The sequence below is a fragment of the Phycodurus eques genome, chromosome 16 (assembly GCF_024500275.1).
Source record: "Phycodurus eques isolate BA_2022a chromosome 16, UOR_Pequ_1.1, whole genome shotgun sequence".
NCBI lineage: Eukaryota > Metazoa > Chordata > Actinopteri > Syngnathiformes > Syngnathidae > Phycodurus > Phycodurus eques.
Window position 1 is genome coordinate 4,442,585 of NC_084540.1, and position 576,716 is coordinate 5,019,300.

At 41.8% G+C, this 576,716-nt stretch overlaps 6 protein-coding genes across 22 annotated transcripts in view; 4 read left to right on the top strand and 2 right to left on the bottom strand.

The window, feature by feature from the left end:
- Positions 1–3,183: 3,183 nt before the first annotated feature.
- Positions 3,184–347,080, bottom strand: rbfox1 (RNA binding fox-1 homolog 1). Of its 11 annotated transcripts, XM_061701031.1 has the most exons (14): positions 346,996–347,080; positions 263,094–263,143; positions 183,451–183,492; positions 74,740–75,030; positions 54,514–54,660; positions 54,282–54,335; positions 53,133–53,225; positions 46,246–46,306; positions 42,357–42,410; positions 32,771–32,915; positions 24,961–25,000; positions 19,790–19,854; positions 14,182–14,257; positions 3,184–5,920 (listed from the first exon to the last, which is right to left on the bottom strand). In XM_061701031.1, exons 3-14 carry the CDS (start codon positions 183,475–183,477, stop codon positions 5,798–5,800), a joined length of 1,176 nt encoding a protein of 391 aa, XP_061557015.1. In that variant the 5' UTR covers positions 183,478–183,492; positions 263,094–263,143; positions 346,996–347,080; the 3' UTR covers positions 3,184–5,797. The 11 variants fall into 11 exon arrangements, with proteins under 11 accessions (XP_061557015.1, XP_061557017.1, XP_061557019.1 ...); XM_061701033.1 differs by lacking the exon at positions 183,451–183,492; XM_061701035.1 differs by lacking the exons at positions 183,451–183,492; positions 346,996–347,080 and adding an exon at positions 265,506–265,536.
- Positions 347,081–381,242: 34,162 nt separating this feature from the next.
- Positions 381,243–485,619, top strand: septin12 (septin 12). 3 transcript variants are annotated; one of them, XM_061699662.1, is made up of 11 exons: positions 381,243–381,472; positions 404,767–406,278; positions 463,293–463,694; positions 467,738–467,866; positions 475,063–475,144; positions 476,853–476,990; positions 479,442–479,559; positions 479,648–479,743; positions 480,163–480,259; positions 481,701–481,752; positions 484,968–485,619. In XM_061699662.1, the coding sequence occupies exons 1-11, from the start codon at positions 381,418–381,420 to the stop codon at positions 485,131–485,133; spliced, it is 2,847 nt and encodes a 948-aa protein (XP_061555646.1). In that variant the 5' UTR covers positions 381,243–381,417; the 3' UTR covers positions 485,134–485,619. The 3 variants fall into 3 exon arrangements, with proteins under 3 accessions (XP_061555646.1, XP_061555648.1, XP_061555647.1); XM_061699664.1 differs by lacking the exons at positions 381,243–381,472; positions 404,767–406,278 and adding an exon at positions 450,028–450,128; XM_061699663.1 differs by lacking the exons at positions 381,243–381,472; positions 404,767–406,278 and adding an exon at positions 454,301–454,526.
- Positions 485,620–492,610: 6,991 nt separating this feature from the next.
- On the top strand, positions 492,611–516,197 carry mettl22 (methyltransferase 22, Kin17 lysine). 5 transcript variants are annotated; one of them, XM_061699621.1, is made up of 12 exons: positions 492,611–493,110; positions 494,641–494,804; positions 497,570–497,750; positions 499,217–499,359; positions 499,888–499,928; positions 502,552–502,696; positions 502,874–502,945; positions 503,893–503,946; positions 510,545–510,625; positions 511,457–511,559; positions 511,952–512,120; positions 516,155–516,197. In XM_061699621.1, exons 2-12 carry the CDS (start codon positions 494,699–494,701, stop codon positions 516,158–516,160), a joined length of 1,101 nt encoding a protein of 366 aa, XP_061555605.1. In that variant the 5' UTR covers positions 492,611–493,110; positions 494,641–494,698; the 3' UTR covers positions 516,161–516,197. The 5 variants fall into 5 exon arrangements, with proteins under 5 accessions (XP_061555605.1, XP_061555604.1, XP_061555602.1 ...); XM_061699620.1 differs by lacking the exon at positions 516,155–516,197 and adding an exon at positions 514,586–516,009; XM_061699618.1 differs by lacking the exon at positions 516,155–516,197 and adding an exon at positions 514,325–514,570 and having other exon boundaries at positions 494,682–494,804.
- A 3,211-nt stretch (positions 516,198–519,408) lies between these two features.
- Positions 519,409–563,876, top strand: abat (4-aminobutyrate aminotransferase). The gene is made up of 16 exons (XM_061699616.1): positions 519,409–519,717; positions 527,091–527,227; positions 536,440–536,537; positions 536,646–536,675; positions 539,913–540,030; positions 551,349–551,398; positions 551,484–551,564; positions 551,659–551,751; positions 553,734–553,796; positions 553,905–553,968; positions 554,176–554,324; positions 554,416–554,553; positions 555,188–555,355; positions 558,541–558,687; positions 559,020–559,131; positions 561,374–563,876. Exons 2-16 carry the CDS (start codon positions 527,146–527,148, stop codon positions 561,493–561,495), a joined length of 1,515 nt encoding a protein of 504 aa, XP_061555600.1. The 5' UTR covers positions 519,409–519,717; positions 527,091–527,145; the 3' UTR covers positions 561,496–563,876.
- A 95-nt stretch (positions 563,877–563,971) lies between these two features.
- rcn3 (reticulocalbin 3, EF-hand calcium binding domain) lies at positions 563,972–571,955 on the top strand. The gene is given in 9 exon segments (XM_061699622.1): positions 563,972–564,368; positions 565,216–565,449; positions 566,832–567,025; positions 567,100–567,272; positions 567,612–567,672; positions 567,799–567,890; positions 568,824–568,931; positions 569,430–569,501; positions 569,503–571,955. Coding segments are annotated over 8 exon segments (951 nt in total). The 5' UTR covers positions 563,972–564,368; positions 565,216–565,234; the 3' UTR covers positions 569,539–571,955.
- Positions 571,956–572,667: 712 nt separating this feature from the next.
- nosip (nitric oxide synthase interacting protein) overlaps positions 572,668–576,716 on the bottom strand; it is a 10,567-nt gene continuing 6,518 nt past the window's right edge. Inside the window, exons 6-9 of the mRNA XM_061699623.1 lie at positions 576,289–576,405; positions 575,760–575,830; positions 575,547–575,655; positions 572,668–573,024 (exon numbers count right to left, since the gene is read on the bottom strand). Of these exons, the coding sequence (XP_061555607.1) occupies positions 572,953–573,024; positions 575,547–575,655; positions 575,760–575,830; positions 576,289–576,405 (369 nt within the window). The 3' untranslated portion in view covers positions 572,668–572,952. The remainder of the gene's footprint in view (positions 573,025–575,546; positions 575,656–575,759; positions 575,831–576,288; positions 576,406–576,716) is intronic.

Here is a 576,716-nt window from a genome sequence, read left to right on the forward strand (position 1 = left end):
TTAGATATAGTCTGTTCTATTTAGTCTGATCCTCATTGTTTAGTCGTGAATAGTGACCTTAACTGAGGCAAGGGGGGCCTACAGGTCTTTAGATGTTGAAACTCTTCCACCTTTTCTTCTTTTGTGGATAATGGCTCTCATCGTGGTTCACTGGAGTCCTAAAGCTTCAAAAATAGTTTTGTAACCCTTTCCAGACTGATAGATGTCAATTACTCTATTTCTCATCTGTTCCTGAATTTATTTATATCGTGTTATTTTGTTCCAGATTATTATTATTTTTTTAGATCTTTTGTCAGATCATTTTGTCATACAGGTTCTATTTAGGTGACTTCTTGATTTAAAAAAAAAAATTATTATTATTATTTTATTTCTTGATTGTTGAACAGGTCTGGAGGTGATCAGGCTGAAGTGTGGTCAGTGAAAATGAACTCAGCTTTTTAAAAAATGTGATTAGCCATTGTTAATTCATTATTTAACAAGGGAGGCAATTACTTCTTCACACAGAGCCAGTTAGCTTGGAAGTACTTTTCCCCTTAATAAATAACATCACAATTTGAAAACTGCATTTTATGTTTACTTGGGCTATCCTTTTTGTTTGATGACCGTAAGCTAAGTAGGGAAACTATGCAAAAAAAAATATATAAAAAATTTGAGAAGGGGGAAAATGCGTTTTCAAGGCACTGGATTTATTCCCCTCCTTGAGCCGTCACCTTATCGTGATGGAGGGGTTTGTGTGTACCAGTGATCCTAGGAGCTAAGTTGTCTGGGGCTTTATGCCCCTGGCTGGGTCACCCATGACAAACAGGTCCTAGGTGAGGGACCAGACAAAGCATGGCTCAAATGACACCTTACGATGATGAAAATTAATGGACCTCGGTTTCCCTTGCCAGACGTAGGTCACTGGGGCCCCCTCTAGAGCTAGGCCTGGAGGTGGGGCTTGAAGGCGAGCCCCTGGTGGCTTGGCCTGGGGACAGCCCCAAAGGGTAATGCGGGTCCCCCTTTCCATGGGCTCACCACCTATGGGAGGGGCCATAGGGGTTGGGTGCAGTGCGAACTGGACGGTGGGCGAAGGCAGGGACCTTGGCGATCTGATCCCCGGCTACAGAAGCTGGCTCTAGGGACGTGGAACGTCACCTCTCTGGTGGGAAGGAGCCCGAGCTGGTGTGTGAGGTCGAGAAGTTCTGACTAGATATAGTCAGCCTCGCCTCCACACATGGCTTGGGCTCTGGTACCAGTCCTCTTGAGAGGGGTTGAACTCTCTTCCAATCTGGAGTTACCCACGGTGAGAGGCGCCAAGCAGGTGTGGGTATACTTATTGCCCCACCGGCTCGGTGCCTGTACATTGGGGTTCACCCCGGTGGACGAGAGGTTAGCCTCCCTCCGCCTTCGGGTGGGGGGAAGGGTCCTGACTGTTGTTTGTGCCTATGCACCAAATAGCAGTTCAAGACCCACCCTTTTTGGAGTCCATGGAGGGGGTGCTGGAGAGCGCTCCCGCTGGGGACTCCATCCTTCTGCTGGAGGACTTCAATGCTCACATGGGCAATGACAGTGTGACCTGGAAGGGCATAATTGGGAAGAACTCCCCCTTGATCAGAACCCGAGGGGTATTCTGTTCTTGGACGTCTGTGCTCATCATGGATTGTCCATAACGAACATCATTTTCAAGCAGAAGGGTGTCCACATCTGTACTTGGCACCAGGAGACCCTAGGCTGCAGTTTGATGATCGACTTTGTGGTTGTGTCATCAGACTTGCAGCTGCATGTCTTGGACACCCGGGTGAAGAAAGGGATGGAGCTGTCAACGGATCACCACCTGGTGTGTGTTGGCTTCGATGGTGGGGGAAGATGCCGGTCCGACGTGGCAGGCCCAAACATATTGTGAGGGTCTCATGGGAACCTCTGGAAGAATCCCTTGTCAGAAGGAGTTTCAACTCCCACCTACGGCAGAATTTCACCCACGTTCAGACTGGAGCAGTGGCCGTAAGGTGGTCGGTGCCTGTTGTGGCGGAAACCCCCGAACCCGTTGGTGGACAGCAGTGGTGAAGCTGAACAAGGAGTCCTATCGGGCCATTTTGGCCTGTGGGACTCCTGAAGCAGCTGATGGGTACTGGCTGGCAAAGCAGAATGCGGCTTTGGTGGTCCCTGAGGCAAAGAATCAAGCGTGGGAGGAGTTCGGTGAGGCCATGGAAAAAGACTTCCTGACAGCTTTGAGGAAATTCTGGTCTACCATCTGGCGTCTCAGGAGAGGAAAGCAGTGCATCATCAACACTCTATACAATGGGGATGGGATGCTGCTGACCTCGACTCGAGATGTCGACTCCTCAATTCCACCGACATGTCTTCCCATGAGGAAGCAGGGATGGGATCTCTGAAGCGGGCTCACCGAGGTGGTTAAAAGGTTCCTCGGTGGCAAGGCCCCAGGGGTGGAGGAGATTCACCCGGAGTTCCTAAAGGCTCTGGATTTTGTGGGGCTGTCCTGGTTGACACGCCTCTGTGACATCGCGTGGACATTGGGGACAGTGTCTCTGCATTGCCAGACTGGGGTTGTGGTCCGCCTTTTTAAGAAGGGGGACCAGAGAGCGTGTTGCAACTCCAGGGGGATCACACCCCTCATCCTCCCTGGTAAACTCTATTCAGGGGTGCTGGAGAGGAGGATCCGTCGGGAAGTCGAATCTCAGATTCAGGAGGAGCAGTGTGGTTTTCGTCCTGGCTGTGGAACAGTGGACCAGCTCTACACCCTCGGCAAGGTCCTGAGGCTGTTCGTTCCCTTTACGACCGGTGTCAGAGTTTGGTTCGCATTGGATTTGTTTCTGGTGATGGTTGGACTCCGCCAAAGTTTGCCCTTTGTTCTGTTCATAACTTTTAAATTTCTTGCCACGGCCGAGGCGTATAGATTTGGTGGCTTCAGTATTGCATCTCTGCTTTTTGCAGACTGTGGTTCTGTTGGCTTCATGAGCTGAACCCAAGTGTTTGATTAACACAATGAAAGGATTAACATTATCCTCTATTTTGATCAACGTTTGTGATTTACTCATAACAAATAATCCCCTTGAAATGTATTCATTTACTAGGGTGAAAAAAAAACAAAAAAACATGTTTCTTCTTTTTTCTTACATCTTAAAATATGTGCAATAAGGAAACCAAGCATAAAAACATTTGAGAAAACAAAACTTTATTGATGGTTATTGACAAGTGGAAGAACCATAGTACATGCACATACGATGACAGTGCAAGAAGCCTCGTTTTGAACCACAACACCTACTGGAAGAAGCACTTAGATAAATTAGTTGCAGAGTCAGACATTCAGCATAGTAAAGACCTTCAGCCACCCTGTCTCTGAGCATACATCGTCATTCAGAATGTACATACACAGATTTTAACCAGCAGACCCAAACTGCCCTGATGCATTTACACCGCCTTTGATGTGGTGCATCTGAGGGTTCTAATTTGTGATAAATACAAAAGGGAAGATATGTGTGTAACATCACCACTAATTGGGAACATTTGTAAACAGAATGTGGTGCAAGGAGTTGCTCGCAATGCAGCCATAGCCAAGCTCCCTTTCACCAAATAGCGTCGTTAAAATACACTACAGATTGATTCCATGAAGGTCTATGTACATCATTAATTATCTTGTTCACAAATGATTTACTTTTCATATGTATATAATTGTGTAATATTCAAACAGGTATTTGTCAAAGAGTAAAGATTGATAGACTACAAAAGTAAGCTATGTCACATTAAGAATAACAAAAGCAAAATCAACTGAAATAAAAGAAATGGGAAACCTAAAGCACTGATATGTCTCAGATTTATGTGGAAATTACAAGTAACATGTGCAAAATGGTATATTTGACAAAGTAAACAAATGAGCGTTTAAGCTATACTGTATAACTACAATGTAATTATTTGTAATGATTTGCCATAAATCGGAACATGACTTGATAGAAAAGGAGCTAGCTTGCCCTAACAACTGATCTATATGCCTAAATCTAAAACATTATACTATAATGTATTTCATATAAGATAACATCTTCACTGCACAGTTCAAATATCATACATTGTTTGAGTATTATATTTTATCCTCCATACATTTTCAATTACTAGACAAAAAAAGCAAAACCAAATGAAAATTTAAAAAAAAGACACTGCAATATATATTTTTAAATCTCTCCTGCAATATAAAAATCATCAGTTTTACCAATGAATTTTCTGGAAGTTCCTATTAAAAAAACAAATAAATAAATAAAAAATACCAAAGACCATTGCTCCTCAGAACAGAAAAGGATTAGTGCAGCAAATTGCTCAATTTACGATTAATGTCTAAGTTTATCTAAAAGATTCTGACTTTTCCTCTCATTCACATTATTCAGATGAGTGATCAAACTTTTTTCCCCATATTTTAGCTCACAGATAATCAACTAATGAATGAACAAATGTTTGGGTTGCCATGGCAGTCCTTCCCCTTTTTATACTATGAAGAATCTTGTCTAAATACATGAACACGCCAGATATGGCTACTGAAACCTTTGGTTTGATGTGATATAAGATCCAACTACATTATTTAGTCAATAAAGCTACAGTCTGAATAACGTGCTGACTCATATAATTTTGTCTCTACTGACATAACTATAACACTAACTACAGGTATGCTCACCTCACTATCATCTATGAAAGCTGGTACTTGCTGGCATTGCTTAGAACTTACCATCCAGCATCTCCATCTAAATTTCAGATCATGACAAAATTATCCCAAAATAAGTAACAAAAGCTCAGTGATACATATATGGAAAAGCAAAAAACGAAAAATAACTTAAGAGAACAAAATAAATAAAACCATACACACGCCAAAATATTTTACTAGAACTGAATGCAGGACATTTTAAAATGACATAACCAAACTGCACAGTGAAATATAAATTTGAGGTCATACGAAAATAGCTTTTCCCCAAAACAAATGAGATAAGAAAGTCATGATCTTGAGATGATGGAGTTCAAATAATTAGCAATCCTTTGCTTCTCTATGCTGCTTTTAATTAGCCTATCCTGGCCGCGAATGTTCATAAAAACTTAATTTATATGACAATGTTCTCAAGAGCTCTTGACATGATCCCAAATGGAATAAAAAAATGCATCAGTCAAAATTAGTAAGTGCAAAAGAATGCAGAGAGAACAAAAACAGTTAACAAGCATAGTCGCTTTAAACATGTAAAAAATAGAACAATGCTACGCAATGAAAAGCTTGAATTTGTTTCCTCTTTTTCTGAAACATAAGGACAAAAATAATTTTAATTGTTTAGGAATAAAAGCAAAAATCTCAAGATTTTGGAGATACAAGCTTTTCATCGTCAAAATATTTATCATACAGAGTGGGTGTTATATACAACAATGTGAATCAGATAAATATTTCCTCTGTGTCCTAACTTTTACTCTAACGTTTACTCTATTAGTATCATGGACACAATTTCTACAGCTGAAAACTATGTTTAAATCTTTAGAAATTAAAACCCCACAATATCAAAATACACAGCACAAAATATCTGAGGTATAAGATGAAAAATATCAGCTGTTATTTTAATCTTACATATTTTTCTCTCTCGTTGGAGATGCTGAAATGATGCTTGAATTGCTTGTATTGCAATAGCCAGGCCTCAGCAACGTCTCTCTTTTATTCACACTCATTCAAACACACACACACACACACACACACACACACACATACACACGCACACACACACATACGCACATGCTTTCTTCCTGTCCAGTTGGAAGGTTGTGTTTCATTTAGGAAGTGTTGCTAATAGGGAGCAAAACGGCTGTAGCCTCCCCGGTATATACTAGCCTGGAGGGAGGACAGCACAAGTCCTACGTCGTCAACATGGCTCCGTGTTTTGGCATCTGTCAGCGGGGTGAATGCATTCTGAAAGACGTACAGACCAACACCACCATGAAACACATTATAAACAAGAAATTGTAAAATCATTGTAACAACAACCAAATACAATGAAAAAAATAAACACATGCCACTCTTGTTAGCCCCCCTTCGTCCAGTATCAACTACTACTATAGTTCCAACATTACATTACCGTTTTTCCAGTGCAAACCCATGGGGGATGAAAAGACCCATGACCGGAGCAATCGTCATGCAGCAAGCACAGCGAGACACTTCATGCCAGGGGAACATGCCAACAGCTATGTGAAAGAAATCCAGTCAATATAACTGTTACAAATTGGAGGGAAGGATGGATTCAAAAATAAAACAACAACTCAAATAAAAGCGTCATTTGGCAGAAATTGCACAATTCTGACTGTGCGCATCGATTAAAAATGGATTATGCTGGATTATGCCTGCAAAAAGTTTATTGAGGAGGTTGAAATGTATCCCATTTGGTATGTTATAAATAGCCAAAGAAAAATGTTTTTTAAGAAACAATTTTCAATTTGTGTGGAATTTGAATCAAAATTTCTCATAGGAAACAATGGCAAGAGAACTAAATCTTCATGGTCTGTGTTTTGGTTTGGGTTGTTTAGTTTTTTCATGTTTTCCTGTGTTCCATGTTTTTCATGTATTGTATGCTCATTTCGTTATTGTGTCCACCTGTTCTTGTCAACCTTCTACCTTGTGTCGACCAATCAGCTCCCTCCAGCCACTCGTGTCTTGTCCAGGTGTTCCTCGTTGTCGCGTAAATCTGTTTGTATTTAGTTCCCTGGTTTCTTTCAGTTCTTTTCAGTTCATTATCATTGTCCCTGTCTTTGTCACGTCATAGTCGTCTGTAGTTTCAGTACTCATGTCTTGTTTCCAGTTTTAGGTTTATTCAAGTGTTTCTTTGTTACTTTGGTTTTCAGTTGTGGGACTTTGTTTAGTTTGCTTTTTCCATGTTCGTTGTTTGCCTTTTTTTGGAAATTAAATATCATTTGTGAGTCTCCTGCACTCCTGCCTTGCCTCCCTGATTCCCTGCACTTGGGTCCTCGACTTCCTTGTCTCCGTGCCTTCAAAAACCAAACGTGACAGAATGAACCACCCAGAACAAGACCCAGCGGGAGGAACATGGCGTCACCCTGCTCCCCAAAAGCTGTGGCAGGCTCCTGTCCCTGCTCCCCGGCAGCTGCGCCGGATTCTCATCACTGCTCTTCGGCAGCTGTGCCAGGCTCCGGCGGTGCTCTTCCAGTGGTCGCCACCCGTCCTTGCTCCAGCAGCGCTCGTCCAGCGGCCGCCACCCAACGTGCTCCGGCGACACTCGTCCAGGGGCTGCTACCCGACCTCGATCCGGCAGCGCTCTTCCAGCGGCTGCCACCCAACCCTATTGCCTGGCCCCTGCATTGCCATTGGGTTCGGCATCATGGCCGACCTCCTCAACTTCCCAGCCAAGTACCTCACCTCAGGTGTCCTGGACAGCCACCAGACTGACCCTGAGGGGAAACTTTTTTTTTAATGCCCTGGTAGGGTCACCTTTGGCAAACAGGTACTAGGTGAGGAACCAGACAAAGCACGGCTCAAATGACACCTTATGATGATGATGAAAATACATGGACCTAAGTGGAATGTCACCTCTCTGGCAGGGAAAGAGCCTGAGTTAGTGTGCTAGGTTGAGAAGTTCCGACTAGACATAGCTGGGTTCACCTCCACACACAGCTTGGGCTCTGAGAGGGGTTGGACTCTTTTCCACTCTGGAGTTGCCGACAGTGAGATGCGGCGATCAGTTGTGGGCATACTTATTGCCCCCCGACTAGGTGCCTGTATGTTGGGGTTTACCCCAGTGGACGAGAGGATGTCCAAATGTGCACTTTGGCACCAAGACACACTTGGCCACAGTTCGATTATCGACTTTGTGGTCATGTCATCAGACTTGCAACCGCATGATGGTGGCTTCCCCTCTCTTCACACTCGGGTGAAGAGAGGGGCAGAGCTCTCAACCGATCACCACCTGGTAGTGATTTGGCACCGATGGTGGGGGAAGTTGCCGGTCCAACCCAAACGTATTGTGAGGGTCGGCTGGGAATATCTGGCAGAGTCCCCTGTCAGAAGGAGCTTCAACCCCACCTCTGACAGAACTTCCCGGGGAGGCGGGGGACATTGAGTCCGAGTGGACCATGTTCCGTGCTTCCATTGTTGAGGCTGCCATCTGGAGCTCTGGCCGTAAGGTTGTCGGTGCCTGTCATGGCAGTAATCACTGAACCCGTTGGTGGACACCTGCGGTAAGGGATGTCGTCAAGCTGAAGAAGGAGTCCTATCAGGCCTTTTTGGCCTGTGGTACTCCGGAGGCAGCTGATGAGTACTGGCTGGACAAGCAGAATTCAGCTTTAGTGGTCGCTGAGGCAAAAACCCATGGGCGGAGTTCAGCGAGGCCATGGAGAACAACTTCTGGACGGCTTTAAGCAAATTCTGGTCCATCATCTGCTGTCTCGGGAGGGGGAAGCTGCGCACCGTCAACACCGTCTATACCCCTGGCTGGTTCCCCCGCAGGATGGGCTCCCTGGGATGGCCCCTCCTTGCGGGTTGAGGGGGGCCAGGCCCACCCTTCCTCATTGTGCTGACTCAGCAACTGCGTACACCAGTTGACAAACATGCATGTGATATGGTGTTCATTCACTAATAAGTTCCATAGACACACTATAGGCTTTAATTGTTTGTGCTGGGACCACTAATAATAACACAGGTTATATTAAGATGTCACAGGTTCTGACTTGTGTTTAGACACTATAAAAAGTATATCACCACACCACTCATCAGTAGCACTGCCTTGTTTCCCACATCCTGTCCTGTCCTCGCCTTTTCTGTCCTCTCTCATCTTGTTCTATTGGTGAGTTGTTGCAGTCCTCACTGAGTGTGTCCCCATCCACAAATAAGAACACAATTTTACTGTCCCCTAAAACCCTTTTCTGTACAGCTGTATTTTCAATAAACACCAGAATAATTAAATAACTTAAAAAATAAGCAGAGGGAGTATTTCAAACTCCCTTGTTGCACAACAAAACTGACAAACAAAGAATATACACTGTGTATAGTGGGGACGGCGCGCTGCAGACCTCAACTCAGGATGTTGTTAGTCAGTGGGCCAAATAGACCTCAATTGCACCGAGACGACTTCCCATGAGTAAGAAGAGTCTGAGGACTCTGACGTGGGGTGTATGGGTGGGTTCTTCTCTGAGGTTGAGGTCACCGAGGTGGTTAAAAAGCTCCTCGGTGGCAGGGCCCCGGGGTGGATGAGATCCGCTCTGAGTTCCTAAAGGCTCTGGATGTTGTGTGGCTATCCCGGTTGACACGTCTCTGCAACATCGCATGGAGGGCAATGCCTTTGGATTGGCAGACCGGGGTGGCGGTCCCCCTTTTTAAGAAGGGGGATTGGAGGGTCCGTTCAAACTATATGGGAATCACACTCCTCAGCCTCCCTGGTCAGGTCTATTCAGGGGTTCTGGAGTGGAGGGTCTGTTAGGAAGTCAAATCTCAGATTCAGTGTGGTTTTTGTCCTGTCTGTGGAACAGAGAGCCAGCTCTAAACTCGAAGGTGCATGGGAGTTTGCCCAACCAGTCTTATATATCTTTTGCGGACTTGGAGAAGGCATTCGACCGTGTCCCTCGGAGAGTCCTGTAGGAGGTGTTCTGGGAGTATGTGATACCGGATTCCCTGGCGGGCTGTTTGGTCCCTGTACGACCGGTGTCAGAGTTTGGTCCGCATTGCCGGCAGTAAGTCGGATTTGTTTCCAGTAAGAGTTGGGACTCCGCCAAGGCTGCCTTTTGTCACCGATTCTGTTCATTACCTTTATTGACAGAATTTTTAGGGGTAGCTGAGGTGTTGAAGGGGTCCGGTTTGGTGACATCAGTATCATGTCGCTCCTTTTTGCAGCTGATGTGGTTCTGATGGCTTCACCAAGCCGTGATCGCCAACTCTCTCTGGAACGTTTCACGAGTGTGAAGCGGCTGGGATCAAAATCAACACCTCCAAATCTGAGGCTATTGTCCTCAGTCAGAAAAGGGTGGAATGCCCTCTTCGGGTCAGGAAGGAGATCCTGCCCAAAGAGGAGGAGTTCAAGTATCTCGGGGTCTTGTTCACGAGTGAGGGGAGAATGGAGTGGGAGATCGACAGGCGCATCGACCCAGGACATGCTGGAGAGACTATGTCTCTCGGCCGGGCTGGGAATGCCTCGGATCCCCCCCGGAAGAGCTGGACAAAGTGGCTAGGGAGAGGGAAGTCTGAGCTTTCCTGCTTAAGCTGCTGCCCAATCCGACCCGAAGTTGGATAAGTGGAGGAAAATAGATGGATGAATTGATCCCAAACTTTGGACATTCTTTTAAGCACTAATTTCTCCTGGTTTACGCCGATTACTCTGCAGAAACAGTCTATTTTGCGGGAAATTGAAAATAATTTGCAATTCAAGTACGCTAAAAAAAACCTGCGATGTAATGAAGCCGCAAAAAAGTGAATCACGTTACAGCAAGGGATGACTGTATATAGACTCCTGCCATTTTACGTTTGCTTATTGCTAACAATGCATTAACTGACTGGCATAACTGGCACATAAGTTTATGCAATTTGATTAATGGATTAAAATATGTTTTCTTATTACATTGCTATTTCTCTTCGGTTTGAGTGGGGAATTGTGACCAATGATCACATTTGAACCATCCTCTCTGACCATCTCTCACTCAATTCTTCCTCCCTCACGTCCTCCCTGTGGCTGCAGCGCCACAGGAGATTTAATTATCAAAATGACTAATTATTTCATTACCAAGGAGTGTGGGGTGAGGTGGTATCCACCAAATTAGAAATATAATAACTAACATGGACTGGGCTGCCAAAGCATGAGGTCATTCATCACCTTTTACAGGCGGGATTAATGTGGCATTTGGACTGCCGTTAGCAGCGCAGACAAATTCAATTAAGTTTAAGTGAGGATATGTCAGCGATGCAAAAAAGCTCATGCACAATGCCTGAGAAGCTGGGCAAGGGAAGCCCTAAGCAAACCTATGAAGAGCAGTGTGCAAAATCGCACAATAAGTAGTATCCTTAAATGTTTCAGATCATCAATCCAATTTTATTATCTCGTGAAGACAACCCAAGTAAATACAAAATGCAGTTGCTATTTATTAAGGGAAAAAAATATGGCCCTTATATGTGACAAAATGCCACAATGTTAAAATCATGAGTTAACTTTTTGGAAAGCTGAGTTTGATTTCACAGAACACACACAGACATGATTACCGCTGAATCAAGTAATCACCTAAACTGTACCTGTCAAACAAAGTGAAGTAGGCTACAAGATCTCAAAGAAATGCATCGTGCCACGATCCAAACAAGTTCTAGAAAAAATGAGAATGAAAGTGACAGCAATAAATCCATCTGGAAAAGGTTACAAAGACCTTTCTAAGGCTTTGGGCCTTCAGAAAATCATGGTCAGAGCCATTATCCACAAGTGGAGAAAACTGAGAACAGTGGTGAACCTTCCCAGGAGTGGTCAGCCAGTCAAAATTACTTTATGAGTGCATCGACAACTTATCCAGGAGTTCACAAACCCAGAACGATGTCCAAAGAACTGCAGGCATCAATGGCCTCAGTTAAGGTCAGTGTTTGTGACTCAATCATAAGAAAGACACTGGGCAAAAATGGTATCCAGTTCTAATGGAAAAATGACTTCTGACAAAAAAGAGCAATAAGGCTATTCTCACTTTTGCCAAGAAACAGCTTTATAGTCCCCAATACATAATCAGGTGGACTGATGAGAGAAAAGGTTTGCAGCCTGTTGTGCCTGGCATTAAAAAATAAGTAAATAAATGAAAATAAATTACAATTTTTTTTTTGAGCATTTGATGCAAATAAAATCACACCAAGTCAAACATAGTGGTTACAGTGTGATGGTTTGGGGCTGCTTTGCTTCTACAAGACCTGGATGACACGCTGTGATTAATGGAACACTGAATTTGGCTGTCTTCCAGAAAATCCTGCAGGCAAACGTGAGATCGTTTCCTTTTCAAAAAAGACATTTTCAGAAAAGACAATCCCTTGAGTGCCAGCCATTTTAGGGCATTTTGACTTATATTTCAAGACCCACAGAATAGTGTATTCTACGATTATACACCGAATCTACCTAATGCAAGAATACACTCCCTTCTTTCACCAGGAGAAAAAAAATACATTTCTACCTTTTTTGGGTATATTTTTTTGCTTTCGTGACCCCCCCCCCCCCACCTCCCAAAAATAATAATGTATTTACCGATATACAAGCGGCGGGTGACGCAACTCACCCGATGTCAGGTGAGTCACAGACTTTCATTGTTTAGAGGAGCTTGATATATGACGAACGTGGGCCACGTCACACGTCCAGGATTTGTGTTGTACTTTGTCACATTTATGACACACACATACTTCTGCTAACTACCACAACACATCCATTCATCCATTTTCTGTTCCGCTTATCCTCACTAGGGTTGCGGGCGTGCTGGAGCCTATCCCAGCTAACTGCGAGCAGGAGGCGGGGTACACCCTGAACTGGTTGCCAGCCAATCGCAGGGCACATATAAACAAACAAGAAGAAGAAGTAGAAGAATCACTTTTATTCTCATGAACATGCATGCATGCACACGAAATTTGTCCTCTGCATTTTACCCATCACAGTGAACACACACACTTGTTAGTGTAACACACTTGAGCAAGGGGCAGCTGAAGCGCCCGGGGAGCAGTTCGGGGTATCACTGTCTTGCTCAAGGACACCATAGCCGTGTCCGGGGGATGTTGCCGGATGGTCCCCCACGGTAACAGGCATTCACAAGCATTCACACTCACATTCAAACCTACGGGCAATTTATAGTCTTCAATCCTCCTACCATGCATGTTTTGGGGATGTGGGAGGAAACCGGAGTACCCGGAGAAAACCCACGCAGGCACAGGGAGAACATGCAAACTCCCCACAAGCGAGGCCGGAATTTGAACTGCGGTCCTCAGAGCTGTGAGGCAGATGCCTCAACACATTCTCTGGGAAATATATACATATACATCATCTGTTCGATTGTAAAATGATTCAACTTGTCCAACTTGCAGCCTATGACTGCGGCCATTTCCTCATTGTAACTCGCATGCGTTGTCATGTGTGGGTGGGATGAAACAAACTGGGAGTGATCTTGATTCTAAAATGGTTCATCGCTGTCCTCTACTGCCGATTCGGCCTCATTAACATTGTCTGCAAGTCTGACAAAGACAGGAGTGCAACATCCCACTCTCCTGCAGCGCTCCCAGTGAAAAAAACTAAAAACCCCGACACAATTGCGATGTACATGGCACATATTGACAAATAACCATTCACAGGCAGAGTTTTTGTATTCTGTTACTATTGATCTAAAATAAATTGTTTTCAAATTTCAATTCCTATGGTTTGGCAAGGGTAAACTAATAATATACATTTTCCTGCAATTGCTATACCTTGAATATCAATCTATATTATATTCTGATGCACATTCCATAAATGATGAGAAACATATGTTAGTTTAAAGATATGTGTCCCCCAGATCTACACCGTGTCCATTATGGTTAGAGGCGTAATTAGTGTTTCAGACTCACCCCAGATGTGTCTATTACATTTTTTGGTAGTGAGCTTGTCTCTGGACTTAGTTATTTTGCTGTCCACCATTAACGAAATGAAGAGAAGAAAAAGGATAACGTCAGAATTTGAGGTTAGGGCCTCCAAATAATGCAAGTTGCAGAATGTTTCATCAACTATGAAACGGGTTCTTAAAAAAAAAGATCCCGTTCTCCCAGGTGAGAATGGGGCTTTGGACTGTATGACAACAAGCCTATTATAGCTGCTCCTGTTAAGTACACTGGTAAATGAAAGGGTTCATAAGTATGGATGCAATTCTGATGATTAGCTCATTGTGATTTACTATTTGGATCTAAAAGCTCAAATGGCTCAGAGTATTATCAGCATGATTTTGCCATTTCCCTCATCAGTGAAACAAAATGTGATAATTGGCCATTTAGCCTGTATTATTCCCACTCCACTCCCGCCTGCACCTACTGCAGTGCTGAACAAGGAAAACACAATTAAATCAAGTGACATGCACAGCAAAAGAGGAACTGAATTCAATATTGTAGATTTTTTTTTTGTCCTCATAATGCTAAAGTTGTCACTCTAGTACAGATGAGGTAGATTGTGAGGAAGGAACGATGTATGACAGGCATGGCACTCTTACCATGGCACCAACGCTGTATGTGGCTGCTGGAGTGAGTGTGTGGTTGTAGGGATCGGCAGCATATACTCGTCCATAACTACAGAGACATCAGAGAAAACAGATCATATGGGGTTGATTATAAATATATCCACATACTAATAAACATTTTCAATAACAAAAACATTTGGAGTCAGGGAAATCGGAAGAGTTGTAGAACCTCCCTTGGACGTATAACAAATCTCACCAATCTAGGAATTAATATACATTATTAGAATTATTATTAAGAAATCATAAAAAAGGGACAACGAATATACAATAAAAAGTTGAACAAATGATACAAAAGAAAGAAGAAGAACAACAAAATAAACAGCAAAATGTAAAGACGATAGAATGTCAATGTGACTAGTTGGAGGGAACTATGACAATTTCCGTAGTTAGCTTACAGCAACAATTTCCAAATTGCTCTCCAGTTGGTCAAGAATGTTGTTTAAATCATGACAACAACTTGAAAAAGAAATCCTAAGTATGTCTAATTGCGGTTCGCTTGCTGTCAGATACTGAACAAACCTGGATGTACAGTATACTGTATACATATGCTGTTCCTCGATGTCTACTGATGAATAAAACCTTTTTCAAATCACAAACAGATAATATTTTTACAAAAAAGTCGAATGCAATAACTGACAGGTTTAATTAGTTCCGTTACCGAGCTTGTAATTTGAAATATTTGTATATCAAATCAATATTCCCCATTAAAATTAACTGAACTTCTATTAATCTGTCCCAGCCCCCCAAAACCACCACAATTGTTTTTATGTGTTTTCAAATAATAAAATTAGCACTGTATTGTATAAAAACATGAAAAAACATAAAGCGAATATAAACAAATAATAATTTAATAATTAGAGTACTGTAAATTAAAATTAGTAAATTAGCACTCATAAATAAAATGTTGGCGCTCCGCAACATAAAGCAAAAAAATAATAATAATACAATAAAATAAAATAAAAAAATGACCAAGCAATGGCTCATAAGTAAAAAAAAAAAAAAAAAAATGCTATTTGGGGGACTTGTAAGACAAGGTACTGAGCCTGGAAGAGAAATATCCAAAACAAAAAGGTGATAATGGAACATTTCCAGAAAAACTCAGCGCCGCTTAAGCCACATTTTTATATAGTGGTATAGTTCCATTCAGTTCTGCACAGTATGTTCCGGAATCGGTAAATGCCGATCAGATTTCAATTTTCACCAGGGGGGTGTAAGCATGGCAGGCAGTAGTCATTGGGAGGTGATAGCTGAGTCAACTAAGTAGATAGTGTGATATCAGAACACACCAAATAGTGTGTAAGTTGACAATTCATTCATGGCAATTGCATGTTTGGTCCCTGCAAATAATGTACAAGTACTTTCAAGTGGGTGTATCAAACTTGATCAAACTTCTGGTATGGTGACAACTCTGACTGAACCTGGTTCAATATTCCTGTGTTATGTGGCATTTTCAGGTTGTGCACAGCAGGCGCAGAATTCCAAACGGGTCGCACATCAAGTAAGATGTTGTTTTCCACACAGACTGCTGCACTTGCCAGTGTCACCATTGTTTTGCTGTTCTTGGTTTGTTTTTGCCTTGTTGATATGCCCCTTTGATGGTCAGTTTATATTCCCCATTAAAATGAACTGAATAATGGAGCTTTGCTTGTTTGGAGCTTTGCTTGTAATGGAGCTTTGCTTGTTTGGAAATGAACAAATCCCCAAATACTTAGTTGAACTGAATTGTGATTATTGTTTTAACCCTTTTTATTTGTTTGTTTATAATTATAGCGCTGCTGTCTTGCAAGTGGGGGTCACCCGCACACTTTTAGCGTGAGTGTGTGCTCGCATGTATGTGTGTTTAGTGTCACCCCCACGGTTACCACAGTTTGAAGCCTCTTCTTTTTTTTTGTTTTGTTTGCAGTGTATTCATATAATAGTGTGTATGTGTGTGTGGTGGTGAGTGACTTCCTCGCAAATTGGCTATCCAACTTCGTTCCACTGCTGCAGCAGCTGGACTGGCATGTATTTTTTTTAAAGAAGCATATCTATTTAGTTTTTTTTTTTTAAATGGAGCAATGAATAATGTCTCAATAGTAAAGTCTTGTAATCTTGAGGGAAACAGTTGTCTATCAACCTCACCTACCTCTTCATATTTGTGCTTTACATAATCATTTTGGCCTCACTATTTTCCCCATAGTGCCAACCAGTCACCCAAGGATAACATTAATGGATCTTCTTCACTTTACCTTCACTCATCTTGATAGTAAATAAGAACCTATTCTTCTTTTGTGACTCTTTAGAAAGCCCTGGCTATTCAATTTGGGTTACAACATATTTTCGCGGTTCCTCGCCATCGAGATACCATTGTTGTATTGATGAATAAGTCTCATGATTAATAATCAGACACTTAGTAAAACATGGCCATAATTTTTTAGAAAGCGGAAACATATAAATCTGAGTATGACTCCTAAAAATGTTATCATTAAATGACTTTAAAAGTCTTTGAGACTCTTACATCGTGTTCTTAAATTAATTAATTTACTGTGTGTAAGATAAAACGATGCGAAACTCTCTTTGAGGTAGACCACAGCTTATAAATCAAATAGCTCATTAATGAGCTACTTGTCCGGAGAATAAAAGTACATGACATGCTATTAAAAGTCACTACAATAAAATCCAGTTATCATCTAAAAGTTTCGATATTGAGCAATTCCCATCTGGGAAACATAATTTTGTACGTATACAATACAACTGGGGCAGCATGGTTTGCACATCTGCCTCAGTCAAATGTCTGACATTTTTGTGAGACGTTTGCATGTTTTACTGTTTTCTTCCCACAGTCTAAAAACATGCAGGTTCATTTAAAAGAAAAAAAATATATATAAATTTCCCATAAGTGTGAATGGTTGTTTGTCAATACATTGCCAGTGATTGACAGGCAAGAAGTCCAGACCTATTACTGAAAGTAAGATGGAAAAGGATCCAGCTCACTTGTGACCTTGCAAAAGATAAGCATTTAAAAACCAATGGATGGACAGTATAACTCCTGCCTTCCAGGAATCTGGGAAATTTCAAACCACTGCAAGTGTATACTGGAATTCCAGAAATTGGGTTTGTGATCAGGACACTTTTTTTCCCTCTTCACTACAGTAAAGAACATTTTGTGTTTGGCCAAATATGGAAAAAACATATATATCATTGCAATTACTTAAAGAAACAATAAAATACAAAGTACAAGTCCAAAAGGGTTAAATATACATATACTCAATCATCGAGGGGCACTGAATACATAATATATACTTTATAGTTTAACAGAAATGGAGAGCAGCTTTGCTTACTCCTAGTCATGCTGTCTGAACAGATCTCCCCTCTTCCAATCCGTCTTGTGCTAATCCTCAACGATAAGAGCCAATCAGGGGCCAGGGTGTGTACCCATAATTGAGCAGATTTGCATAGCAGCCCAGTGGTTGAAGCGATTAGAAGTTAATCCCGATTAGTTTTGGACATTGCTATTCAACAGCAGCACCCGCCCAACGCTCACACTCATCCCAGCACCGCATTTGACCTATCTTATCTCACAGTGCAGAGTCCTATGTGGATGTGTGACAGTGTGGGAGAGTGTGTGGTAAACTGCAACTGCTACACAAATTCCATAGCAATTTATGTAGTTTTAAATATGACCCTGAGGTGAAAAGATAAACAGTGTAATATAATTTCCAATGGCTTTACAGACAACTTGTAACTTTAGTCCAATCACCCATTGTTTTACAATAGAGGAAAAAGAATACAGTAATCCAACATTAAATGCAGGGGTTATGTTCTGGAAAACCCCCGCAACAGACAAATGCCGTGAAATAGTGACCAATTATTTATTGCATATTTAAATACATTTTAAAGTTTCATATATAAACCAGTGTCAACATGGTTTATATAACGCTTTAAAGAGGTGAAGTTATTTATTTATCCACTTAAGGTAGCCACCCACACACTCTGCACAAGAACGTGCCTGTTCAAGGCGGGTGTTCTCTGTTTGAGTGACATGAAATTCAACCCATGTGGGCATGTGAAAGACAGGCCATTTGCTGGCTCAACCATTAGGCAATGTGCCTCACAGTGACGGTCTCAGCATTGTAGGCAGTCCAAAGGATTACGATGCTTGCTAATGCTTCCCAGTTGTAGGAAATCAAGATAAGCGTTGCTCTTTACTTGCATTTGTTCCATATTTTTATCCCAACCAAGTCCATATTTTTCCATATTGTTATGAGTGTGTGAATTAGCTATCCTGTAAATCAGGAGAGGTTGGTATTTGTGAAATTATTTCATGAAACTCTCACTGTGGCTTGTGTGTTAACCAATGTCTGGTCATGTTTTGCATTACTAAGCAACTTGGTAACTTACCAAATGCTTGAGTTGAAATCGCTCAGTAAGGTTTCTTTTTCTGCGAAGTAAAAGAGCCTATTTGTCCTTCCTTATATGAGTCATTGCTGCCACATTATTGTCAAATAGCCAGCAATGCTAACTGAACCAAGGATGTACAGGTGAGTAACAGCACAATACTGATAATAAAAAAAAATCTGCTCTGCATTGAATCCGCAATAAGTGAACCGTGAAATAGCAAGAGATTACTCTCTGATTCTGAATGTTCTGTTTTATTGACAATGTTGTTGGACGATATCATATTTGCTGCTTATGTTGTTGTAGACGACATGCTGATAACGTCCTCTGTCATCAAAGTTTGAGATCAATAAGATAATTATACCATGCACTCAAATAGCTTAATTATTTTACAAGCTTACTTTATACATGTGTGCATAGTAATTCTATGTTGTGAATGCTCATATTTTGGTTGCATGAGCACATGAGCATGTTTGTACGAGTGACTGCATTGCATTTGCATTAGTTTTCGCCCAAGATAAGCCAAAGTCTGGTCAGGACTCATGAAAGCAGCTGTTGTTGCTTCCCCTCTGTGAGCCTTATGGCTGTCACATGACCCACATGGTGCCACTTTGGCCCTGCACAGATGGTAACATCAAGGCACAGGTGCACAAGCAAAAGTCCACACCAGGTTTGGTTAACGCGTCTACATCATTGGCCTTTGTTTACACCTTTGCCTTGGGATAATTTAAAGCCGCCTTCAATTACATAATTACAGTACTTTGTTTTGCGGTACTTTAAGACATTCCACATCAGTACAGTAAATAAACTTGCCTAGTGCCCTAGTGGTATGGCTGAGTGCTTTGTCTGTGCCAGAAGGGGCAGGTTCTTGGCCTTGCAGCGGTCTCTTGGTGCTGGGATCTTGGTGATTATTTTGCTTCTGTGTCCCGGGGCCTTGCAGGATGGGCTGAAAACCTTGCTGCACTGGTAATAAGTTGTTTGCATGAGCCAATCTTCAGTGCTGGTCAGGCCCGGAATTGGCACTGCAAAAGTGTTTGCAGCCACAACTGCTCTATGTAACATCCTTTTCATTTTGTCACAGTATCTCGTTCGTTGCCTGTTCTGATGGATTGGTGCTGGGTGTGTGTTTCCCAGCTCATATGGATGCCATAACATGCAATGTTCCAAACAACACCACTGTTGCTGAGGAGAAATGTTATCTTACCTGTCACTGTATGCAGCTGCTGTGGCAGCAGTAGGCTGGGCAAATCTGTAGGCAGTGTAACCACCCTGGAAACACACGTGTACAGTCGTATGAGATTGAGAGAATAATTGAAGATTAAGTGTACTTTGTATCAATGATAACTGCTTAACTGTCTTTAAAATTGTCCAGTTTTTTTTCTTTTTTATGGTTTTGACACATTTATGCAGATGTGTGAAAATGAATAATGCGAGGAACTGTTTAATGGTTCCAGCCAAAAGGGAATCTGCAGTTGGCGAAACGCTCCCTCTATTGTTGGCAAATTTGCCAGTGGCAAAACAAATAAAATCCAATCCAGGCAATCATTTGAATTCAGTCGTCCCCCTTTAGGGGCATTGGATTCATATACAATGGGACTTTTAAACCTGTATTTTTTTTCCAGTGTTCGAAACAACAGAAGCCAAAAACTATACAATTGTCCTACAGGGGGTGTGTCCAAACATTTTTAATTTAAGGGAACAAAAATAGGCGGCACGGTGCCCGACTGGTTAGAGCGTCTGCCTCACAGTTCTGAGGACCGGGGTTCAATCCCCAGCCCCGCCTGTGTGGAGTTTGCATGTTCTCCCCGTGCCTGCGTGGGTTTTCTCCGGGCACTCCGGTTTCCTCCCACATCCCAAAAACATGCATTAATTGGAGACTCTCAATTGCCCGTAGGTGTGACTGTGAATGCAAATGGTTGTTTGTTTGTATGTGCCCTACGATTGGCTGGCAACCAGTTCAGGGTGTACCCCGCCTCCTGCCCGATGATAGCTGGGATAGGCTCCAGCACGCCCGCGACCCTTGTGAGGAGAAGCGGCTCAGAAAATGGATGGATGGAGGGAACAACAATATCGAAGAATATGGAAAGACCTTTCGGCATTCTTCCTCTTTTTTCGAGTAAAAACACATATTTGCTCAGAACATTATTTATCTCTACACTGACCAACCTCAGCAATATGACCACCTGCATAATCTAAGATCATTTACTGTAACACAAGAGCTTTGAATCTCGTGTAGCTAAATGAGACAATCAAAATATTAGGAACAGTTTTCAGTATGCCGCAGTACAGTTCCAAACCATTGCAAAGTATAACCATTTTTAATAAACAATATTTAGTGCAAAGTATAACATACTGTAGTTGCCTCCTTCCTATTTTTACATATTTTACAGTATTTCCTAATTAATTATGATGGCAATCTGTATGCTTGATGTCAGTAACATTCTCAAATTGACCTTCTTATGGTTTGGGAAATAAATTAAATAAATAAAAAAGTATCTGGTTGATTAAAACTTGCTCCAATGGATTCTATATTTAAAATTAATAATCAACTTCATACTCAAGAAACTTACCATTCAAATTCTTAATTTTGACACTCGATACTGTATGTCTCAAAAGTCGCACTATAAAGGATCTTTTATTGTGCATGATGTTACGCAAGACATCAATAAATTAACAAACTTCAACTTTGTCTTAGTTTTACTTTTTCTGGAACTGATTATATAAATGTCCATGCTTTCCATCCATCCATCCATTTTCCAAGCCGTTTCTCCTCACTAGGGTCGCGGGCTGCTGGAGCCCATCCCAGCTATCTTCGGGCGGGAGGCGGGGTACACTCTGAAGCGGTCATCAGCCAATCACAGGGCACATAGAAACAAACAACCATTTGCACTCTCATTCACACCTACGGGATATTTAGGGGCTTCAATTAATGCATGTTTTTGGGATGTGGGAGGAAACCGGAGTGGCCAGAGAAAACCCACCCAGGCACGGGGAGAACATGCAAACTCCACACAGGCGGGGCTGGGATTTGAACCCCGGTCCCCAGACGTGTGAGTGATTTTAAAGATTTTTTTTAAAAGATATACAATGTATATACAACCCCAATTCCAATGAAGTTGGGATGTTGTGTTGAACATAAAAACAAAATATAATGATTTGCAAATCATGTTCAACCTATATTTAATGGAATACACGACAGATATTTAATGTTCAAATTGATAAACTTTATTGTTTTTAGCAAATAATCATTAACTGAGAATTTTATGGCTGCAACACGTTCCCAAAAAACTTGGGACAGGGTCATGTTTACCACTGTGTTATGTCACCTTTTCTTTTAACAACATCAATAAATGTTTGGGAACTGAGGACAATAATTGTTGAAGCTTTGTAAGTGGAATTTTTTCCCATTCTTGCTTGATGTACAGCTTCAGCTGTTCAACTGTCCGGGGTCTCCGTTGTCGTATTTTACGCTTCATAGTGCACCACATATTTTCAATGGGAGACAGGTCTGGACTGCAGGCAGGCCAGTCTAGTACCTGCACTCTTCTACTATGAAGCCACGCTGTTGTAACACGTGCAGAATGTGGTTTGGCATTGTCCAAGAAAAAGACGTCACTTGGATGGCAGCATATGTTTCTCCAAAACCTGTATGTACCTTTCAGCATTAATGGGGCCTTCACAGATGTGGAAGTTGGCACTAACACAGCGCCATACCATCACAGATGCTGGCTTTTGAACTTTGAGTCCATAACAGTCCGGATGGTTCTTATCCTCTTTGGCCCGTTGGACACGACGTCCACAATTTCCAAAAACAAATGTGGACTCAGAGAAGCTGGCGGCGGTTCTGGGTGTTGTTGATAAATGGCTTTTGCTTTGCATAGTAGAGTTTCAAGTTGCACTTACAGATGTAGCGCCTTAGTGTTTTTACTGACATTGGTTTTCTGAAGTGTTCCTGCGCCCATGTGGTGATATCCTTTACACATTGATGTTGATTTTTGATGCAGTGTCGCCTGAGGGATCGAAGGTCACGGGCATCCAATGTTGGTTTTCGGCCTTGCCGCTTACATGCAGTGATTTCTCCAGATTCTCTGAACCTTTTGATGATATTATGGACCGTAGATGATGAAATCCATAAATTCGTTGCAATTGTACGTTGAGGAAAACTGTCCTTAAACTGTTCGACTATTTTCTTACGCACAAAGAGGTGAACATCGTCCCATCTTTGCTTGTCAATGACTAAGCAATTCAGGGAAGCTCCTTTTATTCCCAATCATGGCAACCACCTGTTCCCAATTAGCCTGTTCACCTGTGGGATGTTCCAAACAGGTGTTTGATGAGCATTTCTCAACTTTCTCAGTCTTTTTTGCCACCTGTCCTATCTTTTTTGGAACGTGTTGCAGCCATAAAATTCTAAGTTAATGATTATTTGCTAAAACAATAAAGTTGATCTGTTTGAACATTAAATACCTTGTCTTTGTAGTGTATTCAATAAACTATAGATTTATTCTTTTTGATCAATTTTTACAAGTATTATAACATTAATAATCGGGGTTCTTTAAAGTCTTTAAAAAGGTAACAATGTTCAGTTTTTATTGACTCTCTGATATCGAGAGTAGAGGTTTATTTGTTTGTGTTCTATTTTTGTGTAGCTGTGGCACATAAAGCACAGTAACATTGTCTTTTATTAATAGGTGCTGCTGTCTCTCGCAGGCTGGTCACATAATTTCCCCCCCAACCCCTCCATTCTTAGTGACTGAAAGAATATGTCTGTCCTGACACCAACAATGTATTATTACCACTATAAAGTGTAGAGTCAAGTAAGGAATAGTTAGTATGTGTGATGATGGACTGTGGCGGGATGAACAGTATGTCCCCGTTAAGCGACCAGCCATTGTAACGGTGCACTGTCACTCGTAACTGAGTGACTAATGGAGACTGTGTGTGCATTGTGTATGCGTGTGCATAGAAAACAGTACATCCAACAACATACAAGAACAGTTGGTGGGGTCAAGGTTTGGTCACTTAGCACTCAATCTAATGTAGGGAATGTTGTCATCTATCAAATTTATTGATCCGTTGACAGAAGACAGGTGGAGCCAGGACTCTTTGCATCCAGGCTACGCTCATGTAGCATGACATTACTTGAATGGACCTTCAGTTATTTAACTTAAGAGTATACTGTATCTGAAGTTCACATTTTATTCCCGGTAGAGTATGTTCTTGAGTAAAGGCCAAACATAATATGACAGCAGCACCAACCATGTTTCATGAAGTCATTTTTCTAATTAGAAAGGCTGAGTAAAACATATGGGGCTTGGATACTTGTACTTTAAAGACTCACATGGGAAATTTAGTATAATGCTTCCTGAGCACTTACTCTATCAGTTATATTAGAAGTATGTCACTCGTAATACTGCTCTTTCATCCCCTCCCGCTAATTCCGGTGAACACATTATTATTATGTTCATCGTTATAATTTTAAAATCGTCCGAAATAATCCGAAATAAAATAATTAAATTAATCATAAACAAACAAAATAAATTGTTGAATGAACGAATAAAAATGAAGTCTTTATCATGCTAACAGTTGAGCACAGCATAAAATCATACATTTTTACTTTTTTTTTTTTTTTACTTCACACAGAAATGAAGTACATTAGCCTAATAGCATAACTGCCTAAATAATTTTTGAATGTTATCAGAAAACCAAGAAAAACTAAACAAAACAGACTCAACATACAAGAAGAGTCCAGTTGCCTTGATTTAACCTTTGTGGATTAAAATGAACTACACTACTGAGAATCAACACAGACATAAAAAACAAAGCACATATTTTTATTATTCAGATTGTGACAGGAAGTTAAAAATTATTTAGGCAATTATACTATCAGGCTAACAATACTCGAACAACAATTATGCTAGTTTTCTGTCACATGAAGTTTGCTACTTGGGTAAAACACACTTGATGAATGTAAATAGTGTCGGAGCTCTAAAACCCTTGTGCATATTATTAAGTCTGATTGCAGTATGGGGCCAAAGGGCTAATGGGGGAGACAAGCAAGTCTAATGCTATAGGAGCAATATAACAAATATTCTCCTTCACACACATCCCTGGCATGTACAGTATGTCTTACTACTGAAGTACAACTGAATCAATGTAATATTTGTAACCCAAACAAAGAAAGATTTAAACAGTTTTGTTCGATATTTTTCCATTTTACAGTACATATATTAGTTTCTTGGTCTAGTTCAGAAAGAAAGTCAAATGGCAGGTTAAAGGAAAAGTGTATTAATGGTGGGACTTGTTTTTTCAAGGCAAATAACCATGTAAGCCATGGCGGTCACATGCAATGTCATACCAGTAAACAATACTTACATAAATATCTGCACCATAAAATCCATCCTGGTAAACAACACTGTAGAGGATGCAAACACAAACAAACAGACAAACACACAATAAAACAAAACAAAACAAAACAAAAACATCCATATTAGTGCATGTTGACATGCAGGCAGTGGGCTGGCTACCAACCAACTCCCATGGTCAAAATCCAAAAGACAACCAACAGAAAATAAAGAATATGACCAGAGTCAAAGGGGGGAAATACAGCAGGCACCCCCACTCATGTCTAATGGCTGAGTAAGGAAGCTGGGAGGGTTCCATAAAATTAAACTACTATTATTTTTTGAAAGGATGGGAGGGGGTAAAGTTAGTCACTGACAGTGTTGTTGTTCACTTGCCTTACTTCCGTGCAGGCAACGTGGATTCCAATGGTTGTCTGTCTATATGTGCTGTGACTGACTGGCGACCCGCCCAGAATAGTATATAATAGTATATAATCTTTTGCTTGAAGTCAGCTGGGATAGGCTGCAACTCCCCCCCCCCATGACCCTGAACAGGATAAGCATAGAAAATGGATGGGTTGAATGTATGGTCCCCATATGTAATGATGTTATAGCCTATGCATATTGAATCTGATGTTTCAGCATAGCTGCGCGGTGGCGGACTGATTAGCACGACCACATCACAGTTCGGAGGATGTGAATTTGCACCGGCCTTCCTGTGTTCTCCCTGTGCTTGCGTGGGTTTTCTCCCATTACTCCGGTTTTCTTCCACATTCCAAAAACGTGGGTTTTAGGTTAATCGAAGACTAAATTGTCATTAGGTGTGAATGTGCATATGAATGCTTGTTTGTCCATATGTGCCCCGCTATTGGCTTGCGACCATTTCAGAATGTACCTCCGCCCCCCTGCCCCTCGCCTGAAGTCACATGAGATAGGCTCCAGCACAACCATGATCGTATTGAGGATGAGCGCTCGTGACGTACCGAATTTTATACCTACTGAAGATTTTCAGCTGAAAATTATCCAAAAGTACATTTGCAGTTTTGTACCGAAATACTTTTGTCATCGAAATAAAACAGACAAAACAGGATGTTGTTATGATGCAGAGCAAAAACTGTAGTCAGTGCACAGTTGTTCATCCATCCATCCATTTTCTGAGCCGTTTATCCTCACAAGGGTCGCGGGAGTGCTGGAGCCTACACACCTATGGGCAATTTCAAGTTTTCAATTAACCTACCACGCATGTTTTTGGGATGTGGGAGGAAACCGGAGTGCCCGGAGAAAACCCACACAGGCACGGGGAGAACATGCAAACTCCACACAGGAGGGGGCCGGGGATTGAACCCCGGTCCTCAGAACTGTGAGGCAAACACTCTAACCAGTCGGCCAGCGCACGGTCGTGTAATATTTATTGTAAAAAACTAACAAACGGGAAAAAAAAAGAAGCACACCCCCATTGAACAGTCGCCCAACCTCCCTGTTTTACTCTGTTTAGATACTACAGGGGAATGCTTGCTGGAAACTACTTTGCCACACCCCAGCTACCTAAGCTACCTAAGAGCTACAACAAACAGGGCTAAAGAAGATGCCGACCCATGGAGGCGAACGTTTGCTTGGCGTCCAGTGTCAACACAGCGTAAGCCACTAATCATTGAATCCATGGCAGCAAATAAGATACACTTCTGTCAAATATCATTATCCTGAAGGGAGAGTGAGGAACGAACAGCAGAAAGATGAAGATGTCATGCTATTGTGACATGCAGTTGTAAAACTCCAAAGTAAGTGATTGGAGTGAGTAGACTTGTCACATACTGTAGGTCTGACTGGAACTGCATCATCGCGGACGACTGAATATCACTGAGTATATTAACTTTGAATAGCAAAATAGCAGGCAAATTAATAAGAATAATTGATAAACAATAATGGATCAAAAAACGACAAGCCACACAGAACTAAAACTGGAAACCGAAAATGAATTAGTACGTCACCTCACTGCTCCATCACATTAGAAAAGGGGTTGTCAGTCAATTAATTTTTAAAATTAGATTAATCACACTTTTGAATTGTGATCAATCGCAATTCATCAGATTCGCCAAATATACAACACATACAGTATAGCAGTATAGAACCACACATATATATATATATATATATATATATATATATATATATATATATATATATTTTTTTTTTTTTAAATTTTTTTTTCTGTCAATAATATTTTTCCGGCGGCGGACTGGTTAGAGCGTCAGCCTCGCAGTTCTGAGGTGTGGGGTTCAATCCCCGTCCCTGCCTGTGTGGAGTTTGCATGTTCTCCCCGTGCCTGCGTGGGTTTTCTCCGGGCACTCCGGTTTCCTCCCACATCCCAAAAACATGCATTAATTGGAGACTCTAAATTGCCCGTAGGTGTGACTGTGAGTGCGAATGGTTGTTTGTTTCTATGTGCCCTGCGATTGGCTCGCAACCAGTTCAGGGTGTACCCCGCCTCCTGCCCCATGACAGCTGGGATAGGCTCCAGAACTCCCGCGACCCTAGTGAGGGGGGGGGGGGGATTTTCTTACAAAGGCGGAGGTGACTTTTAGTCTGATCTCCCCTTACACTTGTAGGATCAGAAACATTTGACTGAATGCTGAGTAATTTCTTGCAATGCCATGTTGTTATTGTCACATATTTTGCCATCACTGTCGTAAAAACAGTCATGTAATTGAGTTGGAATCAGGTGAGAAATTGTAATGCTGTTAAATGCCACTGAAATGAGCAATGGAAGAATAATTACACAAAAACTACATTTTGAGTCTCATGTGAACAAAGTTAGCATACTGTTGGTACACTGAATTATGGTGCATAAAACTGAAATAACTGCAATTTGGCCATTTTGTTTTATTTTTCCACCAAAAACATGACTTTAAAACAATCTGAGACTGACACAGCTATTAAAAAAAAATCCAAGAATGTATCTTTATATAACTGCCTGTTCACGTGAGTGGGTGGAAAGCAATCATCTGTGTGTGTGTGTGTGTGTGTGTGCATGCTTGCGTGCATGTGTGTGTGTGTTTTTGTGTGTGTTTGTTTTGTTATCTGAACTGTGGTTGAACTGTGCCGTACATAGAGCACAATAGGGTATGTAAAAACAGCATGTGTTACAGAGGTAGCAGTCCACATTTGGCTTCCAATAAAATGCCTCTCAGCAGCAGCCTCTGCTTCTCCAGCCACTTTGCGACTGTTCTTCTGAGAACCAAAGCTCCAATTTCAGTAGCTTTTAGACAGTTTTCCCAATGTTTGTGCAAACTCTGCTGTTCAATTCTGCTGCAAACATCATGGAAACTCAGAGAGTTGTGCCATTTAAAATTCGGGACTCAAGCATATTTACATAATAGCTAATTGAAATCATAGTTCAAATCATGCCCCTGTATAAACAAAGAGCAAATTTGGTTTCCTGGCTGTAGTACAGTACTTATTTGGAGTGGACTCATCGCTACGTTAGACAGATGCCTTAGGGGGAAAAAAAAAAAAAAAGTGTATGTCAATCATTCACTATATGAGTACCACTAGAGTAATTAGGCCTTCAAGAAAGTCTGCATCAGGACAAAATAATTTCTCACATTTTTGGAAACATCCATCCATCCATCCAATTTCTGAGCCACATATCCTCGCAAGGGTCGCGGGAGTGTTGGAGCCTATCCCAGCTATCATCGAGAAGGAGGTGGGGTACACCCTGAACTGGCTGCCAGCCAATCGCAGGGCACAAATAAACAAACAACCATTCGCACTCACATTCACACCTACAGGCAATTTTAGAGTCTTCAATTAACCTAGCATGCATGTTTTTGGGATGTGGGAGGAAACCAGAGTGGCTGAAGAAAACCCATGCAGGCATGGGGAGAACATGCAAACTCCACACAGGCGGGGCCAGGAACTGAACCCCGGTCCTCAGAACTGTGAGGCAGATGCCTTAACCAGTCACTCACCGTGCCGCCGTTTGGCAAAAACAGAGGTGTTTAAATATGACTAAAATCGCAGCAAACAATTACATTCACCCATGATAACATGCTGAAAAGCCTGTGCATTTATCATAACAATGTATCGTATAAACTTTGTGAAAATATATTTTTGGGAATAACTATAGGAGCATCTCATACCAGTTTGGGACCAGATGCCATTCTCAAACATTCAGACTATTATTATACCATTGTGATGCTTGTAACTTAACAAGCGCAACATTGTTATTTTGTTGTTTTGACCTGGACAGTTAGGGCCTGATTTAGTAAGATCACAAGTGGTTGCTTGTTAGTGGTTTCTAAATTGCTGATTGTGTGTGCTGTTGGCAACAGGTGTAGAAGTGTTGGAGACCGCCGTCATTAAAAAGAGGGCTTTGCACATTAGGCAGCACTGATAGTTTTCACCATGGAACATTTGGGAGAGCACCTGCAGGAGCAAAATAATGTTTGAAGCGATGGAATTGGAAGTGTCAGTGGAAGAGACAAACAAACAAAAACACAAAAAAATAAATCGATCACGCCGAAAATTTGGGGGAAGCCATCAACTGCATAAAAGCCATGTGTCACGTCTGTCTCCCTTTTCAGTCTAGCATGGTCACTGCTTATGTACTTAAGTTATTGTCACTTGGCACTTCTTGGGTTGTTTAGTACATCCAGTTTTACTTTGGTGAGTCACATTCAGTTTGTATTTATTCTAGCTTTGGTTCCTTTGCCACGTGTCACTTCAGGTGTTTCTAATTTGGGTTCGTTAGTAATGTTATTTAAGCCCTGGGTTTCCACTCTTTTAGTTGCCAGAACGTCGCACCTAGAAAGTCTTCCTATCCTGCATTCCTATCCGTGTTTTGACCTTGTGTATGACTGTGCTCGTTTTTTTTTAACCTCCTCCTTGCCTCATGTCTTTTGGATACTGTTGCCTGGTTGGATTGACTACCTGTGTGCCGAACCCTGCCCTTAAATAAACTGCCTTAGTTTGCCTCTTACCGACTGTCTTGGCCTTTGTGTCCTACCTGGTCAGTGTTAGGAACTGTGTTGGTACGTTCTGGCCGTATATGGACACAGCAGATACAGATGTGGTACGACCGACTCCGAGGAATCAGGGACAAAAGCCAGATCAACAAGAGGAGTCTGCCAGTCTCTGGTCGGAATTAAAGGAGCTGGTAAAGAGACTGGACTCGATTATGTTAACTCTAGATTCCTAGGCGAAGATTTTAAGCGAGAAGCTGAAGGGTCTGAATCCTACTGCGGCTGCGCCTACTGTGTCCTGAACCACTTCGCGGTTTGGTTGCCAAACGCCGCCTCCGGTCATCACTACTTCCACCCTTCCACAGTTATCTCGGCCCCAAAGGTTTTCAGGTGAATCGGGGAATATTAAGCCATTTTTGACGCAATGTGAACTGCATTTTGAGTTACATTCTTCTGCTTTCCCCACTGATCGCTCCAACGTAGCGTTAATTATTTTTCACCTGTGCGGCCGGGCAGAGGCTTGGGCTACAGCTGAATGGAGCCGCCATTCTCTCACCTGTGCCTCACTCGACAGCTTTACTCAGGCACTGGAGCAGATTTACCAGCGTACATCGTGGGGAAAAAGAAGCGACTAGAGCGCTAACTCAGCTGAGGCAAGGCGTCTGATTACGCAATCGATTTTCAAACCTTGGCTGCGGAGAGTGACTGGAACAATGCTGCCTTAACCGATGCATTTTTTCAAGGACTTTCTGATAGTGTGAAAGATCACCTGATAACCATTGATATTCCCAACGATTTGGATAATTTGATAGCTCTGGCTATCAAGTTCGACGAGGATCTCAGAGAGGATACAGGAACGAGAAATGCTACGCTGCCATGTCAAAGGTTTTAAGTATGGCAACAAAAAGACACCAAGGGAGAGACAAAGTATAATTTTACAATAATCCTGGCCGTTTCAAACTCTAAGATATGTTTAAATCAGACACTATCGCTTTACTTACCCTGTATTCATTGACTCTGGCTCTGAAGCCAATTTAATCAACCACTCGTTTGCTAGGATCTTGGGCCTGAGACAGCACCGTCTCCCCAGGTCCCTTTTGACAGGATTACTCACAGCACACGGTCTGTTACGGTTATGTTCCCGGATAACCACACTGAATGGATTTGTTTTCACGTTTTTTCCATCCATGAGTCACCGTCTTGGGTCACCCCTGGTTAAAAAAACATAACCCTCATCTTGATTGGGTGGCAAGGAAGATCCTAGCTCGGGGGGTAAAATGTGCCAAACCTTGCCGGTAATAAACTGCCTAAGTTTGCCTCTTACTGACTGTGTCTTGGCCTTTGTGTCCTACCCAGTCTGTGTCAGGAACTGTGTCACTATGTAGTGTTTGATTTAATTCAAACTTTTGCCTACGAAGGTTGCATACAGAAAAACGGAAGGATGCAAGGGCCATTTTGAAATTATTTTAATTTAGTAAACATGCTAAAACCGATCCGTCAAGCATTTGTATATTTCTAATATATTATAGTTATTTTGAAAAAGGTCTGTCACAGCTTTTGGTTAAATGTAATGAGGTGGATAGTTAAGGATTTTACAGGTTTTCGGGGTGGCCACGGCCCTGTATCCCACTAGAATAGTTCTGCCGCTGCACTCAGCGGATACAGAACTAAAACGAGTAATCTGTAGCAAACTGATAATTTTTAAAGCAGTTACTTGAGGATGTGATGTGATGATCACATATTGGATCTAGTTATGGAGCAAATTGGAGTAAACAAATGTTTTCTTAAACATTATCTTTATTCACGATTACAAAGAGAAATTTTATTACTACAGCAGCTGAAATAAGTATGTAACACCACCATTTTCCTCACTAAATATACAGTATTTTAGTTACCCATTTATAAGTAGTGGTCAGTGGCGTCGCACCAAGAGGATGGGGGTGTTGCAACCCCCCACTTTACACTTACATACACTTATCCCCACTTTTTGATGAAAAAGAATTGGTGTTGCAGGCTATGTCAAATCTTATGATAGCATATTCCGTCGGCCGCAAAAAAAGGACGGCAGGCTGCAAAAAGCCTCAGGGCCAAAGTTTGGACTGACAGATTCTGATCCATCATTATGCATTTTCTACATTACGAAGTTTTGAGCCTTACCTTGAATACAATATGTTTCAATAGACTGTCTTGTTACATTCCCTTATATTGACTCATCAAAATGAATTAGAGTTGTTTCAGTCGTTGTATTTGTAAAATTAAAGGCTGAAATTGTATTATATTGCAAATCAAAAACATACGGTTGATGACAGAAAACATCTATTCTCATGGGGAAATACAAGACAGTTTCACCCTCATCTCATCCGCATAGAATCCCAGCCAGCCTCCTTAATGCCCATTGGCTTGCAGTTATAAAGAAAAACAACAACAAAAACAGACCAACACAATGGTAGAAATTTTCATCTAACTGCCCACAACACACAGTTTTCCAGAGCTTTGAGAAACAAAGTGTCTGCAGGAGTTGTTGGGGCTGGGCAGATGTTTGATTTCAATTTGGTAAATGGGTGAACTTTGTAAAAGAATAGTGGATGATGTCGCATTCTGACATTTTCCTCAATCACACCACAGTCCAAGGCCAAGTTGACAGTAATTTTCCATGACTCCATGAAAAGCAAGTCTTGTAGCATGCCTATTGGTTAATTCGACATGCTATGGAAGTGGGGGAGTTGGTTATCGCTGTGAGGCAAGACTTGCATGCCATGATTTGCTGCCTCTGAGCACTGAGATTCAGGGCTTGCCATTTGAGAGGAGCAATAAAAAACATTCGACCAAAGGGAGATTAATAACAACTGAACTGAATTTTAAAAAAAAAAGAACGCTTACCCTCCATAAGATGGAATGTGAGGAGGTGGAGCAGCTGCCCTGAATGTGTTGTAGACTGTCCGTCCTCGACCTCGTAGGTGGGTTCCTCTATATGCTGCTGCTGCTGCTGCTGCTGCACTGGCTGCTGGGTAGGGGAAACCTGGCACTGGAGAAAAATGCACCATTGTCACTAAATCCTTATGGACAGAGCAATTTGGACAACTAACCTGCGCATAATCCAGTTTAATTGCAATGTATGATGAATCACAATGTTCTAAACATAGGTACTAAGTAGTTGTAGTAAATTACCCTCTGACCTTTGTAAAAACATGATTGTTTAACCAATACCATATTGTTTTATCACAATCTTTGCCTTGCTGCATTGTCACTTCCTTTAATAACTGTTGTATATTGAGTCCATTCATCAGTCCTCAATTGTTTCCTTCTATTCTGAGGAAACTGAAATTTCTAGTGCCGTACAACTCGACTTTGTCGTATCAAAATGCCTCCAGTTGCGAGATGTGAACATGTACAGTATAGCAAGTTTACAGATTAAAAACATTTATGTGGCTTGGCACACGAGTGTACTACGTAAAATACATAGGCTACATTTTATGGAAGAAATGTAGTTAATGTGATGTGTAGTGTTACAGGTATACAGTTACTTTTATTAACTTAACTTTAATCTAAATGGGGAAAACTGACACCAGGTGTAATTTGAGAGCTCGGTGAGAGAAGGTGAAGAGGAAGATTGAGTAATGATTTCCTCCCCTAATCATGCAACTCTTCAAAAGGGAGATGTAATGAAAGGGTAATAGAAACAGTGAAGCATTCATTGACCTAATGAAAAATGGAAGGTTTTCGGTCAAAGACAAGAGTTTCTCAAAGAGAGAGCGGAATAGTGTAAGGTTGGTAATTGTACCTAGTCATCTTTTGTCACAATTTAAAAACCTCACGCCCTGGCATCCATGAGTTAAACTGATATCCCCAACATGAAATTACGTCTTTGATATAAATTCAGAAGTCCAGCTTTTATTTCATGGTATTTACATCTAGATGTGTTAAACAACTCAGGACAGAGCACCTATTGTTGGAACCCAAACACTTTTCAAGTGAGCAAAACTACTGGAACATGTGACTGTGCAACATGTGTTTCTAGTTGCTCAGGTGTTGCCCTTTAGATTGATTGCTTAAACATTAGATGGTGTTTGTTTTTGGCCTAGGGTTTCACCTGTGAAAACTAGGCTTTACATGATCAGGATTTTTGGGGCCGATCAGCGAGTTTAAAAAAACGATATCCGATCACAAGATGGATCAATGTGTCTATTTAAATGACTTGTTCATTTACTTAATTGCTCAAAAAATTATATTTATAGTACATATATCTTTGTTCATCTATTTATGCAAAGGAGGCATAGTGACAGACAGAACAAATAAGTATATAAAAGGAAGTATATACAGTAATTACTTTATCCACTTTTTGTGACATTTTTGTTTGTTGGTGTGCCGTGAGATTTTTCAATTGTAAAATATGTGCTTTGGCTCCATAAAGGTTGGAACTCACGGCTCAAGTCAGGTCATGAACAACCCCAATTCCAATGAAGTTGGGATGTTGTGTTAAATATAAATAAAAACAGAATACAATGATTTGCAAATCATGTTCAACCTATATTTAATTGAATACACTACAAAGACAAGATATTTAATGTTCAAACAGATAAACTTTATTGTTTTTAGCAAATAATCATGAACTTAGAATTTTATGGCTGCAACACGTTAAAAAAAGATGGGACAGGGTCATGTTTACCACTGTGTTAGAGCCACATTTCTTTTAACAACATTCAATAAACGTTTGGCAACTGAAGACATTAATTGTTGAAGCTTTGTAGGTGGAATTCTTTCCCATTCTTGCTTGATGTACAGCTTCAGCTGTTCAACCGTCCGGGGTGTCCATTGTCGTATTTTACGCTTTATAATGTACCACACATTTTCAATGGGAGACAGGTCTTGACTGCGGCAGGCCAGTCTACTACCCGCACTAACTTACTACGAAGCTACGCTGTTGTAACACGTGCAGAATGTGATTTGGCATTGTCTTGCTGAAATAAGCAGGGGCGTCCATGAAAAAGACGTTGCTTGGATGGCGGCATATGTTTCTCCAAAACCTGTATGTACCTTTCAGCATTAATGGTGCCTTCACAGATGTGTAAGTTACCCATCCCATTGGCACTAACACAACCCCATACCATCACAGATGCTGGCTTTGGAACTTTGCGTCCATAACAGTCCGGATGGTTCTTTTCTTCTCTGGCCCAGAGGACACGACGGCCACAATTTCCAAAAACAATTTGAAATGTGGACTCGTCGGACCACAGAACACTTTTCTGCTTTTCATCAGTCCATCTTAGATGAGTTCAGGCCCAGAGAAGCTGGCGGCGGTTCTGGGTGTTGTTGATAAATGGCTTTTGCTTTGCATAGTAGAGTTTCAAGTTGCACTTACGGATGTAGCGCTGAACTGTATTTACTGACATTGGTTTGAACATTAAATCTTGTCTTTGTAGTGTATTCAATTAAATATAGTTTGAACATGATTTGCAAATAATAGTATTCTGTTTTTATTTGTTATTTTAACAACTAACTTACTGAATTTAAATTACTTTATTGTAAGTACATTACTTCACACACACCTGAACTTTGGAGGATCATTCAACAGAACGTCGGTATAACCGTTAGTGCTAGCACTAGCTTGCTAGGCTACATAACGTTTTGTTGCCTGTTTGCGAGCCGTATCGTATTAACATACCTCAAGCAATCCTTGAATTAAAGTCCTCTACCGAGCACCGGTGACCACCAACACATGTTTTTCCCATTTAGTTCTTATAATACACACGACGCGATAGATTGTTGTTGTCGTGGCCGTGGTAACGAGTGTATCCAGTCGCGTTTGAGTTGATAAGATAAAGCCCAGTGATCGTAAAAAACGGGATGTGGTGGTATGAGAATACAAGATTTTATTGCATTAGTCTGACATAGTGCAATCGTGAAAGACCAAATTTGTCTTGTAGTCTGATCCAGGCATTATGTGTTGTCGGTGTAAAGTCTAGTGAAAACTTTATTTACTGTTAAGCAAACATGACAACCAGAAAGCTGTCTATGGGAGAAAAGCAAACCATTTTGAAGCTGAGAGAAGAGGGAACATCGATCAGAGCTATTCCACAATCATTGGGCATAGCCAATACAGCAATTTCGAATGTCCTGAAAAGGAAAGGAACTACTGGTGTACTGAGCAACAGACATTGAACAGGTCGGCCAACTGTATCAACAGCAGTGGATGACAGAAACATTGTGAGAGCTGTGAAGAAACACCCAAAGACAACAGTCAATGACATCACTGCCAACCTCCACAGCCAGAGGTGAAAGTATCACAATCCACTGTTCAAAGAAGACTTCGAGGGAAAAAATGTACAGGCTATACCACAAGATGCAAACCACTTGGCAAAAATAATCGGAAGGTCAGATTGGATTTTGCAAAGAAGTACAGAGATGAGCCACAAACGTTTTGGAACAAAGTTTTATGGACTGATGAGACCAAGCTTAACCTACCAAAGTGATAGAAAGGCCAAAGTATGGAGAAGGAAAGGATCTGCTTATGATCCAAAACACACAAGCTCATCTGTGAAGCAATGGGGAGGTAATGTCATGTCTTGGGCATGCATGGCTCCTTCTAGAACGGGCTCACTAGTCTTTGTTGATGATGTAACTCATAATGGTAGCAGAATGACTTCTGAAGTCTGCAGAACCATTTTGTCTGGCAATTCACAGAAAAATGCATCCAAACTAAACGGGAGCCGCTTCATTATGCAACAAGACATTGACCCAAAACACACTGCCAACAGTGTGTTTTGGGTCAATGGGGGGGGGGGGGGGGGGGGGGGAGCGGAAGGTCTTAGATTGGCAATCATCGGACCTTAACCCAATAGAGAATGCATTTTACTTCCTGAAGAGGACACTGAATAGAGAAACCCCCAGAAACAAACAAGAACTTATAGAGGCTGCAGTAAAGATCTCAAAGCATTTCATATGAAGAATGCAACAGTCCGGTGAAGCTAATGAGTTGCAGGCTTGATGCAGTTATTGCAAGTAAGGGTTATGCCACCAAATATTAAATGTTATTCACTTTAAGTTAAAGTCTGTTCCAATACTTTAGCTCATTTGAAAAGTGGGTGGCTTCATACAAAAGGTGCTGTGTTCTGAGTTGTTGAACACCATACCATGAAACAAAAGCTGGAATAATGAACTTTTGTCTCATAGTCATGTTTTGATTTGAAACTCCAATGTCTTCAGTATATAACAAAAACAAAGGATACCTTCCCGTTCCAATACTTTTTAAGGGGACTGTACATATGCATAAAGTGGAACCTTGATAGAATGGACTAATAGGGGCGGGGCGTCGTCCAATATAACCGATTGCCCATTGCTTTGAAGCATCCATCCATCCATTTTCTGAGCCGCTTCTCCTCACTAGGGTCGCGGGCGTGCTGGAGCCTATCCCAGCTGTCATCGGACAGGAGGCGGGGTACACCCTGAACTTGCCAGCCAATCGCACAGCACATACAAACAAACAACCATTCGCACTCACAGTCACACCTACAAGCAATTTAGAGTCTCCAATTTATGCATGTTTTTGGGATGAGGGAGGAAACCGGAGTGCCCGGAGAAAACCCACACAGGCACGGGGAGAACATGCAAACTCCACACAGTCGGATTGAACCCGGGTCCTCAGAACTGTGAGGCTGACGCTCTAACCAGTCGGCCACCGTGCCGGTAACTCAATGTGCTTTACATAATTAAAAGTATTTAAAAACAAAAACAAAAAACCCAGTTTATAAACATTTAAAACAAAGAGAAAAAAATAAAAGCTACAATTAAAACAGCGTACAGTGCAAGAAATATCATTTAAAAGTAGAAATGCTCTAAAAAGCATGAGAAAAAAAAGAGTTTTTAACCTGGACTTAAAAACATTCACACATTCAGTTCTTCACTTAAAAACGTCACTTCTGTTGGCAATTTATTCTATTTGTGTGCAGCATAATAGCCAAATGCTGCTTCACCACGTTTGCTTTGGACTCTGTGCTCCACTATTTGACCTGAGTCTGTCGATCTCAGAGCCCTACTGTGTTTATTTTCCATTAGCATTTCTTTCATGTATTCAGGACCTAAAGCGTTTAGTGATTTATAGACCAGTAGCAGAACTTTAAAATATATTCTAAAGCTGACTGGAAGCCAGTGTAAAGACTTTATAATTGGATAAATATGCTCTGACCTCTTTGTTCTGGTCAGAACCCGAGCTGCAGCATTCCGAATGAGCTGCAGCTGTTTAATGCTCTTTTTGGGGAGTCCAGTCAGAAGACCATTACAATTGTCAAGTCTACTTGAGATATAAACTGCATGCATGAGCTTCTCTTGGTCTGCTTGACACATGCAAGCCTTCACTCTAGATATGTTCTTCAGATGGTAGAAGGCAGTTTTAGCAATTGATTTGATATGACTGTTGAAAGTCAGGTCAGAATCTATCAGAATAGCAAGGTTTCAGACTTGGTCTTTGGTTTTTAAAGAGAGTGACTCTTGGTATTTACTAACAGCAATCCTATTTTCTTTATTGGCAAAAACAATTATCTCAGTTTTGTTGTGGTTTAATTGAAGAACATTTTGGTTCATCCAGATATTTATCTGTTTTAGACAGTGACACAACACCTCAATGAACTGTAGTCATCTGGAGACACTGCTAGATATAACTGTGGGTCATCTGCATAGATATGATAATCAAAATTAAAGTTCTGAAGAATTTGACCCAAGGGAAGCATATACAGGCTGAACAGGAGGGGTCCAAGAACTAACCATTGAGGGACCTCATAGGTCATTGCCATTTGATGAGATTGAACACTTCCAATGGTTACAAAATAACTCCTTTCCTCCAGGTAGGACCTGATCCATTTAAGGACTGTTACATTTAGTCCTACCCACGTTTCCAACCTGTTCAGCAGTATATTATGATCTACCATATCAAAAGCCGCACTGAGGTCCAACAAGACCAGAATTGACACTTTTCCCGAGTCAGTATTCAACCTTATATCATTTAGCACTTTGATAAGAGCAGATTCTGTACTGTGTTCAGAAGCCTGATTGAAATTTGTCAAAAAGTCCATTTAAGTTCAAGAAATTGCTGAGTTGATTAAAAATAACTTTCTCAACAATCTTGGCTATGAAGGGGAGATTTGAGATGGGTCGATAGCTTGCTAACATGGAAGCATCCAGCGTTCTATTTTTTAGCAGAGGCTTAATGGCAGATACTTGAAGAGCTTTAGGAAACTCGCATAACTGAAGTGAGCAATTGATTATTTGCTGCAAATCAGCTAGCACAGACTTTGCAATAGCTTTTAAAAAGTCAGAAGGTATTGAGTAAAGACAGCTTGTTGATGGTTTCAGCTGCTGAACTGTTTTCTCTACAGTCTTTTGGTGAACTGCATTAAATTCTGACATGGTAATAGTTTTTTTCCAGGGTGGCTTCAGATGTAGAATCATTTTATCATTTTGCTGATTTGTGCGGATATTTAACATGATGGATTGTATTTTTTCACTAAAATAACAAGCAAATTCATTGCATTTATGTGCTGATAGGAGTTTTGGAGCTATCTGATTCGGGGGGTGGGGGGGGGGGGGGGGGTTGTGAGCTTGTCAACCACATAAATCAGAGCGCGAGTATTGTTGAAGTTCTTACTGATGATTTCATAACAGTGTTGCTGTCTAGCCCTGATTAACTCTTGGTTAAAATTACAAATATTTTATCTGTAGAGGTCATAGTCGAGTTGGAGTTTAGTTTTTCTCCACTTACGTTCTGCTTTCCTACACTTTGATTTAGAGGTATTTGCCATCATTATCCAAAAGATCATCAACTGTCTCAGCATTTACAGTTTGCGGCACAGCTATGGTCTCCATAAACTTAGTAGTGGTGCTCTTATTCATGCACCCTTTCTTAATAAACATAGAGGTTGTTTGAACGTTTGGAAGAATTAGTAATTCAAAGAATACTCAAAAATGGTCAGAAATAGCCGTAGCCTTAATTTCAATTGATATAATTTCAACATCGTTAGAGATGACCAGGTCTAAGATGTGACCTTGAGTGTGGGTTGGACTCTTAATATGTTGACAGAGGTCAAATGTGTCTAGTATAGCAGAGAGTTCTTCAGATTTTTTTCCATGTTATTGTCAACATGAATGTTAAAGTCTTCCGTTATGACAAAATAGTTGTAGTCAGTACAAATAACTGAAGCACTTTTTTTTGTTTTGAGGCCATATGCACCTATATTTCTGTACAGTTCTAAATTATTGTTTTGTAGTTGATTTATTATTATTTTTTTTGGGGGGGGGGGGTAGTAGTACATTACAATGTTTTTGTAAATAAATATAAATAAGCTTGAAAATGTTTGAAAGTTTCATATTTTATTCAAACTTAACACGCCGGTGTACTTGGTCTTGGTGACATTGTTGACGTACAGTACTCATCATAGGCGAGTCACTTTCATGAGCCGTCTAGAATTCGTGTGCCTCCTAGTTCTAAATCCCTTGCTAAAGGTGACCGGCTCGACAAAAAAAAAAAAAAAACTAAAAAAAAAACTGTCCCGAAAATAGCATATTCCAGACTCCAGAGACGTGTTTGTATTCTCAGTTAACACTGCTGCCATGCCGCTCTCTCTCTCTCTCTTTCTGTGCTGTGAGTCTGTGTACAATAGACAATAGATACATCCATCGTGACTTGGCCGCCACGTCAATACACATTCAACATGGCCGCCACGTAGGCATGGGAGAATCTAGTATTACTGTATAGCTGTGACCCGGAAATACATCAGTTCCATTCTCTGTGTGCATTGCGCCACAGCACCAGTAAACAACAGCGGCCAATTATGGAACTAACAGACTTTGTCAATGTAATTTTAGGTGAGAAATGGAAACTAGTTTTGGACACATTGTTAAGTCCCGATGGTCTGTTTTATCAAATATCCGTTATATCGGGATCTGTTTGATTAAGGTTCCACTGTATATATATTATTTGAAGAGCAGAACAGTTAAGTCAAAGTATGCAGAATACCATTGCTAGCAACCACTGAATAAATAAAAAAAGAATTGTTGAGAACAGGGTTCTTTAAGGTCCATTTGTCCTGTAAGACCCCTCCTTTCTTTTTGCTGAAGATAAATGGCAGAGGGAATTTGGGAGCAAGCAAACACCTCCTTAATGGTGATCGATACAAATCTGTCTTACTTGTCCACATTAACTACACAAAATTTCCATTTGCAGAAGAACAGTTTAAAAATTACATTGAACTTATATCCAACAGAGAGCACTTTTTGGGTGATAATTCATCAATTCTGACACATATTGTAATCATCTGGAAAGACTAGTAAGTCTCAAAATTTTCATTCGCTGATTTAGAAGACCCAAATGTGATTTAAATCATTATTATTATTTATTATTATTCTTTTTATTTTTTATTTAGTTATGGTTTAGTTTTAGTTGTATTTTATTTGACATTCATGCTCTGACAAATCAGAAGTTACTCACCATTTACATTTTTTCACTAGGTACATCCTTACTCTTACTCAAGTAATGTTTTGGAGGAAAATCTTTTATTTTTACTTGAGTCACATTACTTTCAAGTAACAGTACTCTTACTTGAGTGCAATATTTGGCTACTCTACCCACCTCTGGGTGTTAATAGATTATCAATAAGTAAAGATTTAAAAAAACATTTTTTTTTTACCTTAACCACTTTCATATACTGTAGCACCGCATGATGTGTTATAACCTCACAGTGACAAGTCTAGTTAATTTTACTTTGACTAATAACTTGAAGTTACTGAATTTGTTATCCATGTGGACATACTCACAAACCATAAAACTCTCATTGGTATTTTGAATTTATTTAAAAAGTGAGTCAAAGGGAATCGATGCAAAGCCATTTTGTAATTAAGAGTACAGGGCTGTTGATATAACAACTCCAACGGGCAAAGAGAAAACATTGATTTAAAATATATGTCATCTACTGTATTTTAATGTCCTGTGGAACAACAGGCAATTAGATTTCCTTTCCCTTGTCCTTCATTTTCATTCACAGATCTGAATTCTTATTTTCTTGGATTCTGCTTATCACAAAATCCATGTATTTTTCACTTTAATTACTATCATTAATGAACAAGTGTGTGTGTGGAGGGGGGGGGGTTGTTGGAATGACAAAGAAGTAGGGTGTGAGTGATGGCGGGGGTAGCAAAGTGTGTTTGTTCTTCAGTAGAAATGACAGTCTGTTGTTAGATTTGCGCAAATCAGCACAGTTTTCATTCTAAAAAAAGAATTGGCCTGCTTGCATGTTGCTTAGGAGGAAAGCAGAGGAGGAAGAGATGAAAAGGTTCAAATGAGAGGGACGGGAAGAAAAAATAGAGATGTCGAAGAAACTGGGGAAAAAAGAATATGAAGAAGTTGGGGGGGGGGGGGGGGGGACAAGGAAGGTAACAATAAAAGAGAAGGCAACAAATTGAGAAAGGCACATCCCCCTACCTGCATAGAATTCTGGGCTGTAGACAGCACTGACCACTGGATTCAACTTCCAGCCTAAAAAACAAGACAAAGAGAGACACGGAAAATTAAAAATGACAGGTTTTTTTTGCTGTGGTCAGTTTAAATTCTCAGTAGTGGCTTGCAATACAGTAATTGTAATTTCTGGAACAGTATTAATAAATTAAAAGAGGATTTTAAAATTTTCTGATATGTAAGATGCCAAAACATTGTCACATCACCTTCTGTTTTCGTAGTATGCAAGTCAGTTGAGGACTGTCATGTTCCATTAAAATGCCTCAGCTAATTGGAAAATGACTTTGATCTTGGTATAACTTTCACTCTACACCGTTTGACACCATCAGCTGTAGCACTGGCTTATGTGCATGAACACTTGGATCTACTGCAGGGGTCCATCAAGTACTGTCCAAAAAGCATGAGAGTTTAGTAAAAAACTTTTGTGCTCAAGGGCCATATTTGATTTTTAAAACTTTACAGATGGACCATTTCATTCGTAGATGAGGTTAAAGAATGAACACATTCAAATTTTCCCATAAAATTGTTCATTATAATAATAACATAATTCTTAAGTATAATTTTAATCATATTGCTATTGTTCTGCGAGTGTTTTACTTGTTCTTCTTCTTCTGACACATTTTGAAGCTAGGATAGTCCTCTCCATGCCGCCATAATTTTACAGCTCAATTAGAATTGTTTCACTTATCTGGTGTCCAATGAACTTGATTTCACTCAGGACAAATTTTTTTTTGGTCATCTCACTCTATTTGACTAATTTTTCAGTCTGTGACTTCCTAGTTTACATTCGCAGGATGCAATTGAATCTCTGGCCAAACTATGTCCCACTATGCTAAGGGTTGATGATGCTCCTATCTGGTTATTTGGCTGTAGTGATTCAACACGGTAGATATGTCTTGTTAATTGATTACTGCTACAAGCTGAGTGGTACAACGATAAATTTATAGCACCATACATGTAGTATGTGCCGGAATGTTTACATTTCTACAAAATTGTGATCTGCCTTGCCAAAAACAAGGAAAAAAAGTGTTGAATGCTCCTTGTGTGCTTTAACTTTGGACAGTATTACAAAGGCCCTCTAAGACTTTTTGAATGCCAGTCAAACGTCCAGACTGGGATAATAATTGTGAATTAAATACATTCTAGAGCTAGTTTTCATTTAAAATGTAGAAACAAAATAATGCATTAATCAATTACATGTTCATGAAGTTGCCTAATTTTTTTATGGGCCTTCTTATCTGGGAAATATATATGCAGTAGATGGACTAGTGTACTTCTTGTGGATGGTCTACACACTCACTTATAATATTTACTATTTTTAGGCACAATTGAAGACATCCGTGATGTTTGTTTACAGGTATTTTGTTTAATTGTCATGGATTAAAAAAGGCGGCACGGAGGGCGACTGGTTAGAGCGTCTGCCTCACAGTTCTGAGGACCGGGGTTCAAATCCAAGCTCCGCCTGAGTTGGAGTTTGCATGTTCTCCCCGTGCCTGCGTGGGTTTTCTCCGGGCACTCTGGTTTCCTTCCACATCTCAAAAACATGCATGCTCTGTTGATTGAAGACTCTAAATAGGTGTGAATGTGAGTGCGAATGGTTGTTTGTTTATGTGTGCCCTGCGATTTGTTGGCAACCAATTCAGGGTGTACCCCACCTCCTGCCCGAAGATAGCTGGGATAGGCTCCAGCATGCCTGTGACCCTTGTGAGGATAAGCGGCTCAGAAAATGGATGGAGGATCGACTAAAAAACATTCACATGGGCTCACCAACTGTGGGAGAGGAGAAGAGGGTTGAGGAAAAAACTTCATTCATTCAGTTCATTGAGACTATGGAAAACGACTTGAGGACGGCTTCCAGGAAATTCAAAGTCTCATCCGACGTCTCAGGAAGGGGAAGCAGTGCGTCAACAACACTGTGTATAATTGTTATTGGGATGCTGCTGACCTCGACTAGGGACATTTTGAGTCTGTGGGGAGAATACCTTGAAGACTTCAATTCCACCGATACGGCTTCCTATTAGGAAGCAGACTTCAGGGCCTATACATGCTTTCCGCAGCCACATGTCCGCAGGGTGCGTGTTGGTTCATGAGACGTACATATCATCATCCACCCCTTTGTCCAAGAGTCCGTGCAGGCCCCTCTGCGACCGCGTACAAGCCATTTTATGACTGCGCATATTGAAGACATATACTGTAAGTGCGCAGGGCAACGAAGAACAACAACATAACACGTGTGAGGAGAACCACTGGTGCATATACATTTGCAGTTCACATAGAAGTATGAAGTGGTGTGCGGATGCTCAATGCAGAAATTATGGAAGAGCCTTAAAGTGGGCTCTTCTACTTTTGGGGTTGAGGTCACCGAGGGGGTTAAAAAGCTCCTGGTGGCAGGGTTGGATGAAAGACTCTGGATGTTGTCTTGGCTGACAAGCCTCTGCAACATTGCGTAGACATCTGTAACGATGCCTCTGGATTGGCAGACCAGGGTGGTGGTCTCCTTTTTAAGAAAGGGGACTGAAGGGTGTGTTCCAACTACAGTGGAACTCTGGTATGGTCTATTCAGGGGCTCTGGAGAAAGGGTCCATCGGAAAGTCAAAGCAGTGGAGCAGTGTGGTTTTCATCCTGGCCAAGGAACGGTGGACCATCACGACACACTCAGCAGGGTCCTGGAGTGTCCATGGGTGTTCACACAACCAGTCTATATGTGTTTTGGGGACTTAAAGAAGGACTTGGACCGTATCCCTAGATAAGTCCAGTTAGAGGTGCCGTGGGAGGATAGGGTACCAGAAGCGCTGTTATAGGCAGCTTGGTCCCCGTACGAATGATTTCGGAGTTGGTCCGCAATGATGGCAGTAAGTCGGATTTATTTTCAGTGAGGGTTGGACTCCGCCAAGGCTGCCCTTTGTCACCAATTTGGTTCATTACCTATATGGACAGAATTTGAAGGAACAGCTGAGGCATTGAAGCGGTCTGGTTTGTTGGCCTCAGTATTACGTCTCTACTTGTTGCAGATGATGTGATTCTATTGGCATCATCAAGCCGCAATCTTCAAGTCTCGCTGGAGCAGTGCGCACCACAGTGTGTAGTGGCTTGCTCAGTCATAAAAGGGTGGAATGCCCTCTCCAGGTTGATGAGGTCAAGTATTTTAGGGTCTTTTTCACAAGTGAGGGAAGAATGGAGGAGGGAATTGCCAGGCAAATTGGTGCAGCATCTGTAATGATGCGGACTATATTAGTCTGTCATGATGAAGAAGGAGCTAAACCGAAAGGCAAAGCAATCGATCTACTATTTGATATATATTCCCACCCGCATCTATGGTCATGAACTGTGGGTTTTGACCAAGGGAATGAGATCATGGATACAAGCGGTCGATATGAGTTCCTCCGCTGAGTGTCTGGGCTCTTCTTTAGTGATAGGGGGAGAAGTTGGGTCAACCCGGAGGGGCTCAGAGTGGATCCACTGCAACTCCTCATCAACAGGAAACAAATGAAGTGGCTCGGGCATATGGTTACGATACCTCCTGGACGCCTCCTTGGGCATGTTCCACCGGGAGGCCCCGGGGACGACCCAGGACACGCTGGCGAGATTACGTGTTAGTTGGCCTGGGAATGCCTCGTGATCCCCCTCAAAGAGCTCTACCACTTAAACTCAGAACTGTGAGGCAGACGCTCTAACCAGTCGGTCACAGTGTCGCGGGTGGGATGTGAATAGGAATAAATTCAGTTTAAGTTGTTTGTAGCTTTGTTAAAGTGATGTACAGTTGTATTATTTCCTTGTAAGTCCAAACCATATGCTGCACACATACTATAGATACTTCCACACATTTGGATGCATGTGTGCACTAAAGTTTCTTTACCATTTGCATATGGGTTGACAGTCTTCTTATTTGTCATTACTCGGGCTGTTGCATTGTTGACCTAAAGCAGGTAGAGAGAGAACCCCATGAGTTATGGTAATTGCATAGCTGTAAATAACAGCTTTTGAAAGACAACATGCATTTTCCTCTTGTGTTGCGAACAAAGAAACGTTTCACAATGGAAGCAGCACACTGCATCATGTCAAACATTCATGTAATTTGTGTGTTTTCACAGTTGCATTCAGAAACACTGAAGAAAACGCATCCAAAACAAATCACCTTTCCTTACCATTTGCATATTTTCTATTATTTTCAACATGCTCTCCACATAAAGTGACATTTCAGTAAATATACAGACAAAAGTAAAGAAAAAGCACAGATGCATTTTAGCAATTTGGCTGATTTGGTTTTGTGAACACAGATGCATGCAGACGGCAGGGAAAAAAAACAAAATAGAAAAAAAGAAACGTCAATAGGGCGAGGAAGAAGAAAATATGCCAGAAGCATTATGCAACATCCAGTCAATCTTAGAAAATGACGTAATTGTGATGAAAGCACTAAAAAGCATTCACACTTGGACAACAGCCTTTCTGCTTGCATGAAAAATAAAAATAATTAAAACCCCAAAGAACATGGATATTGCAATCAAGTCAACCAATCAACCATTCAAATCATTCAAGTTTTAAATAAAAGTATGCAGGGAAAATTTAAATGTGGGTGCATTATCCTCAAACCAAAACTCAAATTAATTTTCCAACAATCCCCGATAGATGTGCAAATGAATCATGTCTCAGTCAGTATCGCTTGTACACGCAATTCCAGGAGAACACTTAGTGAATGGACATGTACGTTGTCACTTAAGAAAATATGTCAATATACGGCATCAACCCAACCACAATTCAAAAAGAAATGCCACGTGAGATTTAGTGTTGCAAACGTTCAAAAGAGGAAGAGAGAGAGGAAATGCTGGCAGAATGGCTCGCTCGCCCACACTTACCATTCCCAAACCTTTTGGCCCCGCCCACTTGTTTGTGTACTGTTACCGTTGTAACTTTGTTGGATGGGGCCCTAAACAAGCTACCATTGGAAGGATGGTGGGGGAAGGAGGGAATGAGAAAGGAATAAGCATCATCGTATTCAGGTGGCCAAGAAAACTTTGCAATCATTCCACTGCACAAACTCTCTCTTCAGCTTCACTGTTTTTTCAAGCATAATCCCTTCCTGATTCCATTCATTATTGTGCTCCGCTGGGACCAAAAGACATCAATTATCAGTTATTTCTAAAAACCTAGCCGGGTGTGTGTTTGTGTATTGAAAAAAATCTATGTGCCTAGTTCCCACCCGTAGGTGATAGTAATAATTTCAAGGTGTATTCACACTCAGAAAGCCTTGGTTTGGTTAAGAAAAACTAGAGTGCCTGTTTGATCAAGACTCAAACCTTGATGTGCATCAAACACTTGGACCAAGGCTGCTTAAAGAGACGCGTCTAAGTCTAAACAAACTTGGGTGGATTCAGGACAGCTGAACTGAACCAGTGTTAAAACGGGAGTGGAAAGCATGATGAAAACATCAATATACTGTACAACGTTTGAGTTAGCAACAGTCACTGGAAGCAAAGTCTCCTTGTGACATACAGTAATGTCCATATGTGTGTATTAGACAAAGTCTTGGCACTTTTTTTTGAGAGAAGATATTCTTGATATCCAAACATTAAAAATACCAATTTAAAAACAAAAACCCAACAAGTGTCCACCATGTCACTCAGCAAACATTATTGTTTTAGAAGACACGGTGTCATCTCACAAAACGTAAAAAATGTCATCACAATCAGTCTCCCAGTTTATATGTATGCTTGTTACACAGCAACGTTTGGTCTGATATTAAACTGTCAGTGTGAGCATTAAGTGAACCAAGCCCACGTGTATGTAAAAAGTACCAGGTATCATTTTCTGCTTTGGTTTGCTCCAAAATAAATAAATGAAATCAATAACAAAATAACTTTCGACTACAAGAAACAAAGTGTATTTGTAAAACGGACAGCCAGACAACTGCATGGAACTTTATCATCTAAAGACCCGTTCTGCCCAGTAAATATCTAGTGTATAAATTGCTTGGGCTGTTCTTATACTCAGAAGTTCACGGTTGCTGACATTCAGTGACTAACTCTCAAGCCACGCGCAAATATGCTTTTCAAATGGTCAATTAATGACGTAAGGGAACGAAGTAGTAATTGTTTTAACTTAAAAAGTAAATTTGAGTTAAAACCAGTACATAGGAGAAGTATGGTTTTGAAATCTGGTATATGTAAAAGCGGGAGTTTGCGTTTTCCAGCGCACCCAGAAAGAACAATCTATTAAAGACAAAACTTGTTACCGACAAGGTGTCAGTCATTGGCCGTGCACTCTTGGGCACCCTCCGGTCACGGCGCACACCCGCTGCCTTGTGCTGACTCTTTTAGCTTGCGCTTCACTGACTATTTTGCTAACGAATGGGCAAGACGAGCAAACAGAATCCGAGTGAAGTGACCTAAGGCCGCTGAGAAGATTCAGAAGTGACGCAGAGTTAGCAACATTTCTGCTCGACAGGCATGTTTATCAACTTTTTTTCGATTTTTAATTGATTGTACATTCCAAAAAACAAAACCTTAAACCGATACATTTAGTGTTATACTCAATTACAAATAAGCCATGCTACTAAAGTAGCAGCTGTGGCTAACATGGGCTTGTTTACAGTGCTAACACTAGTTTATTATTGCTTAACCCTCTTCAAAGACACACCTATTCCAAACTGCCCGTTCACTTTAACATTTCCCATATTATTTGCCATTTTAATTGATGTTTTATGTTTTATTTAATTTTTTTGTGTTGTTTGATTTCTTTTAACTAGATTTGTACGGTGACCTTGAGTGGCATGAAAGGTGCCAATTGAAAATAATATTAATAATAATAATACATCCATCCATTTTCCATACCACTTCTCCTCGGGCCTGCTGGAGCCTATCCCAGCTATCTTTGGGCAAGAGGACCCTGAACTGGTCGCCAGCCAATCACAGGCCACATACTGTATAAACAAATAACCATTCACATTCACACTTTGGGACCATTTAGAGTCGCCAATTAACCTACCACACATGTTTTTGGGATGTGGGAAGAAACCGGAGTACCCGGGGAAAACCCACGCATGTACGACGAGGACATGCAAACTCCACACAGGCAAGGCCAGATTTGAACAGAACTGTGTGGCTAACCAGTCGTCCACCGTGCAGCCCAATAATAATAATAATAATAATAATAATTCATAATAATATTTGTTATTATTGTCATTATTATTATTATTAATATTACTGGGTGGCCGGTTTTCGGGGCGCCTCGGTGGACCGCCCTGAGTACCTCGGTGTGGGATGTGTCCCGTCTGCCGTGCTGCTCTCGGGTGGACCCCTGAGCCCAATCCTGCCTCTCGATTGAGTGGGTGGGGTCCTCAGGCCCCGCAGTGCAGGCACAGCAATTACAGGACACTTTTGACGGTCATTGTGCATGTGAAACGGTGTACATTCACTTGCATGTGTCCGCAGACACACACACCTGGGACGTATTGGCTGGGTGTGGGGCCTCTCACTTATTGCGACAAATTACTCATGAATATGCGAATTGCTTGGGTATCCCCTCACTCACACTCTGGTCCAATAGATGTTTAGAATTTACATAGCCACTCCCACCACACTTCAGTTGCACAGGTGGGTTCACGACACCTGTCTTGCATGCTTCCCCTCCTGTACTTGTCCAATCCTATCTTGTCCTGTCCTCCTCTCATAGGGTGTAGCACCACTGCCCCATACCAGACTCATATCTAATATGTCATTGCTCTCGTTATATAATGATTTACTTTCCTCATCTTGTTTACAGCTAGTGCTTTGTCTTTTATTGTCTTCTTTTCTCACTCCCCTCAAGAAACCTTGATCTGTTCGACTGATCTACTTTGATTCTCAATAAATGTCCATTAAAATACTAAGAAACCACAGCAGCAGCTTAGAGAGTCCACTGTGACACAGTAAAACTGTTCCGGCATAAAAGGGATACACATACTCCTTTCTGCTTATCCCAACATCCGAACAGGACAAAAGACAAAAAAAATAATAAAAAATCCGACCACCCCTGTGCAGAGTTTGAATGTTCTCCCCGTGCTGCGTGGGTTTTCTCCGGTTTCCTCCCACATTCCAAAACATGCATGGTAGGTTAATTGAAGACTCGAAATTGTCCCAAGTGTGAATGTGAGTGTGGATGGTTGTTTGTCTCTTTGTGACCCGCAATAATTGGCTAGCGACCAGTTCAGGGTGCACCCAGCCTCTTGCTCAGAGTTAGCTGGGATAGTCTCCAGCACACCCGTGACCTTAGTGAGGATAAGTGGTACGGGTAATGGATGGATGGATGGATGAATAACTGAGGCATTAATGATCAAGGATTTTTCTAAAGTTCTGAATGTAATCTAATTTTTTTGAACAAGTTGCTCAAATGGTTTTCATTTTAGTGCATAGTCAACTATTGACATGCTACTGTAAAGCAATATTTAAAAGTGCAGGTTATTCCTATCCAAAGAATGAGGCATGTCTTCCAACTGGCACTGCGGTGTGCACTTTTTTCCCCTTTTCTCAGAGGTGATTGGAAAAATATTAACTTGTGAATCTTGGTGTATTATAAAAAAAGAACTTCCTTCAGATTCCTTATATTCTAAAATAAGCAGTTGCTCTGCATATGATTTCATTTAGCATTCCACTTGTTTCCCCACAAGAATGTAATAAAAGGGGTCCCACTGAGAAATTCAAAAAGTCAAGGTGTCACCTCCCGCTTGACTTGACTTCTTCCCTCGGAGGATGAAAACTGTCTCAGAAGAAGCATTTTGGCAACCTAACCATGCTACTAAATCTCCTTCAGAAATTTGACAGCAACAACACTTGGACAAATTTAAATAAACTCAAACTGTCTCTCTACTCGATCTGCAGCAGAAGTGACACCATTCCGGACAAAATTCAGTGTTGAAATCCAAAGTATGTGTGATACTGTATGTTTTATGTTGATTTAAAAGAGTAAAAGACACAGAACCTAAAAGAGACATTAAATCTCCCCAGCTGCCAGGCAATACAGAAATATAACACAAAAAGTAAAGATACACAGCAGAGAAAAAGTACAAGGTGTTGAAGCAAAAAGTGAACTTAATTATAATGTGTGGAGAGCAGTTATCCGATGAAAATGAAACATTTTGAGTGACATCGCCACATATCTGAAGAGCATCACAGTAAATTGACCTAAATATAGCAGTATTACAGTACAAGACATACCACAAACATCTTTTTTTATTTTGTTCAAGTAAACATGGGTGGATCTTTGGATGGGGTTTTGTGTATTCTGACCATGTCATACTTTTTGCCAGGATGAATACAATGTTTTTAGTCACTCATTGGACACTGATATTGCACAAAAAAACTAATTATGTCCTACAATCACACTCACGTATAAGTACAGCAGAGATAATTGCAGCATGTTAATATTGAAAGCTGCGCAAATTGGACATCGTTAGGCTTTAAAGTTAATTATGGACTATTCTAAAAGATTGTGACTTGTATGTTCTCTAAATTGGGGGTGAGGGGGAATTCATCGTGTAGAACAGTGGATGAGCATATTTGCCACACAGCGAGAGGGTTCTGGGTTTGAGTCTGTGTTGGCTTAGGCCTTTCTTTGGAGTTTGCATATTCTCCTCCCATATTACAAAAGCATGTAAAGTATGTTAGATTCATTAAAAATGGTCAATTGTTCGTAGGTATGAATGTGAAAAGCTATTTGCCTCTGTGTGTAATGCTTGTCATCCACTGGCCTTCCATCTGGCCCTAAGGCTAAATGTACACGAAAACTATCTAGCAAAAATGTATTTCCATTTTACAAATGTTCCGTGTGCAGATGACATTATCAAAAAGATTCTCATTTACACAGCAGCAAAAACGCTTGAAGACACTGCCATAAGGTGCCCGTACTGCACTTACCAACTGCTTATCCTCCTGTTCTGAGCCAAAAGCATATTTCTAATATGCGGGAGATATTTAGGATGTGAAAATGAGTTATGGGAGTAATATGTCTCCACTGGTCACAGCAAATGCACATGCAAGCTCATTATCTTGAGCGGCACAACTAACAACAGTCGTGTGCGCTACTATTCAAAAATGAAGGTGATGTACTTTTACAAGTGCAAATTCCACGATTTAGAAACGTCTTTCACTACATAATATACCATAAATTAAATGATTAAAGAAATAAATTATTGCTCCGGCAATTTAGAAAACTGACACTGATAGTGTTTTTACTCATAAAAAGTATTTGCGTAAATGAGGTGCCACCACAACAGTTTGTATCCATTTTTATTTTAAAATGGTTTTGTGTAAATATGGCCTAAGTCCGCTGGGAATGGCATAGCAGCATTTTCCATGTGATCCTAAACAGGAAACGTGGTAGAGAGAGAAGATTGTTTTTCTTTTTCTTTGCAGCACTTTGGCAGATAAAATTCTAAATCATCTCCACGCTCTCAAAATACAGTTGTGTTTGTAGTCCTTTGGTAGGTTAATAAAGCATGACGCAAGACCGATGTTTTTGTACAACAAATAATAAAAAAAAAAACAGTCTACTACTTACTGTGTATGTGTTTTGTGTTTTGAAGAAAACTGCAGGCATGGAGAAAACTAAAACTTTGGATGACTTTTGAATGCCATTTCACAAGAAAGATAAGATAGGGTGTTGTGGTTGACTGTCGGACGCTCACACAAACGCTCACTTACACATACATCATCGAGGACAAAAAGGACAAGGAAAAGAGAGAGGTGGAAAGAAAGATTTGAGCACATGTACCTCTATTTTACGGCCTTCGACCACAGTGCCGTGTAATTTCTCCCTGGCCCTGTCGGCGTCCATACTATGCTCGAATGTTACGAATCCAAAACCCTGCATGAAGAAAAGAGTGAACAAGAGCAACAGCATTAATTGTACATTTGTCTACTTGTTACACTTATTAATACAGTTTTAGCATGCACCTTTTAATTGTATAATCAAGCAAAAAAACAACAATAAGCAACTGACATATCACGTTAACTATACTACTGATAGATTTACTGTATGTAGTTTGTTTGTGTGTGTATGTGCAACCACAGAAAACTTTACATTAGCAAATGGAAAAAATGACATTATTAAGAACGTGTGATACACTCGTATGGCACTGTACGAGAAACAAATGCCAGACAAGATTAGTCCAAGGACAATATCTCAATGTTGCTCTATTGATCGCTCATGACTCTTCAGTTTGTTAATTTAATTGAGGGGGGAGTTATTTAATTATCTTTGAACACCTACCACCTATACGGAATGTAAAATATCTTCATCAATATAAAACGGCTGTTCCTCATTAATTCTGTTTGTTAGTTTATCATTGAGTAAATGTTTTTGCCCTGGACTTAAGGAGTTTATTGTATGACATTGAAAAACTGCAAACACTTTGGCTTAAGGATATTGTTTCTTCCTATTATTATGTTTTACCTTAGACTTATCAAAGTCATCTGTAATTAAAAATAGAAAAAGTCCAAATTGAAATAAATGACCATTATCTGTGTTATCTACATGCTCATTCATAAGTATCCATGCTGTCTCGTTTCACAAATCTGTCTACACAATATGTGGAAATTCTTTCAGAGAAACCCCATTATGTATGCAATTAAACTATTCCATAAAAAGTTTGTGACTTTCAACCCCTCCCTTGCACTCTCACCACCAATCGCGTAATTTGTTTGATGTGGTGTTTGCCCTTCCTGATGCAGCCCTCCCATTGGGTCTTGTGACCAAGACTGGTAAGCACTAATGAACTGGGCACTGGCTGGGAAACCCAGGCCATCTGCATGTAGGGAAGATAATCTACCACCACACTACAAGGGCCTATTCCAGCTACAGTTAAAAAAAAGGAAGCATGCTTAAAAATATATATATATATATATTTTTTAAATCACAGACCTTGGAACCACGTTCGTTGAAGATGATTTCCACATCTAAGATTTTGCCAAATTGCTGTTATGAAAAAGAAAACAGAGTGATTACTTTTAAAATAAGTAGCATAAACATGTGCATTGCGACTTGTTTCGCAACAAATTAACAACAACAATATATGATTAAATGACATATTTTACATATTATTTCCACATTTCTTTACATAGCTAAATCTGACCATCTGTTGTATTGTACTCACGCCAAACATTTGCCTGAGGTCTGGGTCTCTGAACCTGAAGGGGATGTTGGAGACATGAAGTCTTTTGGGCTGGGCCTTGCTGTCTGTGCTCTCAGGTACAGTCTGTGTTGTTGGATGACAATCTGTCTGTGCAGGATCGTCCGTCTGCTGGAAAACAAAATGAATTACCAAACTTCAAAGATGGGGACATTTTGAATGTGGGGGGGGGGGGGGGGGGGGGATACAAATCAGCTGTGTCCATGTATTTTGTCACACTGTCTTTTATCAAGCCATTACATAACTTTGTTAACTGCAACTTTCCTAGCCCCGCCGTACACCAACCGACATGACCAATTGCGAGTGAAATGTTGTGTAGTAACTATGCAGGGTTCTGCAACTAGTTTTCATAAGTAGTCTACGCTACGTACTTGCCCACTTTGTGGTTGTGACCCAGCCACTCGACTAAAATTTGCATGTCGCCACACCCAATCGCCATCGAGAATATACACAACGTCACAGAGTTACGGAGAATAAAATGTTCGGCACTGACCGTACGAAAAAAGAGCAGGTCTTGAGAATGGTAAGCGAGTAAGTTTGAGTATCCGGTAAGGACTTTTTAGCTCTCGGTTGTACGTACTTTACTACGAACCAAGCTAGCAATAGCATTAGCCACACATTATACACACTTGTTCTGTCTCTCTCTCGCTCACTCACTCACACACGCACACACACTAACACAAACACACATTCTCTATTAAGAAATATTATCAATGATAGACAGCGAGATATACTTTAGCGTCCTACCAATCATTTCTAAATTCAAATTAAGGAGAACATTGATCCAATAAGAGTAAAGCATATTTTCATATCGAATATTAATGAGAAATCCAGCTGTGTTATCTGCTAGGTGTTTTGGACTAACTAGAATAGCTTGAAAAAGGGCATCCTGGGCATTTCCATCTGAAATGATCTTGAAAACCCAATAAAAGGACATTGAAGAGTATAATGTTTTTTTTTTATTGATGTGGCGCGGGATCTTTTACTGTATTTATCATTTAATATTTACCAGTGGCTAAAAAGCGAAGAGTGGAGAATCTCAGTTGCCAAAATGCACATTTGTAGTCAATAAATTGGGCTGTCATACCTAGCAGCTTTCCTCATTCTCTCCTTTATTTCTTAGGCATTTCTTCTCTTTGTATTACTTGTATTATAATATGCTGTACCTACAGCAGCCAGGGTAATCCGCTTCTCCCTTGACAAAGACACCATGTTGTTTGTGGATTAAAAAATAATACAGTGTGCGTGTGGGTATTAGGGACCTCAGAATGTTATTTTACTTATTTACTTATTGATTTAAGAATACCAGGGTCACAGTTTTTCCATTACAGCACGTCAGTAGGTGTGCAGCGGGGAGTCACCGACTGTAATTCGTACGCGATTGTTCTGTTCAGTTGGGTTCGGTTGCGCCGCTCAGTGTGCAGTGGACCTTAAGTGCAAACCAAGTACCAATCTCAGAAAATGTTATGGATGTGGGTGCATTTTAGAGGAGACATGATCAAGAAAAAAGGAAGTGCATTGGTAAAAGTTGCTTTACAACATACAGCCATATCTCATATGAATACCAGAACAGAGCAGAATCAGACACACGGGTGTTGATCCTTTCAGGTTATTAAGGTTTTAAGGTTATTGATCAGACAGCACTGAGATGATAGATCGGTGCGCGCACACACACAGTACACACACACACACACACACACACACACGCTCACAAATCTAATGAGGATCAAAAGCAGCGTGTTTGCCCTGTGACTTAATGGTAGTGAGATCAATGAAAGCCAGAAGAGATTCAAGTGTGTGTTTGTGTGCAAATCTACTGCACTTACATATAGCGCTTTATCTACGCCATCACAGTGCCCAAAGTGCTATACAAAGCCTCACATTCACCTAGTCACACACCAATGGGCGGCTCCTGCTATGCAATATGCTGCCCACCCCACTGGGAGCAAATCAGGGTTCAGTGTCTTGCCCAAGGATAGTTCAACATGCGGACAGTTGGAGCCGGGATTCGAACCGGTGACTCTTCGGTCAATGGACGACCTGCTCTACCAACTAAGCCACACACCCCATGTGTGTATGCGTATTTGTGCGTGCGTGTGTGTGTGTGCGTGTGTGTGTGCACGCACGTGTTTTTAACTGCTTCATAACATCCATACTTTGTAATCTTCTTGTTTGGGTAGCTGTTGTACATATGTACATGCATACAGTGCATACATACATACAGACAGATATACGTCCATACATGCATTCATATGCGATAAAATCTGTTGTCTGTTTCCAGCGGTGAATTACACAACAGGTTGATTAATTAAGGCTTGGAATTCAGTGCTTAAATGCTCACTCTGTGATCAGAGTATTCAACACAAACCTAATTAGTACATTAATAAAACATTTTTTGGAAAAAGGAAAATAAATTTGGTCACGAGTTTGATACACAATGTGCTAAGAAAAAAACCCCAGTTCTGCAAACATATTGAGCCATTTTCCACCTGTGAACTCAGTTCAATTAGGGACAATATAATTTTCTGAGTTTTCAAGATATTCTAGTATTAGAAGTAAGTGCTTTTTCAAACTACAGTAAATGGCTGGTTGAGAGAGTTATATGTAATATATAAAAAACATATTGGGTGGTTTGAAGAAAAGGGCATCACACTTTGTTTGCTTCTCAAAATAATAATTCATAATTGTGATATTAAGAATACATTTTGAAAGTCTTGCATTGTACAAAAGCTAGAAAACTTGGGCTTGAGATGTTTCGCATGTCCATCCAATTTTCATATCGCTTCGCCTCACTTGGGTTGCGAGCGTGCTGGCGCCTATCTGAGCTGCCTCTGGGTGAGAGGCAGCGTACACCCTGAACTGGTCACCAGCCACTCACAGGGCACACACAGACAAACAACCATTCACACTCTGATTCAGCAACATTCAATCAACCTACCATGCATGTTTTTGGGATGTAGGCGGAAACAGGAGTACCCGGAGAAAACCCATGAAGGCACAGGGAGAACATGCAAACTCCACACAGGCGAGGCCGGGTTTGAACCCGGATCCTCAGAACTGTGAGACAGATGTGCTGACAAGTCGCCCACCGTACCGCCCTGTTTCGCATTGTTATAAAGAAAAATGCTGTCATGCCCGCATAGAACAATGCGTCCAATCCTCCCATCTCCCCCATCAATGTATGCTTTCTGTCTTTTTGCGCACAGTCCAAGCCATCTAAAAATACAGCCTGTGTGTGTACAGCGCGGGGCGGGGGTGATCAAAAAAAAAGAAGCAGCATAAGGCCAGCAGACTGTGAGTCTTCCACGCAATGCCAAAGTATACATCGAAACACAAGAAGGAGTGCGCATGCACACGGCCACAACTGCCATCTGTGCGAAGTCGGCAACATCCGCCTACACGCGCAGCGAGGACATAAAACAAACAAACGCAGAGAGCATCTCGTCCTGTTTGGCACCAGATACAGTATGTGAAGTAAGGACGGGCTTGAGGCAGCATGTTCTACGGCATTTTGGTGAAATCAAGCTGAGACGATAGCAAACACTGTCACCAGTGACCTTGGATAGGCCATATCATCACCTCCCTTCATGAATGGTTTCAGTATTTTATTTTTTATTTTTTTGCCTTAATCTCCTCATGAGACTGCCCATCTCTGTTAAAATCACCTACATCCTTTGTTGAACACATCATACAATTGAAATAAAGATATTAATAAATATGTTATATTCAGTATTTGGTTCTGTTTTTGGGTTTTCTGGAGAAAAAAAAACTTAGGCCATTACTTTAGGAAGCTGAGAAGATGAAGAAAAGCATGTTAACTAGGTAGTAGAAAAGCTTTTTAAATGAGCTACTCCAACATACTGCTGATTCAGAACAGTTTTTAAAATGACAAATTTATCACATGAAAGTTACAGGAGACACAATTCATTGTATTTGAACAAATAAATTAACATTTCTTATTTAAGAAGTAGGCAAAAACAGCTTAACGCGATACATTTAGTTCCATAGTTTAGAAAGTTGTAGAAATAAAGTTGGTGTAACTTCTGTCACCAACATAAACCTTCTGCCTGCTTTTGTTATATACTGTTGGGTGCATTTCCGACAGACTTAAAAAATAAAATAAAATGGATGTATAATTTTACACTTTGACACTCTCTAATGGAAAAAAATATCGTGTTCTTTTCTGTCTGGGCTTTTTCCCTCTTACAATGTATACTTTAAGTGGGCGGGGCTTGATCTCACCCTCTATACACTCTGACCAGATGAGGTCATGTACCTGTATGTGTGTGCATATGCATGCTGACTCACATGGGGAAGAAAAGCCTACAAAAATCTATATATGTATCTACAGTATATTTAACCTTCCCCCAAAATATTTCACACAAAGAATTAAGGCATTCATATGATTTTAACCAAGCTTTGGTGCTCTTTATTTGACAGTGACATCTGGCCTCATTAAACACCCTACACAAGGCTATGTACTGTACATGAGATCATTTTTATTACCTGGTGTAAAGCGAAGGTTCACAAAGATTACTAGTATCCAACCTACCACATTGACAATGCACACCATTTTAAAGTCACAGCCTCTTGTACATTGGGGTATTGTTACTCTATATTGTCACAGATCCAGCTATAGTCAGCAACATGTATTGGACATTGCTGAACACATGGAAACTGATTTGACAAAAATGAGATGTTGCTGTGCAGAGATGTCAACTGCAATAATACATTACAGTACACAAAGAATCCGAAGATCCGATGATGTTTACCCATAAAAAAAGGAATCTCTTGTTTTAGCCACATTTGCTGGGATTAGTTTGGCAAACTTCAAGGGTCTGTGTTTTTTTTTGTATTCTAGTGTATAGTCTGAGATGCAGCACTGACACTAGAAACAGTTTTACAGTTTTAAGGGTATGCTTGGTTGGCATCATAATGGAACCCTCCTGTTGATTAATTTTACACTTGTAATTATGCATTAACTTCAATGTCTTATTAAATATCTAGGTGGTGTAGTTTGTGTTTAGTCACTGCATTTATTTTTTATGGCTTTGCTCTCTGATGTTGGCTACTTTAGCAGTGTGTAGCCTTCCTCTGCATCCTAAATCAAAATACTTAACTTTGGCCCAGTTACAGTAAACATCAAATGCGCGTATTAATATCACCAAGTAGATGTTTTCCGTTGTTATTGCTGCTTTCATGTTATTTTGGGAATCTTACTCATTGCAGGGACAAACCGTTGAAGTGTGGCGAGTGAAAGCTACACCCAGAAAAGAAAGAGCAAGAGAGAGAGAGAGAGAGAGAGAGAGAGAGAGAGAGAGAGAGAGAGAGAGAGAGAGAGAGAGAACGTGGCTGCAAAGATGGGAAAATAAAAATAAAGCAGTGACCTGATGTGGGGGATGGAACAGCAGACACCCAGACTGGAAGGAAAAACCAATGAGGCCTCCAGATGCTTCTTTTTTGCTGGCAATTGTGCTTTTGTTCCCTGAAACTGTATTCTTGTTAAAATCATTTTAGTTCGTGGCAAAGGAGTCCTACAACATCCCCCACAACGCATACTATAGAGCTTAATTTAAAATAAAGCAGTTTATCTCAATAGGTAACTGCATCTTAATATATCGATTATGATTGTTTTTGTACACAATTTAGAGGCTCAGAAAAATTCCTCCAAAGACAGTGTGTCGTCTCAGTTTTTGTTATGTTTTGGTTTGGGAGCAACCCTAAATGTGGGTGTTCCCTGTCAAATATGGGGTTGCACGCATTCTGCCGTTGAGTAAAAGTAGAACCAAACTCATCATCGTGATTTGTTTCTAAATACATTCAATCTGTTTGAAGGTAAGTAGTGAAAATGTAAAAAGACTGAGAACAATTTAGTACTGTTTCAAGACTTCCAAATAACAGGCGGAAACTTTCTTCAATACAATAAATTTAAAGCAACAATAAAATAAAGAATACCAACACTCCAGAGCACCCTCGAACCACCGGAGTTTGTTAAGTAAATAGTGAAGCTTCTTCTGCAAAGGAACAAAAAAGGCCTGTCCTTCCTCGGGCTTGTTTCCTCCTCTTCTCTCCGGTCCCCTGCGTGCTTTTAGGGCCTGCTGTGGGGTTTTCGTCCCTGCATGGGGCATTTCGTCCTGGATGGGGCATTGGGTGGGGCTGTGGGGGTGGCATTGGGTCCATGCGGCCTCCTCCAGGTGGCCGGTTGTCGTGGCGCCTCGGTGGGGCTGGCGGTACGCCCTGGGTCCCTCTGTGTGGGGCTGCTCTCGAGTGGACTCCTGGGCCCGATCCCGCCCCTCGATTGATCGGGTGGGGTCCTCAGCCTCCTTGGTGCGGGCCCAGCAATTACAGGACACTTCTATCAGTCATTGTGCATGCGAAATGGTTCAATTCACTTGCATGTGTCCACAGGCACACACCCCTGGGACCTTTTGCTGGGTGTGGGGCCACTCACTTATTGCGACAAATAACTCATGAATATGCAAACTCCTTGGGTATCCCCTCACTCACACTCTGGTCCTATAGACGTTTATAATTTACATAGCCACTCCCACCACACTTCAGTTGTACAGCCACGACCCTTGCCCGTCATGCTTCCTCTCCTGTCCTTGTCCTGTCCTATCTTGTCCTGTCGTTCCCTTACAGGGTCTAGCACTACTGCCCCATACAAAACGAATATCTCATGTGTCATTGTTCTAGATCTATAAGGATTTACTTTCTCATCTTGTTAACAGTTAGTGCTTTGTTTTTTTTGTCTTCTTTTCTAACGCCGCCCTAGAAACCGTGTTTTGTTCAACTGATCAACTCTGATTCTCAATAAATATCCATTATAATACGAAGAAACCACAGCGGTAACTTAAAATCTCCACTGTGACACAGTAAAACTGTTCCGGTTTAAAAGGGATACAGATCCTTCGTTCTGCTTCGCCGAACAGCCGGACAAAAAAAAATTTAAAATTTAACTGAATTGTTGAGATATACCGGTAGATTAAAATTATTTTTCATCATCTCAGTTGAGCTAAAAACTAGCCCCGTAACATCAGTGGGCTGAGGCGTATACTTTCTAGCACAAGGCCCTCCCCCACAATAGACAATAAAACCATCAAGCACCGTTATTCCATGGAGTGACCATTTGACGGAATTACCACTTCCTCATTCCTTTTAACTGGAATCCATTACCACCAATATAGCGATTGACCATCAAAATATTCCTAGTACTCGAAAAAATAAATCTTCCCTGAAGTGTAATATGTTTTGTGTTACTTGGGGTACAGTGTCTCTGCTGTCTGGCCCCACGCACGTTTCGTTAGGAGGCAGCGGCGAACCAGATGGGATCCGCTGCCCCGCGGCCCCTTGCGGTCCAACAGCGGTTAGAGTAGCCGCCGGAGCTCTGGCACAACAGCGTTAGGGCCGTCAGTCTCACAGTTGCTGGCCACACGTCATGGGGCGAGGAGGAGGTCGGGAGAAAAATTATCCAAGGGAACCGGTGCGCGTCGCGCTACCGACGCTGCTAATGGCGCACCCTTCGGCGGCCACAGAAGTGCATTGTCCCGCTAAATTTCAAAGGAGATAAAATTGTCCCGGCGGTACAGCTGCTGGCTATTATGCTAGCTCAGAGGCTGCTTCTGTGGACTGTCGCTGTGAATTCTCCTCTCCCTGTTTAGGGGCTGTGAAAGAAGGCATATATTTGATTGACAGCTGAAAGTTCCAGGGAGACGGGGTTTTCAGAGCATTTAGCGACATGCCCGCACCATCTGGAAGCTGAAAGAATATCTCAATAATTGACCAATTTTTTTCAGCTCAGAAATTAAGTTGTGTGTAAAAAAGTGAAATGACACAGGGAAAACACATGAAGAAAGGGAGGTGCAAAAAGGCATGTAAAGCCAAGACAACACCTAAAATCTATCAGCGAACAGCAATCCAGCTCCTTGTCAGTGCAAATGAATATCAGCTGGTTCAATCCTAATAGATGGCCTACAAAAAGGTCTCATTGCCAAGGTGTGAGTCAAGACACATCTCATGATGGGTAAGAGACCTGCCTCATTGCAAAACATAACTATGACATTGGTTACAGGCGCATATCAGAATCAGAATCATCTTTATTTGCCAAGTATATCCAAAACACACAAGGAATTTGTCTCCGGTAGTTGGAGCCGCTCTAGTACAACAGACAGTCAATTTACAGAACACTTTGGAGACATAAAGACATTGACAAAAAACAATTGTGCAAAAAGATGCAGAGTCCTCTAGCACTTAGAGCAGTTCGAATGACTAATATTGCAATAGTCCGGTGCAATGACCATTGTGCAAAGGACGCTGAGACTTCAAGGAGTGTATGCGGTTTAAAGTGACGAGTAGTGCGATCATCTGGGACAATGTTGGTTTTGCAAATGTTACAGATACTCCTCAATCAGTGTGCAAATGGAGCAGATGCTACTCTGGCATGAGTGGCCAGTATATGCAAATAGTGCAGCATGGCGAGACAACTACAGTGAGTGCACGAGTAATACATAATTGGCCCCACAGAAATGTGACAACGAACTCAAGTCAAAAAATTGCCAGCTTATTGTAATGGAATTATCGGTTAGGTGTTTAAGAAGTTGATCGCAAGAGGGAAGAAGCTGTTGGAATGTCTACTAGTTCTAGTTTGCATTAATCGGTAGCGCCTACCTGAGGGACGGAGCTGGAAGAGCTGGTGACCAGGGTGCGGAGGGTCCGAGAGGATTTTGCACGCCCTTGTCTGAGTTCTGGCAGCGTGCAAGTCCTCAATGGTGGGTAGAGGGGGTACCGACAATCCTTTCAGCAGTTTTGATTGTCCGTTGCAGTCGGAGTTTGTCCTTTTTTTGTAGCAGCACCAAACCAGACTGTGATGGAAGAACACAGGACTGATTCGATGACCGCTGTGTAGAACTGTCTCAGCAGCTCCGGTGGCAGGCCGTGCTTTCTCAGCCGCAGAAAGTACATCCTCTGCTAGGCCTTTTTGAGGACGGAGTTGATGTTGGTCGCCCACTTCAGGTCCTAAGAGATTGTAATTCCCAGGAACTTGAAGGTCTCCACGGTTGACACAAGGCAGCTGGACAACGTGAGGGGTAGCTGTGGCAAAGGATGCTTCCTGAAGTCCACGATCATCTCTACAGTCTTGAGCGTGTTCAGCTCCAGGTTGTGTCGGCCGCACCACAAATCCAGCCGCTCCGCTTCCTGTCGATATGCAGACTCGTCACTGTCCTTGATGAGGCCGATGACAGTGGTGTCATCTGCAAACTTCAGGAGTTTGACAGTCGGGTTCGCTGAGGTGCAGTCGTTCATGTAGAGAGAGAAGAGCAGCGGAGAGAGGATTCAACCTTGGGGCGCCCCAGTGCTGATGCTGCGTGTGGGTGAGGTGGCCTCCCCCAGCCTGACCTGCTGTGTCCTGCCCGTCAGAAAGCTGTAAATCCACTGGCAGATGGCAGGTGAGACGCTGAGCTGGAGACGCTTGGATGAAAGGAGTTCAGGGATGATGGTGTTGAACGCTGAGCTGAAGTCCACGAACAGGATCCTTGCGTAGGTCCCTGCACTATCGAGGTGTTCTAGGATGAAGTGCAGTCCCATGTTGACTGCATCATCCGCAGACCTGTTCGCTTGGTAGGCAAACTGCAGGGGGTCCAGCAGGGGACCTGTGACACTCTTGAGGTGGTCCAGCACGAGACGTTCAAAGGACTTCATGACCACAGATGTCAAAGCGACAGGCCTGTAGTCATTCAGACCAGAGATTGCAGGTTTCTTGGGGACTGGAATGATGGTGGAGCGTTTGAAACAGGATGGAACTTCGCACATTTCCAAAGATCTGTTGAAGATCTGAGTGAAGACTGGAGCGAGCTGGTCCGCGCAGACTTTGAGGCAGGATGGTGACACATGGTCCGGGCCTGCCGCTTTGTTCATCTTCTGTTGTTTGAAGATGCGTCTCACATCCTGTTCATGGATGGTTAACGCAGAAGTCAGAGGTGTGGTTGTGGTCCCGGGTGCGGCCGGGTGGGTGTGTGGTGTGAAACTGTCCTTTTCAAATATGCAGTAGAAGGTATTCAAGTCGTTGGCTAGTGTGCTATTGTTCTCAGCTTGGGGGGATTGTCGCTTGTAACTAGTCAGCGATTGGAATGCATGCCAGACTGATTTAGAGTCGTTTGGGCTAAACTGTTTTTCCAACTTTGCTGCATTGATCCTCTTTGCAATGTTAATTTCTTTAGTAAGCTGGTTTCTAGCTCGATTATACAGGGCCCTGTCCCTGCTCTGATATGCGTCCTCCTTAGCTTGGCGGAGCTGCTTAAGTTTAGCAGTGAACCACGGCTTGTTGTTGTTGAATGTGCGAAATGACTTTGTTGGTACACAAACCTCTTCACAGAAACTGATATAGGATGTGACAGTGTCCATATATTCATCCAGGCTGCCAGCTGAATTTTCAAAGACTGTCTGTGCAGTCTAAACAGCTTTGAAGTTCCATCTTGGCTTCATTGGTCCACTTTTTGACTGTTTTGACTGTAGGCTTCGCACATTTAAGTTCTTGCTTGTACGTCGGTATTAAGTGAATTAAGCAGTGATCAGTCGAGCCCAGGGCTGCACGAGGTATAGCAAAGTATGCGTTTTTTACCGTAGTGTAGCAGTGGTCTAAAGTATTATTTTCCCTGGTAGGACAGTCGATGTGCTGCTTGTATTTAGGGAGTTCGTGGTTGAGTTTAGCTTTGTTAAAGTCCCCGAGAATAATGAGGGGTGAGTCCGGGTGTTTTTTTTCAATTTCGTTGACTTGTTCGGCGAGCGTTAGCAATGCGGCGTTCATGTTAGCTTGAGACGTAATATAGACTCCAGCCAGTATGAACGATGCAAACTCACGTGGCGAGTAGAATGGTTTACAGTTTAAGAATAGCGACTCCAAATGCGGGCTGCAGTGTGTGCTGAGCACCGTGACGTCCGTACATCATTTTTCGTTGATATGGAGGCATATCCCGCCGCCCTTTGTTTTCCCCGATGATTCCATGTCGCGGTCCGCTCGATGAATGTTGAAGCCGGGAAGCATGACGGCGCCATCGGGTACAGCGTCGCAAAGCCAGGTCTCCGTGAAGCACATGGCCGCGGAACGTCCGAAGTCTTTACTGGTCTTTAACAGAAGATGAAGCTCGTCCATTTTGTTGGGTAGGGAGCGTACATTCGCGAGGTGGATCGACGGGAACGCCAATCTGTGTTCTCTCATGCGGAGTTTCACCTGAATGCCGGCTCGTTTCCCTCTGTGGCGCCGCTTCCTTCTCCATGCGCCGAAAACCGCGGACGCCGCTCCGGTGAGTAACTCGGGGAAAAAACTGAGTGGATATTCGAAAGTTGGTGACAGAAAGTTCGGAGTAGCCTCCTTGATGGTTAGCAGGTCTCCCCTTTTGTAAGTGAGTCGTGTAAGGTCTCCAAAGACAGACGAAAAACACAAAAACAAAGACAATACTAGAGAGCGTGTTACCGAGGCGACCACACTGGTAGGCGCCATCTTGGAATATAAGTGAGCACGGTTTTAAGTGAGAATCTAAGTGAGCACGGTTGGAGCCATAATACGTAAGTGGAAAGCCAATCATACCACCATAAATTTGCCCTGATCACGTGCTCCTCACAATATTTCTGACAGAGCAGTACAAAGGATAATCAGACGAGTTGTCTCAGAGCCAAGGACTGCCTGTGGAGAGCTTCGAAAAGACCTGTAATTAGCAGGTACTGTTGTCACAAGGAAAACAATGAGTAATGTACCCCGCCGCCATGGCCTGAATGCATGCTCACCATACAAGACCCCATTGTTGGAAAACAAAGCATGTCAAAGCTCGTTTAAAGTTTGCTGAACAACATTTGGACAAGCCAGTTATATAATGGGATAATGTAGTCTGGTCAGATGAAAGCAAAATTTGACTGTTTGGATCTCATAATGCACACTACGTTTGGAGGAGAAATGGCACTGCACATCACCCTAAAAACACCATAACAACAATGAAGTTCAGATGTGTGAACATGATGGTGTGGGGCTGCTTTGCAGCAACTGGTACTGGTAAACTTCACATTATTGAAGGAAGGACGAATGGGCAAATGTATCGAGACATTCTTGACAAAAATCTGCTGCCATCTACGAGGATGATGAAAATGAAACGAGGGTGGACATTTCAGCAGGATAATGATCAAAAACATACTGCCAAAGAAATTCTCAATTGGATTCAAAGAAAAAACATAATAAAGCTGCTAGAATGGCCTAGCCAATCACCTGAATTGAATCCAATCAAAAATCTATAGAAAGAACTGAAACTCAAGGTCCATAAAAGAAGCCCACAGAACATTCAAGATTTGAAGACTGCTTGTGTGGCGGAATGGGCCAAAATCACACCAGAGCAATGCATGTGACTAGGTTCTCCATACAGAAGGCGTCTTGAAGCCTTTTTTACAAACAAAGCCTTGTGTACAAAGTATTAAATAAATAGCAGTTGGCGTCTTCAATACTTTTTCTCTGTGTCATTTCACATTATTACACACAACTTCATTTCTGAGATTATTTGTTCTACTTTCTTTGTATGTATGCATTACTTGGATTGTTCCCAACATCTGGTGAAATTTGTGAAAAAAACACATTCATCGGAATGGCTGAACGGTTACTTGTATATCATTAGCTTTTATTTGTTTCTGTCGGTTGTCTAAATATGTCTGCCTGACTTAGCCGGTGATGAACCTGTAAACATGAATTAAGTCATAAGCACAGAATTCTATTAAAACACTTTTAATTGATTAATTTCCTACAGAATAAAAAAAAAAAAAACATGCTGTCCTTTAGAGTGTTTGTCGGAGCGACTTCCCGACTGCCTGACGACGAAACCTCTGCACATGGTATTTTTATACAACCCCAATTTCAATGAAGTTGGGACGTTGTGTTAAACATAAATAAAAACAGAATACAATGATTTGCAAATACTGTTCAACCAATATTTAATTTAATACACTAAAAAGACAAGATATTTAATGTTCAAACTGATAAACGTTTTGTTTTTAGCCAATAATCATTAATTTAGAATTTTATGGCTGCAGCATGTTCCAAAAAAGCTTGGACAGGTGGCAAAAAAGACTGAGAAAGTTGAGGAATGCTCATCAAACACCTGTTTGGAACATCCCACAGGTGAACAGGCGAATTGGGAATAGGTGGGTGCCATGATTTGGTATAAAAGGAGCTTCCCTGAATTGCTCAGTCATTCCCAAATAAAGATGGGGCGAGGTTCAGCCCTTTGTGAACAAGTGCCTGAGAAAATAGTCGAACAGTTTAAGGACAATGTTCCTCAAGATACAATTGCAAGGAATTTAGGGATTTCATCATCTGTGGTAGATAATATCATCAGACATCTCACTGATGTCCTCCAGTCTTACTAGTGTTTCCTATGATACACCACTACATATACTATGATACAACCTTTTGTTTGAGCAAAAGTATTGGAACATGTGACTCACTCAGGTGTCTTTTGTTGACCAGTAAAATACAATAATTGTTTGAACAATAAAAAGTGCTATATGTCGACGCTCATTTTCAGATACAGATTGGGTTTTATCTGTCTACATTTGCCTAACTACATTTATATGAGTTAGGGGTGCGGCCAACATGAAAACCAAAGAGCTGTCTATGGATCAAGTATTTGTGAAACTAAGGGAAGGTGGAGAATCAATCAGAGCCATTGCACAAACATTGGCCATAGCCAATAAAACCAGTCAACATTTGCGAACATGAACCCATGGTCTACTATGTAACAGATGCTGAACAGGTACGCCAAGGAACTGCCATCGATGACTGAAACATTTTGATATCCTTAAAGATAGAGCCCAAAACAACTGTTGGTGACATTAGCAATAATTGCCGGAGGACAGGAGTGAAGGCCATGAACATAAGTTCAGATAGAACAGCAGAAGAGCAACCAACTAATTAGCAAGAAGAAAAAATCTGAGCTTAACTTAACTTTATTTACAGTATATAGCATGTTTACAACAACCGCAGCTGTAACAAAGCGCTGTACAAAAAAGATAATAATACAAATAAAAATAATACATTCATAAATAACTAAATATATCCATCCATCCATTCTCAACACCGCATATCCTGGTTAGGGTCGCAGGGCACTGAAGCGTATCCCAGCTGACTTCGGGCGAAAGGCGGACTATACCCTGAACTGGTCGTCAGTCAGTCTCAGGGCACATATAGACACAGACAACCATTCGCACTCACATTCACACCATCACTTAGTGGGAACTGAACCCACACTACCTGCACCAAAGTCAAGCGTGTGTACCACTTCACCATCAGTGACCCGACTAAATATATATATTTTTTTCAGAAGAGGCACACACTTTTCTGTCTGCACCCATTCTTCTGTCCACTTAAATCTATTATTTGCGCACCTTTCGGCCATGTGCGCACTTTGGGTGGAGTAATTCTCAATTGTGGTTGTTCTCATATCTAGCCTTGTGCGTATTCTGCCAAAGACTTAAGTGCGTTTTGTCATGCACGCTCCAGAATGTGTATTAAGTGTAGTGCCCCAGGAAGTTGAAACATTGTACTGCGCGTTTTGATTCACTCCCGTGCTCAAAGCATCCGATGGTACATAAAAGTGTACATGTACGTAAAAGTCAAATTAATAAAGTGGACTTGCTGAAGTGATGTCAGCATCTATATGGCAGTGATGATATGCTTCCATGCCTTCTGTGTTTATTTACGGCTTGTTTGCCTGTCCTGAATCAAGCCAGTTTGAAGCTTGGCAGGATGAATTTGTGAAATTACATTCACACCCATCCAAAAGTATTGGAACAGTGAGGCCAAGTTCTTTATTTTTGATGTAGACTAAAATCATTTAGGTTTGACATCGAAATATGACTATGACATAAGAGTTTAACAGTTGAGCTATCAATTTATCCATCCATTTTCTGTACTGCATATTCTCACTAGGGTCGCGGGTGTGTTGATGCCTATCTCAGCTAACTCTGGGAGAGAGGCAGGGTATACCCTGAACTGATCGCCAGCCATTCGCAGGGCACATATAGACATCATTCACACCCACATCCATACCTATGCATAATTTAGAGTCTTCAATTAACCCACTCAAAATCATATTTTGCACAAGTTGTGCAGTTGCCTTGTATGTTTACAACCTTCTGTAATTTATCGTGTATAATGCGGATTTCCCCCCCCAAATTTTTTTTTCAAAAGTCAACAGTCCACATTATACATAGGTATAGGGGAAAATTTAAAAAAACAAAACAAAAAAACAAAAAAGTTCCTATTTTATAAATGTATGCCACCATCTAGTTATGAAAAAGCTGTACACTTTCATTCCTATGTGCCACTGCCACCTAGAGGTTATGAGAAAGGCATACACTTTCATTCTAATATGCCACTGCCACCTTGTGGTTATGAAAAAGGTGGAGCCTCCACTTTTATTCCAATAAGAGAGGGACTAGGACTGTAGGACTACAAATATGTACAGTTGTGCTCATAAGTTTACATACCCTGGCAGAATTTGTGAAATATTTTTTTAAATATGACTGATGACTGAACATTATTTTTTTAATTTCTTTATGGTTATGTTTTGTTCCAAGATAATGGTTTTCTGAAATGCTTGACCGTTTAATTTGAATCCCATCAAAATAAAATGAATTGTTTCGCCTGGCCCTTCATGTTTTCTTTAAAGAATTGTACCTATCTTACAAATTCTGCCTGAGTTATCAAACATCTGAGCACAACTGTTTTATTTCTAATTTACTAAATAAAAGTAGGGCTCTGAATTTCAAAATGAGAGCAAGAAGAAAAAGTATTACGTGTTCAAATAAAGTGCTTAACTTCAGAATAATTCTTTGAAAAAAAACTAACAAAATACAGATAATACTTAATGTTTTGATCATATGGGTAGAAGCAAAATCATGCATTGTAAAAATGCATTTTACATAAGTAGAAGGTTTTTCCAGAATTTTGAGGTCAACTTTGGTCTTGCGTATTATACATGGGTGCACATTATAGAAATTACGGTACATACAGTACATACATACCTATAATTGTCATGGATATTAATAGTATAATAATATATTTAAATGATTGACATTTAACAGTATTCGGCTTGTTTCGTCAAAACGGTGGAGGTTAACAACTCCTGATGTAATTTTATCATGTTTAAAGTAAGTTTTAAGTGTCTCAGAAGTGAAGTGTCAAACAAACTGTCATTCTCTTCAGCGTATGAAACCCCCTTTCTTTTCTACGCTGGAAGATTGTAAAGAGTTTTAACATCGTGAAAACAGCTGATTGTTTTGAGTTCATCCTTCACAATTAATGAAATCATATTGCTGAAAATGCTCTCTGCTGGATAATTTTCTCCACAGTTTGTATGGTAATACTCCACCCTGCATAAAGGTTTGCTGGTGCCACTTTTGTGATTCCCACTTTGCCTGCTCATCAAACCCCTTGGCCCGTAGAGCCAGCCAGTCTGCTAACAACTCTGGATCTTGACATTCTGTCTAAATTTAAAACCCGCCAACTGCTCCAATTATCCCCCACCATCTCTACTATTATCAATACATTGGTCTACAATTAAGTCTTCCTCTTGGGATCTTTTCTTCTTGGACTTGACAGAAGAATCTGGCCATCTAGTAAACCGAATACTTGGAGGTGTCCAGTCATGGAAGCCTTTTACACCAATATAGCCAGTTACTAGAGGAGATCCTCTGGATTTGGCTGCCATTTATGTGGAATCAAGTCCATCTCTAAGTTAATCTTTTCTACCACCCCCTTTACCCTGTCTGACCACAGCTGATGCAATGGAACCATATATTTCACCCCACGCCAAGTAGTCTGGAGATCCTGCTAGTTCATAATACAATGCAACATAACATTTTAGGCCAACACACCCAAATTTGAGTTGTGAAACTAAATTTCTTTATTAAATAAATGAGTTAATTTGATAAAGTGTTTAAATGCTCCGATCATCCAATCAAAGACACACAAGTCGGCCAGAAAACCAGGGTGATCATTCAATTCTTGAGTATGTCTCCCGCTTCCATAATCTGGTTGCAGAATCAGGTTGGAACCAGTGCACTCTAATTCCTGCCTTCCAGAATGTCTTAAGTCGGGAGATCAGCAGTGAGGTATCACTCCAGGATGGATTGCTGCTGCTGAATTTGTTGATTTGACTTGATCTATTGGTGGCGAAGTGATTGAGCTGCATTCAGAAGAATACCATCCAGAGAGACAATTGCTTACTCAATGAGATGACAGGCCAGGCCACTGATTCTGGTCACTTTGTTTCACCTCAACAAGAGAGTGACCCAGAATCACAAACTGCAGGTGGGAGGATTCCTCCTCAGTCTGAAGGGGGGACCGCACATCCAACTGCTTCCTCAGCTGTAGCTAGTCAAGTCTCACCTTTCATATTCTATTAGATTCTGGCGGCACGGTGACTGATTGGTTAGAGCATCTGCCTCACAGTTTTGAGGACCCGGGTTCAATCCCCGGCCCCGCCTGTGTGGAGTTTGCATGTTCTCCCCGTGCCTGCGTGGGTTTTCTCCGGGCACTCCGGTTTCCTCCCACATCCCAAAAGCATGCATGGTAGGTTAATTGACAACTCTAAATTGCCCGTAGGTGTGCATGTGAGTGCGAATGGTTGTTTGTTTGTATGTGCCCTGCAATTGGCTGGCAACCAGTTCAGGGTGTACCCCGCCTCCTGCCCGATGATAGCTGGGATAGGCTCCAGCACGCCCGCGACCCTAGTGAGGAGAAGCAGCTCAGAAAATGGATGGATGGATATTAGATTCTTCTTGCCTGTAGCTCTCCTTAGTCCCAAAACCAAAACCGCCATCTTGTTTTCAGTCAGTTATAGGAGCGCTCAGTCAGTACCTTTACATCACATGAATGATGCATTGAGCTATTGCCCTGGGCCATTGTTCCCAGTCTGTGCCACTTCCTCTTCCCTTGGAGCAGGCGTTTATTCATTTATATTTTTTTAAGGAATAAGGATGGGACCCAACTCTTGTTTCATCCATCCATCCATCCATTTTCTGAGCCGCTTATCCTCTCTAGGGTCGCGGGCGTGCTGGAGCCTATCCCAGCTGTCATCGGGCAGGAGGCGGGGTACACCCTGAACTGGTTGCCAGCCAATCGCAGGGCACATACAAACAGACAACCATTCGCACTCACAGTCACAACTATGGGCAATTTAGAGTCTCCAATTAATGCATGTTTTTGGGATGTGGGAGAAAACCCACGCAGGCACGGGGAGAACATGCAAACTCCACACAGTCGGGGCCGAGGATTGAACCCGGGTCCTCAGAACTGTGAGGCTGACGCCCTAACCAGTCGGCCACCGTGCTGCCTACTCTTGTTTCAGATTATCTGAAAGAAAAAACAATACACAGTCCCACTTCTTAGCTCTGCTCTCAATTCTCTACAGGGCGTAAAAGTTTTTATCAAACTCAACCTTCGCAATGCATACCATCTTGTATGGATATGTGGAATGGAAAACAATCTTCAAACATCTCCTGGTCACTTTCCTTGTCATGGCATTTGATTGCTTCAGTGCCTTACTGAGATTGTTAAATCAAGTTCTAGGAGACACGTGCCACAGGTTTTTGTGATTTAATCTAGATGGCATCCAAGACATCCATCCATACATCCAGGAAGTCTGAGTTGCAGTCCAACTCCTTCTAGGAAGAAAAAGCCTTTTTGTCAAGGCAGAAAAGAATATAATCATTGTATCAACTATTTATTTCGAGGCCTTAAAAGTTTGTTCATTTCTATCACAGATTCATCATATTTGTCCACATTATCCCTCTCCCAAGCTGCTGACTTCCAAGGAGACAGCTGATGTGCTGGTGAAAGAGCTTTTCAGGGTGTTCGTCTTACCATCTGATCTACTGTTCGACCAAGGCCCCAAATTCATCTCAGTTGTTTGGAAGGCTTTTCTTTTAATCCAATGGCACTAACATAAGCCTTACATCTGGATATCAACTTCAATCTAACAGGCAAGCTGAATGAGCAAGTTGAGACCTCTCTGTGCTGTATGGTCTCTTTCAATCCCACAGCCTGGTCCTCGCTGCTATCCTCGGTGGAATATGCCCAATTCTGCTCTACGCATCCTCTGGCATTTCATGTAAATTTGTGAGGAGGACTTGTCAGTAACCTATGTCCAGGGTCAGACCAAACGCTGCCACAAGGTCTGGTCCCGAACTCGAGCGTTTCTCAATTCCTCTGCCAACTTTCAAGCCTGCCAGTAGGTCCAATTTATGGATCTCCCACCAACTCTACCTCAACAAATTTGCCAAAATTCTAGTGTGCCTCCTTTGTTTTTTTCTGCTCTGACCAATAACAGTTGTTTTTGTTGTATTTTTATGTAAAACATTTATTTTTTTCAAAATCAAATTGTGGCGGCACGTATTTTTATGTAAAACATTTATTTTTTTCAAAATCAAATTGTGGCGGCACGGTGGATGACTGGTTACAGCGTCAGCCTCACAGTTCTGAGGACTGGGGTTCAATCCCCGGCCCCGCCTGTGTGGAGTTTGGATGTTCTCCCCGTACCTGTGTGGGTTTTCTACGGGCACTCCAGTTTCCTCCCAAATCCCAAAAACATGCATTGATTGGAGACTCTAAATTGCCCATAGGTGTGACTGTGAGTGCGAATGGTTGTTTGTTTGTATGTGCCCTGCAATTGACTGGCAACCAGTTCAGGGTGTACCCTGCCTCCTGCCCGATGATAGCTGGGACAGGGTCCAGCACGCCCGCAACCCTAGTGAGGAGAAACGGCTCAGAACATGGATTGATGGATGGAAAATCAAATTGTGACACGCACAGTTATTCAAGGGCAGTGACTAGAATTTACAATAGTTGTGATCATAGCAATATGCCTTTGTAAGCTTGTACTGCATGAAAGCCGCCAAAGATATGTGCTTATGATATTTAGATGTTTTCATTTAACAAAAAACGAAAAAATAGAATAGATTACTTTTCTTTGCAGGAATTCTTACTTACAAAAACAGCAACAATCATGTATTGATATGAAATTGTCTCCCTCTCGCCAGAGTTACAGTGCATACAATGTTTTGAAATGACCAATAACAGATAACTAACAAAAACAAGGCTCTGTATGCCAGCCATGTCATACTTAACCAACCATTCATCCCATCATGTCTTACTGTGGCTGTGCCGGTGACTGTCTGATTGCTGAGGTCTGATCCATTCTGGTCACTGTGGCTTTGTGTCGACTGGTACACATTGAGTGGATGGTCGCTGGCAGAGGCCTGAACCCCAGAATAGTCTTGAGGTGCTGGGTGCTGGTGTGAATGTGGATGGGAGTGTGGATGTGGGTGAGGGTGTGAAGTTGTGAACTCGGTGGTAATGCCATTCTGGGGAGGGGGGGCAAACTGGGCTGATGGGTAAGTCTGGGCCATGGATGGGTCTGGGGGTGTTGGTGTGTCCTGGTTAGCCTATGCAGAGAAAAACAGAAAATAAATTAAATGAAAAACACACTGTATAGGTATAATCTGAGATTTGGGAAGGGCATTTGACTACGTCTTTGATCAACTATGGGAAAAATTACCAATCAATTAATCTATTGGTTTTTCCATATTACGTCTTATTTATAATGTGATAGAGAATCTCCAACGTTCTGAACTCCTAATTCAATGCCAGAAAAAAAGATGACCAGAGGAGCATGGATGTCGCTCAATTTCCCAGAGCTGGTGTAATCTTATTTTGTCGACAAAATAATAAAACTCTGTTGGTTGAAGGCAAGAATTTGACTCAATTTTGCCTCAGTTGCTTCAAAATTAATTAATTAATTAATTAATTAATCCACCTCACACAATGGAGCAATGCACTAATCAATTAATCGATTATCATGCCCTTGAGACACCAGTAAACAGCCAGCCTGGTTGGTTTTAGACCAAAATAAGGTTCAATCACATTTAAAAGATCTTTTATTTTTTTACAGTGAGTTTATGAGGCAAATCATTTTGATTCCACCCCGCACACATTTTGCACAGCAGGTATACATTTTTACCTCACAATGAATTTATTTTGCAAATGACAAAAAGAGCTTGTGAGGCAAATAATCTTTATTGTTCATGTGCAGTGTTATTTAGTGTTAATGTCAGTGGAAAGTTATAAAATTATTAAACTAAGCTAAGCAACATTTAAAGTTACAGAACTAACTAAACTGTGTGTTTCAGATAGCATAGTGAGCATGCCATTGAAGAATAACATACAGCCATACATGTAAGTGTAAGGATGAGCATATACTGTAAAAAAAGTTCGCCCCCTTGGGTCCCTGCCTTCTTCTCCCTTCTCCTGGTGACCTCACCCGTCATTGTGTGTGACTGGTGCTTAACATGGGCTCACTTTTGGTGGGCTGTGATCTTTTTCAGGTAGCAGCGTTGGGCCCTGTTGGTGGATGGGGCTCCCATGCTCTCCGGGGGTGGTGTGGGCGGCGGCAGCGGTGGGGCCTGCTGGGTGGTGGCTGGGGAGGGATTGGGCGTGGTGGGGGGCGGTGGTCCAGTACACCCTCCCTTTGGTTCTGGTCAGGCTGTTGGGCTAGTGCACCGCCCTGGGTCCCGGAGAGTGGGTGGCATCTCCCTAGCTAGGTCCCCCATGAGATGGGCTCGCTGGCTTGCCCCCCCCACCTCACCCAACTCCACCCTTCCTCAATGTGCCGGCACAGCAACTCCATACAGCAGTTGACTAACATGCATGTGATATGGTGTTCATTCACTACTAAGTTCCGTAGACATGCTATAGGCTTTAATTCTTTGTGCTGGGACCACTAATAATGACACAGGTTATATTATGATATCAACTCACAGGGTCTTACTGGAGTTTAGACAATATAAAAAGCATCCCACTGCAGCACTCACCAGTAGCACTGCCTTGCTGATTTCCCACATCCTGTCCTCCCATTTTCTGTCCTCTCTCATTTTGGTCTATTGATTAGTTTTTGCATGTCCCTCTGGGTGTCACATCTATCTTGCTGCTCACACGCCCGACAAGAAACATAAGCCAGATCAGGGATGACTTTTGTGGTGAATCAAACAGAGCTTTCCTGCTTGGTCGAAACGTGGCGTTAGAAAACTTTTCCACTGTAAGATGTCGATGCCGACAGAAGTTGCACTACGCAACTGTTGAATTCAAGGAGAGCAAAACTTCCTTTATCAAATGGATGCAGAAGAGCTGTTATAGTTCAGTGCCTTATTATTGTATGCCTCATCATTATTGTGTCTCAGAATGTGCTTTATAAGGAAATCTCTTTAAAAAGATGTTAAGTGCAGGGCAGCATCCAAGCCCACAGCCCATATCGGCCAAATTCCACAGAAAATTTTCCCTAAGAGTTGAAAGGTTGCCTGACTTCCCGGCTATTAAGAAAAAAACAAACAAACAAAAAAAAACTATAAAAAATGGACAAGCCTTTCTACTTAATGAGAACAATGATTAAAAGAGTGTGACATTATTGTCTATTGCTTATGGTCGTTTTCAATTAAATGCTTAATTTTAGAACAGCACAACGAGTCCATACTTCTTCTTCTTTTCCTTTCGGCTTGTTAATTGACATAATTTACAGAGGGGTTTCTTGTCTGCATGCGCTGTTCTCATGCATGACGTTGATAAGAATTCATCAACACAAAAGTAGAAATATTTTGAGACTGCAGATCTATGTTTTTCCTTTTTGTTGTCTTTTTTTGTGTGATAATGACATGGAAAGGTAACTAGTGATGGCAAAATGTAATGATGGTCATAGAACCAGAAATGTAATGCAAGATAGCACAGAAGAAATAAACACATCTTTCTCCAGGTTGCTCAGTAAAGGCGCACATTATAGCAATTTTAAGGAATGAAAAAGAGCACGTATGGCTATGTACAAAGACATACATACTGTATTTTGCTGTGAGAGAGGGAGTTAGAGAAAGAAAGATGCAGATGGTGGATTTTGGCTAAATACTCTGCTCTGTAATAAGAACCACATTTAGAGCTCTGAAATATGCTTAACGTGGCAGAGGTCTGCACACAAAACCCACCCACCAGCCCACATATGCATACACACACACTCGCACATCCACAAATGCACACATGCAGACATGAACACACGAGGAGACTAAGAGAATGATATCTCTTCAAAGAACTGTAATACATGTACAGTATGCTCTCATGTTCTCTCTGCTAGCTTTAGTTTATATCATTACAATTTTTTTTTAGTTTTTACTGTTAAAATGTCTTCTTCTTAAAATCATAATTCATTCACCAGCCATCTATGGGATACTTTAATAAATACTTTACTTCAAATAACTTTCTCACTGAGAGCAACAAAGAGTTTTGATGACAATGATCATTAGTTCTGTCAGTATGATTACAGAGGTCTCACTGTAGTCAGTAAGCAATTAAGTGCAACACGAGCCCAAATCTTCATTCAAATTCTACAATATCCCATTGACCTTTTACTGTATTTTTAAACTTATCGTTAGATCCGGAGGTATTTGAAAAATGTTTTTTTGTGATTTTGCCTTGATACTGTACACCACAACAATTTGAAATAAAACAAAGATATGATTTAAGTGCAGACACTCATTTTTAAATATAACCATCATTTCTAATACCTGGATGAAAATAATTAGTCGTCAATAATTGCCTGAAGTCTGGAGCCCATGGACATGACCAAATGCTTTCCTCACTAGAGATGTTTTGCCAGCAGCAACCTTTAGTTAATACGTGTTTAGGAGTCTTGCTGCCTTCATATTTATCTTCAATACCATAATTTCTCGTGTATAATGAAAACTAAAGGTGTTTCGACTGGTCCTTCATGTTTTCTTTAAATAATTGTACCCATCTTACAAATTCTGCCCGGGTAATCAAACATATGAGCACAACTGTGCGTTTTCTCATTTACTAAATAAAAGTAGGGCTGTAAATTTCAAAATAAGAGCACATAAATAAAAATAAAGTATTATGTGTTCAAATAAAGTGCTTAACTTCAGAATAATTATTTGAAAAAACTAACAAAACACAGATAATACTTCATGTTTTGAATGTATGGGTAGAAGCAAAATCATGCATTGTAAAAATGCATCATATATAGGTAGAAGGGTTTTCCAGAATTTTGAGGTGAACTTTGAGGGATGCGTATTATACATGGGTGCACATTACAGACGAGAAATTATGGTAGATTATAATAATGCTCTACTGCGTTGAGATCATGCCTTCAAAAAGTTGTGAGTTGCCTTGGCAGTATGCTTAAGGTCATTATCCGCACTGTAAAGTACCATACTATCAGTTTTGTAGCATGTGGCTGAATGTGAGCAGAATGTTAGTACATGTACAGCCCTACACACATCAGAATTGTTGGTCTTCTGTCAGCAGTCACATCATGAATCAACACCAGTCACATGCAATTTCACAACACAGTTCTTTTAACTTCTTCATGTTTATGATTATGATACAAAAAGAGATAATATGGTCATCCAAATTAGTTGTTGCTCTATGAGTTTCTGTGAAACACAAAGACATTTTAAAGGCAAAGTGGCATATTCTTTAAAGAACCTTCAGCATCCAGATGTCCTATATTTCACTAGTAATTTCTCTATGTATTTTTACTCAAGAACATGAAACTGACAGTCATTTCCAAAAATATCAATCTGTTTTGGAGCAATCAGTAAATAACTTTAACCCTATAACCTTTTTCATCACAAAAATATACACACCGCCGTGTCCTGGTGTGACTTTAGAGGGAGAAGTGGAGCATAGCCAGTGTGGACCGAAGAATGTACTGTTCTATAAAGTGGCAGTATTTACTCATATTTTATATATTGTTGCCGTCAGGCAAAATCCCCACCTCTAAAATGACAACTTTTCAGGAAATAAAAAAAACATCTTGTTTGAGTTTCCAAACCCCACTTTGTACACGTTGGAATTATACTTTATATTTTTATCATATATGCACACTCACATCCCTCACAATGCAACAGCGCCCCAAACTTATGATCAATGAGTAATTTAGGAAGCTAAAAATTTGATTATGCTGTAGTTGATTGGTGCTGGGTGACAGCCGTCCACATCACACGCGTCGCTCAAGCCAAGCTATCATATACTGTACCGTTGCTCACTCACATCAACACTACAGCACCCCAAAATTATGTTCACTTGGTAATTTAAAATGCTAAAAAAATAATCTCTAATTTATTACAGTGTCATTGATTGAAATGGTACAAACATGGCACCAGCCAGCCATGCCCATCAAAGTCACACAACGCTATCACCGTCCAAAAAGCCTTAAACGCCTGCGTCACATCATCTTTCCATACTGCTTGACAAAGGTGAGCGAAGGAATCAATACAACATTGAGCTGAATAAACCCACATATATAGATGGAAATTAATCTGCAGTCACTTAGGTCATGCAGCCGTCTTCCTTCTGCAACCAAGCCATATAGCAATCGGTTTTTAAAAAAAACAAGCCTACCCAAATGTATCCAACCTCACAACAGCCACTCGTTATTGTCTGAAAAAACATCCAGACTTTCAATATAGGCAACAATTATGCTGCAGAACACGTACTAGTTTAACAAGAAAATGTGTTCGTCCTTCCACTGATGTCAGGAGGCTCACGCAGGTTTAGAGCTGACTCTATTTTGGGGGGAACTTTTTCTGCCGACATCATTTTTAACTCCAAAACAATAGAATGACTGCCAATGTTCACAGCATTAGAAAGGTCATTTAATACCCCAATTGACTGATCTCAACCCAATACAGCATGCTCTTTGCTTACTGAAGACAAAACTGAAAGAAGCATCCTGCACATTTGAATATTGCTTTCTAATAAGTGGAAAGTAACTGAGAATTTTAGCTAAGTGGGAAACACAAATCTGTTATTGTGGAGTTTATAATCACTTTATCAATAGTGTGGACAAGGGTGATGACGACAGCAACCAATACGATTCTCATTAGGCTCACAGCTCTGTGCACTGATACAAACATCACTGAAACCAACTCAAAATACAGTAGTAAACACCCCTTTCTGCTGAACAAATAAAACGAGACTTCTGGTTTATATTTCACAGCTGCAGTTACAGTACTTTCACTCTCCTTACCACATGAACCTATTGACTCCAACAGATGAAAACGTAAGAATGAGGCTCACTCATACGCACGCACACATACACGCACACAGACACACATGTCTGCTCACGCGACCTGCAAAAGAAGCATGTAGCATCCTGCTTTCTTGCAAGAGAGTAGCTGGAGTAGCGAGAATGAGGGGGGAGAGAGACAGAGAGAGAGAGAGAGAGAGAAGAAACATGGACTGTATTCACAGGGGTACCTGCTCTACCATGTCGCCTCTGCCTTCCATGCACATCCAGCTGTGCTATCAAGTCCAGCCCTGCAGTGTTTGCCTACAGCTAGCATCTATTATGGATCGCTCTGTGTATGTGAGTGTGTGTATATGGGTAAGTGTGTGTGAGTGAGCAGCAGGAGGAGGTGCTACTGAGAATGACAGAAGCATTCCTTAAGACTGTCCATGATTTTTTTTTTCTTTTTCTGCAACTCTCTCCCAACTTCCACTCTCATGTGGGTTTACTGCCCAAGGTATAACCTTCAGTGGTACCACTCACATACTGTATTATGAAAATAGTTTTTAGGCATCATATACTCCATGCTGTCTCCTGTAAAGAGGAACATTATTATTCCATTTTGACATCATTCTCTAAATGCGGTATTGTATTTCTACAAATACGTTTTGTCAGCATCAATGTTTCAAACAGATAAGCACAGCACAGGTGGTGTCGTTTTTTACACCAACCATTACATTATGCTAAATAAGTCGGAAGACCTCCGACTTAGAACACACCGTATGCCAGTGAGGAGAAAGATGGAGAAAAACAGTCAACGCAGAGAACCCCCTGCTGGTCCCACTGAGCAATCCATTAGCTGATGTAGATGTGCAGATGTGATTGATGAAACTCCAAAAGCTCTTCAGTGGATTGTTTTCCCATAAAATACTCATTTTCATAAATCCATGACTTGGTACGCTACCAACCTTAACAAAGCTTACTAGTACAGACAGAAATCAGATCATTGGCATAAGGAGAAAGAAACTTGTGCCAGTCGATCCACAAATTTCATCCCAGCCAATTTGTAATTTATTTAGATTGCCTTACTGTATGGCTTTGGAACTGATTTAAATAAATATATCCCACAGGAATTAATGGTAAATTAAATAATTAATGGGAAAAGAAATAACCCAAACAGATGCCATCATAAATAGGGGTGTCCCAATTTTGAGATTGAAAATCGGTCCGATGTCAGCAAGAAAACAAGGAATTGGATAATATCGGACGGGATCTAAAATCTCCCACCAATATCGGGGCTAAAATCCTGTAGTCTGTAATCAGGGCTAAAATCCAGGCCTAAGGTGCAAACTAAAGTCATTTCTTGACACTTCAGTTGAAGTTCACTGTAAAACTAAAGAGACATAACAGGAGAATTACACCTATTGAATGTTCAACTACATCACAGACTTAAGTTTCTTTCTTTCTTTTTGGTCACAAAAATCGCTAGCTAAATGCTAACACACAATGAATGAAAAACACCATTGACGAGCGAACGAAAACTCACATCAAAATCGCAGCAGTTATATCTCTCAAAATAAGGAATACTGGGACACAAATGATGACTAAACACATACAAACCAGCAATATACAAACACACAAAAAACAACTTAAATAAGTTGAGTAAATAGATGTGTATCATGTAAATAAATACATTAATCCTGCAGTTCATATTTCATTTTCATTATTCTGCATAAGTATGCGATTATGTTACAAAATAACTTTCAGGGGACATTTGATTTAGCAAGGACAGGGATATTGTCAGTGGTTTCTGCTTCAACAGCAAGTTCATTTGCTGATCCCAGTAGCGCATTTATGTGTGTCTGAAGTTTTATTCTCTTCTTGAGTTAGTCCACTTCAGCCTGCATGACCCTACCTTTTTGTGTTTGCTCTCTCTTCTTCTCTTCCTCAAGTTACAAATGGCAACTCTGACGTGCAAAGCGTTATAGTTACTTGATCATCTGTACCTTAGCTCCCACACCCACATGGTGCAAGTGATCTACAGTTACCCACTGAGCAATCGAGGTTCTCTTCATGTTTTTGACAACAACGTTTTCATTCATTGAAAACCCTTCTTCAACGCAATAATTCTTTGGCCAATTTCTAGTCGTCAGCTGTGCATGGAAGAAAGTGTGCAGTCATCAGCCACTATCACCCATCCTCACTTGTTTTGCACATCCAAGCAAAGTCGCTGAACTGGTTGAGGATTATGTCAAACTCGTTTTTTTCTGACCTGTCCAGCACTGGAGATAATCTGCAAGCACAGTTTGAGCTGTTTCTGACAAATTTCTTCTCTGTAATCTTCTGTGGATCCAGCCATGCTAGGTGTCTCTCGAAAGGTGTACTTCAGGGTGCATTTATCCAGCAGTTTTTTTGTTTTTTTTTGTTACAGCTGTGACAGGAACTCATTGGTTTCCATCCTAATCAAGAGAGCATCTCGCTTTGAAACCTTTGTCTTTACTTTCAAATCTGAAATGCAGTAAATCCTATATTGATAATGGAAGCATCTTTGAGACTTGCTTGTTCCTTGAACTCTTCAAAGAGCTTCAGTGAGGTTCTAACCCTCATAAGTGTTTCGTCAGTGACAAATCTCTGACGGAGATGCTTCAGTGTAGTGAGTGTAGTCATCTGCCAGGTTCGGTAGCATGATCAGATGGATATTTTATTGGAAAAGGCTCTCATTCTCAGAGATGGGGAGTCGAGTCATTGTGACATGACTTGACAAAAAAATAGAACATTTGACTTGGACTCGGGATTTAAAGACTCTGGACTTTGAGACATGATGACTTGAAGATTTGCTTGTTGTTCATTGTACATGTTTGGGTGAAAGATGCGAGTGCACCCAGGGAATGGCATTGGCATGACTGGAGGATTCGCTTGTCAATTATTCAAAGCCCTACCTCACTGCAGAGAAGCACGGCCTCTCATATCACAGTTTCCATTTCCCATACTTTCCCAGACCTGGACATTTAGACAATAAAATTACATAGTATTCTGAACCCCTAGTTGTCTTGTGATATTTGCTGTAATCTGAAATCTCAGTTGATGTCATGCACAATTAGTTAGTTAAATACTCCCTACTATTATAATGAGATGGATGAAACACACTTCATTTTTATATTCATTTTTTTTTTGTTTTTAATGGGCTAGTCTACATAATTGTATTTCATTTTTTGATTCTATTATGCTTTTTATGATTTTCTGACTCCATCTATTTCTATTGCTTGACTGCAATGTCAAGAAAGAATCGTGTCTCTAATTTGCTCTTTGCTTAACTAATTGTGATGTTTACATGATGTCTTTTTCATCTCCCCCACTATTTCCAAGATAATCCCACATATGTACAGCATGTAGCAGGTTATGGTCCTCTAAAAAAAGGTCAGCAATAAATCACAACGCAAAGGGAGAGCTAGTATACACAGACTTGTGCATAGGCTCACACATATACACACTGTCAGTGTATCATCCACAGATCAATGGCTCACTAAACTGGCATGGCCTTCTGACTGTCTGATGGCTCCGACACACAAAGAGGAAGGGTGTATGTTTGAGAATGGAGTGCATGAACAGCTGAAGAAAGGGCGGGATCACGCCTGGTGTGTGTGTGTGTTTGTGTGTGTGCGTGCATGTGTGTGTGTGTGTGCTGGATGTGTGTTTATATTGGTCTTGTAGTTGACAGATGGTTTGGGATGAGAAGAGGCAAGGTGTGACCGAGGGGAGCTACAGCAAAGAATGAAGATTGAACACGCACGCACACACGCGCACACACACACACACAACCACACGGCATCTGAATGAGTCAGCCAGACTCCCACCATCATCGCCGCACCACCCTACACTGAAATTTAAAGAGCAATGCAATTTCTATTGTATCTCACTGATTTTTGTGCATATCCACAATTTGGGAGATTATCTTGCTGGTTCTTCGAATATGAGAACAGAAACTCGTTTGTGTTATGTGGTGTATGCATTTCTCAGTGATCGTCGTACACTTGTGGTTTAAAGCGTTTGCACCCTTCCATTAAAGAAGAAAAAATCACAACGGTTGCTGAAATAAAGAAAATCACGAATTGATTTATTTGGTCCAACAGAATTATTTTAAAAACAAACTAATGAAAATAGCCTGAAAAATAATTATGGTACCCTTGACTTCATCCATCCGTCCATATTTTTCCACTGAGCCAGGGTCGGGTCGCACGGGCAGCAGACTAAGGAGGGACGTCCAGACTTCCCTTTCCCCAGTCACTCCATCCAGCTCTTCCTGTGGGATCCCGAGACATTCCTAGGCCAGTCGAGCGACATAGTGTCTCCAGCATGTCCTGGGTCCTCCCCGGGGCCTCCTTCTGTTTCACCACACCAGGGAGGCATCCAGGAAGCATCCTAACCAGTTACGCGAGCCACCTCATCTGACTCCTCCTGATGTAGAGGAGCAGCGGCTCTACTCTGAGCCCCTCCTTTATGACTGTGGTTCTCACCCTATCTCTAAAAGGAGCGCCTGGACACCCTGTGGTTCAAACTAATTTTGGCTGCTTGTATCCGTGATCTTGTTTTTTCGGTCATGACCCAAAGCTTGTAGCCCTGGGTGAGTGTGGGAGCTAGGGCTGTCACTATCAAATCGTTTGAGAATCGATTCTCCCATTTTTTTTTTTTTTTTTTTTTACTACTAACAAGCATTTGATTTTCATTTATGAGGGATGGACTTCGATCCTAAACTATGTATGTTGGTACTAAGTGTATGGTATAACTTGGTGTACAGAATTTGAGACAGCAAAATGCTAAATGCTAAACGGTTAGGAATTGCGATTAGTATTACCATTCTAGGTAAAAAAAAAAAACAAAAAAAAAAACGCTAACTACCATTCAGCTTACTCACAAATCATCTTATATGTACATTACACATCAAATAGTGTCTTAACAATCATTTACAGATACTCATCTTGTCATTTTTGGCAACGTTTATTACAGGCGGCGGTGCAAACATGTTTCCGGGCAGAACTTTTTTTTTGTTATTTGGGTTGAGGTTCGAGGTAGACATTTTTTAAGTAGACTAGCCGAGTTATTAGATTTCCCCCCCCCCCCCCCCCCCCCCCCCCCAGCCCTAGTGGGAACGTACATCAACTGGTAAATCCAGCGCTTCACTTTTTGGCTCAGCTTCTTCACCGTGACAGACCGATACAGAGTCTGTATCAATGCAGACACTGCATGAACAAGAGCCCAAGATATTAGAACTCCTCCACTTTAGGTAGAATTTCCTCCACACTACCAGAGAGAGCATGTACGCTGACAGAGGACCATAGCCTCAGAGTCTCACCCAGACCGCGTCACACTCGGCCGCGAACCGCTCCAGCAAGAGTTGAATATTGCAGCTTGATGGAGACAATAAAACCAAATAGTTTGCAAAAAGCAGAGAGATGTACTGCAATATTGAGGCCACCAAATGGGAGCCCTTGAATCTCCTCGGTTGTGCTTAGAAATTCTGCCCTTCAAGGTTATGAACAGAGTCTGTGACAAAGGGCAGGCTTGGCAGAGTCACACCCTAACTAGAAAGTAACTCGACTTATTGCTGGCAATGCTGTCCAATCTCTAACACAGGTCATACATCGAACCTGAAAGAAAGTTCTGATCCAACTACAGGAAGTTGGGCAGCTAAGACACATACTATGCAATGAAGATAATAGACCGTTGGAAATATCCATCAATCCATCCATTTTCTGAGCTGCTTATCCTCACTAGGGCTGCGGGAGTGCTGGAGGCTATCCCAGCTATCATCGGGCAGGAGGCGGAGTACACCCGAACTGGTTGCCAGCCAATCGCAGGCCACATAGAAACAAACAACCATTTGCACTCACATTCACACCTACGGGCAATTTAGAGTTGTCAATTAACCTACCATGCATGATTTTGGGATGTGGATGGAAACCGGAGTGCCCGGAGAAAACCCACACGGGGAGAACATGCAAACTCCATACAGGCGGGGCCGGGGATTGAACCCCGGACCTCAGAACTGTGAGGCAGATGCTCTGACCAGTCGTCCACCGTGACGGCTGTTGGAAATAAACAAATACAATTTAATATGAGTGGTAATTAGTGTTTAGGCCTGCAGAGTAAGACTTGCTGGCTCTGACTGTACACATTGGTTACTATATATCACAGGAAAATAAATCTGTGTAATGAACTGCATTTGCAAAGGTTTGTGTATATGAATGTACAGTATGTTGATACTGAGTGGTGAAGTGGCATGTGCCACTTTTCTGAAACATTGTTGATTTACTTAATAAGCTCACAGATGTCATTCCGTTGACGGGATCAGTGTTTGTACTTTGTTGCATCTAAAATCCATCATAACCGCATATGCAACTAGATAACAGAGACGGTGGCTGCGAAAACACTTACGATGCCTTGGTAATATCCACCAGCCATCTGTGGGAGAGTGAGACTTGTACTTCACACAAAAATCTGTGAACAATGCTGTTAAATCACCACTTTTTAATAGCAATTCTGTGTTGCCTTTTATGACTTAGAAAAATGTTCATTCAATGCAATGTAATTGTGCCCTTCAGGAAAATAACTGGATAATGAACCTGTGTTAAAATGAAATATCTATGACAGTCAAGCCTTTCAATCAACAACAATGTAATTCCAGTGTTTTTAAAAGCACATGATTAACCCCTTTTTTTACATTCCCCTAAAGGCTTGATAGCAGGCATTACTGTAACTAAAAGGACATTACTTTGAGTGATTTGAATGCCCCCTGGTTGAGCCGTTACCTTGTCGTGGTGGAGGGTTTTGTGTGTCCCAATGATTCTAGAAGCTAAGTTGTCTGGGGCTTCACGCCCCTGGTCGGGTCACCCATGGCAATCAGGTCCTAGGTGAGGGACCAGACAAAGCATGGCTCCAAAAACCCCTGTGATGAACAAAATAAAGGGACATAGGTTTCCCTTGCCTGGACACGGGTCACAGGGGCCCCCCTCTGGAGCCAGGCCTGGAGTTGAGGCTCAAAGGCGAGCACCTGGTGGCCGGGCCTGCACCCATGGGGCCGGTGTGTTTGGTCGAGAAGTTCCGACTAGACGTGCTCGCCTCCACACACAGCTTGGGCTCTGCTACCAGTCCTCTTGAGAGGGGTTGGACTCTCTTCCACTCTGGAGTTGCCCACGGTGAGAGGCACCGAGCAGGTGTGGGTATACTTATTGCCCCTCGGCTCGGCTCCTGTACGTTGGGGTTCAACCCAGTGAACGAGAGGGTTGCCTTCCTCCGCCTTCGGGTGGGCGGACGGGTCCTGACTGTTGTTTGTGCCAATGCACCAAACAGCAGTTCAGAGTACCCACCCTTTTTGGAGTCATGGAGGGGCTGCTGGAGAGCGCTCCCGCTCGGGACTCCATCGTTCTGCTGGGGGACTTCAATGCTCACCTGGGCAATGACAGCGGGGCCTGGAAAGGCGTGATTGGGAAGAAACGGCCCCCCTGATCAGAACCCAAGCGGTTCTGTTATTGGACTTCTGTGCTCACCACGGATTGTCCATAACAAACACCATGTTCAAGCATAAGGGCGTCCACACATGCACTTGGCACCAGGACACCCTAGGTCGCAGTTCGATGATCGACTTTGTGGCCGCATGTCTTGGACACTCGGGTGAAGAGAGGAGCGGAGCTGTCAACTGATCAAATAGGTATCATATAGAAATGAAATTCACTGAATTTATTTATTATTAATATTAATCTTCCAAACACGCACAGCTGTTTTGTAATTAAGATTGACTACAGAGAAGGTGCATCACCTACAATTATTAGCGATTTTATAGATGATTCATTGATTTTATGCTTCATATCAAGCAATAATTATCATACCCCATGTTTAATTTTGATAAGGATGCTTCGAAAAAAACAAACACACAAAATGAACTAATCTCTTTTATCATTGTTATACTGAATGCCAGTTTAGGTTTCATTGTACTTTCTATTGTTTTTAAAAAAAACATTCATAATATTTTGAAATATAATAATCAATATAAACACTAATGATTTTTACATATATTTATTTAAAATGCATCATCATTGCCATGTCTCTTTGAACGAACTTTAAATGTTATTCAATGATCCAGTGAACAGAGAAAATCAGTAAAAACTTTACAGCAGATATTTTGCGGGTGCTTCACATGGATGTAATATGATTCTGTCAATATCTCTTACTGAAAAACTGACTTCATTGTGGGACATAATCTACTATTCTTAAAAAATCCATGAGCTAATTCTTTTAGATTGTTATATCTATTTTAACCTATATTATTACATCGAATTGAATCAAATTTTAGACTGTTATTCAAGTTACTGTGGACAAGGAAAACATAGACATTTTATGGGTGCTTCATGCATTCCAATATTTGTTTTTGACTTCATTATATAAGATCGTTCAAATGTACAAGGAGATTATTGAATAAATCTTTGAACTATATCTTGTTTTCCCAACTTTTAATGTCCCTTGTTTTGAGATGATCCACACCAAGTTTGAAGCGAATCGTTAGCCGCGAACGCCATCTCGAGAGTTAAAATGTCATTAACATGAGACATGACCACACCCTCAAATAGGCTGAGTTCAGCAAAGCTGAAAGGTCAGGCCAAAGAGAGCTTTTGTAACCAAGACAAAAAAATAAAAATTGATTGACACAATATTGAAGGGATCTCAAATCTAATAACTTATTGTGATGTTTGTAATAATAAAAGAACATGAATTGGCATTTTGCACAACACGGTTGGCATGTTTTTCTCTGATAAATTTTAACATGGATTATGTCCCTCCAAGTTCGGAATGTCATGGTATGTATTCAAGAGCCATTTTCACCATTTAAAATTGGATTTTTGACAGAGCAATGCCCTGCTATAAATTGTGACGTGACCTTGGCTCAGAAGCGCTATGCAGATGAGACCAAACCTTCCCACACACATCCACAAAGACTTGGAAATAGCTTATTCTGTAGTCTTTGTGTGAGCAAGTGAACGACCAAGTAAATCTGCTGGGCATATTTGAGAGTCTTCATATCCCAGTCTCTCAAATACGATGTATAATATTGCATCAGTTGCTGAAAGTATGCCAGTATCATAGCCTGTTTGCTCTGTTAAGACGATATAGTATCTGCTAAATTTGCATTGCAAACTATGTTTGGACTGCGTTACAACAGAGCTTGACATTTTTTGAGTACTGTATGTCACTGGCATTCTTTGCTACACGAGCACGGCGCTCATCGGTTAATGCAACACTCATGTTGCTGGGGGTTTAATTTTTACAATATCTTTTGAAATTATTGCGACAACACCTGATATTATTCGGTACATATAGATGCTGGGGTAGAGTATTTACCAGTCCCAAATATAATTAAATATCTGTCAATATCTGCATGGCAGGATCACCTGCATGTTAACAACACAGCCCGTGACGCCGTCACAACACTGAGAGTGCTCGCATACACCCTCATCCACAATGCTAATGATATTCTTGCTTTCATCTGGATAAAAGCACTTCTGTATTAGCTTGCTTGTTAAGATAAAGCCTTCAAAACATGATTGTTCCATTTACAGAGTATCTGTTAAATATAATATCTTCCATGTGAAAAAAATTTCCATGCTTTTGAAGTTTACATGCGGATGAGCTTCCCGCTTTTTTGGTGTGTATCTGAGCTTGATAAAGCAGAGGATATATCTTGAGTGAATTCCTTAACGGCGGAAGACTGGTTAGCACATCTGGCTCACAGTTCTGAAACCGGGGTTCAAATCCCAGACCCGGCTATGTGGTGTTTGCATGTTCTCCCCGTGCCTGCGAGGGTTTTCTCCCACATCCCAAAAACATGCAGGGTAGGTTAATTGAGGACTCTAAATTACCCGTAGGTGTGAGTGTGAGTGCGAATGGTTGTTTGTTTTATTGCCCTGCCATTGGCTGGTGACCAGTTCAGGGTGTACCCCCCTCTCGCACGGAGTCAGCTGGCATAGGCTCCAGCACGCCCGCCCACCGTGCCGCCCGAATTCAAACCTACAGGCAAATTAAAGTCTTTAATTAACTCAACATAGATACATGTTTTGAGAATGTAAGAGGAAGAGTGAACCCACATACTGTCAGAATAGGGAGAACATGAAAACTCCACTCAGAAAGAACCAAGCCCATTACTGAACCTGAGCTGCGGCAAATTGGATCCCCGTGCCATCCTCGTTAAATCATTTCAAATCAAATCCCAGGTTATGAAATGTTTAAAATACAGCCTTCCTGTCAGTGTACATATTGTACATTTTAAATATACCTTACATTTAATTTGAATAATAGTTAAGTGCACACATGTTGCTTTATAAACAAATGTCAGTAATTTTACATTTTTACATTAATTCAAGATTCATTGGGTGGTTCAGTATATGTGGAAGGATGGTGGAAGGATCACAAGGCAGGGTCAAATTTAACAATTGTTAACCAGCCAGCAGCTGTACACGCAGAAATGTTCTGGTTTTATAGGTAATGACTTTGTGGGATATATGCCATATTATCTTTTAAACTATTCCATCCTTCAAATATTACGCAAGAAAGCAATGCGAACCTGCAAATGTAATGACACATAGCGCGAAAAGGAAATCTCAAACCTGTGAACCTTTGAAACCATGGTGATTTAAAAATGTAGATTGAACACACGCTACCCTGGGATGCCGGACAGCATCCGATTTGTTTGGATTTCCAAACATTATTCCCATAGGAAAAAAAAATGGAAATTGATCTGGTTGCATTGTAGGGTAAAACTGTCACGGTCATATGAACAGTCAACTGTTTAAATCAGTGATTCTTAACCCTTAGCCACCACCGAGAGGATCATATTTTTGTTCTATTTTGCACCTGTGGGCAGTAAGGGCCATGGGACCTCATTGGTTATCAATTGATAGAGCTATTACTGTTATCCATGAGACAGTTCGTTATAATACGGCTCCCGACCACTTGATGGGAGTACTGCGTCAGTCAATTTTTTAACAAGTTCCAATCAGCAAAAGAACCCAGCAACAAGCATTTAGCAAAGGGTGCGGATGTAAATATAGATGAATTATCAATTCATCCATTTTCTATACCTCTTCTTATTAGGGTTGCTGGTTAGCTGGAACCAATCCCAGCCAACATTGGGCGAGAGGCACACCTTTGACTGATTGCCAGTTATATTGCAAACAGACAACCATTCACAGTCACACCTATTGGCCGTTTAGGTTTTTCAGTTAACCGACCATGCATATTTTAGGAATTTGGGACGAAGCCAGACTACCCAAAGAAAACCCATGCAAGCACAGAGAGTACATGTAAAATCAGCACAGGAGGGCCTGAGCTGAGATTTTAACCCAGAACCTCTCGACTGTGAGGCAGAAATGCTCACCCTATTCCAATGTGTGGCCCATGGATTAAAAAAAAAAAAACACCCCTGCAAACGGCCACGATCACTGAGCGCGGAGTGGCCACGGACAAGGCGGCAGGTTTCGTGGTTGTGTCGGTCTCGATCTTGCTGCGCAGCAGCTATGATGGTCTCAAAATATGTCTTCACATGAAACTGGTTTGTAAAATAGTCATAGTAGTAGTTGTATGATTATATGCATGCATCCATCCATCTATTCTCTGTACCACTTAACCTCACTAGCGTCGTGGGTGTGCTGTAACCCATCTGACTTTGGACAAGAAGAAGAGTATACCCTGAACTGGTCGCCAGCCAGTCACAGGGTACAGATAGACAACCAACCATTCACACTCACATTCAATTCAGCCTTCAGTTAACCTAGCAGACATTCCAACAGCTGCTTCCCTCTTGACATTAACTTCTTAAACAGTTAACTTACAATTCCATTGTAACATGGTGCCAATTTTGTCTTGAGATTGTTGTTACATCTTTGTCGGGCAATTTATATGTTATTTGTGCACTCGTCACTATTTGCATACCTGTTGTTGACCAATACTTGCCACTCATGTGCTTGAGAAGTCTCTGCACCATTTGCACAATTGTCACTGCACCAGATTATCATTATTTTAGTCATTTCAAACTACTCTAAATTGCTAAAGGACTTTGCATAATTTGCACAGTTGTTAAAAAATAAAAATTGTATCAGCATTACCGGTATCCTTTCATTGCTCAGTGACACGCCATTATGTGTTTTATGTTTTTATGTCTCAAAAGTATTTTCTGTCTAATGGCTGTCTGTTGTCGTACTAGAGCAGCTCCAACAACCGGAGACAAATTCCTTGTGTGTTTTGGGCATACTTGGCAAATAAAGATGACTCTCTTTTTTATTATGATTCTACTAATCATGTTTTTGTAATGTGGGAGGAAACTGGAGTACGCAGAGAAGACCCACGCAGGCACGGGGAGATTATGCCAACTCCTTACAGGGAGGCCGGATTTGAACCTCAGAACTGTGAGCCAGATCTGCTAATGCAAATGTGTATATATACATCCATCCATCCATGTTCCGAGCCGCTTATCCTCACAAGGGTGCCTATCCCAGCTATCATCGGGCAGGAGGCGGGGTACACCCTAAACTGGTTGCCAGCCAATTACAGGGCACATACAAACAAACAACCATCCACACCCACATTCACATTTACGGGCAAATTAGAGACTTCAATTAACCTACCAAGCATGTTTTTGGGATGTGGGAGGAAACCGGAGTGCCCGGAGAAAACCCACGCAGGCACGCTGTACTTATTCTATTTTTTTAATAAAAAATTTTTTTTTCAGTTCCTCCTTTTTTGCTGCTTAAAAATCTAATGATTAAAGTTGATAAGCCTGATTTAAAGGGATGGACATTAGATTAAGAGCAGAACAAATAGAAGCAGAGCGAGGGGACCTCAGGTACCCGAGAGGATTTAGAACTAATGCGGAATTAGCAACATTTGTGTTTGAAAGGTACGTTTATCACCCCTTTATGCTTTGTAATAGATTGTACATTCCAAAAATTCCACTTCAAACCAATAACATTTAGAGCTCTATATTCGTAGACTGTACAATGTGCGGCAGAACACATTGCACATTGATCTTCATTTTCGTGCGAGCGCTACATTTGCTGTGCGTTGGCAGGACCGTTGGTGCCAACCTGGGCGGTGTCAGCGCAGTGAGGGTGTAGCCTTGGAGATGCTCTTGCCAGTTTTGCTTCAGGGGCTCTAATGTGATTTTGGTGAATCTAATTGGTGTACATTGATAGAAATTACTGGCTGTGTGCTTACGCAACACTGCATACACTTTTTGTTTGATACATCCCATTACATATACAGATCTCTCTCTCCCAGATCTCCTCATAAACATATAGTTGCATTACACTGAGTTGCACCAACACAACAAATGCACAAAATATCAACACAGGATACATTGGGAAATTCCCCCCGGACGCGCTATTTGCGCCCTGCCCGGAACCTTCGGAAACTCGGGCCGTTGTTGGAGTGTGCAGTTCGATGTTAGCAGAACTGAGACATTCAATATGGCAGATGTACAGATGTATTCCTGCCAATAGCCAACACGTTTATTAGTAAAGTTAGAGAAAATGGAGGGCGCTCTGTCTCTCAGTACAGCATTGTCGGGGTGCGGTGAGAGCGTCGGACTGAATTCCCGAATATACCCAGACATCGAGGCGAAGCTAGGATTGGTCCGAGACTGCACAACTTCATGACAGGAAGCAGTCTTTGCCGACAAAAGACTATAACAAAAGCTTCCGCTGCTGTTCCAAGCCAGCTGTGGGAGAGCCCTGCGCTGAACCTTCACCAACCTTATTGTTTGACTTTGATTTTTTAATAAATTGTTAAACATTTCATCCGGCCTAATCATTGAAGAATCACCTTGACCAGAATAAAATAACCAGGTAATAGAGGTTTGAACGGTCGGCAAACTAAACCCGGGCCACAACTTTTCTTTGTTCTCTTTTTTTTACCTCTAACAACATGCAGGCAGATAGAAATGAACAATCGCTGGAGGGCATACAAATCAATTATGTCCTCTAACACATTTAAGTGGCCAGTGGTTTTTCACCAGCTCATTCTGTATTTAATAAGGGTATACTGCTAACGTTCAATGATTCAGTCATGCATGGATCGCAGAGTCCTCTTCCGCATATATAACCTCACCAAGCCAGACCATTTGCGCCACTTGTAAAGTGGAGTAAAGAACCCTCTTCAATAGGACAGGATTGAAGTCGGCTGTGGTGACGCGCACATCAGCGCAGACTTCCCATTTTAAATGCGCTGGGGGTACGCCGGTCCACAAAATTACCAAAACCGGGTCTAGCCTGTCTCCTTCTATAGTGAGACAACAGCTACACCCGTGTGGTGATGCTGATATAATGGCATTGTGCAAATGATTCAGAGTCCTCAAGCATCCATCCATTTTCTTTTACCGCTTATCCTGGCAAAAAAGGTGATCAACAAATCAACAATGTTCCCATTAAAAGTAAATCTAGTAAGTATTAACACTAGCCCTTCTTGTTGTTGTTTGGTTATTTTTTATATGTAAGCATCTGGTCCTGGCTCGGCCCGTCTGTCAAATGTTAAAATCAATGTAGCCCCTGAGCCAAAATGTTTGCTCACCCCTGGTCTAGCCTCTTACTTCACATACTCTGCACATCATTAGTCCTCACACTGTACATACTCCGCATATTGGGCACACTCATATCGCATTCAGGGTCCCCCAGGGGACTGGCACCAGGTATGGTGGGGCGGGCACGGGCCGGGTGCTGCACATCTGTCCCGGTTTCCAGTCTGGTCGCCCTTCCCCCATTCACTGTTCTGCCGCTTAACATGGGCTCGCTTTGGCGGGCTATGACTGTTTTTGGGTGGCTGGCTCCTGCGTTGGGCCCTGTTGGGAAGCACTGCCTTGGTCATTTTCTCACATCCTGTCCTGTCTTGGTTAGTTATTGCAAGTCCTCACCGAGTGTCTCCCCCCCTCGGGTGTCTCTCCCCCATCTAAAAATGACTGTTGTCATGTTACTTGTGTCCAAATATTTAGACTGTCTCACTACTGTTCACTGTGGTTCTCACCCCTACTCCCCTTGTTCACTCTATCCCACTGTCTGTTCGCTAAAACCCTTTTCTGTCCAGCTGCATTTTCAATAAACATCAGAATAACAATAACAATAAAATAAAAAAATCCAACATATCTCTGCAACAGTGCACAAAGTAAGGCCCATAAAGAAATGGATCAGAGAATTTGGTTTGGATGAACTTGACTGACCTGCCTCCTGACCTCAACCTGATAGAACACCTTTGTGTTGATTTTGAGTGGACAGTGAGCCAGGCCTTCTCGTCCAACATAGTGCAATATACAGTAGCACTATATTGCCAAAAGTATTCGCTTACATGCCTTAACTCACATACAAATTTAAGTGACATCCCATTCTTAATCCATCCGTTTCAATATGACATCGGAAGACCCTTTGCAGCTATAAAAGCTTCAACTCTTCTTGGAAGGCTGGCCAAAAGGTTTAGGAGTGTGTTTATGGAAATGTTTTAATCATTCTTCCAGAAGCGCATTTGTGAGGTGGCACACTGATGTTGGACGAGAAGGCCTGGCTCTCAGTCTCCGCTCTATTTCATCCCAAAGATGTTCTATCAGGTTGAGTTTAGGACTCTGTGCAGGCCAGTCAAATGTATCCACTCTCATCCAAGTCTGACAATGCAGTCAGACAAGTACCGTTCTCCTGGCAACCACAAAACCCAGACTCGTCCATCCAATTTCCAGATGGAGAAGCCTGATTCGTCACTCCAGAGAAAGCGTCAGCACTGCTCTAGAATCCAGTGGCATCGTCCTTTACACCACTGCATCAGATGCTTGGTATTGGACTATTGGGGTATGTATGGCTCGACTGCAGCTACTCAGCCATGGAAACCCATTCCATGAAGCTCTCTGCGCACTGTTCTTGAGCCAATCTGAAGGCCACATGACGTTTATAGGTCTGTAGCAATTGACTCGGCACAAAGGTAACTACCTCTTCGCAGTATGAGCCTCAGCAACCACTGACCCTGCTCCGTCAGTTTACGCGGCATGCCACTTAGCGGCTGAGTTGCTGTCGATCCCAAATGCTTCCATGTTCTTATCATACAGCTGAAAGTTGACTGTGGAATATTTAGGAGCGAGAAAATTTCACAACTGGACTTGTTTCTTCCTGTCACAGTTCCGAGCTGGAATTCACTGAGTTCCTGAGAGCAATACATCCATTTTATACACCTGTGGCCAGGATAAGTGATTGGATGGGTGAGCGAATACCTTTGGGAATATAGTGGATATACAAATGCCTACGATTATTTTATTTCCCATCATGACACAAGGCTAATGATACGTAAGAAGGTAAATTAGTCATGATGAAATGTTGGGGATTACATTAACAACGAATAGGCATTACATGTACGTTACTATACAAATTTCTAGTGATGTTACAAGATGTGCCGAGTCTTCGAGGCATGTGTCGAGTAATGGAGGGGGCGTTTCCGGAAAGCGCGTATCGAGGCTTGCTTCATTTAGGGGTGGACCCAGAAGTTATGTAGAGTTGCGGTCAGCTCATTTTGGATAAAGACTGTGTAGTTTGTATAGGCTAATAGAGTTTGGAGTGTTGACAGCAGTTTGGGCATAGCTAGGACAGTAGATAGCGATTCCGTCACTCCTCGGAATCCTTGGAAAGCGGCTGCTGGCTGCTAAACCAGCACCCTGGTCTAATAGCCCAGCCCTTAGTGCATTCCCTCTCAACCTGGGTTATGGTGGTTGCCTGAGTTTGAACCCCAAGCAGGACTGCACTGCATAAGGAAATATCATTGAGGCTTACCAATTACATTTGTTTATCAAAAACTGCATTTTCCACCGTTTTTTATTTTATTCATGGGGAAAGTATTTATTGTGTTCACAGAAAGTAAGGTAAAATAAAATCTCACAGGGAGAGGAGAAATTACTGTACCCCAATTCAAAAACCTTGCTCTTGAATGAATCACTTAACACAAAAATAATGATAAACTGTTATTTCTAATTAAGCACTTTCAAAATCCTCTGCCCTCTTAAGCCCATGCCATTTTCCCAAAGTGACAGAAAAACATTATACAACCTGCCATACCAGTGATGATGGACATTTTAAGCACACAGAATACATTCAAAAATAATATTTTACACTTTATGTTGGGAAATTACTTGGTCAAACATTGTGACACAATGTAATACATAGTCATAGCCTATTTTTAACAACAAATTTTTGTACAAATGTCTGTCTGTCTACATAATATTCATTTGGGTGAATTAATGTTATGCATGCACAAACACTCTATAGCCTGTTCTAGCTCCAGTGTATTAGCAAAGTCAGACATCAAGGGGATTTCTGTTTCAGCACCGAGCCAGCAGTGATGGCTCTGTGCTGCTGCAGCACCAAATTCACACGGGATTCGAAACGTTATGCAACGGAACTGAGATTCACTCTCTGCAAGCTTAACACCCACGGAAAATAGCAGGGTTTCCAAGCAGTAAAGGCAAGCTGTAAATAATGCATATCAGGGCAAGAACACAAATACACGTACACACGAGCACACACACACACACACACACACACACACACACACACACACACACACAGTTTTTAAATGAGTCGTCTTGGAAACAAAACATTACTATTGTATGTCTGCTTAGTTTTTACAAACATAAGCGGAATGACCGAGTAAATACATGTAATGTAACACGTTTTATATAAAAAATGCAGGCCGTAATGTCCATCCATCCATCTATCCATTTTCAACACCGCTTATCCTGGTTAGGGTCGCGGGACGCTGGAGCCTATCCCAGCTGACTTCGGGCGAAAGGCGGACTACACCCTGAACTGGTCGCCAGTCAGTCGCAGGGCACATATAGACATGGACAACCATTCGCATTCACATTCACACCGTCACTGAGTGGGAACTGAGCCCATGCTGCCTCCACCAAAGTCAGGCGAGTGTACCACTACACCATCAGTGACTGGCCGTAATGTTACAATTCAAATAGAGGTTTTTGTGTCTTTGTTAAGGTTAATGTTTTTATCAGTACTGTTGACACAAAATTACAATTATAATTATGTCCATAAATACCAGGTACCATCACATGTGATGTGGCTGTGACCTTTGAAAGGTACTCTGGTTAGGTTAACTGGATGAGCTCTGTTTCTGATGCAGCAGAGTGAATGTCCTTGGACATGCACCTGGCGGAGTGACAATTTGGTGACAGAAAGTTTAAACTTACATCTGCTCAGACCACTTCTACAGGTAAGTCCCGCAGGTCTAACGCAATGTTGGTTAATTTGATCCAGACGGCGGCACGGTGGCCGACTGGTTAGAGCGTCAGCCTCACAGTTCTGAGGACCCGGCCCCGCCTGTGTGGAGTTTGCATGTTCTCCCCGTGCCTGCGTGGGTTTTCTCCGGGCACTCTGGTTTCCTTCCACATCCCAAAAACATGCATTAATTGGAGACTCTAAATTGCCCGTAGGTGTGAATGTGAGTGCGCATGGTTGGCTGGCAACCAGTTCAGGGTGTACCCCGCCTCCTACCCGATGATAGCTGGGATAGGCTCCAGCACGCCCGCGACCCTAATGAGGAGAAGCGGCTCAGAAAATGGATGGATAGATTGATCCAGACGCAGATGGGCAGATATTGAGCTCTGCGGACATATTTAAGTTGCCAGCGGTAATAACCAGCTCATTTTGTATTTAATAAGGCTCAGATTTTCAGTTGCCACATCATGGCCACAGCATTGACAATGCTCCATTCACGCACTGATTGTTGTGATTACACATCCTCCTCTTACCCACGGAGATGTCTCCATCGAGACTGTCACTGCACCAGATTTAAAGGGAATGAGATTGGCTTTGATTGGCGGCGACTGAAGTCGGCTGCAAACACTCCCAAGATGGCGCAGCCTGCCCACTCTCAGATCTGCTGGCCTGCGCTCGTCTACCAAATTACCAACACCGGTCTAACTTGCCTCTGGTGCAGAGTTGCGCAGTTCATGAAAATGTGAATGGTTGCTAGTCTGCCCTGTGAATAACCAATAACGGTAAAAGGTAGAAAATTAAAGAATGAGACCTTTTACCTCTAGCATCTTGAGGTTGATATCATTTAAAATTAAGTTTATTGGCGACAGATACATTCTCTGCGAATAGGTTAAACATTTGAAGACGGAAATGTGGAGTACTACTCATGAAACATCCACAGAAAGATTGAAAGAAGACAGATTCTAAGTAGCCATTTTGTTTTCCAAGAACGACAAAATAAAGCTATCACAAATTTCCACCCTGCACCACATTGTTTGTTACACCACGTTGCGTTATTTACGTGTAAACCTACAGCACAAAAATGATCAGAAGTCGCTCTCCTGTGTTTTGAGCAAGAGCCCATAAAGCACTTGACTACATGAAAAAGATCGATTTTCAGATATGATTCAAACTCCACAATAAAAGATCACTTCCCAAGTGGAATTGATGGGACTTTCTTACATTAATGCCTTGAAAAAAATGCTTTTACTGAGAAGGTACAGTGAATTCTCCATGAAAAAAGTCTGACAACGACAAGAAACCAACGACACAAATCCGGTGTTGCCGTGCCGAAAATAAGGAAAACCACATCATGTCTGGTACCAACAGAGAGCTTGGGGTTCTCTGCAGCCACAAATTTAATTCAAATGTACGTCATTACAAGTATGATCACATAAGAGGCCATAATGCAGCCAATTGTGGTGTGAACAAAATGTCCTTGTTGCTAGTCTAAGGCTAAAACGCAGTTTCCGTTCTTTATACGGACATCTTCATCAAATATTACTTGATTACCACAATCTATACATAATTGGAACGCATTTTTAATGTATTTTCAGAAAATGTATATACTGCAGCTCAAAACACAGCTGTGCGACTACCGATGTGTTTTGTGCTGGAGAGTCACCTATAAGTAGCATACATTTATACAAACAGTTGGTTTATGCTGACATTTTTTTGAAATTGTTTGTTTCTTTCGGCAACTTTAAGCTGCTTATTAAATTGTTCATCAAAAACCAACTAATTAACACTATTTGGCCACATAATTTGGAAGTCTAATTACACCAGCATTCTAAATGAAACAGATGCATATTAGGAGAATTTTGTTAATAATCTCCATGGTTTCTGCTGGGCTGTTTTTTTCTGAAGAGGCACATTTACAACGCAAATGTCATTATCGCCGCCCACAACCCTAGTGAGGATAAGCAGTTCAGAAAATGGATGAATGGATAGTTCAGTAAGTTAATGTTTTTTTAAATTCAGGGTATTTGTAAAGTGTGAGATAGAAAAAAGATCACAATAAGTATTAGTGTAGTAAAAAAAAAAAAAAAAAAAACCTTTTTAAAAAAATTCATTAACTTTCAAACAGACAACCAACCATCTACAAATCAAATACAGGTACCATGTAACAGTTGAATTGGAAATTCTGTTGGAAGTGGGAGTTGAAACTCCTTCTGACAAGGGATTCTGCCAGACGTTCCCATCAGACCCTCACAATACGTATGGGCCTGCCACGTCTGGACCGGCATCTTCTCCACCATCGCAGCCAACTAACCACCGGGTGGTGATCAGGTGACAGCTGCACCCCTCTCTTCACCCGAGTGTCCAGACATGCGGCCGCAAGCCCGATGACACAAGCACAAAGTCGATCATCGAATTGCGATCTAAGGTGTCCTGGTGCCAAGTTCACGTGTGGACACCCTTATGTTTGAAAATGGTGTTCGTTATTGACAATCCACGTTGAGCACAGAAGTCCTATAACAGAACACCGCTCGGGTTCTGATCAGGGGGGACGTTCCTCCCAATCACGCCCTTCGAGGTCTCACTGTCATTGCCCACATGAGCATTGAAGTCCCCCGGCAGAACGATGGGGTCCCCAGCGGGAGCGCTCTCCAGCAGCCCCTCCAGGACTCCAAAAAGGGTGGGTACTCTGAACTGCTGTTTGGTGCATAGGCACAAACAACAGTCAGGACCCGTCCCCCCACCCAAAGGCGGAGGGAGGCTACCCTCTCGTCCACCGGGGTGAACCCCAACGTACAGGTGCGGAGTCGGGGGGCAATAAGTATACCCACACCTGCTCGGCGCCTCTCACCGTGAGCAACTCCAGAGTGGACGAGAGTCCAACCCCTCTCAAGAGGACTGGTACCAGAGCCCAAGCTGTGTGTGGAGGCAAGTCCGACTATATCTAGTCGGAAATTCTCGACCTCACACACCAGCTCGGGCTCCTTCCCTGCCAGAGAGGTGACATTCCACGTCCCTAGAGCCAGCTTCTGTAGCCGGGGAACGGATCGCCAAGGTCTCTGCCTTCGGCCACTGCCCAGTTCGCACTGTACCCGACCCCTATGGCCCCTCCTACAGGTGGTGAGCCCATGGGAAGGGGGACCCACATTACCCATTCGGGCTGTGCCCGGCCGGGCCCCATCGGTGGCCCGGCCACCAGGCGCTTTCCTTCGAGCCCCACCTCCAGGCCTCCAGAGGTGGGCCCTGGTGACCCGCATCCGGGCAAGGGAAAACTGAGTCCATAGTTTGTCATCATCATAAGGCGTTTAAGAGTCACTGCAAGCTTATTGTCAGTACCCATAGTTTTACCGTTATGAATGTCTGTTTGATATTTTACGAACTTTGCACTAATGCTCCCAGTGTATATCATGATACCAATGTCATGAATGACTGTTTCCTTCAGGTCTGCTGGTTAAATCTGTTTGTCAACCGAATATGATTGTGTTTACCGCAGACAACACGGAAATGTTACATAATGGACATTACGTGTTCTTAGCCACCAAATAAGGTTGAAAAACTCATTGCACAGATTAACCATGGTGTGTGAGATGCAAAAGCTGGGAATTTACTTTTTATTTTAGCTCCACTGGTTTTAGACCACATGTTTCGAGAAGTGAAATTCAATATCAGAGGCGTGGTCTGTCCTTCCCGCTCTTGCCTTTTGGGGTAACCCTTTTTTCCTTGGTACAAAAGACCGCAGTCTTTTGTTCTCTTGCTGCTTGTTCTCCTGCTCCGCTGAAGACGCTGGCTCCCAGCCAAGAAGCCCCACTCCTCAACACAAGGTTTGGGGAGGTGAGCCGAGACAGGCTGGGCTTGGCCGAACCTTCCTTGCACCGCCGACGATCGCTGACCTCAGTTACTCTGCCAGCTCCCCAAACTACACTTTTGTGTGTGGGTGAGGCACCACCTTGAGGAAGTCTGGCAGGAAGGATTTGCGGGCGCAAGTTTTCTCTGAGCACGTGACGAACAACGTCACCCAAGCACTTCGGCCACTGGCTCTTTTGCTTTTTCTTTTTTGCTTTTTATTCCTTTTCCTTCAAACCAACCTGCCGGCGCCCTGGCACAGCCATCGGGAATTTTGTTCTCCGCAAAGTGAGTACAACTTGCTGGTTATCAAGTCCAAATTGGTGCATAAGGGGCTTATACTAACGATCACAAACATTCCCAGCTCTCGAATCGCTCACCGCACATCCTCATTTCACACTTACATCCCGAGTTCAGCCTTCTTTAGGAATGCTTATTTGTACCGTTTTGTAGTAAAGGCCCTCTGTGAAAATGTCCTGTTGTTGCAGTAGTTCAATCACCTTATCCGCTATAAATACATTTAAAATCAATACCAAAAGCTCATGTATGAAATTAATTGACATTTTCACTATAATTATATACCACCCCAATTCCAATGAAGTTGGGACGTTGTGTTAAACATAAATAAAAACAGAATACAATAATATGCAAATCATAGTTCAACCTACCGTATTTTCACGACCATAAGGCGTACCGCATTAAAAGGCACTCTCTCAGTTACGGGGTCTATCTCTGTATTTAACACATACACAAGGCGCACCGTATTATTGGGCGCAGGCATGGTAAAACATACGCTAGCTTAAAACATACGCTAGCATTCATGCACGCTAAAACAATGTTTTTAAAAAGGCAGCGGGAGCAAAACTGAGTTCGGTTGAACTTTATTGAAGTATTTAACAATGTACTCACGTTATTTTTTTTTCATCAAATCAAAGATCTGGTTAGAGCGTCTGCCTCACAGTTCTGAGAAGCGGGGTTCAATCCCCGGCCCCACCTGTGTTGAGTTTGCATGTTCTCCCTGTGCCTGCGTGGGTTTTCTCCAGGCACTCCGGTTTCCTCCCACATCCCAAAAACATGCAGGGTAGGTTGATTGAAGACTCTAAATTGCCTGTAGGTGTCAATGTGAGTGTGAATGGTTGTTTGTTTGTATGTGCCTTGCGATTGGCTGGCAACCAGTTCAGGGTGTACCCCGCCTCCTGCCCGATGATAGCTGGGATAGGCTACAGCACGCCCGCGACCCGAGTGAGGAGAAGCGGCTCAGAAAATGGATGGATGGATGGATGTTTTTTCAATTTTAGTTTTAGTTATTTCTTTCGTTTTCGTTTACTTTAATAACCTTGGCGTGCACACTCACACGCACACACACACGCATCGGCAGGTTCACCCTGAGAGCCACTCAAATCAAATGACCAAAAATAATGTGCAGAAAACTGATGAGGTAGGCAAGACTATACACACACACACACACACACACCTACACACACACCTACACACAGATAAGTATTAATTGGGATTGTGGTTGATCTACACACACTTCTTCCACACTATTACTCAGTACACACTCATGGAATCAAGGAAAAAGTGATTAAAAATGTCTTTCTGTATTGTGTGTCAACTATATTTGTGTTATTAACAAAAAAAAATTGGAAATGTGAAAGAACAATATTACTTGATGTTAAGTGCTTAAATATTTTATAACTTGATATTACAACCTCTTAATAGTTAAACAGTATTCAGCGGATTGAATTATTTTTAATAGTTTGCCCTACACTCATAAAAAGTACAAAGAAAGAGAGTGAAAAAAATAGAATGGAATAATATATTGGAGACCTCCACCAAGGAAAGGTCAAGAATCAAGGAGTACTTGGCAAGTAACAGCTGAAAACCTGTCTTTTTAGTACTTAAGCACAACGTTGCACAATGTACTAATATTTGAACCGATCATATTTTCTTTCTTACAAAAAGGTATATCCTTAGTCTTAAAAATCACTGTAGTGTAAATGAAAAGTTTTCACATACCTGTCTGGAGCAGCAATGGCTAATACACACTATAACAACAAATAAAATTATGACAGAACCTATTTCCCATTGCTTTTCTGCTTTGTCGAGTCTCTACCCCATTTGGAACAATTGTACAATTCCAATTGCCATGGAAAAGTAAATAGCTTAAGGTAATAAAACATTGTTCATATTAAAGCTAAGGTACTGCAAATAGAAAATTGAAAAAAAAGAAAAGAAAAGATTTGCTGTGTGCTTGGTTGAGCATCATTACCTTTGATGTCTCAGGAAGAGCTGTTGTATAATGTTAATAACAGTGAAACGGGGAAAAAAAAGGTGATGGCCTTGTACATTGCATGTCTGCAAGGACGTATTGATTTGGAATACCTGACAAAAAAGACTAACTCAAACATGGAAATCGAAACTGGATACTTGGTCTACAATCTGACATTGAGCAAGGCATCAAAGCGCAAACTGCTTACGATGCCACACTTTGTTTGTGAAAACCCCTCACTTTAACATCTCTCCCTCTGGCATTGCATGTGCGTGTAGGTTTAAATTGAAAAAGAGAGTGTAAAATTGAATTTCTCCTTGAGGGATATTAAATGATTCTTCTTCTAGAGAAGCCACTGAGAAAAGGACTCTGACAATTGATATTTTCTTGACCTAGAAATTCCCTTTGCCGTTTATGCGGTTTCGCATACCACGCACATAGCATGAAGGGGCAAACCCAGGTGAGAGCTATTTAAAGCATCTTCAGAATACATACCATAGAAAAAGAAAATGCAAAACGCTTAGTACGCAAATGCGCAGTGACACACTTGAAGCTGGTGCACATTAAATATTTTCAGTGCGCAGGCGCATCTGTGCACCACTTACGTGCACCCGTGTGTGTGTATATATAACTTATTTTCCTTTTGGTTTGTCCCGTGAGGTCTCCACCCGTTCCAATCTGCTTGGACCCGTTTCTTCACTTCCTGACCACACTCACCATTGCTCTGGACTACTGACCCTCTTTCTAGGCATGAAACCATACTGTTGCTTGCAAATACTCACTTCTGTCCTGGGTCTGGCCTCCACTACTCTTTACCGTAACTTCATTGTGTGGCTCATCAACTTTATTCCTCTATAGTTCCCACAGCTCTACACATCACACTTGTTCTTACAAATGGGCACCAGCACACTTTTCCTGTGTTCCTCAGGCATCTTCTCACCCGCTAGAATTCTGTTGAACAAGCTGGTCAAAAACACTCTCCTAGACACTTCCATACCGCCACAGGAATGTCATAAGGACCAACTGCCTTTCCATTTTTCATCCTCTTTGATACTTTTCTAACTTCCCGCTTACTAATCACTGCCACTTCCTCGTCCACCACACTTGCCTCATCTACTCTCCCTTCTTTCTCATTTTCTTCATTCATCAGCTCCTCAAAGTATTTTTTTCCATCTATCCAGCACCCTACTGGCACCAGTCAACACATTTCCATCTCTATCCTTAATCACCCTAACCTGCTGCACATCCTCCCCATCTCTATCCTTCTGTGTGGACAACCTGTATAGATCCTTTTCTCCTTCTTTAGTGTCCAACCTGGCATACATGTCATCATATGCCTCTTGTTTGGCCATTGCCACCTAAAGCTACTCTCAATTTAATGAAAAAGCGACGAGAAATGAAGAAAAGGGGCAGCATTATCAACAAAATTTAATATGTTGAATTGTGCAAGACGATTCGGAAAAGGATACGAGAATAATTGAGAACTTACAACGTTCGGCTCGTTCAGAAAACGCTTGAAGCTGGACATGGAATAAAAAACGTAAAACGAGCATTAATTCGCCACAAGAAAGTAATTTTTGTTTAGAAAATGGAAGTTGAAACGATATGTCACAGCTGCCAAGAAATCGTACGAGTTAAAGAATTTTATACAAACCTATACAGTGACCCTCACCGAATGATTACTGGAAAGCTAGAAGCAGACCCAGTCCCATGTATCCTGAACGAAGAGGTTGAAAATGCTATTAGTTCACTTAAGGCCGGAAAAGCTTGTGGTCTGGATGAAAATTCTGTTGAAATGCTTAAAGCAGGAGGGAACGAACTTAAAAAGATCCTTGTAAAACTATTTAAACGCTGCTTGGACTTGCAACAAGTACCGGTGACATGGAAAGACGCAGAAATAATTTTGCTACATAAAACAGGCAATAAAATGGACCTCAGAAATTATTGCCCAATAAGCCTGCTCTCAATGATTTATAAAATCTTTGCAAAGATATTGGACAAATGAATTGGAATCAAACTCAGTGAAACACAGCCGATAGAACAAGCGGGTTTTTGTAGCGGTTTTAATACTATGGACCACATACAGACAGTTCAACAAATAATCGAATGATACAACGACTACGAAATGCCTCTGTGTGTAGCCTCCATCGAGTATGAAAAAGCGTTTGACTCAGTCACCACCACTTCGATACTGCAGGCGCTAGTAACTCAAGGGATAGAGCCGACCTATATCAACATTCTACAGTCAATATACAACGATTCTTCAGGTTCAATATGAATTGATGATGAAAGAGTGCGAACAAGTATAGGAAAAGGGGTCAGTCAAGGTGACACAGTGTCTCTGAAGCTATTTACAGCTTGGCTTGAAGAAGTATTTAAAAAGCTCAATTGGGAAAAAGAAGGACTAAAAATTAATGGCGCTTATTTGAGCCATCTTCGTTTTGTAGACAACATAATTTTATTCTCTTACAATGGTGAATAACTACAGCGTCGTATTCAGGAAATAGAGTTAAAAAGCTGTCGCTCAGGTCTGAAAATGAACCAAAACAAAATGAAGGTCATGTTCAATCGTTACTGTCCACAAAAAGATGTCAAAATGGAGGACTACGTCCTAGACGCCATCAACAACTACATCTATTTCGGCCAACTTGTAACAATGGATGTAAGCATTGAAGTTAAACGCAGAATAAAGCTTGCCTGGCAGGCTTATGGAAGGCTTAGTGTTATATTCAAGAACAATCTTCCCATTTGCTTGAAAATAAAACTTTTTGATCAATGTATTTTACCAGTCCACCCTTATGGCCTTGAAACTTGGACTGCGAATGCCAAAGTTATACAAAGACTATGTGTAACCCAGAGGAACATGAAACGCCAAATGTTGAAAATAAGCATTCGCGACAAGAAAAGATGCAGTTGGATAAGACAGCAGATGCGAGTTACCGACATCATTCCAAAAACAAAAAGCCATAAATGGAAATGGGCTGGCCACGTTGCCTGAAGAGCTGACAAAAGGTGGACCACAGAAACTATCAATTGGATACCACTGGACACAAAGCGACCACGGCGAAGACCTAAAAGTAGATGGATAGATGAAATCATTAAACACACCGGAATACACTGGCAACAAATTGCAAAATGTCGTAGTAGTTGGAAACGTGAAGAAGAGGCCTTCATCCTGCAGTGGATAGATAATGGCTGATGATGATGATGATGACACACATAGGTGTGTGTGTGTGTGTGTGCATTATTATTACAATGAGCAAAAAACTATAGCCAAGCAGCTGTTGTATTTTCACAAAAAAAAAGTAGTAGTCATTGTATTAAGAATTGTGCTGTGCCTGATCCAATCAACGTGACATGAAGTCCTACACTCTTGACATGGGTTCATCATGCTGTAAATGAATGTGTGTACGCGCTTGCTTGTGTGTGTGTGTGTGTGTGTGTGTGTGTGTGTGGTAATGTTCGTCTTGACTCTGGCTACATTATCCTTTAGTGAATCTGTCACTTCCCATTTTGTCTGACACAGTGTTAAAGTGGGCCCATATACACACCAACACATACAGACACAAATTTAGGATTCTATTTTTTTTATCATTTACATAATGTATTCCATAGATTGTCCTTATCCTGTCTTTCACAACTGCACTGATTCAACTGTAACACTGAACCATAATCATTACCATGAATCTAATTTGAATATATTAAACCATAACATACACAGCATCTTTGCACTCTTAAAACACACTACAAGCTAACAAATTTGAAATAAACCAAGGACAGGGACCTCAAAATTGAAACTAGCCACTTTAGAAGTACAGTTGAGTTCATATTTCCAGGAAGAAAATGCACAGGTGAAATATTCAATATAGGCTAATTACTGAAATTCAAATTATTACAATACATGCTTTTATTCACTCAATGCACATTGCTACAAGATACTACATGCGGGGCACAGTAAGTTACATTTGATCAATCATGGTACAGTACCTGGAGGTTAAAGATGGGAAAAATAATCTATTAATTGATGAATCAATCATAAGAATTCTGCTGATTATGTGCAATGTTTTATCCATCCATCCATCCATGTATTTTCTACACCGCTTATCCTCACTAGGGTCGCGGGTATGCTGGAGCCTATCCCAGCTAACTGCAGGCAGGATGCGGGGTATACCCTGAACTGGTTGCCAGCCAATCACAGGGAACATATAAACATACAACCATATGCATTCACAGTCATACCTATGGACAATGTAGCGTCTTCAATTAACCTACCGTGCATGTTTTTGGGATGAAACCGGAATACCTGGAGAAAACCCAAGCAGGCACGGCGAGAACATGCAAACTCCACACAGGCGAGGCCGAATTTGAACCGTGAGGCGGATGTGCTAACCAGTCCGTCACCGTGCCGCCTCAATATGATTCGTGTGAAGAAACTTTGTGGAGCGACAGTTTCAGGTGTTGACGTGTTATTTTTTTTGGTTTCAAAGCGTTTGATGTTTAATTGTTCATAAAAACAATGAGCAATGTTCTTCTTGAAACAAAGTTATCTACTTAGAACTTTTTTTTGCTCTTTATTTTATGCTACATAACTAAACATTTTTACAAACGACAGTTAAGTAATTTCATCCATCCATCCATCCATTTTCTACCGCTTATCCGAGGTTGGGTCGCCGGGGCAGTAGCTTTAGCAGGGACGCCCGGACTTCCCTCTTCCAAGCCACTTCAATCCAGCTCTTCCGGGGGGATCCCGAGGCGTTCCCAGGCCAGCCGAAAGACCTAGTCTCTCTAGCGTGTCCTGGGTCTGCCCGGTTAAGTAATTTATTCAAGATTATGCTGGGACCCAGAGCCTACCTCTTATACTGGAAGCCAGTTTCTGTTTTTATTTTTCATGGTCCAAATTAACTGGATGGCACATTGTTGCCTCACCACAAGAATAAATAAATGAGCAGGCAATCTGGAGCTTTTATTTGCTGAATTAGCATGGTTTCCCTCTGGGTGTTTCAGCTTCCAAAATCATGTATGTTAGGTTAATTGAAGACTGTAAATTGCTGAGTGTGAATGCTTGTCAGTCTCTGTGTCAGCTCTGTGATCGACTGGAGAGCTGTCTGCCTTTCACCCTAAGTCAGCTGGGATAGCCTCCCGCCCCTCTGTGACCATGCGCAGGACAAACGGTATAGATGATGGATGGATGGGTTACAATTCTCGAAAGTCAAGCTGTCTTTTATGTCCAATACGTGATGCTGATTGGCTCTCGGTGCTAGTGTCGATCAGGTGCCTTTTCCTGCTAGTTCTGAACAGCCAACGTAAAAGAAAATCACAGTTCAATACATTCCATAACATGGAGTTCTACAAACCCTCAACACTGCCACTCTCTCTCAGTGTATTTGATGAAACAATTAGTTTTTTTTTTTATTATAATTAATACAACTTGTCTAAGAAAACATAAAATGTCACCCTAAAAGTTAAATAAAAATAAAAGACGCAATAAAAGGTATCTAATAGTGAATTTCAGGAAATTTGTATTTTTGCTTTCTGGATGGAATTGTATTTCTTTTTTGCCCTTATCACAGCCCTTGTATATTAGCTTTAGATTAAATAAAACATGTTACAGGATTTTCATAACACAAAAGCTCTGGGTCGTATTTTAATCCAAAACTGGGATTTTGGAATATATTTACTCTTCAAGCAGTGCCAAAGCCATTGCTCCATTACACTGGGTTAACACCCACAAAAAATATATATATATTTTTTTTTTGTATAGCGGAATCTGAAAATTACATCAATTTCTTTTGTTCAGGTTAGGTTTTTATGCCAAGCTGTTAACAGTTTATCATTAAAATGTTACAAATTTTGCATACTGTAAATTGAACAGTAAACTGATAAAAGTAAGTACCTGTAAATTGAATGTTATGTCATCATTGTTGAAAATTCAGAGCATGAATTGCTGTTATTTGAACCTCTAAAGCAAAAAGAACTGTACATGTAAACAAAAACATGAGGCCATTGTTCAAAACATTGACCTGAGTGAGCAAAACCAAAGCGCTATTTGGATTTAGCACGTCAAAATTGTCCTAAATCAGCTAAAAAAAACTTTTAGACAATATATTTGTTGTGTTATCAGTGATATAGAGTCACATATGAAGGAACTATATATACCTTGGCAAAATGCTCCCCTTCATTTAAACTAGCTAATTGTGATGTTCAGTGAGATTGGACAACCAAATAAATTAACTAGGAATGATGATGAGGTCTTACCTTTTTATAAGGTCAATCATGTCCAGCAGGAAGAGAAACAAATTATAAGTTACTAGTTTATACAGAAAGGTACAACAGTAGGAAACCAAATGATACCAAATCTTGTATTAAAATCCTAGTACAAATGGCAACATACTGAGGCTATAAATCTTGAAAATAAAACTTGGTAATCATTGGATAATTGTTAAAACACCCAGTTACCAGAATCATTACTGTAAAAGGTGGTTGCATCTACAATATGCGAAAAGAAACAGTGGGTAAACATAAGAACATATCACAATTTATGTGTTTATGTGTCTCACCCATGCACACACTAGATGTGATGTGCATTCATGATAGCCTGTCACAATTGTAAAAAAAAAGAAAAAGAAGAAATGAGCAAAAAGAATCAAAACACTGGACAAACAATGTTAGAATATACAGTATATATATTAGAGGTGGAACAATTGGCAAAATCCAGAGTTTGGTTCGTATCTCGGTTTTGTGTTTTGTGGTGACGGTGTTCGGTTCGGTATACATTGCCGCTTAAGAAAATTAATTGTCTTGTATTTTTTGCATTATTATGATTTTAATTATTTTTATCAATCAGAAATATATATTTATTTATCTATCTATCTATGCCAGCCACTGGATGGCAAAAGGTACATGACCAGAAAATCGGAGATCACTCGAAGCCTTCACTGTACCAGCATTCAATCAGGCACAAGCAGTTTAATTTAGATATTCTGTGTGGGATTGCTATGGTTTGCTGTGATGTTTTAAACCAGCATTATGAAGTAATTCCCACCTCATTTTATCTTGGCATTTCAGCTCAGCAAGAGCAAAATATTTTTTTATGACATGAAATAAAATGAAGAAAATGTTTAATGTTTTTATTTCTGCCTTCCTCTGACAAGAAAAAAAAAAAAGAAGTAACCAGATTAACGTCATCTGAAACGTCATTACTTCGATACCGTCCAAACAATCAACATCACTGGATCTAATGGAAGCTGAACTGGCTCAATAAAAATTTAAATATCAGATTCAAAAATTGATCACATTCTTTCTCAGGAAATAAATAACTGGATTCAACTGTTTTAATGTGATTACAGTATACAGTAACTACACAGTTTCATTTGAATTCACGTCACCACCGGCTCTCTTACATTTACATAAATCCCATTAAGGCAATATTTTGTTTGAGGCCTCAGAAAATATGAAAAAAGGTAAACTGCATTCAACTATTCAGAACTGAAGGAATGCCATGTGATACAGGAAGGACTCCACACACAATCGTCATCGTGTTCTTTTCTTCTATATAGGACTGTAAAAGAAAACCTATTCAAGCTATTTCAAGCATAAGAGGCAAACAAGTGGGTTTAAATGTATTATAATGTTATGACACACGTGGTGCAGTGTGCATTTCCATTTGTAGTATTCTTTCATTTTTGATTCTGTTTGTGTGCATCTTCTAAGTGTGTTAACTGCTATCAAGAATTATACTTTGCATTGCACTATGCTGTTGAGAGACGGCTTCTTTTTACATGCAAGCAACTGGGCAAAATGGCGGAACTTAATGAATAATAACAGGACATGGCAAAGAAGCAGAAATTCCGCTTCAGGAAAATGATGTGTGTAGGTGGGGGCATGCGTGTGCTACTCCTTTGCAAAAGTGCTTGCATCGGCAGGTTCACCCTGAGAGCCTCTCAAATCAAATGACCAAGAATAATGTGCAGAAAACTGCTGAGGTAGGCAAGACTATACACACACACACACACACACGCACACAAGCAAACACACACATATTTGTAGTTGTTTTTCCTTTTTTTTCTTTTCTTGTCTTTCCTTAATCCTTTCCTACATTTGCTTTCATCCTTTCTTTTTCCTAACATTCATCTCTGTCTTTCCCGTGTTACTGGTTACATTATAATCCACATCTTTTTGTAAGAGACTATCTGGCTCAACTATTTAAATATACAATATGTACAATATCAAAATTGGTGGCATCTTTTAAATCACTTCTTAAAACGGACTTTTACAAACTGGCTTTTATATGGTGGTATCTTCTCGTGCGTATTGATTTTACTTACAACCCCAATTCCAATAAAGTTGGGACGTTGTGTTAAACATAAATAAAAACAGAATACAATGATTTGCAAATTATGTCGTCGTGCCCTCCGGGCGAAAGAGGAAAAGAACCATCCCGACTGTTATGGACGCAAAGTTCAAAAGCCAGCATCTGTGATGGTATGGGGCTGTGTTAGTGCCAATGGCATGGGTAACTTGCACATCTGTGAAGGCACCATTCATGCTGAAAGGTACATACAGGATTTGGAGAAGCTGTACATCACGCAAGAATGGGAAAGAATTCCGCCGACAAAGCTTCAACAATTAGTGTCCTCAGTTCCTAAACGTTTATTGAATGTTGTTAAAAGAAAAGGTGATGTAACACAGTGGTAAACATGACCCTGTCCCAGCTTTTTTGGAACATGTTGCAGCCATAAAATTCGAGGTGAATGATTATTTGCTCAAAACCATAAAGTATGGTTAAATTATGGCATAAAAATAAATATTTAATGTTCAGTTTGAACATTAAATATCTTGTGTTTGTAGTGTATTCAATTAAATATAGTTTGAACATGATTTGCAAATCATTGTATTCTGTTTTTGTTTATGTTTAACACAACGTCCCAACTTCATTGGAATTGGGGTTGTATGTTATTTTTATTATTATTATTATTTCGGACATTCAACAACAACAAGCCGTGGTTCACTGCTAAACTTAAGCAGCTTCGCCAAGCTAAGGAAGATGCATATCAGAGCGGGGACAGGGCCCTGTATAATCGAGCTAGAAACCAGCTTACTAAAGAAATTAACATTGCAAAGAGGATCTATGCAGCAAAGTTGGAAAAACAGTTTAGCGCGAACGACTCGAAATCAGTCTGGCGTGCATTCCAATCGCTGACTAATTACAAGCGACGATCCCCCCAAGCTGAGAACAATAGCACACTAGCCAACGACTTGAATACCTTCTATTGCAGATTTGAAAAGGACAGTTTCACTCCACACACCCACCCGGCCGCACCCGCGACCACAACCACACCTCTGACTTCTGCGTTAACCATCCATGAACAGGATGTGAGACGCATCTTCAAACAACAGAAGATTAACAAAGCAACAGGACCGGACCATGTGTCCCCATCCTGCCTCAAAGTCTGCGCGGACCAGCTCGCTCCAGTCTTCACTCAGATCTTTAACAGATCTTTGGAAATGTGCGAAGTTCCATCCTGCTTCAAACGCTCCACCATCATTCCAGTCCCCAAGAAACCTGCAATCTCTAGTCTGAATGACTACAGGCCTGTCGCTTTGACATCTGTGGTCATGAAGTCCTTTGAACGTCTCGTGCTGGACCACCTCAAGAGTGTCACAGGTCCCCTGCTGGACCCCCTGCAGTTTGCCTACCAAGCGAACAGGTCTGCGGATGATGCAGTCAACATGGGACTGCACTTCATCCTAGAACACCTCGACAGTGCAGGGACCTACGCGAGGATCCTGTTCGTGGACTTCAGCTCAGCGTTCAACACCATCATCCCTGAACTCCTTTCAACCAAGCTTCTCCAGCTCAGCGTCTCACCTGCCATCTGCCAGTGGATTTACAGCTTTCTGACGGGCAGGACACAGCAGGTCAGGCTGGGGGAGGCCACCTCATCCACACGCAGCATCAGCACTGGGGCGCCCCAAGGTTGTGTCCTCTCTCCGCTGCTCTTCTCTCTCTACACGAACGACTGCACCTCAGCGAACCCGACTGTCAAGCTCCTGAAGTTTGCAGATGACACCACTGTCATCGGCCTCATCAAGGACGGTGACGAGTCTGCATATCGACAGGAAGCGGAGCGGCTGGAGCTGTGGTGCGGGCGACACAACCTGGAGCTGAACACGCTCAAGACGGTAGAGATGATCGTGGACTTCAGGAGGCATCCTTCGCCACAGCTGCCCCTCACGTTGTCCAGCTGCCTTGTGTCAACCGTCGAGACCTTCAAGTTCCTGGGAATTACAATCTCTCAGGACCTGAAGTGGGCGAACAACATCAACTCCGTCCTCAAAAAGGCCCAGCAGAGGATGTACTTCCTGCGGCTTCTGAGAAAGTACGGCCTGCCACCGGAGCTGCTGAGACAGTTCTACACAGCGGTCATCGAATCGGTCCTGTGTTCTTCCATCACAGTCTGGTTTGGTGCTGCTACAAAAAAGGACAAACTCCGACTGCAACGGACAATCAAAACTGCTGAAAGGATTGTCGGTACCCCCCTACCCACCATTGAGGACTTGCACGCTGCCAGAACTAAGACTAGGGCGTGCAAAATCCTCTCGGACCGTCTGCACCCCGGTCACCAGCTCTTCCAGCTCCTTCCCTCAGGTAGGCGCTACCGATCAACGCAAACTAGAACTAGTAGACATTCCAACAGCTTCTTCCCTCTTGCGATCAACTTCTTAAACACCTAACCTATAATTCCATTACAACAAGCTGGCAATTTTTTGACTTGAGTTCGTTGTCACATTTCTGTGGAGCCAATTATGTATTACTTGTGCACTCACTGTAGTTGTCTCGCCATGCTGCACTATTTGCATATACTGGCCACTCATGCCAGAGTAGCATCTGCTCCATTTGCACACTGATTGAGGAGTATCTGTAACATTTGCACAACCGACATTGTCCCAGATGATCGCACTACTCGTCACTTTAAACCGCATACACTCCTTGAAGTCTCAGCGCCCTTTGCACAATGGTCATTGCACCGGACTATTGCAATATTAGTCGTTCGAACTGCTCTAAGTGCTAGAGGACTCTGCATCTTTTTGCACAATTGTTTTTTGTCAATGTCTTTATGTCCCCAAAGTGTTCTGAAAATTGACTGTTTGTTGTACTAGAGCGGCTCCAACTACCGGAGACAAATTCCTTGTGTGTTTTGGACATACTTGGCAAATAAAGATGATTCTGATTCTGATTCTGATAGTAGTAGTATTTTTACTTGGACCTCATCTTATAGTTTGGATTTTGTGTATTTTAAATCCTATTTAGTATTTTCCTAACTATTTTTATCCTTCCACATGAACCCTCTTGGAATCAGTTGGGTTTGTTGGGTTCTGGCATTGCGTGGTGCTTCTCTATCATTCTTGTTGTTGTCGTCATTGTTTTTATTTTTATATGATGATGATGCTAGTATCCTACTGTGTTGTTATGTGTTGTTGTTCTGTTCGCTCTGTCAAAGCAATTTGTAAATGTATTTTTAAAGGTGCTATATAAATAAAGTTATTATTATTATTATTATTGTACTGTGTATACGTCCACCAAAGACTCTGAGTGTGGATGTGTGTGCATGTGTATGCGCTTGTGTGTGTGTGTGCGCACTGGTCCTGGGCCAGTGACTCGCACAGCGCAGCATTGTGGATGCTGTATAACAAATAGGACCTGTCAACCCAAGCGGGGGAGAGCGAGAGACAGCACAGATGATTGATTGCTACAGTGTGTGTCTCCACACACACACACACACACACACACGCACACACACACACAAACAGTAAGCAGAGGTGCTGATGTCAACACTTTGTCCCTCAAAACTAAGAAGTGGAAACATCTCCCCATGAGTAATTTTTCAGCATTCTTTAACATGGGGTGCAGGATGGCATTCGATTCAAGAGAGAAATTCAAATGTTTGGAAACCACAAACACACATCTGAATCCTATAGAAATAAGAAATGAAAGAAAAGTTCGACTCTCTTTCTTGGGTGTATTTTTCTTCTATTTGACTCAAAACAGATACTGTAATTGCACTGTCACAGACTCACTCATTTACTGCAGTTTGGTACAAAAGCACAGCAACAGACAACAATATAAATAGTGCTGAGAAACGACAAGTTGATTGAAAAAGTGAATCTCGACACAATAATCTAGTTTACTTACTGTATATGGGTCATTTTCATATAATCTGATCAATATTGGTAATGACACCGAATTTCCTTTTGAAAATCAGTTCATTTTACTGATACGAGTCTTTGAATTATTGGCAGTTATTATACATACATCAAAAGGTCATCACTGTTTCTAGTGGGGGTGGGGGGGGGGGGGGGGGGTGTCTTAACCATTAAGTTTATTGTTTTGCAACATGTTTTCTGAATATGCTAATTCTATTTCTGAATTTAAAGGTTCAGGCTGGGGAGGACACTCGGCCGGGTGTCCCGGCACTCCGGCCTGCTTTCTGGCCCGCCATGCTTCTCTCCCGCAGATTTTTAATGCACTATATACATTCGCATATCCTTTGGGGAGCTGGTCGGTCAGGGTGGGGGTGACGGTGGCGGGTCATTATTGCCTTGCGACCGTCTCGCCTCACCCCCACCAGTATCTCCAATTTTAATGCACTACACCCTGTCAGTCACGGTACAGGGATAATGGTTGCTATTCGGGGACATGGTAACCATAGTAATAGGGTGGGTGGTGGGTTTTCACATCTCTCATGGGTGGACTCCTGGGGCGTGGGGTTGGTGTTTGTGGTGCTGTGGGGTGGCGTTTATGTGGGTTCTTCATTGTGGTGTGGGGTTGCTGCAGTGGGGTTTTAGCTCGGTGTTGAGCTCTTGTTTTTTTTTCCTGTCGTCGGCACTTGCGTTGGTTTAGTGACTGGAGTGGGCGCTGAGGACTATCGGTGCAGCCGGCCGTTTGCCTTCTTGGCTGTCTCGGTGTTGGCATGGACGTGTTTTGTGGTTTCGCTCGCCCGGTTGACTGGGAGTTGGCTTTGCTGGGTCCCCGTGCGGTGTGGCCTGGGGCGCATCGGGCCCTGTACGTAGCTTCCTTTGCGCGGTATGGTCTTGTTCCGGGTGTTGCACTGAGGTGGCCGGTCATTGATTTTGGCGGGGATGCGTCGCACTTCTGTTCGCCGCCGTTGGGCGCAGGCGCGTCTTCACGTGCGTTCTTCTTCATTGGTTTTCGCCACTTCTTCGTTGGTTTTTGCTGCTTCTTCTTCGGGGTGGGCGGACTGTGGACATCGGGGCTGGGGGCCAGGGTTTTTGGTCTCAGCAACTCCGTACACCAGTTGACTAACACGAATGTGATATAGTGTTCATTCATTAATACTGTAAGTTTGATAGAAACACTTGTGCTGGGATCCCTAATAACAACACAGGTTATATTGACATATCAACTCACAGCCTCTTAGAGGTGTTTAGTCATTCCACCGCACCACTCGACAGTAGCACTGCCATTCTCATTTTCCCACATCCTGTCCTGCCCTTTTCTGTCCTCTCTTGTCTGGTTCTCTTGGTTAGTTATTGCATGTCCTCACCGGGTGTCCCCTCCTCTACAAATAACTGTGTTTGTAACTTGTGTTCAAATATCTAGACTGTCTCACTATTGTTCTGTTGTGGTTTTCACCCCTCGTCCCCTTGTCCACTCTGTCCCTCTGTCTGTCCTCTAAAACCCTTTTCTGTCCAGCTGCATTTTCAATAAACATCAGAATAATAATAATTAAAAAAAAAAAGCAGAGGGAGTATTTCAAAGTCCCCCGTTGCACAGCAAAACTGATCCAGCACAAAGGCATACAGATCCTCCATTCTGCAAGGCCATGCAACTGAACAGGACAGGTTTAAATAAATAAATAAATAAATATATAAATATATAACACTAACATTTTTACCCATAGAAAAATTGCTAAATTAGGTCTTTGTTTTACGTGTCTTTACTAGTTATTGATCAAACTACACTGTATGAAAATGACCTTCATGAATATCCATCCATCCATTTTGTATATAGCGTCTTCCTTAGTTTGTTGGTTGAGCTGGAGCTTCATCTCATCTGACTTTGGGGAAGCAGTAGGCTACACACTGGTCTGGTTGCCAGTCAATCACAGGTATATGAATAGAAGAATTAAAAAATGAACTGACTCGATAATCAATTAATAATCAATTGATAATAATCAGTTAATTCCCGAATTTGCTCCAGATTTATTAACGTAATAATACACTTTTGCCCATGGCAAAAATGTAAATCCAAATAGTGTGTGTGTGTGTGTGTGTGTGTGTGTGTGTGTGTGTGCTTGAGTGTGTGTGTGTGTGTGTTTGTGTGAGCCAGTGTGGGAGCATGAATGTATGGACCGGGAGGGCCTGGCTTTGTACACTGCAATTAATCAGACTGCAGAGTAAATGAGCAAACACATTCATACACAACATTGACAGCCACACACAAAGACACACATTCAGTAGATGGGAGAAATCAATCAGTGACAGAGATAGTCCAAGTCCGTCAGTCTTCCTCTCTTTGTGTGTTTGTTTATCTCTCTATGTCTCTCACTCTGTGCTCACTGTGATAAGTGGGTTAAGCTCCTTTGGGTTAATTAGACTGTTTCAAATGTGACTAATTTGCTAGACGCTGGCCCCACAATATGCTAAATGACCTGCATGTGTGTGCGCCAGCTTGCAGGTTGCCCTTTTCTTCGTCATAGGCACTTGTACGTATATCTGTGCCAGTTACAGTTAACAATATGGAGTATAAAGTGCGAATTGTTTTGCTTTTGCCGTTAACAACTTAACAGCAGTGGAGTGGTTAGCTTTGTTGCATCAGCGCAAGATGTTCCGGCTTCCTTCCACAGTCTAAACACATGCACTTGATGTTAGGTTAGTTGTAGACTCAAAATTGCCCATAGGAGTCTCTTTGTATCACCCTTATGATTGACTGTTGATCGCTTTGGTGTACACTGCATCACACAGAAAGTAAATGTATACATTGTACTTATTATATAGCAATTTTGGTTAGAAAAATAAGAATGTCATCCAGTGAAAGATAGATATTCATCTAGCATACACTGCTTGTTTGATTACAATGTCACATATATGTAAATGTTCAGCTGACAGGTGACACATTTCAGTCTGATATAATTATAAAATGCAAACTTCAATTTACCAAATGCATTATCATGTCACAGACACAGCTGTTGGATAAATAATTTGTGTGAATCAACCCTCTTCTGCACGACAGAAAGTAAACGGAAAAGAGAACTTGAAGAATGCAGAACTTCATTAAATTGCATGTGACGTCTTTATTAGATCAAGTGTTTTGGGAAAAAGGAGCCTAAAATGTTAAGGCCAAATTAAAAACTTGTTCAAATAAGAAGAAGATGAACAAAAAAGATTTAATCAGGAATAAATTACATGAAATGACTATGTGGGAGCATCAGGACTATAACATTATCATTTTATTGTGTCAGCAGATTTGTCAGATAATAGGTGCGTGTTTGTATGCGAGAACGGAGGGCGGAAAGAGAGAGGATGGAAAGAAAATAACCCAAGTTTGGTGACCCAGGAGTCGTTAACCACATTTCCACTTGTAATATGAAAAGGTCAAAGTACAGTCGGCTTCCTTAGTAGTACATACGGTAGAGGTTTTTACCAATGAAATGACAGTATACATACATTGTAGCCCGATACATTCGTTTTGTGTGTTCCAGTCTGACTATTACTATATCTATAGGATTTCTCTATTTATTGTGACTTGACTCGGGTCTATGTTATATGAATCTGTAAATTTTTTGGGGGGTTTTTGTCATTGGAATTTGATCAGTATTATCAGTTCATATCGGTCCACAGAAGTCATAGGCGTTTCCAGCCCATTTTGTGGGGTGCTGAAGCGCCCCTAAATTGAATCCCGGCAACCCTAAAATTTGGGATTATTTATTTATTTTATTGTATGACCGTTTTAAATAATCCGGGGGGGGGGGGGGGGGAACCTACAATACTTGGTTGAAACCTATTATGTGAACAACAAAAATAAGGATCCCCCCTTTTTTCAAAAATGATTTGTTGCACCCAATCCCTCCTACCGGTCTCCGACTGGGCTCTGAGCACACTATCTGCACAGAGCAATATGTTGCCTTTCAGTGATACACAGTAGTGGAGTCAGTACCTGTCTTAAAGCAGGATATGTGGAACATTTCTTTTTTCTACTACTTCTACCACACATTACAAACACACTACAATCATTACCATTCCTCCTTTTTGCTGCATTTAATCATAGCGAACCTTTTTTTGCTAGGCTGACTGGGACCTCAGCACCCTTAAACCTCTGATCCAAGAATGGCACAACTATACAGTACAACTCCATACAGCGAGATTATTTTTCTGTCTGTTATTTAGAAGCTAAAATATTGAAGTGTATTTATTGAACTTGGCCCACTAACTGTTTATCACACTTTGCTTTACTGCAGATCGTCAGATTTTGGCGGTTCTGGCAGAATTACAATTGACAATCACAGCGTGTTTATGACAATGATACGCAGATGATGCCGAGGAGGACCATAGACGAGAGGAAAGAGGAAGCTGGGTCACACAACAGAGATGAAGACGAGATTAAAACTCCTATGTGCTCTCATCAGAAAATGGATGAGCTAGAAAGGAATCGGAGGGGGGTGTGAGTGCATAAAGAAACATGGCTGCAGCAAGATAATCTGTGCTGCACCACCATAAACAACATATTTCAGGATGAATAAATTGAAGTGGAAAGAAAAGAGACAGTATACATGCTGTTTACAGAAAATGCCAGGACAGGCCATTTACAGAAAAGGAACTACATCGAATTGATCACTCACTATATCCGGTATGTGTCTACATTCAAATCACCATTATTAAAATAATAATAATAATAATAATCTAGAGTATCTCCCTCGCTATATATGTGTTTCTAAGAGTCTAGTCAAATAAGTGTGCCTACAGTACATTGGGTTGAGTAAGCAGCTCAACTTGCAGACTGAACTGCTGCAACACTCAAATATCTGGTTTCTGTAAACAAATAACATAACAATCAATAATACAGCCATTTCCTAAATTAGCTGCACACACTTCCAAATGTTAGTGAAACAGACAGAAATAATGTATTTTTTTAGGTTGTATTTCCACAGCTGTGTATCTGACGCAGTTCAATACATCTGGCAGTAGTGTGTGCGTGTGTCTCTCTCGCTGTGTGTGTGGATGTGTTTAGGTGACCACACACACACACTTATCCCCCACAAATACAGAAAAACCATACAGTACTACACTTTAATAAATGTAATCTCATCACTGCCACAATGGTCCAAAACATAAAAAGGGCAGCAGTAGGTTATTATTAAATTCCTAAAATAATGTAATAACCCAGAGTGTGAGCGAGAGAGGGGGAGAGAGATGAAGCGACTGAAATAATATCCCTGAACTGTAGAGCGAACGCACAAAAGGCCACAGATGGAATGTTAAACAGTTTTCAGATCGATGTCAGTGAACACAACTTAACTAAACCATTTGTTCAGCCGTGAGAGATGTCAATACACCCATGAGGGTCCTCCGTCTCTGTGATTTCCCTCCAGTTGTATAAACCCATGTGCACACACCGACACTCTCGCACTCCATACGTTCAAAGCACATTAAAATGTCTCTTCCCGATCTGTCAGAACATTTCCAATTATTCCTCTGAGTGCTCTTCCATCACCTAATGTCATGTATCGAGTGTCATGAGACACCACAAACCCAAGCGCAATCAAGGCACACCCTAGCAATAGCGTGAGTGTATGAGGGATGAGTGGGTGAATTGAAATAAAAAAAAATACTGGACTCAATTGTCGTTACGGTTCTCCTTGGAGGGGCTGTTATGACTGTAAAACCATATAAATGTTTAATTGCCTCATCATATTATTATATATGCGCAACAAATTGATGGATAACTACCATCATTTCTTGTGTATAATGCGCATATTTTCCCCCAAAAAATTGTCAAAAGTCAATAGTGCCCATTATACATAGGTATAGGGGAAAATTAAAAAAACTTCACATTTTACAAATGGATTGTCGCGAATGGAGAGGAGCTGGACCCAAGAGCAGGCGGAGGCGGATAGGTTATGATGAACAGTTTATTAGAGAAGGTAATGGAAGTGGTCCTTGAGGTGCGTTGGCGGGCAGTGGAGGAAGGGACGTGCGGCAGGCAGTGGCGAGGACAGGCGGCTGGCTTGGCGGCAGGAATTACGTAGACCGGGAGCACGGGGGAAACACTGAGGATAAGGAGCGATACAGGGGTCATAACATTTTTGTGTCATGAACACTGTCCTTAAATGAGGCAATGGAGGCCTGCAGCTCTTTACAAGTTGTCCTGAGTTCATGACCCAGGGATCCGGCGCCAGAGTATTCACACTCGTTCGTGGTACACAAGCCGACTGTCTTGGTTACTAATGCTCTTTTGTGTAAGTTAATTACCTGGCTTCCCGCACTTGTTCTCATCCTCTTATGTTCTCCTCCGCTTCCAGTGTTCCTCCCGTGTCTCCTGCTTCGTTGCTCGCTCCAACCACGCCGTCCAGCTCTTCCACCTGCTCACGCTCCCACGGATTTCCATCACGCATTGGGAATATAACCATGAGTTACCTCACAACAAACCATTCTCAACGACTCCCTCCGCCTCAGTCTGTTTTTGGGTCCAGTCCAATACCATACAATTACAAATCGTGACACTCTTGGGGTAATCATTGTAGGCCGCCCACTCCTGGGAAGGTTCACCACTGTCCCATGTTTTCTCCATGTGAGGATAATGGCTCTCGCCCTGGTTCACTGGAATCCTAAAGCTTTAGAAATGGCTTTTGCAACCCTTTCCAGACTGATAGACTGATGTCAATACACCCATGAGGGTCCTCCGTCTCTGTGATTTCCCTCCAGTTGTATAAAGCCATGTGCACACACCAACACTCTCACACGCCATACGTTCAAAGCACATTAAAATGGCTCTTCCCGATCTGCAAGAACATTTCCAATTATTCCTCTGAGTGCTCTTCCATCACCTAATGTCATGTATCGAGTCATTTTTTTCATTTTGGTCGAGCATTTTTAGCTCTTTTGTCCGATTTGATTTTGACGGGACAGATTCTGTTTAAGTGATTTCTTGCTTGAACAGGTCTGGAGGTAATCAGGCTTGGGTGTGATCATTGAATATTAACCAAAAATTGTGATTAGCCACAATTAAGTCAGGATTTAGCAAGGTTGAAATTACTTTTTAACACAGGGCCAGGTAACTGAAAAGTTTTCTTTTTTCTTAAGAAATGAAATTACCATTTAAAAACATGCAGCATGCAAAATCCTCTTGGACCCTCCACATCCTGGTCGCCACCTCTTCCAGCACCTTTCCTCAGGTAAGCACGATCGAACAATGCAAACTAAAACTAGCAGACATTCCAAAAGCTTCCTCCTCTTGCCATTAACGTCTTAACTACCAGACTATTGCTCTATTAGTCATTTCAAACTGCTCTAAATTGCTAGAGGACTCTTCATCATTTGCAGCATTGTCAAAAAAAAAAAAGCTTATCAGCATTACCACATTACTGGTAACCTTTCATTGCTTAATGACTGTGTTTTATGTTTGTGTCTCAAAAGTATTTTCTGTCAAATGGGTGTCTGTTGTCGTACAAGACCGGCTTCAACTTCCGGTGACAAATTCCTCACGTGTTTATGACATACTTGGCAAATAAAGATTATTGTGATTCTGTTCCAGCTTTCTTGGAATGTGTTGCAAGCATCAAATTCAAAATGAGATATTATTTTAAAAAAGAAAACCAAACGTGAATCAGTTTGAACATTAAATATCTTGTCTTTATAGTGTATTCAATTTAATATGATTGAAAATTTGTAAATCATTGTATATATATATTTTTATTTGTTTTACACAACGTTCCAAGGGGCGGCACGGTTAGCACATCTGCCTCAAATCCCGGCCTTGCCCGTGTGGAGTTTGGATTTTCTCCCCGTGCCTGTGAGGGTTTTCTCCGGGTATGCAGGGTAGGTTAATTGAAGACTCTAAATTGCCCGTAGCTATGAATGTGAGTGCGAATGCTTGTTTGTTTATATGTGCCCTGCGATTGGCTGGCGACCAATTCAGGGTGTACCCCGCCTCTCACCCGGAGATAGCTGGGATAGGCTCCAGCACGCCCGCGACCCCAGTGAGAATAAGCGGAACGGAAGATGAATGAATGAATGAACAACGTCCCAAGTTCATTGCAATTGGGGTTGGTTGTATTGCACTGAAACAATATAAATGACTTCATCAGCTCACTTTCATCAGTGTTCTAAAATAATTCTGTCCTAAGCTAATGCACATAAACAGGGTAAGCAACAGTTAGCCCAACATATATGCTTGACATGCCTAGCTGTGTCCTCCAATATTTAAGTGGTGCTGTGACAACAATCTGTTCAAAACAATGACTGACCAATAGTGGTTATACATAAACAGTAGCTCCAATAGTACATGGTAGTATTATCGAAAAACATTAATTGGGAGTAGACAATATGGAGTCTAAAATTGGAAAAGCCTTTTTCTTATTGGAGGAGAGCTCAAAGCGAATACGTTTTTGACTTTGTGTGGAACCTGTTTTGTAATTAAGTGTGGCTTTGCTGGACAGAAGTCCAGGTTAGCATTCCAGAGGCCATCTATGGACATAAATCCTTAAGTCTTTCCTTATGTGATTTATAAATACTTTGCTCTTCTCCTATATTGTGAGCCTAGTAATTAGATGGAGGAACACTGTGTATTTAAGAGTGACGTGACCAACATCTCCCATGTAAGGTATTATATAAGTATTTTACTTATGATTAAAAAAGGGCTGTGATTGGTAATCAAAAGAAACCTATCCAAGTTCAACCCCAAAAAGAAGGGACGCAAGTATTAATTCTAATTAATTTATGAAACAGCTGTGTAAAAGAAACTGAAGAATGCTATATTTGACGACTTACGGAGCAATTTTACTTGATTTAATAAATTTTCAAAATGTGTCTTTTTTATTGACTGCTGCAGCTATGATTAATGGTCCTATAGTAAAAGAAAAAATATAAAATTAATATACATTTACTCTGTTCACACCGATGGGCAATTTAGGTGTCAAACTCAAGGAGCAGGAGACAGTTCCGGCCCACTACTTCATTTTATGTGGTCCATTAAAGCATATCATTTGCACCTACGTTATGTTTCTTGATACAATCTGGATCAAAATGGCAAATATTCTTCACTTTTAATAAGTGAGTAATAACTGAGATATTTCAAGCATTTTTTTTTTAACAAATACATTTTTAAAAGAAATGGAACAATTTGGAATAAGCAACTTTCATTGACTTCTGATTTTAAAAAGTAGTTATCCATCAATTCATTGTGAATATTTAATAACATTATGAGGTTAATATGGTTTCACAGTCATAATGGCCCTCTGAGGGAAACTCTAACTACATCATGTTCCCTAGCAAAAATGGCTTTGACACCCACGGTTTAGAGTCTTCAATTAAACTAATATACAGTATGTGTTTTTGTAATGTGAGAGGACGCTGGGGGAGAGCATGAAAATGCCACACAGGAAGACATGCTAATATTACTCCACCGTGCTGCCCTTTAGGATAAACATAATTGTGTATATTGTAATATAAGTACTGGTTTATATTACAATATACAATATACACAATAGTGCATGTCGCAAGCAACTACTGCCAATATGTTGGAATTCTGAAATTCATTGGTCATCTTCTATTTCCTCAGATAAGTCATTCGAGATGATTTCCGTCTTGAAAATGAACACTTCGTCGTGCAGGAACTGCCCTTCTTCCATTTTGCTTGACGAATACTGGTTTAGAAATGCCTTCAAGACATCAGAGTTTTTGATTGACATAATTCCAATCTCAATTTCCTTTATATTTTGATGCTTGGTAGTCTTGGGTCACTAAGAGTAAAAGCTGCGCTGCATCATCTGTCTCATCTGTTGTTCACATGAATTTGACATTTTGTGTTTATCAACCGCTCTGGGAAGAAAGACTTTCAGCACAGTTACTTGATATTTTTATGGAGTGTTTACTGACTACAAGCTACTGACCTGGCATGCCATCCATTACAGTTTTACAACCACATACGTTGAATTGCCTTCCCAAAGTTGTGACTTAAACTTTTGTAAAACGTAAAAGAAAACAAAAAACATATTTCTATAAATGACATTGCTATTAACGTGGCCACAAACTAATGACAAAGATAAGTTACAAGTCGGCAGAACACAAGGATATCCGTGAAAGTAAGTGGACAGACAGAAAGGGGAGAGAAAGAGCAAAACGTAGAGAATAAACCATGGCGGTCAGGCATAGAGTCATAAAAATAATTTCAAGGTAAAGTGATGTAATCTCAAGAACATGAAAACCAACCTCTGTCCCAAAATAAAATCTAAATCAACAGTCCACTGCTATGACACGGTCCATACATCCATGTTTTCTTTCCATTTAATCTATTGATGGTCAGTAAAGTCACAGTAGGGGGTGGAGCCTATCCCGACTGACTTCAGGCGAGCAGCAGACGACACCGCAGATCAAAGGGTAATTGTGACCAAGGCATTGGGTGGGAATCAATCCCATCCTGACACAAGTCAGCTCTGTGACCCAGTACACCACCTATGACGTTAACGAGCCGTACCCGACGGAACTCTCGCGCAGCGTGCAGGGTTTGGCAACTGTTTTCATGAGAGGTCGACCAATAATCCACTGGTTTTGCCAAAATTCTAAATTACTCATTACTGATGCACAATTTGTCCCTCCCTATGCCCCACACAAACACACACACTTCTGAAATGATTTCTTCCTGGGCATGTCACAGACATGTTATAACGAAACTTTTGAACTATTTTAAATTGCGGGGGGAAAAAAATGTATCATATTTAAGAGAATAGAATGAAATAACTCTTCTTCTTTCTATCTATCTTTAATATCAAATCCTATCATTAATATCAAATCAATTCTCTTCATGCACAGAAGGAGATCCAGGAAGATTTTATTTGTCACTGCAGAAACTCTAATTGCACATGGAAATGTCTCCTCCTCTTTGATTAGTTTCACAATTGGCAAACAGTCTGCAATGTGCATTGAATACTGCCTGTTTGGTGTACGAGGCAGAAAACTACCAACATAACAAAAACCAAGATGTCCTGTTCTGAGGGTGGAAAGCAAACGTGTTCACTGATCGTAACACAGATTTGGAGCAAATGACTAATATGGTCATCGGAGGACTTGTACATCCCCTAACGCTCTGAGCAGCACACGTAACAGTGCGAATGACTGAGCAAACCAGCAGGCTGGCACTTTTCTGTGGTGTGTTTCTTCAGCCTGTAAGGCATGCTGTGACCCAGATAGCATAAAGGATTTCACGCATTTGGGATCCCTCTAAATTAAAGACGCTCACTTCTGTTTCTTCTCTCTTTTTCTTCTCTCTCATGCTCTTTTCTCCATCATGGGGAGAACAGAGAAAGGGATGCGTGAGTGGAGGATCGAAATGATGTCGTGGACGGAGAAGAGAACACATCTTCTCCTCCCTGCCTCCTCCTCCATCCCCTCTTCTTACTAAATCATCAAAAGGAGTTAAAATGCCAACAGACATAATGAGGTTGTGGAGTCTACCACTCCCCCACCCCCATTTCTTCATTTCCATGCAGCTTTCCTCCTCTGTTATCTTTTTTGTGACTCTTCTTCATGCATTTCCTCTGTCGATGCAAGGTGAAAACTGAAAATTCCAACTAATAATCAGGTTTTAAAGAAAATTTCATCCACAAGATGTATTTTAAATAACATATATATATGCAACTTTTAATTGGGGTTTCTGCTCTCAATGTTTACAATCATGCCGTTGATATCACATTTGGAATTGTATTCCATGTTATGGAGTATTTGATTGTTTTATTCATTTGTAGATACAGTATATTCCTGATTATTCCTATGCTATTTAAAGGTCCTGTATTTTGCAATACCAACTTTTTCAAGTATTTGGGATGAAATATTGTCTCTATAGTGCCTCAGTAAACATGTGAAATATGAATTAAAACCTTCCACGCATTGCTGAGATCCCCAAGTTTCTCTGCCGAGAGGCCTGAAATCAGGTCATTCAAATTTCTCAAACTTATCTACAATATTAGCGAAGATCTCCGCCGACGTCTCCACTCCCGAGCCAATGCTGTCAACCTAAGAAACCCGTGTACTCTCACAAGTGGGTCTTCTACACAGAGGCAACCAATCAGAAGAAAGGGGGTGGTCTTAGCCAAATATGGACAAAGCGGATGCAACACTGGGTCAAACAGAAGTAGCTGTCAGAGGGGCCTTTTCTAGACACAAAACCAAGGTGTCTTTTTTAAATGAAATTGACACTTTTATAGCAAGTCCAAATAGCTAAAATATGGGACCTTTAAAGGTAATTTCGCCAGTTTAAACACATTATTTTGCATTAAATAAATTGATTGTGTAAATAAAATATTCATGTACAGGAAGTCCTCGAGTTACGACACACTCGACCTACGACGTTTCGACTTGCCTGTCCATGCCTCGTCCGCCATTTTGTCCCAGCACCATAGTGTTTCTGCTTAGCTAGTGCATAGTGCTTGTCTATGTTTGTGCGGCGAGAGTATCTTTGCCTTTTTCCCCCTCCTTTTTTCACACTCTTAGCAGTAATGGGAAGTACAGCATCTTATTTTTTTATTTTAATGTATTTTACTTTCTTTATACAAAGTGTTAACCTTTCCTGCTACGGTCACCTGACCGTGGTCAGGAGACGCAGGGGTTAACTCCCTTCTCTCGTTGCACAGCTGAGCTGGGTGGCGGCAACAATAAAGGCAAAAAGCACCGATTTGCTGCTTTAATGGCTTTATTAGCTCCTCTACACATTCAACGTCAACGGGTCCTCCGCTAATCGATACTCTTCCCCGGTCGACATCACTACACTTGCCACTGTACACACTCACACCTCCGCGCAAATATAGCTCACGTGGGACAATACCTGTAACAGAAGTATTTCGACGTAAATTTCAACTTTAACAGTGAAATCCGACTTGCGCGGAAATTCGTGTTACGTCGCCAGCGTGGCAACGGAACTCGTTCATAAATCGAGGACTTCCTGTACTCGGATTACTCTGGTTCAGTCATCTCTTTCAGTTGAGTCAATTGAGTTTGAAGACTCGTAGAATCCAGGTAAAAAAAAAAGCAAAAAAACAAAAACTCTTGACTTGTGATTCCTGATTCATTGTGGAGATTTGAATCATTAATTCAGGTGATTCAGGAACCGAACAACTCCATCAAGGAATTTTCTAGCGTCCAGTCCAGGGTACACCCTGGAATGGATGCCGACCAACTGCAGGGCTACAATAACATTATCTCTATTATTTCCTGATGATGATTGTCAGATAATTTTAAAATCTAAACTGATATTAGGTCTTTCCCCCACTTCACTATATAGGGCTATTGAGATTGTCTTTTATTTTCATATGGCTATGACTATTTTCTCGATATACTACCGTTGTCTTGCCTGAAAAGCAGTGAAGCATCACAGCAAACTAAAAATAAAGAAAAACTAAACTCCAAATTTACCATGACCTCTATAGACAAAGTCTTGGTAATTTTAACCAAGAGTTAGTCATGGGTAGACAGTAATATTTTTCTGAAATCATTAATAAGCATCTCAATAATACCTGAACTCTGTTTGCAGTGGTTGATATGTTCTCTAACTCCCCTAATCAAATAGCTCCAGAACTCCCCATAGCATATAAATACAATGACTTTGCAGGGGGGAAAATACAATCCATCAGGTCAAATATCAGCACATATCAGCAAAATGATAAACTGATGCAGCACCTAAAACCACACAGGAAGAACTTTGTTACAATGCAAATATTTGATACGATTGAGAGAAAGAAAAAAAAAACATCAACTAGTTGGAAATATACAAAATCCCAACCCTCATTGATAGACCAAAATTTCATTAACTTAAACCACAACAAAACCAAGGTAAATGTTTTTGGTAGTGAAGAAAAAAAGGATTGCTGATAGTAACTACCTGGATTCACTCTCTGTAAAAACCAAAGACAAAGTCAGAAACCTTGGTGTGCTGATAGATTCCGATCTGACTTTCAGCATTCATAGCAAATCAATCACCAAAACAGCCTTCTAACAGCTGAAGAACATATCCAGGGTGAATGCTTGCATGTACCAAGCAGACTGCTTTTTTCGCCAGTAGACTTGACTATTGTAATGGTCTTCTGACTGGACCCCCCCCCAAAAGAGCATCAAACATCTGCAGCTTATTCAGAATGCTGCAGCTCAGGTTCTGACCACAAAAAGAGATCAGATCATATTACGCGTATTCTGAAGTCTCTACACTGACTTCCAGTCAACTATAGAATAAAGTTCTGCTACTAGTCTGGCGATCACTAAATGGTTTACGTCCTGAATACATGAAAGAAATGCGAATGGAATACCAACCAAACACACACACACACAAACGCACGCACTCACACCCACACACACACCTTGGTAAGATTTGCCTTTTTTGTCACAAAAACATATGTGGGGCTTTATTGTACCTCTTTTAGGTTGGCCTTTCCTCTCTTTATATACTCCTCTGACAGAGAAATTTTACTTTAGCGGCCAGGCCAATCCGCTTTTTCCTTGACAATCGCACCACGGTGTTTGTGGTTAAATAAAATAATATAGGTGGGGCCGCGAGATGTTGTTCCCTGGTAAGAATGCCAAAGGTTTTTACGAATTGGTAGGTGTGCGAGGGTCAGTCACCGACTGTAACTTATTTGCAATTGTCAAATTCAGCTTGGTTGCTTGCTGTGTAGCTGCCTTTAGCCTTGACGTTAAGCTTGACATGACATTGTCACCCTCCATTCTCCTTTATGTGGTCTCGTCTGCTATTCTGTGTATTTTTGGGAGTTGTTATGAGCAGCGCATAGAACCTGCAAGAGGTTGCGCTCAGCAGTAAACGAGATCTTGTCGCTGACCCTTTTGGTCTGTTGATTTGATAAATTTCACTTGACTGTACCTGTAATGCATTGCATTTTGATAAGTTGTTAATGTTGCAGGAAATCCACTTTTGTTTAAAAAGAACAAAAAACACCTTTGTTGTGCCATATTGCTAACAGGATAAAATTATTAAAGAAGTAAAATTTGCAGGTCTTGGTTTTCATTTTTCCTCAGATTAATCAAAATAGATGAATAGTATTTTGGAAATGTGCTTTTATGTTTCAGTCTGTCTCGTTTGTCTCTATAGGAGCTGTCCGTTCAGCACCACAGCAATAAACTACAACATTACAACAGTAGGGCAGCTGCAAAAGCTGTTTTCTATGTGTTAGAAAACCTGTCATTGATGTAGAATAACTCTAGAGTTTGTTTCATTTTCTGTGTTCTGTTTTAACAATACAAACAAGTAAATTAGTTGCTTTGTTATGCCAAATCATGCCAATACTTAAGCTGCAACGTTGTGGTCTGTACCACTGTCTTACCTAGCCTTTTAAGCAGTGTGTGGAAATGTATTTTTTTGAACAAAGTAAAGTGAAGTTAGTTGCCTTTGGCCTACTTCTCTATTCTCTGTCTTCTAATCCCCTTTCTTCATCCTTTCCCCATTGCTTGTCTTATTCTCTCTCTCTCTCTCTCTCTCTCTCTCTCTCTCGCACTCTCTCCCTTTTTCCATCTTACACTCCATTCAACCATGCAGCGCTAGCGTGTTGTTACATGAACACTCCAATTGCCTGTGTATGACTGTTGTGGAGTAGAGAGAGAAATCAGCAAGTGCAATGAAAGGTGAATGTGAATATGCATCAGTAAGTAAGATATGATGTGATGTAGGGAATTAGCTATCTAATTCCACTTGAAAGATAAGCATTTTAAATTCAATATTAAACTGTAACATGTCCTCTCATATTATGTGTCACAACTCTGCTTCTTGTTCCAGCTCATCTGAAATGTTTTGACCACAGAATTTGTTTTTAAAAAAATATATATACAAAGGCACTGAGCATCAAAAGACCAGGGTTCCACATATTATTATTAAAACCCCTGCACACCACCAGCACAAGCTGAGCTCTTAGGTCCACTAACCAGAATCTTTTAAGTGTCTCTTGGACATGTTTTAAGAGATTGCACTTTCCAGTTGGCAGCACCTAATCTTTGGAATAGTTTGTCTGAGGTATCTGGACTCTGCAGACCCCTAAAAAGCAGCTAAGACCCACCCCATCATTCACCTTTTTTGACAAGTCATGTCTGTTTCCACTTGAGTGGTTATAAATTAATCTTCATTTAAAAAGCACATTTATGAATGAACCTGTCACACAATGTGCACAATGTGTTTCATTATATGACAAGAAATACTGGGGCCAATCATCCAACACAGAGTACAAATTGTGCATATTTTAAAGGTCATTTTGAGGATGAACTATTCAGATGTGCTAGGTGGCAGCATGATGCAGGGATCTCGTCTGATGTGCGTCCCGCGTCTCAGACGCACAAAAATGAGCAGGGACGCATAAAGTACGATCAATCTGCATCTTCGGATGCGTGGTTTAGTACTCTGGCGTGGTGCTGGTAATCTGGCGTAGGATGTTTGTTTTGAGACGAGACAGGACTCTAGAGTGTGACTAATTTGGTCGCATCTGCGCCCAAATTTCTGAATGGTGTAGCAAAGAATTAACAAACAAACAAAACAGGGTACGTACAGGGGCCCAGTCATTTGAGGGAGGACAAAACATTTCCGGGACTTGAGAGCAGACACACGATGGGTTTAATCGTGGTCCTAAAACCAATCCAGAGATAGTGAACAGTGGGGACCCTCCGTCTGATTGGCAGTGAGCGTGTCTCCGTGTGTGTTTGTGCATTTGAAATGCAGGCGCTCGCATACGTGTACAAGTTTTCTGACGGCGAACCGGCTGCTGCACAGTTAATAGAATTAATGGAATTTGTTCCAAAGCCTAACGCCACCGCGACGATGTGGGAACATTTTGGATTCAAGCCAGATGAACACCAACGAGTTGGTACGTAAAATTTTTATGACGTCGCAAGAAAGACAACACAACTTAAAACGTCAAAGTGACAAAATCCATTTTAAACACAACCATCCCAACCAATTGTTCAATTTCTTTAGATGGGAACAAAAAACAAAGCGTGACATCTCCTGTATCCTGTCAGCTTGCAATTATGGTACCCTTTGCCCAACAATGCAAATACAAATGTGAATATGGCCCACGTATGCTCACATTACAAATAGTATAGCATTACTATTGTAAAGAGATGGAGCTATTTAACATTTTGGCAAAGCAGCGATTAAAGAAAGGCTGCAGACCTTTAAAAAGTAGCACACATCTTGAATCAAAACAGGTTGCTTTGATTAACTTGTGTTGTCATTAATGGTGCTATACTTTGTACTTTTTCTGAACAAACTGGAAGTGTGATTGGCAGTGTGTTGCCTGTTAAGGCATTAATGACTGTTTATACTCTGTGCCAAATTTTACAGACAGTATTTGTTTATGTGTAATTTTTGTGAACAGGCGCTGAGTGTGTTCTATTTATATTTTTTCATCTAAGATATTTTACTTATTGTTCTACATTACAATGTCAATGTTCATTTGTTAGAGTTAGAATTAAAAGTGAATTATTCTTAAAAAGAATATACTTGAATTATTACACTCTAATATCATTATATCAGTAAAAAAAAACATATATATATCGTCCTAAAAAATTCGCTATCATAACAAGCCTAAACACATATAATATACTGAGAGAGAACAAGAGCAATGGGTAACACAAAAATATTGTACAAACAGCATAAAAAGTAGAGTTACACCTGTAATAAAAATCTGCAAACTGTGACATAGCGTAGGATTACTGTATCTGTATTCTGTGATGATAAATTGCAGGGACTCGTTGTTTCTATGACATCTGCATACAGGGACGCACATAGTGTAGTGTAAAATGATCTCTCCATATCTTTATTGATATATATATATATATATATATTTATTTTTCATTTCTTTATTTTTTTTATTTTCCATAACACTTATCCTCACTGGAGCCGATCCCAGCTGACTGTGGGCAAGAGGCAGGGCACACCCTTTACTGGTCGCTAGCCAATCGTAGGGCACATATAAATAAACAAGTGCGCACTCACTTTTACACCTATGGGCAATTTAGAGTCTTCCGTTAACCTATCATGCATGTTTTTGGGATGGGGGAGGAAACCGGAGTGCCCGGAGAAAACCCACCCAGGCACGGGGAGAACTCCACACAGGCGATATATATATATATATATATATATATATATATATATATATATATATATATATATATATATGCTAAAAAAAAAAGGGTGATGCAATAAACTACAAACAAACATATGCATTGCAAATATAGCTGAATATCCATACTATAGTGTTCATCATAAAAAAAAATTAATACCTACATTATGTATTAACAATTACCTGACATTACCATTAATTCAACATTAATTAATATTCACATTCCTGTGCGATGGCTCTCTTCTCTAAACAGTGTGACAGTATGGAAAGAATATATATAAAGGTAAGGTTTTCAAACTGTGTCACATGGAGGACGATATGATCAGCCCGAGCCCCAGTTTATATCAAACCTTGTACGTACTACTGCTCCTTCTATTACCTCTGCTTCTATATCTAATCACACACACACACGCACACCCGCACACACGCACTTGGCTCAACTGGCCAAAGCAAATTGCAATGCACAGTCTTTTTCAGCTCAACATTTCTTTCGTTTCAAAGCGTGTGCCGACGAGGCAAGGGGGATTGCTATACATAAAATTATGGATAGCATCCCTTGGGCCTGCTCTATATGCAAATATTTCACTAGACACACACCAGTCAAGATTCAATGTTATCTATATTTTCTGAAGCTGCACATACCCCTGATCATTATAAACAAAAATCAATACATCTGCTGTAAAATCTCCCAATGTTTCTTGGTGTAAAAAAATATTTTATTTCAAGCAATTTCTTCTTACTATTTCCAGATGATAGCCCCCACCGCTGCTTATTATTCCTTACATTTAACGCTCCACTGCAATTCTGGTCTGGCATCGTATATATGACAGAAGAGGCGTTGTATAGTGTCCTTCTTTGATCTGGTGCCAGCAAATGTAATTTAGAGCAAACATGTATTGAAAGAGGTTTTAAGGCTTGTCAACAAACAAGCAGACAACATCAACCAATTAAAAAGCTAATGAATGTGAACTGCAAAATTGAATGCTCTGTATCAGCAGCTGTAAATCCTTTTTGAGATGCCGGTATGTTGTCTTCTGGATTCTGCAGTTAGAGAGGAAAAAAAAAAAAAAAAAAAAACATATGATGAATTTCCCTTAAACCAACTATCTTGATTTTATGAAACACTGAACTGAAGACAAAATCAATCATTTTCCACAGTAATGCATGCAGACGCTCCTGCATGGACAAATAAAGATTCATAGTAAAAAAATCTTTTGTAATTTTATAAATAGCACATTTGTTATAAAAATAGAAACAAAAGAAAGAAAAACTGGCAGGTCTTATTAGAAGCGGGATGAAACCTGTCCAAAGCAACAGAGTTCCAAAGGCACATTTCATTCCCTTCAGCCAGACAAGTTTGCGATGGACAGACTCAGTCCCAGTCATCTGTTCGCGCACCGATGGTTCCCCTGGCTAATGAGGCATCACTTACTGCTGTTGCAATTTTGACAGTTACGTTATAACATATAGCAGAGCTCATTACATTAAGTTACATTTTAATTTAAGTTTGATCTGCTTGCAGGTAGAAATACCATTTAATAGTAGAAGAATGTGGGGGGAAAAAATAGCAAATCAACGCGATAAATCCATCAGTAATAAATGTCATAATTCACTAAAAGGTAAGCAAAGAAGAAGGGTCATTTTCATATAAATTGATCAAATGTGCTAAAGACATCGCCCATCGAAATTCCTCTTGAAAATCAATACATTTTGCTGATATGAGCTGCAATTTTACGTTGCTGCAATACACCAGAGGGACCTGTGAGCTGAAGTGCCAGGATGAGACAGCCATTTTGCATTCACATAATAGCAGACAGAAAAATAAATGGTGCTACTTCCGAGATATAAAGGAATATGTATGAAATTGTGAATGTGTCAGAACTACTGACTATATTTACCGTGATTACGATTGTATAAAAAGCAAGAGTTAATGGCTTTATTGAGCAGTTCAAATCATGTATGCACTTTTATCTGCAGAGTTTGAAGGGCAACACATCTAAATTGTGCAACTCACACAATTTGTATGAAACTGTTTGTCTTTACTGTTATGCACTTTACCTTTTAAAAAGAAATACTTTTCAATGGGCCACCACCATTTGCTCTGTCAATTAAGACTGCATTTACTATGAATGCCTACAATTTTAAAATCATCAATCAATTTTGGAAAATGCTGAAAAGCCATGGTGGCATTTGTTTTAAATGAGGCATAATTGAAGGACTTAATTCAAAGGAAATCTACTGTAGTACAGTGTGCTGGAATGAGTTTCACAATTCGATTTGTGTCCTTATTTTTTCCCACACACGTTTGCCCATGACACTAATAGAACAGTCATTTTTGATGAATTAGTTAAGAATGCACTCTGTATTTTCGTCTTAACGCCTCCCACATACGTGTAAATTGACAGTATTGACTTGGTGTGCATAATGAATCTGCTCTCACACATTCCCTCGACGTGGCTACAAGTCCAGTATTTCACCTTGTCGTGTGAATTAAAACATATAAGACTAATTCATGTAATAAACATTTAATATAAAAACACATTTTCAGAATATCATCTTTTTGTGTAATTGTAACCCACAAGCCAAGGTTACATTTAAACAACAATTAGTCATTCAAAGTCACCAAGTACCACATCAAAAAAATCTTAGCTCTCCAAGTACCACCATCACAACCAACGTTAACATACAGTAACATAGTAAGCCAAAGTTTTCATCAGATATGAGGAAAAGATTTTATTCCTGGAAAGTCAATTTAATATCACTGTAAGCCACTGTTACATTATGCACAGTTTGAACATTAATACTCTGTTTAAATATAGGAAAATACCAACAACAACAAAAAAGATTTAGTGCAAATGTATTGTCTTAAAAAGTTAAATACCACTGAATTGTATTTAGGCATTGATTCTTTCATGTACCACTGGAGACCTCCTGCCTCCCACTTGTGGTACTCGTACCTCGCTTTGAGACTGACTGGGCCACACAAAGGGGTCAAAGATCATATGCCTTATATGGCCATACTACTACTGTATAAAAAGAGTCAAAAACTCATATTGCAAAGCACTAATACACTCTTAGATATGAGTACTATATATATATATATATATATATATATACACACACACAACAGCACACACGTAACACCCTGGCATAACATACTAACACATTAGCACAAATTGAAACACGTAAACATTGCAACGTGAGAACAAATGCGCTCACTCTTACTCAGGCACACTCTCACAGCCTGCAACATGAGATGAAAGTGATGCATAAAAGAATGGGACTAATGGCATAAAGTTGCTTAACGACAAATTGTGAGATTGCAGAAGCCATTTTCTCTCTTTGCCATATTGCTTTTTTTCATTCCAGGGTACTGCTAAAATATTCCTCTACTTCACACCTCCGCTCGGTTCCACATTTCTCTCCTCTTTCTCCTTTCCAAATGTACCGGTAAATTCCCACAATGCCAGGGTGGTGGGAAACTGGGTCAGAAAACTCATTGCATGAACACAAACTCATTTTGGCAACACAATGATGACTAAAAGTTATGTTCAAAGAAACGGGAAAACTTCAATCTATCCATCCATTTTCTTGACCGCTTATCCTCACGAGGGTCGCGGGCTGATGGAGCCTATCCCAGCTATCTTCGGGTGGTAGGCGTGATACACCCTGAACCGGTCGACAGCCAATCACGGGCAATTGAGAGTCTTCATTCAACCTACCACGCATGTTTTTGGGATGTGGGAGGAAACCGGAGTGGCCGGAGAAAAGCCACCCAGGCACGGGAAGAACATGCAAACTCCACACAGGCGGGGCCGGGATTTGAACCCCGGTCCCCAGAACTGTGCGGCAGATGTGCTAACCAGTCAACTACTGTGCTGGCATGTTAAGTACAATTATGTTAAAAAGTCAAAAACAATATGAAGTGGGCTCACTAGGTCATTGGATAGCGATCATCTGAAAAAAAGTGTGAACTGAAAGTGTTCTCAAATGTGTTGTCTGAGCCGCTATGCCTCATCACTGATAGAACTTGTACACCTCAGGGTTTAGTTCGCTGGACGCTCATGGGAAAGCTCTCTACAGGTGACTGTATTTTTGTCCAGAATTTATTTATGTTGACTAATAGATTCTGTGCCAGCCTTTCTCATCGGCCCTCCTTAAGACTTCCAACAGCTTGTCTGAAGTTGTTTTTCACTCCCAATATTCCTTCATAATATGACAGCTTCTTTATACTACCATGCTTATACAGACCCACCTCACCACAAGGAAATGAAATAGTTGTTCAACAATCCTTTGAGCAGACAAACTTTGTCTAAGCCCCTATTGGCACAACAATTAAAAATAAACATTCAACCGTTTCGTGATGTGTCCTTTGTGAACCTTCCACCCTCTAACCTCCCCATGCAGATCCTCTCACAATATATATTGAAATTAATCCAATTATTATCAGAATCACAGTAATGATCCCATTACTTGAATATGACCAGATACAACGCTGTGCTGAATGGTGCTTATCTGTCACGCAATATTGAAGTTACCACAAAAAGACAGCCGCGCACACATTCTTGTTTCAGCAAAATAGTTTTGGGATTGGAAGTGACTTATTGCCTCAAAAGAAAGCGTGATGCATGTTAAACAGTATGGCGCCATCTACTGGGACTCATTATAGCATATGATTGATTTGTGGCCTTTGTCATGGTGAGTCCCTCCAGCAGCAAATCACATTCTCAGTTACGACCATGTTTACATTCCACACCATCTTCATTTAATTTATGCTGCTCGTGAAATAACTCATTTTTCACATTTTATTTACAAATACACTAAGCTTGACTAAAAAAAAAAAACAAAAAAAACACAAGGCTCCTGACAACATGATACAATTTGTGATTTAAAAATAAATAAATAAACAACTACAATTTGGTAGAGCAGTTTTGTTAAAAGAAAATTATCAGAATGGATTTAATTGGATTTAAATAATGATATAATTATTGAAAACAACAGATAAGATGCAGTCACATTGAAAAGAAAAAAGATGAATGTGAAACAATGAAATAAAAAAAGCTCAAATTATTAATAAAAATAAAACAATGGAGACAGACAGCAAACAAAATATTTTATGAGGTTCTATAGTTTAAAATGATACATTATGCATGATTATCAATGTAGCACACGTAATATATATAAAGTACACCACAAGAATGCATTTTTCCAGCTGTCACCAATCTCCTTCTGCAGTACTAATAATAAACTTGAATTAAATAGCGGATTCAAAACCAAATGCAACTCCAAATGCAAAATTTTCTCGATATTTCGACAGTAATTTGGTCACTGGAGATGATGAAGTAACACACATTTCTGTCTATCAGCAACACAAACCACTGGCGGTATTTCCAGCTTTCCTTTCATTTGTCTCATGATCCCATCCCGAACTGACGAAGTTCAACTTGATAATTTGAGAAAACTAAAAACCGCAAATCAAAATCTACCATACATGCACTGTTAAATGGTAAAAACACCTTTGGCTTTTCTTGGGTAATACTCGAATCACTCGAATCAAAGAGTAAGGATGCTGAGAATCTTTTCATGAAATAAAATGCCACCAAACTCCACTTGCAAACTACAGGAGGTGAAGACTCTACTTTGTCTGTACATAGTTGTAACAGTAATGCAAGTATTGCTTCTCATTGTGTATTACGATGCTAACTATCACTCAGTATTATTGTTTTTTTTTTTTTTTTTTTTTTTTTTTCTGTAATTTTGCTGAATGAAACACATGCACGCAGTTAATCTGTTCCATTCTACTTTTCACGTCCAACAGGAGCAGAGAGCAGCACGCATACAATTCACACACTCACCTGCTGTAAATACATAAAGGTGAGGGCGGCGCAGGACAACTGAGGACAGGCATCCACGTTGGGTAACGCCACGCATGTTCCTCCGGGATGCTGCATGTTCCTTCCTCAAGATGAACACAACACAACCCCCTCGGCCCCAACAACACACAAACCCTGATCTCAACAGCAAGGGGGAAGGAGTATGAAGAGTGGGTAAAGAAACAACAGAAAAAGAAAAGCTGCAATGATTTATACGGAGTGAGCTGAAAGATGGAGCTTCAAGGGAAGCAGCAGCCAGTCCCATACAGTGGAGTACCAAGTGCTTTCTGCTCAAAAGAAGGCGGGACGAGTGCTGGCAGAGAGAGAAAGAGCGTAAGAGAGAGGGAGAGCGTGAGAGAGAGAGAGTGAGAGAGAGCCCACACTGTACTGCAGTGTATGTGACAGTGTGTGAGAGGCTCAACGTGAGTCTGATTCAGTGTGTGTGTGTTTGTGTGTGTGTGTGTGAAAGAGAGAGAGAGAGAGAGAGAGAGCGACAGAGAGAGAGAGAGGGAGAGAGAGAGCGTTTGTTTGCAACCCAGCAGTCAATGTGACTGCGATTGCTGAAGCGTAAGGGAGGCAGAAAATTGTGTGCGTGTGTGTGTGTGTGCGTGTGTGTGTGGTGTCTATGTGAATGTACTGTATGTGTCAGTGAGTTCAGCTTTGTGCATTTGTTGCTGCAAAAAAATGCTGATTTTCCTCTTATTCTCTTGATGAATTGAAGTTTTTGGACGTTACTCGAGGCGATCAAGGATGCTGACTGACTGTAGCCCTGACACGAGCCCCGCTTTTTCTCGACCACACTCATTTGCCAGCATACCTTTTTTTTTTTTTCTACAACCTTCAGTCTGAACAATACACTCATAAAGTTAAGAATGAAGAAAATGTGAATTTGAATGAGACCAATAAGAGGTAAATATCTACCAAAGAAAAAAAAAAACATTTGTAGTTTCTTGTACAATTTTTATCAGCTGCCCATTATCAGCTGCCCTCCCTAAACCAAGGAATTGGGCGCTATTTTCGTCGACAGTACATCTGCGGCGCAGACTAAATGCTGGCATATCCTGATTTTCATTCATAATCATGTTTGCATATAGTATGTTGTGAGACTGCGAGATATTGCAGCTTGTAAAATCTTGCAGCTTCCACATTTACAGTTGCCTATACTGATGATATGGCTGTAAATGAAGCGTTTTTAATTTAGCTCCATACTGAGTTTCTTCTTCCATGACTTGATAGCTAGCCTGGGAGAAGATCCTCAATTTTGATGGAACATCTGCAGTAGGATTTTTGTGCAAGTGTAAGGCTTACATTTTATGTATGAAAAACACTATATACTTTGTATTTTGATGGATAGCTAAATCATTGTCTCATTGCCTCTGTCACGGGTGGAGATAGATACATGAGGTCCGCGGACAGTCGCCAGCTAATTCTGTATTTAATAATTACCTTAATGAGTACCTGCTCACATTATGTGTTGCCACACCGGCCAAAAGCTGTGAAAATGCTTCACTCACGCACGGATTGTTGCGATTACACGTCATGCTGTTCATGCCTGCATGTCTCCAGCATGCGAGACTGTCATTCTGCCACATTTAAAGGGAATGAGAGGAGCTACTTTGATTGGAAATGATTGAAATTCACTGTGTTCACTTCCATAGTAGCGGAGACCTGCCTCTTTTAAATATGCCAGCTTGCGCTTGTCTGTGAAATTACCAAAACACAGTCTAAACCGCCTCCGTGCAGATTTACACCACCACCAGTGCTGAATTTACGTCGGACATGAAAATAGAGCCCATGGTGTTTCTGAGAAAACAATTAGAAAAATATTAAATGTATCAATGTAATTTTAAACAATGTTAGGGCCTTTCTATTTTGTCTACTTATTTTTTAAACGTTTGGTATCAATCATTATAATAAACTGTCACGATAGGCCGCAATGATATAAATATACGTCTTGTTTTATTATTGACAGTGTTTAATGTGTTGCTAAAAATAAATGCATACATTAAATATATTCTTCTGTGTTTTTTCTTAATTTTTTTGAATAAGTTTGGAAATAGGAGCCCTTTTTTTGGCTTGAGCACCTGCCGCCAAAATGTCTGCACATGCCTGGCTGGTAGAATTAGGCATTTATTCGTTATTTATTAGCCCTTAGATCATGTATGACAATCTTGCTGCGCAAGGAAATTGGCTACAACATGTGAGTGGCAACTGGTACCCTTATGTTGTATAAAAAAAAATAGGTTAGTTTTTATTATGTATATTTCTATATATACTGCAACTCATCATGAACCTCACATTAACTGTCAATAGCTCTTGTAAATGTAAGGTGGTGGCTCCATTAATATAACATATAATATAAAGTAACATTTTCCCCTCTCTCTCTTTACATTGTTTTTGTGAAGTGTTGTAGTGGTGACTTATAGGATATTTCACACCAGAATGCCTTGATAGTACCAACATAATAACACAGGATTTAGGCCTAGGGCTGGGGCTTGTAGGAGAGTGCTGGGAGGTCCGGCTTTCACACAGTCTGAAATAGCCACACGAGTATGAAAGCTGCAGTTTGCCATTTACAACAGCCACAAGCATCCAAGCAATCCTAACCCTTACAGAGTTGAAGGTTGAAGGTTCTGGGTTGCAATCTGGGTTCTCTGGATCCCTGCAACTCTAAACTGCGCTTAGCTGTGAGTGTAAGAATGAATGGTTCTTCATCTATATATATTTGCACATAAAGTGCACCCCCGTTTATAACAGGGGATACATTTTAGCCCCCCATAGGGCTGCATTAAATTTTAGACCCACCTGCAATAGGTGAAAATCATCGATATAGACACCATATAGTTTTTTAAATATAGTTTTACCCCTCCCAAATGCCTGAAACAAATTTAAACAAATTAAAACACGCTTTTCCAACACATTGTCAATTTATTTGAAGGCAAAAAACCAAATTGCAATAATAAAATAATTGGAAAATACTGTACATATTATAGTACCTGTGGACAGGTGCGTGCCTTAAAGGGGAACTAAAGCCCAAAAATATTTTTGCAAGTATACATTGTATGTGCCCCCACTTGTCTAAATGTGAATGAAAACAGATTACTTCATACATTTTCAACCATCTCAGGGAGCCGCCATGTTGAGCATAGTTGGACCCAAACATGCTAAATTGTGTTGAAACTATCATGTCATGAACCCTTACGTCATGAGTCATCCTGCAGTACTACGGTTGGAGCCTGGGTGGCGCTTTGCGGCATCTCACCCTCTCTCTCTCCCCTCCCCTCTCTCTCTTTCCAGCACCTTCCTCGGCCACGCACCTGTCACCAATCAGCCTTCGTTACCACCTGCATAAATGCCTGACCAGATCCCGGAAACTCTCACCAGAGTATTAAAGCTTCTAGAGCGGCACCATCGCTCCTCAGTCTCTAAGTAAACCGACTCAATTCCTCGTCTCCTTTCTGACCTCCGTGTCTCTCCTTGTCCTCAGTGTTCCCTCCGTGTTCCTTGCACCTACACTGCCACGCCAGCCGTCTGTTTCCCAGGTTTGCTCACGTGACATTCTGCCTATAGCTGACAGAATGCGCGAGGGTAGTTGTGACGTTAATTTCGGTTGACAGCAGAGGGGGATATTGCCTAACATGGTGGCTCCCTTAGATAGATGAAAATCGATGAATTAATCAGTTTAATTCTTACTCCACAAACGTAATATTAATCACAATACCATGTTTACACTAGTGGGGGCATATACAACGTGTTCTTGCAACAACATTTTTAAAAAATTATAAAAAAGAAGTGGAGCCTGGTGGACTTGCATGTGACATTGCGTGTGAGTGTCTGGGTGAGAGCTGTGGCTGACAGCAGTTGTGTTTTACTATTCGTCCCACGTTCAATAAATGGTTGAGAAGTGCATCGGCGACTGTAGCTCTTTTCCTACATGCTTTGGCATTACAGTAAGTGCAGTATGTATACTGTGAAAACCCATAAAAATTATCACTTAAAAAACAGTGGCGGCCCTAATGATGAACCGCCCTTTAAAGTTGTACTGGATATATAATATGGGAATATTTTCACAAGGCTGGATGCTGTGCAACTTAATTTAATCCAATTCACCATTTCAACTTTTCATATCAACCTGGTCTGTTAAGTGGTTGGGGTGCTGATCGAACTCCGACTGAATATTTTCTAAATTAGTCCCGACTAGGCTGTGAAAACAAATCGACTAACTCGGCTAGCGACGACAAAAATTGGTCAACGCAAAACAGGCAATAAAAAGTAATAATAAATCATATTTGCGCAAATTCCGGAACCATTTGGCCACTGTTCATGTTTACTGCACGGACACTTACTTCAGATGGACGCACTGTTGGGCCCGTGGAAAGGCACTGCCAAAAATGACTGCCAATCACTTACAGACATCTGTAAGTGATTTTTAAGAAACCATTAGATGTGTTATTTACATATAACATGATGAATGAGTGAGCTGAATGGTAGTTAAGGTTTTTTTTTTGTTTGTTTTTTTTACTGAAAATGGTCGCCAGCACACTAATGCTAATCACGAATGCTCGGGTATCATGCACACCCCCAAAATTCACTCCAAAAATTCAGGAAAACCCTTCTTCCTATGTGTAATGACTGAAGAATTACTGAAAATGACCCATGACTTTCTATGCATTGATATACCTGTATTTATATGCAATAAATGTAAGTGTTGAGCCTCTCCTAATATGTTTTTCCAATCAATTCTGATCAGTAATATTATTAATACTGAGGTTTACTTGTTCTTGGCTCCAGCACGCCCGCGACCCTTGTGAGGAGAAGCAGCTAAGAAAATGGATGGATGGATATTGTGGCGCACCCTGCTGTTTAGTTTTAACACTGCAGCTTTAAAACAAATGTATTTCCATTCTAAAACACATATCCTCTTATACCTCATTTCCACTGCGGAAGAATGTTCTAACTTTTACAATACTTATGTATAATACGCACTATTGACTTTGAAGAATTGTTATTTTGGGGGGGGGGGGGGGGGGGGGGGAATGCGCATTATACATGAGAAATTACAGTACCCGGCAAAATATTCTAAATAGATTCAATAGTGAAAGCCCTAGTCTCAACACACACACCTGGGCTGAGGCCGTCTGGGTGGCCAGTGAGGCAGCCAACCCTTCAGTCTAGGGTGGCGACCCCTGGCTCTGCCCCTAGCATGGGATTAACAATAAAAGGGATTTAATACTGATTTGAAAGCTTCTTCGCTCATATCCAGTCAAATTTTAATTTCTTTTTCAACATGCTACAAACTCCTGCCGTGTTTTGTTTGACTTAAGTACTGCATGTGCACAACTGAAACTCAAATCCGATACAGTACTTGGCATACTTTCACATACCAGTTTAGGCATGAGGTTGACAAAATAGTATTTAGCTGAACTCGTTTACTCATCAAAATGTGTTTCTGAATTTCTTTCGATACATTGTGCAGTATCCATCCATGAATTTCCGATACCACTTATCCTGTTCAGGGTCGCAGGCAGCTGGACTCTATCATAGTTGACTTTGGGTGAAAGGCAGACTACGTTGTGCATTATATTTTCTTCTATTTCATAAACCATTATTTGTTTAGTGATTTCTTTGAAAGCAGGGCATGAAAGAGCACTTGAATTTATGTTTCTTGGCGGCTCAAAGCTGAATGGTGAAATGCAAGTGCATGTAGAAGAGTGAGAGTGAGATGTGAAGGCAATTGTGGGTATATTATGAGATGAAGCAGAACACTGCAAGTGCATACAGTGACTGCAGGCGAGTAGCTACCCTTTATCCATTCGTTCAACTGACGACAAGCTCTTTTTTTCTCTGTTATTCTCCTCTTCCACCTCCACCCTTTGGGCACATCTTTATTTTGCACCCACACAGACACATAAACCATTAACCAAACCTGTAAAGCCATTGGCAGCTTTCCTATCCAGTAAAACACATTCTCATTTAGTCCATAATGTCCTATTACAATAAACTAAGACATTTTGTCTTAACTTAAAAAATAAACTTTACCTGAAAATATCTTCCCTATATTTCATTTCCAAATAGATTACAAACATTTCACATAAAACCTATTCACACTCACACGTTTGAATAATAGTGACCTAAATTTCAAAGTAACTAATGGAAGGTTACACTACTAGTTAAATACTGTGACGTTATTGTTCTTTATATTAAAACATAGGAGGTATATTTATTGTTCAACGTAGGGCGCCTGTACCTTGGCGAAATATCTATGGGATCATCAATTCTCAAAAGATTCAAGTGAAAGCCCTAGTCCTGACACACACGTGGGCTGTGGTCGTCCGGGTGGCCAATGGGGGAGCCAACCCTTCAGTGTAGGGTGGCCATCCCTTGCTTTGTGACGTTCTGCTGCTGTGATGTAGTGAAGTGTCGGTCGCGAATGATCCCATCATATTTTGTTCGTCTTTTCTCTGTTCCACAAACAACCAGCATCAGGCATATGCGGAGTGTTCACCCATTACTTGAGTTAGAGAAAAGACAATCTGCAATTAAGGAACATGCAAATGTGTCTACAGTAAGGCTCGGACTCGGGGTCTGCACTCATTATTCATGAGGACGTAAATAACAAATCAATCTGATTTGTTACTCCTTGTACTTTTCCAAAAAAATAGTTAAACAAATGAAAAGTCCAATTTCATTATTTGGTAACTATCTATTGAACCGGTAAGACAGCACGCTTTGACTTGACGCTCGTTTGTATTTTATTTTATTTATTTATTTTCATTAATAGCTTACGCTGGAAGACTGGTTAGCACGCTGGAAGACTGGTTAGCACGTCCGCTTCCCAGTTTTGCCGTAAGCAGCTCAAACATTTTCAGTTAAGATCAAACCTGTCAATTGTTTTGATATTAGTCTCTCTTGATTGAAACATACTTTCAAGGATCAGACGCAGCCAGTGGTAAAGTCAACCCTTAGGTTTCAAAAGATTTCTTCAAGACAGAAATAAATGTACACTATATTCCTCATTCATTTGGATACACATGCATGCACACTTACAACCCCAATTCCAATGAAGTGTTCCTGAGCCCATGCGGCGATATCCTTTACACATTGATATCGGCTTTTGATGCAGTGCCGCCTGAAGGAACGTAGGTCACGGGCATTCAATGTTGGTTTTTGGCCTTGCCGCTTACATGCAGTGATTTCTCCATATTCTCTGAACCATTGTCCTTAAACTGTTGGACTATTTTCTCACGCACTTGTTCACAAAGAGGTGAACCTCGCCCCATCTTTGCTTGTGAACGACTGAGCAATTCAGGGAAGCTCGTTTTATACCAAATCATGGCACCCACCTGTTCCCAATTAGCCTGTTCACCTGTGGGATGTTCCAAACAGGTGTTTGATGAGCATTACGCAACTTTCTCAGTCTTTTTTGCCACCTGTCCCAGCTTTTTTGGAACGTGTTGCAGCCATAAAATTCTAAGTTCATGATTATTTGCTAAAACAATAAAGTTCATCAGTTTCAACATTAAATATCTTGTCTTTGTAGTGTATTAAATTAAATATAGGTTGAACATGATTTGCAAATCATTGTATTCTGTTTTTATTTGTTTAACACAACGTCCCAACTTCATTGGAATTGGGGTTGTAGAATATTCCCTTGCTTTTTATATTCTCCTTATGCCATTATTGATCTTAAATCCTTTTATCAGTCAATCCCTTTGTAGACCTGACCTGTTCTTGCCTGACCAAGTATCGTCTTAATTAATTATTTATCTGTGCAGAGTGGCGCAGAGGCTAAGAGTACGCCCTGCAACCCGAGGCTCACCATTTCGTATCCCCGCCTTGGTGGTGGTGGTTGGGGGGGGGCGTAGGCGCAGAATGGCAGCCACGCTACTGGGCAGCTGTGGCTACACGAGTAGCCTACCACCAAGTAAGACTGAGGAATGAATGAATAATGCATAAAATTCTAAAATGTCTTTGAGTGCCTACAAAAGTGCTATATATTTGTACTTTATTATTATTTAAAAACAATTAATACAACACACACACAGGCACCAACAACAGAGCCTGTGCTGCAGCCACATCAGGATTGGCAATGCAATTGAATAAATGCACCCTCTGCCTCAGGTCAGTGACTCACTCTCTTAGGTTAGATTAGATGCGTCATGTAAAATTGAGCGCACACACTTGCCAGTGATGATTGATTTAGCCATGTTTTTACTTGTCATAGCATATTAGCATATTCATTACTTTCAAGATTATTTAAATGGGAGAATTCTTTGTAGATGTATCGTGTAAAAATGTATAACTGCAGTCATCCAAATTATTAAGCGTAGCCTGTTTTTGTTCATTTTCCTAAATAGTCGATGCTAGTTACAGTCACTAACATGTTTTGATCAACAATTATGTGAGCGTCAATATTAATTAAGATTTTATTGAAGAATACCACCATGGTGACAACAGTATGATTTGTTGCAGACTTACAAAAAATTGCGTTCCAAATAATTATGCAAGACTTAAAAAACAAATAACTTGTAAAGAACTCTAGAAAACATTGTCCTATCTCTGTCATCATATCAAGATTACTAAATAAGAATGCTATTTTGACCCAAAAATATTTTAAACATCAACTAACGCGTAAGATATTGTACAGCAGGGGTCACCAACATGGTGCACACAGGCACCAGTTAGCTCCAAAGGACCACATGAGTAGGCCATGGGCCTGTTCTAGAAATAGCTCCTCTCATTACCTTTAAATATGGCACGCGAGAAGCGCACTGGCAGTCTTTGACATGGCGGAAGAAAAACCTTTGCCCGAGTCCGAGAGGTCGAAACACACGGAGTGCATTCATTTAAGTGAAACTCACAGGAGGATAATGTAAAGTTGGCTTGGGAGGAGATCACAGATCTGGACCATGAAGTGGGCACTTCGTTGTACCCCTATGAAGACTGCCCCCCATCCGAGATCGTTGATATGCCCCCAAGTGTTGGCCAGTGGAATGATTTAATAAATATAGTATTACTACTAGTACTATTATTATTACTACCACAACGGGTTTGACACCCGCTGTTTACATATTTATGAATGGTTTATGTATGACATTCACCAGACATGTCTGCGGAGTTCAGAATCTGTCTCCCTGGGCCCTGATCTAATTCACCAAAATCGCCTAAGACCAGCGGTCTATCGACTGCACCAGACTTGCTCCCAGAAGGCGCAAGTTTAGAACGACTTTCTGCCACCAAATTGTCACTTCACCAAGTGCAAATCCAAGGACACAACCTTACTGTGCAAGTACGTCCAGCTTGGCGCAGGCCCGTATGCGAAATTGGCAAACACGTGCAGCGAGCCTCGTGCTTGCACGAAAATTAAAATACCCCAGTTTTTATACTCTGCCAGAGATGCGGTCGCTACAAAAATAGAAACCACACCTCTTTTTCTCGTCAAGTTGTCCGGATTCTGGGCGTGGCTAAAACTAAACCCAAGTACAAATGTGGGCTTTCTGCCATGAGTCAGCCCTCCCCCACTATACTGAGTGCTTTCATACAGGATCAGTGCATATTCCTCGCAATTAGACATTACTGAGGCACATTTCTATCACTACAGCATGCAGCAAACTAAGCTTACAACACGAAAAATGCATCTTCAGAACAGCTCTGTGTCAGTATTTAAATTCCCAACTGTTATGTCTTTTGTGTTACTAGGGCTACTGTGAAAATTTTAAATGCAAAACAGTGAAGGGTTCTCACTTGCAAAAAGTGTGCGCTCAAAAATGTCTCTCATGTTGTGTGATCCACAGGCTGGATAACATGTGCCACTGTATTTAATAAACAAGTAACTTTCCCATGAAGTGTCTCTGTTATGTGGACCCACACACCGGGGTACATCACCGAGCAAGGCGGGGACGTATTCCACGACACCCCGGCCAGTCTCCAGGATCCGTTCGCCCACGAGCTAGCTAGCTACCGGCTAGCACCGAGTCATAACAGCATGAAAAAGCTCTGTGACAATTCGGTGGCTATATTTCAGAAACCGGAGGCTTTAAGTGTATATCTTTTTGCAGCTCAAACGTACAGTATATGGATGTGTAGGCATATGCTTCATGTACGAAAGTATTTGATCGACAGGTGACAATGGAGCAGGGCGTGTATTGAATGCATTCAGCGGACGTGCCTACAGCATTTGAAAGCTGAGAGAGCGTCTCAATTGTTCACCCTTTTGAAGTCTGTTTTCATATACGTGCAGATTTTTTCATTGATTAAAATTTGGCAGGCTTCTTAAAAATACTCTTCTCTGTGGTGTGTCAAATTTATGACATTTTTAAACTCACTTTACAGGACTTTAAGAATGCAAGTAATGCCTCCCAGAGTTGATGTTTGGAGGTACTGCATAGAGTCAACCACCCTCATAAATCCTCCTTTCATGAATACTGTACTTCGCAGGTTCTCTATATGGTTGAGGTGACGAAATGATGGTGGCCACACAATGATTTTTTTTCTCTCCCTTTGTACTGTATACAAAGCAGCTAAAGCATCAATTGCTTCTTTTGTAATAATTTAAGGTAAATTTGACACCTCCAGGCACCCTAAAGGACCTTACCATCCCACTCCCCATTATTCCAGCCCAAAACCTCTCCACCACCTCCTTCTGTCATGGGTGTGTGTTCCAGTTGTTGTCTTCCCCCTGTCTCTTCCCCCTGTCTCGTACTCCTGAGAGCATCTTCACCACATGTGCCTTGTTCACCGTAATTATCCCTTGCATTTAACCCCGTGTCTCATTCTTTCTAGTCGCCAGTTCGTTGTACCTTGTCGTCGCGTTACAGCATTCCTTGTTTCCACGCAACAGACTCACAGTAAGACTAGACCCTGTTCCGATTATAGACCTCGCCTTTTTGCCTCGCGGTTTTGGATACTGTTTCCTTTTTTGGATTGCCTGCCTGTGTACTGACCTCTGCCCGTATATTAAACCTCTCTTTTTTTAATCTGTCCATTTGTTTTGGAGTCGTGCATTTTTGGGTCCTATCCTCTGTTCCATTCATGACACCTTGCTGATGTCGTAGACTTGTTGCAACATGGAGGCGATCCACCAAGAATCCAAAAATGCCCCAATTCTGGAACATCCAAAGTTGCACGCATTCACAAACCGTGTCTTTCTTAATAACAACTGGAACAACCTCCTGAACTAATTTTCCTTGAATAAGGCTCATCTCGAAAATTAATTATTAAACATGATCTAAAAAGACAGGAGAAACAACATTTACAAAATTTTGAAATTCAAACGTTCATTTAAATAAAACTTACATATGCATAATAATTTGGAACACAGTGTACATATGGAAGCCAATGTCCCATCTGTGAGAATAACTCTTGCTCTACTGTATATTACCGTTGGGCCCATAAAAACTGGGCTATGAAAGGTACATGTCAAGTAGATCATACTCTTGTGTCTTAGCGCCATTCCATAGCATAATGAATATATTCAACATTGTGTGGCGTAAAACCCAAAACAGATAAACTAGGAAATATGACGACATTTATCTAGAGTTGTCTGTCTGTGGCTCTGAAGAAGATGACCACCTCGCACATCAGTGACGTCACATTATTGCGTGAGCGCCTCAGCCTTCTGCAGTGTGAATGTATGAGACTGAGTGCACTTTGTGATTTTTATTCAAATGTATGAATTGCTTTGTGTACCCATGACAGAGCCTAATTCAAATTTGCATCACTATATTATTAATGACTTACTATTAATTATAATATAGCTTCCATTTTTTTCAGAATAATTGTAGTAGGAAGTAAAGTAGCTGTAATTTTATTTTAATATTGGAAATATGTATCTTCACACATATTGTTTTAAAAATATAAAGTAGCGTGAGAATAAAGCAATTTATAGAAAAGGATCGATTCAAGATCAAGATCAATAATTTTTAATCGAATAGAATTGTGAGGTGTTGAGAGAATCTGCCTCTAGTTCCTTGTTCTGTATCATTTTATCATCTACCTCTATGCATTAATATATATCGTGTAGTAACATATACTATGTTGGGTTTTACAAATAATCCAAAATGTAATCATGCCAGGATTTCAGAGGAACCGTGTTCCTTGACAGGTAATTTCCACATTGGAGCTGACAATGATGGATGAAAATTGTTAAGGTCTAAAAACAATATTTCTACACAATACAGCTTAACCGCATCTCTGAAACGTATGTATGTATTGGCTACCTGTGAGAAAGTTGAACAATGGTCTCTTGGAACTGGTGGATCCCTAGCCTTCCCTGGATCAGGAATGATTTATAATCTCATCTGCACATGCTGGGCGCTGGAGCCTATCCAAGCTGACTTTGGGTGAAAGGCAGACTACACCCTGAAATGGTCGCCAGTCAGTCGCAGGGCACATGTAGACACGGACAGGCGGGCACCTTCCCCATGAACTTCAAAGCAGCACTGGTAAGGCCCCTTCTGAAGAAGAGCAATTTAATTTATTACAATCATAATAACTATAGAGCAGTATCAAACTTACCATTTTTAAGTAACATTTTATTCAACAACTTTACCCAACAACTTTTTAGCATTTTTTTTATATTTCTGGAAAGTACCAGTCTGGTTTTAGGATGAACCACAGCACCGAGACTGCCCTTGTCAAGAGTTTAAATTAATTTAGAGGAAATTCTGACCACAAGAAACTAACAGTGTTGGTTCTGCTAGATCTAAGTGCTGCTTTTGATACGGTAGACCACATCATTCTTTTAAATACACTAAAATACCTGGTCGGCCTCTGGTGTTGCAGACAATTGAGAGAACTTTTATGGTAGGCTTAGCTACATGGTCATGGAAAGTCTATGAAGTAACGTGGTGTGCCTCAGGGTTCAATTTTATGCCCTCTATTTTTAATCAGGAGGCACGGTGTGAACCTCCATAGCTGCAACGATGATACGGAGCTGTACATCTCTGTTTCATGATGACACCAGCCCAATAGATGCTATTTTAACATCGAATCATGAGATGGATTTCTCCAGCTTCACTGGGATAAGATTGAAGTTTTAGTCATTTGTCCTGAGGCCCAGAGAGAAAAGAACTTTTAACCAAAGTGTACGAGCACTATCCTTAAATCCCTGGTGAGAAACCTGGGTGTTATTTTAGACTCTGCCTCTGACACTTGTACAGTATTTGTAGGTGTGTCTGTATCATTGTGGACAAGTGGCGGGCTGGTTTGATTAACTTTCATACTTTTAATGTGAAGCGCTTTGTATTGCAATCGCTTTGTGTTGCTCAAATTACCTTTAATTAGATGTCATCATTAATATTTACAGATGTGCATCAATGTGAAGACACTGATCATGTAAATAATTTCTCAAGATAACAATGATTAGGATAGGAAACATAAAATATCAATATGCAACATTATTTCTCTATATCTCTGCAAGTGTTTATATTTTTAAATGATGACTTCTAAAACATTTCAAGGAAATCACAATGTCACATCATTGGCAAGCTATTTTTAGAAGAGGCTGTGGGCTACTTTTGGTGCTTGGGGCTTCCTGGTGCCCGCAGGCACCATGTTGGTGATCCTTGCTCTAACATATACTGAGCAGTTAGTGTGAAAGGTGCGCGTGATCTAGTAAGATTGTATCGCAGTTTGCAACAGGTTTAAAAATGTCTGATAAAAATGCAACAGTGGATATACGAGACAAGTGTTCATTGCAGAAAGCAAACTCCATCAATGCAAGATTTATTTTTTTCCCTCTTGTCATGGTGAGTTCAAGTGTATGTAGTGCTTCAGCCAAGCAGCAATTCTTCTAGGATGATCAAGTCAATTGTATCTGGAAGCGAAGACCACTTTATTAGGGGTTTGTACAAAAGAAGGTCTGCAGCCCGGCTTGATATCTCTGTGGTGATGGTTTTGCACACGAAACATCCCAACAACTTGTGTTGCGTATTTAAGAGAGGGTTTTGTGCTTTAGGTAGACGGAAGTCTCAGTGGAAGAGGCAAACAAACATATTACTGATGTAACGAATGCCGCCGACTCCAAAAAGACAGAACTCTAAACCAAAGGACAGTCATAATGTCACGCCACATCCGTCCTTCTCAAGACAAAGAGAGGTAACTCAAGACCCCCACTGGATATAACGACCATAGACAGAAGGTCTGGAGTAACTTAATTATCAATAGCTTGATAAGTCGAATCTGAAAAGCCACAAACTAGTGGATCAAAGAGAATTTGAAGGTTATCAACAACAAGAGGACCCCTGTGGTGACAAAGTGCTGCTGAACAGTGAAGCAACAACACCCCTAGGAGGAGAAACGTGGAACTGATAAACTGTAAATGCAAAGCTTACGTGTTTTTGTGGGAATTCTTTTATTGCAGATGATGAAATGTGATTTTATTACTGATGTCTGTTAAGAAGTGCTACTTGTTCCGTGGCATTCCTTGCCTCTTTCATGAACAAAGATACGAAAAATAGTAGTATTAGGGCCCCTCCTTGAGCCGTCAGCTTATTGTGGTGGAGGGGTTTTTGTGTCCCAATGATCCTAGGAGCTCGAAGGAGAGCGCCTGCACCCATGGGGCCCGGCCGGGCACAGCCCGAAAGGGTAACGTGGGTCCCCCTTCCCATGGGCTCACCACCTGTGGGAGGGGCCATAGGGGTTGGGTGCAGTGCGGGCTGGGAGGTGGCCGAAGGCAGGGCCCTTGGCGATCCGGCAGGCCCAAACGTATTGTGAGGGTCTGCTCGGAACATCTGGCAGAATCCCCCGTCATGAAGGAGTTTCAACTCCCACCTCCGACAGAACTTTGCTCATGTTCCTGGGGAGGCGGGGGACATCGTGTCCGAGTGGACCATGTTCCGCGGCTCCATTGCTGAGGCGGCCGACCGGAGCTGTGGCCGTAAGGTAGTCGATGCCTGTAGTGGAAACAATCCCCGAACCCGTTGGTGGACACCAATGGTGAGGGATGCCGTCAAGTTGAAGAAGGAGTCATATCGGGCCTTTTTGGCCTGTAGGACTCCTGAGGCAGCTGATGGGTACCGGTTAGCCAAGCGGAATGCAGCTTTGGTGGTCTCTGAAGCAAAAACTTGGGTATGGGAGGAGTTCGGTGAGGCTATGGAGAAAGACTTCCAGATGGCTTTGAGGAAATTCTGGTCCACCATCCGGCGTCTCAGGAGAGGAAAGCAGTGCACCACCAACACTGTGTATAGTGGGGATGGGGCGCTGCTTACCTCGACTCAGGACGTTGTGAGTCGGTGGGGAGAATACTTTGAAGACCTCCTCAATCCACCAACACGCTTTCCCATGAGGAAGCAGAGTCTGGGTTCTCTGAGGCAGGCTCTCCTATCTCTGGGATTGAGGTCATCGAGGTGTTTTAACCATCTAAAAAGCAACTCATTGGCAAGGCCCCAGGGGTGGATGAGATTCGCCCGGAGTTCCTAAAGGCTCTGGATGTTGTGGGGCTGTCCTGGTTGACATGCCTCTGGAACATTGCGTGGACATTGGGGACAGTGCCTCTGGATTGGCAGACTGGGGTGGTGGTCCCCCTATTTAAGAAGGGGGATCCAACTACAGGGGGATCACACTCCTCAGCCTCCCTGGTGAGGTCTATTCAGGGATGCTGGAGAGGATGGTCCGTTGGGAAGTCGAATCTCGGATTCAGGAGGAGCAGTGTGGTTTTCGTCCTGGCCGTGGAATAGTGGACCAGCTCTACACCCTCGGCAGGGTCCTCGAGGGTGCATGAGAGTTCGCCCAACCAGTCTACATGTGTTTTGTGGACTTGGAGAAGGTGTTTGACCGTGTCCATCAAGGAGTCCTGTGGGGGGTGCTTCGGGAGTATGGTGTACCAAACCCCCTGATACAGGCTGTTCGGTCCCTGTACGACCGGAGTCAGAGTTTGGTCCACATCCGGTAGTAAGTCGGACTCGTTCCCGGTGAGGGTTGGACTCCCCCAAGGCTACCCTTTGTCACCATTTCTGCTCATAACTTTTATGGACAGAATTGCAAGGCGCAGCCGAGGCGTAGAGGGGGTCCGGTTTGGTGGCCCCAGTATTTCATCCCTGCTTTTTGCAGATGATGTGGTTCTGTTGGCTTCATCAAGCCGTGATCTCCAACTCTCACTGGAGCAGTTTGCAGTGTGAAGCGGCTGGGATGAGAATCAGCACCTCCAAATCTGAGACCATGGTCCTCAGTCGGAAAAGGCTGTTGTGCCCTCTCCAGGTCGGGGAAGAAATCCTGCGCCAAGTGGAGGAGTTCAAGTATTTGGGGGTCTTGTTCAAGAGTGAGGGAAGAATGGAATGGGAGATCGACAGGCGGATCGTCTGCAGTTATGCGGACTTTGTATCGTGGTAAAGAAGGAGCTAAGCCGAAAAGTGAAGCTCTCTATTTATCAGTTGATCTACGTTCTTACCCTCACCTATGATCACGAGCTGTGGGTCGTGACCGAAAGAACAAGATCCCGGATACAAGCGGTCGAAATGAGTTTCCTCTGCAGGGTGTCCGGGCTCTCCCTGAGAGATAGGGTGAGAAGCTCGATCATCCGGGAGGATCTCAGAGTAGAGCCGCTGCTCCTCCACATCGAGAGGAGCCAGATGAGGTGGCTGGGGCATCTGATTAGGATGCCTCTCTGGTGAGGTGTTCCGGGCATGTCCCACCGGGAGGAGACCCCGGGGACGATCAAGGACATGCTGAAGAGACTACGTCTTTCGGCTGGCCTGGGAACGCCTCGGGATCCTCCCCGGAAGAGCTGGATGAAGTGGCTGGGGAGAGGGAAGTCTGTGCGTCCCGGCGAAAGCTACTGCCCCCGCGACCCGACCTAAAATAAGCGGTAGAAAATGGATGGATGGATGGATGGAGTAGTATTAGGCGGCGATGAAGATCCATCCATCCATTTTCTGAGCCGCTTGTCCTCACTAGGGTCGCGGGTGTGCTGGAGCCTATCCCAGCTGTCAAGGGGCAGGAGGCGGGGTACACCCTGAACTGGTTGCCAGCCAATCACAGGGCACATACAACAAACAACCATTCGCACTCCCATTCACACCTACGGGCAATTTAGAGTCTCCAATTAATGCATGTTTGGTGGATGTGGAAGGAAACCGGAGTGCCCGGAGAAAACCCACGCAGGCACGGGGAGAACATGCAAACTCCACACAGGCGGGAACGGGGATTGAACCCTGGTCCTCAGAACTGTCAGGCTGACGCTCTAACCAGTCGTCCACCATGCCGCCGGCGATGAAGATGATAAATTTAAAATGACACAATAAGTCATGTTTAGATTCAAATGAACGACAATTCACCGCAAAATTAGCACACAAAGAAACCTTCGCGTCTATCATAAACTCAGGTGGGTCCACCCCTTCCCGTCTTGTTTGTCTCCCAGGACGTTTTAAAGGAGAAGCTCTTGACCCGCCTCTTGAGTAGAGCAAGAAAGAGAGAATCTTTTGTTCCTGCGTTGGTTCCTGACCTCTCGGGTGCTAGGTTTCTGCTTAGCCTCTCAGAGCTTTGATTTTCATCTTTTATTTTTCCCGATACTGAATGATTCTTGGCCATCATGACCAAATTGGAACCCTGGTTTTGACCAGAAGCAGCAGCTTGCTCTTAGACAGCGCCACAGTGGTGTGACCCATCAAGCCAGCCAGATCTCGGCACAATTGGTCCCAGAAAATCAATCTTTGGCAAAGCTCAACTTTCTTCTTCCTACAAGTCAGCGCTCTGGACAGACTTTACATCAGTGGAAAAGTTCACCCCGACACCTCTTAATTTGTCTGCGCTGCATTGGCACAGCTTTGCGCACACTTTTTGGACGACACAAAATCAGCCAGTGCAATTCGTCTTAGGTTTACTAAATCACAATGTACCAGCTAATTTTGTCTTTTTGCAAATATGCCTCCCACGACAGACAAAGGGAACTTCTCAATTTTGGCTGTTTGGCAGATGCCTCGGTGCAGTGGTTCAGCTATGGTATCTGTTTGCCGGCGCAATCAAGTTTGTGTTCGTTTTGCCGCCGCAACCCTTTAGGAGATCACGCACAACACGCCCACCAGCAGCGTATGCAATCTGTAAGCACAAAGATCTATTGGAGATTTTAGCAAATCAGGCCCTCAATATTTTGTCAATGTATCTGCCAATATCTGAAAATGCGTCCGTGGGTAAGCCATTCTGCACTTTTTCTCCACTGTTATGAAACTGTGAGGCTAATAAACAAAAAAACAAAATAAACAGTTTCTCAGCTAATGAATTGACACCTAGAGTTAACAAAATTTCAGACCAAAATAACTACTTTGATGCCGTTGCGGTAAACACCGATTAGCATAGATTAGCGTTATTTAACAGTGTTACCAATATTAGCTTCTGCTGATAATGTTATAACAATTTTCAACATGGGGGTGGGGAGTATTGGTGTTTGTCGATGCCATGCGCCACACTAATTGACAAGGATATTTCAGTAGTTTGTTAAGGAAATCCTGAATTTATAAATGCATATATATACACAAACATACAAACACACATACATACAAACACATGCATGCACGTTCATACTCAAGCACACACACACTGACAAATTAAATTGCATACATACATACAGTGTATACAATGCCTGTCAAGTCAATAATCTTGATATTATGTTTTTACAAGACTCAGTAGTTCTTGTTTCAGAGTTTTGATACCCAAAATACACAGTATAAAAGTATCAATTGATGAGCTTTACGAAACTGTTTTGCTAGTGTCCAGAGAGAGCAAATATTTCAACCCAACTATTCAAATTTTCTCCCATATTTCTTGGCTGTCTGTACAGAGCAAAAGTGGCCATATCTCAAGGTTTCCCTCCAGCCGCATGACGGCTTATAATTAGAGGAGGAAAACAGTCTGTTCTTTCAATTAAATAAAAGTGCAACAAAATGATGGACTGCCCTCTTTTTGTAACACAGGCTAAGAGAAATTTATTAAAGAATGTGTGATGAAAATGGTGGAGAACATTTGTCCTGAGAAAAAGCAACAGTTCACCAATGTTTGCCTGGCTCGTAGCACTGTGTCACGAAGGATCGAAGAAGTTTCTTCTGATATTAAGAGACAGTTGGACGCAAAAGGAGTGGAGTTTGAATTTTTTTCGTTAGCCTGTGTCGAAAGCACGGATGCATCAGACAGCGCTCAGTTACTGATTTTTTTTAGAGGAGTGGACAGTGAAATGAACGTGCGTGAAGAGCTACTTGAAGAGGGAAATATTTATTTGCTTCTGTTTGTTCCGCCGTACATGACATAAAATTAAAGGGGAATAAAATCACGGGGATTATTACGGATGGCGCACCTGCCATGGTTTGCGAGCACAGTGGATTATTAACCCTAGTGTGTAACAAAGTAAGCGAAGAAGGAGGTAAAGCTATAAAACTCTATAGTATTATTCACCAAAAAGTTCGATGAGCCAAACCATTTCCGTGGATCTCTGTGACGTTCCAGCCCTCCTGCGGTTGGAGCTCATTGAGCTGCAGTGTGACACGGAGTGTCGCAGCCGGTACCAACAACTCACTCTTGTCAACTTTTACCAGCAGCTGGATAAAGATAGGTTCCAAGAGATTCGTACATTTGCTAAGAAAATGTTGAGCTTGTTTGGGTCGATATACTTGTGTGAGAAGACATTCTCAGTCATGAACATGAATAAAAACCGCGTGAGGACAAGACTAAGTGACTCCCACCTGCGTGACATCTTGCGCATTAAAACCACCGCTTTTGAGCCAGACCTGCCCCATTTACTGCAGTCGAGATCTCAGTATCACCCTTCACATTAATGCAAACATGTTGTTTGTTGATTCTGATGAATAAAGTTTGAGTTTGAGTCAAATTTCATAAAAATATTTCGTTTTACATGTCATTAATTTTTATTTTAACCTTCATTTATCCATGTCAGGCAGTTATAAGATCTACCTAGCAGCAGACAGCATAGTAAAACAAAGTAAAATAAAAATACAAAAAAAGCATTCCCCTCGTCGGAAGCATGTAAAATTAATGCTGGCCCGCATGACAATTTTTTTACGGCAATGTGGCCCCTGAGCCAAAAAGTTTGCGCACCCCTGCTCTACATACAAAGTACAGCAATATACAACCCCAATTCCAATGAAGTTGGGACATTGTGTTAAACATAAATGAAACAGAATACAATGATTTGCTAATAATTTTCTACCTATATTTAATTGAATGCACGACAAAGACAATATATTTAATGTTCAAACTGATCAACTTTATTGTTTTTAGCAAATAATCAGTAACTTAGACTTTTATGGCTGCAACACGTTCCAAAAAAGCTGGGACAGGGTCATGTTTACCACTGTGTTACATCACCTTTTCTTTTAACAACATTCAATAAACGTTTGGGAACTGAGGACACTAATTGTTGAAGCTTTTTAGGTAGAATTCTTTTCCATTCTTGTTTGACGTACAGCTTCAGGTGTTCAACAGTCTGGGGTCTCTGTTGTCGTATTTTACGCTTCATATTGCACCACACATTTTCAATGGAGACAGGTAGGGACTGCAGGCAGGCCAGTCTTGTACCCGTACTCTTTTACTAGGAAGCCACGCTGTTGTAACACGTGCAGAATGTGGTTTGGCATTGTCTTGCTGAAATAAGCAGGGGCGTTCATGAAAAAGACGTTGCTTGGATGGCAGCATGTTTCTCCAAAACCTGTATGTACCATTCACCATAAATGGTGCCTTCACAGATGAGTAAGTTACCCATGCCATTGGCACTAACATAGCCCCATACCATCACAAATGCTGGCTTTTTAACTTTGCGTCCATAACAGTCCGGATGGTTGTTTTCCTCTTTGCCCGGAGGACACAATGTCCACAATTTCTAAAAACAATTTGAAATGTGGACTCGTCGGACCACAGAACATTTTTTCACTTTGCATCAGTCCATCTTAGATAAGCTCGGGCCCAGAGAAGCCGGCGGCGTTTCTGGGTGTTGTTGATAAATGGCTTTTGCTTTGCAGCCTATAGTTTCAAGTTGCACTTACGGATGTAGCGCCGAACTGTATTTACTGACATTGGTTTTCTGAAGTGTTCCTGAGCCCATGTGGTGATATCCTTTACACATTGATGTCGGTTTTTGACGCAGTGCCGCCTGAGGGAAGGTCACGGGCAGTCAATGTTGGTTTTCGGCTTTGTCCCTTACATGCAGTGATTTCTCCAGATTCTCTGAACATTTTGATAATATTATGGACCGTCGATGATGAAATCCCTAAATTCCTTGCAATTGTAAATTGTCCTTAAACTGTACGACTATTTTCTCACGCACTTTCTCACAAAGAGGTGAACCTCGCCCAATCTTTGCTTGTGAATGACTGAGCAATTCAGGGAAGCTCCTTTTATACCCAATCATGGCACCCACCTGTTCCCAATTAGCCTGTTCACCTGTGGGATGTTCCAAATGGGTGTTTGATGAGCATTCCTCAACTTTCTCAGTCTTTTTTGCCACCTTTCCCAGCTTTTTTGGAACATGCTGCAGCCATAAAATTCCAAGTTAATGATTATTTGCTAAAACAATAACGTTTATCAGTTTGAACATTAAACATCTTGTCTTTGGAGTGTATTCAATTCAATATAGGTTGAACATGATTTGCAAATCATTGTATTCTGTTTTTATATATGTTTAACACAAAGTCATTGGAATTGGGGTTGTATCTATATATATATATATATATATATATATATATATATATATATATATATTCTTGAAACTGTTCTTCATTAATAATTCACCTTTCCCCATCTTCATTACCATGACCTATACAAATAAATACATTTCATGCATCCATTTTCTGCTGTTTATCAAGCTCAGTGGTCACTTTGCACTTTGTACATACTGGAGTGGTTGCCTGTCAGTAAATAACAGCACATATACTTGGTACTATAGAGAAACAAACATTCGCAGTTGCATTCACACCTTTTGGCAATTTCAAGTATCAAATATTTTAAGATAAATGCCGACTGGTTAGAGCCTCTGCCTCACAGTTCTGAGGACCGGGGATCAATCTCCGGCCCTCCCTGTGTGGAGTTTGCATGTTCTCCCCGTGCCTGTGTGGGTTTTCTCCGGGTACTCCGGTTTCCTCCCACATCCCAAAAATATGCGTGGTAGGTTGATTGAAGACTTTAAATTGCCTGTACGTGTGAATGTGAGTGCGAATGGTTGTTTGTTTATATGTGCACTGCGATTGGCTGGCAACCAGTTCAGGCTGTACCCCGCCTCCTGCCCGATGATAGCTGGGATAGGCTCCAGCAGCCCGTGACCCTAGTGAGGAGAAGTGGCTCAGAAAATTGATCGATGGATGGCTGTTCATGTGGGAAGAAACCAGAGTACCTGAAGAAAACGCAGACAAGCACCAACACACCACAAACTCCAAACCAAGGGGTCGGAGCAGCGATTTCAAACTAAAACCTTGGACTGGGAGGCAGATATGCTAGCCCATCTTACAGTTTATTTTACAGTCTATTTTTCTAAAGACACAGTCAAAAGTACTACTTCTCTGAGTATTTTAACAAAGTCATAATTGGTTCATTATTGGTTCAAGCCCACCATGTTTACATCACTAGGATTATTTCTTGGGGTCATTATGCTTTCACTGTCGGTGTACTCTTCAGTTTTAAATATTTCACTGCAATGTGGTTCACAGTAATTGTATACGACATGTACAACTGAGTTGTTGTGTATGTTGAGGCTGCGATTGTGCATCTATTTGTGGGTATGTGATCTTTTGCCTTCCACGCATGGCAGAGCAAGGCAATTGAACACTGGCTGTGCCAGTCATTCTGTGTCCTCGTGCAGTTCAAATGTCAGCATGTTAGGCTGGAACCTAAAGCTATGAAAAAAAACATTTTCAACTGACATTTGGTCAGCTTTAATTTGATAATGATACAAATACTTCCTAAAATTGCATACATCCATATACTCAGGCAGTTTGATTTATCCTTGTGCATTGAAAAAAACATTGTGATGTATGTCAATACAGAAATACGCTATCTACACCATATGAATACTAATCGCTGAATAAAGAATGTCATTTGTTACCAGTGATAGCTGGTGACATATTTTTGACTCAGTGTATTTAGATGTAATGAAAAAACTACAATTTGGAGTAAATTTTTATGAAGGCTGGTTGACATCCATCCATTCATCCATTTCCTGTCTTGCCTATCCTCACTAGGGTCACGTGCGAGCTGGAGCCTAACCCAGCTATCTTCGGGCGAGAGGCAGGGTACACCCTAAACTGATCGCCAGCCAATCACAGGGCACATATAAACAAACAACCATTCACACTCACATTAACACGTGCAGGGAATTTAAAGTCTTCAATCAACATACCACGCATGTTTTTGGGATGTGGGAGGAAACCGGAGTACCCAGAGAAAACCCACGCAGGCACAGCAAAAACATGCAAACTCCACACAGGCGGGGCCTGGATTTGAACCCCATTCATCAGAACTGTGAGGCAGATGTGCTAACCAGTCGGTCACCGTGCCGCCGGCTGGTTGACAACCACTTTTAAATTGGTATGAAGTAATTGATTCTCACATTGTTATTTGAGTGGGGTCCTGCTACTGTTATACAAATGTCTATGCATACTTTTGGTAAACAATACAATATGTATTGAAATACATTTTGAAAAATTCATTTTAACTCCTCCTTGACCTGTCACCTTATTGTTTGTCACCATAATCCCAGGAGCTAAATTGCCTGGGGGCTTTATGCCCACGGTAGGGTCACCCAAGGCAAAGAGGCATAACATACAGTCGTGTCTTAAGATATGCGTTTAATTCGTTCTATTCCATGCTCTTATCTAAAAACAGCCGTATCTCAGAATCAGAATTAGAATCATCTTTATTTGCCAAGTATTTCAAAAACACATGAGGAATTTGTCTCCGGTAGTTGGAGCTGCTCTAATGCAACAACTTTTGAGATATAAAAACACAGTCATTAAGCAAGAAAAGGTTACCAGTAATGTGGTAATGCTGATACCTTTTATTTATTTATTTTTGGGGGGGGACAATTGTGCAAAATGATACCGTGTCCTCTGGCAATTTAGAGCAGTTTGAGATGACTAATAGAACAATAGTCTGGTGCAGTGACCATTGTGCAAATTTCAAGGAATTTATGCAGATTAAAGTGACTAGTAGTGCAATAATCTGGAACAATGTCAATTGTGCAAATGGTGCAGATACTTCTCAAGCTCATGAGTGGCCAGTATTGGTCAACAACAGACATGCAAGTAGTGCAGAGTCGCGAGACTACTACAGTGAGTGCACGAATAATGTAAAATTGGCCTGACAGAGATGATAGATAGGATAGGAGCTGGAAGAGGTGGTGACCAGGATGTGGAGGGTACAAGAGGATTTTTCATAGTTCTGGCAGCGTGCAAGTCCTCGAGGGTGGGTAAGGGGGCATTGACAATTTTTTTAAGCAGTTTTGATTGTCCGTTGAAGTTTGTCCTTTTTTGTGGCAGCACCAAACCCGACTGTGATGGAAGAACACAGGACTGATTCGATGACTGCTGTGTAGAACTGCCTCAACAGTTCTAGTGGCAGACCATGCTTCCTCAGAAGCTGAGGAAGTACATCCTCTGCTGGGCCTTTTTGAGGATGGAGTTGATGTTGGTCTCCCACTTCAGGTCCTGAGAGACTGTAATTGCCAGGAACTGGAAGGTCTCGACGGTTGACACAGGGCAGTTGGACAGCGTAGGGGGAAGCTGCGGCGATGGGTTGGCTGGGGGGATGGCATTGGGTCCCTTCGGCCCCCACCGGTTGGCCAGTTGTCGGGGCGCCTCGGTGTCCCTTTCACCGGGTTGCTCTTGGGTGGACACCTGGGCCCGATCCCGCCTCTCAATTGATTGGCTGGGGTCCACGGTGCAGGCACAGCAATTACAGTACTGTCTGTCTTTGTGCATGTAAAACAGTGTCAATTCACTTGCATGTGTCCACAGGTACCCACCCCTGGGACTCTTTCACTGGGTGTGGGGCCATGCACTTATTGCGACAAATAACTCATGAATATGAAAATTGGTTGTGTATCACTTGGACTCTCGTCCTGTAGACTTTTATAATTTACATAGTTAATCCCACCACACTTCAGTTGTACAGCTGGGTTCATGACCCTTGTTCTGCATGCTTCTTCTCCTGTCCTTGTCCTGTTCTATCTTGTCCTGTCCTTCCCTCACAGGGTGTAGCACGACAGCCCCATGCAACACTCATATTTAATGTTTCATTGTTGTAGATAATGCAATGACTTACTTCTCTCATCCTGTTTACCATTAGTGGTTTGTCTTTGTTTCTCTCTCCCCTCTAGAAACTTTGTTCTGTTCGAGTGATCGACTCTGATTCTCAAAAAACTTCAATTATAATACCTCTCCTTGAGCCATCACCTTATTGTGGTGGAGGGGTTTGTGTGTCTCAATGATCCTAGGAGCTAAGTTGTCTGGGGCTTCATGCCCCTGGTAGGGCCACGCATGGCAAACAGGTCCTAGGTTAGGGACCAGACAAAGCACGGCTCCAAAAACCCCTATGACGAATGAAATATATGGATCAAGGTTTCCGGTTGCCGGGACGCGGGTCACTGGGGGCCCCCTCTGGACCCAGGCCTCGAGTTGGGGCTCGAAGGCGAGCGCCTGGTGGCCGGGCCTGCACCCATGGGGCCTGGCCAGGCACAGCCCGAAAGGGTAACGTGGGTCCCCCTTCCCATGGGGTCGCCACCTGAGGGAGGGGCCATAGGCGTCGGGTGCAGTTTGAGCTGGGTGGTGGCCGAAGGCGGGGACCTTGACGATCCGATCCCTGGCTACAGAAGCTGGCTCTAGGGACGTGGAATGTCACCTCTCTGACAGGGAAGGAGGCCGAGCTGGTGTGTGTGTGGTCGAGAAGTTCAGACTAGATATAGTCGGGCTTGCCTCCACACACGGCTTGGGCTCTGATACCAGTCCTTTTAGGAGAGGTTGGACTCTTTTCCACTCTTGAGTTGCCCACGGTGAGAGGCACCGATCAGGTGTGGGTATAATTATTGCCCTGAGGCTCGGCGCCTGTACGTTGGGGTTCACCCCGGTGGATGAGAGGGTAGCCTCCCTCCGCCTTCGGGTGGGGGGGACGGGTCCTGGCTGTTATTTGTGCCAATGCACCAAACAGCAGTCCATGCCCCCCCCCCCCCCCCCCCAGTTCACTCAAGCGGTGCACTTGGCACCGGGACACCCTAGATTGCTGTTCGATTATTGACTTTGTGGTCGTGTCATCGGATTTGCGGCCGCATGTCTTGGACACTCAGGTGAAGAGAGGGGTGGAGCTGTCAACTGATCACCACCTGGTGGTGAGTTGGCTCCGATGGTGGGAGAAGATGTCGGTCCGATGTGGCAGGCCCAAACGTATTGTGAGGGTCTGCTGGGAACGTCTGGCAGAATCCCTTGTCAGAAGGAGTTTCAACTCCTACCTCCGGCAGAAGTTCACCCACGTCCTGGGAGAGGTGGGGGATATTGAGTCCGAGTGGACCATGCTCCACGCCTCTATTGCCGAGGCGACCGACCGGAGCTGTGGCCGTAGGGTAGTCGGTGCCTATCGTGGCGGCAATCCCCGAACTCGTTGGTGGACACCAGCTGAAGAAGGAGTCCTTTTTGGACTGTGGGACTCCTGAGGCAGCTGATGGGTACCGGCTCGCCAAGCAGAATGCAGCTTTGGTGGTCGCTGAGGCAAAAACCCGGGCATGGGAGGAGTTCGGTGAGGCCATGGAGAACGACTTCCGGACGGCTTCGAGGAAATTCTGAACGATTTTGTTCATAACTTTTATGGACAGAATTTCTAGGCGCAGCCAACGCATAGAGGGGGTCTAGTTTGGTGGCCTCAGTATTGCATCTCTGCTTTTTGCAGATGATGTGGTTCTGTTGGCTTCATCAGACCGTGATCTCCAATTCTCACTGGAGCGTTTCGCAGCCGAGTGTGAAGCAGGTGGGATGAGAATCAGCACCTCTAAATCTGAGACCATGGTCCTTCGTTGGAAAAGGGAGGAGGTCAGGGATGAGATCCTTCCCCAAGTGGAGGAGTTCAAATATCTTGGGGTCTTGTTCACGAGTGAGGGAAGAATAAAATGGGAGATCCACAGCCTGATCGGTGGAGCGTCTGCAGTGATGCAGACTTTGTATCGGTCCGTTGTGGAAAAGAAGGAGCTAAGCCGAAAGGCAAAGCTCTCAGTTTATCGGTCGATTTACGTTCCTACCCTCACCTATGGTCACGAGCTGTGGGTCCGAAAGAAAGAAAAAGATCCCAGATATAAGCTGCCAAAATGAGTTTCCTCTGCAGGGCTTTCCCTTAGAGATAGGGTGAGAAGCTCGGTCATTCGGGAGGGGCTCAGAGTAGAGCCGCTGCTCCTCCGCATTGAGAGGAGCCAGATGAGGTGGCTCGGGCCTCTGTTTAGGATGCCTCCTGGACGCCTACCTGGTGAGGTGTTCCGGGCACGTCCCACCGGGAGGAGACCCGGGGACGATCCAGGATACGCTGGAGAGACTACGTCTCTCGGCTTGCCTGGGAACGCCTCGGGATCTCCTCAGAAGAGCTCGAGGAAGTTGCTGGGGAGAGGGAAGTCTGCTGAGGCTGCTGCCCCCGCAACCCGAACTCGGGTAAGTGGAAGACAATGGATGGATGGATGGATAATACTAAAAAACCACTGTTCCAGTATAAAAGGGATACAGAGCTTCCATTCTGCTAGACCTAACAGCCGAACAGGACAAAAAAGACAAAAAAACAAAAAACAAAAAAAAAACGTGTATTTAAGTTCTTGCCTGTATGTTGGTATTAAGTGAATTAAGCAGAGGTCAGACAAGCCCAGAGCTGTACAGGGGATAGCACAGTATGCGTTATTTAACGTAACAAAATTTTTATTTTCCCTGGTAGGATAGTCGATGTGCTGCTTGTATTTGTATTTGGTTGAGTTTAGCTTTGTTCAAATCTCCAAGAATAATGAGTAAAATGAATGGAAATGCAATTAATCCGTTCCAGTCACCCCCAAAACAGCACGCGCAGACTGAAGTTTCATTTGCATGCTTCTCTCTCTCTCTCTAAGGCTCTCTCTCCACACTTGCATGACCCTCACCCTCTCGTGCCCCTTACAGCAGGTTGTCTGTCTCTGTGTCTTTTGTTAGCGTTTCCATTTAAAAAACTTTTGTTTTGCATGCCTTATAAAATTTGAAAAGTTGCACTCAATAGTACGGCATCGTGTACAAACACAAAGTATTAACATTTGACATTCAGTTCTTTAATAATGTTTTGGATGCTGACCTGGTTTTGAGTAAATCTCCCACATCAATGGCTCTCAGACATATGCACACATAACCACTAGGGGATGCACAAGGACTTGCCCTTTGCACTAACCGAAAAAAGTGCCCTTTTTGCTGCAGCCCATTTTTTTCTTCATTTTAAACTCCAAATGGGATGTCATTAAACAGCTTAAAAGACGCTCAGGGAGGGCAGAATAGCATACGTCACACATTCGCTGCAACATACGTAAGATGCGTTTAGGGTGCGTTTACAACGCAGGAACTTACATACACAACCCGGGCCGCGGCACATTAGTCGTTTATCTTCGATTATAACGTTTATATATTATACTGAGAAGCTAGTAAATAATGTGTATATATATATATATATATATATATATATATATATATATATATATATATATATATATATGTATATATATATATATATATATATATATATATGTATACATAAAATATCCAATATTTTTCAAATCTGATTTTATTCATTGAAGTATTTTTTAAAATCTCTTCATCTATTTATAATCCCCTAGATATTTCTTCTCACCCAAACTACAAATTTGAGAATTGATAAGAGAAACGATAAGAAATCGAATCGTTAAGCAGTATCGAAAATGGAATTGGAATCGTAAAAATCTTATCAATTCCCTTCCCTAGCATCAGGTGTGGATCATATGATAGAATCAAATATCACTGGCATTGATGAATTAATAAAACAAAAAGAGCCTTGACTTGACCAGAGTTAACACAAAAGATAAAAAGTGTGTTTTTCAGTATAGGCAAACAGTCGGTCAGGGAGAGAAAAGAAAGGGACAGCAGGATCAAACGTCCACATCCCCTGCCTCTTCCCTCACTCCATCTCCAATCCCATCTCTGAACCTGAATTACCACACACACACACACACACACACACACACACACAAACACACACATGCACACCCACACACATTCACAAACACAGACACGGACATACACGTACACACACACGCACGCAGAAACTATCCTTCCCCCTGAGCTGGACTACCTACTTTTGATTGAATCTGAGGAGGTGAGGAGGAGAGTACTGTTCAGGGCATAGGGAATAGACTACCCTCAGCGCTCACCAAATAGATATACTACATGTGTGTGTTTGCACATGTGGGTGAAACTACAGATTCTCCTTGTGCGTGCTGGAATCCTGTCATTTTACAGGCTCAATTGACTGAAGCAGAGCGTGGAAACACTTTAACCTCGATGATAGGACCAATAACAGGTGGTGGGCATGCACGAGACCCTCTGATCCACACAACGTAGTAAGATTTGTATTTAATTTTATTATTGTAAAGTTGAATGTTATATGTTTAAGACAGGCTCCAGCATGCCCGCGACCCTAGTGAGGAGAAGCGGCTCAGAAAATGGATGGATGGATGTTTAAGACACACAGTTGCACATTTGTTTGGCACAAATAAATAGGAGTCTGTTGACCAACTGCACTAACCTGAAAATACAATACTTGTTTAAAAAAAAACAGACCCTACAGATTTTCATTTTGATAAATTATTTGATGATAAACTTATCCAAATATTAAAACGAGAGGAATAGTGAGATACATTAAATTTTCCTACATGTTTGGGGATTTTTTGTTATGGTCTTATGAAAACAAGGTTGAACTTTTTGCCCATAGTTCCAAAAGTGCCTCACAGTTCTGAGGACTGGGGTTCAATCCCCGGCCCCGCCTGTATGGAGTTTGCATGTTCTCCCCGTGCCTGCGTGGGTTTTCACCGGGCACTCCAGCGTTTGAAAGTTATCTTTCTTTCACTCCAGCTTTTGAAAGTTATCTTTCTTTCACGTGAACTAAATTAGATAAAGAGAGTAATGGTCATTAATCTGAATTTGATCCAACAATCCATAATTCAATATTATTTCTATGATAAACTTCGTATCTATAAAATGGTCATTACATGTACTGAAACAACCAACTAAAACAGTTTAATCTCAGAAATTTTGAAGTTGCTCACTACAGGACGAGTCCAATGAAATCACAAAAAATAATAATAATAATAATAACATGGGCGGCGCCTGCGACCCTAGTGAGGAGAAGCGGCTCAGAAAATGGATGGATGGACATGGGCGGCACGGTAGACGACTGGTTAGAGCGTCAGCCTCACAGTTCTGAGGACCCGGGTTCAATCCCCGGCCCCGCCTGTATGGAGTTTGCATGTTCTCCCCGTGCCTGCGTGGGTTTTCTCCGGGCACTCCGGTTTCCTCCCACATCCCAAAAACATGCATTAATTGGAGACTCTAAATTGCCTGTAGGTGTGAATGTGAGTGTGCATGGTTGTTTGTTTGTATGTGCCCTGCAATTGGCTGGCAACCAGTTCAGGGTGTACCCCCCCTCCTGCCCGATGATAGCTGGGATAGGCTCCAGCACGCCCGCGACCCTAGTGAGGAGAAGCGGCTCAGTAAATGGATGGATGGATGGATAATAACATGCAATTTCCTGTAAAAATACGTCTACATCGATTGGTCATTCTATAAATTACTTTCAGTCCACCCAAACTGTGTTGAATGACTCACAGTTCTGTGTTCCTCAAGCTACAGTTCCTGCCATTAATAAGCGTCAGCCAGTCTTGCTCCCTTAAGTCATATTTTTTGATGTTCTGCTGTAGTGTGTTGAGCGCCTGGATCAGGAAGTGTTGGATAATTGACTGCCAAAGTGAACCAATGTTTTCTGCACTTGCAGAAGTGGTGAATGCAGGACAAAATAAAACCAGATAGAAACTGTTCTGTATTTGCAATGACCATTATATAGCATAGCTATGATGTTATTCGATGGTGAAAGCTAATGTGACCTCGTACTTCATTTTGATTTTATGAATGTAGAATCAAAAACATATTGTGTCAAAACAGTAAATTAGATTGAAGACCATCATTCAAAGCAAAGGGCAGAGATCTATCTGGTTCTGTCTGAGGGACAGAAAAGGTGTTGTGTAAAAATATGTCACAGTTCTTCTCATTTCTTCAATAATTAGTAAAGGATCAGGAATTGGATCCAGTTGTGCGTTAGTTCTTGTTTGTAGTGTGTGTTGCTCTTTGGCATTTTTGGACTATTTTGTGAACTCTTAATAGTGATTTTGCGTAATTAACTTTATATTTTGTCTTGGTTTTTGAACAATGCGTTTTGGGATTGTGGACTAAAAGACTGCAGCAAGTTGGGTAGCTTGCAACCTATCCAACTGGTGTCTAGACTAACAGTTAATGCAAAAACTGTGTTGCCAAGTAATAGCATGGGCTCCAAGAAGTCACTAACAGTCGAAGAGACGACATCAGGAAGTAATTGGAGTTTTTGTCGTACGAGACGTCTGCTGTCAATCTGCAGCAGAAAGTAATCCTCGAGCTGGTTGAGGCAGTGAAAGCCCTCAGGATCCAGAACCCCGAGAAAGACCTGGAGAGAGCTGGAGCAATACTCCCGCATCAACGACCTGCATCTGACCGGCCTCCGAATCATAACCTGGTCATAACAACATCGAAGCATGCCACTCACCGGAGAAATGACAATGAGCCAATGTCGACATGAACCATCATTTGTCTAAGCAAAAGGCTGACACAGTTAAGATTGTACGCAACTTAAAAAGAAAAACAAGAGAAATGTCAACATACATGGACAGCAACCTGCAAAATAATAATTAAATTCAATGAAACACCAGAGGATGCCAAAGGTATAGTAAACACAGACGTTAAGGAGCTTCATATAGCAGTAATCATCATAAACAGTAAGCAACATGATCTGAACTACACTTGAACAAGATTATAAAGTATGCTCAAATGCAAACAAAATGCACAATGCCAGAATTCTCCATTCAGTGACAGCACACTACATAAAACGTAAAAGGTATAAGAGGAACAATATATGATTACATTTGAACACACTGTGAATACAACACGCTGGACATTGCAGAGGAGATGAGCATGAACCTTTCTCCAATATTAACAATACCGACGACTACACATTGTACAACCATAATGTAGAATCAGAGGGAAAGTTATCCTTTATCCTCTTCGACAGGAGAAGCCTATGCAAAAACTTGAATAGCATCAGGGACTAGCATTCAACATCACAGCCATTCAACATTGCCATTTCATAAACATGGATCAACCCGGAAAAGTGAATAAACTTTGAGTTGTATGCTAATGAAGCTTAATATAATATCAGACTCAACAAAACTATACGAGTGGCTATATATGTGGACAGTAATTTGAAATTTAAGGTGGTGGATGCTATGACAGGTGGTTGGGAAGCTTCTTGAATGGATCACAACATAAATCCTCACAGGGAATATACATATTTTTAAATGTGATTATTCGTTCCATATATATATATATATATATATATATATATATATATATCCATCCATCCATTTGCTGAGCCGTTTCTCCTCACTAGGGCCGCGGGTGTGCTGGAGCCTATCCCAGCTATCATCGGGCAGGAGGCGGGGTACACCCTGCAAGGCACATACAAACAAACAACCATTCACACTCACATTCACACCTATGGGCAATTTAGAGCTGTCAGTTAACCTACCATGCATGTTTTTTGATGTGGGAGGAAATCGGAGTGCCCGGAGAAAAGCCACGCAGGCACGGGAAGAACATGCAAACTCCACACAGGCGGGGCCGGGGTTTGAAGCCCGCTCCTCGGAACTGTGAGGCAGACGCTCAACCCAGTCGTGCACCGTGCTGCCATATATATAAAGCAGGGAGCAGATGGAGGAACATTTAGAAAGATGGAGGCATGCACTGGAAAGCAGAGGAATGAAGGTTAGCCGAAGTGAAACAGAATATATGTGCATGAATGAGAGGGTTGGTGGGGGAAGAGTTAGGCTACAGGGTGATAGCAAGGGTGGAGGACTTTAGATACTTGGGGTCAACCGTCCAGAGCAATGGTGAGTGTGGTCAGGAAGTGAAGAAACGGGTCCAAGCAGGTTGGAATGGGAGGAGTAGGATGTCAGGTGTGTTATGTGACAGAAGAATCTCTGCTCAGATGAAGGGAAAAATTTATAAAACAGTGGTGAGGCCAGCCATGATGTGCGGATTAGAGACAGTGGCACTGAAGAGACAACAGGAAGAGACAACAGGAAGCAGAGCTGGAGGTGGCAGAAATGAAGATGTTGAGGTTCGCTCTCGGAGTGACCAGGTTGGATACAATTAGAAATGAGCTCATCAGAGGGACAGCCAAGGTTCAATGTTTTGGAGACAAAGTTAGAGAGAGCAGACTTCAATGGTTTGGACACATCCAGAGGAGAAATAGTGAGTATATTGGTAGAAGGATGATGAGGATTGAGCTGCCAGGCAAGAGAGCAAAAGGAAGACCAAAGAGAAAGTTGATGGATGTGAGGGCAGTTGGTGTTCGAGAGGAGGATGCAGGAGAAAGGCTTACATGGAAAAGGATGACGCGCTGTGGTGACCCCTAAAGGGACAAGCCAAAAGGAAAAGGAAAAGAAAAATAAATGTAAAAAAAATATATATATATATATTAGGCTTATCAGGATTTTTGGGACCGATCACAGATCAGCAGTTTAAAAATCGAACGCCGATCCGATCACAAGATGGAGCAATGTGTCTATTTAAATGACTTGTTCATGAGGATCTTCAAAAGTATTCTCCAGTCCAATGATACCCAACCAGTGTGCCATGGCACATTAGTGTGCCATGAGTGATCTTCAGGTGTGCTGTGGGAAATTATCAAATTGTACTTAACTGCTCAAAAATGTATTCTTTTACAAGAAATAATGTATCTTTATTCCCCTATTTATGCCTGTGAGGCAGGTTGACAGACAGAACAAACAAATGCTCTTCTATTCGATAGCAGGAAGTACCATACAGTAATTACTGTTTTTCTCCATTTTATGATTTTATTTATCAGTGGGCGAATCAATCTCGAGAATCAGCCCTTCTCTGCGTTTCTGCACTTAATCCCGCCTCATTCCTGCCATGGATCGAATACGCCCACAACTCCCGAAGCAGCTCCGCCACAATTATATCTCCGTTCATGGCCTGTTATAGTTTCCAACCTCCATTATTCAAGGAAGAGGAGCATGCAGTGCCTGAGGGATCATCTGAAAAGGGTCCAGTCAGTGTGGAGAGACGTCAGGGCGGCCTTGGTCCGATCATGGGAGAGGAATAAATGGCAAGCGGACCTTCGTCGTTCCCCTGCACCTGAGTACAAGGTGGGTCACTTCGTTTGGCTTTCCTCTTGTGACCTCCCACTCCAAACAGAATCCCGCAAACTCACGATTTATTGATCAGTTTCCCACGTCCATTCAACTTCAACTCCCGTAGTCTCTAAAAATTCATCCGATCTTCCACGTGTCATTGCTTAAGCCTGTCTCCACTTGCGCCCTGAGCTCTGCCGTCATACCCCCCCCGTGTTATCGACAACCATCCGGCCTTCACGGTTTCGTGCATCCTCAATGTGAGGCCCAGGGGGAGGGGTTACCAGTATATGGTGGACCGGGAGGGGTAGGGTCCGGAGAAGCATTGCTGGATTTCCCGCAAACTTATCCTTGACGACTCCCTGCTGTCTGATTTTTATGCGGGCCAACCGGGGAAGCCTGGCAGGATCTCGGGAGACATCCATTGAGAGGCGCATACTGTCATGAGCTGGCCTGCAGTGCTACTGTTGGAGCCTGGGTGGCACTTTGAGGCCTCTCGCCCTCTCACCCTCTCTCCCCTCCCCTCTCTCTTTCCAGCACCTTCCTCGGCCGTGCACCTGTCACCTGTGCTTCCTATCCAATGAACATCGCGGTACTTTTAGGCATTTGGGAAATGTAGTTCTCTTACTGTGTGTCACCTAGAAGAGACGTCATCAGGCAGTGTCTTTTGTTTTGATCGCTTATTCACCTCCATAGCTCTTTTTTTTCTTTTGTCAATCAACTCACCCCATAATATGAGGTAAAAATGAATATTTAACTGTTCAAGATATCAGCGTATGTACAGGGGACCCCAGCAGCGGATTTACCTATTCACAGATTTCATCTTCCAATTTGTTTCATTTTCCCCCCATTTTTTATTTTTTGTTTATTTATTTCTTTTTTTCTTTTTTTGGGGCAGAACCAACACTGAAAACACTTATTATCGGTATATCCCCACTTATTCAAGAAGTTTGGGGATTTAAACAAAAGATTTTTGATTGAGTGGGTCCAAATATTATCAAAAATTAAGTCTGTGATTATTCCATTTTTAAATGCAATTCAAATAAATTACAAATAATTTGAACACATTCTAACACTTTTGGTCTTGACGTTTTCTTCAGAATTGAGAACAGAGGTTATTTAATTACCACATACATTATTTGAATGATAAAATATTTCAACTAATACAAAAATGAAACAGCCAAAAATTATAGGTAAAATATACATGACTATACATGGTTTCCAACAGGTACATATTTCATCCATGCTATTATTTTATCACTGTTGAATTTAATTTTGTATTTGCGTATTAAAGCAGCTGCTATAACTGCTCTTCCAGATAATTCCGATAGACTCTGCAATCAATATCAAGAAATGCAAGTCGTCCCTCCAGTGTATGTCACAACTAAATCTCTTTGACATTTTTATGAAGCACCGACCCACATCACAAGCAGCTGCTATCAAATTGAATATTGATTCTAATGATCTCTTCTTTGGAACTGCAACCACTTGAATCTTTATGGAAATGCAGCCCTCTCTCACTTTCCTCCCCAAAAAACATATATACAGACCTCTTGGGAAATTCCCTGGTAATCTGATGGATTTGTTGAGTTCTTCATTCATGAAACAGAGTCCAATGGCATGAATAATTCTAATAATGATTAGAGTAATTTCAGGTCAGCTGTAAATTTCACACTGGGGCTGCAACGGCTAAGACATGTTACTAAATGAATTACAGAATATTATATGGCTTCATACAAACAGGATTGCACTTGACAATGTATCAAGACTTCATTTAGAGGGGAAAAAACAGGTGTAACAGACAAGCTTTTGTTTATACACATTTGCTTATTAGATGAGTTAGTAATACTGTCAGTGATAGGGAGTGAGCCATGCCACAAATAGCAAATGAAAAAAAGTAAAAAGGATTATAATTCCCTTCATAAAAAACTTACCATATACTATGATCCGAAAACAATTTCATGTTATTTCAAACTAATTTTACCACATTACCTATAGAAATTAAAGGCTTGCAGACTTCCAGAAAAATGTACCCGATGTGCATCTGTGCATGTGACAATGACTCTCTCGTACTTCTTACGATTGGCCAAGCTAAACTCCACGACAATACAAAGCTTGCCTCTCAATCGATACGTCACTAACATACAGATAAACTATGGTTCCCAAACTTCTTAAAACTAATTTATTCCCTGACTCTGTTCATATACCAAAACATTTTTCCCCAATAAAATGATTAGTAATAGAATTCATCCATTCCAGCCTACAACCTCCTTTGTATTCAGGTCTATGGAACATTGGGCCCTGACATGACATTAATGTCACTGTCATCCATTAAGTCCCTAAACATTATAGACTGCATGGGTCTTGGTCCAAGTTGTTGTTGTTGGAATGGCATTCACCCAGTCCGGGTTGAGCCGGCGTTTTCATTGGCCTGGACGGCCGCCAAACGGAAGCGGCCCAAGCATGGTCATCTTGCACCATGTCGCATGCGATGGTCAGCCATTCCCTATTCCAGCGGCGGAGGCTGATGAGTTGGGGTCCAACAACTTGGGGGCCAATGATGCCTGGCCCCCAACTATCATTGGGGGGCTCACCCTTCCTCAATGTGCCGGGTGTGTACATCCTGTCCTGCACTTTTTTGTCCTCTCTTATCTTGTTCTCTTGGTTAGCTATTGCATGTCCCCACCAGGTGCCTACAAATGACTGTTGTAATGTTACTTGTGTTCAAATATCTAGATTGTCTCACTATTGTTCTGCTGTGGTTTTCACCCGTAGTCCACTCCGTCCCTCTGTCTGTCCCCTAACTTCCTTTTCTGTCTGGCTGCATTTTTCATAAACATAGGAATAATACAAAAAAATGTAAAAGTAAGCAGAGGGAGTATTTCAAACTCCCCTGTTGCACAGCAAAACTGTTCAAGCACAAAGGCATACAGATCCACCATTCTGCAAGACCATACAGCTTAACAGGACAGGTTTAAAAAAGAAAAAAAAAAAAGAATCATTTGGCACCGGAATGAAAATGAAGCACTGTAATCATGACCGGAACTACTCAAATTCAAACGATGCCCAACCCTAGCACTGATTACACTCTAACCACAGCAGCTGAGTTGGCTTTTAAAGTTTCAAAGCAACTGCAGTGTCAAAAGACCAACAGAAAGACTCAAATGACAAAACAGTGTCTGTCTGTCTGTCTGCGTGTGTGCGTGCGTGCGTGCGTGCTACGCTGGCAACTTCCTCCTTTTCCCTCTGCATTTTAGTGAGTATGGCCGAGAAATCATTGTTTTCCAATCAAACTACAGACAGTTTTATGACATGAAATGCACATATAGCCTGCTAACCTTACCCGACATACGCATAATACAAGCAGGAACACATCGAAGTAATGATCAAAATTCAGCTAAGCTTGTTTTACCATATAGTGCCTTTTTTTTTTGTCGTCTGTTTGCTTTTGTGCTGGTTCGCTAGCTAACAACCAATCAGAGTGATCAATTGTCACCGACGGGCGACGCCATTTTGCATTTTGAATCTGACTAAAACGTAGCGGACGGAATGTGCAAGACAGGCGTGAAAACTGCCCACCGACGACGGCTCATTAATTTACTGCTAAAAAAACCCCACACAGACTCCCTGAGTTCTGTGCCCCCCACTCCCACTCCACAGCTTATCCCCACTAGTGTCACAGGTGTGCTGGAGCCTCTCAGCTGATTTCGGGTGAGAGGCGGCATACACAACTAATTACTCATTAAGCGATCCCACAACTTCCAGGTTGAGACTCGGGAGACGACCAGACTACTACTAGATGCGCTGATGAGCCGATGACACGTCAACAAATCAGTGCGGCACGCACGCATCACGTGATGCAAAATATAGTACCAAAGGCTTTTCGGTAGATTTCACTCAATTTGTCTTGGTAACACTTTTTACTGTGGTGAAATAGGGAGCGTAGATAAAATGTACCCTATATTTTAGGGTTCCTTACCTATCTAAAAAAATTTACATTTTTGATGATTTTCATGGATTATATTTACCACTCTCCAATTTTTTACAGTGTGAAAACAACAAAATCAAAAATGCCATGTAGTTTTGTACCTTTTGGACATAAATTGTGCCCTTCGTCCTCGAGAGAAGCACATTTCTCAATAACTATAACTAAAGACAGGGGTCGTTTTGAATCTACCAATCCTAGTCTGAAACTGGTCATTATAGTCACCTAGGGCAAGGTCAAATGCACCACAGAACTTGACACAATCTATTATTTTAGATAGGGTGCGCCGAGAGTTATCAATCTTTGCTTATGGATCCCTACCCTATTGTCTTTATTAAGATGAGATGAAATGTTTATCTTTTCAGACATGGCTAGTCGCAGTGCATTTTCCATGTGTATCCCAGTTCATTCATGCTTCTTTGCCTTTTCTGAAAAATGTTTTAAATCAGTCATTTATGTCTTAATCCATAATGGGTCAGAAAAAATAGGCAGGAAAAGCAGAACTAAACATTAGCCTTGCTACATGCTGTCAGTCAAGCCTTGTTGCTAAACCAGCTCATGGAAAAAGAGCCGGTGGTATTTTCTCCCTCTCTCATTGGACTGCTGATTAATTATGATGTTCGGCAGATCAGGTCAGCACTCTTTTTTTCTCGTTTTTCTCACTACTTTCTAAAGGTGTTGTCTTAAGTGAGTTCACGGAATTATTACATTTTGCATCCCACCCGATCGTCTCCAACTCCCAAACAATAAATCAGCCGCAATTTATGACAGACGGCTGCAACGTTGGGCCCAATGTCGTCCCCATTGTGTGGTTTCTTTGCATTCAGCTTTGGGCGCATCAGAAGAGCACCGCAATGTGGTCCATTTTTTTTGTATTCAAGAGAAGCTACTGTGCATGTACAACTTTTAACAAAAGTCTATGGCAAGATTTATTACAAATACCATACAACATTTACACATGCACCTATATCTCACAGGGCTGAGTGTAGGTTACTGTATGAACACTTTTTTTATGAGTTAAAAAAAATACATGGTATTTACCTTGTGGAGTGATTATAGTCAGCCACATGTGCTCGCAGCACCCCTGAGAGAGCAGCGTCACCCATGACCGCAGCGATTCTCTCCTCAAACGGGGTGAGGCCCTCCGCACCGGTTCTTCCGCCTGTTTTTGCCACACTTTGGCGGTGGGCAGCTGTCCTCGGCTTCACATCCACCTTAATGTCTGACCACTTCTTTTTTAATTCAGCGTGTGTGCGCTGTTCCGACCCCACAGCATTGACAGCCGCACACACGCTGTCCCATTCACTAACGCCAGAGGACACCGTGCCAAAGGATTTTCTTGCGAACTTCCACTTCATTGAGCAACTTCACATTCAGAAAAAATATTTTTCTTCATTACCTTGCTCATTTTCCTTTTTTTCTGTTCATCGGCATCTCAGGTGGAGGGTTTATTTAAATGTGATTTGCATATTCAAAGGTGGGCGTGGACAAGGAGGAGTCGGCTACTCCAGCATGCGCGCTCGTTTCCACGTTGATTGGAATGTACGAAGGAAATATGCTTGGATTCATGAGTACGCAGAGTTTCATACATCTGGATATGTTTGTGCGTACAACGTTTTCTGGATTTGAGCGTACGCCATCTTTTAGTAGGAAATCCACGCAAGTCTTTGTACATGAGGCCCCTGGTGTTTCTTACAATATTGAGCAGGGTGCTTAAGCTTAAACATGTTTGTCAAAACCCAGTTTCTTACGATTTGGCCTAGTGATGGATTAAATCATTATGTAATGGCAAAACACTTTTTTTTCATTCAATATGTCATGTTTGATGGCTTTGGCCTGTATTTAACCTTAACCTTGCAGATACTATATATTCTGTTAAGAGGGACCGTCTACCTGACCATGTTAACCACTATCGGTCATATAGTTGTACCTTGCCCCAGTAAACATCCATTAATAAACTAGCATATTACTCCATATACGGAAACGAGCTTCGCTTTTGGCCATGTTAAATAGTGACTATTTTGACCCCTAACACTTTGTGGAGCAGGTCACTTCCATAAACATTTAAAACTGTAAAAGCTACACAATGTTAACGGGAAGGCAGTGGACAAATATTTTATGCATTTATTTCCAGTGAAAGACAAAGCACAAAGGCACATTAACAGAAAATGAACAATGGGCTGAAATGGAAACTTGACATTATGTGTACAGAGTCAAGTGCTATAAAAGAACTTAATATTTAGTTTAGTATGTGTTCCTTTTTAAAAATGTCCTAAGGCTGCATAACCAATAAAAACAATTCAGTGTCCAAAACCAAACTGCAAGTGTAATCTACGCTCTTCTCATTTCCCTATTATCCTGAAGGAAGCACTCATTCATATCTTTGTGGCTATAGACAATTATAAAATAAATTAACTTAGCTAACTTAGGTAGCTGTGTGTAGAGGGGATTGCAATAAGATGCCATGGCATGAATAATAACACAGAAGCTAGAAGTTTATTTTTAGACTCAAAATGTACCCGCAATTTAATGACAATCATGCTGCATCAAAGCGCAAATGAGCCACGCTCGCTGCTGCTGTAGCTGCATTTTTGTGGATACTTATTGAAAATCAATGTTTAAAATATATAAATAAAACTTTTATATATTCAGCAATAAAATAAAGCACTCGCCTCAAGGTCCCCGATACAAGAAGACAGCAAAGACGAGCGAGCCCTGACTCATTAGGTGGATATGAGCGAGCTGAACGCATTTCACGCAATTTATAATGAGGCTGCCGATTTACTGCTAGTCTCAGGTCTCTTGACAAGAAAGTAATGAGACCAAAACACACTCATCATACAGATGCCTCAACATACAAGTTAAACCAAAGCATTCATTCTTAAGTGCCTATGGTTGTGCATGAAAACGTAAGGAAACATTTGATTAATAGCACTATAATGCCCTTAACCTGGAATTTACAATATGAGCCCGTTCCAGCAGGAATTCATTCATTCATTCATCTTCCGTTCCGCTTCTCCTCACTAGGGTCGCGGGCGTGCTGGAGCCTAAGCTAGCTATCTTCGGGCGAGAGGCAGGGTACACCCTGAATTGCTCGCCAGCCAATCGCAGGGCACACAAACAAACAACCATTCGCACTCACAGTCACACCTATGGGCACTTTAGAGTCTCCAATTCATGCATGTTTTTGGGATGTGGGAGGAAACCGGAGTGCCCGGAGAAAACCCACGCAGGCACGGGGAGAATATGCAAACTCCATACAGGCGGGACCAGGGATTGAACCCGGGTCCTCAGAACTGTGAGGCTGACACTCTAACCAGTCGTCCACCATGCCGCCGCCCTAACAGCAATTGTATTCATTTATTTATTTGTCTTACTACAGATACATGGAAAGTTTCCCACTAACGCAATTCCTCATTTTCCAACCCTAGTGACAAATATGTTTACCGAGCGGCACTGATTGAAATCAGATTATTGACGGTGAGGTTTTGTTGAGTCCATCAAAGTCTCTGGGAACTACAATAGGTGAAACATTTGTACCTATACATGTGTCTTAAGTCTACTGCGTCTGTAAGGTCAACGGAAGTAGTAAGGTTTTGAAGAGTACTGTGTAACCCAAGTTGGACACCCATGTCTGCCAGCGTTCTCTTCTTAATTTGAGTTCTCTTCTTAATTTGGGCCTAACTGTTTGGACATACACATTTGACACACTTAATACCAAGTAGGCTGAACTTACCCTCAGCTGCTCTTGCTCACAGCTCATTAGTTGGCAAAAAATCTACAAGAGAAGACAGGGGGAATAAAAGACAAAACCAGAACATTACAGTAACATTCGTATGGGAAGAAACCACAGACCTAAAAGCCATTACAGCATATTTGTACGGCTGTATTAGAATGAAGCTGTTAAAAGCTCATAATTGGAAATTGTTGGTTTTGGAAACACTAAATGCATGCAATAGTTAGAATTATAAATAATAAATAAGCAATTCCTATAACTAAATCATTTAAATTACCCATTTGCTCCACTCACTGCAGGATTAAAAATTAAAAAATAAATAAAAACAAAATAAATACATAAATAAAAATAATAATAAAAGAAAACAAGTACATAAATGAATAAGACAAAATAAAGAGAATGACAAATAGAATAGTAATAAAACAACAATAACTACAAAGAAAACAGAAGTCAAGAGTTTACTTTTACACTTACAAAATAGTCTTGTTATTGTCAGATGGCACACTACCCAGGCACAGGAATCAAGAGTCTAGATTTAGAATGTTGAGGAAGGGTGACCAGCTATCTATGTATATATGTAATTAATTTTTTTCGTTATGCTGATATTTTTTCTAACGCAATATATTCTATGATGAGACTTAGCCAGTGATTGATGTTAATAGCTTATTTTGTTTTTCCAGTTTAATAGAATTGTTTTCTTAGCGGTAGCGAACGCAACGAGTAATGATTGTGAATATTTATTAGGGAGGTCGATTATGCTTAAGTCGTCAAGTATGCGCAATCTTGGGGAATCCTGAAATTCAAAATATAAAAGAGTTTTTGTTTAACTGAAGCCCAAAAGCATTGACTTGGTGTGCATTCCCATATAGCATGAAAATAGAAAAGCCCATTTTATGCATAGTGTACTGTGTAAAGTGTCTTCTATGGAGCACTTTATATTGTATAAGCTGTAAATTTTTTATTTTTTTTTTGGTCATTCTAAACGTATTGTTACATATGTGAATCCAGTAGTTATGGTCATCGGACATGGAAAGGTCTTCTTCCCATTTAGTGATTGGTAAGTGCATTGATTTAGTGCATGAAATTCATTCATGGACTTGAGAGATTTCTTTTATTTTGCAGAAGAAACTTCACTATTTGCTTGACTAACTCCGCCAGTTCGAGGGTGCTCTGGAGTGTTGGTATTCTATTTTTTTTATTGCTGCTTTTAATTTGTTGTATTGAAGAAAGTTTCCGCTTGTTATTTGGAATTCTGGGAACAGTTCATCACGTGTCTTAAAAACATTATCATTAAATAGCTGTTGTAGGTGGTCAAATTAATTAGTTTTATGTTAAAAAATGCCCGCGTTTGCATCTTTACCGCATTTGTCTCACTCTTTTCTTTCCACAAGCTAAACACTACTGATGAGAGTATGGATCTTGAAATATTGATACCTCCGATACCAGATCTTTATGATTCTCAAACATCGATACTTTTAATACTTCAATTATTATAACAGTAATGTATAGAATATTTTTAACAGAAATATGGTGAAAGGTATCTGAACGATTGAGATTTTGTCTAAATGATGACCGGTTGGCAGGAACGTGTTTTTCTTCCACTTGTGTAAGTGTGTTTTGTGTAAGTACAGCTGCACTCAGTGCTGCTCAGTCAGTTACTCAGTCTCAGTCTGACTCTGTAAAATTGAGGAGTCATGTGTGGAGCTATTTGAGCTCCAAACATCCAAGATGCGATTTGCGATGTTCGTGGAAAAACGATAAGGAGTTGTGGCAACACAACAAACGTTGTGAAACACTTTAGGTAAAACCACAAGAAACGATATGAGGCATTTATGATGAGGCAGAGTCAAGGACAGAAGAGGACAGCCCAGTGTCATCCGTTCGATGCTGCAGGCAGGCACTATCCAGGTACAGATGGAGAACATTTTTAGCTTTAAGCAGTGCTAAGCACTGTTGCTATTGGAGTTGTTCAAATTAATAAATATGGGATAGAGATGGGAAGGATGTGCAGCAGGTTAGGGTGATTAAGGATAGAGTTGGAAATGTGTTGGCTGGTGCCAGTAGTTTGGTAGATAGAGGAAAATAATACTTTTAGGAGTTGATGAATGGGGAAATTGAGAGAGAAGGAAGACTAGAAGAGGCAAGTGTGGTGGACCAGGAAGTAGCAATGATTAGTAAGGAGGAAGTTAGAAATGGCACTAACAAAGATGAAAAATGGAAAGTTGTTGGTCCTGATGACATTCCCGTGGAGGTATGGAAGTATGTAGGAGAGGTGGCTGTGGAGTTTTTGACCTGGTTGTTCAACAGAATTCTCAATGATGAAAAAGATGCCGCAGGAATGGAGAAAAAGTGTGCTGGTAACTATTTTTAAGAACAAGGGTGATGTGTAGTGTGACTTGTGGGAGCTATAGAGGAATAAAGTTGATGAGCAATACAATGAAGTTATGGGAAAGAGTAGAGGAAGCTAGATTCAGGACAGAAGTGAGTATTTGCGAGCAACAGTATGGTTTCATGGCTAGGAGGAGTACCACAGATGTATTACTCCAAGTTGCAAAAATTGTTTTGGGGGTAAGTTGTCTATCCGCTGTATCCGAAAAAGACATTTCTCTTGTTCAGGTCAGGTTTTCATGCCAAGTTGTTAATAGTTTATTAATCGAATGGTACAAACTTTGCTTACAGTAAATTGAATAGTAGATAAAAGTAAATACGTGTAAATTGATGTTACATCATCATTGTTCAAAATTCATCGCATGAACCTCCGTTTATTTGAACCTCTAAAGCAAAAATACCTGTACATGTAAACAAAAACTTTGGCCATATTTCAAAAGTTGACCTGATTGAGTAAAACCAATGTGATATTTAGATTCAGCACATCGCCCTACTTACGTGTATTGTATTTAATTGTGTTTTATATTAATCTGGTCCTATGAAATAATGCCTATTTGTCACTATACACAAGTACCATGAGATTGATATGAGATACCATGTATAAATATACATGTTATTGTGCAATCAATATTAAGATATTCCAAAAACATACAGGTTTTTATTTTAAAGAACATACGAATGGGTGATCATTCATGTTAATTTTTTATTTAACATTTTTATTACATTTGTGAGGCGGTACGGTGGATGACTGGTTAGCACATCTACCTCACAGTTCTGAGGACCGTGTCATATACTGCCCTGCAGTTCCATTATTGGAGCCGGGAGGGCGCTTTGTGTTTTCAGCACCTTTCTTCAATCAGCCTCATCAGCACCGGTGTATATACACACACACCTGACAGACCAGGGTTCAAATCCCGGCCCCGCCTGTGTGGAGTTTGCATGGTCTCCCCGTGCCTGTGCAGGTTTTCTCCGGGTACTGCGGTTTCCTCCCACATCCCAAAAACATGCATGGTAGGTTGATTGAAAACTCTATGAGTGCGAATAGTTGTTTGTTTATATGTGCCCTGCGATTGGCTGGCGACCAGTTCAGGGTGTACCCCGCCTCTCGCCCGAAGATAGCTGGGATAGGCTCCACCACGTCCAGGACCCTAAGTGAGGATAAGCGTTACAGAAAATGGAGGGATGGAATCATTGAAGTGCTTACTCATTCAATTTCTGATTCAGCCCTGAGGTTCACGTTCACGTAACACCTTCACCGAAGTACAATGCGTTGTTGTTTGTCATGTATTGTATACTCGGAAAAGCGGGGAGATTGAAAAAAAAAAAAAAAAAAAAAAACTTTAGGTCAGTTATCAGCTACCTACAGTATCTCTCTCTTAGCAAACTCTCGAACACCCAGCTTAGGTGGCATCTGTGCGGAGAGCTCAGCTACTGCACATATCCTCCCGCTTCCTCTCTCCATCCACACAGGCTCCCACTGCGGTGGACTGCGTCGTTGACACCAGCACCTGTGCTTCCTGCTCACCCACCTTAATGTTATTGTCATCTGATTAGTGTAAAGCATCTTGGAGTACCTCGAGAAGCTCTATATAAATTTGTATTATTATTATTATTATTACTATTCCCACTACCCCCGTCTGTGACCGCACTGCCTTATGCTGGCTGCTCATTGGTCATTCGCCTGAAATTCAGAATGATTGACAGTACGCTGTAGTTCTCATTTGGCGCAGTTGAGCTCAACTGAAAAAAATAAAAACTAAATCCCTGTCGTGAATCACTTCCCTCTTTATATATAGTATTTATATACACAATGAATTCAATATGATGTATTTCCTTGTAGACCTGATCAACCTCGAACACGCATGTCTGTCAAGTTAACAAAGTGTATGTAAATGTCCAGCTGTTAAATGAGTTTTGTTGCACTAAAATGCAGACAATAAGTAAACAACACTGCAAACAAGTTGTAAAAGTATAATTTAAGTGAATATCAGTATTCCAGTGACAACACTAAACAATACTACTTGTATTAGACAGAGAGGATATGTATGTGTAAATATGTACGTGTTATGCTACATTTCTTATTAATCTATTCAAATAAACTGAATCAGCTGAGTATGTTCACTAAAAACATTTGTTCTTTTGAACGAAACGTTCACGAAGGAAACAACACTACAAACAGCACCCTGGGCCAGTCTGATGGAAGCATGGCTGCCATTGTGTGCCTACGGCCCCTTCGACCGCCACCAAACACCCAACCACCTTCATTTTGCGCTTTATGTACACCTCACGGTGCCTAAAGCGTATATATTCATACACCAAATGGCCAGCTGCTGCCATATGAGGCACTGCCAAGCTCACTGGGAGCAAATCAGGGTTCAGTGTCTTACCCAAGGACACTTCAACAGTGAACAGTGGATTGAAACCGGCAACCCTTCTGTCACTGTATGACCCGCTTTACCAACTGAGCCATAGCCGCCTAAACTTTGTCCAAAGTTTTTCCTCCAAGGGCCACATAAAAAAAATATATATAAATTCAAGGATGCAAGGGTTACTTTGAAAATTTTCGACTTTAATGTAATGTCGCTAAAACTAATCAATCAAACAATTATGAATTGTTGATAGATTTCTGTTATTTTGAAAAACTGTCACAGCTTTCTGTTAAAGGTGATACATTTAGGATTTTTCCAGATTGCTATATCTCACTAGAGATATAGCTATATCTCCATCCGCCCGTGCACTGAACAGCAGCTGAATCCCATCTCCACATTAAGCACCAAAATAATAGCAATCTGGGGTAACCATTTTTAATGATACGTTAAAAAAATGATTTATCTTTATCTACGTGTTATGAAGAGAAACTGTGTTTACCATTTGCATATTTAGAAAAGCTCTACAGTGCATAGGCATAAAACTATTAATAGTAGTGGTAGTCCCCGTCAACCACTCCCCCCATCCATGGGATGTGGATGTCGCAGCAGCCCCCCCCCCCACCCCCCTCATATATTGGACTATCAAACTACTCATACTGCCCTCTGACACACATTTTTTTAAACATACTGTGTTGCAGGCCGTGTCAAATGTCATTGTTAGTATACGCCAACATAAACGGCTTTATTGTTTCCAACAGAGTCACTGATGGTGTCGTGGTACAGTTGCCTAACTTTGGTGCAGGCAGCGTGGTTTCAGTTCCCACTCAGTGATGGTGGGAATGTGAGTGCGAATGGTTGTCCATGTCTATATGTGCCCTGCGACTGACTGGCGACCAGTTCAGGGTGTAGTCCGCCTTTCGCCCGAAGTCAGCTGCGATAGGCACCAGCGCCCCGCGACCCTAACGAGGATAAGCTGTGCTGAACATGGATGGATTGATGGATGTTTCCAACAGGGATGCATTGGGTTTATAGTCATTCCTCCTCCGCATCTACCAACACAGATTATTTTTTTGTGTGCCGAAAAGGGTCACAGTTTTATTTGGAATTTGTTCATAACAGTACCTGACAGTTCGGAATAGGCCAACAATTTCCTCATCCTTTATTTGTATTTTTTTGTAGAGTAGACGAGTGACACTGTAATCCCACCCTTCCCCCAACAACATACACTCCTTGATCCACTTATGTACTGGAATGTGTCAATGAATTTAGAAGATTTCCATACTTCCATTTAGCATATTTCCATATATTTCTTATTTATTATGGGTAAGAGCATTGATCTGATCTTTGATTCTTCTCCCTGATTTTATTTGGTTTCAAATCTTTTGCCTCTACAGTAATTTACTTCCCAGCAGCATTGATTTAGGAGAGAATAAACTTTGTGAAACTATTACGGGAGAGATAATAGGAGGAGGTGGGGCTAAATTTTACTGCAGAAAATTGTTCTGATTGCTCTGTACCACCCTGAGAGACAATTCTTTTCCAGCACATTAAGGCAGTATTTAAATCAGGCCTAACTGGAGAGAGTTTGCTCTTATTTATGTTTGATTGTGCATTGTACAGTTCATTTGATACAAATTACGTTTGGAGGTACTTTCATGAATCTAAAATCAATAGACAGAACTTGATTTTATTGGGTCTGCAAAGGAGATGCTTGCGGTGGCTGCTGAAGACATTTGTGGTTGCTTTACAAGCAGAAATCACCATCTTCATTAAACTAAGAGCAACGCACTCCACTCAATGTTTTTTTTCTCTCCCTCTGATAGAAAAACATTTTTACTTTTCTGCCTTCTAGTTTTGGCAGAGCAGTAGCTGCTTGTCAAGCTCCGTGTATACATATTACTCTCCTACAAGAACACTTGTTGATCTGATTGGCCTGTAATTTTTATTTCAGATTGCAATTGTATAGCCAGTTCATCCCATAATTGTTGTTCGTGCCTTTTTTTAATACCAAGCTGATCTAATCATTTTTAGATTTGTAAATCGGGATTGCAGTAAATGATTGCTTTGGGCATTGTGTGCGACCATACACAGTGATTTAGGGTTCAAGAACTAAGATAAAAGGTCTTGTTCAATTCTTCATGAAGTATGTATGTTGAGTCAGTAGAGGTTACAACAAAAGATATTTTTTATTACATTTCAATTGTACGTCATTTATTTGCAACATAATTGTTGTACATGTTTTAATATTAGTATTTCAACATCATTTATGAGTTGTTACTATAGAAAAATATTTTGAGTCTGTTAGCAGGAAGAGGTTTATCAGTGCAAATGCTAAAGAGAAAATAGTAACCACTGCGTCATGGTTCACAGCATGGCATCGCACGTGCATCATTATTATTCTGTGCTAGGCACTTTCTTCAGTATGGTATCTCAAAATTCCTATAAAATCAGATCTGTTTCTGCTGTTTTTAATTCAATAATGTTCAAAACGATTTTTAATGATGATGCTGTGTTGCACACAATACAAAACCCTCCAGGGGATGAAAACTGAGAAGCAATGATGGAAAAAAGGAGGGGAAACAGGAATGAGTGAGAAGATGCTGAATGAGCAGGAATGCTAGCAGTCCCCAGTGGGAAACTATATCTCAACCACTACTCAGCTCATAATGGGCTGTGAGAGGGGCTGAAATGTGTTTCGAGAAAGGGAAATTCAAACAATGCTAAAGCCTCGATAATGGTTTCTAGAGAATCTATTTTATGTTGTGCAATGGGAAATGCACAGGCAATTTTCTAATTCCTAGTCTGGTAATAGGTAAATATTTGTGTTCATTAAAATACCTTGATGGAAATAGCGGAATTATTGAATAAGTTAAAGTGGCTACAAGAAGTCACAAACAATGAATATGCATCTATCCATCGATTTTCTATCCTGTTTATTAACAAAGGGACCTCACAGCATGGCTGCCGACATTCCTACTGCAGCTATGGGTGGCAAAACACATTTGCATTTTTTGTGATGCTCATCAAGGTTTGCTGCAGCTGCTGTGGGATGACCTTCTTCAAAGTGCTATGGACAGACAACAAGTTGAACTGCGCGGCCAAAGCAGAGAAAATAAGCACAAGTGCTAAATGGCACACACACCCCACCCCCAAACTTTAGCCAGACCATGGGCTTCATGTGATACTTGGAAACCCTTCGGAATGGGACGGGGAAGAAAAGCGTTCAGGGATTTTGACAGAGACGTGATTTTAAGGTCTTTGTGATTTTTTTTTTTCTTCACATCACATTCAATCGGGGCATTTTTACTTGAATCGGCCAGTTGGATAAGCAGGCACAGAAAACGTCATTAATGTACGACTGGTGCAATTGTTATTATTTATTATCTAGTAGTTATACCCTTACAGGGTCTTTTCTTTTTCTTTTTTTTGTAACGGAGATCATTAGTAACTATCATGCAACTCATGTACCATGGACATGAGGATAGGGCTCAACGATTTGAAGGAAAGGTCCAAGTGTCATTTTTCTGGCACTTTTTGCAAATTCAATTCAATTCACATTTTTTTTTCCAAATCAAGCTTCAGTGAAATACAATGTACGGTAACAAATACAAACATGACAGAAAATTACATCATACCATCAAAACACGAAAAGAACATTCTCTAATGTAAGGATGAAAACTAAAGGTAAGAATTGCTTCCAAATGTAATAGTATTTTATTTAACTTTTTTTAACTTACCTTTTTTGCACTACATTTTAAATATTAAGACAGTCAAAGATGTATAAACAACAATATTTTAAAATGAAGTATTACATTAACTTAAATTATATATTGTATTTACAATAACCTAAATTCCAGCAAGATTTTAACAATGGTCCAAGTAGTACAGTGTGACATCGAGAAAATGTTATAACTCCATTATTTTATACAGGATATCGTGATATAAAAATTTCCCTGAAAGTTACATGAAATGAATGCCACTTTTCTCAGATCTTTCCTCCATTTATTAATGAAACATGTTTTATATAGTAAAAAATATAAAATTTATTTCAGATAAGAATAAAATAACACAATAATTCCCAGTGGAAAAATACCATTCAAAATATCTGGTAGTACAAATAGTTCGCAAGGACTGTATGCAGTTGTTGTGTACATTCTAATGTAGTGTAATTTAAAACGTTGTTCGCATCCATGCGTCTCGAGCGCTGCCGTGATCAAGTATTTGCAGGTGATGTAAACATTTTACTACAAAATTGCTGCAGTTACATTAGCCTTCATTCTATGTTCGTAGAATTTTAGTGTGGCGTTTGAAGTCATTCTTGTCACTCAAAAACTAACAAACTAGAGCACATGCACACTCCACAGACTGTATATTGAATTTAAGCGATTTGTGATTAAGGGCAAAAGGGCAGGTGCCCGGGCACCTAAGGACATGACCGATGTGTTCTTTTTGTTGGGGATCAAATCCCCTCACTATGCTTGCAGTTCTGCTGAAGCCATTTCAAAAAATATTAATGTTGCATAGAATTAGGAGCAGGTAAAAACTAATTGGTTAGCATTACCTGTCCATGAGTCATAATGGTCCTGATTGGTGACCTTTGCATTGTGGTAGGGACAAAATGTATGTATATATAAAACCAATCCTGGGTCAGTCAGAAGCACTACAAAAAGACGGCCAGAACTCCTCCCACACCCGAGTTTTTGCCTCAGCGACCACCAAAGCCGGATTCCGCTTGGGCAGCCGGTACCCATCAGCTGCCTCAGGAGTCTCACAGGCTAAAAGGCTCGATAGGACTACTTCTTCAGCTTGACAGCATCCCTCACTGTCTTTTAATAAATAAATAAATAAATAAAGCGGATTTGGCTATCACATGATCGCGTTGACTGAAATTGTAATTTTGATCAAAGAATGATAAATAGTTCTGCCTTACCTGAATAAACTTTTCTCATTTGGTTTGCTATTTTTGTCACTAAACGGGACATCAGATGACAAGAAATTAGATCAGTTTCACCATTGTAAGCCTCTTCTGATTCGACACGCCAGCAAAACGATGTGGGTCAAAGACCATCACTAATACAGAAAAAATCCCAAAATCTGTTAAATGGGATATTCTACTTGACCAACTAAAACACTATTTGTCATACTTTCTTGCTAATGACCTTTGACCATTCGTGAATGAAATAGTTAATTACATATGGTAAACCCAGCTCCGGGTATCATGTTTATCAATGTGCAATTGGCTATTTTGAACACTAAACTCATTAGTGGAACAGATTACTTTCAATACTTATTAAAATATCAATATTCTATCTTATGTAAAATGGAGTACAAGCGGCGAAAGATTGCGCAATTCTTTGAGTCTTTCCTTTATTAGTTCGACTCAAAGAGCAAATGCATCCTCATTTTCTCTAAATGCCTTCTCTCTAATCTTTGACCAGGCAAGAAAGTGGTGCATACTTTACTGTGACAGGCAAAGCACCCAAATACCAATAGAGAATATCTCTGCGAGGCAATAATTGGATTATCTCACACTGATATCGTTACTGGCACTGATTCACTCTGATCATTGATTGCATTTTTCAATTTACTTCACCATTAACGTGAGTGGCCTGACTGAACAATCTTCTGAAGAGTCCATGGCTTCGTCAATAGGTTCCACATCACCAAACAACAAAAGGTATAGGACAATAAAGATGAGAAATACTTTATTTTCTGGTAGTGTGTCTACTGTAGGTGGTATGGATTATTCTGCAACAAATTAAGACTATCGAACATTAATTTCACCACAATGTGTTATACCCTGGCATTATTTTCATAAATTATTTTTTGGCTATTTTTTTAGTATTTTCATCTTAAATTGTACCTGTCTGTATGAAGCTCTGAAGACTAAAGTAGGTTTTAATAAGAAAAACCTAATTTAGTTTCTGTGTCACATGCAGCCTTATTAGTTAACGCTCTAAGAGTGTTTTTTTTTCCTTCCAATGATCAGCTGAGCCACAGAAGTGGAAAAGTTTGAACATGGCTCATGTTTATGACTTTTCTTTCAAAAGCATGGAGATGCATGGATTTTGTGGCAACAGTTTTGAAAAAATGGAAGATGAACTTGTTTTATTACAGTTTACACTACATGACAAGTTTTTATATGTATTTATTATTTAAGGCTATTACTGAGAAATATCCTGTTTTACATACACTACTCCTGACTACTCCTGACCTTCTTCCTGTTTACAAGTTTACAAAGTAATCAATACACGTACTTTATAAGTATAAATTGCACCAAAGAGGCCAAAAAATCTCGTCAATTCAGTAGACCACAGAGAAGTGTTTTAACAAGTCTGCCAAGTTAGAATGAACACCAGGGAGGCGTCCAGGAGGCATCCTAATCAGATGCCCGAGCCACCTCATCTGGCTCCTCTCTATGCGGAGGAGCAACGGCTCTACCTTGAGCTCATTTGACCTTGAACTCATTTCGGCCGCTTGTATCCGGGATCTTGTTCTTTCTCTCACGACCCACAGCTTGTGACCAAAGGTGAGGGTAAGAACGTAGATCGACTGGTAAATATAGAGCTTCACCTTTCGGCTTTAGCTCCTTCTTTACCACAACGCACCGATACAAATTCCGCATCACTGCAGATGCTACACCGATCCGCCTGCCGATCTCCCATTCCATCCTTCCCTCACTTGTGAACAAGACCCCAAAATACTTGAACACCTCCACTTGGGGCAGGATCTCATCCCCGAGCTGGAGAGGGCATGCCACCCTTTTCCAACTGAGGACCATGGTCTCAGATTTGGAGGTGCTGATTCTCATCCCAGCCGCTGTTCGTACAGGGACCGAACAGCCCGTATCAGGGGGTTTTGTACCCCATACCTCCGAAGCATCCCCCACAGGACTCCCCGAGGGACACGGTCGAACGCCTTCTCCAAGTCCACAAAACACATGTAGACTGGTTGGGCGAACTCCAATGCACCCGTGAAGACCCTGCCGAGGGTGAAGAGCTGGTCCACTGTTCCATGGCCAGGACGAAAACCACACTGCTCCTCCTGAGTCTGAGATTCGACTTCACGAAGGACCCTCCTCTCCAGCACCCCTGAATAGTAGTTGGAACACACCTTCCGGACCACCACCCCAGTCTGCCAAACCAGAGGCACTCTCGCCGATGTCCACGTGATGTTGCAGAGGCATGTCAACCAGGACAACCCTACAACATCCAGAGCCTTTAGGAACTCCGGGCGAATCTCATCCACCCCCTGGGGCGTGTCGGTGGAATAGAGGAGGTCTGCGAAGTATTCTCCCCACTGACTCACAACGTCCCGAGTCGAGGTCAGCAGGGCCCCATCCCCACAAAACACAGTGTTGATGGTGCACTGGTTTCCCCCTCCTGAGACGCCGGATGATGGAACAGAATTTCCTGGAAGCCGTCCGGAAGTCTTTCTCCATGGCCTCACCTAACTCCTCCCACACCCGAGTTTTTGCCTCAGCGACCACCAAAGCTGCATTCCGGTTTGCCAGCCGGTACCCATCAGCAGCATCAGGAGTTCCTACAGGCTAAAAGGCTTGATAGGAGTACTTCTTCAGCTTGACTGCATCCCTCACCGTTGGTGTCCACCAACGGGTTCGAGGATTTCCACCACGACCGGCACCAACCACCTTAAGGCCACAGCTCTGGTTGGCCCCCTCGGCAATGGAGGCACAGGAACATGGTCCACTTGGACTCAATGTCCAACTGTAACTCGGGCTCCTTCCCTGCCAGAGAGGTGACATTCCACGTCCCTAGAGTCAGTTTCGTAGGCGGGGATCGGAATGCCAAGGACACCGCCCAGGTCACATTGGACCCGACCCCTATGGCCCCTCCCACAGGTGGTGAGCCCATGGGAAGGGGGACTCACGTTACCCTTTTGGGCTGTGGCCGGCCAGGCCCCATGGGTGAAGACCTGGCGACCAGGTGCTCGCCTTCGAGCCCCTCCTCCAGAGGGGGGCCCCGGTGACCTGCGTCCGGGCAAGGGAAAACGTTTTCCTGTATTTTCAATCTTTATTGGGGTCTTTGGCGCTGTGCTTTGTCTGGTCCCTTACCTAGGACCTGTTTGCCATGGGTGACCCTGCCAGGGGCATAAAGCCCCAGACAACTTAGCTCCTAGGATCATTGGGACACACAAACCCCTCCACCACGATAAGGTGACAGCTCAAGGAGGAGATATCTCCACAATTCAGTTCTAAATTTTTCTCAGTCTTCGCATGTCTTCAGCACTTCAAAATTATTTCATCTATTTAGAAAAAGGAAAAACGCGTAAATGACTTTGGTGCAACTTTAAACTAACCGGTCGAAAGCACTGGCAGATAAAACTTGGACTTGGTCTGTCAGAAACTGGGTTTTAAGAAGATGAGCTCAGCGGTAGAGGCATAAATATGGGCTTGCGTTTTTGTTTTGTTTTTTTTCATTGGGAAGATACTGTATATCAAAATAAATACAGTTAAGGTTAAAATAGACATCACTAATTAAGTCACTGTACCTGTTTGGTTTGCTTTTGGGTGAGAATCATTGACACATTTCCAAGATGGCGCCTACCAGTGTGGTCGCCTCGGTAACGCGCTCTCTAGTATTGCCTTTGTTTTTGTGTTTTTCGTCCGTCTTTGGAGACCTTACACGACTCACTTACACAAGGGGAGACCTGCTAACCATCAAGGAGGCTACTCCGGACTTTCTGTCACCAACTTTCGAAATTCGTCTCAGTTTTTTCCCCGAGTTACTCACCGGAGTGGCGTCCGCGGTTTTCGGCGCATGGAGGCGGAAGCGGCGCCACAGAGGGAAACGAGCCGGCATTCAGGTGAAACTCCGCAAGAGAGGACACAGATTGGCGTTCCCGTCGATCCACCTCGCGAATGTACGCTCCCTACCCAACAAAATGGACGAGCTTCATCTTCTGTTAAAGACCAGTAAAGACTTCGGATGTTCCGCGGCCATGTGCTTCACGGAGACCTGGCTTTGCGACGCTGTACCCGATGGCGCCGTCATGCTTCCCGGCTTCAACATTCATCGAGCGGACCGCGACATGGAATCATCGGGGAAAACAAAGGGCGGCGGGATATGCCTCCATATCAACGAAAAATGGTGTACGGACGTCACGGTGCGCAGCACACACTGCAGCCCGCATTTGGAGTCGCTATTCTTAAACTGTAAACCATTCTACTCGCCACTGTGAGTTTGCATCGTTCATACTGGCTGGAGTCTATATTACGTCTCAAGCTAACATGAACGCCGCATTGCTAACGCTCGCCGAACAAGTCAACGAAATTGAAAAAAAACACCCGGACTCACCCCTCATTATTCTCGGGGACTTTAACAAAGCTAAACTCAACCACGAACTCCCTAAATACAAGCAGCACATCGACTGTCCTACCAGGGAAAATAATACTTTAGACCACTGCTACACTACGGTAAAAAACGCATACCGTGCTATACCTCGTGCAGCCCTGGGCTCATCTGATCACTGCTTAATTCACTTAATACCGACGTACAAGCAAGAACTTAAATGTGCGAAGCCTACAGTGAAAACAGTCAAAAAGTGGACCAATGAAGCCAAGATGGAACTTCAAAGCTGTTAAGACTGCAAAGACTGGAGTGTCTTTGAAAATTCAGCTGGCAGCCTGGATGAATATACGGACACTGTCACATCCTATATCAGTTTCTGTGAAGAGGTTTGTGTCCCAACAAAATCATTTCGCACATTCAACAACAACAAGCCGTGGTTCACTGCTAAACTTAAGCAGCTTCGCCAAGCTAAGGAAGATGCATATCAGAGCGGGGACAGGGCCCTGTATAATCGAGCTAGAAACCAGCTTACTAAAGAAATTAACATTGCAAAGAGGATCTATGCAGCAAAGTTGGAAAAACAGTTTAGCACGAACGACTCTAAATCAGTCTGGCATGCATTCCAATCGCTGACTAATTACAAGCGACGATCCCCCCAAGCTGAGAACAATAGCACACTAGCCAACGACTTGAATACCTTCTACTGCATATTTGAAAAGGACAGTTTCACATCCACACACCCACCCGGCCGCACCCGCGACCACAACCACACCTCTGACTTCTGAGTTAACCATCCATGAACAGGATGTGAGACGCATCTTCAAACAACAGAAGATTAACAAAGTGGCAGGACCGGACCATGGGACCCATCCTGCCTCAAAGTCTACGCGGACCAGCTCGCTCCAGTCTTCACTCAGATCTTCAACAGATCTTAGGAAATGTGCGAAGTTCCATCCTGTTTCAAACGCTCCACCATCATTCCAGTCCCCAAGAAACCTGCAATCTCTGGTCTGAATGACTACAGGCCTGTCGCTTTGACATCTGTGGTCATGAAGTCCTTTGAACGTCTCGTGCTGGACCACCTCAAGAGTGTCACAGGTCGCCTGCTGGACCCCCTGCAGTTTGCCTACCAAGCGAACAGGTCTGCGGATGATGCAGTCAACATGGGACTGCACTTCATCCTAGAACACCTCGACAGTGCAGGGACCTACGCGAGGATCCTGTTCGTGGACTTCAGCTCAGCGTTCAACACCATCATCCCTGAACTCCTTTCAACCAAGCTTCTCCAGCTCAGCGTCTCACCTGCCATCTGCCAGTGGATTTACAGCTTTCTGATGGGCAGGACACAGCAGGTCAGGCTGGGGGAGGCCACCTCATCCACACGCAGCATCAGCACTGGGGCGCCCCAAGGTTGTGTCCTCTCTCCGCTGCTCTTCTCTCTCTACACGAATGACTGCACCTCAGCGAACCCGACTGTCAAGCTCCTGAAGTTTGCAGATGACACCACTGTCATCGGCCTCATCAAGGACGGTGACGAGTCTGCATATCGACAGGAAGCGGAGCGGCTGGAGCTGTGGTGCGGCCGACACAACCTGGAGCTGAACACGCTCAAGACTGGAGAGATGATCGTGGACTTCAGGAGGTATCCTTCGCCACAGCTGCCCCTCACGTTGCCCAGCTGCCTTGTGTCAACCGTCGAGACCTTCAAGTTCCTGGGAATTACAATCTCTCAGGACCTGAAGTGGGCGACCAACATCAACTCCGTCCTCAAAAAGGCCCAGCAGAGGATGTACTTCCTGCGGCTTCTGAGAAAGCACGGCCTGCCACCGGAGCTGCTGAGACAGTTCTACACAGCGGTCATCGAATCAGTGCTGTGTTCTTCCATCACAGTCTGGTTTGGTGCTGCTACAAAAAAGGACAAACTCCGACTGCAACGGACAATCAAAACTGCTGAAAGGATTGTCGGTACCCCCCTACCCACCATTGAGGACTTGCACGATGCCAGAACTAAGACAAGGGCGTGCAAAATCCTCTCGGACCGTCTGCACCCCGGTCACCAGCTCTTCCAGCTCCTTCCCTCAGGTAGGCGCTACCGATCAACGCAAACTAGAACTAGTAGACATTCCAACAGCTTCTTCCCTCTTGCGATCAACTTCTTAAACACCTAACCTATAATTCCATTACAACAAGCTGGAAAATGTTTGACTTGAGTTCGTTGTCACATTTCTGTGGGGCCAATTATGTATTACTCGTGCACTCACTGTAGTTGTCTCGCCATGCTGCACTATTCGCATATAATGGCCACTCATGCCAGAGTAGCATCTGCTCCATTTGCACACTGATTGAGGAGTATCTGTAACATTTGCACAACCAACATTGTCCCAGATGATCGCACTACTCGTCACTTTAAACCGCATACACTCCTTGAAGTCTCAGCGCCCTTTGCACAATGGTCATTGCACCGGACTATTGCAATATTAGTCATTAGAACTGCTCTAAGTGCTAGAGGACTCTGCATCTTTTTGCACAATTGTTTTTTGTCAATGTCTTTATGTCCCCAAAGTGTTCTGTAAACTGTTGTTCTAGAGCGGCTCCAACTACCGGAGACAAATTCCTTGTGTGTTTTGGACATACTTGGCAAATAAAGATGATTCTGATTCTGATTCTATAGTATGGAATTGAAAAATGTACAGTACCTCTGTTTTTTCTGTATGTTAAAAATCTGGGTCATCTGGGTTCATTTAAAAATACTGGGTCTCCACAATGGATGTCACTGTCTGTATTTTCCATGTGCTCTCAACACTGCAGAATGAAAGTATATCATATTTACCTTGCTGGTATCTTCCCAAGCCCAGAGGAACATAAACAAAAGTGACTTTTTGCTTGTAACTTCATGTTTCTCATAGAAAGCCATTTCCAGAGCCAATGTTGACACGGACATTGTTGGGTAAAATGACTATATTTCACATCTTAAGCTTGGTCGGTGAGATGTGAATTTCATAATCACTCAAAAAAAATGTAAAATTAAATGAAAATTAAATAAAATACAAATTTCCAAGAGAATAATGTAGTTCTACTACAGTAAGTGAGTACAAAGCCAACAAAAGTAGTGAGGGAGTAAATGATGGTTTAAATTGCTAAATGAGTTCAGTGAATCAAATAACCAGCATGCGAGCAGACACAATGAATAGTGCTTCCAGTAATTGCCGTGAGGGCAGAAGACTAATGGAGGCAACTGTTCAACCACTGTAGTCTATGAATGCACCCTCCGCTCTACCCCCCCCCCTCCCCACCCCACCAACTTCCAACCTTTTCAGTGTTATTGATCCACCGATGGCAGCATTTTCTAAACCAGATAACCACGCTTTCTGAGTTCTTTCTACAGCGGTCAAGATTTAAATATTCATGCGTTTTTTTGGGAACCTATCTTTGACAATCTTGCTTATTTGCCGTTATTATTACTTTGGCACCATTTTGGTAAGAATCTTGGTGTTGTTAGGTTTAATTTATTAATAGTATATTTTCCATCTGCGTTTCAGCTCTTTAGTTGGTGGTCCTTAACACATTCAGTGCCAGGCATTTTGTCATTACAATTTTGCCTGTATTCAAGTAAATACTTTGATAAGAGCCGATTCTGTACTGTGATGAGTTTGGAAATCAGATTGAAATTTGTCAAATTGCTGAGTTGATTAAAAATAAATCTCAAGAATATTGGCTATGAAAGGGAGATTTCAGATGGGTCTATAGCTTGTTAAACTGGAAGCATCCCACGCTCTATTTTTTGAGCAGAGGCTTAACGGCAGCTACTTTAAGAGCTTTAGGAAACTCGCCTGACTGAAGTGAGCAATTGATTATTTGCTGCAAATCAGCTAGCACAGACTTCGCAATAGCTTTGAAAAAGTCAGATGGTATTGAGTCAAGACAGCTCGTTGATGGTTTCAGCTAGTTTTTCGCCACTTACGTTCTGCTTTCCTACACTTTGATTTAGAGGTCTTTACCATCATCGTGCTCCTCCACGGTGTTCTTTGTCGCCTCAAGATTATTTACTTTTAATAACACTTTTTTACTACTCACTACTCACTACTTTTAGTGACAGCATTCATGACATTTTACAGATGAAATTATCCATAAGTTCATCAACTGTCTCAGCATTCACAGTTTGTGGCATAGCATTCTGTTCATAACTTTTATGGACAAAATTTCTAGGCGCAGCCGAGGCGTAGAGGGGTTCCGGTTTCGTGGCCTCAGTATTGCATCTCTGCTTTTTGCAGATGATGTGGTTCTGTTGGCTTCATCAAGCCGTGATCTCCAACTCTCACTGGAGCAGTTCGCAGCTGAGTGTGAAGCGGCTGGGATGAGAATCAGCTCCTCCAAATCTGAGACCATGGTCCTCAGTGGTAAAAGGGTGACGTGCCCTCTCCGGGTCGGGGATGAGTATGTTGGGGTCTTGTTCATGAGTGAGGGAAGAATGGAATGGGAGATCGACAAGCGGATTGGTGCAGCGTGTGCAGTGATGCGGACTTTGTATCGATCCGTTGCGGTAAAGAAGGAGCTAAGCCGAAAAGCGAAGCTCTCAATTTACCGGTCGATCTATGTTCCTACCCTCACCTATGGTCACGAGCTGTGGGCCGTTTCCTCCGCAGGGTGGCCGGGCTCTCCCTTAGAGATAGGGCAAGAAACTCGGTCATCCGGGAGGATCTCAGAGTAGAGCCGCTGCTCCTCCACATCGAGAGGAGCCAGATGAGGTGGCTGGGGCATCTGATTCTGATGCCTCCCGGACGCCTCCCTGGTGAGGTGTTCCGGGCATGTACCACCAGGAGGAGACCCCGGGGACGACACAGGACACGTTGGAGAAACTACATCCTTCGGCTGGCCTGGGAACGCCTCGGGATCCCCACGGAAGAGCTGGATGAAGTGGCTGGGAAGAGGCAAGTCTGGGCGTCCCTGCTAAAGCTACTGCCCCCGCGACCCGACCTCGGATAAGCGGTAGAAAATGGATGGAGCTGCACTGTGACTGGATACAGATACTCACAACTGTAAGTGGGTGAATGCACAACAGATACGCACACAAACACGTCAATGGAAAGTGAACATAAAATGTACAGTACATAAGGGGGTGTTGTCCTCTGCACAGCGTACACAACGATACGGTAAAGCCGATAAATATATTTGTGCTGGATGTGTTTTTACTCTGCTTGCTCAAACTGCCTTGTCAAACTTGCAATAGATAAACACAAGAAACATACCAGTCCAGGAAGGATGGTGAACCGCTTATTGATCGCATTGTATTTTTAAACCTTCTGTCTCCTTACATATTTTTATTTCTCCCTTTAACACTTTCCTCCTGTGCTCTTCTTCCTTTACTCTTATGCATGCTGCCCAGTTCTTTTCTTTCAAACATCAATATACTATTGTGCAGTGGCTGCCATCTTCTAACGCAAATGTTCTTCCTAAATGGGGGTGTGAGGCGTTCTGCCTTCCAGCACAATCCTTTATTGATTGTCCAGTCCCATGTAAGCAGAATGGGAGAATGGGTGATGGCAATTAAATAATGAAGGACTGAAAGACAGAAGTGGAAGAGAAAGGCCAAAAGGGATAGGGAAGAGGGGTGGTGGGGTGTAATTTTTTTTTAGAAACTCAAAGGTTAACAATTGATTTTTTTGGATAAAAATTTGAACACCCTATTTAACATATTTATGGGTTTAACTTAATCAATGCTCCGAAGAATAATACATCATCCCAAGGGAATGCATTTTTGTTAATCAACTGTGCACTGACGCTGTGAGTTGGTGAGAGAAGACTTCAAAGACCTCCTCAATTCCACCGACACACCTTCTCATGAGGAGGCAGCGTCTGGGATCTCTCAGACGGGCTTTCCTATCTCTGGGGTTGAGGTCACCGTGTTTTGTGTTTAGTGGACTTGGAGAAGGCGTTCAAGCGTGTCCCTCGGTGTGGGGGGGGTTTCGGAAGTATGGGGTACAACCAGTGTCACAGTTTGGTCCGCATTGCCGGCAGTAAATCAGATTCGTTTCCGGTTCGTTCGTTTCCGGTTAGTTTGGACTCCGCCAAGGCTGCCCTTTGTCACCGATTCTGTTCATAACTTTTATGGACAGAATTTCTTGGTGCAGCAGAGGCTTAAAGGGAGTCCGGTTTGGTGGCCTCAATATTGCATCGCTGCTTTTTTCAGATGATGTGGTACTGTTCGCTTCATCAAGTCATGATCTCCAACTCTCACTGGAGCACTTCGAAGCCAAGTGTGAAGTGATTAGGATGAAAATCAGCACCTCCAAATCTGACACCATGGTCCTCAGTGAGAAAAGGCGGAGTGCCCTCTCCAGGCCGGGATGAGATCCTGCCCCAACTGAAGGAGTTCAAGTATCTTGTTCACATTGCGTGGTTAGTTTGGACAAAATGTGAAACTTTCAAAAAATTTAAAGCTTTTTTATATTTATTTACAATAATTTTGTACTGTACAGTAATATAGGTGCATATGGACAATTGGCTATATAGGACGACCCCCGCCCCCTCTATTAGTCCAATCTATCGAGGGTTCACTGGATTGTTTTTTTTTTATGCTCACCCTAAAATAAGGTCTGCCCTTATGATTTGTTATTATTTATTTATTTTGCTTTTAAATCAGTATTTCTATTATTATTATTATTACTATTGTTCTTATTAAAATATCCTTTCTTGTTTCTTTATTAAACTGTCTTTCTTTACTCTGTGACATGCATCCACCTGGGTCTGAAATAAAGAATAAAGAGCTGTGAGAGTAGCCTGATTTACATGGATTCCAATTATAATCTGATTAAAAACCCTAAACAAGCCCTCAATCGGAATAAACACGGCGAATCCGAATGGAAGTTTGTTCTGTTTCACAGAGGAGGAAGATTCCTTTTGCCACACCGAGCAGAAGTACATTTTCGCCATGTATACTGTCATCCGGCAGAGAGCTCTGCGCATGCTTCGCGTCGACGTAAATGTGCAGTGACGTCATCAATTACGCACGGTGTAAATATACTGTAGTGGCTCCCGACGGAGCTCACATGCGACGGAGCTCTTGTTTTCAACTACTTATTAAGTTGTTTTTATCGGAGATCTTGTTTTCTACTGCTTATAAGTTGTTTATCAAGCATTTTTTTCAGTAAAAAAAAAAACTACAATGCTGAATTGACGATGGACCTCCATCTTGATAAATGTCAAGACCTTCACGACGAAGTGCGCATGTCACTGTTCCGATTAAATGTATTACACATGTATACACCCGATCGGAATAGATCACAACACATGTAAACAGTGGACCAGAGATCTTACATTCATCCATATATTTTATTCCGTTTCTCTGAGGTCAGGTCACGGGGGAAGTAACTTTAACAGGGAAGCCAAGACTTCCCTTTTCCCAGCCACTTCATCCAGCTCTTCCGGGGGGATCCTGAGGCGTTCCCAGGCCAGCCAGGAGACATAGTCTCTGCAGTATGTCCTGGGTCATCCCCCGGGTCTCTTCTCAGTGCGACATGCCACCTCACCAGGGAGGCGTCCAGGAGGCATATTAATCAGATTCCTGAGCTACCTCATTGGACTCCTCTCAATGTGGAGGAGCAGCGGCTCTACTTTGAGACCCTCCCTTTTGACCAAGCTTCTCACCCTATCTGGATACCCTGTGGAGGAATCTCATTTCAGGCCACTTGTATCTGGGATCTTGTTCTTTCGGTCATGACCCACAGCCCGTGACCATCGGTGAGTGTAAGAACGTAGATTCACCGGTAAATTGAGAGCTTTGCCTTTGCATTCCCTCAGTCTACCTGGGCAGGATTTACACTTCATGGTGCATATGACACGTTTTGGCAAATCTTTTTCTGACAGAAAAAGCAAGGAAGAAATCTTGTCTTTGTGGATTTTTAATTACAAAAAAAGAAAGAAAAGTCTTTGCAAAGAGAGGAAAATGTACAAGTCTTATGAGTTGTCACCCCTTACTGAAGCTCAGACAGCAAACCCCTTCATTATATCGAAGTGAGAGAGACAGAGAAGGAAAGCAAACAATTATCTATGTCCAGCTGCACTCGTAGTCACAACTTAAACTAGGAACAAATATTACGCACAGTATGACCAGGAGAGATCTAGTCATCACAACATGCAGTGGGTACGGAAAGTATTCAGACCCCCTTAGATTTTTCACTCTTTTTTATATTGCAGCCATTTGCTAAAATAATTTAAGTTCATTTTATTACACATTTATGTACACTCAGCACCCCATATTGACAGGGAAAAAAAACTGAATTGTTGAAATTTTTGCAGATTTATTCAAAAAGAAAAACTGAAATATCACACAGCCATAAGTATTCAGACCCTTTGCTCAGTATTTAGTAGAAACACCCTTTTGAGCTAATACAGCCATGAGTCTTTTTGGGAATGATGCAACAAGTTTTTCACACCTGGATTTGGGGATCATCTGCCATTCCTCCTTGCAGATCCTCTCCAGTTCTGTCAGGTTGGATGGTGAACCTTGGAGGACAGCCACTTTCAGGTCTCTCCAGAGATGCTCAATTGGGTTTAAGTTAGGGCTCTGGCTGGGCCATTCAAAAACAGTCACGGAGTTGTTCTGAAGCTATTCCTCCTGTATTTTAGCTGTGTGCTTTTGGGTCATTGTCTTTTTTGAAGGTGAACCTTCGACCCAGTCTGAGGTTCTAAGTACGCTGGAGAAGGTTTTCGTCGAGGATATCCCTGTACTTGGCCGCATTCATCTTTTCTTCAATTGCAACCAGTCTCCGTCCCTGCAGCTGATAAACACCCCCACAGCATGATGCTACGACCAACATGCTTCACTGTTGGGACTGTATTGGACAGGTAATGAGCAGTACCCGGTTTTCCCCACACATGCCACTTAGAATCATGGCCAACAATTTCTATATTGGTCTCATCAGACAAGATAATCTTATTTCTCACCATCTTGGAGTTCTTCAGGTGTTTTTTAGCAAAGTCCATGCGGGCTGTCATGTGTCTACCTCTCTCACCAATGCTCTTCTCCCCCAATTGCTCAGTTTGGCAGGACAGCCAGCTCTAGGAAGGGTTCTGATCGTCTCAAACGGCTTCCATTTCAGGATTATGGAGGCCACTGTGCTTTTAGGAACCTGGCAGAGTGGCCTGACGGAAGCCTCCAACAGTGCTGCCCTCAACCCAATAGAACACCTTTGTGATGAATTAGAGCGGAGACTGAGACCCAGGCCTTTTCGTCCAACATCACTGTGTGACCTCACAATTATGCTCTGAGAAGAATGGGCAAAAAATTATGAACGCACTTCAAGGCAGGTCGGCAAATACTTTTGGTAATATAGCGTATTTTAGTTCCAGTGTTTCCTTATTGGGTTGGCCATCAACTAAAGGAGTTGTGATGGGCTCTGGCTGCGGAGGTTGCTGCCGTGGACACAGTCCAGACTTTTGGGGGCTCCTGGCCTCATTCTTTTGCCTGTTGTCACTCCACTCTGTGCTCAGCAGCCATGTTACGTATTTAATAATCTTTTTCAACTGTAACTACTTTTACACACGGGTGGTCGGTGTCCCAGGAGCTCACAGACTGCAGGTTGGTGGGAGTTATGTGTTTGTGTCGTTTTATCATTTGTTTTGTGATGCACTTTGTGTTGCTTTTTAAGTATTAATGGAGCTATATAAATAAAGATTTGATTGATTGATTGATTGAAATATGATACAATAGAGGTGTGTTATCCATTAGATAAGTAATGAAGTGACAGTAATGTGGGTGTTATTATTTTAATCAATGCGGAGAGGAGTCAGCCCAGGCCAATTAATTGGTATGTAGCATTTCATATTTGTATTATTATTTATGATTGCTTCCTTCTGCTTTTGGAATTATTTACATGCACTATGGGCTTCTGTGCATGCACACAATAATATCTGATGTGTGATTTGAAATATGCATGTACAGTAAACACTATTAATGCCTTGCTCATGGGCTCCACAACACTAGTCAGGATGCAGTTTAGTATCTGTCTGGCAACTAGTTGCAATTTATTTTCTCCTGCAGCCAGACGTGAACTGCTCCAAAGACGAAGTCCTTTCAGGTGAGGTAATGTCTGGCCAGGGAATTTTTTCTTGTTAGAACTGACATTGAAGACCAATCTCTGCTGTTACAACAATTACAATGAGTACATTTGACTCATGGTTACATTTCTATTTATTTTTTTTCTAAATTCACAACAGCATTTCCATGCACACCTACCGCGCCTCTACAAGCACGCGAGCGCGCACACGCGCACACACACTCACACACACACTTTTTTCATCATTGTGAGTGACACTTTCCAACAGGCAATTAGTTGTGCATGAGTAGGAGAAAAATGAATATGTTGAGAAAAGGAAACTTACCAGAACATGACAGAATGACAGAAATAATTATAGAAACCTCAAAAGTGTATGAGATTTTCTATTGGCTTGCACCTATACGATATGAATTTGAGTGAAGGCATTTAACTCAGGTTGTTATCTCATTGCTATGTGAAAACATTGAATGTGATTAAAATCTTTGCTTGCCAGACAAATATGAGATATTGAAAGTCGCAACTGATTATTCTACTGTTTTAAATCTGCTGCCTGTAATACATCCCTAAAATGTTGAGGTCGGGGGAATAAACCAAAATGGGCAATGTTGGAAGCTACAAAAATCTAATGTTCGCTGTGTTTAGTTGACTTTATATTATTAGATTGTGATTATTAGTCTTAAAATTGCCACCATCTTAGTAGCAGGCAAATATGCTAGCAACAGGATTGTCTATCAAGTTTTTATCATGCAATCGTTCACCAAGAATGGAGGTTGCCATTCAGGGATGCTTGCTCCACTGGGGCAGGGGGTAGACCTTGGATTTGACAGTTTTACAAATTATTGATAGTTTCTTCTTCTTTTCCTTTCGGCTTGTCCCGTTAGGGGTCACCACAGCGTGTCATCCTTTTCCATGGAAGCCTATCTCCTGCATCCTCCTCTCGAACACCAACTGCCATCATGTCTTCCCTCACGACATCCATCAACCTTCTCTTTGGTCTTCCTCTAGCTCTCTTGCCTGGCAGCTCCATCCTCATCATCCTTCGACCAATATACTATTTCTCCTCTGGACGTGTCCAAACCATTGAAGTCTGCTCTCTCTAACTTTGCCTCCAAAACATCGAACCTTGGCTGTCCCTCTGATGAGCTCATTTCTAATTTTATCCAACCTGGTCACTCCGAGAGCAAACCTCAACATCTTAATTTCCGCCACCTCCAGCTCTGCTTCCTGTTGTCTCTTCAGTGCCACTGTCTCTAATCCGCACATCATGGCTGGCCTCACCACTGTTTTATAAACTTTTCCCTTCATCTGAGCAGAGACTCTTCTGTCACATAACACATCTGACACCTTCCTCCATCCGTTCCAACCTGCTTGGACCCGTTTCTTCACTTCCAGACCACACTCACCATTGCTCGGGACGGTTGACCCCAAGTATATAAAGTCCTCCACCCTTGCCATCTCTTCTCCCTGTAGCCTCACTCTTCCCCCACCACCCCTCTCACTCATGCACATATATTCTGTTTTACTTCGCCTAATCTTCATTCCTCTGCTTTCCAGTGCATGCCTCCATCTTTCTAACTGTTCCTCCAGCTGGTCCCTGCAGATCACAATGTCATCTGCAAACATCATGGTGCACGGGGATTCCAGTCTAACCTCATCTGTCAGCCTATCCATCACCACTCCAAAAAGGAAGGGGCTCAGGGCTGATCCCTGATGCAGTCCCACGTCCACCTTAAATTCATCTGTCACACCTACAGCACACCTCACCGCTGTTCTGCTGCCCTCGTATATGTCCTGTATTATTCTAACATACTTCTCTGCCACTCCAGACGTCCGCATGCAGTGCCACAGTTCCTCTCTGGGTACTCTGTCATAGGCTTTCTCTAGATCTACAAAGACACAATGTAGCTCCTTCTGACCTTCTCTGGACTTTTCCCTCAACATCCTCAAGGCAAATAATGCATCTGTGGTACTCTTTCTCGGCATGAAACCATACTGTTGCTCGCAAATACTCACTTCTGTCCTGAGTCTAGCCTCCACTACTCTTTCCCATAACTTAGTTGTGTGGCTCATCAACTTTATTCCTCTATAGTTGCCACAGCTCTGCACATCACCTTTGTTCTTAAAAATGGGCACCAGTACACTTTTCCTCCATTCCTCAGGCATCTTCTCACGCACTAGAATTCTATTGAACAAGCTGGTCAAAAACCCCCCAGCCACCTCTCCTAGATGCTTCCATACCTCCACAGGAATGTCATCCGGACCAACTACCTTTCCATTTTTCATCCTCTTTAATGCCTTTCTAACTTCCCCCTTACTAATCATTGCCACTTCCTGGTCTACCACACTTTCCTCTTCTACTCTCCCTTCATTTTCCTCATTCATCAACTCCTCGAAGTATTCTTTCCATCTAGCTAGCACACTGCTGGCACCAGTCAACATATTTCCATCTCTATCCTTAATCACCCTAACCTGCTGCACATCCTTCTCATCTACTATCCCGTCTGTCTGGCCAGCCTGTATAGATCCTTTTCTCCTTCTTTAGTGTCCAACCTGCCATACATGTCATCATATGCCTCTTGTTTGGCCTTTGCCACCCCTACCTTTGCCCTGTGTCACATCTCAATGTATTCCTTTTGCCTCTCCTCGGTCCTCTCAGTGTCCCACTTCTTCTTAGCTAACCTTTTTCCTTGTATGATTTCCTGTACTGTGAGGTTCCACCACCAAGTCTCCTTCTCTCATTTCCTGCCAGAAGATACACCAAGTACTCTCCTGCCTGCCTCTCTGATCACCTTGGCTGCAGTGGTCCAGTCTTCTGGAAGCTCCTCCCGTCCACCTTCCTGAAAAGCTGCACAACACTCATCCTATCTCAGCTTCCACCACATGGTTCTCTTCTCTGCCTTTGTCTTCCTAATCTTCCTCCCCACCACCAGAGCCATCTTACACACCACCATCGTATGCTGTCGAGCCACACTCTCCCCTACCACTACCTTACAGTCAGTAACCTCCTTCAGATTACATCGTCTGCACAAAATGTAATCCACCTGCGTGCTTCTACCTCCGCTTTTGTAGGTCACCCTATGTTCGTGCCTCTTCTGGGGAAAAAGTGTTCACTACAGCCATTTGCATCCTTGTTGCAAAGTCTACTACCATCTGTCCCTCCAAGTTCCTGTCCTGGATCCCGTACTTACCCATCACTTCTTCATCACCCCTATTACCTTCACCAACACGTCCATTACAATCTACAATAATTACGACTCTCTCTGTCTGGGATGCTCAGAACTACTTCGTCTAGCTCCTTCCAGAATGTCTCTTTCACCGCTAGGTCACATCCTACCTGTGGGGCATAGCCACTAATCACATTATACATAACACCCTCAATTTCAAATTTCAGCCTCATTACTCGATCTGATACTCTTTTCACCTCCAAGACATTCTTAGCCAACTCTTCTTTTAAAATAACCCCGACTCCATTTCTCTTCCCATTTACACCATGGTAAAATAATTTCAACCCTGCTCCTAAATTTCTAACCTTACTGCCTTTCCACCTGGTCTCCTGGACACACAATATATCAACCTTTCTCCTAATCATCATGTCAACCAACTCCCGAGATTTTCCTGTCATAGTCCCAACATTCAAAGTCCCCACATTCAGTTCTAGACTCTGTGCTTTCCTCTTCTCTTTCTGCCAAAGAACCCGCTTTCCACCTATTCTTCTTCTTCTTTGACTTCGACCCACAGTAGCTGAATTTCCAACGACGCCCCGCAGGTTGACGGCGGCGGTGGCGGATGTTGTTAACCCAGGCTACGACCGATCCGGTATGGAATTCTTTGGATGAACGCTCATATTTGTTTGGCAAGGTGTTAAGCCTGATTCCCTTCCTGACGCAACCCTCTGCATTTATCCGGGCTTGGGACCGGCCTACAGTTTGCACTGACTTGTGCCCCCCATCGGGCTGCATTAAATTATTGATAGTTTGCTTCATGATTTTTCTCATTCTCTATCAGCTTTCCAAATCAGTAGCACCAAACCTCTCATCTATACCAAAGCCACTGTACATCCATCCATCCATTTTCTGAGCCGCTTCTCCTCACTAGGGTCGCGGGCGTGCTGGAGCCTATCCCAGCTATCATCGGGCAGGAGGCAGGGTACACCCTGAACTGGTTGCCAGCCAATCGCAGGGCACATACAAACAAACAACCATTCGCACTCACATTCACACCTACTGGCAATTTAGAGTTTTAAATTAAGGTGCATGTTTTTGGGATGTGGGCGGAAACCGGAGTGCCCGGAGAAAACCCACGCAGGCACGGGGAGAACATGCAAAGTCCACACAGGCGAGGCCGGGGATTGAACCCCGCTCCTCAGAACTGTGAGGCTGATGCTCTAACCAGTCGGCCACCGTGCCGCTCCAAAGCCACTAATGAAGAAAAAAAAAAGCAATCGACCCTCATTACCACCTGCATTTAAGCCTGCCTGATCCCGGAATTGCAGCTCCTCCAACGGTAACACGGCTCACTTGTCTCAAGTAAGCAACCTAATTCCTTGCCATTGCTCTGACCCCTGTGTTTCTCCTTGTCCTCAGTGTTCCCTCCGTGCTTATTTTTCATCTGTTCTTGAACTTCTCTAGATAGTGCCATTTTGTTGAAGCTTTTTGATATCTGTTGGCCGACTTCAGTCAAACAGGTTGCAGGCATTTACTTTAAAAACTGCCTTTTATGTTTACTTGGGTTATCTTTGTCTGATATTTACATTTGTCTCATGATGTTGATGATGTGTTGCATTTATGAAATCAATCAACTGCTCGAGAGAACACAATTTTATTTCTGCATGTGACAAAAAACATTTTGAACTCTGAAAAACCTGGTTAAAGTCATTTTTGCTCCTGAAACTCAGTGAACAGCATCGACACATCAGGGTAGAGACATCCAGAATTTTGAGGTCAACTTTGGGGGTGTGTATTATACATGGGTGCACATTATACACGAGAAATTACTGTAGTTCATGTAGCACGTAGCATTAAATTTTCTGTTTTCTCCAGAAAAGTTTATTTATCTTTGGTTGGACTACCGGGATCGAATAGCTCATTAAATATTGGCCCCAGGTGTTGCACATCACCCCTTGTGATGTCTATTTTGAGCGACAAAAAATACATGTTAAAACATTTTATTTTAATGTTACAAAAGCACCACAACCTTCACATTTAGAATTACATTTGAAAAATGAAAAAAACAATATTTAAATTGAAATTAAATACTCATTATTTTTCAAAGTCACAGCTGAAGAATGAAAGAGACACATGCTTTGGAGCCACAGGTTGCAGACCCTTGTTTTTGAGCATTCTCTCTTCAGGTTCCAGTACTCTGAAATGCCCTACCTGTGGAAAGAAGAGCAACTACCTTTGTAGAAATGTTAAAGTCTCCACTTAAGACTTATTTCTACATCCCCATCATCCTCCTGAGAGAGGGGACGAGGTGGCAATGAGCAAAGTGAGGCTGTTGCTGTGGAGGGTTCTGTATCAACCGACCGGGAAAGGTCCTGAGGAGAACCACTATGCCTGAGGTGTCTACCTGTGGTGCTTCCATCCATCCATTTTCTACTGCATATCCGGGTCGGGTCGGGACGTGCCCGGAACACCTCACCAGGGAGGCGTCCGAGAGGCATCCAAATCAGATGCCCCAGCCACCTCATCTGACTCCTCTTGAGCTCCTCCCGGATGACCGAGCTTCTCACAGTATCTCTAAGGGAGAGCCTACACCCTGCGGAAGGAAACTCATTGCGAGCGCTTGTATCCGGGATCTTGTTCTTTCGGTCACGACCCACAGCTCGTGACCATAGGTGAGGGTAGGAACGTAGATCGACCGGTAAATTAAGAGCTTCGACCTTCGACTTAGCTCCTTCTTTACCACAAGAGACCGATACAAAGTCCGCATCACTGCAGACGCTACACCGATCCGCCTGTCGATCTCCCGGTACCATTACATTCCCTCACTCGTGAACAAGACCCTAAGATACTTGAACTCCTCCACTTGGGGCAGGATCTCATCCCCGACCTGGTGCTTAATTTAATCTAAAATGTGAATATGTGGGCATAGTAGGCAATATGGATGACAATGTAAGAGGCAGGTTATTGGCCATCAATTGCTCTCTGGGAGTCATTCATGATCAGCACTGTCCAGCCATCTGTTTATCACTCTGGGTGTTTCCCAACTATTAGCACCTGGTTCATTTGTACTGCTAGGTCTCCATGGAGTGCAATCATTTTCTTTTAGCCAGTAGGCGTAGATCATGTCAGGGCCTGGTGTAGCCCAGCTCGTCGTATTTGACTGCCTTTGTGATGGTCACTGGATCATATACTGGGAAATTACTGTAGGGTGATTTCAAAGCCACGAGCCAATGAGTATTGGTGTTATATAATCCATCTTTTTCCCATAGGTTTTCTAGTACTGGTTCAGTCTCCAGCTTTGATTGGCCGGCCATATAATACACACACACACACGCACACACCATATAAATAGATTACTAAACTGCATTTAAATAGGGTTTCAAATAATATCTTGTGAAAATATTGCAATACATACCGTTTTTATCACTCTCATTATACTACATTATTTTTAACACCAACATTGCTAAAAGACTCATTGGCTCATGACTTTTTTACTCTGTCCACAATATGTAAAACTGCCCAATGGCAAAGTATCCAAAATGATTAAAGACACTGAGAGCTTTGCATTGCAAGAAGGACAGACAACCACGAGTAAATTAAGGGAGGCTGTAAAAAAGCAGAGAGCATAGCAGGGTGGGGGTTGGTTGCAGAGAATAAGAGCTTCCTTTTCTAATTCCACAGACCATTAAATTGTAATTTCAGAGCTTGATATATTTATGCATTAAAACATTATGGGAGCCTACCCAACCAATTACTGTGCAGACACAGCTTCTCACACCCTATCTCATAGGCAGGATGTGGCACGATCACATGCATGAAATATAGGCTCCACAACAGCAAGAATCAATGAAAGACTTCTAAGGTGAAGATGTTAAAAAACTTCCAGTGCTCTGCCACAGAAGGAGGAAACAATCATGCAAATATTATGTCATGTTGGTGTCATAAAAAAAGCATGACATAGGGTGCAACTAACGATTATTTTCATAATTAATTAATCTGTCAATTTTTGCTTTTTATAAATCAATGAAGTGGATAAAAAATATATTTCCTCCCTTTTATTCAAAAACAGAGCATTATTTCAAATTGACAGCGCAGAAAATTGACAAACCTTATTAATTGATTATGATTCAGTCACCGGTTTGGTCCGGAACATCTGTCAGAAAATGGGCAAAAATGTTGATCATTGATTTCAAAAGTAAAAGCTGTTTTCAGATGCCTTTTATTTTTTTTATTTTTTATTAAACACAAATATAATCCATCTGCTTTTTACAGAAATCCGAGAATATTTACGGTTGAATAACTAAAATTCTGAGGATTTGGACAATTTTAAGTTTAAGTAATGTTGTTGGGTAGGAGTTAACCGACATTTTTTTTTCAAGCTAGGAAACGTTTCAGGTGGTCAGAGACAGCAAAATATTTTTGGCATTTTTAGTACTCACTATGGACTGGTTTACATCTGAAAAAAATTACCTACTGTTAATGTGTATGTAGAGGTGTGTGCTGTATCAAAATGAGTTGTTTAAGTAGGGTTAAACTATGATATACACTCTCTAATACATACATACTATAATACACTCTCCCCAAACTACTAAAAAGGCAATGCTCCTTACGGCAAAATAGTCTGTTTGAAAAGAATGATGTGATATACTGTAAATATTTCTGTTACCAGTCTTTAATATCGGGAAGACACGTCACTCTGTGTGGCTCATAAATCTGTCAGCGTTTCTCACTGGCCATCTTTTTCACAGTCGTTCATCTGCTCACTGTCCTGTGTAAGGTGCAATGGGACGCCAAATTTGCCAGCTTCTGACGTAGTATCAGACGTAGTAACAATGGTGATCATCCCAGACACTAGTGTTGATGTCGGCAAGCATCAACTTATTTGAATGTTTGAAGCCGCAACATCTGTGAGAAATTGAATTTCGGACACCAAAAATGTCCCGCTTCAGCAAATTCTGACTGAAAGGGATAGGCGAAGAAAAGCCAGCTCTGCCATCAAGCCTCTGATGCACCAATTTGCCAGGAAGGCAATGTGAATTTTGTTAGTGTAATTATTAACTGTACTGTTTTGGCTTGGTCAATTCTTTTATAAACTTTATAATAAATGTGATATCCATGACTATCTACACTTCATCAGCCCACTCCTGCCAACATACATTTTGCACACCAGGAACATATTTAAAAAATGAAATAGGCTAGTATTATTTGCTATTCAAAACTTACTATAGCAGAGCAGGGAAATGATGATTTTGTGGCAATGAATGCTCAAATGGGGGGCTGACTACAAGTCACCAACACGTGAATCGTTTGGTTTATAATTATTCACACAAAGAAAAGGTATTTCTTCCGCCTTATTTCCTAAAACAATTGTATACTTGGTTGTTTTACTTGCGTGACAATGGAACACTTCACGGAAAACTTACGGAAGATTTACATTGGTTCCCGCCAGACCCTTCGCTATTAAATTGGACCTCTTAACAAAGCAGTCAAGAGCAGCCATCATCAAACCTGTTCCAGTTATTTCTACAATCCTCGAAAAGGGTTCATAGGTAAGAGTACATTTTTTTGGGCTCTTTTTTATTATTGGATGCGCTGTCTGACACCACACCAATGCTTTACAATTCAAGTGTATCGCTGAAATGTTGTTAATATATATATAGATATAGATTTTATATATATATTTTAAAAAAAAGCATTTCAACTTGAGGCACAGCGCCGCAATGGTAAACGCCCACCTTGACGCAGGGTTGGATTTTGAACAGCATGAACACAGCATTCAAAATGCAGTCTAAAAAGGCTTTTACGGATACATGCACGAACGCACACACGGTGTGTGTCGAGTCCTTCATTGAAGCCAAGCAGCTGCCTCACCGAACCCCTGGGGTTCGATCGACGCCAAGTTAAGAACCACTGCTTTAGACTTACTGTGTGTCTGAGGATGTCAGAGGACTGTACTTCTTTCTCAGCTCAGATTTAGCCAGTATGACAAATTACTGCCCAAACAAGCCTCCAGCAGCCAGAGGCTCAACTCAGAACATAGCTTTGTCAGGAACACTGGTGAGAGTGAGCCACGAATATCCCCTGCTGGAGAAGAGCAATGCGCAGCTAGATGTGTGGAGGATAATCAATGGACATTCTCACCTTGTTGAAAAGAAGAACGTGAGATTTTGTCTGGGGAAACCAGCAATGCAAACTTTACCAAACACATACAGTAGCCTGATATGACAGGGCAAGGTATGACAGGAGGAGGTTTCACTAATCTGGCACCCGCTTGCATGTTGCATGTGATATACACTCATACGTGCCTAAAATCCCGATCCTGTGGAGCTTCATTTTCTCTTGTGTGGGTTAATACAGGATCTACCAAAATAAACAAATAAATCTGTTTTACAGACTCCATGTCAAATGATAACATCAATATCATCAGTCCCTACCAGAGCCCTGGGCTTAATGTGAACTGCAGGTTGCAACTATTGCAACTATTGGTTCAGGTTTTTGTCATATATCATTACAACAATGAACATTGTTGCTGATGTTTTGTTTGTTTGTTTATTTGTCTGTTTGATTGTTTGTTTGTTTTCCGGAATACCGGCAGCTAACATTGGACCAATTACAAGTCCATTCAGCATGCTGCTTCCCATCGGTTGTATTTTTTTTTTTTTCAACAAACCTAATTCAAGTCTGTTCAATTCTTTCATCCCTCCACTCAGTGGCCTTTCTTTGTGGCTGAATTTCTGCATACAACAATCCAAGACACTGATTTCTCTCTAACCTTAAAGGGCCCTTCTAATGGTGTGAACATTAGCACTTATTTTATTGCTCTGGACTAAGAAATTATGTCTGCAGAAAGAATTCCCCCTGGCGGCGTGTTCGTTCTATTTTATCAGGCTTACACGCCGAAAAAAAGAATTTACACAGGCGTTTGCTTTTGTGACATATTTAAGGCTTTTGTCAGGGGTTCGGCTTTGATGTGCACGGTTTGGGGACTTTGATATACAAGGATAAGCAACGTATTCGCACTATTTTAATCAATGGCGTTGTAATAAATTTGAATAAAAAAAATTTTGCGTATTAAATTTGTGAAGTAACATTATTTTGTATGGTGCTATAACTCTTGTGTTCATGTGAAAGAGTGTAATGGTACAGTGCCATGAAAAAGTATTTCTTAAATTCTTATATTTTTACATAGTTTCCAAACTTAAGTGTTTCAGATTATCAGACAAATGTAACCCACGTGAATTTAAAATATTGTTTTTAAATGCTGTATGAAAAAGTCATTTCCCCCCTTGTTGAATCAATAATTAATTGTGGCTATTCACAACTTTTGATTGATTTTCACCGATAACACACAAGACTGATTACTTCCATACCTGTTCAATCAAGAAATCACTTAAACAGAATCTGTCTGACAAAATCAAGTCGGACAAAAGATCTAAAGAAGCTGCAACAAAATGACACGATCCAAACAAATTCAAGAACAGTCAAGAAATGATCATAATTGACATCTATCAGTTTGGAAAGGGTTACAAAGCTTTAGGATTCCAGCGAATAATAGCCATTAATATGAAGTCCCTGCGATTGGCTGGCGACCAGTTCAGGGTGTACCCCGCCTCTCGCCCGAAGATAGCTGGGATAGGCTCCCACACGCCTGCGACCCTAGTGAGGAGAAGCGGTACAGAAAATGGATTGAATATTATATGAAGTCCTTTAATATGAAGTCCATGAGCTCCCCATAGTTGCCTCCTCCCATACTAACCACCTCTCCACTGGTTTACCAGAGCTCAGAAAAAGAAAATCATGCTGACATACTGATAATACAAAAATGATTGTTGTTGAAAGAGTATTGCAAGTTCATAAGCAATCGTTTACCAAATATTTAAGGTTATTTCTTGATATCATCCATCCATCCATTTTTATTTCTTACGTACTCTTCGATTAAATCCTATGTCATCGATTATTATTTTTATTAATCAAGAACCAAACTTCTGGTGTTACTGATAGTTCCCTTAAATGAATAGATCAATTGAGAAAAGCTTCAGAAATATGAAAGTAATTTTTTTTTGACTGAGCACCACTGTTTTGATTTGACAATTTCTTCCAGATTTCATCTGATCCAATGGGATTTTGTCTGAGAAATGCTTAGGGTGACTACGGGAGAAAGTGTGCTTTCCTCATGTCACACGATCCATCACAACTCTCCTCGCGGGTGGATCAGTGCAGGTTACGGTTGCGCTCCCAAAGCAAAGTTGTGCGAACTTGATGTATGTGCTGTCGACTGGCAGTTAATGAAACAACAGCCAGAGCAGCCTGCTTGTCTCTTGGCTTTCTCTTCATCTTGAGGAATTCCACCTTCCTTTGTGTGCAAAAATTTAAAATGTCTCAGCAGAGTAATGAACGCTTAAAATTGTCTTTTGAAAGTATATACAGGATATAAAGGTATATATGAACACACATGCACATGTATTGTGCCTGTTCCCCAGTGCACAAGTTGTCTTACTAACTAATATGAGACTAAACAAAGGGAGCCCCTGGATTGGGAGGGTGGGTTTTAATTGGCTGCTAGGCAAGGGAAGCACTGTTGACGCCACACGTCTTCCACTTGTCTCTCCTCTCCCTCCACCCCTGAGACCAATAGATAACCACGTATATGGACAGAGACAGATTGAGAGTTGCAGTAACACAATTCATATGAAGGGCTGGGAGGAAGCGAGCACTGGAAGAATCTTGGTTGTTGGATCCAACAATGAGAATTGGATGAATAGAAGACTTAGAAGAAGAATAGAAGACTAATTAATTCAAAGCAGGTGCAAAGAAGTGAATACACATTTTGTTTTGTTTTTACCAGGAAACAGATCACAGCTATTTACTGCAACTGTTATCAGATGTTTGTTGATAGTATTAGCATCTTTATGCCATGATCAACTCTGAGTTGTCTTTTATTTTGAGTCACTTGGCTCTTCCTTGTGTTTTTTTCTTTGTTTTTCCTAGGCAGCACAAGAGGGAATTAATTAAGCTGGCATGCACTTGGGGGCTCCCAGTCTTAAACTCTGCAGCCATCTAGGAAGATGCCAGATTGTTTTGGGTTTTTTGTTTGTTTTAACTTTGTTGATCACTTGTTTTCCCTGCTTGTTAGTAACATCTATTAGTCTTCTATTTTTCCTACTCGTCATTAACATCGTATGTTTATTCATCATTTATTTTGTATTAATTCATTAATTTTGCCTTCCCGATGGTAGCGCTTTATATTACCAATGTATCTGTATTTTTTTTTAACTTTAATGGAATAAAGACTTTGAGTCACTCCTTCAAATCTCTGTTTCTGCTTTGGGCTGGCACTAGTCACTTATTGTTACATGTTCTCTCTCTCTTTTTTTGGAATATTTTAATTAAAATTGCCATTTATACATTGTATGCAAATTTACTGGGCTTCTAAAGTAAAAAAAAAAAAAAAAAGACAAGTCCGTATACAGTGAACAAAAATATAAACGAAACACTTTTGTTTTTGCTCCCATTTTTATTGAGCTGGACTCAAAGATCTAAAACTTTTTCTATATACACAAAAGGCCATTTTCCTCAAATATTGTTCACAAATCTGTCTAAATCTTTGTTAGTGAGCGTTTTTCCTTTGTCGAGATAATCCATCCCACCTCACAGGTGTGGCATATCAAGATGCTGATTGACAGCATGATTATTGCACAGGTGTGCCTTAGGCTGGCCACAATAACTCGCTTATATTTTTGTTCAGTATATATATTTTTTATTTTATCTTTTCTGCTTATAAGAATTCGCCCTTCAATGACGAGCTTGCCTGCTCCTTAAAAATATCCTCCATGAACACCATGGAGTAATGTTTGGACATTTTAGATCTGTGTACAGTGCACTGCTGTTGAGCAAGAAAAAAAATAATATTAAAGCAAAACACTGATTGTTTAAAAAACAGCCTTGTTGTGTCCTTAACATTTGCCTTATTGACTGAATGGTCCCAATTTTGCCAGCTTTCCAACCATGCAGTTCTGATCCAGGGCAACTGAGGTTAATAATATTCAAGCTAACCCAGTCTGTATCTGTATTGATAATGGCAAATGTAAGTTTATCCTGGTTCTTTTACCAGAGTATTTGGCATTTGGGATGATTGATGGTTATGTGCAACCAAGGATCTTTGGTCTCACAAGTAATGTAAACACGATGTAGAATAAAAATGGATTGCTTGACTTTTCACTGCACAGTTAGCTAGTGAAATAACTAAGAGCTAGTTTGATATAGGCGACTTCCACAGGATTATTGGACAATTGAAGATCATAAAATATTTACCTAACTGAAATGAATGGAAGTGACTAATTTGTGAGATTGTGAATACTTTAGAGTTATATATTTCCATGAGGTCCATGAGGTTGACTAGTCATTGTATCAGTATTCACAGTATATCTTTTGCAGACACAAAATACACAATATTTAAATATTGCACACTCACACTTCCCATTCTGCCCCAACTTTCAACAGTATATACCTACATACTACTTTCTTGCATAGCACCAGAAAGGAATCGCACACTTCCATCTTATTTCGATATAGGCAATGCATACCATTCAATAGGCTGATCCAGAACTACGATATTGGGAGGGACCTATTCCTTCAGTACCAGCAATTAAAATCCACAATCACATCAAAAAATATGATCAACCACAAACAAAACATGACTAGCAACACCCTTTGAAACCTCAGTTAAGTGATGTAAAAATGAATACTAAGAGGTCAAAATTAATCTTTATTTTAAAATCATTTCTGGCAGTTCATTTCCGGAGCCTGCCTTCCCAACGCCTTAGAGGTGTGCCTTTGCGCTTTGGCTTCCCCGAATGGGGATCCTGGGTTCCCTTTGTCCTCTGTGTCCTGGGGGACATGGAGTGGGATGGGCTGACCACTGGTGAGAGGTCAACTGCATGATGTCAGCCCAATACATAAGCAACCCAATCTTCAGGGTCGGTCTGGCCCAGAATTGGTGGTGCATTCATTTGAGGCCGAAACTCCTCCATGTATGGATTTGAAGATTCCCAGGTTTTGGGGTCGCAGGGGATACAAATCGATTTTATTGCTGAAATGCTTGCCTATGTTTCTGCCTGTCTTTGTCTTGGCTTCCTTCACATATGGTGTATCATGCCCTTTCTTGATAAGATGAGAGCAATGAGGTTTTAGCTTGGAATAACAAAAAAAAGTTTTTTTGTTCTTTTTTTACATTCAGAGAGGGCAAGAATAGGTCACCACACTCACTCAGACGGAAAGAAAACTTATCTTCTGCAAGACAAAAATGCATGCTGTATTTCTCTTTAAGATTATGGTTTTTACTCATTTTAGCATGAACATACTGTATATAAACATGCAGATGAAAAACAAATGCACATCCTCTTACTGCTTAGACCTACGTATTGTCAAAATCAAAAGTCTTGCCCACTTTTTATATACCGTAGATATTAAATCACAAACCAAACATTGCACGTCACACTTGTTCACTTGACCTTTTCTCCTTTTGCTTGGAGCTAAATCTGCCATAAGTCTGAGCAATTGCGACTTGTGCTGCAGAGAGTGAATGGTATAACATTTTCTTAATTCATGTCCTATAGTAGAGACAATATTGGAAAGGCTATGAAGTAATGCATTATTAGAATGCCTAGGTTTGTCAAGTTATAAATTGTTAAATTGCTCAACAAATGGAAAAAGTTGAAATGGACAAAAGAAAATCTTTTTTCCTTGGGGCAAAACGCTTTAAATGAAACTGAATTCACAGAGGTAGATTATCAGCGCCCAAATAATATGTTAGACTGACCTTTCAGAGCCATTTTTAACTTAAAAGCCTTAGGCTAGAGCAGTGAAGTGAGCCATTGACAGGAATGTTAGAAAGTCTTTTAATATCCGTCACCAAGAGTTAAGGTCTATCCCCAGGCCCTGCTCATTGAATCCTTGTTTGGCTATATTTCAAAACCATGATCCAAGCTGTGCTGAAAAAGAATGGCTTGGCCTTTTGTCAGAGAAAAGTCATTTTAATTTCAGACTAAAGCCATAACCAGAAAATCGGAACAGTTTCTTCACCTCAGCATTATGTTTCCTCACCAAATGACTATTTGTAATGGCAATTTTTAGTCAAGTGAACATTAGAAGTATTCATGAAGGGTTATTTTGCAAAATGCTGTCCAGTAAATCCATTTTGATTATTCTGAGAAAAAAAATATTTTCATGAATAAACCATATTATTATAATTATTTTAACAAATCTATTTACAACAAATGTTGAAAAACTGAGGGATGTCATATGTACAACTAACACAGTGTCAAATATTATTAAAGACTCTATTATGGGGAATAGCAGTGCATGTTTGAATTCCACTGAAAATTCAGTTTGAAAAAAATGCTGCTTCAGCTATTGTATTTGACAACAGGCCTCATGGAACATACAACCTTGACTTTAAACTAGTCAAAATAACAAACAAATATATCTTCCAGCCATTATATCACATATTCAATAAATGTTTCGAAGACAGTATATGCCCAGATATTTTGAAAGAAGCTAAGGTCATTCGACTGCTTATGGATGAAAAATATCCTCTTTACCTGTTCCAAATGGTCATTCAATGTCTTCTCCTAGTCCTGAGTAAAGTGTTTGAAATGACTGTATATGTTCAAATCCAAGACTATCTCTCAGGCAATGATCTGATTACAAGTTACCAACAGGCATATGGGACACTTCACAAACAGCACTTGCACAAATGATAAAGTGGCTAAAAAGAATGGATGGGGGTGGGATGGTTATTTAGGACTTGAATGCTCCTTGATATCATTGATAACTTATTATTGTTTGATAAACTCATTCTACAGTTTTGCTTCTACTGCTCTGCTCTGGATGAAGAGTTACCTGTCAGAGAGAAGACAAAGAGTATTTGGTTTTTTTTATGAAAGTTTGATAGTACAGTACTACAGTGTGGGGGCCTCAAGGGACCTCCTTATAGCCTCTCTTATTTTCTATATTTACCAATACCAGGGATCTTGTTTGATGTGCGTTCCGCGTCTGAGACGTACAGAAATGAGCAGGGACACATAAAGTATGATCATTCTACGTTGGTGAAGTGCTTAAGCGAATCGTTATCCACAAAAAGCAGGAATCCTGTCTCGGTGCTACCTATCAGAAGCAGAGTAGGGCGCGTTATCGTTCAATAAATACAACTGAGATTAGAATTTTTCCGGGCTTGATCAAATTTCATTGTTGTGGTTACATCCGGCGCGCCGCTCACAACGCAGCGAACCACTGACGCAACATCATTCCCAAAAAGAATCATGGCTGTATTACCTCAAAAGGGTGCTTCTTCTAAATACTGAGCAACTTATGGCTATGTGACATTTCAGTTTTTCTTTTTTAATAAATCAGCAAAAATTTCAACAATTATGTTTTTTTCTGTCAATGTGGGGTGCTGTGTGTACATTAATGAGGAAAAAAATACCTTAAATGATTTAAATAAATGGCTGCAATATAACAAACGAAAATTTCAGGGGGTCTGAAAACATTCCGTACCAACTGTATATGTGAAACGCCATTATGAAAAATAAATAAATGCTTTTATTGTGAAAAGGATTCCTACTTTTATTTCGCAAATGATTACCAGGGCAGAATTTGTAAGATGTGTACAATTCTTTATTATGCTCTAATATCATATCAGTCTTATAAACAAACAAACAAAAGAAAACGATAATGTCGTGTATCGTGAAAATCTTTGGGAAAAGATATTCTAAAAAATTGCTATCGTGGCAGGGTTGAACACATACCATAAATTGAGAGAGCACAAGAGCAACGGACAGCAAAAATATTGTACAAACAGTAAAAAGATACTGTAAGAGTGACAACTGTAATAAAAATCTGCAATTTAGCGGGACTGCAAAGCAAGAACCGTGACGTACTGGACTATGTCTGTATCTGTGTTCCGTGATGGTAAGTTTCACGTTAAATAATATGCTGAACACTGAGCCTGAGAAAGTTGCAGACTGGGTAAACAGGACATATTGGTGCTGAATATTAATAAAATAGATGGTGTTGTAATCTAGACACCTGTTGGACGATAATCCTGATGGAGTTTATCACTGGCCGGGAGAACAGTGTCATGGTCTGTGCCCTGCAGTTCCTTTTTTGGAACTTGGACAGTGCTTTTTGCCTGGCCTTTCCCTCTCTCGCTCTCTCTCTCCCCCAGCAATCATCACCTCCTCGCCCGCACACCTGTTCTCAATCAGCACTCATCACTGCCTGCATATAAGCCTGCCAGATCCAGGAATCCAGCGCCAGAGTATTGACGCTCGTTCATGGTACACAGGCCGATTCTCATGATTCCTTCTCGTGTGTTCAATTGATGACTTGGCTGACCCACTATTGATAAAGAAAGGTTTTTAATCTGGACTTAAAAACATGCACACTTGAAGCTAACGTCACTTCTGTTGGCAACTTATTCCATTTGTGTACAGCATAATAGCTAAATGCTGCTTCATCATGTTTGCTTTGGACTCTGTGCTCCACTATTTGAACTGAGTCTGTCGATTTCAGAGCCCTACTGGGTTTATATTCCATTAGCATTTCATTCAGGTATTCAGAACCTAAACCGATTAGTGATTTATAGACCAGTAGTACAACTTTAAAATCTAAAGCTGAGTGGAAACCAGTGTAAAGACTTTATAATTGGAGTAATATGCTCTGACCTCTTTGTTCTAGTCAGAACCCGAGCTTCAGCATTCTGAATGAGCTGCAGCTGTTTAATGCTCTTTTCAGGGAGTCCAGTCAGAAGACCATTACAATAGTCAAGTCTACTTGAGATAAAGGCATGGATGAGCTTCTCCTGATCTGCTTGAGACATGCCTTCACTATGGATACGTTCTTCAGATGGTAGAAGGCAGTTTTAGTAATTGATTTGATATGACTGTTGAAAGTCAGGTAGGAATCTATCAGAACACCAAGGTTTCGGACTTAGTCTTTGGTTTTTAAAGAGAGTGACTCCAAATCACATCAAAAAAGCAAAGCTAGAACTTCAAAGCTGTCTGGACTGCACAGACTGGAGTGTCTTTGAAAATTTAGCTGGCACCCTGCATGAATATACGGACACTGTCACATCCTATATAAGTTTCTGTGAAGAGGTGTGTGTACCAACAAAATTATTTTGCACTTTCAATAACAACAACCCGTGGTTCACTGCCAAACTTAAGCAACTTTGCCAGGCTAAAGAGGTTTGATATCGAAGCGGGGCTAGGGCCCTGCATAATCGCGCTAGAAACCAGCTGACAAAAGAAATTAACATTGCAAAGAGAAACTAACAGTAAAGTTAGAAAAACAGTTGACCGCAAACGACTCGAAATCAGTCTGGCATGCATTACAATCGCATTACAATCACTAACCAATTACAAGTGACCAACCCCCCAAGCTGAGAACAATAAAACACTAGCCAACGACTTCAACACCTTCTACTGGAGATTTGAAAAGGACACTTACACCTCGACGCCGCGGGGACCTACGCGAAGATCCTGTTTGTGGACTTGAGACCTGCGTTCAACACCATCATCCCCGCACTCCTCTCCTCCAACCTTCTCCAGCTCAGCATCTCACCTGCCATCTGGCAGTAGATTTACAGCTTCCTGACGGGCAGGACACAGCAGGTGAGGCTGGGGAACACCACCTCATCTATATGCACCAGCAACACTGGGGCGCCCCAAGGTTGTGTCCTCTCTCAACTGCTCTTCTCTCTCTACACGAACGACTGCACCTCAACGCACCCGGCTGTCAAACTCCTGAAGTTTGTAGACGAAACAGTCATCGGCCTCATCAAAGACTGTGATGAGTCTGCGTATCGACAGGAAGTGGAGAGGCTGGAGCTGTGATGTGGCTGACACAACCTGGAGCTGAACACCCTCAAGACTGTAGAGATGATTGTGGACTTCAGGAGGCTTCCTTCGCCACAGCTGCCCCTCACGCTGTCCAACTGCCCTGTGTCAAACGTTGAGACCTGCAAGTTCATGGGAATTACAGTCTCTCAGGACCTGAAGTGGGATATCAACATCAACTCCATCCTCAGAAAGGCCCAGCAGAGGATGTATTTCCTGCGTCTTCTGAGGAAGCACGGCCTGCCACAGGAGCTGTTGAGGCAGTTCTAGACAGCGGTCATCGAATCAGTTCTGTGTTCTTCAATCACAGTCTGGTTTGGTGCTGCTACAATAAAGGGCAAACTCCGACTGCGGACAATCAAAACTGCTGAAAAGATTGTCGGTACCCCCCTGCCCACCCTTGAGAACTTGCACGCTGCCGGAACTAAGGCAAGAGCATGCAAAATCCTCTTGGATCCTCCACATCCTAGTCACCACCTCTTCCAGCTCCTTCCCTCAAGTAGGCGCTACCGAACAATGCAAACTAAAACTAGCAGACATTCCAACAGCTTCTTCCCTCTTGTCATTAACTTCTTAAACAGTTAACTTAAAATTTCATTGCAACATTCTGCCAAATTTTTGTCTTGAGTTTGTTGTCACATTTCTGTTGGCCCAATTATACATTACTCCTGCAGTCACTGTAGTAGTCTTTCCATGCTGCACTATTTGCTTATCTGTGCAGCATGGCCTAGCTAGCTATGGCCACTCATGTGCCTGAGTAGCATCTGCAACATTTGCACAATCGACATTGTCCCAGATTATCGCACTACTCGTCACTTTAAACTGCATAAATTTCTTGAAGTCTCGGCGCTCTTTGCACAATGGTCATTGCACCGGACTATTGTTCTATTAGTCATTTCAAACTGCTCTAATTGCGAGAGGACTCTGTATCTTTTTGCACAATTGTCCAAAAAAAAATAAAAAATTGTACCGGCATTACCAGATTACTAGCAGCTTTTTATTGCTCAGTGACTGTTTATTTTTGTTTTTTCTCAATGTCTTAATACCTACAAATTATTCTCTGTCAACTGACTGTCTGTTGTCATACTAGAGCGGCTCCAACTACCGGAGACAAATTCCTTGTGTCTTTTTGACATACTTGGCAAATAAAGATGATTCTGATTCTGAGTTCTATAAGGCGGTGGGCGCAGCAGCCAGTCTGTTCTCTGGATACCATCCACAATCTAATGGCCAGACGGAGCAGGCGATTCAAAGTCTGGAGTCTGCGCTGCGTGTATGCTCACATCCTCGCCTTCTGGAGCATCTTTCTCCCGTGTGTAGAATATGCCCACAACTCCCTAACCAGCTCTGCCACAGGTAAGTCTCCTTTTATGGCTTGTTATGGCTTCCAACCACCCCTGTTCAAGGAACAGGAGCACACTGTGGCGGTTCCTTCAGTGAGGGATCCATTTGGAAGGACGTCAGGGCTGCCCTGGTTTGGTCAGCCAAAAGAAACAGGTGGTTGGCGGATCTGCATCGCTCCCCTACGCCTGTTTACAAGCTGGGTCAGTCAGATTGGCTCTCCTCTCTGACATTTCCTCTCCAGACCAAATCACATAAGCTCACACCACGCTTTATTGGTTCCTTTCCGATCACTAAAATCATCAATTCCACATCGGTTCAGTTGGAGGTCCCTCAATCTCTCAAAATCCACCCTACATTTCAAGTGTCTCTGCTCAAGCCTGTCTCCACCAGCATCCTTAGCCCTCCGGCCGTACCCCCCCACCACGCTGTGTCATCGACGACCATCCTGCCTTCATGGTGTTACACATCCTGGATGTGAGGCCCAGGGGCAGGAGTTTCCAGTTCCTTGTAGACTGGGAAGGGTACGGTCCGGAGGAACGCTCCTGGATCTCTGGCAAGCTTATTTTAGATGACTCTTAGTCATTAGTGACTTTTTGAGGGTGGGATACTGTCATGGTCTGTGCCCTGCAGTTGCTTTTTTGGAACTTGGGTGGTGCTTTTTGCATTGCCTTGCCTCTCTCTCTCTACCCAGCAATCATCACATCCTCGCCCGTGCAGCTGTTCTCAATCAGCACTCATCACTGCCAGATAAGCCTGCCAGATCCAGGAATCCAGCACCAGAGTATTGACACTCGTTCGTGGTACACAGGCCAACTTTCATGATTCCTTATTATGTGTTCTATTGATTACTTGGCTACCCACAATTGTACTTATCCTCTTGTGTCCTCCTCCATACCCAGTGCTTCTTCCGTGTCTCCCGCTTTGCTGGCCGAAGTCAAGCTCTTCCACCTGCCCACGCTCCCGCTTCCTGCACCTTCCCTATTCCAACGGACCACCATCACTCCTCGGATATCCTACCCCGTGAGCTACTACCTAATAAACCATTCTCATCTACTTCCTCCGCTTGTTTTTGGGTCCAGTCTCATATCATATGATTGCCAATCGTGACAGTTGAACAAATAAAAGAGGCTTGACTACGAGACATGCTAACCGTTTACCAAAGGCTGATTTTGTTGTCTCGAATTCTGTGCAGTTTATACCAACATATGCAGTTTAAGAATAGAATTCCAGCCCTCATAAATGAGAATAAAATGCATGTTAGTCATATAAAAAATAATAATAATAAGCGATTACTCGAGTACTCGACGAACTATCTATAGGATAATCGATTCGAAAAAGATTTGATCGTGACACAGCCCTTCACTGAATGTATGTTTGTTTTATTTTATTCTTAACATATCTCAGGAAGGTTAGCTTTTCCATGCTGCAAAACTGGGGATCAAAAACAATACATCCATCCATTTTCTACAATGCTTCTCTTCATTAAGGTCCCAAGTAAGCTGACTTATTGTATCCCAGCAGACTTTAGGCTCGAGTTGTGGCATACACCCTGGACTGGTCGCCAGATAATTACTGGGCTAATATAAACAAGTAATCATTCACACTCACTTTCACAACTTTAGAAACTTTGGGGTTTTCAAACAAGTATGTTTTTAGAATGTGCGAGGAAGCTCGAGTACCCAGAGAAAAGCCAAGAAGGACATGAAAAGTCCACTCAGGATGGCCTGAGTCTAGATTCAAACTTTTCGACTGTGAGGCAGACAGGATAAATACTACTCCACCGCGCTGCCTTCTGCTTACCTGTCAAGAATAAATGTCACCATGAATGTTTTAATGCAGACACATACCATCTAAGCTTGGAGCTTCACCTGCTTGATATGTGAACTCTGAGATGGCTCCTCTGGTCCTTCCCTGATAAAGATCAATACATGACTGGGAGCAGAGGGCAAACTTTACCCCAGGCAAGTGCATAATCAATACCCATGTGGGTTCTTGCTAATTACAGTGCCACAATAATATCTCTCTTAGTGAAAGCTACCTCTGGACAAGATGTGGGGGTGAATGGGGGAATGACATGATCAGATGAAAAAGTATGTGAGAGAAGTAAGACAGGAAGGGAGAAAAAGCAAGTGGTAAACTTGAAGGAGCTGCTAAAGGGTGTAATTGGTTATTTGTCATGTGGTAATTAATACTTATCAGAACAGGCAGGAAATAAATGAAAGGCTAAAGAACACAAAAGGCAACTGCAAAATGAATTAACATAGCTAGCTGGCCTACAGTATGCTGCAGCAATGGATCAGTTTGTGATTGTGAAAAGCTCTTTTTTCCCCCAATTATAATGCTGGTAGAAAATTAAAATGTCATCTTTCAGGAGGACAAAACAGAAAAGGGAGATTTAAAAAAAAAACAGCCAGGTTCTGTCAGGATTGCACAGCAGGACGTGGCATGTATTTTTGTTTTGAATAGAAGTATAATAACGAAGATTGTGATAACCGAAGTATCTGGATGTGAATTTGTACTTCATTAATGCCAGTTTTGATGGAATGAAATTGTGATCCATTAGTGTGTGTGCGCTTCAGCCTGTGATATTAATATAATTATTAATTTCATTTCTGAAGTTATGATGCTATAATCCAAATCATTAGACAAAAGCTGTTTGCATTTCTTCTTGCAGTAATGCGGCAGCACTTTGTACCCATTATTATTTTCACTATTATCAATTGCTTATGTGATGATGTTGTGATCCAAAACAATACTGCCTGTGCATAGTTATGAGTTTTCATTAATTATGCATATGGAATAAACACACTTGGTGTCCAATTATGGATGTATTGTCTGGTTATTGGCAATGTCTTGGTGCTGTCACTGTCACCTTTGCATGTGAAATATTTTTTACGTTGCCTTTTGGTCACTTATATTAGGCGTAACTATTTTGTTGAATATTGCAGCAAAGTGCACGACTGGTTAGCACATCTGCCTCAAAGTTCTAAGGACTTCAAATCCGGTCTCCTCTGTATAGAGTTTGCATGTTCCTCCGTGCCTGCGTGGGTTTTCTCTGGATACTCTGGTTTCCTTCCACATCCCCCAAAATGCATGGTAGGTTAATTGAAGACTCTATGAATGTGTGTGTGAATGGTTGTTTGTCTATACTGTGCCATGAGTCGGCTGGGATAGGCTCCACGACGCCCGCGACCCTAGTGAGGCTAAGAAAAAAAAAAACATTCTTTGGTCGAATTCAGTTAAAACTACTTTAATATTGAACTTGCTTGGACTGTATAGCTGATCGGAGCTGTTTTTATTGGGGAAAAAAACAAGAACCTCCTTATGAACCATTATTTTCTTAGCACCGACAACCTACTTGTGATGTATATACAAGTAATATATTGAGCTAGTTTACAGTATAACATGTCAAGCTCTTGTGGATAACACTTAATTGGTATTTCATTAGGTGTCAATGACATAGTTAGTTTTGGATATTTGATCAAATATGTGGATGTACTGTAGAGTGACTTTGCCATTTAATACACAGCTCTTTCCATATGCTCGAGTACAGGGGCTTCCAAACTTTTCACACCGCTTACAGAAAAATTGAAGGATGCAGGGAATACTTTTGCATTTGTCAAAAACTGCATACATACAGTATATATATAAATCCATCCATACATTTTCTTTACCGATTCTCCTCACGCGGGTCGTGGGGCGTTCTGGAGTCTATCCCAGCTATCTTCGGGCGAGAGGCGGTGTACACCCTGAACCGGTCGCCAGCCAATCGCAGGGCACGTAGAAACAAACAACCATTCGCACTTACATTCACACCTTATATAGATATCATCATCAGCAGCAGCAGCCGCCATTATCTATGCACTGCAGGATGAAGGCCTCTTCTTCACGTTTCCAATGACTACGACATTTTGCAATTTGTTGCCAGTGTATTCCGGTGTGTTTAATGATTTCCTCTATCCAAATACTTTTAGACCTTCGCCGTGGTCGCTTTGTGCCCAGTGGTATCCAATTGATAGTTTCTGTGGTCCACCTTTTGTCAGCTCTTTGGGCAACGTGGCAAGCCAATTTCCATTTAAGGCTTTTTATTTTTTGAATGACGTCGGTGACTCGCATCTGCTGTCTTATCCAACATCTTGTCGCGAATGCTTATCCATCCATCCATCCATTTTCTACCACTTATCCGAGGTCGGGTCATGGGGGCAGTAGCTTTAGCAGGGAACCCCAGACTTCCCTCTCCCCAGCCACTTCATCCAGCTCTTCCGGGAAGATCCCGAGGCGTTCCCAGGCCAGCCGAAAGACATAGTCTCTCCAGCGTGTCCTGGGTCGTCCCCGGGGTCTCCTCCCGGTTTGACGTGCCCGGAACACTTCACGGGGAGGCGTCCGGGATGCATCTGAATCAGATGCCCCAGCCACCTCACCTATCTCCCCTCGATGTGGAGGAGCAGCGGCTCTACTCTGAGCTCCTCCCGGATGACCGAGCTTCTCACCCTATCTCTAAGAGAGAGCCCGGACACCCTGCGGAGGAAACTAATTTTGGCCGCTTGTATCCGGGATCCTGTTCTTTCGGTCACGACCCACAGCTCGTGACCATAGGTGCAGGTAGGGAACATAGATCGACCGGTAAATTCGCCTTTTGGCTTAGCTCCTTCTTTACCACAACGGACCGATACAAAGTCCACATCACTGCAGACACTGCACTCATCCGCCTGTCGATCTCCCATTCCATTCTTCCCTCACTCATGAACAAGACCCCAAGATACTTGAACTCCTCCACTTGGGGCAGGATCTCATCCCCGAGCTGGAGAGGGCACGCCACCCTTTTACAACTGAGGACCATTGTATCAGAATTGGAGGTGCTGATTCTCATCCCAGCCGCTTCACACTCGGCTGCAAAAAGCAGAGATGCAATACTGAGACCACCAAACCGGACCCCCTCTACGCCTCGGCTGCGCCTCAAAATTCTGTCCGTAAAAGTTATGAACAGAATCGGTGATAAAGGGCAGCCTTGGCGGAGTCCAACTCTCAACGGAAACGAGTCCGACTTACTGCCAGATATGCGGACCAAACTCTGACTCCGGTCGTACGGGGACCGAACAGCCCATATCACAGGCCTTCGGTACCCCATACTCCCAAAGCACCCCCTACAGGACCACCCCGAGGGACACTGTCAAATGCCTTCTCCAAGTCCTCAAAACACATGTAGATTGGTTGGCCAAACTCCCATGAACCCTCGAGGACCCCGCCAAGGGTGAAGAGCTGGTCCACTGTTCCACGGCCAGGACGAAAACCACACTGCTCCTCCTGAATCTGAGATTCGACTTCCCGAAGGTACCCTCCTCTCCAGCACCCCTGAATAGACTTTACCAGGGAGGCTGAGGAGTGTGATCCCCTGTAGTTGAAACACACCCTCCGGTCCTCCTTCTGAAAAAGGGGCACCGCCACCCCAGTCTGCCAATCCAGAGGCACTGCCCCCGATGTCCACACGATGTTGCAGAGGCGTGTCAACCAGGACAGCCCCACAACATCCAGAACCTTTAGGAACTCTGGGCGAATCTCATCCACCCCCGGGGCCTTGCCACCGAGGAGCTTTTTAACCACCTTGGTGACCTCAACCCCAGAGGTAGGAGAGCCCACACTCTGCATCCTCATGGGAAGGCAGTGTCGGTGGATTTGAGGAGGTCTTCGAAGTATTCTCCCCACCGGCTCACAACGTCCCGAGTCAAGGTCAGCAGCGCCCCATCCCCACTATACACAGTGTTGATGGTGCACTGCTTCCCCGTCCTGAGACACCGGATTGTGGACCAGAATTTCGTTGAAGTCTCCGGGTGTCTTTCTCCATGGCCTCACCTGAACACCTCCCATACCCATATTTTTGCTTCAGCGACCACCAAAGCTGCATTCCGCTTGGCCAGCCGGTACCCATCAGCTGCCTCAGGAGTCCCACAGGCCAAAAAGCGGAGCATGGTCCACTCGGACTCTATGTCCCCCGCCTCCCCTGGAACATGAGCAAAGTTCTGTCGATGGTGGGAGTTGAAACTCCTAACAGGGGATTCTGCCAGACATTCCCAGCAGACCCTCACAATACGTTTGGGCCTGCCACATCGGACCTGCATCTTCCCCCACCATCAGAGCCAACTCACCACCAGGTGGTGATCAGTAGGCAGCTCCGCCCCTCTCTTTACCCGAGTGTCCAAGACATGCGAGCAAAAGTCCGATGAAACCACCACAAAGTCGATCAGCGATCATCGAACTGCGACCTAGAGTGTCCTAGTGCCAAGTGCACGTATGGACACCTTTATGCTTGAACACGGTGTTCATTATGGACAATCTGTGATGAGAATGCTTATTTTCAACATTTGGCGTTCCATGTTCCTTTGGGTTACACGTAGTCTTTGTATAACTTTGGCATTCATAGTCCAAGTTTCACTATCGTATGTGAGAACTGGTAAAATACATTGATCAAAAACGTTTCTTTTCAAGCAAATGGGAAGATTGTTCTTGAATATAACACTAAGCCTTCCATAAACCTGCCTAGGCCAGCTTTATGCGGCGTTCAACTTCAGTGCTTGTATTTCCATCCATTGTTACAAGTTGGCCTAAATGGATATAGTTGTCGACGGCTTCTAGGACATAGTCCTCCATTTTGATATATTTTTGTGGACAGTAAGGATTGAACGATTGACGGCTTTCTAACGTTAATTCCTGAATACAACGCTGTAGTTGTTGAGAAGTTTTAGGAGAATAAAATTATGTCCCTCCTTTTTCCCAATTGAGCTTTTTAAATACTTCTTCAAGGCAAGCCCTTTTCCTTCACTTATTCGCACTCTTTCATCATCAATTCGTATTGAACCTGAAGAATCGTTGTATATCGATGGTAGAATGTTGATATAGGTCGGTTCTATCCTTTGATTTACTAGCCCCTGCAGTATCGAACTGGTGGTGACTGAGTCAAACGCTTTTTCATCGTCGATGAAGGGTACACACAGAGGCATTTCGTACTCGTGTCGTTCGATTATTTGTTGAACTGTCTGTATGTGGTCCATAGTATTAAAACCGCTATGAAAACCCTCTTGGTCCATCGGTTGTGCTTCACTGAGTTTGATTCCAATTCATTTGTCCTAATATCTTTGCAAACACTATTTAAATCATTGAGAGCAGGCTTATTGGGCGATAATAATAATAAATAGTATACTGGCCATATGGCATACAGTGGCTACACTGAACAAAACATTTAGGCACCCTGTGTGTAAGTAATATCAGTGTTTGGAAAGTTCATATTTCTCCACGTTCAGTTCACCGTTCCAAAAATCAAGTGGTTCAGTCCATAATTCAAAATTTTAAACTAAGTTCACTGTTTCAAAAATGAACTTATTCATAGTTCTTTTTTTCCTCTCTCAATTTGTTGCTGATGGGCTATGACCCTCAAAATACTGCCGTTTAATTTCTCTCATGTTGCCACCCGTTCAGTCCACACTAGTAGCCATTTGCAGCGTTCATTCTACAATCTCAAAAACGTGAGAAAGAAATTGTTGCTTGGATTGTCTTATTTTTAAATGAGGAATAAAAAAAAAAACAGACTTTTGTCCTTAATGTACAAAAAAAAAAAAAAACATGCAACACAGTATGACAGGAACGATTGTGAAAGGACTGATACTTTTGCATTCCTTGCAGCTCTGGCTGACTAATATTAACAAAATATTTGATCTATTCTTATATTAAAAAACAAAATAAATTCCATATTATGATAGTGTGATGGTACAGTTTTTTAACTAAAGCATTCTGATGCAAGTAATTTTCCTAGTAATAATTTTTTACAATTATATACTGTATTTACAACAGAACCAAAGAACACATTCACTCGCACTTAAGAAGTGTCTCTAAACGCATCTCGCGCACTCACCAGCTGCAATGTTAACATGAATAGTGGCAGCGGACACATTTATTCTGTTGCCTAATACGGGGTTGATGATAAACAAAGATGCCGAGTATGACAGATGAACCCTGGCTGAACACAGTATATACGAGCCTTCATACGTCTGGATTCTCGGCGAGAGTTACAACCTTAAACGTCATGGACCTAGCATTTCACAATGAAATGCTACCACACTTTCGCCATTTTCTCTCTTGCATTTCTTATCAATTCAGCTTCAATCTTCCCCCGCCAGCAACCAAGCTTTGCTTCACTTCCACCTTTAAGGTGACGACGTAATCACGTTGTCACGTCCGTGCGTCCCTCAAGAACAGCGAACAATCTGTGATTCGCGGTTTTGCTCTTCAATGTGTTTTTTGTGTGATGAATGTGTTCTAAATCCATCCATCCATCCATTTTCTGAGCCGGTTATCCTCACAAGGGTCACGGGAGTGCTGGAACCTATCCCAGCTACCATCAGGCAGGAGGCGGGGTACACCCTGAACTGGTTGCCAGCCAATCGCAGGGCACGCATAAACAAACAACCATCCGCACTCACATTCACACTTACGGGCAATTTAGAGTCTTCAATTAACCTACCATGCATGTTTTTGAGATGTGGGAGTAAACTGGAGTGCCTGGAGAAAACCCACACAGGCACGGGGAGAACATGCAAACTCCACACAGGCGGGGCCGGGGATTGAACCCCGGACCTCAGAACAGTGAGGCAGACGCTCTAACCAGTCGCCCACCGTCCCGCCTATTCTAAATCCATATGTTTTAATATGATGTTGGTCTAGCCTTTGCAGCTATAACCGCTTCAACACTGAGTTGTTGAAAGCCAACAAGGTTTAGGAGTGAGTTTAAGGGAACACACACACACACACATATATATATATACACACACACACACACACACACACACACAGGTTATTCCGGTTTCCTCCCACATCCCAAAAACATGCATGGCAGGTTAATTGAAAACTCTATATTGCCCGTAGGTGTGAATGTGAGTGCAAATGGTTGTTTGTTTATATGTGCCTTGCAATTGGCTGGCGACCAGTTCAGGGTGTACCCCGCCTCTCGCCCGAAGATAGCTGGGATAGGGTACAGCATGCCCGCGACGCACGTGAGGATAAGCGGTATGGAAAATGGATGGATGGATGGACACATAATATCATCACATTTCCATATTCAGAAGCTAAATGAGCAAACTCTAAAGGCGTGTTTATTTGAAGATCATTTAGGGTCATAAATCGGACCCAGACAGACAATCACGATCCACGCTATGCTGGTTTAATTGAATTACCTTGTTTTATGAATACAAATATTTTTGTTGTAAAAAACCTTTGTCAAAACATTTTATTAAAAAAGATAAACAGTGACATGGGTCACGTGAATCGTTAGTCAATCAGTCAATAATGTTAAAGAATAATTCATGTTTGTGCTAAATTCCAGAGGTCAATGAAAGCACCGTAAGCATGACTTGTAAGCATGTAAGAGCGATGTTTGAGTGGTGGAAAACAAGTAAGTGAGAGGTGAGTTTTTCTGACTACAAATATGGGAAGTTACTCTCAGAGATACTCTGGTCAGCCAAGAGTAACTTATGATGGTTAAGTAATACAGGAAATCTTTAAACAATCTTCTGTAAGGAAGATAAAATAGCATCAACCCCCTCCCACACACCCCAAGAAAACTGCTGCGTGATGTGCGTGCCATCTGTTCTTATGTTATTTTATAAGATGGTTGTGGAAAAAACAAATACGAAAGATGAATACCTCGAAATTTCTGTGTGTCAGGCATATGTGTGTGGCTTGTTGAATTATTGTTTCCCCCCTCTACTCATATTATTCCTGCGACTTTAGTGAAACACTGAAGTCACTCACAGAAAGGTTTTCCCACACCAGGACAATAAGATGTTTAATGTATTGGTTGATGGCTGTGGCATTTTTTGTTGGCTGGGCAAAACTGTAGTTGAGATTGCATGCTAACTTTCTGATGCTCCCTCGACACTTATTGCTTTTTTGTTTGTTTTCTTACGTGTCTTTGCATATTAGTCTTTAATTACTGCAAAAATATCCTGGCACACAAACAATCACACCTCCTCTTGCTTCATTACTAACTTATTAGTGACATGACACATCATCTTTTTCTTCTATTATTCTCTTGCCTTGTACAACCCCAATCCCAAAGTCCCACCACTAATTGTAATATACAACCCCAATTCCAATGAAGTTGGGACGTTGTGTTAAACATAAATAAAAACTGGATACAATGATTTACAAATTATGTTCAACCTATACTTAATTGAATACACTAAAAAGATAAGATATTTAATGTTCAAACTGATAAACTTTATGGTTTTTCGCAAATAATCATTCACTTAGAATTTTATGGTTGCAACATCTTCCAAAAAAGCTGGGACAGGTGGTAAAAAAGACAGAAAGTTTAGGAATGCTCATCAAACACCTGATTGGAACATCCCACAGGTAAACAGGCTAATTGGGAACAGGTGGGTGCCATGATTGGGTATAAAAGGAGCTTCCCTGAATTGCTCAGTCATTCACAAGCAAAGATGGGGCGAGGTTCACCTCTTTGTGAACAAGTGCGTGAGATAATGGTCGAACAGTTTAAGGGCAATGTTCCTCAATGTACAATTGCAAGGAATTTAGGGCTTTCATCATCTGCGGTCCATAATATCATCAAAAGGTTCAGAGAATCTGGAGAAATTACTGCATGTAAGCGGCGAGGCCGAAAACCAACATTGAAAGCCCGTGACCTTCGATGCCTCAATTAGCCTGTTCACCTGTGGGATGTTCCAAACAGGTTTTTGATGAGCATTCCTCAAGTTTCTCAGTCTTTTTTACCACCTGTCCCAGCTTTTTTGAAACGTGTTGCAGCCATAAAATTGTAAGTTCATGATTATTTGCTAAAAACAATAAAGTTTATCAGTTTGAACATTAAATACCTCGTCTTTGTAGTGTATTCAATTAAATATAGGCTGAACATTATTTATATTTGTTTGAACATGATTTGGCCGGCATGGTGAGCGACTGGTTAGCACATCTGCCTCACAGTTCTGGGGACCGGGGTTCAAATCCCGGCCCCGCCTGTGTGGCGTTTGCATGTTCTCCCCGTGCCTGGGTGGGTTTCTCCGGGCACTCCCACATACCAAAAACATGCGCGGTAGGTTGATTGAGGACTCTAAATTTCCCGTAGGTGTGAATGTGAGTGCGAATGGTTGTTTGTTTCTATGTGCCCTGCGATTGGCTGGCAACCAGTTCAGGGTGTATCCCGCCTCCTGCCCGATGATTGCTGGGATAGGCTCCGGCACTCCCGCGACCCTTGTGAGGATAAGCGGCTCAGAAAATGGATAGATAGACAATGTCTCAACTGCATTGGAATTGGGGTTGTAAGAGCAGCACCACCCTGTGTCATACTCATTAAGATGTATTGTGTCTTGAAGGTACAAAGTAAAGATCTTTATTGAATACTAAAGTACAGGCTGCTTCATCACACAGCGGCATGAAGCAAGCTGCTTCAGTCATATGGGCCAGCATTAGTACATACATTAGTACTAAGTGGGGCACACAGTCAACCCAGGCTCCTCAATTTGCAACATCAGCTTATCCAAAACCATCTTATATCTGTAGATTATACTTCACAACTCTCTACGTAAATGTAAAAAGCAATATGGGTCTTAACACGAGTCACTGAAGGTGTAGTGGTTCATTCGCCATTGTTCCAACAAACATTGAGGGATCAGTTCACACTCAATGACGTTGTGACTGTGAGTGTGAATGGTTGTCTGATTTGATATGTGCCCTTTGATTAACTGGAACCCAGTCCAGGATCTAGTCTGCCTTTCGAGAAAGGTCAATTGGGGTGGACTGCAGTTCCCCACAACCCTGAACAGGATGAGTAGTATAGAAAATAGATGGATGGACAGTTATGACATGATAATAAACTGCATATGCATTCCCATTATTCTTTCTACCTGGGGCACAGGTTAATTTCTTCTAAGCTGATGAATATCTCAAAGTGCTCACATAATACTGGTCTGGCCTTACTAAGACTTACTCCCTCCATGGGTGAATTATCCACTTATATGGCAGTCAACAGATAAACGAAACAAACAAACTAAAGGGAGGAGCGAGAGATTGTTACGCAACAGGAAAAACATGAAAGACTGCAACATGGGAGAGGAAGAATAGAGAGGAAGTAGACAACACAGACAGAGCGACAGCAAAAGAAGAATACAGAGGGGCATAAATGGAAGAGACGGGCTTGCGGATTAGTGTAAATCAGGTGAGGAGGTGGAGGAGGCATTAATATGTAATTTATTGATGAGGGATAGAATATGCGTACAGAGCAGACTCTAGAGTGGAGGCGAAGCAAATCCAAAACGCCGTGGAAGTCCCTGACGTTAGCATTATGCGCCTTTCCATTTATGCACTTCATACATACTAATACTTTCACACACACAAACACACAGCAAACTGTGTGGCAGCACACAGAAACCAGCAACCAACTGCTGGTCTCTTTAGCCATTGACATCAACAATACACATAAAAGGGATATTTGTAGTAAGTGCCTTTTCTCATTGGGCAGTAATTCTATACAGCTTTGATGCAACTTAACAAAGGCAATTTATAAAAAGGTAAGACCCTTTCAAGTCATCGGAGAATCATCTCCAATTTAATTGGGTTTGGCGGGATTTTAATTAAAAAGCCTGCTATAGCACCCGTAGTAAAAACTGATGAAAACTAGAATACAAGTCATTCTTATTTGAGTCACCACCAAATATTGCACCTTAATAGATAGCAACCTACTCAACCCTAATGTTGCCTTTAATAATCATGCGTCATTAAATAAGAAATTACTTATGTTCTCTAAAATGCAAGATCTGACAATGGGAACAAAAAAATAAATAATATCCCACAGTCACTTCTTTGTCTACAAAAGCATCTTTGGCTGGAATTGCATTGCAAGTGGAGGCCGAATTCAGTATTGGGCAGTAGCAATAAGATAATTTTACCTTTATTTGTCCCACAATGGTGGAATTTGCTAAATTTAAAATGTTGGCTAAATTAGAAAACTGTAGCGCCGTTACCAGTTTAACTACAGTTCTCAGTACCATGGTCGTAACGTCGTTGTTTTCCATATTAAAATAGCTTTTCAGTCGTGAAGATACTTTCATGATCACATTATGTGGTAACATCTACAGATGCTACATTACCTCAGGCAGTTCTAAACCTTAAATGCATCTTCTCCGTTCGACGTCTCGTCCCTACCCCGTCCTAATCCGTGTATAAAAATGCAGCAGTGCGGGGTTGAAACCGCACAGCTGGGAGAGAAGAGGGCAGAGATGTATGCATCTCATGAGTGCCCCTGGCCATACCTTAGCAAATTCATGTTACTTATCGAGTTTTCACAGAACACTTCTACATTTCAGTGTTTACTATGCAACCAGAAAAAGAAGCTTCAGTCCACATCCAAGACATCCAACACAATTTTTATTCATTTATTTTTGACCAGGCTGTTCAACAGAATTCTAAAGCGTGAGATGATGCCTGAGGAATGAAGGGAAAGTATGTCAGCTGCCATTTTTAGGAGCGAATGAGATGTACAGAGTTGTGAGAATTACAGAAGATTATTATATATATATATATATATATATATATATATATATATATATATATATATACACACACACACACACACACACACACACATACATACATACACCTTGAGGGTGTTAATGGAGAAGTACAGATGGGGTCTGAAGGAGGAGAAGCCTATGACAGGGTACACAGAGAGGAGCTGTTATACTGCATCAAGAATTCCGGAGTGGCAGGACTCCTATGTTAGAATAGTACAGTACATGTATGATAGCAGTATAATAGTGGTGAGGTGTGCTGTGGATGTTACAAAGGAGTTTAGGTAACGGTAGGACTGCATCATGGATCGGCTCTGAGCCCCTTCCTGTCTGCAATTGTGATGAACAGGCTGACAGATGAGGTTAGACTGGAAATGATGATGTTCGCAGATGACACTGCGATCTGCAATGAAAGCAGGGGAGCAGGTGAAGGAACATTTAAAAAGGTGTAAAGGTGCACTCGAAAGGAGAGGAATGAAGATTATCATATATATATATATATATATATTGCAGGTGCATGAAATGGGGGTGGAGGGTGGGGGTGGGTGGGAGAGTGAGGCTACAAGAAGAAAAGTTAGCAAGAGAGGAGGTCTTTAAATACTTATTGAAGAAAATGGTCCAAGCAGGTTGGACTGGGTGGAGGAAAGTGTCAGGTGTTTTATGTGACAGAAGAGTCACTAGAATGAAGGGCAAAGTTCATGAGACAGTGGTGAGGCCAGCCATGATGTACGGATTAGAGACAGTGGCACTGAAAAGACGACAGGAAGCAGAGGTGGAGGTGGCGGAAATGAAGATGTTGAGGTTCTATCTAGGAGTGACCAACTTGGATTGGATTGAAAATGAGCTCATCAGAGGGATGGCCAAGGTTAGATGCTTTGAAGACAAAAGTTACAGAGAGAAGACTTGATAGAAGGATGATGAAAATGGAGCTGCCAGGCAAGAGAGCTGGATGAAGACCTAAAAAAGGTTGATAGATGTAGTGACGAAAGACATTAGGGCAGTTGGTGATACTGTGTATTAACACCAGGAAAGTCCTTTGGTCCATTTGTTTGGTCCAGACCAAAGGCGGACTTTTTTTTGTTTGCTTGGTGCGGTTCATTGTACATTTTGCAAGCGACCTATATTTGTAAACTAAGCCACGCGTGTGAGAATCGTTGTTCCCATTGGACAGAAAAGATGAGGGTGGGACGAACCACTGAATGTGCACTGCATTTCTGTTCTGCAAATATTCGCTCTTATAAAAGCTACAAAAATAAAAAACGGACATGCAGTGTCTGTTGTTCTTGCGTTAAGCCTCCAGTTATTATAATCCAGGCAACAACTAACAAAACAAAGAGCAGCTCATTCAACAAAGGTTTTGTGACGTTCTGCTACAACCTCTACGATGGCGACAACAAGAACAATGGATCGTGGTCACGTTTTATGTTGGGAAAAAAAATACGATGAGGAAAACGTGTGGTGCTCAGGAGAAGATGTTTTTGTACTTAATAATCCAGCTCGCAAGTAGGCAACATAATGTTTTGTAGCCAACAAGTGCTAGCACTAAGGTTTGTATGGAAAGTATGGGAAAAATGTTGACGAAGGCAACCAAGGGAGTCGATGCGCCGTTGCAAAACGCAATCCTATTGGTCGATGTCTAGGTGCGCTGTCGGAGGGTTGTCTTCATATTGACAGCGGGTCAGGTATGACGTAAAACATTCACTATCGTTATAAACTATGAGATATCGACTTGTCGGGTCGGACTGAGGCCGGTTCGTATTCACACCACAAACACACTACAAACAAACTGTGCCAAGTCCATTTGGAAGCAGACAGAGACCACCTCAAAAAGTCTCAGAGCGGTTGTTTGGTGTGCACTGAGATTCATTTGTTTGCATTCACAACTTCACAAAAGGTCTGGACCAAGGGGGAAATCAATTCTGTTTTTTTTTTTTTTTAAAAGCACATCAAATGTGGCAGGTGTCAATACACACTTCAGTAGGAGGTTGCAGAACATAGAAAAAGATGACACTCTGTGGTGACCCCTAACGGGACAAGTCGAGAGGAAGCCGGTGGAATGCAAAGGTTGTCAATTGGTTAGCTAAGGAGAGAACGTAAGAAGCTTCATTTGTCAAAGTATTGCTGGGGGTTTACATTCCCCCAACCCTTTCAATTGATCAACTCTGTTAGACCTTATCACAGCCAGTGTGCCCAAAATCTATTCCACGCTGTTTAATGCTATCACAGAGAGGCCTGATGTGCACATCACACTTATCCAGCATACATCCAATGCAATGTAGAAGTGCATATCATATACTGTATATACATGTGCAATTGTGTTGTTATTAACACAGAAGGAGTCAAACCATTTTTTATTCTGAAGCAACATCCTCTATGTACCTTGATCATACAAAGGGCAGTTTGTGTGTGAGCAAGTGTTTGACTTCTTTTTCACCAGGAGCTGTATTATCATACTCACCCACACATATTCCTCACAATAGAAACGTTAATATTAAAACCTTAAAACAGTTTGAGCTGCATTTCCCTCTCAGATAAATGAAGGCACGTACCTTAGGTTTCTAGTTGCTTTTCTAGACTGTCGCTTACAGATTACGAAGGTAATCCACAGTACACAATGCTACTGAACTGCAGCCTCAAGAATGACCTCAAACAGTAGACAAACCCTTCATGTAAGCAACATTATGCAAGTTAAAAAACATAGGCAGGTTCCCCGCAACCCTCAACAGGATGAGTGGTACAGAAAATAGATGGATGGATGGCAGGAAAAGATGGGTAGTCTGAAACTACATATTGATAAAAGAAATTTAAAAATGAAAATGTTTCACTCTGCTTTTTCGAAACATGCAGATATAACAAAATGTCATTTGCGTAAATATTCTTCAGCCGAGGGTGAAAGGTGGGGTATTGGTCTGGACTGATTGTCAATATGATGACAATGATGACCTTATCTGATCTTATTTTTCAAAAATATTTTTACATCTGCTGTGTTGCCAATTACAGCTTCACAATATACTGTTTAGTAACATTACACAATGCTGGTGAAGCAGAAGTTCAAATCAAAGCAGGCAAATACAGCCAGCATCTTTCTGCACCCCACTACAACCACAGCCAACAATCAATACTTGACTTCAGCAATTTACAAATGAGAAAATCAATGCATGGTAAAATGTTGCCATCTCAATGTCTTCCGCTACACACCACCTGCAGCAATAAAGCAAAGATATTCAGATAACACCAGTGGTTGTGCAGACTCCGGTGTTGCTAAATCTCACTTTCAAAAGACAATCTGCTGCTGGATGAAGACCCTATCATTTTGTAGTGTGAGTATACATTTTACTGTTGTTTGAGGTGCCTAAATAAATAAATGAAATAAAATTTAATTTCACACACACACACAACATGGTACTGCTGATGTAGTGGCTTGGAAACCACTACAGCTGAGTGGTTAGGCAAGTGTCATAAACTACATTATACCATAGACGCTCCTTTTTTAAAAGGTGACCTGGATAACATACTCGATATCACCTCTTGATTCTCACCTCCGGTTACTTTTCCCACACTAGTTCCTGGCTTGACAGTTAAGACTGGAAACTCTAAAAATGACTGGGCATGAACCTGAGAGTTCACCCTCTCAGCTTCATAAATTTTATGCAGTGCCTCCCTGCACAGAATAACACAGTCATGGCTTGAAACATGTATTTAATGTAGGATTTGTTAGGATTAACATTGTTTATGGTGTAATTTTTGTCCCAACTGCTCATATGGTGGACACCTCATCACATAGGTCAGCTCTGTGAGAACATAAAATATGAATCACCCAAATGTGTTTTGCGTTTTTTATTTGGATGCTGTGTGTATGTTTTTGTTTGTTGTGAGACGTCACCACTGAAGGGCGCTGGGTTAGTAACAAGAGGGAAAGCGATGAGGGCAATGGAACTCCAACTAAAATTTATAGAGGGATACTGTAGCATACAGACAAAATTGTTACACACCTCTCTAGATTTTTGAATTGAGTAAATACAAGAGACCTTTTTTTCATTGTACATCCAATTTGACATTGATTCATAAAAGAAGAAGGGCATGTACACCATCCAAAGTCTGTCCATCCATTTTTCATACTGCTGATTTTTTTTCTGTGCAGTCATAGGTAGCTTGCACCAATCCCAGCTAACTTGGGCAAAAGGCAGTCGTCAGTTTATTACTGACCGTATATAAGTGACAATACACAACATTATCAGTGACTTTACCTCAGTCAGTTGTTTTCAATCTTTCGCTACAAGTAAACTGCATGGGAAAGTGACAATTCCAATGTTTTACTCTAAAGTGGGGCGAGAGTTTTTTTGTGTGTACTTTGGCTTTTTTCTAAAATTCCAAAAACATGCATGTTAGGTTTACTAAAGACTAAATTGTCCATAGGTGTGAATGAGAGCGCCAAAGGATGTATGTCGATATGTTCCCTATTATCAGCTGGAAACCAGTCCAGGATATATATTTGTGTCGTAGAACAGATTTTATTCCCACTCTAGGGCAGCAATTTTTCCTCCTTCTTTCCCTACTTTTAAGTTACATAGGCACTTGCATCGGTAGTAGCACCTGAACACCCAAGGCTCAATCATTAGCATACCGAGTCATACAGTACAAAGACACCAACTCTTGGTTCCAGTCTTTACCAAATCAGTTGGTCCAGAATGATGGTCAAACACAGTAGCCATTTTTTCCTCTGCTATCCTCCATTGTTGTTTGCCATTGTTACAGAAACATTGCCTCCAGTCATTCAAGCTCCATCCAAATCCTCGGGTTACTCATCAGTCTGCCCAGTCTCTTTATGGCCTTCTGTCTTCAGCCCACACACCAGCCTTGCATGGATATTTGAATTTGTACACACAGCTTCTTGACAGAAGAAAAACTAAATTGATCAAGAAAACTTTGAGAGCAGTTTGACTGTGCCAGTGTGAATTAACTGTGTTATCAAGCTCCATCCATTCTCTCCAATCCAGCCAGCCATTGTCCATAAATAAAAGATGTAGAAGGACACGCGTACACTAAGGCTTTATTGTTGTTGTTATTTAACTTATTATTAACAATCCTTTGAATGTTCCATCCATCCATCCATTTTCTACCGCTTATCCGAGGTCGGGTCGCGGGGGCAATAGCTTTAGCAGTGATACTCAGACTTCCCTCTCCCCAGCCACTTCATCCAGCTCCTCCAACGGGATCCCGAGGCGTTCCCAGGCCAGCCGAAAGACGTAGTCTCTCCAGCGTGTCCTGGGTCTTCCCAGGGGTCTCCTCCCGGTGGGACGTGCCCGGAACCCCTCACCAGGGAGGCGTCCGGGAGGTGTCCGAATCAGATGCCCCATCCACCTCATCTGGCTCCTCTCGATGTGGAGGAGCAGTGGCTCTACTCTGAGATCCTCCCGGATGACCGAGCGTCTCGCCCTATCTCGAACGGAGAGAAACGACCCACAGCTCGTGACCATAGGTGAGGGTAGGAACATAGATTGACCGGTAAATTGAGAGCTTCGCCTTTCGGCTTAGCTCCTTCTTTACCACAACGGATCGATACAAAGTCCGCATTACTGAAGATGTTGCACCGATCCGCCTGTCAATCTCCCGTTCTATTCTTCCCGCACTTGTGAACAAGACCCCAAGATACTTGAACTCCTCCACTTGGGGCAGGATCTCATCCCTGACCTGGAGAGGGCACGCCGCCCTTTTTCAACTGTGGACCATGTCTCAGATTTGGAGGTGCTGATTCTCATCCCAGCTGCTTCACACTCGGCTTTGAACTGCTCCAGTGAAAGTTGGAGATCATGGCTTGATGTAGCCAACAGAACCACATCATCTGCAAAAAGCAGAGTTGCAATACTGAGGCCACCAAACCGGACTTCTTCTACACCTCGGCTGCGTCGAGAAATTTTGTCCATAAAAGTAATGAACAGAATCGGTGACAAAGGGAAACCTTGGCGGAGTCCAACCCTCACCGGAAACGAGTCCGACTTACTGCCAGATAAGGGGAACAAACTCTGACACCGGTCGCACAGCCCGTATCAGGGAGTTCCATACCCCATACTCCCGAAGCACCCCCCACAGGACTCCCCGAGGGACATGGTTGAACGCCTTCTCCAAGTCCACAAATCACATGTAGACTGATTGGGAGAACTCCCATGCACCCTCGAGGACCCTGCCGATGGTGTAGAGCTGGTCCACTGTTCCACGGCCAGGAGGGAAACCACACTGCTCTTCCTGAATCTGAGATTCGACTTCCCGAGAGACCCTCCTCTCCAGCACCCCTGAATAGAAAAAAAAAAAGGGGGACCACCACCCCAGTCTGCCAATCCAGAGGCATTGTCCCAGATGTCCATGCGATGCTGCAGAAGCGTGTCAAACAGGACAGCCCCACAACTTCCAGAGCCTTTAAGAACTCCAGGCGAATCTCATCCACCCCTGGGGCCTTGCCACCGAGGAGCTTTTTAACCACCTCGGTGACCTCAAGCCCAGAGATAGGAGAGCCCGCCTCAGAGAACCCAGACTCTGCTTCCTCATGGGAAGGCGTGTCGGTGGAATTTAGGAGGTCTTCAGAGTATTCCCCCCACCGAATCACAACGTCCCAAGTCAAGATCAGCAGCACCCTATATACACAGTGTTGCTGGTGCACTGCTTCCCCCTCCTAAAACGCCGGATGGTGGACCAGAATTCCCTCGAAGCCGTCCGGAAGTCTTTCTCCATGGCCTCACCGAACTCCTCCCATGCCCGAGTTTTTACTTCACCGACCACCAAAGCTGCATTCCACTTGGCCAGCCGGTACCCATCAGCTGCCCCAGGAGTCCCATCGGCCAAAAAGGCCCAATACGACTCCTTCTTCAGCTTGACGACATCCCTCACCGTTGGTGTCCACCAACGGGTTCAGGGATTGCCGCCACGACAGACACCGACCATCTTACGGCCACAGCTCCGGTCGCTCACCTCAGCAATGGAGGCGCGGAACATGGTCCGCTCGGACTCAATGTCCCACGCCTTTCCCAGAACATGAGCAAAGTTCTATCGGAAGTGGGAGTTGAAACTCCTTCTGACAGGGGATTCTGCCAGACGTTCCTAGCAGACCCTCACAATACGTTTGGGCCTACCACGTCGGACCGGCATCTTCCCCCACCATCAGAGCCAACTCACCACCACGTGGTGATCAGTTGACAGCTCCGCCCCTCTCTTCACCCGAGTGTCCAAGACATGCGGCCGCAAGTCCAATGACACAACCACAAAGTCGATCATCAAACTGCGACCTAGGGTGTCCTGGTGCCAGGTGCAAGTGTGGACACCCTTATGCTTGAACATGGTGTCCGTTATGGACAATCCATGATGAGCACAGAAGTCTAATAACAGAACACCGCTCAGGTTCTGATCGGGGGTCTCACTGTCATTGCCGACGTGAGCATAGAAGTCCAGCAGCAGAACGATGGAGTCCCCAGCGGGAGCGCTCACCAGCACCCCCTCTAAGGACTCCAAAAAGGGTGGGTACTCTCAACTGCTTTTTGATGTATCGGCACAAACAACAGTCAGGACCCGTCCCCCCCACCCGAAGGCAGAGGGAGGCTCCCCCCACGTCCACCGTGGTGAACCCCAACGTACAGGCGCCGAGTCGGGGTGCAATAAGTATACCCACACCTGCTCGGTGTCTCTCATCATGGGCAACTCCAAATGGAAGAGAGTCCAACCCCTCTCAAGAGGACTGGTACCAGAGCCCAAGCAGTGTGTGGAGGCGAGTCCGACTATATGTAGTCGGAACTTCTCAACCTCACACACCAGCTTGGGCTCCTTCCCTGCCAGAGAGGTGACATTCCACGTCCCTAGAGCCAGCTTCGGTAGCCGGAGATCGGATCGCCGAGGTCCCTGCCTTCGGCCACCGCCCAGCTCGCACTGCACCCGACCCCCTATGGCCCATCCCACAGGTGGTGAGTCCATGTGAAAGGGGACCCACGTTACCCTTTCGGCCCCATGGGTGCAGGTGCTCGCCTTCGAGCCCCACCTCCAGGCCTCCCTTCCAGAGGGGGGCCCCGGTGACCTGCGTCCAGGCAAGGGAAACTTCGATCCACTTATATTATTCATCATAGGAGTCTTTTAGCCGTGCTTTGTCTGGTCCCTCACCTAGGACCTGTTTGCCATAGGTGACCCTACTAGGGGCGTGAAGCCACAGACAACTTAGCTACTAGGATAATTGAGACACACAAACCCCTCCACCACGATAAGGTGACGGCTTCCACGAATGTTCAGAGAGCTAAAGGCCCATGAGAAGTCAAGTTTAACAAGAGTTTAGCAGATCTCACAAGATACTGTACATGGAGGTCTCACATGATGTCATTTGTGCAAATTTAAAGGCATCGTTTTACTGGAGAGAAAACAAATTGGTCGAATTATATGACTTTGTGGCCCTTCAACTGTTGAAGTAAAGTAAAATAAAGGCAAGATAATAACCACTGTGTCACTGTCAGCTTTGTCATGAATGTAATCTCCAAAAGAATGAAGTCTCTAGAAGAGATGCCTATTGTGGGTACGTTAATATGCAGATATTAATCTTAGTTAATTGAAATTGTACACTGTAAAACATTTTACTCTAAAGATTACAGTAAAAATTACATTTACTGGTAGCCTGTAAAATACTGTAAATGAATCCCCTGTAAAATATTGTATTTTTTAAGATGACTAATTACAGCAACATACTGGAAAGAAATTATATTTTACAGGATCACTGCTGCCAGTAAAATACTGTAATTTATAGTGATCTAGTACAACCCCAATTCCAATGAAGTTGGAACGTTGTTAAACATAATGTTTAACCTATATTTAATTGAATACGCTACAAATACAAGATATGTAATGCTCAAACTGATAAACTTTATTGTTTTTAGCAAATAATCATTAACTTAGAATTTAATGGCTGCAACACATTCCAAAAAAGCTTTTTCTTTTGACAACATTCAATAAATGTTTGGGAACTGATGACACTAATTGTTGAAGCTTTGTAGGTGGAATTCTTTCCCATTCTTGCTTGATGTACAGCTTCAGCTCTTCAACAGTCCGGGGTCTCCGTTGTCGTATTTTACACTTCATAATGCGCCACACATTTTCAATGGGAGACAGGTCTGGACTGCAGGCAGGCCAGTCTAGTACCCGCACTCTTTTACTACAAAGCCACGCTGTTGTAACAGGTACAGAATGTGGTTTGGTATTGTCTTGCTGAAATAAGCAGGGGCGTCCATGAAAAAGACGTTGCTTGGATGGCAGTATCTGTTTCTCCAAAACCTGTATGTACCTTTAATGGTGCCTTCACAGTTGTGTAAGTTACCCATGCCATTGGCACTAACACAGCCCCATACCATTACAGATGCTGGCTTTTGATCTTTGCGTCCACAACAGTCCAGATGGTTCTTTTCCTATTTGGCCCGGAGGACCCGACATTCACAATTTCCAAAAACAATTTGAAATGTGGACTCGTCGGACCACAGAACACTATTCCACTTTTCATCAGTCCATCTTAGGTGAGCTCGGGCCCAGAGAAGCCGGCGGCGTTTCTGGGTATTGTTGATAAATGGCTTTTGCTTTGCATAGTAGAGTTTCAAGTTGCACTTATGGATGTAATGCCCGTAGATTCAATGTTGGTTTTCGGCCTTGCCACATACATGCAGTGATTTCTCCAGATTCTCTGAAGCTTTTGATGATATTATGGACCGTAGATGATGAAATCCCTAAATTCCTTGAAATTGTACGTTGAGGAACATTGTCCTTAAACTCTTCAACTATTTTCTCACACACTTGTTCACAAAGAGGTGAACCTCGCCCCATCTTTGCTTGTGAATGCCTGAGCAATTCAGGGTATCTCCTTTTATACCCAATCATGGCACCCACCTGTTCCCAATTAGCCTGTTCACCTGTGGGATGTTCCAAACAGGTGTTTGATGAGCTTTCCTCAACTTTCTCAGTGTTTTTTGCCACCTGTTCCAGCTTTTTTGGGACGTGTTGCAGCCATATAATTCTAAGTTAATTATTATTTGCTGAAAACAATAAAGTTGATCAGTTTGAACATTAAATATCTTGTCTTTGTAGTGTATTCATTTAAATATAGGTTGAACATGATTTGCCAACCATTGTATTCTGTTTTTATTTATGTTTAACACAACGTCCCAACTTCATTAGAATTGAGGTTGTAGAAGCTGCGCAAAGCTCGGAATGACAATCCATGGCTGTACACTAATCAAGAAGCTTGGTGATTTACAGTGGTTAATGTCACTAGTGTTAAATTTGTCCAACGGTGTTAGACTTTAAAAAAAACAAGTTTGAAAATGAATTACCTTTCTTTTGGCTGTGTCATTGATGATGGTCGTGGTAATTATCATTGTAATAATAATAATAATATGTGATATAAAATATATAATTATTACCCCTCAATAGTAATAACAATGGTAATAAAAATACATTTTACTGGCTAAAAATGCAGTCATTTATTAATGCAAAAAAAATACAATGTAACACGTTGTAGAAAAACAAAGTAAAACAGCAATAAAAATCAGTCTTTCAGGTGACAATCTATTAACACAGTATACACATTGACTGGCAATGATGTTAACAGTGGGCTGTTGTTGGCCTGCGGGACTGTCTGACATTTATTTGTCTAAATATGTCTAGCAGTTCGAAGGGCAACATTAGAAATATGCTGAATAAGGCCAGTGAACGTGATTAATCACACATCATATGCACATTGAATTTTTGGACGGCCATCGCAAAGAGTTGAGTTGACAGTGGGTCTGTTATGTATTGTACTCACTCTCTCGGGACAACAACCGAGAGAGTGAGTTAACCTCATGATGGCCAGTCAACGTGTAACAGAGACAATGATGTTTTGTGGCGTGAAAAAAAGTACAAAGTTCTGAGCCTTCCACCGCCATGCCAAGACTGTTCGTAAACCAAAAATAGTATGCTAATCTGAGGTAATTTTTCTTTTAAAAAATCGTTCGTAAACCGAGGTTCCACTGTAATTTTTTGTGTGGCATTAGTTGCTGATTCTCATCCTGACCACTTCAAACTCCCAAAAATGAACAAAAACTCCTCTCAGATAGCACCAAACGTGTCGCTCTCGCTGCGGACCAAACCTTTTCATAGGCGTTCGACAGGCGTTCGGTTGTTAAGCCCCGAAATGGATATACTGTAACACAAAATGTCATTTCCACCCAACATTAGGCAGAAAGAAATGTGACTTACATCAGTTCCACACACCAAACTGGCAAGTTATATTCAGGTGGCAGACGTCCAATTGAAGTTGTCCAACTTGCTGGCTGGCAGGAAAAATGCTCCTTGTGGGGAAGAAAACAATGGCGGCTATCGGTATATTTTTCCCTCTCTTTTCTGTCCTCCTTCCCATGATGCAACGCAGTTTCCAGTAGAAATTCTGGATTACAGTAGTGCTGTATTTTTTTTTGCTTTTGCTCCCATGGTGCATTTTACCCTAATATACAGTATGTCATAATAAAAATACCGTATAATGCTGGACCTATTTTACAGCAAATGCTTCCAATTTTACAGCAAACGCTTCCAATTTTACAGCAAACGCTTACAGTGTACCAACAGATACATAAAACATTCTGAAGGGTGCAGACATTTTCTACAGCCATTGTGGAAACTAGGAATGTCTTTTTGACCCTCTTTATAATCTCATTTTAGACAGACAAACTTGAGCCTTCTTAACTAGCACACTTAAAGGAGAATAGACTTACGATGCGAAAACCAGGTAAGGAAGGAGTAAACTAAATAGTAAAGGAATCAGGGCCAAAGTACAGAGGAAAGAGTGGGAGAAATAGACGGGGAGGAGGGGTTTATTTAAAGAAAAACGATTTCCCTGCAGTATAATTTGCTGATACAGATGATACAGTGATGAAGAGAGAATAAGACACAGGCACGCACGCACACACACACACACACACACACTTACATAAAGAGGGAGAACTCCCCAATGGCCAGACTAAGAGTAAAAATAAGGAAGAAAAACTAATTAACTGAGGATGTCCGTGGTGGGCTACTCTCTCTCTCTCTATCTCTCTCTCTCTCCCCCCCACACACACACTATACAATTCTGCAAATTGGGAGTGTTCTGCCCCCTGTTGTTCAATCACACATGAAGTCATTCACACTCAGCAAAAGTGTTGCGATCAAACAGGAATTGTAATGACGCAGTTGGCTGATAATCAGTTTTGTAAAATAACAACATAATTACTATGATGCATGGCACCCGCGAGTGTGTGTGTGTGTGTCTGTATGCGTGTGTTGTGAGATGTGCAGACTGAATGCAGTGTCATGCCTGCATTCCGTCAAATTAGTAACACTCGCCGCCAGCATAACCTCCACAATCTGTTGCGGTATTATTTATTGTCATTCACTCCAAAACCTGTTTCGTGGAACAAGGAAATAATAATGTGTTGCTTGGATAACAAGAATAATATATGACATGCACAGATCTCATTCATTCTGTCTATATTTGTGCTAAACCTGTTAAAAGGCATGTTAAAGTAGATAGACTTTTTCAACTCTTACAATATCTTCATGATATTCATTATTACTTTTTTAATATATTTCACTCATATTTCATAAACATTTTTGTCATTATCGCTAGTTTTTTCACAGAATTTTACAGCCTCATGCAGTGAGACGTGGTGCTCATTTTGAACACCCACTTAAGGTAGAAATATGGATCCCTGGATACAATAAGATTCATGCTCTTGCATATAATGTGTATCCATCCATGCATCCATTGTCTTCCGTTTATCCAGGTCGCAGGGGCAGCAGCTTAAGCAGGGAAGCCCAGACCTCTTTCTCCCCAGCCAATTCGTCCAGCTTTTCCAAGGGGAGCCCCAGGCATTCCCAAGCCAACCGGGAGACATAGTCACTCCAGCGTGTCTTGGGTCGTCTTGAGGGCCTCCTCCCGGTGGCGTCCAGGAGGCAACGTAAACAGATGCCCGAGCCACCTCATCTGGCTCCTCTCAATGCTGTGGAGCAGTGAGAGCCTCTCACCCTCTCTCTACGGGAAACTCGACCCTTTTCCGACTGTCTGCCTCAGATTTGCAGATACTGATTCTTATCTTGACCACTTCCCACTTGGCTGCGAACCACTCCAGTGAGAGTTGAAGATCATGGCTTGATGAAGCCAAAAGAACCACACCATTTGCAAAAAGCAGAGACATAATACTGAGCTCACCAAACCGGACCCCTTCAACGCATTGGCTGCACCTAGAAATTTGGTCCATTAAAGGTTATGAATAAAATCGGTGAGAAAGGGCAGCCTTGGCGGAGTCCAATCCTCACTGGAAAGGAATCCGTCTTACTGCCGGCAATGTGGACCAAACTCTGATACTGGTTGTACAGGGACCGAACAGTCCGGTACCCCATGCTCCCGGAGCACCCTCCATAGGACTGCCAGAGGAAAACAGTCAAACGTCTTCTCCAAGTCCACAAAGCACATGTGTAGAATAGTTGGGGCAAACTCCCATGCACTCTCCAGAATCCTGTCAAGGGTGAAGAGTTGGTCAACTGTTCCATGACCAGGACAAAAACCACACTGCTCCTCCTGAATCTAAGATTCAATGTCCAGATGGACCCTCCTCTCCAGAACGCCTGAATAGACCTTACCAGGGAGGCTGAGCAGTGTGATCCCCCGATATTTGGAACACACGCCCCAGTCCATCTTCTTAAAAAGGGGGCCCACCACCCAAGTCTGCCAATGTAGAGGCGCTGTCCCCGATGTCCATGCGATGTTGCAGAGGCGTGTTAACCAGGACAGTCTCACAAAATCCAGAGCTTTTAGCAATTTCAAGTGGATCTCATCCACCCCCGGGGCTCAGCCAGCAATGAGCTTTTTAACCACCTTGGTGACTTCAACCCCTGACATAGGAGAGCCAGCCTCTGAGTCCCAAGACCTCCTCATAGGAAGGCGTGTTGATGGAATTGAGGGGTTTTGGCACACCTACTCACAAAATCCTGAGTTTAGGTCAGCAGCGCCCCATCCCCACTATATACATTGTTGAAGGTGCAATGTTTCCCCCTCTTGAGATGCTGGATGGTGAACCAGAATTTCTTAAAGCCATCTGGAAGTCATTCTCCATGGCTTCACCGAACTCCTTCTACGCCTTCTAATAGTTTTTGCCTCAGCGACTACCACACGTGTAGGACTCCTCCTTCAGCTTGACACCATCCCTGCAACCTTAGTGAGGATAAGCGGTTCAGAGAATGGATGGATAATAATAATATGAATTAGTTCATTGATGGACAGCACAGTGATAAAGTGGTTAGTCATCTGCCTCACAGTTCTGAGATTTGGATTTCAAATCTCGGGTCTGGCCTTCCTGTGTGGAGTTTGTATGTTATCCCTATGCTTTCTCCAAGTTCTGCGGCTTATTCTTACATACAAAAATATGCATGCTCGGTTAATTGAAAACTGTAAATTGTCCGTAGGTGTGAATGTGAGATTGATTGGTTGCTTCTCTATATGTGCCCTGCTATTGGCTAGCAACCAGTCAAGGGTGTATCCCGCCTCGCCAAGTTAGCTGGGATAAGCTCCAGCACACCCGTGACCCTAATCAGGATAAGCAGTATAGAAAACGGATGGATAGTTTATTCATACATTAGAGGAGAACTGAATAAGTACGTAAAACATATTTAAAAAAGAACCAGAGCATATACAGTATAAACACAATATACACATATTTTGAGAAATTGGTGGAATTGTTTTATGAACAAGCAGATCAGTGCAGTATAACGAGCAAAGGTTAAGGGCCACCTTGTTTTCACTATTAGTTTTGTAGTCCTAGTTCGGCACCCACTATTTATTTATGTGGCATTAACCAACTCATTGCTGGAATTTTATTTTTGTTTGCTTATTTATCCAGATGAACCATTTCACCAATTTAGTTGCATCAGGAGTTTGTGTGAGCTCATACTTGCTGTTGGAGCCTGAAGTGTAACTTTTCATGTTGCTCATTCAATGTTATTCTTCAAAAGCAAGCTGAGGAGTCTGGGAAAAATGTGTCGACTGTATCCAAGAGGGGAGATCAGATCTACAGTGTACTGGATCGCAGCGGCTATGTGAATTTGGTTAGAAAGTCTGTGGGCCGCAATTACAACCTCTGAAGTTCGACAATATCCGCAGGCATAATCACTCAGCGCAAGACCTTTTATCCTGCAAACCCCTGGAGGCCTGCCAATGAAGTGGGCCATTCTAAGAAACGGTTCCCCATTTGAAGTTATAGATAATTGTAATGTACTGGCAGATTAGCGTTTCTACTACATGCATGCTTTATCTCTAATCTTGTGATCAAAACGGTAAATTCATTGCGTAGCAATTCAATGATATTTATTTCCAACCGTTGAGCACAATTGCTTACTAGCTTAAAGTTGAACAAAACCCATTGTTGTTTTGTATCAAAAGTGCTGAAAATGGGTAAAGACTGAGAACGATATAGTACTGACTGGTTGGAAGAGGAGGAGGAGGGGGGGGGGGGGGAATCATCGTGCGGCTGGGGCCACTTATGGTAACCCTTTGGCAGCCACAGAAGCGCACTGTCCCGCTGATGTCCGCAAAGGAGGGAAAACTGTCCTGGCGGCACGGCTTATGGCTGCTTCTCTGCACCCCATAAGAACCAGCCAGCCAAATTCTCCTCTCCCGACTTAGGAGGCGTGAGAGTAGGCATGTATTTGATTGACATCTGAAAGTTCAGCAGGGTGGGGTTTTCCAGCACACAGTGACACGCCTACAGCATCTGCAAGCTTAAAGAATATCTCAATTCTTGACAATTTAAAGCCTGATTTCAAATACTTTGCAATTTATTTATTTTTTCATTGTCCGGCTTGTTAACATAACCTTTTTCAGAATTAGTTTCTGTGATGTCTCCAAGACCTTTTGGAGACTTGAAAGAGTTGCCAGAAGGTCTACCATCAAATCGAACGTTCGATTTCAGCGCGACTCCTTGGCGACACGGCTAGTCTCCAGGAGACGTCATCGAGATGTCTCGGCAACCAGTGGAGACTCCAGCCTCCATTAGGTCGCCACCTAGTTTCAAGGCCAGTGAGGTCTTAGTGTTGCGTCAGTTCGCTAACGATTGTTCAAACGATCAAGTGTTTTGAGCATACTGACTGGAATCACTTCATGAGCTGATTTGTTCCTTCATCAGTTCAGTTGAGCTCAGCCGTGAGCGTGCCGGCCGGGAGTGGAACTGTCACAGTCATGAACACCAACATGGTGGCACGGGAGGGAATGTTCTAAACATGACTCGTTCACTGTGAATGAACAAAATGTTATAACTTCTGGTGTTAGATTTGGGACACAAATACATACTCGTAACAGTAGATAAAATAAAAACGTGTGTTTTGTAAGAACTCACAATTATATTTTGTGTAAAAGTTATATTTTACCGCAGTTTTTATCCCCACGCTCGCTCAAAATGTTTTGCCACGCTTGAGCATCACCTCTCTCTCTCGCTCTCAACCATGCACACAGTACACTGCCCTTTGAAGCTTGACATACTTGACAGTGTTGCAAATGTGCCACAATTGTCAACTAATCAGGAGTCAGACAGCAGGGCAAATACATACAAACAAGAAATCACCTGCATATTACACTCTTCTGTGCTCTTATTTTCCCAAGAGTTTTATGTGACTTTCTATGTGGAAAATACAAGGACTACAAAAGCGTCCTTTAAAATGAGAGCCTCTGTCTGCATGCCATGCTGTAGTGTTAAATTTAAGGATTATTGCCCCATCTAGTGTTAACTGTCTGTTAGGACATGTGGTTTACAGCCTGAGTGAACCTGCCTGAATATAACTCGCATTATTCCTTCTTTTCCTTTTCATTTGGCAATCAGAAATAAAAATAAAAATTAAAGACTTTTAATTGCTAATTGTTTTTAATATAATAAAAAATGCATTAGTAGAATGTGCAATCCTCGTCACTTAAATAAATATAAACACTATATAAACAATAAACTTTATTAACTCCTCTGTTTTCTTTCTTCTTTCAGCAATTGTACGACGACACATGAGGAAATGTGTGTAAAGTACAGGTCTCGGTTGGGTGGCTTGGCCCTATAACTGTCAGTATGGTGCAGAAGGAAAAGGTTCCCAAACTAGTTGTGACTACAGCATAAGTGCATCACATATGGAAAAGACACCCTAGGATTAAGGTTCTACTTAAAGTACGTACTTTTCTATTGCCCCTTTTCCATTGTACCGGTTCTTCCCCCGATCAGCCTGGTTCCGCCCTGTCTGGTCTCTTTTGCATTAGAATTTTTCGAGGCCTGGCGGCACTGTTTTCTCAAAACCTCTTCCAACCTGGTTCTAAAATGTAGGCTGAGGAGGGTCGTGACGTCACTGTCATCTGATTGGTCGACGTTTCTTTAAGGTCACTTGTCACTTTCACAAGCATGAGGTCTAAAAGCTGCCGCTCACCGAGAGACGCCGCTGAAACCGAATGAACTGTCGCGCAGTGTGCGTGGTTTGGTGACTGTTTTCAGTAGTGGCTGATCAGTCTGCCACTGGTTTTGCCGCGATTCAAAATTTGAATTGGCGTCTTAACGTCGCAGGTTACAGCCCATCAAGACCCAGATAAGCTTTCCCTCACGGGGAACACACATTTCCGAGTTTAGCGAGCCGAGCAGCCTCAAGCCATATAAATAGTAAATAAAGCATCAAATATTGTTTTACATCAATACTTAACTCTATTCATAATGTATAGTGTGCCTGTGTATGAAAAAGTGAAGGTGGTGACTAGAATGTACGCAAATGTACGTACACATATTGTTCAAATGAATGGAGCCAGCGTACAGAACGAGGGGCCATTAGGGACATTATTCAGGATTAGCTCTCACACATAGTATTCAAATGCTCTCCCACACACAAACTACTGAAAGGCTCTCATAAATACTTGTCAAACGCTCTCATGAACACTTGTCAAATGCTCATATAAACACTAGTCAAACACTCTCATACACAATACTGAAAGTCTTGCTCTCATAAAAACTCGTCAAACGCGCTCATGCAAGCATGACACTGGTGATATCAATTTCCCTTGTTACTAAATTGAAAACTTCTCAAGTGGACGTTCAGATTTGTGAAAGTAAGCTTGCTTTTTCCTGCTGTATCTCCAGTGTAAGTGCATCCACTCTGTTTTTTTCTTTTTTTTTTGTTTGGTATCTATATCTACGAAATAAATACATTTAAAATCAATGCCAAAAGCTCATGTATGAAATTAACAACCAACACGAAAACAAAGGATATTTTCGCTATAATTTAAATCCTTACTTTTATTTAATTTTGTTTACGAAAATGTTTTATCAATTTTAGTTGTACATATTTCGTTTGATTTCGTTTACTATAATAACCTTGGCCTATACAGGCTCGCTGTTCCGGGCGCCCACTTGTGCAACCGCTCATGTGCAAGGGGAGCGTCAGAAACTCTACACTAGACATTTCATGGCGTTTTTAAATTACAGTAACTTGCTGACAGCATGAAATCAATGTATTGATTCATTGTGGTGCCGGTGAGTTACACAAGGTAAACTGGAGCTCTTTTGGCTTGCAGAAGAAGTAGGCCAGGTAACGCTTACCTTAGCATACAGCCGAACTGACCGGGATGTCACTCTATTGCATATAACCAAAAGTCATGAGTTCATGAAAAAAAGTGCAACATACATGTAACGCGAGAGTTAAATAAGACACACGTTCAACGAACTACGGGTAAAATAAACACACAAGATCAATGTTATGTTATTCTTTATTGTTCATCAACATTCAGAATTAGAGTCTTTCTTATGGCAACAGTTCAACAATTTCTGGCACAATACATGCTGGGAGCACATGGTTTTACAGTTCTGCTGCATGCAAAATTCACAAAATCTATGTGACGTCAACCAAAAGCCCATGATACAGTGTAAACTGTAATTAATTACTGTAAAAATCAATTAAAAGTATTTCACTGTGGTAAATAACTGTAGAATTTACAGGAATGTCTAACAGTGTAAGCGATGGTCCGGCTCAGTCGGGTTCGACCACGTCGCGCAGTGTGCGGCAGGCTTAAAAGCAGAAGTTGAAATACAACGAGAGATGGAAGGCACGATAAGAAACGAGCGTGTCACCTTCTTCTTGATCCCGCCCAGACCCCGCCCACTTTTGACTGGTGCCTGTTGTAATGGAAACGCAACAGAGACCAGGCCAGGCCAAGCAAGGCCGGGGGCACAGTGGGGCCAGGGCGTTCTGGAATTTGGAATGGAAAAGAGACTTATGAAAAGAGAATTATTAAACCATCTTGTGGCATCCTAGGGTGTTTCAGGAAGAGCGCAAAATGGCAGATAGGTTCCACGAGGGAAAAAAGTGGATAGGTGAAGGAATACTGTATTGTGCAGTTTTAATGATGTGCTATCGTCCTGAATGGTGCAGGTCCGGTACCACACTTTGATGGAGTTTGTCAAGATGCTCTTCACTGTAGAAGTTGATGAGAGAATTGAGAGGGAAAAGTGTTCACTTGCTATATCGCAATTCACCTATTGCAGATTGAGTTTTTTATTTGTGGATTATTTTTTTTTTTCCATATTCATATTGCGGCCTGCATGGTGGGCGACTGGTTAGCACATCTGCCTCACAGTTCTGGGGGCCAGGGCTCAAATTCCGGCCCCGCCTGTGTGGAGTTTGCATGTTCTCCCCGTGCCTGCGTGGGTTTTCTCCGGGCACTCCGTTTTCCTCCCACATCCCAAAAACATGCGTGGTAGGTTGATTGAAGACTCTAAATTGCCCATAGGTGTGTATGTGAGTGTGGATGCTTATTTGTTCCTATGTGCCCTCCGATTGGCTGGCAACCGGTTCAGGCTGTACCACGCCTCCCGCCCGAAGATAGCTGGGATAGGCTCCAGCAGCCCGCGACCCTCGCGAGGACAAGTGGTAGAGAGAGAAAATATTCATATCGCGCTTAATTCATCATCATATCGAGGGATTTTGACTGTATTACTACTGACTATTTTAAAACAATAAAACTGAAAAAACGGGAAAAAATAAAAACTATTACATGGAATAAAATGTAAAGACTGTATAGTACTACTGTGCTTTATGTTTAAGAGTACAGTAAGTTTTTTATAAGAATATGGTAGAGGTTAGAGGTTGTGGGGAAGATTAATATGAGTTTGGGGAGGTTCATACAGCTTTAATATAGTATGTGTATAAATTGGAAAACTATGGAGTCGCTACTTCGTGGACTTCACCTATTGTGGGGCTGGTTTGGAACCTACTACGATGGTAAATGAGGGATTACTGTATTCTAAATTTTCTCATCTTTCTTAAAAAGCGAAGTCGCTGCGTAGATTACCTAGTGACATGCTGCATGTTATGGGTCGAGGTTCGATCCTCACACTGCTGTGGGTGCAGGCGAGTTCTTCACCCTTTCCACCTGCATCCTCTTTGATGAGAGGCTGAGCATGCGTGTCTCTCCTCATCAGTGGATCGATAATCATTGTTTTAATCTCAGCATTTAAGGAAAGATTATTTAATGGCACCCGGGTACCAGTTGATCTACCTTTTCCTCATCAGCAATCAGCCCGATGACTGCTGTTTTTAGTCAGTTTTGGGAGGAGACAGAGTCGTAGGTGAAGAAGGAGTACAGGAGTGGACTGAGCACATAACCATGGGGGGTTCCTATGCTCGGTGTGTTTTTTACCTGATGTCTGTGTAACAACTATGACAGTCCAGCACCCAGTTGCAGAGGACAGCAAAGAGCTGCTCGGGATTGGGATTAAATGTTCAATGGTAATCTATCACCATAAATTTCCTTGTGTTGTATGCGTTTAGAGCTTTATAGATGGCTGCAATAACGGCATTGTTAGTGGAACGATTCTGATATGCAAATTGCATCCGTACAATGTGACTAGGATGGCTTTTTTATGTGAGACATGACAATCTCCTTGAAACACTTCCTGACACACCTTTGCCAATGTTGCAGTGAGTGGAGTGCTCAGTGCTTCTTAAACCGTCTCTTGTACCAATACATGCAAATTAGCCAGTTATTCACATACACACTCCACAGTGTGCTCAACATTCAGACACACAAACAAAATTAAGCATTAAAACAGATATGCCACGTTGGCTATTGTGGGTAAATTAATCATATGGCTTTAGATTAGATTTAGATGAGTTCAAGGCAGCAAGTGTGAGATGCCATCAGGGAGTAAATATGCTTCCCTTCCCAATGAGTCCCCACAATAAGTTGTGTTATGCCCTACTCCGTCCTGTCAAGTTTAGTTGTGTGCACCATGTTTTACTATGGCCGGCTAGCTTTCTCATCCACACCTTGTCTGCCATGGCAAATTTTTTTTGACAGTTCAAAAATCACAATGATCATCCACAGCAAACACGGACTGTTATGTATGCCCATTCAGTCCCCTCGCCTTGTCACAATAAACCTCACAAATGTTGCTTTGTTGAATGTGCTGGACAACAAACAACAATATGATTGAGTCCAGCATTATGGTACTTACAGAATCGCTGTCGTCTGAATCTCTGCAGCTCTGACTTTCTGTGGTTTAAACTGGAGAAAACAGACACAAACACAATACAATTATACAACCTATAGATTTAACATTCAGTACCTGCTAATTTTATTTAGTATTGGGTAAAGGTGACATAAAACACATTTTTTGACTCATCCCCATGATCGCACCCCCATGTTGTGATGTCGGAGCACCAAGCCAAGTTTGCTGTTAGTCAAAGACATCACCATCGTCTCAATAATTTTAGGTACGTTGAGTGTGGTCTTGCGAGCATTAAAATTTGTTTCAAATTCTACAGATTGCCAGCTCCCACAACATAACTGGCCAAAATTTCCAAACTACTTTTGTCATGGAGGCAGGCCATCTTTTCAGCTTTTAGAGGAAATCCCTGGATGAAATCAAAACTGAAACCTTGCAGGGTGGAGTACTCTCCAATGCAATTCTGCTGAGTCTTTGACATTGTTGAAATCTTGTGTGCACAACTGACTTGTTGCAGATGCTGCAACCAACCACAGCACACAGTCGCAGAGAAAGGTGAACAGCATTGGCGTGTTACGCCCTAGGCCTGATAAACCTCATTGAAGTGGAAGGATTGCAAATCCATCAGCCATCGCAATACTTGGCCTTCTGGTTACCTGAATGACTTGCACCCCTGCAGCGTGGTCTGTTCTGATGGTGAAGGGCATGCCACAAAGGTAGTAAGTGAAATGGTGTTCAGCCAAAACATCTGCGTTTCCACCTGTTTTCACAGTAGCACAACTGACTCTTATTGAAGGTGTGGCTGATGTAGGTCACCACCCGTTCACGTTCCCACCCCACTGGTGCCCCTACGCTGCAATTGCAAGTGTCCATGTCCAGTACAATAGCCAAGGCTTGGTCTGGAGGAGGGGGGAGGGCGAAAACAGGAGCATTCATAAGGATCCTCTTGAGGTTGGAAAACACCTACTGATAGTCCGGAAGCCACCTAAAGTACTGGTTGTTCTGGATGAGGTGGAACAAGGGTGCACCAATGCTAAATGCCTTCTCAAACCTCCAGTAGTACGAAGCTAGTCTCAAGAGACTCTTGAGCTGCTTGTGGTCTCTTAGGCCAGTCTTTGATGCCGCTGAGCTTCTCCTTCAGTCGATGCCCCCAACAACCAGGAACTTCACCTCTCGCTGCATAAAGTGGCACTTCTTTGGGTGCAGGTCCAGTTTAGCCACTGCAATCCTCCCCAGCATATGCTTCAGGGAATCCAGTGCAGTCTAGAAGGACCTGGAGATGAGGACTTCGCCTAAGTACACCAAGCACTCCTTCCTGGGGGATATTTGGAGTGTCCATCAGTCGCTCAATTGTCCCATGCATTGCAATAGTCCAAAACCTGTGACCCTGCACTAGCAGGGCCCTTGAGTGGTCTTGATCTTGTGTCTTGACTCAGTGGTGAGGGGGAACTGCCGGCGTCCACTGCTAGAGGTCGAGTGTCGGATGTTGTGATGTTGGAGCACCACAAGGTTCTGTGTATTTTTCTGTTCACATTATACCCCTTTGGATTGCCAATACAACTGTAGATCTTGCCATCTGCAAAATTTCTCAGATGACTCTGCGGTGTTGGAGTGTATTAGGGATGGACAGAAGGGAGTGCAGAGCGCTTGTGGACAGGTTTGTGGACTGGTGCAGCCGGAATCATCTGGTCCCCAACACTAGTAACACTAAGGAGCTAGTTGTGTCATGGTCTGTGTTTTGGTTTGGCTTGTGTTTGGTTTTGTTTCATGTTTTGTGTACTCATTTAGTTATTGTATCCACCTGTTCTCGTCAACCTTCTACCTTGTGTCGACCAATCAGCTCCCTCCAGCCACGCTTGTCTTGTCCAGGTGTTCCTCATTGTCTCGTCAATTTGTTTGTATTTAGTTCCCTGATTTCTTTCAGTTCATCGGTTCATTGTCGTATGTCATATGTCCTATGTCAGCAGTTGTCATAGACCATGTTTCCTTATCCTGTCATGTGTCTTTGTTAGTTTTTATTTAGATGTTTGGGCTTTTGTTGATTTAGTGTAACCTCCTTGATCCTTGTTTGGCTTTTTGGAAATTAAAACATTTTTTTTTTTACATTCCTGCACTCCTGCCTTGCCTCTCTGCTTCCCTGCACTTGGGTCCTCCACGTTTTGCCCCTACATTTTGCCTCGCCTTCCTTGCCCTCAAAACCCCCCACCGTGACAAGTTGTGCAGGTTAAGAGGAACAGGACCACCACTCAGCCTATCACCATCAAGGGGAAGGAGATAGTAATAGTGCAGCAGTACTTTAACAAAGGAATGGAATGGAGCACCAACATGGATGTTGTTTACAAGAAGGGAATGAGCAGGATCTATTTCCTGAAGAACCTCAGATCCTTTAATATGTGCAGTAAGGTGTTGGAGAGGTTCTACCGTTTGGGGTAGCAAGTGCCATCTACATTGCTGTTGTCTGCTGCTCTTCATCAAGGCAGGCTGAAAAATCAGATTGAAAATTTTCAGTGAGGTCCTTTTCAAATTCAACCTGTGTAACATGGACCTCGCATCTGGGCAGTATCCTGCGCCAATCATGATCCGAGGAAACACTTTTCACACATTGCCGTGGAAGCTCCAACAGTCGGCATAGCTTGCAGTGCACGTTTGAATGTGCTAAGTATGTTAGCTATTGTCCATTTTCCATCTAACCGAGGTGTCAGCTGTTTTCCTCATCAGGAATTCACAACGAGGAACAGTTGTATATACACCAATTAAACCACATCAGTGCCAGCTAATACAACTAGAGCGGTTACATTATCTAGGAATTCATCTTTGGCCTTTGGGTCTCCTGTGTCAGTTTAGTATCCAGTTTTGCAGAGAATGGCGACGTTTGAATCAGTGAAGGACCAGAGATCACTGAGCAAGCTACTTTCCAGCTAGGATAACCATTCACATCCCTCTCCACAACACTTTGCAGCAGCAAAGGAGCTCTTTCTCAAACAGACTTATTCAGTTCAGACCTTCTTTCATACCGTTCTGTATTAAATAATGTATATATTTTTCATGTTTAAAATCAGTATTATTCAATGTTCAATATCGTGCATATATACAATAAATATTAACAATTTGTTTGCATGCGATATACATATTGGGTGGATTTAGTTAAAGAACATGTTCCATCCATCCTTTTTCTGAGCAGCTTATCCTCACGAGGGTCGTGGGAGTGCTGGAGCCTATCCCAGCTATCAACAGGCAGGAGTCGGGGTACATCCTGAACTGGTTGCCAGCCAATCGCAGGGCACATTTAAACAAACAACCATCCGCACTCACATTCACATTCACAACTACGGGCAATTTAGAGTCTTCAATCAACCTACCACGCATGTTTTTGGGATGTGGGAGGAAACCGGAGTACCCAGAGAAAACCCACACTGGTACGGGCAGAACATGCAAACTCCACACAGGCTGGGCCGGGGATTGAACCCTGGTTCTCAGAACTGTGAGGCAGACGCTCTAACCCGTCGTCCACCGTGCTGCTCAACAACATGTTATTATATATATTTGCTATTCTTGCAAAACTTTTCTTTTGCACTAGTTGTATGGCTACTGCTGTGGAAAATTGGACTATATTTATACTTATTTGCCAAGGCCCAACATGCAACACCTTAACTCTGCCTCCTTTTCTTCCTGCTTATATTAAGTGTTAATATTCATTGGGTGAATGCTGATTTTGTATTATCTTTTTCTCTTTTTTCTTTGTTGGTTGCTCATATTTTTTGTTGGTGTAATTTTGAACATTGCTGCTGTGACAACAATTTTCCTCACGGGATGAATAAAATATGGTAAAAAATGCGAAATGGACTGCACTTACATAGCGCTTTATCTACACCAGACATGTCAAGCTCCCCGCCAGTGGGCCACTTCCAGCCCACACAAAGCTTTTTCGTCCAGCCCGCGGGATCAATTTGAAGTCAGCGTGACAAGGTCCTGCCCACGGGCGTCAGCCAAACGTTCACGTAATTCCATGAGCAGCGTCTTCTTATTTGTATGAGCTATACAGTGCTCAGTGTTGGGGGTGTGGGGATACGACAGTCAGCCAATCAGGTGAGACTTTTATGCCATCGTCGTTTTCATTAACATTATCTATGTTACGGTCGTGTTTATTTGATGTTTTGAAAAAAAATAAAATGTTCCTTGTGGTTGTTACAGCACAAATCTGACTGCAAAAAGTGTTTTCGGTATCAGAAATCACACTTTTATAGTTAAAAGTGATGCAGTAAAAGAAAATCCAAAGCGAAACATGAAAAGCAGGAGATATGGCAGCAACATTTTATAGTTCTCAAATTAGAAGGAAATCCAACTTTACAAAACAGTTAAATGCAAAATATATGGGGTCCTCTGTTTACGATGGAGTTTAGTTCCTACAGCAGAAACGTAACCCGAAATAGTACATAAATCAGAATACGCCATAACCTGTCAAGCAGTAATAAAGTCAAGACAGAAAATAATGGAATGAAAAACAGTTCTGAGCACCGGGGTTCAAATCCCGGTCCCGCCTGTGTGGAGTTTGCATGTTCCCCCCGTGCTCCTGTGGGTTTTCTCCAGGTACTCTGGTTTCCTCCCACATCCCAAAAACATGCAGGTTGACTGGAGACTCTAAATTGCCCGTAGGTGTTTATGTGAGTGCGAATGCTTGTTCGTTTATGTGTGCCCTGCGATTGGCTGACAACCAGTTCAGGGTGTACCCCATCTCACGCCTGAAGACAGCTGGGATAGGCTCCAGCACGCCCGTTACCCCTAGTGAGGATAAGCGGCTCAGAAAATGGATGGATGGATGGAGATACATATATATATCTATCTATATATATATATATATATATATATATATATATATATATATATATATAGATAGATATCGATATATAGATATATCTATATCTATATATAGATATATCTATTTCTATATCTACATATATATATAGATATAGATATATATCATCATCAGCCATTATTTATCTACTGCAGGATGAAGGCCTCTTCTTCACATTTCCAACTACTATGAGATATACATATATATATATATATATATATAAAATACTGCCACCCCTAGTTACCGGCGGACTGCTGAAACAGCTCTTTTTCTTTCTGCCTGGGGAACGCCAAGACAGCACACTGGCCTTGATTGGACGAACCTCTGTAATCAACAACATTTATCAAACTTCGAGACCCTTAATTTACTCATTTATCACACTGTTTGGGCTGCCTGATTAGAATTATAAACTCTCATCCTTCTCACCACTGGCTCTGAATGAGGACTCTAATTGAATAAGTAGAAGTGCTACCTTGACTGATGGCTGTTCTCTCTCACATGAATTGCTCAAACAGCTTTGCTATCTTGGTTGATAGAAAAGGCAACAGCAACACTCTTGATACATTTGCTTATTACCACCGCCGAGGAGATTTTCTATATGGTTGCATTCATCCGTAATGTCTAGACTCTAGACGTGATATCAATACTTTAGACTCGAGAGTATTCTAAAAAGGATTTTGTCGAGGACAACAGGGAGTTGAGTGTGCATGAGTGTAGGGTTTCTGTACCAAGTGCCTTTGCCACTAGTATTTATTTTTTTCAGTACGCAATGTAAACTAGTTCCCATTTTACAAGGTCATACAAAGAGTTAGACATTGTTTCAGAATCATCAGTTTCTGAGTTATGTAAACACGTGCACACACGGAAACGCACACACACACACAATTTAATTGAGCACATTTACACAGGTAGCTCGTTTGAGAGTCTCTCCCTCCCAAAAGACAACTTTAATTAAAAACCTAGGGTCCAAAACAATCCCTTGCCTGACCCTGGTCCATTGTAAAATTATAATCAATTATACACTCCCCGGCGGCACGGTTGGCGACTGGTTAGAGCATCTGTCTCACAGTTCTGAGGTCCAGGGTTCAATCCCCGACCCCACCTGCGTGGAGTTTGCATGTTCTCCCCGTGCATGCGTGGGGTTTTCTCCGGGCACTCCGGTTTCCTCCCACATCCCAAAAACAAGCATGGTAGATTAATTGACAACTCTAAATATATATATATATATATATATATATATATATATATATATATAGTTATTTTATTTACTATATATATACTACTTTAAGACTTCTCACGTTGGACCTATTTTTGTTCCAAATATCCATCCATCCATTTTCTACCGCTTATCCGAGGTCGGGTCGCGGGGGAAGTAGCTTTAGCAGGGACGTCCAGACTTCCCTCTCCCCAGCTACTTCATCCAGCTCTTCCAGGCGTTGCCAGGCCAGCCGAATGATGTAGTCTCTCCAGCGTGTCCTGGGTCGTCCCCTGGGTCTCCTCCCGGTGGGACATGCCCTGAACACCTCACTAGGGAGGCGTCCGGGAGGCATCCGAATCAGATGCTCCAGCCACATCATCTGGCTCCTCTCGATGTAGAGGAGCAGCGAGCTTCTCACCCTATCGCTAAGGGAGAGCCCAGACACCCTGCGGCGAAAACTTATTTCGGCCGCTTGTATCCGGGAACTTGTTCTTTTGGTCATGAACCACAGCTTGTGACCTAAGGTGAGGGTAGGAACGTAGATCGACCGGTAAATCGAGAGCCTTCGCCTTTCGGCTTAGCTCCTTCTTTACCACAACGGATCGATACAAAGTCCGCATCACTGCAGGTGCAGCACTGATCCGCCTGTCGATCTCCCGTTCCATTCTTCCCTCACTCGCGAACAAGACCCCAAGATACTTGAACTCCTCCACTTGGGGCAGGATCTCATCCCCGACCCAGCGAGGGCACGCCACCATTTTCCGACTGAGGACCATGGTCTCAGATTTGGAGGTGCTGATTCTCATCCCAGCCGCTTCACACTCAGCTGCGAACTGAGTGTCACGGCTTGATGAAGCCAACAGAACCACATCATTTGCAAAAAGCAGAGATGTAATACTGAGGCCACCAAACCGGAACCCCTCTACGCCTCGGCTGCGCCTAGAAATTCTGTCCATAAAAGTTATGAACAGAATCGGTGGCGGAGTCCAACCCTCACCGGAAACGAGTCTGACTTACTGCCGGATATGCGGACCAAACTCTGACTCCGGTCGTACAGGGACCGAACAGCCCGTGACAGGGGGTTCGATACCCCATACTCCCGAAGCACCCCCCACAGGACTCCCCGAGGGACACGGTCGAACGCCTTCTCCAAGTCCACAAAACACATGTAGACTGGTTGGGCGAACTTACAAAGTTCTAAGGAGGCTGGAAATGGCAAAACTGTTTTAAGGCTACAGTAGAAACACAGACGAGGTAAAAATGGTGTTGTCTTTTAAACTGCGGGGGGGTGTTGGCATAGGGGGCGTCCAAATGGTTTTGGGTGGCCAGGCTTCCACCTGCACAGAGCGGATCACTTTCTAGTGTCCTCATGTAAAATCCAAGTTGGTGAAATTTTGTTTTTTTTTTTATATCAAAGAAGTTTGGTGCATGGATGTCACAGTGCTTCGAAAACACTGCAGCCCCAATTTGGAGTCATTCTTCTTAGACTATAAGACCTTGTACTCACCAATACAATTTACCCCTTCATTCTTGTCGGTGTTCACATTGCACCCCACATCACCAAAATCATCTTGGTTACTATTAATCATTAAATATATACTTCTTCGTCATAATTACAGGTGTAGTTATCTGTAAGTTTATGAGGATAACCAATTTACTAAAGTGGCCATTTTCTCATACCAAATTGATGCCCTTAAATCATTAATTTAAAATGATTTATTTTGTAAGGTATTTTTAAATAATTATTAATAATTATTATATTTGATTGTCTAATTCTTCCTAATTCACAATTGTCCAATTCACCGTTGTCTAATTCACCATTGTCCAATTTTATTAGTTCATGATTTCACAATAGCACCACAGTCCAGAGTGCTGTCCACGTAAAATCTCAACAAATTATAAATTGTTTACACCAGTATCTCTGGAAAAAAACTCTCTCTCTTCGTTCATCTGTATTTCCTTTCAGTTTTTTAGAGTCTTTGTTTCGGGCTTGTCATGCTTTCAATACTTTCCCTATTTTTACTTGACCTGTCTTCCCCTCAATCATGCATTTCTGGCAATCCATTCTTCTTTCACTCTTCCATCTCCCTCCTCCCAATCTCGGTCTCCCTGTGCAATGTATGCATACTCTGATTAGGTTTGGATTAGCCAGGCAACAGAATAGGCATATGAAGCTTCAGAGAGAATAATGATAAGATTGTCGAATATTGTGGGAGTGGGGTAGTGGAAGGAAAAGAGAATGAGTACAGCAAAGTGCAAGCATGAGGGACCCATTTTACTACTACGCAAGCACAATATAGCATGTTAGGAAAAGGTATTGTACATTTATGAAGGTGATTACACGTTACAGCACAGTGCGGAATGTGTAAAAAAAGAAAACAATTATTCATATTACAAGCCAATATCTATTCATCCATTTTTTATGCCGCTAGTCCTCAATAGGGTGGTGAGTAACTGGAGTCTATCCCAGCTGACTGATGAGAATTTGGGTAAACCTTGGACTGGCCGGCAATCAGTTACAATAAACAAAACCATTCACACTCACAATCCCACCTCAGAACAATTTAGAGCTTTGAGTTATTTTGGAGATGTAGTACCAACACAAAACCCATGCAAGTAACATACAAACTCCACACAGAGATAGTCCAACGGATCTCCTGATTGTGAGGCAGATGGGATAACCACTATAACACATTCCTGCCATCAAGCTCATGTATTGTTCAAAATAGTTTTTAAAGTTGTTATTTTAAGGCTCAAGGCTTTTCCATGTGTGTCTATTCCAGTGCTTCTCAATTGTTTTCTGTTACGACCCCCAACTAAGAAGAAAAAAAATTGCGAACCCCCCATCCGCAGCCCCCACGAGTACACTTCTATATAACATTGTATATAAATGATAATCTAATCTAGTCCTTTCTAAACATTGAAGAAAGTACAAAAGATAGAGACATAGACTGCCATCTACTGCAGTGGATGTGCAATTACACTTTATTCTCGTACGGCAAATCATGTTCTTCTGGGTCTCACACAACCCCCCACCCACCGCTGGAATCGCAACGCCAGGGGGTCGCGCCCCACTATTTGAGAAGCACTGGTCTATTCCAACACTTGTGACAAGAGATGTACGTTGTAATATGATCCATTAATGTCAGCATTGAGTGTGTGCAGATTATTATTTTTTTTTGTCCAACCCATCGCTAATATTCAAACATTTGGATAGGTTAATGTTCATTTGCCGCTATTGGCAGATATTAGTTTCCATCAGGCGGCACGGTGGACGACTGGTTTGAGCATCAGCCTCACAGTTCTGGGGACCCGGGTTCAATCCCCGGCCCCGACTGTGTGGAGTTTGCATGTTCTCCCCGTGCCTGTGTGGGTTTTCTCCGGGCACTCCGGTTTCCTCCCACATCCCAAAAACATGCATTAATTGGAGACTCTAAATTGCCCGTAGGTGTGAATGTGAGTGCGAGTGGTTGTTTGTTTGTATGTGCCCTGCGATTGGCTGGCAACCAGTTCAGGGTGTACCCCGCCTCCTGCCCGATGATAGCTGGGATAGGCTCCAGCACGCCCGCGACCCGAGTGAGGAGAAGCGGCTCAGAAAAAGGATGGATGGAAAGAGACTGAGTTTCAGGGTCTGGTGGCAAAGAGTTCCAGAGCTGGGGAATAGAACTGCTGAAGGCTTTTCTGCTGCTGCTGAGATGGGCAGCTGGGACACTCAGTAGTACTGGATTAAACATGAATTTAAACAAAGTATTAGATGATCTAATTGCATTAATTGGAGACTCTAAATTGCCCGTAATTAAGCAGAGAAACAAATCATCTATGCACCCACATCACAACACGATAAAGACTTGAACAATGCTGTTACATACTTCATTACCAAAGACATGATGTCCTTTCAAGAAGGAAACAAACGAGGGTTACTGAAACTGATGAAAACCGCAGTGCCCCTTTACAAAGTATTAGACTTTACACCGATCTGATCGGCTTGATCGGTATCAGGCAGTAATTAGCATTTTATGCTGATCGGTTATAATGTCATAATTCGCCGATCCGATCCGCAAAATTCATTTACATCGTGTACAGTATATTTTAATCCAAAAGCTAGTTTATTTTTTGCCTTGTCATGTGTTTTTTGACATCATTTACAATCACTGGGCTTTGTCAAATCAAAAGCGACCGGATACACTCTACGCCCACGACAACAACAATTGATCGTGTGTGTATTTTGTCGGTCAAAAAAAAAAAAAACTAAATAGGGAAACACCTGTGGTGGTGGTGGTAACCGGTGCTCGGGAGAAGATGTTCGTTGAAGGATTGCTTGAGGTATGTTCGCGTTCTTTTAATACGATACGGCTCACAGGCAGCCAACAAAACATTATGTAGCCAAGCAAGCTAGTGCTAGTACTAACGGTTGTAAGTAAGCATGTTCTGTTGAATCATGCTCTAATATTTCGGTATGTGTGAAGTAATTTAATTACAATAAAATTATTTAATTACAGTAAGTTAGCACTCATTATTTCTGTCATGTTGTAATGTTGGTTTGACCTGATTAAAATACATGACCTGACTAGAGAATATTTTTGAAGATACTCAGTATACAGTACACAAGTATATACAGTAAATGAACAAGTCAATTAAATAGACACATTGCTCCATCTTGTGATCCGATCGGTGATCGGTTATCTTTTTTTTTTTTTTAAACTCGCTGATCGGTGATCGGCCGCAAAAATCCTGATCGTGTAAAGTCTACAAAGTACCCTCAAGAAAATTATTTTTTAAACAATGACATTCCAAAGAAGTACACAGAGGTTGGGGCTCGTGTTCAGAAACAAGTAGCAAAAGGTGTGTGGTTTAATTAATGTGTGGACTATGTTTTGGAAAATCTTTTTCTGGCAGAATAAGTAAGGAAGCAATCTTCTTTATGCGTTTTTATTACAAGGAAAAAAGAAAAGTCTTTGCAAAGAGAGGAAAAGGTACAAGTCTTACGAGTTGTCACCCCTTACTGAAGTCCAAGCAAACAATCACCTCCGTTATACAGAAGTGAGAAAGACAGAGAAGAGAAGGAAAGCAAAACAATTACCTTTGTTCGGCTGCACTCAACTTATCATTATCGAAAAACAGCTAGTAGTCACAACATAGGTGGGAACATCTAGGACACACAGCATGGCCGGAAAACAGCTAGTAGGCACAACATGGAACAATAAAGCATTTGAAGGGTTATATAAACTAATAGAAGTAATATTTGGTATATATGAAAAATACATTTTCCAACACAGCTCCCCCTTTTGATTATATCATACAATCTACTATTAATCACATAAAAAAAACGAAAATTACTAAATATTACATCCTAAGTACCTAAAACTTAACACTAATTAATAAAAACATTAAAAGTTAATCAAACTAAATATTGCTAAACACTAAGTGATCAAAAACATTAAAGCTTAATCAAAGAGATATACCAGTATAATATGTATTAACAAAACAACCCTACAGTCATCAAGAAATTCACACCTCAGGTTTAAGAAAATCCTTCATAAGCGGGTTGTAAGTCAGTCATACAACAAAGTTTAGGCCTCTTCATACTCCCGCGGTCGCGCGACCGACAACGCCCGCATTCCATCACGTGACCAACGAATTGCCCCGCACCTGACAAAAATAGTTGCTGCTAGTTGCTGTTAATCAGAGACTGAATCGTGAAATCGTGAATACTGGCTCTGACGACTGTATCACCAGCGTTGTCAGGAATGCATGTGCAACAGGTTTGGTTCAAGAGAGTACAAACACTGCCCTGAGGAGCCAATAGTAGATCAAGTGTCATGAGGTTTTGGAGGGCTACTTCACGAATCCCATTAATTTCCACATGTGAAGCCTCAAGAATGGTCAGGGTCGTGTTAACAAAACTAGAAAAGCGATAACTTAAGTTTCATATTATAACATCAATTTGCCCACCCCATTATAAGGAAGGCTCTATTTTTGGGGAAATAGAGCCTTCGTACCGGTACAAAGAGACCATACCCAAATCATTAGTGGGTTTAAAACCATCAAACCTTTGGGTCACACTGATGTAGGGGAGAGGAGAACCTGTTTCAGCAAAGATGGTTTGATTAAGGTATTGTGGACTGACAAAAGAAACGAAGGTGCGAGGAAAGAGTGATGATGCATTGGGATGTGGGGATTGGAAGGCTGCTCTTGTTTTGTCACTACAGCAGGCTGTGTGAAAAGAAGGGGGGACCGCAGAAGTGCTGCGTGTGGAGGGCCATATTGTGGGTCGCAGGAGGCGGTTGTGTTGTTGGTTTTCTTCCAGATTGCACTCTTCTTGACCTTTGTCATAGGGTGAGGCCACTGTGGAACCCAGCTCGCGACCACAAACTGACATCCTCCCCTTGGCCAACTTGGACAGATTAGACCACAGGCAATATACAGTTATCAGTAACTTGTCCTACACATAGTTTTGTCAGAAAGCTTCTGTCACTGTTCACATCTGAATCTAACAGTTAATCACATTTCCAGACAGTTTTATCTAAAAGTTCCAAATCCTTGACTTTCTTTGTTCTTTCTCAACCAACTATCTTTTTCCCTCAAACTTATTTTTTTTTTTTTGACTTGAGTTTGTTGTCACATTTCTGTGGGGCCAATTATACATTACTCGTGCACTCACTGTAGGAGTCTTCGCCACGCTGCACTATTTGCATATCTGTTGTTGACCAATACTGGCCACTCATTGACTGTCTGTTGTCGTACTAGAGCGGCTCCAACTACCGGAGACAAATTCCTTTTGTGTTTTTTGGACATACTTGGCAAATATGTTTCTGATTCTGAATTGTTGTACAAAGCCTCCCTGTTGCCGGGAAACCACATTCATTTATCCACATCTTCACGCATTCCACAGACTTCTCTCCATATTCTTCTCTTATACGGGACATAATGGGCGATGTGTACACTTGTAATGCAGCAGTACTTTTTTTTTTTTTTTTTTTTTTGCTCTTCCCACTTTCCATTTTCCAATACCCGTAAGAAGCGCTTCTCTTTTTTTACAATATTCGAATGTCTTCAAAATTGTTGGGGACCTAAAACCCTTATTATCGGACACGAATCTGGGGACCCGAACCCCTGACTGACGGACTCGAACTTGACACTGACCTGAACCACTAACCTCCGGACTCGCACCAAGAGACTTTATAACATGGACTTTAAGGACTCGAACCTTACCAATGGAATGTGGGGAGAGCAATTACCAATACCACTTAATACAAAGGCAAGATTGTTTCAAATAGAGTACATGAAACCATATGAAATGCTCCGATTTTCAAGGAATTAAAATTTTCTTTACCGTAATTCTTTGTTTGGAGGACAACAGGTCCGTTTGAATCCTGAGGTGATAGCCGACATCCAGAGCCCCGGCAGCCCCCCCTTCCTTAATTCTTTGGGTGGAGGCAGGACTCGTGCGTTGGTCCTGGATGATCAATCACTCCCGGGGTACCCTGGATCGGCGATCAATCCTAGGATCCCACTTCTGACAAATCTTTTTCTGACAGAATAAGTAAAGAAGCATTCTCGTCTTTGTGGTGTTTTGGCAAATATTTTTCTGACAGAATAAGTAAAGATGCAATCTTGTCTTTGTGGGTTTTTATTACAAAAAAGAAAGACGTCTTTGAAAAGAGAGGAAAAGGTTCAAGTCTTACGAGTTGTCACCCCTTACTGAAGCCCAAATAGAACACCCCTTTGTTATATCAAAGTGAGAGAGACAGAGAAGGAAAGCAAAACAATTATCTTTGTCCAGCTACACTCAACTTATCTTTATTGAAAAACAGCTAGTAGTCACAACATGGCTGGGAACAATTAGTGTGCAGAGTATAGCCGGGAAAAATCTAGTAGACACAGCATAGCTATGAACAATTAGTACGCACACAGAGCTAGTAGTCACAATATAACAACAATAACAATTTATATTAAACTATTAGAAGTAATATTTGGTATATATAAAACATACATTTTCCAACTCAGTGGGTTTTTATTACGAGGAAAATAGAAAAGTATTTGTAAAGAGAGGAAAAGGTACAGGTCTTACGAGTTGTCATCCCTTACTGAAGTCCAAGCAAACAATCACCAATCAAACAATCTAGGACGCACAGCATGGCCAGAAAACAGCTAGTAGTCACTACATGGAACAATAAAGCATGTGTAGGTTGTATAAACTAATAGAAGTAATATATTGTATATATGAAACATACATTTTCCAACTCAACTATCAACCAGCAACGGTGGAAGTGGAGAACCATACACCAGCTTCACAGTGCATTTCCTCTCTCCAGATTGGGAACTGAAGTCCTGCCTCAAAACAGTCTGTTTGTTTGTTTATTTGTTTGTTTCCTAGAGGACCACACAGATTACAAAATGTTAGAATTCTTTGGGAACATGCTGCGGGAGTGGGTCACAGTCGAACGTTTGTCTAGTATTGCAACAGACAATCCAACTAACATGAAAAAAAGGCATTTGAAGGGTTAACTCTGTGTTTGGCTTGCCCGTTTTGGCCGTAATCTATATCTATCTATAACCAAAGTGCTAAAAGTTGAAAGAGTTGACTCAGTTGTACAAGCATGCAGGCACCGTGTATAGGGATTTTCTCTCAGCTGGAAGAGGAGAATTGAAGAAGAATCAGGCAATCCTAAAAATTCATGAAAAAAATCACTTATTCATCACCTTGTGACAAGAGGGACCGCCACTTTCAAAATGATTGAAAGATTCCTGGAATAGCAGCAGGCTGTGTAGTTATTGCAGCAGACAGAAGTTTATGGCATCTAATGCCAAAAGACAAATACATACAACCTCTGGGGTCCCGAAATGACTCCACAGATCTACTGGGTACTACTACTGAAACAAAGACCACCCGGCCATCTTTGAAGTCAGTTATGTAGCACATCTCTTGCCTTCTGAACGACGAGGAGGAAGATGAGGCCCTAACAAAACAAATGGAAAAAAAGCAATGATGCAAGCCCTGCAACACTGTACCTCCTCAAAGAAAGTCAAGATTGTGATTGACATTGCTTGCTTCATTGATCCCGGTTTCAAGAGACACGTTTCTCACAAGGATGACATCATGAGGTCCACTGTAGCGGAGGCTGAGAACCTGGTGAAAACAATATCCCTGCCATCTCAAGAATTACCCGTCACCATTGCTGACCAAGATCAAGCAAGCAGCGCTTCCACCTCCATTGCCCCTTCTACTGCTACAAAGAAGAAAGACAAATCTTTGTCTTGCTTGCTGAAAAAATACATCAATGAAATAACAAAGGGTTGAAGGAGAAACTACACCCCCTGAATAAAGAGTGACAACAGGTTAAATTGTATTTGTCTCATTCTTTCATATCTCTGATGCTGACGCACTGGCAGAGTAAAAGGTTCGTGTTGAAGAGTTGCCTCTCCTTGGTAATGTAGCAAAATATATTCATCTGCATCCCAGCCACCAATGTGACCTGAAAGAGGGTGTTCAGTTCTAGTGGACACATCCTCTCACGTCACCGCTCCGAACTTAACCCAGAAAAAGGGAAGATTTGCCTGCATCGTAACTTGGATCGAAAGGAAAATGTGCAAAAAGTGAGCAAGTCACTTGTTGATGGATGATTAAAACCAACTTAAGTTACTGCATTTAATTTTTGTGTTGTTTTTTTTACGTAAAAAATCTGCTACATTTATTGTAATTATGGTGCTGCGTGTTTATACTTATTTAATAGCGATTGCATACTGTCATGATCTGTGCCCTGCGGTTCCTTTTTGGAGTTTGGGTGGTGCTTTGCACCTTACTTTTCCCTCTCTCCAGCAATCATCACTTCCTCGCCTGCGCACCTGTTCTCAATCAGCACTCATCACTGCCTGCATATAAGCCTGGCAGATCCAGGGATCCAGCGCCACAGTATCCACACTCGTCTGTGGTACACAGGGTGACTCTCGAGATCCCTTCTCTAGTGTACGATTTGATTACTTGCCCGACAGCAAATAGCGGAAATCTGCGGATAATTTACGTCCATTATATATGGATTGGAGTTTGTTTTTTTTTTAACCCAAAATTTCTTGAATAAGGGGGGATATACCGCCAATAATTTCAGGGTTGGATGCTCCCAAAGAAAGAAACGAAAAGAAAAAAGAAAAAAGAAATTAAGTTATATATATATCGAAAAAATCCGCAAATAGGTGAAATTGTGGGTGCCAAATTGCGAATATGCGGGGGCTCACTGCATTTTAATTTAATTTCAGTAAACATGTTTTTACATGAATAATTATTTGTCTTTTTTTATTGTTGAGCTGCAGGATTTGCTCACAAGTATTGCTTTATTTTGAGTTTATTTATGTATTTATTTTCACTTAACATGGGTCACGTTTGTTATTGTACCAACTCTATATTATGTCTAATAAAATGGTGTGGGGGGATTATTTACCAATTTCAATATAATACATTTTAGAGTTATAATTGCAATACAGTTGTACCGTGATACCGGAATATTTTTGCTCTAGGTTATCATACCGTCAGAATCTGATAACGACCCATGCCTATTGTAGGAGGTTTGCTGGTCAGTCTACCATATCTTGTGCATTACAGCTGCCCAAAAAAGGCAAGTCATCAGGAAGAGCACTGAGGTGGCTCTGGCTGAGGAGTGCACCATGGAGCAGTGCTACTCAGATGGGGGCCTAATCAACACTCGGGGGAGGGGTGTTAAACTCATTTTTGTTGCTGGCCACATTGTAGTTATGTTTTCCCTTAGAGAACCGTTATGACTGTGTTAAATGTACAGTATGACCGTCTGATAGGGCTGGGCGATTATAGATCAAGGATCGTGATAAATTTCCCATCGATCTCTGTGATTAGCTGTGTGCGTATTTTCTCGAGCTATATGGGGAGATATACGTCTTAAAATTATTTGCACGTGCTTTTCAAATCCATAAATACAACCCCAATTCCAATGAAGTTGGGACGTTAAACATAAATAAAAACAGACTACAATGTTTTGCAAATCATGTGCGACCTATGAATACACTACAAAGACAAGCTATTTAATGTTCAAACTGATAAACTTTATTGTTTTAGCAAATATTCATTAACTTATAATTTTATGGCTGCAACATGTTCCAAAAAAGCTGGGACAGGGTCATGCTAACCACTGTGTTACATCAACTTTTCTTTTAACAACATTCAACTGAGGACACTAATTGTTGAAGCTTTGTTGGTGGAATTCTTTCCCATTCTTGCTTGATGTACAGCTTCAGCTGTTCAACAGTCCGGGGTCTCCGTTGGCTTTTAAACTTTGCGTCCATAACAGCCCGGATGGTTCTTTTCCTCTTTGGCCTGGAGGACACGACGTCCACAATTTCCAAAAACAATTTGAAATGTGGACCCGTCTGACAACAGAACACTTTTCCACTTTGTATCAGTCCATCTTAGATGAACCCGGGCCCAGAGAAGCCGGCAGCGTTTCTGGGTGTTGTTGATAAATGGCTTTTGCTTTGCATAGTAGAGTTTCAAGTTGCACTTATGGATGTAGCGCCGAACTGTATTTAATGACATTGGCTTTCTGAAGTGTTCCTGAGACCACATGGATGTCGGTTTTTGATGCAGTGCCACCTGAAGGATCGAAGGTCACGGGCATTCACTGTTGGTTTTCGGCCTTGCCGCTTACATGCATTGATTTCTCCAGATTCTCTGAACCTTTTGATGATATTATGGACCATAGATGATGAAATCCCTAAATTCCTTGCAATTGTACATTGAGGAACATTGTCCTTAAACTGTTAGATTATTTTCTCACGCACTTGTTCACAAAGAGGTGAACCTCGCCCCATCTTTGCTTGTGAATGAGCAATTCAGGAAAGCTCCTTTTATACCCAATCATGGCACCCACCTGTTCCCAATTAGCCCGTTCACCTGCGGGATGTTCCAAACAGGTGTTTGATGAGCATTCCTCAAATTTCTCAGTCTTTTTTGCCACCTGTCCCAGCTTTTTTGGAACGTGTTGCAGACATAAAATTCTAAGTTAATGATTATTTGCTAAAAACAATAAAGTGTATCAGTTTTAACATTAAATGTCTTGTCTTTGTAGTGTATTCAATTAAATATAGGTTGAACATGATTTGCAAATCATTGTATTCTGTTTTTATTTATGTTTAACACAACGTCCCAGACCAGCGATTCATACGTGTTTTTCAAATACACCAATTATTTGCACATTTTTCAGATCCACAACTATTCTGTCTGTGATTTACATGTTTTTTTATGTTGTGTGTGCATTTATCATTACTTATGGTTGTAAATATAAAATTTTGCTTGCGAAATGTTGACGTTGCATTTGTGGATCAGCGGCCACGCGCATATATTTTTGAGACAAACGTAACACAGTTTTCAACTTGAGAAGGTTCACACGTGGGAGAAGGCCTTCCCTCCATCCACTAGGCAGCAGTGTTGGTGTCTCCGTTGATGACTACACTGCAAATCATTTTTATAGGAATCCAACATCTATGGTCTGACCGAACAAGGTGGACAACCAGCAGCCCCATCATTAGTCAGAAAAATAGAAATAAATTGCTAAAGTTAGCCTACTAATATTTACCACCAAAGATTGTGAATATTAAGTTCATTTTCAACTAAGAAGTTTGAATCTGAGAAACTGGGCCCAGTAAATACTTCGAAGTCAATGAAAATTGCCCAAAAGTGTATTTCCAGTTGTGGACTGAAATACATTTATCATCGAAACATCCCCTCCGAGACAGGATGTTGTGTTGATGCAAGGGAAAAACCACGACCGGCCTGACGTGCCTGACTGGATAAATTTGCACGAATTAGCCTCATCAATAGTCAAAGCTAACGAAGCTAATGCCACTTGTCTCATAACACAGGACCACGGTATTTCCACAATTCGATTCAAAAAGTTAAACTTGCATAGTTTCCTCATTTTGTGAGTTTTAGGAGCTGGAAGACCAAATTATATAAAAACAAACAAATAAATACTTGAAATTGTTTAAATTGTGGGCCCTGAATCTATAACACTGGGGAACACATTTTTTGTTGCGTTAGGTCTGACAGCTGTTTTTAACAAATGTTTGGGTGCAGAATCCAAAACTGATTTCAGTTTGTATCTATCACGTCAAGTTTTTGAACTATAGATCCCCGTTTTCTTAAGAAATATGAAAAATACTGTACTTAACAGATATATGCTTGTTCTATAAAACTTTTCAAATATTGACATACAATGAAATATGAAAGAAACAGACATGACTGCGATGTTTATTTAACACTATTATGTTTTACAAAGGATATGGCACAAATCGTCTTAATTCCTACTATGCTAGCTTTCTGTTTGCAGATATTGATAGTACTGACCTATTGGGAGCTACACACACCTCTGACTGCAAAGTCTCAATTGTGACTGCACAAACAAGTTGCCACATAGCTGTAGATGAGTCCAATCATAATCAGCTGGCAAGTCTTACTGCAGCTAATCAGTGGAATTTTGCTTATCTAGAGGGTAACCCGTGGAGAAAAAAACTTGACGTGCGAGAAAAAAACTGTCTGCAATTGTGGAATCAGCATGCCAATTTTAGTTTTAATCACCATAAAAATCTAACTCAACAGAATTTTTTTTCTAATTGTTCCTCAGTGTAATATATGAAAGTTTATATATGAAATGAACAAACTTTTCCATGATATTAACATTTTTTAAAAAGGGTCTGTATGCTAATGAGAACTTTATTCATCATAGACAACACGCACACTTGACGGAATAGACATACAGCCGGCACGTGGACAGTAAATCATAGGTCTTCACATGACGATCAAAGGTGCTAAAAAGTTTGGGGAACGCTGCCTTTATATATAAAAAAAATATATTTAATATTGTGCATTATTTGTATATGTATTTATTTATACCTTGGGAAGCCTCTCCTTTTCAAAGGGGTCCTTTGATACACATACGTATAATCACAAATGTACAAAATAATAATTAAGAGAAATCATAATAGAAGTATTAATCATACACACATGAACGCACTGCTCCCCTAAACTGAGCAATCATCTGGAGAGATACAAAAATATATATACAATATGTATTTTGTTACTTGGCTGAAAAATATCCATCCATCCATCCATTTTCTGAACCGCAATTTACTTTCTACTTTCCCTTTCACTTAAGTACATTTAAGTACTTTTGTACTGTTATTTAAGTAAGGGGTGGCTTCAGTACTTCTACATTTACCAGAGTTGTTTTTTTGCAAAAGTATCACTTATTTTACTTAGGTACTGCATACCGGTACTTTTGACTCCTCTGCCATTGAGGCATACCTCCTTTATAAGGCTCAATGTTGTCCATGTGCGCACGCGTTTTTTGAGCGGTAAAATGTGTTAACACCCCCACACCACCACCCATCGGCTTTTCGAGCCCACTTATGGGGTGCTGTTTTGGAGGACCCCTTAAATTCATCCCAGCACCCCTAAACCGCTGATCCTTGAATCAGCCCCTGATTTGTTGTTAACAACATGCCCCAAGTACAGTAAACTGAAGAAAACAAACGAAATTGAATAAGGTAGTACAATCGGATCCAGGCAGACATGGATCCTGTATGACATACAAGAATACAAAAAGAGCAGCACGCTGTTCCTTGTACAGCACATGCTTAAATCCAGTCAGTCATGCGGTGCTGGAGTTCAGACTGAATGCTACCTGGTCATTTCTTCAGATGGAAAACAGCACACTGTGACTGCACCCATATATCAGGTCCAAATGAGATGTCAGAGGTCAACTGCAGCACAGCACATCGCCCTTTCTCCAAAGGCTGCCGATTTGTCACCACAAATGAGGAAAACAACATCATGCGGGGTCCTTGACACACACACACACACACACATGCACAAGCACACACACAAACACACACAAAACTAGACACATACACTAATTAGGCAGCCCACACATGGCTGAGTGTGTGCTATAGAGAAGCACACATGCACACGCACACAAACACACGCAGACGTTGCTCTTCAGAGGGAATTTCCGAAAGACAAATTTCTTATATGAATCACTCTGAGGTAAAAGTGTTCCGATGTCACATAAGCATTAATGTGCTGGTTTTAGCTTTTGGGCCATTGCATGTTTCAAATACAACCATTGAAAACCACAATATAATCTGCTGTTAAAATTCCACACAATGAGGAATATTACAACAACAACACACATTATTTGACCACTGAAGCAACAGCAATATGAATGTTAACTATTCTGCAAAACACACATTCCAAATCCAACTTTAGTACAATAAATTAAAACCCTTATGCAGCCTTGTGTATCTAAAATTCAATGGATTTTGCCTGTAGATATTTTAGTATCTATGGTAAGACGTCGGCTAAAGGTTTGTATAAATAAGAATAAAACAATGATTAAAAATACAAAGGAGTTATTAATACATTTCTTAAACATCTAACACATTCTCTTACACAGTCTGTTACTTTACCTTCCTTGTCTAACTGAGCAGTAAAATGACTCTGAAATTGCCCGTAGGTGTGAATGTGAGTGCAAATGGTTGTTTGTTTCTATGTGCCCTGCGATTGGTTGGCGACCAGTTCAGGGTGTATACTGCCTCTGGCCCGAAGATAGCTGAGATAGGCTCCATCTGCCCGCAACCCTAGTGAGGATAGGCGGGAAAGAAATGAATGGATGGATGGATAAATTACTTTGGTGGGAAAAGACTGAGATGTGCTCCTTTGAAGATTTTTTGTCCCCGTCACCCTACTCACATCTGGTCAGACAGAAAATCTTGAAAGGGTAGCAAATAGAAATAGTATGACATGGGGAGGAGACAGGAGAATATTTGGGCTTTTTTTAAAATCGATGATTCAGATTAAAAAATATTGTTTAATTGTTCATCGTTTTATTTAAAAAAAGATATTTCAAATTGTCAGTGCTGAAAATGTACAAACATACATTAATGATGATTCTGTTACTGATTTGGTACATAACATGTCAGAAAATAGACAAAAAATTTAATTGTTTTCCAAAGTAAAAGATGTTTACAAATGTCTTACTTTGATGAAACACAAAGATGTCTGCTTTATTATTATTATAATATTTACTGCTTTAGTATTATAATCAATATAATTTTTCATATTTACCATTGAGAGGGTGAAATTTTGAGGTTTTGGACAATTTTAAGTTTAACAAGGTCTCTAAACAATTAGTTGTCGATTAATCATTTCACCTCTAGAGAATATTAAGTCCAAATTGTAAGACATAAAAGGTGCTTTCTTTCGACAGAGCGAGGTGAGTGGATCTTATACTGTACATCTTTGGGGAGAAAAACAATAGCTTCTGAGATGCTCATCAAATTCCAATTTGTTGTAAATTAAAAAATTTATTCCATGTGGTCAATTAGCCCCTCCTCCAGCCGTTGCCTTATTGCACTGGAGGGGTTTCGATGTCCCAATGATCCAAGGAGTTAAGCTGTCGGGGGCTTTATGCAGTGAGACCTGGAAGAGTGTCATTGGGTGGAACAGCCGCCCCAATCTGGACCACAGTGCTGTTTTGTATTAGGCTTCTGTGCTCGTGACAAGTTTTGCAGAACGAACAACATGTTTAATAATAAGGATTTGACGATTGAATTTGTGGTCATTTTATTAGACTCGCGGTTGAGTATCTTGGACACTCGGGTAAAGAGAGGGGCTGTTAAGTGATCACCACCTGTTGGTGAGTTGCTTTGATGGTGTGGGAGGATATCGATAAGACCTGGCATGCCCAAATGAGGGTCTGGTGGGACATCTGTCAGAATCGCCAGTCAGAAAAAGTTTTAACTCCTACCTCCAGCAGAGCTTTGAATATGTCCTGGGAGAGGTGGCGAACATTGAGTCCGTGTGGAGATGTTCCATTTCTCCATTGTTGTGACAGTCAACCGGAGCTGTGGCCATAACGTGGTAGGCACCTCTTATGGCGGTAATCCTCAAACCTGTTGGTGGACACCAGTGGTGAGGGATGCTGTCAGGATCAAGATGGAGTCCCCTTGAGCTCTTTTTCACGGTTTCACTGCTGACAATGTACCTGACTAACATGGAATCTCTGCCAAATAAAGCAGACGATTAGCCGAGCTGTATTCAGACCCAGCAGGAGACACGGGTTTGCTCTGCGTATTGTTTGACGGAGACATGGCTAGCTTGACATCAACGTTCCTTACTCAGCCATCTAACGACAAGGCTTCGCTGTGTTCTGCTCCAATTGTCAGAGAGAGAGTACTGGCAATGGCGGGGGGGTGTGTTTTCTCATTTGAGAACGCTGGTACAGAGACACTAACAATATGTACAAGACATAAAACCAACCTCGAATGCCTCATTAAATGTCGCCCTTTTTATCTCCCTCTGGAGTTTGCAGCTGTTTTTACCCTGACTGTGTACATTCATCCACATGCTGATGCCTTCACTGCTTTACCTGAAGACAGATATGAACAATCTCACCCAGACGCTGTGATTATTGCTGTGATAAAGACTATAATCATTGTTACTTAAAATCGATCCTTCCCAGTTATCACCAGGATGTCAAACACCACACCAGAGGTGACAAAATATTAGACCACTGTTGCAGCAACATAAAGTCTTCTTGTCGGCCCCTTCCAAGACTACTTTTTGGAAGATCTGACCACCAAGGAAAAGGATGGACTCCTTCTTTGCACTTACTGTATGCACAGAGGAACAGATTAATAAAGGAAACAGTTTGCGCTGGTCAAAAGACTGAAACACAACTACAAGGGTGATTTGGAGTCACAGACTGGACTGTTTTTAAATTAGTAGACCTGAACCAAAATTCTGATGCCATCACCGGTTACATAAACTTTTATGTTGACCTGTGTATTCCACATAAGATAGGCAAACAATATTAGAACCAAAAATCATGGCTGAATACTGATGTCAGACTTAAATTTTTAAGTTTTCAGTTGGGTGACGTCACCCACTACAAGTTTGCCAGATATGCACTGGAAAGATCTATTCAAGCTGCCAAAAGCGCTCAACGAGACTACTTGAGGAAAAATTACCCTCGACGAATGTGGCAGAGCTTGAAAAGTCTTCTTAAAAACCCAGACCACACCACAGTAGCCTCTGACAATCTTCTCCCAAATAAACACCATCCATCCATCCATCCATTTTCTGAGCCACTTCTCCTCACTAGGGTCACGGGCATGCTGGAAGCTATCCCAGCTATCATCGGGCAGGAGGCGGGGTACACCCTGAACTGGTTGCCAGCCAGTCGCAGCCAAATAAACACAATAATTTATTCTCCAGATTCAATGCTGCAAATATGGCAGCTCCTGTTTTTATTACCTCTAATTCCAGCAAACACAGTAGTTCTTTGTTAACTGCATATCAATACGAGGGCCCCAACAATCTGTCCAGGACCAAGGTATGGAAAGCCACCAGACCTGATGGCATTCTTCCCCGGGTTGCCAGCTTGTGCTCAGATCAGCTTGCCACTATGCTCACAGACCTGTTCAATCTGTCAATCGAGCAACGTCTAGTGCCAAACAGTTCAAATAGTCTATCATTATAACAGTATCTAAGAAGTAACTGTGATCTCCAAAAATGTTTATAGACCTATTCGTCTGACTTTAGTGCTGATGAAATGCCTGGAGCGCCTCGACTGGACTGCATCAAATGTCTGATTCCTGTCTCCACTCATTAGAGCTTGCTTACAGGAAAAATAGATCTGTGAAGGACGCTGTTTCCTTTCCTTTAAATTCTGTAAACGAACTCTTGGACAACCGAAACACCTACATTAGAATGTTTTTATTGATTTCAAAGCCGCCCTGTGCACAAAAAATCCCTCTAACAATATTCACAAACTGCAGTGTCTTGGTCTGTGTGATACTGTTTGTGAATGGATTTTGAGTTTCTTAACTGTGAGATCCTAGAGAGTCAGAATTTGTGACTTGATGTCCATTTAACTTTTATTAAGTACTGATTCCCCACAGGGTTGCATTCTTAGTCCACTGTTGTTCTCTATGTGTACTTATGATTGTTCTGCCTCACAACAGAATAATCTGATTGTTAATCGTGTGAATTTGCTTACAGTAAATGTACTTTCAATCATGTAAAGCAAATTGAGTTACCTTGTGTATTAACGGCACTGTATAAATAAATAAGCCAGTGCCTTGCCTTGAGCTAACACCCGCTAGCAGACAATGTGAAGAGGTTAGCTTGTAGGCTACAGTAGCTGCTAATTTGCAACGAAAACCATATTAGTGGCTCCGGGGAGATGTTTAACTACTTGAAACATGGTTGCTAATAATTTTGATCGGGAAATAGTCAGTAATAAAAGTAAGCAGTGTATGTGCGTGTGTGTGTGGGGGGGGGGGGGAGTAAAAATCAGTTTTCTTGCATAGAAGCACGCATGTTAAGGGGATGGCGAGAGAATTGTGTGCGTTATGTGACTGTGTGTGTGTGTGTGCACGACAGCACAGCTTCCATGTCTAAAACAATAGGGAAATAATGGCTGTTTACCTATTTCTGCTGCTACAGAAGTAGCAGGCAGCTGCATGTGAACACAAAAGAATGACGGAAACACCCAACGGAGAGAACCACAGCCGTGTTGATGCGACATTCAGCTCTCACACTGCTGACCTGCTGGCCACTAACTGCATTACTGCATACCTCAAGGAGCCAGTGATAGGTGAAGGGAACTCACTTCAGTGGCGGATGTGACAACTCTAACTGTTTTATTTATTTCATTAAACTTTCGATAACTCTATTTAAATTTGCAGTTAACTTTATAAGAGATGCTGCTGACCCTGGGAACTCCCTTCAATTTTGGTTTTTGAACTTTATACAAAATTATTATTATTATTATTAACATTAACATTTCAATAACGTGGGAATTTTGTAAAACATAATTTACTACAGAAAACCTTTGGGAGATTTGTTAAATTTTTCATTTAACTTTGTAAGACATGCTGCTGACCCTGGGAGCTCCCTGCACTTTTTGTTAGAATGTTAAAACAAAGATGTCTATTTTCTAAGACTGAAAAAAAACTAACATGTTGCAAATCTGAAAAACTGTTTAATAAGGGTGCTTAAACGCATTCATCAGAATCAGAATCATCTTTATTTCGCCAAGTATGTCAAAAACACAAGGAATTTGTCTCCAGTAGTTGAAGCTACTCGAGTACGACAACAGACACTCAATTGACAGAGAATACGTTTGAGACATAAAGACACTGAGAAAAACAGTGGCTGAGCAATAAAAGGTCGCTAGATGCAGAGTTCTCTAGCAATGAGAGCAGTTTGAATAACTAATAGAGCAATAGTCCGGTGCAATGACCATTGTGCAAATGTTGCAGATATTACTCAGTCGATAATGCAAATGGTGGAGATGCTACTCAGGTACATGAGTGACCAGTATTGGTCAACAATTGGTGAGACGATTACAGTGAGTGCACGAGTAATGTAAAATTGGCCCGACAGAAATGTGACAACAAACTCAAGACAAAAAAAAATAAAAAATCATTGGCAGCATGTTGTAATGGAATTGTACGTTAACTTTTTAAGAAGTTAATGGCATGAGGGAAGAAGCTGTTGGAATGTCTGCTTGTTTTAGTTTGCATTGTTAAGTAGCGCCTACCTGAGGGAAGGAGCTGGAAGAGCTGGTGACCAGGATGTGGAGGGTCCAAGAGGATTTTGCATGCTCTTGTCTTAGTTCTGGCAGCATGCAAGTCCTCAATGGTGGGTAGGGGGTACCGACAATCTTTCCAGCAGTTTTGATTGTTTGATTGATATATTTCTATAAAGATAGAATGCCTGCATATCGATATAAATTAAGGTTGTGTGAGATCTAGACAGGGCTAGCCTGGGAAAAGGAACAGAATAGATTACTCTGTATCTTCGCAAATATAAGTCATCTGTCTGGGCTTGTTTCTGAAGGTTGGAACGTGTTGTTTGCCTTATAAGGAGTGGAACTTTCTGGCACATTCCACCCCACGCCCTACTCAGAGTACAAGATAGCACTTCCTTGTTTAGATAGACACTTAGTCGTCCGACGAGTGAAACTATCTGTCTCCAACGCATTTGTTACTCCTTGCCAATAAACGACAGATAACTGTCTATTTGGTCTCCAGGAACTTCATTGGTCTTTCCTCACATAAAAGAACTCACCATTGGTTGGTATGAATACTTTTGGCTAATTCTTTTCCCCAGCTTTAACAGGCAAACCAAACTCGAGCAAGTGACCGGATTCAGGACCAAAACTAGGAAGTCAACATCGAAGAAAATCATGAATCCACTTGTAAAGTGAATTGCTCTGGACTGTAGACCACAATTACAGGATTAGAAAATGTACTACAGATAGCAACATGCAATCCAAATGTTCAACTACCATCCACAAAGACTATTTCAGGCAAAATTCAACAACTTTATGACACTAAAAAGCAAGGAAAATTGCATGCATTTCAGAAAGAAAGAAAATAAATATATGGCTCTGACTGGGGATCATTGGCCCTATGTTAGTAATAAAAATTACGTCAGTGTCACTGCACACATTGCCAATGTAACAGACAGGACATGTCATCTACAATCTCTTGCAAAGGCTGTGCAGAAGAAAATCACCAGACACTATGCTGAAAACTATGCAGAGCGTTTTCCCTCTGTGGCAGAAGAATAGGAAAGTCTACAAAAAGTAACGAAAATTGGAACAGAGTGCATGAACAATGATAGCTGCAGAAAGACACCTCCCATTTCAACACATTCCTTGTAGTGTTTACATCTTGCAAAGAGCCATCACTGTTGACTTTACTAATAGTGGTTTTAGTGATGCATTAGCAAATTGTCGCAAGTTCGTGGGTCACTTTAAACACAGCCCTGCTAATACAGAGGAACTAAACCAGGAGCAATCAAGACTGGGGGCAAGAAAATGAGCCACTCATGCAAGATGTAGCCACAAGGTGGAATTCAACGCTGGATATTATCTTTCGTCTACTGAAGACTGAAGAGGCTGTTTTCACTGCTTTAGACAAAGAGAAGGACTTAAAATGTCTTGCAAGGGGAGAAGGAGCAGAGGTTTAGACCAGCCTTGAGGTCCTACTGCAGGAACAGTGTAAGGACACCACCACACATGAGCCAGCAAAGAAAAAGAGCTTCTTTCTATCTTACGTTTCTTCATACTCTGATTCTGATTCTGACTCTGTTTGGCAGGGCCCTGAATTTGTACAAAGCAGACGCTACCACAGTAATGTATTCTACTGTAAGCTGATTTTTAGCCTTTCGTACATGCGAGCATGTTTTCTCCATACTTTTTTTTTTTATTGTTGTTGTGCGTTGTATGTTGTTTTTATGTTGCTGAGTTAACTGGCAAATAAACTGATTCTGACACTGCTGATCAGCAACTAAGCAACTATTTTCTTCAATAAACAGCATTACATGAGCTTTCAGGCAGCAATAAATGACAAACTGAACCACAGACTATCTGACAGACTCAAAACAAATTAAGAACAAATAACCTGATAAGAAACAGGGCAACGAAATAACCCATAGGTCACTAACTGGCGGACCGCGGTCTGGGTCTGGACCCAAAAGCAGCGCCATACAGACTCACACCTACAGCCAAAAAGAAGGGTTATGATTTGAAACCTATGGCGTGCTTCTATTTTTAGTGGCACAGCCATTATAGGGTTTACGGTAGTGCTTTGGTGGATGATGAAACGTACAGACCAATTACATGCGAGTTAAGCCTTTCCATGTGATCCCTTACTCAGCCAATAAAGTCATCATTTCTGCCGGAAATCACTGACCATGCACAACCCAGACAGAGAAAGATGAAGAGAGACACAGCCAGCGAGAGAGAAAAAGACTACAGCGTGGAAGTAACTTGAGTTGAAGACGTTGAAAGGGAGTAAGTTCCGAAAATGATTGATAAATGGAGAGAAAATTTGGAACAAATGGTGCGTTTCCCAAAAATTAAAATGGATCAACAAGAGTCATTTTTGTTCATGACAAGCAAGAGCTCAATTCTACCACTGAGCCAATCTGTAGGGGAGTTGAATACAGTAAACGAGAGGAAGAAAATGAACGTCTAAAACCTTTCAATCGTTAAGATTTGTTAAATTAAAATATGTACAATTATTTGAGACTGTTGTGTTGAGATGCTAAACAGAAAAACTGAAACTAAACTTTTTTTTCCGTATTTTATTATTCTGATATTAAGCACTTTATTTGAACTTTTTATTTACTTGCTCTTATTTTGAAATGCAGCCCTACCTTTGTTTAGTAAATAAGGGAACATTACACAGTTGTGCTCATAGGTTTGATTACTCTGGCAGAATTTGTAAGATGTGTGCCATTCTTTCAAGAAAACATGAATGATGGGCCTATATACTTTTTTTAGCGGGAATTGAATTATAAGGCATTTCAGAAAAGCACAATTATCTAACAAAACATAATACATAAAATAATAATAATTTAGATGCCAACCCCCCAAAAGTGTGTATGTCAAAATAATGCTGCATCTATCGCCCGCCTGTTACATTAAGAGTGACTAAAACCAAGACGAAGGTGAGTCACCGACCTTTCTGACTCATCTGCCACAGGACACAGGAGTAGGCAGCTGGAAAAAAAGCAACCCAAGATTCAGAACTAAATTTATGTTTAAACGGGTAAACAAAGTCATGAATAGTTATCCGCAGTTAATATAACTGGCAATGTGGTGTAGTATGGTTCCATGCTTAGGAACAGGTGAACAGTATCATAAATTGATCAATAGATTATTTCATTTCTTTCTGTTAATTAATTCACAAACCTCAATTTTCCTTTTCATCTTTTTTAAATTGCTTTTAGGAGGTTTGGTAGGAAGGGGCACCCCAAAAAGCTAAGATTTAAAAACATTGTGCTATAACCACATCTCTTGCCTCACAACCAATACAGAAGCCTTACCAATGTCTATATTTTGCTCTGGCCATTCACCATTCGGGGTCCAAAGTCTCAGATAATAATAACGTAATGTACTGTAACAGTAACTGTAATTGTGGATTAATGAATACTGATTGGAGCCCATATCCAATTGCTGCTGATAAAGAACGTGGTGTATTGATGAGTGCGGATTGTTGCACATGTACCGGGACCACCGCCCTTTCGGCTGGGCATAAATGCCCCCCCCTTTGTGGCTGGCTCTCGCTCGCTCGACCACCTTGCTGAAGACTGACTCAGCCAGGAAGCCCCACCTCTCTCCACGAGGTGGCGAGGACACAGCAGACTTTCCCCCACCGCAGGGCACCCTGCCAGTGCCCCGAGCTACCCGTGCAGGTGCTTGGGCAGCTCACAGACGAAGCTCCGTTGGGAAGGGCCTGGCAGCACACCCCAGTCTCACTGGCCACTACACATTTTAATGCACCACACCACTCAGGGAGGACTGATACACAGGGTAGGGCCAAGGACTGCCAGTCATAATAACGGGGGGAGGTGGGTTTTCACTCGCCTCAGGGCGGTGCTCCTGAAGCCGGGCCCCTCGGGTTGGATGGCTGCTTGCCGTGGGGGCTCCCTTCTCGTGCCCCTTAGCTGCTCTCAGATGCTATCTAGCCCCCCATCCACTTATTGTTCCCTTGTCGGGCACCCCTATCCACCCTCCTTTCCACCAAACAAGGGACACTGTCTCGCCCTCGGGCTGGGTGGGGACTGGCTGCATTGTGGGCCCTGCGGGTTGGTGGGTGACGTCTTGGTGCTCTCGGGTGGACTCCTGGGCCCAACCCCGCCAGCAATTACGGAACATTTCTGACGGTCATTGTGCAAGCGAAGCAGTGTCAATTCACTTGCATGTGTCCGCAGACACACACCCCTGGGACTTATTGGCTTGTTCTGTTCGACAGATTGACTTTGATTCTCAATAAACATCCATTAAAATACTAAGAAACCACAGCGGCAGTTTTAAAAAGTCCACAGTGAAAATGTTCCGGCGCTAAAGGGATACAGATCCTCCTTTCTGCTTGACCTAACAGCCGAACAGGACAAAAAAAAAAAAAGAAAGCTATTTGACTACAAGTAACATAACATAGTCAAATCGCATTCTTATATGTTGATGGGGGGAGGGACACCCAGTGAGGACATGCAACAGCAAACCAATAGGACAAGACAAGAGAGGACAGAAAAGGGCCGTGGGAGATGAGCAAGGGAGTGCTACTGATGGAATGCTTTTCTAGTGCCTAAACACTATAAACCTGAAACTGTGAGTTGATATCTTAATACGACCTGAGTTGATATCTTAATACAACCTGCGTTACTGTTAGTTGTCCCAGCATCAGCAATTTGAGCCTTTAGCGTGTCTGTGGAACGTATTAGTGAATAAACATCATATCACATGCATGTTATGCCCCTTTTCCATTGTACCGGTTCTACCCCCAACCATCTTCGCTCCGCCTCATGTGGTCGCTACTCCATTACACTTTTTTGAGCCCGAGCAGTGACAATGGCACCACTTTTCAGAACCTCTTCCAACCTGGTTCTAAAGCGCAGGTAGCGGAGGGCCGTGAGGTAATTGTCATCTGATTGGCCGATAGATGTAAGCATTTTTTTTTAAGTGCGGTGACTTGTCACACGACGTTTAAAGGCTGCCACACACCGAGCGACGCCGCCAAACCCGACTGAACTGTCGAGCAGTTTGCGTGGTTTGGCGACTGTTTTCATGAGTGGCCAATTAGTCTGCCACTGGTTTTGCCGCAATTCGCCGTCTTAACGTCGCCGCAGATAAGCTTTCCCTCACAGGGAAAACATATTTCTGGCTTTAGTGAGCTGCGCCATATTAAGTCATATAAATAGCATTTAAAGCATCAAATATTGTGTTTTAATTCAATTCTTAATACGGATATAATAATATCTATAGCTCACTCACTTTTATCATGGTATTAAACTGGTACAATACACTTGTCAAAACACTTTAGTCTGAGAAATATTGTGGAATATTGGGTTCGGTGAATAGGAATGACATCGAATAATTCATCAACGTACAGGCAGCACCATGATGGGAGAAAACGTCATCAACTGCAGACCGAAAGTGACCACAATTACTGTAGCACTTTTGCTGTTATCAAAGGTAAGTGTGCAGATTCATTTTTGCCTATTAAACTTCCTTAAAAGTAGTACCCCGGCTGTCGTGACCTAACCGGGCAACGCCGCTCACCATGGGCGAATAGCTGCTCGGCTGCCCAGTGAGCAGCCAGCTGCTAGCTGGTAATGCCTGTATTTTCAAATTTTAATCAATGACAGCGTCATTTATTCACAGGTTTTTAGTGTATTAGCGATTGAACATGATTTCGGGATGGTTTTGTGTTGACATCAGTTGATGTTTTGTCTTGGGAAAGTCAATTCAAGTCATCTTATTAATGCAGTTGTATGACTGCCCCATACCAAAAGATGTAGTCGAAACAACTGTCGCTCGCTAAAACTTGAGACTAAAACTTGACTGACTGATGACTTGCACATGTAACATACTCTCACCTCTGCCTGGTTCTATAGTATACAGTTTCCTAACATCGTTTGTTTATGTTCTAAGCATTATGTTTTGCTAGGAGACTCAACAAAAACTTTCATGCTATCCATGAAAATGGGTCTTCTTGAGTTACCCTGACATGTATCCACTGCATTTTGAAGACTAGGCTTGGGATAATCTTGTGTGTGTAATGTTCACAGATAATTTGAATCTGAATCATCATGCTCTGCGCCACTATAATGATTTCATAAAAATGGTCCTCACAACAGTGTAGTTAACAGTGCATATTTATTAAATGTATATTTATGTGAACAACACGCATACAATCACTCTTCGATGACAATGTGGCAAGCACTGACAGCTGTGGCAGTTCCAGTTATTGAATCAATGGGTAATTGGTCTCACAGGAGGTAAATAACGGTGTGCTTGAATTCATTCTTGTGTGTATGTGTATTGGACATGCTGATGAACTACAACAGTATGCATCTTTCCGATAGTTTCAGGAAAAAGAAAATGCACCATCTTGATAATTACTCATGAGGAAACATACGGAGTCGCTGCTACCCTTTAACTATCACTATAATTTCTCAAAGTTTATAAATTCAAGAATATATAACCCTACACAGTAGAACCTTGCTTTTTTCCTCAAGATCGGCGGCATGTGCATACACAGCGGCTGCTCTCTGTCCCAAACAAACGTGTTCGTGTTTTTCATCAAATAAATCAGAGTATTTTAGTCCGTCTTCGACATGTCTACATGTTCCAAGACACAGATACAGTCGTTAAGCTTCTGCTCAACATCGGCAGAACTACTTTTACGGAGTTAAAGTCTACTCTCACTGTGGAACTACGGACCTGCGGTCTGCTCCGGGTGCCTACAACAGCTGCGACCCCCACTCCTGCATCGTGCACAGAATAGAGGCGCCACGAACGGCGAAGGAGGAAGCAGAAACGGGGCAAGCGTGGAGGTATTCAAGCTAGGCTAGCGGGTAAATCACACAAGCTGGATTACATTCGACTACTGCGCTCTACCCGTAAGACTGTGGGAGAGTGCTGTGTGTTTGTGGAAACATGGTGTTTCAGACGGCGCCATTCAGCTCGACCGGCTAGCATGCTACCGACCGGACAGAACTCTCGCGGCGGACTGTGTGTTTACATCAATGTTGCCTGGTGCGGGGAGGCTATCTTGGACAGTCAACACTGCTCACCGCTACTGGAGTTTATGGCTCTGAAGTGCCGGTCATTTTATTTACCAAGGGAATTTACTGTCATACTGCTTGTGGCTGCTATATTCCTCCAAACTCCAGCAATAACAGGAGTGAGGTGCTAAATGAGCTATACCATCATATTAGTGAACAGCTGACGGCCCACCCAGATGCTTTCCTCATCCTAGCTGGGGACTTTAACAATGCTGACCCTAAGGCTGTTGTTTCCTAAACTCTACTCAAACATTGACTTTCCAAATAACACTCTGGACAATGTCTTTACCCCCCTGAGAATGGCCTACAAGGCCCTCCCCCTCCCTCACCTCGGCACCTCAGACCATCTCACTGTTATGCTAATGAAAGCTTACAGGTCACTGGTTAAAGTCTCCCAACCTGTTAGGAAACAGGTACAAGTGTGGCCAGAAGGGTCCTTTGAAGCAATTCAAGACTGTTTCGCCACCACAGACTGGACCATGTTCAAACAGGCTGCCACCTACAACTCCATCACAGACCTTCAGGAGTACACAGAGACTGCTACTGCCTACATCAGCAAGTGCATGGATGATGTCACCACCACAGTCCATCACTGTCCATGCCAATCAGAAACCATGGCTGTCGGGGGAGGTCTACAAACAACTGAAGTTCCGCAACACGGCCCAGATAACATACCTGGCCGTGTTCTGAGGGACTGTGCAGCTGAACTCACAGATGTCTTCACGGACATCTTTAACACCTCTTTGAGTCAGGGTGTTGTCCCCACGTGCTTCAAAGCCACCACCATCATCCCGGTCCCGAAGAAGTAGTCTCAGACTGCTGTTCATAGACTTCAGCTCAGGGTTCAATAACATCACTCCGCAACAGCTGAACTACAAACTGGACCAGCTGGGTCTGAACACTTGGATGTGCAACTTGCTGCTGGACTTTCTGACAGGAAGACCGCAGTCAGTACGGGTAGGCAGCAACACATCCAGCACCATCACTCCGAAGATAGGGGACCCTCAAGATTGTGTGTGTTGAGCCCCCTCCTCTTCACCCTACTGCACACCGACAAACAGTTCTAACCTCTTCATCAAGTTTGCAGACAACACAAGTTTGGTGGGTCTCATCAGCAACAGGGACAAGACAGACTACAGGAGTGAGGTGAGCCGCCTGGCTGGGTGGTGCACAGCCAACAATCTCTCCCTGAACGTGGAGAACACCAAGGAGATTGTTGTGGACTTCAGGAGAGCGCACTCTCAGCACGCTCCCCTGAACATCAACGGTGCTGCGGTGGAGAGAGTGCGCAGCACCAGGTTCCTGGGAGTGCACATCACCGAGGACCTCTCATGGACCAGCAACACCTCATCACTGGCCAAGAAAGTTCACCAGCGTCTCTACTTCCTGCACAAGCTGAGGAGAGTCAGAGCCCCGACCCCCATCATGTGCTAGTTCTACAGAGGGACCATAGAGAGCATCTTGACCAACTGCATCACTGTGTGGTACGGAGCCTGCACCACATCCTGCCGCAAGACTCTCCATCGGATAGTGAAGGCAGCTGAGAAGATCATTGGAAATTCTCTCCCTCCCTGCAGGATATTTACAGCACCTGCTTCACCCGCAAAGCACTCCGCATAGCTGGGGATGCCACCAATCCATCACACAGCCTCTTCAGTCTGCTGCCATCAGGGAGGAGACTGCAGAGTCTGCGGGCCAGGACTAGCCAACTCAAAGTTTTATTCATCAGGCTGTCAGGAATCTTAAATCTCTTCCCACTCTGCCCCCTCCATCTCTTCTGTTCTCTGCCCACCTGAACTCTGAATTCTGGCGCCCCACAAACATGCACATGCGCGCACATACACACACACACACAAACTCACACACACACACACACACACGCACACACACACATAAATACACGCACATACATGCGCACACACACCAGACTCAGGTCACACCAGCCACTTTGCCAGCATTGCCTTGGTTCTCTGACCTTGACTACCTGTATGTTGCACACGTCGCCTGATCTTTATTTGCACATTCAATCAATACTTTTTATACCATAGTTTTATTTTGCTTTTTATATTGATGTTATTATTTGTACTGTCTTTTGTAGCACCGCGGGCCCTTGAGTATCGTAATTTAAAACCTCTGTATGTGTTACGCATATTGAAGAATTGACAATAAAAGTACCTTGAACTTGTAGTTTAACTGACAAATAGGGGGAAGGGTCATCTGATAAATCAGATTGTCTGGTAAATTGAAACACTTTTTCGTGGCCTAAAAACACCAGTACAGTCCAAAATTATTGTTTTACAGTATATTTTATTCATGGGCTAAAATGACCCAGTACTAGAACTGTCACTATCGAATCTTTGTAAAACTGATTCTCCTATTGATTAACAACCAAAAATATCCATCCATCCATCCATTTTTTGAGCCGCTTCTCCTCACTAGGGTCGCGGGCGTGCTGGAGCCTATCCCAGCTATGATCGGGCAGGAGGCGGGGTACACCCTGAACTGGTTGCCAGCCAATCACAGGGCACATACAAACAAACTACCATCCGCACTCACCTATGGGCAATTTAGAGTCTCCAATTAATGCATGTTTTTGGGATGTGGGAGGAAACCGGAGTGCCCGGAGAAAACCCACGCAGGCACGGGGAGAAAGTGCAAACTCCACACAGGTGGGGCCGGGGATTGAACCCCGGTCCTCAGAACTGTGAGGCTGACGCTCTAACCAGTCGACTACCGTATCGCACCCCCCAAGAAATTTTTTTGTTTTGTTTTTACTACTAACATGCATTCTGCATAAATTGGTACTGAGTGTATGGTATAAGTTTGCCTATCGAGCAAACAGGTTCGTGGATGATGCAGTCACCATGGAACTGCACTTCATCCTGGAACACATCGACTGCACAGGGATCTACGCAAGGATCCTGTACGTGGACTTCAGCTCTGCATTTAACACCATCATCCCGAGCTCCTCTCCTCCAAGCTTCTCCAGCTCTCATCTACCATCTGCCAGTGGATTTACAGCTTCCTGATGGGCAGGTGAGGGTGGGGGACACCAACTTATCCACACGCACGATTAGCATTTGGGCCCCCCAAGGATGTGTCCTCTCGTCACTGCTCTTCTCTCTCTACACCAACAACTTCACCTCAACGCACCTAGCTGTCAAACTCCTGAAGTTTGCAGACGACAGCACTCTCATCGGCCTCATTGAAGACTGTGACGAGTTTGCGTATCGACAGGAAGTGGAGTAGCTGGACCTTTGATGCAGCCAACACAACCAGGTTATGAAACATGCTGAAGATGGTAGAGATTATCGTGGACTTCAAGAACCATTCTTTGCCACAGCTGCTCCTCACGCTCTCCAACTGCCTTGTCAACTGTCGAGACCTTCAAGTTCCTGGGAATTAGTCTCTCAAGACCTTAAGTGGGAGACCAATATCAACTCCATCCTCAAAAAGGCTAAGCAGAGTATGTACTTCCCATGTCTTCTGAGGAACCACGGCCTGCCACAGGAGCTGTTGAGCAGTTCTACACAGCAGTCGTTGAATTTTTTCTGTCTTCATCCATCACAGTCTGGTTTGGTGATGCCACAAAGACTGGAACGGACAGTCAAGGCTGCCGAAAAAAATTATCAGTACTCTTGAGGAGATGCCACCAGGATTAAGACAAAGGCATGCAAAATCCACTTGGACCGTCCACATCCTGGTCGCCAACTATTTTATTTTCTTCCTTCAGGTAGGCGCAATTGAACAATGCAAACTAAAGCTTCATCAGCTTGCCATTAACTTCTTAAACAGTTAACTTATAATTCCATTGTAAAATGCGGCCAATGTCTTGAGATTGTAGTCACATCTTTGTCGGGCCAATTATATATTACTCGTGCACTAGTAGTCTCGCCACTCTGCACTCTTCCCTCTTGACATTAACCTCTTAAACAGTTGAATTACAATTTCATTGTAAGTTGCTGCCAATTTTGTACATCTCTGTCGGGACACTTCTACATTATTTGTACACTCACTGTTTTATCACGCTGCAGTATTTGCATATTGTTGTTGATTACTACTGCCCACTTATGTTTGAGAACTCTCTGCACTATTTGTACAATCATCACTGTACCAGACCAGTCCATTGCACTATAAGTAACTTTAAATTTCTATAAATCTCTTGAGCATGGCATCATTTTCACGAGGCTTTACACGATCAGGATTTCACCAAGTTAAAAAAAAAACGATAACCGATCACAAGATGGGGAAAAAAAATGACTTGTTCATTTAATGTATATACTTGTGTACTGTATTGTGAGTATCTTCAAAAGCATTCTCTAGTCAGGTCATGTATTCTAATCACTCAGGTCACACCAACATTACAACATGACATAAAAAATGGGTGCTAACTTATTGTAATTAAATTACTTCACACACCGAAACTTTGCGCCTGATTCAACAGAACCCCGGCGTTAGTGCTAGCACTAGCTTATTAGGCCACATAAAGGTTTTGTTGGCAGCTTGCGAGCCATATCTTATTAAAAGTATGTGAACATACCTAAAGCAACCCTTAAAAGAACGTCCTCTCCCGAGCACCAGTGACCACCACCACACTTTTTCCCCATTTTGTTCTTATAATACGCACGGCGGGGAGCCACTGTTGTTGTCGTCGCCAAGGCCCCGTGATTGTAAAAGACAGGATGCGGTGGTATCGGAATACAAGATTTTATTGGAGTAGTCTGACATCGTACATCAAGACCAAATTTGTATAGTAGTCTGATCCAGGCATTACGTGTTGTTTGTCCCACACTGCCAACATGTTATTTTTTTTTTTTTTTTTTTTAAATAACTTTATTGGCGATCAGATATTTACAGTACTACATCAAAAGACATGCAACAAGGCTAAAAATAAACTAGCTTTTAGATTCAAATATACTGTACACGAAGGCGACGCAGAATAAATGTATTTGTGGAGCCGATAAATGACGTCATCAATTGGATCGGCGAATTATGACATTAAATCTGATCAGCCGATGAGCATAAAATGCTAATTATTGGCAGATACCGATCAAGCCAATCAGATCGGTGTAGTCTAATTTCCACAATTGCCATTACATCAGCATCACCACACTAGTGGTACACTTTCATTGCTCAATAACTCTCCATACTTGTGTTTTTACATTGCCATATTTTTAGAAAGATATAGTGTCTGTATATCGAAATAAATAAAGAAGGTTGTGTGAGATCTAGACGGGTGTAGCCTGGGAGAAGGAACAGAAAAGATTGACTGTATATTCGCAAGCCAAAGTCATTTGTCTGGCCTTATTTCTGAAGATTGTAACAGATGTCGTTTGCCTTGTAAGGAGTGGAATTTTCTGGCACCTTCCACCCTACCCCCTTCTCAGCGTATAAGATAGATAGCACCCCTTTGTTAAGCCAGACACATGGTTGCACCGCACGTGAAACTATCTGTCTCCAACGCGTTGTTACTTCTTGCCAATAAACAACAGCTGTGGTGGAAGAGGAGGCATCCTTCGCCACAGTTGTCGCTCACGGTGTCCAACTGCCCTGTGTCAACCGTCGAGCCCTTCAAGTTCCTGGGAATTAGTCTCTCAGGACCTGAAGTGGGAGATCAACATCAACTCCATGCTCAAAATGGCCCAGCAGAGGATGTACTTACTGCGGCTTCTGAGAAAGCACGGCCAGCCACAAGAGCGCTTGAGGCAGTTCTACACAGCATTCATCCAATCAATCCTGTGTTCATCCATCACAGTCTGGTTTGGTGCTGCCACAAAAAAGGACAAACTCCGACTGCAACGCACAATCAAAACTGCTGAAAAAAATGTCTGTACCCCCCTATCTACCCTTGAGGACTTGCATGCTGCCAGAACTAAGACAAGAGCATGCAAAATCCTCTTGGACCCTCCACATCCTGGTCACCACCTCTACCAGATCCTTCCCTCAGGTAGGCGCAATCAAACAATGCAAACTAGAACTATCAGACATTCCAACAGCTTCTTCCCTCTTGCCATTAACTTCTTAAACAGTTAACTTACAATTCCATTGTAAAATGCGGCCAATTTTGTCTTGAGATTGTAGTCACATCTCTGTCTGGCCAATTATACATTATTCGTGCACTCACTGTAGTAGTCTCACCACTCTGCACTACTTGCATATCTGTTGTTGACCAATACTGGCCACTCATGTGCTTGAGAAGTATCTTCACCATTTGCACAATTGACATTGTTCCAGATTATCATACTACTAGTCACTTTAAACTGCATAATTTCTTGAAGCCTCTTCCTTGTGTGTTTTTGACATACTTGGCAAATAAAGACTATTGTGATTCTGTCTCCTGGAACTTCATTGGCTTTTCCTCACATAAAATCACTCAAGCGGTTGGTATAAATACTTTTGGCCAATATTTCTTTCCCCAACTTTAACAGATGGTATCAGAAGTGCGATGTGAGAGAAGCGTCCCGGAATGAACCTCCACTCCGATCTCCTTGAGGAGAACTGGACGGACAATCCACCAAGCCGGCTGGCTAAGGTAGGAACAATTTTGTTCTGCTTAGTTGGTGTTATTTTCCTTTCAGTAATCTGGAAGTAATTAATCATGTCATAATAAACCGTCTGATTCATTGGATATACTCGATACGAATTGTCCTTTTTGTATGGAAATATTGGCAAGGAGTATATTTTCATCATTTGTTGTTTTACAAAGTCGCCAATATAAGGAAGGAAAAAGAGGGCCCCACCCGAGGGGGTGAAAACGCTGTGGGAGCGTCCGGTCCTCTAATATTGAGAGGATGCGGTAAAAACCCAAAGGGACCGGGTCAGTGTTATTAATTAATACAGTCTTATACATATATTTTTGTTATAATAACTGCAATTGGACAGAAACTGTTGCTACAATTGTGCCGCTTTAAGCGACACAGGCGAAGTGCACCCTGACCAATACGTTGCCTCTAGAAATCAGTGGAGACGTGGTTGCAAGCAACATCTGGGTGGTCAGTCTACGATGGATAAGGGATAAATAAATGGATGAGTTTAAGGAATTGTCTCCCACTACAAGATTGGTTCTCAAGTAAGCGCCATTGTCGATCATAAGAAAGAAGTACTGTCGGCTTGCTCTCTGTTGGGGAGGCGTACATTCAAACACCACTTAGAGGAAACAGAAAAAATTGCAAGCAGAGTGTAGGCTCTATCTTTTCAAGTCTGTCATAGTCAACAAGAAACCGTCTGCTGCTGCAGCCTCACCACCTCCCCCCAGTGCATCTCAACTTACAGTGATAAGGGAAGTTGATACACCATTGCAGCAGGCAGAGGCCTTGAGCTCAGATAACAGTTGTCCTCCCCCTCCTCCTCCTCCCACTTCTGCCCCTCCCTATGCGGACTTGCGGGCAACTCTTCAACGTATGGCTACAGCACCATCTGCCGAGCAATCGTTGCAATTGCCAGTTGGGAGTGCACTTAACCTTCCTGATACTCTTAACACACCTGACCCAGTCACCGTCACAGTTTTGGGTGGTCAACTGACCCTTGGTGAACCACGGGTTGAGGGGCCTGGTCACCCACCTATTCTGTTAGCACTTTCGTTCAGCACCCCATCAGCTTTTCTACCTTAAGACATGGGCCTCCTCCTCATATTGGATGGACACAAACAAATCCTTTCAAAGCGATGATCACACAAATCAACAACTCACCTGTGGTTAAGGATACCTGCCGCATGGTCTTATCCCCTCCACGCAATCCTGTGCCTAAGGGGAACCCCCATATTTTACTCACCGCTTTTCTTGCATGGGCTCCTACAGACACGACCAGTATGCCCCGACCAGCGAATGTGCATAGCTGCAAACCAAAATCTATGCACTCGTACGACCTGAGGCCTATATAGGACCCCGCAATACAGGACCCGCTTATACGAGAAGGTCTCGCCTGACACAATCGAGGTTTCCTATCGTCCTTTTGGACATGATGACTTGAAGTCAATGACTTCCTCTTTCCCTCCTCTTGAAAAGGAGGCCCCACCATTTATTCACACATTCTTGACTGCGACCGCAAGCTACCGCCTAGCTTTGGGAGATTTTAGGGCAGTCGTTTCCACGGCAGGCGTCAACAGAGCCACCCTCACTGAAATCGAGCGCCGTGCGGGGACTGAAAGGCAAAACGGTTCCTGTGCTTTTGAACATGTCTCCAATGATATCTGCAGTGCAATGCACACTATCCCTATTGACACCTCTTCCCATGAACTAAGTGCACCCGAACCCTTGCCAGGAGAACTGGGCCGTGCCTATTTGATGCGAGTCACAACCCTGTGGCATGACACCTTGGACGAAGACCCTGTCCAAACCACCAGCTCTGTACATTCTCTTTTCAGGGCACTTGTAGTTGCCAGTCTCCCAAACCCTGTCCAAACAAAGGTGTCAGCTGTGGTGGGTCTCAGGCGCATGTCTTATGACGACTGGGCAAATTATGTGTGCACTTATTTTGACCTACATCAAAACCGTGCCACTGCTGCTAAAGAGTCTACAATCAAGCAGCTCAGAGACCTTCAGCTGCAGCTAGTCAAGACCCAGTTAGCGGAAGCCCAAACTAAGGTAAAGACCAAAAATCCTAAACAGATACCTGTGGTGTCATCAGTACAGCCCCCGGTGGCACTAGCTGCCCCACCTGGTCATCCGTTCTTGCCGCCCGTTCCTTAGCCCTCTGACCCAGTACCGCTGCCTTGTGGGCCCTATCCGATCCCCCAGTGGCCTCTGACTTATCAGCAGGGATTTGTCGGCTACAGATGTGGTCGGGAGGAGGTTCCCGCCGCAGTGGCTCGCGTTCCAGGGGTCCGTCCACTTCTTCTTCTGCTTTTGTCCCTGTGTATCAACACAATGTCGATACGCCTCCCATCTTGCCTCAAGTGCAGCCTCCACCGCCTTCCCAGACAGGACCTTCTGCTGTATGCACCATCTGCATGGTGCCTGCCGCAAATCTTCCCCAATAGGGGTGCCCCAGTTCCTCAACAGCCTCGTCCCTAAGTTCCCATTTATACACCGAACCGCTACAAACCATCTTTGTCGACGGTATCCATACTGCATGCTTGATATGTGAGCCAGGTACTCCAACTTGAACGTGCTACTCCAACCTTCTACTGTTCATGTTCCTGTTTTGGGGTCCTCGGGGTCGTCTGAAGAGTGGCCACTGTCTCATGACCTTCCATGTTCCTGCGTTTCCTTGTCCTTCTTGCACGGTTTCCTTCTATTTATGAATTGCCCTGTTAACCTCATCGGTCATGAAATTTTATGCCCTAACGATATTTCGGTTTTGTGTCATGCTGACCGTGTTGACGTCACTTTTCCTGATGGTACCACATTTCCTTGTCATACTCCTCCTACTGCTCACTTCTTGCAAAGTTCCTTAAATACCTTCAGTGACTCAGATGAGCATGCCAAAGTTTGATGGCTCCTGTTGCCTGATTTTATTTTGTTTAAAAATGGCTCCTTTGGCTGAAGAACTTACATCCGTACTGCCCTCCTGAGGATCCACCACATTGCACTCTCCTCTGCTCCTTTGCAGGGGATGATCCCTCATATCAACCTTTATGGGATGACATCCAAGTCCACCTTGAGTCACACCCTGAACTTCGCAAACATTATGTTTTTGAAATTTATGTTTCCTTGATGGGTGTTGCCGCAGCTGTCCCAGGCACCTTCCCACGTCACTTTTGGTCAAAACGGGCCGAGGCAAAGAACCTTGGCCCCTTTGTGGAGTCCTATTTGGACAATGTTGACTGGGTTCCTACACAGTGCGCTGCCCTCATGTATTCTCCTTCCTTAACTGCGAATATAATCTCTAACCCCAACGAGATTTGCTTTTGCCTCACTCTCATGGTTGAGAAAACACTGACCATCCTGATGTTGAGAAGATATCTTCTCTTCCTGACTCCTTGTGGTCTCCTGGTACTTTTGATGTAGGCAATGTTTTTTTTCTACCTGTTTCTGTTCTTCAAATGAACGCAATATCATAGCTGTGTCCCGCTCCCAATATCCTCGTTCCAAGGCCCAGACCACTGGCATCTCTTCTATCATTGCAGGCCTATTGGATTCTGGTGTTCTATGCCCCACTTCTTCCCCTTGGAATACTCCACTTAACCCTGTTCCTAAACCAGGAAAAGTTTACTATCGCGTGGTGCATGACTTAAGGCCCATAACGTCTGTTCTGTCCATAAATTCCTACCTTGCTTGATATGCCGAATCCGTACACCATGCTCACTTCCTTATCCCCTTCCCACAAATTCTTCTCAGGGATTGGCTTGTCAAACGGCTTATTTTGCATTCCCTTGCATCAGGACAGCCAGGAGTCGTTTGCCTTTACCTTCAATGGTCAGCAATACACCTACCTCAAGGGTTCATTGACTCCCCAGCAATCTTTAACCATACACTTTGAAAGTTGCTTGCCTCTCTCTCCCTGCCCACTGACGTTGTTCTCTTGCAGTACGTGGATGTCCTCCTTCATGCTGCCCCTGACGGTGTTGTCCACAACCCACCAGTTGCTTTCTCACTTTGCTGTGGTGGGCTTCAAGGTCTCTAAGTCTAAAATGCAACTGGTCCGCCCGATCATTACGTTTCTTGGTCGGTTGATTACTTCCACTGGCTCCACCCTCATCAGAACAGCGGACCAGTATTCTCTCTCACTCAAACCCTCCACTGTTTGTGAGATGGTCCGGTTCCTTGGCCTGGTCACGTATAGTAAAAAATAAAAAAAATAAAAACCTGCTCAGAGACAGGACTGACATGGGTAGATGCTCTACCAATTGTTCTCCTTCACAGATGAAGGAGAACAGATGCCCCTCCTCGGCTCCCCCAATGGCGAGTATAAATCTGATGCCGCACCCAACTCCCCCATCTTGATCCCCGCTACTCTTGACGATTACAATGAGGATAACGACAGCATTGGCGACACTATAGTCTAGTTTAATTTTGTTAGTTTAGTCATAACAGCTCGGTTGTATTCTCGTATCACTCATTTTTAATTGGAAACTGTTCAGTTTGGCCGCCAGGCAGAGGGGCCGCAGAGGGTCTTTCCAGGAGTATTGTTGAAAACTGCCACCCCAGTTTTCGCAACTGCACTTGCAGTTGTCTGTCCTCGTCCAATGGTATATGATAGATTACTTCCTCATGATTAATTGTGTTTGTTGTTGACTTGTGATGTTGTCCTCTACCTCTTCTCAGGTTAACACACACTTACGGTGCCCCATTGACTGCTTTTTGTCTGTCACCATCCTTCTGACCTCACATCAGGGCTGAGTCAAGGCGAAGGGTTCCTCATGTCGAGGTACCTCATGTGGCCGCCTCCACCACATTCCTCTACTTGCCTTCCTAGTGCGACATCGGCTGGATGATTACCCCTCCAGATTTGGATGACAAGACAAAGTCATGTCGAAAGGAGGAATTTATATATTTTTATAAAGATATAATGCCTGTATATCGAAATAAATACAGTCAGAAAAGGGTGGAGTGCCCTCTCCAGGTCGGGGAAGAAATCCTTCCCCTAATGGAGGAGTTTAAATATCTTGGGGTGTTGTTCACGAGTGAGGGAAGAATGGAAAAGGATCAGTGCAGCGTCTACATTGATGCGGACTTTGTATTGGTTCATTGTGGTGAAGAAGGAGCTAAGCCAAAAGGCGAAGCTCTCTCGGTCTACATTCCTACCCTCACCTATGTGGGTCGTGACTGAAAGAACAAGATCCTGGATCGAAGCGGCCAAAATTAGTTTCCTCCGCAGAGTGTCCGGGCTCTCCCTTAGAGATTGGGTGAGAAGCTCGGTCATCCGGGAGGGGCTCAGAGTAGAGCGCTCCTGCTCGCATTGAGAGGAGCCAGATGAGGTGGCACGTCCCACCAGGAGGAGACCCCTTGGACGACCCAGGATATGCTGTAGAGACTATGTCTCTCAGTTTACCTGAGAATGCCTCGGTATCCCCTTGGAAGAGGTGGAGGAAGTGGATGTGGAGAGGGAAGTCTGGGCTTCCCTGCTAAAGCTACTACCCCCGTTACCTGACCTCGGATAAGCGGAAGAAAATGGATGGATGGATGGATCAAACGACACACACGGAGCAGCCCAGAGTGTGATATAATATTTTTTTTCATTTGATAACTGTTCACGAGGACATGGGAAACAATTACACACCTGCATGTACTGTATCGCACTTCAAAATGTGATGAACGAATGCATGTTGCAACAGATTACACTTGGGGGTAGAGGTATTGTCACAGCATTATTGAAGTGACAAACTTAATGTGTCCACAACATGTTTTGCTTAAACTAATGCATTCAAATATAGAAAGACTAATGCATGTGCAGTGTTGCCACAGTGACCTTGAAAAAGTAGCTGAGTTACTTTACTAGTTACTTGAGATTAAAAGTAACTTAGTTACTGATTACTTGATTTCAAAAGTACCTCAGTTAGAAAAAAATAACTTTTGAGTTACTTTCAGTAGCTGCCAAGTGGCAGGAATATCACTTATCCACAGTACAAAAAATCATGAACTTTATCCATTACTTGGTAAAGTATGCCACGCAAGTTACAGAATGATGTCATCAACATGAACCAATAACTTCAATATTAGTGTAGTTGAAACCAAATTAAATGAGCAACTTAGTGTGGACTTGACATGCCAACACAATACAATAAGTACCTAAACGTAAACAAGCACACCATTCTCAGTACACTTCTCTACAGACTCTTCTTAACTGATAGATAGATAGATAGATAGATAGATAGATGGATGCCGATTGCGGTCCATGAAGGCAACTGTGTGTGTGCGTGCGTGTGCATGCATGTACATCAACGTAAAAGTTAGTGGCGATGGTGATATTGGGGGCATAAACACACACACGCACGCACACACACACACACACACACACACCATTTCTCCCACCATCTTAATTTTGATTCGAAGAGCGAGAAAAGGTGACATGATTACGCAACTGTTTAACGAGCAAAGTTGTGGGTGATTGACGGGGAGGAGAAGCACTTCTTTATGTGACGTCGGCCGTGCAGCGCGTTAAACTAGCTCACAGTCCAGATTACAGATGAAGTTGAAAGTTCTCACTTTTTTTATTTAAGATAAGTATTTTAAGTCCTTCAGTGAGTCAAGTCCTTATTGTATGATGATTTATGACCGCGCACTTCGGTATGAATAATTAACCCACAATGCATTGCGCGCTTAACACGCCAGTAAAACTGTATTCTTAATGTGTAAATTAAAAAAGCAACAACTATGAACTTTTTACTGAGGAAAATAATAAAAAATAGTGAAATTGTGCATTTCTTTGCACATTTATGTTACTGTAACATCAAAGCTATTATCATTGTTTTCACAGACTGAAGAGACTATATGCCTGGTATTACAATTGTATGTTATATTTGTATCTGTTACTACTGTTGCATGAGGTTTTAACATTGTTACAGTTGATTTTATTTATTTAACCTTTATTTAACCAAGAAAAGATGATTAAGATTAAGTTTAAGTTTCTTTTTTCAAGAGTATCTGGCCAAGACCGGCAGCAGCACATTTAAAAGGTTAGACGGACAATAAAAAGTCATACATACTGGGAAGCATGAATTAAACAATTTTAATCTAGGAATTTCTGTCAGGATTTGATCATAATCATAAACCCTCATAAATCAGAAAAAAACAGAATAGCTACAAACAGATGTGTCTGTCTCTCTGTTATCCAACAATGTCTTAAAAGCATCCAATGTGACCCAGTCATAAAATTTCAAGCCTTCTTTACCACAAAATTCTCCCATGACTTAGACGCTGACACACTTAAGAGTATTTGAAGGACAAACTGGGTTGGAAAGTTGCCTGTCAGAAGAGAGAAGCAGCTCAGATCAGATTCAGCTCCTTTCACTTCTTAGCGGAATGGACGGATGTGGTGGAAATGTACAACGCAGAGTTAGGGCCAGCTGGGACGTTTGTCCGTTATTACTTTATGCCAAGAAGGCACAGATACTCCCTAGCCAGTGGATCGCATTGAGGTGGAAACCCCAGCACTCATATTGGTAAATAGACCCCTATTGATATGGTGCGTGTGTCATACAACGCACGTGGCCTGTGTGTTGAGCAAGGTGCTGGGGATAAATCGAGACGACTAGTTGACAAACTGTAAGAGGAATGTGAAATCATCGAGACGTGCCTGGCTAAAAAAGACCTTGATGGACTGAATGCACTGAACCTGAACTTTCATGGAGTAGGTGAGTCCACGACCGATCTCAGTGACAAGATGGTTCGAGGTAGAATACCGGGAGGTGTAGCGATTCTGTAGAAGTGTAAACTTGACTTGGTCATATCAGTAGTAAGAATGGCTGTTGGCTGGGCCATTTGCATTAAGTTCAAATTTAACAATAGAAAATTTGCTGTCCTTAACATTTACTGTATACGCCCTATGAATTTTATGAAAATTTTTTTCATATCAGTTTTTTTCACGTGGATAGAAATCGGAATCTGTATCCGATACAAGTACAGTATGGACGCCCAAGTCACATGCACATTTATTTTTGTAATGTGAACGACTACATAAAAAGATCGGATTTAACAAAAATCTGAATTGGGCATCATGCCCTCCAGTGCGAACATAGCCTTAGTAATAATAATAATAATAATAATAATAATAATAATGCCTTACACTTACATAGCGCTTTTATAGACACTCAAAGACACTTTGCAATTGCACACATTCACTCCACAGTCACACCTGGTGGTGGTAAGCTACTTGTGTAGCCACAGCTGCTCTGGGGCAGTCTGATGGAAGCATGGCTGCCATTCTGCATCTACGGCCCCTCCGACCACCACCAAACATGCAACCAAATTCATAGGCAATCTGGATTTAGTGTCTTGCCTGGATACACAAGTGTATACGAACCGATGACCCTCAAGGTGCTTACCCTCTACACCCGGCACTCTTGACCAATGCCACCTATGATTATGGACCCTGGCGAGAGGACAACAAAAAAAGAATAAGATCCAAGATCACTGGTTTTAGCCTAAGAGGGATTATGAACAACTTTGAGAAGTAAAGTGAGCTGGTTAAAGTGTGATGAGATAACAGCTGGATCCTCCCACCGGACTGTTCTAATCACATCCCAAAACACAATGGTGGGGTTTTATAGCTCGTCTTGCTTCTGCATACTAATTTAGTACCATTTAAAACAAGCATACCATATTTTCACGACCATAAGGCGCACTTTAATCTCTTAAATTTTCTCCAAAATTGATAGGGCACCTTATAATGCGGCGCGCCTTATGTGTGCACCAAGTTCCAAAATCTATAAATGTTGTGTGACTTTGATGAGCGTTCCGCTTGACTGACTGGGAGCATTTCCTGCCGACACGCTGCTTATATAGTGGAAAGGTGGACGTGACTGAGGAAAGCCTGCGGACGTTAAAGAGGGAAGGGTGCGCGTGAAGGAGGACGGTAAAGGCACGCCCCCAGTAGGTATATAGTATGTGCATTGTGCAAAACAACATCGGTTTGGCTACGGACCCCCGAAAATGGCACTTACGATGAGACACGCTTACGAAGCACAGTTTAAACTGCAAGCTATCAGTTACGCGGAGGAACATGGGAATCGAGCAGCCGTGAGAGAATTCAAGATCAACGAATCCATGGTTCGCAAGTGGAGAAAGCAGGAAAACGAGCTTCGCCAAGTCAAGAATACAAAGCTGAGTTTCCGAGGAAACAAGGCGAGGTGGCCCGAGTTGGAAGACCAACTCGAGTAATGGATTAATGAGCAAAGTACAGCCGGGAGAAGCGTCTCTACAGTCACCATTCAACTGAGTGCAATAACTCGGAGCTTGCCATCATTCCGGGAGGCTTGACGAAGGAACTCCAACCGCTGGACATCGGTGGAAACAGGGCGTTCAAAGTGAAGTTGCGAGCGGCGTGGGAGCAATTGATGACAGATGGCGAACACAGCTTTACTAAGACTAGGAGGTAGCGCCGGGCGAGTTACGCCACAATTTGTGAATGGATTGTGGAGGCTTGGGCTAACGTTAGCAAGCATCTGCTTGCTGGCTTTCGTAAAAGCCGGCATCATTTCTGAGGAGCCGCACGGCGACGAGACTGACTCTGACAACGACAAGAGGGAACCTGGCGTGTTTGATGGAGAACTTGCCCAGCTGTTCATTTCGGATACAGAAGATGAGGACTTTGATGGCTTTGTGGATGAGGATTGATTAAAAAAAAATAACGTGAGTACATTGTTAAAGTACTCAGTTTTGCTCCCGCTGCTTTTTTAAAAACATTGTTTTAGCGTGCATGCATGCTACCGTATGTTTTAAGATAGCATGTTTTACCATGCCTGCGCCCAATAATGCCTTATGTATGTGTTAAAGACAGAAATAGACCCCTTAACTGAGACTGCGCCATTTAATGCGGTGCGCCTTATGGTCGTGAAAATACGGTACTTTAAATTCACAAAACTAGATGATTTTCCTAACTAAATCAGAAACTAACAATGACCATTCAAACTACAGTATAAAACACATTCTTGACATGAAGAAAAAAAATATATAAATATTTGAATTATTTTGGGTAATTCAAATGGCTAGGAGGCCTAATTTCTGCATTTTATTAACCATTACTTTGTCAGTTATTTGTAACTCTGACACCTCCTCTCAAAGTGCAATCTAAAGTTTCCTTTGGGGGACAATTAAAAAGTTTGACATGATTAAGTTAAATTTCATCTTCTCCTTTCCTCCCTTCGAAGAGTGGTTTTAAATGTTCCTTTTTCAAATATGAACACCTGATGCAAAATGTTACGCCAAAATCAGTGTGTTATTATCAATTTCGACCTAAAAAAAGCATTAATTAAAATATCTAATTTCCCACACGGGATGAATAAAGTATCTATCTAGCTAGCTAGCTATTGATGTATCTAGCTAGCTAGCTACTGTAATTTTTTATATTCTTAATCTCGCCATTATCGTTAAGAGTGTTAAGTCGGTATGTTTTTTTCATAAAGACCTAAAAACATTGAGGAGTTTAGAATTTAGACGAGTAAAGATTATTCAATGCATGGATTTACATGACTTTATGGCATAAGTTTTTAACCAAATTGTAATTATTCGTCCATTAATTTTCTCTGCTGCTCATCCTGCTCAAAGAGATGGAGCCTCTTACAGTTGACTTGAGGTGAAAGATCAGACAACACCCTGGACTGGTCGCCAGTCGATCATCGGGCTACAAATGGAAACAGATAACCATTCACACCATCACTGAGTAGAAGCTGAACCCACAAATGTAGGCAATCACTACACTGCGTTTCACTTTGCCAAGAAAGATCTTGAGATTCCTAAGACTTTTCGAGAAATATTTTGTGAACTGACAAGAAAAGATTAACTTTTAGGAAGGTGTGCTACCTCTTACATTTGGCGGTGTTGGCAGTGTGGCTACATTGCTACTTCAGGACCTCGGTGACTTTAAGGGAACAATGAATTCTAGTGTCAAACAGAAAATACCGCGGGCAAATGTCCAGCTATCAGGCACAAGCTCTCTTGGATAATGCAGCAGGGAAATTATCCAAAACATACCTGCAATTTCATCTCTGAATGTCTCTCCCACCCCCGCGAAAAAAACGAAGGTTTTCGGGTGGCCCCGTCAAATTCTGGATTTAAATCTAATTCATATGCTCTGGTATGAATTAGAGCACTGCAATGTGACGATATACGTATGTAAGGTCAGAGTCATTCCATTAATGCAGGTAAATTAAATTGGGTGTGCTCATGTGCTAGAACACATGGGCTCTTCTGCATCAAGGAAAAAAAAAAATGGTCAGGGGGGCCTGTTTCTTGAGTCCAGTTACTGACATTGACCCTCTCTCTTGGAACTTGGTCTGTGGGGTATAATAAAATTGAAATGACCAAAAAATAATCTTAATATTGGTAGTTGTAATATATTCAAAATGTGTCATGTTTGCCCTTACAATATAGTAAATTGATGATCTATGAATTGAATTGATGAATTGATGATTCTTTCCTTTCTGGGGGGACAGGACCAGCTCTTTAGCTCTATCTTTCGCTCTCCTTCAATAAGAAGGTAGCCCAAGAAACAACGTGAAACTAAATTCTTTCCAACTTTACAAACAGTTAAAGAAAAAATTTAAACTGAAAACTCTAGCAGGATAAAACTAAAAACACTCAAGACTATTACAAACCCCAATTCCAATAAAGTTGGAATGTAAAATGTAAATAAAATCAGAATACAATAATCAAAGCCTTTTCACCCTACATAATATTCAGTTGAATACTCTACAAAGACAAGATATTTAATGTTCAAACTGATGAATGTTATTGTTTTTATTTTCATTTTTTTTCAAATATTCTCTCATTCTGAATTTGATGTCTGCAACACATCCCAAAAAGCTGGGACAGAGGCAACAAAAGACTGGGAAAGTTGAGGAATGCTAAAAAAAAACACCTGTTTGGAACATTCTACAGGTGAAAAGGTCAATTGAAAACAGATGAGTGTAATGATTGGGTATAAAAGGAGCAAAACCTGAAAGGCTCAGTTATTCACAAGCAAGGATGGGCCAAGGTCCACCACTTTCCCGAAAGGCTTAGTTGTTAACAAGCAAGGATGGGGTGAGGTTCCCTGCTTTGTGAACGGCGTGAACAAATAGTCTAACAGTTTAAGAGCAAACATTTTCAGTGTATAATTGCAAGGAATTTAGGGATTTCATCATCTAGAGTCTATAACAGGGAAGCGCAACTGGTGACCCGCACAGCTCACTTGGAGTGGCCCTTCAATTAATTTCAGGATTTTTTATTTTGGTGGAGGAAAAGTGGCCAGGGGTCACACTAAAAATAAATACATTTCCTTTACCATAACAGAGCAGTTTTACGTTGTAATAATATCATTTACCACTAGATAGTAGACATAGTAGACTATAGCGTCAGGTCTTCGTCATCAGACAAGAAGAATGGTGACGCCTTGATGAAAATTAGCAGGAAGGGAGTATAATGACGCAATGGCAAAAAAACTTGACCAAGAAAATTGCGGTCCCACGTGGCCCCCCCCTGGTAGTGTTGACAAAAAATTGAGGCCTTCGCCATCATTTAAGCTGCCCATCCCTGGTCTATAATATCAAAAGATTCAGATACTCTGGAGAAATCTCTGCACATTAGCGGCAAGGCCGAAAACCGACATTTAATGCCCGTGACCTTCAATCCCTCAAGTGGCACTGTAATAAAAACCAGCATCATCAAAGGATATTGCCACATGGGCTCAGGAACACTTTCGAAAACCATTGCCAGTTAACATAGTTCGTCGCGATATCAAAAAATGCAAGTGAAAATTCTACCGTGCAAAGCGAAAGCCATATATCAACAACACCCAGAAATGGTGCCGGTTTCTCTGGGCCTGATCTCATCTGAGATGTACTACCGCAAAGTGAAAAACTGTGGTATGGTCTGACGAGTCCACATTTCAATTTATTTTTAGAAATCATGGATTTTGTGTCCTCCAAGCAAAGAGGAAAGCCGGACTGTAATCAGCGCAAAGTTCAAAAGCCAGCATCTGTGATGGTACGGTGGTGTGTTAGTGCCAATGGCATTATTAACTTGCACAGCTGTGATGGCACCCTTAATGCTGAAAGGTACATACAGGTTTTGGAGGAACATATGCTGGTATTTTACCAACGTCCTTTTTAGGGTGTCCCTGCTTATTTTGGCAAGACAATGCCAAACCACATTCTGCACGTGTTACAGCAGCGTGGCTTGTTTATCAAAGAGTGTGAGTACTAGATTGGCCTGCCAGCAGTCCAGACCCGTCACCCATTGAAAATGCGTGGCGCATTATAAAGTGGAAAAGACGACAATGGAGAACCCGGACTTTTGAGCAACTGATGTTGTACATCACGCAAGAATGGGAAATTATTCCACCTACAAAGCTTCAGATATTAGTGTCCTCAGTTCCCAAACACGTATTGAGTATTGTTAAAAGGAAATGTGATGGAAAACAGTGGTAAACATGCCCGTCCAAGCTTTTTTGGAACTTGCAGGCATCACACTCAGAATGATTGAATATTTGCAAAAAAAAACTAAGTTGATCAGTTTGAACATTAAATATGTTGTCTTTGAAGTGTATTTGACTAAATATAGGTTGAGAAGGATTTGCAAATCCTATTGTTTTTATTTACATTTAACACAACATCCCAACTTCATTGGAATTGGGGTTTGTAAATAAGGCATTAAAACTGAAGCTGAGCAAATTAATGAAACACAAACATTAAATGTTTTTCCTTGCTACAAGATACATAATGTTGCCGAAGAATCTTTTCATGAAAAAAATATCTTGCTATAATCTGCTGTGTTACATATCACACAGGCGCTGGTGTGACAGCAGCTACTGGTCATTAGAACAGATCTCTTGTAGGTGTGCCGATAGTATGTCTCTGGTGGCTTGCGCAAGAGGACAAGAGGTTTTGGTAGTCCGTTTAGCTCTAAGGCCCAGTTGACCAACAGGGTCAGGATCTTGCAGTCACGTTCAATGACTGCCAGTCATCATGTACTATTCAAGTAGAGAGGAAATGTCACATAACACTACATGTTGATGAAAGCCAATATACAGCAGTGGTGTACACTGCCCACCAATCACCAAAACACAACAATATAGTTAAAATACACATAAAAAAGATCACACAACCCTTTTCACAATGACAGAGTATGTGTATGAATTTGCTTAACATGACTTGTAAGCTTTCATAGTTCAAGGTAGGGTAGGATATTGGATAAGGTCATCAGTTTGATTTGTTTCTGTGGCTGAAAATCTGGTTTAGTCTAGTTTATTTTTCTTCTTCACTTCTGCAATCTGGAGCCTGCACTCCGAACAAATATTTTTGATTTCAGTGAAGTGATACTGAACATCTCATTCCAAGCTGAGTGTAGATGAAAAGCTACACTGGTTAGATGGACTCATACACACAAGCCGTTCAACCCTGCATCTTGTTTGTGGGTTTTTACATGTTGTTTGATGTTGCATCCTGGCTGGTTCTTCGTTACGAACTGGCTCGAACCAGATGGAGTCTGGCAGCCTAACATGCGCTGAAAGCATTAGATAACTTGGACATCTACCTCAGCTGGCGTTGTTTGTGTGTGTGTGTGTGTGTGTGTGCATGTGTGTGTATAAAGAAGAGAGAGAGAAGAAAGGGATCAGCAGCATGCAAAATGGTTCTGCACATCAAAGGTTTTGCTATGATACACGCAAAAGCTCAGTGTCTCTGCCAGGAAAGACCACTGCTAGTATGAGGCTATTCGTGTGTGCGTGCGTGTGTGTGTGTGTGTATGCACGCCGCACGCACGCGTGTATTTAAATGCTCGATCACGCTTTAAGATACTGAGACAGACACCTTCAAATACACTCAAGAGCCAGCTTCAAGCAGACACCTATTTATTTGCCACATGCACCAAGTGGGAGCTTAGGGCTTTCTATGCTTCGCTTGTATCATTCACATATGTTTCACACACCACAAACACACACGTTTTTAGTATGAATTTCATTCTACATTTTCAAAATTAAATTTCTCTATAAGGAAAGGTCTCGATCTTTGACAGATTCCATCATTGAACTTCCCATTGTTTTCTCAATGTTATTGTAATGTTTTAATCCTCAAGAGTCCCTCAATCATGCTGGAATTCCATGAAGTTGTTACTTGTTTTTCAGGGAACTTTGAAGTGCTCGCATGTGAAACTTCATTCGTCCTTGATAATGATGTACCAAGTGATATGGTATTATAGATTTGATATGCATCAAGGTAGCTCCAGATGACAAATTAGTTGATTGTGTGAAGGAACTCTACTCTATTGTTGCCGGCCAATGTCAACTGTCTAGCTCATGTGTCAAACTCTCAACCCGTGGGCCCAATCCGACCCAGCATGCTATTACATCCGCCCTGCGCAGCCTTTGCATATATAGTGTGGAACTGGCCGACACATTAAGTTAATAATAATTAATTAATTGATCACTAGGCAGCACGTTAACCGACTGGTTAGAGCATCTGCCTCACCGTTCTGAGGACCGGGGTTCAAATCCCGGTCCCGCCTGTGTGGAGTTTGCATGTTCTCCCCATGGCTGCGTGGGTTTCCTCCGGGTACTCCGGTTTCCTCCCACATCGTGCATACAGGCCATGGCGGCGCAGTGCATTACTCACTGTTTTCCTTGACAACAGTACCTGCTAATTCCAGGTCTTTTTGAAGCTCTCCACAGGCGGTCCTTAGCTCTTGGACAACTCTTCTGATTATTCTTTGCACCCCTCTGTCAGAAATCTTGCAAGGAGGATCTGATCGAGGCAAATCTATGGTGGTATGATTGGCTTTCCACTTACGCATTAGGGCCTCAACCATGCTCATTGGAACGTTCAGAAGCTTAGATATGCGCCTGTAACCAATGCCATCGTTATGTTTTGCAGCAATTAGTTTGCTTTGGTCTTGAGACAACTCTCTGCTCTTACCCAACATGAGATGTGTCTTGACTCACATCTTGGCAAAGAGACCTTTTTGTAAGTCATCAATTAGGACCGACCTGCTTATATTCATTTGCTCTGACAAGAGGCTGGCTTGCTGTTTGATTATTGATAGATTTTAGGTGTTGTCTGGGCTTTCCATGCCTTTTTGCACCTCATGCCTTGTTCAATACTTTTCCCCTGTGTCATTTCACATGATTACAAACAACTTAATTTATGCTCTTATTTGTTCTACTTTGTTGTTGTTCTACAATGGATTACTTGGGTTGTTTCCAACATCTGGTGAAAATGTCATGTCAATAGCACCTTTGGAAATATATTTAGTGAGAAAAATGGTGACGCGTTAAATACTTATTTCAGCCGCTGTACTTTATGAGCAGCGTAATACCTTCTGGTACCTGGTTCCCCCTAGGGAAAAGCACCAATAGAGTTATGCGAATCTGAGCAGTTGGGATACATCAGAAAATATTGAATCCCATAACAAAGACTTCTTTTCGAGACATAAAAGCCAAATATAAAAATCAACAATCTTGCCATCCCATTCATGGGGTAAAGACTCCATCAACTTATGTTTAACATGTTCAGACTAAGCTAACGAATTGTTTTAATATGATTAAATTTAAGAACAATGTGCAGATCTTGGTTAAAAAAATAAATAAATAAATAAATAAATTATCAAAATGGATTTTATCAGAGCAGTACGGTGGACGACTGGTTAGCACATCTGCCTTACAGTTTTGAGGACCAGGTTTAAAATCCCCGCCCTGTCTGTGTGGAGTTTGCATGTTCTCCCCGTGCCTGGGTGGGTTTTCTCCGGGTACTCTGGTTTCCTCTCACATCCCAAAAACATGCATGGTAGGTTGATTGAAGACTCTAAATTGCCCGTAGGTGTGAATGTGGGTGTGAATGGCTGTTTGTTTATATGTTCCCTGCGATTGCCTGGAGACCAGTTCAGGGTGTACCCCGCCTCTCGCCCGCAGTTCGCCGAAATGGAATCCAGCACACCAGCGACCCTAGTTAGGACAAGCGGTACAGAAAATGGATGGATGGATTGAAGGATTTTATTACTAATTGTAAAAGCGCTCTTTCCAGATCTATTTTTCTTGTAGTGGAAGCAACAAACAGCCATTCAAGGTAAAGGCGGTCACATAAGGATGCTGGCACTTCTCTTCAACTTCATCACTGATTGGGTGACAGGACAACAGAAATTAAGAAAATAATCACTTTCATCCCAGCCTAAAATACCTCATTTTTGATGATGATTTAGCTCCCACACCCACAAACAAAAGGAGCAAAAATATGCCCCATTTCAATAACTTTGCACAGCAAAACGATCTGAGGATATATCAGATGAAAGAATCTGTAAAAGATCATATACAACATAGCTTTCAAAGAAAGAAAACCCTTGCTCAATGCATTCAAGACCATGGACATCATCATCATCATAAAAAGGCAAAGGAAATAGAATGGCCAAAGTGACTTAAGTAAGTGAATGATTAATCAAGCCAGCATCCAATTCTTCACTGGATATTAACTGGGAAATAATTAAGGTTGGGAGGCCCACGCCAACCTGGCATCAACCTGTGGAGCAGGAGATGGAAAAACAAGACTTGGGATACTGGTCAGAAGCTGGCTTAGAACACAAGGGTACACCTTTATCAGAATCAGAATCATCTTTATTTGCCAAGTATGTCCAAAAAACACACAAGGAATTTGTCTCCGGTAGTTGGAGCCGCTCCAGTACGACAACAGACAGTCAATTTACAGAACACTTTGGAGACAGAAAGACATTGACAAAAAAAAAAAACAGTCACTGAGCAGTAAAGGGTTGCTAGTTATCTGGTAATGCCGGTACATTTTTTATTTTTTTTTTGACAATTGTGCAAAAAGATGCAGAGTCCTCTAGCACTTGGAGCAGTTCGAATGACTAATATTGCAATAGTCCGGTGCAATGACCATTGTGCAAAGGGCGCTGAGACTTCAAGGAGTGTATGCGGTTTAAAATGACGAGTAGTGCGATAATCGGGGACAATGTTGGTTGTGCAAATGTTACAGATACTCCTCAATCAGTGTGCAAATGGAGCAGATGCTACTCTGGCATGAGTGGCCAGTATATGCAAATAGTGCAGCATGGCGAGACAACTACAGTGAGTGCACGAGTAATACATAATTGGCCCCACAGAAATGTGACAACGAACTCAAGTCAGAAAATTGCCAGCTTATTGTAATGGAATTATCGGTTAGGTGTTTAAGACGTTGATCGCAAGAGGGATGAAGCTGTTGGAATGTCTACTAGTTCTAGTTTGCATTGATCGGTCGCGCCTACTTGAGGGAAGGAGCTGGAAGAGCTGGTGACCGGGGTGCGGAGGGTCCGAGAGGATTTTGCACGCCCTTGTCTTAGTTCTGGCAGCGTGCAAGTCCTCAATGGTGGGTAGGGGGGTACAGACAATCCTTTCAGCAGTGTTGATTGTCCGTTGCAGTCGGAGTCTGTCCTTTTTTGTAGCAGCACCAAACCAGACTGTGATGGAAGAACACAGGACTGATTCGATGACCGTTGTGTAGAACTGTCTCAGCAGCTCCGGTGGCAGGCCATGCTTTCTCAGAAGCCGCAGGAAGTACATCCTCTGCTGGGCCTTTTTGAGGACGGAGTTGATGTTGGTCACCCACTTCAGGTCCTGAGAGATGGTAATTCCCAGGAACTTGAAGGTCTCGATGGTTGACACAAGGCAGCTGGACAACGTGAGGGGCAGCTGTGGCGAAGGATGCCTCCTGAAGTCCACGATCATCTCTACAGTCTTGAGCGTGTTCAGCTCCAGGTTGTGTCAGCCGCACCACAGCTCCAGCCGCTCCGCTTCCTGTCGATATGCAGACTCGTCACAGTCCTTGATGAGGCCGATGACAGTGATGTCATCTGCAAACTTCAGGAGTTTGACAGTCGGGTTCGCTGAGGTGCAGTTGTTCGTGTAGAGAGAGAAGAGCAGCGGAGAGAGGACACAACCTTGGGGCGCCCCAGTGCTGATGCTGCGTGTGGATGAGGTGGCCTCTCTCAGCCTGACCTGCTGTGTCCTGCCCGTCAGAAAGCTGTAAATCCACTGGCAGATGGCAGGTGAGACGCTGAGCTGGAGAAGCTTGGATGAAAGGAGTTCAGGGATGATGGTGTTGAACGCTGTGCTGAAGTCCACGAACAGGATCCTCGCGTAGGTCCCTGCACTGTCGAGGTGTTCTTGGATGAAGTGCAGTCCCATGTTGACTGCATCATCCGCAGACCTGTTCGCTTGGTAGGCAAACTGTAGGCGGTCCAGCAGGGGACCTGTGACACTCTTAAGGTGGTCTAGCACGAGACGTTCAAAGGACTTCATGACCACAGATGTCAAAGTGACAGGCCTGTAGTCATTCAGACCCGAGATTGCAGGGTTCTTGGGGACTGGAATGATGGTGGAGCATTTGAAACAGGATGGAACTTCGCACAGTTCCAGAGATCTATTGAAGATCTGAGTGAAGACTGGAGCGAGCTGGTCCACGCAGACTTTGAGGCAGGATGGGGACACATGGTCCGGGGCCTGCCGCTTTGTTAATCTTTTGTTGTTTGAAGATGCGTCTCACATCCTGTTCATGGATGGTTAACGCAGAAGTCAGAGGTGTGATTGTGGTCGGGGGTGCGGCCGGGTGGGTGTGGGTTGCGAAACTGTCCTTTTCAAATCTGCAGTAGAAGGTATTCAAGTCGTTGGCTAGTGTGCTATTGTTCTCAGCTTGGGGAGATCGTCGCTTGTAATTAGTCAGCGATTGGAATGCATGCCAGACTGATTTAGAGTCGTTTGCGCTAAACTGTTTTTCCAACTTTGCTGCATAGTTCCTCTTTGCAATGTTAATTTCTTTAGTCAGCTGGTTTCTAGCTCGATTATACAGGGCCCTGTCCCCACTCTGATATGCATCCTCCTTAGCTTGGCGAAGCTGCTTAAGTTTAGCAGTGAACCACAGCTTGTTGTTGTTGAATGTGCGAAATGATTTTGTTGGTACACAGACATCTTCACAGAAACTGATATCGGATGTAACAGTGTCCGTATATTCATCTAGGCTGCCAGCTGAATTTTCAAAGACACTCCAGTCTGTGCAGTCTAAACAGCTTTGAAGTTCCATCTTGGCTTCATTGGTCCACTTTTTCACTGTTTTCACTGTAGGCTTCGCGCATTTAAGTTCTTGCCTGTACGTCGGTATTCAGTGAATTAAGCAGTGATCAGTCGAGCCCAGGGCTGCACGAGGTATAGCACGGTATGCGTTTTTTACCGTAGTGTAGCAGTGGTCTAAAGTATTATTTTCCCTGGTAGGACAGTCGATGTGCTGCTTGTATTTATTTTTTCATTCATGCCAAGAGGCATAATGAGCAGTAATTGTGTGAATTTCCTTTAGTCTAATTGTAGATTATGTAATGTATTTGGGCAGTGTCCAAATGGACACTATAAGACAGTTGACTCATTTGATTCCTCACAATCAACAAAGAAACGTATTGATAATAATGAAATATGTATAATAAAAATATCAAAGAAAAATATATTGTAGTGATGTTTCATTGTTTTATATTATAGTTATAATAAATAAAATTTGATCGGTTCCTTTTATGAAAAAAGAAAAACTGAAATATCACACAGCCATAAGTATTCAGACCCTTTGCTGTGACAGTCATATATTTAACTCGGGTGCTGTCCATTTCTTCTGATCATCCTTAAAATGGTTCTACACCTTCATTGGAGTCCAGCTGTGTTTGATTATACTGATTGGACTTGATTAGAAAAGCCACACCCCTGTCTATATAAGACCTTACAGCTCACGGTGCATGTAAGAGCAAATGAGAATCATGAGGTCAAAGGAACTGCTTGAAGAGCTCAGAGACAGAATTGTGGCACAGATCTGGCCAAGGTTACAAAAACAATTCTGTTGCACTTAAGGTTCCTAAGAGCACAGTGGCCTCCATAATCCTGAAATGGAAGACGTTTGGGACGATCAGAACCCTTCCTAGAGCTGGCCGTCTGGCCAAACTGAGCAATCGGGGGAGAAAAGCCTTGGTGAGAGAGGTAAAGAAGAACCCAAAGATCACAGTGGCTGAGCTCCAGAGAAGCAGTTGGGAGATGGGAGAAAGTTCTAGAAAGTCAACCATTACTGCAGCCCTCCACCAGTCGGGGCTTTTTGACAGAGTGGCCCGACGGAAGCCTCTCCTCAGTGCAAGACACATGAAAGCCCGCATGGAGTTTGCTATTAAAAAAAAATAAAAAACCCGAAGGACTCCAACATGGTGAGAAATAAGATTCTCTGGTCTGATGAGACCAAGATAGAAATGGTTGGCCTTCATGCTGAGTGGAATGTGTGGAGAAAACCAGGCACTGCTCATCACCTGTCCAATACAGTCCCAACAGTGAAGCATGGTGGTGGGAGCATCATGCTGTGGGGCTGTTTTTCAGCTGCGGGCATAGGACGACTGGTTTCAATCGAAGAAAAGATTAATGCGGCCGAGTACAGGGATATTCTGACTTAAACCCAATTGAGCATCTTTGGAAAGACCTGAAAATGGCTGCTGATCAACGTTCACCATCCAACCTTACAGAACTGGAGAGGATCAGCAAGGAGGAATGGCAGATGATCCCCAAATCCAGGTGTGAAAAACTTGCATCATTCCCAAAAAGACTCATGGCTGTATATGCTCAAAAGGGTGCTTCTACTAAATACTGAGTAAAGGGTCTGAATACTTATGGCTGTGTTATATTTCAGTTTTACTTTTTTAATAAATCTGCAAAAATTTTAACAATTACGTTTTTTCCCCATCAATATGGGGTGCTGTGTGTACATTAATGTGGGGGGGGGGAAATGAACTTAAATTATTTTAGCAAATGGCTGAAAAAGGGAGGGAGGGAGGGAGGGAGGGAGGGAGGGAGGGAGGGAGGATAGATAGATAGATAGATAGATAGATAGATAGATAGATAGATAGATAGATAGATAGATAGATAGATAGATAGATAGATAGATAGATAGATAGATAGATAGATAGATAGATAGATAGATAGATAGATAGATAGATAGATAGATAGATTATTCATCCCGTGTGGGAAATTAGATATTTTAATTAATGCTTTTTTTTAGGTTGCAGTTGACAAAAGCAGACTGGTTTTGGCGTAACATTTTTCATCAGGCCTTCATATTTGAAAATGGAACATTTAAAACCACTCTTCGAAGGGAGGAAAGGAGCAAATGAAATTACTTTAACTTAATCATGTCAAACTTCTTAATTGTCCCCCAAATGAAACTTTAGATTGCACTTTGAGGAGGTGTCAGAGTTAAAAATAAATGACAAAGTAATGGTAAAGCCATTTGAATTACCCAAAATAATTCAAATCTGTATTTTTTTATTCATGTCAACAATGTGTTTTATACTATAGTTTGAATGGTCATTGTTAGTTTGCTTATAATGTGCTGATTTAGTTAGACAGGAAGTCATCTAGTTTTGTGAATTTCAAGTATGCTTGTTTTAAATGGTAGTTAATTAGTATGCAGAAGCAAGATGAGCGATAAAACCCCACCATTGTGTTTTGGGATGTGATTATAAAAGTCCGGTGGGAGCATCCTGCTGTTATCTAATCACACTTTAAGAAGCTTCTCAAAGTGGTTCATAATCTCTCGAAGGCTAAGACCAGTGATCTTGGCTCTTATTCTTTTTTGTTGTCCTCTAGCCAGGGTCCATAATCATAGGCGGCATTGGTCAAGAGTGCCGGCTGTGGAGGGTAAGTGTACACCTTGCACCTTGAGGGTCGTCGGGTACAGATCGCATCGGATGCAGATTCCGATCTCTATCCAGATGAAAAAAAATGATATGAAAAAAACTCTCTTAAGATTCATAGGGCGTATACAGTAAATGGTAAGGATAGCAAATGTTCAATCGTTACATTTAAACTCAATGCCAATAGCCCTTTTAACATCCATTCTTACGACTGACACGACCCAGTCAGTTCTACAGTATCGCTATACCTACCGGTATTCTACCTCAAACCATCTTGTCACTGAGATCGGTCGTGGACTCACCTACTCCATGAAAATTCAGGTGCAGTCCATTCAGTCCATAAAGGTCTTGTTTAGCCAGCCACGTCTCCATCATTTCACATTCCTCTGACAGGTTGTCGAAAACCAGTCGTCTCGATTTGTCCCCAGCACATTGCCCAACACACAGGCCACGTGCTTTGTACGACACACACCATATCAATAGGGTTCTATTTACCAATATGAGTGCTGGGGTTTACACCTCCATGCGACCCACTAGCTAGGACGTATCTGTGCCTTCTTGGCAAAAAGTAGTCACGGCCCTAACTCTTTGTTGTACATTTCCACCACATCCGTGCATTCTGCTAAGAAGTGAAAGGAGGTGAATCTGATTTGAGCTATTTCTCTCTTCCGACAGGTAACTTCCCAACCCAGTTTCTCCTTCAAATATTCTTTAAGAGTGTCAGCATCTAAGTCATGGGAGAATTTTGTGGTAAAAACCTTCACTAACTTTGTTTTGATCACTTCAATTGTGAAACTTGTCTGTTCCGACGATCCCCACCTTTTTTTCCTCTTTCTTGGCTCGCCTGAGGTTTAGAATAAGCAGCTGTGCGTATGGGTGCCTTCTTTGATCGCTGTCCTCCTTTCCTCACAACTTAATTCCATTGTTCTGGAGGTCATGAATTGGATGCTGTGATGGTAGCCATTTGCCCACCCAGGCCAATATTTCTATCCCCATATTTGTTGTTCTGGACAGACACAGACACAGCGCGTTCGTCCCGTGCCTGGATATTGTCATTGAGGCTTTCCATTGCAGAAACATGGTTGTCAAGTGCCAGTGTCTCCCGACAACCTTTCACAAGTAAGCGTTTGCGGTAGTGCATCTAGGTAATGCGAAACGAAACGAGGTAGATCGTCTCCGCATTCGTTCAATATCTTTAGGCAGGCTGTAATGTTGTTTGAGTACTTCTGTGGCCCTCTGTGGGATACACAGTCGCGTGGTTGTTGGGACAAACCCAAACAGTACCGTAATTTCTCATGTATAATGCATGTATAATATCCACCCCCAAAGTCTGAAACCCCCTCCTCCCATAGTTGACATCAAAATTCCAAAAAAAAACCTTCTACTGATGTATAATGCATGTTTACAATGCATGATTTTGCTTCCTGCCACTGCCGCCAGACAGTAAATATGATCTGATTTTTGTCGTCCTCCAGGAAAGTAGACTGGTTGTCTTTGTGTTTAATCAAAATAAGACATTTGCAAACATCTGCTTTTACTTTGAAAAAAGATGGCCAACATTTTTGAAAATTCACTGACACGTTACAGACCAAACTGTAACTGAATCATAACCAATTTATGGTTGTGCACGTTCTGCACTGACTATTTGAAATAATGTCCTGTTTCTTAATAAAGAAATAAAACAATCTTTTAATCTGGTTCATCTTTTAATTGAAAAAAATAATCGATATATTAACCAATTATTAAACTAACAGTCAGTTGTATTTATAGCATAGAATCAAATACTCATAGATTCACTTTTATGACAAAGGTTTTTGATGTCCAATATGCTTCATATAATAAAGTGACTTTGCATATCACTCGAGAAACAGTCAGAAAGGGATGGAACGCTTGGTCACACTTCACAGCATAGGATGCATCTGCTCTCACAGTAAAGACAGTATTTTTTATCAATTGTCAGAGTGGTATCTTGTAATTTCATTTTATGGCAAATAAATTAGGTGTCACTGCACATTTTCAACCACAGTTGCTCAATCTAGTGGAAACCTATTACATTTCTGTTTCATTTTACAAATTTCTACTTTGTGTTAACAAAAATTACAATGTACTGTATATACTGATCACGATTATGATTCAAAGTTAAAACAATTGCGCCACAAAAAATACTTGTAATGTGTCTTGACCAGACAAAATGCTTTAATCTGAAATTCAAGGGTGAAATGCAAGTGGATAATCTGTACTCAATGGGTTCTTACAAACATGTTGCAGACATGCGCGCCGCAAATCGAGGCGCCACAGAGGCTCGCGACCACCTGAGAACCCCACTCCTCCACGCTGCCCTGCTGTGAGACGGCGACTAGGACAGTGCCTGGTCTACGTCAAGTGGACCTTAACCTAATTAGCAGCTTCCCGTCAAATCTTGATTCCTGTCTTCTGAAGACTCCTTCCCCGACCAAAACATTGGAGGGACACTCCCTTCAAGCAGACTATGTGGTTAATATTTACCCAAGCGTGTGAGGCGCCACCCATTGGCGTTGAGAGGAACTGCAAGCGCCACCCGTGGACACGCCTGTTTGTTAACGGAAGATAAAATGTCTGTTTTGATATCTTGCAAACTCTGTAGAAATATTCCAAATGTATGCCTTGGCGTCTGTGTCACTATTCTCAGTTCAGCAGGTCCTCTGCAAGATTTTGAAAACTGTTCATGATTTGAAATCAAACAGTACAAAATGTTGTATTGAAGAATAAGCAACCCATCTGCCACGACCAAAGTTTAAACAATAATTCTATGCATGAGAGTACAAAATTGGGAGTGTTTTAGATTAGTATTATTTTAAAACCCATTTACCCAAATTTGTAGACAAGATTCAGGCTGATGGGTGTGGTCATCTCCAAGTCGGCACTCCCTCTTCCGACGCCACGCCCCTGGGGTATTTAAGTCAAAACTCACACCTTCCTCCGTAAGTTGAGTCTGGTCTTGTTTTTCCTCTCCTCGTACCTTGCTGGCAGCTTGCCAGCCGGGCTGGGCGGCGGCCACACCTCGCCCATTTCCCCTTTTGTGCGGGCACACTGCTTGGTAAACACGAGGCCATCAGTGCCTAATAATGTTGGGGAAATTACTAGCTTCACACAAAATCCCAATTTTGCCTTCTCTCTTCTCTTTTTGTTTGTAGTTGTAGCTGTGTGTTTCATTAAATAGACCATCAAATTCCACTCTTGGTCATATTTTGTGTGTTCTGAGTTTAAGTAAACCTCTGTAACCTAGGACTCAAAATGTCATACAGTGTAGAAACCTTCAGATTATGAGACTGATTAAAACGTTTTGTCGTCATTTCTCCAAAAGTATATACTTGTAAAAAAGTGACGTGGTGCCCTTTTCCAAGACATGTTTGATTTTAACAATTAAATTTCAAATTACAATAAAGCGGAAGTAACGCAAGCATCGCTCCCGGCTTATTACCTTTTCCTAAATTAATTAAATTCTTATTTGACCTATAACTGCTAGACAAACCTTGTTCACGTTTACACATGGACAGTAAAAGACATTAATTTCTACTTGGGATGTGCATTGTGGATTGGATTGTTGAAGCAATTGAGGCAAAATTGAATGCACGATTTGGCTGAAGCTAGCAGAGTTGATTCCGGCTCAACTTGTGCTCAACATGCCCAAAATGGGAACAAGAGTTCAGAACACACAGACATCGATTTTCCCATCCAGTCAAATAAAATATTTAAAGAGTAATGATTTAGTGAAAACACCCCAAAAAAAAAAAAAAAAAACAACAAACAAAAAAATCACAACACAACTGTATACAAATTGCTCTTAAGAAGCCTGACCTGACAAAAAATGTCTGGCAGCAACTTGTGATTGATGATGATTATTATATTTGTAAAGTCAATCACACAATCATTTGTGGGTTCTACTTTATGATTAAGTAATTTTCTTATTTGTTGTTTGACTGAAATTGATAGACCAATTTCTTTGTTGTTTCCAAAATAACAGCAGTGACTTGTGCATTTGGCTCTGCCTTATTACAAAGAAGCAGTTCGCCTCCTTCAACAAGATGAAAAGCTGAACTGTGCCTCATGAATAACATTGAACAAAAATCAGGCAGGCAGTTTAAGAGACACTGTATTCATCTTCAGGTGATGAAAGCATTAGCTGCTACCTTTCCAGCACCATGAAGCCAATGAAGATTAGTATCATGCTTGTTTATTCATGCAAACCATGTCTACGCTCAAAAGCCCAGATCTGAGAGCAAATCCATCATAGAGAGATACTGATACCAGCACATAGCACTCTCACGTTCACGCACATACCCAAGCACACATAGACTTGTTAGCATTCTCTTCTGTATCCCACCTGCTGACACTGCTATTGATTACACTGGGGGACCCGCATGACCCTGCACAGCGAGAAACCGCAATAAATGCATAGTTTCTTCTTGAGTTGATAGCTTGGCCCTGGAGAGTTTCACAGGCTATCAAGCAGGGAAACACCAACTCAGTAAAGTACCAAACACAATAATGACAAAAATGTATGTACTGTATATCTACTGCATATTTCACATGAACCATAAATCAACATGGGACTATAAAAGTTATGAATATGTAAAGTATATAAAATATTTAACCCTTTCATAACAAGCCACTAACATATGGAAGGCAGCCATTCAACAGCTAATAAGCTAACATATAGTGTATGCAGCAGTCTACATCAGTGTTCAGTGGAACCTCGATTTACCGGACCCCGATTTAATGGATATCGGAAGTAATGGACCGTCTGGACAGTAAAAATAGTTTCCAGTTGTCACTTAAACCAGCATTGACAAAGTCTGTTAGTTCCAGAATTGGCCACTGTTGTTTACTGGCGCTGCGGTGCAATATTGGCAGAGACTGGGACACATGTATTTCCAGGTCAGATAGACAATATGACTCGATCCAACCAACAAGACGTGCCTCCCGTGCCTATGCGGAAGCCATGTTGAATGTGGCGGCATTCCGTCAAAGGCAATGCATTGATATTTGGCAGCCATGTTGAATGTGGCACATTTCCAGCCCAGGCATTGAGGTAGCGGCCATGATGGCAGGAGTTCTTTCTATTATTGTATAGAGCTCAGCGCAGAGAGAAAGAGTGGCATGGTGGCGGTGTTAACTTTAAGACGAATACGAAACAGAAGTCTCTGGAGTCTGGAACATGCTATTATTGGTACAGTAATTTTTTTTTTGTCAAGCCGTTCACCTATGGCAAAAGATTTGGGACGAGGAGGCACAACTAAAGGCCTCTTTATACTCCCGCACTCGCACGGCCGACGCATTGGTCCAAGCAGCCCCTGTGCGGGTCCTCTGCGTTACGTGACGCGCACACCAGGCAAAAATTGTTGCTGCGCGTAGAATGCCGCGGAGATCATCTTTCGTGATTGGTCCGTTTTAGTCACATGTTGTGATGACATACTTAGCGTGCCCCTTGGTTCTACATACCATCTACGCCGCCGCCTTCTCAATCGAATATGCAGCATATTTAAACATATCATCTGGTCATCTAGGTCCATTTGTTCTAGCAGACACTGTTCCACGGTCGCCATTGTTGTTCCTTTGTTCCTTGTTACTGAAAGGAAAGTAAAAACGGCTACCGGAAATGGTAAAAAAAACAATGCAGTGGAAAATCCACCCCGTGGGATCCTAGCCAATACCAGAGTAGCGACACCCCCAACTTTGAGGTGAACTGCAGTACATTTTCAAAACTGCGCGGGTGAGTTGCGCTCGAGTATAAAGGCAAACTGGATGCGGGATAGCCGCAGTGACGTCAGCGTGGTCCCCGCCCACGCGAGTATAAAGAAGCCTAAACTCCTTGCGGCTTATGAAAGCAACCCGCCTCGACTTGCCTATGAGTATGTCAACAATGTCACCATCAAGCAGACCAGCGTGGTGTGGATAAAATGTAAAACTTTTCTAACATTTTCATGCTTTTTTCTATTTATTTACAATAATTTTGTACTGGACAGTAATATGGGCGCATACGGCCACAAAAAAGTGCTTCAATATAAGGGTCAATCAACAATCACGGATGAACCCCTGCCCCTATTGGTCCATTAAAATGAGATTCCACTGTACTCAACTTTCCGACACCAGTCACAGAAGATCTGGGCTTTATCTTGTCAAATCAAGCACTGTCAGAGAGGCGGAACCAGAAAACGTGTGGCCGGTCAACACGACCACATACACTCGTTACCATGGCGACAACAACAACAATGCGCTGCTCCAATGTATTGTGTCGGGGGTAAAAAAAGAACAAAATGAGAAAAAACGTAGTGGTCATCATCGGTGCTCGGGAGAGGACGTTTATTTAAGGATTGCTTGAGGTATGTTCACATACTTTTAATATGATGCGGCTCGCAAGCAGCCAATAAAACGATATGTAACCGAGCAACATAGTGCTAGCACTAACAGTTGTACGTAAACATGCCGGCATTGTATCGAATCATGTGCTAAAGCTTCGGTAAACATTGGTTTGTGCACGTGAATAATTGTTGACAACAGCAACCAAGTATGTTGACAACGGCAAGCACGGGAGGCGATGCGCCAGTCACAATACGCAATCCTATTGGTCGACATCGAGGTGCGTTGTCGGAGAGTTGTCATTGATCTGTCACAGTACACGGAAGATATTCAAAAAAATCAAACATGCTAGATTTTCATTTTGGTGTCGTGGGGCTATAGTAGGGCCAAATCGTTGGTCGTGGATTATGTCACACTACAAGAAATTTAGTCGGTCCCCAAAAAACATGTCAGGCCCGATCTAGGAAATCAATACCGGGGCTAAAATCCTGTAGTCTGATCAAGGCATAACCAAGCACCTATTTCTAAGGTTTGTATCGTAATGAGGCTGTCAGTTTGTTAAATAAATTTGAACACATTGAGAAAATGTCATCTTCCCATCACTTTCTGTCAAACAATCAGCTCCCTCCAGCCACTCGTCTTGTCCAGGTGTTCCTCGTCTCGTCAGTTTGCTTTTATTTAGTTTCCTTGTTTCTTTCGGTCCTCGTTGGTCCGTTGTCGTATGTCTCTGTTGCTGTAGGTCATGTTTCCCATGTTTTTGGTTTTGGTGAGTTTATCACTCATGTTTCTTTTTACCTGGAACCTTACGTTTTGGACTTTGTTGATTTAGTATTTTTTTGCCTCCATGATCCATGTTTGCCTTTATTGTTTTAGTAAATAAATCACTTTTTGAGATCTATGCACTGCTGTCTTGCCTCAATGCTTCCCTACACCTGGGTCCTCCACCTTTTTGCCTCCAAACAAACACCACAAAAAACCCAAAACTTAACAGAATGCACCAACCAAAGACACACCCAGCAGAAAGCACTCTGCCTCGCCCTGCACTCCACCAGCCTGCCTCCCATCGCACTCAGCCTCCCGACCACACCTACCCCCTGAAATAAGCCCTCTTCTTCCTTCGTCTCTGTCCCATTAACCAGTGTCCTCGAGCCGTGATTCACTTTGCCCTACTATTTTACCTCCACATGTTTTTCTGGATTCTGATTTTTCTGATTATGAAAATGGCCCTGATTTAATTAACCTTCTTTCCAATTGTAACTCTGACACTGATTTTAATTATCCTCCCCCTCTACCTTTTCCTCATCTCAGTCAGTTTTTGTCACGTTTTCCCTTTTCCGATCCCTGTGTGTCCACGGCCAATTCTTTTCCCGCTGATCTTTACTTGGGCACCCGTTGACCATGTATCCGGGACCTCCGTGAGGTGGCCAACGGAGGCGGCCAAGTTTCCGAGCCACTTAACTTTTTAACTGTTTGCACACTTTGTTCCATACCCGTCTCGTCACATACTCATTCCACGCCTTTGACCAAGTCACGCCCTACCAAACACGCCCCAAGTCACCTCGTTCCGTTCAAATTTCTTCACTTCGTCTCAAACCACCCGTATTTCCTAGTTTACCTTGCCTGGCTCCTGCAAACTCTGCCCCTCCTGTTTCCTGTGCTCCCAAACCTCTAAGTGGGAAGGCTGAAATGGTGAATGCAGATCCCATGCCTGCTCCTCGCCAGCTGCAGCAGACTCCCATACATGCTCCTCAGCAGCTGCAGCAGGCTCCAGTCCCTGCCCCTTGGGAGCTGCAGTAGGCTCCTGTTCCTGCTCCTCGGCAGCTGCAGCGGGGTCCCAGTCCTGCTGCTCAGCAGCTGCAGTAGGCCCCAGCTTGCACTGTGCATCGGCCACCTCCTGCACCTGCGGCACTCGTCCAGCGGCCGCCGCCAACCTTGCTCCAAGCGCCATTTGTCCAGCGGCCGCCACCCGAACCTGCTACAGCGGCACACACTGTGCGGCGGACACCGATCCTCATGCTAGGTCCTTGCATTGTCGTTGTGTCCAGCATCATGGCCACCCAGTGGAAACCCTTGTGCTTGGCGTCCTGGCCAACCTCCTGAACAGCCCAGCCAAGCACCTCACGTCTGCCGTCCTGGACGACCAGACAGACTGGCCCTGATGCGCATACCCTGAACCCTCCTCCACGCCCCCTTCCACCCACCCTGTTGTGGAAACTTTTGTCATTTGGGATGTCTGGAATCCATAGAGAAATTGTCATGATCTGTGTTTTTGTGGTTTAGATTATTTAGTTTTGTTTTATGTTATGTCTGGTTTTCTTGTGACCCCTGTTAGTCTTACCCTGCTTGTTTTCTTTTTGACCTGTTCTCTTAAGCCCTCTAATTTGTGTCAACCAATCAGCTCCCTCCAGCCACTCGCGTCTTGTCCAGGTGTTCCTCATCTCGTCAGTTTGCTTGTATTTAGTTCCCTCGTTTTGTTTCGTTTCAGTTCTTGTTGGTGCATTGTCATCTGTTATAGTGGGTCATGTTTCCCCATGTAATTTTTTTGGGTGGTTTTGGTGAGTTTATCCCTTTTTATTACGTTTAGCCTTGCTTTTTGGACTTTGTTAATTTACTACTTTTTTGCCTTCATAATCCTTGTTTGGGCGGCACGGTGACCGACTGGTAGAGCGTCTGCCTCACAGTTCTGGAGGTTCGGGGTTCAATCCCCGGCCACGCCTGTGTGGAGTTTGCATGTTCTCCCCGTGCCTGTGTGGGTTTTCTCCGGGCACTCCGGTTTCCTCCCACATCCCAAAAACATGCATGGTAGGTTAATTGACAACTCTAAATTGCCCGTAGGTGTGAATGTGAATGGTTGTTTGTTTATATGTGCCCTGCGATTGGCTGGCAACCAGTTCAGGGTGTACCCTGCCTCCTGCCCAATTATAGCTGGGATAGGCTCCAGCACGCCCGCGACTCTAGTGAGGAGAAGCGCTTCAGAAAATGGATGGATGGATGGATGGATCCTTGTTTGCCTTGATTGTTTTTGTAAATCTTTTTATAGGATTCCTGCCTTGCCTCACTGCTTCCCTGCACTGTGGTCCTCCACCTTATTGCCTCCAAACAAACACCATTAAAACAAATGTAAAAAAATTGACAGGAGATAAAAACGTTATGTTGGGTCTACAATGTTTTTCCATTCAACGTAATACATAAGTAGCTATTAGCACTTTTTGCAGATTTACAGATATACAAATATGCGCTGCGCGTGAGGGGTGGGCATTGGAAACGGACTTGGAATAGACCACTCTCAATCGTTATTGCATATGCAAAGTTGTGAAGCGTAACAGTGTTAATTATATTTGACTTTAATTTGATCCCTCCTGAAATATTAAGTATAAAGTGGACATTTGTGGTGATAGTAATAATTCAGCCAGGCAGACGGTTAATTTGTGACACGCGTCAATGTCGTGATGTCATCTTTAGTAGACGTCCCCATGAAATGATGTCAAGGAGGAATTATCGTCTTATTTCCCCCAAACGTTCCTACTTCTTCCCGCCTCGCTCCTCTGTCAATCTCCTCGTCTCCTTGATGGAAATTCTGGTGGGAGGCGCGAGCATGTAAACAGAGGAGCGAGGACCAAGAAAGCTGTAAATAGAGAAACAAGATGAGCCCCATTGTGCAGTGTAGCCTAAATCTTGAAACATTACAAATGTGTTCAGTTCATTAAACGTCAATTAAAACACAGGAAAGTGTGGTAATTATTAAAAAGAAAATCCTTCGCCTACACGCTGATTTAAAGGCGTAATTACAAGCAACCCCGAGCAATGTTTTTAAATATGACAGAAGACTGATGTATTGTGGACAAAAATAAGGCTACGATGTTATATTTGGCATTTTCATCACAATGCTTCAATGGCTGTTGATAAATAAATTATTACACTGGTAAAGAATAGAAAGAAAACACCAGGTCTACTTGTACTTAATGCATTTTGTTCGACACCATGTAACGAAAGTATGCATCTTCTCTGCTCAGCTTCTGCTATATCTGTCTGTGTCCCTCTGTGGTGGCAGCAGGAACATTTTAATCACTTGCTGGCAGATTAAAGAGGGGGTGGAATGAAAAAAAATTTGAAATATCTGCTGCTTCCTAGAAGATAGAGGGGAGTAGGGAGGCCCCGTAAGGCAGAGAAGGAGGAAAGGGGTGGGTGTGCTTTTGTTGACTCTGCAACAACAAATATTAATAATGAGAGGTGAGAGATGGATAGAGTGAGGACTCGGGGGCAGCACAAGACATTTATCGCCTGTGCCAAAAATAATGGCATACAACACATGACAGAAAAGGCCACATCTGTGACTCAACAATTCAGATTACAAAGACACCAAATTAGGGGAATCTTTACACGAAAAACAAGCTACTAAAAAGAGGAACTTTTCTTCTTAATGTTCATGTTAATGATAACATTTCAAACGTGAGTACACTGTTTCAAATTATTAGGCATATGCTGTTTTTGGTTATTTCCTAAATAATCAATGCAATTTATAATTAATTAAATGCTTTGAACATCAATAATTATATCAGCTTCTGTGATCTTCAGGATTTCAGATAGTGTGTTTCATATCACTGTGCACAAGTTTAAAAAAACAAATAGGCTGTAAAGAAGTGAAAGAAATCTGTGTGTGACAAGTGTGTCTTTCACTAGAGTCAAGCATGGTGGTGGGAGTGTCATGGTCTGGGGCTGTATGAGTGCCGCTGTCACTGGGGAATAACAGTCACTGACGGAACCACAAATCCCAACATGTACTGTGACATACTGAAGCAGAGCATGATCCCTTGAGAAACTGGGCAGTAGTAGTAGGCATTAGTCCAAAATGAGAATGACCCCATACAGAAGATAACTACAGCCTTGCTAAAGAAGATGTGGGTAAAGGTGATGGACTGACCAAGTCCTGCAATTTCTTGTGTATAATGCGCATTCCCCCCCCAAACAATTGTCAAAATTCAATAGTGCACATTATACATAGGTATAGGCAAATGGAAAAAAAAAATCACATTTTATAAATGTATGCCGCCATCTAATGGTTATGAAAAAGCCGTACACTTTCATTCCAAATTTTTTTCTTTTAAATATGACTGATGACTGAACAACAACCATCATTAATTTCTTTTTGGTTATGTTTTGTTCAATGATAAGGCTTTTCTGAAATGCTTGACCATTTACTTTGAATCCCATTAAAATAAAATTTAATGTGTTTCGCCTGGTCCTTCGTGTTTTCTTTAAAGAATTGTACCCATCTTACAAATTCTGCCTGGGTAATCAAACATATGAGCACAACTGTGTTTTTGTTTTTTGTTTTTTTACTAAATAAAATTGGGCTGTGAATTTCAAAATAAGAGCAAGTAAATAAAAAAAAAACGATTACGTGTTCAAACAAAAAGCTTAACTTCAGAATAATTCTTTGAAAAAAACCTCACAAAATACAGATAATACTTCATGTTTTGATCATATGGGTAGAAGCAAAATCATGCATTGTAAAAATGCATTATAAATAGGCAGAAGGGTTTTCCAGAATTTTGAGGTCAACTTTGGGGGTGTGTATTACACATGGGTGCGCCTTATGCACGAGAAATTACAGTATGTCTTCAGCCCTAAACCCTATTAAGCATGTGTGGGGCATCCTGAAATGAAAAGTGGAGGAGCACAAAATAAACCAAATTTATGAATATAGCACATTTCCTCCAGAAGGTAACTCAATGTGCTTTACATGATTAAAAACGTTTAAAAACAACAACAAAAGTACAGTGCAAGAAAGCTTAATTAAAAGTGGAATTGCTCCAAAATAATCATAAAGGAGGAGGAAAAAGAAGAGTTTTAACCAGGACTTAAAAACATTCACACTTGGGGTTGACTTAACTTCTGTTGTAAACTTATTCCATTTGTGTGCAGCACAGCAGCTAAAATCTGCTTCACCATGTTTGCTTTGGACTCTGTGCTCCACTATTTGACCTGAGCCTTTAGATCTTAGAGCCCTACTGGGTATATATTCTATTTGCATTTATTTCATATATTCAGGACCTAAACCATTTAATGATTTATAGACCAAGAGCAGAACTTTAAAGTATATTCTGAAGCAGACTGGGACCGGTGTAGAGACTTCAGAATTGGAGTAATGTGCTCTGACCTCTTTGCTCTGCTCAGAACCCGAGCTGCAGCGTCCAGTCAGAAGACCATTACAATGGTCAACTCTACTGGATATAAAAGCATGGATGAGTTTCTCCTGGTCCACTCGGCACATCTAAGCCTTCACTCGAAATGTTTTTCGGCTGGTAGAAGGCTGTTTTAGTGATTGAATTGATATGACTGTTGAAAGTTAGGTCGGAATCTCCGAAGGTTTCAGACGTAGACTTTGATTTTTAAAAGAGAGTGACTCCAGGTTTTTGCTCACAGCAAACCTCTTTTCTTGACTGCCAAAAACAATTACCTCAGTTTTGTTGTGGTTTGATTGAAGGACGTTTTGGTTCATCCAGTTATCTGATTCAGACAGTGACACAACACCTCAATTGAAGTTTGGTCATCTGGAGACACTGCTAGATATAACTGTGTGTCATCTGCATCGCTGTGATAGTCAACATTAAGGTTCAGAATAATTTGACCCAAGGGTAGCATATACAGGCTGAACAGGAGGGGTCCAAGAACTGACTCTTGAGGGACCCCATATGTCTTTGCCATGTGATGAGATTGAGAACTTCCAAGGTCTCTAACGTCCACTAGCTCCATGATGTCGCTGTGGAGGAGAAGAAGAATATACCAGTGGCAAACTATGACACAGATGTCAGATGTTTTGAGGGAGCGTGCAATTAGCATGCTGACTGCAGGAATGTCCATCAGAGCTGTTTCTCATTAATTGAATATTTATTTCTCTACATAAGCAGTCTCTAAAGATGTTTCAGAGAATTTGGCAGTGCATCCAACTATCAAAGAAAAGAGAAGTGCTCACTAACACGGCTATAGACAGCTTTGTGAACAATATTTCTAGAGAAACAGGCCGTTAGTGTACAACATACATAGAAAAAAAGTATTAGATCTTTGAGCTCAGCTCTTGAAAAAAAAAGGGCAAAAACAAAAGTGTTTCATTTTTATTTTTGTTCAGTATAAAGCCTCATTTGGGTGTAACTAAATGGGAAGTGAGGAATTAAATATTTGCCATCTTCCTCTGTAATTTAACCAATAATTACACACAGCCAAAACATGACTAAATGATCATATTTGGTCCATAATAACCAGGGACATTCAACAGGATCAAGAACGATCGCAATTAATTGAATTTCTTAGTAACGCTTCGCATAGTCATAACTGTAATCTTAATGGGTAGAGGCTTTTTTTTCCACAATATTTTTTCCTGAATACAAAAATGGGAGATTTTTAGTGTGAAAAAGGATTTCACATTTCTGGACACCTATTGTCAGAGGTGGAAGTGAATCATTCTGCTGTCTGAAAACAAAATTAACATGTGATGGAAATGTAAATCTTTTCTGTGCTGGACTGACTTGCCAAACTAAATGGAGCGAACCATTATATTGTAAAGCAAAGACTCAGCATCCCTTATCACTTTTGAGAAGAAGATGTCAATCTAACCTCTAAGTTTGTTTTTCTGCATTCCTTGTGTGAAGAGGGAAATAACTGGCTAAGAAATGGAACAAAGACAAAAAAGTACAATATATTTGTGAACTGCATACTCGCAGAAGCTGTAATGCAGGATATAGGAAGACTGGGAAGACAGAAATGTAAAACCGAGGGAGAAAAAGTATCACGATATTATTTTGTTATATTGTCCGATCTCGATTATCGTGTTGTTGTTGTTTTTTCCTGTTCTTAAACTGCCGGTTTTAAAGCATTTTTACTGAAAACTAAAGAACCTAGAGTGTAGTTCACCATTTTATTAACATCCATCCATCGATCATCTAAAGTAAAAAAAGTTTACAGTCGAGTGTTTTTGCAGGTATGCAACACCCCCAAATATACAAACTTGTTTGGTCATGATGTTTATTTCTTCCTATTGCTTTCTGTTGACATCTGCATTTTGCAAATGTGGCATACAGCTATATTTTAACTTTACAATTATGTTGTTTCCACGTTTATTTGGTATTGCTTTGTTGTACAGCCCATGCTCAGAATGTGGTTATGTTTTATGTCACTTAGTTGTTGATTGTTGGGCAAAAAAAAGGTATTATGGTGAAATAGGGTGCAATATCTAACTATGACCAGCAGAGGACAGCATTCGCTGTCTTGCATGCAGGGCCAAAGGAGAGCCTCGTATTCTAAAGTGAAGAAGAGCCACACACAATGTTGGAACAGCTCTATGACTAGGGTTGGCCATCGTTTGAATTTGAGCGATTCCGGTCCCGATTCCAGTTCCTCATATCGATTCCAGTTCCAAACGACTCTCGATTCCGATTCTTTTAGGGGGCTGGGTTGGTTGCTAGTTTAAAGTGGTTTGTTTTGTTTGTTTGTTTGTTTGTTTGCTGGGCGGCATAGTGGAAGACTGGTTAGCACATCTGCCTCACAGTTCTGAGGACTGGGTTTCAAATCCCGGCCCCGCCTCTGTGGAGTTTGCATGTTCTCCCCGTGCCTGGGTGGGTTTTCTCCGGGTACTCCGGTTTACCCCCACATCCGGAGGACATGCAGGGTAGGTTGATTGGAGACTCTAAATCGCCCGTAGGTGTGAATGTGAGTGCGAATGGTTGTTTGTTTGTGGGTGCCCTGCGATTGGCTGGCGACCAGTGCAAGGTTTACATCCTATCCCTCTCGCCTGAAGAAAGCTGGGATAGGCTCCAGCATGCCCGCGACCCTAGTGAGAATAAGATGAATGAATGAAGTTCTGTGTGGTATAGGCTGAGGCTCGGAGCGGGAGAGAGCACGTCAGACTTCTAGACATCGTGAAAGCCTCCTTTGCACAATATAATCTTATTCCAAGTGTTGGACTGAGACAACTGGTCACGCATTTTAAGTTAAGACACATTTTTCTTCGCCTCTGTCGTTGGACATAAGCACGTCTTTGTGTACATTCTTTTTCATTGGTTTTCGCCACTTTCTTCTTCGCGGTCAGTGGTCTGTAGGCATCGAAACTGGGAACCGAATTGTTTTAATTTGAACGATTTCGGGAGAACCGGATCATTAGTCCCGGTTCCAATCGGTTCCCAATTCTTGATGCCCAGCCCTATGTGTGACGACGAACATTACAATCAAATGGTATATTTTTGTGTTTTATAGATTTAAAAAAAAAAAAAAAAAAAAAAAAAAAAAACTTCAAATTAAATATGTAGCAACAGACTGAGACAAATACTTTCTGTACCACGTTACACAAACGAAAGTGGAGCAGGAAAAGGCCGACTTCGATGCTGTTGTGACGCACATTTCCGCTATGTTTGACCAAGTAAATATGCTCACAGCTGATCACAATAATTGACGGTTTGAAAATTTAATGAAATGCCCCTTGACGGCAGTATTCTGAGGAATTTGACCAAGTCTGACTTATAGTAAACGTACTTAAAATATGCAATAGTCAGATGCCACATAAAAACAGCAACTGGAAAAATACTTTTTTTAGCATATTTTTAGCATAACACTAATAATGTATATACTAACGCTAGACGACAGACTTATTGCAGTCCTCAGCCATGTTGTTTACCATCGACTTTTTTTGTGTCACTATAAGTCTAATCACTTTCCACAAATTCCAATGAATGTGTATGCAGATGAACACGATTTTCCACAGCCATCCAATATTAACTCAAACCTTGTCGAACACTGGCTCGTAAACGCTCTCTCCGGGCCTGGTTGCTGTGCTGGCACAGTCTGTCGGCACGCAAAAGGCTCTTTGGAATTTCATGAGCCAATCAATAGATAGTCTCTGCCTACATGATAGGCAGATTGTTGCGAGCCAAACAGCAGATGCTTCTGTCCCTTTTCGCATATTTCCCACATGAAAGATGCCTGCCATGCAAGAGAGCTTTCTCCCTACAGGCTATAATTAGGCCATATTGATTTCACCTCAGCATTTCCCCCCCATATGAAATCCTCACATGCAGCACACTACACCACCAACACAATCATTATTGTCAAAAATATGATTCTAAATCACAAAATTATGTTTGAATACAGAAAGCTATCATAATTTTTAACACTCATTTTGTTTGAAGGGGTTTTCTTTACTTTCTTACTTTTTTCTTACAGCCAAAGCGAGATACCTCTTCCAAAACAAAAAAACAACTCACCACTTATTATCCATCCATCCTATCCCAACTGACTTCGGGCGAAAGGCAGACTACACCCTGAACTGGTTCCCAGTCAGTTGCAGGGCACATATAGACATGGACAACCATTCGCACTCACATTCACAACGTCACTGAGTGGGAACTGAACCCACGCTGCCCGCACCAAAGTCAGGCGAGTGTACCACTATTCCATCAGTGACCCCAGCAATTATTATTGACTTTAAAAAAGCAATAAAAATAATATGTGATGCAAGAATACTCAGTCAAAGAATTGGAAAAAGGACTGGCAAAATAGCAGCATCATAATAAACCATTAGCAACTGAAATCATACATAACTATTTTGCTTTCAATGTATCTCAAAATTCAAATTGTGTTGTCTTCTACCTCTACTGGTACCTCTACCTTCTTAGGTAAAACAATAAAAATATCAATCCATTTTCAATACCGTTTATCCTCAAAGGGTAATGGGTCAGCTGGAGCTTATCACACTTAACACACTGGACTGGACTAGTCGCCAGTCGATCTGGGGGAAAATATAGACAAACCACCATTCACACTCATATTCACGCCTGTGGGCGTGAATATGAGTTGAGTCTTCAATTCAACCCATGCATGTGTGGGTAGAAAACCACAATACCCAAAGAAAATCAATGGAAGCACAGGGAAAACAAACTCCGCACAGAAGGACTTGAATTGAGACAACTTGTTGATGTATTGAAATGGACAACTTTGAATCATTTAAACAATATCTTATAGTACAGTGCACTGTATTTAGATACAGCACCCAGAATGATCGCGTGTGATGCATATTAGTGTTGCTTAATAGCAGAAGTTTGAGTATTCAAAATGTAATATCTGAACTTCAAATCTATCTTCGTTGTCTCTTGTAGGTTTCTTAATAAGCAATTGCTGCATGGTTTTACATCTAATAACACTTACAGCACTTTCAGATGGTAATCAGACTTTGAAATTAAGAATACAGTTTGTGACTGAGAGGTTATTTCTGCCAACGTCTCATTTGGTGCTATAATGATCAGAAGTCCAACCGTTGAAAAAAAAAAAAAAAATCCAAGATTCAGCTGCTTCACAACAAGCCCGGGATGTGAAGGGCCTATCTCACTGGCTAAGACGTCGCCAAGACTGCCGAGGCTGATCAGTCACAGCGACTCTGGGACCCGGGAGACCAAAATATTGCTTCCGCTCTCACCAGGAAGATGCATAGCAGACGTCACCTGACAATGGGACAACCAATTCGCCAGGAAGAATATACAGTATATACTGTATATTCTTTAAATAAATATATAACATTATGTGTATGTATACGTGTGTGTGTGTGTGTGTGTGTGTGTGTGTGTGTGAGTGTGCATGCTGTAGTGTTGGGCATCGAGAATCAAATTGGACCGGGACTAACACTCCAGTTCTCCCAGAATCCATCCATCCATTTTCTGTATCGCTTCTCCTCACCAAGGTCGCGGGCGTGCTGGAGCCTGTCCCAGCTATCTTCGGGCGAGAGGCGGGGTACACCCTGAACTGGTCGCCAGCCAACCGCAGGGCACATACAAACAAACGACCATTCACACTCACATTCCCACCCTTGGCCAATTTAGAGTCTTCAATCAACCTACCATGCATGTTTTTTTGGGATGTGGGAGGAAACCGGAGTACCCAGAGAAAACCCACGTAGACACTGGAGAACATGCAAAATCGACAGAGGCGGGGCCGGGATTTTAACCTCGGTCCTCAGAATTGTGAGGCAGATGTGCTAACCAGTCGGCCACCAGAATCGTTCAAATAAAAAAAAATTATTCGCTTCCCAGTTTCTATGCCTACAGTCCGCCAACCCCCAAGAAGAAAGTGGAGAAAACCAACAAAGAAGAACACACACGAAGACGTCCAACAGTGGCGGCGGACAAAAGTGTTTCTTAATCTAAATAAAATAAATGACCAGTCACCTCAGTGTAACACTTGGAATAAGATTGTATTGTAGAAACAGTCGCATTACAAGCTTAACACTGAGCTAAAACTTCGCCAAAGGTCAACCTAGCAACTTTACATCACAATGAGTTGGGACAAATGTCAAATAAAAATTGTCTCGCAGTATCACAAACACTAACCTTGTGCCTCATTAATGGGTAGATAAAGGAATCAATGTTTTACAGAGCATTTGGTTCCATTCATTACTCTTTTTCATGCCGTCTCGTTTGACTGTCGTTTACACCGGTGTTGTGTGATGTTATCTTTCTTGCCAAAATGTTGAATTCCAGTGCGTACGCTTCAAAATAAAAGGCTACATGCTTAAAACATGAAGTCAAGTTAAAACTAACACATATAAACCATGTGACATGATAAAGCAACAATATCTATTTTTAACAACGCTATTTTTAACTTATAGCTGAAACAATTAATGAATATTAAGTCAATTGGGTTAATTACACACACATTGTCTTTTAGTTCATAGGTTTGATATTGATACTGAGTCAAATGTTCATTTTACTTTATGCTGCAGGCTGCTAAGGAAATGGATGTTCATAATTTGGACACCCTTTTCTTTAAACCATGCATACTTTTTGACTCAGCCCCCTAAAAGAATCGGAATCGAGAATCGTTTGGAACCGGAGTAAAAAATGAGGAACCGGAATCGGGACCGGAATAACTCAAATTCAAACAATGCCCAACCCTATCGTGCTGTGCGTGCTCCATGTCCAGCGAGACTGTCCTCTAATGAGGAAAACGCTTTAACATCCACAAAATCTAAAATATTTGGGTAATATTTTATTTTTATTTAAATATTTTCATGTCACAATTTAACGAGAGTCCACGTCGAAGGTCTCAGCGCCGAAACCAGAAGTGAAGTCATCCAAACGCCAATAAATGAATCAACTTTACTCATCTTTGACTGGATACTATTTATCCTTCTCATCTACAAATATATATATATATATATATATATATATATATATATATATATGCCATCTTATTTACATTTTCTTTCGTGTGTGTGTGACTCACACGTGACTCAGCATGTGACTCAGCAGAGGTGGGGTGGCGACCTAGCGCTCTCTATTGACCAGATGCCACTGTATGTCATAAAGCGTTTTAACTTAACTTTTTATTTTTGTTTTCAAAAGCGCATTACACAAATACAAACCAACAAAACAAGAAGCAGGGGAGGATCAATTATTTATCCTGAGTTGTGTTCACCTTTAAATCTGTGTGCTCATACAACCATATACAGGTACATTTTGTTTTGTTTTTTCTACACAGCAATTATACAAAATCAGAGCTCACAGAACATAGGTACACCATTTTGATCAATTTTAATCAGTAATCAATTTTATCTCTCAAAAAAAATGAATTTTTTTTTTTTTTTAAGTACAGTATATTCTAAATGAGGGCTCAACCAACTTGTGTGCCACCAACCCACCAACAAACCATACAAGTAGCAACACTCAAGAGTGTCGGGTTGTCCATCCATTTTCTATAGCGCTTGTCCTCATTAGGGTTGGGGGTGAGCTGGTGCCTATTCCAGCTCACACTTGGGCGAGAGAGGCAGGGTAAATCCTGGACTGGCCGACAACCAATCGCAGGGCACGTAGAGACAAACAACCATTCACATTTACATTTATACTTAGGTACAAATGAGTCTACAAAACAAAACAAAAACAAGCATGTGTTTGGAATGTGGGAGAAAACCAGAGTACCTGCAGAAAACCCACGCAAGCATAGGGAGAACATGCAAACCCCACACAGAAGGGTCTGGGTCAAGATTTGACCATGAACCTCAGATTGGGAAGTGTCATAAAAATACAAATAACAAACGGTTACAACCCACAACTCAACACACATCGCGATCATTTTTATCCAATGAATTTATAAAGATGAAGATGTCATCCTGATAACCACGATTTTTAAAAAATAAATAAATAAAGGTTAATTGTCCAACAGGAGATTCATAAAAAGACCTTTAAAACCCCCATTTTGAATTTCTATATGATAGTGCTGTCATGTTGAACGCTGGGTATCGTTTAGTGAAAACATGCAGGAGGTACACATGTGTCACAGTCCCAGCAGAGGTCCAAAAAGAGCCGCTTTACAGTGAGTTTACATTTCTAAAATCATTGAATCCACTCTTTAATTCCTTAAAGCCACCAAATCACATGGACAAAACTTGAAACATCAACAAAAGATACTGAGGAACCAGCCGGTCGAGCTCAGGAAACCAGAAGCCCAATGTGAGCACGCACTCCTCCGAGTTGTACAGTAGCTGTAGTCAATGAAACGGCCCCGTGAGCAGACAGGGTGGGTGTGTTCGCCGCGGTTGCCGCTCCACTCACCCGCCCGCGCGCCTCTGGATACTCCGAGGTGAGGAAGAGACTCACTGCTCGTGGGACCCGCGCGTTCTCCCCGTCTCACTTTCGGCTCCACTGCCTGTCAGCCGCGACAGTGAAGTTAGCTAGCCGCACCGTGGCCGCGAGACCGGAAACTGCATTGTGATGCCTTCAAAGTAAAGCATTCATTGAACGTTCAACTTCAGTAGCCGTCAGAAGTGACAAAAGTACTGACTCGCTGTGCTTCAGTAAAAGTACAGATACTTGTTTAAAAAGACCGGGAAACGTTGAGGTACTGATTCAACTCAGTTACTTAAGTAAAAGAGCACAGACTCTGAAATGTACTGAGTAAAAAAGTAAATATTGTTTGTTTGTTTTCAGAATGCTTGGAAACAATAGGAGCCAGGGCACTGCCTGTTGGCAGAAAAGTGAATGACAAAAAAAAATATTTAGTAAAAGTATTTACTGTCGCGCCGCCAGATATACCCCCCCAAAAAAGTTTCTTTTTTTCAATTTTCTTAAAAAAAAATCTAATCTAAATTAACCTAGCAGAACATGTAAGTTGGAATGATATAGTGAGTGGATGTTGTAAATAGTTGTACAGAAAGGATTGAAAGACTATGTATGTCATGGTCTGTGTTTTGGTTTGGGTTGTGTTTAGTTTTGTTCCATGTTTTCCTGTGTTCCATGTTTGTCGTGTGCTCATTTGGGTGTCGTGTCCACCTGTTCTCGTCTACCTTGTGTCGAGCAATCAGCTCTCTCCAGCCGCTCATGTCTTGTCCAGGTGTTCCTCGTTGTCTCGTCAATCTGTTTGTATTTAGTGCCCCGCTTTCTTTCTCTTCTTGTCGGTTCATTGTCGTTGTCACATGTCTTTGCAGTATGTCATTGTCAGGTGTCATTGTCTCTGTCTGTGGTTTGTCATAGTCGCCAGTTGTCGCTCAGTTATTTCATCAGTCATGTCTTGTTTCGGGTTTACTCAAGTATTTCTTTATTACTTTGTGTTTAGATTTTGGACTCTGTTAATTTAGCATTTAGACTTTTTCATGATCCTTGTTTTCCTTTGTTTTTAGAATTAAATGTATTTTTTTTTTAAATATATACTACTGCGTTGCCTCCCTACACTTGGGTCCTCCATGTTTTTGCCTTGCCTTCAACCAAAACCCAAACGTCACAATGTACGCACTTCGAAAGGGACTGACTTGGAACCAAATCTCCATCGTCGGGTTTGTCGAAGGCATTTTCTCACAAGCAGAATATAAAATATTTGGTTTAGACTTCAGATGACAGCTGGATAACTTTTCAGCATCAAAAGAGCATGTCTGTACCATTAATCTGAGCAATAGAAATGTCAATTAATTAGCCAGTCCCTCAGCCAGTCATCTTAACGGTCTGAATTTTCACCACACCAGTTTTTAATCAATTTACCGGTTGAAATTTAAATCATGGCCGCCCTTCAGTCTTGCTTCAAAGCAAGATTCCTGGGATGACTATTGTTTAGTGCCAATAACTCTCTTGAGGTCATGCCACAGCAGCTCAATCAGATTGAGGTGAGGACTTTTCAAATAAACTTGAATAAAGCTGGAAAGGGTTACAAAATGATCTTTAAAAGTCTTGACGTTCATCAGTCCACGGTTAAACTAAATTGTCTATAAATAGAAAAAGTTCTGCACTGTTGCTTCTCTTCCAGGGAGTGGCCGTCCTGTAAAGATGACTCCAGGAGGACAGAGTGTCAGCTAAAGACTCACAGAAATCACTGGCGCATGCCAACATCTCTGTTGACAAATCTACCATTCGTAAAACTTTAAACAAGAATGGGATTCATGGGAGAACACCAAGGAGGAAGTCTAAAAAAAACAACATTGCAGCACATTTGAACTTTGCTGAAGAGCACTTAGATGTTCCACAGGACTAATGGCAAGATAATTCTGTCAACAAATGAAACCAAGTTTAAATTGTGTAGGAGGAACACACGTGTGGAGGAAAAATGGCACAGCACATCAACATCAAAACGTTTTCCCCAACTGAAGCATGATTGAGGGAGCATCATGGTATGGCCGTGGTTTGTTACCCAACAGCCTGGACAACTTGCTCTTATCAAAGGAAAAATTATTTCACAAATTTTTCAAGATATTTTGCACAACTTGAGACCATCTGTCCAACATCAGAAGCTCAAAAGGGGCTTGCATCTGGACAATGATCCAAAACACAAGAGAAACAACAGAACAAAATGGCTTCAGATGAAGAAAATATGTTCCAGAGTGGCCCAGTCAAAGTCCTGAGCTCAACCCAATTGAGATGCAGTGGCTTGACCTCAAGAAAACTTGTCACACTGGACATCCCAGGAATCTTGCTGAACTGCAACAGTTTTGTAAAGAGGAATGGTACAAAATGCATCCTGATCGTTCTGCACTTCCGATCTGCAACTAAAGGAAACGTTTGTTTGAGATTACTGCTACCAAAGGAGGGTGAACCAGTTGTAAAATCCAAGGGTTCACTTACTTTCACTTCCTCCTTGTTCTGTGAATGTTTGTCAATAAAAACATGAAAACATAAAGTATAATTTGTTACGATTGGATGGAGGCTGGACCCAAGAGCAGGCGGAGACAGATAGGTTGTGATGAACAGTATATTGAAAGGGCAATGGGAATGGTCCTTGAGGTGCGCCAGCGATTACTGGAGGCAGGGACGTGCGGAAGGTGGTGACGAGAACAGGTGGCAGGCTTTGACGGCGTGGTGGCAGGAATCCACTTGACGAGGAGCACGGAGGGAACACTGAGGACAAGGAGAAAGACGGGGGTCGGAGCAATGGCAAGGAATTAGCTTGCTTACGTGAGGCAGGTGAGCCGTGGTACCACTGTAGGAGCTGCAATACTCTGGCAAGAGTTTCTGGCAGGCTTAAATGCAGGTAGTAACAAGGGCTGATTGCTGACAGGTGCGTGGGCTAGGAAGGGGAAGGGAGAGAAAGGGCAAGAGGAACTGGAACTGCAGGGCAGCTTATGACATAATTGTTAGTATGGTATTAGTTTAAACACACTCTGTTTATCCCCGTGATTTAGATGAAGATCATACTCCATTTTATGACCAATTTATGCAGAAAATTAAGAAATTCCAAAAGGTTCTGAGTTGGCAAAATTACTTATATTCACATTTATAAGGTTTATTGTGTTTCCTTTATCATGTATTCTTTCATTGTTCCATAACTCTGGTGTAACTCCTCTGAGATGTCTAGTCTTGCTAAAAGCAGAAAGCCATTGTTTGTCTCATCCAAGACAATTCCCAAGCGGCTACAACAGCTGGCTGGGTAGTTGGTGGGAATGTCCTGATTATGGAAATGTATTGAATCTGACGGAAGGACCTTATAATCTGTTTTTTGAAGTTTCGGCTTCAGAGAGAGTGTGGGGACTTACAAAGAGCATTAGGACAGCCGGCCATCTCCCCCTCTGTCTCCTCTCCCTCTTCTTTCTCCCTCTGTCTCTTTTTGTTTATATCATGTACTGTAAATAGCTCTTTGTATTAAAAACCCATTAAGACAAGGCTGCTTCTTGTATTCTTTTATTTTGTTGTTGAACTCCCAAATGGGCGGTGACCAGCAAAATACACCTGCATGCATGACGCACCACCCCTTCAATTATAATTTTTTATCACTGTTAGAAGCCCAAATAGAAATTACTATTAAAATTTGATTCATTTCCCAGCCCGTACGTTAATAGTATAAATGGTTCCGTCTGAATTGTGAGCTGTTATTTAGCTTGTGTGTCCGCATTAATAAATTAAAAGTGGAAACCTGTATTTCGCATCTCTGTAGGCAATCAAGCAACATTAACTATCCATCTCCATACTTTAAAAACACACACAAACACATATAATATATGCTATATTTTTATGTTTAAGAATACACTGTATCGGGGTCTATGTCGCTTTGCCTTGGTCAAGTGACATTGAATAGTTTGTGTACTAGTGGTGCAACTGGAGATCGCTTCGTTTCTCTCCAACACAGAAACATACGACATCATGATGTAAAGGTAACTTGGCACAATAAAAAAAAAAAAAAAACTTATCTGGACACAAAATTGATTCCCTCCTTTATTAACTTTCATCATATTCATACTAAGAAGAATAAAATGCCTCAGCACAAAGTGTTCCCATAGCGTTGCTAACATTATAGACTAACTTAAAACAAAAAAAGTTAAATTACCTAATTACCTTAACTGAAATAATAGACCTTTCCTGTGTGTTTTTTCAGCTTAGATGATTTTTTTAACTCCACAAGCTTGTCTGTTTTGGGCTGGAACAAAACAAAACACATTTGCCATGAACCATTCTTGGAGCCCATAACATCAAAACAATTCTCTTAAATCAGTGATTCCTAACCTGGGTTCGGTGTGTCATTTTCTCTGGGATTCAGTAGAGGTCAAGGCACACTGTGTGTCCGTTCCATTCACCCCACTCATGTAATTCGTGATGTCACGCTCTGTTTGACCATCATAGGCTGCATACCGTTTGTGACAGCATTATTCAACTTTGTGAATTGTGAGCGATCCTGTTTGCGGGTGTTAAACATAAAAATGAAGAAAAGGAGGACTTCTGCAAAAACGATAGGAGAGTGAGAGTGGCACTTTTTAATGTGAAGACACCAATGTCTGAACTTGTCTCTGTAATGCCTGGACCAGACTGCAGGATTTTTAGCCTCGTTATTGGCCTGAAATGCTCTCGCCAATGATTTCCCAGATTGCGCCCAACATATTTTGTTGAGAAAGACAAAACTCCCATGTTTAATTTTTTTATATAGCTTCCGTGTAGTAGTGTGACATATGAACAGCAACCCTCCGACATGGCAGCTTGATGTCAACCAATAGGATTGCGTCACTTGCTCGCCTTTGTCAACACTGTTTCAAGTGCACAAACCAATGATTACCAAAAGTATGAATCCACAGAGCACCGGCATGTTTACTTACAAACTAGCTAGCACTAGCTACCTAAATAACGTAATTTTGCCTGCTTGCTAGCGGTATTAAAAGTACATGAACATTACCAAGCTCTCCTCAAAAAATGGAAACCCCAAACCGTCCACTCCAAAGCAACCAGGGATGACACCACACACATTTTGTCTTATTTTTGTTCTTTTTTTGTCAACACTATACATTGCTGCAATCATTGCTGTTTTTTCCACCATGGTAACGGTTGTATCCGGTAGCATTGACCCGTTTTATTGGTCCCGCCTCCCCTGACGATATTTGCTTTGACAAGATGTGTCCCAATGATTGTGAAAGACGGACACTTGTGTTGTATTATGGGTCGTGTAGAATTGCCAGACCGAGACACGGCAAGATTCTATGGCAGTAGTCACATGTGCTTCAGGTCGGCTGGCGGCGGCTGCCGTATTAATTGATTGTCTGTAGCGTTTTTTATTTTTACAATAGGGTTTTATTTTTTTGTAAAACATGTGCGTCTGGTTTCCCAGAGGTCTCCTCTCTCTCCATCCTTGAGGTGCATGTTAACACTGCCTGATTGGGACGGGTGCGCTACATCAAAGGGAAATAGGGACTTTGCCTTGTCGATCACGGCTGCTTTGTTCTGCTTTGATTTGAGTTGCTCTGCAGTCATCTGTATTGCCCTGCTTGGTTGGCTGAGGCTTGGCAGGATCGGGTTTGTGTGCTGGCTCTGTGGCTGGATAGCCTCGTCGGTTGTCTTTCCCTGCTTGGTTTAAATACATCCCACCTGTACAGTGCCACCTCTGCTTCTACCAACATTTCCTCCGCCCTCTGACCAGCGTTGGCATGGCTGGCCTGCAACCTTCCACTGCTCCAAGCTCTCACTACAGAGAGTGCTGGGGCTCTCTGACAAAATTGCGTTACTTTATTGAGACAAGATATACTATATGTTGAACTGTTTAAGTCATGTGGCTTTAGTTAGTTCGGTGTCATTTGTCTTTTTTACCCCAGTAATTCTTTTTTTCTTTTGGTGGTTCTTGGGTGTCGATGAACCTCTTTTATTTTGGCGTGCTGCGTTCCTTCTGATCGTGGGTTCGCACCTTCCTTCACCTGCGTGATTGTTTCGTTGTCACGTATGATTGGGGTGTGATATTTTCTGTACTTGTTTCGGATTATCCCACCCTGAGAGGCCTCTGCCTCCATCGATGAGCTCTAGCTCCTGAAGAGGGTCGCCCCCTTTCTCCCTTGCCCCTTTCACTGTGCCTAATTTTATTGTTGTGCGAAAACATGCTCATGTCATCTCCCTGATTCCCCACACAATAGTAGTAATAGTACGAAAATGAAGTCATTTTTTAAGAGAAAAAAGCAATTTTAAGCAATGACTTTGGGGGGAGGGGGGACAATACATGTCATGCATCCCCAGTCTTTCAATTGCGTTCGCCAATGGGACTAAATCACTTGATTTAATGCAAAAAAAGGGCAGATGTACAAAACTAAAATGTTGTGATTGCGACTAGACCAGTGCACAGAAAAATGGCAAACAGATTCAACTTATCAACTGACATAACTGGTGTCGGCGGCACGGTGGACGACTGGTTAGAGCGTCTACCTCACAGTTCTGAGGACCAGGGTTCAATCCCCGGCCCCGCCTGTGTGGAGTTTGCTTTTTCTCCCCGTGCCTGCGTGAGTTTTCGCCGGGCACTCCGGTTTCCTCCCATATTCCAAAAACATGCATGGTAGCTTAATTGAAGACTCTAAATTACCCGTAGGTGTGAATGTGGGTGTGAATGGTTGTTTGTTTATGTGTGCCCTGCGATTGGCTGGCAACCAGTTCAGGGAGTACCCCGCCTCCTGCTCGATGATAGCTGGGATAGGCTCCAGCACTCTCGCGACCCTAGTGTGGAGAAGCGGCTCAGAAAATGGATGGATAGATGGATGGATAACTGGTCTCGCAAATATCTAGGGAATTCATGTAAGTCTCAGTAAACAGTGCTCTGTGTTTTTTAACCTGATCAAATAAAGCTCCCAGAGTGACAGCAGTTAAATTTATAATGTCGATTTGTGAACCAACTGAGGAAAATATATCCATCCATCCATTTTCCTTACTGCTTATCCTCACTAGGGTCGCGGGCTGTTGAAGCATATCCCAGCTATCTTCGGGCGGGAGGCGGGGTACACCCTAAACGTGTCACCAGCCAATCAGCAGGGCACATATAAACAAACAGCCATTCGCACTCACATTCAAAATACAGTATGTGTGAAATCAGAACAAATCACCAGCCAAAGAGCATCCCGGAGCGGATGGTGTTCAACCTCAGAGGTTCCACTGTAATGGAAATTGAAGAAATGTCTTCCAAGGTCACACTGTGGCCATCATAACACTCGGTGCGTTGTGCTGAGAGAATGAATCTCTTTTGATTGCCTCAGGGCCATGTTTCCATATCTGTTTCGTTTCCATTGGTTAAAGGGAGCGATCTCTCATTTAGTCTGTTGGGTCAGAGTGATGTCCCTTTTCGGTAGTAACCAAAACCTGGACATACTATAGATACTGACCAGTGATCAAAGATGAAGACTTCTTAAATCCCAGTTAAGTACCAGTACACTTAGTAAACAGCGTTCCAGAACACAGAACAAATAGATTGATGCCGTTTGTCAGCAACCCAAATCCTGACAGGCAGACGACACCCTGGACTGGTCGGCAGTCAATCAATCCTTTTGGATCAAGAAAGTTTATTTTGACAGATTTGACAGTATTCACGGTGGGGAACAAACCGAACAAGCAGTGGTAATCACTTATCCACCTTAATTTTGGAGTTCAGCAAAAGTTTCTGATTGGGAACGTCCTCAAATTAACATTTTAGTAAGTGACCAATAAACAGTGATAACATTTTAAACGGTTAGTATTACACATTTTAAATAGTAGCGCTTGGACTTTCAACTCTAAATCGCTAATCACTATTTGCCTTGACAGTAACAAATGACTACCGAATGACTATTGAGTCACAATTGAATCGTTACTCCTTGTACTGTTCTGAAAAAAGCAAAGCAAAGCAAATTTATTGATATAGCGCATTTCATACACAAGGTAACTCAATATGTTTTACATGATTAAAAGCATTTAAAAACAAATGAAGAAAAAACAGCTTATAAACATTAAAAAAAGGAAAATACAATAAAAATAGAATTAACACAGGGTACAGTGCAAGAAATATGATTCAAAAGAGGAAATGATCTAAAAAGCATGTGAAAAACAGAAGTGTTTTTAACCAGGACTTCAATACATTCACACTTGAGGCTGACGTCACTTCTGTTGGCAATTTATTCAATTTGTGTGCAGCATAATAGCTAAATGCTGCTTCACCATGTTTGCTTTAGACAGCCAAGCTGATCAGAGAGACAGGCAGGAGAGTACTTGTGTGTCTTCTGAGAGGAAAGGGGAGAAGGAAACTTGGTGATGGAACCGTAAAGTGCAGAAAAGCATACAAAGAAAGAAGTTTGCTAAGAAGAAGTGGTACACAAAGAGGACCAAGGTGAGGAGACAAGAATACATGGAGATGCGACGCAAATGAAGACATGTATGTCAGGTTGGTTAATAAAGAAGGTCAGAAATATCTATACAGTTTGGCCAGACAGAGAGATAGGGATCGGAAGGATATGCAGCCGGGTAGGGTGGTTAAGAGCAGAGATAGAAATGTGTGCCATTAGTGTGCTGGATTAATGGAAATGATACTTTGATGCCTAGGAAGAGTGCCACAGTTTCTTTATTTGCCTTGAAGGTGTAGATGGAGAAGGACAGAGAAGGTCAGAAGGATGGAAAGGAAAGGAATGAAGATTAGTCAAAGACAGAATGTATGTGCATGAATGAGAGGGGTCAAGGGGGAAGAGTGAGGCAAAAGGGAGAAGTGTGGCGGGGGTGGAGCTTAAATACTTTGGGTCAACAGTTCAGAGCTAAGGTGAGTGTGGTAAGAACGTGAAGAAATGAGTCCAAGCAGGTTGGAAAGGGTGGAGGAAAGTGTCAGGTGTGTGATGTGACAGAAGAGTCTCTGGAAGGATGAAGAGCAAAGTTTATAAGACAGTGGTGAGGCCAGCCATGTTGTATGGTTTAGAGAGAGACAAGAGGAAGCATAGCTGGAGGTGGTGGAAATGAAGATGTTGAGATTCTCTCTAGGAGTGACCAGGTTGGGTAGGAATAGAAATTTGCTCATCATCGAGACGGCAAAGGTTAGATGTTTTGGAAACAAAGTTAAAGAGAGCAGACTTCGATGGTTTGGACATGGACAGAGGAGCAATTAGCGAGTATATTTGTAGAAGGATGCTGAGGATGGATCTGCCCACGCAAGAGAGCTAGAGGATGACCTAAGAGAAGGTTGATAGATGTAGTGAGAGAAGACATGAATGCAGCTGGTGTTAAAGAAGGAGGATGCAGAAGATAGGCTTACATGGAAAAGGATGAACTAGAAGATGATGATGTAATTGACCGACTTGAAAGTGCCCAAAATAAGTGCCCACAATAAGTGCCCCTTAATTCTTTCTGGTAAGAAGAAATTACTCAATCATTTACAGGTTCCACAGGTTCGATCTCCACTTCTCCCTTAGTCCTGTGTCTTCTATCCGAATGCACACTTGATGCAGCATGATTGTTTCACAATTGTAAGAATGAGCTGTTTCATGGCAATTTACACAATCATTGTTGGTGAACAGGTGAACGAGGCAACACTGTAATGCACCACTTCTAAAATGTTTATTTTAATTGTCTTTTTTAAAATGATTTACTTTAAATAAGACAAGAATCCAACTCTTAAGAAAACACAGTCATTGGCGAAGAGTATCTTACATCCATCCATCCGATTTGTCTATCACTTATCCTCATTATGGTCCTGGGTGGTGTGGAGCCCATCCCAGTTGACTTCGTGCAAGTGGCAGGGCACACTCTGGACTGGTCACCAGCAAATCGCAGATCTTGCATACATGCACATTTTCTAGACAACTTATAATTACAGTTAGCAAGAAACTAGTGATGACACTGCACTTTGTGCCTTGTTTAATCTTTCTCATGTTAATATAAACCACAGTTGCATTTCAATCTGCAATTCAAATCTGGAGCAAGATTGACATTGAATCAAACAAAGCAGCAAAGTCAGCTCTCAGTTAGAGCATATTTTCTTGAATATGAACAACGCTCCATTACTAAACTTGGCCAATGACATCTCACAATGAATAAATATACTGTAGCTGAAATATAAAACAAAGCTTAATTAAGAGTGACCCAGGTAAAACGTGTGACCTGGTGACTAGGAAGAGATTTGCAATCTGGTACCATAAAACATTAATAAGCCAGGCAGAGAACAGGGTGACATTGCTGGAATGGATGATCCTGTGCCAGGTTTAATTTGTGCAAATGCACAGAGGTGTGCATGTGTGCGTGTTGTACGGACAGAATGAAGGCCCATTACTTATATTGTTTGGACGTAACATAAATCATAGCAGACAGGCGCAAGGAGGTATGTCACGCCTCTTTGACAAGACCACTACACACGTCCACACACCCGCTTTCACTTTTGTATGCCTATAGGCTTACTTTTATGTTAACAAATATCTGTTGGCTTAATGGAAGTAGAAATTCACAACTGTATAGAACAACAAGATTTTACAGGTCTGTTTAAGATCAAGCAGCACGGTAGACGAGTGTCTGCCTCACAGTTCTGAGGACGGGGGTTCAATCCCCGTCCCTGCCTGTGTGGAGTTTGCATGTTCTCCCCGTCCCTGCGTGGGTTTTCTCCGGGCACTCCGGTTTCCTCCCACATCCCAAAAACATGCATGGTAGGTTAATTGAAGACTCTAAATTGCCCGTAGGTGTCAATGTGAGTGCGAATGGTTGGCGAATGGCTCCCGCGACCCTTGTGAGGATAAGCGGCTCAGATAATGGATGGATGGATGTTTAAGATAATCAAACAAATGTAAATATCAGTCAAAGATAACACAAGTTAACAAAAGATTACAGTTACTTGGCTCTGTGTGAAAAAGTAAGTGATTGGCTGGCGACCAGTTCAGGGTATACCCTGCCTCTCGACCAAATAAAGTTGGGATAGGCTCCAGAGCATCTGCGACCCTAGTGAGGAAAAGTGGTACAGAAAATGGATGGATGGATGGATGTAGGGTCTGTAGCAGATAAACCTTTTAAGAGTGGAAAAATCTTTATGTGTGTACCAGGCCAGAAGGTCAGTGTTCATGACTCAACAATAAGGAAGAAACTGGGCAAAATGGCATCCATGGCAGAGTTCCAAGGCGAAAACCACTACTGACTAAAAAAAACATCATGTTAAGGTTCATGACGCAGGGGAGGACCCAACAGCAGAGACAAGCCAAACAAGTAAATGTATCGGTTGTTTATTTACAACGTACAAACAACAGCCAAAAAGGGGAGGGTGTGTCACCCAGGTAGGGTAGTTGAATCTTTGGTGCTGAGACTAGGCCTGACAAGGGAATCCTTGGGCAGACAGGTGTGAAGGCTAGGAGGCAGGTGTGGAGGGACTCCGCAGGCAGACAGGTGTGCAGACGATGAAGCAGGCGTGGAGATTCTGGAAGGCAAAGGTAAGTGCTGATCAGGATCTTTCTGTTTTGTATGAACGACTTCACAAGCTAGATGCGATTGACAGTGTGACTATACAAGATGATCTGGCGACGAGGTGGCATAAGGGACCGACTTAAGTATACCATTGATGATAATGAATGGCAGCTGGTCCCGGCTCCAACTCGTCTCTCCACTACTGCACCTGCGAACAAATGCATGGAGCAGACCGTAGCGGGCCTGTCTCCAGATCTTGGAACACCGCCACATGTGTTTCTGGACGGAGAGGGCTGCTATCTCGTTCTCTTGTGAAGAAAACAGCGGAGGTTGATAGCCGAGGGAGCACTGGAAAGGGGACATACCAGAAGAAGCGCTTGGCAGGGAGTTATGGGCATATTCAATCCAAGCGAGCAGATTACTCCATGAAGCAGGGTTGGACTGTGTCATGCAACAGAGAGCCGTCTCTAGCTGCTGATTTGTCCGGTCGCATTGACGATTAGTCTGGGGATGGAAACCAGAGGAAAGACTCATTCCAATGCCCAGTGTTGCACAAAACGCCTTCCAGACCAGTGAGGTGAACTGGGGGCCCCTATCAGAGACAATATTAGAAGGAAAGCCGTGCAAGCGAAAAACATGTTGGACCAGTAGATCGGCAGTCTGCTTAGCTTAGGGAGTGCAATGAAATGGGCTGCTTTTGAGAAACGGTCCACCACGGTAAGGATGACTGTGTTGCTTTTTGCTAGGGGAAGACCAGTAACAAAATCCAGGGCTATATGGGACCATGGGTGGCTGGGAATTGGCAACGGGAGGAGACTTTTGTAACTGAAGAATGTGTCTCAGAAACGTGAAACTCACATTTCTCTGCCTTCACAAAGAGTATGTTCTCCAAGAGCCTCTGGAGCACCAGTCCCACGTGATGCTCATGTTCAGAGGGGGACTGCAAGAAAATCAAAATGTCATCCAGGTAGACAAATACGAACTTGTTAATCATGTCCCGGAGGACATAATATATTAGCCGCTGAAAGACGGCGGGAGCGTTGGTTAATCCAAACAGTATTACAAGATATTCATATTGACCTAGGGGTATATTGAAGGCAGTTTTCCATTCATCTCTCACTCGAATGCAGATGAGGTGGTAAGCGTTTCGTAGGTCGAGCTTGGAAAAAATACTAGCACCATGGAGCGGGGTGAATGCTGAGTCCAACAATGGGATGGTGTACTTGTCCTTCACAGTGATGTTATTTAGCCCCCTATAGTCGATACATGGTTATTGATAGTTATTGATGAGCCCACCCTTTTAATGATCGTGCCGGACAGGTGCGGATAAAATGAACACCCTGGCCACAGTACATACACAGCTTCGCATTGAACCTCCGCGCCATTTCCTCGGGTGTGAACTTAGACCTTCCCTTTTTGATGTGCTTTGCAGCATCAGCAAGAGGCGGGGGCTGGGGTGGTGAGACGGGTGACTGGTTCGTGCGCAGAGGTGATCCATAACGAAAGAGCGGGGCTGGTCGGTTCTCATCACACTCTCTTTGACGCTCTTTGAGACGGCTGTCGATCCTTATCGCCAGGTTAACAAGTTGATCTAGGTTGGCGGGTTCATCACGGGAGGCGAACTCGTCCTAAAGGACTAATTGAGCACGCAGATGAATATCTCTTGGAGTGCTTAGTCATTAAACCCGCTCTCAACCGCCACGCTGTGGGAACCCTAGCAGAAAGACATTAATCACTTGGCGGCTTCCCTTCCACGCATCGGGTGGTTGAAGATTTTACGCATCTCTTCAGTGAAACTGGAATAGGTTGCGCACACAGCTGACCCCCTCTACTGAGGCCCAGGCAAGCGCTGCTTCACGAAGGCAACCAATAAGCTACGCTATCCTTGCACGGTCTGAACTGTATGTGTGCGGCTGTTGTTTGAATACTAATGAGCATTGTACCAGAAATGCGCGACATGATCCAAGGCCTCCTTCAAACGGTGTGGGAGTGGCCACAAAAGGTTCTCTGAAAGATTGTGAAAGTGAAACGGGAGCGGGTGCATGTGGAGACCGAATCGGTGTTTGCAATTTCGTAAACTGGCTTTGCAGGGAGGCAAGTGTTTGAGAAAATTCCTTTACCTTGCCCATTAGCAGGTGGAGAGCCTGGTTGTGTTGTTCTAGAAGGATGGCTTGTGCGGTTGTGGGTTGATGACCAGGATCCATCTCTGTAGGGTCCATTGTCTCAGGCCAGATCGTACTGTTGGGGTTTGTGACGCAGGGGAGGACCCAACAGCAGAGACAAGCCAAACAAGTAAATGTATTGGGTGTTTATTTACAACGCCAATTCCAAAGAGGAATGAAGATTAGCCGAAGTAAAACAGAATATATGTGCATGAATGAGAGGGGTGGTGGGGGAAGACTGAGGCTTCAGGGAGAAGAGATAGCAAGGGTGGAGGACTATAAATACTTGGGCGGAGGAAGGTGTCAGGTGTGTTATGTGACAGAAGAGTCTCTGCTAGGATGAAGGGAAAAGTTTATAAAACAGTGGTGAGGCCAGCCATGATGTACGGATTAGAGACAGTGGCACTGAAGAGACAACAGGAAGCAGAGCTGGAGGTGGCGGAAATTAAGATGTTGAGGTTTGCTCTCGGAGTTACCAGGTTGGATAAAATTAGAAATGAGCTCATCAGAGGGACAGCCAAGGTTCAATGTTTTGGAGACAACGTTAGAGAGAGCAGACTTCGATGGTTTGGACACGTCCACAGGAGAAATAGTGAGTATATTGGTAGAAGGATGATGAGGATGGAGCTGCCAGGCAAGAGAGCTAGAGGAAGACCAAAGAGAAGGTTGATGGATGTCGTGAGGGAAGACATAACGGCAGTTGGTGTTCGAGAGAAGGATGCAGGAGATAGGCTTACATGGAAAAGGATGACGCGCTGTGGCGACCCCTAATTTTGAGAACAAGGGTGATGTGCAGAGTTGTGGGAACTATCAAGGAATAAAGTTGATGAGCGACACAATTAAGTTATGGGAAAGAGTAGTGGAGGCTTGATTCAGTATAGAAGTGAGTATTTGTGAGCAACTATGGTTTCATGCCTAGGAAGAGTACCACAGATGCATTATTTGCCTTGAGGGTGATGATGGAGAAGTACAGAGAAGGTCAGAAGGCGCTGCATTGTCTTTGTAGATCTAGAGAAAGCATAAAAGGGTACCCAGAGAGGAATTGTGGTACTGCATGAGGAAGTGGTGATGGATAGGCTGACAGGTGAAGTTCTACTGGAATCTCTATGGACAATGATGTTTGCAGAGGACATTGCAATCTGCAGTGAAAGCAGGGAGCAACAGAGGAACAGTTAGAAAGGTGGAGGCATGCACTGGAAATGAGAGGAATGAAGATTAGCCAAAGTAAGACAGAATGGATGTGCATGAATGAGACGGGTGGAGAGGGAAGAGTGAGAATACAGGGAGAAGGGATAGCAAGGGTGGAGGACTTTAAATACTTAGGGTCAACAGTCCAGTGCAATTGTGAGTGTGGTAAGGAAGTGAAGAAATGGGTCCAAGCAGGTTTGAAACTGTGGAGGAAAGTGTCAGTTGTGTGATGAGACAGAAGAGTCACTGCAAGGATGAAGTTGTGCAAAGTTTATAAGACAGTGATGAGGCCAGCCATGATGTGTGCCTTAGAGACAGTGTCACTGAAAAGATGACAGGAAGCAAAGCTGGAGGTGACAGGATTCTCTCTAGGCGTGACCAGGTTGGATAGGATTAGAAAAGAGCTCATCAGAAGGACAGCCATGGTTAGATGTTTTGAAGACAAAGTTAGGGAGAGCAGACTTCGATGGTTTGAACACGTCCAGAGGAGAGATTGTGAGTATATTAGTAGAAGGATGATGAGGACGGAGCTGCCATGCAAGAGAGGTAGAGGGAGACCTAAGAGAAGGTTGATAGAGGCAATGAAGTAACACATGAGGGCAGTTAGTTTTAGAAAAGAAGATACAGAAGATAGGCTTACATGGAAAAGGACGATACGCTATGGCGACCCCTAATGGGACTCGCCCAAAGCAAAATGATTAAGAATAAGAATGAGTAATTAATGCATGTTCATTGCTTGACTTTTAAAATCCAATAAAGCTTAATAAATCTTTAACTTACTCCACCAAGGCATACATTATGCCCAGACCATAAACCGGTCCGGTATTGTAGAGCCAGCTAAGGTAACTACCACTTACATAAGTTCTATGACCAGACATCAAGGATGAAGATGACAGCACTTCATTGACTGATGCAAAAGGAATCACCACCTCAGCAATGCGGGAATGATGAAGGAGTTGTGGGGGGACTCTGCAGGAATAGCCACACCCATCCACTCAATACTGATGAAATTAGACAGGTAAAGAACATCGAAAGCACAGAACATGTGTTCTCAACAACTCTTGACTGGTCTAAAAGCACAAACAAAAAAGGCATGCACAGACTATCTACTGAGGAAACTTTGGCATATTGGGGGCTCTACTGAAAAAATTCTGACTCAAAAGTAGCATTAGCTGTTTTTCAGTGAGTTATCTGTCCTGCGATATCCCCTGGACTCTCTGCAGAATGGTCTCTGACGACTTCCACCCAATGCGGCATATCATCAAAGCACTGAGCAGATCCTTCAGTGACACTCGTCACCCCCCTAAATAAATAAACAAATAAAGTTGCATTGGAGCGGTACTGCTGGGCCTTGCATCAGGCTGCTGTGAGACTGAAAGCAACACTGTTCTCAATTGTATGTACACAACTTTTTAAAATATTATTCACTGTATTTTTGTGTAGTTTTCATTTCACTGCTGATAGTTAATGTTTCTGGTTTCACCCAATTGCGTATAGTATTGTATATCCATGTATAGAAATATAGAATGAATAATATAGGAAAGTATCATAGTAATTATTATTATTCAGGTACAGTAGTCATTCCAAACTTGAATTGCCACCACCATGCACTAATAAAAACAATTCTATTTGCAGCTTTAACCACTAATGTGTACCAAACAATATGTAATTACATTGTTTTTATTTCCATGTTATTCCCCATCCCTACCCTTTCAACGTTTGTAAACAGCTCCCGGCTCTAAAATATCTCCACAAGGTGACAGACATGAGGCATTATTGTCAAGCTACACTTATGGCGCTTCTCAACAGCAAAAGATAGGAAGCCTTCTGTATGTCACTAAACTGTTTTATACTCTTATTTTAACGGTGAAAATGCAAGGTTGTTATTGATTTAATTTCTAAAACTTGCATGGCATTTTAATTTTATTGAGGATTAGGTCGCAGGCTCCCAGCGAGGCTGCTTCAGTACACCTGCAAAGCATTATCACAGTGTGTGGAAACAGGAACTCAAGAGTCCAGTTTGCCAAAATGTTACAATCAAATCTAAATCACTATACTGGACACTAGAGATGGGCATTGGATGACATTTCTTTTTTTTTTTTTTTTCTATAATTTCAATAAAATAGTCAATCGGGGGCGGCACGGTGGACGACTGGTTAGCGCGTCAGCCTCACAGTTCTGAGGACCCGGGTTCAATCCCCGGCCCCGACTGTGTGGAGTTTGCATGTTCTCCCCGTGCCTGCGGGGGCTTTTCTCCGGGCACTCCGGTTTCCTCCCACATCCCAAAAAACATGCATGAATTGGAGACTCTAAATTGCCCGTAGGTGTGCATGTGAGTGCGAGTGGTTGTCTGTTTGTATGTGTCCTGCGATTGGCTGGCAACCAGTTCAGGGTGTACCCCGCCTCCTGCCCGATGACAGCTGGGATAGGCTCCAGCACGCCCGCGACCCTCGTGAGGATAAGCGGCTCAGAAAATGGATGGAAGGATAGTCAATCGGGCGGCACGGTGAGCGACTGGTTAGCACATCTGCCTCACAATACTGAGGACCCAGGTTCAAATCCGGCCCCACCTGTGTGGAATTTGCATGTTCTCCCCGTGCCTGCGTGGGTTTTCTCCGGGTACTCCAGTTTCCTTCCACATCCCAAAAACATGCATAGTAGGTTAATTAAATACTCTAAATTGCCCATAGGTGTGAATGTGAGTGCGAATGGTTGTTTATATGTGCAGAGCGACTGGCTGGCGACCAGTTCTGGATGTACCCCGCCTCTAGCTCGAAGATAGCTGGGATAGGCTCCAGCATGCCCGCGACCCTAGTGAGGATAAGCAGTATGCGAAAATATATGGATGGATGAATGGATAATCATTTATTATTTTCTACATATTGCTTTGAACAGAGTGGTCAAATCTTTTTGAATAGTCTGTACTCTTTGTTTGTCGTCAGTGTTGTTTTGAGGAAAAAAGAAATTAACCTAGTTTGCAGCCAAACGTGCACTGCATTTGGGCTCAGTTGCTTCAAGACGTGTGTAAACACCAAGCAGTCCTATACACATCAGCAGTGGTTCTCAAACTTTTTACGTCAAGTATTACTTAAAAAAAATACTTCGCTCTCCGAGTACCACAATAATGTTAGCATACAGTGGCAGAGAAGGCCAAAGTGTTCATAAAAGACAAGTTATTCCTCAAAAATATATTTAATATTATAGTTAGTTAACCACTGTAACATTATGCAGTTTGAGCATTAGCGCTGTACTTAAATCCATCCATCCATCCATTTTCTCCCGCTTATCCGAGGTTGGGTCGCGGGGGCAGTAGCTTTAGCAGGGACGCCCAGACTTCCCTCTCTCCAGCCATCAAGCTCTTCCGGGGGGATCCCGAGGCATTCCGGGGCCAGCTGGGAGACAGTCTCTCCAGCGTGTCCTGGGCCGTCCCCTGGGACTCCTCCCAGTGGGACGTGCCTGGAACACCTTACCAGGGAGGTGTCCGAATCAGATGCCCAAGCCACCTCATCTGGCTCCTCTCAATGTGGACGAGCAGCGGCTCTATTCTGAGCTCCTCCCGGATGACCGAGCTACTCAACCTATCTCTAAGGGAGAACCCAGACACCAGACACAGAGGAAACTCATTTCGGCCGCTTGTATCCGGGACCTTCATACTCCCGAAGCACCCGCCCCGCAGGACTCCCCGAGGGACACAGTCGAACGCTTTCTCCAAGTCCACAAAACACATGTAGACTGGTTGAGCAAACTCCCATGCACCGTCGAGTGTTCCACGGCCAGGACGGAAACCACACTGCTCCTGCTGAATCTGAGATTCGACTTTGCGACGAACCCTCCTTGGACACGAACTGTCGCTTTTGGCAAAATGTATAATGTTGCTATCCAATATATAAATCAATCTCCAAAGCCAAATTTGCAAAGTACTGCAAACTGGAAAGCCCAGTTAACTTTATCAAAATCTTTCTCTGCGTCAAGTGACATGATGATTGAGTATAGTTTTTTACGCTGTGACATGCTTATTAAAGTTAACAGACGTCTGACATTATTTGAGGAACTTCTACCTTCAAGTAAGTCTTTGTGGTCATCGTGGATTATCGGGAGTATCTTTTAAAGTCTCGTTGCGAGGGCTTTTGAGATAATCTTTATATCTACATTAATCAGTGATAAGGGCTGATAATTAGCCGGGAGAGTGGGGTCTTTAGCTGACTTTCGTAATAATTTAATTGAAGTTGTGTTCATATGGCTACTAATTCTACCTTTATCTCCTTGACTGGTCCAAAAAATAGAGGTGCGAGTATTTGCCAAAAATGTTGAATGAATTCAACGCGGATTCCGTCCGGGCCAGGCACCCGTCCGGATTGCATATTTTTTAATGCGTTATGTAATTCTGTGATGGTTAAAGAAACATCAAGGCTGTCTTTAATTTGTGTATTTAATTGAAAGATGTTTAGATCCTTAGTAAAAGTTTCAATTTCTTTTTGGTCTGTGTTGTTCGAAGATGCATATAAGATGCTATAAAAATTTTAAAAAATTTCATTTATTTCTAGGGGTGACCGTGTACAGTTGCAGTTTGAACCTTGAATAGTTGTAATTAATGACTTTTCTTTCTTGCGCTGAAGTTGTTTGGCAAGGAATTTTCCCGATTTATTATTGTACTCAAAGTTAGTGTATCTTAACCGTTGTTGTAGAAAATCTGTTCTTTTTGATAACATAACGTCAAATTGATGTTTTGCCTTTTGAAGGTTTCTAAGCTTATCTTTCAGATTAATTCAATATTCTTTCTGTGAGGTGTTTTAATTTTTTCCTCAATTCCATTTTCCAATTTTTGTTCTTGTTTTTTCTTACACAAAGACTATGATAAGATTCGACCTCTCAAAACAGCTTTCCCGGTTTCCCACAACAGAGATGGGGCTATGGTTGGGGAAACTCATCCCATTCCTTCCTCATGAAAGAATCAAAATCCGGGTCCTTCAATAGGGACGTGTTGAAGCGTCATGTTGGTGGGGTCCCAAATTTGATTAAACTTTTAGATTGAGAGAAATTGGTGCGTGGTTGTTGATGATGATTGGATGTATTTTGGGAGTAATTCTTTGAGCTGCCGAATTGTTTGAAAGAAAAATCTATTCTTGAGAAAGAGCGGTGAACTGACGTGAAAAATCTGCATTCTCTTTTTGTACGGTTTTTCAGCCTCCATAAGTCATCCATATACTGCTCTAGTATATTGGAGCATTGTGGCTGATTGCTATTTTTTAGATTTGAGCGATCTATTAGGGGATTTAGCGTAAGGTTAAAATCACCTTCCATATTAATTGTAGAATTGGCTGACAAGTTTAACAAGTGTCATAAGAGCATGTGAGAAAAAGGCTGGATCATCTTTATTTGGAACGCATACATTGACAATTGTGTAAAGCTTGTTAAATATTGTAGCCTGTATCATTATATATCGGCCTTCTGGATCTGCTACTGTACTATTTATTGTAGAAAGTAGTCTTTTATGGACCAGTATTGAGACTCTTCTTTGTCTACAGTTATCAAAGGCCGAGTTAACCTGAGTGAAATTAGAGTCGAGGCATTTTTCTTCTGACTTAGTAAGGTGCATTTCTTGTAATCGGGGGAGGTCTGTTTTAAATTTAGTGGTATAATCCATAATCTTAATTCTCTTTGCCTGTGATCGAATGCCATTGACATTCCAAGACACGAATGTTAAGTGTGACATATAATGGGTTTGTGTATCATAATTGTAAATGGATTTGGTAATATGCACTTTGTTCGTTTTTTTGACAGTTTTCGGGAGATTCTTTGGTATTGTGTTGACGAATGTTATTTAGCGCCGCCCCTCTCTTCACCCGAGTGTCCAAAACATGCGGCCACATCTATGATGACACAACAAAGTCGATCATCGAACTGTGACCTTGGGTGTCCTGGTGCCAAGTGCCAAGTGGACGTGTGGACACCCTTATGCTTGAACATGGTGTTCATTATGGACAATCCGTGATGAGCACAGAAGTCCAATAACAGAACACCGCTCGGGTTCTGATCGGTTGCTGTTCCTCACAATCACGCCCTTCCAGGTCTCACTGTGATTGTCTACATGAGCATTGAAGTCCCCCAGCAGAACAATGGAGTTCCCAGCGGGAGCGCTCTCCAGCACCCCCTCCAAGGACTCCAAAATGGGTGGGTACTCTGAACTGCTGTTTGGTGCACAGGCACAAACAACAGTCAGGACCTGTCCTCCCACACGAAGCCAGAGGGAGGCTACCCTTTCATCCATCGGGGTGAACCCCAATGTACAGGTGCTGAGCCGGGTGGCAATACTATATCCACACCTGCTTAGCGCCTTTCACCGTGGGCAACTCGAGAGTGGAAGAATGTCTCAAGAGGACTGGAACCAGAGTCCAAGCAGTGTGTGGAGGAGAGCCCAACTATATCAAGTCGGAACTTCTCAACCTCACTCACAAGATTGGACTCCTTCCCTGGCAGAGAGGTGACATTCCAAGTCCCAAGAGCCACCTTCTGTAGCCGGGTTCCCATGGGTGCAGGCCCAAGCCATCAGGCGCTCGCCTTTGAGCCCCACATCCAGCCTCCCCCGCCATTCAGAACCCAAGCAGTGTTCTGTTTTTGAACTTCTGTGCTCATCACGGATTGTCCATAACGAACACCCTGTTCAACCGTAAGGGTGTCCACACGTGCACTTGGCACTAGGACACCCTAGGATATAGTTCGGTGATCGACTTTGTGGTCGTGTCATTGGACTTGCGACTGCATGTCTTGGACACTCAGGTGAAGAGACGGTCGGAGCTGTCAACTGATCACCACCTGGTGGTGTGTTGGCTCCGATGGTGGGGAAAGATGCCGTCCGACCTGGCAGGCCCAAACGTATTGTGTGGGTCTGCTGGGAACGTCTGGCAGAATCCCCTGTCAGAAGGAACTTCAACTCCCACCTCCAGCAGAATTTCACCCATGTTCAGGGGGAGACAGGGAACACTGACTGGGAGTGGACCATGTTCCGTGCTTCCATTGCTGAGGCGGCCGAACGGAGCTGTGGCCGTAAGGTGGTCGGTGCCAGTCGTGGCGGCTATCCCTGAACCCGTTGGTAGACACCAAGTTGAAGAAGGAGTCCTATCGGGCCTTTTTGGCCTGTGGGACTCCTGAGGCAGCTGATGGGTATCGGCTGGCCAAGCGGAATGCAGCTTTGGTTGTCGCTGAAGCAAAAACTCTGGTATGGGAGGGGTTCGGTGAGGCCATGGAGAAAGACCTCCGGGCGGCTTTGAAGAAATTCTGGTCCATCATCCGGTGTCTCTGGAGGGGGAAGCAGTGCACCAATAAAACTGTGTATAGTGCTGCTGACCTCGACTCTGGGCGTTGTGAGTCAGTGGGGAGAATACTTTGAAGACCTCCTCAATTCCACCGACACGCCTTCCCATGAGGAAGCAGAGTCTGGGTTCTCTGAGGCGGGCTCTCCTATCTCTGGTCACCGATGTGGTTAAAAAGCTCCTCAGTGGCAAGGGCCCGGAGGTGGATGAGATCCGCCCAGTGTTCCTAAAGGCTCTAGATGTTGTGGGGTTGTCTTGGTTGACATGCCTCTGCAGCATTGCGTGGACATCGGGGACAGTGTCTCTGGATTGGCAGACTGGGGTGGTGGTCCCCCTTTTTAAGAAGGGAGACCGGAAGGTGTGTTCCAACTACAGGGGAAATCACATTCTTCAGCCTCCCTGGTTAAGGTCTATTCAGGGATGCTTGAGAGAAGGGCTTGTGAGCCGTATCAAATTAAAAGTACATCAACATACCTCAAGCAGTCCTTGAATGGGTAGCACAAAACATCGTCTCCCAAGCACCCGGTGACACTGTACGTTTTTTTCCTCTTCATGTTTTTTTTCTCCAACATTGCAGCAGCGATCCGTTGTTTGACAACAACTTGTTGTTGTTACAGTAATAGTTGTATCCAGTTGTGGTGAAGGTGACACATTTTCCGGTCACGCCTCGCTGTCAGTGTTTGATTTGACAAAAGAAAAACCCATTGATCATAAAAGATGGGATACGGTGATTTCAAAATACAGTACATGTGTATTTGCTGCGGTTTCCTCCCACATCCCAAAAACATGCAGGGTGGGTTTATTGAAGATCCTTTTCTCCTTCTTTAGTGTCCGACCTGGCATACATGTCATCATATGCTTCTTGTTTGGCCTTTGCCACCTCTACCTTTGCCCTATGTCACATCTCCGTGTATTTCTTTCTCCTCTTCTCTATCCCAATTCTTCTGAGCTAACCTCTTCCCTTAGTTCCTGGACCTTGGGGTTCCACCACCAAGTCTCCTTCTCCCCTTTCCTACTAGAAGATACACCAGGGACTCTCCGGCTTGTCTCTCTGATCACCTAGGCTGTCGTGGTCCAGTGTTCTGGAAGCTCCTCCTGTCGACCGAGAGTCTGTCTTACCTTTTCTCCAAAACCCGCACAACACTCTTTGTCTTCTTAATCTTCCTCCCCACTACCAGAGTCGCCTTACACACCACCATCCTATGCTGTCTAGCCACACTCTCCCCTACCACTACCTTACAGTGAGTAACCTTCAGATTACATCGTCTGCGCAAGATGTAATGCACCTGCATGCTTCTCCCGCCGCTCTTGTAGGTCACCCTCTGTTCCTGCCTCTTCTGAAAGAAACTGTACACTAACAGCCATTTCTATCCTTTTTGCAAGGTCTACCACCACCTGTCCTTCCAAGTTCCTTTTCCTGGATGCCAAACTTGCAAAACACTTCTTCATCACCCTCATTTCCTTCACCAAGATGTCCATTACAAAACAAAAACAACTTTGTCGAGCTCCTTTCAGAATTTCTCTTTCACATCTAGGTCACATCCTACCTGTAAGGCATAGCCACTAATTACATTATACATAACACCCTCAATTTCAAGTTTCAGCCTCATCACTCGAGCTGATACTCTTTTCACCTCCGAGACATTCTTAGCTAACTCTTCCTTTGAAAAAAAACCTACTCTAGTTCTCTTCTTATCTACACGATGGTAAAATAAATGGAAACCCTGCCCCTAAACTTCGAGCCTTACTGTCTTTCCACCTGCTCTCCTGGACACACAAAATATCAACCTCTCTCTTAATCATCATGTCAGCCAACTCCCGAGCTAACAGAACAATACCATTAAAATGACGAGTAAGACACAAGACTATACATAGTGTGTTTACACAGTTATGTACAGTATGGAGAAAAATTACCTTGAAACTGGTAACTGGCCCAAACCTCGTCCAGAGAAAACAATATTGATGTGATATTATTGTAATATAAAGATGCCACTGAGAGTAAGAATTCATCTTGACTTACACACCAATGAAACACCTTACAGAATACATGCACAGTTCTCAGAGTGTCAATACCTGACCAGAACATGCACAGACAGTATGTCTATATCTGAAAGCCTGAAAACCCATTTATCACTGAGAGTGTCTGAATACACAGTCCTCAGAGTGTCAGTGCCTGAACATTACGGACATTCTGAGGACTGTGTATCGATACCCTAAATTACTAAGTCAAACAATTTTGCTTCTGGAAAACAATGATTTAAAAAAAAAATTAACCATGAACTGTGCCGTCTGGACAGTTTTCCCTCTTAAAATTCAGCGGGTAATGCGCTTCTGTGGCTGCTGAATGGTGCTCCATAAGCGCTCCAGTCCCCCAAGGCCTCCTCCACCTCACGCTAGGGCCTAGGGTGAGGTGGAGGAGGAGGAGGGTTTGAGCCTAGCGGCACTAATGCTGTTGAGCCGGACCTCCAGTGGCTTCTCTAACCGCTGGCAATGGGCCGTGGTCCGGCGGATCTCGTCCGTTTCGCCGCTGCCTTGCAACACGTCTGTGGGTGCCATACGGCAAGACACGTTGCCCAAATAACACAAAACACATTACACTCAGGGAAGATTTTTTTTTTTAAGTTGTAAGCATAGTTTAATGGACAACTGCACACTTTACTGGTAGAACAGGATGAAGTTATTTATGAACAAGCAAGTGGCAATTGGTGGGCAAAGAGCCCCCGCGACGTGTGGCAGGCAACTGTAGCCGTGGCTTCTCTAACCGCTGTCTGGCTTGCAAGAGCTCAGTTTGCCGCTGCTTCGCAACACAAGCGTGTGTAGTGCTAGACACAGGACACATCCCCCAAATAACACAAAACACAATACACTTAAGGGAAGATGTTCCTTTTTCGAGTTCTGGACATAGTGTCATGGCCAATTGCACGCTATACTGATCGAACTGGGTGAAGTTATTAATGAACAAAGAAGTGCAATTCCACCGAATGGCCACTCCATGGAATAGGGCGCTTGGTGTTGATATAGTGGGGTATACGCCCCAGCCCCCTAACGTCACAGGGCTCGTATTTAGCCCCGCCCACACAATCAGGAAAATGTAGAAGTCTAAACAATTCAGTACTATATTGTTCTCAGTCTTTGCACGTATTCAGCAATTCAAACATATTTAATGCATTTAGAAACACAACGCACAAATGAGTTTGGCGGCACTTTAAATTACAGACATAGTTAAGTGTATTCAGTTCCCCTACATAACTGCGTATGTCCCTTTCTCTTTTCCACTTTTGAAGTTGATATTTTTTTCTGTCTCCATCTAGTTGATTCTCTCTCTCTTTCTCTCTCTCACACACGCACGCACAGACACACACACACACACACACAGACACACACACACACACCAGCCTTTGCACAGATTACGAAAAACCACTGTGACATTAATCCTCCGAGGTTCAGAGCCATAGGAATAATGAGAGCCCCTGACCTTCAATCTAGGTGTGTTTGTGTGTGTGTGTGTGTGTGTGTGTGTATGTGTGTGTATGTGTGTGTATGTGTGTGTGTGTGTGTGTGTGTGTGTGTTTGCGGTAGGTGAGACAGCAAATGTAATTGGGCCACTGAAAACAACAACTTTAATCATTTACTCATTTAAACACAGACAAAGTTAAATTTTTTGAAAATGTCACATATGGCTTTTTTAAGAAGAAATGGTGGAACCCATCACTATTAGCATGTGTGCTGTCCAGGATAATGAGCTTGTTGAAGCTTCACCAGTAATAGCATTTAATTCCCATAACTGAAATCCTGAACCCGAATATACGTATTATGACTTTTGGATAACACCAAGATGATAAGCAGGTGGTATGCATGTGCAGGTTACTGGCCTAACTTACAATTTCTGCGACTCCCTGTGAACACGGAACATTTTAACAATGGTGTTGTCTGTTGGTGTGAAGTGTTTGTTGTTTGTTTTAAGCATATGGATGATGTCTGCTAGCCAGAAGCTAAGCTGTGCTGTGTTTGTTTAAGGACGAGACCTACAGTACGGCAGGAGCATGATGCATTTACACTTCTTGTCCCTTAATTCAGTGATTCCCAACCACATGACAGATTGTGGCAAGCTTCCGTGGGCCACAGTACAACGACCAATTTACAATTGCCGGCAACTGCAACTGACTGTCCACGAGTCTTTCAAGAGAGAGCAGTGATTCTCAGCTGTTGTCACCCTGGGACCCACATTTACCTGTTACAATTTCGTGACCCACTTTTAGAAAAGTTAAGAACATTAAAACTAGCCTCTCAAAACATGTACAATACACTATTATATTTTCAAAAATAACTACACGAGGCTTCCTGAGTTATCTTTCATACTGCTGTGATATTCACGTTCAAGAGACGCCATTTCAAATCAGTTTGACATACTGCCAAAAGCATCTTGCTAATCATGACGTCATCTCGTCAGAGTTTGGGATGTACTATACTGTATTTGTTTACAGAGTAAACTAGTGGCTAGAGAGCGAGGCAGTCACACTTCCTGCCCCTTTCCTTATACAGACCCATCCATCCATCCATTCATCCATTTTCTCCCGCTAATATGAGGTCGGGTCGCCGGGGCAGTAGCTTTAGCAGGGACGCCCAGACTTCCCTCTCCCTAGTCACTTCATCCAGCTTTTCCGGGGGGATCCGGAGGCGTTCCCAGGCCAGCCGAAAGACGTAGTATCTCCAGCATGTCCTGGGTCTCCTCCCGGTGGTACGTGCCCGAAACACATCACCAGGGAGGTGTCTGGGAAGCATCTGAATCAAATGCCCCAGCCACCTCTTCTGGCTCCTCTCAATGTGGAAGGAGCAACGGCTCTCCTCTGAGATCCTCCCGGATGACCGAGCTTCTCACCCTATCTCTAAGGGAGAACCCGGACACCCTGTGGAGGAAACTAATTTCGGCTGCTTGTATCCGGAATCTTGTTCTTTCGGTCACGACGCACAGCTTGTGACCGTAGGTGAGGGTAGGAACATAGATCGACCGGTAAATTGAGAGCTTCGCCTTACGGCTGAGCTCCTCCTTTACCACGACGGACCGATACAAAGTACGCATCACTGCTGACGCTGCACCGAGCCGCCTGTCAATCTCCCGTTCCATTCTTCCGTCACTCGTGAACAAGACCCCAAGATACTTGAGCTCCTCCACTTGGGGCAGGATCTCATCCCCAACCTGGAGAGGGCACGCCACCCTTTTCCGACTGAGGACCATGGTCTCAGATTCGGAGGTGCTGATTCTCATCCCAGCCGCTTCACACTCAACTGCGAACTGCTCCAGTGAGAGTTGGAGGTCACGGCTTGATGAAGCCAACAGAACCACATCATCTGCAAAAGGCAGAGATGCAATACTTTCACTTTGAAATAAATGGTTCAAAATATAATTGATTTCATTGAGAACACACTTTACTGGTGTAGCGTATACAGGTTAAATAAAAATGTAATTAATTTAGGAGAAAAGAATCGGCTGGAAGCAATGCCCGTGTTACTTCCGGTTCAGTGTAATTTTAAATTACAGCATTATAAATGAAGCTATTTTATCTATTAAGAGGGCTGAGCTCCTCCTTTACCACGACGGACCGATACAAAGTCCGCATCACTGCAGACGCTGCACCGATCCGCCTGTCGATCTCCCGTTCCATTCTACCCTCACTTGTGAACAAGACCCCAAGATACTTGATGGTCTTGAGCCGCTTCACTCTCGGCTGCAAAATGCTCCAGTGAGAGTTGGAGATTACGGCTTGATGAAGCCAACAGAACCACATCATCTGCAAAAAGCAGAGATGCAATAATGAGGCCACCAAACCGGACCCCCTTTACGCCTCGGCTGAGCCTTGAAATTCTGTCCATAAAGTTGTGAACTGAATCGGTGGCAAAGGGCAGCCTTGGCGTAGTCCAACCCTCAGCGTAAACAAGTCCGACTTACTGCCGGATATGCGGAACAAACTCTGACTCCGGTCGTACAGGGACTGAACAGCCCGTATCAGGGTGTTTGGTACCCCATACTCCTGAAGCACCCTCCCCACAGGACTCCCCGAGGGACACGGTCGAACGCCTTCTCCAAGTCCACAAAACACATGTAGACTGGTTAGGCGAACTCTCATGCACCTTTGAGGATCCTGCCGAGGGTGTACAGCTGGTCCACTGTTCCACGGCCAGGACGAAAACCACACTGCTCCTCATGAATCTGTGATTCGACTTCCCGATGGACCCTCCTCTCCAGGACCCCTGAATAGACCTTACCAGGGAGGCTGACGAGTGTGATCCCCCTGTAGTTCGAACACACCCTCCAGTCCCACTTCTTAAAAAGGGGGACCACCACCCCAGTCTGCTCATCCAGAGGCACTGTCCCCGATGTCCATTCGACTTTGCAGAGGAGTGTCAATCAGGACAGCCCCACAACATCCAGAGCCTTTAGGAACTCCAGGCGAATCTCATCCACCCCCGGGGCCCTGCCACAGAGGAGCTTTTTAACCACCTCGGTGACCTCAACCCCAGAGTTATATAATATATCAACCTTTCTCCTAAACATCATGTCAACCAGCAAATTTTCCCGTCGTAGTCCCAAAATTCAAAGTCCCCACACTCAATTCTAGACTCTGCTTTCCTCTTCTCTTCCTGCCAAAGAACCCGCTTTCCACCTCTCCTTCATCTTCGACCCACAGTAGCTGAATTTCCAGCGGCGCCCTGTGGGGCCGGGGTCGGACATTGTTAACCCAGGCCACGACCGATCCGCTATGGAATTCTTTAGATGAATGCTCATATTTGTTTGGCAAAGTTTTACGCCGGATGCCCTTCCTGACGCAACCCTCTGCATTTATCTGGGCTTGGGACTGACCTCTAGTGCTGCACTGGCTTGTGCCTCCTATAGGGCTTCATTACTAAGAGTAAGAAAATACTCAATGAAAAACCTACTCAAGTAAAGAGTAACTTCAGATTTTTATTTTTATTTTTATTTTTTTTAAATCAGGACATGAACATCAAATAAACAAAAAATAATAATAATATATGGGAGTCGACACACACCTGCCACCATTTCAATTCTTAACTGCCCAAAACCCAACAACACATACATTGGGCGCTACAGAAACATTATTTGCTTTATTCGCTTAAATGACTTAATGAAAAAGCTGTTTGCTGAACAGACTTATTGTGTGTGCGACACCATTGGGATAGTGCTAATTTTGCCATATGCACTGCCAAAACAACAATAGAAACATCTGCAATTTACCGCAAGGTGTTTTCTCAGGTTTGAAGTGGGATGAAATATCTAAGTTTGAGCAGTCACAATTTAAGAGGTGCATGATAAAGCTGTTGTTTTTTGGAGTCAGTAAAATAAACAGTCACGCAGCTGTTTTTCCCCCCCAAAATGAGTCATTTTGATTGGCTCGCGGAGGCTATGTGCGCGGTCATGTGACTGCCTTGTGTCGTCGGATTAGTGAATTGGAGTCAAATGACAGTGATCCCGTTTGATTGGCGCAACGGCACCCTATGCGGAAGTCGAAGATGGAGTCTAAAAAGATACGCGAACACGCAGGAATTAATAAATAAAAGTAGCGAACGGCATGTCGATCATTGTAATACAAAGTATCGTAATGAAAGTATCGATCATTCACATAAATACTCAAGTAAAAGTAAAAAGTACAGTTCATTTAAAGTACTCTAACAAGTACAGTTTATGGAAAATATTACTTGAGTAAATGTAACGTGTTACTACCCCCCTCTAAGCAGAAGGAATCATGAAGTCCGCTAAAACATTCTGCTAGTCTGTTGTGGTGACCTTGGATTTAAGAAAGCAGAGTTTACCAACACCTGCACTTGCACATCAGAATCAGAATCATCTTTATTTGCCAAGTATGTCCAAAACACACAAGGAATTTGTCTCCGGTAGTTGGAGCCGCTCTAGTACAACAGTCAATTTACAGAACACTTTGGAGACATAAAGACATTGACAAAAAACAATTGTGCAAAAAGATGCAGAGTCATCTAGCACTTAGAGCAGTTCGAATGACTAATATTGCAATAGTCCGGTGCAATGACCATTGTGCAAAGGGCACTGAGACTTCAAGGAGTGTATGCGGTTTAAAGTGACGAGTAGTGCGATCATCTGGGACAATGTTGGTTGTGCAATTGTTCCCCAAATCATGACTGACTGTGGATATTTCACACTGGACCTCAAGTAGCTTGGGTTCTGTTCTTCACCGTCTTCCTCTAAACCCTTGGACCTTGATTCCCGAATGAAAGGCACACTTTACTTTCATCGGAAAAGAGGACCTCAGACGACTCGCCAACAGTCCAGTCCTTTTTTCCCTTGGCCCAGTTGAGACGCTTCCTACGTTTGCTCAGGCTCAGAAGTGGCTTGACCCGAGGAACCCGAATGTTGTAGCTCATCTCCCGGATGGGTCTAAATGTGGTGGTTTTTAAAGCTGTGACTCACGCCTCATTCCACTCGTTCTGGATCTCTGCTAGCTTCTTGAATCTTCTCTGTTTGATAATCCACTGAAGCCCACGTCATCTCTTTTGCTGGAGCATCTTCTCCTGGCACATTTTGTCCTTCCACTAGACTTTCCATTGATATGCTTGGACACACCACTCTGTGAACAGCCTGCCTCCTTAGCTACGTAATTTTGTGGCTTACCTATCCTATGGCGGGTATCAATGATGTTCCTCTGGCCAGTTGTCAAGTTTGCAGTCTTCCACATATTGAACCCAACTGTGGCAATTGAACCAAACGGAAGCAATTTAATGACATCAGGGGAAACCTGTGCAGGTGCTTTGAGTTTAGCAGATGATTAGTGTGTGACACTCAGTTCATTTATGGCCTGCAAAATTTGTGCTGATTTCTTCACAGTATTCAAATTATTTCAATTTCGGATTTTGTGGGTTTCATGAGCTGGAAGCGCCAAATTATGTAAAAATAAATAAATAACTACTTGAAATTGTTTAAATTGTGGGCCCTGAATCTATAATCTATAAAAGTTTAACTTTTTGAATGGAATTATGGAAATAAACCTTTCCATAATATTCAGCATTTTTGGAAAGGACCTGTATGCTCTGTGTGGGAGCTCGGTACACCTCTAAACCAAAAAATCAGAATAATATACTTGTACCATTATACCCACTGTAATAACTTTTCTAATGCATTCCTTATTTTTTCAGAATTCACGACAAGTCTGACCTGGGAGACACATTCATTATCTCACTGTACAGGCGGTCCTTAGTTTAGTCCTTAGTTTTGTTCATGGCAGCGACGTAGCCCGAACCTAGCTATTTCCATGCTGGGGCCCTAACCACAAAGGATGGACATTTGACTAAATTTCATTGATTGATTTATTGGGAAATCAGGTTGATTGTTTAATTTTATGTTTATGATGAAGTTCCAAAGTAACCCGAATTTGTGCGGAAGTTGGAGCATGCTGTAGTCTATCGCTCACCTATGCTAATGCATCGTAAAGCCATCATTCCATTAAATATTTGTATGAAATACACTTCTTGGCCATCAATCCTATCCCAGCTCACAATGGGTGAGAGGTGGGTACAACCTGGACTGGTCGTCACCCAATCAAAGGGCACATATCAACAAGTAACCATTCACACTCACACCTACCTGTATGTTCAATTAAGTGTCTTTAATTAACCTAACATGCATGTTTTTGGAATGTAGGAGGAAGCTGGAGTACCCATAGAAAACTCAGGCAAGCATAAAGAGAACAGTATAAACTCCACACAGGGAGGCCTTAGCTTAGATTTGAAGCCGGGAACTGTCACTACTCAATCCTATAACTCAGATTCTCAACCATATATACTCAGGGTAGAATATTAGAAATACGCTTTTGAATAAGACCGACAGCAGGCACATGCAGAGAAATACAGTATTTGGGGACAGGTGCTCAAGCCCAAAAAAGGGCACGCATTTCCAAATGATTCATACAATTAAGATAAAACAGTACTATGAAAAAAAAAATATATAATAATAATAATAAAAATCACGATTATTTTTTTCATACCGTCCAATCTCGATTATTATCACGATTCTTTATATATATATAAAAAAACATTTTTTAAATAGACAGTTTTAAAGCCTATGTACTGAAAACTAAAGAGGCTCGAGAGAGACTTTTGTCTAAAACCCTCCTCAGAGTCAATATTTAAAACCATAACTCCAACATGATATTGGCATACTAAGCAAATAAGGCAAAACTATTTTCACTCAACAGCACAACAAATGTAGAAAAATATAACAGCAGTGCACTAGACCTGAATATTTATTTATATTTTTGGAGATACCAGATACAAAATAAACAAACTGCCCCCTCTGGGATAATGAAGACACCTTGGATTGTAAACATTATCATTCTCCAGTTATGATGCTATTGCTATTGTTGATTCTATTATTGCTACTTTCAAATGTGCATCATCTTTAATAATAATACAGATTAACTAGTTTTGCCATTTTACCCCACCTGAATATTGATGACACGACAGACTGTTGCTTTGGTCTGGTGACCTCACCATTTGCAGTAGCTAACTGCTAATGCTACGTGTGCTGTGGAGTGAGTTGACAGGCTGTACTGACTGTGGTCACATTTTTATGCTTTCCACATAATCACTTGGGTGGTGGCGGTACTTCTTCAAATGTATATACCGTGCATTGTCCTTTTTTCAGGGCGCTGACATACCTTGCACATTAGCTAGTTAATAGCATTGCGCCATGTAGCTTTGGAGACGCCAACACACAACTGGTGATTGAAACTCGCGGGCTGGGTGGCCGCCTCCATCACTGGTCCGGAGGATGGGTTAAGAGTGGCCGCCGAGGACGCGGCGTGCTCTGTGTGACGACGGGTGAGTTGGACCCACGCACATCCCCGCTGTGTTTGATCGAGGAAATACGCAAACAGTTGATAATCGAGGTTGACAGGAAATTTATCACGATCTTCGATCTCGATCATATAATCGCCCAGCTCTAAATATGCATTCAACCAATGTATTGATCTCTGTTAACACAATCAACACAGTCAACGCATACAACTATTAACAAAGGTGGTGAAGGCAGGCTACAGTGAATATCAAAAGTCAACATACCCCTGTTGAAATCAAGGAGGAGGTCTGGGGGCAAGGCAGGAGCATATGTACTATTCTACATAGGACTCAAATATTTAAATGCTGGTTAAATAAATAAATAAAAAACACTTTGGGTGAAATTGATGACAGAGGTTAACTTTTTTTATATCGATGAATGAATTAAAAAAAAGGATGACAGCAAAAAGTGCATCTTTTTCATCCTGGGCAAAAGGGCAGGTGCTTGAGCGCCACCTAATGGCTATGTGTGCACGTGCTGGACCAAGAGAGCAAGCAGTTGGCTAATACAATGCAGTTGTGGGCATTGTATTACCGTGTAAAAGACAGAGCCAATCCAAGGCAAAAGAGAACGAAGCAGCCGCATTAAAAAAAGTTTGATAAAAAAAAAATGTAAACGCCATTAAACACATTAAAGACATGAAAGCGGTGACACTGACATCAAAATCATATAAACCCCCCATATCAAATGTTGCTTAAGGCTCTATCAAGGCTTGGGCTGGCACTGGTAAATGGGAATTGTTTTGATAACACTGTATACAGAAGTTTTCATAAACGCAAAGAAACGTGTGTAAACATGGCCTATACCACATGGAATAGGCAAGTGAAGAATTCAATAATTGCATTCAATCTGGAATTTTGCATCTCTAAATTTGTCGTTATACAATGAACACTTTACATCCATTTTAAAAGTTTGCAAACATCAATGTGGGGAGTTGCTGGCTTCCGCTCAGTCCCAATTTGTTGCCAAAGTGCAGAAAACAGGGGTGGTGGGGGGTTAGCAAGAAAGAGAACTTGGGTTGAGGGATCTTTTTTTTCCCAGGTGTTGTGTGCGTCTCCGCCCATCATCCGTCCATCCCCCATACCCACACGCCCCCCTCGGGTCCAGCCGAGCCGGGGGTCGAAGGCCTGGCTACGAGGGGGAGGAGGGTAAAATGAAGGGGGGCGGGCCAATGTGACCGGGACTGAGTGCCGGTGGAGCCCACTCGGACATCAGCGAGAAGCCACAACGCGGACGGGACGGCAGCAGAAGCACAGACAGCTCCTATTTATTAGCCACCTGAACGCGAATCGCTCCCGTTTGGTTTTAATATTCATTGTATTAGGAATTAAATTTGCGGACAATTTCATCAGACTTAGAGTGCTATCGCGGAGTCTACTTTACTTCAGACAGGATGTCGGCACTCTCCGTAAATGACCACCTCGAAGGGATTTTATCCGATTTTGAAGGTATGTGAGGTTGTAATATTGAATTGCTTTACTGCCGCTCGTTTTGTGGCTGTAGTAAAAGCAAATGTGTAATGGCATCCTTGGGCTGTTAACTCGTTGAGTGCAAAGAGAAGCTTCTTGTCGGCATTGGGGCTGCAGAGGAGAACACCGTCGCATGACCTGCTATATAGTATAGTCGTTTGAAAAACAATAATATACAAAAAAGTAAGGAAAAAAGTATCAAATACATATGAGAATGGTCCCTTTGTTTTACTTATGTTTTATTTTTATTTTTTTTACGTGGACAGTGGCAAATGTGATATATATATACACCCTAACCCATATATATAATATGGAATAATAGATATAATATTGTTAGGTGTGGAACTATACACACTACACTTGGGAAGTCAATTCCAAAATGCGATGGTCTCTTTACAAGGGGTGTCAAACTCATTTTTACTCTGGACAAATTGTAGTTAGGGTTTCGGTCAGAGGGCCCTTCTGACTATTAAACCATAAGAATGCTAATCGCCTCAACATGTTATGCTATACACAACAATTTGATGGATAACTAGTTTTGTAATCTGATATCAAGGAAAATAGTTTGATCAATTGTTGTTCAATGTACAGTACATTATAAAGGTGGGTGAAACCAAAAATGCTTCCCACAAACATCTCAACGCTATTAAAAGTGAAGACAATTTGCAATCATAAAATAATGTGTTGGGCAGGATCTGGCCCCTGGGACTTGAGTTTCACACCCATGCTAAATTAAAGAAACCCTTTGAAGAGCCTTTACCAATACATCCCCATTACATACATTGCAATTGACTGAGTCATTGAAATAGTGGGCCTCTTATTGACTTTGTGATTATTGGAGTCACACCCAGAAAAAACACTCTAGCTAGGTAAGCGATAAACAAACAAAATCATCTCCAAAAGAAATCCCTCTGTTTGAAAGGGAACAAATGCATCCCGTCAAGAGACAATAGCGGCTCTTTTGCAGCAGGAAATTTAACTTTGTGAATGGGCACCCTGTTTGAGTCTGTGCCATAACTCCTTCTTTCTCCAGATGTTCATGCTCGCAGCTAAGCACCAGCTCACATAGGCTTGACTGATAATTCACTTTTCAACATTTTACTTCATCTTCTCTTATCTGTTATCGGTGTACTTTATATTTTCAGACAGTCCAGTGATACACTAAAGTGAGGCATATTTTCTGTTATTTGTTGTTACAGTATTTATCCAAATAACCATATAAATACAACATACTGTATAAAACCTGGTCCACACATACATATTTTTTAACATTTCTACTAATTTTGAATATGTGAGATACCCCACACATAAGGATGAAAAAATAGTTGTGTGTGCTTGCTGATCGACACAGCACAAGACCCACATACAATATCTCCGCCAACAATCTTGAGTATAATCCCTGTTTGTCATAATTCCAAGAGAATTAAGAGGCACCTAAGTGCCAGAGGGCATCCAGACCTCCAAAAAATACAGAGAAGGGGAGTAGAAGAAGAAATCGAAGAATCTAGGCTAACTGTCACTGACACTGCGACTGTCCGCAAGTTTAAGTGTCGTTGGGCAAGACACTGAACACTAATTTGCTCCCAATGGGCCTGGCAGCGCCTTGGATGGCAGCAGTCGCCCATTGGTGTATGGATGTGTGTGTGAATGAGAGGCTTTGTAAAGCACTTTGGGCACTGTGATGGTGCAGATAAAGCGCTACATAAGTGCAGTCCATTTACCACTTACCATTTATATCCGAATCAGAAACTGTCTGAAAGTTAGTCTTTGTCAGCGTCAATATAGGCTAAGATTTTGATGTATGTAAGTAATAGACTCCGGTGGACAAAGAGGAATAAGGACAAATGCTGCTACAGTTATCTGAAAGTTTCACTTTCCTTCAAACTACATCTGTAGCTGGTCTTGGTCAAATCTGTCCGAAGATTAAGGGTAAACAATCTGTAGGAAAAGTGCAAAAAAAAAGGATACCTTTCATATCTGTGGACTTTTCTGTCATGAGGTGGGGAGATGTCAAAAGCAACACATTTTGTTCCTCATCAGGGTGATCCATCTTATCCCGAGGCCCTGTAGGGCTAGTGCAACAAAAGCTGCCCTCTCTTTTTTTCAATATTAACTCTCTTTCCACATTCCTCTGTTCAGACAGGTGTTAATCTGTGCTTTTAAACAAATTAGTGTATCTTTGAACTATAGACCGCCACAGTAGCCACTTGTTCACAGTTGTGTAAGGCTTTTGGACACTACAGCCCATTGTCAGTCTTAAAAAGTCAAGTGGACAAAGAAATCAAAGGAAAGCAATGTATGCAAATGTTATTTAAAAATGTTTTTTTTGAAACACAAACTGAGATTTGCACCGCAATATTCTTGTATCTGCACCATACATTGACAATACAGGCTTCATATTCTATTCTATTCTATTCTATTCTGACATTAACAAAGTCTGACAATCACAAAGTTCTATTCTATGATACTGACGTAACTTGATTCTGGCAAAACACAAACAACCAAAGGGCCAATTGAAAGCAAACCGTACCGGTTGTAGGTGAAGCTCTAATACTGTATGCTGTAAACTGCATCAATTGAGTTTTCATCTGCAACCACTAATACTCCTTGAAAACATGTCAGCGATTTCTCACATTTGTGTAAGAAATTAACTGGGGTTCCTGTAGCAGCTTGCTTTGCACCGTGGCAATCAGATTTAACTGGTCTAAATTATATGGTAACAGTGGGACGACTGTTGATGCTGGGCTGGTAGGCTGGCTGTGGAATGTTGGCTGCAAGCTAGCTTCTCACCTCCACGGGATTCAATCAGATAAATAGTAGTTACTGTCCAAAGGAGTGTGGTGAAAACTAAAGCAGGCATAGTTTTTTAATTTTACACCGTTTGATAATTTGCATGTTCCATGACCATTCTATGGTTGAGTACCCTTTTAAGTACTTGAAGAATAACTTGAATACAGTTCAGCTAGTGGGGAAACGCTACAAAATGGTGGCTGCCATTTTCCCCGTATCTTTTTTGTTAAACCAAAATTATATAAAAAATTACTTTTTAATTACTCATTTATAAAAAGTCAGGTCTTTGGCAAGTCTCCTTACCCAAGTATGCAATTACATACAGTAAAACTATGTCAATCTTTTGTGAGGAGCCTGTTTATAAAAATTTGTCTGTGGGCAAGGCGTTATGAATTTTGCCAGATTGTGACATGTCATCGGGGCTAATTTACAAAATATCGCCCTCACACAAGCTTCCCAGCCATGAGTTGAAAGCAAGCCTGGGTGAAAATTCACCATTTCCAAGCAACTGTCAGCCTAATTGGGAGTACTATCATGGCAAAGCCAAAAGCTAAACAGAGCTGCAGCACAAATTAGTATTAGCTAACAGCGTTATCATTGTTAGCTTCTGATAACTGACACATAATGATCAATGAAGTGGTTGATGTGATGGTGGCAGGGGATATTTGTGTTTGATGATGTGTCCACTGTTTGTGACTCCCCTATAGAGGTGGGTAAGGTAAGCAGTGGCTCATTTACCTGAGACAAGATCACCCCCTTAAAAGAAGCTGAGCTCAGTAAGGCAAAAATAATATATATAATATAATAGGCTTTACACGCTCAAGATTTTGGGGCCGATCAGCTAGTTTAAAAAAACGATAACCGATCCGATCACAAGATGGAGCAATGTGTCTATTTAACTCATTCACTGCCAGCCTTCCCAGTTAACATGTATATTTGACTTCTAAAGCTGTCAATGGCAGTGAATGTGTTAAATTACTTGTTCATTTACTGTATATACTTGTGTACTGTATACTGAGTATCTTCAAAAGTATTCTCTATTCAGGTCATGTATTCTAATCAGTCAGGTCAAACCATCATTAAAACATGACATAAATAATGGGTGCTAACTTACTGCAATTTAATAACTTTTTTTGTAATTAAATTGCTTCACACACCGAAGCTTTAGAGCATGATTTGACATAATGCCAGCATGGTTACGTACAACCATTAGTGCTAGCACTAGCTTGCAAGGCTACAAAACGTTTTGTTGCCTGCTTGCAAGCAGTATTAAAAGTATGTGAACATACCTCAAGCAATCCTTGAATTAAAGTCCTCTCCCGAGCACCGATGACCACCAGCACACATTTCCCCCTATTTTGTTCTTATAATACACACACATAATATACACATCCATTGTTGTTGTCGTCGGCATGGTAACGAGTGTATCCGGTCACGTTTGATTTGACAAGATGAACCCCAGTGATCATAAAAGACGGGATGCGGTGGTATCGGATTTTATTGCAGTAGTCTGACATAGTGCAAGCCTGGATACCCTGTGGAGGAAACTAATTTCGGCCGCTTGTATCCGGGAGCTCGTTCTTTCGGTCACAACCCACAACTCGTGACCATGGGTTGAGGGTAGGAACGTAGATCGACCGGTAAATTGAGAGCTTCGCTCTTCGGCTTAGCTCCTTCTTTACCACAACGGACTGATACAAAGTCTGCATCACTGCAGACGCTGCACTGATCCACCTGTCGATCTCCCGTTCCATACTTCCCTCACTCATGAACAAGACCCTAAAATACTTGGGGTCTTGTTCATGTTCAATACTCCTCCATTTGGGGCAGGATCTCATCCCCGACCGAGAGAGGGGACGCCACCCTTTGCTGACTGAGGACCATGGTCTCAGATTTGGAGGTGCTGATTCTCATCCCAGCCGCTTCACACTCGGCTGTGAACCGCTCCAGGGACAATTGGAGATCACGGCTTGATGAACCCAACAGAACCACATCATCTGCAAAAAGTAGAGATGCAATTCTGAGGCCACCAAACCGGACCCCATCTACTCCTCGGCTGCGTCGAGAAATTCTGTCCATAAAAGTAATGAACAGAATCGGTGACAAAGGTCAGCCTTGGCGAAGTCCAACCTTCACCGGAAACAAGTCCGACTTACTGCCAAATTCTGTCACCGAACCCCCTGATACGGGCTGTTCGGTCCCCCATACTGCTGAAGCACCCCCCACAGGACTCCCCGAGGGACACGGTCGAACGCCTTCTCCAAGTCCACAAAACACATGTAGACTGGTTGGGCGAACTCCCATGCACCCTCGAGGACCCTGCCGAGGGTTTAGAGCTGGTCCACTGTTCCACGGCCAGGATGAAAACCACACTGCTCCTCCTGAATCTTGAGATTCGACTTCCAGATGGACCCTCCACTCCAGCACCCCTGAATAGACCTTACCAGGGAAGGCTGAGGAGTGTGATCCCCCTGTAGTTGGACCACACCATCTGGTCCCCTTTCTAAAAAAAAGGGGGACCACCAATCCAGTCTGCCAATTCAAGGCACTGTCTCCGATGTCCACGCGATGTTGCAGAGGCGTGTCAACCAGGACAGCCCCACAACATCCAGAGACTAAAGGAACGCCGGGCGAATCTCATCCGCCCCCGGGACCTTGCCACCAAGGAGCCTTTTAACCACCTCTGTGACCTCAACCCCAGAGATAGGAGAGCCCGCCTCAGAGAACCCAGACTCTGCTTCCTCATGGTAAGGTGAGTCAGTGGAGTTGAGGAGGTCTTCGAAGTATTCTCCCCACCAACTCACAATGTCCCGAGTCGAGGTCAGCAGCGCCCCATCCCCACTATACACAGTGTTGTTTGTGCACTGCTTCCCCCACCTGAGACGCCGGATGGTTGACCAGAATTTCCTCGAAGCCGTCCGGAAGTCTTTCTCCATGGCATCACCGAACTCCTCCCATGCCCAAGGTTTTTGCTTCAGCGGCCACCAAAGCTGCATTCCGCTTGGCCAGTCGGTACCCATCAGCTGCCTCAGGAGTCCCACAGGCCAAAAAGGCCCGATAGGACTCCTTCTTTAGCTTGACGACATCCCTCATGGTGGGTGTCCACTAACGGTTTCGGCATTGCCGCCATGACAGGCACCGACCACCTTACGGCCACAGCTCCGGTCGGCCGCCTCAGCAATGGAGGCGCGGAACATGGTCCACTCGGACTCCCCCAGGTCTCACTGTCATTGCCCACGTGAGCATTGAAGTCCCCCAGCAGAACGATGTAGTCCCCAGCAGGAACACTCTCCAGCACACCTTCCAAGGACTCCAAAAAGGGTGGGTACTCTGAACTGCTGTTTGGTGCATAGGCACAAACAACAGTCAGGACCTGTCCCCCCACCCGAAGCTGGAGGGAGGCTACCCTCTCATCCACCGGGGTGAACCCCAACGTACATGCGCCGAGCCGGGGGTCAATAAGTATACCCACACCTGCTCGGCGCCTCTCACCGTGGGCAACTCCAGAGTGGAAGAGAGTCCAACCCCCCTCAAGAGAACTGGCACCAGAGCCCAAGCCTTGTATGGAGGCGAGCCCGACTATATCTAGTCTGAATTTCTCGACCTCACACACCAGCTCGGGCTCCTTCCCTGCCAGAGAGGTGACATTCCACGTTCCTAGAGCCAGCTTCTGTAGCCGGGGAACGGATCACCAAGGTCCCTGCCTTCAGCCGCCGCCCAGCTCACACTGCACCCGACCCCTATGGGCCCTCCCACAGGTGGTGAGCCCATGGGAAGGGGGACCCGCGTTACCCTTTCGGGCTGTTCCCGGCCGGGCCCCATTGGTGCAGCCGCAGCCACCAGGCGCTTTCCTTCGAGCCTCACCTCCAGGCCTGGCTCCAGAGGGGGGCCTCGGTGACCCGCGTCTGGGCAAGGGAAAACTTATATATATATATATATATATATATATATGTATATATATATATATATATATATGTATATATATGTATGTGTGTATGTATATATATGTATGTATGTATGTATATATATGTATATATATGTATATATATATATATATCTATATATATATATATATATGTATGTATGTATGTATATATTTATACATGTATATTTATGTATATATATGTATACATAAGCATATATATGACTTTCTAGAACTTTCTCCCATCTCTGGAGCTCAGCCACAGTGATCTTTGGGTTCTTCTTTACCTCTCTCACCAAGGCTCTTCTCCCCCGGACGGCCAGCTCTGGGAAGGGTTCTTGTCGTCCCGAACGTTTTCCATTTGAGGATTATGGAGGCCAGTGTGCTCTAAGGACCCTTAAGTGCAGCAGAATGTTTTTTGTAACCTTAGCCAGATCTTTACCTTGCCACAGTTCTCAGTCTCTGAGGTCTTCAGGCAGTTCATTTGACCTCATGATTCTCATTTGGTCTGACATGCACTGTGAGCTGTCAGGTCTTATATAGGCAGGTGTGTGGCTTTCCAATAGAAGTCCAATCAGTATAATCAAACACAGCTGGACTGTAAATGAAGGTGTAGAACCATCGCAAGGATGATCAGAAGAAATGGACACCACCCTAGTTAAATATGAGTGTCACAGCAAAGGGTCTGAATATTTATGGTTGTGTGATATTTCAGTTTTTCTTTTTTAATAAATTTTTCTTTTTTAATAAATCAGCATTTTCAACAATTCCATTTTTGTCTGTCAAAATTTATATATATATATATATATATATATATATATATATATATATATATATATATATATAGATTTCAATATATTCAATCAATATATTTATTGATTGATGCACAATGCATCATAGTGTACATAATTTATGATGTTCAGTAACAAGTAAAAGGATAATAAATATTACTCATTTTGACAGTTTAAGCCACCTGAAATTTTGACAGTTTAAGCCACCTGAAATAGTAAATACCAATAACGAAGTGAAAAGAGTCACTTGTGAAACTGGAAAAAAAAGTGAAGGCACTTGATAGGCCAGTGAGACAATAGCGCATTCAGGCCTTTGGGTGACCCGGGAGATTAGAAAAGGCCAGGGGGGCTAAAAGCTGCCTCACAGTCCCTGTCACATCCTGGTACTGCTGGAGATCAGAGAGGGTCCCATGACTTACTGACCCAGTCAACCTATACACACACACACACACACACACACACACACATTGCGCTCGTTGTCTTTGCTCATAACAAGTGGTACTCGCAAAAACATTCCAGCCTGCCTTAACGTAGTGGCGCACATCAACCAAGGACCTGGACTGTCAGTAGTTGGTAAAAAGTACACAGAGAAAAACATGTGATACAGGTAATTGAATACAGTAATGCACATAAACACTCATTTGCTGCTTCTAACCACTTTCTTTCCACAACTTTCTACCTAATTGCCTATTTATTCCTTCTGGTGGACATCTTTCTCAAGTGGGTCCATAACCCCCACACGCACTCAGATAGCACTTGATGTGGCTTGTTGCCAAGCCAGCCATTCTTCCATGTTGGATTAGAATTTGGCAAGACATCAGTGTATGCTGTCTTTTATTCAGACACGTCTGTCCCTTAAGACACCCTAAGGATTTTAGACTAACAAATGAGAGAATGCAGACAAAACCATTAGTGTAGGTCAAATACAGTTTTAACGTTTTAGTGATAAGAAACACAATGTCCAGATGATCAGAATTTTTGTAAAAAAAAAAACTTTATTTAAGGCAGCAATGATTTGGCCCCTGACCCCCGCGCCCCATGCCCGTCTGGGGCACGCAAAATTTCAAGGTGCACCAGATGGAAGACTCATGCATATACAGGGTTTCGATATTATAGCGTCAAGAGTAGAGATGTTTCTTCTAAATTATATCTACATTATGGACAGCAGAGGTCAACCTTTATCATACACAAGAGATTTCGTCCAGCGCTGACCTTTGAGTTAATTTATTAGTTTCATATTTTATGGCAATCAAACTTTGCTGCCATGCTCTGCCCACACCCCATGACAAAAAAAAGCTACATTCTTAGCAATTTAGCATCACCCATCTTTCTAATGTACTGAATATGGTTCAAATTTCATGCCAAGTTTGTTTTTGATGGAAATCGGCAAAATGATGCGACAAACCAAACCGGCAGACTTCCTGTGTGATTTTCGGCAGAAGTTCTTGAGACTTTTTCTTTAAAATGTAGAATAATAACTTAGAATAATAACAACAAGCAAACGAGGGCTATGAACGAATTGATGGTAACTTGAATTGACTTGTGACTCCGCGGAAAAAAAATGAACGCCAAATCAGAATTTTAGTATTCGAATCACAACGAATCGAAGAATAACATATTACTTACTTTGACTGATGCACAGAAATGAAAATTCTTGATTGAAACCGAAAACCAAAACTGCACTCAATTTGACTGCACATTCAGCTATGCTTTATAGAGCATTGCTTGTTATTGGTACATGATTCTTTACACTGAAGTGTACATACTCACACGTGCTGGTCGTTGATGTGTTCATCATTTGACATCTATGTACCTATTATTTCGGTAGTTTTAATTTGGTGAAAAAAAATCTTTTGGTCCGAAAACACTGAAACACTTTGGTGGCCGAAATTTCGGTGCATCACTACTTTATTATGACAAGAACTTTAGCATGACATAACCTGTCTTGCCATATTTACTTCAAAAGAAAATACAAGATATGTCACAATGTTTAGCCTATGTTTATGCCGACGACATTTGGATTTACTGCTCATAATTTCTGCGCCTGTACGCTGTTGTAGCTCCACCAAGATATCTCGATAAACTTTGTTTTGGAAAAAGAAAACACAGAAGGAAGCATCCATTAGCCTATCGTCGAGGAGGACCATAACCGGAGCAGTAAAGAAGCCATCGCTGAAAGGACCGACCGCGACAGAATGAATGGGAGAAAGTCTATCCAACACAGTGTGAAAGATGACGACAGCTGGCTAGGTAGCCAGCAGGCTAAGTTGCTTGCTGCCTAGCTAGAAAGGGGCAGATTGGTCCAAGGCATTAAGGATTTATAGAACTGACAGGCACAAAACAGACCCTGGGCTTCTACCTTTGGGCAAGATACAGCAAGGGATCCTGATTAAAGGAAGACATTTTAAACTAAAAATAAAACTTTACCAAATGTAGATGCACCAGCTACGTCAACCAAGTGCGGGTCCCACTCTGTATTACATCTCCTACTGATCAGTCGATTTGGGAAACATTGTTGCAGCCAGGTCAGTGTTTGGTTTGAAGTGTGAGTGGTTGCCCCGTCCATCTGGAGCCACTGCTCCTCACGAGTCACGCACAAACGTCTCCCAAGTCTCTTCCAGAATTATTATTGACCCACCTGTAAATCACAATTTTGCCCGAGTAACAATTGAAATTGAACTTCCTTCTAAATTTTGCATGCATTTAAATGACATGGTCTGAAAATAGGTCTCTATGCAAAAGGCCCTCTGCTCAGTTTTGTCCAAGGCGTTTTCAGAAAAAGGTATTGAAAGGTTCCTATTGTTAACCCTTCCTTTCAAATAATCTGAAAAATTAGATAACTAGCATTATTAATAACAAATTACAGCCGTAGTACAGGTTGTGATCATTTTGAGTCACCCCCGGATTTTGGAAAAGGAGTAACAATTCGATTCTGATTCGCAACTCCTTCGTTACTGTCAACACAAATAGTGAATGGGGATTTTAAGTCCAAGCACCAGCGCAAAAGAAACTATTTTAAGAGGTAATTCTTATGCTTGAGCTTTTATAAAACTGATTTGTATCAACAAATGGTACAGCGAAGCAAAACCACAGCCCTTTACATGCTTAGCTTTGATTTTAAACCAGAAGAGACACTCTCTCAACCAATCAAAAGACAATGTGCTTACCGCCACCCAACACAAGCATCCTATATTGCAGTACTATATTGCAGTACTGCAACTGGTACTACAGAAGGATGCTGAAAAGTTGGACAGCACTTTGTTGATTGAGAGAGACAGAAATGTCATTCCTACTCAACTGTGATTTGAAAATGGATGAAGATAAACATGCCTTATCGTATAGTAAACAGCCATTTGCTGATAAGAAAGAAAAGACAATAATAGATTAAAATGTTGCCCTTCCTTTACTGTGTTGTGATCCCCCCTTATAGGCGGGTTACCCTCAGTCAAACTATTTATGAGGTAAACACACCTACCACCGTTTGTCCAGAGGGCATTAACTGGTCTAGTGGTTTAGATAACTGATCATTTCCCACTCAATGTCTCAATTATAATTATAGTGTAATTGACTGGCGACAAGTCTATGGTGTTGTCCGTTAGTGCTGTGCTTAAGACCACACTATCTGAGACCAAGATTTGCCCGAGATCAGAATTCACAATACCAAGACAAGAGCAAAACTTTTTGGAGTCAAGACCGAGTCAAGACCAAGACCGAGACAAGATGAGACCGTGACAAGACCAAGACCATAAAAATATATATTTAAAACAACTATATATATATATATATATATATATATATATATATGAACTGGTTGCCAGCCAATCGCAGGGCACAAACAACCATTCGCACTCACATTCACACCTACGGGCAATTTAGAGTCTTCAATTAGCCTACCATGCATGTTTTTGGGATATGGGAGGAAACCGTAGCACCCGGAGAAAACCCGCGCAGGAACATGCAAACTCCATACAGGCGGGGCCGGGGATCAAACCCCGGACCTCAGAACTGTGAGGCAGACGCTCTAACCAGCCGTAACAGTTCAAGTTTAAAAAGTTAAAGAGCTTTCTCTATAATTTTATTTTCCTCTTTAACAAATGTTACAGCCAAAAACACTGTCTGGAACTCAAAGCACAACATGCAAAAAACTCAAATCGCAGCAATTTTTTTCCAACTAAATTCTTATACTTAAAAGATGAAGATTTAAAGAAGAGCTCAGTTTCATTTGAGAAACATAAGAGACTGCAACATTTTGTGACCTAAATGCCCATGTCCATGGGGTCTCATTACAGTGTCCCCTCTACGAAAAATCCTCTCAACTGGTGCAGAGGATGCAGGAACTGAGAGTATTTTCAGTGCCAGTGCCAAGGTGGCAGTCATTGCGGAGGTGGTGGGGAGTTAGTAACACATGAATTAAAGGTATTCGTTGTTTTACAAAGTCTTCTTTTTATCATGTTTATGAAGTTGAAGAATAGCATATCAGTGATGGTCTCGACCGGTCCCAACAGAAAAGAGGAAGAGGATAAAGAATATAAAAAAATGAATAGATTAACTTTGTACTTAATAGTAACAGTGAAAATGGTAAATGGTGGATACAGGTTTTTGGAAAGTTTGTAGATAGACTGGAACCTATCCCTGTTCATCCATCCATCCATTTTCTTTACCGCTTATCCTCACTTGGGTCGCGGGCTGCTGGAACCTATCCCAGCTATCTTCGGGCGGGAGGCGGGGTACACTCTGAACCGGTTGCCAGCCAATCGCAGGGCACATAGAAACAAACAACCATTCACACCCACATTTATACCTACGGGAAATTTAGAGTCTTCTATCAACCTACCACACATGTTTTTGGGATGTGGGAGGAAAACGGAGTACCCTGAGAAAACCCACCCAGGCACGGAGAGAACATGCAAACTCCACACAGGCGGGGCCGGGATTTGAACCCCATTCCTCAGAACTGTGAGGCAGATGTGCTAACCAGTCGGTCACCGTGCCGCCATCCTTGTTCATTTTCATTGAATTTCCAAGCAACATTACCATAGGTGTACTACACTGGTAAAATAGTGTTTACACCATATCATTCTGTTCATCCTGTTTGTATTTCTTAAACAGCCATGAAACAACAGAAGTTAGATTTTTGATATATAGTCCCTTCAATAGACTGTGGCATCTGTGTTATATTTTTCAGGCAACAGGTGCTTGTGAGGTAAATAATTGCCAGACATCTGAAATACTTTTAAGTACCAGTTAGGTGTTTGCGTATGTATGAATGCTTGCATGCCTGTTTATGAGTTGCCTGGCCCAGTGTTTTTTTTCAGTGTTAAAACATTGCAAAGGGCTACTTGGAATGTTTTTCCCAGATGTGCTTTCACTGAATCTATTTTAATTTGTGTGTCTGTTTGAGAGTGTAATCACAGATGTGGGCCCGTATCGGTATGTGTACATACATGTGTGTTGGAGCACACTGCTGTGTGTCAATGCTCATGTTGCCTTATCTGTCAGTGTTACCTGTATGGAATGTGCAGGAAAAAGGGGGAGGATGGTCGCAGACATGTCCGGACTGGGCTTCCTCTGTCCACAAGACAGACTGGGCCTCCCGTCCTTCCAGTTACCACATGATTCTCAGTAATCCATCTCACTGGTCATAGCTGGTTATTCATCATACACATGCGATATGACCCGAGCTTTTTTCCACACTGACAGTTTGTTTGAAACCTCAACATAATTAATGTCCCAAGCAGTGCTTGATGTCATGAGAAAATGTTTCATGACAAAAGATATTTTCAGATCTCTTCCTCAACTTCTGTTTCACTTCAAGATCCAAGAGAATATTACAAGAACATGTCATGAATTCAACTCCGCAAAAAGGATATATTTCGGAAATTGATTGTAGAAAAAAAACTAACCAAAATCAAAAAGATTGCATTGGAAAGGTGAACTGCATTCTTCTTCATGGAATATCTATTTTTGACTGATCATATTGTGAAGAAACTGGAATTGAAAAACACTTGGAAATGGGATCAGTTGGTGGAGTTGGATTCATTTATATGGTGTGAATCAGTAGATGTCCAGTTTCTAAAACTGTCACATTACCACTTGTTGAGTATGCCGGATGTTGCAAAGTACAGTGGAACCCCGCATATATGAGGTTCGGCATTCGTGGACTCACTTTTTTTGGGGGGGCTATGCCCCATTAATCGCGGAAACCCCCCTTATTTGCAGTATTTTCTTTCCTGATACCACACTTTTTTTCATGGCAGTTACTGTATATTGAGTGTCAATATTTCCCAGTTTATCCCCCGTGAACAGCAGGCATTGGCCACCTTCTCAAGTTCTTATATTTTGGAAGTTTCCCCACTTTAATGTTTAAGCTCATCAAACAAATGTAAATATCAGACAAATATAATCCAAGTGAATTTAAAATGCTTTTTTAAAATGGTGATTTCATTTATTAAGGAAAAATACTATTCAAAGTTACCTGGTCCTGTGTGAAAAAGTAATTACCCCCCTTGTTAAATCATGAATTATTTTTTGGTTAATCTTCACTGATTACACCCAAGCCTGATTACCTCCAGACCTAGTCAATCAAGAAATCACTGAAACAGAATCTGTCCCAACAAAATCAAGTCGTAGAAACGATCTAAAAAAGCTACAACAAAATGAAATGATTCAAACAAATTAAAGAACAGTCAAAAAAATAAAGTAATTGAGATCTATCAGTCTGGAAAGGGTTACAAAGCCGATTCAAAAGGTTTAGGAGAACCACAGAGAGAGCCATTAACCTCAAATGAAAAAATTAAGGAACAGTGGTGACCCTTCCTTGGAGTGGCCAGCCTACAAACATTACCCCAAGAGAACAGAGAAAATTTTATTACGGCAGAATCTGATGTTTGAAACCATTTAAATGTGGGCTTAAATTGAATCATTAAAAATAAATAATTTATTTGAGGTAAGGTTTTCATTTTTATTGTGGCTATTCTTCCCAGTAGTGATATAGGAAAGTTATTCCAGCGTTTTAAATCAGATGAAATTTTTTCCTGAAGTGTTGTGCAATTCAGATTGGTTAGCTCTGTGAGTTTTGGCGAAATATTAATATTGAAATACTTAATGTTTCCTATAGGAGTGGGATAATCTGGGATTTGATATGCAGGATTCCATGAGTTTGCTGTTATTGGGAGGATTGTTGATTTTGTCCTGTTGATAATCTGATATTTGTGAATTTTTTTTTAATGAGATTGAAGACTGTCTGAAGAGAAGACTTGGCTTCCTGTAAATCAAGAAGAATATCATCAGCATACAGATTGATTTTGTGTTCTGTCACTAGCGAGCAGATACCTTTAATATTAGCATTCTGACGTATAGCGGTAGCAAGAGGTTCGATGAATATTGCAAATAGCATTGTCTGATTCCTCTTTTTAAAATAATTTTATTTTATTTTTTTTTAAATAAAACTTAGTGATGTAATCCTTTTTATGGTGACTGTCGCTTTCGGTGAGTTGTATAATGTTACTATCCAATGTATAAATGAGTCTCCAAAGCCAAATTTGCGAAGTACTCCAAACAGTAAAGCCCAGTTAACTTTATCGAATACTTTCTCTGCGGCAAATGACATGATGATTGCATTTAGATATTTACGCTTTGACGTGCTTATTAAATTTGACAGACATCTGACATATATTTTTGTGGAACTTCTACCTTTAATGAAACCAGTCTGGTCATAGTGGATTATCGACAGGAGTACCGTTTCAAGTCTCGCTGCGAGGGCATTTGAGATAATCTTGATATCTACATTAATCAATAATAAGGGCTGATAATTAGCCGGGAGAATGGGGTCTTTACCTGACTTTAGTAATAATTGAATTGAAGCTGTGTTCATATGGCTACTTATTTGACCTTTATCGTTCATCTCCTTGACTGTTCTGAAAAATAGAGGCGCTTAGTATTGGCCTGAAATGTTTATTGAATTCAAAGGAGATTCCGTCCGGGCCAGGCGCTCGTCCCGATTGCATGTTTTTTTTTTTAATGCGCTATGTAATTCTGTGATGGTTCAAGGAACATCAAGACTGTCTTTAATCCTGTATTTAATTGAGGAATGTTTAGATCCCTAATAAAAATTTCAATTTCTTTTTGGTTTTGGTTGTTCGAAGATGCATATAAGGTGCGATAATAATTGTAAAATATTTCATTTATTTCTAGAAGTGACTTTGTCCAGTTGCTGTTTGAATCTTGAATAGCTGTAATTAATGACTTTTCTTTATTGCGCTGAAGTTGGTTCGCAAGAAACTTTCCTGATTTATTGTTGTACTCAAAGTTTGTGTATCTTAACTGTTGTTGTAGAAAATCTGCTCTTTTTGATAACGTCTAATTGATGTTTTGCCTTTTGAAGTTGGTTTCTAAGCGTATCTGTTTGGATTAATTACATATTTTTCTGTGTTTTATTTTTTCCTCAATTTTATTTTATTTTTGTTCCTGTTTTTTCCTCGTACGAAGAGTATGATATGATTCGACCACTCAATACAGCTTTCCCGGTTTCCCACAGCAGATCTGGGCATATGGTTGGGGAGTCGTTGAATTTCAAAAATTCATCCCATTCCATCCTCACGAATCAAAATCCGGGTCCTTCAATATGGATGTGTTAAAGCGCCATGTTGGTGGGGGTCCCAGACTTGACACAATTTTTAGATTGAGAGAAATTGGTGCATGGTTGCTGATGATGATGTATTTTGGAGCTTTGAGCTACCGAATTGTTTGATCGAAAAAAATCTATTCTTAAGAAAGAGCGGTGAACTGACGAGAGCAATGTTTGTTCTCTTTTTGTACGTTTTTTCAGCCTCCATATGTCAACAAGACCAAAGTCGTCCATACGCTGCTCAAATATATTGGGGCATTGTGGCTGATTGGTCTTTTTGAGATTTGAGCAATCTATTAGGGGATTTAGCGTAAGGTTAAAGTCGCCTCCCATGATAACTGTAGAATTGGCTGACAAGTTTAACAAGTGTGAAAAGAGCGTGTGAAAAAAGGCTCTTTATTAGGAGCGTGTTCATTGAGAATTGTGTAAAGTTTGTTAAATATTGTAGCCTGTGTAATTATGTATCAGCTGTCTGGATCTGCTACTGTACTATTTATTTTAAAAAGTAGTCTTTTACGAACTAGTATTGAGACTCCTCTTTGTCTCCTGTTATAAAGGCCGAGATAGCCTGAGTGAAATTTGAGTCAATGAGGAATTTTTCTTCTGACTCAATAAAGTGCGTTTCTTGTAATAGGAGGTCTGTTTTAAATTTTGTGATATCATCCATAATCTTAATTCTATTTTGCCCGTGATCGAATGCCATTGACATTCCATGACACAAAAGTTAAATTTGACATATAATAGGTGCGTGTATAGGAATTTTAAATAGATTGGGTGCTATGAATTCTTTGTTCTTGTTGTTTTTTTACAGTTTTCGGGAGATTTTATGGATTTTATGGTATTCTGTTGACAAATGTTATTTAGAGAAGTTGATAAAGATGCTATATTTAAGTACTGCAAAGGCCAGGGTACATAGAAGGGTAGCGAACAAACACTGAATATAGAAAACAAACATCAGTGACAAGGGGATAATATGGTGTGTGGTGGTTGTTTGTAGTGCACAAGAAGAGTTTAGAGCGACTTGTGTGTTTAGTGGGTGTGGAAACAAGCAGAGGAGGAAAACAGACAGACAGGAGTGATAATTCATACTGGTGGCATGCGTGATTCTGTTTTAATTTTTTTTTTTATTTGTCTACGCAAAAATGGAAAGAAGGAAACAAAATACAATACGCTGTTGACGTACTTATCTAGAAGAGCCAGGGCGTGACGTTGGCATCACGAAACAGTTGGCCGTCGACATATAACTTTTCGACAGCTAGCCACGCTCATTTGCCTTTCTCACGGTGATTTTTCATCATCGGGTACAAGATTTTACGCCTCTCGTTGATTTCCTTGGGGAACTGGTCGTTCATTCCAAACGAAGTCCCTTTCGCGACCTTTTGATTACACGAACACTTTATGCTGTAAGTGCTGCGATTGGCTGGCAACCAGTTCAGGGTGTACCCCGCCTCCTGCCCGATGATAGCTGGGATAGGCTCCAGCACGCTCGCGACCCTAGTGAGGAGAAGCGGCTCAGAAAATGGATGGATGGATGGATTTATGCTGTAAGTGTTCAAACTTTGCAATGATGGGACGTGGTCGGTTTCCTGGACGAGGGCCTCCCAATCAATGAACACGGTGAAAGGTAATCTTGTCGACTGTATCTTGCTGTATTTTGAGCGCAGACATCATGAACTTTTTAATTTGCGCATCGGGGTCTTCCGGAGCATTTTCTGGAATGTCTAAGAGTTTGTAGTTCCGCTGACGTTGATATCATGTTTGAGCGCAGTGTTATCTAATCTTAGCTCTTTCACCTGTAGTTGCGTGAACTCCAAGCTCTTTCTGAGTTCCGTGATCTCTTGGCAAAGCAAGTCAAGTGTAATTTCCTGTTGATTAAGAGGAGGACAGTAGTCTGCGTCTCTGTTGAATCAAGTTTAATCCTCAGTCGAAGTGGAAGAATCCACCTTTTTTCTCTTCAGGGGCAGCTCAACGCGGGGTCTGGGATCCTCCATGACAGGCGAGTTGGCATTGACGTAGCAATGCGAATCTCAAGTGGCTCTCTGCGAGTTACCACTGCTAGCGAAACTGGTGAAGGAAAAGAGAAAAGAACGAAGCGAAAATCCAAAGGAAAAGGACTTGTGAACAGATAACTTTTGTCTTGTACAATAATAGCTGCTTTTCCAAGTCTATGCAAGGGGCGCCGCCATGTTTTTCGTCTTCGTAAATCATGCAATCTCTCGCATTGTCACAGCATGCTCACTGCCTCCCGCCTACCCCCACCCAGTTTCCCGGAAATGAAGATGTTGACTTTGGGTGAGTGGCAGGGTATACTCTAGTCTCTGGACTGGTCACCAGTCAATCGCAAGGCACATATAGACAACCATTCACAATAGCATTCACACAGAGAAAATCCATGGCGCATAGGGAGAACATAGAACAAATTCCACACAGGAAAGCCACGATCCAAACCCAGAACCTCTCGACTGAGAGGCAAGCGTCCAAATCACTGCTTCACCTTGTTACCTGTTATGTTTAGAGCCTTGCCTGTTATGTTGAGAGCCTTATCAAAAATATTAAAATATATATTGCAATTAGTAATCCAATAACTTTTTTAACAACTGCCAAAATGAAGTCATGATAGCAAAACAGCTGGTCAGTTCATTCCAACATCATTACATTGGTGCCTGTAACCTACTCTGTCCTTTTACACAGTGTCATCACTGTTCTGCAACACCAATCTGAGTTGCAATATGATTAAGGTAGTCAGGGTTGCTTTTCGTTATTTCATTATATTCTCATCTAAACATTATAACACTCGTAACTGCCATTTTAGTTCTCATCGAAGTTCTAAAGTTATATAAAAATTGAAATGACATAACATAAATGGCAAGTTATTATTGCTGTCAAATACAGGCATATTTAGACTATAATGTCTAGTTTATGCAGATTTAAAGAATACCAGGCTATTGTACTATCAGATTGCGCAATGTTATCCTAGATATTACTTTACCAACATGCTGCTTTGCTTGTTTTTATAACAATGCCACCCAGTGTGTAAGTTTCAATAGTGTTCTGGCATTCCGTAACGGAAATGGAATTTGTCGAAGCTGCTCTACTATTCTGGTAGTGCCATTTATACAAAGATACGGCGCTGCTGCTACCCCCACTGATGCCTTATCGCTGAACATTCTGTCACGCCTTTCCTTCTTGAACCCAGGCTGGAGATGGCAGTGTATAAGGAGCTATTGTCCAGTGTTTTGACTTTCCTTTTTTGACGCACATGCAGTGATCAAAACTGATTTCAAACTCTTCACAGCGAAACTGGTCTATATTAGGGAAGGAGAACACAATTCTGAGAACCAAGGGTAGGTAGACACTATACAAATACACACACACGCACGACTAAGCAATACAGAGACATGATGCACAATTGCCACCGTCATTATTTCTCCAGTCTCCAGGAGGGTGCCAGCAATTACCTGATACCAGGACTCTTTATCTTTTATACTGAGGGCAGGTTCTCACTTGCAGCCTCGACAAACTCTGCCCACCCCCCAACACACACACACACACACACACCACCCAGCTTGCCTGCCTGGAGCCTTCTGAGTCTTCTCAGGAAGGAACTGAAATTGGACTTTGGTGTTAGTATGTTTGTATGAAGCCAGAATGCAAGCAATAATTATTTGTATACTTCTTTTAAAGCATGCCATTCAATTCTTTATCTACAAATACCCAAGAAAAGCTGGGACTATTCACAGTGGGTGAAATGAAACAATTTAATGTTTCTGACTAATCAACTTTTATCAAGTCCACCAACACACAGCCTCTATTGGTGCAGTTACCTTCATTGAATTAAAGATGACAATGAGTGATATGAGCAGAAAAAAAACTAAAAACAACTCAAATTTGCAGCACAAGGTGACAATAATTATTTTACGCTACATAAGGCCTGTTTTACAGCTGGCATAGCTTGACTTCTGTCAGCCGACAAGGGATAATAAGGAATCTGCTCTGGAGCCACTTGAAGGCAACAGGAAGTGAGTCTCAACACAAAGCAATGATTGAAAACAATGGCAGCTTTTAAATAGACCACATAGATAAACCACAAACAGTAATGAGAAATGTTAACCTCACTGAATCAACAAGTGCTGGGTCTAAAGTGTTTTTATTTTTCGAAGAGGAGATTAAAAAAAAAAAAAAAAAACCTACAGTACTTCTTTATACAGTTAGCAAATGACCATTTAAAATCCATCCAGTTCACACTAATGAACAGCACATTAAAAAAAAACAAAAAACCTACAGTACTTCTTTATACAGTTAGCAAATGACCATTTAAAATCCATCCAGTTCACACTAATGAACAGCACATTCATGAAATTCATTCCATATGAAATGTCAACAAACTGCCAGTACACCCTAAAGTCAATGAGCATGTCTGTATGGCGCTGAGTGTGGAGCTTGCTAGGCTTAGTGCTATCTATCCACACACACTCTTGCCTCATCTAGGTGTAAATGCCCCATTTGTCTGATTTTTAAAAAGTCTGAAAGTGGAAGTTTTTTAAAACAACGCATCTCTGTCATCTGACCATTCATGCACATTTGCAAAAGTAACTAAAAACGGTGAGTGGGCGGCACGGTGGACGACTGCCTAGCACATCTGCCTCACAGTTCTGAGGACCGGGGTTCAAATCCCGGCCCCGCCTGTGTAGAGTTTGCATGTTCCTGCGTGGGTTTTCTCCGGGTACTACGGTTTCCTCCCACATCCCAAAAACATTTGTGGTAGGTTGATTGAAGACTCTAAATTGCCCGTAGGTGTGAATGTGAGTGCGAATGGTTGTTTGTTCATATGTGCCCTGCAATTGGCTGGCAGCCAGTTCAGAGTGTACAATAACGTGTAAGATACGTATAAGATAGCTGGGATAGGCTCCAGCACGCCCGTGACCCTAGATAAGCGGTACAGAAAATGGATGGATGAATAAAAAAAAAAAAGTGAACTTGACATCGCTTCTCCAGGGAATTGTACATTTACTATAACTACTGAAGATCCCTTACATTGCATAACTAAAATTTTACACCCAAATATACAGTATACACACATGGTTGGTGGTACACCTCTCTTAATGAAAGAAAACCCCACAGGGGTCACAGAAATCACTTGAATCTGACAGAAGTAATAACAAATTAAAAGCGTAATGAAAATTAACCAATAAAAATCACTTTGCTTTTGAATTGTGGTTCAACTGAATTATCAAAAACAAACAAACAAAAAAACACATAAAACAGGCGTGGACAAAAATGATGGTACCCTTAACTTCATATTTTGTTGCACAACCTTTTGAGGCAATCCAATCATTTTTGTAACTTTCAATGAGACTTCTGCACCTCTCAGCAGATATTTTGGCCAACTCTTCATGAGCAAACGTCTTCAATTGTCTGATGTTTGAAGGGTGCTTTCTCGAGACAGCATGTTTCAGCTCCTTCCACAGGTGTTCAAATGTTTCGTGTGGTACACACCATGTCACAACAAACAACACAGTGATTACTTGTCACCCTTTAAAAAGTCCGACTGACTGACGAAAAGTTTGAAGATACCTGTGATGCTAATTAGAGGACACAACTTGTTTGCACATGTCACTATGGTCAAGTTAGTTTCAATATTTTCTAGTGGTACCATCATTTTTGTCGAGGCCCCTTTCATGAGTTTGTTTTTTAAAATAATTCTGTTGAACCACAATTCAAAAGCAATGTCTGATATTTATTGGTTAATTTTCATTACATTTTAATTTATTATTACTATTGTCAGATTCAAGTTATTTCTGTGACAACTGTGGACTTTTCTTTCTTTTCATTTCATCATTTCTGTCGAGGCCTCTTTAATGAGTTTGTTTTTTTAAAATAATTCTGTTGAACCACAATTCAAAAGCAATGTCTGATATTTATTGGTTAATTTTCATTACATTTTAATTTATTATTATTATTGTCAGATTCAAGTTATTTCTGTGACAACTGTGGGCTTTTCTTGGTACCAACAATTTTATCCACGTGTGTATGCAGTGGATGCTCACGCATGGCTCGCAAATGGAAGCTTTTCAAATGGATTATTTTTGACAGTTGTTGATTATACGTGGAAAAATGCAAAGAAACTTGATCATTCTTGTATTAACATCTCTTTCGGACCAAGTGGGTAAGTAAAAAGAAAAAAGCAAGCAGAAATCAATACCAGTATCTTGGCTAAATTGTTCAGTGAAACAATCAAAACATAAATTTAAATGCAATACAGTTAATACAAAATAAAAAAAATACATTGTTTCAGGAAAGTGGCAAATTATTTTTTTAAAGGCTTAAGTTTTTTAAAGATGTAAATGTCATATTCTAAAGATTACAGTTGAGAACCACGTTAACTTACTGTAATATCTAACTGATCCTTTGAGCTGACTATCCATGCAATCATTTTTGTGTTGTGCCGTGTTGCAGTTGTAAGGTATTGGTAACGCAAAAACCCACAAAAACTTAAGCTCCGACCCAATCCCCCCCATTGTGTTTGTGGTACGAAGGAAGCGTGTTTGTGTTCAACAGAGGAAAGGGACACCATTGCAGGCAAAGGCAAGGGTCAAAGATCATTCAGGCCTGAGAAATGTGAAAAAAGGTGAGAGAAAAGATACAGTATATACAGTAGATCTATTGCAGTTTAAGTTTAAAGTGTGTGTTCGTGGAAAGGCATGTATTTGTATTTCATTTTTATTTTTATTAAGTTGAAATTCAAGTATAATGAATCACAGTTCATAAGAAATGCCCTTCAGCAAGTCCAATATCTTCGTTCCTTTAGTTAAAGGAAACCAAGTCAAATTGACTCATCAACTCACATTTCCGAGGTCTCAGTTGGAATGGGCTGATCAAAAAAGGTTGAAAGAACTATTAACAATTAGAGGTTTGGGCTGCATCATTAATGTTTCTGTACTTTATAGGGTCTCAATGGAGTATGAGACAACCAATCTGATCCTGACTTCCACCTACTGTAAATACTGCACTAGGTTTATGTAAAAACTAACTGACATTTCATTGTTGATTGCAGTTGACAGAAGACATACATCCACTTTTATGTTTGTTAAAATCCAAATTCTTTATTTCCATTACTGACAAATTAAACTCTTTGTACTTGCAGCCTTGAAGAGATCCTTTGACATTGAAGATGTGGATGACATACCATCCTTCTCCTCGGCATCCACTGCCTCCTCCCCTGTCTCTCCTTCGTCCTCCCATTTCTTCCACAGCCATAACAAAGCCAGTGAGGGTAGGGTTGGAGGAGAATCCCCTTCATCTTTTAAAAACATCAACAACCTAGTCTCTGCAGGGTACCAGACCTGTATCAGCCAAAGTTCCAATCCTAGTCCAGTCCTCAGGTCACGCACAGTGGTCAGCAGTCTGTCCTTCAATCGGGGAACTATGAACAAGCCAGCCGCTTATAACAACAACTCCTCTGTGACTCGAGCTGCATCCTTTCAAAGCAGGGTGAACCCCAACAATGGGTTCTCCATATTGCGTGGACCAGGAAGTGACAATGATAGCCTTCATAGCTCCTCTTCCAGCCTTGAGTACTCTGGAGTGGGTGGAGGTTCACTTCATCCTAACAAGCTGACATCATATTCCAGTCCTCCACCCATGGGTGAGTACCACCAAGCCCAGCCTCAGCTCTCAGAACAGCAGCTGCAAGCAGGTGCTAAATTGGGAAACAACCACAACTTGACAAAGTTCTCCTCTCATGGGACTGTTTTCCAGTCTGCATTGGACCAGGGAATAGGATTGGTGTTGGAGTCACCAGATCCTCAAGGGATTAATCACGGCTCCATGCCCAGCCTAGATATTCAAATCTGTGATGGAGGAGGTGGCATACTAGGTGTGCAGAGAGGTGGAGACCAAGTTTCTCCTGGCTTGAGGTATATCAGTGCTAATGCTACCTGTAATGGCCGGCTTCAAAATGCCAATTCCCTTAAAGTTGACGGTAGCTGCGGCCCCAACAATCATTGTTCAAGCCACCAGACTACCCAGGCCAAGGCTAAAGAGACTCCACGTCTCAGGAAGTTTCCCTTGGACCTTGATAGCTGGGTGAGCACCAACTCCATTTCTTCCCCTGCTAAGGTTCTCAGACGGCCCATCAGCCCCAATCCTCCAAAGCCTCCTCCGAGAAGCACAGGGAGCCTTCACCATCACACCAACTCCCCATACACTTCGGCAAGTCTATCAGCTTCCCTCAGCAGCCTTGACAGTTACTCCGATACACTGCCTCTCTCCCTTCACCATCCCCTTTTGCCTTTCTCAAGTCATTCAACTGCAGGCTCCATTCCTGTTCCAGAGGTGAGCTGCTCACCAGTGCCCCTTTCTCCACCCCAGATTTTGCAGTTGGGAACCCTTTCCAGGCCACAGGTTGTGCAAGTAAACCCTGTCCCTTCCAACTCTTTGAGTCCTTCCAGCCCCAGCGCAACTAGCTCTTTGGAAGATTGCCCCAGTGATGTCGGAGATAGTGTAGGCTCAATCTTACAGAGGATTGCCTCCTTCTCCCGGCCTGTCATCCTACCTTCCACAGTTCCGAATAATGGAGCTCCATCCTCTGAACTGGGCTGTCCTGCAGAGACCACACTTACGCCAACAAGGGGACATGGCAAAAAGAAAGACAAAGGTAATGATAATATAATAATACAAATGTCCTTATCATATCAGCTAAACTAATTATTATTATTATTATTATTAGTAGTAGTAGTAGTAGTAGTAGTAGTAGTAGTAGTAGTAGTAGTAGTAGTAGTAGTAATAATTCGTTTTGTGTCTAGAATTTCAAATGAATGTTTACCCATTTTGAAAGCCTGATACTGCATGGGTTCTTCTTTGGTCCAATCTTGCAATTAACAATCAAAGTATTCAAGAGTAAGACAGTGGTGAAATCTAAACAACTGTGTTAGGACCCTACTCTAAATACCTGAACGGCCATACACATACACCCATGCAAATATACTACACGGTTTTGGCAGTTCTATCTGCGTGTGTGTTTGTTTTTGTGTGAGTGGGTGGCTGGGTGTGACTAATAAGGTCTGTTTAACAAATGATGACAGGGGACTTTCCTCATGTCAGCTCAGGAAAACAAGACAAGGTTAGCAGATGAGTTGGTAACCACACCCATTGTAATGGTTTCCTGCTCCACTGAGCTATAGTACTGTATATATACACACTTTGTCACACACATTTATACACATCCAGTAAAACATATGTGTTTCAGTGTTTACCTTAGTATGCTGAGAAGGATGAAGTCAGCAGGTGGCTGTTTCTTGATTTTATTTCAGACAACACGCAAACATATTTTAAGCATGTTGTCTCTTCCTCTTTGAGCATGTATGATATTTTTAACAGCTAAAGATATTATAGCTCACGACCTCTTTGCCTTGGGCTTCTACTTCCCTCCGATAACAAAGTGAGCACAAGTCAACAATTATGTCTAAAGTTCACCACCCTTCAAGATGTTTGCCACAAGGTTTATTGAGCTGTCGAACCAATACATTTGGAGAAGAAATATTAGGTTGTAAATTACATATTCAGCTATTAAACATGCCTTGATGAATATATACAGTACCTCATATGACTTGCCCTTTAGCAGAAATTAGACATTGGTTTATTGGTTCTTGTCCTTTCATTTAAACAGAAGAGAAACCTTGCATGTTTACGTGAGTCTTGTAAGGATTCCAAAACATGGCTGGGTGTCTTAACAAACAGGATGCATGTGTTTAAACACACCTGTCTGGAGTTTCCCTCTACTTCAAACTCATCAGGGTATGACACCAATCCCTCTGAAATGAAAGACAGATGAAAAATGGTATATGAAGCGGGATTATATCATCCTCTTCATCGCATATACAGTACCTTAAGCAATGTATGATGCTGATGGTGGTGACACAGTGGGGCATATGGTTAGTGTGTTTGCCAAACTGTCAGAGGTTATGAGTTTGAATCTCTGACCTTTTCTTGTGGAGTTTGCGTGTTCTCCATGTCCTCTGTTTTCAGAACTAGCATTTGGCGAGTTTCCTGCCTGTCGCTGGTTATTGTCAGGATGATTTTGGGATGTGCAGTTCATTAGAGTTCACAAATGTATATGTTGTGGATCGCTTACTTTGGGTGTGAGTGTTGTCTTGATTGGTCACGTCCTGTCAAGAGAGTCCTAACAGTTGGACTGCCATTTGCTTACTTATCTTTTATATACTGTGATTTTTACACAACATTCCTGCATTTTGCAGCAGCACTTTCATCAGTATGTGCTTTCATCAGTGCTCAGACTGTAAATAACAGACTAATGTTTCGTAATGGTCCACACTGTGAATTATTGTTTTGCTATTCTTAGTGCTTTGCTTAGATGGTTTGTTTTCATTAAAACATCAAAACAAAAAAAGTGGCCCCGGAGCCCTTCCTCTTTTCTCATCCTCTGCTCTAAAGCAACACAAAGAGGAAAAGACTAGTTAGATGGAAAAAACAGAGAGCACAAAGGATGAAAACAAATCTTGAACCATTTGCTGAACATCAGACTTTTTGTGCCGTGTGTGTTTTAAATTACAAATACCAGAGATGCGATCAAGTCACAAGTCTCAAGAAAGTCTCAAGTCTTAACCTTCAAGTTTCAAGAAAGTTCCAAGTTATTTTGTCTTGGTTAAGTCAAGTCAAGTCACAGGTTATCGCATGTCAAGTCCTGTGAGCTGTCAAGTCCCAAGTCAAGCACCTTATTACTGCAGTCTTACATGCAGTTTCTGGTGTTCATAAAGAGAAAAAAGAAGACCAATGAGGTCAAATATTGCCATTACTGGCCAATTCATCAAACGTGTATATGCATGTATAATGCGACTCAATGTAATGCGCTCCAAATCAACATAATCTCATAACACAACTTTGATAATCATCATACAGCTTTATACATATCTGCATGTCAATCAAAATCTGTTTTACACCTCAAGTAACTTCAGCTTGTTAAACATGTTTTAAAGCAAGACTACAACATTTGTCTGTTTAGAGAATATCGCAAAACGTTTTTGGCTTTTCCGAGTTGTTGCATTTGCAAAATATGAGATTTGAAAGGGTCTTGTCTGCAAGCCAAGCACAATGTGGCCTCAGACCTTCTCTGCCTGGGTGCTTGATTCTGGCACTGCAAGTGCTCTCATTGCAACTAGGAAAATCAGTTTTGTATTGTATTGTGTTTGTTTGTTGCATGACAACATCTTTTATTGGATTTGCATGATAATTTAGGTTGGAAATGCCCAAAATGTGCTTTTTTTCAAGCTATTTTAGTTGTTTTTTTTCCTCACCTGGCATTAGAGACCGTCCGATTTCTTTTTATTATGCTTCATGTAAATGAGCATTGCTTTGATTGGATTAGTCATTTTCCCCAATTGAAATATGGAAAACAGCTTGGCTGCCATTCATAGAGACATAGATCCTTCTGTTTCCCTCTGCGGTCTGTTTGCTTATCTTGTACCTTCTTGACCAGGGATTCAATCTCCCATCCTACTGCTGCCACGAAACAAGTAGGCGGGAGAATGGGTTCTGGGTCCTCGCTGGTCTTATGGGCAGAGAATTGGCGAGACAGGGCATCTGATTTGACGTTTCTGGACCCTGAGAAGGAGGACAAAGTAAAGTAAAAAAAAGTGCCCACCTGGCTTGCCTTGGGTTTAATCTCCTTGCAGATGTGAGGTACTCCAGGTTGTTGTGGTCAGTCCACACCACAAATGTTTGCGCGGCTCCCTACAGTAGGTGGCGTCATTCCTCCAAAGCCAGTTTCACCGGCAAGAGTTCCCGGTCGCCAATGCTGTAGTTGTGCTCAGCAGGAGAGAGTCTGCGGGAAAAGAAGGTGCACGGGTGCAACTTACTGTCCCCAGGCTGTTGTTGGGACAGCACGGCGCCCACTCCCACCTCAGAGGCGTCCACCTCCACAATGAACTGACGAGACTGATCTGGGTGAACACGAACAGTGGCAGAGGCAAAGTGAAACTTGAGGTCGTTGAAGGCGGTGTCTGCATCATCCGACCAGCAGAATGGAACAACAGTGGAGGTGAGAGCAGTGAGGGGGGCCGCGATACGACTGTACCCTTTGATGAACCTCCGATAGAAGTTGGCCAACCCCAGGAAACGCTGCAACTGTTTGGCGTCGCCCGGTCTTGGCCACTTAGTGACAACCGTCACTATGGATGGGTCCATTCGCAGCTCTCCCTTGGCGATGATATAACTGAGGAATGTGGTTTCTGGGACATTGAACTCACATTTTCAGCCTTCACAAAAAGTTTATCTCCAGGAGCCTCTGGTGCACCAGTTGCACATGCTGTTTGTGTTCTGAGAGGTACTGCGAAAAAAATCAAGATATAATCAAGGTAGACAAACACAAATGTATTTATCATGTCCTGGAGGACATCATTAAAGAGGTTCTGGAAAACTGTGGGGGCGTTGGTTAATTCAAAAGGCATCACAATTTATTCAAAGTGGCCAAATGGGGTATTGAAGGCAGTCTTCCATTCATCCCCCTCTCGGATGTGAACAAGGTGGTAACCATTGCGTAGATTGAGTTTGGAAAAAATGCTTGCATCATGGAGTGGGGTGAAAGCCGACTCGATCAACAGAAGGGGGTACTTGTTCTTACAATAATGTTATCAAGCCACCTGTAATCAATGCATGGTCTTAACATGGCATGTTTTTCTTATCCACAAAGAAAAAACCCGCACCCGTAGCCAAAGATTCAGAGATGTATTTCTCCATAGCTTCTCTCTCCAGTTGTGTGATGTTATACAGCCGTCCCCTAGGCAGAGTGGCTCCAGGCAAGAGATCGATGGCACAATCATAAGGACTGTGGGGAGGGAAGGCCACGGCTTTATCTTTGCTGAAAACTTGGCCAAGGTCATTATAGCACTCTGTTTCCTTGACACAATTAGTAGGCAAGAGAGCAGATCTTAAACAGTTAGTATGACAAAATACACTCCAGGCGTTAAATCTAAAGTGGGTCCAATCAATATCACTGTTGTGAACCTTAAGCCAGGGCAACCGAGTACCAGGGGTGCCTGGGGACAGTCAAAAACTAGTAGGTTTATATCCTCCTGCTGGTTACCTGAGAGAAGGAGGGAGACCGGCAGCGTCTCTTGGTCTACACGGGTTAGCAATTGTCTGTTAAGTGCTGTGGACTCTAGGGCCGTACCCAAAGGCCTAGTCTTAATCCCCGTTTGTCTCACTGAGTTGTGGTCAATAAAATTTACATCTGCCCCACTGTCAACGAGAGCGGACAGAACTCGGGACTTGTCCGTCCAGGACAGTGTGGCAGGAAGTTGGAGGAACTGCAAGTGTGGCTCACCAAGATCTCCGACCTTTATTGATGAGACGGTTTGGACAAGCATGGATGAAATGATCTACAGTACATAGAAAGTTGGCTGTTGTATCATCGTCCCCTTTCCTCAGGGGAGAGCCTTGCCTGTTCCATTTGCATAGGTTCAACCGCATCAGCGAGGGGCGGGGTTTGGGACGAAGCTTGTGTGGGTAATATGAGTGACTGATTGCCACGCGGAGGAGAATTGTGTCGAGTGGGCGGAGCTGGTTGTTTCTCAAGACGCTGTCTCTGCCGCTCTCTTAAGTTGCCAGATTTACAAGTTGTTCTAGGCTGGCGGGTTCATCTCAGGAGGCTAACTCGTCTTTGAGGGACGTGTTTAGAGCGCGGAGGAATATCTCTTTGAGTGTGTCAAAATTGAAATTACTCTTCGCGGCAAGACTACAAAATTAAATCGAATATTTACCACACTACGGGTGACTGTAGTCACCAAGTGACTCTGTATGGAGGCGAGTAATTCATCAAACTCTTTTACCTTGCCAAGGAGTAGATGGAGAGCTAGATCATGTTGTTCTAACAGAACTGCTTGTCTGTTCAGGTATTTCGTCTCTGCGGGGTCCATTCTTTGGCCAGATCAAACTGTTATGATTCACGGTGCAGGAGAGGACCCAAGAGCAGATATGGAAAGGCAGGTCAGACTTCAGAGGTTTTATTTAGTTCGACTGGCCGGAAGGGGAGAGAGGCTGGATCTCTGGCAGGCGGCAATGTCTTGCGGTGCGAGCTCTGGGTCAGGTGACGATTTCAGCGGACACGAGTGCAGGCGAGGAAGCAGGCATGGAGATTCAGGACATGATTACAGGCGTGGAGTTTCTGGAGAGGAGTTCAGGCAAAGAAGGTTCTCGACAGACTGATTAGGATACTGCGTATTCAGTATTACGTGATCCGAGCGAGAAGCGACTGACAGCGTGACTGCTGAAGTCGATCTGGCGACGAGGTGGAGTTTGGGACTGGCTTAAGTACACTGCTGATGATGAGGATGCGTCACAGCTGGTCCCGGCTCCAACTCATCTCTTCCCACCTGCACAGACACACACCAAAAACAAGGCACAGTTCAGGGTGCAGAGGCAGCAGCCCTGACACATTGCAACATTCAGACGAGTGTCTTTCGCAAGAGTTTGATCACGCGGTTATTTATACCCCCTGAATGTGCATTCAGTTTGTGTCACACTGACGTGCTCCTCCCACCTCCGTCCTCTTCAGCGGGTCGTCGGCATGCTCGTGTCTGGCGAAGGTGTGTTGTAAGCGGCCACCGGCAGCGCAACAAATCACCCTGGCTGTATGCCACTCTGCAGTGAAACAGCCCTGACTGTTATAGGACGAGCCTGAAGCACCCTTCGAGTAAGCGTGTTTGTGTGCGGATATTTTTTTCATCATCCCCACAACCCTCGCAGCGGCCACAACGGCAACGGGACGTCCCCCTGTTACTATCATTGTGAAGCACAATTCACCAAGCGTAGGATTGTTAGCCCAATAATAATGAATGTAATCTGAAACGGGATGTGGATGAAAATAGAGAGAGATATTTGGAGGTTTAGGCTCATCATCCACTCCCAGTTTGAATTGTACCTGCCGAGATAAACATCGCAAGCGACAAGGAATTCAAGCTGCATTATGTCATCATAAATTATGCAAACAGTGTGTACGGAAAGTATTCAGAGCCCCTTAAATTTTCCACTCTTTGTTATATTGCAGACATTTGCTAAAATCATTTAAGTTAATTTTCTTCCTGATTAATGTACACACGGCACCCCATATTGACAGAAAACAATTGAATTGTTGAAATTTTCGCAGATTTATTAAAAAACAAAAACTGAAATATCACACAGCCATAAGTATTCAGACCCTTTACTCAGTATTTAGTAGAAGCACGCTTTTGAGCTAATACAGCCATGAGTCTTTTTGGGAATGATTTCACACCTGGATTCGGGGATCGTCTGCCATTCCTCCTTGCAGATCCTCTCCAGTTCTGTCAGGTTGGATGGTGAATGTTGGTGGACAGCCATTTTCAGGTCTCTCCAGAGATGCTCAATTGGGTTTAAGTCAGGGCTCTGGCTGGGCCATTCAAGAAGAGTCACGGAGTTGTTCTGAAACCACTCCTTCGTTATTTTAGCTGTGTGCTTAGGGTCAGTGTCTTGTTTGAAGGTGAACCTTGCACTCTGGAGAAGGTTTTCTTTCAGGATATCCCTGTACTTGGCCGCATTCATCTTTCCTTCAGTCGTCCTGTCCCTGCAGCTGAAAAACACCCCCACAGCATGATGCTGCCATGACAATCCTTCCAAGACATTCTTAGCCAACTCTTCTTTTAAAATAACCCCGACTCCATTGCTCTTCCCATCTACATGGTAAAATAATTTAAACCCAGCCCTTAAACTTCTAGCCTTACTGCCTTTCCACCTGGTCTCCTGGACACACAATATATCAACCTTTCTCCTAATCATCATGTCAACAACTCCCGAGATTTTCCTGTCATAGTCCCAACATTCAAAGTCCCACATTCAGTTCTAGGCTCTGTGCTTCCCTCTTCTCTTTCTGCCGAAGAACCCGCTTTCCACCTCTTCTTCTTCTTTGAGTACTAAGCAGTACTAAGTAACAGTAAAAATCTCCTAGCCACACTTGTGTGTAGTTAGCCACAACATCACGTGTTGTTATGGCTAAACCTTTAGCCACGCTTCGCCATTCCTCGTCAGTAGGAAGCTGATAAGCCTTAACGATGTGGGCCCAATTAAAACTACCTAGTCATCAATCAGGTTTACAGCTGTACGATTGGGAATATACTCTTAATTGCGAAGTTTTTTTTTTTTTGGTTTCTTTTAAACAAATATTGCAATTGCGATTCAGCATGTGATCTTTCGGGAGGAACTTTGTTTTCGTCAGCATTATTCGGGAAACACAAGAAATAAATTATTCTATGACCAACAGAACTTTGAATACAGCCAACAAACAACTCTATAGGCCAGGCCTAAATGTTATGATTAGTTGATATGAATTCAAATCTTTATTTTACTATTGAATGGTAAAAAGAAAAACCTTCCATCTCAGTACAATATTGACTCATTGATTTAACTTAATCAGAATCATCTGCGATTGGCTGGCAACCAGTTCAGGTTGTACCTCGCCTCCTGCCCGATGACAGCTGGGATAGGCTCCAGCACGCCCGCGACCCTAGTGAGGAGAAGCGGCTCAGAAAATGGATGGATGGATGGAGAATCAGAATCATCTTATTTTGCCAAGTATGTCAAAAACACAGGAATTCGTCTCCGTTAGTTGGAGCTGCTCGTTACAACAACAGACACTCAATTGACTGAAAATCCTATTTGAGACATAAAGACATTGAGAAAAACAGTCACTGAGCAATAAAAGGTTGCTAGTAATCTGGTAATGGCGATACAATTTATTTTTGACAATTGTGCAAACAGATGCAGTTCACTAGCAATGAGAGCAGTTTCAATGACGAATAGAGCTATAGTCTGGTGCAACAGCCATTGTGCAAAAGAAATAGTAGTGCGATAATCTCGGACAATGTCGATTGTGCAAATGTTGTAGATACTACTCAGTTGATTGTGCAAATGGTGCAGATGCTACTCAGTCACATGAGTGGCCAGTATTGGTCAACAACAGATATGCAACTAGTGCAGCGTGGAGAGACTACTACAGTGAGTGCACGAGTAATGTATAATTCGCCCGACAGAAATGTGACAACAAACTCAAGATAAAAAAATTGGCAGCATGTTGCAATGGAATTGTAAGTTAACTGTTTAAGAAGTTAATGGCAAGAGGAAAGAAGCTGTTGGAATGTCTGCTAGTTTTAGTTTGCATTGCTCGGTAGCACCTACCTGAGGAAAGGAGCTGGAAGAGCTGGTGACCAGGATGTGGAGGGTCCAAGAGGATTTTGCATGCTCTTGTCTTAGTTCTGGCAGCATGCAAGTCCTCAAGGGTGGGTAGGGGGGTACCGACAATCTTTTCAGCAGTTTTGATTGTCCGTTGCATTCGGAGTTTGTCCTTTTTTGTAGCAGCACCAAACCAGACTGTGATGAAGGAACACAGGACTGATTTGATGGCCGCTGTATAGAACTGCCATAACAGCTCCTGTGACAGGCCGTGCTTCCTCAGGATGGAGTTGATGTTGAACTCCCACTTCAGGTCCTGAGAGACTGTAATTCCCAGGAACCTGAAGGTCTCGACGGTTGACACAAGGCAGTTGGACAGCGTGAGGGGTTGATGTGGCGAAGGATGCCTCCTGAAGTCCACAATCATCTCTACAGTCTTGTGTGTGTTCAGCTCCAGGTTGTGTCGGCCGCACCACAGCCGCTCCACTTCCTGTTAATACGCAGATTCGTTACCATCATCTGCAATCTTCAGGAGTTTGACAGCTGGGTGCGTTCAGGTGCAGTCGTTTGTGTAGAGAGAGAAGAGCAGCGTAGATAGGACAGAACCTTGGGGCGCCCCGGTGCTGGTTGTGCGTGGAGATGAGGTGGTGTCCTCTAGCCTCACCTGCTTTGTCCTGCCCGTCAGGAAGCTGTAAATCCACTGGCAGATGGCAGGTGAGACGCTGAGTTGGAGAAGCTTGGAGGAGAGGAGTTCAGTGATGATGGTGTTGAAACGCAGAGCTGAAGTCCACGAACAGGATCCTCACGTAGGACCCCGTGACGTCGAGGTGTTCTAGGATGAAGTGCAGTCCCATGTAGACTGCATCATCTGCGGACCTGTTTGCTCGGTAGGCAAACTGCAGGGGGTCCAGCAGGGGACCTGTGATGCTCTTGAGGTGGTCCAGCACAAGGCATTCAAAGGACTTCATAACCACAGATGTCAAGGAGACAGGCCTGTAGTCATTCAGACCTGAGATTGCAGGTTTCTTGGGGACTGGGATGATGGTGGAGCGTTTGAAACAGGATGGTACTTGGCACAGTTCCAGAGATCTATGGAAGATCTGTGTGAAAACTGGAGCAAGCTGGTCCGTGCAGACTTTGAGGCAGGATGGGGACACATTGTCTGGGCCTGCCGCTTTGTTAATCTTTTGTTGTTTGAAGATGGCGTCTCACATCCTGTTCGTGTATGGTCAACGCAGAAGTCAGAGGTGTGATTTTGGTCAGTGGTGTGGGTGTGGGGTGTGAAAGTGTCGTTTTCAAATCTGCAGTAGAAGCTGTTCACGTCGTCAGCTCGTCTACTATTGTTCTCAGCTTGGGGGGTCATCGTTTCTAATTGGTTTGCAATGGTAGTGCATGCCAGACTGCTTTAGAGTCGTTGTCAGTCTAATTGTTTTTCTAACATTACTGCATAATTTCTCTCTGCAATGTTAATTTCGCGGCACGGTGGCCGACTGGTTAGAGCGTCAGCCTCACAGTTCTGAGGACCAAGGTTCAAACCCGGCCCCGCCTGTGTGGAGTTTGCATGTTCTCCCTGTGCCTGCGTGGGTTTTCTCCGGGCACTCCGGTTTCCTCCCACATCCCAAAAACATGCATGGTAGGTTAATTGAAAACTCTAAATTTCCCGTAGGTGTGAATGTGAGTGCAAATGGTTATTTGTTTGTATGTGCCCTGCGATGGGCTGGCAACCATTTCAGGGTGCACCACGCCCGATGATAGCTGGGATAGGCCCTAATGAGGAGAAGCGGCTCAGAAAATTGATGGATGGATGTTAATTTCTTTAGTCAGCTGGTTTCTAGCACGATTATACAAGGCCCTATCCCCATTTCGATACGCATCCTCTTTTGCCTGGCGAAGTTGCTTAAGTTTGGCAGTGAACCATGGCTTGTTTTTATTGAATGTGCGAAATGACTTTGTTGGTACACACACAACTTCATAGAAACCTGTATAGGATGTGACAGTGACAGTGACAGTGTCCATATATTCAACCAGGCTGCCAGCTGAATTTTCAAAGACACTCCAGTCTGTGCAGTCTAAACAGCTGTGACGTTCTATTTTTGCTTCATTGGTCCACTTTTTCATTGTTTTCACTGTAGGCTTTGCGCATTTAAGTTCTTTCCCTGTACGTTGGTATTAAGTGAATTAAGCAGTGATCAGATGAGCCCAGGGCTGCACGAGGTATGGCACGGTATGCGTTATTTAGCGTAGTAGAGCAGTGGTCTAAAATGTTATTTTCCCTAGTAGGACAGTTGTGTGCTGCTTGTATTTAGGGAGTTCGTGGTTGAGGTTAGCTTTGTTAAAGTCCCCAAGAATAATAAGGGGTGAGTCTGGGTGTTTTTTTTTCAATTTCGTTTAGGTGTTCAGCAAACATTAGCAGTGCGGCGTACGTGTTAGCTTGAGGCGGAATGTAAACACCGGCGAGAATGAAAGATGCAAATTCATGCGGCGAGTAGAATGGCTTACAGTTCAAAAACAGCGACTCTAAATGCGGGCTGCAGTGTGTGCTGAGCTCTGTGATGAGTTTAGAGATAAAGTGGAGAGTAACACGAGTGACAGTTTTCGTCACCAAGATATGAGTATAAAAGTGGTTGTAATGGTAAACTGTATTTAATGTTAATTAATGTTATCAATTAAAGTAAAAGTGTTGAGATGATTCACTTGTTATTTGATAATCCTCAAGAAGGATCTTAAGGACTTTATCTAAAATTTCCCAAATGCAAACTTTTTAGTTGAATATAAACATTAATATTCCAAATCTTTGGTGGTAAATATTAGTAGGCTAACTTCATCTGTCAGATATTTGCAAACCCTGCATAAATCCTGTGTTACCGCTCAGCTGAGTTGAGTGGGGGGGTACCAACCACGAAGTGGGCATGTACATATTGAGCAGGTAAATATTAATTGAAAAAACTGTGACAAAGTCAGCAATTTCAAATCCACCCGTTTTGCAAGCCTTCTGCTGTTTATTGACTTTTGTATTCAGTTGAAAAACCGCATCGATGTCAAACTTAAAACTATGTCACGGACTCATTTTGACCTATGTTATGCATAAAACAGTGGAATTTTTTTTTATTCTAATGGAAGGGGGGCTTTAAAAATTTACTTCATTTAAAACCATACAACTCCCAGGTACTGTTTTTAACCTAAATTTATATAATTTTTTATTATATTTATTCCATGTACTGTTTTATGTACCACATACCTCAATTGTTAGCTCTGTTAACGCAATGCCTCAACGTCAGGCTAATACTAGCAAACTACTTAGTGAGTTTAAGAACATGCTAATGGATTTACAGATGTTTACGAGACACAATGTGTCATCAAATGATGAACAAAGTTTGCCGTTGTAGTAGATGTGGCTGTCCGTTATCATTGATGAACACATTTTGTATTCCGCACGTAGCCGTTTTACAAAAAACATTGTAGTTTAATAGCCCAAATTAATCACTTTGAGCATCCTGAGACATGACAAAGTGACCTTGATATTAGAGGGCATGATTCTCAACAAGTCACTGATGGTATAGTGGTACATTTGCCTCCCTTTGGTGAAGGCAGTGTGGGTTCAATTCCCACTCAGTGACCATGTGAATGGTTGTCCGTGTATGCCCTGTGACTGATTAGGGATCAGTTCAGGGTGGAGTTTGCCTTTTACCTGAAGTCAGCTGGCATAGGTTCCAGCACCCCATGACCCTGAACAGGATAAGCAGTATTGAGAATGGATGATGGATTGTTGTCAACAACTATCAAGGCTGTCAAGTCATCATGTCACAGTTCAAGTCCAGAGTCTTTAACTCCCAAATCAAGTCGCTGGTCTTTGCGTCACAACTCATCCAAACAGTGATTCCACTCAACTCAAGTCCAAGTCGCAGTGACTCGAGTTCCCATCTCTGGAAATTACATGTGGTATGTCACAAGTTAATGATGATTTTACTATTGTTGAAGACTTTCCTGAACCCGTATAATCCTTCCTATGGCGCTGGTGGACTTTTTTTCCATGGTTAGAATGGAAATTGAATCCAGCTGTTTCAGAGTCAAACTGGTGTCGTCATTAAACCTTTATTACATTTTCAGGTATATTTTTTTAAATGACATTTTAACATTCTTATTGGCTATACAAGTGTAAAAAACACTGTAACATTAATACATCAAAACCATTTTTTTTTTAAAAAAGTATGAGGAGGAAATATAATTTGTGTTGAAGATGTGTATGTTGCATCTAATTCGTCTAAAAAAAAAAAAAAAACGACTTTATGGCTGCATTGAATTATCTCTGGGTGTCATGGCACGAGAATACTCCATCTGCATCTGAAAAGCATCAAATATTGTGTTTTGATATCAATACTTAACTATATTCATAATGTAAAATGTACCTGTGGATAAAAAAGCAAAGCTTGTGACCAGAATGTACGCGAACGTATGTACACGCTGGGTATGTTCAAATGAATGGAGCCAGCGAGCCCCCTTTTCAAATATCCACACTATAAATAAACTCTTATTAAACTCTTAAACTCTTATACTCTTATAGAGGGTTTTGATAACCCTCTATCTTCTGCTAAGTTCAACATGTCCAAGAAAAAGGGCCATTCTAACCTTGTATCCAGCCAGATGGAGTCAGCACATGCTATTCACAAGGGTACTGGACTATGGCCATGCTAGGCCACCCCCAGGTGAGCAGAAACAGGCTGTCACAGGCAAACCACTCCTGGGTGTTTTTTATCTCTTGCTGATACTTCTTTTGGCTGGTGATGTTGAACTAAACCCTGGGCCACTGCTAGCTGGGCCTCCACCTCTGCTACCTGGGCCAACATCACTGCCAACTGGGCCTTTACCTCGAGCAGCCAGGCTAACACCAATGCTAGATCAGCTAACATCATTGCTAGCTAGTCCTCCACCTCTACCGGCTGGGCCTCCACCTCTGCTTGCTGGGCCTCTACCACTGCCACCTGGGCCAACACCACTGCGAGCTGGGCCTCCACCATTGCCGGCTGGGCCTCCACCACTGCTAGGTGGGCCTCCACCACTGCTAGCTGGGCCTCTACCACTGCCACCTGGGCCAACACCACTGCTAGTTGGGCCTCCATCACTGCTAGCTGGGCCTCCACCACTGCTAGCTGGGCCTCCACCACTGATAGCTGGGCCTCCACCTCTGCTAGCTGGGCCTCCACCTCTGCTAGCTGGGCTTCCGCCTCTGCTGGTTGGGCCTCTGCCTCTGCTAGCTGGGCCTCTACCACTGCCAGTTGGGCCTCCATCACTGCCAGTTGGGCCTCCATCACTGCTAGCTGGGCCTCCACCACTGCTGGCCGGGCCTCCACCACTGCTAGCTTGGCTTCCACCACTGCTAGCTGTACCTCCACCACTGCCGGCTGGGCCTCCACCACTGCCGGCTGGGCCTCCACCACTGCCGGCTGGGCCTCCACCACTGCCGGCTGGGCCTCCACCACTGCCGCCTGGGCCTCCACCACTGCCGCCTGGGCCTCCACCACTGCCGCCTGGGCCCCCACCACTGCCGGCTGATGCGGAAGCTGGCAGCGTAAAGCTATATGCAAACATTGCCAATAAAAGAAACAGGGGGCTTCCAAACCCCGCAATACTAAAGCACCGGAAATGCAGGGTGTTCCAAACCGTTAATAACTCTAAATTAATATGGGACTCAACACGTAAACCAAAAGGCATTATTTGTGCACACTTAAATATACGAAGCATTTTAACAAAAAGTGATCAGGTCAAACACCTTCTCACTGACTCAAATATTGACTTCCTCTGCCTATCTGAGACATGGCTCCATGAATCTTCGCCCTCAGCAATACTATCTGTACCTGGTTATAAAATGTTTAGAAACGACAGACAGGCTTCTAAGGGAGGAGGTGTTATGATTTATGCCAAGGACACTTTTAATTGTAATGAAATACATGTTACATATGAGAATGGATTAGAATTTCTTGGACTAACTGTTTCTTTGTCACAGCAAATGTCTTTTATTCTTATAGTTATTTATAGGCCTCCCTCATCAAATGCCGCTTTTTATGAAAAGCTGGAAATTTTACTGAAACAACTCAATCTTGCAAAAGAGGTGATAATAATGGGTGACCTAAATGTTAATTGGGAAGTTAACAAAGTTAGGAAACAATTGAAAAGGGTCATGGATGATATGGATATGACTCAGGTAATTAATGGCCCTACGAGAATTACAAACTCCACCCGAACTCAGATTGATCTAGCTTTTACTAATAGGCCAGAAAGGATCTTGAAGCCATACAATATGCTCACAGGATTGTCTGATCACAATTTTATAATGGTCACAAGAAAATTAAATAAAAAGCGCTTCAAACCCTTGGCCACCACTGAATCCAATAGGATACCAAAACATGAACAACAAAATTTCCAAGATTCTATCCAAGAAGTAAACTGGGATGTATTACTTGCTGGTAAAAATTTAGATGAGGATTGTTCTAAATTTGCCAACAAAATACAAAAAATTATTATACAATTTACACGGATAATTAAACTAAAAGCTAGAAAGAATGGCCTTCCTTGGTTAAACACATTTATTCTGAAACTGATGAAAGAACGCGATCATTCCTTGAAATTGTCGGTCAAATCAGGATACAATAGACACCACTTTATTTCACTGAGAAATAGGGTAGTGAAAGAAATAAGAAAATCTAAAGCTGACTTTTTCATTACTGCTTTGAATAGTGCGAAGGGAAATTCAAAAATAACCTGGAATTATATTAAAAAACTATTGGGTAATACAGAAAATAACAAAACAAAACTAATGCAAATTAAATTAAATGGAAACATCCTCACGGAACCTCAAGTGATGGCTGATGCTTTTAACAACTACTTCATTGAATCTGTGTCAGAAATCTCTTCTAAGTTTGCAGTAAAACAAAGGAAGGAATACCCTGCATTGTCTGCAACGCAGTTCTTTACTATTACAAATATTACTGAGACCAAAGTTATCGATTTAATTCATTCACTCAAACCATCTAAGGCAAAGGATGTTTTTGGAATGGACACGAACATGCTCAAAGATCTAGGTTCAACTCTTGCTACTCCTATTGCCTCAATCATTAATCTTTCAATTTCATCTGGTCACTTTCCAAAGGCCTGGAAATCTGCTATTGTTACCCCTGTCTTTAAATCCGGTGACTCAAATTGTCTGAATAACTACCGACCTATAAGCATTCTTCCGGCCATTTCCAAAGTTGCAGAAAAATGGGTGTCAGAGCAGATTGTCCATGATTTAAACAGCAGCTCCCCCTCTCTCCACGCCATGCAGTTTGGTTTCAGATCCAAGCATTCCACTGAAATGGCTACATGCCTCTTCATTGAGAAAATAAAATCTTCTCTCGACAAGGGTGGAGTTGTAGGGGCGGTGTTCTTGGACCTCAGGAAAGCTTTCGATACAGTAAATCACTCTGTTCTTCTTACCAAGCTCTCAAAATTTAACTTCTCTCACAAAGCTGTGAGCTGGATTGAATCATATCTGCATGACCGAACACAATCTGTATCAGTTAACAACTACAGATCAGAGTCTCTTAGGCTAACCTCTGGAGTCCCTCAGGGATCAATATTAGGCCCCCTTTTATTTAGTCTTTATATCAACGATTTGCCCACTGTTTGTTCGGAAGCAGAGTGCTTAATGTATGCAGACGACACGGTTTTCTTTGTTCATGGTCGCTCCAAAGATACTGTTGCTGCTAAACTCACTAATACAATGTCCTGTGTCACAACTTGGTTGCAGGAGTGCTGTCTACAGCTAAACGTTTCTAAAACTGTAGGCATGTATTTCACTAAAACAAATAGAGTATCACCTGACCCCGATATACTTGTTAATGGAGAAAAAATGCAAATTGTCAACCAATACAAATATCTTGGGTTAATAATAGATTCACAGCTTTCCTTTAAAGCCCATATTGACAAATTGTGTAAAAATATCAAATTAAACCTCGCAAATTTTCGTGCAATTCGAAATGAAATGTCAACTGAAGCCGCAAAAATGTACTTATATTCAATGATTCTTAGTCACTTTAACTATTGCATAACCAGTTGGTCCCAGGCTGGTCAGAATGCAAAAAAAACCATTGGAAGTTTTGTACAAACAAGCAATTAAGTGATGGATAAAAAACCAAGGCACTATCATCACTGTGCAATTTAAAAAAAATACAGTCTTTTAAACTGGGACAGTCTTCACATATTTGCAGATTTAAATTTGATTTATAAAGTACTGCATGATTTGGCTCCAGCTCCTCTGGCTGAGTTCATCAGCCAAAGAAACAGCTCTGAGCGTGTCACTCGAGGCTCTGTCAGAGGTGACTGTCTCATTCCTCTGCGCAGGAGCACTTTCAGTAAGTCAGCCTGGTCAGTGAGGAGCGCTGGTGAGTGGAACTCAGTACCTGAGGAGGTTAAACTGCTTACAACATACAAAGCCTTCACCAAAAAACTGAAAATGTGGTTAGTTAACACCTATAGCTGCCAACACTAAAAGACGAGTATGTTATGATGTTTTTATTTTTTTTATTTTTATTTTTAAAAATTTATTTATTTATTTATTTTTTTTTTTTTGTTATGATCAAATGATTTGTGGTTTTATTCTCTCTTAATAGTAAGTCTTTATGTATCCTGTTTTATATTATATTGTCTTGTAAATGTATTTTACTGCTTTTTTACATCATGGCCAGGGGACTACAGATGAAAACTAGCCTTCTGGCTAATTCTGGCTTTTTTAACCATGTGTATTTCATGTGTTTTATGAAATTGCATTGTCCCCTTTCAAATAAACTGATTAATAATAATAATTCTCACCAACACTCTCTCTCTTTAGCAACGTGCTTCTTCCTTAACTATTAATCTATTTTGTTATGGTTTAAGAAATGTGATAAAATACAAGATACTAAATACACAGCATCAAACGCGTAGACAGGCTCGCCGGGTATCCGGTTTTGCAATCGCTCATGTATGAGGGTGTGTTGGCAACTCTACGTGATGGTCTGGTCCACTCAGGTTTAACTACATTGCGCAGTAGGCTGAAAGCGTTTTTTGTTCCGTGGTCGACTGAGGCGGTACGGGCATTTTTGTCCATATTGGTAGAAGATACAGCGAAAGATTGAAGGCGCAACAAGAAATGAGCGCATCACCTTCTTCTTGATCCTGACCAGACCCCTCCCACTTTTGACTGGTGCCTGTTCTAATGGAAAAACAACGGAGCCCAGACCAGGCCAAGCAAGCCAGGCAGAGCGGGGCCAGGCTATTCTGGAACTTGTAATGGAAAGCGGCAAAAGTTGGTCAACATTACACATCGTTAAACCTGTCACGATAATTACTATATCGACTTATCGTTCAATAAATAAAATGTTAAAAAATATTTTTTTTCCGGATAAATTGTCATTGTTCTGGTGAGCCGGCGCACGTATCACACAATGAGCCGACAGTTGGACGGCGATGTCATTAGCCACTTTTGGGCGCATGGGACGTCTGTCAAAATATTTCTACCACCACAAGTACTTCTGGGGACCACAGTCGCATTGCCTGTTGTATTTTGGAGTTTGTGGATTATCAAAGGGCGGCACAGTGACCGACTGGTTAGCACATCTGCCTCACAGTTCTGAGGACCCAGGTTCAAATCCGGCCCCACCTGTGTAGAGTTTGCATGTTCTCCCAGTGCCTGTGTGGGTTTTCTCCGCGTACTCTGGTTTCCTCCCACATCCCAAAAACATGCGTGGTAGGTTGATTGAAGACTCTAAATTGCCCGTAGGTGTGAATGAGAGTGAGAATGGTTTTGTTTCTATGTGCCCTGCCATTGGCTGGCGACCGATCCAGGGTATGCCCCGCCTCCCGCCCGAAGATAGCTGAGATAGGCTCCAGCAGCCCTAGCGCGACCCTAGTGAGGATAAGGTGTAAAGAAAATGGATGGATGGATAGATTATGCTTAAAGATGTTAGCTGTTGTTAAATATCAATGATTGTGTCAGTCTCCTGCAGTTTTGACCAAAGAATGAGGGGGCTCTAGTGAGCTAACATCAATAGCTATGCTAACTACGCCATAGACGATCGGTCCATATTGAACTCGGGTATTGACATGGAGGAATATGCTTTAATGATACGACTCAACGTGATTTATAAATAATAGTCATTTGGTGTAGAGCTCAATGGACCGGAACAGGAGGGGCGGGATCAGTCTTTAAAACTGGAAGTGCGTGGCATAACCCCTGTTAACGACAGCGGACATCAACATATATTTGATTGACAGGTGAAGGGCTCGTCTTCAGAGTACCAACCACAGTCTTGCAGCTAGAAGGTGGGCCTTATTTATCATGATTTCAGAGGCATAAAAAAACAACATATTACGGTTTATCATGGTAGTTTTGGGGAAAATATATTGTCTTAAAAAATTATAGTGACAGGCCTACATATTGTTAAATAGTACAGACACACACACACACACACACATACACATATACAACTATCCAGTTTTGTCCACAGTGGCCCAAAACAGGGCAGTTGTGGCTGCCGGGAATATAGTGTAAACGTAGCCTTAAGTTGACTGGAAAATATGAAAAGATGAGCAGTGATTACTGTAAACCCAAACATGCCGTGACAGAGTTTGGGGGTCAGTTGCAATGAGCTCACTTTGTAAAACTGCTCTCAGAAGAACTCACACACAGCTCTTCAAAGGTAACTTACACTTTAAAAACAGGGGGAGACTTAAGATTTGTCAGGAGGAATGAGGAATGATTCACTGGGGGTTGTAATTCAGACATATGAGTAAGTCATGAGAAACATAAAAAGGTAATACTTCACCTGTAAGGAACTGCAATAAATCAATCATCAGCATCATCAACAGATGGTCTGTTACAGACTTTCAAAGGCCAGACAATATTGGCTGATCTTCTGCAGTACACCTTCACAATATAAACTCTTGAGCAGTATATTATTTAGTGGAGAGGTCCAGGGACCGATTATAGTACAGCTGTCAAACTGAAAGCGCTGGGGGCACATCCGGCCCGCCGTATCCCTTTACGTGGCCCGCAAAAGCAAATAATTAGAATCAACTTCCATAATTCTTGCTAAAATCTGTACCAAAATTTCCAATTGTCGTATCTAATAAATCAGTGATTATCAAACTTTTTACATAAGTACCAACTCAAAAAATACTTTGCTCCCAAAGTACCACCATAATGACATCATTAAAATACATTAGTGCAGTAGGCCCAAGTGTTCATGAAAAACGAGGTGAAAAGTATATTTAATATTATTGTAGGCCATTTAACATGGACAGTTTGAACAGCAACATTTTGCTTAGATGTAGGAAAGTAAAAAACGACTTAAATAATGATTGAATTAAAATGTACAAAAGTTTTACCTAAATGTGTGAAAACAAACTATTCTAAAAGATTGCATGCAAATGTATCGTACTTCATTGGATTAAAAAAAGTTTAAGCCACTGTACAATTAGATTTAATTCAGTTATTAGTTCGCGTTCCACTAAAGGGAACCCGCGTACCAATGGTGGTACTTGTACCATACTTTTGACAATAATTTTAATACATTTTTAATTTTAATAATACATTTTTATAATTTCAATAAATTTATTTAATACATTTTAATAAACACTAGCTGACATGGCTGTGAACAGAGAGGTTGCTAACTGAACATAGAAAGAGTCAGATCTTTGAGTTCAGCTCATGAAAAATGGGAGCAAAAACATATATTTTTTTGTTCAGTATACAGTAGTTATAAAAGCACAGTCAGTATTGCCAAGAAATGGTTGCTAAATTTAGCGACTTTTCTAACCGCTCTAGCAACCTTTTAAAAAAAAAAAAAAAAAAAAAAAAAAAAGACCAACGACTTTATTTTCCACTAAGAAACAGACAACATAAACAGAATAATTTTTGCATGGTTATTAGTATGGCAAGAAAGGAGCCTGGTGGATGGCAATTACAGAGTCAAAGACGTAGTGCCCATTTATACGTTGCAATAGCAAATGGAATCTTTAGAAACCAAGACCCAAACACCAAATATATGGCCTAGGTCGCCTGGCCTCACCTGTAAAGCTATATGAGAAATGAGGGTGAGAGCTACAAATGCTGCCTGCATTCAGGGATGTCGGATACTCTATATGTGATATGTCACAATCATATCAGAGCTTTTAAAGGTCTCTATTTTACCTAACCAACCTTTACTTGTATTTGGGATATATTATTGTCTTTATGGCACGCTGACCGAATGGGGAGGGGGGGTTGTCTGTGAAAGCACTTTTTCTTGTGAACTCAAAAATACCCATTACAATACACAATTATTGTACTGTAAATAAATGTAAAAAAGTTTGTAAAATTGACCTAAGCTTACCCTTAGCCATCCACTGCCGTGAATGTGTGTGTGTGTGTGTGGGGGGGGGAATACTGTAATGGCACACAGCTGGTGGGAGAAAGTTGTTGTGGGAGCGAGTCGGGGTCGCTTTCATGAGCCATGAGGTTGGCGTGCTTCCTTTTCTTACCTCCATTACGATTGGATGCCTTAGTGAAGGGCTTGACAAAAACCAACTGTATACTGTACCAAAGTCAGTCTAGTGTGTTCAAGAGACGTGTACACAACAAGCACCTTGGGGTGCGTTTGGAAATACTCTACACTCTGAGTACGCTCTCAATGACAAGAAGTAGTGGTATCAGAATTGTAAATAAATGGTTTGTTGGTGCAGAAAGGATTGCTAACTGTAGCAAGAATTTAAATTCCCTTAGTTATCCCTATCTAATGAAGTTTTTGAGCTAATTTATAATCCGCATATGATCACACTATAATGTGACCGTCCAAAAAAAGACGCTCAACACTTTTTGGCTTCGTGTCAACATGTTCACCTTACTGCATAGTTCATGTTTTCTGGCACAGCATGAAAGAAAATGAACGGTACAAAGGATTCACAGATAATGGATACATCACAGACTCTGACTTGTGACTGTGCCTGAGTTAAATACACAGTGCAGCAATACATGAGACTGTCTTTTATCTCTAAATACAATACAAATATATTTCATGTTTCAGGAGTCTGCTGTGAGATCAGAGGGAGTTCTCCTCCCTTATCTTCCTCTTAGTGTGTCAAAAAGGGATTCCTTGTTTTACACATTTTTGCTCCTCAACCACAGGAAGACACAGGTCTGTACATGCGCCAGTGGAACCGCCGATAATCTTTTTTTTTTTTTTTTTTTTTTTTCAGAGAATGCTTAAAAAAATGAAGGGTCAGAAAGACTGTCCGACTCACTCATTGCAGCCATGTGTGAAAGACAAGGGGTGTGTGCAAGTATTTAAGCAAAAGTTGCCTGCAGCTGAGCTTGTCTTGGATTTGTTTCCAATCTGCTCATCTGTTTTAACATAGGTGCCCTTTGGCCTGTCAAATTTGAATGCAAAGTCTTGTGTGAGCACATGTACTGTGAGCCAAGGCCATCAGGGGGTTTCAGGCAGAGTTTGTCAACAGGTGAGTCGGGACTCAAAAGTTGGCCGCAGATCCATTCTGAGTGGACCATGGACAGCTAGTGTAAAATGACATATGCATTTGATGTCAGATTTTTGATTTTTTAAAAATACATTGTAACTGTCCCGTTACTTCAGTGAGTTCCCCCAGCAAAGACACGCAGACTGCATGTATTGTTAGCATATTCAAGCACCTGCTTCCCAACAAAAGGGCAAAATGCCCACAACAAATGGTATAATTTAAAAAGTCCTCATAAATGGCCACGGGCTGCAGCTGCCTGATCACGGCATCATAGGTTCTCCACTCTACGGTGGGTTGACACACAAAAAGTCAGCAGAGGTCCTTCCCTTTGTCTCACACCACACAAACTCAAGGCCAGCACCCTAACTAAGAGCCATATTCTCCCATGTGCTCCAGAGTTCCAGGTCAGAAAAAGACTCGCAGGTACGCGCATTTCTGGCTGCGCGGATTCTCCCGTCCACTCAAGTCTGTCATTTGCACACCTTCTTGCCAGGTTCGGTCCCCTTGAGGAGCAAACCTAAAATTGGTGCAAATCTACCCTTACACCTTCGGCCGTTAACTTAAACACATTTTCTCTTACGCACTCCAGAGGCTGTAGTTCGTCCAGTGCCCCATGAAGGTAAATCATATTGCACATGAAGTTTTATAATATACGCTGCCACACATTGTAAGACACTTGCAAAAAGCTATCAAACGTATGTTTGCTGCATTGCGTAGGAGTCCACTCATTAACTTACGGATTTACTGTGGTTAGAACTCTTTACAAGTGTATGAGGGGCAGTCAAAAGTTAATGAGCCCTATTTAATTTAACCTACTAATATTTGAAATTGCTTTCTGAAATGTTCATCGCTTGGAGTATAAATACTTGTTTGAATGTTTATTTTAAAAACACAAGCCTGTTCTCTTCCTGTCAGCCATTTTGGAAATTACATCATTGTTGGATGCCCATCAAAAGTAGAGAGTTGTGACTGAATTTCTTGCTTTGGAAGGGGAACCACCAAGTTTTCAAAAGGTTGCAAACAAGCCAAACAAGCTTCAAACCAGGCCTCCTTGTGCCCATCTGTGAGTTGTCAGAGAACCCACCTCGCACAAACCTTGACCCGTAGCCAAGCTCTTTACCGATTTTTGCAGCACTTCTGTGGCTTATTCCCAGAAATTCAGCAATGTCATCATTGGTGACTCTACAATCTTCTCTGATTAGTGCCTTGACCCAGGATTAACCACTGGAGATGGTGGGCCGCTCCTTTGCTTGTCACGAAGGTCACTCAAATCAGGGTCTTGTTCTTTGCCTTTCATCCTGGATGCCCACTTTTTGACTGTGCTGTAGCTCATTTCAGCTTCCCCATATACATTGCCTGTGAAGGGCATCCAACAATGACTCCAAAATAACCTCGAAACAAGTATTTAAACTACAAATTGTGACATCATCCATCCATGTCCTGTACCGCTTCTCCTAACTACGGTTGTGGGCGTGCTGGAGCCTAACCCAGATATCTTCGGGCAAGAGGCAGGGTACACCCTGACCTGTTCACCAGCCAATCGCACGGCAAATATAAATAAACAACCATTCGCACTGTTAGTCACAGTCACTCAACCTACCACGCATGTTTTTGGGATGTGGGAGGAAACCGGAGTACCCGGAGACACGGGCACGGGGAGAACATTCAAACTCCACACAGGCGCGGCCAGGATTTGAACCCTAGTCCTCAGAACTGTGAGGGAGATGTGCTAACCAGTCGTCCACCGTGCCGCCTAAACTGTGACAATTTCCGAAGGAAAAAATAATAAATTATTAGTCTTTTTATTATAATTATAATGGCTAATTATTCATTTTGGTTGAATTCCAAAATATACAACATCAGGTGTGTTCGACTTTAGCGCTTCCACATTAATTAAAGTTTAAAAATCAGAGAACCCACTTTTTATTAGTGATATTTTATCCAACTTGATAAATCGTCATATATACTTATGTCATCTTTTATCTTGTGACTGAACCAACAGCCCAACCTTCCCCTAGAATTATTTGGTACATTTATACTCCATACTCGACGGCTACAAGAACAAACAGCAAAAATTGAGTTCTATTGGAGACCTAATTTGCTGTTTCCTACTTTAATATTCAAATGTTTAGATGCTGAATTATGAAAAAACACACATGCCCAAAGCTCTTCCCAAAACTGTGGTTCACCTCGGTCAGGTATGTGCACCCACCGTTGTATGTTCCAATTATGTTACATCACTGATACTCTTCATCTCCTGTCTGTATTATTATTATTATTTTTACGGAACCCCACCCTAACCTACATATCTGGCATTATTACAAACAATTAACTCTTATCCAATGAGATTCAGGACAAGGTCATTCCCATGATGTGCATCAGCAAGTCCTTGTAATGTTGTCTTTGGCCCCAGGGAGCCACAGCATTCACTTCTAATCCCTCTGATGCAAGACAGACAGAAGGATAAAAAGGAAGGTAGATGAGAGTGAGCAAAGATGGAGAGTGTTGTGGATGACAGACAACGAGGGAAGGAAGTGCTAATGAAAGGAGGAAAACAATGATGAGATATTAAATTCCTTTCTCTGGTACCACAAGAGGAGTAATGTTCACAGGTTGGCATCATTACATGACTCAAGTATCCATGGCAATGCGGTGTGCATGATTTATAGAGAGTAATCAGAATTAGAAGCATCTTTATTTGCCAAGTGTGTCCAAAAAAAACACACGAGGAATTTGTCTCCGGTCAATTGACAGAGAACACTTTTGAGACATAAAGACATTGACAAAAAACAGCCACTGAGCAATAAAGGGTTGCTAGTTATCAGGTATGGTAAAGCCGGCACAAATATATATATATATATATATATATATATATATATATATATATATATATATATATTATATATTTATATATATATATATATATATTTATATATATTTATTTTTTTGGTGACAATTGTGCACAAAATGCAGAGTCGTCTAGCACTTAGAGCAGTTTGAATGATTAATATAGCAATAGTCCGATGGAATGACCATTGTGCAAAGGGCGCCGAGACTTCAAGGAATGTATGCAGTTTAAAGTGACTAGTAGTGCGATAATCTGGGACAATGTTGATTGTGCAAATGTTGCAGATACTCCTCAATTAGTGTGCAAATGGTGCAGATGCTACTCCGGCATGACTGGCCAGTATTGGTCAACAACAGATATGGAAATAGAGATGATTTATGACCTTGTCCTCTGTGATTGTATTAGTCCCCCTGAAAGACAGTGGGTTGGAAAGGAACATTTGACAACATCAGTCATCTGTGTGTTAGATATTCTTCACTTTTTAATAAGGGTTATTGCACAAATAATCCATTAAAATTTGAAGACACCGGTCTTGTTTGTTTTTATAGGACGTTTTAGTTACTGTGATATTGACCAATGGTTCCCAAGAGAATCCATGGTCAACTGTTGCTGTCATGAAACCTTTATTAACTTTTTAAGAAAGTTTTAAGTACCAATTATTATTATTTTTTGAAAACAAGTAGCCTTTCTTAACTTTGTAAGTCTCCTAACAAAGAAAAAGTATGTGAACCCTCTGTAATGACCTGTATTTTCATATATATTGATCATAAAATGTGTTTTTATCTTTATCTAAGTCATAACCATAAGCAAACAGTCTGCTTAAACTAATACCACACAAACAATTATATGTTTCTATGTTTTGACTGAACACAAAACGGTAAACATCACAGTGCAGGTTGGAAAATAAAAGTAAACCTTTGAATTTAATACCTGTTTGAGCCACCTTTGGCAGCAATAATACAATCAACCAAACAACTGTAGTTGCAGATCAGACCTGCACAACGATGTTACGTCCTGCCTAATAAGGAGTAATATAGCGCCTCACTACAGTAGAATAGGAAAGTGTTCAGTGCAACTAAACAACCATCAGGACAAATAAAATTGAGGTGCTGTGTGGCCATGTGGCTGCTGCCAAGTCTGAGGAAGATTTTAACAGCATTACGATGTTCACATGATGCATCTGCCATGTCACCTGGAAAGCTCCACAAAATGTAAACATTAGGTACACGTAAGAACTGTTAGAAGGAATTTTTGACTCGTTCTCTTTCCAATTGTTTCTGGTGGTTTCTCCGTTCAGTCTTATCTTCAGGAGATAAAATGCATGCTCTATTTGGTTAAGGTCCAGTGATTGACTTGGCCAGTCTAAGACCTTCCACTTTTTCTCCCTGATGAAGTCCTTTGTTGTGTTGGCAGTGTGTTTTGGGTCATTGTGTTGTTGCATGATGAAGATTCTCCCAATTGGTTTAGATGCATTTTTCTGTAAACTGCTAGACAAAATGGTGTTGTAAACAGAATTAATTGTGCTGCTACCATCATGACTAGACTAGTGAGCCCGTTTCAGAAGCAGCCATGTAAGCCCAAGCCATGACATTACCTCCACCATGCTTCACAGATGAGCTTGTGTGTTTTGGATCATAAGCAGATCTTTTCTTTCTCCATACTTTGGCGTTTTTCTTCACTTTATTGAGCATTCTTGCGGTCATCTTTATAAACCGGACACACTGAGGAAGAGTAGCAACAGTGCTGAGCTTTCTTGATTCATGTCTTACATGGATTGATGAACATCAAGGCTTGTTGAGACCTTTCTGAGGGCAGCACATCTGCCTCACAGTTCTGACGACTGGGGTTCAAATCCCGACCCCGCCTGTGTGGAGTTTGCATGTTCTCCCTGTGACTGCGTGGGTTTTCTCTGGGTACTCCGGTTTCCTCCCACATCCCAAAGACATGCGTAATGGTTTGATTGAAGACTCTAAATGACCCGTAGGTGTGAATTTGAGTGTGAATGGTTGTATGTTTATATGTGCCCTGCGATTGGCTGGTGACCAGTTCAGGGTGTACCCCGCCTCTCGCCTGAAGGTAGCTGGGATAGGCTCCAGCACGCCCGCGACCCTAGTGAGGATAAGCGGTACAGAAAATGGGTGGATAGATGGATGGATGGTATTCTAAGAGTGGTGGTGTGTGTGTGTGTGTGTGTGTGTGTGTGTGTGTGTGTGCGTGCGCGCGTGCGTGTGCATGCGTGCGTTTTACCGCCAACCATGACAATACTTTTCTGTTTGTAATTGTACTATGTTCTTTTATGTATACTTTTATGTATATATATATATATATATATATATATATTGTATAAGTCAATAAGTTTTTTATTTTCTGGTTAAATAAAGGCTTTCCAAAGCGTTAACATACATATTCTTCTAACTGTATTCTTCCTCTCGCTCTCGCTCTCTCTCTTCTCAAGTTGAGGGGGGGGGCTTCCTTTTGAATTGTCACAAAAGAAAAAAAAGCTGAATAAATAGCGAACACATGCGTTTCAAACTCCAAAGTGCAGTGGAATGTTTTTCCGTACAATTTAGGATCAATACCAAATTGTAGGAATTCAGATGGGTTTGACTATCGAAGTTAGATAAAGCACTTAACATTTGTAGATTATGCGGTTACGGAACAGTTTGTGTGTTTAATGTTGACATCTGATTCAGTTGGGCCACACAGTACTGTACTTAACTCCACAACAACAGGAAACTGAAACGTGTGTAAAGTACCACTGTAAGCAAAGCCTTAGGGCCTGACTCATCTTTAATAGATCCTCTCCTGGGAGGTTTCGGTGAGTGTGCTCATATTTGTTAATGTCTGAGTGTCTAATGTTGGGTGGAGAACCACTGCTTGTTGGTAAGACAAAGTCTTTTGCTTAATACTAGTTGTCTACTAGCAATCAGACTGCACCGAGACATTAACAGGACACCCTGGCTCTATTTTGACATTGTGTTTATTCAAGTTGGGAAACACTACAGTTGGGAAACAGCGCTTCAACAGACACAACTCATCAAAGTCAGTTTATTAATCATCCTGCAATGACTAACTTGTGTAAATGTTTTAATATCTAACTTCTTGCACCAGAGAATCTTTTTTACTTCATCAATGATGACATCATATTTATGTCATTTCACCATGTCTAGCGTGCAGAGGACCGACACATATTACTGACTGGTAAACAGTGAGGTGCATGTAGTCCAGATTGGTCAAAGTTGCATTTTGGGCGTAACATCCAGGCAGCCACTCTGGTACCCTTGCACATTGTTACTTCAATAATAGATCTGACAAGTTTGACAAATACGATGTTTTCTGGTTATTTCTAGCATGGCTGTTTAAAATATGAATTAAGTTCAGTGATGTCACTGCACATATAAAAATATTTACAATAAATAAAACCTCTCACATCTTTGTGATCTTAACAGTAAATGGTGACATGACATTCATGCAATAAAATACTGTAAGAGGATATGTTTCTCAACATAATTAAGATGATCCGGGTGATGTTGCTGCTTTCAGTGGATTTTCTTTACATTTATAGGGTTTCTTTATGGAGCTCAATCAGGCCCCAAACTGATTTCATTTATTTATTAGATGTTCCCTCCAAATTCTCTCCCATTAAACACCAAACCAGAAAAAGAATGGGAACTAAGCAGTTTGGTGTACAATATGTTACCACTGTACTGTCACACAATGCTGCTGAAAGTGATAGGACATGCAATTAAGGTGTGTACATGTCCACAATCAATCAATTAAGAGCAGAAAACTACTACTTATTTCAGTTATCGTTTGCTAGGTCTTATCTGTATTAATTAGAAAATAATGTTTATAGTACTGGCTGTTTGGTCCTTGTACGACCAGTGTCAGAGATTGGTTCGCATTGCCAGCAGTAAGTTGGATTTGTTTCCAGTGAGGGTTGGACTCCGCCAAGACTACCCTTTGCCACTGATTCCAGGCGCAGCCGAGGCGTAGAGGGGGTCCGGTTTGGTGGCCTCAGTATTGCATCTTTGTTTTTTGCAGACGATGTGGTTCTGTTGGCTTCATCAAGCCATGACCTCCAACTCTCACTGGACCGGTTCGCATCAAAGTTTGAAGCGGTTGTGATGAAAATCAGCACCTCCAAATCTGAGACCATCATCCTCAGTCGGAAAAGGGTGGAGTGCCTTCTCCGGGTCGGGAATTAGATCCTGCCCCAAGTGGAGGAGTTCAAGTATCTTGGGACCTTGTTCACGAGTGAGGGAAGAATGGAACGGGAGAACGACAGGCGGATCGGTGCAGCGTCTGCAGTGATGCGGACTTTGTATCGGTCCATTGTGGTGAAGAAGGAGCTAGGCCGAAAGGCGTAGCTCTCAATTTACCGGTCGATCGACATTCCTACCCTCATATATGGTCAGGAGCTGTGGGTCGTGACCGAAAGAACAAGATCCTGGATACAAGCGGCTGAAATGAGTTTTCTCCGCAGGGTGTTCGGGCTCTCCCTTAGAGATAGGGGGTGAGACGCTTGGTCATTCGGGAGGGGCTCAGAGTAGAGCCGCTTGGAAGGCGTCAGATGAGTTGGCTTGGGCATCTGATTAGGATGCTTCCTGGACGCCTCCCTGGTGAGGTGTTCCGGGCACGTCCCACTGGGAGGAGACCCCAGTGATGACACAGGACACGGGGTGGAGAGACTATGTCTCCCGGCTGGCCTGGGAACGCCTCGGGATCCCCCCGGAAGAGCTGGTTGAAGTCGGTGGGGAGAGGGAAGTCTGGGCTTCCCTATTAAAGTTACTTCCCCCGCGACCCAACCTCGGATGAGCGGAAGAAAATGGATGCAGGATTTATAGTACTGGAAATACTTCCAATCATTCCTGGAAATAATGTCCGCCTGCTAATGTCTACATGACAGGGGTGGGCAACTTCTCTGATAATTCAATCTTGGGCTGAAATTTATACTACTAAATTATATACAAAAACCTAATTTAATGAACGTATTAACTTAAAATAAATGAATTTGCTACAGGTTGTTATTACTCATAGCTGGGAGAGGCTCCCGCACGCCTGCGACCCTCGTGAGGAGAAGCGGCTCATAAAATGGATAGATGGATGGATACTTCTGTGACTCCTCACGTTGTCATGAAACATAATAACCTGGCTATAATGATGATAATATCTTTAATCACTTACACACACTGTCTTTTAAGACTTAACTGTTGAATAATTGCCATTTTAAATAATAAAGAATTCTCTGAGCCTAATTAATGTATTACATTTGTGACTAAAACCTTGACTCTTTGGTAGAAAAATGCCCAGATGTTTCTTATTAGTTGAGACAAAAACATGATGTTTAAACAGGCCATTTTCAGATTTTTCAAAGCCTGCGTCCGCTTGAGCCATCTCATGCTTGACCACGCCGAAAACAAACTAATTGTCCTGTTTACATCATACTTCACAGAGAACAAAAATTATAATAGTTCATCATATCACTATACTATACCTTTCAATTGTGTTAAAATACAGTGAGCGAGTGATTTTGGACGCTGAAATTGAGGAACATTTTGATCTTTGTAGGAAGTACAAAGAAGGGTGGAAAGTTAAGTATGCATTTATCCTCCCAGCATTTGTAATTGCCAAGCCAACAGGGGCGGGACGTGGGCTGTACGAACCGGAAGCCCACCGGTGTGGTCATTGTTTGTTTTTTCTTCTATTTTTATTTTTTTTGGTGTTGTCATTGTGATGTTTGAGGGGACGGAAGCACCACAAGGGGCACTTCTCACCCGATCGATTGCAAAGCGAGGCTCAGACAGGTGAGGTGTGTTCGAAGTGACGATAATGTGTCCTGCACTTCACATTAGTTGTCACTACGATTTTTTTTTATTGGGCAATTAATGTACACGCGGCACGGTGGACGACTGGTTAGAGCGTCAGCCTCACAGTTCTGAGGGCCCGGGTTCAATCCCCGGTCCCGCCTGTGTGGAGTTTGCATGTTCTCTCCGTGCCTGCGTGGGTTTACTCCGGGGACTCCGGTTTCCTCCCACATCCCAAAAACATGCATTAATTGGAGACTCTAAATTGCCCGTAGGCATGACTGTGAGTGCGAATGGTTGTTTGTTCCTATGTGCCCTGCAATTGGCTGGCAACCAGTTCAGGGTGTACCCCGCCTCCTGCCCGATGACAGCTGGGATAGGCTCCAGCACGCCCGCGACCCTAGTGAGGAGAAGCGGCTCAGAAAATGGATGGATGGATGGATGAATGTACACTCCATATGTAAACATTTACAGTTTTAGTCATGTGAGTCAGTTACATCGGCAAGTCAGCCAATCAGTGTATTTCTTGTGACGTCATCACGTCACATGGGTTACGCGGCCCAGGTGCTAAAAGACTGTAACAAGGAAGTGAAGTGCATGCTGTTGCAGTACTTTCCTGCCATTACGCTGTAGCAGGCCGGCTCATTATCATGCCTTGACAAACTCAGCTGCTGGGCCAGATATAATTGGCGACGGGCTAATTATGGCCCGTGGGCCACTAGTTGTCGAGCTCTGGTCTACAATATGTAAACATAACCAGCGATAGTTTCTGAGGACTACACACGGAGAAAGTTGTGTCTTATCGGGAAAAAGGTTTCTACTGTGGTGACAGGTAAAGTTAGAGTATGTAACTGTGTACTTTTATTATGATGCCATGATACAATTCAAGGGGAGCCCTGCACAAAATTGTCATCAGTGTGAGTTGAACTGTTTGCCACCTCGATGCTTGCACCAATAATGTAATTATATACATTGGATACGGAAAGTATTCAGACACCCTTACATTTTTCACTCTTTTTTATATTGCAGCCATTTGCTACGATCATTTAAGTAAATTTTTTTCCACATTAATGTACACCCCATAATAACAGAAAAAAACTGAATTGTTGAAAGTTTTGCAGATTTATTAAAAAAAAGAAAAACTGAAATATCACACAGCCATAAGTATTCAGACCCTTTGCTCAGTATTTAGTCGAAGCACCCTTTTCAACTAATACACCCATGAGTCTTTTGGGGAATGATGCAACAAGTTTTTCACACCTGGTTTTGGGGATCATCTGCCATTCTTTCTTGCAGATCTTCTCCAGTTTTGTCAGGTTGGATGGTGAACGTTGGTGAGCAGCCATTTTCAGGTCTTTCCAGAGATGCTCAATTGGGTTTGAGTCAGGGCTCTGTCTGGGCCATTCAAAAACAGTCACGGAGTTGTTCTGAAGCCACACCTTCAGTATTTTAGCTGTGTGCTTAGGGTCATTGTCTTTTTTTAATGTGAACCTTCGGCCCAGTCTGAGGTTGTGAGCACTCTGGAGAAGGTTTTCGTCCAGGATATCCCTGTACTTGGCAGTATTCATGTTTTCTTCGATTGCAACCAGTCTCCCTGTCCCTGCAGCTGAAGTACACCCACAGCATGATGCTGCCACCACCATGCTTCACTGATGGCACTGTATTGGACAGGTGATGAGCAGTGCCTGGTTTTATCCTCACAAACCGCTTAGAAATAAGGCCAAAAAGTTCTATCTTTGTCTAATCAGACCAGAGAATCTTATTTCTCACCATCTTGGAGTCCTTCAGGTGTTCCTTTCATGTGTCTTGCACTGAGGAGAGATTCCGTCGGGCCACTCTGCCATAAAGCCCCGACTGGTGGAGGGCTGCAGTGATGGTTGACTTTCTGCATCTCTGGAGCCCAGTGATCTTTGGGTTTTTCTTTGCATCTCTCACCAAGGCTCTTGGTCAGATCTGTGTCTTGCCAAAAATCTGAGTTCTTCAGGCAGTTCCTTTGACCTCATTTGCTCTGACATGCACCGTGAGCTGTAAGGTCTTATATAGACAGGTGTGTGGCTTTCCTAATCAAGTCCAATCGGTATAATCAAACACAGCTGGACTCCAATGAAGGTATAGAACCATCTCAAGGGTGATCAGAAGAAATGGACAGCACTCGAGTTAAATATATGAGTGTCACAGCATAGGGTCTGAATACTTATGGCTGTGTGATATTTCAGTTTTTCTTTTTTAATAAATCAGCAAAACTCTCAACAATTTCGTTTTTTTTCTGTCAATATGGGGTGCCGTGTGTACATTAATGAGGAAAAAAATGAACTTAAATGATTTTAACAAATGGCTGCAATTTAACAAAGAGTGAACAATTTAAAGGTGTCTGAAAACTTGCCGTACCCACTGTAAGGGGGAATAGTGAAGTGCTTTGGACGAAATACTCTTCAATTAATCTTAATGTAAAATAAATAAAGGCAGGAAGTTACCTACTCTATGTTCCACCTCAGCCCATCAAAAAGGACATAAGTGTCCTGACTTTCAAGAAATACCCAAGATAAGCCTTATCGTCACCACAAATGTAAGTGCGTCTGTTTGCATCACATCATCTCTCTGACCTCGAAACGACTCTTGTAATGTTTCTGCACTTTGTTTAACTTCAGAAAAAGAGAGCTTTTTATTTCTCATTTATCTGTGGTGCATGTCTTTTGTAGTTATCTTCCCCTGTCCTTCCGATAGAGAGGGCAGTCCACCCCTCTTCGAAATAAAAAAGATTTATCATTTTTAAATGAGACCAAAATTACTACAATGATACAATGAAAATGCATAGTGTTGACAGCTTCAGGTTTAGTGATGTTTTTTTGTTATTTTTGCTTCAATAATTCTTGTCAGCTCTGGCATTAATGATAAAGCTGGAGGAGGATTTATAACTTTGAGCATGACAGGGACACAAAATATACCTCCTAGTTCCAAAAATGCGTCTCTCAGCGACAAAGGTGAGTAGAGTAGTAGTAGTAGTTAGTAGTAATAGTTACTCAAGTAAGAGTACTGTTACTTTAGAAAAAGATGACTCTGGTGTTGGAACTTTTCTTAATATTTAAAAAATGGTGTATTTCGAAGGCCTTGTTTTGGATTTGGATTAATCAATTTCTGGAAGAGAGGCACAGGTCTGTACAAGTGTGAAAGAGTAAAAACATTTTTGGAGGATGATTGCTTATTTAACTAAGTAAGGAATGTCGTATTGTTCATTCCAGTTCAGTGTAAATCTAAATAGTAATCTATAGAATTTTATCTTTTTTTTATTAGACAGTTGTTGGGGATAAAAAAAAGTCTTGTAGTGCATGTTATACATGTCCCAGCCCCCGGCTTGAACACATTTTCCTATAAATTTCTTTAAACCCAATTGACATACAGTTCAAAACCAGGAGCAGGATGCTATGCTCCCTGCTCTTTAAATTTCTGTGACAATTTCAAAGACCCAGATTTTCTTGAACATCTGATATCACTTGCTTAATTCAAAATTTTGGCTCAGCAGCAGAATGGAGACTGGCTGCGGCAACACCGCAAAGCACTGCTATACTAGAACATAAACTGCTCCAAATACAAATACTGAAACCTTAACTAATCATTTAAAATACTGGATCTGGAGCGATAATACTGGAGAAATGTAGTCTTTGTTGCTGTTGCATAAGAATAGACCTGGGAAATGATTAATCATCATAGAAATGTGCACACAAGAGGAAAACACAGAAAGGTTGTGACTTTCCTCACAAAAGCACATGTAGTACACAAGGAAACGCTGGGTCATCGACCACATGTGTTTCCCGAATCTGATCACCATCACACACATTTTGTTTTCCTCTCACGGTCCAATCAGATTCTAGAAACGTAAAAGCTGGTATGTCTGTCTGCTTGTCTTCTGCGTCACATGTAAAACAATAACACAAAAGCATCTTAAACCAGCGCTAACACTGTTTGGATGAAGTAAGTAAGGCATCCCAAATAAGGGCTTCGTTAGGGGAGACAACTGAAAACTTCTGTGTGTATATCAGGTCACCAGGTACGTGCATGTAAACACATTTCCTAATTATTGGATAGCCTGGTTTCTCAGATACCCGATATTCCTGTACAATCCAGAAGCAGTGGAGGTGTCAAAAGAATGAACATGTTTGATGTGTCAACATGGGATCTGTGAAAGGTTGTCCACTGACGATCAGTGCTTTATTACAGGACTTTAAAAGGAGATTTAACTCACTGTGTTTCTGTCCAGCTAAAAATACTGATTTGGGATGAGGATCAAGCTTTCCTTTTAAGAGCTGAACATTTGAACCATGTTAGTGCTGCCAAGAGCAGATGGTTGTAAAGTCAATTGGTGCCAATTATTAGTTAGTCCTGCCACTTGGTGTTACTGTTTATGGTTCACGTGTCACTTTCTCCCACGCTTATTCTGTTTAGGGTCACAGCGAGCTGGAGCCTATTTCATCTTTTGTGCGGCGGTGTACATCCAAGTTGTCGAAACTTTATGAGTACTTCATAATGAGTACTATTGCAAATAAGTCAAGTCAAAAAAAAAAAGGCATTAACGACAGTAAAATGCACCAGCCATTAGTTTAGAAATAAAATGCAAAAAACATTACAGTGTTGCCTCCCTCCCACTTTTACAGAATGACATAAAGTCAGTGGCTCTTTCCCACATTAATAACAACAAAACTGTTGAAAACTGGTGGGTCAGTATCTTCCAGCATTTGGTACATGGCCACAGTGCCACCTGAGCCAACCTGCATGGTTTGAAAACAATGAGTACAGTGGGATTATCATGACTGTGAGATGTTGGTGATATCACTGTAGAATTCAAACAGGCTGGCCCTTGAACACAATTACACAAGGTGAGCTCCAATCTTAGTTACCACTTGGAAACGGTCTCTTGAGCCAGTTATGAACTGATTTATCTCAAGGTGTCCAATTGTGATTGTATCTGCAAAGAAGCATGCTAATGACTTATTAACCCTTGTAAAAATGCACTCCACTAGGTTAGGAGCTTTCTCATGATTGAAGAGTCATTTATGCTCATGAACAGACATTCTCAGACAGTTCCATCAATCAAGCCATTGATTCAGATGATTCATTCCAAGAAGTGTTGGTCAAAGGGTAATTACAGCTTGAGGGCAGTGCTCACGGAAAGGTGAGAAGGTCATTTGAATCATTTAGCAGTAGTTGCCAAGAAGTAACATTTGAGTTTTAAATGGTTGGACTAAATATTTTGGGTCCTGCCAACAGCTGACATGTAAGGAATACATGTAACAGAGAATCACATGGATTAGAGAAACAATATACATTACAAGTAAGTTTCATTTTGATAAACAGTACATGGCCTTCACTTATATAAAACTTGTCTAGCTTCAGACAGTCAAAGCACTTGATGAGGACGGCATCAAATGTTTGGATGGAAGGAAAGTTCACACCTCCTTGACAAACTGATGGTGCAGTATTAGGAACAACAGGGGAGTCAGTATTTTAATATTACATTAAGAAAAAAAATCTTATTTCTAAGAACCGGTTTGGGATTTTTTCCCCTCAATTTCTGGAAGAGAGACACAGTAATGCATCAAGCAGTATACATGTGTGGGCGTCTAGGAACATTTGGGAGTATGGATGCTCATTTCTGCGCCAGTGTCCCCTAGATTTTGTCATATGAGTAACTCGTTGGATGAGAAGTTTTTTCTTTTCATCCGTTTTATACTTGGAGACGGGCCATGCAAGTATGGAAAATAATGCTGGTCATTAGTTAATTAGGATTAGATTCGACCGAACTGCAGGCACACTCATATGGTACTGAAGTAGCCTTAGAGTCAAAATGTCAAATATTTTAATGGCAATGGAGCAACACAATTTTTCAATGGGATTTGTAAAACCAGAAACCAAAACAACCTAAAAATGGTCTTCGACTCAATGAGCAGCATTATCTGTACAGACCTCAACTTTGGAACTGGAGGGTCACGGTTCAAGTCAAAAAATGTAAAAATGGCAACTAGTTGTTGGCGAGATGAAAGTCTACTTCCTGACTACTGTCAAGACAAATGGAAACTGAGGACCCCATCAGGTAGGACCACGGCCGCGGTCAATTACAGCTCCCAGTGCAAAGGGCTCCCTCTGAGGAACCACTGAAAGATACTAAAAATAATCATAACCATACATAAAAAAAACTGCAGAAAACCCAGAGTTCAATTTAAAAAAAAAAAAAACCTAAGACTGTAGAATATAGCACAGAAGTAAAGATAAAATGCAAAGAAATAGTCATAAAATATTGAAAACATTGAAAATAAAACAATGTTTTAAGGAAATAAAACAATTCTGAAGTACATTAAAAGGAAAATTAAATATTACTTAAAAGCGAAGTTAAAAAGGTGGGTCTTGAGCCTGTTCTTAAAAATATGAATGTTCTCTGCTGCCCTGAGGTGCTCCAGCAGTCTGCTCCACAGACGGGGGCCGTAAAACTGAAATGATGCCTGACTTGGAATAACGAAAAGGCTGGAGCCTTAAATAGTATAACACACACAAAAAAGGAAGCCGGGTATTATTTGAAAATGTACTTTCTGATGCAGTTAAAGTGGACACAATTCGTCAATTACTGTATACACTATACTGATGTCAACAGGCAATTGTCTGGAAAGTAAACCATATTGTAAAAACCCTGTTGGCTTATTTCGGATGTTTATATCAAAGCAGATACAAACATTTACCTTCTGAACTGGCATCTTAATTAAGCTGTCAAACAAATATTTTGCCAATGTTTTCAAGAGGGAAATTCGACTGAATAATGGGCAAAATAATCATGACTGACAAGATTTAAATATCATAGAAAACAGAAAATGCAGACTATTGAAATGATTGAAGGTTTGGGAAAAAAATATCGAATTAGTGGCATTCTACAGTTACAACTTGTCCTTTAGTGTTTTGCATGTTGACACATGCGATGAGGCCCACTCAATTTCCTGTTCTAATCTGTGTATATAACATGGTTTTACTTACACTGTTTTGAGATGCCACATTTCTGAGATTTTTGTTTTATTTCACAAAGTTGATTATTTGGTGTAATTTTTATTGTGCCCGTAACTAGGATCAAATGACTTCTCTCCATGATGGTCCATTTTGCTCATCATCTTGTAGAGAAAGAGGCACTCTAGTGGTACAAAGCAGTACTACAACCAACATGTCCCTCTCCACTTCTCTTTGAGAACATTTGATTCAGCTGTAAATTTGAATTAGCAGGGACAAAGATCATCAGATTGTCAGATTGCAAGTCCTGAATTAATTCACTATGGTCAGTGTTTTTGAATCCATTTACATTTTGGATAACTGCCTGGTTCACATTTATGGCATGACTATACTTTAAGTTTCACAAACCCGGTCATACACTCGATCTATTGGCTGCAGAGTTACTTGTGTGCGTCGCCAGATATTACATTTAGCATTACCATAACCAGGAATTCAGGGTGTAGTCCACATTCTCCTCCTAAACTGTTAAATTCAGAACCATCCAAATGATGGTGCTGTTTTTAAGTTAGGCAAGCCACACCCCTGAACTCACAAGTCCATCTATATTTCCATCCTATTTTCTATACAGCAAGTCCTCATAGGGTCAGCAGACAAATACCAATTTGATTGAATTTGCAAAAACTAAAATATTGTGCTTACATGTGTTTATATTATTTTCACAAATGTGCTGTACAATATAGCCTTTGGACTGTAGATTGAACGTGTCCCAAATGCCAACAATAAGAACGGCAGCTAACACAATGAAATTTATCTGGAATCTTCTAGTTCACTGATACAAGTGATAATACATACAATTGTTGTTACAGCAGTTAACATATGGCATCAAATAAATATGTCATGAGTTGTGTGTACACTACATTTTTCAATGCATTTATGATTTGGTATTTTTGTCTTGTACACCAGTGATTCTCAACCAGTGTGCTGGGGCACATTCGTGGGCCTTGAGCACTCTTCAGGTGTGTCGTGGGAGATTATAAAATTTTACTTAATTGCTCCAAAAAAATATTTATTTACAAGAAATGTATCTTTGTTCATCTATTTATGCCAGTGAAGCATAGTGACAGACAGAACAAATAAATGCTCTTCTATTATATGGAAGGAAGTACATACAGTAATTGATGTGTCTACTTTTTGTGACATCTTTGTTTGTTGGTGTGCCGTGAGATTTTTCATAAAGGTTGGAAATCACTGTTGTACACACAGCACTAAATTAATAAAACGTTCAATTTAATTTTAATTGAATTTTAATACAATTGTCAACAGTACAATGTCTTTCTCGTGTGTCTCAAAGCATGTTGAAGACATTAGGTGAGTCAAGAAAATGATCTTAATGATAAAAGATTTGTTCTCCAGCTATCTGCATTTTCACAAAGATTGTTATTGTATTCTTGGAAATATGAACCATGGGAAGCTCATTTTAGTATCGGACGAAGGAGCGGCATTGGGAATATGAGATGTCTGGGAAGTGTATAATGTGGGCGATGTTGGAATGCTGTCATCTCTTAAGTGTTCTGCAAACTTGACATCACTGTTGTAGGGGCAGATAACCAGGTAGAAAGAAAAAAAGAATGAAGTAAGGTACTTGACAAAGAAGCCTATCAAACTGATGCATATGAAAATGTCTGTTTCAAGCTGTTTACAAAACGACGATTTGACAGACATTTTGATAAAATGATATAAGGGGCCTTATCTCATGGTTCCCTATCCATGTGGGGTCTTATCAGAACTCCGACCTTATTATTTTGCTCTTGTAGTTCATATACATAAAGCTCATCCTCCTGTCTTAGCTGACAGAGAGCAAGAGTCAGTCTGGCCAGATCATCTGTCAATCACAGGGCTGACAGATAGAGACAGACAACCGTTCACACTCACATTCACAGCTATGGGCCATTTGTTGGTGTGAGTGAAAACGTGTTTAGTGACTTCAGGAAATGGAGAGCCAAGAAAGAGCCAATGTAAGGGAGTACATGAAATCAAGGAAACCCTTATTATCCAAAAGCATATATTTTTTTAATTCTCTACTGGCATGCAGGGGGTCTGCCCGACGTACAAGTTTGAATGGTTAAGAACGGCATGCTATGAACTAGTTAGTGCAGAAGGATAAGAATCCATCATACACAGCACAAGACATGCTCCATTATCGCTGTGATAACTGTTTTCCATTTGATTGTTTTATTTATTGTATTATTATTTATGCAGTGTTTTTTGTGAATTGTGACTTAACTACCGCTTTAGCGTTAGTTAGTGATAGACTACGAAACTGGGTTACATTGCTGCCATAGGAACAGAACTCCATTGTAAATTCTGGGCCTGACATGATTGTGCCTGTTTACTCGATACTGTATTAAAGTTCTTGCTGTTCTTTGTTTTGAAACGTGAACCGTTTTAAGTTTAGATATGTTTAAAAAGCACTTTGTTTTTGGGAACGCATGTATTCAAGTTAATGCATTGTTGTCCTTTAGTAAGATACAAATTGTTTCATTTATAGTAGAGACCGATATTTTTTTATTGGAAAACAAAACATTTGCATTTGCATAGGGATTCACTTTGTTTTAATAGTTGTAAAAGTGTGTGTATGATTGCGCATCAGAAACAAGAGGGGGGATATATTCAGGCTTTCACACAAAAATATGCAACAACATTTGTGGGCACAAAAGGGCACTTTGGGCAAAGGGGCCAAAGCACCCATAGCCAACCCCCCCACACACGCATGTGCCCTGCAATTGGCTGGCGACCAGTTCAGGGTGGACCACGCCTCTCACCCAAAGTCAAAGTCAGCCAACAATTAAAAACATGGCTGATATTTACATTGATAAAAAGATGACTGTCATTAGTATGAACATAAATTATGCTTACGCACATCGATGTACATCCTTGTTTGTTCCGCCGTCTTGTAAGCAAGCTTTTCATCAGTCGGCCAAGGTGGAGTCCCATACCCCTCACTTTCAAGTGAGGTCGCGGGCCACACTTTGTTTGAAGGGGTATAAAGCCCTTCATCTTAGCCCTACCCCTCAGCCTTATGGGGAATTGGGACACCCTTTTGTTCTCTTGAATGTGAAAAACAAAGGGCAAAAGGGTGAAACAAGGGCTAAGTGGTAGAATTGGGACTGGCCAAAAGTCTCCAGGGTCATGGCTGAGGGGTTTCCCGACTATGACAGAGCTGACACGAATTATGAGACCTTAAAACGTTTTCTTGCTGGCTTCAACGCCGCCCTCCAGGCTAAGTCCCATGGACAAGGGATGACTGATGTGGCTAGACATTGATCATCACAGGCTGTTGTGAACGGGCCAGCCAGGCTCTAAAGGCAAGCACACCGAGATTGCTCTTCTCTATCCCACATTTTATTCTTGTGGCAACCCTCAGTCCGTCATTACTGAATGTTGTGGACTGTAAACTAACACAATGGAGTAGCTTGTTCATGCCTTGGAATGACTCACTTTAAGGATGTATGATTTACAAAATGGAGGTGAGGGATAGAACAGGTACCTATGAGACTGAGTATGGCAGTCATGTCCCCCCTTGCCCAGGGGTTCATCTGGAGAGCGGAGAGAGCAACGTCCCACCTGTGGTGCTGCATGTCCATCTCCAGGGACTTCCAAATGGATGACAGCACGGGAGGCTGGTCTTCGCAAGTCAGGCCCATAGGGAGGACCCGAAGGGTGTCACACAACACTGTTTTTGGTGTGTAACCAAACGGTTACCCTCAGTATCGCATGCAGCATACAGACTACCACCCCACCATGACCCTAGCAGCAGACCCCAGTTTCAGCCCAAGACCCTGTTAGCCTTCTGTTAGCCCCAAGATTGCGTGTACCGCGCCTTTATCTACTCTGTCAAAACAATGGTTCCAATGTTAAGGAGCGCCAACAGAGTGACACTGACAACAGACAAGTTTTGACCTGGCTGGAGAAGGGCCGGAGACCCCGTTGGTGGAGGTTGGAGGATGAGTGTGACTGACTGTGGCATGAGTGTCACCGGCTGACTTTCATTGATGGACTGTTGTGCAGGTTTGTGTGGCTGTTTGGTGTGGAGCGAACAATACATGTGATGATCCCAGCTGTCTTGGGCACACACCCTACATGGCACACGTTTGACAGCTCACTGTGTCTGTGAATGGGTCTTAGCACGTGTCAGAGGGGTATGTTATTGGCCCACAATGTTCAGTGACAGTAAAAGTGGGTGTAATCAGTGTTCTCCCCATCAAAGGAGAAAGTCTCGAGTTCCTTGACATCATGCTCGTATGAGAGCATCACAGGCGGAGAGGCCTTGCCAATGTGTCGCAGTTGACATACTTGAGTTGCCAGGCCCATCTAAAACCAACCGGTATGTTTTCATTGTTGAGGATACCAAGTTGAGGGATGAACCTTACGAGGTCGGAGACCTTGTGTGGTTAAATTAATTTACATAGAGCCGCCGTAAACTGGCTTCCCACGTGAAGAGTTCTTGCTTGGTGCGGCGACATATGAACAGGGATGTCCTGTCGAAGTTCTCCCAGGTTGTTAGGTCATCATGACCTCCTGTCAGCTTTTGGAATTATTTTCTCCAAAAGATTGGAGTGCACATCCAGACTCCATTTATTCAACTAGGCACACAAGAACAGCATAAAACAAAACAGTCTCCTTTTTATTACATCATCCTTATAACTCACTCTCCAGGCCTGACTAATCAACTCGAGCATAATCCAACTGTTACATGCTTTTATTTTAAAACTGTCTGTTTATTTTAAAACATGGTCTATCTTCCACCCTCAAGCATTCTTGCAGTGGCCCAGCACTGGAGCACTTTGCTGGCTGTATAACTTCTTCCAAGCACAAAAGGGTTCTGCTTGTTGGTTCAACTCATGACGAAACCACACAACTGATTTCCATGAAACAAGACAAATTCATTGTCTCTTTTTGCCATTTGAGTCACAATGTAATCATTCTTCTCAGCCAGAATCAAAAGTGGTGCGGTCCCATTCTTATGTTGGCCTCCATACAATACATATTAGTTAGACTAGTTGTTTAGGTTAGATGTGTGTTTTTATTATGAGATTTTACAGTATCTTGCACTCACAGGCTTTTAGAAGGAGAGAGATCCCCATCTTTTGGGTGTAGCGTCACAAGAAAATGAATTGCCATGTACTGCCTTGTTCTTGTCAGAGCATTTAACTCCCAGTTGCATATGATTGTCTCAAAGAATAAACCTTTCAAGTATAAATGCAAACGGACCTGTACAGTCAAACAGGATGGCTCATTAAATCAGTTATGGTAAAAGGTTAAAAAAAATGTTAGTAATTTCAAGTATTTCCAAAGACAGCTTCTCTGTATAAATGGCAGTGCCATTTCTGTTCGCCACAGTTTCTGATCCCAGAATCAGATTTTTTATTTTTTTTTAACACAAATAACTTTTGATAATTTGCATACTTTTCTCCCAGTAAAGTAGGAGCCCAGAAGCGACTGAATTGTTTCTGTGTGAGTTAGTGACAGGTTACGCATACAAACTTCTTTTGGATACTTCACCATTGTGTTAACGTGTCTCCACTATCAGGTCAGGCAACTACAGTGCGATCGCCAAGATTTTGAGTTGACAGTTACAGGCATATTACTGTAACATGATCAGTGCATCACTTTGCAAGAAACTCAACAGGATTGAACTGAACTGACAACAATTTAAATGTGTGCGTTGTTTTACCAATTTCGAAATTGGGCATCCAGTATTTGCCAGTGCAGATCCTTAGATGTCAGTTCTTATTCAGTTATTTTCTGTTTTGCTGATCTTCACGTCGATTCTATCGATACTGTAAGATGTCGTCATGCACAAATAGTTGCAGAATCTTAAGCTGCATTTAAATGACAGATTTAAGGGGATATTTCTCCTGTTTCCCTCGGTATAAACTATTTGTTGTGTTGGTGTTGAAACAGAGTGCAACTCACAAAAAGTTAAACCAGGAAACAGTTCCCCTTGCCACAAGCCAGGAAATGAATCATACTCTGACTGACACACACACAGACACACGCACCATGTCACACCCCTCCTTACACACAGGCAGTGATATGACATCCTGCCCAGTTGTGTGTCACGGCTGAAGTGCTAGGTCTCCACACCAGGTAAAGAATTGTTTTCTCCTTCCTGTTTTTAGACCCTTTAAACTCAGTTAAGTGGCCACTCCACTAACATTGTTTATGCTCTTTGTTTATTTATTTGTTTTTATTCTATTGCAAAACTGTATCTTGGTTGGGACATCAGACCTGCATATGTGAAAAATAGTATGTATGCTGTTCAGCTGGGAATGTGTGTTCGTTAACATTTTTGTGAACGATTGGTTCGGATGAATGATGACAATTGCTTAATGTTGTTAGCGCTTTGGCTACTTTGTGTGTGAGAAAGTGGAAAGGAACATGCAGTTCAATGTATTAGAGATGGCCAAATGTTTTGGCTCGTGACAATACTCCCATTTACCTTAACTTAATGAAAGTGATGCCAGAGTATGACAAATTGGCCATAGCAACACGTTTCACAAAACATATACAACTCTCAACAGTACAAGTGTCATAAAATATAACACAATCAGGTATAATAAAATACATACAAATATATGCTTGACAGCGTTGACATTTTTAAAACATTCAGAAGTTGACCATCAATTGAATAATGATGAATGAGAAAGGATGGTTTAATTTATTATTATTATTTTTTTAAAGACCATTACCATGTAAAATTTAATTGCAATTAGATAATAGCAGTGCATGCATACATCTCCTTTCATCGTATGCTGCACTAATTGTAATTCAGCCAAACTTATATTATGAAGCGCAGTTGCTGGTATGGAGCACTTTCCAACATTGCATCCAGTGATATATGTTTGCATCGTGGTGTGAGGACTTCCAGACATCAGCCTAGCATAGAGTTAGAGGAAAGTTTACAACAGAATGTCATGGATCTGGAGCTTGTACAGACACACCCATTACAGAACAGAGCTTGATGACAGAGTTAACTGGTTACTTGGAGTAAAAGTGTATCAATACTATTGGAGTGAAATACCATACTGATGCTGTTACATTCAAATCATAAGTCCACCAGTGGTTTTGAATGTCGTATTGACCTCTCCACGTTGGTAATATTCTCACTGGAGATTTGCAATATGTTGCCAGTCCTTTAAATATACAAAATTACTTTACTGTACCTCAATGACTATATCGTTACCACCAGTGACTGGCCAGGTTTGTTTTGAGTACAAAACAAATAATACACAAATCATCAATAATATCATAAATAATACAGTAATACATCAAAGCAAATAAAATACATACACTCTCTGAACTTTAATGACAGATGAAGAGGGTACAATAAGTCAGATCCAAGAGGCACCTAAGCCCCGCCGCACACCTAGCAATGAGGAATTGGTCGAACACGAATGAATTGAACAATCGCAAACAAATTACAGTCGGCAACTCACATCCGCACACATACCAAGTCGCTGCAACGTAAAAGCTGCAACCCTTGGCGTTCTTATTGGAAAACAGTATTCTGAAGCGCCACATATACTGCACTGTATTATTTTTCATTGAACCACAAACAACATGGCACAATTGTCAAGGAAGAAGCAGCTTGCCCTGGCCATTGTAGCTACATTATGATAATACAAAGAGAGAAAACGAATGAGAAATGAAGGGGAAAGAGTGGATATTTGACAAACTGTTGGCAGTGATAGCCCCATTCATTGACATTTCAGAGACAAGAGACTCCATGCTTTGATTTTTAGCCACAGGTAAATATGAAATTATAACTATAGTTAAGTGGTATTGTAAAATTAAATATATATATATATATACTGTAGTGGTAGGGCTTGGATCTTGCTTCGTACCTGGAGATGACATTTTATTGTGAAAACTCTCATGCATTTCAGTGACAAAGATTAGTGTGCTGTGAGCACTCTTCAGATGTGCCGTGGGAAATTATAAAATGTTACGTAATTTCTCAAAAAATGTTTTATTTACAAGAAATAATGTATCCTTTTTCATCTATTTATGCCAGTGAGGCATAGTGACAGACAAAACAAATAAACGCTATTCTATTATATGGCAGGAAGTACTTAACAGTAATTCATGTATCCACTTTTTGTGACATTGTTTGTTGGAGTGCCGTGAGATTTTTCAATTGTAAAATATGTGCATTGGCTCCATAAAGGTTGGAAATCGCTGCTCTATAGGCTTCACTCTTTAACCACAGGTACATATGAAATTATAAATATAGTTATATGTTATTGTAAAACAATATACAGGTAGGGCTGTATATATTGTATACTCTTGTGAGATTGATTGATTGATTGAGAGATGGTTGTGAGTTTGTTACGAGGGATGTTTAAAACAAGAGTAATAGATGAATATACGAAACAGGTATCAGTAAAAGAAAAATATAATTATGTATAATATATATCCATCCATCCATTTACCATACTGCTTATCCTCACTGGCGTCACAGGTGTGCTGAGTCCCTATCTCAGCTGAGTCTGGGCGAGAAGCAGGGTACACCCTTAACTGGTCGCCAGCCAATTGCATGGCACATACAGACAAACAATCACTCACACTCGCATGCACACCTACGGGCAATTTAGAGTCTTCAATCAACCTACCATGCATGTTTTTGGGATGTGGGAGGAAACCGGAGTACCCGGAGAAAACCCACGCAGGCACGGGGAGAACATGCAAACTCCACACAGGCGAGGCTGGATTTGAACTAGCAGATGTACTAACTCGTCGTCCACCATGCCGCCTATATATGAAAGTCTATATATATATATATATAGTTTTATATATATATATATATATATATATATATTATTGTATTATTTTTGGATACTTACAGTACACTGTATATGATTAGCTTTCTATTTTATTACTGTTACATACTGTAAGTTAAATATGTTTTTTGCTTCTTTATACGCCTATTGAACATGTATATTTGTTTATTTCTGTTGTTTCATTTTTTTCCCCCTTTATCGTAAAGCCAATCTTGTGTTGATTTATTTTTAATTTCTTTACATTCATAAAAGACAATTATTGGCTTTGTCACCAGAAACGTAGTTTTTGTTGTGAAAAGCTCATGTGCTATGACATGCCATTTTTGATGAATTTTGAATCATAGACAAACTGGTGGCTGACAGATGCCCAGTCATGAAAACTAGTTGCAGAACTACGCACATCATGTGACAGTACTGTCATGTTTGCCTGCGTCGCTCGGTGCCCGGCAAGCCTAAGGCATCTGGTTGTCACACAAGCTTAAAAAAGGTTTAATACTACTACAATGTAAACGTTAAATCAATTAAACACTACCACTACTAAGTTACGATGTATATAGCAGTTAGCCTGTTGGCATCGAGCTAGTTTATATAGCTTCATTATATGTACTGTACATACTGTAGTTCAATTAACTTGGTACATTTAGGCCGCAGACTGATATTGTGCTGGTCCACTTGCTCGATGTCATTGCAGACATGCAGCGTGGGTTCAGTTCTCATTCAGTGATGGTGTGAATGGTTGTCTACCTCTATATGTGCCCTATGATTGACTGGCAACCAATCCAGGGTGTAGTCTGCCTTTCACCCAAAGTCAGCTGGGGTAGTCTTCAGCTCCCCGAAACTCTTAACATGATTAGCGGTATAAAAAATTTATGGTTGGATTTAGGCCCCAGTCCATAAATGGTCGGCTTCTACAGTATTACGCCATTAACAACTTAAATATCATGCCATAGAGTTTTAAGATGGAAAAAAACCTTTGTGTTTAATAAAATAAAAATGAAAAAAAAATACATAAATATTTTCTACTCTTCATGCAAAAAAAATCCAAACAGCTGTTGTACTGTATGTCCTGAGGCTGAGACCTGAGGCATATAGGATGGGGGTGGGTGTCAAAAGTTTCAAAATATAGAGCCGTCAGTCCATCCATTTTCTGTCTCTTATCTGAAGCAGAAGGTGAGGATGACAGTAGTGAGTTCCTTGAAAGAATTAAGGTTACATTCCACTACAACCGGTACGTCCGTAAAGAAGACACCAGAGATGCAGTCCGGCGGCAGTGGCAGAATTCCTCTCTCCACACTGACAGACAGGTCAGCCACTACAGGGTAAATGATTCTGACGGAGGAGAAGGGGGAGGACAGGGCAAAGGGGAGGCGTTCTTCTCCACATGGGGATTAGTGGAAGCTTCTTGGCCAATTTACATGTGAATGGATCCTGGTGCTGCTTTTAGCCATCAACACCCCCCTCTTCTTTCCTCTCTTTGGCCGGCTCCTCACACTTCTCCTCACATCAGGGAGAAGCAGAGAGAGCGTGAGGCAGTCTGAGAGGGAAATATACAAAGGCAGAGTGCAGGACATCACCGTTGTTGTTGTAGACAAACTTTTCAGAAAGGAGTGTTAAAAACAGCAGAACCAGAAAAGAGTTCTTCCGAACCGTTCTTTTTCGGAGTCTGCAGCAGCATCACACAAGTGGGAATTTTGAATGGTCGAAGGTAGGAATTTTCTTTTTGTTCTTCTCATCCCCCATGGATATCAATAGAGTAGGCTCAGTCTCATGGGTAACAATGAAAGCTGACAGGACTGGTCCACTTTGGCGGTCAGAATGGGGAAGGAAGGGAGGGGGCTGTTGAGTAGGCCTCTTTGAAATGCTTGAATCAAACATCCATTAAAATGAGTTTGTTGTGGCATTCAAGACTCCCAATCTGCATTAAAAATTGCGATTTTTTTTCAGTTATACCAGTATTCTGTTTACTCAAAGCATGAATCCTACTTTTAGTGCTCACTCGCCAATAGATTTCTTACTCTCCAAAATAGGACTTAAAGAAAAGTGATATACATGCCCAAAACCAAAAGCACATGAGAACAAAGTTGTAAATAAAACAAAACAACTAATTAAGACCCTTTTTCACTCTGAAACACAATTCTGGCCGAATGGCACAAAAATTGACCTTTGTCTTCAATCCATCAGAGCAATTAATACAGCAAGTACACAGTTGTAGTCACATCTGTAGTGTACAGTACTAGAGGAAATAGGCAGCGTACCACAACCCAGGGAGCTAAAGGCTAATGTACAGATAAGTGCTTTGGTCAAGTATACCTCAATTGTGAATGTCTATCACTATACGCCGTGGAAACGTGTCTTCACACCGCTTTGCATACATGATGGGCATCATCGCCATTTCGGGGGCTACGGTCACTTGTTTACAACTGAAGACTTGCTTGGTCGAAGTCTTGCCTCACTGTTAACTTTTTGTTTTGTCATTCGAATTGAAGTATGGTAAGACGCTGTGTTACATGGTGTGCGGCACCTCGTCACATGGTTGCAAAGGGGAAAAAAATGGACAAACTTTTACACGCATTACAATAAGAAAAAATATATCTGCATCCTGTCATTTTATTTTATTTTTTTACACGCAACGAGGTATGTGGGATGTGTCGTTATCTGACAGCTGCCTTTATAGACATCTTTATAGCAGAATCATTCATTTTAGCGGGATTAGTGATGAATATGTGAGAACGTTAATATAATGTATATATAGCTTAACTGAACTTTTAAAACACATGTTTAAAAAGCAAGCACACATGCTAGTTGGTTAGGTCCACGTACCTTCGGTCAAATGACGTGTTGACATCGTTCGCCGGCCGGCTTCATCGTGGAAACGTTTTGTACCCACCCGTTGAAACTGCACTTGAGATGCTACGATTTATAATTCTTAAACTGCTTCAAAGTCTTGGCACTCACAAATCTCACTGCATATAAATGAGGCTGTAGGTCTAGGTCGCTGCTCCACTCTATTAGGAATTTTGTACGTCTCCAAACCATTTATAACGTGTATTTTTGCCATGTATTGCTTTCCCGCTTTGTGATCTAGTTTTACTCTGTAAATTCGCTTCCCTTTCGGGCATTCTAAACATGTCTTTCACAATATGTCAACGGCGACACAGTGATAGCTAAGCCATTGCTTACCTTCTCGGTAGCGCCAAAATTGGCCACCACAACCACCCATGTGAAGCAGTTTCGAAGCCCTATTTACTGTGATTGACTGACGACCGATCCAGTTTTTACCCTGACCCTCACCTAAAGTCAGTTGGGATGGGCCCTAGCTCACGAGTGACCCTAATGAGAATAAACGGTATATAAAATTAATTGATGGACCTGCATTCAGAGAGAAACAAAGTTACATCACGCTGCTATTATAGTTTGAACTCTATTCAATCCATCAAAGGAACTCAATTTACCTCATAGAATTATCTTGCTATCGAGCTATGTCGATGAGAGCCAACCTCCACTTCAAATGTTTTTACCTCTCCAACTGATGTTGTTCATCATATCATGACTCATGGTACATCATAAATTCAGGCTGAGAGTCAGACGTCAGTGCCTTGGGGGGAATACGTTGCATCAGTTGGGTTTGCACCTAAGAGTCATTCATTGTCATTCACAACAGTTTGGCTTGAGAATGCTGAGGTACTGTACATATATATATATATTTGTCTGTGTACAACACTAGTAACAATTTGTCATATATTCCCATTACATCTTTGTAATATTAGGCCTTTCTGTCAACAAATCAATTCATACATAGGACAGGAACAATGATTTACTGGTCACGCAACTAATTATGTCACACAATATGAGAACAGCAAATGTCAGTATCCAAAGGTTTTAAGAGTTATATGCTCAATGTATCTAAACAATTATTATTTATGTATGGACATGTTTCCATCGATGTATCGTTTGGTTTCCTTTGTCAATAGAAGGCTCTATACAAGTCCAGTTTGACTTGTTGACATGTCATAGCATTTAGCCAGATGAAAATCAAGAAACGTTACAATTGGATCTGATATCACTACCCAACAAAATTATCAACAAAAACTTCTAAATGTCAATTAACCTTTCAATATCAATAAAATCTTGTTTTGGATTAGAATTGTTTCTTTACGGGAAATGGGCTTTCACCTTGAAGGTAGAAAATACCTTCAAGGTATTTCTACTCAAATACAATAGAAATCCTGACTATATCGCTCCAATTCTTTGGCTGCATGAAGATATTAAAAAAAAGATTTAATCTAACCCATAAATAAGTATCCATATTCAGCACAACTTCATAGTATCGTTTTTGCCATTTTCTGCACTTGTTTTCCAACAATTATTCTCATAAATATGCATTCTTTCACAGTCTCATTATCTGTAGTAAGTCAAGTTAAGCTGCACCCAAATGATTTTTCACAATCATGCTCTCATTATTACAAGTAAATGCAGTTAAAGAATGCTCCATTACTGGGGACAAAACTGAGTTGAGTTTTGAGATACTTTTATGAGCTAATTGGTATGAGGTGTGATGATCGTTGGTATCTGTCTTCACACCATTGTTCACTTTGAATGTTATTTATTTAGTGAAGACCATCCCCCTTACTGCATGGCCAAATGTTTTAGTATGCAGTGGCTGATACAGCTCCCCGCTCCTAAAGGCCTCTTTATACTCCTGCGGTCGCGCGGCCGACAACGCCCCCATTGCATCACGTGACCGACGAATTGCCCCGCGCGGCCTTGCTGCGTAGCTTGCCGCGAACCCGACAAAAATAGTTGCTGCGCGTCGAACGCCGCGGAGATCCTCTCCCGTGATTGATCCGTTTTAGTCACATGCTGTGATGACGTACCAGCGTGCCCATTGGTTTGACATACCATCTGCGTTGCCGCCTTCTCGATCAATATTGCAGCATAATTAAACATATCATCTGGTCATCTAGGTCCATTTGTTCTGTCGCGGTCGCCATTGTTGTTGCTTTGTTCCTTGTTAGTGAAAGGAAAGTAAAAACGGCTACCGTAAATGGCAAAAAAAAAATGCAGAGGAAACGCCACCCTGTGGTGTCCTGGCCAATACCAGCCGTAGCGACACCCCTCCGCGGCGTTCGACATGCAGCAACTATTTTTGTCGGGTGCGCGGCAAGCTACGCAGAGGTGCTGCGCGGGTCAATTCGTCGGTCATGTGATGCAACGCGGGCGTTGTCAGCCGCGCGACCGCGGGAGTATAATGAGGCCTTTAGAGTCGACTAACGAAACCTCTGGCACGTGTTAACATTTCTGTTGACAAATCTACGATTAATAATCGTTGCAAAAAAAATTGATGTCATTGGAATACACCATGGAAGGACCCACTGCTATCCAAAAAACATTGCTGCAGGTTAGACGTTTGTAAAAAAAAAAAAAAAAAGAAAAGTACCTGAGTCTTCCCGTAGTGGTACTCTCGACTTAATATGTGTACAGATGGAAGCAAGGTTGAGCTATTTGGAAGTAACACACAATACTATGTGTGGAGGGGGGAAGAAAAACACCATCAAAACCTTATCCCAGCTGTGAAGGATTGTGGTGTGAGCATCACAGTTTGGGGCAGCTTTCTCCCTAAGGGCCTGGATGCATTTCTGTCATTGACAGGAAAATGAATTCCCAAATTTCTCAAGACATTGTGCAGGAGAACTGACGACCATCTCTCTGCTAATTAAATCTTAACAAAAGATGGATGATGCAATAGTTCAATGCCACAAAAGAAAGAAGTTAAATCAACAACGTAATGACTTCAACAGAAAAATATACGGCTTCTGTCGTGGCCCAGTCAGAGTCATGACATTTACCCAATTGAGATGCTGTGGCATGAATTAAAGAGAGCTGCAAGAGAGAGATTTACACTAGACATTCCAAGTAGGGTTGTGCATCGTTTGAATTTGAGCGATTTCGGTTCGGATTCTGGTTCCAAACGGTTCTGGATTCCGATTCTTTTAGGGGGCTGGGTCAAAAAGGTTTGTATGGTTTAAATAAAGGGTGTCCAAATTATGAACATCCATTTTCTTAGCTGCCCGCAGCATAAACTAAAATGAACATTTGATACGACGTTCTTTATAACCAGTATCAATATCAAACCTATGAACTAAAAGGCAATGCGTGTGGAACTAACCCAATTGTCTTAATATTCATTAATTAATGTTTCAGCTAAAAGTTAAATACAGCATTGTTAAAATAGTTATTTGGAGCTATTTCATCACGTCAAATGGTTTATATGTGCAGGTTTTAACTTGACTTCCTTTTTTAAGATGGTAGCCTTTTATTTTGAAAGGTACATACTGGAGCTCAGCATTTCGACACAGAAAGTAACTTCACACGGCACTGGTGATTTTTATTTCTTTATTTTTTTGAATGGATGGAACCAAATGCTACAAAACGCTGATTCCTTTCCTTACACACCGATGAGGCACAGGGTTAGTGTTTGTAATACTGTGAGACGTTTATGTCAATTTTGTCCCAATTCATTGTGATGTAAAGTTGTGATGGTGAAGTTTTAGGTCAATGTTAAGCTTTTTCTTTCTGTCATTGGCTCTTACGTTGGTTTGTAGACTAAAATAAACTCTAAAATCCATCAGTGCAAAAGTGCAACCAACCGTTTACCTTGTTAGCTGTCTCAATGTTGGCATAGACGTATTGCATTGTTCCACTCACCCAATTGACTGAGACTTGACTTCACTGACGCTCCAGCGCGGTGTAGGTTGAGGCTCGGAGCACGTCAGACTTTTCTACACATCGTGAAAGCCTCCTTTGCAAAATATAATCTTACTCCAAGTGTTGCATTGAGGTGACTGGTCATAAATTTTAACAAAGTTAAGACACACTTTTGTTCGCCGCCGCCACCGTTGGGCACAAGCACGTCTTCAGGCGCATTCTTCTTCGTTGGTTTTCGCTACTTCGCTACTTCTTCTGGGCGGACTGTAGGCATCGAAACCGGGAACCGAATTTTTTTTTATTTGAGCGATGCCGGGAGAACCACAACGTGAGATCGAATAGAATATCAAGAATATTGTGAAACTGAAACTGTTTTGTGAAGAGGGATGCTCCTAATGCTGTTGTTGTCTGGTCTGCAACTCCAGGAAATTTGGTTGAGGTTATTGCCAGTTATTAAATGCAAAGGGTAACATGCTTTTTCCACCCTGCACTGTGACCTTTACATATTGCGTTCAGTGAAAAGATGGAAAGATGTAATTGTGTGGTATTCGTTTCAGGAAAACTGTGTCTATTGTTGTGACTTAGGTAAAGATTACATTATACGATCAATTTGTGCTGAAATACAGGTAATTCCAAAGAGTTCACACACTTTTGCTTGCAACACCCAAAAAGGCGATTCAAAAAACAGTGTGGGTTAGGAAAAGCAGTTGGTGAACCTCGTATTCTGACAAAGTGGCTTGCAAAAGACGTTTCGTAATGCTTTTACGGGGCTATTTGAATGGGAATCATTTGAACAAATTTTGACAAATCTGACAAAGACACTGCTGCGATATAGCGAGCAGCAGTTCAAATCTTCAACTCTATTTCCCTTTCAATGTGTCATTTGCACATTCTCAATATTCTTGTAAAGGAACTCTCCCACAGTACAAAAAAATACACGTCGCTGCCTGATTTATTCTGAGCTTGCCCAACTTTGCAAGTATCTTGGCATATACTTTATTTGTTTAAAAAAAATGTCAAGTGGAGCCAACACATTGCTGTCCATCTATTTGTTTTAGGCTTTCTTCAGAGGGTCCTTTATCTCGAAGCATGATAAAAGTAGTTGTGAGTGTGTGAGCAGCTGTGCACTTTTAAAATATACCAAGCAAAATATAAGAAGTAGTCATCCAGTCATATATGTTCAGGGCTGCAGAATCCATTCACAAAGTTCGACAGAATGACAGATGTCTTCTTTTTTTTTTTTTTTTAATACAAAAATGTACATATAAAATATGTAAGCAGAAATGTATTGTTATCACATTAATTTGTGTGTCTACTGTATGTAGAACTAAGGACTAGCATGAAGAGTACTTTTGTACATACTTTTACTTCTCTTACAGAAAGAGGATGTAGACAGTGTGTGTGTGTGTGTCCTCTTTGTTGTCTTCTTCTTACTAAATGAGTTTCTCCCTTACAATGTGCATGTTTGCCCTCCTTTTTTGTGTTCTTAGTAAATGAGTTTGTGTCCGTGTCTCTGTGGCAATCTGACACACTGTTTGCTTTTCACATACATTACTAGTCATTACACATGTTGTTTGAGTGGGTTTAGGTGCACATTGTTGACTTTGTCTTCTACATGTCTGAGTCTTTTCATTATTCTCTTCCTTTTAGGAAGGAATATTGCTGCGTCTTACTAATTCTATGATAATGTTTTTGCTGTGCATACATTAATGCCAATCTTGTTTTTTATGTTGAGAAAACAAGATGACTTTCTGACAATATCAACATTTTGTCAGAATCAACTAACAGCTAAAAAAGTTGTCATTCAACACATATTTTAAATTTTAAATTGCGGTAAATGTTTTTTGTCAACATTTTACACTGTTCAAAATAGTTTCAGTCCAGTAATATGAAAGATTTTTGCAGTATTTAAAGAAAACCCAGACTTATCTGTGTTTCACTCGCACTCTGTCTCCTGTCATCAGGATTAACTGTGTTCCAATGGTTTTACAGTTGGATATTTTTAGCTGATTAAATGATGCAGATTAACACTGCTGGGTTGCTTCAGTGTGTGTGTGTGTGTGTGTGTGAGGAGGGTGGGGGCCGGGGGTGCTGTTTCTAAAAAACATAAAACCAGTCGGTAACATGGAAACACTCCTGCATCACCTCCTCTGTTGTGTCTTTAGACCAAACTCTCACAGTCCTTATATACGAAGGACTGACTTTCCCAACTTGCAAATGGGGGAAAATACAATAAATTAGAAATAAATAAAAGAGAAAGTGAGTTTGATTACTCCAGCAGGCTGCTGAGAATCAGCAGCCTGTTGATATCCACTACATTTCACACATGTAGTGGATATCAGAGGTCAACACACTGTTCAAATGCCAGGTTTTTGTGATACATGAGACCAAGATAAGCCATTTCAAAATATTTTTCACCATTAATGAGACCTACTGTATAACCTTTACAACTCAATTGAAAAATAAAATGAAATCTTTACGAAAAGGGAAGTTAAAAGAAAAAAACAACAAACAAAATGTGCACACCCTCTTAAAATAACCGGGGATGCGGCTGTGTTCAGAATTAACCTATCACATTCAAACTATGTTAAATGGGACTGCACACACCTGCTACTATTTAAAGTGTCTTTGTTTAACAACAAATCACTGGCGTCGGGCTAAATCCTCCTCAGTCCAAATTTGGTCAATTTCAGATTTTTTCATAAATTGATACTATTGGTCAGTCCCCATTTTTTTTTTTTTTTTTTTTTTTAATAGATATTTACAAATTTCTGACCAATTTCAAGTGTTGAAAATGGCTTGCTGTGTTTGATGATACAATTTAATGGCTCAACAAAAATATTTTTTTTTTGCTTTCCTGAAAAGTCATGGTTTTGGAGATGTTAGGTTTAGAGAGATAATTACGAGGAGCTCCCAAATACCAGTCAGTGTTAGCGCAAAACTTTGAGGCTTCTGCTAGAAAGCAAAAAAAAAAAAAAAATGTCAGGAAAAGCCTATTAGAAAAACTGAACTTTGTGTGCGGTTAATCAGAGGCACTTTAAAAGGTGCTATTCGAGTGCTGACTCCCATCTAAAAGGTGTTTGAATATGACTGGTTCATTCTGAGCAACCACATTATCCAACTGTTTTTATTCTTACTTCCCCTCTTGAATCGAGTTGTATTGATTATAGGTCAAAAGCTTGGTAGGATGAGTTTTGAAATGATTAATCTTGGTCTCATGTTTTTATGTTACTATTACAATTAGAATTAGGCAGGGGTTTGTAGACTTTTGCTATCGACTGTAAGTCTTTCTCACACACATGCTTCAATCAAGCATTTGTAAGCACACACGCATATGCACTCAATGTGTCAATCCTCTTACTGCACAGACCAGACTACAGACAGTACACAAACACTTGTGATACTTCACTGGTCAGGTAAACCTGGAAGTGTTTGTGTGTGTCTCTGCCAGATATAGCTTCCTTGTCATGGGAACCGCGGCATGTTTTTTCTCAATTTTGCTTGTACAGGACGTATGATGTGTTGTGTTTCGATGTTAAAGTGGGTGTCAATAATGCTGCTTGACAATTGTTGAGACAATTTAAAGTGAATCTAAGGAAAAATACGTGCTATTTTCTCCTTGAATGCTTTAGGCAAAATTCTATGAGATAATGCATGTAAAGAATACTGTAGTAGTCAATTAATTTGGCCCTCCAACAAACCAAATATAAGATTCCAAACTTTTGTAGAACTCAACTCCAATCTATATCTGTGTCTTGATCCACAGAGAGTGCTGGAGATCTGAACGCAGAAGTACCTTCCCTGATGGAGGAGCGAGAGGAGAAAGAAAACGCCATCATGGAAGAAGAGCAAGCCGCAGAGGACAAGAGTGAAGCAATGCAAGTGAGCACTGTTACCCCAAATTCCGGCAAGGAAAGCAAAACAAACGGTGTGGAGGTCCATGCAGAGGTGGAGGAGAAGGAAATGGAGAAAGGAATGGAGGAAGGAGAAATGAAGAAAGAGGTGGAGTCAGAGGTGAAGGTGGCAGTGTGCCAGACTGTGCCAGACATGCAGATGAGTTTCATCCATGGCAGTGACCTGTTTGGCTATGTGGGCATTGAGGCAGTGCTGGACCAGATGAGACACAAGACCATGAAAGCTGGCTTTGAGTTCAACATCATGGTGGTTGGTAAGTTTAAGTTGTAAGTTATTATAATTACTAAGGTAGACCCATGCATATTTTAGGTTCAGCATTTGTAAATTTACAATGTTGGCTAGTAGGAGGCTAGTTAGCGGTGGTTGTGTAGCTATAGCCTTTAGCTTTTGCTGCATGTCTTTCGACGTCTTGGTTATATCAGCCGACCGCCACTTTGTCCACTACAGATACTATACAAATGGGCACAGGCTTGAAGAGTTACACTCACTTTTTCAGTGCTTTAGCAGCATGCCGGGTAACCTTCAGAAGCGCTATTGCTGCTCATGACAGGCTAACAAGTTCGCCGAAGGATAAGCCAAGTCGCCAAAAGTTAAGGCTGGGACACACCAAGACGACGTCGGCCGACAGTCGCCGACGTCAAGCACGAAAAGTGACTCAGGATACTCCACAACGATTATTGCCAATGCCCAACTAGCACGTACCTTCTGTGCATATGTGAGAAGTAGTACCCCTCCATATCATCAGGCATATATATATATATATATATATATATATATATATATATATATATATATATTTAAAACCACTTCTCCCACTGGTTGACAAGTTTCAGTAAAAAATATCCACCGATAAAAAATATCCACCAATAAGCACATACGGGCCGAAATTCCGAGGGGTTCTCCAAGTCGACGCATCATAAATTACCGTGATGTCTCAAACGGTGTCACTTGCCCTAAAAACTCAACATCAATAGCACAATTGGAACATTATTTGTGAGAAGAGCAGTGTAGGCAATATAATGGGTTGTTTACTTAATACCTAAATCAGACGACAGGATTTTAGTCTCGATATTGGTCCGATTAGCTATCGCGGGCGATTTTCCAGATCAGGCCCGACATTTTGTTAGGAACGACAAAACTTCTTGTCGTCTGACATAATCCACGACCAACAATTTGGCCCTACGATAGCCTTACGACGCCAAAATGAATAGTTTAGCATGTTCGATTTTTTTTTTTTTAGATAGTTTCCGTGTTGTGTGACATATCAGCTACAACTCTCCGACAGCGCACCTTCACATCAACCAATATGATTGTGTATTGTGACCGGCACATCGCCTCTGGTCACCATTGTCAACATTTATTCACGCGCAGAAATCAATGTTTACCGAAGCTTTAGAGCATGATTCGACACAATAACCGGCATGTTTATGTACAACCGTTAGTGCTACCACTAGCTTGCTAGGCTACATAACGTACAGATTTCTGCTTGCGAGCGGTATCGTATTAAAAGTATGTCAACATACCTCAAGCAATCCTTGAATGAATGTTCTCTCCCGACCACTGGTAATGACCACCACGTTTTCTTTATTTTGTTCTTATTTTCCCCCACACAATACATTGGTGTGATCCATTGTTGTTGTCGTCTCCATGGAAACGAGTGTATCCGGTCGCATTGACCGGTGACACGTTTTCTGGTTCCGCCTTCCGACAGTGTTTGATTTGACAAGATAAAGCCCAGTGATGGTAAAAGACGGGATACGGTGAAATCGGAATACACGTCGTGTAGTGTTGCCAGTGTCTGACCGAGATACGGCAAGATTTTATGGCAGTAGTCTGACATAGTGCAATTAGGAAAGACCAAATTTGTCTTGTAGACTGATCCAGGCATGAGTATTCAATTGTTTTGTCCTGAATGTATTTGTGATGAGGGATTTTAGAGACATTCTAAGTGCTCATTATATGTTTTTGAGAAAATTCCACAAAGATGACGGCCACTTGTCACGTTTCTACGAAAAGACTTCCGCAAAGGAAACTTGAGTGTTTCCTCCATTATAGTTGCTGTGTGGAGCCTCTTCGATCCTCAGTCCTTGGTGTGCATTTAAGACAATTGAGATCCTTGATTATATGGCAGCGTAAGAGCAACTTTTGAATCGCCATCAAATCATCATTGAGTAAGGACCCTAGGAGTCCTGCAATTAAGAGACATGAGATGCACCATACACTGTTCTTATTATTTTAAAAAGGGTACACTCAAATATGATTCAGAATGAGAAGTTTGTGTCTTCATTATTGACTTTCATTTGCATTTTCGCGTGTGATTAGTGCATACACTTTGATATCCTATAATCAGGGGTGTCAAAGTCATTTTAGTGCGCGGGCCACATTCACCCCAATTTGATTTCAAGTGGGCCGGACCAGGATATCAGTGGTGTAAATAACGACAATTTAAAAAATTTTAAAATTTGTTTGGGTGCACATAATTACAACGACATTTGGTAAAATATTCACATTTATTGATTATTATCTTGTTTCAAAACATGAGTAATACAAATAATAAATCTAAATGTGTACAATTTCAACAATATGATGAACCACGGCACGGTGAGCAACTGGTTAGAGCGTCACCCTCACAGTTCTGAGGACCGGGGTTCAATCCCCGGCCCCGCCTGTGCGGAGTTTGCATGTTCTCCCCGTGCCTGCTTGGGTTTTCTCCGGGCACTCCGGTTTCCTCCCACATCCCAAAAACATGCATGCATTGGATACTCTAAATTGCCCGTAGGTGTGAATATGAGTGTGAATGGTTGTTTGTTTGTATGTGCCCTGCGATTGGCTGGCAACCAGTTCAGGGTGTACCCCCGCCTCCTGCCGATGATAGCTGGGATAGGCTCCAGCACGCCCGCGACCCGAATGAGGAGAAGCGGCTCAGAAAATGGATGGATGGATGGATGGATGGATGGATGGGTGGATGGATGGATTATGAACCAGTGTTTTCATTTATACATGCTATTTACAGATCACAGTAGATCTATAAACTGTACTGGAAATGTACCTTTTATACAACAACTTATTTAGAAATCATTTTAAATTTACATACATTTTCACATCCATCAGGAAATCTTGAAAGGCTCGATTGACTCATCACACTTTACAAACTAAAGTGGGAATTTTTCAGAATGAAAGTGTTGTTATCCCCCTGCTATGTCAATTAAAGACATAAATATCCACAGTAAGTGCAAAATAGTGCAAAATAGAAACTTAAATTAGCTGCTTATTTGATGGTGACCCAGTAGCAAGATTAAAACACAAATGATGAAGTTATATGAGGTAAGCATTAGTCACCACAAACAATTAACAACCCCTCTCCAACTATGAGCATGCACCAAATTACCTTGTAGCCTACATCTCACTAAAGAAGTGACTTTCAGCTTTTCCCTGTCAGGGGTCTCTGCAAAAGTGAGTCACTCACATGATTTGTTTGTCTGACGTAACCCAACCATTTTTATCAGGGCTTAAACCCATGTCCCAATTAACTTCACAAACTCGTTTCTAATTGCAGATGTGCACATTTGCACTTGAAATTACTTTAAAAACAACACATGATATGATACTTTTATAGGCATTGCTTCACACGACGTCTCAATGCTTCCGCCGCACTGATCTTTTCGCTCTCTCTCATCTTCGTGCATGTCATGTCACGTGTATAATAAAAGTATAATAAAAGCCTGAGTTCCAAAATAAGAGTCTATATGTATAAATGAACTAAAACTTGCCTGACGGGCAGAACTGTGCCCACGGGCTGGATGACAGGCCGTTTCGGGCTGTACGTTTGACACCCTTGTACTATATTATATATCTAATTTGTGTTAGTGTGAATAGAAACATGAGAGCTGCTTCAGATTAAAAGTACTGTACAGTATAAGTTGAGTATTGGAACCTAACCCTAAATAAAATTTGGGAATTTATGGTAATGCGCCACATACGTATAGTGGATATGCTCCCGCAATTGTAGTCCCCCACATGGACTCCCAACCACTTTATAACCCCATTTCTCCACGCTGCCCTGCTGTGCGACGGCCACTAGGAGAATGCCTGGTGTACGTCAAGTGGACGTCGCTTCCGACTTATTCTTCTCTCCTAAATTAATTACATTTTTTATTTGACCAATATACGCTACACGTGAAAACAGGCTTGCCTAGAATCAATTTCTGTTTGATTAAAATATAGATAGGTAGCAGACTAAAGTCTTTAAGTTTCGAAGTTAAGAGCAAATAAAACTAACCTGATTTGTTTCTGTAGGTCAGAGTGGTTTGGGGAAATCTACAATGGTCAACACTCTCTTCAAGTCTAAAGTCAGCAGGAAATCCTGCACACCGAACTATGAGGAGGAAATATCCCAAACAGTCAAGCTGCAGTCAGTGAGCCACAGTGAGTGCACACACACGCACATGCACACGCGTACAGACACACACACACACACACCTACACACACACACATCTTATTTATCTGTATCCTTGTATTCAATAAGTATTTTTCTAACCAAACACTATGGCTGTGAATTTGCAGTCTGTAGAACATCTCCTATAAACATTTTCTCCATCACATGGCTCTTCAAGCCAGTACTGCATGTCAGATCTGAAGTACACACACTGAAATATAGAGAACAGGAGCAAGCGTGTCCAGAAAGCGTCAGTTATGCAGAAATGTAACCATAACAGCAGGCTGTTGAGGTCAACGACGCAGTGAAAGCCTAGATATGGTCATGGAACTGAGGCGTGCAGGGATTCTTCACATGACACCTTCAGTCTTCCTTTATACTCTTAACAGCATTAGTGAAGGTTGGAATAATCTGTATATCTTTTTTTTTATATATAAAAAAAAGTCCCCCCCTTTTTCAGTTTATAAAAATTATGTTTGAAGCAATCATCCCTTTCCTTTGCAAAAAAAAAAAAAGAAAAGTGTTCTCAAGTGCAATACATCTGCCATGTTTTTGGGATAGTGAGATTTTTTTTTTCAAAGGGGCCCAAATCCTTGATGCAAGTATAATTCCTGGTGAAATCAGAGCAATGCTTGGAAATCTCGTGTCTGTATATGAACATATACAAATGGGCACAGGCTTGAAGAGTTTTACTCACTTTATGCTTTACTTTTCGTCCCAATATCCTGCTACGTTTTATAAAGATTATGATGTCCCTTTGTAACAAATAGCAAAACTTGGGTGCTATAATATCCCTTCTGGGCTCTCAGCAGGTTTATGAAAGAAGATGGTGAGGAAGTGTAGCTTACCACCACATGACTGAACTTTATAACTGAAAGCATCTGATCCTTTCAACTTGGGAAAACAGTACAAGCAATGATGACATTTAGCCTCGTGGTTAGTCAGAAGTAATTCTAGGATCAGAGGTTTCGGGGTGTTGAGGTCCCAGCCAGGCAAGATAAATACATATCACTATTTTGTACATTTTAATTTCATTTCCATATTTATGTAAGAGAAATATTAGCCTTTTCTGGAAAGTCTGTGATTAAACCATCAAAACTGATAAAGATTATTAAAATGTTGAGCCACACAAAAAAGTTATGAATTGGATTTTTAATTTATAAAACAAACGTAACCCCATAGAGACATCTCGTTTTGATACAGCAGCACGTCTACATACTGTATACATTAACAGTATGCATTTTGTTTGTTTGTTTTTTATGAAATGCAGTGCATCACATGTAAAACAAAACAGAAATTGACTTGTGTGAATACTTTGAATAATAATACTGTATATAAAATCCTCTATTTGCTTCTTCCTCTTTCTGTGTCCTAAAGGCCTCTTCATACTCCCACGCTCGCAACGGCCGACAACGCCCGCATTGCGTAGCTTGATGCGCACACGGCAACAATTGTGTAAAGAAGCCTTAATATGAGTTATATTGTTAATGGGCATCCAGTCAGTTAGCTTGTCAGTAGCACTTTGGCTTTAATATTAACACGTGCACATGACACAACAGCTAGCTTCTGTCATTCCAATTCAAACAGTGGACAGTGGTGCTGCTACTGACCACCTGAAACGTTTCCCATCTTTAAAAAAAAAAAAAGTCAGCTAACTTCTACCTGACAACATAAAGAGTGGGCTGTGTTTAAATGCTGCAAAAATGAGGAATGGTGTTGATATTGAGTTGAAAATCTCTGGCATGAGGCCGATCCGATACATATCGAGATATCTTTAGGAGCAGAACGATTCTATATGATTCAGTTCAGTGTGGGAGCGATAGAATTGAGTCTCGATTCGATTCGTTGCAGAAAAAAAATGCGATAGTTAACATTTGCACATGTAGATGCTAATCATAAAGAATCTTGACTTGACTTAGCCCAGTTGTATAAGATTACGTCTGTCTAACCCTACTTTCAAACATGTAAAAGACCACTTAAGCCTAAGCATTGTTGTTTTATGGCACTGCAAAATAAAAAAAAATTAAAAAAATTATATATATATATATATATATATATATATATATATATAATTTAAATTATTTTATTTTATTTTATATATATATATATATATATATATATATAATTGCGGCACGGTGGACGACTGGTTAGAACGTCAGCCTCACAGTTCTGAGGACCCGGGTTCAATCCCCGGCCCCGACTGTGTGGAGTTTGCATGTTCTCCCCGTGCCTGCGTGGGTTTTCTCCGGGCACTCCGGTTTCCTCCCACATCCCAAAAACATGCATGAATTGGAGACTCTAAATTGCCCGTAGGCATGACTGTGAGTGCGAATGGTTGTCTGTTTGTATGTGCCCTGCGATTGGCTGGCAACCAGTTCAGGGTGTACCCCGCCTCCTGCCCAATGACAGCTGGGATAGGCTCCAGAACGCCCGTGACCCTAGTGAGGATAACCGGCTCAGAAAATGGATGGATATATATATAATTTAAAAAATAAAATAAATACAATTATTTAAATACATTACAACAATTTATTTTAAAGATTTTCTCCTCACAAATTCTGCACAAACAATATTTATTTTTTAACTTTTATGTTGTGATGACTACCTTAGTTCAACCGGCCATTGTTCTGTCAGTTTTAGGACATACCTGGCTGTGTGTTTCTTTAGCGGGTCGCAGATTACCATCACTGGAGCGTATAAGTGCACCCCGAGGACTCGAAAAGAAGTATTAGTTTACTGAGTTATAGTCCTTTGGAATGGCCGAGATGTACCTACCTTTGCCATATTGTCCACGTTTACAATCTGTGGTCCACATTTTGCCGCCGGTCCCGGGTGTCAATGGCGGACTTGAGATAAGGTACGTAACGTGACGTTGCATTCAATGTTCACAACTCATGGGGGAAAACTACTTTGCTATAGCTGTGACCACAAAAGTAGCTTAACTACTGAAAAGCTATTTGATGTTGAAATAGTGACGCTACGGAGAAATGTTGTTAAAGTAGTAGTGTTGCTCCTTAGTGTATCTAAGGATTCCTGGCGGATTTTGTATCAATAACCGAGTCTGCTACCGATGCAGTCGTATCTCTCGCCTTTACTAACGGATATCCGGTCGTATCGGTTTATCCTTCCCAACCCTAGTATTGATGAAGAAATGTTCCTCATATCCCTGTTTAAGCCAGGTACTTACAGCACGACTGTTTATCACTGGATGGCAGCTTATTGCTCTGTGCAGACAGAGCACTCAGAGCGCAGTCGAGAAGGGGTGGGAGGAATTGGGTGGGGGAAAAAAACTAAAATTTATGAAGCAAAGGCTGGTGCTGTATTTTTGCTTATAAAATAAGTTGTCAACCAAGTACTGTATGGTTTTCCACATTTCGAGCTTGTTTAAAAATGCCATACAGTAAAATAAACAATCTCCCAAATTTTAAGGGTGCTGGGATTCAATTTAGGGGTGTTTGAGCACACCCCCAAAATGGGCTCGAAACGGATATATGGCTAGCATGTCTGCCTCACACTTCTTCAAATCTTGACTCCGGCTTTCTAGTAAGGCGTTGGCATGTTCTCCATGTGGGTTTAGTCGGAGTACGCCTGCTTCTTCTCACAGTCCAAAAACATGCCTCTTAGGTAGAATCTAAATAGTGAATGGTTGTTTGTCTATATGCGATTATTTTGGCAACCAGACCGGTGTGTACCCCACCTCTCGCTCAAAGTCAGCTGGGATAGGCTTCAGCTCAACCCTAATAAGGACAAGTGGAATCAGAATCAGAATCAGAATCAGAATCATCTTTATTTGCCATGTATGTCCAAAACACACAAGGAATTTGTCTCCGGTAGTTGGAGCCGCTCTAGTACAACAGACAGTCAATTTACAGAACACTTTGGGGACATAAAGTCATTGACAAAAAACAATTGTGCAAAAAGATGCAGAGTCCTCTAGCACTTAGAGCAGTTCGAATGACTAATATTGCAATAGTCCGGTGCAATGACCATTGTGCAAAGGGCGCCGAGACTTCAAGGAGTGTATGCGGTTTAAAGTGACGAGGAGTGCGATAATCTGGGACAATGTTGGTTGTGCGAAAGTTGCAGACACTCCTCAATCTGTGCAAATGGAGCAAATGCTACTCTGGCATGAGTGGCCAGTATATGCAAATAGTGCAGCATGGCGAGACAACTACAGTGAGTGCACGAGTAATACATAATTGGCCCCACAGAAATGTGACAACGAACTCAAGTCAAAAATTTTCCAGCTTGTTGTAATGAAATTATAGGTTAGGTGTTTAAGAAGTTGATCGCAAGAGGGAAGAAGCTGTTGGAATGTCTACTAGTTCTAGTTTGCGTTGATCGGTAGCGCCTACCTGAGGGAAGGACCTGGTGACCGGGGTGCAGACGGTCCCTGAGGATTTTGCACGCCCTTGTCTTAGTTCTGGCAGCGTGCAAGTCCTCAATGGTGGGTACGGGGGTACCGACAATCCTTTCAGCAGTTTTGATTGTCCGTTGCAGTCGGAGTTTGTCCTTTTTTGTAGCAGCACCAAACCAGACTGTGATGGAAGAACACAGGACTGATTCGATGACCGCTGTGTAGAACTGTCTCAGCAGCTCCGGTGGCAGGCCGTGCTTTCTCAGAAGCCGCAGGAAGTACATCCTCTGCTGGGCCTTTTTGAGGACGGAGTTGATGTTGGTCGCCCACTTCAGGTCCTGAGAGATTGTAATTCCCAGGAACTTGAAGGTCTCGACGGTTGACACAAGGCAGCTGGACAACGTGAAGGGCAGCTGTGGCGAAGGATGCCTCCTGAAGTCCACGATCATCTCTACCGTCTTGAGCGTGTTCAGCTCCAGGTTGTGTCGGTCGCACCACAGCTCCAGCCGCTCCGCTTCCTGTCGATATGCAGACTCTTCACCGTCCTTGATGAGGCCGATGACAGTGGTGTCATCTGCAAACGTCAGGAGATTGACAGTCTGGTTCGCTGAGGTGCAGTCGTTCGTGTAGAGAGAGAAGAGCAGCGGAGAGAGGACACAACCTTGGGGCGCCCCAGTGCTGATGCTGCGTGTGGATGAGGTGGCCTCCCCCAGCCTGACCTGCTGTGTCCTGCCCGTCAGAAAGCTGTAAATCCACTGGCAGATGGCAGGTGAGACGCTGAGCTGGAGAAGCTTGGTTGAAAGGAGTTCAGGGATGATGGTGTTGAACGCTGAGCTGAAGTCCACGAACAGGATCCTCGCGTAGGTCCCTGCACTGTCGAGGTGTTCTAGGATGAAGTGCAGTCCCATGTTGACTGCATCATCCGCAGACCTGTTCGCTTGGTAGGTCCAGCAGGGGACCTGTGACACTCTTGAGGTGGTCCAGCACGAGACGTTCAAAGGACTTCATGACCACAGATGTCAAAGCGACGGGCCTGTAGTCATTCAGACCAGAGATTGCAGGTTTCTTGGGGACTGGAATGATGGTGGAGCGTTTGAAACAGGATGGAACTTCGCACATTTCCAAAGATCTGTTGAAGATCTGAGTGAAGACTGGAGCGAGCTGGTCCGCGCAGACTTTGAGGCAGGATGGGGACACATGGTCCGGTCCTGCCGCTTTGTTAATCTTCTGTTGTTTGAAGATGCGTCTCACATCCTGTTCATGGATGGTTAACACAGAAGTCAGAGGTGTGGTTGTGGTCGCGGGTGCGGCCGGGTGGGTGTGTGGAGTGAAACTGTCCTTTTCAAATCTGCAGTAGAAGGTATTCAAGTCGTTGGCTAGTGTGCTATTGTTCTCAGCTTGGGGGGATCGTCGCTTGTAATTAGTCAGCGATTGGAATGCATGCCAGACTGATTTTGAGTCGTTCGCGCTAAACTGTTTTTCCAACTTTGTTGCATAGATCCTCTTTGCAATGTTAATTTCTTTAGTAAGCTGGTTTCTAGCTCGATTATACAGGGCCCTGTCCCCGCTCTGATACGCATCTTCCTTAGCTTGGCGAAGCTGCTTAAGTTTAGCAGTGAACCACGGCTTGTTGTTGTTGAATGTCCGAAATGATTTTGTTGGTACACAAACCTCTTCACAGAAACTGATATAGGATGTGACAGTGTCCGTATATTCATCCAGGCTGCCAGCTGAATTTTCAAAGACACTCCAGTCTGTGCAGTCTAAACAGCTTTGAAGTTCCTAAACAGCTTTGAAGTTGAAGTTGATCCTTGCAAAAGGATCAACGCCTTTCTAGTAAATATGTTTGGAGTTTTTATTGTTCACTGCATTCACACTTTTAATGAAATTCTATATAATTAAATATATTCTATATTTTAATGAAATTCCATATCGCTTCAGGGACAAAATGACAGACATTTACATTCTCGTCACCTCCAACTAGCTGCTCTTGACTGTGTAAATCCTGGTAGTGGAAACTTCCTTCAAGCCTCATATCCAGACTTAAAATATCAGCAGGTACCGACTATAACCATTCCCAAAAGTCAGTGCAGTTTGAGGCCAGCACCTATAAATCCAGAGGATTTTTCGGAAGTGAAACAACAGTTCCACAGTTCTGCAATTGTGTCCCTCCAGCAACTGTAAAGTCCATTAGAAATATAGTTTGCTTAAGAGTGTGTGTGGATCGATGGGAAATGACAAATCATTAGGTCACATGATGCCAATTCCGTAAATCTGTTTTATGTCATTTTCTCTTGCCTCATGGCGACTTGGTTGTCCCTGTAATGACAGTCAATCTCAGATAAACACTTCTAGTGTTTTTGAGATTGAGATTATTGGAGGTGTTTCAATCGGTTGAAGCCACTGTACATTTGACTCTCAGACCGGTCTAGACAGTGCATGTGGTGCTTTATTGCAGGTTAGTGAAAATCGTAATGATTCAGGTACCAGATGTTTGTTCCCCCGCTTCCGCTGAAAGGAGATTCCTCAGTGCTTACTCAACATTGCCAATGGACTTAAATGATAGCCTTTGCTCCTCTGCTCAGCATCCGCCCAACATGGCTATCTAGCCATGTATGTAAACACACACATGACACTGACTCTTAAAATATTCTTTGCTCTTTGATACCCTGCTGTACAAACAAAAGGCATGTTTTTTTTTCTGAATCAAAACTGACCAATCAGACAACAATCACGATTGTTACATTTGAAACAAACAAAACTATATGGGCTATTCACTTGTTCATGCATTCTACTGTAATGTCTCGCTATTGTGTATTCCTGTCTAGTGATTGAAGAGAAGGGGGTGAAGATGAAGCTGACAGTGATTGACACTCCAGGGTTTGGAGACCAGATCAACAATGACAACTGGTATGCGGCAGAAAGGCTAAGGCCATGAAGAACACACACACACAATACATGACTAAACAATATACATGGCATTAGTATTGGAGTCAATGTTGCCGATGGCAGGTAGCAGGGGGTTCCAGAGTTCGGGAGCAGAGCGGCTGGAAGCTCTGCTTCCCATGTCACTGAGGCAAACAGGGGCACATTAAGGTGAAGAGAGGAGGAGGATTGGAGGGTGGGAACAGACTTGGCAATTTTTCAATAGAATTTGGTATATAACTGGGGGAGCCAATGGAGTTGCTGAAAGATGAGGGTGATATGGTGGTACTGAGATGTTTTGGTAATCAGGTGGGCTGCAGAGTTTTGAACCAGCTGGGGTTTACTGAGTGATTTTTAAGGAAGACTGAAAAGAAGAGAAGCACGGTAGTTGATGCCCGCATCAAGTGACAAGGCTGTGGACAAGAATAGCGGAAGTGTGGGGGTCACTCTTAATCTGAAGGAAAGGAGCGACTGAGGAACTGAGTACTGTAAGGGTGAAGCTGTCTACTTTGGATAGGGTGCTTTTGGTTCCGATGAGCAGAAATGCAGTTGCATCGCTGCTGAGTTTCAAGAAATTGGAAGTGAACCAGGCTTTGATTTCTGAAAGAAATGAGATAAGGGAAGAGGGAGGAAGTGTTGAACTTGGTTGACCAGAAATGTAGAGCTGGGTGTCATCCGTCAAGCCGTGGAAAAATATAATGGGGAGGAGGTAAAAAAATTAATATAAGGAACGGAGCCCTGGGGTATGCCTGGAAAAAACGGGGAGGGATCGGATTTAAAAGATCTGAGCACACACATGCATATATGTATATTCATGCGTATTTACATAATTTTACAATTTTATTCATTTTCTCGCTGTGTGATTTTAGCCACTATTTTACTGTTGTCTTTTTGAAAGGTGCTTAAAATAAAATTTATTATTACTATTATTATTATTATTATTATTAGGGAGCACAGTGGACGGCTGGTTAGCAGGTCTACTTCACAGTTCGAAGAACCCGGGTTCAAATCCGGCCTCGCCTGTGTGGAATTTACATGTTCTCCCCGTGCCTTTGTGGGTTTTCTTTGGGTACTCTGGTTTCCTCCCACATACCAAAAACATGCATGGTAGGTTAATTGAAGACTCTAAATTGCCCATAGGCGAGAGGCCTAAGTGTGGGTGGGGTACACCCTGAACTGGTCGCCAGCCAATCGCAGGGCACATATAAACAAACAACCATTCGCACTCACACTCACACCTACGGGCAATTTAGAGACTTCAAGTGACCTACCATGCATGTTTTTGAGATGTGGGAGAAAACCAGAGTTCCCGGAGAAAACCCATGCAGGCACGGGAAGAACATACAAAGTCCACACAGGCGGGTCCGGGATTCGAACCCCGGTCCGCAGAACTATGAGGCACATGTGCTAACCAGTCGATCACCGTGCCGCCTGAATTATTATTATTATTATTATACAGTACTCCGTATTGTATTTAAGCCCATATCAGAAAATCAGATGAAGCTGAGTCATTTTGTCCAATGTGTTTTTTTCCTTCTTAAAGCAAAACAATGTAATTTTAGATTGGTAAGAGCAGGGTATTTTTGCTGTATGATTTGGGGAGATATTGTACATTTGATTTATTTGTTTTTCTTAAATTTCCGTATACCATATCTCAATTACATTTTATCCCGACTCTTTTGCCCTCCTCAAGTTGGGAGCCCATTGTGAAATACATCAACGAGCAGTATGAGAAATATCTGCGAGAAGAGCTGCATGTCAACCGTAAGCGGAGAATACCTGACACAAGAGTCCACTGTTGCATTTACTTTTTGGCTGCGACAGGACACAGGTAAAAACTCTCCACTCAACACAAAACATGTATCCCCTTTCTTTCTTTCCAGAAAGTCACGGTTACATAGTGGTTTTTGTATATTGTGATGAAACAGCCACAGCCCTCTTTCAGAAATTTTAATAATGAATTGAATAATTTTCAATCCTTTCCAACATCTGGCCCTGAAAAAGCATACTGTAAATATCACTTAGGGCTGTACTTATGTGGTATAGTAAATATACGCACAGTAGTGTAGTGAAGTACTGAACCCCGCACTTTCATACATGCATTCATGGAACGATTTATAATTGGAAAAATAAAATGTGATATTTTTTTCAAATTCAAAATATAGGTATATTTTTATAAGTGAAGAAAATGAACTGCTTATTGATTATAATCAAACTCACTGTGTTCAGAGAATAAAAACAACAAAACATTCATTCATTCATTCATCTTCCGTACCGTATATCCTCACTAGTGTCGCGGGCGTGCTGGAGCCTATCCCAGCTATCTTCGGACGAGAGACGGGGTACACCCCGAACCGGTCGCCAGCCTATTGCAGGGCACATATAAACAAACAACCATTCGCACTCACATTCAAACCTATGGGCAATTTTGAGTCTTCAATTAACCTACCATGCATGTTTTTGGGATGTTGGAGGAAACCGGAGTACCCGGATAAAACCCACGCAGGCACAGGGAGAACATGCAAACTCCACACAGGCAAGGCCGCATTTGAAATCCGGTCCACAGAACTGTGAGGCAGAAGTGCTAACCAGTTGGCCGCCACAACACAACATGAATTTCACAAAATAAACAAAAACATAACTCAATGAATATTTACTGCCAATCGATGTGCCTTTTGCCTTACAGAGACATCTTCAGAAATGTATGGCTTCTACTTGGTGCCGCTCTCATATTATTTTCGAAGCAAAGTCTTCCTTTTCTTCATTTTTATAATTACCCTTCGCAAAAACAATCGCCTTTAAAGACTTCATGTTGCAAAATGTTTTAACAAGCAGTATCCAGCTAATGATGGTCAAGCGGAGCACCACAAAACTGACATATCCTGATTTTCGTGCAAGCGCCAGGCTCGCTGCGCGTGTTTGCCAATTTGGCAGAACAGTCTGCGCCAAGATAGGCGTACCAGCGGAACAAGGGTGTGTCCTTTGACATCCACCCACGGCATACGAACAATTTGGTGGCAGAAAGTCGGTCTGAACGTATGCGTGCTCAGACCATGTCGAACTTTTGCCGCAACGTAGACTGCTATCTAACACGATTTTGGTGACGATGATTGAAGTGCCAGGCATACATATATGTGAGCCTTGCGGACATGTGTGTTGTATGTCATTCATTAATACAGTATAACAGCGTGCATCGAACCCTCTGAGTTATTGTACAAATCAATTCATTGAGCGCATTATTATCATCATCATCATCATCATTATTTTTAAAATCACACCACTGGCCGTGGCACATCTATGGGGTGGCATAGGCACGGAAATCTGGGTGGGCTCCAAGTGCCCACTTCACGGCGCAGATCTGTGATTTCCTCCGATTTAACATCATCCGGCCATGGATATCTGCTTGAAATTCTTTGTAAAGCGCACTTCAACATCCCCAACTAGACCAAATCAGTTTCTTATTCCGGCATGTAAACTACTATCAGTGTGCCACTCGCGCGCTGCCTTTAAAGAGAATGAAAGGAGCCGTGCGCAAACGGTGGGCGGCTAGTTAGCACATCTTCCTCACATTTCTGAGGACCAGGGTTCAACTCCAGCCTCGTCTGTATGGAGTTTGCATGTTCTACTCCGGTTTCCTCCCACATCTTGCTTGTTTGTTTATATGTTCCCTGCGATTGGCTGGCGACCAGTTCAGGGTGTACCCCACCTCTCACCCGAAGATAGCTGGGATAGGCTCCAGCACCCCCGCAGCCCTATTGAGGATAAGCGATATGGGAAATGTATGAATGAATGAATGAATGAAAGGAGCCGCTTTAATTGGACAGGATCAAAGTCACCTGTGAACACTAACCAGCAGACATCCATCTTTTCAATGCATTGGGGTACGCTGTTCCACGAAATTAGCAACACCAGGTCTAACCTAATCCTCAGCAAATTCCAAGTGCCTTGCACTGGGAAGAGGCTTCTGTCAGATACAAGACAAGCAAATACACTATAAATAAATACAATACAAACAAGACACAGACCTGTTCTTGTTCCCCTCGCTCACCAACTACAGTACAGTACTATACAGTATGCTACCTAAAAGGTTCTATAACAGGTCAGATCAACAGACCAAAATTGATGATAGCATTGTTTGCTGACCGCCCATTTCTCTGGAAGAAACTTGCAAGTCCTAAAAAAAAAAACTTTGTTGACTTAATCAGTCATGCACAGATCCAACAATAAATGAAAACAAGTGGCTACTTTCTTATAACTGACCAGAGATGTACTGTGTGTCCAGGTTACGCCTCATCGATATCGAATTCATGAAAAGATTGGGAAAGATCGTAAGCATTGTGCCTGTCATTGCCAAAGCTGACACACTTACCATTGAGGAACGAGAGGAGTTCAAGGAGAGGGTGAGGACACATACTGTATACTGATACACGTACACATGCATACATTTGATACTCAAGTTGTCTTGTTTCACCTTTGAATCACTAATAGATAAGGCAAGACTTGGCAGGCAACGGGATTTGTGTTTATCCCCAGAAAGAGTACGACGAGGATCCAGAGGAGCGTTTCCTCAATGACAGGATCAGGGTAGGAGCCTAGTCCCTGTTCTTCATTGGCCAAGACATAGCAGGAACTTTGTTTGTAGTGCATTCTTGTGCAGTGCCAAGGGTTCAGATCAGGAAAAACATCACTTGCTGTTTAACTGTTTAAACTGTCCACATAATAGACGCAACCTTCCTTTAGGTTGATCCTTAAGCGAAACACATTTTGAGTTCTTGTGCTCATCTTGCTTTTGAAAGAGTTGGACAGTTGTAACTATGAATTGGGTTTTATTGAAAAAAAAAACAACTGTATGTTAATTAGACTTAATGGGACCTCAATGGTTGGCAAATAAATGAGTATCATGAATAAGTCGACCAGAGCAACCAAACACAACTTGAATTAGTGTCCTGAAAATCATCAAATCGTCAGTGGTTGAGTGAGATGTGCTTATATTTTGTATCCAGGAAAGCATTCCCTTCGCAGTGGTGGGGACCGACAAGGAGCACCAGGTGAACGGAAACAAGGTGTTGGGACGCAAAACCAAGTGGGGTATTATCGAAGGTGAGGAGAGGATTTTTTTTTTTTTTTTTTTTTTTTTTAATAACTTTCCTGACCACTAGCGATTTCAGTAATTCCACATAACGTGAAACCCAGACTTGTCTAAAGAATCTTTTCACCGCAGCAATGTACCCTGATATCTTCACGGGAGTGACATATTGCTCTCAACAGTTTTACTCATAATCATCAATCTAGTCTAAATTTTCTAAAGTAGGATATTTTGGGGGACAGAATGATTTGTCTCCCTTTGCAAGAACTTGTAAAATGAATCAGCCCGTATTAGGGATGAGCATTTAACTAAACCTTTCTCCACTATGGGTGAAATTAAGAATCTGTTAATTGAGTTTTTAGATTTGGGGGATTTTAGATGACAGAAAATAATCAGAAACATTTGATATCTTTATTTTAACAATAATATTGGAGCAACAATTGTATTACAATTAAACTTGAAATGATTTGTAACAAAACGTTACAGCACAACCGAATGACATTCAGAAAGACAGATGAGACAGGGGACCATCTAAACCACTTCACAATAAATTAAGTACCTACAACTTACTGGTTCTTGTTGAGAAATGTGTCTCAACGTTGTCCTGTTCTTCCCTCACAGGGTATAGCACTACTGCCCCGTAAAATATTCTTATCCAATGTGACATTGTATTATGCGTATAATGATTTATTCTGCTTAGCTTTCTTACAGCTATTCCTGTCTTTTGTTTATTTTAATTTTTCCATTATCATCTCCTTTTCTTTTCCCTTTGAAATCTTGTTCTGCCCAACTGAAAATTTCAATCGATATTCATCATAATACAAAGAACCACAGTGGCAGTATACAAAACTCCCCTGTTGAACAGTAAAACTGTTGTGGCATGCATGCCAACATGAATACAGTCTGCTGCCAGTCCAGTTTAGAAAGCAGAAATACTGACATTCTAGCCTGGGAAAAGTAATTGTATTGATTTTCTATCGGTGTGTAGGATTGCAGTTGAGGGATGGTAGAATCTCACCATGAATGTTGTGAACTTGTATTGTAATGTTGTATTAATGCTGCCTAAAGGATCTATGATGGACACGTGGACTTAGGATATAGGTCCATGTGACTGTCGGTCATATCACATTAAATTAATTCATAGTTACTTGAGTTCATTTGTGTGTGGATTCTTGTAGTTGGCACAAATTTCACCCACCCAAATCTTATCCCTCCTCATATGTCGACAACTTCAAAAAAGTAAAAGTATGTGCCGCTGAAGTTGTTTTATTAAGCTGATTTATTTTGTGGTGTAATTTCACATTTGATGGGTGGGCAGGCACCCCGGAGAAACACCTATTCATAAACCAGCAACTTAAAGTCCATTCTCCATAATATATCCACTTTAATTATATTATTATGATATGGTTTGATCAATTTTTCAACAAATGAGCTGCTTTATCCTTCTTTTCACAGTTGAAAATGTGGCACACTGTGAGTTTGCCAATCTGCGAGATCTCCTTATCAGGTGAGCTTGACTTCTATGAATATAATATGAATAATATTGTTTTTTTTTTTTGTTTTTTTTTAGGAGATGGGGTGTGAGTTTTTGAGGACCAATATAGGGACCACAAAGGGAAAGACCACTCATATGATCACTTTTGATGATGTCCAGTTTATGGGGGTCTTAAGATCAACAGCAACCCTCTAAATGTGTCTCATACATACTGCAGCTAAATAGTCAAGATCTTTTAATAGGAGTTATGAGAAACTTTTCCTAGATTCTTCTTCACCTTTCGGCTCAACCCTAGTTGTGGGTTGCCAAAGTGAATCATCCTCGTCTTCCATATCCACCAGCACCCTGTAAGGTCAGCAGCGCTCTTGGCAGTCATACTTAACTCGGAACACAACTGATCCAGTATGGAAGTTAGGTTTGGGGTTTATATCTTGTTTGGAAAAGGTTTTATGCCAGATTCCCTTCCTGATCCAACTTTTACATACCTGGTTTACCTACTGGCACTTGAAATACACTGGCTTGTGTCCTCTAGTGGCTAGTTTAGAGACTCTTTCCAGATAGACACAATGCGCATGTAGTTGCTCGCCTCTCAACTCCCAAGTGTTTAAGATTAGCAGCTACCAAATGTTTTTATTGTCGAGCCTTGAAATTAATGTTTGAATCTATTAGGCTCACTTGTAAATGTCAGAGGCTTAATTCACTAGTCCCAACTGAGCTGTGGTGTTGTGAAGAACTAAAGTGAGCAAAGATTACCAGGTATTATCACTTACATAAGACACTGTCTATTCTCTATTTAACTGCAACGTGAGGGAACTAATCTGGTTGCGATATACACCTCTGATTACAATTTACCTGGCAATTAGTACATGCTCAATTCAGTTTCTTCAGATGTATTGCCTGTGTAGTTTTAGCATCTTAAGCGTACGGTCTGATTGGAATTAAACTGGTGCATGCGCCAGAAAAGACTTGCAGTCAGGTTCAAGAGAGGTAATGTTGAGACAGTAACCAGCTGTTTCCCTTTGCAAAGGAAACTTGAGTAACGTTGAACTACATGTGTGTTTTTTTTAGAGGCAGTCAGGAGTATGGGGTGCTAGGCTGCTTAATAAAAGGTGGTCCTGTACTTCAGTGAGCATGTGCATTGTTTTTTGACAATCTGCTCACCTCAATTTCCAAACAAGTCACATCTTCTGCAGTGTTCGTTAGCTGAAAGATTGTCATTAATAAAATGGCTAAGTGCTAGGAAGGCACATAGAGTAGTTAATGTTATCGCTTACACAAATCCTGGCAAGAAAACATGTTTGCAAGATGTCACATTCTTGAAAATACGATATTTCGTCAAAAAGTGGGCTCCAGTCCAGATGATTTTAGACTCGACTTGACAATATGTTACAAGACTTGCAACTTGAGTTGGAATTGTACAGCAATGGCTCGTGACTTGACTTAGATTGGAACCCATTGACTTGAAAAGACTTCTTACTTTGACTAAACCACTGAGAAACCAAAATTCGGCGCTTCCTGTACAGCTATATGCATCACTTATAATATACAATGGGGGATCTATGAAAAGTGGCAACATAATGCTGCGTATCTTCCTGATTGTTTATTAGATCAAAGTGTACCACACTATTATTACTGTAGTTAGTTCTTATTATCGTTACAGTTAATACTCTGATGGTCACACTAAAAAAAAAAAAAAACAATATAAATCAGCAATAAATGGGGCAGTTAAAAAAGGTATACATTCCAAGAACCACTGTTAACATACACAGAAAGGACGACAATTAACGTGTGTTTGAAATTGCCTAACTAGAAATGTTGGTTGACAAGAAAATGCAGTTTGCTGCTATATGCACAATGTGAATTTAAGAAAAATACTGTTGATTATCGAAAAAAGGAAAAACCGCTTGGTCTTTCATTTGTGAGTGAAGTTTCTCATTTTCTCGTGTATTCAAAGGGAAAGATGATCACTAGTTTTACGTCTTTTAAAACTTGATCACCTTATCCCAAAGACGTTGTTTTACGTCTTTTTTGTTTTTTGCGCCATAGGCTTTTCAGAGGGGGCTGATGTCACTTCTTTCCAAAGGATTAGGCCTAAGAGCAATTTTAATGCCCATAAAAACAGACACTAGATGGCAGAAGTGCATCATACAATTTAGAATTTTGGTATAATTTACCAATGTTCTACCGCTAATTACTAAAGAACGGAAAAAGGTAAAAACAAACTTTTTGTTTGTTTAAAAGATGAATGTCTAGTCTTTCTTTTGGTGGGTGCCATGTTTATAGAGCTATAGAACACACTATTCTGTGTGCCTTGAACGATCGGTCAAAATTGTCTAAAATGGCAGGTGCAGAGGGGGGTTCTCTTTTGAAAAATGGCTGGGATTTAACCAAGCAAAAATATATTTTATCCTTATACTTGATTATACCAATAGAATTGTCAGTAGAATACTTGATTACTAATTGCAGCACTACTGGATGCAAATTCTTATTTGTGACAGATCTGTTTAATGTCACTTCAGAAATAAAGTGAGGAAAAAGCAAGTCATAGCATTTTCATAGAATAACTGAAAACATACTATTGATCGGTTTTGAAGGGGCAGTAAGCTAAGCCTCCCCCCGAAACGTGAAAATGAATGAATTAATAATTTTCCGCTCTGAATGTTACAACCACATCAGGGTGAATAAAATCCATTTACACACTTTACACCACAGGATAATCTGTCAAGATAATCTTTAGAGCCATCAGATAATCAGATAATCAGATAATAATTTTGCTGACTTTGGTCCGAAGAGGGCAAATCAGCTCAAAACTGAATAGTTATGTGTATCAACGTTACCGGCTGCCACTCTAGCCTCTTTTACACAGAGATTCCACAAAATAGCTTCATAACAGTTACAGCAGGAGATCCCACAATAAGGCCAATTTCATTTTTACACAGAATTTAGGGAGAGCAGGCAATTGTTTGTACTTTTACTTAGTGTGGCAGCATCCCTTAATTAAGCAATCTGACGTAGCTTTAGATTGGCAATTGGCACATGTGTCGAACAATGTTGGAAATTCAATTTTGTTGGTTGTTGGGAAGTGTTGGAGACTGTGTGTTTGGAGAGTTGTGTTTGACGATTATTGGCTGACAATGACTATTGACTTACATACACTATTTGAGAAAGTGAAGTCAAACAATATTCAGTGACTTAGACCATCTTTTGTTTTTGCTCTTCCTTTCAAGGTCTCACCTGCAGGACCTGAAAGACGTGACACACAACGTCCATTATGAAACATACCGCGTACGACGGCTCAACGAGTGCAACATAAATTTCATCGAACAAGGACTTTCTACTTGGCCGCTAGAAAATGGAACTACTGACAAATGCGAATCAGATAGCCATCTCTGATGCCTTCGTCAGCCTCGCACTCCTGAAATGATGCTACCCATCTCGAGTACTCAACGTGAGCGATGGGACAATAGAGCATTTTTACTACATGAAGCAGGATGGGGATTTTTTTTTTTTAATCATTACAGTGACCAACTATTGGATTGTTTAATAAAAGTTTTTATGGGAGACTAAAAATGCAAATATTTTTGAATGTGACATATTTTGTAATTTCTGGTCATATGGTTGCGTATACAGGCATAATCAGGGCAGTCAGATTCGAGAGTGGCACAAAGATACAAATCAACTATTCTGCTATATGTAAAGTAAAAGGTCATAAAGTCAAATGTGAATTGACATCCCAGGCCTTAATTGCAGATAACCCTGTGTGGCTGTCAAGTAAGCATCCGTTACTGTGTATTGCCGCATGCATTTGGTAATGTATTATCGTTCAGCTTTTAACCATGCCCAAACCAACATTAAAACCCCTGCTGAATTAAAAACACACACATCTACACTCTTGCTGTACCACGTGTGCCCTGTAGATCCTGTTTACAACCAGTCTTGTAACAGTCAAGTTTTCCAACATGCTGTTGAAAAATAGCTTTGTACATAGGAAACAAGACAAGCATTTTGTTTGCATTTTCTAATTTTGACCTCAACTAATAGTGTACATAACTGGCTGGAGAAATAAACTAAATGAAATGAGTGAAGGGGTTTTCAGGACAGAATGACGTATAATTGTATGCCGAGTCCCACAGCTCTCCTCTCCTTTCAACTCAAGTTTAGTTTTATAAGACTAATCAAAAGAGTCTCAAAGGGCTTCATAGGTTGACAAGGGTTGACGACATCCCCTGAAGTAAACCTCCTATCAAGCAAGATAAAACTCAAAACCCAATTTAGGGCGAAATACGAAACGTTGAGAAGGGGTCGCAGATGGAGGGATCCCTTTTCATGCCTACCTTCATGTGGACCATGGTAAATGGAGTACTGGTTGTATTGAACCATTTGACTCTGCGCATGTGTTTAAAAGTGCTTAAAGTTCACTTTTAAATGTTAAAGCCAACAGTTTTGTCTGGAAGAGCTAGAGCTGGTCAATAAAGCCAAATAGCACATACAGTATTTACATCATCAGATATTGGGCAATGACGTATTGTTTCATTTTCACTGTACAATAAGTGTGGAGTAAGTAAATGGTCACATCTGTGCTGTGATTCTAGGGGCAGGGTACATTATGTCTTTGAAAAAGACAAATGTATCAGTTATATTACAGTTATACATTTTGTAACAAGTATTTTGTCCAGTCTCTTGTTTGCATTTTTTCCCTCAAGCTTACATAGGGTTCCCTCCAAAAGTATTGGAACGACAAGGTAAATTCCTTTGTTTTTGTTGTATACTTTGGGTTTCAGATCAAAAGATTAACATGATACAAAAGTTCAGAATTCCAGCTTTTATTTCATGGTATTTACAACTAGATGTGTTAAACAACTCAGGACAGAGCACCTTTTGTTTGTAGCCACCCACTTTTCAAGTGAGCGAAAGTATTAGAACAGACATTAAATTAGCTTAAAGTGAATAACATTTAATATTTGGTGGCATAACCCTTGCTTGTAATAACTGCATCAAGCCTGCGACCCATTGACTTCATCTTTATTTGAAATACTTTTCCAGGCCTTTACTGCAGCCTCTTTAAGTTCTTATTTGTTTCTGAGGGTTTCTCCCTTCAGTATCCTCTTCAGAGTCAGAATCAGAATCATCTTTATTTGCCAAGTATGTCCAGAAACACACAAGGAATTTGTCTCCAGTAGTTGGAGCTGCTCTAGTACGACAGACAGTCAGTCAATTTACAGAACACAGAAAGACATTGACAAAAAAAAAAACCACTCACTGAGCAGTAAAGGGTTGCTAGTTATCTGGTAATGCCGGTACATTTTCTTTTTTTTTTTGACAATTGTGCAAAAAGATGCAGAGTCCTCTAGCACTTAGAGCAGTTCGAATGACTAATATTGCAATAGTCCGGTGCAATGACCATTGTGCAAAGGGCGCCGAGACTTCAAAGGAGTGTATGCGGTTTAAAGTGACGAGGAGTGCGATAATCTGGGACAATGTTGGTTGTGCGAAAGTTGCAGACACTCCTCAATCTGTGCAAATGGAGCAAATGCTACTCTGGCATGAGTGGCCAGTATATGCAAATAGTCCAGCATGGCGAGACAACTACAGTGAGTGCACGAGTAATACATAATTGGCCCCACAGAAATGTGACAACGAACTCAAGTCAAAAAATTGCCAGCATGTTGTAATGGAATTGTAGGTTAGGTGTTTAAGAAGTTGATCGCAAGAAGGAAGAAGCTGTTGAAATGTCTGCTAGTTCTAGTTTGCATTGATCGGTAGCGCCTACCTGAGGATAGGAGCTGGAAGCGCTGGTGACCGGGGTGCGGAGGGTCCGAGAGGATTTTGCACGCCCTTGTCTTAGTTCTCGCCTCAATGGTGCGTAGGGGGGGTACCGACAATCCTTTCAGCAGTTTTGATTGTCCATTGCAGTCTGAGTTTGTCCTTTTTTGTAGCAGCACCAAACCAAACACCAAACATTTTATCTGCAGGAGATAAAATGCATGCTCTATTGGGTTAATGCCCGGTGATTGACTTGGCCAGTCTAAGACCTTCCCCTTTTTCCTCTTGATGAAGTCTTTTGCTGTGTTGGCAGTGTCTTTTGGGTCATTGTCTTGTTGCATGATGAAGCTTCTCCTGATTAATTTGGATGCATTTTAAATTGCCAGACAAAATGGTTTTGTACACTTCAAAATTCATTCTGCTGCTACCATCGTGAGTTTGTTCATCAATAAAGACTACTGAGCCTATTCCAGAAGCAGCCATGCAAGCCCAAGCCATGACATTACCAACACCATGCTTCACAGATGAGCTTGTGTGTTTGGGATCATCAGCAGATCCTTTCTTACTCCATACTTTGGCCATTCCATCCCTTTGGCAGAGATTAGTCTTGGTCTTGTTAGTCCATAAAACCTTGTCCCAAAACCTTTCTGACTCATCTCTGTATTTCTTTGCAAAATCCAACCTGGCCTTCTGATTATTTTTGCTGATGAGTGGTTTGCATCGTGTGGTATGGCCAGTATATTTCTTCTCCCGAAGTCTTCTTCAAACAGTGGATGGTGAACCCTGCCCTGTGGAGGTTGGCAGTGATGTCACTGAGTGTGGGTGTTTCTGCACAGCTCTCACAATGTTTCTGTCATCAACTGCTGTTGATACCCTTGCCTGACCTGTTCAATGTCTGTTGCTCCTTTACAGCAGTAGTTTTTGTCTTTCGGGATATTTCAAATTGTTGTATTGGCTATGCCCAATGTTTGTCCAATAGCTCTGATCGGTTTTCCCTCTTCTCTCAGCTTCAGAGTGGTTTGCTTTTCTCCGATAGTGAGCTCTCTGGTCTTCATGTTTGCGTAACAGCAAATACAGTTTTCACAGGTGAAACCGAAAGCCAAAACCAAGCACTATCTATTGTTTAAGCAATCAATCTAAAAGGCAACACCTGAGCAACTAGAAACACCCATCTGTTACATGTTCCAATACTTTTGCTTACTTGAAAGGTGGTTGACTTCAAACAAAAGGTGCTCTGCCCTAAGTTCTTCAACACATCTAGTTGTAAATACCATGAAATAAAAGCTGGAATTTTGCACTTTTGTCTCATATTTATCTTTTGATCTGAAACCCACGTCTTCAGTATACAACAACAACAAAAAAGGAATTTACCTTGCCTTTCCAATACTTTTGGAGGGGCTGTAGCTTTTCTATCCAGTAGTTACCTTCTCATAATATCAGGTCTAACTGGAAACTTAAAGAAATGTTATTATAACTTGGCTTGGCTGGTGGTGTTAGACCCATTTTTATGATCGACATTTATGTTTCGTCACAAGCCTTTCACTTTGAATTTTGTGGGGCAATGTGGAGCAAATTGGATGTATGTGTTGTATGGGCTGCTAAAAGCTTTGCTGCTTCTCTGCCTTCCTTGCAGAGAGCTCATCAGAAGCTATTTTGGGCACTAATGCGCAGCACTGGAATTTACAGAGACTTTTTGGCGTCAACATTCAATTATGAAAGTGTTGTGATGAGACTAGAACTGCATTACAATTATATTCTTACCATAACCCTAAAGAAGCATCCCAGCAATAATTCAGGATTTCATTAGTTCACATTGCATTCAGATCTCTGGTTTTTAGACTTTTTCTAATGTATGTACGGAATTGTATAACATTGCAAGAGCTACAGCATGTATGTACAATAGAAACCATGCAGTCCACTTTCTTCTTTGACGAGACTATTTTCATTGTGTTTGAGTCTGAGTATGAGGCCATGATAAGATTGTCATTCAATGGATTACAGACTCACAACTATTTCACTTGGTTTTAGCATTGTCAAACTTCTTCATAATTGTGTGGTTATCCGATCACAAGCGAGCAACCTTATTGTTTTGCGTAAAGTAGATTTTGTAATAGCAAAGACAAATTTATGTGATCCTCAAGTCAGCTCACTTTACTGATTATCACGGTAAATCTCACTGCAACTGCCGTTTTGTATGTAACCCCAAATGTTATTGGCCACCGTAATTAGTTAGAAATACAAACAAATCAGTTTAATTTATTGTTGCTTTACAGAATTGCAAACTGCATGTTAGCCCTTACCCTCAATAATCTCTGTCATACCGGTTCTGTTTTTGTTGTCCAACATTGTTATTTTTAATTAAGTATTATTTCATTATTTGGTCTGATCCAAGGAAAGATGTCTGCTTTTTATTTTCTGCCGACTACTGAACATTGGAGCTGTTTGAACCTAGCCTAAAATAATACACGTGCAGTATATTTCCAAATTATCACATTTGTCCATGTGTGCCTTAATATTACCACCACGTGTTCTAAAAAACAGCAGTTATCTTCTTCATCCAAAGTTCAATACAACATATTGACGTATTGAAGGGTTTTTAATTGGATTGATCCAGTAATTAGTCCCCAACCTTTATGGGTGGCAAATGGCTGTATATTTGTCTCAAGTGTCATGCTTGCATCTGGTTGTTGTTCTACAGATGCAAATAACTAAAAGAGGGCTCAAGACTAAATTATTTGAAGATAAATTCTTGTGGGTAAAATTTTCATGGCAAAGAATAGAAAATGTACTAAATAAGCTGAACACCTTGAAGTGAAAAAAATATTCTCCATTGTTTGATGGAGAGGTTTTGCTGAGATAATTTGAGGGTCATTTTGCATTGACTTTAAATGGAGTAACCGCCCATGTGATAACATTTGTGAGTCCTCGGTTCCTGGAAAGCTGTTCTAAAGCATGTGGACCATTGTGCATGAATACCAGAAATATTATCAGTACTTTCAAGCTCAATTCACTCAAATTCAGTAGTTATTTCTAGTAAATCAATTTGTAGTCTGCGCTTTTTTGATCTCTAAATATCCCTGCAATAAAAGGAATTTAGGCTCCTCTCCGCCATTGTTTTTTTATATTGGGCTCATAAAATGTTGAAGATGATTGTTAATGTCAAGATGGTGAGACTTGCTTTGCGAGCTTTCCAAGGATAAATGAAGGTTCAAATATGCAGTATTTTTCGAAATGATGATTCAGAGTAGCCTGATTTGCTTAATTACACATTTTTGTGAAATGAGGCCTCATGCAAATACTACGTGATTGGATTTATTGTGGAAAACGACAAGTATCAAGTACATTGGAACTATGAAATTATTTTGTTGCTTCATTATAACATAATCATCCCATTTCCCAGTCCCCTGTATCCTGAACTTCTTTTACCAAACTCCTTCCCCTTGTGTTTATACTCAGCATGTACACACTTCCCACATGATTGTCTGTTTTCATTGTATTAATGACACATGTTAACACTGTTGATTTACGATTAAATGTTGTCACTTTCCAAAACATGGTCTAACGTCTATGTAATAAACCTACTTTATTTTAATAGCAGACATTTCCTCTCTTTCTACAGCCAATGGCACAGTGTGAGAATACAAGCATCACCGCTATATATACAGTACTTAAAAAATATATCTAATAATTTAACTTTTTGTTACATTTCTTAAATCCCATCTTCAGCAATCCAGATCGTTGGATTGACAGAGGATAAGCAGTATAGAAGATGGGGGGATGGATGGATTTAAGCTATGGCATCACAGTGGCCTTGGTGGTTTGTATCGCACTGTCGACTGGCAGTCAACTAATGACTGACCATCAGTCCTGTACAGTAACTGTCACTTCTCGCCCAAAGTCAAATGGGATCGGCGTAGGATCCAGTTATTCATTCTTTCATTCATCTTCCATACCACTTATCCTCACTAGGGTCGTGGGTGTGCTGGAGCCTATCCCAGCTGACTCTGGGCAAGAGGCGGGATACACCCTGAACTGGTCGCCAGCCAATCGCAGGGCATATACCATTCGCACTCACATTCACACCTACGGGCAATTTAGAGTTTTCAATTAACGTACCATGTGTGGTTTTGGGAAAAATCTCACGGCACACCAACAAACAAAAATGTCACAAAAAGTGGCTACATTAATTACTGCATGTACTTGCTGCCATCTAATAGAAGAGCATTTACTTGTTCTGTCTGTCACTAGACCTCACTGGCATAAATAAATGAACAAAGATACATTATTTCTTGCAAATACATTATATATATATATATATTTTTTTGGAGCAATTACATAAAATGTTATAATTTCCCACGGCACACCTGAAGAGCGCTCATATGACACTAATGTGCCCCGGCACACTGGTTGAGAATCACTGCTGCTGTTCAGACAATTCAACATTCAAGCAGAATAGCAATGGCGCTTTCAGAGTTACTTTAGCAAATCTTTATTATTGTAGTAGTGCAGCAGAACTTTGAACTTCATAATGTAGTTTATCTTTGTACAAGTATCTACAGTACATGTAAATCATTTACATGTTCTCAGTATGGTGCATTACAAACGATGACAATAATTAACGCAATGAAAATATTACAAACTTTGTAGTGCCTCTGATAGATTGTCAACCACAGACCAACCATTAATGTATTTGTAGAGGCTTTTTTCTTTTATACATGTTTTGTGTTGGATGTTTTTCCAACATAGTACCATGAAAACAGGAATTAAATAGTAAAATAGTCATGCTTTTACATGCAATGAAATTACATTCTAATTAATTAATGACATATATTTCATTCAAATTGTAATTAATGGCAGATTTAAGTAATTGTTCTGTTAGATTTGTATGTATTTAATTCAGGCACTTTAGGTCCTGCACTGCATCTCATACTATTGGCCACTGCACGACGGTCACATGACGCCCATACCTACGTCATTTGGAGTAGTTGCGCCTCTTTCCAAAGTTATCCCTCCTCCCTTCTCTCTGCAGAGAGACACTTCCATAAGCGGAACCTTTGTTTTGTTGAGTACGGACGAATTACTACAGTACACCACGTCAATGACGGTCTTGAACCTCGCTATGATTAGATAGCTACAACATGGCTATTTTAAGCTGCATGCCTACGGCAACGCTAAGCAAGGAGGGTCAAAGTCGTCAGTACATTCCATGTATGTGAACGGCAAGTAAACAAAAAGACCAAGGATGCTGGTGTTTACAGGGATAGATTGTGTTGCATACGCCGTATAATTACGACAAGGGAGCTAATAGAAACCTTTCAAATGTCAAAAATATTTTGAAGAGATTTGTGTTAAAAATGATATTTATTGATAGCACTCTTTGGTGTTGACAAAAAAAGCAAACCTTATGAAAATCGGTTGAGAAATACGTAAGTTACGACTTAATTTCAGTGACCATGCATTGTCTTTGAGGAGAACATCGACCTCTCCAACATGGCCGCCACATAGATTAGCTGAGCTGCTACAGTGCTCTGGCGGATATTGTCCTCATAGCTATGGTCATGAAAGCTGCGAGAAGGAGGTGTGTCGTCTGCGTTTCCCGTTGCTGAGGTGAGCAATGTTCACATTTTGACATTTGTGATATGATAAAACGCATTTGAAACAACTTAGGTTTGTTGTTTGCACGTGTTAGGACACCATTCAGTTAACTGAGGCATGAAGTTCTTGCTCCTAAGTATAAAGAGCGTTCTAGTATCATGTAAGGAGCCGAGTTCGAGATATTTTTAGCAGCAATATCAACACTTAGAACTCAAAATGTATTTTAAAAAGAAGAGCAACGTTCCCTTTTCCTTATAAAGACTAAAGAGACATTGCTTTTAACCAAGGAAGACATCACAAGACCTGTTTTTATTTTAGCCTTTCGAATATGGATTTTGAGAAGAAAATGTGTTCATTAATAAGAGTCTATACGAAACCAATAGTGGTATAGAGTACAGCAACATAATATCATGATAAAAATCGTAAGTACAGCTTAGGGTAAGCAATCATCTTAACAGGTACTTCATGATCACATTTGCCCAATAATATAGCAGATACTAACTGTAGTACTTCTCAATAGTGAAGGTCCAATATAGGTCCCCCTAAATACCCAAATATTGTTCAATTCGGTGTTTTAAGTGGATACAAAATATGATTTTTTTTCTTCAAAAGGGTTAATGCTTCTAAATCACATTTAAATATGTTGGAACACTACACAGGTTAAACAGTAACATTGTCTGTGTTTAAGTATGGTGATTAGATACATCCATTCATCCATTTTCCATACCGCCTATCCTCACCAGGGTCGTGGGCATGCTGGCGCCTATCTCCGCTAAATCTGGCAGGGTACACCCTGGACTGGTCGCCAGCCAATTCCAGGGCACATACAGTACAAACAAACAAGAATTCACACTCACATTCACACCTATGGACAATTTAGTCGCCAATTAACCCACCACGCATGGTCCAACCAACCAACCAACCAGTTGTCCACCGTGCCCCCTGCTTAGATACAATTTAAACCTATTGTCACTTTCCTAAAATTATGGCCCAAGTCATTTGTTGACATTTGTTGTTGTTTGTTTTTTTGCCTAAAAAAAGTAGGCCACCTCTACTAACATTGCTACCACTGAAATTAGATTATTAATAAGTGTAATATGTTCAGTATTTTTATTGCCCATAAACTAAATTGGTTTCAAATCTGTCCTTCTGATCCATTAACACTGAATACTTTTGTTAAAAGTAATATCTTCTCATGCTGTTATGTCATGGAACCCAAACAGAAAACTGGAGTCAAAAATGTGTAAAATGAGCTCCTGGTTAACTGGCTCAAATTGCTTTTAGAATGCAAAGCTAAAAATAGAGCTTGTAGTTCCAAGATTTCAGAAGGATATTGTGTTCTGCGTATAACATATATACTTTTACTAAGGTAAAGTGAAAGTCTTGTTGAAATACTAACTTGTATACAGAATGTATGTCTCCAACACATTGACAAACAAATCAGATACAGGTGTTCCTTGTTTAAAAATGTAAATGCCTCGCTGGAACTGTAAGTAGTGTTGTAACTGACAGTCTTTGTGTTTCCTCTCACGATCTCCTCAGATATTTGTAAGCAAATGACTCTGTGGTTCTACTGTTTTAAGACCATGACAGAAAAGTCATGAACCAGATCATCTTTCAACATGATAATGTGCTGTCAGATGTTCACATGTTCCTGCCCAATGCCCGCCACTTCATGACACGTCTCAACAATGTTGGACAGCCTGGTATGTGTAATACATTTATTGAAGCCTAATTAATTATGGAAAGTTGATCTTGTTTTTTGGGCTCTCTGGAAGCGCTGACCCAAAATTTGTCACTGTTACTTCATAATAATATATTTATTTGGTTGACTGAGTGTATTTTATGTATAGATTCAACAACTGCCTGCAAAGTCCTACATCATCTCTAAATTGTTGAGTAAATCAAGGCCCTTCAGTTTCTAACAAAAGCACAGTTTCTCAATGAAGTATAGTGAATCATAACCTTTAAACATGAAAGCGCAAACACAATATATACAAAACTGCAAAGCCCAGCAACTTATTTTTAAATGCTTCAGTGGAGACCGCAGAGGCAAAATCTGTGGGGACGCTTAAAAAAAAGTTGTTTTGCTTTGAGTTAAAAGTGATAACCATTGTCAAAACATCTCAGTAAACTGTAACTGCTGTAAACAGGTCACAGATGCACTTAACAAAACCTCATAATAAGTTATCAACTACAACCCCAATTCCAATGAAGTTGGGACGTGGAGTTAAACATAAATAAAAACAGAATACAATGATTTGATGAATACACTACAAAGACAAGATATTTAATGTTCAAACTGATAAACTTTATTGTTTTTTGCAAATAATCATTAACTTGGAATTTTGTGGCTGCAACACGTTCCAAAAAAACTCGGACAGGTGGCAAAAAAGACTGAGAAAGTTGAGGAATGCTCATCAAACACCTGTTTGGAACATCCCACAGGTGAACAGGCTAATTGTGAACAGGTGGGTACCATGATTGGGTATAAAAGGAGCTTCCCTGAATGGCTCAGTCATTCACAAGCAAAGATGGAGCAAGGTTCACCTCTTTGTGAACAAGTGGGTGAGAAAATAGTCAAACAGTTTAACGACAATGGTCGTCAATGTACAATGGCAAGGAATTTAGGGATTTCATCATCTACGGTCCATAATATTGTCAAAAGGTTCAGAGAATCTGGAGAAATCACTGCATGTAAGCGGCAAGGCCGAAAACCAACATTGAATGCCCGTGACCTTCGATCCCTCAGGCGGAACTGCATTAAAAACCGACATCAATGTGTAAAGGATATCCCCACATGGGCTCAGGAACACTTCAGAAAACCAATGTCAGTAAATACACTTCGGCGCTACATCCGTAAGTGCAACTTGAAACTCTACTATGCAAAGCAAAAGCCATTTATGAACAACACCCAGAAACCCCGCCGGCTTCTCTGGGCCCGAGCTCATCTAAAATGGACTTATGCAAAGTGGAAAAGTGTTCTGTGGTCCGACGAGTCCACATTTGAAATTGTTTTGGGAAATTGTGGACATCGTGTTCTCCGGGCCAAAGAGGAAACGAACCATCTGGACACAAAGTTCAAAAGCCAGCATCTGTGATGTATGGTGTTACTGCCAATGGCATGGGTAACTTACACATCTGTGAAGGCACCATTAATGCTGAAAGGTACATAGAGGTTTTGGAGAAACATATGCTGCCATCCAAGCAACGTCTTTTTCAAGGACGCCCCTGCTTATTTCAGCAAGACAATGCCAAACCACACTCTGCACGTGTTACAACAGCGTGGCTTCGTAGTAAAAGAGTACGGGTACTAGACTGGCCTGCCTGCGGTCGAGACTTGTCTGCCATTGAAAATGTGTGGCTCATTATGAAGCGTAAAATACGACAACAGAGACCCCGGACTGTTGAACAGCTGAAGCTGTACATCAAGCAAGAATGGGAAATAATTTCACCTACAAAGCTTCAACAATTAGTGCCCTCAGTTCCCAAACATTTATTGAATGTTGTTAAAAGAAAAGGTGATGTAACACAGTGGTAAATATGACCCTGTCCCAGCTTTTTTGCAACGTGTTGCAGCCATAAAATTCCAAGTTAATGATTATTTGCTAAAAACAATAAAGTTTGTCAGTTTGAACATTAAATATCTTGTCTTTGTAGTGTATTCAATTAAATACAGGTTGAACATGATTTGCAAATCATTGTATTCTGTTTTTATTTATTTTTAACACAATGTCCCAACTTCATTGGAATTCGGGTTGTAAATGGGAGGCTATTATAAAGAGTCTGATAGATGGGCATTGATGAGAAACATTCTGATGAGCTCGTCAAAAGCATAGCAAACTCTCCACTAAACTAGGATAATCGAAAGAAATTGAATATTCTTAAGTGGACTGATGTCTACCTAGTAGAGCATGACTTTTCCTGACTCAAGATAGTCAGGCCCACAAAGGAGCAGCCGCAAGTGAAAGCGACTACTGTTAAAGGCTTGACAAAGAATCTCCAAGAAACAAATTCTAAATTTCGTGATGTCTATTGACCTCCAGATTTCAGACTGCATCGACCTTTCATCAAAGAATTACAAATTAATCAAAAATTATGTTGCTTCGTACAATAACAAATGATCTCCGTAAAATTGAGGTACTCTGCATAAAATGACCGTAATTCCAATATGGTAAATTACGCATTTTTAGGGGGGGGATAAAAATATTTATTTATTCATTCATTCATTCATTCATTCATACATACATACTGTACAGGCATACAGTACATGCATACATTCTTCTCATAATTTTCTTTTAAATAAAGCTGAAAATCTACAGTTTGGTCACGTTTAAAATCCATTGTGGTGGTGGCAAAATCAGAAAACATTCAAATACTTCTGGACCTAACTGCACATGATTCTTTTACTATACATACACAATATTGTCTTTATAATTATAATTCTAATTTTTTTAATTTGTTCATCCAGTTTTCATCTCCAAATTCAAGATTTTGTCCGAAGCTGGAAAGGAGGAGAGGAATGATAAGGCCACAAGGGAAAACGGTGACAACGAAACACACATTCCGCAAGAAAACAATGAAGAGGAAGGTAGTGAAAGAAATGTAGAACCAGCCTTGGATGAGGATGGAGATCTCAACGTCACACATCGGTAGGGAAGAGCTCGAGACCAGTTAATATTGTTAGCTGTTCTATTAGGGTGTGTGTTTCCATCATGTCATTATTTTCTTTTCTTTTCTTTTTTAGTCCGCTTTGTTTTCAAGATCTTTGCCCTTTCAAAATGTATAGTTTGATATTTTCGTCATTCGTTTACTGTCGGCTTTACACGATCAGGATTTTTGGGACCGATCAGCGAGTTTGAAAAACCGATAACCGATCGCCGATCCGATCACAAGATGGAGGAATGTGTCTATTTAAATGACCTGTTCATTTACTGTATATACTTGTGTACTTAATTGCTAAAAAAATTACATTTAAAATAAATAATGTATCTTTGTTCCTCTATTTATGCCAATGAGGCATAGTGACAGACAGAACAAATGAATGGTCTTCTATTAGATGGCAGGAAGTAAATACAGTAATTAATGGTATATCATCAAGGTTGGAAATCACTGCTCTCGTCAGATCGTGTATTCTAATCAGTCAGGTCAAACCAACATTACATGACCGAAATAATGGGTGCTAACTTACTTTAATTAAATTACTTTATTTTTAATTAATTGACGTCACGCACACCGAAACATTCGAGCATGATTCGACAGAACGGCGACATGTTTACGTCCAACCGTTCGTGCTAGCTTGCTAGGCTATATAACGTTTTATTGCCTGCTTGTGAGCTGTATCGTATTCAAAGAACGTGAACATACTTCAACAAGCCTTAAACAAATATCCTCTCCTGTCCTGAGCACCCGTGACCACCAACACATGTTTTTCTCCATTTTGTCCTTAAGATACAGCCGGCTCGCTCCATTCTTGTTGTCATCGCCACAGTAACGAGTGTATCCGGTCATATTTGAGTTGACAAGATAAAGCCCAGTGATCGTAAAAAAACGGGATGCGGTGGTATCGGATTACAAGATTTTATTCCAGTAGTCTGACATCGTGAAAGAGCAAATTTGTCTTGTAGTCTGATCCGGGCATTACGTGTTGCCTGTCTCCGACGTGTTGGCTGTCCCACACCGCCGAAAAGTTTATTTATTTATTTTTTTAAATAAATAACTTCATTGGCCGTCAGATATTTAGAGTTCTAGTCAAAAGACACGCAACAAGGCTAAAAATAAACTAGCTTTTAGATTAAAATATACGGTGCACGTGGCGACGCGGAGTAAATAACTTTTTCGGTCATCGATCGGATCGGCAAATTATGACATTAAAGCCCATCAGCCGATTTGCATAGAATGATAAATATCGGCCGATACCGATCAGCCCGAAAAAATCGGTGTAAGGCATACAGATGTCATGACAATGCTTGTAGTTTAGTTTATGTAGTTCATCATACCAAGTAAAATGTAAATTACAGTCTTGGCTATCTTATAGTGCAGTAAATGTGTCCTCTGGAGCAGCATTACATTTTTATTTTATTATTTAGTTATCTATTTATTTATTGGTTTTCCTCAGACCTAGGAGTAATCCTGCAGGAGATGGCAGCAGGGAAGTGGTCTGCCCTCTCATTCTCAAACAATCATATAACTCCGCACTACAAAACGAGGAAAATACAGATGATGAGGCAGATGAGTGCTTGATTGACACTGTACAGATAGGTAAGTATCACGCTGTTGTTGTTCTTCTTCATTGATCAGCATCTAAGGGATATTTAATGATAAAAAGGTATAGATCATTGAAATTTAAATATTAACTTAATTCAGGCTTACTTGTTTTAAGGACCCTTGATATATGAAAATATGTAACATACTACTATTTCTACTATTACTACTACTACTACTAATTGAATGTTTAGAAGCACCCATGGCATCAGCGTCACTGTTTAACTTTAAAAATATTTCAAATTTGATTAAGTGTTTGATGTATTTACTTCTTGATAAAATCTATGGAAACTGGCCTACAATAGGGCTGCCATGTTTCATAGGTTAAAGTCATTGGTCTTAACACCCACTGTCAACAGACTATCCATGGTTTGCTTGAATTAAATGCAGTAATTTTCATTTACTTAGACTTCACATATGAAGCCTATATTGAAACAGTGTACTGTTTTCATTAAAATTCTGATAAAGTAGGGAAGTTAAACCTCTCAGGTTGGGTACATTAAAACATTTTTTTTATTTTTACAGAGCATACTATGGCAACACCCCTGGAGGATGTTGGCAAACAGGTTTGTAAAATTACTTTGACTTCTCATTTTTTCTACATTTGTGATAACTATTTTAAAGGCCACTGTCTGTTTTTAATTAGGATACATTGTGTATCTTTGTGAGCATGTGAGGGGGTTTAGAATGAAAAAAAAAAAGTGTATGTAAAGTATGATTTCTGCGGTTGGTGTTGTACTTGTCTTCTCGCTTCCATTTACCGTTAATCTCCGTTAGAGGGCAGCATGTCAACGTGAAAAGACAATGATTGATCAATTTGATGGAATATTTGCCTTGAGATGAATTGTTATTTCAATGTTTTCACTTAAAATAAGATACTAAAATATATCTGAAAATCATTCATCCCTACAATGGCTCATGTTGCTTATTTTTGTATGTTGTGCATGAGATGAGATGGCAGACTTTCAGATAATGTAATATGTGAATCATGAAATTCTGTGCTATTGTTTGAGCAGATCTTTCTCCTTCACTACCACTAACAAATACCTCTTCACAAACTCTCTAAAAAACGGCATGTGGTTGATGCTGTTTTTTTAATGCTGTTGTAGAAAAAGAATGAACATACTGCAATTGTTTCCGAGTGTAACCAATGTCAAAAGTACTCTTGAGCTCCTCATTGAAATTTATATCAGCAATAAATCATGTTTGAAAAAGATCAAAGGCCCAGTGTAAAATGTTTATGCTTTTATAGCTTTCAGGCTAGCAATAACTATAACAACATAAGTACAACCTCAAATCCAATGAATTCAGGACGCTGTGTTAAACATAAATAAAAACCGATTACAATGATTTGCAAATCATGTTCAACCTATATTTAATTGAATACACTACAAAGACAAGATATTTAATGTTCAAACTGATAAACATGATTGTTTTGAGCAAATAATCATTAACTTAGAATTTTATGGCTGCAACACGTTCCAAAACATCTGAGACAGGGTCATATTTACCACTGTGATCACATTTTCTTTTAACATTCAATAAATGCTTTGGAACTGAGGACACTAATTATTGAAGCTTTGTAGGTGGAATTCTTTCCCATTCTTGCTTGATGTACAGCTTCAGCTGTTCAACAGTCCGGGGTCTCCGTTGTCGTATTTTACGCTTCATAATGAGCCACACATTTTCAATGGCAGACAAGTCTCGACCGCAGGCAGGCCAGTCTAGTACCCGTACCTCTTTTACTACGAAGCCACGCTGTTGTAACACGTGCAGAGTGTGGTTTAGCATTGTCTTGCTGAAATAAGCAGGGGCGTCCATGAAAAAGACGTTGCTTGGATGGCAGCATATGTTTCTCCAAAACCTCTACATACCTTTCAGCATTAATGGTGCCTTCACAGATGTGTAAGTTACCCATGCCATTGGCAGTGACATAGCCCCATACCATCAAAGATGCTGGCTTTTGAACTTTGCGTCCATAACAGTCCGGATGTTTTTTTTCCTCTTTGGCCCGGAGGACACGATGTCCACAATTTCCAAAAGCAATTTGAAATGTGGACTCGTCGGACCACAGAACACTTTTCCACTTTGCATCAGTCCATCTTAGATGAACTCGGGGCCAGAGAAGCCGGCGGCGTTTCTGGGTGTTGTTGATACATCGTTTTTGCTTTGCAGAGTAGAGTTTCAAGTTGCACTTACGGATGTAGTGGTGAACTGTATTTACTGACATTGGTTTTCTGAAGTGTTCCTGAGCCCATGTGGTGATATCCTTTACACATTGATGTCGGTTTTTGATGCAGTGCCGCCTGAGGGATCGAAGGTCACAGGCATTCAATGTTGGTTTTCGGCCTTGCATGCAGTGATTTCACCAGATTCTCTGAACCATTTGATGATGATATGGACCGTAGATGATGAAATCCCTAAATTCCTTGCAATTGTACGTTGAGGAAGATTGTCCTTAAACTGTTCGACTATTTTCTCACACACGTGTTCACAAAGAGGTGACCCTCGCTCCATCTTTGCTTGTGAATCACTGAGCAATTCAAGGAAGCTCCTTTTATACCCAATCATGGCACCTACCTGTTTCCAATTAGTGGGATGTTCCAAACAGGTGTTTGATGAGCATTCCTCAACTTTTTCAGTCTTTTTTGCCACCTGTCACAGCTTTTTTGGAACGTGTTGCAGCCATAAAATTCTAAGTTAATGAATATTTGCTAAAAACAATAAAGTTTATGAGTTTAAACATTAAATATATTGTCGTAACATATTCAATTAAATATCTGTAGAACATGATTTGCAAATCATTGTATTCTGTTTTTATTTGTTTAACACAATATCCCAACTTCATTGGAATTCGGGTTGTAAGACACGTCGCTCTCTAAACACACCGGTATTTGTATTTGTGGTTAATATTTAATATTTTTTTATTAAATAACTAGTTTAACAAGCTGCATTGTGACAGAGACCTCTTGTTATGTCGTCTGTTCTAAGAGACCATGACTCTAAATCTAACTCATTGTAATTAATGTAATTAACGCCTAAACACCCTGTGAAATTTTGGCCAAAAATGCTGTTTTCTTTTGCACAATTTTGCAGTCATAATGACATACATTTTATTTTCATTTGGAGTCTGGACCCGTTGGAATAACAGATGTTTCAAAGCACCTTTGTTTGTCTTCTGCCCGCCAGGTTTGGAGAGGAGCATTACTCTTGGCCGACTTCATCCTGTCTCAGCCACTCATGTTCAAAGGGGCAACAGTTGTGGAGTTAGGAGCTGGTGCCGGTTTAAGCAGCATAATCATGGCTACTTTAGCCAAACGTGTTTACTGCACAGGTATAAGGTCACAAAGCACTTCTAATTTCACCTGCTTGTACTAATTCAGTTGTTTTCACTTAATTTATATGTTCGAGAGTAGTTAGTCTGCGGCCAAATAAATTGACATACAAATCTATTTTGACATTGTCTTTTTAGTGTTTGGTATTGGTATAACACTCTAATGTTGTGTTTCAGATGTGGGAGAGGACCTTTTAAGCATGTGTCAGACAAATGTAACTTTAAATAGACACATGATTGAGCTTGCAGGTGAGAAATCACCCCCCCCCCCCCCCCCCCACTCCCCCAAAAAAAGGAAAAAGATTACCCAGAGTTACTTTCAATTGTGAATAAAACTCTGTGGTCACTGTGGTTGTTGGCCTATAGGCTACTTGTTTTCATGCAGTTAATATTGAGGCCTTGTAAGAATCTAATAAATGCAGATTTACAAGGCTATGGCAACTCACGTAATGAGCCCTTATGGTTTTTAAACAAAATCTAAACTTTTTTTAGTTGAGCAGTAGCTTGCTGTTGTTTGCTATAACTTGTTGTGTTTCTCTTTTGTATACACACAATGAGTACAAACCTTGCAACATCAAAACAGATAATTAATTTCAAGATTCATGAAAACTGACATCTAACTGACATCGTACCCACCAATTGATATGAAATTGAAATAGTTGATCTTGCACAATATTGAGGTATCGATTGCCCTTTGTGATTGCAACTCTGGGTCAACTATATTGATACAGTCCAGTAAATGTGATCTGTTATCAGCATTGACAGATCCTGGCAAGTTCTAAAATAAATTGCTTTGAACAGAACGCTTAATAATCCTCAATGCTGAAATGTGTGCAAATTAGTTACAGTAACTACCATAAGCTTACTATTATCATTTAGTGTGACAGGTATTGACTACCTTGAAGGTGAAAATTTGTCTTTTTATTTTTTGTTATTCTTGAATCTTTTTAAGAGAAGTAAGACATTTTTTTCATTAGCAATACAATCAAACATTTCGACACAAAGCATAACATCCATCCATTTTCTGAGCGCTTGTCATTTGGGTCGCAGGTGAGCTGGACCCTTTTTCAGTAATAAACTTCAATAATATCAGACTTATATAAATGTGTGTTAACCCCATATTTTCATACATGCCAGCTTTTGAAAAAAATCTTGAATTTGCTCTTTGGCTCTATCCTGTTTTATCTTACCATTAGGTGGTGAAGTGAGAGTGAGAGAGTTGGATTGGCTCCGATCTGACCTTTGCAGAGGTACTTTCATTCATTAAATAATACAGTAGCTATGATAGATTTAGATATTGATTTTCAGATGATATTTAAGTAAGCAGTCGAATGCAGACCCAAGGGTGGCACAAGCCAGTGAAAAATGTAGGCCGGTCCCAAGCCCGGATAAATGCACAGGGTTGCGTCAGGAAGGGCATCCGGTTTAAAACTTTGCCAAACAGATATGAGCGTTCATCCGAAGAATTCCATACCGGATCAGTTGTGGCCCGGGTTAACAACATCCGCCACCGGCGCCATCAACCTGCAGGGCGCCGGTGGAAATTCAGCTAGTGAGGGTCAAAGTCGAAGAAGAGGTGGAAAGTGGGTTCTTTGGCAGAAAGAGAAGAGGAAAGCACAGAGCCTAGAACTGAATGTTGGGACTATGACAGGAAAGTTGTTTGACATGATGTAGGAAAATAGGGGTGATGAAGAAGTGATGGGTAAGTACAGCATCCAGGAAAGGAATTTGGAGGGACAGATGGTGGTAGACTTTGCAAAAAGGATGCAAATGGCTCTAGTGAACACTTTTTTTCCAGAAGAGGCAGGAACATAGGGTGACCTACAAGCACGCAGGTGGATTACAGCTTGTGCAGACGATGTCATCTGAAGGAGGTTACCGACTGTAAGGTAGGAGTAGGGGAGAGTGTGGCTAGACAGCATAGGATGGTGGTGTGTAAGATGACTGGTGGTGGAGAGGAAGATTAGGAAGACAAAGGCAGAGCAGAGAACCATGTGGTGGAAGCTGAGACAGGACGAGTGTTGTTCAGATTTTCGGGAAGAGGTGAGACAGGCTCTTGGTGGACAGGAGGAGCGTCCAGAAGACTGGACCATTGCAGCCAAGGTGATGAGAGAGGCAGGCAGGAGAGTACTTGGTATATCATCTGGCAGGAATGGAGAGAAAAAGACTTGGTGGTGGAATCTCACAGTACAGGAAATCATACAAGGAAAAATGTTAGCTAAGAAGAAGTGGGACACTGAGAGGACCGAGGAGAGGCGAAAGGAATACATTGAGATGCGACATAGGGACAAAGGTTGAGGTGGCAAAGGCCAAACAAGAGGCATATGATGACATGTATGCCAGGATCTATACAAGTTGGCCACACAGAGGGACAGAGATGGGAAGGCTGTGCAGCAGGTTAGGGTGATTAAGGATAGAGATGGAAATATGTTGACTGGTGCCAGCAGTGTGCTAGCTAGATGGAAAGAATACTTCGAGGAGTTGATGAATGAGGAAAATGAGAGAGAAGGGAGAGTGTGGTGAGCCCATAAGGGGCAATGATTAGTAAGGGGGAAGTTAGAAAGGCATTAAAGAGGATGAAAAATGGAAAGGCAGTTGGTCCTGATGACATTCCTGTGGAGGTATGGAAGCATCTAGGAGAGGTGGCCGTGGAGTTTTTGACCAGCTTGTTCAATATAATTCTTGTGCGTGAGAAGATGCCTGAGGAATGGAGGAAAACTGTACTGGTGCCCAATTTTAAGAACAAAGGTGATGTGCAGAGCTCTGGCAACTATAGAGGAATAAAGTTGATGAGCCACACAATGAAGTTATGGGAAAGAGTACTGGAGGCTAGACTCAGGACAGAAGTGAGTATTTGCGAGCAACAGTATGGCTTCATGCCTAGAAAGAGTACCACAGATGCATTATTTGCCTTGAGGATGCTGATGGAAAAGTACAGAGAAGATCAGAAGGAGCTACATTGTGTCTTTGTAGAGCTAGAGAAAGCCTATGACAGAGTACCCAGAGAGGAACTGTGGTACTGCATGCAGAAGTCTGGAGTGGCAGAGAAGTATGTTAGAATAATACAGGACATGTACGAAAGCAGCAGAACAGTGGTGAGGTGTGCTGTAGGTGTGACAGACAAATTTAAAGTTGAGGTGGGACTGCATCAGGGATCAGCGCTGAACCCCTTCCTGTTTGCAGTGGTGATGGATAGGCTGACAGATGAGGTTAAACTGGAAACCCTGTGGACCATGATGTTTGCAGATGACGTGATCTGCAGTGAAAGCACGGAGCAGGTGGAGGCACAGTTAGAAAGATGGAGGCATGCACTGGAAAGCAGAGGAATGAAGATTAGCCAAAGTAAGACAGAATATATATGCATGATTGAGAGGGCTGGCTCTAGGGACGTGGAATGTCACCTCTCTGGCAGAGAAGGAGCCCGAGCTGGTGTGTGAGGTCGAGAAGTTCCGACTAGATATAGTCGGACTCGCCTCCACACACAGCTTGGGCTCTGGTACCAGTCCTCTCGAGAGGGGTTGGACTCTCTTCCACTCTGGAGTTGCCCACGGTGAGAGGCGCCAAGCAGGTGTGGGTATACTTATTGCCCCCCGGCTCGGCGCCTGTACGTTGGGGTTCACCCCGGTGGACGAGAGGGTAGCCTCCCTTCGGGTGGGGGGACGGGTCCTGACTGTTGTTTGTGCCTATGCACCAAACAGCAGTTCAGAGTACCCACCCTTTTTGGAGTCCTTGGAGGGGGTGCTGGACAGCGCTCCCGCTGGGGACTCCATTGTTCTGTTGGGGGACTTCAATGCTCACGTGGGCAATGACAGTGAGACCTGGAAGGTCGTGATTGGGAGGAACGGCCCCCCCCGATCAGAACCCGAGCGGTGTTCTGTTATTGGACTTCTGTGCTCGTCACGGATTGTCCATAACGAACACCATCTTCAAGCATAAGGGTGTCCACATGTGCACTTGGCACCAGGACACCATAGGTCGCAGTTCAATGATCGACTTTGTGGTCGTGTCATCGGACTTGCGGCCGCATGTCTTGGACACTCGGGTGAAGAGAGGGGCGGAGCTGTCAACTGATCACCACCTGGTGGTGAGTTGGCTCCGATGGTGGGGCAAGATGCCGGTCCGACGTGGCAGGCCCAAACGTATTGTGAGGGTCTGCTGGGAACGTCTGGCAGAATCCCCTGTCAGAAGGAGTTTCAACTCCCACCTCCGACAGAACTTTGCTCATGTTCCGGGGGAGGCGGGGGACATCGAGTCCGAATGGACCATGTTCCACGCCTCCATTGCTGAGGCGGCCGACCGGAGCTGTGGCCGTAAGGTGGTCGGTGCCTGTCGTGGCGGCAATCCCTGAACCCGTTGGTGGACACCAACAGTGAGGGATGCCGTCAAGCTGAAGAAGGAGTCCTATTGGGCCTTTTTGGCCTGTGGGACTCCTGAGGCAGCTGATGGGTACCGGCTGGCCAAGCGGAATGCAGCTCTGGTGGTCGCTGAAGCAGAAATTCGGGTATGGGAGGAGTTCAGTGAGGCCATGGAGAAAGACTTCCGGACGGCTTTGAGGAAATTCTGGTCCACCATCTGACGTCTCAGGAGAGGAAAGCAGTGCACCGCCAACACTCTGTATAGTGGGGATGGGGCGCTGCTGACCTCGACTCAGGACGTTGTGAGTCGGTGGAGAGAATAATTCGAAGACCTCCTCAATTCCACCGACACGCCTTCCCATGAGGAAGCAGAGTCTGGGTTCTCTGAGGCGAGCTCTCCTATCTCTGGGTTTGAGGTCACCGAGGTAGTTAAAAAGCTCCTCGGTGGCAGGGCCCCGGAGGTGGATGAGATTCGCTCTGGATGCTGTGGGGCTGTCCTGGTTGACACGCCTCTGCAACATCGCGTGGACATCGGGGACAGTGCCTCTGGATTGGCAGACTGGGGTGGTGGTCCCCCTTTTTAAGAAGGGGGACCGGAGGGTGTGTTCCAACTACAGGGGGATCACACTGCTCAGCCTCCCTGGTAAGGTCTATTCAGGGGTGTTGGAGAGGAGGATCCGTCGGGTGGTCGAATCTCAGATTCAGGAGCAGCAGTGTGGTTTTCGTCCTGGCCGTGGAACAGTGGACCAGCTCTACACCCTCGACAGGGTCCTCGAGGGTGCATGGGAGTTTGCCCAACCAGTCTACATGTGTTTTGTGGACTTGGAGAAGGCGTTCGACCGTGTCCCTCGGGGAGTCCTGTGGAGGGTGCTTTAGGAGTTCTGGGTACCGAACCCCCTGATACGGGCTGTTCGGTCCCTGTACGACCGGAGTCAGAGTTTGGTCCGCATATCCGGCAGTAAGTCGGACTCGTTCCCGGTGAGGGTTGGACTCCGCCAAGGCTGCCCTTTGTCGCCGATTCTGTTCATAACTTTTATGGACAGAATTTCTAGGCGCAACCAAGGTGTAGAGGGGGTCCGGTTTGGTGGCCTCAGTGTTGCATCTCTGCTTTTTGCTGATGATGTGGTTCTGTTGGCTTCATCAAGCCGTGAGCTCCAACTCTCACTGGAGCAGTTCGCAGCCGAGTGTGAAGCGGCTGGGATGAGAATCAGCACCTCCAAATCTGAGACCATGGTCCTCAGTCGGAAAAGGGTGGCATGCACTCTCCAGGTCGGGGATGAGATCCTGCCCCAAGTGGAGGAGTTCAAGTATCTTGGGGTCTTGTTCACGGGTGAGGGAAGAATGGAACGGGAGATCGACAGGCGGATCGGTGCAGCGTCTGCAGTGATGCGGACTTTGTATCGGTCCTTTGTGGTAAAGAAGGAGCTAAGCTGAAAGGCAAAGCTCTCAATTTACCGGTCGATATTCGTTCCTACCCTCACCTATGGTCATGAGCTGTGGGTCATGACCGAAAGAACAAGATTCCGGATACAAGCGGACGAAATGAGTTTCCTCCGCAGGGTGTCCGGGCTCTCCCTTAGAGATAGGGTGAGAAGCTTGGTCATCCGGGAGGATCTCAGAGTAGAGTCGCTGCTCCTCCGCATTGAGAGGAGCCAGATGAGGTGGCTGGGGCATCTGATTCGGATGCCACCCGGACGCCTCCCTGGTGAGGTGTTCCGGGCACGTCCCACCGGGAGGAGACCCCGGGGACGAACCAGGACACGCTGGAGACACTACGTCCTTCGGCTGGCCTAGGAACGCCTCGGGATCCCCCTGGAAGAGCTGGATGAAGTGGCTGGGGAGAGGGAAGTCTGGGCGTCCCTGCTAAAGCTACTGCCCCCGCGACCCGACCCGGATAAGCGGTAGAAAATGGATGGATGGATGGATGGATGAGAGGGCTGGTGGGGGAAGAGTGAGGCAACAGGGAGAAGAGATTGCAAGGATGGAGGACTTTAAATACTTGGGGTCAACCGTCCAGAGTAATGGTGAGTGTGGTGAGGAAGTGAAGAAACGGGTCCAAGCAGGTTGGAACGGGTGGAGGAAGGTGTCAGGTGTGTTATGTGACAGAAGAGTCTCTGCTAGGATGAAGGGCAAAGTTTATAAAACAGTGGTGAGGCCAGCCATGATGTACGGATTAGAGACAGTGGCACAGAAGAGACAACAGGAAGCAGAGCTGGAGGTGGCGGAAATGAAGATGTTGAGGTTCACTCTCGGAGTGACCATGTTGGATAAAATTCGAAATGAGCTCATCAAAGGGAACAGCCAAGGTTCGATGTTTTGGAGACAAAGTTAGACAGAGCAGACTTCGATGGTTTAAATAGTGAGTATATTGGTAGAAGGATGATGAGGATGGAGCTGCCAGGCAAGAGAGCTAGAGGAAGACCAAAGAGAAGGTTGATGGATGTCGTGAGGGAAGACAAGAGGGCAGTTGGTGTTCTAGAGGAGGATAAAGGAGATAGGCTTACATGGAAAAGGATGACGCTCTGTGGCGACCCCTAAAGGGACAAGCCGAAAGGAAAAGAAGATTTAAGTCAGCAGTCGGCACGGTGGAGGGACTGGTTAGCACATCTGCCTCACAGTTCTGGGGACTGGGGTTCAAATCCCGGCCCCGCCTGCGTGGGTTTCCTCCGGGCTCTCTGGTTTCCTCCCACATCCTAAAAACATGCGTAGTAGGTCGATTGAGGACTCTAAATTGCCCATAGGTGTGAATGTGAGTGTGAATGGTTGTTTGTTTCTGTGTGCCCTGCGATTGGCTGGCGACCGGTTTAGGGTGTACCCCGCCTCCCGCCCGAAGATAGCGGGGACAGGCTCCAGCTGCCGGCGACCCGAGTGAAGATAAACGGTAAAGAAAAGGGATGGATGGATATTTAAGTAAGCATTTAAAGTCCCTGTAGAGTGAAAATTAATGTTTTCTAAATTTGACGCGCCGCATAGAAGTATTGTTAACAACCCTCCCAAATTTAAATGATTTAAAAAATGGTCTAGTGTATAAAATGAAGTTTCCAAGTCATTAAAAATCAAGATGCTCTCGAATACTGTGGGTGTGTCCACACGACCCGCTCGCCTGTCAACTGTCAATCAAATACCAGTACTACGATATGGAAAAATGCATTCTACTTTGTCTAGCATCTTTTTCATGTTCAACTACATGTTTGAGCTGTAAAAAAAGAAAAAATAATAATCATTAAAAAATATATATGTAATTATTGGAAGAGTTTTGTGTTATATTTGCCGCCGCTTTACTGTCCAAAACAAATGTACCCTGTAAGGACATTTATCCTGTTCCTGAATTACCAGTAATTTTAAAAAATGAAAAGAAAAAAATATATAATCTAAATTGCCTTATCACCTAGTTTGTCCTTTTGCAGATTTTCTACAGTCTTATATTTTCTACATTAATGATCTTTTGTCCACAGAAAATAAATGCATTCCATTTGTCTCACCTGTACTGTAGATACTGATGTGGAACTTAGCTGGACAGAGGAGGAAGTAGCTGATATACATGACAATGCTAGCTTCATCATTGCTGCTGATGGTAGGTCAATCTGAATCTTATTGACGTCACAGCTGTATATTTGTGATCATCCATAAATTTGCACTTCATGTTTTGTTCTTGTTGCAACAAACTGCCATTCACTTAGGCATTAAAAAATGAATTGTCCATCTTCATTTTTAGGTGATGCTAAAATGGTTGTTGGTAATACAGTACATGGAATGTGACAGATAATTATTATTTTTTTATAATGCTGGTGTCTTTCTCTAGTTAGTGAAACAATAAATATGGAGACTTCCTGTTCATCTAGTCGTCTTATCTGCTATTAACTGTGTTGAAACGTCATCAGTTGCTTTGTTATCATGTTAAAATATTAAACCCTGCATTCATCCAAAATCTATGGATAGATGGATGTTTCCTGATTGTGTTTTTATGTAATACTGTCGTTTATAGAGATGGTGGTTTTTGTTTGCTCTAAGCTATAATCCTCAAAACCATATGTATTTGAAAAACAAGAAATATTTCTGTTTGTGTGTGTGTGTGTGTGTGTGTGTGTGTGTGTGTGTAGTGCATTGCTATAATCATAAGTATAACTTTTTAAATTGAACTACCTAAATAATTAAGCTTTTGACACTCCTGTGTTCTAATTCATTGTGATGTACCTGTATAGTGCAAGCTGTCCCAGCCAGTCACTGTCATGCAGTTGACTTTGTAAAGTCTGCCGGATTTAGTGTCTTTATGTAAGCTAGGTTCTTTTGCTCTAATATTGCACTGCAAAAATGTTGACATTTCTCCTTGACATATTGTATTTTTCTATAATACCAGTCATAAAACGAATAAAAAAACACGATATTTATTTATGTTTGTCACCAGTTTGCTATGATGATGAGCTGACAGATGCCTTCTTTCGAACACTGTACCGACTTTGCAATAACTTTGCTCATGTCTGCACCATCTTTATTTCCATTGAAAAAAGGTAAGGACAGCACCAACCAGTCCTTTCTTGTGGGAGTAATCAGCTCATCATTTTTGGGAGCATGGCGCATGCATCAAATAATTGATAGTTCTTTTTATTCCAATGTTTTCACGTCACGCTGGTAAATATTCTGGAAACTTGCTTCTTGTATTTGGTCCATCAGAACCAGAACTGAATCGATATTTACGCATCCCCATCATCATAAGATGCTGGTGTTTCAGGCACAGTCGTACCAGTCTGAATCTTGGCAACATTTTTTCTTGTAGTAATCCAAACATGTTATTGTGAGTGATTTTAACTATTAAGGTTAATGGAACATGGGTTTTTATTTCATAAGAATACATATCTATACACCCAAAGTGACTGATCAGTAGTAATCTGGTGTTATCAAGATTCAACTTCACCCTGCGACAAATGGATGTTTCCTGCGATGCCTACAACCATTTCAAGCACTGCCTGTCCCAGCTCGAGGACCTGGTGGATGGAAAATGCAGCTACACAGTAGAACAAGTCCCTTGTACCTTCCCACAGTTTCTTCAGTATGAACGCATAGATCAACTGGTAAGAAACATACTTTTCTTCAAACTTATGTAACTTAAGTCAGTGGTTCCCAACCTTTTTTCCGCCACGGACCAGTTCAAGCAAGTACATATTTTTCTGAGGACTGGCAACCATTGCTGATCGGAGGTTAATTGCCAATTGGGGGTTTATGGGGGGCGATGGAGTGTCCAAGATCGGAAGCTAATCATCAACGGATTGCGGTGGAAGGGCAAGGTAAACAGTATAAAAATCTCTTAGCCACATTTGTATGGAGTTAGCCACAACATCATGCGTGTTTATATTGCTAAACCTTTAGCCACACTTAGCGAATCCTCATGGGAACTAAGCAATAAGCTTTAATGGTGTACGCCTAGCCGGCATGGTGGCCGACTGGTTAGCACATCTGGGGTTCACATCCCGGGCCCGCCTGTCTGGAGTTTTGATGTTCTCCCCGTGCTTGCGTGGGTTTTCTCCGGGTACTCCGATTTCCTCCTACATCCCAAAAACATGCGTGGTAGGTTGATTGAAGACTCTAAATTGCCCGTAGGTGTGAATGCTAGTGCGAATGGTTGTTTGTTTCTATGTGCCCAGCGATTGGCTGGCGACCAGTTCAGGGTGTATCCCGCCTCCCAACCGGAGATAGCTGGGATAGGCTCCAGCACGCACCCGACCCGAGTGAGGATAAGCGTTCCGGAAAATGAATAAATGGAGGGTTTGGGCCCAATTAAAACTACCTAGTCACCAATCAGGAGTAGGGCTGAACAATTTCGGAAAATACTCTTTCATGTTTAATTGATCTTTTCTGTTTCTTTTAAACAAATATTGCAATTGCGATTTAGCATGCAAATTTTTGGGGAGGAAGTTTATGTTCAGCATTATTCACTAAATATAATACATAAATTATTCTATGGTGTGAGCAACACAACATTGGATATAGCCAACAAATAACTCTCCTTTAGGCCAGGCCTAAATGTTGTGATGAATTGATATGAAGAACAAATCTTTATTTTACTATTTAATTGTAAAAAGAAAAGCCTTCAATCACAGTAGAACATTGACCTATTGATTTAACTTCATGCCTTGTAAAAATGTAATACTGTATAATGATGCTCTTGTCAGTAGCAGTAGCACTGCTGTCAGTGTCAGCCGAGTATAGAGATGAAGCGGAGAGTGACATAAGTGACACTTTTCATCACCAAAATGTGCATATAAAAACAGTTCAAATGGTAAATTATATATTTAATGTTAATTAATCTTATCAATTAAATTAAAAGTGTTAAGATGTGTCATTTATTTGATAATCCTCAAAGAAGGATCTTAAGGACTTTATATAGAATTTTCTCAAATTCAAACTTTTTAGTTGATGATAACAATATTCCAGGCTAACTTTTGCTGTCAGATAATTGTAACACATTTCAAAAGCAGGACAAAGTGCTCTAAATTACATAAGGGAGGCCCTGACTATGTTTGTATGTATGTCTAGCTAGTCACGCCCTGGTTTGAGACAACCCCGACATCGTCACTCCGCATGACAACCAAGGTGGGATTAGCGGCTTGTGCATTGATGATGAAGGCAGCTAGCTAGCTATGAGAACTAATGTGAATTTCAGGACACAGTGACCATCGACACTTCAAACGTACGTTGCGGTCATAAGTATGCATGCTTCAATTCGGCGCCAAGCGGCATAGAGCCTTGTCTTCCCCGGTCCACAGCTCCTCGCAGCCGGGAAAGCTCGTGAGCCTGACTGCATAGCCAGCAGCGGCTGAATGGCGGATTGAAGCCTTTTACGAAGTGGTGGGAAAAACTAAACCATTAACACTGCTCACACACAGCAGGATGAGCGTGGTGGTAGGGGACCACTGACTTACATAACTGAATATTTCAGTATGATAATCAAGACATGAAAAATCTTGCAAATGCAATTTTCCATACTTTTGATTTTATGTTTCCATTGCTTAGCACAGTGAGCTAGTCGTTACTGTTTAGGATGGCTGCCTCACAATTCTGAGGTTTGGGGTTCAGCTCTGGCCTTCCTGTGTGGAAGTTGCATGTTCTGCCCATGCTCGCATGGGATTTTTTAGGTTACTTTGTCTTTTTCACACATTTAAAAAAAAAAAAAATAAACATCCATTTTAAGGTTCATTGAAGACTAAATTGTTCATAGGTTTGTGTGAGAGTGTAAATGGTTGTTTGTCTATGTGCCCTGCAATTGGCTGGCGACCAGTCCAGTTTGCAGAGCGCCTTTCACCCAAAGTCAGGTGCCTCCAGCCCACCTGGAACCCAAATGAGGACAAGCGGTAAAGAAAATGGATGGATAGATGGCTGCATGGATGTTTATATTGACTCAGTCGTACACATATTGTATTCTCACTTGAAGATTATTCTAACTACCCTTTCCCTGTTATAGCAGAAGCTCTTTGACCTGACCCAGCCCAGTGCCAATTTTGTTGAATAGACTCCCATTATTAATCTGTTTTAATTCCAGGAGCTTTGGAAAGTGACTTCCAATAGAGTCCCATTTGACCAAGCCCAGTCCAATTTTCAGCACTGTGCATCTTGACCAGCACTCTCACCGCCGTACCGGACAGCTATCTCTCTCCCAAGAACCTGAAATCTTGAAATTTCAGTTTTCTGTTGGTGTGTATCCCTGGGAAGTTATTAAAATTATAATAATACAGGGAGGTCCTCCGCCTACGACGTTATATAGTTCTGAACCAGTTTGTGCACCTTCCAGTGTGCAAGTCAACCACAGCAGTAAAGGAAAGGAATTAGTATCTTTATTTTCAATTGTTTTTTATTTGATTATTTTATATTTATGGGTTAGAAGTGTTTTTTTCCATACAAACAACTACTGTAATTATGACTTTACTACTCTGAGTTAGCATAGTACTGTTCCAATTTAAGTGCCGATTGTGTCGTCGTAATGGAGCTCTGTCGTAATTTGTGGCGTCCCTGTGAATTGAAATAAAAAAATGGTCAAACCCATTCATCCCCACTAATATCAAATGATATCTTGAATATACAGTTGATATAAAAGGTCTACACACTCCTGATCAAATTGCTAGGTTTTTGTGATAAAGAAATGAGACCAAGATAAATAATTTCAAAACGTGTGTGTGTGTGTTTATGTGTGTGTGTGTTCAAAATTAACCTAACACATTCAAACTCGTGTTAAATGGGTATCTGCACACACCTTCCACTATTTAAAATGCCTCTGATCAGCGCTGAATAACATTCAGCTAACCTAGTAGTGTTTTCCTGACATTTTTGTCGTCACATCTCACATTGCAAGCCATGCATGGCGCGTAGAGATTTTGCAAAGCATCAGCGGGATCTTATTGTTCAAAGGTATCCGTCAGGAGAAGGGTACAAAAGAATTTCCGAGGCATTAAATGTACGATGGAAGTGAAGACAGTCATCATCATCAAGAGGAAAAAGTAAGCACAACATAACCGAAAACATTTGAACATTTTGGGGTGTTCATAAAATCAATCAAAGACATTTTGGCAGTTGTGTGAATACTCCCATTTAACATGAGTTTGAATGGAATTGGTTAATTCAAAACAGCCACATCCTTGGGTATAAGAGAGTGTGCACACTTGTATAAAGGTATCTCAATTATTTACAGTATTTTTACTTCCCTTGTATATATATATTTTGGAAATGATTTATCTTGGTGTTTTTTCTTTCGATCATAAAAACCTGATATTTGAATAGGGATATGTAGATTTTTTTATAACCACTCTACACTATAAGTAAGTACATTCAAACAGTTTTATCATGGAACTAATCTGATTTCACTTGTTCAAGCACAAACGTATTTACAAGTATAGATGTAATATTATCATTAACACTATGTGGGCTTTTCCTAAACTGTTAAAATGGATCGTTTCTGCTGGGGTATTTATTGGTTAGCATGAACTGAATAAAGACTTGTGACCTGCGAATGCTCCGTTCTTTCTAGTCAGAGACTAAACTCTGGTTCTGGAAACAAGCATATTCTGAAGATCTTGTTTGTAAAATAAAAAAAGATCTGTATTTTCTTCCCAATCAGAACTAATGAGAATATCCTACATCTGTGTGCCCTGTATGGTTACCAGTTCCTGTATGTTTTGGGTATGTAATGAATCATTATTATTATTATGAGTATTATTTAATTAAAAAAAGAAGGAAATTCATTTATTGTAATACATTGGAGACTATTCATAGATATTCCAAACAAAATTCGAATGTCGATATGCTTTGCAATTATATAGCATGGGTAATTTGGCTTTGTGTAGCTCAGTGTGGCTACTGTATATGAGAGCCTGACCTCATTATTTAATGCATGAGACCTATTCAAATCAAACTTTGTAATTTTACCAGACACATAACAGTAATGCAGGCAGGATTCAATATTTTCTCTTTGTGACTAGAAAATCTATGGAGACACATACCCTTTCAGTGAAAACAGTGCAGTTAGTGCTGGAATATCACAGTTAAAAATATAATGACATACACAAGAGCATATAAGGCAGAAGTTAGTAAATGTAGCAGGTAAACACGGCTTTTGAACGCCAATGACTGGATCAGTGTACATCATTATATACACACTGTATATCTGCCGTTCCCAATGAAGGTAACAAGTATCAGTTAAAGTGACCAATGACCATAAAAGATGATGTAAGGTGCAGGAGTAGTGCAATTTTTCCTTAGCTGTTCAGCAGCCTCACAGCCTGTGGAAGGAAGCTGATGAGCACTCTCGAGTGTCTTTATACTGTGGTGCCGTTTTCCGGACAGGAGCTGTTTAAGCACTAGTTTGTGAACTGAGTGTGAAGAGTCCACAGAAGCCCAATGTTCACGGCCTTGGCTTTGTAGCAGCCTTCGTGCTGGAAAGTATTCTGATTGGAAGGAAGACGGTCTCCAATGATCCTCTCTGCTTTCCTCACTATCCTCTACACTTGTGCACTTTCTATCTGACATAGTGCTGTGGGAGCCCCAGTTTAAAATGCAGCATGTCAAAACACCCAACCACTCCTCTGTAGACTGTGGTAAGAATGCTGGTGAGGAGTGACGCCTGTATCAGTTTGATGAAATTCACTATCTCCTCGGCTCCCGTCACAATCCTGTTGGTGTTCTTTGACCAGAAAATGTCCTTGGAGATTTGCATGTTAAAGAACATGATGACACCAAGGGTGTGCTGCAACTGCAGAGGACCACACTCCTCATCCTCCTGCTATGTTCTATTTGGGGTTTCTGGAGAAACCTGTCCATCGAGAAGTCGAACCTCAGACCAGTGTTTCTTTCGTCCTGGCTGTGGATCAGCAGGCCAACTCTCCACTCTCAGCTGGGTCCTGGAGGGCATGTGGGAATTTTCCCAACTGGTTTACACATTGCTTTGTGGACCGTGTTCCTCAGGGAATCCTGTGAGGATTGCTCCCGGGACTATGGGGTAATGGACTCCCTGATGCATGCCATTGGGTACCTCTACGACCGGTGTCAGTGTTGGGACCACAATGCCAGGAGTAAGTCTAATTTGTTTCAAGTGAAGGTTTCACTCCTCAAAGGTTTCCCTTCGTCATTGATTCTGTTTATAACCTATCTGGACAGAATTCACTGGCACAGCCGGGGCATTGAGGGTTGGCCGGTTTGGGAACCTCAGTGTCGCACTAGTGCTTTTTCAAGATGATTTGATTCTGTTGGCTTCATCAAGCCGTGATCTTTAGCTTTCACTGGAGCAGCTCACAGACGATTGTAAAGCGGTTGGGATGAGAATCAGCACTTTGAAGTCTGAGACCATGGTCCGTGACCGGAAAAGCGTGGAGTGCCCTCTCTCCTAGTGGAGGGATTCAAATATCTTCGGGTCTCATTCACAAGAGAAGGAAGAATGTAGCGAAAGTCGGTGCATTGTCTGCAATGATGCAGACTCTTTACCTACCTGTCGTGAAGGAGGAGCGATACAAAAAGGCAACGCTCTCGATTTACGTTGATCTACATCCCCACCATCTATGGTCATGACCCCCACCATCTATGGTCATGACCTGTGAATTGTGACCGACACACAAAAAAAAACAGATCCAGGTATGAAATGAGTTTCCTCCGCAGGGTGTCTGGGCCCATTCCCTTAGCAATGGAGTGAGAACCTTGGTCATCCGGGAGGAGGTCAGATGAGGTGGCTCGGGCATTATTTATATATTTTTTCTAAGACTCACTCTCTCAAAGGGAGATTCAACTCACACTGTATATTTGTTGCACACAACACACAGATTACCACACCCGTGCAAGGGGAGATGTCAGAGTGAAAGGGGAGCGCAAACAGTTTTGCATCTCTTGACTGGGGTGTTAGGGTCAAGGAGTACCTCGAGAGTAGTCAGAGCAGCTGTTAAGTGTCTCCTGGATGCCTCCCTTGCAAGGTGTTCTGGGTACACGCCGCCCAATGTTGTGCAAAGAGGGGGGCATCCAAATAGCTCTGGGTTGACATGAACACCCCCCACCCCCCACGCACAATCCTTATATAGCAACAATCTCTCAACACACCACCACACACAAATGTCATGAAAAGTATATACCTGTATCCTGAAGTGATTAGGATCTAGGATCAGTTACAAATTTAGATAATCATTGTAAAATCTGTGCTTGTTAGTGTTTACTTGAACATAAAGTTATTATTCTGGTGTATAAATGCCAACAGGTGGGTGGATAGGTTCAAAGTACCTTCTGCCATCTAGTGGAAGAGCATTTCATTGGTCGACCTGTCACTATACTGTATGTCCTGGCATAAAGATGAACAAAGATACATTGTTTGTCGAGAATACATCAATATTTTATGATTAGGCCAATTAAGCACAATTTCATCACATCCTGCGGTACACCTGATGATCACTCATGGAACACTAATGTGTCACTGCAAGGGCTGTTTTGTACATTTTACCACAATTTCATTACCACATTCATAAAAGAGAAGCATGACACTTTTTGGGGAAAGTCTTTGACTCGAGCATGTTGAGCCACAGCAAAAGAGGAAGGATTGGATTTCTAAATTTGATTTACAAAGCAAGCATACTGTAAACTCATGCAGTCACAGGATCAAAACCTTTTTTTTTTTTTTTTCTCAACCAAGTATTGCTATACACCTTTCTATCTTGTGGGGGGGAAAGGACACAGTAAAATAATTATAATCTCAAATTTTAGGAGTACTGAGATTGAATTTATGGGTGGTTGAGCATGTGTGCAAAAACACATTACGTAATCCATGTTTTGGGGTTTGAGCAGAAAAGTTGTTTGCGCATATATTGACCACTAGGGGGCCAGGATGGATGCAAAATGCAAAGTGGAAAAGCAGCCTATCATCATACGCGGCTCGACTAGGGGGTGCCACTCGTTATGGGGCAAACGCATCTCGGCACCGTATGAAGCAATCAAAGCGCATTTGAAAAGGCATTATAGAACAGAACTGTTTTCTCCAAACCAGGAGAGGCACGAGTTTGTCAGCTCGACCACCAGAACGAAACCACAAGACGAGAGGGAAGAAGCCCCTCCTTGCCCGTAGCCACCAGCGCGGCGGCTGACGAGACTGCGCGCTGCAGTCGCAGCCCTCTGCACCAGACTCTCGTTCCTGCTCCAGTCGTCCGATCAGCGGTAAGTGATAGAACCGTGCATGCCCCCCCCCCCCTATCCCCCAGATGGGTCTGCGGCAACATCGCGCTGCATCAGCCCGTCGTGTGTGTCATGCCTCCGAGTAGAAGCAGGTGACCCCTGCAGCCTGCAGGATCACGTAACCTATTAGAAGAAGCTTGCTTGGCGACTGACCAATGATATGCTCTACTCATTCATAACGCCCCGTGTGGTTTTCCAGTCAGATCCAGTTGGAACCAGATTTTATGAAGGACCACAAGGAACAGTTTATATATATATATATATATATATATATATATATATAAAACACACTCGAAAACAAGTTGTAAAGGCGTTAATCATCACACACTTAGTATGTCCTGGTTATAATGGCAGTAAACCTTTGGATGCATGGATGAATAGGATATTTCACCTGCACCTGAGCGGTCCGACTTTCAGTGCTGATGTTGCCTGAATTCTGCAGCTATTCCGCATCTTCTTACTGGAACTGGACTTTTCAATTGAAGCATTTCATGACTTCTGGAATGTGGGTTCGATCTGCTTTGCGAGGACATAAATCACAATTTAAAAGTGGAAACGATTTTGTGTTACAGGTTATAAGGGCTGTACATAAGTCAAATACAATAGAACTACTTTTTGGTAAGATGGGCACACAGAAAAAAATCAAAATCAAATGCTATTTTAGTGTGGGCTCTGGAGTTTATTATTATTGCGTGTGTGTGTGCGTGCCAAGTAATTCCCTATTTACAGTATATTGATGCGTTGCCTTTATTACATCATACAATATGGTTACAGTTTTAGATTATACACCTCGCTAACCCATTAAGAAGCAGCGGTCTACCAGCTCTGTTGTTTGGTAACACCACGCTGCACCCAGAGTTACACAACAGTCCACTTGTCAATGCACTTTCAGGTCACAGGACAGCCAGTTGATTTGATTGGCACAGAGCAATAATAAGATATGTACTGTATAATCCTGAGTTCCTAGTGCAGTTTTACATCCTGACCCGATCTACAGTAAAAGGGATTTGTTTTTTAATTGATGGATTGCTAACCTTAAAACAGATCATTTATTGTAAAGTCTGCATGCGGATGTAAATGTTGACAAAATACAAATTTGTCATCCATTTGGGGGAACGTAATGTGTTAACCTTCAGGTTGCTATTGGCAGGTTATCTCGCTTGCCGCTGCTGAGTAATTTGAGCAAAGCAAAATAAAACTAGCAGGATTAGGTTTGTCGTTATGTCACAGACTATGGTCCTGTGCAGTATTGCTAACTTCATGGCAGAAAATGTAATCAATCCTAACATGACGGTAGGCATGGGTATTTGTAATATTGATTTCTTTTGATGTCACTGATGGTGTCGTGGTACACTCGCCTGACTTTGGTGTGGGCAGCGTGGGGTCAGTTCCCACTCAGTGACGGAAATTTGTTCTTTGCAAAGTGTTGAGTGTGTTACACTTTAGGAAATAGGAAGAGAGCCATCTGTGTCTTAGTGAGTAAATCTACCTAAGTATCATTACTGTCTAGGTTTTTGTCAACATCATCAAGTATGTGAATAATGGACACCCTCCCCAAGTTCCAGACATTTATTAATCCCTTTCCCTGAAATGCGAAAACCATACACTTCAGCCCTGCGACCTCAAGCTCCTTTTCCCCTTGTGCCACCAACCTCATTACAGTACACAGTTCAAGAGAAAATTATATTCTACCAATGGTTACATACGGAACCAGATTTGTGCCAAAAAGAATCACACAAAACTTTTTCAATCACAAACAAAAATGAAGACTCCAAAAGAAAAGATTTTGAATTGCGAATAAAAAATAAGACTTTGAGAGATTATAATCTAACTCAAGCAAAAAACTTTTTTTTTTAAAAGTAAATTATTACTTATTAGTTATTACTTGCAATGAAAGTACTTTTTGCTTGCGATGACAATGTTCGCTTTTACGCTGCCTGTCGTTTTGTTTGCGTTTTCTTTTTGGCACAAACCTCTGGGGTGGGCAGACCTGATGAAGAATGCGTCTTCAACGGCTAATTTGTTTCGAGTGACACCTAATGCCCCCGGATGTCATCACTTTCCATGTCACTGAACCGAGCTCGCAATAGGAATGCAAGATTCAATTCTCGATCATCTTTGAAGTGTAAGTATCTGTCATTTATTATTACGTATTGATGTTTTAACACTATACTAGTAATATCTTAGAAGCACAGCCAGAATTTATCAATGATTTAGCAGCTAATAAATGTTAGCTATAGCTAGTTTATTAGTTAGCTACCATACTACTTTTTTTATTGTATACTATATGGCCATATTTCATTATCATTTTAGGATGATCTGAGAATTACATTACTGAATAAACTCAAACTCATAAATGGTACTGTCATGAGCTGTGCCCTGCAGTTCCTTTGTTGAAGCTTAGGTGGCGCTTTGCGCCCCTCTTGCCCTTTCTCTCTCCCTCTCTCTCGCTCTCTCTTCCCAGTAATCAGCACCACCTCAGGCGTGCACCTGTTGTCAATCAGCCTTCATCATTGCCTGGATTTAAGCCTGCCAGATCCAGGACTCCACTGCCAGCCTAGCAGCATTCACCCGTGGTACACCAGCTCTATTCTCGCATGTAAGCTACGCCTTTTATCACAATTGTTCTAACCTCAATTTTCTTCTTCGTACTCAGTGCTCCTTCCGTGCTCCCCGCCTCGCTGATCTCTCCAACCATGCCGTCAAGCCCTTCCACCTAGTCACGCCAGGCTGAACTGATACAATTGTATCGTGACAGGTACAGCCTAAAGGTGGAATTTGTATGAAAGGGAAGCACAAATTCTAAATAACTTGAAAAGCACGATGGTGACAAAAATAAAATAATCACAGATAAAGACCGTTTCAAATTTCCCCAGATGGAACAGCTGAGGATGAAGATTCATTCAAAGTCCCTCGAGTGATAAAGTGGTTGACTGGACAGGCACACCGGCATCTTGCAGACCGACAAACTTTCTAAGATAACTGTCTACTTTGATCATAAGTGTTTTAAGCAATGATTAAAAGTAACAATGCACTGTGTTTGTATATACAGTATATTTGATTGCAAAATAAAAAGTAAAGCAGTACATAAAAAGTCCTTCATTACAAGTCTATTTTCAACAGAATACACTGCAAGTTCATGTCAAGCTGGACAGAATATGACAACCCAGACAAGAAAATACAAGGAGCATTGAGTCAATATTAACCTAAAATATATAACTTGCTATTGTGTTAGCTCACTTACCATATCAAAACAGGCACCGAATGAACAACAAATTGGCTTTGAAAAAATTATCTTGAAAGAGAATCTTGAAAGTTGTTTCTACTTGAAACTTCATACTGATTCATGTACACAAATGCCTCATTAAAACAATCACATTTTCCAATTCTACAATTTCCACATTTCATTTTCGCTTTTCCCCTCCTTTGAGCAATCACCTTATTGTGGTGGAGGCGTTTGTGTGTCCCAATGATCCCAGGAGCTAAGTTGTCAGGGGCTTTATCTCCCAGGTAGGTCACCCATTTCCTGGGTGAGGGACCAGTCAAAGAACACTCAAAGACCCTCTATGATGATGATAATAAATGGGCGCCAATTTCCCTCGCCCGGGCACGGGTCACCGGGGCCGCCCTCTGGGGCTCGATGGTGAGCGCTTGGTGGCCCATAGGGCCCTGCCACGCAAAGCTCGAAGAGGCACCGTGAGTCCCCCTTCCCATGGGTTCACCACCTGTGGGAGGGGCCAAGGTGGTCGGGTGCATAGAGATCTGGGTGGCAGCCAAAGGCGGGGACTTTGGCAATCCAATGCTTGGCTACAGAAGGTGGCTCTAGGGATATGGAATGTCACCTCTCTGGCAGAGAAAGAGCCTGAGCTCGTGTGCAAGGTCAAGAAACTCTAACCGGACAGTTGGACTTCTGTGCTCGTCAGGGACTGACTAACAAACACTGTGTTCAGAGATTAGGGTGTCCACACTTGCACTTGGCACCAGGACACCCCAGGTCGCAGTTCGATGATTGACTTTGCGGTCGTGTCATCGGACTTGCGGCCGCATGTCTTGGACACTCGGCTGAAGAGAGGGGCGAAGCTGGTGGTGAGTTGGCTCCGATGGCGGGGGAAGATGCTGGTCCAACCTGGCAGACCCAAACATATTGTGAGGGTCTGCTCGGAACATCTGGCAGAGTCTCCTGTCAGAACGAGCTTCAACTCCCGCTTCCGACAGAACTTCGACCACATCGCAAGTGGGGCGAGGGACATCGAGTCCAAGTGGACCATGTTCTGCGGCTCCATTGTTGAGGTGGTCGACTGGAGCCGTGGCCGTAAAGTGGTCGGTGCCTGTTGTGGCGGCAATCCCCGAACAAGTTTGTGGACACCAGCGGTAATGGATGCTGTCGACACCTGCCACATCCCCGGCCACGTCCTTGGTCAAGGCGCCCTTCTATCGGATGATTCCTGCTGAGTCATCTTATCGCTTATTCTCTTTTCCATTTTTCTGTGTAAAACGCAGGATGACTGGAGATGTAGCTTTATAATAAATTTAATATCTTATTGTAAATAGGTTATATACAATATTTGGCTATTCTATCCACGTCTGGAGCGGACATCCTCTATTGCTACTCTTACGTTTAAGCACCATTTTTGCTCATCCGATCGGCCAGTGTTGTATTTGTTGCACTGGTCTTTTGTATTTTCACGTTGAGGTGCTGTGGGGCGTGGCCCTGGTTGTGGTCCCAGTGCAACCGCGAAACTCGCGTAACATCGGCGACAAGAGTTGATCCGCTAGTACATCTTATATTAATTAGGAAACATACTTACAATTATCTAATTAGTTTTTATGTATGTTAATGTTAAATGTATTAAGTGACGGAACGATGTTCGGGATTATGTCACAACACAGAATGAACTAATCAAATTCAGAAATGGCCAATAAAACCAGAAAACTATAGTATAATATTAATATTTTCATGGAGGATGCATTTGGGATTAGCCTTTGAAGGTGGTAATAGTGAAAAATGAAGTGAAACAGACAAGGATTTTCGTCAATTCTTTTCCAGAATGAGAATACTTAAAGAGAAGGATGCTATTCATGCGGCACAGCTTGAAGCAGGCATCAGGTGCAGGTGGAGATGTGCCTGGCTCAAGTTGGAGGCCAAAACAAAAAAAGCAAAGAAATGAGGCAAATTAAATATTAATCTTAAATTTGTACATCAACATGGACTGTGTGCTATAAATAAATGTTTTTCTGCGTGAAGAAAACTGGTTTATTTTGCCTTATTGTACTATTCAGTCTTCCAGATTGCCTGATTTATGTTAAAATAAAGTAAATTCTCTGCAGGGGCCTGGGGGATCCCCCCGGACCACCCCCGCCCCACAATGTTTTTCATTTTTATTTTTTTTGGTCACCTTTTTTATGTTGTATGTATGTATGCATGTTTATACGAACAAAAGGACAAGCTTGCTAGGCTACATTGCGTTTCGTTTGCCTGCTTGCGAGTCATATCGTATTCAAAGTATGTGAACATACCTCAAGCAATCCTTGAACGAATTGATCAGATTGGACATTCCTAAAAGCTTCATGTTCTGCCTTAAGAATAGGCAAGGACCCAGAAGAGAAAGTCGATGGCGCAAGCTCTACAGAAAAAGCTAAACTCCTCTATTTTAGTTTAACCTATTTTCAATAAGATATTCCATTTATTATAAAGCTACATCTCTAGTCATCCTGTGTTTTACACAAAAAAAAATGGAAAAGAGAATAAGCGATAACGCCTCAGTAGCTAACCTTTAAAAGAGCAAGAGCCCCGACACTTGTCAGTTTGAAACTTCAATAGCGCATTCCTCAACTTTCTCAGTCTTTTTTTGCCACCTGTCCCAGCTTTTTTGGAACGTGTTGCAGCTATAAAATTCGAAGTTAATGATTATTTTCTAAAAACAATAAAGTTTATCAGTTTGAACATTAAATATCTCGTCTTTGTAGTGTATTCAATTAAATATAGGTTGAACATGATTTGCAAATCATTGTATTCTGTTTTTATTTATGTTTAACACAACGTCCCAACTTCATTGGAAACGGGATTGTACAAATAGAAGGTCCTAAACCCTTCATCTTCTTTCTCACATATCTTTGTATGGGCCCAAATGATTGTGGGTAGCTATCACTTAGTTACCAAGATCAAAAGTAAATCATAAAATAAGCTGTTACTGGTTATATGAGTTTGCAAATAAGCATTGAGCAAGTAAATAACTGTAAGATTGTATGGTGTCATTTGAGTGACTTCCACTATAGCTCCATCTGAAGTGTAATTTTAGGTTAAAATAAAATGAGAAACCTTTTGTTAAAAAAAAAAAAAAACACCTCAAACAACTCTCAAACATCCTGAATCAATACAAAAGTAAAATCCACCTTGACTTCCAACTCCCAGCGCCAATATCCAATCAGGCATTCCTGATGTGGTTTAATCTTTTACGTTACATTTCCAGCTTATTCCAGTTCAGACTTGTTGTGTGCCTTCCCTCATATCATGCTTTCTCTTTGGCACAAGTCCCACAACATATCAAATGAACAAAATCAGTACCTCAATTTAAAACACAACCATAAACGTGTAGAGACAACCTTTTTTTTCATCTGCTTTTATTCCTGATTCTACTGGATCATAATGCTTTCTCCCATCTTTAGTGTGGGATTTTATGATGGAGTGAACCACCTTTTATCTTTTCCTCTGAAAGGAACTAAAGAAATGAAGTTGTATGATTGATATTATTGTCATGTCCTCCAGCTCTTTATTTTGCCCCGCGCCACACACCAAAACATTGCTTCTCTGAAGCATATAGATGCAGTCTTGTGTAACGCTCTGTAAACCAGTTTCATCCAGTTCATGAGGTGTTGCCAAGTAACCGGCTATGTGATGTGTGGGATAATCGGGGTGTCCACTGTGTCAAAGCAGAAAGCAAGAGTTTTCCCCATTTTGTATTACATAATGATTTGGAAAACAAGAGAGAACCGAGACTCATTTTCTTAGCTTCATTTTATTAGAATTTGGAAAGCAAGCAAGAATTTGAAATGGTGTCTGATTTTTTTTTTTTTTTTTTTTTTTTTTTTTTTGTCATAGCAGCTCTCTTTGTAGAAGTGAGAGTTCCTTGTATTCGCTGACCTTCTTTCTAGGTCTTTCTAGGTGAAAATGTCTATTTTCTTTCCGGAAGCATGTGCTGTTATCAGAGTTATGCTTCTCACTCACGTTGAGCATGCACTCTCACATCGGTCAAGTTATTTATTGAATTGGATATTGTCTACCTGTTGCCAAATTTAATCCCTATTTGTCCGCTTCCCTCCTTCTCCCTCCTTCTCCCTCCTTCTCCCAACCCCAGGTGACCTATTTGTTGAGGATAGAAAAGGGCAGCTGCTGCCTCTCTCAAATTCTGTATGACTCCTGTCATGGCATCCTCTGTGATCAGCCGTCATCTTGCGCTGTCCCGCCACAAAAACCTACGCCTCAGTCTTTCAGGTAAAATGATTGTTGATGGTTAAACAAATACCAATACCTGTATGTAACTTTGTCACATAAGTTCTACTCTTTATTAATTTCACAATTTATAGAAATGATATCTGCTTTTTATCCATCATTATAAACTATTTTCAGGCATTTCACAACATTGACGACATGTTTACGTCAAGAACTTTACCCTGTAAAACAATTTCATTTGATGAATGAGAACAAAATCCAGAGTAATGGTATTTAGATAAAATTTTTAAACCTGTGTGAGAAAGAATCATATTTGATAACTTGAGTGGATGTTTAAACTGAAGTCTGCAAGCTCTGCTTTTAAGCAGCAGAACCTTGGGATTTCTTCCAACCCAATCAAAGAAAACAAAAATACAATAATGAAATTTTGAAAGGAAATATTGTATAATACTGATATATTATTTTATTTTTATTTTAATAATAACAATAATAACAATTTTGTATTTTTTTGTAAAGTCAGGAAAATAAATAAAAAAAAATCATAATATACTCAAATATTTATCTAGTTGTGAATTTTTGAATAGCTAAATATTTCAATAAGTTTTCTGGGCAGCAAACAAATTGGATCTTTGTATTTGAAATCATACTGTAAGTGACCCTGAAAATGACGAACCGCAGCGTGGACAACATTAAAGAGGTTGAAAAGGTTATGTTATCTTTGCAATGTTTGACTAACCTATGTAGAATGGAGGACAGCAAAAGATAAACAATGTGTAGGAGGCAGTTTTGCGGTTCCAAAAAGTATTTACAAGAATTAATTTGATTTTTGGACCATGAACTGTATGGGAATTTGAAAAACCAGGAAGAATTTCTGAGACATACACAAGCTTTAGATGATTAATGAAAACAGCTCATGTGCAAGAAGACAATATTGTAAAGTAGTATTCTAAAACAAAGCCAGCCAGTGTTTTTAGTTTTGCAGATTACAGTGTGTAAATTAATGGTCAGCGGTCTTCACTTGCAAAGTACTTTTCTACCTTCAAGGTGCTCAAGGCACTTTAACCCTCACCTCAGTGAGACTTGCTCTACCAACCGTCAGTATAAGTCCAACATTTGTTTTACTATGGAAATTATTATTATTTTATTATTAGGCTGTTTGACAAGCATCTGGTGAATAGATAAGATTCAACACAATGTGTACTGATAGAAGCAGTAAACAGACATCATCAGATTAAGTAAGTAAGAATTCCAAACACACCTCATCCTTTATCCCACTGTCAAAGATAATTGTAAAAACATGTTTTTTTTTCCATTGGTTTGGGTTACATTGAAAAATGTTTTACCTTTTTGCTTTTAGTTAGGCTAAAAAAAGTACATACTCTCAAAAGACTCTCAAAGATGAGATATCAATTTAGTAACTATTTCACCACTATTTTACAATACTTTTTACACCAGTTGATCTGACTAATGATGTGAAAATACAACAGCAATAACTTTGGTATATAGTAATGCACCGGTGAATTTGAACGTGAAAAAAGTACATCGCAGACATTGTGTTATTATCATGGGGTGGTGTTTTTATTCATCCAAAAATACATATTTTTATTAAACTGCTACTTCCACAGGCTACCTGCTGACTCAGACACAGTGAAACGTGTCTGAGTCACAAACAAAACTTTGATTGACATTCTCAAAGTGGCTGCTACTCAGCACAAAAATTTGCAATTTCATGTTAGGCAACAGCTTCACTACAAAATAGTTTGGATTGGCGGAATTCTATATTCCATTCAATGCGCTAAAATATATCTACCGTAACTTCTCGTGTTGTAATGCATGATAAACCCCTCCCACTAAAAATCTTCAAAAGTTAATAGTGCATATAATACATAGGTATAGTAAAGGTTATAAAAAACTATTCCACAATGAAATGAGGTATATTACTAGTTATATATTTTGGAAAAGACAGATTAGTCTGAATTGTAATTGTATGTGAAGTTACAAGATACTTAAATCTATTTAGTCCTGAATAATGTTTTATATTGTGGCTGTGAGTGTTTAGTTTTGACTAGACTTTACATCGGAAGCAAGGTAGTTAGAGCGTCTGTCTCACAGTTCTGAGGACCGGGGTTCAATTCCCGGCCCCGCCTGTGTGGAGTTTGCATGTTAACCCCGTGCCTGCGTGGGTTTTCTCTGGGCACTCCGGTTTCTTCCCACATCCCAAAAACATGCATGGTAGGTTAATTGTAGACTCTAAATTGGCCAAGGGTGTGAATGTGAGTGTGAATGGTTGTTTGTTTATGTGTGCCCTGCAATTGGCTGGCAACCAGTTCAGGGTGTACCCCGCCTTCTGCGTGAAGATAGCTTGGATAGGCTCCATCACTCCCGCGACCCTTGTGAGGATAAGCAGCTCAGAAAATGGATGGATGGATAGACTTTACACCGATCTGATCGGCTTGATCGGTATCGGCCGATAATTACCATTTTATGCTGATCGTCTTTAATGTGATAATTCGCCGGTCCGATCAATGACGTCATTGCTCCGCAAAAGACATTTACTCCACGTCGCCGTCGTGTACCGATCCAAAAGCTTGTTTATTTTTAGCCTTGTCACGTGTCTTGTGATGTAGTACTGTAACTATCTGACGGCCAATAAAGTTTTATTTCAATCTTGTCAGTGAAAAAAAATTCGGCAGTGTGGGAGTTTTTTGTAAGGCATGGATCAGACTACACGACAAATTTTGTCTTTCACGATTGTCTGCAATACCACCGCATCCCATTTTTTACGATCACTGGGCTTTATCTTGTCAACTCAAACGCAACCGGATACACTTGTTACCATGGCGACGACAACAACAATCAATAATAAAATAAAGAAAACCCTGTGGTGGTCATCACCGATGCTCAGGAGAGGACGTTCATTCACGGATTGCTTGAGGTATGTTCACCTACTTTTAATACGGTACAGCTTCCAAGCAGGCAACCAAACGTCCTGTGACCTACCAAGCTAGTGCTAGCACTAACGGTTGTATGTAAACATGCCGGCGTTCTGTCGAATCATGTTCTAAGGTTTCGGTGTGTGCAAGTAATTTAATTACAGTAAAGTAATTTAATTACATTAAGTTAGCACCCATTATTTCTGTCTTGTTGTAATGTTGGTTTGACCTGACTGAAAACTTAAAACTTATCTCAGTGGCCAATCCTTGAACGGCCCCTAGAGGTCATTAATGTTTTACCTTTTGTCTAAAATGTGAAAGAGTACTTTTGAAGATACTCAGTATACAGTACACAAGTATATACAGTAAATGAAAAGTCATTTAAATAGACACTTTGCTCCATCTTGTGATCAGATCGGTGATTGGTTATCGTTTTTTCAAACTCACTGATCATTGATCGGCCTAAAAAATCCTGATCGTGTAAAGCCTAGTTTTGACACTGCAGCTTTAAGGAGATAGTTTCACCTCCCACGTGCACATTGACATCTGAGCTGACTTGCACAATGTACTGAAAATTAGACGGGTCATCTGTCTGGATGGCACTTTAACGCCTGGTGCAATATAATAAAAACATCGTTAACACACAACAAGATGCAGACGGGGAATAAAAACATTCACATTACAACTATTTAGGGGACTATCTGACATAGAACAGCTTTTTAAAACCTATATATGACGACACTAGGCATGCTAGGACATCCTTTGATAGCAAGCCACCATGTTTTAAGGGTGACGTCATCATTATCCACTTTCTTAATAATATGTGGGGCAATCAAAAAGTAGTAAGCCCACTTTTCCTCTAGCTTTATTTATTGCAATAGAAAGGCAATGTACACATATAAAATGAAGCCCAAAAGTGTGGATTTCATCGCTACGTTTCAATATAATCTCTCTTTTTCTTCATGCCTCGATCAGACTAGAGGATTTTAGCCCTGATATTGGCCCGATTAGCTATCGTTGGCTATTTCCCAGATCGAGCCCGACATATTTTGTCGGGAATGACAGAACTTTATGTAGTGTTTCATGTATGACGTTTAATTTTTGGGGATCTTTTCCATGTAGTGTGACATATCAATGACAACTCTCCGACAGTGCACCTTGACATCGACGAATAGGATTGCGTATTGTGACCGGTGCATCGCCAACCGTGTTTACAGTTGTGAACATACTTCGTCGCCGTTATTATCTGTTATTCACGCGCACGAACGAATGTTTACCAAATCTTTCGCGCATGATTCAACAGATCGCCGGCATGTTTACATACTGTACAACCATTAGCTCGCCACGCTAGAAAACGTTTTGTTGCCTGCTTTGCGATCGGTATCATATGAAAAGCATGTGAACATACCTCAAGCAATCCTTGAATGAACATCCTCTACCGACCACACGTTTTTCCTCATTTTGTTCTTTTGTTTTCAGCGCACAATGCATCCATCAGACTCAGAATCAGAATCATCTTTATTTGCCAAGTATGTCCAAAACACACAAGGAATTTGTTTCCGGTAGTTGGAGCCGCTCTAGTACAACAATTTACAGAACACTTTGGAGACATAAAGACATTGACAAAAAACAATTGTGCAAAAAGATGCAGAGTCCTCTAGCACTTTCAGCAGTTCGAATGACTAATATTGCAATAGTCCGGTGCAATGACCATAGTGCAAAGGGCGCTGAGACTTCAAGGAGTGTATGCGGTTTAAAGTGACGAGTAGTGCGATAATCTGGGACAATGTTGGTTGTGCAAATGTTACAGATACTCCTCAAGTCAAAGTTTTTCCTCATTTTCAAGTCAAAAAACTCAAGTCAAAAAATTGCCATCTTATTGTAATGGAATTATAGGTTAGGTGTTTAAGAAGTTATCGCAAGAGGGAAGAAGCTGTTGGAATGTCTACTAGTTCTAGTTTGCATTGATCGGTAGCGCCTACCTGAGGGAAGGAGCTGGAAGAGATGGTGACCGGGGTGCGGAGGGTCCGAGAGGATTTTGCACGCCCTTGTCTTAGTTCTGGCAGCGTGCAAGTCCTCAATGGTGGGTAGGGGGGTACCGACAATCCTTTAAGCAGTTTTGATTGTCCGTTGCAGTCGGAGTTTGTCCTTTTTTGTAGCAGCACCAAACCAGACTGTGATGGAAGAACACAGGACCGATTCGATGACCGCTGTGTAGAACTGTCTCAGCAGCTCCGGTGGCAGGCCGTGCTTTCTCAGAAGCCGCAGGAAGTACATCCTCTGCTGGGCCTTTTTGAGGACGGAGTTGATGTTGGTCGCCCACTTCAGGTCTTGAGAGATTGTAAATCCCAGGAACTTGAAGGTCTCGACGGTTGACACAAGGCAGCTGGACAACGTGAGGGGCAGCTGTGGCGAAGGATGCCTCCTGAAGTCCACGATCATCTCTACAGTCTTGAGCGTGTTCAGCTCCAGGTTGTGTCGGCCGCACCACAGCTCCAGCCGCTCCGCTTCCTGTCGATATGCAGACTCGTCACCGTCCTTGATGAGGCCGATGACAGTGGTGTCATCTGCAAACTTCAGGAGTTTGACAGTCGGGTTCGCTGAGGTGCAGTCGTTCGTGTCGAGAGAGAAGAGCAGCGGACAAGAGGACACAACCTTGGGGCGCCCCATTGCTGATGCTGCGTGTGGATGAGGTGGCCTCCCCCAGCCTGACCTGCTGTGTCCTGCCCGTCAGAAAGCTGTAAATCCACTGGCATATGGCAGGTGAGACGCTGAGCTGGAGAAGCTTGGATGAAAGGAGTTCAGGGATGATGGTGTTGAACGCTGAGGTGAGGTCCACGAACAGGATCCTCGCATAGGTCACTGCACTGTCGAGGTGTTCTCGGATGAAGTGCAGTCCCATGTTGACTGCATCATCCGCAGACCTGTTCGCTTGGTAGGCAAACTACAGGGGGTCTAGCAGGGGACCTGTGACACTCTTGAGGTGGTCCAGCACGAGACGTTCAAAGGACTTCATGACCACAGATGTCAAAGCGACAGGCCTGTAGTCATTCAGACCCGAGATTGCAGGTTTCTTGGGGACTGGAATGATGGATTCTGTCCAGTCGTGTTGACCGGTGACACGTTTTCTGGTTCCGCCTCTCCGAGAGTGTTTCATTTGAGAATACAAAGCCCAGTGATTGTAAAAGACGGGATACGGTGGTATCGGAATACTGTAATGTCGTGTAGTGTTGCTACTATCTGACCGAGATACGGCAAGATTTAGAAGTACTTAGTCTGACGTTGTGCAATTGTGAAAGACCAAATTTGTCTTGTAGTCTGATCCAGGCATAACACCGACGGTCCATCAATGCCAGCCTCGTGAACTACAGTAGGCAGCGCTTTTAACTTGTTTGACCTGAGAAAACGTGGTAAGTAGTGTGGTCATACTGATCAACAGCAATTATTCAAATAACACAGAGTGACGAAGCCACAATGACTTTCGGTAAGTAAGTAAGTCGAGGTCAAAAATCGATTGAAACATTTTTTGGGGTCAGGTAACGTGTTTGCTAGCTTGCGTTTACAAAACACCTATCCACAGGAAACTCCTGTATTATTTTTATTGTGTATTGGCAAAAATATAAATGGTAGCTGAAAACTAATTTTATTGACATCAATGTGTTCATATTGATATAGCATTTGACACAATCAAGTGTGGAAAACAACATGGATCATCTGGTGTCCGTTTTCATTGATGCATTTCTAAAGGCGATGGAAGTTGGCTTCCACTCGCTCCAATATTGCTCTGTTGATTTGGGTGACATTTTTTTCAGTGACTCTATCACAATTAATTCCATATTTGAAAAAAAAAAAATAGAATCGTGTCTTGTTTTCTACTACTTTAGTTGAGCAGCAAGGTTGATTGTGTACTCAAAACAACGTTTGTGTTACGCATCACGGAATTCTGGGCTTCTAATCATTTGAGATTTCAAAATTTCATACGTTTTCTAGACACTCCGTTCCAGACTTCTCGGAAAAAAAATAACAATCAAAATAATTATTTGTGACATTTGAGTAAAATAGATGATCATTTATATGTGACGGTTGATGCAAGTTCTCAGGCTGACAGTCATCGATGACTGGCATAATTGTCGCAGGATATCATTGAAAACATCAATGGTGAAGTGTTAAGTTCGTATTTGTCAGTTTTTGTACTAAGATTTATCTCTGTGTTTTAATCCCTGATTTTGTTGTTCGCGTTGATTTCATCCTTCTCGTCTTTGTGTTGATTTAAATCTTATAGAGTTAAATCTTTGTGCAACTTCTGTCATTTTGTGCAACTCCCAGTCATCGAAGATGTATTCACCAAAGAGTAAACGATTAAATCACTCGTTATTGTTTTAAATTTGCTCATTTCTGTCCTTAGAGTACTTCACATTTACTTTTCAGAAAATCTGACTGTGTCAGGTTGCTGTGTTTGCTCGTATAATCGAACGGCTAAGTGTGCTGGCCATTCATTTGGAACAATGTAATGATTTTTTTGACAGGAACTACTTGAGATGTTCAAAGGGTGTTTACTAGCAGCTGATAATGTACACCGATGGAATTTTCTGACGCAATCAGAATCCAGTATTCACCAAGCCCCTGGTATAATACAGTGTGCTCTCACACAACCATTGGAGCTGCGCTTCCAAGCAAATTAAAAAAACGCGGACCGATCAGTATTTTATTTTAATTTTTTTTAGATATTTACATTTTTTTTAAATAGAGCTGTGGTAACAGTCTTGGAAACAAATAATTTTCCATGCAACAGTTTCCATTTTCCATAATTTTCCAGACCTGGAAATCTATTAAATACAATTCCATACTGTTCCATACTTTCCATAATTCCGTTGGAACCCTGGGGATTATACGACGTACCTTTGCACCAACATCTAAACCCCTCGTTCATGTCTACGCTGTTTGTTTTGTTGATGCTGTTTTAATGGCACGGGCGATAAAATTGTCAATTGGCATTTCAAGCCTTTGCAGAATTAGTTGATAGTTTTCAGGTATAGCTGACTGGAAAGTCTGCCGCGAGCACTACTCGCTATTCATCTACTTTGGCTGCTCTAGGTGTTGCGCGCTAAATTAGTCCGCCGGGTGTGATGTTTTTCCAAAATATAGTACCTCATTCCAGATCCAGCGTGCGCCCACAATTTTGCATTTAGTGACGACATAGTGCTGCTGTGCTGCTCCATTCTGGTGATAGCGCCGGTTGCAAAGTCATTCCGACTTATCAGCTATGGCTTTCGGCTTGTGATAATGCTACCTTCGTATTGTATTGTTTGCGAGCAATGCTATTTTGCTGAACTAGTTCGTGCCGTCATCAGCCTCACAGTTCTGAGGACCGGGGTTCAAATCCTGGCCTCGTCTGTGTGGAGTTTGCATGTTCTCCCGGTGGAGAGATAATTCTTAGCACAACCCCTCTCACTCACATTCACACCTCCGGGAAATTTAGAGTCTTCAATCAACCTACCATGCATGTTTTTGGGATGCGGGAGGAAACCCCAGTGAAACCCCACGCAGGCATGGGGACGACATGCAAACTTCATGGGAAATGCACAATAAAATAAAATTATGTCATAGATTTCCCTGTCAAGCAGAAATGAAGCCACATCGCTTGTATCAAATTTCAGGCACCTTTCGAACAGTATGTATCCTAGTTTTGTTTCGTTCTCTATCAAATTCCCTTTGTTTAGCCTTTCTGGTCTCTTCGCTCTGCTAGTGTTTCCTTGTATTAGAAGACCCAGTTGTTGGCAAATGAGGGAAAGCCTCCACGTCCACCATTTTTCCCAGAGTTTCCGTCTGGCATAAATGCGCTTACACAAGAAAATGATGGAGCTACTCCCGGGCCACACCTCCAGTCTTTACAGTGTCTAATTGGACAGTTATCTCTGTCACAGAGACTTTTAAAATAGTAATGAAATTCATTTAGAGGCTGGGGAGGGATGACTTTTGAAAAAATACTTTAAATAAATGTTTTACTCTCAGGACATCCAGAGAGTTATACCACATATACCACATTTTTTTTCAACTGCTTACGACACCTTGAAACAAAACTTTTTTTTAATATATATCAAACCTTCAAGCAAGTATTTAATCTACAAATCGTGAACATTTCTGAAAAAATAGAATTTATTAGTAGGTTAAATTAAATTGAGCTCATAGGTTTTTGACTGCCCCTCGTAACAATAATATGACCAGCAGGTTTTTGTGGGGGAATGTGGGGGTAAAGGTTTGTACAAACGCTTTGAAATTTCAGGTATTATTAGTTTTTCAAATTGTGTTTCGTGTTTTCAGGATGCCGATATGCAAGCAAAGCGGCACCAAAGGTCCAGGTGGACTTTGATTATAATGGACCCTCCATGAAAACTGAAGTCCCTGGGCCAAGATCACAGGTAACACACACATAAACCTGCAACCAGTAGACAGATAGAAGTACAGTATATAATGTATATATAATATATAATAATAGTACCATAATTTACTCTTATTTCTATCTTTAGGAGCTGACAAAACAACTGGGAGAAATTCAGGTAAATTGAGGTGTGTGTCTGTGTGTGCACGTATGTGTGTTGTGGTCTGCAAGGTACAGTTGTCCGGTCAAGCAACATCACTATGAAAATGGCTGCCACATTTGGAAAATGCATTTTAGTGCACATAACTAAAGACAATTTGTCAGCTCATGTACAGTGGATATAAAAATGTCTACACACCCCTGTTTAAATGCCAGATTTCTGTGATATAAAAAATGAGACCAGGATAAATAATTTAACATTTTCCTCCATTAATTAATTCCCCCACTCAAAAGAAACCCCAAGGTGTTATAACGGGTTGAGGCCAGGAGTCTGTGCAGACCAGTCAAGTTCATCCATACCAAACCCTATAGAACACTTTCGGATGAATTAGAGTGGAGACTAAAGGCCTTTTCACACTGCACTTTGCCCTCAACCTTCCCATTCGTTGTGTGTGCTGAGGGGGCGTCAGTGCGTTTTGATGTGACACTGAGCGTCAATGCAGAAGGCGTCTGATGCGCAGTGTCGCGTCGTCTGATAGAATTTTTTTTTTATTCGGGAGCGTTGACGTGGTGACTTCAAAAAGATCCTACAATGGGAGCGGGGCTGGCTGAGTTCTATTTTGACTGACGTGTACTCTAAACGGTTTACAGTACAAGGCAAGGGGGAAATAGAGGAAGGCGTAATAATTGCAGTGTCCCACTATCCCGAACTTTGGGCCAGTAGAAAAAATAATATAGCGAGACGTCTCTGCGGGAGGCTTTCAAACTCCCTTTGAAAGCTCCCTGCTCAGCCTGAAATACACCTCAAAGCACTCTTCATGGAACTAGAAAGCTCATGAATGAGTTTAAACTCTGAGTTGGTGACGTGAAATTAGTATGTGATATTCCCATTCCCTTTTTTTTTTTTTTTTTTTGTTTTTTGTTTTTTTTGCTGCTGCTTCACTTCCTCCTCCTTAAAATAAAATAAAATACGCAAGTTAGGGCTTTCTTTTCCAACAATGACAAGTACATATTGCGAACTTGCAGTCCACTCAGTGGGGAAAGTCTCCTGACTTCCTTGTAGGCTGTTGCGTCACCACTTCCAAATATAGGATGGCCACACCTCCGTTCCTGTCGTCGTCGTCATTTCACACTGAGCAAGTGTACTGTCAAAGGGCCTTGAGAGCCAGGCCTTCTCTTCTCTTATCAGTGTGTAACCTCACAAATGCACGCCTGGGAAAATGGTCATAAATTCCCATAAACACACTCCTAAACCTTGTGGAAAGCCTTTCCAGAAGAGTTTAAGCTGTTATAATTGCAGAGGGCTGGACCGATGTCATGTTAAACCCTATGTATTAAGAATAAAATGTCACTTGAAGGGGACATATTTTGCCAAACCAACTTTTTCTAGTATTTGGGATGTAATATAGGCTCTATGGTGCATCAGTACACGTGAAATATGAATTAAAATAGTCCACACATTCCTGAGTACCAGATGTTTTTCTGCCGAGAGGCCTGAAATCAGGTCATTCGAATTGCTCAACCAAATCTACATCACAAGTGAAGAGCTCCGCCTTCCCTTTACGCTCCCTGAGCCAGCGTGCTTTCAGTGGGTCTTTTACATGGAGACAACCAATCACAGGAAAGGGGGCGGTCTTAACCAAATATGGACAAAGCGGATACAAAACTGGGTCAAACAGAAGTAGCTGTCAGAGGGTCTTTTGTCCATGTTAAGAATCACTCTTTGGAGATCTACTGTATATTGCCAAAATACGGGACCTTTAAGTTCATTTCTGAGTCAAGGCAGGTCAGCGAATACTTTTGGCAATATAATGTATGATGAGGAAGAGAAATAGTTGTCACATGTTCTAAACAGCCAGTACTTGCCACAAATTCCTGCAGCTACTTCTGTGTTGCTCACGGCCTCTTGGCAGCCTCCCTGACAAATTTTCTTCTCGTCTTTTTATCAATTTTGGAGGGTGGCCAGTTCTTGAATAAGTCACCGTTGTGCCATACTTTTTCCAATTGATGATGACTGTGTTCGGTGTGTGCCATGGTATATTTATCTATTATCTATTGTAAATTCTTTGAATTCTTCTCCTGACTGATACCTTTGAACATAGAGATCCTGTTGATGCTATGGAAGCACAAATTTAACATGAGTTTGAATGTGCCTAGTTAATTGTGAACACAGCCACATCCGTAGTTATAAGATGATGTGCACACTTGTGCAAGTAAAGTGTTATTATAAGTTGTCAATTTTGTTGTACCGGTTATTGGTGGAAAGTGTTTTTCAATAATTTATCTTTGTATTATTTTTTTTACATCACAAAAACATACCATTTGAACAAGGGTGTGTAGACTTTTTATATCCACTGGATGTGTGTTTCTAGGGGGAATGGGATCTTCAATTGTATCTACCCAGTGAACTACTTAAAAAGAGCCTGGAGCACAAATGCTGTCCCTGTAGTTGGAATGTACCATTTTCCTTCGTCCTCTTTTCATGTGGCCTTTTTCAATGTTGTTGCACACGTGAGGCATGTATTCTTTTGCAAACAAATTATTGAGGGTTGTATGTACAAAATGTTTTCGACTTGTAACAAGTTACGTCTTTTGCCCATGACATATTGACAGGAGAGAGTGTTTTGGATAAACAGTATACTTGAACGAATGGGTTACCTTAATAGCCTTTGACTTGAGAGGTCAATCTTCAAACAATGGGACAGTGTTCACAACCTCTGCCAATACTAATCGAGTTAAGAATGAGCTGTCCGGGCAGAATGTCTGACCTGTATTATTTCCAGATTTTTGCAAGCGTGGCCAGCAGGCCTGTATTCTGTCATAAAGCAAAAATGCAAAATAGATACAATAGAACAGGTACTTTGAATCTCAAACTGAGGAAGACTGGTGCTAGTTAGAAAGAACGAGTGATTGCTGCTCTCATGTACGCAGCAGCTTGTGATGCAGTCAACTACTAGTACTGTGAGTGATGCTTGGCTTTTCAGTATGACAATAAGGCCCGGAGACAAAATATTATTCAACCATAATAACAAAATGAACCTTCATAATAACTCATTCATGGGAAGTGAGAGGAGACTAACATGCCATATCCACAAAAGGCACTGCCATCTGGTGTAGGTCAAATATGTGTGTGTGTGTGTGCACATCTTTCTCTCAAAATGTTTGTTTGTGCTATGTTTGTCCCCAACTGAGGTATACAGCTGGCATAAATGCCACTGTATGCTTGTTTTTAAATCGAAAACCTGTCTCTTCCCAGAATGTTGGCGCTATCAATTTCTTCTGTAACTATGAGGAGAGCAGGGGCAATTACCTGGTGGATGTGGATGGCAACCGCATGCTGGACATCTACACTCAGATCTCTTCCATTCCTATTGGTTAGTAACAAAAGACCCCAAAACAGTTTATCGATGCATAACCTGTAGGGTTGAGTATGGATGAAAGATTATTTGGTATGAAATGTTCTTATCACACTGATAGTGACCAAAATTATGACATACCAGTTATCAATTTATTCATGACACTGTAAAAGAAATGTAAACAAAATTAATTACAGATTTAATTCCAATCAAAAGTTTTGATGTGTCTGTCCTAGTCTTTATATGTGGGGGAAAATATGTGTGTGTTTCTCACATCTTCTTTTCTTTTGTCTTCTTCCTCAATTTGTCTTCTTCTGTCTTTCCTTAATTTTAGTCATGAAGCAAAGCTCTTGATTTACCGCCTCGATCTGCTTTCCCAGCCTCACCAAGCTGTGAGTTTTGGCCAAAAGAAAGAGATCACGGATATAAGTGGCCAAAATGAGTTTCCCCCGCAGGCCCTTAGGAATAAGATAAGAATTTCTGTCATCCGGGAGGGGCTTAGAGTCGCTGCTCCTCCGAGTACGAGAGGGACGACCCAGTCCCGGATAAGCGGAAGAAAATGGCTAGATGGGTGGTTGCAGTGTGGACCGAATGGGAGGAGACAAAAGACTGTGACTGTGTTCGGAATTACTCGCGATTTACTAGATACTACTGCTTTGTATAGTCAGTTCGTCGTTTTGTAGCGCTGCTCAAATGTGAAGTGAGCATAGGTTATCCACTATATAGTGCCCTCAATGTATCCCACAATGCATCTTCAAACAGTGAAAAACCAGTAGTCACAAGAAAAGCAATCTATCCCATGATTGCATTGCGCGATACAGAAATGCAATGCAATGCCTTTCTGTATTGTTTGCTTTTTGACACGAATTAAATAGGGGTTATGTGTAACCAAATTCCGCATTCGGTAAAACAGGTCAAACCACTTCCCTCTGGCTTGGGTAAATGCCGTAGCCCTTTGGCATGAGAGCAGAACAAAGCATCCGTAGGAACTTTAAACGTCTACAATGTCACAGAATGTCTTCAAGCTCTACCAAAGATGACTAAATACATACAGCATTCTACCTCAGCTGCGATCTTCAGTAGATATGCACAATCTACGAGGAATAGTCAAAAAGTCATGCGCCCAGTTCAGTTTAACCAAGTAATAATTTTTTTTTTTTCCTCAGGAATTTTCACGGTTTGTAATTTAAATACTTGTTTGAAGGTTTATTTTGAAAAGGCTTTGTTTGTACCTGTCCTCTTCCACTCAGCCATTGTGGAAATTATGTCATTGTTGGATGCCCGTCAGAAGCAAAGAGCTGAGGACCCCACCCAATTAATTGAGAGGCGCGATCGGCCCAGAGTCCATCCGAAAGCAGGTTTTTCATTCTTGATCCTGGACACCCAATTTTTGACTGCTTTAGACTATTAAAGCTTCCCCATACACATTGGTCAATCTTTTGAAAATGTTGTTGTTGTTGTTGTCGTGGTATTGGCTCCACTTTCAAAGCAAGAAATTCAGTCACAGCTCTCGGCCTCCGCTCTCGGCCTCTGACGGTTCCAAAATGGTTGACAGGAAGAGCAGAGGCTTAAACAAAACTTTTTAAAAGAAAACTTGAGAGAGAGTATTCAGACCCCGTTAGATTTTTAACTCTTTGTTATATTGCAGCCCTAAAATAATTGTTTTACTCATAAATGTACACACAGCACCCAAAATTGACGGAAACAAATTGAATTGTTGACATTTTTGCAGATTTATTAAAAAAGAAAAACTGAACTATCACACAGCCATTAGTATTCGGACCCCTTTGATCAGTGTTTAATAGAAGCACCCTTTTGAACTAATACAGCCATGAGTCTTTTTGGGAATGATGCAACAAGTTTTTCACATCTGGATTTGGGGATCCTCTGGCATTCCTCGTTGCAGATCCTCTCCAGTTCTGTCAGGTTGGATGGTGAACGTTGGTGGACAGCCATTTTCAGGTCTCTCCAGAGTTGAAGTCAGGGCTCTGGCTGGGCCATTCAAGAAAAGTCCTGGAGTTGTTCTGAAGCCACTCTTTTGTTATTTTACCTTTGTGCTTAGGGTCATTGTCTTGTTGGAAGGTGAACCTTTGGTCCAGTCTGAGGACCTGAGCACTCTGGAGAAGGTTATCGTCCAGGATATCCCTGTACTTGGCCGCATTCATCTTTCTTTCGATTGCAACCACCCGTCCTGTCCCTGCAGCTGAAAAGCACCCAGACAGCATGATGCACCACCATGCTTTACTGTTGGAACTGTATTGGAGAGGTGATGAGCAGTGCCTGGTTTTCTCCACACATGCCACTTAGAATTAAGGCCAACAATTTCTATCTTGGTATCATCAGACCACAGAATCTTATTTCTCACCATCTTGGAGTCCTTCAGATGTTTTTTAGCAAACTCCGTGCGGGCTTCTACGTCTTGTACTGAGGAGAGGCTTCCGTCGGGCCACTCTGCCTTAAAGCCCTGACTGGTGGAGGCCTGCAGTGATCGTTGACCTTTTAGAACTACGTCTCCCGACTGCATCTCTGGAGCTCAGACACCATGATCTTTGGGTTCTTCTTTACCTCTCTCACCAAGGCTCTTCTCCCCCGATTGCTCCGTTTGGCTGGACGGTCAGCTCTAGAAAGGGTTCTGGTCGTCCCAAACGTCTTCCATTTAAGGATTATGGAGGCCACTGTGCTCTTACGAACCTTAAGTGCAGCAGATTTTTTATTTTTTTTGTAACCTTTGCCAGATCTATGCCTCGCCACAATTATGTCTCTGAGTTCTTCAGGCAGTTCCTTTGACCTCATGATTGTCATTTGCTCTGACATACACTGTGAGCTGTAAGGTCTTATACAGACAGGTGTGTGGCTTTCCTTCTCAAGTCCAATCAGTATAATAAAACACAGCTGGAGTCCAATGAAGGTGAATACTTTCCGTACCCACTGTAAACTACAAACTGGAAAAATTTCAGGAAAACAATTTTATTAGTTGGTGAATTAAATTGGGCTAACTGACTGCCCCCGTACATTTTGCACATCTTTCTGTTTTCAACTGCAGACATGCTTCTAATCGTGTAGACTGTAGAGTAGTGGAGTATCTAGTCCAGGATATACCCCACCTATCGCCCCGAAGTCAGCTGGGATAGGCTCGAGCTAACCCGCAAGACCCATTAAGAATAAGCAGTTTAGAAAATGGACAGATCTATTGATAAGAAACCTAAGTTATGGTAATTTAATTCAGTACTGCATGCTGTATCTTAGTCTGTTAGATATTTTCAGTATTGATTTTCTATGCTCTGTTTTTATCCTTGTTATTTGAGGTCCACCACAAGTGAATGGTTTGTTGGTTGCAACATGTGCCATGTACAACCCCAATTCCAATGAAGTTGGAACGTTGTGTTAAAAAGAAATAAAAACAGAATACAATGATTTGCAAATCATGTTCAAACTATATTTAATTGAATAGACTACAAAGACAAGGTATTTAATGTTCAAACTGATAAACTTTATTGTTTTTAGCAAATAATCATTAACTTAGAATTTTATGGCTGCAACACATTCCAAAAAAGCTGCGACAGGGTCATGTTTACCACTGTGTTACATAACCTTTTCTTTTAACAACATTCAATAAACGTTTAGGAATTAAGGACAATAATTTTTGAAGCTTTGTAGTTGGAATTCTTTCCCATTCTTGATTGATGTACAGCTTCAGCTGTTCAACAGTCCGGGGTCTCCGTTGTCGTATTTAACGCTTCATAATGGGCCACACATTTTCAATGGGAGACAGGTCTGGACTGCAGACAGGCCAGTCTAGTACCTGCACTCTTTTACTACGAAGCCACGCTGTTGTAACACGTGCAGAATGTTGTTTGGCATTGTCTTGCTGAAATAAGCAGGGGCGTCCATGACAAAGACGTTGCTTGGATGGCAGCATATGTTTCTCCGAAACCTGTATGTACCTTTCAGCATTAATGGTGCCTTCATAGATGTGTAAGTTACCCATGCCATTGGCACTAATCAGAATCAGAATTATCTTTATTTGCCAAGTATGTCCAAAAAGCACACAAGGAATTTGTCTCCGGTAGTTGGAGCCGCTCTAGTACGACAACAGACAGTCAATTTACAGAACACTTTGGAGACAGAAAGACATTGACAAAAAAATAAATAAAAAAACAGTCACTGAGCAGTAAAGGGTTGCTAGTTATCTGGTAATGCCGGTACATTTTATTTTGTTTTGTTTTGGGGGTTTTTGACAATTGTGCAAAAAGATGCAGAGTCCTCTAGCACTTAGAGCTGTTCAAATGACTAATATTGCAATAGTCCGGTGCAATGACCAATGTGCAAAGGGCGCACATGTGTGAAACTGTCCTTTTCAAATCTGCAGTAGAAGGTATTCAAGTCGTTGGCTAGTGTGCTATTGTTCTCAGCTTGGGGGGATCGTCGCTTGTAATTAGTCAGCGATTGGAATGCATGCCAGACTGATTTAGAGTAATTTGCACTAAACTGTTTTTCCAACTTTGCTGCATAGTTCCTCTTTGCAATGTTAATTTCTTTAGTCAGCTCGTTTCTAGCTCGATTATACAGGGCCTTGCTTAGGTTTAGCAGTGAACCACGACTTGTTGTTGTTGAATGTGCGAAATGATTTTGTTGGTACACACACATCTTCACAGAAACTGATATAGGATGTAACAGTGTCCCTATATTCATCCAGGCTGCCAGCTGAATTTTCAAAGACACTCCAGTCTGTGCAGTCTAAACAGCTTTGAAGTTCCATCTTGCCTTCATTGGTCCACTTTTTCACTGTTTTCACTGTAGGCTTCGCGCATTTAAGTTCTTGCCTGTACGTCGGTATTAAGTGAATTAAGCAGTGATCAGACGAGCCCAGGGCTGCACGAGGTATAGCACGGTATGCGTTTTTTACCGTAGTGTAGCAGTGGTCTAAAGTATTATTTTCCCTGGTAGGACAGTCGATGTGCTGCTTGTATTTAGGGAGTTCGTGGTTGAGTTTAGCTTTGTTAAAGTCCCCGAGAATAATGAGGGGTGAGTCCGGGTGTTTTTTTTTCAATTTAGAAAGTATTATTAAAGTATTATTTTCCCTGGTAGGACAGTTGATGTGCTGCTTGTATTTAGGGAGTTCGTGGTTCAGTTTAGCTTTGTTAAAGTCCCCGAGAATAATGAGGGGTGAGTCCGGGTGTTTTTTTTCAATTTCGTTGACTTGTTCGGCGAGCGTTAGCAATGCGGTGTTCGTGTTAGCTTGAGGCGGAATGTAGACTCCAGCCAGTATGAATGATGCGAACTCACGTGGCGAGTAGAATGGTTTACAGATCAAGAACAGCGACTCCAAATGCAGGCTGCAGTGTGTGCTGAGCTCCTTGATGTCCGTACACCATCTTTCGTTGCTATAGAGGCATATCCCGCAGCCCTTTGTTTTCCCCGATGATTCCATGTCGCGGTCCGCTCGATGAATGTGGAAGCATGACGGCGCCATCGGGTACAGCGTCGCAAAGCCAGGTCTCCGTGAAGCACATGGCCGCGGAACGTCCGAAGTCTTTACTGGTCTTTAACAGAAGATGAAGCTTGTCCATTTTGTTGGGTAGGGAGCATACATTCACGAGGTGGATCGACGGGAACGCCAATCTGTGTCCTCTCTTGCGGAGTTTCACCTGAACGCCGGCTCGCTTCCCTCTGTGGCGCCGCTTCCGTCTCCATGCACCGAAAACCGCGGACGCCGCTCCGGTGAGTAACTCGGGGAAAAAACTGAGCGGATTTGCGAAAGTTGGTGACAGAAAGCCCGGAGTAGCCTCCTTGATGGTTAGCAAGTCCCCCCTTGTGTAAGTGATTCGTGTAAGGTCTCCAAAGACGGATGAAAAAAACAAAAACAATACGAGAGAGCGCGCTACCGAGGCGACCACACTGGTAGGCGCCATCTAACAGCCCCAGACCATCACAGATGCTGGCTTTTGAACTTTGCGTCCATAACAGTCCGGATGGTTCTTTTCCTCTTTGACCCGGAGGACACGACGTCCACAATTTCCAAAAACAATTTGAAATGTGGACACGTCGGACCACAGAACACTTTTCCACTTTGCATCAATCCATCTTAGATGAGCTCGGTCCAGAGAAAGCCGGCGGCGTTTCTGGGTGTTTTTGATCAATGGCTTTTGCTTTGCATAGTAGAGTTTCAAGTTGCACGTACGGATGTAGCGCAGAACTGTATTTACTGACATTGGTTTTCTGAATTGTTCCTGAGCCCATGTGGTTATATCCTTTCCACATTGATGTCGGTTTTTGATGCAGTGCCGCCTGAGGGATCGAAGGTCATGGGCATTCATTGTTGGTTTTCGGCCTTGCCGTTTACATGCAGTGAGTTCTCCAGATTCTCTGAACCTTTTGATGATATTATGGACTGTAGATGATGAAATCCCTAAATTCCTTGCAATTGTACGTTGAGGAACATTGTCCTTAAACTGTTGGACTATTTTCTCACGCACTTATTCACAAAGAGGTGAACCTTCGCCTCATCTTTGCTTGTGAATGACTGAGCAATTCAGGAAAGCTCCTTTTATACCCAATCATGGCACCCACCTGTTCCCAATTAGCCTGTTCACCTGTGGGATGTTCCAAACAGGTGGTTAATGAGTCTTTTTTGCCACCTGCCCCAGCTTTTTTGGAACGTGTTGCAGCCAAAAAATTCTAAGTTAATGATTATTTGCTAAAAACAATCAAATTTATCACTTTGAACATTAAATATCTTGTCTTTGTTGTGTATTCAATTATAGGTTGAAGAAGAAGAAGAATCATCTTTTATTGTTATGAACATGCATGCATGCACATGAAATTTAACCCATCACAGTGAACACATACACGTTAGTGGAACACACTGGAGCAGGGGGCAGCTGAAGTGCCCGGGGAGCATTTCGGGGTATCAGTGTCTTGCTCAAGGACACCACAGCCGTGAGTCCGGGGGATTTTGGCAGATGGACCAGTCGGGGTTTTGAACCTAGGTCCCCCACGCTGGCAGGCGAAACCATTGGGCCACGGCAACCATTGTAATTGGGGTTTTATAATGATTATCATATGGCTTACTTTTCATCAGTATCCTTTATCAAAAAATGAATTTCTTGTTTTTCTGGAGCTATTTCAACAGAGTGAAATTTAGAGAAAGCTGCTCCGGTTTGCATGCATTATTTTCTGCATGATCACTGTTATTTTGAAGTCATTAGTTTTAGGATCCAACGTTCAGGCAATCTCCCAAAAGGATTTTTTGTTCTTCCCAGGGCCTCGCACATTAATTAATTCAGTAGCTGAAAGGGTAACTACTTTGTCCATTGCTTTTCACAAGTTATACAACCAGCATGGATAAATCTAATTGACTACCCCAAATATTTCTGGACAAAATAACATACTGTACTTTCATCCCTGTATACTGTACCTATTGATATATGTGTGCTATTCACAACATCTGTGATGAATCTCTACACAGCATCACTTGATTGAAATGCCTTGCCTGCTGCTTGCTCAAATGAATGAGACAGGATGAGACACGTGAGGTCCACAATGGTCACTGTGAGCCACAAACTCGCTACTTAAATCGTGATGGCATTTCTAATTTTACAAAGAGATGACAAAAGCAGAACCGTTATATACATTACTGTGGGCTGTGTTTGTATGTGTGTTTGTCTCTTGGAGGCCTTGTTTTTGTGGTGTATGTTTGCATCATGAACTGGCTTATGGCTAAAAAAAAAACAAAAAAAAACCCAAAACATTTTAGATTTTAAACATACAAGCCAGTCTCATACTACCTGCTTCTTCTTAGGGGATGTCAACAAAATGAAGAAATGTCTGGAATACTATGGGATATAATGGGACATCTAAAAATAATCATCTCAACATGTCTTAGATACGAAAGCGTAATTAGAAGATGAATGTCAATGAGACAATTAACACCGTTTCATTGTTGTACTTGACTGCGCTCTGCTGGTTGGAAGTGGGAGAATACTTTATGTCATAAGATTCTCAATTCAGGGCTTTATTGTGTAATTACACAATAAGATCAGAACCTACATAAGCTTGAGTTCTTCGATTGACGGTTGCAAATATATGTGTATGATAGTGCTATGGAGTTCACCTAACTAAAGTAAAGCGAAGCAAATTTATTTATATTGCGCATTTCATACACAATGTAACTAACGTGTGCTTTACATGATTAAAATCATTTAAAAACAAAGAAAGAAACACCTTATAAACATTTAAAACAAAGATTACAAAAATGAAATAAAATAAAAATACAATTAAAACAGCATACAGTGCAATAAATATCATTTAAAAGTGCAAATGTTCTAAAAAGCATGGGAAAAAAGAAGAGTTTTTAACCTGGACTTAAACACGTTCACACTTGGGGCTGATGTCACTTCTGTTGGCAACTTATTCCGTTTATGTGCAGCATAACAACTAATTGCTGCTTCACCATGTTTGCTTTGGACTGTGCTCCACTATTTGACCTGAGTCTGTCAATCACAGAGCCCTCCTGGGTTTATATTCCATTAGCATTTCATTCATGTATTCAGGACTTAATCCGTTTAGTGATTTATAGACGAGTAGCAGAAATTTAAAATCTATTCTAAAGCTGACTGGAAGCCAGTGTAAATACTTTAGAATTGGAGTAATATGCTCTGATCTCTTTGTTCTGATCAGAACCCGAGCCGCAGCATTCTGAATGAAGCTGCAGCTGTTTCATGCTCTTTTTAGGGAGTGCAGTCAGAAGACCATTACAATAGTCAAGTCTACTTGAGATAAAAGCATGGATGAGCTTCTCCTGGTCTGCTTGACACATGCAAGCCTTCACTCTGGATATGTTCTTCAGATGGTACAAGGCAGTTTTAGTAATTGAATTTATATGACTGTTGAAAGTCAGGTCGGAATCTATCAGAATCCAAGGTTTAGGACATGGTCTTTGGTTTTTAAAGAAAGTGACTCCAGGTATTTACTAACAGGCTGGAAGGCCCAAGTGTTCATCAAAAACAAGGCAGAGGTTTTATTCCTAAATAGTATATTTATTATTGTTGTAAACTATCGGTCCATGATGCACAGTTTGAATACTGTGCTTAAATATTAGGAGGAAAAATATACAGGATATTGATTCAAAGATATTGCACATAAAAGTTAAAAATAAATAAATGTTTAAAAAGAAAGATTAAATGCACATGTGTTGTATTGTACCTGAAAGTTAAATGCAATTTAACTGTACTTAAAGATAAAAAAATGTACTATACAAAAAAATAAATAAACAAAAAAAGCTTTTGGACCAATCGAAAGACCTGTCTTGTGCTGCTGGCATTGGTGCATAGCATTCTGTGCAGCGTTGTTTGATGTGTTTTTGCAAAGAAATAGGGTTGCACACTGAAATCATCTGACAATTAATTTTGCAGTTTAATTCAGAAACAAAAATGGTTATTTTTGCATCTGGCCTTAACTTTGAATGTCGCCAGCACAGAAATGTAAGTAAGACCTTGTGTAATACAGTATGCGTTGGTGGCTTTTTTTTTTTTTTTTTTTAAACTGTCCTGTTCAGCTACATGTCCTTGCAGAATTGTATATCTGTATGCCTTTGTGCTGGAACAGTTTTGGTGTGCAACAGGGGAGTTTGAAATACTGCCTCTGCTCATTTAAAAAAAAAAAATATATATATATATTATTCTGATGTTTCTTGAAAATGCAGCTGGAAAGAAAAGGGCTTTAGGGGACAGACAGAGGGACACAGTGGACAAGGGACTAGGGGTGAAAACCGCAGCTGAACAATAGTGAGACAGTCTAGACATTTGAACACAAGTAACATTACAACAGTCATTTGTAGATTGGGGGGGGGGGGTTCTGGTTCTCTCTAACCAAGAGAACCAGAAAAGGGCAGGACAGGATGTGGGAAAATGAGCAAGGCAGTGCTACTGCCGAGTGGTGCGGTGGGATTCTTTTTTAGTGTCTAAACACCTGTGAGTTGATTTGTTAGTATTATCTGTGTTGTTATTAGTGTTCGCAGCACAAGTAATTCGTCTATAGTGTTTCTATCAAACTTATTAGTGAATGAACACCATATAACGTGCACGTTAGTCAACTGGTGTACGGAGTTGGTGAGCCGGCACATCGAGGAAGGGGGCGAGTCAGCAAGACCGTCTAGGAGGGGACCCAATCAGGGGGACGCCACCAACCACCCAGGACCCAGGGAGGTCCCGAGCCTGACCGAAGCACCCTGACCAGTCCCAAGGGAAGGGGCACGGCCACTGGACCACCGTCCCCCACACCCCTACAACACCCCACACCCCCACCACACCCTCCACCCACCGAGCCCCACCGTTGCCAACGCCCCCATCACTCCCAGAGAGCATGTGGGCACCAGCCACCAACAGGCCCCAATGCAGGAGCCATCAGCCACCCAAAAAAAAAAAAAAAAAAAAAACAGTCATAGCCCGCCAAAGCGAGCCCAAGTGGCGCCAAAAGAGGGGAGAGGAAGGCGGGGCCATAAAAGGGGGGTTAGACCCCCACCCCTCCGCGGCCCGACAACCGGAGGGGGCCGTGGGGGTGGGGCCACAGGCCCCAGGAGTCCAGCCAAGATAAATGTGAAAACCCATCACCTACCCTATTACTATGGTTACCAGGTCCCCAACTGGCAACCAGTCCCTGTACCGTGATTGTGTGTGGTGGGGTGTAGTGCATTAAAATTGGAGAAACTGGTAGGGGTGAGGTTAGACGGTCACACACAATAATGGGTGAGGTTAGACGGTCACACACAATAATGACCCGCCATCGTCACCCCTACAAACGACCATCTTCCCAAAGGATATGCAAGTGTATGTAGTGCATTAAACATCTGCGGGAGAGAAGCATGGCATGCCAGAGAACAGGCCGGAGTGCCGGGACACCTGGCTAAGTGTCCTCGCCAGCCCGACCCTGCCCCTTCCCCACAGATGGGTGTATGAAAGAAGGGGGGGCGAACAGACCGAAAACCAGCACAGATGTGTCAGCACCCGACCCGGCGCCCGCCCCACCATACCTGGTGCCAGTCCCCCAAGGGACCCTGAATGAGATATGAGTGTGCCCAATGTGCAGAGTATGTACAGTGTGAGTATTAAAAAATGTGCATAGTGTGTGAAATGAGAGGCGAGACTCCTGTGGGTCCGGGACGGGCTGACCGGTCGGCAGACCACAGGGAAGAGGGGGGAAGCCCGAAGCCGTTGGTGGCTTTCTAATCTACTGAGAAGCGGACAAGTGTGCATGCACCCTGCATGAATTTAAATGCATTGAGCTTATGACTGCATTAAATTTAGTGTCATCCTTGCCCTCCTTCTGTCCTCCCTCAGGATACAACCACCCTGCTCTCCTCAAACTGATGTCCAACCCCAACAATCTGGTTGGTCTACTTCTTAATCATGTCAGCTGCAATTATGTGTTACTTTACATTGTGTTGATCAACAACACATTTTATTGTGTTTCAGAGTACGATTGTGAACAGACCCGCCCTCGGAATCTTGCCGCCTGAGAATTTCGCTGACAAAATCACAGAAAGTCTTCTTTCAGTGAGTTACTTGCACACATAAATGCTCGTTTTGATGCAATTAAATATTTATTTTTCAGATAAGAATTGTAATTATTTTTCTTCCGCTTAATCAGGTGGCTCCAAGTGGATTGAGTCGTGTCCAGACAATGGCCTGTGGCTCTTGCTCCAATGAGAACGCATACAAGGCCATGTTTATCTGGTACAGGGTGAGGACACCACATAAACTGAAATCAGTCTGGCTAAAACTATGTGAAGAAAAAAACAACTTTAAACAAAATTAGAATTTTTTTTCCTGTTGATTATGACTGTGATCATGATTATAATGCTCATTTAACAACTGCGGTAAAGAAAAAAAGAGGTAGATGTCTTAGGGCTGCCGCACACCCAGCGACGTGGCTAAACCCAACTGCAACTGTTTTCATGAGTGGCCGATCAGTCTGCCGCTGGTTTTGCCATGATTAAAAATTTGATTCGCCTGTGCACACCATCCCAACGTCCCAGATTACAGCCAATTAAAATTAACTATAGATATTATTCGTTATATCATTATATATAAATGAACAACCCCAATGAAGTTGGGTCGTTGTGTTAAACATAAATAAAAACAGAATACAATGATTTGCAAATCATCTTCAACCTATATTTAATTGAATACACTACAAAGACAAGATTTTTCATGTTCAAGCTGATAAACCTGTTTTGAGCAAATAATCATTAACTTAGAATTTTATGGCTGCAACACGTTCCAAAAAAGATGGGACAGGTGGCAAAAAAGACTGAGAAAGTTGAGGAATGCTCATCAAACACCTGTTTGGAACATCCCACAGGTGAACAGGCTAATTGGGAACAGGTGGGTGCCATTATTGGGTATAAAAGGAGCTTCCCTGAATTGCTCATAATGTGTCACACATTTTCAATGGGAGACAGGTCTGGACTGCAGGCAGGCCAGTTTAGTGCCCGCACTCTTTTACTACAAAGACACTTTGTTGTAACACGTGCAGAATGTGATTTGGCATTGTCTTGCTGAAATAAGCAGGGTCGTCCATGAAAAAGCCGTTGCTTGGATGGCAGCATATGTTTCTCCAAAACCTGTATGTACCTTTCAGCATTAATGGTGCCTTCACAAATGTGTAAGTTACCCATGCCGTTGGCACTAACACAACTCCATACCATCACAGATGCTGGCTTTTGAACTTTGCATCCATAACAGTCCGGATGGTTCTTTTCCTCTTTGGCCCGGAGTGTATTCAATTTAGTAGGTCGAACATGATTTGCAAATCATTTTATTCCGTTTTTATTTATGTTTAACACAACGTCATTGGAATTGGGGTTGTATATTATATATATATATATATATATATATATATATATATATATATATATATATATATATATATATATATATATATATATACACACACTGGTTAGAGCGTCAGCTTCACAGTTCTGAGGACCGGGGTTCAATCCCCAGCCCTGCCTGTGTGGAGTTTGCATGTTCTCCCCGTGCCTGCGTGGGTTTTCTCCGGGCTCTCCGGTTTCCTCCCACATCCCAAAAACATGCATGGTAGGTTAATTGATGACTCTAAATTGCCCGTAGGTGTGAATGTGAGTGCAAATGGTTGTTTGTTTCTATGTGCCCTGCGATTGGCTGGCAACCAGTTCAGGGTGTACCCCGCCTCCTGCCCGATGATAGCTGGGATAGGCTCCAGCACGCCCATGACCCTAGTGAGGATAAGCGGCTCAGGAAATGGATGTATGGATGGATGTATACACACACACACACACACACACATATATCCACATACCCAGTCGCTCAATGTGCAAGGGTGAGTCGGCAAAAAATGTTTTTGTGATGAGCGGTCTGACCAGCAGGCCTTAAGCATAGCCAAAACAATGCATTTCATGATAAGAGTAATGATATACAATACTATAAATGGGAAAGCTTATATTGCTGCTACTACTACCGTAATACATAGACAAGCTTTGTTGGTTCAACCATACAGTATAAATGAGAACAGATAGAAAAGGATAAGGTGGAAGGGAGACATCACGGGCAATCCACCTTCATTCTAGGCCTGTGGCATTTTAACTAAGGGATGATTCAGGACAAGCAATCCAAAATCTTCAATGTAATCTCAAATCAAACGTTAATGCAATTGTATCTCATTGTGCTTGGTTCTTGGTGTAGAATAAAGAGCGAGGCCACAACTCACCATCTGATGAAGACGTCAACTCCTGCATGATAAACCAGGTGAATAAAACACTCTCCATTAGATTTCCTATTATATTCTGCATTGTTCTGGCTACAAATCTTGACATCTGTGTTGGTTTTGATCCTTTGATTTTCCTTGTGTTTCAGGGCCCAGGTTGTCCAGACTTAAGTATTTTATCTTTCATGGGTGGTTTCCATGGTAGGACTCTGGGTAAGTGTCAACTCTAAGCTACACAATGCTTCAAATACTGTGAATTTAAATATGACCTTTTTTCTTCTTATCTCCTGAAAGCAAAATGGTTTTAACTACTACTTTTTAATTATGCTAACAGTGGCAGATTTACAGTCATCACACCAAGGCATTGAATTGTAATTATGGTACTATTTTGATGGACACTTTTTTTACTGTCTTGTACAGGTTGCTTGGCTACGACACACTCCAAAGCAATACATAAGCTGGATGTGCCCACTTTTGATTGGCCGATGGCCCCATTCCCCAGACTGCAGTATCCATTGGAGGAGTTCAGCAGAGAGAATGCACAGGAGGAGGCTCGCTGTTTGGAGGAGGTAGGTGTTTGTTCTGATAATAATAATCATCATAATAAAAAATATATACACTTAGAACGCTATAAGTCTTACATCTTGGATGTGTCTTCAGGTGGAGGACCTGATCGTTAAGTGGCGACAGAAGGGTAAGCCTGTTGCAGGGATTGTAATTGAACCCATTCAAGCTGAGGGAGGAGATAATCACGCCTCCGCGGATTTCTTCAGGAGTCTCCGAAAAATTGCAGGCAAGGTAAAAGTAACAGCACTCAGGTTCGTCACAGAGCCTGTATCTTTGAAAGTAACACAGCAAAGTAGGTCGCTTACCACAATATCCACTATGTCAGTCTGAAATGGATCAGTTTGGGTGTCCAACGTTGAACGTGAACCGGTTCATAATTAAGTGAGAGGTCAAGAGTGTTGAATTATCCAGACCCTTAGTTTTTTTTGTATGTTTTACAAAATCAACATTTTGACAGGGCTGTTTGCTGCAGCAAGTTGGTCTTTTTGGGTACAACCAATGTTTCACTCTGGGGTAGTTCAGTGTTACAAATCCAGTGTGGGCTTACATTATAATTAGTCAATTTTGAGATTATACACGGTCCAGTGAGTGCCTTTCCTGTTTTATACTGCATCATTCGAGCTAACAAGCAATCTAACGAGAAGAGATTTGTTGCTGGCTATTGATGCAGAAAAGAAAGTAAAGAAGAATGTTATGTGGTGTCTGTGAATGAAGACCCAACTAGTTATGTTTGTAGTTATGATCAAATTCTTTTACATCGCAGTAGTTTCTTAATGATCTTGACCTCAAATTCACAAAAATATATTTTATCACACACATGGTCAATTTTATATGTATCAGTCTAGTAACCTTTTTCTTCATCCAGCATGGCTGTGCTTTCCATGTGGATGAGGTCCAAACTGGAGGAGGGTCCACAGGAAAGTTCTGGGCCCATGAGCACTGGGGCATGGACGACCCCGCTGACATTGTCTCCTTCAGCAAGAAGCTTCTGACTGGTGGCTTCTACTACAAGCTTGAATTACAGGCTGATAAGGTTGGACATTTTTTAACACTTACTGAAACAGAGACCAAAGTCTTTAGCTTATCATATTATATCTAAATCTGTAACATGTGTATTTATATTATTATATATAGTAGTTAGAGGCGCTCTAGTACGACAACAGACAGTCAATTGACACAGAATACTTTTGAGACATAAAGACATAAGAAACACAGTCACTGAGCAATAAATGCTACCAGTAATGTGGCAAATGCTGGTACAGTTTTGGTTTTGTTTGACAGTTGTGCAAAAAGATGCAGAGTCCTCTAGCAATTACGGCAGTTTGAAATGACTAATAGAACAATAGTCCGGTGCAATGACCACGGTGCAAAGGGCACAGAGACTTCAAGAAATTGATGCAGTTTAATGTGACTTTTATGGACAGAATTTCTAGGCGCAGCCGAGGCGTGGAGGGGGTCCGGTTTGGTGGCCTCAGTATTGATGATGTGGTTCTGTTGGCTTCATCAAGCCGTGACCTCCAACTCTCATTGGAGCAGTTCGCAGCCGAGTGTGAAGCGGCTGGGATGAGAATCAGCACCTCCAAATCTGAGACCATGGTCCTCAGTCGGAAAAGGGTGGCGTGCCCTCTCCAGGTCGGGGATGAGATCCTGCCGCAAGTGGAGGAGTTCAAGTATCTTGGGGTCTTGTTCACGAGTGAGGGAAGAATGGAACGGGAGATCGACAGGCGGATCGGTGCAGCGTCTGCAGTGATGCTGACTTTGTATCGATCCGTTGTGGTAAAGAGGAGCTAAGCCGAAAGGCGAAGCTCTCGATTTACCGTTCGATCTACGTTTCTACCCTCACCTATGGTCACGACCCACAGCTCGTGACCGAAAGAACGAGATCCCGGATACAAGCGGCCGAAATGAGTTTCCTCCGGAGGGTGGCCGGGCTCTCCCTTAGAGATAGGGTGCGAAGCTCGGTTATCCGGGAGGATCTCAGAGTAGAGCCGTTGCGCCTTCGCATCGAGAGGAGCCAGATGAGGTGGCTGGGGCATCCGATTCGGATGCCTCCCGGACGCCTCCCTGGTGAGGTGTTCCGGGCATGTCCCACCGGGAGGAAACCCCGGGGACGACCCAGGACACGCTGGAGAGACTACATCCTTCGGCTGGCCTGGGAACGCCTCAGGATCCCCCCGGAAGAGATGGATGAAGCGGCTGGGGAAATGGAAGTCTGGGCGTCCCCGCTGAACCTACTGCCCCCGCGACCCGACCTCGGATAAGCGGTAGAAGATGGATGGATGGATTTAATGTGACTAGTAGTGCGATAATCTGGGACACTGTCAATTGTGCAAATGGTGCAGATGCTACTCAAGCACATGAGTGGCCAGTATTGGTCAACAACAGATATGCAAATAGTGCGCAGTGGTGAGACTACTACAGTGAGTGCACGAGTCATATATAATTGGCCCGACAGAGAGGTGACAACAATCCAAAGACAAAATTGGAAGCATGTTACAATGCAATTGTAAGTTAACTGTTGAAGAAGCTGTAAATCCACTGGCAGATGGCTGGCGAGACGCTGAGCTGGAGCAGCTTGGAGGAGAGGAGTTCGGGGATGATTGTGTTGAAACGCAGAGTTGAAGTCCATGAACATGATCCTCACGTAGTCAGAGATGTGACATCCGTCGAGGTGTTCTAGGATGAAGTGCAGTCCCATGTGGACTGTGTCATCCGCAGAGCTGTTCTCTCAGTAGGCAAACTGCAGGGGTTCCAGCAAGGGACCTGTGACACTCTTGAGGTAGTCCAGCACGAGGCGTTCAAAGGACTTCATGACCACAGATGTCAGGGCGACAGGCCTTTAGTCATTCAGACCTGAGGTTGCAGGTTTCTTGGGGACTGGGATGATAGTGGAGCGTTTGAAACATGGTGTTATTTCACACAGTTCCAGAGAGCTATTTAAGATCTGTGTGAAGACTGGAACGAGCTGGTCCGCGCAGACTTTGAGACAGGATTGGGAGACAAGGGCTGGGCCTGCCGCTTTGTTGATGTTATGTTGTTTGAAGATGCATCTCACCTCCGGTTCGTGGATGGTCAACGCAGAAGTCAGAGGTTTGACGGTGGTCGGTGGTTCGGCTTGGTGGGTGTGGGGTGTGAAACTGTCCTTTTCAAATCTGCAGTAGAAGATGTTCAAGTCGTCGGCTAGTCTTTTATTGTTCTCAGCTTGGGGTGATGGTCGCTTGTAATTGGTTAGCGATTGCAATGCATACCAGACTGATTTAGACTTGTTAGCGGTAAACAGTTTTTCTATCTTTACTGCATAATTTCTCTTTGCGATGTTAATTTTTTTAGTCAGCTGGTTTCTAGCGCAATAATACAGGGCTCCATCCCCACTTCGATATGCATCATCTTTAGCCTGGCAAAGTTGCTTAAGTTTGGCAGTGAACCACGACTTGTTGTTACTTAACATGCAAAATGACTTTGTTGGAACACACATCTCTTCACAGAAACTGATATAGCATGTAACAGTGTCTGTATAATCATCCAAGCTGCCAGTTTTCAAAGAGACTCCAGTCTGTGCAACCGAAACAGTTTTGAAGTTCTATCCTTGCTTCGATGGTCCACTTCTTCACTGTTTTCACCGTAGGCTTCGCGCATTTAAGTTCTTGCCTGTATGTTGGTATTAAGTGAATTACGCAGTGATCCGACGAGCCCAGAGCTGCACGAGGTATAGTACGGTATGTTTTATTTAGCGTAGTATAGCAGTGGTCTAAAATGTTATTTTCCCTGGTAGGACAGTCGATGTGCTGCTTGTATTTAGGGAGTTCGCGGTTGAGTTTAGCTTTGTTAAAGTCCCCAAGAAGAATGAGGGGTGACTCTGGATGTTTTTTTTTTTCAATTTTGTTTACTTGTTCAGCGAGCGTTAGCAGTGCGGCATTCGTGTTAGCTTGAAGAAGAATGTAAAGTATGCAAGTATGAAAGATGCAAACTCACACGGCAAGTAGAATAACTTACAGTTCAAAAACAGCGACTCCAAGTCTGGGCTGAAAGTGTGTGCTGAGCTCCGTGACGTCAGTACACCAATTTCTGTTGATATAGAAGGATATCCCGCCACCTTTTGTTTTCCCCGATAACTCTGTGGCGCGGTCTGCCCAGTGTTGTTGGAAGCCAGAGTATTTGGAACCCAAATTTCATAGCGTGTCACATTTTTCATTTTATATGTTGTTTGCCTGTTTTCAGCCCTTCCGCATCTTTAACACATGGATGGGTGACCCTTCAAAGAACGTGTTACTGACTGAGGTCCTCAGTGTGATTCGCAGAGAAAACCTCCTGGTGGAGGTGAACCGTTCAGGAAAAGCCTTATTGAATGGCCTGCATGAATTACAGGTAATGCATTTGTATGTTAAAGTCTATATGATACTGAATGTAAAGTTACTTTCTGTAGCTTGCCTGGAGTGTTACTTATTTTGATGATTTTTAATGATATTTTTTACTCCAAGCAATTTTATTCTTACTTATATTGGATGCACTGACCAGTTGAAAGACCCCAAATCATGTTTTACACGATGACAATGTAGCTGTCTAATCTATATTTATGTTTGAACTTCTCAAAACAGGACTATGCTTATTTTCAATGCATTGTCTAGAAAATAAGACATAGACAATTGTTACTAGCTCTTGCTTGGTGAGAATTTGACCTAAATGCCGCTGCTCCTCAGGCTCAGTACCCTGGCATCCTGAGTCGAGCTCGAGGACAAGGAACCTTCTGTGCCATTGATGTCTGCGATGATGAAACACGCAGCAACGTCCTTATGAAGGCCCGAAACAAGGGTATGTAACATGTCACTCTTCATTTAATTATTGCTTCTTGATTTTGCGTCATTCGTGAACATGATAGAGACAAATGGGTCAAATTAGCCAACCAAAGCTACCTCATCCTTATCTTTTCATTGCTCTGTGGTTGCGTGCATGGCACACGCACACACACACACAAAATGGAATCTATGGCAATGGAGTGGAAGGGTGTCTTACACAGAATCAGGGACGTGCACACGTAGACCCCTAGTGGTGCTCCGGCATTAGCCCTTTTGCCCTCGATGCGAAAAGTTCCCTTTTGCCCAGAGCCCATTTTTATTTCTTTATTCATCAATATTGGGGGGGAACAACAAAAACTCTCCGTCATCAATTCCCCCCATAAAGTGTTTTGATATCTGACGGGCATTTATTTGAGTCCATGAGAGACTTTTGTCCCTCACATATGCTCCCTCCCCTCCCCCCGTCCTTTTGGCTCTCATGCATGCAGTACATTAAGTGATGCCTCCTGCAACTAGGAAAGAATGTGTGCAATCCCTGACTGTTTGGTGCAAAATTAACCAAAATACTGCATAAAGGATTGTTGCAAAGCACCGCTGAAAACATTATATGTCTACTGGACCAATGTTTCCTAAACGCAACCAAAAACAAAACGTGTCAAACAACTATTCTGGCATCTACAGTGTGCTAGCATCACCCTTAGCCTATACACTATATACAAATTAGGCTGCGTGTGGCCCCTGAACTACAATGGGTTTGACACCCTTGCCGTCATTACAACACTTATTCCAATGAAGTTAGGACGTTGTGTTAAACATAAATAAAAACAGAATACAATGATTTGCAAATCATGTTCAACCTATATTTAACTGAATACTGTTAATGTTCAAACTGATCAACTTTATTGTTTTTAGCAAATAATCATTAACTTGGAATTTTATGGCCGCAACACGTTCCAAAAAAGCTGGGACAGGGTCATGTTTACCACTGTGTTACATCACCTTTTCTTTTAACAACATTCAATAAACGTTTAGGAATTGAGGACAATAATTGTTGAAGCTTTGTAGGTGGAATTCTTTCCCATTCTTGTTTGATGTACAGCTTCAGCTGTTCAACAGTCCGGGGTCTCCGTTGTCGTATTTAACGCTTCATAATGGGCCACACATTTTCAATGGGAGACAGGTCTGGACTGCAGGCAGGCCAGTCTAGTACCCGCACTCTTTTACTACAATTTGAAATGTGGACTCGTCGGACCACAGAACACTTTTCCACTTTTCATCAGTCCATCTTAGATGAGCTTGGGCCCAGAGAAGCCGGCGGCGTTTCTGGGTGTTGTTGATGAATAACTTTTGCTTTGGATAGTAGAGTTTTAAGTTGCACTTACGCATGTAGCGTCGAACTGTATTTACTGACATTGGTTTTCTGAAGTGTTCCTGAGCCCATGTGGTGATATCCTTCACACATTGATGTCGGTTTTTGCTGCAGTGCCGCCTGAGGGATCGAGGGTCACGGGCATTCAATGTTGGTTTTCGGCCTTGCCGCTTACATCCAGTGATTTCTCCAGATTCTCTGAACCTTTTAATGATATTGTGGACCGTAGATGATGAAATCCCAAAATTCATTGCAAATGTACGTTGAGGAACATTGTCCTTAAACTGTTGGACTATTTTCTCACGCAGTTGTTCACGAAGAGGTGAACCTCGCGCCATCTTTGCTTGTGAACGACTGAGCAATTCAGAGAAGCTTTCTTTTACACCCAATCATGGCACCCACCTGTTCCCAAATTAGCCTGTTCACCAGTGGGATGTTCCAAACGGGTGTTTCATGAGCATTCCTCAACTTTCTGTCTTTTTTGCCACCTGTCCCAGCTTTTTTGGAACGTGTTACAGCCATAAAATTCTAAGTTAATGATTATTTGCTAAAAACAAGAAAGTTTATCAGTTTGAACATTAAATATATTCAATTAAATATAGGTTGAACATGATTTGCAAATCATTGTATTCTGTTTTTATTTATGTTTAACACAACGTCCCAACTTCATTGGAATTGGGGTTGTATTATTAGATTAAACATTAGATTAAAAGTTAGGAATGTACTCTTTTACCAGCTAAAGACGAGACAGATAAAACTCCTTTACTTTTACTTGTATTCATTTTTTTTTAAATGCCTTTGTTTTGTTCAACTCTATGTGACCTGCACTTCAAAACATGACAGCCAAAACTGTTTGGATATTGATGCCATTACTGTACTTTGTCAATAGGTATCTTGCTGGGAGGGTGTGGGGATCGGTCAATCCGTTTCCGTCCAGCGCTGGTCTTCAAGGAGTACCACGTGCACATGTTCCTCAACATCTTCAATGATGTGTTGGCCCAGATCAAATGATAAGGCAAAACAACATTCGAAGAAAGAAATCCGGAATAGTGGGAAACCTCCTTACCGTCCATGACAAGATAAGCACAAACCACACTAATGAAAAAGACCTTCGAAAGAGCCAAGGTCGGTTGAGTTTAACCAAGCCACAAGCTTGATAACAATGTCTCTGTCCATGTGATGTGCACTATACATTGATTTTTTTATTTCACATCATTGTCATAATTCTATAAATCAGTGTGGGAATGACAGTAAACCAAAGGGAAGCAGAATCTATCACGTGGACAGATGTAAACTGGCAACGCAGTGGGTGAAGTATGCAAAATCCAACACCGTAATCTATATTATTTACCAGCATCTGTCTCCTTGTAACCATCAACAGGTTGTTCTCGAAAGATACTTTTTTAGATCTCATACAGCAACTTTCACGAACAACAAACTGATGCTTCATCTCTTATGTGCTCCAGTTACACAGTATTCTAATCAATAACTACAATGAAAGTGTGCTGGAATCTGATATCATTTCACAATCATGAAAATGTAGTAAACCAAGTTATTTTGTCATACAAGTAAGTATTGAGAGTTGTCTCCATATATAACTACTTGTCCCTTCACAAGAAGAATTAGTCATTGATGGACTTTCAACAAACTGTGCAATCATTTTTGTACACAATTTGGGGAGTTTTGTTTTTTTCTTCTGTAAAATTACATCCTCATTCTTTATGAATCTCACAGAATTCTGAATGATTTGCAAAGCAGGCAAGAACAGCACAACACTAACCCTTTTAAGACTAGCCATCTTAAAAGTGTAGGACTGTTATTTAGACAGCATTAATTGCATGTAGGCGGCACGGTGGAGACTGGTTAGAGTGTCAGCCTCACAGTTCTGAGGACCCGGGTTCAATCCCCGGCCCCGACTGTGTGGAGTTTGCATGTTCTCCCCGTGCCTGCGTGGGTTTTCTCCGGGCACTCCGGTTTCCTCCCACATCCCAAAAACATGCATAAATTGGAGACTCTAAATTGCCCGTAGGTGTGACTGTGAGTGCGAATGGTTGTCTGTTTGTATGTGCCCTGCGATTGGCTGGCAACCAGTTCAGGGTGTACCCCGCCTCCTGCCCGATCACAGCTGGGATAGGCTCCAGCACGCCCGCGACCCTAGTGAGGATAAGCGGCTCAGAAAATGGATGGATGGATAATTGCATGTAAATGATGCCGAAAAATACTCCCGAGGTTTAACTCAATGCTCAGAGCAAGGTACTGGATTTACACCCTTATCGCCTGTCCCCTCATCACCTGACATCATTAAAATTGGCACGAATACTTCTTTGAGAAATCAGACAGACATCTTTGATACAGGATTAAGTGTTAGTGATGAGTGCAATGCCAGCTTGCGTGTCAGTGTCCCATTTAAAATGGCCGTCTAATGATTCTGCCTGTCGTCTTGCTATTAATAGGAATGACTCCGCTTGATATGTTGTAGCACAGACAAATGCCAACCTTAAATTGACCGTGAAAAGGTCCCCGAATATTTAGTGCCTGATACTTGGCATTTTTTATTTAAATATTACTTTTAGTACTCATGCAGTGTTTGCGGCCAGTCATTAAAGCCCTTTCACATTTTTTTCCCCCCATGTCTAGAACGGACTGCATTTGGCCGCTATTGGTCTTTTGTGTTTACTTCGGAAATAACATAACATTGAACGAATAAGGTTAAAAACGAAGTCCAAATGTACCTCACTAGCTACACCTCAACAATATGGAATCCCATAAGATGGGATGATTGTTGTCTCTACTTCAACCTTGAAGGATAGTGATGCTCTTTTGTCATCATGGGTACTTGCTAGGCTCGAAAATTCTCTGAGTGTAAGTTAAAAATCCAGTGCACTGAAGTTATTAAACTTAAACGGGCCGTTCGATGGGGTATATGAGCACTTGTGATTTTTACAAAGATGTAGCACATTATGTCTCACAGCTTTATGGCACATTCGTACATGTTTGTGTAAATTCAAAAGATGCACGAGAAATTATGTTTAAATATTGCTACAACATGTCAGACCATCTTTGTGACTGTTCCATGCAATCTTTTGAGCAGGTGTCAGAAAAGTGTATCCAGTAACGTACCATCTGTCTTGTATGAATTACTTAAACATAGTGTATATTGCAATCTTCTCGGGAGCCATTTGGTTGGTTAACAATGTGGAATACAATAGCAATATATATATATATATATTGCTCCACTCCTTGTGAGGTGCGGATAACAAGCCTGTTTAAAAATATTTGCACTTGAGATCTGATCTAATGATGTAATTACTTGAGATGGCTATAACTATTGTCTTTACTATATAAACACTGTCCGTGTACGGTGATAAATAAATGACATTTTGACTAACTTATCCCGTTTTTATTTGTCATTTCTCTGCCTTTAAATGCGATTTCATTTGTATCAGTACTCAACTGGTCTTGTCTGTATTTTTGTGTTAAGACTGTTATTTCTCAGCAGAATATAGTATAAGTATACAAGATTGGACTACACTCTTTATTTGTCTTGCCACACGTCCATGTATTTCAAGTACTTTTGCAGTGTTTCGTCACTTTTTTTTGCGCCTCCATCACAATGAACGTAGTAGCAGCAAATCTCAATTACAAGGCAGTTCGCGTTTGCGTGACAACGTGGCGGTTAACAGCCAATACGAATGAGTGGAACGAGTGTGGTTTGTGTGATTGGTTAAGATCTTATTTAGGGCTGTATTGATTGGTTACTTGTAAGGCAAACCCCGCCTCCTCGTCAGCGATATTTAAAGGTACAGAGTGCCAACGCGGACAGAGTTTTCTCTTTAGGGCCAAAGTTTGAGTGAAGGTGTCGCCTAGGAATTTTCAAGAAAGTGGTAAGTTATTCATGACATTGGTCTTTAGGCTTGGTAAAATACAACAACAAAACGAAACGCCGCCTTTTTAACCTCTTCGCATCCATAGTCTGGAGGTGACACGAAGCTATAGCGGTGGGAGTCATTTGCTTGATAAACGGTATTGTGACGGAGGGATGGCTATTCTTTTTGAGCCCTTTGTTTCTATTTTTAATTATTCGAGAAGCTAGACGGCGCAAATTCAAATGGCGGACGATGTTTACCAAAGTTTTACAGTGTCAAAAAAAACAACAACCTTGGTCGTCTAAATAGTCACTGTCACACAGTGCTAACCAAGGTTCTTGTCCCGTCCGCTAATATTACATTTTTAAATGTCTCCTGCAAATTGCCAAATGAACGTTTGGAATTTGCTCCTTTGGGATCACGGAGCATATATGTGTATATATAAAAAAAGGTGACTCTTTCCAAACTGTACTTCAGAAAAAAAATAAAAATAATAAAAATATAAATAAACGGAGCTAAAAGCAAACCGAACATACTGTTTCAGTTAAGATGACAGTGCCCTTTGGTTTTCTTTCCTCACTTTGACTCTGACATTGGGTGTGTCCCTCCCCTCCAAAGGAAATCATTCAATGTCACAAACTGAGTGGCAAATGTCGTATAGGTCAGTTGCTCATGCCTTTATGTTATTAAGTCACTATACACTAAATATTAGGTAGCCTACACTCCACAATCTGAGGAGCTCAGAGCAATGGCTTTAAAGTTCTGCCTTTACAAGTTAATCGTGGTCAGTTTGATTGACATAAACATTCTCTTTTGTCTATGCTGAACCAATGTCATGTAGTAATATCCATATTTCCATCCTTAGTTGCTGACAGGTTATCACAATGCTGCTGCAGTCGCTAGCGTCCTTCTACCTCCTGGCCGCCGCCGCCTTCGCCGTCCCCGCCCAAGAGAAACGCGTCCATCACCACGCCGACCTGAGCGACCGTGTCCACAACGACGCTCATGACTTTCAGTATGACCACGAAGCCTTCCTGGGCAAAGAGGAGGCAAAGACCTTTGACCAGTTGACCCCTGAGGAGAGTAAAGACAGACTGGCGTAGGTTCTGCTTATGTCAGCATAACAGCAACTGCCAGACATACTGCCACTACAGAAATTGTGTCATGTTCCTTGTTGATATACACACTTAAACATGTAGTTTATAAAGAATCTGACAAGGATACTAAAGTTGCAACGCTAAGAATTACAGTGTTATGGACCGAGTCCTGCCGCAAATAGAGAAAATCCACGACAAAGCACTACTACAGGGCTGTGGCCTGCGTAAATGAAGCTTCGCCCTTCACATCAACATAGTTCCTTTGCACCAATATACCATAAGCAGTGGTGTGCAAATGAGGGGGCGGTGGCCTCGGGCATCCGAATGTGTTTGGATGGACATTAAAACTGCCCCCCTGTTGACGGATGTATTCCGATCGGGAAATACCTCCGACAGAACCATTGGGGTGGGCCGGAGTCTATCCCAGTTGAACGGGGGTACACGCTAGACTGGTCGCCACCCAGAGACAAACATGGACAAACAACCAGTCACACCTCGGGGCGATTTAGTCTTCAGTTAACCTAACATGCTTGTTTTTGGAAAGTGGGAGGATGCCTGACTTTTCCAGAGAATCTAGCCAGCACGCGGAAAATATTAAAACTGGGAGCCCAGATTTGAATCCCCGAATCGTCAATATATAGGAGAATATTGTAGTGTCTTATTGCTATTCGCGGGGAATAGGCATCAAGCCCTGCGTGACTAGCAAAAATCTGTACGTAATTGACTCCGTCCATAAAAAGGTTATTTCTATAATTGCCTATAAATGCAACAAGATGGTGGCAAAGCTCTACTTCTGTCGAAATGAAACTCCTCAATTCACTTCAACATAGTTGCTTGGCACCAGATGTCACAAGAAATACAAAGTAATACTTTGGCCTGGGTACAACAATGAATATATGAGTTTTTCAGCAAATAACGGAAAACACTTCCCCCAAAAAGTAGTAGATGCATAGGTATATTTCATAAATGCTGAATTCACTGTAAAAAAGCCTTGTATTTTTTTGCTGCAGGACTTCCAATAGAGTTTGAAGTGCTATGGTCACTTGTTTTGATGTTTAGTCTAAAGGGATTGAACACAAGAGCTGTAATACCTAATTTGCAAAGATAGTGATGTACATTTTTGGTTGACAGTGGGAGAAGAATGAAGAGAGACATATCATGCACTTTATTTTTATTTTTTTTGTCAAAAAACTCCATGGATCAAGAATTAGCACTCATTTCGACTTCTGTTTGTCGAGAGGGCGTCCCAGTCTTATGCACACGAGCCACTGCTCACCCTGCCCCTCAACCTAAACAGTTGTGATATACAGCATCACATGTACATTAAAAAAAAAAAAAAAAAGATTGTTCCAACCTGATCCCATCTTCCTGTTCCCCCCTGCAGCAAGATTGTAGACCGCATTGACACAGACAAGGATGGCTTCATCAACCATGCAGAGCTGCATTATTGGATCAAACACAGACAGAGGAGGTACATCGAGGAGAATGTGAACAAACACTGGAGGGATTATGACAAGAACCAAGATGACAAAATAGCATGGGGGGAGTACAAAAACACCACCTATGGATACTATCTTGGTAAGTCACTGAAGCTCATTTCGCAATCTAAATATCTTTCCATCTATCTGACTGACATGCGTCTGTGTTCTCAGATGAGGAGTTTGACGACATCGAGGACAAGGCCACCTATAAGTCCATGCTCACCAGAGACGAACGACGATTTAAGACCGCCGATCGTGACGGCGACGGGATTGCCACGCGCGAGGAATTCACTGCCTTCCTCCACCCAGAGGAGTTTGATTACATGAGAGACTTAGTTGTACAGGTACTGACACATAACTTATGCAATAAATGGAATGGTAAACAACTTATTTCAGGTATTTCATCTGTGGCGTGCAAAGGTGTGTTGATGCCCGGGGTCGTGGGTTTGGGTACCCACCCAAACCCGTTTGGGTGCCCCCCTCCCTCCCAGGTGGATGCCCGGGGGCCACTGCCCCTTGCGCCCCACCCCCTTTGCACGCCACTGTGTTTCGTGGCCTTCAATAGTGAATCGTAACACTTGGTTAATTGGATTACAGGTCGTCTATATGTCACAACGTGTCATTTTTTTCCCCTCAACATAAGCAAACCCTTTTCTTCTAAATTACAAAAATATATCTTTTAGGAAACAATTGAGGACATTGATAAGAATGGCGACGGCAAAATTAGTTTATCAGAATACATCGGTAAGTGAGCCGCATTTTCTCTCCGATCAGCCATTTCCTCTCCAATTGGAGGCTGAGCATAGTGTGTGTGTGTGTGTGTGTGTGTGTGTGTGCGTGTGCGTGTGTGTGCGCTGTGATTGCCCATAGGTGACATGTACACACTAGAAGAGGGAGAGAGTGAGCCTGAATGGTTCCAGACTGAGAAGAAACATTTCACCGATTTCAGGGATGCCAATCAGGTAAAGGCTGCATTCGCTCCCCACAACTCTATCAACTGTCTATACTCGAACATCATATCGAACCCAGTTCCTCCTGTGTGTGTGTGTGTGTGCGCGCGTGTGTGTGTGTGTGTGTGTGTGTGTGAATGGGCTAGTCCTTCCTACCATTACAAATGTATTATTTTAATCAATATGTGACAGGCTCAATAAGGTAATAGCATTTACACACAGCATATTTATTTATTTATGTATTTATTTTTCATTTAGCTGCGTGAGAGAGTCCAAAATCTAAATATTAGATGCAATTCTTAATAGAAACTAGAATTATGTTTATAAAAGCAAATTTCTGTACAGTACTGGATTTCTTCCCTATTCTTGTTTATTCTCCCTAGCACCTGAAACACTACTTTGATGATACTCATGGATTGATTTTTTTATTGACTATTTTCAGGTGTATTAAAAAAAAAAAATCCAAATAGTGAAATACATACAAATTTTGGATACAAAAAGCATTCAATTCAAAGTAGTAATTGGCGCCCTCCTAAAGGGTTTATAGATACCAATAGACAAAGCAAAACACTGCTTTTGTCTAAATGAAGGTCCTTAATTCACTTTATTTCCTGTATCCCCCCCCCCAAAAAAAAATTCAAATCGTAAAATACAGATGAATCTATCTGCAAAAAAGCATTGCATTCAAAACAGTTAACAATTTTGAAGGATAAGCATGTCCAGACCAATCCTTGTGCTTAAACATAATTAGATCCAGCACTGATGGGCTTGGTTAAAAGTGCTAAAAGGGAACCTGCAAGCTATTACACAATGAGAGACACTACACAAGGGTGTTTGACGCTACCTTTTACCCTCAGTCAGCTCGTATATGAATCATAGAATCAGTATAAAAACTAAATCGGTGAATTGTCTTTTCCTCATAGTAACATGTCATGTGTTGCACAGGATGGTCACATGGATTTTAGTGAGGTGGCCCACTGGATTTTGCCCGGTGAAGTCGACCACGCTGACAATGAAGCCAAACACTTGATCCACGAGACAGACACCAACAAGGTAGCCCTGCCACACATATTTTACACACGCCACAAAATACGCACGATCGTTGCAACTCGGTTAATGACAATTCAACAGGTGCACATACTCTAATTGATTCAAAAAAATAAAATGCCTGAATAAAAGTCCAAAAATATCAGCAAAAAGCAGGGCTGATACAAGTCAACTATTCATTTTTTTTCTGTCAATGTGAGGTGCTGTGTGTACATTGAGGGGGGGGGGGGGAAATGAACTTAAATGATGTTAGCAAATGGCTGCAATATAACAAAAAGCGAAAACTTTAAGAGGGTCTGAATACTTTCCGTACCCACTGCAGATGGGTAAATTCATCAACACTGGTAATGACTGGCATAATTAATAAATAATAATTGTGACTTAATCACGTTTTAATTAACACTCATTGTCTTCTCTCTGTCTTAATTTATCTTCCTTTTCATCACTTCATGCATCTCCTCCATCTCCTGTGTCAATCATACCGATGTGACGATCAATCGTCAGGACGAGAAAATAACCAAGAGGGAAATCTTGGCCAACTGGAACATGTTTGTGGGCAGCCAGGCCACCAATTACTGGAGAAGATTTGACAAAGAGTCACGACGAACTTTGATGAGCTGTCACATTCACTAGCTCACAAGGGGGTCTACGTGTGATTGGGTGGGATTACACGACAAGTATCACGCTTGCAGAAACTATTCCACATGCAGTCACATACTGTGTATGTCGTTACAGGTGATTCGTTACTCCCACATAGCATTACTGTAGTCAGGTGAACAGTCCATAAATATTTCAATTAAGGAGGTGTTACATAATGTGAATATCATCCGACGTGCACTGCTGACAAAGTGAAACGGTGTGTTTTAAGTTTGAGCTTAGAACGTGCGTTCAACATTTCTAAATAACATCAGACCGTCATGGTGACATACACTCCACTGACCATTGTTTATGAGGTTGTTTTTTGTACTTAAACCCTATTGTACTTAAACCCTCTCATGTACAACCCCAATTCCAATGAAGTTGGGACGTTGTGTTAAACATAAATAAAAACAGAATACAATGATTTGCAACAACCTATATTTAATTGAATACACTACAAAGACAAGATATTTAATGTTCAAACTGATAAACTTTATTGTTTTTAGCAAATAATCATTAACTTGGAATTTTATGGCTGCAACGCGTTCCAAAAAAGCTGGGACAGGGTCATGTTTACCACTGTGTTACATCACCTTTTTTTATTTTACACAACATTCAATAAACGTTTGGGAACTGAGGACACTAATTGTTGAAGCTTTGTAGGTGGAACTCTTTCCCATTCTTGCTGCCCTTCAGCTGTTCAACAGTCCTGGGTCGTATTTTAGGCTTCATACTGCGCCACACATTTTCAATGGGAGACAGGTCTGGACTGCAGGCGGGCCAGTCTAGTACCTGCACTCTTTTACTACGAATCCACACTGTTGTATCACGTACAGAATGTGGTTTGGCATTGTCTTGCTGAAATAAACAGGGGCATCCATGGAAAAATACGTTGCTTGGATGGCAGCATATGTTTCCCCAAAACCTGTATGTATCTCTCAGCATTAATGGTGCCTTCACAGATGTGTAAGTTACCCATGCCATTGGCACTAACACAGCCCCATACCATCACAGATGCTGGCTTTTGAACTTTACGTCCATAACAGTCCGGATGGTTCTTTTCCTCTTTGGCCCGGAGGACACGATGTCCACAATTTCCAAAAAACAATTTGAAATGTGGACTGGTCGGACCACAGAACACTTTTCCATTTTGCATCAGTCCATCCTAAATGAGCTCGGGCCAAGAGAAACCGGCGGCGTTTCTGGGTGTTGTTGATAAATGGCTTTTGGTTTGCATAGTAGAGTTTCAAGTTGCACTTACGGATGTAGCGCCGAACTGTATTTACTGACATTGGTTTTCTAAAGTGTTCCTGAGCCCATGTGGTGATATCCTTTACCCATTGATGTCGGTTTGTGATGCAGTGCCGCCTGAGGGATCGAAGGTCACGGGCATTCAATGTTGGTTTTCGGCCTTGCCGCTTACATGCAGTGATTTCTCCAGATTCTCTGAACCTTTTGATGATATTATGGAGCGTAGATCATGAAATCCCTAAATTCCTTGCAATTGTACATTGTCCTTAAACTGTTTGACTATTTTCTCACGCACCTGTTCACAAAGAGGTGAACCTCGCCCCATCGTTGCTTGTGAATGACTGAGCAATTCAGGGAAGCTCCTTTTATCATGGCACCCACCTGTTCCCAATTAGCCTGTTCAGCTGTGGGATGTTCCAAACAGGTGTTTGATGAGCATCCATCCATCCATTTTCTGAGCCGCTTCTCCTCACTAGGGTCGCGGGCGTGCTGGAGCCTATCCCAGCTGTCCTGTCATCGGGCAGGAGGCAGGAGGCAGGGTACACCCTGAATTTGGTTGCCAGCCAATCGCAGAGCACATACAAATAAACAAACAACCATTCGCACTCAGACCTACGGGTTAGAGTCTCCAATTAATGCATGTTTTGGGGATGTGGGAGGAAACCGGAGAAAACCCACACAGGCACGGGGAGAACATGCAAACTCCACACAGGCGGGCCGGGGATCCTCAGAACTGTGAGGCTGACGCTCTAACCAGTCGGCCACCGTGGCGCCTTTTGATGAGCATTCCTCAACTTTCTCAGTCTTTTAAGTTAATGATTATTTGCTAAAAACAAGGTTTAACAGTTTGAACATTAAATATATTGTCTTTGTAGCATATTCAATTAAATATAGGTTGAACATGATTTGCAAATCATTGTATTCTTTTTTTATGTTGAACACAACGTCCTAACTTCATTGGAATTGGGGTTGTATGAAAATTGACTTTCTTGAACCAAATATTTTAGCAGTTATCTTTGACTGAATTACAATGTAACAATTATCTAATTAAGTTGTTGTTGAGTGTAAGATGTTCGTAATAAAAAATAATAATAATAATGTTACTGTGGAATGGACAAACAAATAAACTTTTGTACTTTTGCTGTTTTATTTATCATTATTTTTTTAATATTCTGCATTGAATATTCATAATACTGCAGTCACAATGTTACTCCTTAAAGGAAATAAATGGGGATATTTGCAACTCAGCTTCCCATACAGTTGCAAAATGGGATGTTAGCAATGATCTTAGATTGTGCATACCTAGTGTCCAGAACTGGATGAAGATGGTCATGCAATATAAGTCCTTGTTGTTTTCCATGTAGTTTCAATAGGTAAGTCTAACACAAGAGTCCCAATTAAGTACATACCATTTAATAATGTGTACATAATAAACTGTTTTATCGCTTTCAAATAAGTTCACTTCAAAATAACACTTGATGTTCAATCGGTTGAAAAATTAAGTTTTTGTGTGTACAGTAATAACATGCATAGTACACTAAGAGACTATTGAGGTCTTCTTCTTCTCCATGTTACTCAGAGTGTTTCCATCAATATCTTTTCCATGATTAAACCACTCTTTTACTGTTGCTTTGGTTTTTCCATCTTCCTTGTTACTGTGCATATCAGGATGGACTTCTGACATTGTCCGAGATGCTCGACAAGCTTGACTTTATCAAGATCAGCACGATCACAGACTATGGAGCCATGGAGGTCGACGGCCATGACGAACTGTGAATATCGATACCTCAGAAGACTATGACTGATGTATTTTTTTTTAAGAAATGTTTCTCAATCAAATACATTCATCAGAAATCTTACAGAGCACATTTATTCGAGTGACGAGCAGGAGTGTTTGCAAGCACGCTAGGGAAATAAGTAAATAACAGACAAAAACTGACCAGTTCCTTTTCATTTGTATTTCAAATTTCTCCCAAAACATTCTTACAAAGCCACAAAAAAAAAAGATAATTGCCACAATAGTGAACATGTCCAAGGTATCATATACTATAGAAACAAATGACATTTTCTGGCTGCCTACAGTTTACAAAAATTACATTTTTAGATACCATAATACTAATTCACAGATCATCATCGTTTACACTTGCATCACTGGACGGGCTTCTTTGGCCTTAAGCTCTACACCAGCGGCTGCAAAGCCCGTTCCTCCCTGTAAAACATAAGACATCGAATCAAGATCATCTTAACTCTGGAAAACTTGAGAAAACACGTTTTTGCATCCAGAACATTGCAAGAAAAGAGACAAAGATGATGGAACCAAAGGCCTTTTGGTCACATTGTTTGTTGACAGTTGTTAAGTGACAGCTATATGTGTGCATTTATGAACCGAGAAAGACACAGAAACTGCAACAAGCACATTTTTCACTTCAGGTTAGTCAACGTTGAGACGGCGATAAGAAAAATAAATAACTAAATGGCATTGCGCCGTTTCACCACAATGAATTTCACAAAAGTAATGTTTTTCAATTGTTCCTAATTTGTGATTACCATACATTGCGAGTTACAGTGCCGTGAAAAAGTATTGGCCCCCTTCTCAAATTCTTATATTTTTGCATAGTTTCCCCACTTTAATGTTTAAGGTCATCAAACAAATGTAAATATCAGACAAATATAACTCAAGTTAACTAAAGATGTTGTTTTTTTAATGGTGATTTTATTTATTAAGGAACAAAGTTACCTGGTTCTGTGTGAAAAGGTAACTACGCCCCTTGTGAAATCATGAATTAATTGTGAGTAATCACAATTTTTGGTAAATTTTCACTGATCAAACCCAAGCCTGATTACCTCCAGACCTGTTCAATCAATAAATCACTTAAACAAAATCTGTCCCAACAAAATCAAGTTGGACAAAAAATCTAAAAAAGCTGCAAGAAAATGACATGATCCAAAGAAATTCCAGAAAAGTTGAAAAATAAAGTAGTTGACATCTATCGGTCTGGAAAGGGTTAGAAAAATAATTAACTAACTAAATTACTAACTATAGGGAGAGCCATTATCCTCACATGGACAAACCACGGAACAGGGGCTGGCTTACAAAGTTTACCCCAGGAGAACAGCAATGACTCATCCAGGAGGTCACAAAGGAACTGAGGGCAACTTCTAAAGAACAGGAGGCCTCCATTGCCTCAGTTAAGGACAGTGTTCATGACATAATAAAGAAGAGACGGGCAAAAATGGCCTCCATGGCAGAGTTCCAAGGCGAAGACCACAAAGAACATTGAGGCTCGTCTTACTCAACATCTGAATGATTCCTAAGACTTTTGGGAGAATCCTATAAAGACTGTCCAAGATGAATGTTGAGCTTTTTGGAAGGTGTGTGTCTCATTACATCTGACGTAAATGTAGCACAGCGTTCCAAAAAAAGAAAATCATACCAACAGTCAAACAATGTGGTGGTAGTGTGATGGTCTTGGGCTGCTTTTCTCCTGCAGGACCTGGACAACTTGCTGTGACTGATGGAAATCTGCTCTTTAACAGACAATCCTAAGAATGTTCAGCCAACAGTTTGTGACCTCAGGCTGAAGCGCACTTGGGTTCTGCAACAGGATAACGATCCAAAACACATCAGCAAGTTAACTTCTGAATGGCTTAAAAAAACAAAATGAAGGTCTTGGAGTGGCCTAGTGAAAGTCCAGACTTGAGTCTGATTGAAATGCAGTGGCATGACCTTAAAAAGGCCGTTCATGCTCGAAAACCCTCCATTTTTGCTGAATTCAAGCAATTCTGCAAGGAAGAGTGGGTCAAAATATCTCCAGAGAGTTGTGGAAGACTCATTGCCAGTTATAGAAAATGCTTGATTTCAGTTGAAGGATGCTGAGGATGGCGAAACCAGTTATTAGGTTTAGGGGGGGGGGCATTACTTTTTCACAAATCGCCAGGTAACTTTGAATAGTTTTTTTTTTCCTTAAAAGAAATCACCATTTAAAAATAGCATTTTAAATTCACTTGGATTATATTTGTCTTACATTTACATTTGTTAGATGATCTTAAACAAAGGCGGGAAAACTATGGAAAAATCTAAGAATTTGAGAAGGAGCACAATACTTTTTCACGGCACTTTATTTTAAGTCAGCCATTAAATGTTAATACCATTTTAGGTAGGTTTCAACTCAAATTAACGGAGGGAAAATGTTGGTTTGATTATATTTTTTAAATTAATATATTATGATGTTGGAAAAAGTTACTTTCAAGGCACAGTCTTGAAACACTTATGCCTCAATGGACAACAATACATCAACAATATTAAGATAAATAGCTAAAAAAAAAAAAAAAAAAGAGGGTGTCAAACTTTTTACACTTTGAAAGCCACAAAATGACAGAATGAGAACTACGTATTTTTCCCCCTTACTTGTACAGCATGTAAATGGCAGATTTTTCATTTACAGAGCTCCACTTACACTAAATGTAATGTCTTTTTGTGGTACCCTGCTAACGCAAAAGTTGCTATAGGCCCCTGGGTTAGTGGGTGTAAACGGGGGTTGTACTAACCCTTTTGTTGTACACCACCAATGGAACCATTACAAAGATGTTATTTTACAGAAAAATACGTTTGTCAGTATGGATTTACAGCTCCTAAAAGGTTATTAAATAATTACAATTCAGAACTTTCCACGCTCGTATTTAACAATCAATATTAAACTAACTATGTTTATGTTCACTGTGTACACATACCCTCTGCAGTGGTATGATGTCTTTGTCGGAGAGCTTGTCTCCACTCACAGGATCGGTCATGTCCATCTTGATGAGTCGCTCCACACACTCCTGCGTCACCACACATCCCCTGAACCCAAGATGGAGAGAGGTGTTAAAAATACCTCGCCGGAGTCTTTTCCGTGAACATGCGGGCGCCCGTCCGTGTAAATACACGCTGGGTGGGTGACTCACGAAGGTCGCAGGACAGCGCAGGGAACGCTGTTGCCCAGGACGTCTTTGGTTACTGCACAGACGTACCTGTCCTGAGGGAGAAGAAGGTCTTTGTTGATACAATAAATAGAGCAGATATAAGAACTACAACTATTTATACTCATTGTAAGAAGAGGAATACAGGCAAAATGTTATGATAACAAATATGATTAAAAACAAATAATATAATAAAGGACCTCTCTACTGCTGTGAACATTTGTACTTATTCCATAGTTTTGCAGGAAAAATCCCCCCCCCCCACAAAATAGACTTAGTAGTAGTTTTAGGCTTGTTTTCTGATGACATATTTGATTTTCAGACAGATTTTGCCTCGCCCACATTTAGGTCGAAACCTGATTGAGCGTGCTGACGTCAGCAACAGACGACAAGCACATTTCCTTATTAAACTAGTTCACCACTTTAATGTTTATAAAGTCTAAAACTCGTCCTGTGTCTAAATGTGTACAAGACTAAACCAATTCTGTCTCACATCGTAATGTGATAATCTGACCTGGCGGTTGATCAGGGCCACTCGGTCCAGACTCGGGTCTATCGGGGTGAAGCGAACTGTGATCAGCTCGCTCATCTTAATTGGCCGCCCCGACATCGGACACAACACAGTCTTACTCTGACAACAGATTAGGAAAGAAGCAATGAGAGGAAACTGTTAAAGACAACTGTCGGTGCACATCATTTCCACACTCATTGCTGTATTTCGGGACACACAGATGATCTTTGGATTCAGGTCAACTTGTCTTCATCAACATGCAAACACACAAAACAAACAAAAGGTCATCATGACATACAAACTAGAAGGCAAACAGGGGGAAATGATGGCAAGTTCACATAACATGCAGGCACATAATAAATTGGCTGTAAAGTCTCATCTGTCACGTAGCAATTAAGGCGTGAAATGAAATGTTTGATTAGTAGCTATTC

Coding starts and splice junctions, on each gene's coding strand:
- rbfox1 (XM_061701028.1), bottom strand. CDS start 141,348: ATGCAGCATCCCGGAGGAACATGCGTGGCGTTACCCAACGTGGATGCC. Junction 19,855..24,960: donor TTTATGGTGCAGATATTTAT/GTAAGTATTGTT, acceptor GTGTGTTTCCAG/GGTGGTTACACTGCCTACAG. Junction 14,258..19,789: donor GCAGCTGCATACAGTGACAG/GTAAGATAACAT, acceptor ATGTCTCTGTAG/TTATGGACGAGTATATGCTG.
- septin12 (XM_061699662.1), top strand. CDS start 381,418: ATGTCGGCACTCTCCGTAAATGACCACCTCGAAGGGATTTTATCCGAT. Junction 467,867..475,062: donor GCTGCAGTCAGTGAGCCACA/GTGAGTGCACAC, acceptor ATTCCTGTCTAG/TGATTGAAGAGAAGGGGGTG. Junction 476,991..479,441: donor TTGGCTGCGACAGGACACAG/GTAAAAACTCTC, acceptor CTGTGTGTCCAG/GTTACGCCTCATCGATATCG.
- mettl22 (XM_061699618.1), top strand. CDS start 494,699: ATGAACCAGATCATCTTTCAACATGATAATGTGCTGTCAGATGTTCAC. Junction 494,805..497,569: donor CAACAATGTTGGACAGCCTG/GTATGTGTAATA, acceptor TTGTTCATCCAG/TTTTCATCTCCAAATTCAAG. Junction 499,929..502,551: donor TGGAGGATGTTGGCAAACAG/GTTTGTAAAATT, acceptor TCTGCCCGCCAG/GTTTGGAGAGGAGCATTACT.
- abat (XM_061699616.1), top strand. CDS start 527,146: ATGACTCCTGTCATGGCATCCTCTGTGATCAGCCGTCATCTTGCGCTG. Junction 536,676..539,912: donor AACAACTGGGAGAAATTCAG/GTAAATTGAGGT, acceptor GTCTCTTCCCAG/AATGTTGGCGCTATCAATTT. Junction 551,565..551,658: donor TCACAGAAAGTCTTCTTTCA/GTGAGTTACTTG, acceptor CCGCTTAATCAG/GTGGCTCCAAGTGGATTGAG.